This window comes from Rhinatrema bivittatum, chromosome 4 (genome assembly GCF_901001135.1).
Source record: "Rhinatrema bivittatum chromosome 4, aRhiBiv1.1, whole genome shotgun sequence".
NCBI classification, from domain to species: domain Eukaryota; kingdom Metazoa; phylum Chordata; class Amphibia; order Gymnophiona; family Rhinatrematidae; genus Rhinatrema; species Rhinatrema bivittatum.
In genome coordinates this window covers 152,921,292-153,396,545 of record NC_042618.1, presented here as the reverse complement: position 1 = coordinate 153,396,545, position 475,254 = coordinate 152,921,292, and the positions used below count along the sequence as shown (strand labels likewise).

The window sequence follows — 475,254 nt, the reverse complement described above, 5'->3', positions numbered from 1 at the left end:
AGTGCTTGGGCCTCTGGAGTGGCTGGACCTACTGCTCGGTGTCTTGCCAACGCAGCCAGCCCTGAATCCCTTCGCTATCGAAGGGTGCATCCCTGCTGCTTACATCAGTTCCCATTCCAGTGAGTGATTCCTCGGACAAGGAAGCTCCATCAGGGTCATCGTTGCCCTGACAGGTGCTAGCCCTCCTAGGGCCTTCGGGCTCGGAGTCATTGATTCCCCTGGTGCTCCTGATGCCTATGGGCCCCCAGATCCCACTGGTGCCTTTGGTGCCGACTTCTGTTCCACCTATGCTCCTGAGGCCTCCGAGGTCTCGGCTTAAGACCCTGGTGGGGGCTCCACCTCACTTGTCTCCAGGCATTCAAAGAGGAGGAAGCCCCATATGATCCTTGGGAGGGAGAGGCATCTGTTTCCTGCACAGAGGACTCTGAGGACTTGTCTTTCGAACCCTCTCCACCAGAGGATAGGTGTATGCCCCCACCAGAGAATCTAACTTTTGCTGGAATTGTAAAGGCCATGGCAGAGTCTGTTACTTTCCAGCTCTTAACAGAGCAGCATTCCAGACATAAAATTTTAGAGATCCTGCAATTTACTGACATTCAAAGAAGTGGTGGCTGTGCCAGTACATGACATTTTTAAGGAAATAGTCATCTGACTCTGGGAACATCCCATCTCCATCCCTCCAGTGAACTGGAAGGCAGATGCGTTTTATCTAGTCCAGCCCACCACAGGTTTTGAACGCTGGCAGTTTCCACACCAGTCAGTAGTAGTGGAATCGGCCTTGAAGAGGCTCCGGACTCATGCTTTGGCCTCCCCTGGTCATTATGCCAGGGCTCAATGTTGGCTGCCAGAATTGCCTTCTATCAACTTTTATATGGGCCAGTACGTCTGAAAACTCTGGAAACAAGTCCAAGATTTGGTGGAACAGCTCCCACAACAATTTCAGGATGAGTTCCAAAAGGTAGTTCAACAAGGCCTGGAATGTGACAAGCACGGAGTCCGCTCCGTATATGATGTGTTTGAAACCACAATGACGGTGGCAGTGGCCAGCATTGGAGCTCGTCGCATGGCCTGGCTGCGTGCTTCCGACCTGTGCCTCGAATTACAGGATTGTCCGGTGGATCTTCCATGTATAGGGGAGAACCTCTTTGTGGACAAAACTAAAGAGGCGGTAGAACAGCTGAAGGATTATCATGAAACCCTTCAACAGTTGTCAGCCCGCACCTCGGACACCCAGCCCTCAGGCAAGAAGCCTCCCAGGCAATATACAAGATGCCCATTTTACTAGCCACAAAAGTATTATCTGCTGGCATCCAGAGCAAGACCTCAGTGGGCGCTGGCTAGATCAAAGGCATAGCAGTTCTGTGCCCCTCGATCAGACCCTACCCCACCTCAGAACCTCGCCATGGGGTTTTGAGCCAGCAAACCCTACCAGTGGGGGGCTGCCTGCAGCTCTTCACCGACCGATGGATTTCAGTCACCTCAGACCAATGGGTCCTGTCTGTCGTGAGGTAGAGATACAAGTTGCATTTCTAACGGACTCCTCCACATTCTTCTCCATGTCCTCTGTGGAGAGGTGCAGTGAACCAGTAGATACTCCGAGTAGATTTCTCTGCCCTCTTAATGGCTCGAGTGGTCGAACCAGAGCTACCAGGCAAGTAGGGTGACAAGTTCTACTCCAGGTACTTCCTGATTTCCAAGAAAACTGGTGTTCTCTGCCCCATACTAGATCTGAGGGCATTAAACCATTTTCTTGTCGGAGAAAATTTCAAGATGATCTCGTTGGGATCCCTCTCCTCAGAGCTGGGGACTAGCTCTGCTCCCTCGATCTCAGATGCATATGCCCATATCCCCATTTCTACTGCAGATCGGAGGTATCTTCAATTCATGGTAGAGGAGGAGCACTACCAGTATCAGGTGCTGCCTTTTGGCCTAGTGTTGGTGCCCTGCATCTTCACAAAATGCCTGGTGGTGGTGGGGGCTTCTCAGGAGGCAAGGTTTACATCTCTTACCTCGACGATTGGCTCATCAAGAGTGATTCCAGGCAGGGGGCATTGCGTTCCCTACATTCCACCAAACATGCTCTGGAGGGCCTGGGATTTCTAATCAACTACATGTAATCCCATCTCCAGCCATCACTACAATTGGACTTCATTGGATCCAGGTTCAATACTGTCCAGAGGAAGGCCTTCTTGCCTCAGGACTGGGCAATAACTCTTCACTTCTCTGGCAAGGGTAGTCTCCTGCTGCCCTCATCTTCTGGTGCACCAGTTTCTGCGCCTTTAGGGGCACATGGCAGCGACGGTTCATGTCACACTGTTCGTTTACCTACACATGAGCAGGGTGCAGTGGATGTTGCACTCACAGAGGTGCCAAGCTACCCAGAATCTCTTCGGCAGTCCCTTGTGTGGCGAGAAACCCTATCCCAACATAGTGAAGGGGATGCCTTTCTGGGTCCCTCAATCCAAGATCGTCCTCACCACATATGCGTCTCACATGGGCTAGGATGCCCACGTTGCAGTCATCAGCACCACGGGCTATTGATTTGTGCAGGAGCAGCATTTCCAGAAAAACCTCCTGGAGCTACGGGAATCCGTTATATCCTGAGGGCATTCCAGGAGCACTTGATCAACAAAGTATTCCTGGTTCAAACCAACAAACAAGTGGTGATGTGGTATTTGAACAAGCAAGGGGGGAAGGGATCGTACCTCCTCTGCCAAGAGGCAGTGCAGATTTGGTGCTGGGCTCTCACGAGGGGCATCTTCCTCTGAGCCATGTACCTTCCAGGGACGGACAACATCCTGGCAGACTCGTTGAGTTGGACCTTCCGATCCCACATATGGTCCCTGAAACAGCAGGTCGCAAACCACATCTTCTGCCTACGGGGGACCCCGGACATAGATCTGTTCGCTTCCCCAGAGAACAAGAAAGTGGATAGATTATGCTCCCTGGACCGAGTGGGCAGGGGATCGGTGTTAGATGCCTTTTCACGTCACTGGGGCATCGATATCCTGTATGTTTATCCTCCCCTGCTTGGCTTGAAAACCACTTCGGTGAGAGTTCACCTCAATGCTTTGGGGCATATCAGGAGAAGTATGGCGCTTCCATTTCCACCCATCAAGTTGTAGGGAGTTTCATGCGAGCCTTGTTGCAACTTAAGCTTCCGACACTGCTCCCAGCGGTCTCTTGGGACCTCAACATGGTCTTGGCCCATCCCATGAGGGCTCCATTTGAGCCCCTGTGATCTTACAATCTGAAGTACCTATCCTGGAAGGTTGTCTTCTTGGTAGCGGTCACCTCAGCATACAGGGTCAGTGAACTTCAGGCTTTGATGTCGTATCCACCTTATACAAAACTTTGTCATGATAAGGTGGTCTTCCGTACACATCAGAAGTTCCTTCCAAAGGTGGTCACAGAATTACATCTCAATCAATCCATTGTATGGCCTGCCTTTTTTCCAAGACCACACACTCACTAGGGTGAGCGTGCCCTGCATACTCTGGATTGTAAAAGGGCCCTGGCCTTTTACCTGGAATGAACAGCACTTCATCGCCTGTCCACTCAACTTTGTCACCTTCGACAGAAACAGGTTGAGAGTCGCATTGTCCAAACAGAACTTATCCCATTGGCTAGAAAACTGTATTTCTGCTATGCTCAAGTGGGACTACAACTTGAGGGCCACATCAAGGTTCATTCGGTTCGAGCCATGTCAGTTTCAGTAGCTCACTCGCGTGCAGTACCCTTTCACGAAATATGCAATGTGGCGACCTGGAGTTCACTACCCACATTCGCCTCTCTTTGTCTGGACAAAGATGGATGATGTGACAGTCATTTCGGTCAGTCAATCCTCCTTAATCTATTTCAGCCATGAAAACGCAACTCTTCCTGCCTTGGGGCCTTTCTTTGGGTGCAGGCTTGCTCCCCATGTTCTAGTTGTTGTGTGCACGTTTACACCTGTTAAATGCTGCCTATGTTGGGAGCAGCCTGTAGCTATATATTCACCCATGTGTGAGGACTGCCATCCTGCTTGTCCTTAGAGAAAGCAGAGTTGCTTACCTGTAACAGGTGTACTCCAAGGACAGCAGGATGTTAGTCCTCACGAAACTCACCCACCACTCCACAGAGTTGGGTTTCTTTCGGTTTGTTTTATTTTTTTGCGAATTCTATATTAATAATGAAGAGGGACACCGCGTGGATGGTGGCATGCTGGGCATGCTCAGTGAGTCTGTCAAAGTTTTCTAGAAACTTTGACAAAGGTTTTCCATGGCAGGCTCCATCTGTGTGAAGATTAACATCCTGCAGTTCTTGGAGAATACCTGTTTCAGGTCAGCAACTCTGTTTTACAGCCACTTATCTTTTTTTTCCTTTTTCTTCAATTTTTCCTATTTATAGTGAGTTTCAAAAACAAGTGTGTGTGTATTTTTCTTCTCTTCGCCTAGTCAGACAGTTCAGAGATATGGATGGAAATATAGGTTTGTTGACATAATCCTATAATAGGGTTCCGTGATGACAGCCTCCCATCATTCTTTGTCTCCAGCAGATGGTAGGATAGTACACCCATGTATTTCTGGTCTAGGCTGGGTGAAGAAGAATCTCAAGCAGATTGACTAGCTCCTGGGGTAAAAGGCCTTAGGGTCTGATCTGTTCCCAATTGAGGGGAGTCAGGGGTGTCCTGGACTGAAGACTGCAGGCTGTCTGGTTTCCTTGGAGCCCTCCCTCTTCTTTCTTCTGCTTTGGCCTGCTGTTCCCTCCCCTCCCCTGAACCTCCTAGGGGGTACTGTTGCCCAGCTAATGAAGCTTAAAAAAAAACAAAAATAGGCCGGTGTTAGAGCCCCAAGCGGTTAGTTGGGCCCAGGAGCCATTGGATTGTGGGGGTGGGCATTACAGTTGCAAGTACTCCTTGGGGTTGGGGAAAGGGGGAAGAATAGATTAATCAGCAGTCATGTCAGGGTCCGGCAATCATGCTAAGCATATTGGAACCTGGGATGCAATCAATTCCCAGTGTGCCATTCCAGGAGGCAATGACAGGGGCCACAAATGCTCAGAGAGAGGGTTTGGGATTGCATGGCAGTGCTGTGCTGGAGAGAAGATTGGCAGAGCATCTGGAAGATAAAGTTTTCCCTGCTGGGGGCTGTAGTGGGAACTGTGGCCCTTACTAGTGTTGCAGAGTTGGAGTCTCTTTGGCTGTCCCTGGGTTCCTCTAGGGAAGAACAGGTACAACTGAGAGTCCCTGCTTCTGCTGTGGCAAGGAGTCCAGGATCCTAGAAACTACTCCCTTCTCTGGCTTTTCCTAATTTTGTTCTATTGCATTGGGCATTTCTGCTGAAGCAGGGAGTAGGCAAGGGTTTCGCATCTCCCCCTTGCTCTTCCCATGGGGGATGGATCCTCTGGGCCCTTCAAGGAACAGCCTCGGGCAGAAGATGAGGGATCTAGAAGACAGACCTTATCTGGTCCCTTGGGCTACATAAAGGAGCGGCTTGGGGGGGGGGGGGGGTGTTGAGTAAAACTTGCATGGTGAGGTCTCCTCAAGGAAAGCGATTCTTCAGTAATCTAGCCTATTTTGACGGAGGAACTTCTTTCGCTAATTGAGGCCTTAGATATAAGACTAGTGGAGATCCAATTTTAGCAGGCATAAGGAAGGCTTCCAGGATTTTCCCTGTGCATCAAGTAAGGGAGTTAATTGTGGCAGAGTAGGACTCCACAGATGCCTGCTTTAAGGTTGGTAAGACAATAGGTAAATGTCCTGATGTTTCAGGGATAATTGAAATCTCCCATTACTGCACTACCAATTTGGTTAGCTTCCCTAATTTCTCTTGGCCAGATGGAAGGTAGTATACTCCTATCACTATACTCTTCCCCCAACACACAAGGGATTTCTACCCATAAAGAATAGATCCAGCATTTAGTCTCATGCTGGATCTTTATCCTGTTGGACCTATGCCATCCTGGACATAAAGCACCACCCCGCTACCAAGATGCTCCTCTCTAGCATTGTGATATAATTTGTACCTTGACAAGAGACATGGTGGAAAGAGGATAACCAAAATTATGCAGAGTAGTTAAATCTCAAGCAGATTGCGATAAATTGCAGGAGGACCTTGCGAGACTGGAAGATTGGGCTTCCAAGTGGCAGATGAAATTTAATGAGGACAAGTGCAAAGTGATGCATATAGGGAAAAATAGCCCTTGCTGTAGTTACACAGTGTTAGGTTCTATCTTAGGAGTTGCCACCCAGGAAAGAGATCTAGGCATCATAGTGGATAATACATTGAAATCATCGGCTCAGTGTGCTGTGGTGATCAAAAAAGAAAACAGAATGTTAGGAATTATTAGTAAGGGAATGTTAAATAAAACGATGGATGTCCTAATGCCTCTGTCACTCCATGGTGAGACCACATCTTGAATACTGTGTGCAATTCTGGTGGCCGCATCTCAAAAAGATATAGTTGCACTAAAGAAAGTGCAGAAAAGGGGTGACCAAAATAATGGGCATGGAATGGCTGCCCTATGAGGAAAGGCTAAGGAAGTTAGGGCTGTTCAGTTTGGAGAAGAGGCGACTGAGGGGTGTCTACAAAATCATGAAAGGACTTGAACAAGTTAATGTAAATCGCTTATTTACTCTCAGATTATAGGACTATAGGGCACTCCATGAAGTGAGCAAGTAGCTCTTTTAAAACAAATCAAAGAGCATCCTTTTTCACTCAGCACATAGTTAAGCTCTGGAATTCATTGCCAGAGGATGTGGTTATAACATTTAGTGTAACTAGGTTTAAAAAAGGTTTGGATAAGTTCCTAGAGGAAAAATCCATAAACTGCTATTAATACGCAATAGTAGCTTGAGATTTATTTGTTTGGGTACTTGCCAGGTACTTGTGACTTGAATTGGCCATTGTTGGAAACAGAATACTGGGCTTGATGTAGCCTTGGTCTGACAGTATGGCATTTCTTATGTTAAATAGAGCATGAAGCTCTTACAGTCTATTATGGTACCAGAAGGACAAGGGGAGTTTCTCATATCCCTGAATCTGATGGAAGCTTACCTGCATATTCCCATCAGACAAGATAGTTGTAGGTTGCTGTGATTCACAGTTTTAAGGGTTTCCGGTTCTGGACATTGCCATTTGGACTAGTTATGGCATCAAGAAATTTTTCAAGGAGAAAGTAATGGTTGCAGCAGCACCACATCAGAAGGGGATCTTGATGCATATATATCAGAACAATTGGATAATCTGGGCAAAGTCATCAGCAGAGAGCCAAAGTATCACAGCCAGAGTAATAGACCTATTTCAGGAGCTGGGCTTGCTGGTGAACTTAGTCAAGAGCAAAGTACAAACATCTGTCATTGAAATACCCAGGAGCCCACTTTGACATGAAGGAAGGTTGGGCATATTTAACAGCAGAAAGAGTTCAGAAACTTCAGAGGCAGGTACATGATCTGATGTTGGCGTGCGGTCACAGAGTGTGGGACTATCTGCAAGTCCTGGGTTCCATGGCAGTGGCTTGGATCTGGTACCTTGGGCAATGGCTAACATGTGGCCCTTGCAAAGGTTTGTCACTTTGGTCTCCTCTGTCCAAGGTTTATTTGGCGTTTCTTCCTGTCAGTAGATATCGGGTCCAGTGTGATCTATTGGGTCGATGTAGGGAATCTGGAATCCCCATGAGGGATAAATGTTATCAATGCCAATTTGTTGGGGGGGCTCATTGTCAGGGTCAGGTGGCCCAGGGTATATGAACCTTGAAGGTCAAGTGTTCAGTCAGTTGCTTGGAGACAAAGGAATAAGGCCGTGTTGGAATTTGAACCGATTCTATGGGGGCAAGCTGTTGGAATTCTATTGGACAATGCAATGGTGATAGTGTATATTTAGATTTTTATTTTATCTAGATTTTTATATTCTGCTTTTTGGCACTTCAGAGTGTATATCAAAGTGGATTACATTCAGGTACTATAGGTAATTCCCTATCCTTGCGGGGCTTACAATCTAATTTTGTACCTGAGGCAAAGGAGGGTAAAGTGACTGGCCCAAGGTCACAAGTAGCGTCAGCAGGATTTGAACCCTGGTTTCTCTGGGTCGTAGGTCACTGCTCTAACCACTAGGCTGCTACTCCACCGAGAAGGAACAAGGTGGTTAGAGAAGTCTGCTAGTATGTTGGGCAGAAAAGCATTTATGGAGATTTCAGCAACCCTCAGTGTGAGTGCAGAATATACATTAGATACATGCTGGAGAGTGGGAGCACTCAGAAATGGCCTTCGTCCTGATAGTATGCAGTGGGAAAGACTGGTCATGGATCACATGGCCACTGGAAGAAATGTCAAGGTGATAACATTCTTCAGTTGTTGGAGAGACGACTTGGGATTGGACACTGTCACAGCCTTGGCCTTGTGAAGGACTCCTATGTCTTCCCTTTGTGGACTCACGTGGGTCAGTTCATTCAGAGTGTATCCGGTCAACAGAACCAGGTCCTGTTGATGGTGCCTAATTGGTCTAGATAGCCATGGTATGCAAATCTAAGACTCAAGGAGAGGGAACTTCTTTGACTCTCAAAGTACAGAGGCCTCGAATTGCAGGGATCAATTACACTTTCTCCATTTTGTCTTACATTCTGGCCTTTGAGAGTTCTCATTTGACTACAAAAGGCTATTTGGAAAAGGTAGTTCTTCTGTTTTATCCAGATATATTGCACATCCTGAGAGGATGTCCACACAGGAGGAAGGTGGTACCCTCTTGGAATTTATTTTGGTTTTGAAATAATTTATAGTTAACCTGCTGAGCTTCTTAAGGGGGTATCATTTAAGGATCTGACTCTTAAGGGTTGTCTTTTTTTTTTTTTTTTTGTGGTGACTTGTTCAGCAAGGAGAATTTTGGAATTGCAGGTTTTCTTGTAGGGAGATCTTTCTAAGCATTTAAGATAAGGCAGTTAAGATTGCATGGTTCCATCCTTTCTGCCTAATCTGGTATCTCAATTTAATATTCAGTCTTCATTTTAGGAAGGAATCTTCTCTGGATGGATATGAACTGCACCAGTTGGACATCCACAGAGGAATTCTATAGTAACTAATTCTTTTAGGAGGTCCAGCCATTTATTCGCGCTCTTCAGGGATCAGCACAAGGGACAAGCGACTCTGATAGCCCACTGGATTAAAGAAGTGGACATGATAAAGAGTATATAGCCCATCCAGCCTGCCCATCCACATCTCCTGTTTAGCTTTATAGTCCCTCCTCCTCCCTCAGATCCCTAGTGCTTATCCCATGCTTTCATGAATTCTGATACTGTTTTATATCCACCACCTCCACAGGGAGGCTATTCTACGTGTCCACTACACTTTCTGTAAAGAAATATTTCCTTAGATTACTTCAGAGCCTATATCATACCATGATCCTTGTTATTGAGCCTCTCTTCTGTTGAAAGAGGCCCGCCTCCTGTACTTTTATATTTGGTGATAGTTGAATGTCTTTTTTTTTTCTCTTTTAGTTATGCATGTTTAAATCTTTAAACTGTCCCTATATGCTTTGATAGACAGTGGACTATTTTAGCAGCTGCCCTCTGAACAGATTCTTGTTTGTCCTTTTTTGAAGATTTGGCTTCCAGGATTGTACAACGTGTCCAAATGAGGTCTCAACAGATACTTGTACAGAGACAATATTACCTTTTTCCTCCTGGCTGTTCCTTTCCCTAGGCATCCAAGCATCTTTCTTGTTTTTGCCATTGTCTTGTCTACATGCTTTGCCACCTTAAGATCTTCAGATATGATCAGCTCCAGATCATGCTTTGTTTTGTGCACAGAAGTATTTCATCCCCTGTACTGTTCTACTCCCTTGGGTTTTTGCAACCCAAATGCATGACCCTACATATTTTAGCATTCAGTCTTAGCTGCTATTCTCTAAACCACTTCTCAAGCTTCACTAGATCCCTCATCTCATGTTTTCTACCTTTTCCAGGGTGTCTACCCTATTGCAGATTTTGGTATCATCTGCAAAAAGGCAAATCTTTCCCAGTAATCCTTCTGCAATATCATTAGCAATGATGAAAAGAAGCAAACCAAAGACTGTTGCCTATGGCACACAAAAAGTAACAGCCCTTTCCTTGGAGTGATTTCCATTTACCACTACTTTGTCACCTCCCAATTATCCAGTTTCTCACCCTGTCAGTCACTGCTGGGCTCATACATACAGCATTTAGATTATAAATAGAAATCCAAGTACACTACATCTAGCCCTCTCCCTTAATCTAATTCTCTCTGGTCGCCCAATCAAAGAAATTGATTAGATTTGTCTGACAAGACCTACCTCTGGCAAAATCATGCTGCCTCAGATCCTCTGATCCACTAGATATTAGAAACTGCACTAATCCTGATTTAGCAGCGATTCCATTAGTTTACTCACCACTGAGGACAGGCTTACTGTCTTGTAGTACTCAAGCTCCTCTTCCACTTTTATGAAGATCCACATTTGCCTCTCTAGTCCTTTAGAACAACTTCAGATAATAAAGAATAATTGAAAAAGTCAGACAACAAATTTTCCAGAACTTATTTATTTATTTGTTTATTTAACACTTTTATATACCGATATTCTTGTAACAAGTTACAAATCACTTCGGTTTACATTGTAACAATAACCAGCACATAAACGAATGCATTACATTAAACAAGGAAGGACAAACTTGGATCCATAGAACTGAAATAACCAGGGAAATAACTTAAGAGACATTGAACGGCGAGCCAGTTATGACTTGGTTTAATACCTGGGTGTTTAAGAAGAAAAACATTGGGATTAGGAATTAGGAGGGAAAAATGTATGTTCGTCTGTAAAGAAAGAGCTGATTGCTAGCAAAACGAAGGTCTCTGGATGTATTCCATCCATATTGGTTTATCAACTTTTAGTTTTGCCAGTTCCTCGCAAGCAGTCTTCAAAAAATTGTTTGAAGTCAAGCTCACTCCATTGCTGTTTGTGGCAGTCTTCTATGGTCCTATTCCAACTCCTTCCTTAGTGAATACTGAACAGAAATATTTTGTTAAGCAATTCTGCTTTCTTCTCATCAGCCTCTACCTATTCCTCCCTTCACCTTTTGAGTTGTACAATCCAATTTTTGCCCTTCCTTATGCCACTAATATATCTTTAAAAAAATAAATAAATAAAATCTTGTCACTCTTACTGTATTAGTTAGGTTTCCTCAATTTGTGCCCTTGCTCCTGACTACTTTCCCACCACCTCCAGATGTTTTTGCCTGTTTTCCTCTTTCTGCAATCTCTTGTAATTTATGAATGCTAACATTTTCCCTTATCTTTGTCACTTCTTTAGAAAACCATATGGCCTCTTATTTTCATTTACTTTTCTAACAAAGATGCTTCACTCTTATCTCCTTTCAATTAAGCCCACTGTTCTTCTGCTTCCCCTAGCTTATCCCATCTAGTTAATGGTGCCTTAAGGTATTCCACACGTCATCTTAAGTTAGTTTTGAAGTCTAGGACCTAGTCTTTGAATGAACCACCACTGAGTTCTAATACTGACCACATCATCCAGTGATCACTGGATCAGAGTTGATCCCCAACATGACATCAAACACTCCCCCATTTATAAGCACTGGGTCCAGTATTACCACATCATATTTTGGGATCTTGAAATAGCGAAAACATTGAGAAGAGAGAGTAGGATTTCCACATATCCATGCCTTGGTGCGGAAAGAAATAAACTGAGGAGACTCCATTCCAATCAATTACACGAGCATTGCCGTGCATGGGCAAAGCATCAAAACTGTGTATTTAGATAAGGCTCAACATCATGCGCCATTGGATGATGTTGCACAACAGCATGGCTTATTCAGCCTGCTGATTGACGAGAAACACTATCTACAGTAAGCAAACTTGTTTTTTTTATCAGTTACCAGAACCGGCACTCCAGAATCTCCCTATTTTTAGATGCCACTGCAGCTGGGAAGTCCCAATCAGCATGTGGTAGTCAGAAATTACCTAGCAACAGCAACTCCACTTTCCTAGAAATTTTGTGAATATCTTCAGTTAAATCTCTATTTTTCTATTGATAAGCAGGCTGAATTAGCCATTACATGTGCCTGACATCCAGCTGCACGAGTGTGTGAACTCCCAAACAGGGGTTGTTTGGGAGCCACCTGTCATTTTTTGTCTGAGCACAGCTTGGCCATATACTCTATCTCTAAATATTTTATTTTTTCAAAATCCTTTAACATTTTTTTCTTTCAATATTCAGTTTTTCCTAATTTTTGCAGCTTTGCTGCACTGTAGTTCCACAAACGATTTTCAGTACTACAAAATAACTTTTGACACCTCAAAATGTCTGGCAAGAAGAAACCCACAGTGAGCAGGTTCAGAACGCCTCCTATGGTAAGGTAATGTCCCTTACAGAATATTATGTTGCCGGGGTCCAGACCAGATGTCCCTGCATTCTCAACCCTCCAGGGCACAGTACATCGAGGAACTGCATCTCTGAGAAGCTGCAGTAGATCTTCCTCCCATAGTGCAGCATAGTCTATCTTGCCAGGACATGATTTAAGCAGGAATTCCTCAGACTTCCCCCATTGGCCCAAATCGAAGCCATGGGGTCAAGGGATACAGTTCACCCTGCATCAAAGGAAAAAGTGGCATTTGCTGGCATTGGAACATGCATCAAATATCATAAGTCTACTATCGATGTACAGGGTGCTTCATGGCCCATCAATACAAAGGGCACTTCAAAGGCATCATTGCACAGTGCAAAAACATTCTCCCTTTCCACTCCATCAAAGCATTTGATGTATCAAGCCCCAAGCCAGAATCTTCTAGCTTCATCCAGTCTGCTCCATATTTCCACTTGCCTCCAATAAGCCACCTATTGACGTGAAGGAACCTATCCTTGTCTCCTGAGAATGTTCCACTGCCTATGGCAGGTCAGAGGACATGTTGGTCGCTCGACCAGAAGGAACAATCCAGCCAATCTTCTCCAGTATTGCTGCAGCAATCCCTCAGACCAGAGTCCCAATATTGCCCATGGGAGTGAACACATAAACAGAACTCTTCACACAGGGTTCTTAATCTCCCCACTCGGTTACAGCAGAGTCAAGTCTTTTTGGAGGTGGTTGACCCAGGGTGTTTCCCCTCTGAGGCAACCAGAAGAAACTCCCTGTTCATCTTTGTTGTCCATGAGCATTTAGCAGACATCTATGGTCTCTGAGACAACCCAAAGGACTGGTCACTCAAATCAATGAACTGAATGTAGTGGTCCAATATCTCTCACCGGTTCCTGAGCAGCCCTTCTCTTCAATACATTCCTTCTACATTTCTAAATGATATACTTTCATATCATAGGCATTAATTCCAGCATTTTTAGCAGTATGGCCTATTGCTTCTTCTGGCCCAGTGTAAGCAACCTCTTCCAGCCAGATCCTGGCAACATGAGCACTGTTAGTCTCAGACTACATGATAGGCCCAGCCTAGACCCAGGCCCAATTTTTTTAATCCCTCCAAACACTTATCAGAGCTCTGTTCCTGTGAAGAACAGAATCAAAACAGTCTAGGACAGTGATGGTGAACTCCAGTCCTCGAGTGCCACAAACAGGCCAGGTTTTCAGGATATCCATAATAAATATGCTTGAGATAGATTTGCATACAATGGAATAAGTGGATGCAAATCTATCTCATGCAAATTCATTGTAGATATCCTGAAAACCTGGCCTGTTTGTGGCACTCGAGGACTGGAGTTCACCATCTCTGGTCTAGGAGATGTGTTGCCAGGTTACCAAGGACCTGAGTCTTTTTAACATCATGAAGTCTGGATACTATTTTCATTCTCCTGGTTACCATCCTTTCTACACTATATTTTGTATTTATTTATTTTAGATTTATATTCCGCTTTTCACACTTTTTTCTGCATTTCAAAGTGGATTACATTCAGATACTGTAGTTTGGTTTTTTTTAATCTCAATCAGATCCATCCTAATTGACACAGTTTCACCTAAAAGTGCAATTACTTGTTTAACAATGAGTGATAGAACTAGTCCCTGCATCCCAGCATGGACAGGATTTCTACTCCAAATTTCTTCCTCAACCCCAAGATATCAGGAGGATTGAGGCCCATTCTGGATATGAGATGCTTGAACAAAAATAAATGTGCCTAGAGCCATTCAAAATTAATTCCCTCAGCACAATTCTCCCTTACATTCAAAAGCAGGAATGGATATGCACATGCACTCTTGATTTTGAAGGATGCATACGCTCTCGTACCCATCCATCCTTCCTATTGGTGCTACCTTTATTTCAAGGTGGATTCTTCCCATTACTAGTACAAGGTACTCCTGTTTGCCCTATCAGTAGCTCCAGGAGTCTTTATCAAATGCCTGGCAGTGGTAGGTGCATACCTGCATCACCAAGGGATTCAAATTTTCCCATACCTGGACGATTGACTGAACACAGTGAACTCTCAAGAAAAAAATTAGGCTTTCCCTACACAAGACAATCTGTCTTCTACAAATTTGGTCAATCTTGAGAAGTCAAATCTAGAACCTGCTCAGAGAATAAAATTCATTGGAGCATGATTAGACTTTGCAGGAGAGAACATTTCTGCCAGTGGATCAAGCATGCACCATGGAATTGCTCATACACAAACTATTGACCTCTCAACACATGACAGCCAGAGTGATTCTTGTTGCATTAGGTCATAGGGTGGCAGCCATTCATGTGGTCTCACTGACCTGCCATCTATAAAGCCTCAGTGGGTCCAGCTGACTCAAATATTGTCAACCACAGTCCAGATTTCAGAGGACATTGTGCTTTAGAATGGACTGCCACTTTACACACTTCTCCATTTAGTTTAACTAGCCAAGGGAACCTCCATGAAAGGAGGGGGCACTCACATGGGATCATTCTTAATTTAGGGTGATCAAATGTGCACTCTCATAAGTCAGACATCTTTGAGGGAAGGGCATTTTAACTCAAAAAGACAATGTTTGCCATTTTTTATATCAACAAGCAGGGTGACACATGCTCATGATGCCTAAGCAAAGAAGCATTAAGGATTTGGGAGTGGACAATGGAAATTGGGCTGGCCTACAAGCTCCATATCTTCTAGTTATCTCCAACATGCTAGCGGTTTTCAACAGCAGAGTATTCCGATTACACAAGTGATTTTTTTGACACTCAACAGCTGATTAACTATTCTACTTATGGGGTCTGCTCATGATCAATCTGTTTGCATTGAAGCAGAACAGAAAACTAGATCAGTGTTGCTCAATTTTACCTAATGACCTCAGACTAGCTTAAGATGCTTTCGTCCTCAACTGAGGAGCAAGCCTCCATATCCACTTTTCCACCTGTACTGCTGAGTGCCAGAACAGTGTAACAGCTGCAGCAAAACCGTGTTTGCTTGAGTCTTATGGCTCTGGCATGGCCCAGATGAACATGGTCTGCATATCTCATACAATGTTCCAGCAGTCTCCCCTCATACATTTGGGGTCAGTCACTGCTTTGTTAACTTATGATGATGGAGCTCTCTGTCGTCTGAACCTTCCATATATCAATCTAACAGGTTGGATGTTAAACGGTCAGTAATAGCTAGTCTCTCTGCCTAGAGTGATTTAAGACATTTTGGTTTCAGCTAAAATGCCATCCAATAGAAAAAGCTATGCCTCCAAATGGAGCAGATATTCCAAGTGGTTCCAATAGAACACTTTGGACCTATTTTCTTGCAAGCCCAAGCATTTGCTAATGTATTTGCTGCTTCTTTTTCATTCAGGCCTTGCCACATCAGTGAGAGTACATCTCGGCACCATAGTGGCTTACTTCCATTCATGTGGACACTAAGCCCCTCTCTACTCATCCACTGATATCAAGATTTGTGAAAGGGTTGTGCCACATTAAGCCTCTGATACAGAAACTTGCAGGTCTGTGGAACTTGAATGTCATTTTTCTGAATTCATGAAGCTGCCTTTCAAGCCACTAGACACTACTTCTTTTCAGTTCCTGACATGGAAAGAAATGTTCATTGTTGCAGTTAACTAGAGAAGTTGGCAAACTTCAACCTCTTGTCCCCTTTTCTGCCATCATTCCTCAATCCAGTAGTCCTTCATAGTTGCCCAGAATTTTTACCAATGATTCTCTGCTTTCCATATCAATTAATCCATCTTACTATCTACCTACTTTCTGAGACCAAGAAGGTGAAACAGCCTTTATTACCTTAAATTGTACAAAAGCCTTAGCCTATTATAGGAGAATACAGCCGCATTACCAGGCTTTGCAATTATTCATCTCATATGATCCTAACAGACTTGGTGTCCCAGTCACCAAATGTACATTGTCTATCTGGATAGCTGAATGCATTCAACACTGCTACACTTTAGCAGGAATGCAGATCACACTGTCAATGCTCATTGAATCAAAGCTATGGTTTCTCCCACTTCACACTTTTACATCTAATTATTGTCTGGACACCTCTCAAGGATTGACCATATATTTGGAGAAGCAGTTTTGTGTAACTTGTTCTCTTAGTAGTCTACTCTCCATGGTGGGGGTCCGGGTTGTTACTCAGTAATAAGAAAATTATTACTTACCTGCTAATTTTCGTTCCTGTAGTACCATGGATCAGTCCAGACCGTGGGTTATGTCCCCAATCCAGCAGATGGAGTCAGCCCAAAGCTCTGAGGGGGCGTCACCATAAGTACTACTACCCCCTCTGCAGGAGTTCAGTATCGAGTATATCAAAGCCCGAGTAAACAGAAACCCCTTGATTGGATCAAGTTTAAACAAAACGGCAACAAAGAGCCGCTGGGTCGAAATAGAGAACTGGAACCGTCCCACCAATGGGTGGGAGTCCACGAACATAGCGTGTCAACCTCCAAGAGAATGGTGACAGACAATGAAAACTGGAAACACGTGAAAAACAACAGCAGTAAAGCCACTACTGTAACATAAAGAACAGTGGAGCAGAGTCAGCCCCCAAATACAGCTGAGCAGGAGTAGAACCCAAATGCGGTGGGCATCTGGACTGATCCATGGTACTACAGGAACGAAAATTAGCAGGTAAGTAATAATTTTCTTTTCCCTGTACGTACCTGGATCAGTCCAGACCGTGGGATGTACCCAAGCTTCCCTAACCCGGGTGGGGTCCTGCGAGGCCTGCTAGTAGAACCTGTTCGCCAAAGTGTCCATGGACGGACGAGGCGAGGTGTAGTCTGTAGTGTCTTGAGAACGTGTGCAACGATTTCCAGGTGGCCGCTCTACAGATTTCTTGCGAGGATACCGAGCGACTCTCCGCCCAGGAGGCTGCCTGAGAGCGTGTAGAATGCGCCACAATACCGGGTGGGGGAGTCCGCCCCGCCCCGATGTAGGAAGCGGCAATGCCGGCCTTCAGCCATCTGGCAATAGTCGTCTTCGAGGCCTGGGATCCCTTCCGGGGACCGGACCAAAGAACGAAGAGATGGTCAGAAGTCCGAAAATCATTCGTAGCCTCCAGGTAGAGCCGCAGAGTGCGCTTGACGTCAAGGAGACGGAGAGACCGCGGCTCAGACGAAGAGAAAGATGGCAATTCCACCGTCTGATTCACATGGAAGGCGGACACCACCTTCGGGAGGAAGGAAGGCACAGTAACAGTCCCCGGCAGCCAAAAACGCCCTGGGAGCCTCGGGAGGGGGGGCCGCGATACAGAGCGCCGCTGCGGGGGGGCCCGATGGCCTGCACTACCCGCCGAAGAACAAAGTGGCGCCGCGGGGGGCCTTCCTGGCCGCACAACCCACCGAAGATGATCACCCTGCTCCCCGCTGCAGCCCACGTGGAAACGTAAAATGGCCGCGGGAGAGGGCGAAGACGCTGGAGGCCGGTGCCCCCGGCAGCCGCGTCCAATCTAGCTGCAAATCAAAACAACGGAGAAGAAAAACCACTTACCCCGGTGAAGCAACAACAGGCGCCGGGACAGGAGAAAGAGAGAGACAGAGACTCACAACAAAGAAGCCACGCCTCCCCAATTAATCAATTAACTTTTGGTTTTTTTTTTTGGTTTTTTTAAATGAAGCACAACTTGATCCAAGCAACTAAAACTAACAAAGAAGCAGGAAATAAAGTCCCCAACAAGGGAAGAAAAGGAAGAAGGTTATAGGCAATCGGGAGCAAGCCCAGATTCCCCTACTCGCATCTGCTGGAGTCAGAAGATACTGAACTCCTGCAGAGGGGGTAGTAGTACTTATGGTGACGCCCCCTCAGAGCTTTGGGCTGACTCCATCTGCTGGATTGGGGACATAACCCACGGTCTGGACTGATCCAGGTACGTACAGGGAACACTCTATTGCAACCCTCAGCTTGGGACTTCCCACATGTAATGGCTGCTTCAACCTGCTTATTGATGGAAAAGTAAGTTTGCTTACCATAAATGATGATTTCCATAGAAAGCAGGATTAATTAGCCTTGGAATACCTGCCTGGCTCCCCAGAGAGTCAACTAGCTAGCTAGATTTAGTTAATATATAGACCAGTGTTTCCCAACTATTGTGCCTTCAGACCTGATCAGGTATGCCACAGAAGTGTCACCACTGCTTAGTACTCGGATTCAGGCCAGCACCTGGGCTCTGCTTTTAGCACCTCACAGCAACAAGAGACACTAGTGATGGTTCCTAAACACTTTGGAGATCCTTTCTGAGCACATGTAATAATGCATGCCTCTTTGTCCCAACTACAGCTTGTGCCCTCAATTAGGGGGATTAATGGGCAGCATGTAAGGCATGGATAGCTCCGCTTTGTGTAGCACACACCACCTTCTCTTTCTTTGAGTCCTTCCAGCCTCTGTCTCATTCTCGAAGCTGAGTTGAGATGGAGAGTGTGTGCCCTGGATGTGATCAATGCTGAGTGTTGGGAGTAGCAAAAGGGGAGAAGCTCTGGCAGTCAGAGTAACTAAGTGAGCAGGCTGCCTACACCACACCAACTCTTATCCTGCACTTGTATATAGTAGTAGCTGGCCATGTGTTTCTTCCCCCTCTCTCCCTTTGTTTTAAAATTTAGAAAAGACTGGTGAGGCTGTCGGTACATCCTTAACTCTTCTTTTGGCCATATGACAGAGCACTCCCTGCTCCGTGGAGGTTGGTGTGCCACCCAACATTTTTGTCAAAGTAGGTGTGCCTTCAGCTTGAAAAAGTTGGAAAGCATGGATATAGATTGAGGAAGCTCACAAAGGAACGCCCACACATGCTCAAAGCTCTACTAGCTTGGAGAGATGAGCCCGTTCAGTCACCCACATGTAATGGCTAAATCACCCTGCTATCTATGGAAAACAGTTTATGGTAAGCAAACTTGCTATTTCTTCTGCTTGCAATGGAGGTCTGTATATTGTGCTAGTATAAATGGATGTTCTATTCCCTTTTTTCAAATTAACCCATAATGTTTCCTCTTTACCTTATAAGCCCTACAGTGCCGTTACTTTATTTTTATATATAGTGCCAGTCCTTCTCTTAGTCTTCCTGCCCTTTCTGAATAGATCATAGCCTGGCTATAACTGTATTCCAGTCACAGTTTTCAGTGTATCAAATCTCTAGCCACCACTATATCAAAAGTCAGCTTCTTCCATGACTGCCTCTAGATCTGTGACTTTCTATAATTTGAGCATTAGTATACATAGCTTTACCCATTTCTTTAAAAGGGTTTAAATATTTACTTACCTGAGTTCTTTCCTTAAGGCTTTGGCACACCCATCTCAGACAGTCCTAGTTTAAAGCCTCCCTCAGTAGATTTACCAATCTGTTCTAGAACACGCTACACTAGATATACATAATATCAAGTAGTATGTATAGCATCAAACTTTCTCCACAGTTGTAGGTAAGCCTTATCAGAAGGCAGAGTTCTGGGATTAATCAAAAAATGAATTCTCAGTTTTTCCATATGAGTACATTGCTTCATAAAGATAATCCATTGTGCAAAGGATGGTAAGTCCTCACTGTTATAAACAATTCTACAATTTTAAATGGAAACTATCTGGTTTACTATCTGGTGCTCATTTCAGCAGACCCCTTTATTTTAAAATTCTTACATTCTGCTTATATTGAACATATTCTAAATAGATAACAAGATTAATAAGTAACATAAAATCAATATCAAATAAGACTAACAAACAAAGCAAATAGCACAATAAATGAACTCAGTAAAATTAGGCACATAGAAACATGATGGCAGAAAATGACTATATATGGCCCATCTAGTCTGACTATCCATCCAATTTTGCATTATAATTTCCATCACTTCCTTAGAGATCCCCTTTATTTATCCCTTACTTTTTTGAATTCAGAAACAGTTTTTGTCTCCAACACCTCCACTGGGAGGATGTTCCATGCATCCACCACCCTCTCTGTGAAGAAATATTTCCTAAGATTGCTGAGTCTACCCCTTTCAACCTCATCGCAAGACCCCTCATTCTTGTCTCTCCTTTCAGTTGAAAGAGGCTCCTCTGTGCACAGAAACCAGGAGTGTTTTCTGTTCTTTTTATTTGAATTTCTACTAAGGCTTTCCAACTTGATTAAAAACTAACTCTAGTCAGAGTTCACATTTCATGCCATAGTAGCATACCGAAAGGATTTGGAAGGTGTCCTATTTCCCATCATCCTTCAGCTGCTAAATTTATGAAAGGTCTCCCACATCTAGCCTTCTTTACCATGACCTGAATGTAGTCCTTGCTCAGTGCATGAAACCACAGTTTGAACCCTTGTCAACAGCATAACTAAAATTTCTTTCTTGGAAATTTATTTTTTAACAGCAATTACTTCTAGAAGAATAAACACTAGTCTCACAGTACACTACTCACAGTAGTTTTGAAAATTCATCCTAAGTTTCTCCAAAAGTGGATTCATCCTAAGTTTCTCCAAAAGTGGATTTTCAATTTCCCTTAAATCGATCTATTTTACCAACCCTTTTTTCTTTCTTTTTTTTTGCCCATAAGTGCAAGCAAGCTCCTCAAACATTACACTGCTGAAGAACTTTTCTGTTTGCAAAGGACACAAACTCCTCAATTTTTTTATTTTTTTTTTAATCCCAACAAATGAGTTTTTAAACTACAAAAAGTTCTTTCTACTTGGGTCCCTGATTGCATCGCTTACTGCTATACTCAAGGACTACATCTAAGAAAAGGCCTGTCAGGTTATGGTTACCACAGCTTTAGTACATCTGCATGCTGCTTTCATAGATGACATCCATACAGGTGGTCTTTCTAGCCATACTTGTACTGCTCATTGCTGCCTAGACTGCTTCATGTCAGACAGCAGCTTTGGAGAGGCAGTTTTTTTAAAGCTCATTTAATTCCTTCAACTCGGCCCTTCATCCTTGGGGAATATGTACACATTGCAATGATCTATTACTGACATTAAAAAAACCCCCACACCTATGCAATCCTTACCTTGGGAATCCCCACTGTGTGATTTTATTCTGTTTGTCCATGGAGAAAACTAACCCCCTCATTTATCAAAATGCGTTAAGGCATTTTCGCATGCGTTAAGGGCTTATCGCATGTGAAAAGCCCAGTTAACGCATGCGATAGCACCATATCATATAATGTGATGCAAATCCGAAAAAGAGGAGTGGGCTGGGTTCCCTGTTTTGCGAGGCCCTATCGCACGGCTTTAACTACAAAAAGCTTGCGTTATGAGAGAGAGTGCCTAGCCATAATGCCATCACCCTAGATAGGTATTTATATCTCTATGGGAGGCCCCACCTAGTAACTCGAGGTAAGGTTTAGGTATTCGTGTAGGGGGTTAGGGGCCACTTTGACATTCAATGCGAGACATATGAACAGAATCTATTCCATCTTTCCCTTAGAGTTGATGCTTAGCTTGCTGTTAAGCCTGAAGAGACTTGCATGGCCTGTGCCTGCACAGGAAGATTTGTGCATTCTGAAAGACCTAGGTTTTTCTGAGTTGTGACGGCTTTCCATCTCAGTGCTCTCAGATGTCGTCATCCACTTGTGTGGCTGATTTATCCTGCTTTCTATGGAGCACCCCTGTTACATGTAATCAACAACTTTTTAAAAGTACCATGCTGAGGATAGAACCATAATTCATCTCCCCTACCCCACAGTAACTCCTTGTATGTAATCCCACCAACAGATTTTAGGTTTAAATTGACAAAGAAAAGAAAAAAAAACAGAAAAAACACCAGTTACGAATGTTAAGGTGTTATGAAACTATCAAAGTTACCCACAAACGACCAACACACTGTTCCAAGTCTCAGCCTTTTTATAATGTGACATTGACAAAGTGCAAAATTAAAAAAAAAAAAAGTTAAAATGAATTTGCTGTTTCAACTTTCAAAATATAGGGCCGGATTTTCAAAAGGTTACGTGCATAAATCCAGTCGGCAGGCGATTTTGGAGCGGCCTCGGAGGGAACGGTGAAAGCCAGCAGGGCTCCCCAAGGGCTCGGTGCACGTAATTTGCACTAGTGTGCACCCCCTTGTGTACGCCGACCCCTGATTTTATAACATGCGCGCAGATGTTATAAAATCAGGCCCATATTGTATGTAAAGGATCATCTTTTTCTTTTTTTTTCCTTCCTTGAGACAGCTGCAAAATTTGAGTAGATCTTTAAAGAAAAAAATGTTTTAAAAGCATTGGGAGCCAATATTCAGAGATAGTGGCGAACCTGACCTTATGTATTTTAAATTTAGCTGAATGTAGGTGCCTTAAATTGTGGGCTTAAAAATTATCTAAATTTAGATCTATTTATTCAACACTTGTTAGGCACCTAAGTTTCATACCTAGTACTGAAAAGCAGTTCTAGGTACCTAACTTCCTTATTCCATCCTTTCTTTGACTCTAGCCTCACCTATTTTTTTAGACATTTAAATTATGTGATCTAATGAAAATAGGCACTTATATCAAGGTGCTTAGTAGAGATGCATTTTCATTTAGGAAGATCTTGCTGCCTAGATGTTTTGGATATTTGCTCCGTTGCGTTCTGAAGAATGTATATACAAATGTCTGTTATTGTATAGATGCCTATGACTGTAAGTAGCTCAGTTCTTTGTGTATAATGTATATATATGTCTGAAGGCAGCAGGTTTCAGACTAGGGGGTCTGGAAAAGCCCATAACTGTTATGAGCAAGAGCTTATGAAACAAGAAAGTAGGGCCTTTATGTGCGAGCATCACTTTCAGTGTTAAAATTGAAAAAGCCATTTTTCAAAATATTTTCTTTATTTATGCACATTATCTCCCAAATCATTAAATCTATATACAGCAACTGATTTTTTTAGGATAGATAAATATAAATTTAAGGTAGAAACCAAAGTAACATTTTCCCATAACTTATGGATCTTACCACAGTTGAAAACACTCATGAATTGCTCTACAGTTTGTTTGTATTTTTGTTGGGAGACAAGGGAAATGTTTTTATTGTAGCTTCTATATTGGTTCCAATAGAAAAAATCAACTATTTTATAGATGTTTAATTTTTAGGAGCTTTATGAATGAGTTGGGCTTACCTCTTCCCTTTTGGGTAATCTGTTACACTTTTCATTATTCTTTTATGTGATGTAGTGTCTGATATTCTGAGACTTTCATTTACTGCTAGTCAGGAATATACACAGAGCTACTTCATATAGGCTGAAGCTATACTAAGGCTCTTATGAAGAGGAGGAAGGGAACCAGGATGTTCATGAAAAACTGTACCAGAGCCAGGATAGTGCTGATGAGTATTGAAAGTACTTTCACACCTAAGCTTTAACCATTGGTTTAATCTTCCATTCTATATAGATTAGTATAGAAAGCTATCAGTACTTCCGTTTTTATAACTTAATAATAAATGTTAATGCTAAAGTTGAACAATTTCAGCTATCCAGTGGCTAAATAGCTTAAGTAGAAGGAACCCTACTCCATCTAACACACTCCAGAAGTGGTTGAGTTATTCTGAATTTATGCTAAACAGGATTAACCACAGGGGCATATCAAACCAAGGATTTTAGGGCCATAGCAATCTAAGTTGCCAGTCAGAGGCCTGAAGAAATTTGCAAGATTTAGATATGGACTGTCCATCCTTCCATGGCCTTTTTAAAGATGGAGGCCATCTCACCTCCTTGGGACTCATTTTTCATAATTTTAGGTTATCTTCCCTGTTTCTTTATTGTGTGTTTAAAAAAAAAAATCTCCCAAACACACATCTTTTGCCTTTTGGCACATGTCTTGTTCCTTTTTTGTGGAAGAACAAAACATATATGTATGAGAGAAGACATTTCAGTTGTGTGATACATGAACTGTGCTTGTCTTTAGAGAAAGCAAAGTTGCTTCCCCGTAACAGGTGTCATTTAAGACAATTTAACTAGTTACACAAACCTGCCCACCCAAGCTTGCATAAACAGGAATTGAAAGTTGTTTGTGGACCATGGCTGTGGAAGAAGTCCTGCACATACTCTGTAAAACCCTTCACTCTATTGGAAATCACTGGATGTTTTATGCTCTGTGCCACATGTTGTCCTATGGCCCAGTTATGACTGAATTACTGTCTTCATAGAACTTATAGGTTAGCAAGTTGTCGCTGCTTACATTTGTCTCCACTGGGGGGAAACATCTCTCCCCAAAGAATAGCAGCCATTATAGGGTTCGTCTTTAATCTGTGCAAGTCATCCTATAAGAATGCTGCTGGTGTTAAGGGGCATAGTTTTATGTTGTTTGGGGGACCAGCTAATGTTGGCTTACTCTTGATTTTACTTGTACTATACCTCATACCTTATTGCAAACTTCATGAAAATCGAAATTGAGTATTACAATGGATTCCTATTCTAAGAAATCCTTTGAATGGTACTTTTTTTTTTAACATATGTATATAAAGTATTCTGTTTTTCATTCAAGTTGATATTTCAAGTTATATATGTTTGTTTTTCATGATCCAGAGACTGGTTATAGACAGTTATAATGTGGAAGTAATGGAGTGTTGAATATAGGAAACTAGAAATGATCATGTCATTTCAGTCTTAAATTGTCATTAGTAAGCTACTTTTAAAAAAAAAAAAAAGTTTCTAAACTTTTGTTTATTCTATCCTAATGTGTATTTTATTTGAGATTCCTGTAGTATAATTATGTTTCAAGCATGTCCATGTTTTGATGATTTTTTTTTTATTGGCAGAGATGACTGGATATAGATAAATGGGCCTGTAAAGCTGATGAGGTTTTGTGCTCTGTGCTGCTTCACACTGCAAAGTGTGAAGTGTAGCTACTAAGCTGAAAGCTACCCTGGAGCTCTTGGGGTAACCTGCCTCTCATTGATCCCACTGTCTCCTGTAACATTTATATGTAAGGCTCATTCTTATGAAAAGAACAAAGCTTCAAATCTTTTGTGTGAAATAAAATGTTATATCTCTCTGCCTGCAGTAAATGCCCAACTTCACTGAGAGGCTAATGGCCTGATTTGTTTGTGGGTATCTGTCTCTCCTTCTGCCCTTCCCCTAAGTAACTGTGATTTTTCAGATACAATGCTGTAAATTATAATGCATTTGTTTTCCAATTTAATTGATGTTTAATATTGGATCAAATTAGTCATCCAGCATCAGCCAGCATAAGTACTTTCACAAGGGATTCACTGTGATAAACAGTGGGGGAGGGCATGATGGGTTATAGATGTCTGAAGGAGGGGGAAACTGTATTGATCTTTTGTACTATCTTTCACTTAGACTCCATAGAACTTGTTTGCCAGTCTGAGATCCAAGTTATAGCATTAGAAATGCTATGGACTGAGCATTGACTATTTCTCTACAGTGGCTATTTTTTTTTTGTTTTGTTTTTTTAATGCAGATAGCTGCCATATCCCAGCATAGCGCCATGCAAGGGATACTGCCTCACTATCTGATGCTTAAGTGATCTAAGATATGTATTTGGTTAGAACTAGACCATGTGAACTTATAAAATCTGACTCTTGTTTTTTGTTGCAGAACTACCTCAGTTTGTTTGTGTCATATATCAAAGAGAAAATGAATTTTAAATACTTGAAATAAGCATGTTCTGTCAAAAGAATAAAATTGAGCAAAGCAATTTGCAAATAAAATGTAAAGCAAATAATGTTGTACATTGTTTATCTAAAATATTGTAGGAGATGACTTATTTCTAAAGCGTTACTACACATGCAGCGCTGTACATCTGCGACAGTCCCTGCTCCATGGAACGTGCAATTTAGTCAACACAAACATGTATGACAAACAAGAACCTTCAAAATACAGCTTTTGAATTATGTAAATATAAACTTGCCTACATGAGTTGTAATTTAAAAACTACTACCAAGACATCTATTGTGTATAAATCTGGTGCTGTTTGAAATGCTGCTATACTTTACAGTTTATATGGTATCGCTGAATACAAAATGCCTTATTCAGTTAAATTGTGTATGCGATTGTCATTTGTAACAGTTCAGTGCACTAAATCTCCAAGTTCCCTGTACTTACCCGGATCAGTCCAGACTGCTGGGTTATGCCTCCCTTCCAGCAGATGGAGTCAGAGAAAAAAGGCTGAAAGGCACCCTCTGATAACCCAGTGTGCCACCTGCGATCCCTCAGTATTTCTCTGACTCCAGCAGTTGAAGGATGGCATAACCTGCAGTCCTGATCTTCCAAATTTCTTGATTCTTACTTATTCGATAGGGTTTTTACACCCTGGTGGGCAAATGACTAGATCAACTGGTTTGTGAGTAAAAAAAAAAAAAAGAGAGAGAGAAATCAAAGGTTTTTTCAGTCAAGGTACAGAATTTTTTTTTTTTTTTTTAATAGAGCAAAGGGCATAAAGAAGGGGCCAGTTTAAGTTGAAGCAGGCACAGCTGGACCTTGGGTCTTGCAGCTTGAATACCTGGAGCATTTAGTTACAGCCCAATGACTAGGGGGGATTTACTGGTGGACCGGTCCCTCCCCTCCTACATTAAGCCAGAGACGTTTCAATTCCTCTGAGCCCAGGGACATTTCATTCCCCCACTGCACAAGCTCGGTTTTGGAGTTGTGGACCTTAATTTTGTAGTAGAACGCTACTAAATTTTCCAATCTCATGAAGTCCATCATAATGATTTTTTTTCCCCCCTCAGCATACAAGTTAATGTTTTGCCATGTTTAATAAACTTTTTAGGGTTTAAAGCAAATGTTTTGGTTTCTTTGGACAACAGTGATATGGAAGCTTTTTAAAACTTAATATGAAATGTGATAAACTTTTATCTCTAATTCTACCTTTCAAGTTTATTTTATGACTTAGATGCTAACTATACTGAAAGCTTCTTTTTATAGCTAGAGCCAGAAAACTAAAAAAAACCCATTTAATTCACACTTGGATTCTCCATTTGAATTGATTTTCTCCAGTCCTTGCATTAACTTGCCTGGCTTTTTTGGCTCTTGCTTATGAGTCTTATTTCTTACTTTTCTCTGAGGACAAGCAGAATGGCAGTTCTCACACATGGGTGAATCTTGCAGTAGAGCCCAGCACAGAAAATTTATGTCAGTTTCATCTCAGTTTGTCACCTCAATTGGCGTTTATTGGACATGACTCAAGCCAAGGCTTTCCTTCCTCAGCAACAGGTTGTCAGTCTGAGGTCCATTACAAAAGAGAATCAACAGTCAGCAGACATCAACTTGGCACAGCTGAGGTTGTTGGGCCACAACTGTTCATTTCTGTTCCATGGCAGGACTGCATCTGTAAAGAGCCCAATGGACTTTGAGCTCTCAGTGGCTCCATAAATGTTCAGGCCCTTTGGGATTGCATCAGTTACACCATTACTCTGAGATACTCTTTTTCCTGGTGGTGTGACAATTACAATTTGATTCAGGGGTTACCCTTCCAAATCCCTCCAGTGCAAATTGTCCTAACCACAAATGTATCCAACCTGAGTTTGGGAGCTCATGTAGATGGCCTTCACACTCAGGACTCTTGGGCCACCTGGGAACATCAGTATCAGATACATTTCTTGGAGCTCCGGGCAATTTGGTACACGCTATGGGCTTTCAGAGATTAGCTGTCCAACAAAGCTGTAATAGTCCGAACGGACAACCAAGTGGCAATGTTTTACATCAACAAGAGGGAGGTACAGGATCCTGTTAACACTAGGCAGTCCCACTGTGGACCTGGGACTTCCCCTGGTGCTCAGGCCAAACCTCGCCAGTCTGAAGTGACAGATGGTCTGAGTCAGTCCTTCACACCCCACAAATGGTCCCTGGCCCAGGGGCTAGCGAATCGGATCATCTGGCTCTGGGGGAACCTGGAGATGGACCTGTTCATGACAGATCCCTCTCTTCTGTGCCATGTATGGAGCAAATGGTAGATTAGCCTTGGATGCTTTTGCCCTCCAGTGGGGCCAGGCATGTCTGCATTCATGTTCTTCAGTTCCACTTCTCATAAGGACTTTGTGGAAGCTCCAAGAGGACTATGATTCTCATAGCCCCTTATTCATCGAGGCACATTTGGTTTATGCCTCTCTAGGAGAGGTATATCAGGAAACCAATCAGGTTGGGGACTTTCCCAATTTTCATCACTCAGGTTCAAGGTAGGTTATGGCATCCCAACCTCTTGCACTTGAGGCTTGGATGTTGAGAGGCTGATCTTACAACCCCTTAATCTTTCTGAAGTGTCTTGTGTGCTCTTGGCTTCTAGAAAGCCTTCTACCAGAAAGTCCTATGGACTGAAGTGTAGGAGGTTTGTTGCATCATGTGAGCAAAGAGCCTTAAACCAACTTCTGCTCATCCAAAAACTACCTGACTACCTTCTATATCTCTCTCAGACCAAGTCAGTCAGGGTTCTAAAATTGGTGCATATCATCACCAAGTAGAAGTTAAGTCCATCTATGTACAGCCTATAGTTGTATGTTTTATGCAGAGTCTGCTTCACTTGAAGCCTCCCTATAGACCTCCTCCTTTGGCTTGGGACCTCAGCATGGTCTTGGCTCAACTGATCACAGCTCCCTTTGAGCCAGTGTGCTCCTGTGACCTGAAGTACCTGATGAGGAAGATTGTATTTTTTTTGTGGCAGTTACTTCATCACACAGTGAGCTTCAGGCCTATGTTTTTCCATGTATGCCCCCTAAGTTTTTGCCCAAGGTGGTATCTAACTTCCACCTTAACCAGTCAATCATCTATCTAACACTTTTTTCCCAGGCTGAATGCTCACCAAGGTGAACAAGCCCTGTAAGCAATATAAGGGTATACGTAGCCGTGAGGAGACTATACCCCTCCCCTTCCATCTCTGAGGGATGCTGACCATGCTAATTACTTTATATGCGATATGAAAAGTCTAAGAAAGGGCACCTCTTCATCTGAGAATAAATAAACAGCATAGGTTTATACTTTTATTTTTAGCTTTGTTTTAAATGTTTGTTAATATTGTAAACTGCTTAGACCTATATTTGAATAGGTGGTATAGAAGAACTTTAAAATAAATAAATAAAAATAAATAAATCTCTGCATCCTTACCATTCTACCTAGCAGAGACCTTACCTTAATTTGGGTATATTAATAAACATAATTGGCTAACCCCTTTTCTTTAGGAGATTATCTTCTGTTTCCTGCTGCAGCAGTCTCTGAGGCAGTATTCTCTGCTGAAGGGAGCAGTCATTCTTGGCCCCAGTTACTTGCTGGCTTAAGGCTGGACTAAGCCCCTAGAGAAGAAAAAGGTTTGAGACTAACAGCAGGGCTTCTTACGTGCACCGTGAGGAAGGGCATGGGTGATGCCTTTGGTATTGTCTTCTAGTATGTATGGAATTATGCCAGTTACCCTCTCCTCGGCTCTTTCTAACAGCCCAGGCCTGCATGCATAAACAGCTCATGCATAGTCAAGCAATGGGATGGAGAGGGGTCATTTCTTCATTTCAGACCACTAGCTCCCCTTCTCCATTTGGGGGGGGGGGGGGGGGTCACTGTTCCTGCTGCATGGTGCCCCAGGAGCTGGGTATGGTCTTAGTCCTGTCACCTCTTGACCAGTGCTACCCTGCCATATCAGCTCTTTATTCTCTGATAAACTGCCTTTGAATAGGCTGGTTTTCATCTCTAGGTACATTTGAGTTGTTCTCGTCTCTGTCCTGGGCTTAGCTGGTTTGTGAAAAAAGACAATCAGACCTTAGAGGCCTTGATGCACAGCTTGCTGGCTGAACAAATAGCTCATCATGAATCACTCCTCCAGGTCAAAGTTCATCATCTCTATATCCCTTAGCTGGATTACAGGTCTGTGTCCATATTGTGATCAGAATTCATATTTTTGTTGCAATCTGTAAAACGTAATATCTCCTACAGCCCTGCACAGTCTGGACTGCAAGAGAGCCTTAGCCATCCATCTGGAACAGGTAGAAGCCCACAGAAAGTCCACCCAGCTTTTTCTTTCTTTTGACCAGGCTGAGGCCTGCTATTGCCAAACAAACACCCTCTAATTGGCTAGTAGATTGCATTTCCTTCTGTTATGCCCAAGTGGGACTGAATCTTGTGGACCATGTCCGGGTTCATTCTGTCCAAGCCATGGTAGCACTGGTGATTCACTTGCGATCATTCACCATGGAAGAGATCTACAAAGCTGCAAAGTGGAGTTCTATCCACTCATTCACATCGCACTACTGTTTGGGAGGGATGGTCAGCAGGTTTGGCCAATCCTCCGGAAGTTTGTGTACAACCCAACTCTTCCCAACTACTGCCCATTGTTTTTGTTTATTTTAAATTATTTAACATTTCTAAACAACCAATGCCAAAAGCTCAAGGCAGTGCACAAAGCAACATTCATAAAAATTGTTACAAAAAGTATTAACATTGGATAATATGAGAATCCAAGCTCATAGTAAACCAGATGGAATAAATATTTAAATAGCCTTTTAAAAAGTTTTAAAACAGCCTTCCATCCACATCTTAAACAGCTGTGTGATCCAGATTGCTGGGGCTGATATGGAGAATGCATATTCTTGCATCTTGACTAGTCTGGTATGTTTCATACTGTTCAGACTGCCACCCCTTTCCCCCCCTTAAGCTATATACAATATAAAAGGCCTGTTGCCAACAAAAATGTTTTATTGTCCCCTTTTTTGTTGGGGGGGGGGGGCTGCCTGTAACTAGGGATTCATCCATGTGTGAGGACTGCCATCCTGCTTGTCCTTGGAGAAAGCAGAGTTGTCTACCTGTAACAGGTGTTCTCCAAGGACAATAGGATGGCAGTCCTCACGCAATCCACATGCATCCCCTTGGAGTTGGTTTTCCACTTCATGATTTTTATGCAATATAATTAAACTGAGGTGACCCCCGCATGGCCGCATAGCATAATGCATGTATGGGCATGCTCAGTGAGGCTCAGTCAAAGTTCTAGAAATTTGGACATAGGTTTTCTGGGCCAGGCTCTATCAGATGATGTCATCCATGTGTGAGAACACCTGTTACAGTAAGCAATTCTTTTCCCCTTTGTCTTAATGGTTCTTGAATCTGCACAGTTGTTATAAAAGTTATACATCTTTTTTCTTATGACCACTTCCTGTCACAAATAGCCAGAGTCCAATCACATTATAGTTAGTGTGATATACAGTTTTGATTACCATTCTCCATGGAAAAGAAGACTGTCAGTCCCACATATAAGCAACATCATCCAATGCTGCTACAGATGGGACATGCTCTAGAAGGCTTTTCTGCATATACATGGTTGATATTGTATGTGCAGAAAAGCCTGCTGCAAGTATGTCTACTGGACAAGCTGGTTATGTCCCACATATTAACCTGAACTGCTTGGCCCAGCAGTTAAAACACTTGGAGCCAATACTTCAACAGACATATTTATTCACAAAACTACTAGCAAGGCCTATACTACATAAGAACATAAGAAAATGCCATACTGGGTCAGACCAAGGGTCCATTAGCCCAGCATCCTGTTTCCAACAGTGGCCAATCCAGGCCATAAGAACCTGGCAAGTACCCAAAAACTAAGTCTATTCCATGTTACCATTGCTAATGGCAGTGGCTATTCTCTAAGTGAACTTAATAGCAGGTAATGGACTTCTCCTCCAAGAACTTATCCAATCCTTTTTTAAACACAGCTATACTAACTGCACTAACCACATCCTCTGGCAACAAATTCCAGAGTTTAATTGTGCGTTGAGTAAAAAAGAACTTTCTCCGATTAGTTTTAAATGTGCCCCATGCTAACTTCATGGAGTGCCCCCTAGTCTTTCTACTATCCGAAAGAGTAAATAACCAATTCACATCTACCCGTTCTCGACCTCTCATGATTTTAAACACCTCTATCATATCCCCCCTCAGTCGTCTCTTCTCCAAGCTGAAAAGTCCTAACCTCTTTAGTCTTTCCTCATAGGGGAGCTGTTCCATTCCCCTTATCATTTTGGTAGCCCTTCTCTGTACCTTCTCCATCGCAATTATATCTTTTTTGAGATGCGGCGACCAGAATTGTACACAGTATTCAAGGTGCGGTCTCACCATGGAGCGATACAGAGGCATTATGACATTTTCCGTTTTATTCACCATTCCCTTTCTAATAATTCCCAACATTCTGTTTGCTTTTTTGACTGCCGCAGCACACTGTACCGATGATTTCAATGTGTTATCCACTATGACACCTAGATCTCTTTCTTGGTTTGTAGCACCTAATATGGAACCTAACATTATGTAATTATAGCATGGGTTATTTTTCCCTATATGCATCACTTTGCACTTATCCACATTAAATTTCATCTGCCATTTGGATGCCCAATTTTCCAGTCTCACAAGGTCTTCCTGCAATTTATCACAATCTGCTTGTGATTTAACTACTCTGAACAATTTTGTGTCATCTGCAAATTTGATTATCTCACTCGTCGTATTTCTTTCCAGATCATTTATAAATATATTGAAAAGTAAGGATCCCAATACAGATCCCTGAGGCACTCCACTGTCCACTCCCTTCCACTGAGAAAATTGCCCATTTAATCCTACTCTGTTTCCTGTCTTTTAGCCAGTTTGCAATCCACGAAAGGACATCGCAACCTATCCCATGACTTTTTACTTTTCCTAGAAGCCTCTCATGAGGAACTTTGTCAAACGCCTTCTGAAAATCCAAGTATACTACATCTACCGGTTCACCTTTATCCACATGTTTATTAACTCCTTCAAAAAAGTGAAGCAGATTTGTGAGGCAAGACTTGCCCTGGGTAAAGCCATGCTGACTTTGTTCCATTAAACCATGCCTAGCTCTCCTGCACATACAGAGCAGATTCTTTCTGACCTTTGAGAAGAGAAATTATTGACCCTCTGAATACCAACTTGCAAGTTGTTTAAACCCTCCACACAGACCCAGCACAACTTTGTAAGTCATACACTTGCACAGGATGATGGCCTTGAGGGAGCAGCAGACTGAGGACCATTGCTCAAGCCCATTATGCAGGAGGCTGAAGTGAATCAGCCAAAGACAGAAGCCCTGGTCACTAAAGGATCCCATTACGCCTGGTGACCCAGCTAATGTGGAGGCCCTGTGGCCATTGAGGTATCCCGTTCCACCCAACAGCCTAACTGAAGGAGGGCCTGCAACCACCGGGGGAATGGGGATCCCGTCTCCCAGCCAAGATGAGGCCCTGTGGCCACCAGGGGATCCTAACCTGTCCAGCAGCACAAATGGAGGCGGCCCGCAGCTTGCTAGAGAGGGAGCACACACTCTCATGAGTGCTTGTCTGAAAGGGAGTGTATGTGTATGTCTGACAGAGGAAAAGAATTGTGTACTTCCCCTTCCCCTCCCATTAATCCACAACAATCTCAGTGACTGGAAATAAAAAGTTCCCAGGTATGGAAAGTGAGTGATTTAATGTTTTTTTTAAATGCTTCTTAGTTTTAATGAATTGGGCATGTGTGTATTGAAATGTTATTGGTGTCAGGGAAATTTAAAATTGAGTTTTTATTGAATGTTATTCTGTTCAGCTGTTTCAAAATATTAAAATTTTATTAGTATAATTTTACTGTTATGCTTTATTTTATTGCTTTTTGAGGCTTGGTGGCTGTTTTTCCATTTTTGTTCTACATACAATCTCTGACTTGTGGTTTCTAGTTCAGTTTTTGTCTGCACTTTTCCATTTATATTTTATGGTCACTTTGGCCTGGATTTTCTAAGGTCACAGAACTTGGAGAATCCGGCAGTAGCGGGGGCGAAGCGGGAGGCAGGCCTGAGAAAGCCGGCAGCGATCACACCTCCACTGTGCGATCACTGCCGGCTTTCGCACCCAATAGCGCCACCATGAAAGGTGGCGCTATTGGGCGCACTAATGGCAGCGATAAGGTGTCCTACCTTTTCGCCATCAGCGAAGTCATCATGGAGTCCGCCTCGACTCCTGCCCTTCCGGTGCGGACTCCAACCCGATTTAGCTATCGCACGCGAAAAGTCCCTTTAGAAAATGACCCCCTTTATTCTGTATTTGATGAGGGTTTGTCTATTTTGCATGTGTGACTGAGGTGAAATATTCTGCTAACGTTTCTATGTAAGAATTTATAGCAGCTTCGTTTGTTCTGTTTTCCTAATAAGAGGTGTATTGGTGTTTTAGGGCCTAGTCTTTTTGGCTTTTATGCAGGGTTTTCTGGTTGGGAACTACAGCAGTGCATGTAAATATAATATACATACTGTTGTGATATTTTTTCTTCAAAAGACTGCACTTTGAGTGTCCATGTTCATGTAAAATCTTTTATTATAAATGCTTAATTTTAAATTGTGTGAGAAGAAAGTTGTGGCTGGGGGAAGGCTGGGCACAAAGTTGTAAGGTTCACTTAGGGTGCCTAATACTCTTGCACTGGCCCTGATTGGAAAAAGAATACAAACTTAAAAAAACAAAACAAAAAAGCGAGGAGGGGGCAGCATGGTAATTGTTTCCACAGGGCAGCAAGGAAGCTAGCACCAGCATTACTTCTACACTGCATTTGCTGAACTATTTTCAGTCTTTGGTCATAATGCTCCTTCATCGATCAGGTTTTTTCACCCAAAAAGCTTATTTTCAGGTTCCCCTGCTCAAATAGTGAGAGTTTGGAATTAATTTTTCTAAATATTGAAAGTTTCTTTTTCCTTCTACAGCTGATAAAGCCATGGGATCCAAATGGTGCTCTGCCCGTAACAGGAATACATCCCCCCATACTAAATGTATTCATTGCCTAGGCATTAATCATATTAAAAATTAATGTGCCAACATGTCTTGTCTACTAGGTCCATAAAACTATGAAGACATCTTTCAAATCATACCAAGTCTACTGTACATGTGTCTGGTGAAGTGTAGATTAAATGGTCCAAGACCATCTTGCAAGGCATTTAGCTGTACTTCAGACAGGGTCCAGTGTTTCCCTTTCCTGCACCTCAGCACAAACAGAGCCTAGCCTATAGTCACTCTATATGAAAGTTTAATATTTGCCAAAGTCCTCAATCATGCTTACTGCAGGAAGTCACTCTTTGAAGTTGTTCAGTTTCAGAAACAGAAGTGCTTTGTCCAGTCTTTCATAGGGTCATCTCAAAGGACATATCCTGAAGAAAGTATCTTTCCACTCTCCAGTCCATACATCTCTTCCCCTTTCCTCATTGACCCTGTTTATAGGAGCTGGAATATGATTTTATGGATCTGGATGACTCACCAAGTGTACCTTCTGACCAATGTTCCCTGTAAGCTGTGCCTGTGCACACAAGTCCTGCAACAAGCACACACACAAAGGAAAATGCAATGGTATTTCAAAGAAACTGCACAAATTTGTACATTGTATGCAAGAACACTTTTGCATACAGTCTACAGAAAATTAGAAGGAAGATGGGTTCTGACCCTTCTACTATGACTAGGCTTTCCGCCTCTGGAAACACGTTCAATTTTTATTAAAAGAATGTCACAAGCAATTTCCTTTGACTTACGGGAAGAGGCAGAGACAAGAGCTCCATAGTTCGGGAATCCTAAAGTATTTTAATATACCTAAGGTTACTATAGTGGTCTGTCTGTCCAATTTCAAGAGATCTTCAAATGAAGATCTAGGACATACTATGCCATTCAGCCAGTGGCTAAAAAGGTAGGTGTAAAATGGAGAAATTACTTACCTGATAATTTCATTTTCCTTAGTGTAGACAGATGGACTCAGGACCAATAGGCATAGTGTGCTCCTGATAGCAGTTGGAGACAGAGTCAGATTTCAATCTGACATCAGCACTCCATATACCCGTGCACGAGGCACTGCTCCTCAGTTTTCTCCTCGAAAAGCAATTATGGATATATGTGTGTTTTGGTAATTTAGATTAACTTGGTTAACTTGAAACTTGATTACTCGGATTGGATGACTAGGTTTCTAGCTGGAGACCGCTAGGGCATTCAACTGAGAAGCACCAACACCTGATAATATGGGTGTCTGAACTAGAAATAAGGGTTGGCTTACCCGTGCTTGTGTTGCACTCGGGGCGGGGGGGAGGTTCCCCCCAGGCCTTCTTGATTGCGAGGCAGCCATGGGTGGGGTGCTGAGTCCATCTGTCTACACTAAGGAAAATGAAATTATCAGGTAAGTAATTTCTCCATTTCCTAGCATGTAGCAGTTGGACTCAGGACCAATGGGATGTACAAAAGCTACTCCTGAACCGGGCGGGAAGCTGCCCATGGCCCATTTAGTACTGCCTTTGTGAATGCTGTGTCCTCCTTGGCCTGAACATCCAGGCGATAGAATTTTGAGGTGTGGATGGAGGACCACGTTGCTGCCCGACAGATCTCTGCGGGTGACAGCATCTTGGTTTCTGCCCAGGACACTGCCTGGGCCCTTGTGGAATGGGCCTTGACTTGTAGAGGTGGGGGCTTGCCTGCCTCTACGTAGGCCACCTTGATTACTTCTTTGATCCAGCGGGCAATGGTTGCCCACGAGGCCGCTTCCCCTTGCTTCTTCCCGCTGTGAAGAACGAACAGATGGTCCATCTTTCGTACAGGTTCCAATCTTTCCAGGTATCGGACTAGGAGTCTGCCGATGTTCAGGTGGTGAAGGAGACGTGAGTCTTCCGAGTCCTTATGCTCGTCTGGAGATGGCAGCAAGATGGTTTGGTTTAGATGGAAGTGAGAAACCACCTTTGGCAGAAAGGAGGGTACAGTGCGCAGCTGCATGGCTCCCGGCGTGAATCTGAGGAATGGCTCCCGGCATGATAGTGCTTGAAGTTCAGAGATTCGACGGGCTGAGCAGATTGCCACGAGGAACGCCGTCTTCAAGGTTAGGAGCCATAGGGACAGGCCGAGAGTTGGTCTGATCGAGGCTCCCGGTAGGAAGTCTAACACTAGATTGAGATTCCATAGCGGTATCGGCCACTTTATAGGTGGTTGAATGTGCTTGACCCCTTTTAAGAAGTGGGAGACGTCTGGGTGGGCCACTAGGCTGCTGCCATCCACCCTGGGTCTGAAGCTGGCCACGGCAGCCAGTTGAACCTTGATGGAGTTGAGACTACCTTTTGTTCACGCCGTCCTGCAGAAATTCCAGGATCATGGGGATTTTGACTATCCATGGAAGGATGTCGCGGTCCTCGCACCAGGCTTTGAATATTCTCCATACTCTTATATATGTTAAGGAGGTGGAGAACTTGTGCGCTCAGAGCAGTGTGTCTATCACTGGTCTTGAGTATTCACTCTTTTTCAGGCGAGACCTCTCATTGGCCAGACCGTAAGCGAGAATCTCGTTGGATCTTCATGGAGGATCGGTCCTTGCTGGAGTAGATCCCTGTGTGGGGGGGTAGGCGTAGAAGGTTTCCCACCAGATTTTTTCACATGTCCGCGTACCACGGCTTTATTGGCCAGTCCGGGGTCACTAGAAGTACCAGCCCTCTGTGGTGTTCCATCTTGCGGATGATTCCGCCCACTAATGGCCATGGAGGGAAGGCATACAGTAGGTCCTCCTGAGGCCAGATCTGGACGAGGGCATCGATTCCCTGGGACAGCGGTTCCCGTCTTCGGCTGAAGAACTTGGGAACCCGGGTGTTGGACCCGGTTGCCAGAAGGTCCATGGCTGGTGTTCCATAGAAATGAAAACATAGAAATGACGGCAGAAAAAGACCAATTGGCCTATCCAGTCTGCCCAGCAAGCTCCCACACTTATTTTCCCATACGTATCTGTTTCACCAACCACCAGTTTCAGGTCCTTGTTGGTAACTGTTTGATTCAAGTTTCCAGCCATCCCCTGCCATTGATGCAAATAGTAATGTTGGAGTTGCATCAAAGGTGAGCATGAGGCTTAATGGTTAAGGGTAGTAACCGCTGCATCAAGCAAGTTACCCCGATGCTTGTTTACCCAGACTGCATAGATCATTGCCTTGTTGGATGTTGTCTGAATGTAAATCCTGTTTTCCACATTTCCCCCTGCCGTTGAAGCAGAGAACAATGCTATATATGCATTCAAAGTGATGTATCAGGCTTAATTGGTTTAGGGTAGTAACCGCGGTAATAAGAAAGCTACCCCCCCCACTTATTTGTTAATCTAGATTGTGAAGTTCAGTCCTTGTTGGTTTTTGTCTGAAAATATCGCAATGCCTCTGTATCGCTCAGCACCTTAAGGAAGCTAATCAAATTAGTAGTGCAGTAATAATGAGAGATTTAAATTACCAATATACACTGGTGCAGGGTAAAATGTATCACCACCAAGAGATTCGAAAAGAGATTTTTATTTAATGTTTCAAGTAAAGTGAAACAATGTTGAAACGGCAACTCCACAAGTTATATAGTATATCCTTTAAAGCGATCCCCCGACACGGACCGTGTTTCGCTAGGCTGCATCGGGAGGGACCAGCACGCACATTTAAATCTAGAATATAAACAAAATGTATAAAATCACTACATGGAGGTGATGAAAAAGGCCAATAAATATATACAGGTAAGACTACATACCTTCTCATATGTGCAATGGAGCGCAAACGCCCTCAAAATTGACAACCATTTAAAACAGAGAAAAAGGCGCGAAAGCTGACAGTCTCGCGAGACCTGTCAGGATTGCAAGCTGACAGTCTCGCGAGACCTGTCACCGTGAAATACTGCAACCAAAATCCAAGATTAGTTAAAAAGGTGCCATTCAATCTCTTTGTTCAATCCTTTAGGGAACACTGTGTCCAGAGTGAAAATCCATTTCTGCTCTCTCCGACCCAGTACCTCGGGATAGTTGCCACCCCGGGGGGGCCGGCGTACCACCTCGAGGACCGAGAAGGAAAGATCAGAAATGGAGTGGCCGCATTCCATCCAGTGTGTAACCAGGGGTTCGTCTATTCTGCCTAAGCGGATGTTCGAGCAGTGCTCGATGATGCGGGTCTTAAGCATCCGAGTAGTTTTCCCTACATACAGCAGGGGGCACGGGCATTTAATGACATAGACCACTCCTTTTGTAACACAATCGGAAGTGGCGCGAATCTTAAACAACCGTCCGGTGAGCGGGTGGACTAGCCCAGTAGACACCTCTGTTCTTTGAGCAAATTAGAGGCACGGCTATGGGTGCCACAATGGCCCCTAGCCTCGCGTGCCTGTTTATGGATAAATTTGAAAGAGAGTTTATATATTCTTCAGAATGGATCGGCCTGATTCATGAATGGCGACGTTATATTGATGATGTGTTCCTTATTTGGAAGGGCACTGACCCCCAATTCTATATGTTTTTGGACTGGCTCAATTCCCGCCATTCTCATATTCAGTTTAATTTCTGTCTACATGGCTCAGAAATTTCTTTTTTGGATGTATTGGTCTCGGTGGAAGGGGGCAGCTTCCATACTACATTATTCAGAAAAGAGACTGACCGCAATTCCCTCCTCCAATACCAGAGCTGTCATCCCAGGCCGTTGAGGGATAACATTCCCACGGGGCAGTTCTTACGGCTCCGCCGCCTCTGCTCCTCCCGCCTGGAATTTTTGACACAGGCACAAGGCCTGACTACTCGTTTTTTAGAACGGGGTTATCCTCCTCGAGTAGTTAAGAAAGCCTTCAAGAGGGCACTTTACACACACCGGGATTGGTTATTTCTTCCCCCCACAGATTCGGATGAAGAGACAAACAACTGTATTTTGCCATTTTCTATTTTAGGACATACTATTACCACCATGATTCGTCGTCACTGGAGCTCGCTGGCTCTCACAGAGTTATTGAAAAGCCCACTTCGCTTCACTTTTCGGCGGGGCACAAATCTCCGTGACAGATTAGTCCATGCATCCTCATTTCCACATAGTCTGGGGGATCACTCTTTGCAAGAGCATGCTACACATAGACCGTGCGGACACTGTAGTATGTGTTGTCACACGGAGGTGTCTACTGGGCTAGTCCACCCGCTCACCGGACGGTTGTTTAAGATTCGCGCCACTTCCGATTGTGTTACAAAAGGAGTGGTCTATGTCATTAAATGCCCGTGCCCCCTGCTGTATGTAGGGAAAACTACTCGGATGCTTAAGACCCGCATCATCGAGCACTGCTCGAACATCCGCTTAGGCAGAATAGACGAACCCCTGGTTACACACTGGATGGAACGCGGCCACTCCATTTCTGATCTTTCCTTCTCGGTCCTCGAGGTGGTACGCCGGCCCCCCCGGGGTGGCAACTATCCCGAGGTACTGGGTCGGAGAGAGCAGAAATGGATTTTCACTCTGGACACAGTGTTCCCTAAAGGATTGAACAAAGAGATTGAATGGCACCTTTTTAACTAATCTTGGATTTTGGTTGCAGTATTTCACGGTGACAGGTCTCGCGAGACTGTCAGCTTGCAATCCTGACAGGTCTCGCGAGACTGTCAGCTTTCGCGCCTTTTTCTCTGTTTTAAATGGTTGTCAATTTTGAGGGCGTTTGCGCTCCATTGCACATATGAGAAGGTATGTAGTCTTACCTGTATATATTTATTGGCCTTTTTCATCACCTCCATGTAGTGATTTTATACATTTTGTTTATATTCTAGATTTAAATGTGCGTGCTGGTCCCTCCCGATGCAGCCTAGCGAAACACGGTCCGTGTCGGGGGATCGCTTTAAATGATATACTATATAACTTGTGGAGTTGCCGTTTCAACATTGTTTCACTTTACTTGAAACATTAAATAAAAATCTCTTTTCGAATCTCTTGGTGGTGATACATTTTACCCTGCACCAGTGTATATTGATATTTGCGGATGTGCAAGGTGTTTGCTTCTTGACTCTTTCGGTTTTACACCAGATTTAAATTACCCCAATATTGAAAATGCTAGTGAGATAAAGTTCCTGGATAATGACAGTTTTATGGAACAATTGGTTCAGGATCGATGAGAGTGGGAGGGAGCAATTTTAGATCGAATTCTCAGTGGAGCACAGGGTTTGGTGAGAGAGGTAACGGTGGTGGGGCCGCTTGGCAATAGTGATCATAACAATTTGAATTAATGACTGGAAGGGGGACAGTAAGTAAATCCATGGCTCTAACTCTAAACTTTCAAAAGAGAAACTTTGATAAAATTAGAAAAATAGTTTAAAAAAAAACCTGAAAGGTTTACTATCCGCTGGAAGGCTGTTGTCAACAGTGTCCATTCCCCTGGATCCAGACTCTCTCTGCTGAGGTAGTTTACAGTGATGTTGTCTTTTCCTGCAATGTGGGTGGCTGATATCCCTTGTAGGTTTGATTCTGCCCACGTCATTAGGGGTTCTATTTCCAGGGACACCTGCTGGCTCCTGGTTCCCCCCTGGCGGTTGATGTAGGCCACTGTTGTGGCATTCTCCAACATGACTCTGAATGATTTGCCCCAGAGTCTATGGCTGAACTGTAGGCAGGCTAGTCTGACTGCTCAGGCTTCCAGTCGGTTTATGTTCCATGCCGACTCTTCTTCGTCCCATTGCCCTTGAGCCGTTAGCTCTTGGCAGTGGGCTCCCCATCGCCACAGGCTTGCGTCAGTGGTGAGCAAGGTCCATTCCGGTGGGGATAGGCTTGTTCCCTTGCTCAGGTGATCTTCTTGTAGCCACCATCATAGTTGGTTCCGAACCTTTGCCAGTAGCCGGAGGGGGGCAGAGTAGTTTTGATACATCAGGTTCCATCGAGACAGTAGGGAATGTTGTAGGAACCGGATGTGGGCCCTTGCCCACGGGACGACTTCTATGGTTGATGCCATGAGTCCGAGGATTTGGAGATAGTCCCATGCCATGGGGAGAGTTGAATTCAACAGTGCTCATAGTTGTTCCATCAATCTCCTTCTCCTTGTAGGGGGAAGGGTGACTTTGCTCCCTTTGGTGTCGAACCGGACCCACAGGTATTCCAGGCATTGGGAGGGCTGCAGGCTCTTTGGTTGTTGATGACCCACCCGAGGTTCTGCAGTAGTTCCTTGATTCTGGTGGTTGCTTGCTGGCTTTCCTCTGGAGATTTCGCTCTGATCAGCCAGTCATCCAGGTATGGATGCACGAGGATTCCCTCTTTCCTCAGTGCTGCCGCTACTACCACCATGATCTTGGTGAATGTGCAGGGAGCCGTAGCCAGCCCGAACGGTAGGGCCTGGAACTGGTAGTGATGGCCCAATGTCGCAAAGCGTAGGAAACGCTGGTGGATGCGATGGATTGGTATGTGGAGGTAGGCTTCTGACAGATCCAAGGAGGTCAGGAATTCTCCCGGTTGTACCGCCCTTATGACCGCATTCAGGGTTTCCATGAGGAAGCGGGGTACTTTCAGGTAGCGATTGATGGTCTTGAGGTCCAGTATGGGCTGGAATGTTCTCTCTTTCTTGGGCATGATGAAGTAGATGGAATAGTGCCCCGAATTTTGTTCGTGCAGAGGCACCGGTGTTATTGCCTTTAGGGCGAGTAGTTTTGATAGTGTGGTTTCCATTGCCTTCCTCTGGGAGGAGTCGTGGCACGGAGAAATCACAAACTTGTCCGGAGGGATGCTGTGGAAGTCCAGGTAGTATCCCTCTCAGATGATGGATAGGACCCAATTGTCCGACGTTATCTCGACCCATCTTTGGTAGAAAAGGGCAAGCCTGCCCCCTATGATCTCTTCCTGTAGATGGGTCTGCTGATTCTCATTGCATGTTGCGGCTGGGGCCTGGTCCTGAGCCGGCTCCTCTTTTATTGTGTCTGTTCCAAAAGGATTGCCCCTTGCCGACGGGGCAGGGGGCTTGGTAAGTGTTTTTGTATGGTCTATAACGCTGGGATCCTCTGCCCTTGGGTGCCCGGGGAGAGGGGCGTTGGTTTCTCTTGCTCCTGTCCTCCGGTAGACGGGGTACTGGGGACTCGCCCCATTTGTCGGCTAGTTTGTCCAGGTCGCTTCCAAAGAGGAGTGATCCTCTAAAGGGCATTCTCGTGAGCCTCGTCTTAGAGGATGCATCGGCTGACCAGCTTCGGAGCCAGAGCTGTCTTCTGGCTGCTACTATGGATGAGAGGCTCTTGAGAAATGATATTGCCGAGTCTAATGCCTTGATTGGCGTAGTTGTGTCCCTTGCCATCGCCAGGCAGGTGCGTGATACTATGGCGCAGCAAACAGCAATCTGTAGGGTCATAGCTGATACATCGTAATTGCTGCTTGAGGATGGATTCCTGCCGTCTGTCATTGGCATTCTTGAGGGAAGCTCCACCCTCGACTGGTATGGTGGTGCACTTTGTGGTGGCGCAGACCAAGGCGTTGACCTTGGGAAACCTCAGGAGTTCCTTCGTCGCGGGGTCCAAGGGGTAGAGAGCTTCTAGGGCTCGACCCCCCCCCCCCCCTTGAAGGTGGCCTCTGGGGCATCTCATTCCAGGTAGATAAGTTGTTGTACGGCCTGTAGTGTAGGGAAGCGGCATGAGGTTTGGCGGAGCCCGGCCAGGAATGGGCTCGCCTTGGATTCTGCTGTGTTGCATGTGTCTGGGATGGCCAGTGCCTTCAGACTCGTGGCTATGAGAGCTGATAATTCGTCTTTTGGGAAGAAGCGCATCATGGTGGATGCGGTTCCGTTCCTGGAGGGTGTTCCCCCTTCTTCCAGGGGTTCTGGTTCCTCCTCTGAATCATCTGTATCCCCTAAGGGGAGATATTTGTCCAGGGGCGGCTCATCTGGTGGGGGCCGGGAGGGCCCTGGGAGGTTCTGAGCCACTGGCGGGGGTTATGGTTGTGCTGCTGGTGGTCCTGGCTGTGCGTGGATGTAAGATTGTAGTTCCACAAAGAATCCTGCCCAGGTGAAGTTGCCTGGGACTGCATTGGGTGTGGCAGCATTCCCCCGAGGGCCCCCACTGTGGGAGGACCGAGTCGGGAATAGAGAGATCCGGGGAAGTCTCGCTGGTAGATCTAGAGTCCTCTACAGGCTGAGGGGGACCTTGTCTCTGCTCCCCCCGAGCTTCTTCGCACAACAGGCACATGGCGGAGGTCACCTCGGGCTGTGCCACTCTCAGGTGGCAGGCTGGGCAAAGGACTGGGCCTTTAGCTGTCTTGGATGGTGGTGCCATGATTTGCGCGTGTGTCCTGTATAGATGCGCGTGCTGGGAAGCCTGGTTATGCGTTCTGGGTGCGCCTAGGAACGGAAGATGCACGCGTGGCTGTGTGCATGGGCCTAGTTGTGCGCTCAGCACCCTTTGTGCTCGTTGCTGTGCGCACGGCGCATATGCGCACAAGTATTTTATGTGCCCAGCTCGCTGTGTGCATGGCTCAGTTGTGTGGACAAGCGATGATTAAGGGGGGGATGGCACTGGCGACCATGTGGGCAAGATGGCACCCCCCCCCCCCCCAGAGGGTCTCCACATGGGAGGACCCTTGAGCTGGATCGGGGTCTAGCCAGGACGGGGCTGCTCAACCCAATTTAGACAGACGCCGGAGGGACGATCTGTGCGGTTATCCGAGCCTCGGAGACCAGAAACTTAGAGAAACATTTTCTACCTTACCTTGTCTCAGCGCTTCCCGGTCTCTTGCTGGGCGGTCTCTGGCTGTGGGGGGAGAGGGGGATACCTTCAACGCCGCGCTCGGTCTTGCACCCGCTGCTTCTCAGCCGCTCCCTTTTCAGGGGGCTAAGTCCACGCCGGGTCGGCAATAGGACCAAGGCTGCCTCTCAGCCGCTCCCTTCACAGGGGGCTAAGTACACGCCGGGACCGAGGCTTACCTCTGAGGGATGTTGGAAATCACCTCAGGAATTCTCGACTTGGGGAGGGATCCTTAGGTATCACCGCCGGAGAGCGGGGCTCGTCTGTAGGTAATATTCTTTCTTTCTTCTTTGAATTTGGAGTTTGGTTTTCTAACGCTGTGCGTGTGTGAAGTCCCGAACTGCTATGGAGACGGAAAAAACTGAGGAACAGAGCCTCATGCACGGGTATATGTAGTGCTGATGTCACATTGAAATCTGACTCCGTCTCCAACTGCTATCAGGAGCACACTATACCCATTGGTCCTGAGCCAATCTGCTACACGGTAGGAAATAGAGTACAATCAACTCCTAGATTTGAGAAGATTCACCACATCAATAAGCTATCAGCTCAAACAAAATCTAAAAAATCAAGAGATCATACAACTTTTCCACCAGGAAAAGGTCCACAAACTTTAGACTTTGATGCCAAAATATTTCAAAATACCATGTCTGTACATATCAGCATACCAGCAATATTTGTAACTGTATTATGAAGATGACATAAACTTCCTCCCTACAGATAAACAGCTTCCTCAGTTTAATTTATATACTCACCAACAGCAAAAATTTCAGTCCAAGCATATGAAACCTACTAAAAAAAAAACACCAACCAAAGCCAAACAACATTCTTAAAGGAGAATGTGTTTGACAGCTAGTATAAAGATAAAAATTATAATTAATTACACCAGTACTTTTCTAATATGATAGTTCCAAGTATAATTTGAACACAGAACCTATCCTGGAGGGAATCTAAGACCGCTTTCCATGTCCACAGCTGTGATAAAGTGCAGGAGGACCTTGTAAGACTGGAATATTGGGCTTCCAAATGGCAGATGAAATTTTATGTGGATAAGGGCAAGGTGTTGCATATAGGGAAAAATAACCCATGCTATAGTTACACGATGTTAGGTTCTGTATTAGGAGCTACCACCCAGGAAAGAGATCTATACGTCATAGTGGATAATGTGGATAGCTCAATGTGCTGCGGCAGTCAAAAGCAAACAGAATGTTAGGAATTATTAAGAAGGGCATGGTGAATAAAATGGAAAATGTCATAATGGCTCTTTAGCGCTCCATGGTGAGACCACACCTTAAATACTGTGTACAATCCTGGTCGCCGTATCTCAAAAAAAGATATAGTTGCGATGGAGAAGGTACAGAGAAGGGCAACCAAAATGATAAAGGGGATGGAACAGTTCACCTATGAGGAAAGACTAAAGAGATTAGGGCTGTTCAGCTTGGAGAAGAAACAGCTGAGGGGGGATATGATAGAGATGTTTAAAATCATGAGAGGTCTAGAATGGGTAAATGTGAATCTGTAATTTACTCTTTCGGATAATAGAAAGACTAGGGGGCACTCCATGAAGTTAGCATGTGGCACATTTAAACTAATCAGAGAAAGTTCTTTTTCACTCAACGCACAATTAAACTCTGGAATTTGTTGCCAGGGGATGTGGTTAGTGCAGTTTAAAAAGGATTGGATAAGTTCTTGGAGGAGAAGTCCATTACCTACTATTAATTAAGTTGACTTAGAAAATAGCCACTGCTATTACTTGGCAGCAGTAGCATGAGATATACTTAGTTTTTGGGTACTTGCCAGATACTTGTAGCCTGGATTGGCCACTGTTGGAAACAGGATGCTGGGCTTGATGGACCCTTGGTCTGACCCAGTATGGCATGTTCTTATGTTCCTAGCACTTCACCCTGAATTCCCACCCAGCAATAGCAGACAACAGCTGAATCTGATATCAATTATGCTGGATAATTAGCAGGTGTAAAATTGGGCAAATGAGTTGTCCAATGTATTCACATAAATCTTTTATAAAATAGCAACTTACGTGCATACCTCTTGGCCCTGCCCAGGAACACCCCTTTTTTTTTGCACAGGTAAATATGCACATGCTTTTGATATTTCTAAAATAGCATATTTGGTTAGAGCAGCAGGCTACAGGCCAGGGAAAGGAAAATTGGTTCTTACTTGCTAATTTTCGTTCCTGTAATACCACAGTTCAGTCCAGACCAGTGGGGTTATGCACTCCCACCAGCAGATGGAGTCAGAGAACAAACTTTGATGCACTGCCGTATCCCACAGGTGCCACCTGCAGCTCCTTAGTATTAATCAATACCCAAGCTAGATGTCTCCGAAAATATATTTAACCACGAACTTTACGCCATAAAAAGGTGAACTCCAAATCCAAAGTGAAGGGATGGAATCCCCTGAAACTGGAAACCCAGCCCCGGGCTATAGCTCCAAATCTTATTAGAGAGAGTAATTGCATCCTCCAGATTTCTGCTACACAACAGGCATCCAAAGGACAGTCAGCCTTTCAGCCGTAAAAAAACAGGGCGGGCCTCTGGACTGATCTGTGGTATTATAGGAATGAAAATTAGCAGGTAAGAACCAATTTTCCTTTCCTGGACATACCCAGCTCAGTCCAGACCAGTGGTATGAACCAAAGCCACACTACTCTGGGTGGGATCTCGAAAGACCTGCTCTCAAAACCCGTTTCACGAAATTGGAGTCTTCCAGCGCCTGCACATCCAAGCGATAATGCCTGGTAAAGGTGTGTAAGGACAACCATACCACCGCAAATCTCCACTGGAGAAAGAAGCAGCCATTCCGTCCAAGAGATTGCTTGCGCCCCTGTAGAGTGAGCTTTCAAGCCCACCGGTATTTATTGACCCTTGCTAACATAAGCCAAACAAATCGTTTCCTCTAACCATCTGGATGGCGATGCTTTGGACGTTTTGTCCTCTTTCTTGGAATCGCCAAACAGGCCAAGAGATGGTCTGACTTGCAGAAGGAATTGGTGACCTTCAAATACCGCAGTAGAATCCTGAAAACAACCAAGAGGTGGAGTTCTCTTCCCGAAGTAGAGGCTCGGGCCCAATTCGGAAGCCCGGAAGTTCCACCACTTGATTGATATGAAAACCCGAAACTACCTTGGGTAGGAAGGACGGCACCGTGTGCAAGGACACGCCATCGGCCGAGACACATAAAAAGGGATCCCGACAGGAGAGAGGGTGTAATTCCGAAACTCGCCTAGCCGAACAAATGGCCACCAAGAAAGTCGTTTTCAGGGTCAGGTCCTTGAGGAATGCTTGACACACAGGCTCAAAGGGTGGCGCACTCAGGGCGTGTAGGACCAGATTCAGGTACCACTCTGGACACAGTTTCCTTACAGGCGGCCTTAAATGCTTCACTCTTTTCCGGAGCGAGCCACATCCGAGTGACAGGCTAGGGATCTGCTGTCTATTCGGTCCCTGAAACATCCGAGAGCGACCACCTGACTCGAAGGGAATTGTACGCTAAGCCCTTGGAAAGGCCCTGCTGTAGAAGGTTAGTATATGGGGCATGGGTGCCGTAGTAGGACCAATCAACTGCTGTGTACACCAGGACCCAAAAACCTCCAAATCCAGACATAGGCCATAGAGGAAAGTGGCCGCTGAGCCCATAGTAGGGTAGAAAACACCGGCTCCAAATAATCCTTTTGTCATCAATGTCACCTAAAAGGCCAGGTAGTGAGAGAGGGATGATCCTCCCTGTCGAAAAATATGGGGCCCTGTCATAGCAGGTCCGGAAGAAGTGCCAAACGCAGAGGTCTGTCCGTGACCTGCTCTGTGCTACCAAGGCACCGAGGCCACCCTGGTGCCACTAGAACTAACAGTCCCCAATGCTGTTCCACACGTCTCAATACCCGCCCAAATAGTGGCCAGGGAGGGAAGATGTACAGGAGAATCCCTGCTGGCCATAAGGATACCAGGGCATCCAGGCGGACCGACCCGACTTCCTTCCGTCGGCTGAAATATCTTGCTGTCTTTGCATTGCTTCAGGGTGTCCCCCACCTGGCCCAAATGAGATTCCAGGCCTCCTGGATCCAGTTGTTGCCTGCTCAGGAAGTCTGCCTGAATGTTGTTCATGCCCGCCATGTGAGAGGCGGCTAGACCCTCCAGATTGCGTTCGGTCTAGGCGAAGAGGAGATTAACTTCCCGGGCAACCGTTGGGCTCTTGGTTCCTCTCTGGCGGTTGAAATATGCCACCGTGGTGGCGTTGCCCGAAAACACCTGAACCCTGACTAGGTCAAGAAGACCTCCAACTCTCTGAGTACCGCTCTTGATTCTAAACGGTTAATGGACCAGGTGCGTTCCGCCTCAGACCACCTGCCGTGTGCCATTCTGTCTAAGCACACCGCACCCCATCCGCAAAGGCTGTCGTTGGTAGTTACTACTACCCAGTCTGAGTGTTGAGAGACATCCCTTTCGGAAGATTGGAGTCAATCAACCACCACTCCAGGCTGGATCTGATCTGAGGAGTCAGGGGCAGCCGCACCCGATCTTGTTCCAATACCAGACTCCATCGCAACAGAAGGGCCCTCTGCAGAGGTCTAATATGTGCAAAAGTCCATGGGACCAGTTCCTGCATCAAGACCATGGACCCCAGGATCTGAAGACATTCCCAGGCCGAGGGACACTGTGCGCTCAGGAAGCCAACGACTCGTTGTTGCAGCCTTCTCATCCTGTCTATGGTCAAGAACACCCTGCTCCTCTGGGTGTCGAATATCGCCCCTAGGTATTCCAGGGACAGGGGAGGGGTCAGGTGGCTTTTCATGTCGTTGATCACCCATCTCCACGACTGGAGCAGGTGCGTCAAGTGAAGAACCGTGCGCCCACAATCTTCCTACGACTTCGCTTGGAGCCGCCAATAGTCTAGGTAGGGGAATACTAGTACCCCATCCCTTCCAAGGGCCGCCACCACCACCACCACCATCACCTTGGTGAAGGTGTGGGGAGCAGTCACCAGACCGAAGGGAAGCGCTCGCAACTGGAAATGCTGCTCCAGGATCTTGAATCATCGAAGGCGTTGGTGATTGGATCGGAATATGGAGGTAAGCCTCAGAGAGATCCAAGGAGGCAAGGAACTCTCCCTTGCATAAGGTCGCAATTATGGTGCACAGAGTCTTCATAGGAAATCCGGTAACTTCAGGCTGCGGTTTACATGTTGAAGGTCCAAAATCAGTCAATGCGGTCCCTCCTTCTTTGGTACCACAAAATAGATGGAGTAACAACTGGTCCCTTGTTCCTCCAATGGTACTGGAACGATGGCCTGCCAACTGAGCAATCTGCACAGGGTGTCCTCTACTGCCATCCACTTGCTTGCGGAAGCACAGCTCGATACCAGAAAGGCTAAAAAAAAACCTCCAGTAGTTTTCTCAGTTTTTTCCTGGAATCTCCCTCACAACACCAGAGGAACCATCTAATGTATCTGCGACTGCAGCAGTATTCTAGCATTACCAACACATCTCCAGCAGTGCTGTAAGTTATCTGAGGCTACCACCTACCCAAGGAAGACAGGACATGAAATTTTCATATTCTGACCTGCTTCTTATTAAAAGGTCCAATTTTAGCTTGTGGAATAATATTCGTTTTGGATGCATATGTCTGCATAATTATAAATCTACACACAGCATAAATTTAAATACACACAATATCTGAACTTTAAATTGGGCAATTCTGAAGATTATTGCTTTGTTACTAGGCTCTTTATCATGGATCAAATTGTTTTGCTGTTGCATTTGTCCTTATGGAAAAACTGGCTACAGTGGAGTTTTGTAATATCTTCTACTGGACCAAAAAAGGACCTTCTAGAATTGGGGACTGAGTAGCACCAGTGGTCTATCAAGGCACTAAAGCAAACATTTTCTATTCAACAGCCAGATTGCAGTTTTTATCCTTCCCCCTCCCTCCTACACACAAAAAAAAAAATAAATCAGGACTCTTGAAAGAAAAATCATCAAAGTGGACATTCAGTGTAAATGGAAGAATTGTTAACATATATTGGCTCATTAAGTCTCTTTTAGTGAAAGCCAAGATGCAGCAAATCAGCCCTTCCTCTTATAGTCCACCTTGTTGTTATCTGTATTTCCCACTGCAATTCACTTGAAGGTAATACACCGAAGTAGCAACCTAGTTATTGAAGCAGCAGCTGAGATCCAGGAAGCCAGTGTTCAAATCCTGTTTCCCCCAAAGATACTCCCCTCAATGCCTCAGGTATAACAGACTGTAAGGCCTAATGGGCAGGGAAATAACTATAGTATCATCTGTAGCTTTCCTTAAGCTTGGATTCGGAAAAAAAACAAGTAATTAAAGCTAAATTGAAGTAGGCATATGTGTTGGATTAAATGGTGAAATTACTTACCACCTGATAATTTTCTCTCCTTAATTTAGTGGCTGAGAAAAACTCTAAGGCATAGCTGACATGGCTCAATTGAAACACCCATTGTTCTGATGTGATCCTGACCCCCTCCTCGTAATACTGGGACAGCCATCCTTCCACTGTGATGCCTGAGAAGTGGGTGCCCCTTATTTCATTGGGAGAATTTTCTGGCTCCTCCCTGGGCGAAGCTACCCTGGGCTGTGCTGATGGATTCTTGAAAGGAATGCTGTCATCCCGAGGAAGGTCTGGGACCAAAGGCTGGAGAAGTTGAACTTCTTCCTGCTCTGAAATGCTGTGAATCCCGAGGCTGACTTCTCGGGACAAAGTCTTTATGGATGGCCTCCGAACTACCGGCAGTCTGAAGCCCTATGAGTCGCCCAGGGCCCTAACTGGCTGGTCCAGCTCCTCTCCAAACAGGAGCTTCCTCCGGAAGGGTAGATTACACAAGCAGGCTGTGGCAGAAGGATCTGCCAACCAGGTGCTGAGCACAACTGCCGTGCCGCTGACGAGACCATGGATCGTGCTGAAGTACGGATGAGATCGTACAGGGCAACTGCCGCGTACGCCACTCCTGCCTCTAGCTGGGCTGCCTGAACCTGTGTCCACCTTTGGTGTTCATAAGGGCTCCAAGTACTCCGCCAGCAGCAGACAGAGCTTATACCTGGTCCGACCCCTTTTGAGACCAATCTGTGGGGAATCCCATTCCTAATTAGCTTCTGATTTTTCTCCAGAATAGGAAAAGCTGTAGGGTGGCCCTCGAATTCCATCCACAACAGGGTTGACCCCTTCATTGTTAGAATTTTCCTGGGACAATTTGAGACCCAGTTCGTCCAGGACCTGTGGAAACAAAGGATGCAATTCCTCCTGCATGAACAGATGAACCACCCAGGGGTCGTCCCCCTCCCTGTGGTGTCCAGCATGTCCTCCCCCATATCTGGGTCCTGGTTAGTAACAGAGTCCTCCTGAGGTGCAGGGAGACCCCCAGCCAGGAAGTCTGCTGATCTCCCCTCATTATCCTGGCCCCTGGAAGTCCCGGGTACCGGAGGGGAAGTATTTCGGGTCCTTGGGACGGATAGCCGACCCCCGGCACCTTTTCCTGGATGTTTTCCTAGCCAGAAAGGCCTGGTGCAAAAGTAGCACAAATTCCAGGGAAAGTCCCCCGGGCCCCCACTCGACACTCCTAGAATCGGAAATATTGTCCTTCTGTTCTCTTGGGGCTAGTTCAAAGAGAGAGAGAGAGAGAGAGCGGGGATTGGGGTGGGCTTCCTGGGCCACCTGGTCCATTGAATGAGGACTCGCCCCTGGGGATCTTCCTTTCCCCCCAGGTCTGGTACTAGCTCTTTTCTTAGACTTACTAGCTGTCAGAGCCATGGAAGAGACTCCCTGCCCCCCCCCCCCCCCCCCCCCCCACTGCACCAAAGGCACACAAAACAGTAGGGCATCCAGCTGTCAAGATCACAGGCCATACAGGGCTCTAAAATGGTCGTTTCAGTCAATCTCCGCTGTTTAAACTCTTCCCCTGAAGTCCCAGGGGAAAAAAATAGAAGCACTGAGCAATCACACGGGAGCTGTGAAAAAAACTAAATGGTGCCCGCATCAAAAATAGCCTGGGCTCATGTTCTGCGGAGGAGAAGGAATAGCAGAAAAAAATCCCCTGCTAGCATAGAACACTCCTGCTGTGCCTCAGAAACGGCTAGGAAGGGCAGGGAAGCTGCTCCCCCGACCCGAGGCAGCCTCAGCAGGATTGGATGCCCCTTCCCCCCCAACTGAGGAGGCAGAGTCTCACCGGCAAGACAGCCGGGCTCAGCACTGCCTGTGACCAACAGACCTCCAGGAAGCCCTGAAGCAGAGAACAAACCTTTAAGAAAAAAACCCCTAAAGATAATTTTTTTTTTTAACTAGAAAACCAAGGAAACAAAAATCCCCCCAGGGGTACTTCCCTTTCTGAGGCGCTGGAGGGGGGCTTTGGGATGTAGAGGGAGCCAGTTCCCTGGCTATCAACACTCCGGAATCCACGGGCTCTTACAAATAGGGGTATCCAACCCCCCCCCAGGTTCGCCCGGCTCCAACCAAGGGATGGCCCGCGATCGGAACCTAGCACCTTGGGGAGCATAGTCCAACTCATGCAAGAGCTGCAGGATGCACAACCACCATCTGCTGGAGACAGAGAAATACTGAGGAGCTGCAGGTGGCACCCTTGGGATAAGGCAGTGCCTCGAAGTTTTGTTCTCTGCCTCCATCTGCTGGTGGGAGTGCAAAACCCCACTGGTCTGGACTGATCTGGGTATGTACAGGAAACCAAGCTTCAAATTCCACTGCCATTCCTTGTGTCATTGGTCAAGTCACCTCACCCTCCATTGCCTCAGGAACAAACTTAGACTGTGAGCCCTCTTGGGACAGAACCCTGAGGCACATCAACTGATAGTGGAAAGGCAGTAGAAGAGGAACCACTAAAGGAAATGCTAAAAGTGCAATGGGAGAGGTAAGGAGAGAACCAGGACAGAAGAGAATTCCAAAATCCAAGCGAGGACAGAGTATCAAGGAGCAGGTGGTGATTAACAGTATCAAAACCAGCAGACAGGTCAAGGAGCCCAAGGTCAGAGTAAAGACCTTTAGCTTTAGCCATAAACAGGTCATTGGAAACTTTAGCAAGGGCTATTTCAGTTGAATATAGAGGCTGAAACCAGACCGGAGTGGATCAAGAATGGCTGGAGAAGTAAGATAGTTAAGACATCGGCAGTGAACAGCATCTAGATCAGTGATGGCCAACCTTTTGAGCTCAGTGTGTCAAAATTCTAAAAAAAAACGAGCATAACTCGGGTGGTGTGTCACTTCTAGAAAAATCCATAATTTTGTGATATTTGTAGCTCTAATTAATAACAAAAGTTATAATTTTAATGTATGTATTGTATTTATTAATAAAGCAAAAACAAATAATTCTTTACCTTACCTGCTTAGTGACTTTTTTATTGCTGAATTTCATTGGCTAAATCTTCAATTAAAACTAATGATTTTAAAAAGCCTCTGTTGTCCCCTTCTGTGGGAGCTCTTGATTTCCAGTCACCCTGATATTGTCAAGGATTAGGAGGTTATCCTCCCTCTCTCACACATACTCACATGTCCATTCTCTCTCACACATACACTGTCACATACATACACATTCATGCTCTTATATCCACCATAACCTCTTGCTCTCACTGACACTGACACACTCTCAGGCTCTAAGACACTCTCTCCCCCTCCACCCCACACAAACTCTTACTCCCTTGGATTTTCTCATACACACTCATGCTCTCATACTCACTGGCTCCCTCACATACACACAAACACACACACCCAGGCAAGCTCCCAGTCATTCTCACACACACACACTGACCCCCAGGCAGGTACCCATGCATTCACACACTTACACCCCCAGGCACAGTCCCATTCATACACATGCACACACTAAAGGCAGACCCCCCTCTCTTTTGTCAGCAACCTTGGAACCTCTCTCATTCCTCTGCTGCCACTGTCACTGCTGCCACATGGCTATTCGGGAGGTGCCGATTGCTGCTGCCTCCTCTGTGCAAGCCCCGTGGGCTTCCACTTTCTCCATGCTGATCTCGTACATTGTGAGATCCACATAGGATTACATGTGCCAATCACTAAAAAGTAATTTTATTTTTTTTTACCTTTGCTGTCTGATCTTAGTTTTCTAATTGGTTGGTCACAGGCTTTTTTTTTCCCACCTACCCTTTCTTATTTTTTTCCACCTTCCCTTTCTTATTTTTTTTGCCAATTCCTTTTGTCTTTTTTTCCTGTTTCTTTTCTCTCCATCTTCTTCCTTCAAACATACAGTCAGGTTCTCATTCTCACATGCATTTCTCTCTCTCACACACAGGCTCTCACTGTCACATGCTCTCTCTCTCATACAATCATTCATACACACAGTCTCTCACTAGCACATGCTGTCTGACTCACACACACAGGCTCTCTCTCAGTCCCACATGCTGTCTTGCTCAAGCACAGGCTCTCACTGTCACATGCTGTCTCTCTCACACACACAGAGGGTCTCACATGCTGTCTCTGCAAACATTCAGGTCCTCACTCACACACAATCTCTCAATTCATCTCATACACGCACACACACACACACACCCTCTACAGACCCTCAGCCTCTCTCTCACCTCTGGGCCTCCTCTTCGCGGGTCGCCGCAGGATGGGCTCTGCAGTGGCCCTGATCTTCTCGGGTCGCGGCGGCCCTGCTACTGGGCCTCTTCCTCTTCTCGGGCCACTGCGACTTGGGATTTGCGGCGGCCCGAAAGCGCTGCTCCTCTTCTGCAGGCTCTGATGCTCCTCCTCCTTCATGCCCACGCGGCTCCGGCAATGTTTACTTCCGGAGCCGCACAGGCAGGAAGGAGAAGGAGCATCAGCGCATTTAAACACAATCTTTTTCTTCGGCCCGTGGTGACATGAGCCTCACCACGGCCCTGCCCATCTGCCTGTCGCTGCGCTGCATGAGCCTCCCTGCGTCTGGGGGCATTGGGGTCCGGAGGGTGGGGGGATACTAAAAAACTAATTTTAAAGGGTCGGGTTGTGTTTTTGGGTTATCGGCTCAGCGCAGCCGATTTAAAAAAAAATAAAAATTTCCCGATAGTCCACGAAACACTGCGTGTGTCACCAAAAACATCTCGGCATGTCATCTCTGACACGCATGTCATAGGTTAGCCATCACTGATCTAGATCAAGGCAGTGGCCATGCTGGTGAGTAGAGCAGAGTCGGAGATCAAATGAAGAGTTTAAAGAAAGGTGTTTTGAGGCATAAGAGTTAGAGGGGTCATCAACATGGAAGTTAAAGTCACCAAGGATAAAGGAAAGGGGAAGATGGGTCAATGAAGAAGGAAAGCCAGGAATCAGTCAGTGAGAAAGCAAGAGGGAGATTTATCAAGGGGGAGGTCGATAAATGAAAGTTACCCAGAAAGGTAGTGAATAATCAGATGGAATGGGCTTCAAAAGAAGAAAAATGGGATTGAAGTGGGAGACAGGGTTGAAATTTACAGGAGGGGGGAGAGCAGCAGTCCAACACCACCACCACAGCCTACTGGATGAGGTGAATGGGAGAAAAGATAACATCCATGTTAGAGAGCAGCAACTGAAGCATTGTCCTCAGGGGAAAGCCAGGTCTCTGTTAAGGCAAGGAGATGGAGAATGAGGTAAAAAGGTCATGAATAAAGGCAATCTTTGTGGAGGTAGAATTTGCATTTTACAAGAAGCACGAGAAAGGAAGAGAAGAGGAACAGTGATAAGATTGGAGGGGTGACAGTCTGATATAGGATGATGGAGTGAAAATTGCTTTGAAGAGCCAGGATTAGAACTGATATCTCCATCTGAAAGTAGGAGGAGCAGGAGAATATGGAGAAAGTAGACAGAGGTGTGCTGATAGTGACAATGCTGATATGATGTCAGGGATAGTGGAAACGGCAGGATGAGGGGAAGAAAACTTAAGTTTAAGAGCAGTGGACAGTGCAGATGGACAGAATGGCAGGTGAGATAGAAAATGTATAGTAACATACATAACAATGAAGGCAGAAAAGGACCAAATGGACCATCCAGTCTGTCCAGCAAGCTTCTTATAGTAGCAACTGCTGCTCCGTGAAGTTATCAACAAAGCCTTATGATGAGCCATAAAAAAATACTGCTAGAACATTTTTACTGAGTGATGAGCTTTCTTGAAAATTCAGACAGTGCTGTTTGATGTGCATTGCTTATGGAATTGGCCATAGAAGCAGTCCTATGCTTTTTCCCTTATTTCTGCGTATCAGTAGTTCAGACCACACTGTCAGGGCCCTCATTGGTTATTCTCTAAATCCAATTCCCTTTTTCTCCCTGCCGTGGAAGCCGAGAGCAATGTTGTAGTTGCTCTCCACTTGCAGCTGCTTCAACGTTTGTAGGGATAGGGGAGGTTGAACTTGATAGTATTAAAATCTTAAGACATAAAAAAGACTTCTTCCCTCAATTGCACTTCTTATCTCTGTTTCCCTTTCCCAGGCAGGAGTTGGTTAGGATCACTAGTTAAAGTGGGGACATCAGAAGGTTCAGGACGCAGATAAGGGGAGAATTCAACAGGTTCAAAGATGAAAACTCTTGTTTTAATCAAAAACTGAGAACAGCATGATAGAGATATGCTGAAATAACTCTCACTATGTGCAACCGCCTACACTACCCTCTTCCTTCCGTATTCTGCAGCAAAAGTCGCCTTCTGCAATTGCTCTGCTTTTCCTGTCACCTCTAATTGGCTGTTGCTGCTGCTAAGTGTCATCAATCTGCGACTGCTGGCTGGGCTGCCCGATGCAAAGAAAAAGGCACCAGAAATATAGAGCGCTGTTAGCACGCAGCTACCCAGTCGTCCAGCGCATAACTAGCCCAACACGCACAAAACAATATTTCCGCACTAAGGGAAGAAAAGTAGCCCAACTGGGAGTGAGATAGCCCACTCTATTAGACGGTGTCACACAGTTTGTAAGTCAGACAGAGGCTTGGAACGCATTCTGGTTCACATCTTTCTCAGCCAATAACAAGACTCATTCTCTGGGAGTTGGCGTTGGTGCCACGTCATTTGGTGCTACGTCACCACGAGGCAGCGAATGGCTGGAGGTGAAAGATGGCGGCTTCTATTCGAGAAAAACAAACAGGTGAGAAGTACGTTCCTAGGTTCTCACCTGGCATTTCTCTGGGGCCTGTAGTGCTGCAGCTGTTCTAGGTTGGTCTGAGGAGAGGTAGATAGGAAACACTTGGAGGCAACTATAGTGTTTTGGCACTAGGAGTCTGCTATTGCTGTTTCTGCAGACGGATTCATCAGGCACTACTTGGATTTGTAGCACTCTCTGGTTTCCCGAGTCCTCTAGAGCAGAGAGCAGACTTGGCCACGTACTGGGAGGAGACTTAGTGGCTGTCTGGGTCCGTGGTTTGCAGGAGACATTAAAAGTAGTCCGGAGCGCTGGAGACTAAAGTGCGGGGGGTGAAATTAAAAGTGGTCCAGAGTGCTGGAGACTGTAGTGCCGCAGTCGGGGGCGAGGGGTAGAACCCATGCTATTCTAGAGGTTTGAGGGCGTAGATGCTGCTGAGTTGAGGTGCAAGCTGTAGGCAGCGTTGGACACCCCTAATACCTTGGGGGGTGGGTATTAGGGTAAGGAAAATGATTCGGGCTTACGCAGAGCAATTCTTACTTGTTGGTCATGGCTCAAGGCAAAGCTTCTCAATTGCTGCTTCATTTAGGATAGCTTCTGCTGTGTTTTCAGTTAGAAACCTGCTGTGTGTATGCCGAAGTGAAATGAGGCCAGGCTGTCACTTCTATTTTTCTGTTTATTCATTAAGAGGATACTGTATGCATCTGAGAATACCTTGAAACATCAAATATGATAGCAAATAAAGACCATACAACCCATCCAGTCTGCCTGTCCACATCTCTTGTTCAGTTTTATAGTCCCTTCCTCACCCTCAGATCCCCTGTCCCCATGATCCTCATGTTTGAGCCTCCTTTCTATTGAAAGAGGCCTGCATCCTGTGTATTCCTTGGAGGTATTTAAATATTTCCCGTTTTCCTCCAGGATAAACGTGAGGCCCTATGTGCTTTATGATGAAGACCATTGACCATTTTATTCGTTTCCCTCTGAATGAGCTCTGTTCATGTTAAAATCCTATTAAAATTGCAGTCTAATGTACACAGTACACCAAATGAGGTCTCACCAGAGACTTTTGTACAGTGGCAATATCACCTCCTCTTCCTGCTGGCTATTCCTCTCCCTATGCATCTAAGCAGCCTTTCATTGGATGGAGGAGGAGGGACATGACTGTGGTATAAAATTTGGAAAAAAAATGAATGAGTTTTATATGGTGGAGTATGTTTTGTCAGTTTTGCTAACACAAATGATGAGAAATCAATGCATAAAGGACCATTGGTCTAGCATTATTTTCCTTAAGGATAAAACCTTCAAGAGCAATTAATCAAGGACAGTTAGAAACTATTAGATCCAAGGTAGACTTGTATGTTTTTCAAAATAGCTGGAGGTTACACTTTTGAAAGGCTAGATAATATGGGTGTCACTGATTTGGTTGATTGATGGCATCCCTCATTAAAACACATGATAGTGTGGCCCCTCTAAGATTGATTGACTTCCTCCAGGCATGATAAGAGAATTTCCCCCTGGTTCACATATGAATTATTCAGAAAAGAGAGCTTCAGAAGGTTGAGATGGGGTAGCATAAGCAATCCACCCCATGTAATAAAGAATCATGTCTGGCCCTTTTAAGAGATTATAAGAGCAGAATAAGACAAACTAGAATGGAGGCATAAAAGCTCCATTAATCAACTTAGGGAGTTTGTTTTATATGGTGAAAAAACTGTTGAATCCAGTTGAGAAGGAGTGTGCAACCATTGACTGTGAATGTCTAGCAAATTATTTTGAAAACAAAGTTATTACTCTTCAATTATCTCTTTCTGTCTGGGATGTTAAAACTGTTATAAAGGTTGATACACCACCAGTTGTTTGGATCCATTTTGAGCCAATTTCATAAACAGAGGTTCAGACACTAATTTCTCAATTGAAATCTACTTCCTGCCAACTGGACCCATGTCCTTTCTGGTTATTCAAGTGATGAAAGACATCACTTATGGGATAATCACTGGAAGTTTCTATGTCCCTGAGAGGTTAAAACAGAAAACAGTGAGATCTGCATGGAGAGGTAATGCTGTAGGCTCTGATGGAATATTGAAGATCTTTAAGATTCCATGTACTTCCACCCTTGGATCTGGTACATTTTTGTTTCAATCCTTAGGAAGGAGTCTACCTTTTCTATGAACTATGAATAAGTTAAATCTTCAGGGGGAGGGGGTAAGAAGTTTCAGGCAGCCCTTCTGTTGGATCTGAAGGTATCCCTGTAAATGATCCAGGAGAGATGTTGGTGGAGAGGCAGGGACATACACTTCTGCCTCCGAGTCTACCGGACTAGGCACATGCCGGTAGTTTCTTCTGCACCTTCATTTTCCTGGGGGGGAAGACGGTAGAGATCTTGCCAAGATGTCATCAGATTTGCTTAATGAACCCTGCTCTTCAAAGGGGTCTGGCATTGATGCAAAAAAGTTTTTTAGAATGTCTGATATCTGTGACATTGTTTGCAAGGATGTCTCCTTCCCCTTGGTTCTGTAAATATGTCGTTCTGTTCCATGTGGCAGGCTAGTCTCAGATAGAGTCTTTCTTAGTAGCGCTGCCAGGAGGATGGAGGAGCTTGTTCTCTATGTGATCTGGATTGGACGTGTGGCTCTTGGCAGGATTTATGTCTTTTTATTAAGGGTTCTTCTAGCTGAGGCCTTTCCCTTTTACGTTTAGAGACCTGCGAGTACAACTACCACATGCATCTGTCGCTGTCGAATCTGCAATGAAGGAAGCCAAGAAGACAAGACTGTAATCTAATACTCCACCAGGTAGAGACAGCAAATACCTAGACGACTTTGGCAAGAAAATGTTCCAGTGTGCAAGACCAATTTTATATCACTCAATATTTGTATGTGTTTACAAGGATTGACACAAGGAAGACCTTCTAGTACTAATAACCAAATGCAAACTCAAATCAGTCATAGAGGAAGGCTTATGCCATCTATTAAGAATAGTCTATGAAGCCTTCGATACTTCCACAAGAATGTCAGCAGCCGCCATAGCAGCCCGTCGAATTGCCTAGCTCAGAGCGAGCACCATAAGGGACAATGTCCATGAAAAGCTCGCTGACCTCCCTTGCAAAGGGGATAATTTTTTTGGGGACAGGTTGCATGAAACTGTCTCACAATTGAAAGAGCATAGTGTAGCAGTATCATCGCTCACATGCCCAATGGAACAATACCACTCTAAACGATATTATGCCTACAAATGACCATTCTACTAATGTCGCCAATACAAGCAATTTACGCCCTATCATGCACCAACTTACCAGTCCCAGAGACAGCAGCCTCAACAACCACAGGCAAGGAATCACCAGAGAGCACCACGCCAACAAAAACAGCACAGAGCTCAACCCAGAAGTCTCAACAAAATGTTTGAGCAGAGCAAGGCCACAATCAACATTAAAAGTGGGGGGAAGGATATCCTCAAGAATGGTCATCCAAAACATCGGACCGATGGGTTCTCAGTATTGTAAAGAATGGTTATCAACTGAATTTCCGTACACCCCTTGCCTACCCCATCTACCTCATTCACAAGCAGATTGCAGAAACCTAGATCTTCACAAGGAAGTGCAAGTACTTTTAGATCAGAATGCCATACAACCTCTGGCTCACAGGCAACACAATCAGTGGTTTTATTCCCATTACTTCCTCATTCCCAAGAAAGGGGGAGGGGGGCCTCAGACTATTCTAGATCTTTGAGCTTTCAACAAATTTATCCAGAAGGAAATATTCAAGATGACATCTCTCAAAACCATTCTACCATTTCTGCAACCCAACGATTGGATGTGCTTTTTGGATCTCAAAGATGCCTATGCTCATATCCCAATGCATTTGGTCTCATGGAGGTACCTTTGCTTTCAAGTGAACAAGACACATTATAAATACAAGGTACTCCCATTTGGCTTATCAGCTCCCAGAGTGTTCACAAAATGCCTAGTGGTGGCTGTGGCCCATTTTCGCAGGAAAGGCATTAAAATATTTCCCTATCTGGACGATTGGCTCCTAGTCTCCTCGAAACCAAAAACATTCCTTTTACACCTACAGCAGACCATAATCTGCTTAGACAAGTTGGGATGCATAATCGACTATGAAAAGTCACACCAGGTTCCCACCCAAATCCTTCAGTTCATTGGGGCACTGATAAACACCAAGCTCTGCAGAGCCTTCCTTCCAAAGGAACGAATACAGACTTTCCATGAACTGGCCTTTGCAATAAGAATCACTCCAGTGCATCAGCTTGCCAAATTCTCACAATGTTGGGTCATATGACAGCAGCCCTTTTTGTGGTACCACACACTTGTCATCATATGCGTTGACTACAGTGGGGACTAAAAGCTCAATGGTCTCAGCACAGCCAGCCAATGTCTTGTTGAATTTTTAAGACTCATCCCATGACCTCTGATATAGATTGGTGGCTCTCCTCCCAAGTTCTATGGATGGGAGCACTGTTTTGTTCTCCGGATTATCAAATCCGAAGCACAACAGATACGTCCACTCACAGCTGGGGCGCACATGTACTACACCTGAAAACTCAGGGGATTTGGTTGCTGCAGGAAAAACAGGCATATTTGACCCTATAGAGGAGCTACTTACCAGAGGACTCGACCTTTGGTTAGATCTCAGGCTTTTCGTCCCAGGCAGCCCAGATGGGACACAGGCTCAGGAAGTGGAACATCCTGAGCCTCACAATAAAGGTGTGGTGACCCTCCTCCGAGATATGGAGATAGGTCATCTATCTAATTTTTATTGGAGGTGGGTCAAGATCGTGACAGACCAGTGGGTGCTGGAGGTGATAAGGGATGACCATGTGCAGACTGTTTACTCGGTAGTCCAGTCTTCATTGGGTTGGGGTCCACATTGTTCGGTAAGTTGCTCCACAAGGCAGCCCTTAACTTAACCACTGGTTATGGTTGATTTCATTTGGCTTGTTGACAGAGAAAGCAAAGTTTCTTACTTGTAACGGGGGGTTATCTGTAGACAGGATAAATCAGCCATACCCACCCGCCTTCCTAAAGAGTTGACTACTAAGCTTAAACTCTTAAATAGGTCGAGGGGCTTGAGAGGTGGCTCTGAGAGTTGGGATCCATGTTGTCACTGTTGGATGATGTCACCCACTTGTTATGGCTTATTTATCCTGCTGTCTGTAGAGGGCAAGTTGACTGAAACAGATAACATAATAAAGAGTAGCTTATCCTGAATAACTTAAAGTAAAACTTCCAGGTTCCTTGTATTGTAGTTTGGTCAGTATTTTATATTCTGATTAACCCTCTGTTGAGCAATGCCTAATGAAGATTTATTTCTGCCTCTTGTGTGATTAATTGTCTCATTTAGTTAAGTGTTAGTGACTGATATCTGACAGGGTTTTGTGCTCTTCCTCTGCTGCCTCTGTATTACTAATATAGGGTTTGTTTTAGTTTATGTACTAAGAATCTCATTACAGATTTGCTGGCATTATGCAGTTCATTGCTCTCTACCACTTCCTCCTTGATTTCCTGGGAGTCGTCTACACAATTTGTTACATCTGTGTAAACTTGTCCTATTGCCCCACATCTAGTTGGGGGTTTTAGGGTATCCATGATGAATATGTGTGATAAAGGTGCATGTACTGGGTTTCCATTCTATGAAAATATCTCGTGGATATACTGAGAACTAGACTGGATGTGGGGTTAATAGGAAAGGTTTGGGAATCTCTGCTGTGGAATTTGATGCTGATATGTTACATTGTAATGATATAACTTTTTAAAATATATATTTCAGTTGCACTGAAGCGGATGCTGAATTTCAATGTGCCCCCAGTTAAAACCAGCACAGGAGAGCCAATATGGAAGGTAAAAGGATTAATGATAATTAAGAACTACTTTTAATTATGAGCACATGATGGAAATATTAACTAATTAAAGCAGATGTTCGTGCTCTGATAATTTGCTTAAAATGTAATTGTCTTGTAAACAAACCAAACCTGAAGCATATATTTGTTGCACAAAATATTTATTAAAAAAAAAAAAATTCTATATGACCTCCCTGGTCCTATAGTAATGTACGAAGGGGTATAGATCAGGTTAAGTATAAAATTATCATAAAACATGAGAGAACATCAGTTACACTTACATGACGGAAATCCACACTGCAAAGCATCAAAAAATAAACAATATTACTAGCTTGATTAGCTTTTGTACATTAAGTTGGAAAATAAAAAGCCTTGACCCTTTATCAAAATCTGAGAAAGTTCAGCTCTTGATGTACTTCAGCGAGCAAACTATTCCTTAGCATCAGGGCAGTCATTGAAAATGCCCTTGTTATAGGCCTTATTATGAGACAATCTCATATTTCAGAGAAGGCATCTTCAGTAAACAGCACTGAGAGGATCAAAGTTCTCTTGTTGACTTGTACCAAATCAACCTATCTGCTAACTGTGGGGGTCCCTTATGCCACATTTCCTGGAAAACCAACATCAAAATTTTTACCTTAGCTCTAGTTGCCACTGGCAGCCAATGTAACCGGTTGAAGAAGAGGAATAGAACTGGCTCTTTTAGCACTACTGGTGGCTATCCTAGCTACTACATTCTGCATTATCGGCAGCCTGTGGAAAATGTTAAATGGTAAATCTACTTTCTTAGTGGCTAGTCAGATGAATCCAGAACCAGTGGGTTATGCACTTCTAGCAGATGGAGACGGAGCAAAGCTGACTTCCCTGTACGTACCTGGATCAGTCCAGACAGTGGGTTATGTCCCCAATCCAGCAGATGGAGTCAGCACAAGCTTTGAGGGAGCGTATCCATATATCCTACTACCCCCTCTGCAGGAGTTCAGTATCTTCTGACTCCAGCAGATGCGAGTAGGGGAATCAGGCTTCTCCTCCTTTTCCTTCTTTCTCACTTCTTTTGCTTGATTATTTTGCTGCCTTTTTCTCTGGATCAAGTTTGTATCAAGTCTTGTATAAAGTTTAAAAAAAAAAGTAAAGCAGGGTCCTTTCACCTTTTGGGGAGTGACTTATCTCTCCTGTCTCTTTTCTGCAGCCGTGCTGTTTTCTTTGTCGTTGCAGCAGGGGTAAGTAAGTTTTATTCCTCTGTAGTTTTTCTTCACAGCACAGCTCCCGGTGCCCGCGAAAGCCGGTGGAGCCGGCCTCTTCGTTTTTCTTCACTCACCCGCGGCCATTTTGCAGCTCCTCGTGGGCTGCTGCCGCGCTTGGGAAAGACTTCTGGGGCGGGTTGTGTGGCCGGGAAGGCCCCCCCGCGGCACCCTCCTGTAATTTCGGACAGCGGGCAGTGCGGGCCGCCCGGGCCCCCCCGCAGCGGCGCTTTCGTGCGCGTGGCCCCCCCCCCCCGAGGCTTTTGCTCTTTTTTGCCGCCGTTTTTCATCTCTCCCCCGGCAATCCCGATGCTGCGGCCATCGCGCTGTGCGGCCTGCGGCGACCCGGGGTCCAGGATTTCCCGGGAGGGCATCTGTGCACGATGCCTTCCCGGGGGGGAAGGTACCTCACAGTCCCTTACTGAATTTTCTTTTTTGCCCGGGCGGCGCGGGCCGGCCACTCCGCCAGTTTTGGCGGGAACGGGGGCCAGCTTACATTCTGAGCGCCTGGAGGCGCAGGCCACGAGGGAGAACGTCTCTCGGGAAGACTCTACAAGCGGGGGCGCCCCCCCCATTCTGGTGCAGGAGCCAAGCACCCAGAGCCAGGGAGCAGGAACCTCGCCGCCCCTCGAAACGCACCCGGGCAGGCCGGGATTCTCTCCGGAGTTTATCCTGCTCATGCATACCGCTTATCTACAGGGACTGGACACACCGGTGGGACCCCCCCCCCCCCAAAGATCCCACGGATGTCGCCCACGGCGCCGGCCCCCCCCCGACCCTTCGGGAGCGGGGGCCTCACGTCCTCCTACTCGGGTCCATTCGGCGCCAGCGGCAGTGGGGGCGGTGCCCGACCCAGCGGGACAGGGACCTGACCTCCCGGACGGGGGCCAAGGGGACAGCACGCAAGAAGGGGATGATCCGCGTACCCTACGCCTCTTCTAGAGGGAAGAACTGGACGACCTCATCCCGCAGATCATTCAGGAATTAGATTTGGACCCTCCACCGGACCCGCCTGCTCCAGTGGCTCCCGCTGTCGTCACCTCCTCAAAGAAGGGAGATCCGGTCCTGGCGGTGCTTCGGCCGAGGGCTCGGGCTTTTCCTATCCATGACTCGTTTTTACAACTTCTCACCAGGGAATGGGACACCCCGGAGGCCTCCCTGAAGAGCAGCCGGGCGATGGAAAAGCTGTACCCGCTCCCTGAAGATTTTCTGGACCTCATCAAGGTCCCAAAGGTGGACTCCGCAGTGTCGGCGGTCACGAAGAGGACGACTATCCCAGTAACGGGAGGTGCGGCATTGCGAGACACACAGGATCGTAAGTTGGAGGTTTTCCTTAAGCGGGTCTTCGAGGTCTCCGCGCTAGGCATGCGGGCGGTGATGTGCAGTTCGCTTGCCCAGCGGGCTATTCTCCTTTGGGTACAACAGCTCCTCACGTCTCAGAATCTGCCAGCCGATGAGGCTGCCCAGGCGGATCGGCTGGAGGCCGCAGTGGCGTATGGGGCGGACGCCTCGTACGATCTTTTTCGGGTCCTCGCAAGATCCATGGTATCAGTAGTGGCGGCACGCCGACTACTATGGCTACGCAACTGGGCGGCAGATACGTCCTCGAAGTCCAGTCTGGGCTCTCTCCCCTTCAGGGGCAAGTTCCTCTTCGGGGAGGATTTGGATTAGATCATCAAGTCCCTGGGGGAGAACGCTGTTCATCGGCTGCCGGAGGATCGGTTTCGTCCATCCAGAGCGTTTTCTTCTTCTCGGACCAGAGCCAGAGCGCAGCGGCGCTACAGGGGATACAGACAGGCGGGCGCCCGGCCATCCACCCCCAGGTCTCAGCCCTGGTCGCGCTCCTTTCGCGGGCGTCGGCCCGCACGCACTACTCCCGGACCCGGGAACTCTTCTAACAAGTCTTCACAATGATGCCAGTCTCGCCCACTCCCCTGTCCCCAGGATTGGGGGCCGGCTAACGTTTTTCTACGCGGAGTGGGCGCGGATCACCTCGGACCAGTGGGTCCTGGATACCATAAAACACGGCGACGCATTGGAATTTGTCCGCCCCCCGCAGGGAAGGTTCATCTTTTCTCCCTGTGGCTCGGACCTCAAAAGAAGGGCAGTGCAGCTGACTCTGGACAGACTCCGGGAGATTGGCGCTATTGCGCCCGTGCCCTTCGGAGAGGTGGGCTCGGGCCACTATTCCATCTATTTCGTCGTGCCAAAGAAGGACGGTCCCTTCCGGCCTATACTAGACCTCAAGGAAGTCAACAAATCCCTTCGAGTCGTTCGGTTCCGCATGGAAACGCTCCGGTCAGTGATTGCGGCGGTACATCGGGGGGAGTTTCTCGCCTCCCTGGACTTAACGGAGGCCTACCTGCACATTCCCATCCGCCCGGACCACCACCGTTTCCTTCGTTTCAAAATCCTGGACCAGCATTTTCAGTTCACGGCTCTCCCGTTCGGATTGGCGACGGCGCCGCACACCTTCACCAAGATCATGATAGTCGTGGCTGCAGCTCTCCGGAAGGAAGGCATCCTGGTTCATCCTTATCTGGACGATTGGCTCATCTGAGCGAAGTCATTCAATCATGGACGCTCAGTGGTGACTCGAGTAGTACGGTTTCTACATTCCCTGGGATGGGTAGTGAACTTCTCCAAGAGCTCCCTCACTCCCTCGCAACGCTTGGATTTCTTGGGGGCGACCTTCGACACCCTACTGGGCAAAGTTTTTCTGCACCAGGACAAGGCTCAATCCTTGCGGGATCACACACGACGGTTCTCTGCATTACCAGAGCCCACCTCCTGGGACTACCTACAACTCCTGGGAGTGATGGGGTCCACCATCGACCTTGTACCTTGGGCTTTCGCGCAGCTCAGGACCTTACAGTGGGCGCTCCTCTCCCGGTGGAAACCAGTATCACAGGACTACCAGATGATTCTCCCGCTCCCGCAGAATGCCAGGGACAGTCTGGGCTGGTGGTTGGATCCGCCGAACCTGGCCCGAGGCATGTCCCTCGATCTGCCAAATTGGGTGGTGGTGACTACCGATGCCAGTCTAGCAGGCTGGGGTGCAGTATGCGATCGAAGCTCCACGCAGGGGACGTGGTCCGCGGTGGAGGCGAAGTGGTCAATCAACCGTCTGGAAACCAGAGCGGTCCGGCTAGCTCTGCGACATTTCCTCCCGCTTCTTCGGAACCGGGAAGTCAGAATTCTATCGGACAACGCTACCACCGTGGCCTACATCAACCGACAAGGAGGCACGCGCAGCCCACAGGTCGCGCTCGAGGCGGCGCTACTGATGCAATGGGCGGAGCGTCATCTCGTCCGGCTAGCGGCCTCGCACATCGCCGGGGTGGACAACGTCCAGGCGGACTTCCTCAGTCGTCAACTGCTGGACCCAGGAGAGTGGTCTCTCTCCGACAAAGCGATGCAACTTATCGTCCATCGGTGGGGGGCCCCCCACCTGGATCTGATGGTGTCCGCTCTCAACTCCAAGGCTCCACGCTTCTTCAGTCGCCGGAGAGAGCGCGGCGCGGAGGGAGTGGATGCCCTGGTCCTTCCGTGGCCCCCACATCTTCTGCTCTACGCTTTTCCACCGTGGCCCCTGGTGGGCAGGATGCTCCGCAGAATAGAAAGCCATCAGGGGACCGTGGTCTTCGTCGCTCCGGAATGGCCCAGGCAACCCTGGTTTGCAGACCTGCTACAGCTGGTGATCGACGGGCCAATCAGGCTGGGGCACCTCCCCCAGCTCCTACATCAGGGCCCGGTATTTTTCGAGCAGGCAGAACTCTTCTGTCTTGCAGCCTGGCTTTTGAGAGGCGCCGCCTCCGGCGTCGGGGCTACCCGGAGGCGGTAGTATCCACGCTATTGCGGGCACGGAAAACATCGACGTTGGCGGCCTATGTTCGGGTCTGGAAGGTGTTCGAGCTGTGGTGTACCAGCCAGGCCACGAGACCCGCTAAGGCTTCTGTACCTCAGATCCTTCAGTTTCTACAGGCGGGAGTGGAAAAAGGGCTCGCCTATAATTCCCTACGGGTTCAGGTGGCCGCCCTTGGTTCGCTGTTGAGCGATGGGGGCTCTCTTCTACAGCATCCTGACATTGCTCGTTTTCTCAAGGGTGTCAAGCATATGCGTCCTCCGTTGCGGGACCCTTGTCCCTCCTGGAGTCTTAACCTTGTGCTTCGCTCCCTGTCGGGACCACCGTTCGAGCCGCTGCACAGCGCAACGATAAAGGATCTCATTCTCAAGACTGTTTTTCTTGTGGCCATCTGTTCCGCTCGAGGCATCTCGGAGCTGCAGGCTCTGTCGTGTAGAGAGCCTTATCTCCGTTTTTTCCGACTCTGGAGTTTTGCTTCGCACCGTTCCCTCCTTCCTTCCGAAGGTGGTTTCTGCATTCCATGTGAACCAGACGGTGGAGCTGCCGTCCTTCTCCTCCTCAGAGCCGAAATCTCTCCGTCTCTTGGATGTCAAGCGCACTCTGCGCCTCTACCTGGAGGCTACAAATGAGTTCCGGATCTCTGACCATCTCTTCGTACTCTGGGCCGGACCTAAGAAGGGGTCTCGGGCCTCGAAGGCTACCATTGCCAGATGGTTGAAGGCCGGCATTGCTGCTTCCTACATTGGGGCGGGACGGACTCCCCCACCCGGGATCGTCACGCATTCTACACGTTCTCAGGCGGCTTCCTGGGCGGAGTCTCGCTCGGTATCCTCTCAAGAAATTTGTAGAGCAGCCACCTGGAAATCGTTGCACACGTTCTCGAGGCACTATCGTCTGCACCTCGCCTCTTCGGTCTCTGGACACTTTGGCGAGCAGGTTCTCCGAGCAGGCCTCGCAGGACCCCACCCGATTTAGGGAAGCTTGGGTACATCCCACTGTCTGGACTGATCCAGGTACGTACAGGGAAAAGAAAATTATTACTTACCTGCTAATTTTCGTTCCTGTAGTACCATGGATCAGTCCAGACGCCCACCACGTTTTGGGTTCTTGATCCTGCTCAGCTCTGCGCTATTTCCTGTTCACAGTGCTCTGTGTCTTCACAGTCGTTTCCTTTTTTTTGCTGTTTTTCACAACTCCCTACAAGTTGGTAGGATGTTTGCAGTTACTTGTTGCGGTTACAATTGTTTTAATTATCTGTTTCCACAAACTTGATCCTTCGGGGGTTTCTACTCGGGCTTTGATATACTCGATACTGAACTCCTGCAGAGGGGGTAGTAGGATATATGGATACGCCCCCTCAAAGCTTGTGCTGACTCCATCTGCTGGATTGGGGACATAACCCACTGTCTGGACTGATCCATGGTACTACAGGAACGAAAATTAGCAGGTAAGTAATAATTTTCTTATCACAGTATATATACTCCTGCAGGGACATCAGCCTGCCAGTATTCTCAGTCTCCAGCAGATGGTAGACGTGCAAGTAACACATTTAAAACTAATCAGCGAAAACTTTTTCACTCCATGCACAATTAAGCTCTAGAATTTGTTGTCAGAGGATGTGTTTATTGCAGTTAGTGTAGCTGGGTTTAAAAAAGGTTTGGATAAGTTCATGGAGGAGAAATCCATTAACTGCTATTAATCAAGTTGTCTTAGAGAATAGCCACTGCTACTACTGGCATCAGTAGCATGGGATCTACTTAGTGTTTGTGTACTTGCCAGGTACTTATAGCCTGGATTGGCCACTGTTGAAAACAGGATGCTGGGCTTGATGGACCCTTGGTCTGACCCAGTATGGCAATTTCTTATGTTCTTATACATTTCCCTACTGGGAACTGCTTCAAGTTTGAGGAGAAATAAAAGGAAATGTAATTTGTCCCGTTCTCCTGTGGTGATAACAAATGGTCCCTCCCCCAATTGAGAATTCCTGAGGTGATTTCTGAGGTCCTTCAGATGAGTGCCTTGGTCCGGTAGCTGGTTTTATCAACTGACGTGCACTTAGCTGGTAAAACAGCTGAAGGGGCAACAGGTGCAGGAAGCCGAGTGTGGTGGTGACGGTATATGCCCTCTCCCCATCTCTCTGTACTCATCTGGAAATGATTGAGCTCAAGTATGGTTTAAAAAAAAAAAAAAAAGATAGAGACAGAGAAGGAGGGTTTTTTGTAGGGCTTCCTCCTTCCTCCGGTTTCTGTGCTTGGCATGCCGTTCTGACATTTGTTCCTGCTCCAGTGGGAGGTTAAGGGATGTAGGTAGCCTGGCGGGTTGAGCAGCCCTTTTGGGCTAGGCCACACTTTTAGGCTTTTCTCTGTGCACCACGTGGTAGGCCGCAGTGGTGTTTTCGCGTGCCTTTTCCTACGCGTTAGGCGGCTGTTTTCAGGACCATCGGTTCGTGCAAGTGCATCTGGCTGTACGTTCAGTTTTTGGACATTTAGCCCGATGCCTGCTTAGGTATCCAGGTAATAGCAGCATCTGTGTTGGGCATGGCTCTTGCCTGTGTGCACAGTTTGTGCCATATTGGTTGTACGTTAAGTTTTGGACGCCTAGCCTTGGGACGCCTAAGTTTTGGATGACTAAATTTTGGGTGTATATATTTTACAGCGTGAATTCACCTGGACGCATAGCATACTGACAAGTCTGATGGACCTATAGCTAAGAAACCTAAGCACCTTTCCCTCTGTGCTGCCTGTCATATTCGGACATCTCAGCCTGGTGTGCCATCTAACTTGTGCCAGCACTGCCTAAAGGCTCAGGGAGAATTATCTTCCTCTGATTTTGCTAAGCCTGGTTCTTCCCAGCCTGATGAGGGTCTGGGTAAAGACATGTCAGGAGGGGCGCCTGACCTTGGAACTCAACTGGTTCGTCAGTTAAGGGCCCTACACAAGTGCCTTTTGGTTTTGTCATGGATCCTTCTGCCTTTTCTTTGGTATAATTTTTTTAAGGATTAGAATCCTTTCTTCATGTGCAGCCCTCAGCCCTGTCCAGTCCTGCCAGGTCAGAGTTGCAGGTGTGATTTCTCATTCGCCCGGTACTGCTGAAAAGTGCCGAAGTACACCTAGATTGGCAGCAGGTCTTCCTGGTAGGGATCTGGATGGCATGGATGATGAGGCCGATCCTGTCTGGAGGATGGGGAAATTCCTCCGGGACTGGAACCATATAGGACTATGTTGTAGTTCTCTCATAGAGATGAGCTACTGGCTCTGATTTCCCAAACATTAAAGATGCTGGGAGTACCTGGGGCAGATTCCATGTCTGAGTCAAAGTAAAATCCCATTTTGGTTTCTTTGCATAAAGCCTCTCGTTTTTTTTCCCTGTTATGGAGTCCATTCAAGAATTGATTGATCTTGAGTAGGGTGCCCTGGAGGCTAATTTCAAAAGGGATTGGGTTTTGGAAGGCCTATACCCAATGGTGAGAGAGCATTTCCGTTTTCTGAAAGTGGCCGTGCTTGTCTGTGCCATCTCCAAGTGGACAACTATCCCTGTGGAGGGAGGAGTGGGCTTGAAGATGTGCATGATAGAAGGATTGAGGCCATTCTGAAGCAAGCATTTGAAGCAGTGGCAATGGCCTTGCAGACAGCGCCTTGTAGTTCCCTGGTTCGCTCTTGTTTACTTCTCTCTTAGGAGGTTGAATCTGGAGTGAATTCCAGGGCAGTTATGGAGCCAGCAGCCGTCTTTGTAGCAGATGTAGGCTGCGATTTGGCCTGCTCCTCGGTCAGAGGGGTATCAGTTATGACTGAGGAATTGGTCACCCGATGCAACCTCCCAGACAGCCCAGATGGGGGGCACAGGCTTGGGTAGTGGAACCTCCCAAACCTCCCAATGAAGGTTTGCCTACCAACCCCCAGGAACAGGAGACAGAGGGGCGCCTCTCTCTTTATTTTTATCAGAGGTGGATCGAAATCACATCAGACCAGTGAGTCCTGGAGGTGATACGAGAGGGATATGAGCTGGAGTTTCGCAGTGTTCCTTGGGACATGTGCATGGTGTCTCCCTGCTTTACCCCACAGAAGAAGCGGGCAGTGGAGTGTACATTGTCAAGGCTCCTCAGACTGAGGGCTGTGGTTTCAGTGCCCACAGTCTCAGAAATATTCGATTTGGCTCCACCTGCCGATGGAGGTTTGTTCTCAACTACAGTGATGGTTACAAGCAGATCATCTAAGGAAGGGAGTTTACCTAAAATCACCGGACTGGTTAGTAGTCACGACAGATGCAAGCCTCCATGGTTAGGGAGCTCGCTGTCAGGAACTGACAGCACAAGGGCGTTGGAGTGCAGAAGTCTCTGTGGAACATCAATCGGCTGGAAGCACGGGCGGTCCGTATGGCATGCTTGCATTTCAGTGGCAGGTTACAGGATCGAGTGGTCTGGATAATGTCGGTCAATGCAACAACAGTGGCTTACATCAGTCAGCAGGGAGAAACAAGAGTCAGCAAGGGTCGCAGAAGATAGACCAACTTATGGAATGGGCGAAAGTGCATCTTCAGGAGATCTTGGCCTTGCACATTGCAGGAAAAGACAATATGAGAGCAGACTTTCTCAACAGGGAGAGTGTGGACCCAGGAGAATGGGTATTGTCAGATGAGGCATTTCAGCTGATAGTGGATCACTGGGGCCTTCTGTTTCTAGGCTTGCTGGCAACTTCTCGCAGTGCGAAGGTTCCTCGATTCTTCAGCAGGAGAGATCTGAAGTCTTGGGTATCGATGCTTTCATGCAGGAATGGCCGGAGGACAAGCTGCTGTATGCCTTTCCCCTGTGGCCCATGTTGGGCAGAATGGTTTGGAGGGTTGAGGGTCACAGAGGGATGGTGCTTCTGTTGGCACCAGATTGGCTCAGGAGACCATGGTATACGGATATGTGAAGGCTCTTGGTAGACTCCCCCCCCTCTGGTTTCTGGCGCACAGGAATCATTTGCAGTAGGGAGCTGTTCCTACAAAAGATCCAACTTGATTTTGTCTTACGGTATGGCCCCTGAGAGGGCTTGCTTGAGGAAGTGTGGATATTGCCACCTCGCTACAAACGAGAAAGTTCTCCACTTCCTTAGCATATGTGCAGGTTTGGCCAATGTTTGAGGCTTGGTGTGAAGATAGAGGTGTTCTTCCTCGTTCGGTTAAGATCCCGCTAATTTTGGAATTTTTGCAGGATGGATTGAATAAAGGGTTGACCCTTAATTCCTTAAAGGTGCAAGTAGCGGCTCTTGCCTGTTTCAGGGGTCAGGTGAATGGTGGTTCCTTGTCATCTCATCCACGTGTCTCGTTTCTTGAAAGGAGTGAAACATCTTCATCCTCCCTTGTGGAGTCTTAATCTGGTTTTGGATTTCTTAGCGGGCCCTAAATTTAAACCAATATGTAAACTTTCCTTGTGCTTACTGATGTTGAAAACTGTGTTTTTTGTGGCGATTTGTTCTGTGTGTTGAATTTCTGAGCTGCAAACCTTGTCTTGCCAGGAGCCAGTCTTCTGAGTGACTCCAGGGGCGCTACAACTGCATACTGTTCCTTCCTTTTTGCCAAAAGTTGTTTTAGAATTTCACTTGAATCACTCCATGTCCTTGCCGTTTCTGGATAGGGAAAGAAATGGGGAGGAATATCTCTGGTTGTGACTCTTGGATGTCAAGAGACATGTCGTGAGGATTCTGGAAGTTTCTAAACCTTTCCAGAAGATGGATTGCCTTTTGTCTTTCACGGTGGTAGTAAACAGGGCAAGCCGGCTTCTTGGTCTACAGTAACTTGCTGGATTAAGGCGGTGGTCACGGCTGAGTATGTGGATGCTGAACAACCATTGCCTAGTCAGGTTAGGGTTCATTCCACTAGGTCTCAGGCAGTGCCATGGGCGGAATTTAGATTGTTGTCTCCCGTCGACATTTGCTGAGCTGTGACGTGGTCCTCCTTACACACCTTTTCCAGGTATTATCATCTGGATGTGCATGCCCGTGAGGATGCAGCCTTTGCACATGTAGTTTTGACTGGACCACGTGCAGCCTCCCACCCTATTTGGGAGTAGCTTGGGTACATCTCACTGGTTCTGGATTCATCTGACTAGACTCTAAGAAATGAGAAATTACTACTTATCTGATAATTTCCTTTTCTTTAGGATAGTCAGATGTATCCAGCTTTATTCCCTTGGCTGCCGAATGATTGTGCTATGGTCCTCCTGCATGGCTATGTGTTCCAGGGGTTGCTGGTAAGTGTTAGGCCAGTCCCTAGACTAGTGTTGATGTATTCTTTGCCTGAGCTCAGTGTTTCCTGTTGGCTGAGTACTGAAATGGTTATCTGATATTGATCAAGTTTTTGTAAGCCTATCCAGAATTGGCTTTTGAAGAGAATACTAGCAGGCCGATGTCTCTGCAGGAGTATGTATATACAGTGATGTAGCATTGCTCCGTCTCCATCTGCTGGTAGAGGTGCATAACCCACTTGTTGTGGTTTCATCTGACTATCCTAAAGAAAAGGAAATTATCAGGTAAGTAGTAATTTCCCAATATAAAGCATTATAGTAAGACTACAAACTAAAGAATGCAATACAGACTTTGAAGGCACTCTGATCTAAATAAGGCCTCGACTGTCTAATCAGATGTAGTTTATAGTTGTTGTAGATCTGCTGCTGCAGAAGGGAGGAGTTGGCAATCTGTTATAAATCTGCTGCTGAGAGTTAGCAATCTGTTATCGTGCTCCTCCTGTAGGGGGAGGAGTTAGTCAGTTATGGATCTCCTCCTGAAGAGGGAGGAGTTAACAATCTGTTATCAATCCTTGCTGCTAGGCGTAGCAGTCTGTTATAAGTCCACCAGGGAGTTAGCAATCTGTTATGGATCACCCTGCCAATGGGAATAGCTAACAATTATAATACTCCGTAGGCTGAGTTAATGATCTGTGGTGGGTTGGCTTCCCACAGAGTGGCAGTCGTACAATACCGCTCTAGTAGTGTAAGGAATGAACACTTGAGGTAAATTGGTGAATCCCTGGGCCGATGGCAGATGACAGCGCCCCCCAGGAGGATATCCTGAGAGGGACCACCGGCTAGGCTGGAGTATGGAGACAGGAAGTAGAACCACCAGAGGTGGCAGTAGTGAGCTGATATGCCCGGCAGGGCTGAAGTCCCTCAGATACTGGAATTGCGGTCTCTGGGTTGCTGAGCTGTAGTGAGTAGACGGAGTATGCTGGATACATAACCAGTAGTAGATGATACGCTCACAATTGTAGATATCTGTAATGGCTTCTATGCAACAGAGAGTCTTCAGTAATTTCAGGAACAGGAGCCGTAGGTGAGCGCTGGTTCCTATATACAGTCTGGAATGAGAACTCACAATATCTGTGTTTGAGATGACTTCTGGAATAGAAGAGAGTCTGGAGGGTTTTAGGAACATAGGTCCTCGTGGAGCGAGTACCGGTTCCTATCTGCAGTCTATAATAGTAATGCACAAGATAAAGGTACATAATAGCTTCTGATATAGAAGAGAGTTGAGAGAGGATTTAGGAACATGGGCCCTCGTGGAGCGAGTACCAGTTCCTATCTGCAATCTGCAGTAATGACTCACGATCGCCGTACCTGCGACAACGTCTTAGACAAAAGGGAGTCTTCGGAGATTAGGAACATAGGCCCTCGTGGAGCGAGTACCAGTTCCTCTCTGTAATAGAACTCACAGTGTTCACATCTGCGAGCGCGTTCAGGTAGTAAGGAGTCTTCTGAGCATTCAGGGACGTAGGCCCTCATGGAGCGAGTACCGGATCCTGTCTTAGCAATCTGAAATCAAAAAGAGAGAGCGGGGCCCGCGAGGAGCGGGTACCTCTAGGTGGAGGCTGAGCAGCGGAGAAAGAATTCCCCATGCTAACTCGATTTGTAGTAGCAAGCAAAGACCTTTTAAGATGGAAGCGGATGACGTCACGGGGGGATGCCGCCGAGGTTCGCGCCCTTGCCAGTACAAACTCTGGAGCGCGCGCGCGCGCGCCCTTACGTCATCAGGAACATGGCGGATCCGCAGCGTCAGGCCAGACCGGGGATTCCAGGAAGAATGGCGAGGAGAAGCCGCGGCAGCATCTGTCCATCAGACCCGAAGGGAGTCGCCATTAAGGTAGAGAGGGTGGAGCGAGGGCAAGAACAGGCACGAACGCAACAATAGTATGCTTTTTGAAAACTCCTGATACACATGAATCCAGATTTATTCTTGAGAGCTGACCATTATCTTTACACTGACCCCCATCTAGCATTATTGAAGAATCCAGTGATAACTCCAGCTTCCCCATACACACAAGTTCAGTCTTTTTGGTATTAATCACTGTCTTGCTTCTCTTAAATCAGTTGCTTGAAGCTGCCAGGCAACTATTTATTTGTTCCAATACTAAAGTAGGATTTCTGCCCAGGAAGACAGACATCTGGACATCAATGGCATTCAAGTACCCAGTGAAGCTAAACTGAATCAAAGAATCTAAAGAGTGTAAAAGGAGTAATAGGGAGGAACTCTGGGGAACCCTATAGCACGGATGCTTAGTGTTAGACACCAAATCATTGGTTTTCACAGTGAAAGATCTTCCTGTAGGAAAAGATTGAATCCAACTAATACAATCTTGAACAGACACAGCTGTCATCACCTGTCCAATAAAATGTTGTGATAAACCAAATCAAAAGCACTTGAAAGATCTACCAAAATTAATAGGACTGACTCATCTCGGTCCAGTCTGTAGAGAACATCATCTATCATTGTAACCAGACTTGACTCCATGTTGCAACATGAGTGGAAACCTTGTTTCCTGTAATAGAAACCTTTACTAGCCTCCAGAAAAGTGGTTATCTGGATGGAGGGTACCTGCTTTTTAAGTGATTTTTACAGGTTAAGAAATACTTGCTATTGGATCAGTGATTCTCTGTCTAGTCCTCTGGGCACACCTAATTATCAGGTATTCAGGATATTCACAATGAATATGCATATGAGAGATTTGCATGCACTGCCTTCATTCTATGCAAATCTATCTCATGCATAATAGTGATAAGGAACTAAACTGGAATAGGAAGCATAGACCTTACCTAAAATGTTTTTGTTTTTGTTTTGTTTTTTGTTTTTTTTTTTTTTAAATCTAGCAGAAAGTAGATAGAAAATGTTTCCAATCTAGACTCATGTACATCCTGAGAACCCTTTACATCCATACAATCCAGATGCCCACTATCAAACGTTTGTTACATAATCTCCCTAGCATTCCTGTGGTGAATTGTCCTTTTAAACAAACAAACCCAAATTAATAGATACTGCCCAAAAGATGTGTGGAAATGTTTGCTTCATTGGATCTAATCTCAGCATGACTGGATCAGACTTTCAGTTTCTAGGATAGCTAAAAATAATTCACTGTTTCTGGAAGGTTCTTTGGTCAGAGAGCTTCCCCACACCTGCAGCAGGGCATTAATATTTGAACAGATGGTGTGACTTAATATTTTATTTTATTTATTTATTTAAGGTGTTTTGTATACCGTCATTCGGTTTCACCATCAAAAAGGTTTACTTAAACATGCAACAAAAATTGTAACATTATCATCAAATAGTCATATCTTGTATTGTAGGTTAGTTGTATCTGCTAGATTCTTGTACATCAAATTATTACACACTGCAAGTTGCTCTATACTTAAAGTGTTATATACTGTAAGTTATATCCTAGTGCAAATAAATTCCTACACGCTGTTACCTACTGCAAGTTACTACTTGCTGTGAAGATATTTCCCACAAGCTGTTACCTATTGCAAGTTATTTCGTTATTATTTCCTGCATCCTTGTTACATACTGCAAGTTACTTCCTTCATACTGATGCGTACTCCTTATTTCCTATTTTTCCTACCTAGTGTTATGTACAGCAGGTTATCTACTGTTCCATAGTGCTAGTTGAAAGGTGTTACATACTGTTAGATACTGCAAGTTAGTTTCCTACATATTGTTACAGATTGCTGTTTTTTTCTACACACTGTTATCGATTGCAGGTTCTTTCCATCTGTAAGGTTATTTCCTTTTCAGTGTTGCTGTTTGGTTGGGTATGTTATTTCTAACACACTGTTGAATCTTGGATTTTCCTACTGCTAGAATAAGTCCTGTACATTATTATTACTTAGCTCGGGATGCGACCTTTTTGTGTTGTTGGATGCATGTCTGATATGTGTATTGGTTGATTGAGGGAGTCTAGGCTCTCGTCAATAGCCAGGTTTTAAAGTCTTTTTTGAACATTTTTATGCATGGTCGAGTTCTTATTCCAATTGGTAAAGCATCCCATAGTTTAGGGCAGGCGATGGATATGGCTCTCTCACGTGTTGTGTTTAGTCTTGTGCTTCTTGCTTGAGGGAGCGTGAGTAATCCTTTATTCCTCAATCGTAGATTCCGTCTTGGATTGTATGTTACTATGTGTTTGCTTAGCCAGTTGTTTTGTTATCCTGTAATTATTTTATGCATGGTTGTAAGAACTTTGTATTCTATTTGGTATTTTATTGGGAGCCAGTGTAACGAGATTAGAATTGGTGTGATGTAATCATGTTTTTTTGATCCAGTTAGAATTCTGGTGGCAGTGTTTTGTAGGGTTTGGACAGGACGTATGGTAGTGAGAGGTAGTCCAAGGAGTAGTGCGTTGCAGTAATCTAGGTTAGAGAATATGAGCAGTAGGAGCACTGTTCTGAAATCATCCTGTGTGAGGAATGGTTTAAGACGTCTGAGTGTCAGTAGTTTGTGGTATCCTTCTTTAATCTTGTTGGTTATGTGGGGTTTGAATGAAAGCTCCTTATCAATGGTGATTCCTAGATTATGTGTATGGGTGGCAGGTGAGATTAACGTTTTTGGATGATCTGTAATGAGTGGCTTCGTGAGGGCATTATTATTATTTTTGTCTAGTATGATTAATCATTTTATCAATGTTTATTATTAGTTTCAGGTTATTTAATTGTTTTTCTTTTTATTTCTGCAAGGTAGATGGCTGTTCTATCATATGTTTCTTCCAGGGTATTCTGTATAGGGATCAGAATTTATATATCGTCAGCGTAAAGGAAATGGGTCAGTCCATGGCGTTCTAGTGTATGGCAGACTGGTAGAAGGTATATGTTGAATAGTGTGGCTGAAAGGGCGGATCCTTGCGGTAATCCTGTGTTGAGGTTTACTTTCTTCGAGAGGTTGTTGTTGTACATTACTTTGAAACTTCTATGTGCTAGGTAGGAAGAGAACCATTTTAATGTGTTCCCCCATGATTCCTATTTCAGATAATCTGTCAAATAGTATGGAATGGTTGACTGTATCGCATGCAGCTGATAGATCCAGGAGGATTAATAGGTAATTTTGTCCTTTGTCAAATCCTCTGAGGACTGTCATTTAGTGAGAGCAGGAGAGATTCCGTACTTAAGTTTTTCCTGAATCTGAATTGAGAGGGGTGAGGAATGTTGTTTGTGTCCAGGTAATCAGAGAGTTGTGTTTGGACAGTTTTTTCTAGGATTTTTGCAATGAAAGGTCAGTTTGATATGGGTCAGTAGTTTAGAATGTTCTCTGGGTCAAGGTTAATCTTTTTTATTAATGGTTTAATGATTGCTGATTTTAAGCATTCTGGGTATTTTCCTTCTGTGAAGGAAAGATTGATTATGTCTGTTATTGTTTTGTTTACTGAGTCAATAATCAATTTAATTATCTGAATGGGGATACTGTTGATGGGATGGTTTGCTGGATTCATTTTTTTTAAAATTATATTTTGGATTTCCAGAGAGGATGCAGAATCAAAGTTAGTCCATGTTGATGCAGTTTTGTGTTGCGCTTTTGGTGTTTGGGTGGGTGTGTTGGTGAAGGAATTGTTTATTAGATTTTTGATTTTGTTGGTGAAGTAATCCGCAAAGTCATTGCTGTTGATAGTGTTGGAGAGTGTTCTTAGTTCGTTTGGAGGTTTGGTGAGTGTTTGTACAATGTTGAATAGCATTCTTGGGTTATGGTGATATTTGTTTTTGTTCGAGTAAAAGTATTTTTTTTGCATTATGAATCAGTTTTTTATAGTTTGCTAGGTAGGTTCGGTAGGCATTAAGTAGGGTGTCAGTTTTGCTCTTACGCCAGGATCTCTCTTTTTTCCTGAGTTCACGTTTGGCTGATCTTATAGTGTTGTTGTACCATCGATTTTGGTGTTTTGGGTTTTTTCTTGATTTTATGATGGTAGGATTTATTCTATCTGCTATGTCGTTGGTGATGTTGATCCATGAGTTTGTGGCTACATCTGCATTTGTGAAGTCAATGTTGTTGAATTCATTTTGTAGATTTTGTTGGAGTGTTTCATTGTCAAAAGGGGGGGGGGGGGGGCGGTATGTGTAATTTGCTATGTTGTTGTTTTGGCTTTTGGTGATTTTTTTTGTGGTAAGTGAGGGAGGCTTGGATTAGGGAGTGATCTGTCCAAGGTATTTTTGTTGTTTTGAAATATGATCTTTAATTGTCACCAGAAGGGCAGCCCCAGCATCTGCACTTTCTTGGCTAAATCCCTTTGAAAAAATGTCTAAAATATTGCTGGCCAGCTATCTTTACATTTCACTTTTTAACTGTTTAGCACCTCTCTCATTATCCTGACTGTGATGGTCTCAAGCTCATATCCTCTTTTGGTAGAAAGGAGAATGAGTCAGTGTTGCATCTGATCTTGTTGTTAGTACCTGAGAAGCTTGATTTTTGGAGCTGGCTTATTAGCATACTTGTTTTGTAGTGTGGGTTTTTTGTTTTTTTCTCATTTGGCAGGATCCAAATGGCTTCTTTTCTGGTAGGTATGAACATTGTTCTTTTAGTGCTGTTATATCTACAGCCAGTGTAAGCTGTCTAACGGAACTGATCCGTTAAAAGCGCCAAGCCAGCAGGCGTTTGTGCACCCCTTCGTGCATCCCCTAGTTTTTATATTCCCCTTGTTATCTTTATTCCCTTGTTAACAATTTCTATTTTATAATTGTTTTACATTTCTGACAAAGGTAATGTATGATTTTAATATAATTTGTTGATTGTTCTATGTAACGCTCACAGGCGAAGTTATGTTTTTATTGTAAACTGGTGTGATTTGTATTTTATACAGGAATGTCGGTATATAAAAGTTAAAAATAAATAAATAGCTGAAACACAGTTCCAGATATCTCCAATGCTTGATGTCATTTTCAATGCTAAAACTCAGCTTCCAAATGATATTGCACGAAAGTTGCAGAATAATCTAGGAAAACTTACCTGAGAGAATCTGTGTCACATCTAGTGAGGTTTTCCAGAATATATGACCATTATTTTCTACTCATTTTTTCTTGCTTTATTGGGAAAAAAATGGACTCCCTTTTAAGATTTTTGGAAATGTGATTTTCATTTTGATCACTCTTTCTTGCACCTTCACTTTTATGTTTCAGGTGCTTATTTATGACCGGTTTGGTCAAGATATCATCTCACCGCTGCTGTCTGTGAAGGAGCTGAGAGACATGGGGATCACATTGCACCTGTAAGTCTCCTGGGAGAAGGGGAGGGGTATGCAAATGAGGTAACTAGTACTACATTCTGGAAAAGATCAGGTATTGCCAGATATGTTTTGGGTTTTTTTAAGTCTCTTAGAAAGATAATGGAGCTTGTAACTCATCTCAACTAAATCTTGTTAATGTTGGTATGTGGTCCCCTGCATATAGCAGGATTGAGCATCAACAATGAAAGTTGGGTTGACTGTATCAGCTTTTCCTGGCCTGGTAATCTTTTCTGTGCAGGGCATGTGCATTAGCACCAATTATTTAAAACAGTCATTAAAATATTAGGGGGAGCATTGTCTTGCAGAATCGCCACAGAGCCTGCAAGACTGTACTGAGCATACATGTTAAATAAATTAATAAATAAATTAAAATATTTATATTTCCCCCTATAGCAGAATCCATCTGTGCTGAGCAGATTACTCAAGCATTCACAATAATACACATAAAACATACAACTTAAAAACTACTATAATATAAAAATTTGAAATATTCAAAGTACCATCATTTTCCTGTTGCTATAAACACTATGCATTCAAAAAAATTCAATTCCTGTTTGTACCCCGGATCAGTCTGGACGAATGGGTTTATGCATCCCTACCAGCAGTTGTAGACAGAGAACAAAACTTTGAGGCACTGCTATATAACCGAGAGTTCTACCTGCAGTCCCTCAGTATTTCTCGGACTCCAGCAGATGGTAGAGGTGCATACCTGCAGTCTGGAGGTGTTTTAAAAAAAAAAAAAGATGAGGATTCATCTCCCTGAGGTGTTAGGTTCCTTCATGGGCCATCCCTTGGGTACAGCAGGGCGAGGGGGGGGGGGGGGTTGGCAATCCCTGTCAGGACTCTGCCCTTTTTTGGCAGGGGGGGTTAGATAGCCAGGGGCCCTGGTTCCCTTTCCCCCTCTAGGCCCTTCGCTCCCTCAGTGTGCCTGGTTCCTCAGCAGGTAGCCTCCAGAAGCAGGGGAGTAGTTCTTTCCCCGTTGCCTTTTTTTCTGGCCCTGTTTCTTTAAAAAAAAAAAGGAGCAGTGAAGCTGGGAGAGAGGCTTCAGCAGCGTTTCTGTGCAGGCCTGAGGAGCAAGTAAGTTTTGATTTTTGTCTGCCGGGAGGCAGGCAGGAGGGAGCGGGCCAAATTGTCTGCCTTTACTGGGTCGGGTTAGTGCTGTATTTCAGCACCAGGACAGCGATCAGTGCGATCTCTGAGGCTCATTTTATTTTTAGGCTTGACCACGTGTGCAGGCCCGACTGCCCCGACATGCTGGCTCCCATGCAACGTGGAAGACTATGCTGCGGCTGCGGTCTGAGGCAAACTCGCCTCGATGCAATCTCATTTTGCGGTGATTGTGGCTTCAAGGGGGACGGGACCTCAGCAGGATCCCTGTGGAGCGGTGACAAAATGCAGATGGCGGGGTCAGCTCCTGAGGCTCCGGAGGGGGGGGGGGGAGGGGGGCGATCAAAGGAGCCGGTGGCCATTTTGGCACCAAATGTAGAAGTGCAGATTGCCATTTATGAGCCCTGGGATTCCCTTCCTACGCCTTTTCCTGTGGGAAAGAACCTTGCTCCTGGCAGGGGGACGGAGTGGGGCTCGGGAGGGAGTCGATCAGGACTCTTTCTCGTCGGACCCGGAGGCCTTTTCCATGGGTTTGTGCTTCTCCTTCATAAGGCTTATTAGCCAGGAAGGAGTTGGGTCAAAGAGGCCTTTGCCTAGGATGTCCTGGATGGCCAAGAGGGCTAGAAGGCCTGTGGAATCAGGAGGGATCCTGCAGATGCTGGGTTTTGGGCGATCCCTGGAGGAGGGCGATTCGTCGAATAGCCTGGATGATCCTTAACATCTTCAAGGGGGACTGGTGGCACCAGTCAAGGACCCTGTTAGTGACCTGGAAAATCCGAGACAGAACCTGGACTAAGATCCATTGGCGGTCTTGGGGGATCCCATGCAGGACCCGGAGGCGATTCTGGTCACGGAAGGAGATGACTCGCATGTGATCTGGCTGTTCCGGAGAGAAGAACTGGGTCCATTGATTCCCCAGATGCTGGAGGAGCTCGGCATTAAAGATGTCCAGGAAGACTCTGACAAGGAAGGAGTGAATCCACTCCTGGAGGGTTTGTGGGACCCCCTACCACTTTTCCATTACCTAGGCAGGTGAAGAAGGTGGATTAGGAGTGGGAATATCCCAAGGGGGGGCCTGAAGGTCTCGAGAGCTATGGGGTAGTTGTATCACTTGTCGGAACAGACCATGTAGTTATGGAGAATTCCCAAGGTGGATGCAGCCATTTCAGCGGTTACTAAGAAGATTACCATCTCGGTGATGGGAGTGGTGGTTCTCAAGGATCTCCAGGATAAGAAGCTGGCGATTCTGCTCAAGGGCTTTTTGAAGTCTCAGCTATGACCCTTCAAGTAGCGGTATATGGAAGTCTGATGCAGAGAGCCTGTTTGTCCTGGGTGCAGAAGGCACATGACAAGCATTCAGGAACGCTAGTTATGCAAACCCTGAGCTATTTATTTATTTATTTATAACTTTTATATACCGAGATTCAATTAACAGAATTAATTATCACTTCGGTTTACATTACAACCAGCAAACAACAAATGACAGAGTCTTGTCTTACATTGAACAAGGTAGAGAAAACATGGATAAAACAAAATTTGGGGGAAGTAGAGCCAGAGTCTTGACTTACTTTGAACAGGGTGGAGAAAACTTGTCTTGTTTTCAAGAAAGACCCGTGGAACATTGATGTTCCACGGGTCTTTCTTGAGAACAACCAGCCCTTGAAGAAGGAGCTAGTCTCCGAAACATCTGGATGTCGGCTGTGCAAGACCGACCACAGAGCCAAAGATAAGTAATTATTATGGTACTATTCATGCTATCATCAATGTAATAACTTGGAAGTGGACAGTGGACATCTCAAGAGTTCTCACCACTGGGGTACCTAATGATTTTTAAAGCCTTCACACAGGCATACAGACACGATAGCTGAATTTCTCACAGCATTGTATGAAGGTACACTCAGATTTCTAATTTGACATCCATATAACAGGTCATTTATTGTTCAGATTGGTTACATGTTATATAGCTCAGGGTTTGCATAACTAGCGTTCCTGAATGCTTGTCATGTGCCTTCTGCACCCAGGACAAACAGGCTCTCTGCATCAGACTTCCATATACCGCTACTTCCATATACTAAGAAGACTACCATCTCGGTGATGGGAGTGGTGGTTCTCAAGGATCTCCAGGATAAGAAGCTGGCGATTCTGCTCAAGGGCTTTTTGACGTCCATATAACAGGTCATTTAAGCATTCAGGAACGGCATCTGAGGCAGCGCAGGTGGCCCGTTTAGAAGCAAGAGTGACTTATTTGGCCAATGTTCTATACGACATGGTCCGGACATCTGCCAGGAGTATGGTCTTAGAAGTGGCAGCACAAAGGCTCTTGTGGCTGCGAAATTGGTCGGTGGATGTATGGTCTAAGGCTCAGCTATCAAACCTCCTTTCAGGGACAAGCTTCTCTTCGGGGAGGATTTGGAGAAGCTCGTGAAGCATTTGGGAGAGTCAAAAGGCACTAAGTTGCCTGAAGATAAGAAGGATCCAAGGAAGACCTTTCCGCAGCAAGCCTGTTTTTGAGAAGCTAGGAGGTTTTGAGGAGGCAAGAGCCCCTGTGCAAGCTTCGCAGAAACAGAGTTTGGACAGAAAGCAGCCCTTTTGGAATCAGTGCAGGTCCCCAAGGGACAGTGGGTCCCAAGGTGGAAGCGGAAGTAAGGTTGGACAATGAAGGTGTGAGGGTTCACTCCTCTCAGGGAGGCAATTGGAGGAAGGCGCTCTCCTTTTTACGAGGAGTGGACCAGAATAACATCAGACCAGTGGGTCCTGGAGGTGGTAAGAGATGGTTACGCCTTAGAATTTTCTCGGCTGCTCAGGGATGCCTTTGTAGTTTCCTGCTGCATCTCCCAGAGCAAGCGGGAGGCGCTTACAGCTCCTAATCGTCATTGTTCCCATGCTCCCTCAGGAGAGGGGGCAGGGCAGGTATTCAGTGTACTTCGTGGTGCTAAAGAAGGAAGGGACCTTTTGGCCCATTCTTGATGTGCAGAAGGTGAATGCTGCCCTCCGGGTGCCGCAGTTTCAGATGGAGACGCTGAGCACAGTGATGATGGTAGTGCGCAAAGAGGAGTTTCTAGTATCCCTGGATCTGCAGAGGCCTACCTTCATATCCCTATTTGACCTGAACATCAGCGATTTCTGAGATTCATGCTTCTGGAGTGCATTTCCTGTTTCGAGATCTTCCCTTTGGGTTGGCAACAGCGCCGCACATGTTCACAAAGGTGATGGTAGTAGTGGCAGCGACTCTCAGGAAGGAGGGCGTCCTGGTACACCCGTACCTGGACGATTGGCTGATTTGAGTGAAGTTGGAGGTAGAGTGTGGTCATTCAGTCCAGTGGGTTCTCCAGCTTCTGGGGGCATTGGGCTAGTGAAGAACCTCGCAGTGAGTCATCTGAAGCCAACTCAATCCTTGGAGTATCTGGGCAATTGCTTCAATACCTGACTGGGGATTATGTTCCTGACTTCAGAGAGAGTCCTCAAGCTGCAGAGTCAGGTTCTTCGGTTGCAGAGCATGGCGGTGCCCAAGGTCTGGGACTACCTGCAGGTCCTGGGGTCCATGGCTTCTACGCTGGATTTAGATCCATGGGCTTTTGCTCACATGCGTCCTCTACAGGGGGCTCTGTGATCCCGGTAGGATCTGCTATCGGAGGAATTTCAGCTTCCTTTACCATTGCCAGAGGATGCCGGGTCCAGTCTCTCATGGTGGTTGTCGTGGCACAATCTCGAGAAGGGAATGGATCTGGAAATACCCGACTAGGTACTGGTAACTACGGATACCAGCCTTTCTGGATGGGGGACAGTTTGTTTGGGGAAATCATCCCAGGGTCAGTGGTCACCAGAGGAGGCGGCTTGGTCCATCAATTGACTGGAAACTAGGGCAGTGCGCAAGGCCTTGCTGGCGTTTCTTCCACTCTCTTGGGGCAAATTGGTACCGAGAATTCTCAAACAATGCAACAACAGTAGCGTACATCATTCATTAGGGTGGTATGAAGAGTCGTCTAGTGGCGTTGGAAGCGCAGGAGATGTTTGGTGGGCAGAGAAACATCTGGAGAGACTAGCTGCTTCTCATATGGCCGGAGTGGACAACATGCAAGCGGACTTCCTCAGCAGACAGCATCTGGATCCGGGGTAGTAGGAGCTGTCGGCAGAAGCCTTTGCCTTGCTGCAAGCGAGGTGGGGCAAACCAGTGGTAGACCTCATGGCGACGCCGACAAATGCAAAAACTGATTGCTTTTTCAGTCATAGACGAGAGGCCGGTTCTGAGGACATCGTCGCTCTCATTCAACCATGGCCGACACACCTCTTGCTGTGTGTGTTTCCTCTGTGGCCACTCGTAGGACGGGTGTTGCGGCCCATCGAGGTTCATCTGGGAATGGTGATTCTGGTGGCACCCGAGTGGCTGCGTCAGCCATGGTTTGCGGGCCTTCTGTGTCTCGCAGTAGATGGACTTAGTCAGGGAACTGTATTTTCAGACCAGGAGGATCAATTCTATCTAGTAGCTTTGGCTTTTGAGAGGTAGTGGCTCTGTTTGAAGGGATATTTAGAACTGGTGATTGCAACTTTGCTTCAGGTGAGGAGGCTTTCCACTTCAATGGCTTATATCTGGGTGTGGAGAGTATTCGAATCCTGGTGTCTGTTGAGTAGAGTACGGCCCTTAGAGATGGATGTCCCGCAGATCTTGGAATTTCTGCAGTGCAGGTTATCTTAGGGGCTAGCGTATAATTCCCTTCGGGTTCAGGTAGCAGCTTTGGGTTCCCTGCGCGGCAGGATTCAGGGAAGACCGCTGGCATCTCATCCAGTTCTGGCTTGTTTCTTGAGAGTGGCAAAGCATCTGCGTCCTCCGGTGCGGAAGATCTGTCTGGTGTGGAATTTGAATTTGGTTCTTTGGGTGCTGTTTGGGCCCCCTTTTGAGCCAATGTGGAGAACGTCGTTGAAGGATTTAACCCTGAAGACTGTTTTCCTGGTGGCCAACTGTTTGGCTAGGTGAATTTCTGAGCTGCAAGTGTTGTCGTGTAGGGACCCTTTCCTCTGTTTTTCGAATGATGGAGTCTCTTTGCACATGGTTCCTTCCTTTTTGTCGAAGGTAGTCTGCTCTTTCCACCTTAATCAGGTGGTCGTTTCCTGCCTTTTCGAACTTGGAAGCCGATTCTTCGATGGCTAGAGAACTTCACTTATTGGATGTGCGTTGTATCCTTTTGCGATATCTGAAAGGGACAAATCCCTTTCAGAGATTGGATCATCTGTTTTTCCTGTTCAATGGAGCAAAAAAGAGAAATAAGGCTTCCAAAAGCACAATTGCTCACTGGTTAAAAGAGACGATAGCTTTGGCTTACATCTGCAAGGGCTGGCCAGTGCCGGAGGGGTTGCAAGCGCATTCCACTAGGGAGCAAGTGACCTCGTGAGCAGAGTGTCAACTGCTTTCTCCGCAGGAGATCTGTCATGCAGCGACTTGGTCTTCTCTTCACACTTTCACCAAACATTATCACTTATTTATTTATTTATTTATTTAAGTTTTTTATATACCAACATTCAAGACTGTGGTCCCATCATGCTGGTTCACAAGAAACAGGGGTGAAATTATAATAAACTTTACCATTTAAACAATAGTGCAGAAAAGCAGTTACATATAACAAGGAAAACAATAACTTGGAATGAGAGAGGAAATGAAGATCAGATAGTTATATACAAGTATAAATAACATTGTGAAAGGTGGCTATTAACGCTAATGCTAGCGGAGCTTGTTGCATGAAGGGAGTTAGATGGAGTTGGATGGAGTTAGATGGAGTTGGAGTTAGGGAAGGCCTGTGTGAACAGCCACGTTTTGAGTCTTTTCTTGAATGTTGAAATGTTGGGTTCCATTCTAAGATCGGGGGGAATGGAGTTCCATAATGTTGGACCGGCTGTGGAGAATGCCCGATCTCTAAGCGTGATGTGTCTGGTAGTCTTGGCTGGAGGTACTTGAAGTGATCCTTTGTAAGCATCTCTTGTCGGTCTTGTGGAATGGTGTAATCGGAGAGGAATATGGAGATCGATTGGGGCTAATTGATGGATGTTTTTGAAAATGGTGAGAATGGCCTTGTAGATTATTCTGAAGTGGATGGGCAGCCAATGGAGGTCCATCAAGATTGGTGTTATGTGTTCTCTTCTTCTGGTGTTGGTGAGTATACGGGCGGAGGCATTTTGTACCATTTGTAATGGTTTGGTATGTGATGAAGGGAGACCAAGCATGATGGTGTTACAATAGTCCAGCTTTGCGAAAATGATTGATTGTAGGATCGTTCTGAAGTCATGTGTGTGGAAGAGAGGTCGTATTCTTTTCAGCACTTGGAGCTTATAAAAGCAGTCTCTGGTGGTTTTGTTGATGTTGGCTTTCAGGTTTAGGTGATTGTCAATTTGAACTCCAAGATCTCTCACTTGTGTAGTGCTTGGTACGATAGGATGAGTGTATGTGATGGAACTGTTTTCAGGAGTGATGAGTAGAAGTTCCGTTTTTGATGAATTTATTATCAGGTTGAGACTTGTAAGCAGTTGTTTGATATTTTGGAGGCAGGATTCCCAGTACAACAGAGTTTTTGCGAGCGATTCTTCGATGGGGATCAGTACCTGAATATCGTCGGCGTATAGAAAATGTTTGAGATTGAGGTCAGTGAGAAGTTTACATAAGGGTAACAGATAAATATTAAACAAGGTAGGAGACAGGGATGAACCCTGAGGGACTCCTACTGCTGCGGGGTGTAGAGAGGATTCTTTATTATGAATTTTGACCTTATAACCTCTATTGCTGAGGAAGGTTCTGAACCATGATAGGGCAGTGCCTGAGATACCTATGGCTGATAATTGGTTGATGAGAAGGGAGTGATTGACCGTATCAAATGCAGACGAGAGGTCAAGTAGTATCAGAAGGAAGGCTTGTCCTTTGTCTAAGCCTAGGATGATGTAGTCAGTCATAGAGATGAGGAGGGCTTCCGTGCTTAAGGTTTTACGGAATCCGTATTGTGATGGAAATAGAAGGTTGTTGTCTTCAATGTGGTTTGAGAGTCGTGAATTTACCAATTTTTCCATTATCTTGGCTATGAATGGGAGGTTAGCTATCGGTCTGAAATTTTTAGGATCGTTTGGGTCGAGATTTGGTTTTTTGAGAAGGGGTTTGAGTGAGGCAAGTTTGAGGTTGTCCGGGTAGAGTCCTTGTGTGAGGGAGCAATTTATGATGTCTGCCAGGGTTTTGGAGATAGATTCTGGAATTGCTAGTAGTAGTTTGGCTGGGATGTGATCCGAAGGATGAGAGGATGGTTTCATTTTCCTTAGGATTCCTTGGATCTCAGCGGATGAAGTTGTGTCGAGTTCTTCTAAACGAGTGTAGTTGAGTGAGGGTTGAGGAGTGGTTAGTGGAACAGTGGGGTTCGTGGGGAGCTGCGATAGGAGAGTATTGATTTTATTGTTGAAGAAAAGAGCTAGTTCTTCTGCTTTTGATTGAGCTTGGTCATGTGAGATCTCAGGTTGTTTAACTTGTGTGAGGTTGGCTACATAGCTGAAGAGGGCTTTGGCATCGAAAACAAGGTCGTGTATCTTTGAGGCGTAGTAGTCCCTCTTGGATCTTAGGGTGCTTGATTTGTATTGATGCAGAGATGCTTTGTAGATTGAAAGGGTGTTGGTTCCTGGGTTTTTGCGCCATTTAGCCTCGTTTTGTCTTAGTTGGAGTTTGAGCTTTCTTAATTCTGCTGAGAACCATGGCTGTCTTTTGGAGGAATTCTGGTGTGGTTTTTTTGTAATAAGAGGGCATAGTTTGTTGGCTATAGTTTCGGTGATTGTGTTCCATGATCGAAGTGCTGCGTTCGGATCTGTCAGGTCCAGTTGGTGGAGTAGTGGAGATAGGTGATTATTAAGGTCTTCTGGGGAGCAGGTTTTCCTGTAATTGAAGGAGGGCAAAGGAATGTAAGCCGGGTTGGTATCTTTTATAGAGAATGAAGTAGTTATGAGATAGTGATCTGACCACGGGACCTTTGTGCAATTAGGTATAGATACTGTCTTGATTGCAGTGTTAACGAAGATCAAGTCTAACGTGTGGCCGGCTTTGTGGGTAGGTTTATTAACTATTTGAGTGAAGCCTAGCGCTGTGAGAGCTGTGAGGAGGGTTTCACAGTTAGGTGATGGGGTAGGGTTATCAACGTGCATGTTGAAATCCCCTAGAATGATGGCTGGCGAGTCAAAGTTGATGAGGGAAGAGGTTAGTTCAACCAGTGGAGAGGCATCTGATTCCAAGAGTCCTGGGGGAGCATATACGAGGAGGATTTGAAGCTTGTCTGAGGTGAAGAAGCCGAATTCAAGTTTTGAGTTGGAATTGGATTGCTGTAGCGAGAATCTGAGGTCCTTTTTAGTTGCTAAGAGAATGCCTCCTCCCTTTTTTTTTTTATGACGAGGTAGCGAGAAGAAGTCGTACGCCTCTGTAGGTAGTTGATTAATTATTGCTGTGTCTGATGGTTTTAACCATGTTTCGGTGATTGCACATATCTCCGGTTTCACATCGATGAGGTAGTCATTCAATATTACAGACTTTTTCGTAAGGGATTGAGCATTGAAGAGGCTTAAAGAGAAAAGGGTGAGGCCTAGAAGTTGTGTGGAAGGAGTGACTAGAATTGAAGAGAGGGATTTAAGGTTGTGTTGTTGGGCAAGTCGGAAAGAAGTTCTTTTAGGTGGAGTATTATGTTGGAGAATTGGAATTGTGAAAAATGGGGCCATTTGTGCGGTCTATGTTGTATGAATGTTTGTGGCTTGCTGGAGCGGCTGGATGAATGCTGGACGCTTGCTGGAGCGGCTGGATGAATGCTGGACGCTTGCTGGAGCGGCTGGATGAATACTGGACGCTTGCTGGAGCGGCTGGATGAATACTGGACGCTTGCTGGAGCGGCTGGATGAATACTGGATGCTTGCTGGAGCGGCTGGATGAATGCTGGACGCTTACTGGAGCGGCTGGATGAATACTGGACGCTTGCTGGAGCGGCTGGATGAATGCTGGACGCTTACTGGAGCGGCTGGATGAATACTGGACGCTTGCTGGCGCGGCTGGATGAATGCTGGACGCTTACTGGAGCGGCTGGATGAATACTGGACGCTTGCTGGAGCGGCTGGATGAATACTGGACGCTTGCTGGAGCGGCTGGATGAATGCTGGACGCTTGCTGGAGCGGCTGGATGAATGCTGGACGCTTGCTGGAGCGGCTGGATGAATGCTGGACGCTTGCTGGAGCGGCTGGATGAATGCTGGACGCTTGCTGGAGCGGCTGGATGAATGCTGGACGCTTGCTGGAGTGGCTGGATGAATGCTGGTCGCTTGCTGGAGAGCTTGCTGGCGAGGCGGACTTTTATTCCCTATGGCTGAAGCGGTTAAATCTGTATCTTTGCTGGCTGTTGCCTTTGTTGAAGATTTTGGTTATTCCGCGGGTATGGCTCGGGGCCTCCTAGGGGCTCTACGAAGGGGCGAGACAAAGGGGCAGGCCCCTTTGTCGCGCTCCTTCGGCGCGCGACGCTCGGCGCGTGGCGCCTAGCAGGGTAGGATTTAAAGCCCTGCCGGGCTCTCTCTGGTTGGCTGCCTTCAGTTGCAGGGCGGGCCTAGGCGCGTATTTTGTGTTTTTTTTTTAGGTTTTCCTTCGCCGGAAACGGCCTCGGCGATCGCGGCTGGCGATATGCGCGCTCCAGAGGAAGTGATGTTTGGGGAGTGTTACGCCCGTCGGTCGCAGATAACTGCGACCACTACTGCTCACCTCCTTCTTTGCTTCCCTGACTCCATGGGGTAGATTGGCAACCTCCGCTAGCTACTGACGACCTGCCTACTGCTCCCAGGCCTCCCGGGTTGGCACGGGCGCCGCTGACCGCAATCTTGCCATCAGGTCCCTCTAGGTGCTCAGGTCCCTCTAGGTGCACGCGCACAGGCCGGTCTTATCCACGTCATCGCGGGAACCTCAGGGGCGTCCCCTCCAGATGATATCATTACCTTTGGATATTTATTTATTTATTTAATTTAAGGCTTTTATATACCGACTTTCTTGATACAGATCAAATCAACTCTGTTTACATCGAACTAAGCAGAAAACCTGTTTAAACCTGCTGGTCCTATCCTAAGACGATTTGGCAAAGAGTCTCATCCTTGCTAATTCCGCCTCACTTCCTGAGGACCCTGCGTTCCAGTTTCTGTTCCAACGTGGATGTCTCAGGTACCCTCTCCTCGGGGGGGCCTCTCTCTCGTCCTGGCTATCCGCTCCTCGGAGGGCCTGATGCCTGGAACTCTGCCTGCTCCATTTCCCGGGGCTTCCCTGGAACCAACACTGCTCTTTCGTGAGTACTCCGCCCTGCGGATCACTTTCTGCTTTACCAAGTGCCTATCTGATGTACCCTGTGCTGCGGGCCATTACCATTGCTACAGAGGACTCCTTCAGAGGTACCTGCTCTATGGACCATTGCTACGCTATCGAGGACCTCACAGGCACACCCCACCTTGCAGATTGCTACCAGGCCGACCGAGGACCCTCACCGATGTACCCCACTCTGCGGGCCATTGCCACCTCGGGCCTCGACTGTGCACTTCGCTCTGCGGACCGCTGTCACTTCTACAGAGGACCCCACCAGCATATCCAGCTCTGCGGGTTATCATCTCTACCGAGGACATCATTGGTATACCCCGCCTCGCCGGCCACTACCATCTCTACAGGAGACCTCTTCAATGTACCCACTCTATGGACTTCTACCAACGCTACAGAGGTATTCCCTCTGGGCACTCCCTAATCCATCGACCCTGTGTCTCTGGGTCTGTGTGACCTTCTCTCTGGCACCCCCCGCTTCACGAGTAGTGCTTCTATCTCTCTAATAAAGACTCTACATTGCTTCTGTGCCTATCCTCAGCTGAGACCTAGCCTCCCGACAGTGAGGCTCACGGATCTCCTCCCCATGGGCTGTACCACCTCTCACTTCGGCCCAGGGTTCACATACCAACTGATATTCACAGAATCCTAACAGGGAGATTGTATTGCACGCAGGTTTTTCGGGTTCCTGCCCAGAATAGAGGAGCTTGGGTACATCCCACTAATCTGGACTGATCTGGGGTAGGAACAGGAAAGGAAAATTTGGTTCTTACCTGCTAATTTTTATTTCTGAAGTACTACGGATCAGTCCAGAGACTGATGAAAGACTTCCTTGCTTCTGGAGATGGCTGAGCTGGCATGTGATTTCATCAGAGTGATGAAATCTGTAAATAGCTGGTATATGGTTTTGTTAAGTCAAGGGGGCCTAGTTTGCAGGGGTGGGGGGGGGGGCCCCCAATTTTAGATCTCCTTTCGCCCAAAGTTTATTAAGGTTTGTTAAGATGGACATCTTGGCTTGGGTACACGTCAATACTTAGGGGACTGTCGGTTATGTAGTAGTGCCTCAAAGTTTTGTTCTCTGCCTCCATCTGCTGGTAAGGATACATAAACCCCACTCAGCTGGACTGATCAGTGGTACTTCCGGAACGAACATTAGCAGGTAAGAACCAATTTTCCTTTAAATACTTCATAAAATATAGGCTTTTAATTTGTTTTTGAACATTTTTCAAATCAGTAATCAACCTTTGCTTTGATGGCAGAGAATTCCATAATATTGGCCCTGTTATAGAAAAAGATCTACACCTGGTTTCCTTTAATCAAGCTTCTTTCCCTAATGGGTGGCCAAACAGGTTGATAAAGCGACAGTAAAAGCTAGAAAGATGCTTGATTGCATAGCGAGAGGAATGGTCAGAAGAAAAAGGGAGGTGATATTACCTCTGTATAGGTCCCTGGTGAAACCTCACTTGGAATACTGTGTACATTTCTGGAGATCGCACTTTCAAAAGGATATAAACAGGATGGCGTCTGTCCAGAGGGTGGCTACTAAAATGGTCATTGATCTTCATTGTAAAGCATATGTGATAAACTTAAAGATCTAAACATGTATACCTTAGAGGGAAAGGCAAGAAAGGGAAGATATGATAGAGACATTCAAATATCTCAAAGGTTTCCATGCACAGGAGGAGAGCCTTTTTCAATGGAAAGGAGGCTCTATAATCAGGGTTCATGAGATGAGGTTGAAAAGGGATAGACTCAGGAGTAATCTTAAGAAATATTTCTTTACAGAGAAAGTGGAAATGTGTGGAACAGCTTTCTGGTTGAAGTGCTAGAGACAAAAACAGTACCTGAATCCAAGAAAGCATGGGATAAATTCAGGGGATCTCTAGAAGTAATGAGAATTATGCTGAATTAAATGAAGGGATGGGCAGACTGAATGGACCATATGGTCTTTTTCTGCCATCATGTTTCTATGTAGGATGCTTTTCTGCTCAAATAGGGTGCAGATCAGCTTGTATGCCTTTCCTCTTATTCCATTGGTATTGAGGATGATGCAAAAGGTATTCAAGACCTGGATATGCCTTATCCTCATTGCTTCAGCTTGGCTCAACAATTGTGGTTCTCTTACTTCATCAGGTTGCCAATCTGCCCTCCAATCCCTATGAGATTCAATATGGCTCTGCTAACAAAAATGGAGGATCAACTGTGTTCATCCAAGCCTCCTATTCTTCAACTCCATGGCAAGGATGTTGAGTGCTTAATGTCATTATCTAGGGAGGTGGATGACATTGTGATTATGGCCAGGAAGCCGTCTACTAGAAGAATGTACAGTTTTATATGGAAGTGGTTTTCATCTTGGTATCAGGAAGGATCCCTGAACCCGTTCACTTGTGCTTCTGAAAGATCTGCTTCAATATTTGTTCTTCCTCTACTATTCAGGCTTTAAATATTTCGTTATTCATAGTGTATCCCAGTGCCCCTGCCACGTACCACCCTTATGTGGATGGAAAGCCAATCTCCATCTTCTGGTATCGAAGTTCATTGTTACACTCTTAGACCGAGGTCTTCTGATGGATGAGGAGGAGGTTAGTCAGGGACCAGCAGAGGTTAGGGTAGAAGGTCTGATCTGGACAAGGCGGAGTCCCAGAGACCCGAGCGCCAATTGGAACAAGAGGCAGACAGGAGCGCCCGACTATGAACAGGCCGAAGCCTGAGAGGCTACGTCCAGAATGAGTGTAGCAGAGGCGTCATTTAACAGGCTTAAGTCAGGACAAGCGGCAAGCAAGGCAGAATAGTAAGGCAATGGTCAGGTCCAGGAGATGATCAGTAGCATGGTCAGACAAAGCAGAGGTCGGGTCCAGGAGATGATCCGAAGCACAAATAGAGTACGCAAGAACACAGGAAGGAATTGGAACTAGGATCAGGAACACAGACGAGACAGGAACAAGGAATATGAAGGAGTCACCAGAGGAATCAACGAAGTACACGTCCAGCGAAGAGACCTGCTGCAAAGGCAGGGAAACCCTGACTGGGCCCAGCCTTATAACCCAGGACGCAGTGATGTCATTGGAAAAGGGCCGGCAGCCTTAGTGTGCTGCGGGCCCTTTAAATACTTTAGAAAGGCGCCTGGGAAGCCAGACCTACAGAGAGGACGGTGGTGGCGTCTCCGCTGTGCCACGAGGCTGTCAGTGGCAGGCAGGGCCACAGCAAGGAAGGCAGTGCTGGAGGCGCTCCCTCCGCATTGCGGAGGGGCTGGAACTCGTTCCCAGGAAGGCAGCAGCAAAAGGTGAGGAAGGCCGGTCATGGGTTCCGTGGCCGGCTGATGCAACATTCATGAAGGATTTCTGGCATAGGAGACCTCTGTTTGTGAAGCCATCAATAACATGGGATCTCAGTGTCATCTTGGCACAGTTGATAAAGGCTCCCTATGAGCTGCTGAAATCTGCTTCCTTAAAGTTCCTTACCTGGAAAATGGTGTTTCTAATCACCATCATTTCAGCTAGAAGAATTACGGCTGATGCAATGTCGGCATGCATTAAAGGAGCACCCGCTCCCTTATGCGTGCCGATCCACCTCTCCGGGGCACCCAATGCTACATGTAAATGGGCTGCCATGGTAAAAAGGAGGCACTAAGGGGAAATTGCATGCCTCTACCACCTCCTCAACAGTGGGCGCCCAGGAGAGATGCCTGTCAGCCAGTTAACCTGACTGCCGGCACACTTTTTTTTTTGGGACATTTCTAGCTCTTTATTTCCTCCGACTTAATATCGCTTTTTTGTACACTTTTTGGGCTCCTCAAGACTTAACGTTAGCTCCAGTGCTGGCATTAATTTTTGAGAGTAAAAATGTGTGCCTCTGGTGCACATTATTATTATTTTTTTTTTTGCATGGAGGGGAAATTTATATTAGCCTCATCAACATGCACTTGCATGTGATGAGCGCTATTACCTAAGCACGCGATAGGATGCATGTTTTGATCGCACTAACCCCGATATGCATCTGGGATATGGATGTAAGTACAATTACGGATTAAACCGTGTGCAGCAAGCCAGCGCACGGTATAGCATCGGCCCATTAATGAGCTGCAAATGTTGGTTCATTACTCTTTACCTACATTTTTTTCACATCAGAATGGTTCTCCCCACACATCCTCAGTTTTTTGTTTTTTTGGGGTTTTTTTTGTCAAAAATGGTTTCTTTCAAGCCATTGTTTTAAAAATGTTTTTTCCAAGACCTCATACACATAAAGGGGAGGAGATCCTCTATTCACTAGACTGTAGAAGGGCTTTAGCCTATATTCAACCACACCCATTAGGCTTCTCAACTTTTTGTCTCCTACAATCCTAACAGATTGAGCATAACTGTTGCCAAACGCACATTGTCCAAACTGACTAGCAAACACTTGCACATTGCTGGGCTCTGGCTGGCGTTCAGATTACAGACTCTGTCAAGACTTATTTTTATTTTCTTTTATTTATTTATTTATTTATTTAGAATCTTATATTCTGCAACCTCCAGACATCTATTCGGTGTGGATTACAACAAAACACCCATAAAATATACAAAACAATATATCATACAAACGTTAACAAATTACATCTTACAAATATATAAAATACAATAAAAAGTGAATTGCCGGCTCATCCAACTGCTTCAAGAAACAATATCGCCTTTAAGGCTTTTCTGAAAAGTTTAAAATCCTGTTGCTGTTTAAGGATAACCGGAAGTTTATTCCACTCTAGTACAGCTGTTGAGGAAAAAGCCCACCCCCTAGTATAAACCAATGTAAATTTTTTAACTGAGGTGGAAGCTAATAGCTGGGCATCCTATGATCACAAGGCACGACCAGGAATACAAGAAAGATTTACTTTCAAAAGTTTAAAAACAATGGTAACTAACCTAAACCTACTTCTTCATTTGACTGGGAGCCGGTCTTTCAATACAGGAGTTATATCCCTTTGTGCCGGCACCCACCGACCCCCGCAGACCTCCGACCGGGCAAGCCAACCCCCGGACCCACCAGGCGAAAAGACCCGGGACCCGAGCCCTATGGCCCCCGACCCTGCCCTACCTCCACAGTAGGAGCAAGGCCTCAGGACCTCCGGACCTGACTGGCAGACGACCCGCAGACTACAGCCTGACCCTACCTCCACGGCAGGACGCAGACCTCCGCCTCCAGGACCCACCTCCATGGTGAGCCCTAGCTGTCCCGACAGCTGCAGCTCCACGCCGACGCTGTAAAGCCGAGCCCTCCTGCACTGACCTCATCTAGAACCCACCCACCGACGCTCCCTAGGTGGCGACGTGGGACCTAACAGGGCTAGTTCAAAAGTGTCGAAAGCGCGCCTCTGGCACCACGTGCCAAAGGAGCGCAACAAAGGGGCCTAGACCCTTGTCGTGCCCCTTAGCGTGTCCCCTCTACCATCAGCCGGACTAAGGATCACAAACCTGAAATTTCATTGATACAAAATCACTAACCCTACTACACTCAACCTAACTAACTCCATTGACCTTTACCACCACACAACGTTAAAACCAACCTTGAGCCTCAAGCTCCTAACGACACTTACAGTAAAAGATCTAGCATACACACTTGCGCAGAACCCTACAAATACCAAAATCAACGGAACCAGCGACCCCAAACCAGGCTCAGAACCCCACCCATCCAATAATCCAAGATGCATAACACATTCGCCAACAAACCAACTGTAAGACATCAAAACCTAGTAAAGATTCTCCTAAATAAGTCTATAACAAACCTCATCTACCTAACCTTCATCCTCATAAACACACAAGCCCTCACAAAGAAATTCATTTTAATCTCAGACATCCTCCAAGACTAAAACCCAGACTTCATTGCAGTGAGTGAAACTTGGTTCAAAAACACTGATCACGTAATAACAAACCAAATAACCAATAACTCATATGATTTATTCTCAATACCGAGGAAAACTCGAAGAGGAGGTGGATTATTACTAATCATCAAAAAACACTTCAACGTGTAACTAATCCCATGCTCACTCCCTCAGCAATTTGAAATAGCCCTCTTCGATTCAGACAACCTCCAGATCTGCCTAGTCTACTGCCCTCCCAATCTTCTTGACAAAGACATATCCCCTCTTATCGAATTTTTCATAACAAACATTAACTACAAAAAACCTACAATCATCCTCAGCGATTTTCCACACTGATATCACCCCACTATCTCAACCCTGCCAAACCTTGATGAGTGTCCTATCAACCCTCAAATTTACTCAACAAGTGAACAACCCAACATACAAAGCAGGTCACACCCTAGACCTTATCTTCACAAATGACAATTTCTTCTCAAACTCAACTGTATCCTACTCACAAGTCCCATGGTCAGACCACTTTCTACTACAATGTAAGACCAACGCCAACAACAAAAATGAAACCAACAAAACATACTCATTTAAGTACAGACCTCCATTTACACCTGATCTACTCCAACATGAGCTTGAAAAACAATTGTCGAACATAGATCTCTCAAACATAAACAATGCCATCCACTCATGGCATCAAATTACAACAGAAACTGCCAACACCATAAATCCTGAAAGAGCAAAACTGATCAAATCAAAAAGAAAAAACACCAACCCATGGTTTAACTCTCAACTAAAGGATACCAAATCCACCTTAAGATGAAAAGAAAAAGACTGGCAAAAAAACAAATGCCCACTAATGCTAGAAAGATATCGCACTTACCTTGCTTTCTACAAAAGCATGATAAACAAGACAAAGAGAGAATACTACAGCAAAAAAATCCTAAACTCCTTAAATAACCCAAAATCTCTTTTCAACATGGTAAACAACCTAATCTCAGAGAATAACAACACCACTCTTCCAAATAAAAACCTAAGCTAAGAACTCACAATCTTCTTTAAAAACAAAATCAGCAAAATAACGGAAAAAGTAAACAATACCCCAAGCAACAATATACAACTAAACCTCAAAGATATCACGCCATGGGCCACTTTCGAAACTATATCAACTACTGAAACAGAAACTAATCAAATCACTAAACCCAGCCCGTCATGATCATGACACCATACCAACACGATCACTAAAAGAAATATCCCAAACCATCATGCCAACCATCACAGCAATCATAAACAAATCACTAGAAGAAGGGGAACTACCAGACAAACTAAAAATCGCCACCATAAAACCCATCATAAAAAAAGAACCTCGATCCTAACAAGCTAAACAACTACCGCCCAATATCAAACCTATCATTCCTCGCGAAGTTAACAGAAAAGGCCGCTCTTAAACAACTCAACGATCATCTTGACGCAAACAACATCCTATATCCCACCCAACACGGATTCAGAAAAAATTACAGCACCGAAACCTTACTCCTCAATCTATCAAACACTATCTTAAGGGGCTTTGACAATGGTCAACGATACATCCTCATCCTACTTGATCTATCTGCTGCCTTCGACACAGTTGAACACAAAAGCCTAATCTCCAGATTATCTAAAATCGGCCTAACCGGGAAAACTCTAGATTGGTTCACTTCCTTCCTCCAGATCAGAGCATACAAAGTACACATCAACAACCACACCTCCGAATCCATCCCTCAAGGATCCGTGCTATCGGCAATCCTATTTAACATATACCTACTACCACTATGTCAACTTCTTTCAAATCTCAGCATCACTTACTTCTTGTACGCAGATGATATACAGCTGATCGTTCCAGTAACAAACACCATAGAGAATGCATTGAAACTCGCAGCTATGCTCATTAATGAAATAAAAAAACCTTCTAAATCAAATGAAATTATGCCTTAATACGGACAAAACTGAATGTATGCTAATTGAAAGAAACAACTCTGGAGGCCACCAGAATTATTCCATGCTCATAGACAACAATCTCATCAAGCTACAAGAAAACGTGAAAGATCTTGGAATTTGGATAGACCCAGAACTCAGCCTTAAAAAAACACATTGCAATGAAAATAAAAGAAGGCTTCCACAAGCTATCAATTCTCAAACACCTCAAACCACTACTAAACCAACCAGAATTCAGAACCATTCTGCAATCCCTGATATTTTCAAGCATCGACTATTGCAACTCGCTCATGATAGGACTTTCCAAAGCAACCTTATGTCCCCTACAAATACTACAAAATGCCACTGCCCGAATCCTCAACGGTCATAAAAAAAACAGACCATATCTCCCCTGTATTAAAAGAACTACACTGGCTCCCCATAGAAAAAAGAATTGAATTCAAAGTACTATCAATCATTCACAACTCAATTCACAACAATGACTATGACTGCCTTAGCACACTAATACAAAAACTCTACACCCAACATAATGCCAGATCAACAAACAAGGCATGACTAGAGATCCCATCAGTCACAACCGCCAGACTTACCACTGTACGAAAAAGAGCATTCTCAATATCTGGACCACATCTCTGGAACACCCTACCCGACAGTCTAAGACTACAAAGCAATACAAAAATGTTCAAAAAGCTACTCAAAACCTGGCTTTTCCAACAAGCCTACAAGGATGGGATAGGATAAACCAATCAAGATGACAATACCCTCGTAAAGACATTAAGCTCCGCTAGACAACCAGTCACCTAATAACTCTCCCCACACTTCAACCCTACCTTCAACCTACACTTCAACCCTACCATACAACATTCCATCCCCATTGTAACCAGCAACCCACCACCTGTATATCACCCTCAACGTATTCCTAAATCTGTCTGGGAAAACCTACTTGATAACCATCGCTTTTAACTAAACTGCCCATAAAATACTACCAAACTTATCAAACAACCTTTAATGTTACTCAGTGTTCTTCTGTTAGCAATGTTATCAAGCAATTTCCAATTTTATTTAATGTTAATTGTTTCTCTGATGTTTTAATGTAAACCGGAGTGAAGGCTGACACCAAACTTCGGTATAAAAAAACATTCAAATAAATAAAATAAATAACTCAGACAGGCATTCTGCACAAGCTGTAAGGCATGTGTCAGCTTATCAGGAAGACCAATGTACAGAGAGGCACAATTGTCAAGGTGAGAAAGAACAAGACTCTGAACAACCATCCGTAAAAACATGGGAGGTAACAACATTTTTAGTGGATGAACTAACTTAAGCTTATAGAATGCAGTCCTGGTGACATAACAAATTTGTTGCTTCAAGGAAAGTTCAGAGTCTAAAACTCCCAGACTCTTGTTTTCAGATTGAATTGGCACTGAGAGAGATTTAGATAACCAGACTTCCTTTGACCTTGTAAAGTTAAACCCCTTTCCCAACCCAAGAATTTGTGTTATCTTCATATTAAGAAATAGACTATGACCTATTATTCATTTTTGAAGTAGACTGATGACTTCTTGTAACCTAACTGTAGGTAAATACCATTCGGGCTACATGGCAAAAAAACCCCTGAATATCATCTACATATATAAAGTACCGGTACCTAATATTAAGTGACTGGAAAATCTCTCCAGTGGAAGCCAAATAAATGTTAAATAATGCCGATGACAGGGCTGGACCTTGCAGGACACCCCACTTTAGTTTCATCCATGTAGAATAGTTAGATTCAATCTGGACTCTTTGTACTTTATCATTAAGGTAGGATCGAAACCAGTCTAAAACAGTGCCTCCAATCCCATTTGAGGACAAAGGCCTTAAAAAAAAAATGTCATGATGTAGAGTCAAAGGCTACAGAGAGATCTAAATGGATCAAAATTCCTGAAGCTCCTTGATCAAAGCAACCAAGTAAGGTGTCCATAACATTTAATAACAAATACTCTGTGGAGTGATTCTTACGAAAGCCAAACTGGTTTACATCAAGCAGCTATCTATTAGACATAAACTCCTCTAACTGTTCTAACACTATTTTTTCCAAACTTTTCACAATGGTTGGTAGGTTTGAAACAGGACAATAATTAGTTAAGTCATTGGAAGGCAACTTAGCATCTTTTTTTTATAGGCCTTATTGTTGTTTCCAAATCTCTGGCAAAATGCCAGAACTCAATGATTTATTAAACCTTTCTCTCATAATACTAAAGGAGATGTCTTTCAGATTTTTGACCACTTGAAAAGGACACGGATCCAGAATGGATGTAATAGATTTGAGACCTAAAACTCTGGTTTCAGCTTCTTTTAATGAAACCATCTCAAAGTTCAACCTTGTTCTTGCACTTGATTTTTATCTATAAACTCTAAGTTGGTTGATATTAGGCCTAATTGCTCCTGTAAACACTGGATTTTATTATCAAAGTGATCAGCTAACATATTACAGTCTGGAAAATTGGACTCCACAGTCAGGTTTTTGGGTTAGTTGTTTAAGTATTCTAAAAAGATCTAAGTGCTTGTTAAGTGAGTGATCCAACTTAGACATATAATATTTATTTATTTATTTATTTAAGAGTTTTTATATACCGTCATTAAGTTATTCACCATCATAACGGTTTACAATAGGGCACCTATATCAAAAAATATGGGTCGTACATTACATAGGTGGTGCCATTAGTATTCGGTAACAAAAAAGGCATTTATTTGGGGGATTGAGTGTTTCATAGCAATGTGTCCTGAAGGTTGCCTACAGTTAAAAAAGGTTGAACTAATTCAGTAAGGAGCATTAAATTAGGCATTCGGTGTTTTATGCCGCATATCCTTGCTTAATTGCCTGCATCAATTTTCTTTCTTGAAGGCTTGTATGTAAAGCCAGGTTTTGAGCTGTGTTTTGAAAAGTTTGTGATTGCTCTGGAGTCTAAGGTCAAGGGGCATGGAATTCCATAATATGGGACCGGCTAGAGACAGAGCTCGCTCCCTCACTTGGGTAAGTCTTGTGGTTTTCACAGAAGGAATGGGAAGGAGGGCTCTGTTTGCTGACCTTAAATTTCTGTGTGGGACATGTACTCTGAGTGCTGTGTTCAGCCATTCTGCTTTATCGTCGTGGATAAGTTTGTGTATTAGGCACAGTGCTTTGAACTGTATTCTTTGTTCTATGGGAAGCCAATGTAGGGTGGCAAGCGTATCTGTTATGTGATCTCTTTTGTTTTTTCCAGTGAGAATTCTAGCTACAGCATTTTGTAAAATCTGTAGAGGTCTTACTGTAGTGTTAGGTAGGCCTAGTAGCAAGGCATTACGATAGTCTGTGCTGGCGAAAATCAGAGGTTGAAGTACAGTATGAAAGTTTGGTAAGGATAGGTTCTCTTTGCTGTAAAACAGCATTGACAATAAGCTTACATGGCTTCCTTATATGCGTCCGGAGATGACGCATCTTTCCTCTTCCTCCACTGTTTTTCAAACTTTCTTAAAGTCCGCTTTGCTTCAGCAACATCATGTGTAAACCACTGAGCACATTTTCTTTTTTCTTGCGCCAATACTTCTGAAAGAGGAGCAACTTGATCATATGTTTGCTTTAAGGAAGACTGCCAAATTTCAGTCATTTCAGAGAGTGGTAATTCATTCCATTTCACAGTGTTAATCTTCTCTGATCAACAGTTTTAAAATTTATCATTATCTAAGTTTGGGCGCCTAAGTTTGCTTTCTCTAACAGTTTTAACTTTGCTTTCTTTAGGATCTAATAACATTGTAAACTGAATTAAAAGGTGATCAGACCATGGTACATCTCTCAAAGCGATATCCTTCTAACGATGTTGTTCAGATTTTCTACATAATAATAAATCAAGAGTATGGCCAGCCCTATGAGTTAGACTAGCAATTAATTGCACTTCTGAAAGTGTTTGTAATAATTGGAATTCCTGCAATCCAAACGACTTACTATCCTTGAAATGTAGGCTTCTCAAGTGAGAGCCATAGCCACCTCAGTTATTCATCTAAGAGTCGTCTAACATTTACAAAGCTGCAGCTTGGTTGTCTGTTCACACTTTTTATGTCTCAGTACTATCTGTACAATCTTTCCAAAAGTGACAGCTCTGAGCAAACAGTTTTGCACAGCCTATTCATCCAGTTGCCCATGCTCTATAGGTGATCTGGGTTGCTTATTCAGAAAGTTTTCTGCCATACCAGCTTTAGCTTGGGACCCTGCCATGTGTCATGGCTAATTCGGCCATGCTTGTCGATAGAGAATGCAATTTGCTTACTGTAAGCATGGTTCTCCATAGTCAGCAGGATGAATTAGCCATGCTTGATAGCTACTCACCTCCCTGGAGAGTTGAGTACTTAGCTAAAGCTAAGCTCTACAATTGACTGAGGGTTTACGAGACAGCACACATATGGGAACTCCATGCTCAGTAGTAAAAATTCACTGAGCTCGAGAGAGAGGTCCGTTCTGTATCATCGGATGACATAGCCCATGTGTCGCAGCTAATTCATCATGCTGTCTATGGAGATCCCCATTCACAGTAAGCAAACTTTCTTTATTGGAAAACAGGCGTTTACTTCTCCCATCTACTGTGATTTACTCTGCATGAATCTTTCTGTACTGACAGTACAAAATAGTTACCAGGTATTGGCCTTACTTGAACATAAGATGTTCTGAATTACTGCACCCTACAGATATATATTAGACAGACTCATGGAGACAATCTTTTTTTATGACCTCAACTGCTAAACTGATTGAGATTTGTTAGACTTCAGCAATTTGTTCTGGTTTTTTTTTCTCCCCTCTCTCTCAGGCTTTTGCATACTGATCGAGATGCTATTCCAGATGTCCCAGCAGTGTACTTTGTAATGCCAACAGAAGAAAACATTGACAGAATATGCCAGGTAATTTATACTGATTAACACGTAGAAATTATCAATAGCACAGAGGGGAAACTATTTCATGTATGATTTTTTACATTGCAGTTCATCCTTAAAGTGATGCATTTTTTTTTAAAAGAATGACTTTAGTTTGACTATATTTTATTAAGTCCATATCTGAAACACTAAATAAAGTGAAATCTTTGCTTGTCATGAGTAAGACTGTCCTTTCTGTTTTCCCTGTTTTAAGGGAACCTGGAGGGTATCTGCATATTCAAAAAAGGTGACCATTTTGAGGTTTTAGTGTGGTGTTTGTTTTAGAGGAAATCACCTCTCTCAACTTATCCTTTTGGTAAGATGGACACACTCCTAGGGAGACAGCCACTCATAATCACATCTTTCACCTCCATTAATTTCAAAGGCATCACTTCACTAACCACATCTTTCACCTCTGTTAACTTCAAGTGGCTTCACTCTCTTAAATTTCCCAATTGCCTTATGACAGTTATTGAAAACTAAAAAAATCATTGTTGATGATACAGAAGTTGGGTATGCAATCAAGGTATGCCGAAGTATTGCTGCATTATTGTAGCAGCCCAATATTATATAAAATGTGTGTTTTGCTCCTATAATTTTATTCCTGCTGACTGCTTAGGGCTCCATCTCTCCCATGGGTCCTTGTAGTCTGCTCTCAGAACTGTTTTTGGTGCTGTTTCTAATGGTGATTTCCATCTCTCCCCCTGACCTGGTACATTTTGCTGCCTAATGTATGTGTGCAACTGCAAGAAAGAGTTGGATGTATTTACAGATTGCATGTGTGTGTTTATATATTTTTTATAGATGTGATATTCTGTCTTTTTCCATGAGTGACCTCAAAGTGGATTATAAAATAAGTTTTGCTAACAGTTAAGGTACACAGGCTGTACACATTTATTATTAAATTATAAAAAATACAACAAACACTTTTTAAAATACTGAACTCGCATATTAAAAGGACAGTACATCTGACTTTAGTGTGACTGCATCTAAGGTAAGCCAAGTACTGTAGAACCCTATCTTAAGTTTGCAAGTTAAGATAGGGTTCTTTCTCAGGCATACAAATGACATTTCGGACTCAACACTCAGCATGGCAATACTTTTTCAAAGAAAGTAGCGTGTCACACTGATTAATGATTCCAATAATTTCTGCTTTATTTTCAGATGATGAAAGATACTTGCCTTTCATTCCAGCAATGCATTATACTGATAAGGTAGACTTTGTAATATCAGTACTCATAGATGATTCAAAGCATATATGATGTTGGAGATATTTCAACACAGATCTTTACATGCCACCGGATTGCTCTTGATATCTGGAGCTGAGATTTACAAATAAAACAAACTACTTGGATGCACTTGCTGGAGATCAACACTAATAACTGGTTATGGATGGGGTCATTTTGGTCTTTTTCTGCCGTCATGTACTATGTTACTATATCAACAATTTGTGTTCACTAGAGCTTTCTTCACTCCAGCTTCTTCTCAAACCAACCACTCCCTGACCAACAACCACAGCCACTAGAGGTCTCTCTTCTTACACACAAGAATACAATCACAATACAACGTAAGATGTAAACACTGGACTATTAAAAAGAAAATATCTTTACAGCAGAAAATTATATAATTAGTATTTTCCATCAATAAGCAGACTGAAATAGCCATTACATGTGGATGACGTCATCTGGCAGTACCAAATGGACTCATTTCTCCTAGCTAGTAGATCTTTGAGCTTTACTGAGCATGTGTGGAAGTTGCATGTTGAGCCTCTTCAGTCTTTTTTTGTCTGAGCGCAACATTGATATGTACTTTGTCTCGTCTCAGATTTTTCTAAGTTGCCTCGCTGCTCCTGCAGCTCCAGCAGCACTTTTCAGTGCTACCTAAAAAAAGAAAAAGTGGCCCTGACTTCACAGTATGTTGAGCCAGAAGAAAAAATCCACAATGATGAGCATATTTAAAATTTGTATCTGTGGAAAGGAAATGTTTATTCACTGATGGTCACAAGCTGTGCGTTGTTGATCTGCTCCCCCAGAGGAGAGGAGTTAGCAGACTGTTAGTAATCAGCTCCTCCAGAGGAGAGGAGTTAGCAACCTGATGTAGATCTGTTCCTCCAGAGAGGAGGAGTAGCAATCTGTTATGGAATCTGCTCCCCCGAGGAGAGTGGCCAGCAGTCCGTTGTACTCCGTAGACGGAGTTAGTGATCTGTTGTGGGTTGGCTCCCCACAGAGTGGCAGTCTGTTATGATACCACTCTAGTAGTGTAAGGAATGAACACTTTAATGTAAATTGGTGAATCCTTGGGCTGATGGCAAATGACAGCACCCCCAGGAGGATATCCTGAGACGGACCACCGGCTAGGCTGGAGTATGGAGATAAACACAGATAGTTCTTTATTAGACAGGAAGTAGAACCACCAGAGGTGGCAGTAGTGAGCCGATGTGCCCGGCAGGGCTGAAGTCCCTCAGATACTGGAACTGCGATCTTTGGTTTGCTGAGCTGTAGAGAGAGACTATAGGTAGTGAGTAGACTGGGTATGCTGGATACATAACCAGTAGTAGATGTTACACTCACAATTGTAGATATCTGTAATGGCTTCTATGCAACAGAGAGTCTTCAGTATATTCAGGAACAGGAGCCGTAGGCGAGTACTGGTTCCTATATGCAGTCCGGAATAAGAACTCCCATTATCTGTGTATGAGATGGCTTCTGGAATGGAAGAGAGTCTTTGGAGGGTTTTAAGAACATAGGCCCTTGTGGAGCGAGTACCGGTTCCTATCTGCAAACTGCAATAGTAATTCACGATCTCCATGCCTGCGATAACGTCTTAGACAGAAGAGAGTCTTCAGAGATTAGGAACATAGGTCCTCGTGGAGCGAGTACAGGTTCCTATCTTTAATAGAACTCAGTGTTCACGTCTGCGATCACTTCCAGGCAGTAAGGAGTCTTCTGAGCATTCAGGGACATAGGCCCTCGAGGAGCGAGTACAGGATCCTGTCTTAGTAATCTGAAATCAAGAAGAGATAGCGGGGCCCCTGAGGAGCGGGTACCCCTAGGTAAGTTTGTGGAGGCAGAGCTGCAGAGATAAAGATTCCCCCTTACTCACTCGATTCGTAGTTGCAAGCAAAGACCTTTTAAGTTGGAAGCGGATGACGTCAATACGGGGGGACGCCCCCGAGGTTCGCGCCCTTGCTGGTACAAACTCTGGAGCGCGCGCGCCCTTATGTCATCAGGAGCATTGCAGATCCATAGCGTCAGGCCAGCCCAGGGATTCCGGGGAGAAACGGCGAGGAGAAGCCACGCAGCATCTGTCCATCAGACCCGAAGGGAGTCGCCACCAAGGTAGAGAGGGTGGAGCGAGGGCAAGAACAGGCACGAACGCAACACTGTGTTATTGATATCTTAGCCTGGATCATGACCAGAAGAACTGCTATGCCTGTGGACAGATGTTCTTGTGCTCACAGCATTTCAGGGTGCTTTGAATTGAGGAGTGGCAAACCAGAAAACTATGAGAGCAACAGTACACAATAAGCAACCAAATGTCCGATCTTGTAGAGGTTTATTGTGTGCAAATATACGCAATAGAGCCCGACTCCAGCCGAGTTTCGCCCTCTTTCAGTAGGGCTGCATCAGGGGCTAAAACATTCAATAAATGACATTAAAAATATAAAAATGAATACAACTGATAAAAACATATAATAAACAAACATTTAAAATGAACATGTAAAATGAACATATAAAATGGTAACATGGAATTATATGGAATGAGTCTAAAAAACAAGATGTAAGTGAAATAAATAAATCAATAAATAGTAAAACCAGCACCATAAAATGAGCACAGTAAAATCAGTAAACACCAGCTAAACAGGTAAAACAGTACAAAACAAATGCATATTGCCTTTAACTATAAAAAATTACCATGAGTGCCATAAATTAGATAAATGTATGAAAAATGAAAGAGCTCGCCACGTGTATATGATATGTATAAAAAAAGATAAAGAGAAAAAAGAAAAAGAAAAGTAAAAAGAAAGTGTAGTAAAACTAATGACAAACATGTAAGCACTTACTATTAGCAAGTATCGATGCTATGTCTCCTTCAGAGTGTGATATTTTGTATGGGCTATAGATAATGCCTATAAAATCAATATAAAAAATAGAATAATAAATTTTTAAAAAACATAGTTTACATCGTGTCTACAATTAAAATTGTTATGGCAGGAAAGGTACAGTGTGCGACTTGAATATTAATGATTTCAAAAATCTGACTGAACAAAATAAGTACACGGTACAGATTAATGAAATTCAGACTAACATTTCTTTATGGGGATAGTATCAGTCATATTTTACTATAAGAAAATGATATAAAATAATTAATATGATTTAGAAATGAGAAAGCTACGCCATCTAACGTGGCTACCTTTATAATTGTGAGCCACATCTTACATGACTTAAATGTTTGGCACCGTAGCTCATCATTGACTCAAAAACAGCAAATGTATACCAATTGACTTAGTCTTGAATGTTCTGTATCACATACCTAGCTATGACTTTAAAATAACCAGTTTCCACAATTTTCACTATTAAAATACTGTAAAACAACTTAAAGGAACTGACAGCATGCCGATTGAATAAGTGGTTACTATGCAAATACTGTGTATCAACTTGAAAGAATTAACAACATGCCGATAACCTGAGTCAACAATGTAAATGAATACAAACTTACATAAGCTGAAGCTGTGCTGATCTGAAACATTTTTATAAAAGCCAATTGTCTAAAAATATAAAGTGCAAACGTTCTGAACATGCAGAGTGAAACTCATATCAAAGAGACATCAGCGCCGGCAGACTCACGATCTGGAAGATAGTTACTCAGAAAACTTCTCCAACTTAAAGGAACTGACAGCATGCCGATTGACTGAATGTTTACTATGCAAATACTGTGTATCAACTTGAAGAGATTAACAACATGCGGATAACCTGAGTCACCAATGCAAATGAATACTTTCATGTTTACAAACTTACATAAGCTGAAGCTGTGCTGATCTGAAACATTTTTATAAAAGCAAAATGTCTAAAAATATAAAAATATAAAATATATAAAATATAAAATATATAAAAATATAAAATATCACTCTGCATGTTCTAAACATGCAGAGTGAAACTCATATCAAAGAGACCTCAGCACCGGCAGACTTGCGATCTGAAAGATCGTTACTCACAAAACTTCTCCAGTCTTTGCAACATAAAAGCGCATCAATTTCGCCAAAAGTGGACTCCGGATCTCAACAGTGTAGAAGTCACCGTGATCACTTTCAGAGCAGACTAAAACGCTGACGCCGGCGTATTCTACTTAAATCAGGCAAAAACGCGCCAAATCTAGCTGTCAGTCACAGGGAGAGGGAGTGGCTACGTGCCGATTCCAAAAGTGTAAAGTACAGGAGGAAACAAAACTAACGCTGAACAATGAACTACTTAGCAAATGTATGGAAAAATTATTAAATCAGCCTGAAATCATAATGGACTGGAACACGTTGGTCTGATTCATTGCACGTTAATACGTCATTTTATGTCTGAAAATCGATAGGCTGAGTTTTGAATATAAGGGGAAGGATTTTAAACCCCCATTCAAGTCCACCACAGCATTGAGCGTTTCCGAGAGTGCAAGATCCATTTCATTGGAATAAAGCGAAGCAATTACTAGCTCGCGGCAGTCTCTTTAAAGGAGGATATGTGGAGATTAGAGCTGCATGGTAACTTACCAGCGGCCTGAAGCCCTGTTCCAGCCAACAGCCTTTCGATGTAACAGCCTCCACAGCATTCAACAACGCAACAATCTTTCAGAGGCATGGAATATACAGGAGCTTTTGAGTCATAAGCAAGAGGCTACAGCAACAAAACTCAAGATAAGTAATTCCGACTATTTAGTAGATCCATTTACATCCCCTGAAGAAAGACCTATCACGGTCAGAAACAAGGCCTTGTCGGGTGGACTCTAAAAGTTTCTCTCAATATAAGTCGGTATTATTAGAAGTTTGGCACTCTAATTCGCCACAGTTAATTATTTAAAGGTTTTAGCGCACTTTAATATTCAAAAAAATCACATAAGGTTGGAGGTGGAAAGTTCATGATTAAAATTGCCACATGCATTACAAGCCAGTAATGCATTGTAGATTTATGAAACATTCCATTTCCTCCTTAAAAAATTGTTTATAAAAAAATTCTTTGTTATGAGTAGTTTTCTAACACATGGGAGGTTTGAATTGAGGAGTGGCATAAATCTCCTGGAGTCACAACAGGTCCTTGTTTTGCAGTGCTGTGTCTGCCTCACCAGGGAAAATAGTTGAGCAGGAGCTTCACTAAAACTGCCCCATCTGCTCAGGCCATGGTCACAGGGTCAGGTTCTGCCAGTTGCCCTGCATCAAAGACAAAGCAACATCATTTATTGGAACCATTGCAGCCTGTGTCGAAGTGTGGTGCACCTGCACTGGTGCTGTCAAAGTGGCCGTTACGTACATTATCGAAGCAAGGAACATCAGTATTCTTGACGCACAATGCTTGAGTCGCCCAACGCATCCTTCACAGATACACTCTACGTACGGCAAATTGATGTACGTGACATGCTTAGGTGCTCGACTCTTGATGCTCAGATGCCTGCACCACAAGTGGCCCACATTTCCTTGATGCATTTTGAGACTTCCATTCTTCAACAACATGGTGCATCATATCCTTTACTACACGAGCCTATGATGCACAGTGCAAGGATGTATGACGCAGTTTTTGATACATTCAACTCTTCCACCGATGCAGAACTGTTGTACTTCACTAGATTCCTCAACACTGTCAAAGTACTCTGTCATCTAAGACATCCAAGCATACTACCTTATTGAAGCTATCAATTCACCCTCCTTAGCCTTTGTTTCATCAGGCTGTTTTATTGACTTAGCTGCACATAGCCCAACTTAGGTCTGCAGGAGGAGGAATCAGGTTGATTCTTTTGGGGGGTGCTAGTAAACACTGAATACCAACAGCCAGTAAGAGAGAAATCTTTAGTCTTTTATTAGGTATCTCATAATAGGAGTAGTGCAGCTTACCAAATAACGTAGAGTAAACCCCAGCTCAACTCTTCTAAACCATTACATTCTGTTAAATATGTCACTGTTCCTAAATTTAGACACCAGTGTGTTACTTTGCATAACATTTTCCAACTGATTGGCATTATAATTTTATCTCATATATGCCATTAAGATTGATTCTTTTAAGTCATATGATTTCTTGGAAATTGAGCCCAGAAGGCAATAAATGAAACAATGCTGACCTTTAATATATTGGTTAACATTTCAAATACTTCAGCATTTCAACAGCCTTGACTATTTTTACAGGTCTGCTCAGTGCAGTCTCATTATGCTGTGATTATGTTGTTGTCTTTCTATTTCTTCATGCCACCAAACTAGGCAGGCTTCAAAGAAAATCTTCTCAAAGCACCCTTACACACCTGCCCCCTCCAATAACCAGGACGTTTACCCCTCCAAGACTGGTAGTGGAAGGACTTCACTTAGAGACGCTGAACTGGTTTACTCCATAGTTTTGCTCACTTTCAACAAGCCACCCATTCTGATGCAGGAGCCTATCCTAGACTCAGAAGAGGATGGCCCACTTCCTATGCCAGCTCAGAGGTCACACCAATCACTTGACCACATTGTAGGTCTGGTAAAGAGTTTATTTGCCTCTTTCACCAAGGAGATGGAAGGAACATTTCAGCCTATTCTTTCTACTATCACTATGGTGATTCTGTAGACCAGAGTCCTGATTTTGCCTATAGAGGTGAACTCATCATCAGAACCCTTAATTAGAGGTTTTTCATTGTCCCACTCTATTGCAGTCCAGTCAGTAAGAGGTGATGAACCCGGCAGCTCCTCCTCAGAGTCTACTGGATGTACCTCTTGGTATGCTTCCTTTGTCACTGGAGTCCTGGATAAGTGAACCCCATGCCCTTAGGTTCAGAGGAAGACTCTAGTGGAATATCCTCTGACCCACTTCTGGATCACCCCTCACCTCCAGAGGATCTTACCTATTCTGTGGAAAAAATGGGAACAATGGTGGGTAGACCATGTCTGCAAAGACAAAGACCCCTGATTTGAACTCCTTGGTCTTCTCCAGATTCTGGGCAGTTCTGCAGAACCAGTGGCCTTTTCACAACATCCTCAACTTGCTTCAGATGAGAATACAAGAAACACCCATTTCAAAAACTCCTACAGCTAGAAAGCTGGACCTCAAATATAGAGTCTAACAATCACCGGGATTCAGTGTCATTCAACTATCTCACATATCCATAGTGGTTGTCTGCTATAAAAAGAAAAGTGAAAAAGACATGAATTCATTTAAACTCTTCTTTGGGGAAAAGAACTGCAAGCTTTTCAACAACTTTGGCAAAACATTTTTCAAAGCTCCATGCTTACCACTTACATATTTATCCACCAATTCTACATTGTGTAGTATATGCACAATTTAATTCAGAAGCCGAAGCCTTTTTTGCAACCTATTGATGGAGAGTATCTACTGTCCCCAACCACATCTGAATGTGGAAGTGGGCATCTGCCATTTCCTCTGTTCTTTCTACAAATTGTTTGGTTCTTTTCATGTCCCTCCTCAGCCTCCATTGGGGCTCAACATATGGCATGGCTTCAGGTAAGCAGCATCCACAAGGACATTCATAAAAAACTGGCAGACCTCCCATGCTTGGGTGACAATCTGTTTGACAAGAAGCTCAAAGAAACAGTCACACATATAAAGGACCAAAATATGGTGTTACAATCTTTGACAGCTTATGAATAGCCCTCCATGTCGAGACTTCCTTTCTATATATACAAGCAACCATATTTCTACAGGCGGTTGTACCAGTCTTTCAACAGTACCATCTGTCCCCCTTCCGGCCCTATGTCAGCAACCATTTCCAGCTAGGCCTTGACAAAGAGAACACCGTCTGCCAAAGACCACACATCAGGCCCAGCCTAAACTGGGGCCTAGTTTTTGATCCAGCCGAGCAATCCATTTCCTTTTATTCCAATAGAGAGAAGAATCAACATTTCCTGGAGCAAGTGGTGTCTGAACAATAAGGATCCCTGAGACCCTCCAGATCATATAGTCTGGGTATCTGTTGTCTTTCACCTAGCTACCATCCCTTCTACATTGTTCAACGTCATCCAGACCTGCCGCAGCTCGTCTGGAAATCCAATCGCTTCTCCAACTACAAGCGATAGAGGCAATTCCTGATATTTCTTCATTCCAGTACAATGTACATCACCCAGCAAGACATTTACAAAATGCCTCCTGGTATAGCAGCACATCTATGTCCCCAGGGAATACAAGTCTTCCTATACTTGTACATGTGTCTAATAATGGTGAACTCCTTTTGTCTTCTACAGTGCTTGGGGTTCCTGATCAGTTTCAAGATGTTGAACCTGGAGCCTACTTAGTATCTCAGATTCATTAGGCTTAGGTGGACATACTGTGGGAAAGAGCATTTCTGCCTTCAGACCGAGCAAACACCTTGACATCGCTTATCTGCCAGCTTTTATCCTCTCCACATTTGATGGCCAGAAGGCTCCCCATGATCTTAGATCTTATGGTAGCAGCCATCCATATCTTTCCGCTGACCTGCCTTCATATCCACTACTTCCAAAGGGGTCTGTGTACCCAATGGGATCAACTAACTCAACTGCTGTCAACTGTGTTGTGAATTACAGCAACAATGAAGCAAGGTTTGCACTAGTGGTTGCACCCCTGAGTTCTTCAGGAAGGAGTGGAGAGCAATAAGCTATACCTTAGTGCAGAGGTTCTCAACCGGTGTGTCCCGACACACCAGTGTGTCGCCACACTTCCAGGTCCCCTGCTGATCCAGCTGCTCCCCCTACCCAAGCGAAATAGGTCCGCCGCCCGGGCTTAATGCTGACAGCTCGGGCGGAACGCGGCAGAACAGCTAGAGTGGGCAGCACCGGCATGCTCTCTTCTTTCCGGCGCCCCCCCCCCCGGCCTGGAAGAGGAAGTGGTGAGCAGCAGGTGCTTGCGCGGGAAGAAGAGACCATGCTAGTGCGGGCAGCATCGGCCTGAAAAATGAGCAGCGAAAGTCGGAGTAAGATGAGGAACAAAATCAACCCTCGCGGCCGATGGGACTCCTTTCTCCATGAGGGTTGAAAATGAAGGAGATTGCTGCTGCTGCTGCCGCTGTTAGTTCGGGGGGGGGGGGGGGGGGAGGGGGAGTGAGTGAATGAGCAAGCATGTGTGTTTGACATCGGGTGTGTGAGATAGCTTGAATGTAAGTTTGTGATTGAGAACCTGTTTGTGTGAAAAAGTATATGCGTGTGATTGAGATCCTTTGTGTGTGAGAGAGATCATGTGTATTTATGATTGAGAGCATGTGTGTCTGTGTGTGATTGAGAGCTGGTTTAGGTGAGGGAGCATGTGAGTATGTGATTGAGAGCATGTGTGTAAATGAGAGAAAGAGAGAGAGAGCATGTTTGTAAGCATGTGAATGATAGTCTGTGTGTGAGAGAGAGCCTGTATGTGTAAGCGGTGAAAAGACAGCATATGTGTAATTAAGAGGCTATATAAGTGAGAGAGAAAAAGCACGTGTATATGTGAGCAATTGAGAGCCAGTGTGAGAGAGAGAGAGAGGAGAAAGTTGCAAGCAAACCATCCCTCCTCCTGCTAATTCAAAACAATCTCAGGGCACCTGGATATCAAATGTTCCCAGGTATGCAGAGAAAAAAATTGTTTGTATCCTTATTATTTTTTATTACTGGGTCTTTGTGTCTGCTATTTTGAAATATTTTATTGGTATCTAGAAATGTTTGATATGAGCTTTTATTATTGGATACTCCATTCATCAGCTGTTTTGAAATAATCTGTTCTTTTTGTTAGTATGGTTTTGCTGCTGTTGATTTTATATTTTTTGATTTGTTTTATAAGGACTGGTGATGTTTCTTTTTTTCCTTTATTACACTGCATACAGAGATCCTGGCTTGTTGCGGTTTCCAATTCAGTTTTTGTCTACGTGCTTCTAGTTATGCGTTTTGGTCTCTTTATTCTTTGTTAGGTGAGGGTCAGCACATGTGATTCAGGTGACGTTTTCTGCTGCGTGTAGTTTCTGTGTAGGGCTCTATAGCAGCCTGACTTGGTCCGTTTTCCTAATAGGAGATGTATTGATGTCTTAAGGCCTGGTGTAATATTTTCAGTGTTGCCTTTTCTTAGGTAAGGTAGTTACTGTTTAAGTGCTGGAAATTGGTACTGTTTTGGTGTGGGCTGTTTACTATTTATACAATTTCTGTTCAGACAGAATGCGTATCTTTTATTCTTAACAATAAAAATAATACTGGCCCTTTATTTTTTATTTCTGCCATGAAGTGTAATAAGCAGTGTGTCACAGATGTGAGCATGGTCTGTCAGGTGTGTCACGATGGGAAAAAGGTTGAGAACCACTGCCTTAGTGGTATTCGTGCATCTCCTTTAGGGAAAGAGCATCCTGATTCAAACTGACAACCAGGTTGCCATGTTTTACATCATCAAAAAAGAAAGAGCGGGCTCATGGCCTCTATGCCAAGAAGTCCTGAAGATCTGGAATTGAGTGGAAAAGAATCGAACTGCCTTACAGGCCACCTATCTGCTGGGTATCTCCAAATTGCTGGCAGATCGACTCGGCAGAGTCTTTTGGCAAAACGAGTGGTCTCTACAGCAAACAGTTTCTGACAAACTGTTCAGCTTATTTGGGGTCTGTTATCTGTGGATCTATTCGCATCACAACAGAACACAAAACAAAATCAGTTTTATTCAGTTCTGCCAAGCATTCACAGACTGACTTGAGATGCTTTTCTTCTTCATTGAGGCCAAAACTTCATGTACGCTTTTCCACCGATACTGCTTATTGCCAAAATGGTGCAGAAAGACCTTAAGGACTGTTCTTGGCTGATCCTGATAGCCCCAGTTTGGCCCAGACAGATTTGGTATGTTAAGAATATAAGAACATAAGAAATTGCCATGCTGGGTCAGACCAAAGGTCCATTAAGCCCAGCATCTTGTTTCCAACAGAGGCCAAACCAGGTCACAAGAACCTGGCAAGTACCCAAACACCAAGAATATCCCATACTACTGATGCAATTAATAGCAGTGGCTATTAGCAAAGTAAACTTGATTAATAGCAGTTAATGGACTTCTCCTGCAAGAACCTATTCAAACCTTTTTTGAACCTAGCTACACTAACTGCACTAACCACGTCCTCTGGCAACAAATTCCAGAGCTTAATTGTGCATTGAGTGAAAAAGAATTTTCTCTGATTAGTCTTAAATGTGCTACTTGCTAATTTCATGGAATGCTCCCTGGTCCTTCTATTATCTGAAAGTGTAAATAACTGATTCACATCTACTCATTCAAGACCTCTCATGATCTTAAAGACCTCTATCATATCCCCCCTCAGCCGTCTCTTCTCCAAGCTCAACAGCCCCAACTTCTTCAGTCTTTCCTCATAGGGGAGCTGTTCCATTCCCTTTATCATTTTGGTTGCCGCCCTCTGTACTTTCTCCATCGCAACTATATCTTTTTTTGAGATGCGGCAACCAGAATTGTACACAGTATTCAAGGTGCGGTCTCACCTTTGACATTTTCCACTTTATTAACCATTCCCTTCCTAATAATTCCTAACATTTTGTTTGCTTTTTTGACTGCTGCAGCACACTGAGCCGACAATTTCAAAGTATTATCCACTATGATGCCTAGATCCTTTTCCTGGGTGGTAGCTCCTAATATGGAACCTAACATTGTGTAACTACAGCAAGGGTTATTTTTCCCTATATCTAACAACTTGCACTTGTCCACATTAAATTTAATCTGCAATTTGGATGCCCAATCTTCCAGTCTTGCAAGGTCCTCCTGTAATGTATCACAATCCTCTTGTGATTTAAGTACTCTGAATAATTATCCGCAAATTTGATAACCTCACTCTTCATATTCCTTTCCAGATCATTTATAAATATATTGAAAAGCACCTATCCAAGTACAGATCCCTGAAGCACTCCACTGTTTACCCTTTTCCACTGAGAAAATTGACCATTTAATCCTACTCTCTGTTTCCTGTCATATACAAAGTTCCAACAGACCTCCCATATATCTGGGAACAGTCCCTGTGATGTTAACTCAGGAAGACTTGATACTTTTTATCATCCCAACCTCTCTGCCCTCAATCTAACAGTTTGGATGTTGAGCGCTCAATGATCGCGGATCTCCACCTACCTACAGAGATTTTGGACATGCTGTTCTTATCTAGAAAACCTTCAACTAAAAGAAAGTTTGCCTGTAAATAGAACAGGTATTTCAAGTGGTGCTAACAGAATACATTGTACCCATTCTCTTGTGATCCCAGATATCTCCTGAAATACTTGCTCCACCTTTCTGACATAGGTCTTGCTACCTCTTGGCTGCAAATGCACCTTAGAGCCAAGGTGGCTTACCATATGTCCGTGGAGAGCAAATTGATTTCTAATCATTTATCATCTCGTTTCATGAAATGTCTTTGGCATGTCAAGCCCCAGTATAAAAAACAGTTGTTCTGTGAGACATAATTTGGGCCTTTCCCAACTGATGAAGTCTCCCTTTGAGCCATTGGAGTCAACTTCTCTTAAATTCTTGATGTGATGTTCCTTGTCACAGTGACCTTGGCCAGAAGAGTCAGTGAGTTCCAAGCTCTCATCCACTATCCTCTGAACATGCAATTCTTCCACATCTGTTCTCTGTACCCACCCAAAGTCTGTGCTGAAGGTAGTCTCTGTCGTGTTGCCTACTTTCTTTCCAAGGCCCCATGTGCATGAAGGCAAAAAAACTCTCCATGCTTTGGATTGCAGCCTTAGAGTATTACACGAAACAAACTCCGCTGCATTAACAAACCTCATCTCATACATCTTCAACAGATTAGGAGTAGCGGTGGCCAAGTGTACTTTATCTACAGTAACTGGGTGGCTGAGAACATTCACCACTGCTACACCTTAGCAGAGTTGCAAGTCATTGATACTGTAAAAGCTCATCATGTGAAAGCCATGGCTTCTTACATTGCTCATCTTTGAGAAGTATCCATCGAGGATACCCGCAAAACTGCAACTTGGTCTTCAGGTCATACCTTTACGACTCATTATCTTGATAACCTCTCAAAGACTGACAGTAAATTTGGACAAGCAGTTTTGCGTAATCAATTCCCAATTTAGTCTATGGTAGGGGTCTGGATTGCTTGCTAAGTAAACACTTTGCTGCAACCCTCGGCTTGGGACTTCCCACATGTAATGGCTTATTCAGCCTGCTTACCATAAACAGTGTGTTCCATAGATAGCAGAATGAACCAAACATACCCTCCAGCCTCCCTGGAGATTTGACTACATAGCTAGATTTAGCTTTCATACTGACTTAAGAAACTCATTAGGCAACATCCGCGAGGGAACTCCTGCACATTCTCAGTAGAGCTGAATACTCTATTAGGTAAGAGAGACTAGATCGCTCAGTGCTGTTGGATGATTTCAGCCACATGTAATGGCTAATTCATCCTGCTATCTATGGATAAACACCATTTACGGTAAGCAAACTTGCTATTTGTGTGGGTTAATATATATATTAACCTGAATGTGTATAGGTGTGTGAGTAAAACATGTTTTATTTTATTTTTAAATTTTTTATTTATCAGTTTTACAAAATAATTACAAAGAACATCTTTGCAAATGAAACCAGGAAATATATCTCCAAGCAACATATTACATACATTCATTTATGTATATAACACTATCTTTATAAATCCAACTAATTTCTCATATATTCATTGGAAATAAAGGGGGGAAGGAGACAGAATCAAAGGAGTATAAAAAGCAACATTATTATAAATTTAACATTATTGCCTGTCACTCCGTTTCATTAATTATTAAATCCCTCGTATTTGCAGCTTTATGCCCTCCCATTTAGGAACTGTCTCAATTGTTCTGGCAAGAAAAAAATATATGTATTTCCAGATACTTTTAATATGCATTTACATGGATACCAGAGAAGAAAGCTTGCACCCTTAGACATAGCTTCGGGCCGCATCAACAAAAAAGATTTCTTGCGTTGTTGAGTGGTTCTTGAAAAGTCTGCATAGACCCGTACCACTCCTCCCATAAAGGGAACATTTATATTCTTGAAATATGCTTTCATCAATTGACTCATATCATACTCAGTGAAAAAGGAAATGAAGAGAACTGCACGCTCTGTGACTTCCAAGCTAGAGTTCTCCAAATAATCTGTTAGATTTGTAAATTCATCCCTAACTCCCATCTGGGATGTCTGGGAGGGACTCTTTCTTGTTGGTAAAAATAAAATTTTTTTCACTGATGGAACCAATTCATAGGGATTTTTAGAGTCTCTGTTACAAATCTTTTGAAAGTCACCAGTGGTGGTTCACCCATAATCTTCGGAAAATTTAGCATTCTCACATTCAAATATCTCAGGTAATTTTCTATCGACTCAAGTCTCCTCAAAGAAGTTATACGATTCTTCATGAAAATGCTATTTGTATCTTGAACTCCTTTAATATCATCAGACAAAACTTGTATAGTATTGGCATGTTCTTGTAGCAACTTTGAATGTTCCTTTTCAACTGAGTCCAGCCTTTTTTCAAATTTTCCCAGTAATCGAGACTGTGCGCTAAAAGATTGGGCCATCCCTGCCATTAAGTCCCATAGGGATTCCAACGTTTCACAATCTCCAGGGGAGCCAGGGAGTTCTCTCCTACCTCCTCCAAACGCAGTCTTTCTCTTGTTGTTTCCAAAGATTCGACTCCTGTTCTCATACCTCCCCTCTCAGGAGTCTCACGGCCTGCAGTCTGAAGGGGTGGGTCCGTCCTTGCTACCGTTTGGTCGATAGGTCCACTGTGCTGTGTCTGCCCATTGACGCTTTCATCTAGAAGCACTGCCATGCCGACTTCTCGGAGGGGAGAGATACGCAGCGGCTTTCGGGGATCAGGTGGGCTTAAGGTCATTCGCATGCGGGGCTAGAAGCCCTCAATCCAGGGCCAGGAACCGCTGGGTGAAATATCTCTGCTCGGCGGGTCCAGGTGAGTCTGGTGGAAAGACCCTCACTTTCCCTTTTCTTTTGTGCGGCATTCTCAACACAGAAGGTAAAAGAAAACAAGTATAGAGGAATCAGAAATGCAGAGCAGGAACAGTTAGCGTCCTCAGGCAGCCATCTTGGACTCCTGTATTTATATCTGTCTTATGTTCATTAGTGTCTATTGATATTAAACCTTGTACTTTTTTAAACTTGCAGGATCTTCGAAACCAACTTTATGAAAATTACTATTTAAATTTCATTTCTGCTATTTCAAGAAGCAAACTGGAAGACATTGCAAATGCGGCATTGGGAGCCAGTGCAGTATCGCAAGTGGCAAAGGTAGGAGATACTGTGGACTCGCATTTTGAAATTTATACTTATCCCTGCTCACTTTCACCTAGCTGTTGATTTTTCATGAAAAAATTTATTTACTTTGATAAAACATGTCCCATACAAATTTGAGTTGCTTAGTGGCTGTTTTCAGACATTTATATCAGTTTTTCCTAACCCTCTCCTAGAGGCACACATAATCAGTTGGATTTTCAGGATTCCCATAATGAAAATGGATGAGATGATTTGCCTATCCTTGGTCTCTAATGTATGCAAATCTATTTCATGCATATTCATTATGAACATCTGAAAACCTGACTGTTTAGGTGTGCCTCCAGGTGAGGGTTAGGAAACCTTGATTTATATAATATCTATCTTAGAATTATTTTAATTTAGTTTTTGTATTTATAACTAGAATGATATGGATGGAGATTCTTGGCTTAAAGTTATTTCCAATACTATAAGTTGTGCTGCCGAGTGATCATTCACAGTAATGTAGATTTTGCTCTGAGATTTAAGGATATACACAGTTTCAAACTTCTGCAGCATACCCATTGCTTATATTGCTGAGTCTGGAACTGATTCCATTTTCAGTAATATCCTGGCTCTATTTGCTGATAACTCATTAAAGGAGAGTGACTGCAGTTTTGTGTCTCTAAAAGCACTAAATTACTTGAAATAATTTTAATGTTAGAAATCGTGATGAAACTGCAGCCTCAAACCATAGATAGAAGAAAAAATAATGGAGCTGTACTTGATCCCTGTCTGAAGCTTTTTTTTTTTTGTCTGATATAGCATATGCCCTTTCTTTCTTGTATCCCTTCATAGAGAAAAGCCTAATCCACATTCTAGTCATTTACCTCAACCACTGCAGCTGTATTCTCTCTAACTCATGCCCCTGCATCACCCACATTGCTCCTGTAGAATTCATGTACAATGCACCAGCAAGAGTCTTTTTCCTGCCCTACAGGTTTTTTTTCTTTCTCTTTCACTCCTGGAGTTGCTCCATGAGCTCTTCATTTGCTTCCACATAGAAATAAAATGGCCTTTTCTTAAGGGTTTGCTTTCTTCTGCCCTCTGTTAATGCTGTTTTCTATACTCTCTCCTCATCACTGACATCTTTTTTGTATCTACAGTTCTCTCACCTCTGAGTTTTATTCATCAGTGTCTTCTAACTTTGAAACTTTCTTTCCTTTGATGTATATTTAGTCCCTTCTCAGTCCACCATCGCGGTCAGCCTCTATTCTGATGTCCATTTGTCTGCTTTTCTTTCCATTTACATTGTAAGCTTGGAGAAGTGAATGCCTTTACCTGTGTGAACTTTTTTAAAATTAAGACCTGAATCTTCAAAATCATTTCCACGCATTAAACAGTTTTTATAGCTATTATAAAATAGCCCAGGGCTCAATGCACGTGAAAGTATACACCTACTTTTATGTAAGATGGGAAAAGTCATTCTAGAGAGTGGAGCTGGAACTCCCGCGCTTGCTTTTTGATTTTAAAAGGATTGGATCCATATAGAACTGTTAGGGTTCTTTCATAGAGATGAACTACCAGCTCTGATTTCCCAGACCTTGACAATGCTTGGAGTTCCTGGGGCAGATTCAGTCTCTGAGCCAAAGAGAAATCCCATGTTTGGTTTCCTTGCGTAAAGCCTCTTGTTTTTTTTCCTGGTGATGGAGGCCATTCAAGAATTGATTGATCTTGAGTGGGGTGCTCCAGAGCCTAATTTCAAAGGGGGTCGGGTTTTAGAAGACCTATACCCTCTGGATCCAGTGGTGAGAGAGCACTTACGTTTTCCGAAGGTAGATGCACTTGTGTGTGCAGGCTCCAAGCGAACCACTATTCCCGTGGAAGGAGGAGTGGCCTTGAAGAATGCTCATGATAGAAAGATTGAGACTAAGCAGGCATTTGAAGCAGTGGCAATGACCTTGCAGATCGCTTCTTGTCGCTCAGCGCATGATTCGGAGGGAGGTATCTTCAAAGGATACTAATGATGCATTAGAATTAGGGCATCCCGACAGTGAGGTTCCAATAATAAGAAAAGTAGTCCAAGTGCTTGTAACTAAAAACTCACCTGAGCTAAAAAATTCTAACTTATCCCTATTAATTAAAAAGCAGAATAAAAATACAAACAAAAAATAAACTTTAAAATGTTTGCATGCTAATGCCAGAAGTCTAAGAAGTAAGATGGGAGAATTAGAATGTATAGCAGTGAATGAGGAGATAGACTTAATTGGCATCTCAGAGACATGGTGGAAGGATAACCAATGGGACGGTGCTATACTGGGGTACAAATTATATCGCAATGAAAGAGAGAGCACCCGGGAAGCAGTGTAGCGCTTTATGTCTGGGATGGCATAGAGTCCAACAGGATAAACATCTTGCACGAGACTAAATGCACAATCAAGTCTTTATGGGTAGAAATCCCTTGTGTGTTGGGGAAGACTATAGTGATAGGAGTATACTACTGTCCACCTGGTCAAGATGGTGAGACGAACAGTGAAATGCTAAGAGAAATTAGGGAAGCTAACCAAATTGATAGTGCGGTAATAATGTGAGATTTCAATTACCTCTTCAAGGAGGTAATACAGTTACCTCTTCAAGGAGGTATACAGTTACCCACATTAGTAAACACACATTAGTAAACACAAAAAAACATACAGTAAACATCAAAAATCAAAAAATGATCATAGTTTTTACAAAAATAAAAATGAGCTAAATGCCAAAAAATTTTTTTTCTACACATATATATTTTTTAAATTGGATTAATAAAAATAAAAAATTTTTTTGTGAAGGTGAATGATTAGAAGACCGGTTAGTTTCTCTTGAAACATACAATGTCAAGCTTGCTGACACCTTCATTTAGGCTTTGATTAATAAATATATATTGTGGTTCCCATTTTTGTTCTACAGATTTCAATTACCCCAATATTGACTGGGTTAATGTATCATCAGGACATGCTAGAGAGATAAAGTTCCTGGATGGAATAAATGACAGTTTTATGGAGCAATTGGTTCAGGAACCGACAAGAGGGAGCAATTTTAGATCTAATTCTCAGTGGAACACAGGATTTGGTCAGATAGGTAACAATGGTGGGGCTGCTTGGCAATAGTGATCATAATATGATCAAATTTGAATTAATGACTGGAAGGGGGACAGTAAGCAAATCCACGGCTCTCGTGCTAAATTTTCAAAAGGGAAACTTTGAAAAAATGAGAGAAACTGAAAGGAGCAGCTACAAAGATAAAAAGTGTGCAAGAGGCTTGGTCATTGTTTAAAAAAAACAAAAAAACAAAAAACACCCTAGAAGCACAGTCCAGATGTATTCCACACATTAAGAAAGGTGGAAAGAAGGCAAAACGATTACCGGCATGGTTAAAAGGTGAGGTGAAAGAAGCTATTTTAGCCAAAAGATCTTCATTCAAAAATTGGAAGAAGGATCCAACAGAAGAAAATAGGATAATGCATAAGCGTTGGCAAGATAAAAGTAAGACATTGATAAGACAGGTTAAGAGAAAATTTGAAAAGAAGTTGGCCATAGAGGCAAAAACTCATAATAAAAACTTTTTAAATATATCCGAAGCAAGAAACCTGTGAGGGAGTCGGTTGGTCCTTTAGATGACCGAGGGGTTAAAGGGGCTCTTAGGGAAGATAAGGCCATTGCAGAAAGACTAAATGAATTCTTTGCTTCCGTGTTTACTAATGAGGATGTTGGGGAGATACCAGTTTCGGAGATGGTTTTCAGGGGTGATGAGTCAGACAAACTGAACGAAATCACTGTGAACCTGGAAGATGTAGTAGGCCAGATTGACAAACTAAAGAGTAGCAAATCACCTGGATGCATCCTAGGGTACTGAAGGAACTAAAAAATGAAATTTCTGATCTATTAGTTAATATTTGTAACCTATCATTAAAATCATCCATTGTACCTGAAGACTGGAGGATGGCCAATGTAACCCCAATATTTAAAAAAGGCTCCAGGGGCGATCTGGGTAACTATAGACCAGTGAGCCTGACTTCAGTGCCTGGAAAAATAGTGGAAACTATTCTCAAGATCAAAATCGTAGAGCATTATAGAAAGACATGGTTTAATGGATCATAGTCAACATGGATTTACCCAAGGGAAATCTTGCCTAACAAATCTGCTTCATTTTTTTGAAGTGGTTAATAAACATGTGGATAAAGGTGAACCGGTAGATGTAGTGTATTTGGAGTTTCAGAAGGCATTTGACAAAGTCCCTCATGAGAGGCTTCTAAGAAAACTAATCCTTTCGTGGATTACAAACTGGTTAAAAGACAGGAAACAGAGAGTAGGATTAAATGGTCAATTTTCTCAGTGGAAAAGGGTAAACAGTGGAGTACCTCAGGGATCTCTATTGGGACAAGTAGTTTTCAATACATTTATAAATGATCTGGAAAGAAATACAACGAGTGAGGTAATCAAATTTGCAGATGATACAAAATTGTTCAGAGTATTTAAATCACAAGCAAATTGTGATCAATTGCAGGAAGACCTTGTGAGACTGAAAGATTGGGCATTGAAATGGCAGATGAAATTTAATGTGGATAAGTGCAAGGTGATGTATATAGGGAAAAATAACCCTTGTTATAGTTAGACAATGTTAGGTTCCATATTAGGAGCTACCACCCAAGAAAGAGATCTGGGCTTCATAGTGGATAACACATTGAAATCATTGGTTCAGTGTGCTGCGGCAGTCAAAAAAGCAAACAGAATGTTGGGAATTATTAGAAAGGGAATGGTGAATAAAACGGAAAATGTTATAATGCCTCTGTATCGCTCCATGGTGAGACCTCACTTTGAATAATGTGTACAATTCTGGTTGCCGCATCTCAAAAAAGATATAGTTGCGATGGAGAAGGTTCAGAGAAGGGCGACCAAAATGATAAGGGGAATGGAACAGCTCCCCTATGAGGAAAGACTAAAGAGGTTAGGACTTTTCAGCTTGGAGAAGAGACGGCTGAGGGGGGATATGATAGAGGTGTTTAAAATCATGAGAGGTCTAGAATGGGTAAATGTGAATCAGTATTTACTCTTTCGGATAATAGAAGGACTAGGGGGCATTCCATGAAGTTAGCAAGTAGCACATTTAAGACTAATCGAAGAAAATTCTTTTTCACTCAACACACAATTAAACTCTGGAATTTGTTGCCAGAGGATGCGGTTAGTGCAGTTAGTGTAGCTGTTTTTAAAAAGGATTGGATAAGTTCTTGGAGGAGAAGTCCATTACCTGATATTAATCAAGTTTACTTAGAAAATAGCCACTGCTATTACTAGCAACATTAACATGGAACAGACTTAGTTTTTGGGTACTTGCCATGTTCTTATGGCCTGGATTGGCCACTGTTGGAAACAGGATGCTGGGCTTGATGGACCCTTGGTCTGACCCAGTATGGCATGTTCTTATGTTGTTGTTCCTTGGTGGCTCGCTATTGTTTGCTTCTCTCCCAGGAGGCTGATGACTCGGTAAATTCCAGGGCAGTTATGGGACCAGCCGCTGCATTCTTGGCCGATGCAGTCTGTGATTTGGTTCGCACTTCAGCCAGAGGGGTGGCTTTGATAGTAGGGGCCAGGCATCAGTTATGGTTGAGAAATTGGTCAGGCAGTGTGACCTCCAAGGTTAACCTCACCAAGTTGCCCTTTAATGGCTTGCTTTTATTTGGGAGCAAATTGGAGAAACTGGCCAGTAAGTGGGGCAAATCTCCGGTTCTTTGTTTGCCGGAGAATAAGAAGCAAACACAGCGCTAGTTTACCATGAGGGGTTGTGCTAGAGGATCCAGGTGTTTTAGATTCTGTAGAGGAGTGACCTTTTAGAGGATTCGACCTTTTGGTAGGCCTCAGTCCTTTTGCCCCAGACAACCCAGAAAGGGCACAGGCTTGGGTAGTGGAACCTTCCGAGCCTGCCAATGAAGGTTTGCGACCCACCCCCCGGGAACAAGAGATAGGGGGTTGCGCCTCTCGCTTTTATCAGAGGTGGGTTGAAATCACATCAGATCAGTGGGTCCTGGAAGTGATACGAGAAGGATAAGCGATAGAGTTTCACAGTGTTCCTTGGGACGTGTTCATGGAGTTTTCCTGCCACTCCCTGCAGAAGAAGCAGGCAGTGGAAAGTACATTGACAAAGCTCCTCAGTCTGAGGGCTGTGGTCCCAGTGTCCACATCTCAAGAAAATACGGGGCAATATTCCATTTATTTCATTGTGCCATAGAAGGAGGGCTCCTTTCATCCCATTCTGGATCTCAGATGTGTCGACCATCATCTGCGGGTGTAACATTTCTGCATGGAAACATTGTGCTCAGTGATAATGGCTGTGCAGTCAGAATTTCTGAAGCATATCTTCACAATCCCATCCGACCCGAACATCAGTGCTTTCAGCGGTTTGCGGTTCTTCGGTGCCATTTTCAGTTTCGGGAACTGCTCTTTGGTTTGGCCATCTCTCCCAGAACCTTCTCCAAGGTAATGGTAGTAGTTGAGGCAGAATTGAGAAAGGGTGGAACCTTAGTACACCCGTATTTGGATGACTGGCTGGGTGGTGAACCTAGCCAAGAGCAGTCTTCAGCCTGCTCAGGCGCTGGAATACTTTGGGTTCGTTTGATCAGAAGTTCCTGCTGATAAGCATTCTGCGTCTGACTGTATGGTCTCACCTGCAGGTACTTGGCTTAATATCGGCGACCCTGGAAGTGGTACTGTGGGCGAGCGATTTCTTCAGCGCTCCCTGCTGTCTCAGTGGAACCCGCAGTCTCAAGACTTTGATTCGGCTTCACCTGCTGATGGAGATTTCCTCCCAACTGCAGTGGTGGCTGCAGGTGGAATATCTTAAGGAAGGGAGTTTCCCTAATCCCTCTGGACTGGCTAGTACTGACAATGGATGCGAGTCTCCATGGTTGGGGAGCTCACCGTCAGGAGCCAACAGCGCAAGGCCACTAGAATGCAGAGGAGTCTCTCTGGAACATCAATTGCCTGGAAGCCAGTGCAGTCTGGTTGGCGTTTTTACAGTTCAGCAACAGGCTGCAGGGTCGATTGGTCCGAATAATGTCGGACAATGCTATGACTATGGCTTACATCACTCGGCAGGGAGGTACGAAATGCCAACAAGTGTCACAGGAATAGATCAACTTATGGAATGGGCAGAAATTTATCTCCAGATGATCTTGGCCTCGCGCATTGCAGGCAGAGACAACATAAGAACAGACTTTCTCAGCAGGGCGAGTATGGACCCAGAAGAGTGTGTGTTGTCAGATGAGGCGTTTCAATTGATTTGGGATTGCTGGGGTCTCCCGTTCCTAGACTTGTTTGTGACCTTGCACAATGCGAAGGTTCCGCGCCTCTTCAGTCGCAGAAGAAATCCAAAGTCCTTGGGGATCGATACCCTAGTGCAGGAGTGGCCGGAAGACAAGTTGCTGTATACCTTTCCTCCAAGGCCCATGTTGGGCAGATTGATTCGAAGGATCAAGCAACACAGAGGGATGGTGCTCTTGGTCACTCCGGATTGGCCCAGGAGACCATGGTATGCAGATCTACGGTGTCTCCTGGTGGACTCACCTCTTTAACTTCCAGTGCACGATCGATTTTGTCTTACGGTTTGGCCCTTGAAGGGGCTCGCTTGCTGAAACATAGCTATTCCACAGAATGATTTCCACCTTACTAAAAGCAAGAAAGTTCTTCACTTCCTTGGCCTATGTGCAGGTTTGGAGAGTGTTTGAGGCCTGGTGTGAGGACCGAGGTTCTCTTCTTTCTTTGGTCAAGATTCCACTCATTTTGGAATTTTTGCAGGATGGCTTGAATAAAGGCTTGGCTCTCAATTCCTTAAAGGTACAGGTAGCGGCGCTCACCTTTTCAGGGGTCAGGTGGATTCTTGTTGGCTCATCCTGATGTGGCCCATTTTCTGAGAGGAGTGAAACATCTTCGACCTCCTTTGCAGTATCCGGTGCCCTTGTGGAGTCTTAATTTGGTATTGAACTTCTTGGCAGGCCCTATGTTTAGACCGCTACGTACTCCCTCCTTGCAATTGCTGACCCTGAAAATGGTATTTCTTGTGGCAATTTGTTCTGCGCATAGGGTTTCTGAACTGCAGGCCTTGTCTTGCTGGGAACCCTTTCTCCAGGTGACTCCAGGGGTGGTACAGCTGTATACTGTTCCTTCATTTTTACCGAAGGTGATCACTGAGTTTCACTTGAATCTGTCCATCTTCCTGCCATCCTTAGACTATGAGAGAGATGTAGAGGAGTCTCTTTTGTTGCATCCCTTGGATGTCAAGGGACATATTGTCAGATATCTAGAGGTTACAGAATCTTTGCGGAAGTCGGACCATCTATTTGTCCTTCACGGTGGTACTAGATAGGGAGAGCCAGACTTGCAGACTACAATAGCTCACTGGATTAAGGAGGTAGTCACAGCTGCATACGTGGATGCCGGGAAGCCATTACCTAGTCAGGTTAGGGCTCATTCCACTAGGGCTCAGGTAGTGTCATGGGCAGAAGTTAGATTGTTGTCTTCCGTTGATATTTGCCGAGTTGCAACGTGGTCCTCCTTACACACCTATTCTAGGTATTATTGTCTGGTTGGGCAAGCCCTGGAGGACGCGGCCTTTGCACATACGGTTTTGACTGGACTATGGGCAGCCTCCCACCCTATGAGGTAAGTAGTAATTTCTCATTATTTCTTCAGCCAAAATTACAAAAATCCCACATGAGCATGTATATTCAATGAATGAAATTTAAAATCATACAACTATCTCGCTTAACATAAAGTTGCGATGATTTAAAGCATTTAAAACGCTTTCAACATCCGACTCGAGAAAATATCACTCCAAATAATGACAAGGGCCCAAGTTTCGCCTTGTATATGAGGCTGCTTAAGGGGAACAACTATGTATGTTGATTCTTCAGACTCATATCTGATATTCACACAGACATCAACCATTGGCACCAAAACACCACAGACTAGGAAAAAACAACTATTCACAAAAAATCTTTTGTGATCCCCCTCTAAACTAAACAAATGTCCATAAGCAACATACTTTAATAAGATATCTTTTAAAGAAAATTTTCCAGCAACAAAACGCCATGCATTCAAATTTCGCTTAGACTCATGATGCCAATTACACCATTTAAACAACACCGAAAAAGTCATAAAAACCAACTTTACAAAGACAAATATAGGTTTACCCCAAAATAAAATAATTCAGTCCAAATTTACTATTTTCATCAATGTATCTCTGACAATGTGTTTCCCTTGCCCAGTTAAACGGACCACAAAACATCAGTGCATTACTCCACCTTCTCATCATACATCTATAAAGCCTATGCCATCATTCAAATCTACCAATCATTGACAATCACATGATCACCAACTACCAATCACAGTTCACCCTCCATATCTAGGGAAAATACCAAACAGTTACCTGCCCTGTCTTAGAATCCATCAATGAATGACCTCTATGTATATGAGTATATACTCATCTTACCAAAAAAAATCCCCCAATCAGTTTTCTGACTTAATCCATTCGGTTTAGTCAATAAATCCATCTTTGTTCTACCTTTATTGAATATTGTGTTGAATCCTCTCCCTGAGGATAGATCCGAACCTGTTGTAAAGCAACAAATTACAAATCCAGAATCTCATGCCCATCCTCAACCCAATGCTGTACCAAGAGGGCCTCAGTGTGTACATTCCTCAGATTGCTACTATATTCAATAATCTGCATTTTTAGACAATGGATAGTTTTTCTGACAAATTAATCCATATGGGCACAGAATGATGCAAATTAAATTATTTTACCATAGTGGATGACCGTAACAAATGCTTGTGACGTTTTTGGATGTTTAAAGACTGCCAGTGTCAGAGAGATCACAAACACTACATCCCTCACATGGACGGTATCCATCAGGTATCTCGCCACCTCTATCCCAAAAATCAAACAAAAAAGAAGACAGTAATTCATCCCTTAAATTCTACCCCATTTGTGAGCAAATACATCAAACTCTTAACAAAGGCCAATGAGATTTGATAATACTAATCACCTTATGTGTCATGGGGGTATGTGACAGAAAGCACACAACCCTATCCTTAGGGGCAGATGGTTTTTTTTTCTCAATAACCACTCACGATCACAAAACCATGCCCTTTTATACGCTGTTTTCTTAACATCGTTATTGAATTATTAAACATTTCACAGAGTAACAGGTAATAGTCATTTGTATATGCCAAAATAGATTTAAGACAGGTAAAATCACAACCTTTTTTAGAGGCTCAGAAAGAGTGAAGCTATACATATTCTGACTGAGTATGTAACATAGAGAACAAGGGATCTTTCGACAGATGGTAAACCCTAAACTTCCCCTCTTCTTCCCTCCCCTTTCCCCCCTATCCCCACCGTACATTGCACATATATACCAAGACACAAGGGGCTCAAATAAGAGTTACTGAAAATTAGGGTTAAGCCTATGATTGATATCAGTCTGAGTTTGCCCAGAGAGCCTGTCTGCGATTCTTAAAGCTATGTGAAGATCCCTATCAAGTCAGGTTCATCTGAGAGATTTTAGGGTATGTAGTGAGTACTTCTTTAAAGGTGCTGCTTTGAGGTGAGAGGTAGTCTCGAAATTTGGACCAGATCAGCATCAATTTGGCATATTGCCTCAGAGAGTCAGCCACAGCAATCATATAATTGAATGTGAAAAGATTCAACATCTTTTGAAACCAATATTCGACATTCAGTCCCGTTTCACCAACCCATCCCATAAGAATTACTTTTTTCCCTATTAGACTAGCTTTCTGTGTAAAATCCAAAGCTCCCCTGACTCTTAGAGAAAGATAGCCCTTGGCACTTGTTAAATAGCCACAAATTGGGATCACTGGGAAGGTCCATTCCCAAAATAATGTTGCATCTGTGCTTAACCCGTCTCCAAAATTGATATATAATAGGACATGACCAGAAACAATGAGTATAAGTTCCTACTTCTTGCTTTCATTTATTACAGATGTTTGATGGGGTGTGGTTGGCTGTAAAGGTTTCAACTGGCGAGCAGAAGAATCGTCCCAGAAACTTATATTGCATTTCCCTGAGGATAACATTCCCAGTGGCAGACTTAATCTTGGCAAAACAGGCTTTGAATTCCGAAAAGAATAGATGAAAATCTGGCCAGTTTTGCCATTTGTTAAAAACATAGATAAGTCCCCTCCTCTTTAGACAGCATGCAAAGCAACTTGGAGAATTTGGCTATCGAAGTCCTACTTTTCCCCTTGCTAAGAATTAAGCAGCTGTATCTTCTGAGGGTTGAAAAGCAGCAAGGTGCTCATTAATGAAGTGGCTTATTTGCATGTAGGCAAAGAAATCATCAGGGGGGGATGGAAAAAGCACTTTGTAATTCAGGAAACCCATAAAGTTGTTTCGTGTTTGGTGAAGAGTTGGTAGATAAAGGTTAGCTGTTGGCTATTCCATTTATGAAAATTGGAATCTTCCAACCCTGGTGCAAAGATCTCATTATCGTGATGTGTAAAAAAGGGGAGAGTCTTTTAGGGTGGTGGACTAAGTTACATAGAAAGTGCCAGGCCTTCCTGCAGTTAGCTACTAAGATCTGTTTCTGAATTAGTTCTGGAAGTTTATGAATGTCTAATGGTATCCAAGGATTTAAGGAGTGCACATTTAAACCATTCTAGCAAGTTTTGGGTAGGAATGTAGTATGAGGCTCTAAGAGGCATGTCCTTAATATAACAGAGGGTACAGGCTAAATTGTAATGTTTCCAATTGGGACAGCCAAGGCCCCTCTGATCCAACGGCATCATCAATGCCCTTAATGCAATTCTCGCCTTCCCTTCCCTCCAGAAGAAGCTACGTAAGTACTTCTTTACCAACATAGTCCTGATTACTAAGCCACAAGGGACCCATCTGAAAGATAGAAAGCCACTTTGGGAGGATCATCATCCTCATCAATTGAATCCTTCTTGTCAGAAACAAGGGGAGATTATTCCAAGAGGGTATAGCTTTTGCCATGTCCTCTAGGAGCGGGGTAATATTAGCTGCTTAAAAAGTGTCTAAATCAAGTGGGATTTTCACACCTAAGTACTGCTTAGAAGTTGTGAGCCATCTTAAAGGGAAATCCCCTTTCCAACTTGAACATTTCCCCACACATCTAGGGCCTCAGATTTGTCTTGATTAATTTTTAGGCCTGCAAATTTGCCAAGCTGGGCTTGTAAGTCCAGCAGGGCCGATAGTGAGTCTCATGGGTCGGTAAGGAAAGTCAGTATATCGTCTGCAAAGGTGGCTGTCTTGAAAACCCGAGTGGGGCACGCCGAAGCCCCTAATACTAGGAGTAGCTTCAATTTTCCTTAGAAGTGGATCTATTGACAGAATATATAATAGAGGGGATAAGGGACTCCTCGTTGTATATGCACTTTCCCGATTTGCACCCATTGGAAAAAATAACCGAGATAGGATCCATGTAAAGGAGACGGATGTACTTTAACATGGCTCCCTGGAAACCAAATCACTTCAGAACTGAAAAAAGATGAGACCACGATACTCTATCAAATGCCTTTTCTGAATCGAATCCGATTGCGAGAACTGGTATTCATTTAATCTGACAGATCAACATAGCCATAAGTAATTTAATAATATGTATTCCTGCCGTCCTACCTTGTACAAAGCCGACTTGATTAGAAGAAACCAAGTTTGATAGAACTACCTTCAGCTGGTTGACCAGGACTTTTGCGATAATTTTGAGGTTACAATTAAGAAGAGAGATAGGAGGATGGAAAAAGAGGATCCTTGCCAAGTTTACTGAGGACTGTAATATGAGCTCTGTTAAAATCCCTAGGGAACTGATTTAAATGTAGAGCATTGTCATAAAGTTTAGTTAGCGGGTCCGCAATTTGCCCTCTCAAAATTTTGTAAAAATCATATGAGAAACCATCAGGGCTGGGAGACTTCCCCATTTTACTAGTTATTATTACTTGGAGGACTTCCTGTGGTTGGATTGGCCTGATTAGATATTCTAGATGTGTCAGGGAGAGCGTGGGGAAAAATAAGTTGGGGGGGAAAAAAGTCCTCCCCCTTCTCCTCTGCCTGGGAATCCTCCCTATATAACGTCTCATAGCGTCTGATTGTGAAGTAACAAGATTACCTTGGTCCGTTCTCATGCAGTTAATAACTGTTTTTTGCCAGGCTACGTGGACTATATTTGCCATGTACTTCTCGGCCTTATTTCCGAATTTAAAAAAAATTGAACTCCCCCATTTGTAAAGATTTATGAGCTCGTTTGTGCAACAAAACATTGAGTTACTCTAAAATGGAAAAGTAAGTCTTTCTATGAGCTGATGTAGATGTGTCAGAGAGATCTTTTTTTGCTCTCTTCAGGCGACGTGCTAAATCTAAAATGGCGGAGTGCAGGAGTTAGTTTGTTGGATGACATAGGAGATGATCTCTCCTCGCAGGACCGCCTTGCTTGTTTCCCAAAATAGTTGTGGGGAGTCTGCTGATTGTGGGTTGTGAATTCCTCCCATTTGTTCTTTAAGAACTGTTGAAAAGGAAGATCGTCTTTGAGATAGCAAGGAAATTTCCATGTGTGTGTCCCTGGTTTATGATGGGAATAGTTGAGTGATCAGATATTGCTGCAGGCCCAATTTCTGTAGAAGAGCCTTTGGCAAAAGATTCTTGGAATAGAAGAATGTAATCCACATGCGATAAAGTTAAACGTGCCCTTGCTACATGTGTGTAATCCCTCTCTTCTGGTTGAAGGGTACGCCAAATGTCTAACAAGCCTAACTGGGTGCAGAGAAGAGCTACACCTTTCATTTTTGTCCTATTCTTTAGAGGACTTGGGGGGATTTGTCTAGTGAAGGATTATGCAGGTGATTAAAATCACCAGTCAAAATTACTGTACCCTGCTGGTATACGGTGAAGTACTGAACTATATGGGTGAAAAAGCTATGAGAGTAAGCATTTGGGGCATTTAAATTGCAGATAGTGACAACCATAGCAGTTCTTGTTGTTTTGGATCATATGCAGCAGCCATTTATGTAGTTCCACTGAGCACCCACTTTCAGTGGGGTCTGCACTGTCAATGGGACCAGCTAACATAGCTCTTGACAAAGGTACAACTGTTCCAGGATATGAGAGAGGACTTATGCTGGTGGTTGAAACCCATGCTCTTCAACAGAAAGCTCTGCTTCGCGCTCTCCCTAATCAAATAATGTTGGTGACGGATGCCTCCAGAAAAGAGATGTGGGTTCCCACATAGGATCTTTTCAAATTCAAGGCACTTGGTCTCTAGAAGAAAGTCACCACCAGAACAATCTTCTGGAACCGAGATACATTGTTTTGACTTTCATGCATCTTCTTTAAGGGAAAACCATTCTAATTCAAACTGAGAACCAAATCGCTATGTTCTATGTCAACAAACAGAAAGGCACAAGATCATGGTCTCTTTGCCAGGAGACATTGAAAATCTGGCAATTGGCTGGCCAGAATCAAGCTGTTTTACAAGTCACTTATTTTCCAAGAATCTCCAGTACTATAGCAGATCATCTCAACAGTCTTCCACCTGCACGATTGGTCTCTGTGACAATCAACAGCTGATTATTTGTTTTATGGTGGTCTACCAATAGTCAACCTGTTTGCAACAGAACAGAAATCTGGAGAACTTCTGCTTGATTCTACCCAGCAATCTCAGGTTAACTTAGGATGGTTTCCTGCTCAAATGGAACACAGATCTCACGTGCGCTTTTCCACCGTTTACTTTGATCACCTGAATAGTACAGAAAATGCTACAAGATAAAGTTCATAGCTCCAACGTGGCTCAGACAGATCTAGTTTGCATATCTCATACAGCTTTCCAGCAGCTTTCCCATTCAACTGGGACCAGTCCTTTCCTTGCTAACTCAATACAAAGGAACCCTGTTCCATCCAAACCTTCAGTCTCTCAACCTGACAGTTGAGGAACGCTTAGTAATCATGGATTTCTCTCTACCCCAAGGGATAGAACACATGATAGTTTGTGCCAGTAAATCATCCAATAAGAAAACCTACAACTTTAAATGGAAAAGATATCCCAGATGGTGTAAAAAAAAATGCCTTGGACCTGTTTTCTTGCAAGCCCAAATATTTGCTAAAACACTTACTCTTCCTTGTCGAATCAGACCTCGCTATGTCTTCAATAAGAATTCATCTTGTAATAGTTGACAGTAGACCCATCTCAACTCACCTGCTGGTATAGAGATTCATGATGAGTTTGTGGTATGTTAAACTTCCGATGTAAAAACCTATGGTTCCATGGGACCTGAATGTGGCTCTCTTGCAGTTGACGAAGCCACTTTTTGAACTATTAGAATCGACTTCTCTCAAATTCCAGACTTTGAAAGTGTTTTTTCTTGTAGCAGTAACATCAGCCAGAGAGTCGGTGAACTCCAAGCACTTGTTCACTTTCCATCATACATGTAATTCTTCCACAAGTTGGTGCTCTGCACTCACCCAAATTTACTTCCAAAAGTCATTGTAACTTTTCATATCAATCAATCCATTACTTTACTTACCTTCTTTTCATTCACACATAAGCATGAAGGAGAGAAAACCCTTCATACTTTGGATTGCAAGAGAGCATTAGCTTACTACAAGACAAGAATTCAACCGCATCACCACGCTTCACAATTCTTCATATCCTACAATCCTAATTTATTTATTTAAAATGTATTTTAAAGTTTTTATATACCACACAATAAGGCATATGTATGCCCGTCTAGGTGGTTTACAAAAGTACAAACATAATTTATGATAAAAAAAAAAAAAAGAGTAAGATACAATTAAAATGAAAATACATACACTAAAATTTTAGTTCTGCTAATGATATCGTCTTAGTGATATATAACTGCAGTTATTATTATGTTTTATAAGCACTATTAAACAGTAAAGTTTTCAGTGATTTCTTAAACTCTTTGATTTGCTGTCATTCGAATTTGTTCGGGAAGAGAGTTCCATAGGGTCGGGCCTGCTACAGAGAAGGCCCTTTTCCTTTAAGCTTACTATTCTAACTGAAGGAATTTCTAACATACATTTGTCCATATAGCGGAGTTTATATATTCGCAGTAGGGAACAGAACCATACCGAGTTAGTTCTAGAGGAGGTTACGAATAATGGACAGGATTTTATATGTGATGCGATGGGTTATGGGGAGCCAGTGAAGCTGTTGTAGGTATCCCAATCACCAAAAGTACTTTGTCAAATTGTATAGTGGGTTGTATTCATCATTGCTATGAAGTTGTAGGCTTGTAAAACTCATCAAGTTAGAGCTATGGAATATTCCATTGCTCATCTCAGAGAGATGCCTGTTGAAGACATTTGCAAAGCTGCAACATGGTCATCAATACATATTTTAATTTCCCACTACTGTCTAGACCAGTGGTTCTCAACCTTTTTCCCATCATGACACACCTGACAGACCACGCTCACATGTGTGACACACTGCTCATTACAATTCACGGCGGAAATAAAAAATAAAGGCCCAGTATTATTTTTATTTTTTAGAATGACACAATGGAAAGATACATATACTGCCGGAACAGAAATTGTATAAATAGTAAACATCCCACACCAAAACAGCACCAATTTCCATTACTCAAACAGTAAACACGTTACTTAAGAAAAGGCAACACTGAAAATATTACACCAGACCTTAAGACATCAATACACCTCCTATTAGGAAAACGGAACAAGCCAGGCTACTATAGAGCCCTACACAAAAACTACACACCAGCAGAAAACCTCACCTGAATCACGTGCTGACCCTCACCTAATAAAGAATAAAGAAACCAAAACGCGTAACTAGAGGCATGCAGACAAAAACTGAATTGGAAACTGCAACACGCCAGGGTCTCTGTATGCAGTGTAACAAAGGAAAAAGAGAAACATCACCAGTCCTTATAAAACACATCAAGAAATATAAAATCAATAGCAGCAAAACCATACTAACAAAAAGAACAGATTATTTCGAACCAGCTGATGAATGGAATATCCAATAATTAAAAACTCGTATCAAAAATTTCTAGATACTAATAAAATATTTCAAAATAGATACAAAGGCCCAATAATGAAAAATAATGATACAAAAAATGTTTTGCTCTGCATTCCTGGGAACATTTGATATCCAGGTGCCCTGAGATTATTTTGAATTAGCAGGAGGAGGGATGGTTTGCTTGCAACTTTCTCCCCTCTCTCTCTCACACTGGCTCTCAGTCACTCACATATAAACATGCTTTTTCTCTCTCACTTATATAGGCTCTTAATTTCACATTTACACACATGCTGTCTGTCTTTTCATGCTTACACATACAGACTTTCAATCACACACATACATGTCTTTTTCTCTCACATACAGACTCTCATTCACATGCTTAACACATGCGCGCTCTCTTTCTCTCATTTACCCACAGGCTTTCAATCACATACTTACATGCTCCCTCTCCTAAACCAGTTCTCAATCACACACAGACATACCTGGTCTCTCTTTTACTTATACACACAGGCTCTTAATCGTACATACACATGATCTCTCTCTCACACAAAGGATCTCAATCGCACACACATACTCTTTCACACAAACAAGTTTTCAATCACAGACTTACACATACAGGTTCTCAGTCATACAATTCCATTCATGTTATCTCTCACACACAGGGTCTTAATCACACACATACTCTTTCACATATACAGGCCTCAATCATTCACATACATGTTGTCTCATCACTCACACACACACACACAGAGCACCTAAAACACATATGCTTGCTCATTCACTCCCCTCCCCCGAACTAGCAACAGCAGCAGCCTGTTCCACTTCCAACCCTAAAGGTAGCAGCAACCTCCTTCACTTTCAGCCTTTACGGAGAAGGAGTCCCATCGGCCATGGGGTTAACGTTGTTCTTCGTTTTTCTCCAAGCCGCGTTGCTCATTCCTCAGGCTGCGCCTCTCTTCTCTTCTTCAGGCTGACCCTGCCCACACTAGCATGGTCTCTTCTTCCTGTGCACGCACCCACTGCTTACTTCCTCTTCTGGACCGCTGGGGGGGGGGGGGGGGCGGGGGGCGGTGGCGGGCAGAAGAGAGCATGCCGATGCCGCTGACTCCAGCTGTCCTGCTGCGTTCCACCCAGGCTATCAGTGTTTTAAGCCTGGGTGGAGAACCTATTTTGCTCGGATAGGGGGAGCAGCTGGGTCAGCGGGGGACTGGGAAGTGTGGCGACACACCTGCGTGTGCTTGGCAACACACTGGTGTGTCGCAACACACTGGTTGAGAACCACTGGTCTAGACAATGTCTCGAGGACAGACATTAAATCTGGACAAGTAGTTTAGTGGCATTGCTGATGTAGTCTATCACTGGTTTACATCATATCTTTCCAATCACTTTCAATAAGTAAGAATTAGGAATAATGTTTCCACCTGGTAAGAATTGGTCACAGGGATCAGCTCTGCAGTGCTTTTTAATATTTACCTACCTCAACTTTGCAAATTACTCTATTGGGTTTCTGCAGATATGTTTTTTATTCCCCCCCCCCCCTCTTTGGGTTCATGCCTCTTGGCATATCACTCTGAATTTGGCTGTAATCTGTTTAGTGACAGGTAAAGGCTTCATTACAGTAAACTCTCTTAAAAAAAGAGCATAAGAAATTGCCATACTGGGTCAGACCAAGGGTCCATCAAGCCCAGCATCCTGTTTCCAACAGTGGCCAATCCAGGCTAGAAGTACCTGGCAAGTACCCAGACATTAAGTAGATCCCATGCTACTAATACCAGTAATAGCAGTGGCTATTCTCTAAGTCAACTTGATTAAAAGCAGTTAATGGACTTCTCCTCCAAGAACTTATCCAAACCCTTTTTAAACCCAGCTACATTAACTGCACCAACCACATCCTCTGGCAACAGATTCCAGAGCTTAATTGTGCATTGAGTGAAAAAGACGTTTCTCCAATTAGTTTTAAATGTGATATTTGTTAACTTCATGGAGTGCCCCCTAGTCTTTCTATTATCCAAAAGAGTAAATAACCGATTCACATACACCCATACTAGACCTTGCATGATTTTAAAGACCGCTATCATATGCCCCCTCAGCCATTTCTTCTCCAAGCTGAACAGCCCTAACCTCTTGAACCTTTCCTCATAAGGGAATTGTTCCATCCCCTTTATCATTTTGGTCACTCTTCTCTGTACTTTCTCCATCGCAACTATATTTTTTTGAGATGCAGCGATCAGAATTGTACACAGTACTCAAGGTGTTGTCTCACCATGGAGCGATACAGAGGCATTATGATATTTTCTTTTTTATTCACCATTCCTTTCCTAATTATTCCTAAATTTGTTTGCTTTTTTGACTGCCGCAGCACACTGAGCTGATGATTTCAATGTATTATACACTATGAAGCCTAGATCTTTTTCCTGGGTGGTAGCTCCTAATATGGAACTTAACATCATGTAACTACAGCATGGATTATTTTTCCCTATATGCATCACCTTGCACTTGTACACATTAAATTTCATCTGCTATTTAGATGCCCATAATGTGGGCATGCAGGACCTCACTCGCTCGCAACCACCCCCTTACAATCCAATAATCACAGACACATTTCATTGTGGGTAAAACAAGGCCGCAGCTTTAATCATTCAGTGGTCCGAGCTTATATCCACACATTAACACCAACAACTAGGACTTTGGTATTGCCCAGCCCCCACCAGACTATCCGCCACCTTCCGGCAGGATAGCCTAACCAGCCTCTCTGTTACACTCTTTGGCCCCAACACGCCAGGTTCCGACTCCCGCCACACTCTCCTGCAAGGAGCCAACCCAGGTGTACTCCCGCCTCCAACTTGCAAGGAGTCTGGCCAAGCGGCCCCCGCCTCATCCGGCAAGGAGCCACACCCTGACAACAGCCCTCAGTTGTCAACCACCGTCGGCTTTACCAAAATCCAAATAACTTGAACAACAAAATTGAACAGTTATGGCTCGGACCAACCGCCCCCGCTGCGACAAATCCCCCAAACAAAACTGCAATTCCCCAACAACAATCGCCTAGGACTAAGGGTGGGTGGGAGGGTCGCGCGAACCTTCTGCCCCTCTCTCGCTCGCAGCTACCGACTGAAGCCCGCGTTACTAAAACTGCTTAACCAGCAGTTTGAATTTTCTCCCCACCTATCCCAGCTCTCCACGCTTACTCCTTCTGCCCCCCCCCCCCCTTGCACCTAAAGCCAATCACTGCATTCCACGACTCTATGACACTCGCCTTCAGTCCCCCCCTCCCCCCTCCTTCACGTACTTCACGTTGCAGCCCTACTTGTGTCCCCACGTTGTTTTCACCTCCGTCTATTCCACCTTCCCCCCCCCCCCCCCTCTCCAACCACACGCGCCTCGCCTCTGAAGTGAGCCTGCGCCCACATTACGCCGCCCGGCCGGACACGGGGTCCGGCTGGTCTTCCATAATGTGGGCATGCAGGACCTCACTCGCTCGCAACCACCCCCTTACAATCCAATAATCACAGACACATTTCATTGTGGGTAAAACAAGGCCGCAGCTTTAATCATTCAGTGGTCCGAGCTTATATCCACACATTAACACCAACAACTAGGACTTTGGTATTGCCCAGCCCCCACCAGACTATCCGCCACCTTCCGGCAGGATAGCCTAACCAGCCTCTCTGTTACACTCTTTGGCCCCAACACGCCAGGTTCCGACTCCCGCCACACTCTCCTGCAAGGAGCCAACCCAGGTGTACTCCCGCCTCCAACTTGCAAGGAGTCTGGCCAAGCGGCCCCCGCCTCATCCGGCAAGGAGCCACACCCTGACAACAGCCCTCAGTTGTCAACCACCGTCGGCTTTACCAAAATCCAAATAACTTGAACAACAAAATTGAACAGTTATGGCTCGGACCAACCGCCACAGGCACAGGCATATAATGCCCTGTGACCCCCAAAGATGCGGCCTCGCTTTACAGAGGAAATAACTCCTCTAAGACCTCCTGAATGGAGTTCAGGAACAAGTCTAATCCTAGAAAAGACAGGTGAACCCCATCATCTCGGAACAAACCTGTTACCTTACCCCATGACCAGGCATACTTAATATGCCGACCACCCAAGCGCTCCAACCAAGTCCCGATTTGTTGGTTTGCCTTGGACCTACACCGTTTCCATCTGATGTTATCCAATTCAGCAGGCCTCACCACAATATCAGACCAGCATAAGATCGTCGTCGGCAGCAAAATAGATATAGTCATTAAGTCCTTACGGACATTGCTAATGAAGTGCTTGCCCGACATCGTACCCCAGTCGTTACCCCCCAAATGAACTACCAAGACCCGAGGAGCTGCCCGACGCTCTCGCTCCTTCCTAACATAAGGAACAAGTTCGTCCCACAGCATACCCCTCCGGCCAAGCCAGATAACCCGAACCCCCCTTCGTTGTAAGTCCAAGTGAGGGCCGTAAGGACGGCCGCAGGCGTGTCTGTGACCCCAGTAAGTAAACGAATGACCAATGATCCAAACTGTCATGGGCTCAGACGCAGCACCTGCAAAGAAACTAGAGTTAGCAAAGATCAATCATGCCCAGAATCTGGGCGAACATAACTCTTATAGGCCCCGGAACGCCACCGGCCTATCCTCGGTATGACCCCTCCAGGCACACCCGCCGTTGCCGCCGATGTAGCGGCCCCAATGCGGAACGAATGTGTTCCAAACCTGCGCCCCTCCAAACCGACAGCATACAATGCTGCGCGCAGTACCGTCTCGAATTGATACTTGGTTAATGGCCTCCGGTTCTCGTGCACTAGAAATTGCATTGCTACCTCCGGCCGCACCCTACAATACCCAGCTGCATTTCTAACCGGGCAGGACGTCAAACCTGGAACCCTGGATAACAACACGGAGGCTCCACGACCCCTCTGATCCGTCTTAGATCGCGGAATTACTATCAATACTGCTCTGTTCGTGACTACCACATTCCGCGCCAAAATCCCTGGGTAATCAGTACTGGAGGCTGAGCGAGCCACCAACTCGCTAATCCTAAAGGCCCCGAAAAAAGCGAATACGAAAGCAACTCGAAACAATAGTGTCTCATAAGGGGAAAAGCACACTGCAGACAACGCCTCCCATAACAGCATCAAGATATCATGTGTAATGGGCAAACGCTGATCAATTCTGCTCTGCGTTGTCCGCGACCAACCCCTCAACAGACGCCGAACTATAAAACGACCCGAAGGAAAGCCCCAACCATGTGCCTTCATAAAAAAGGAAAACCCCGCCAGCTGGCGGCCTACTGCAGCCTGCGAACACCCACTCGCCCGAGCACGCTCAATGAAACGTACCAATGCCATATCCGAGATCGGACCCCCCGCCCAGCCCAAGGAACACAAAAACGCTGAGACTCGTCGGGCCCCCCCTACATAACCTGTCCACGTGGAGGGCGCTAATGAATCTCGCAGCATTTTCCAGGACTCTGGGAACCAAATTTCCAAAGGAAAGACGGCACCGGGGTTCCGCATGACTCCGCTTCTGGGGCGAGTTCTCGAAACAAGTCCCACTTGAAACGAGAAAGAGAGTCAGCCACACTGTTAGAAACTCCAGGCACGTGTCGAGCCCATACTGTTACATTTAAGGACATACAACGCAAAATCAGCTCGCGCAATAACTCTGACACTCTGATGCAACGCGCCGATCTCTTATTTATGACCTCAACCACCCCCTGATTATCGCTCCAAAATACCACTCTCTTTCCTGCCAACTGAGCGCCCCAAATATACACTGCCACTACAATTGGAAATAATTCCAAGAAAGCTATATTTTTTGTAACTCCAGACGTAATCCAGTCCTCCGGCCAACCTGCTGCGCACCAAGCCCCTCGAAAATAAGCCCCGAAACCTAACGAACCCGCTGCGTCGGTGAACAGCTCCAAATCATGATTTGACCGCGGATTAGATTGCCACAACGCCTCCCCATTAAAATCCTCCAAAAACCTATCCCAAAGTCTCAGATCTTCCCGCAAAAAACAAGAATTTCGCACACGATGATGCGGTTTTCTTAAACCGGACATAGCATGTGATAACCTGCGCAAAAACACTCTGCCCATAGGAATCACCCGACAGGCGAAATTTAGACTACCAACGAGTGACTGTAACTCTCGTAAAGACAACTTAGGCCGACCAACAGCCCCACGCACCATGTCCCTTAACAGCTGAACCTTATCCTCCGGTAACCGCGATACCATAGCTACCGAATCCAGCTCAATTCCCAAAAATACCAATGAAGTACTAGGTCCTTCTGTTTTACTGACCGAAAGAGGAATCCCGAAATCATTGGCCACCTCTTGAAAACAATTCATCAAACTGAGACAATCACCCGAACCAGCCCTTCCCACAAATAGAAAATCATCCAAATAATGTACCACGAGTCTCGATCCCGACCTCTTCTGTACCACCCAGTGCACAAATGTACTGAAGGCTTCAAAATAAGAGCATGCTATAGAACAACCCATAGGCATACACTTATCAAAGTAAAACTGCTGCTGAAAGCGGAACCCTAACAGGTGAAAACTATCAGGATGAACCGGCAACAAACGAAATGCCGCTTCTATGTCCGCTTTCGCCATTAAAGCCCCTGGGCCACACTGCCGAACTATTCGCACTGCGGAGTCAAAAGATGCGTATCGCACCGTGCATAATTCCCTCGGGATACCATCATTCACAGACCTCCCTTCGGGGAAAGACAAATTATGAATTAATCTAAACTTGCCCGGATCCTTTTTTGGAATCACAGCTAAAGGCGATAGGACCAAATCACGGAACGGAATCACATTAAAGGGACCTGCAATACGGCCCAGTCCTATTTCCCCCAGCAACTTTTCCCTTACCACCGCTAGCATACGCCGAACCGACGGGCAATTGACCCCACCCCCAACTTCCCCCTGTCCTTGAAACGGTATTTTAAAACCATAACGAAAACCCTGATCTAACAACTCCGCCACCTTTATACGCGGGTACAGCCGTAACCATGGCAACATCGCGGTTAAACAGATAGGTGTATGTGCTCGCTCAAAGACCCGGTCTACTGGCACCTTTTGCAGGTTGTGCTGTGGCCGGTCCGTCCCCTTGACGCTTTGAACACTTGGACACTGGGTGACCGGCTCCACACACGGAACAAGCGTGCCGGAACTTACAGTCCGGGAAAATACACGTGGAGCGATTAAATCTCCAACACACATCACTGCGCCCCGCGCCCCCCTTTCCAACACTACTGCCGGGCACGTCCCTCCGAAAGGACCTCCCAGGCCCAGTACCAGCCACTAACCCCTGCCCCATACTACCTGAGGACGGTTTTGCAGCCATCTGCGTTAGCCAGAGTCCAACATCCTGAGTACCCCAGGAGATAAACTTATTTTCTTCCATACGATCCCGGAATCGCTCATCATAATTAAGCCAGGACCAACCTTCGTAAGTCTTACTGGCCGCTAGGATTGCATCTGCATAAGATAACAACGCCCCATACTGTGACGGATCTTTCTTCCCCACTACACTTGCTAGCCGCAGAAAAGCCCTTGTCCAATTATGAATATTTCGTGCCACCTTAATCGGGGCCCCTACAAATTGATCTCTCTTATTCCTCTTCTTCTTATCCTTACGCTTACCACGCCTGCCCTCCAGCAGCTGAAAAATATCAATGAACTGCCTACGCCTAATTCGTCTACGAATGGAACGCGGAACCTCCTCCCATAACTCCGTAAAAGCCACCAAAGCCGGGGCACCACGTACTGTGGCCCCTCCGACTGCTCCCCCCTGAACCGCTGCTCCCGAATCCGAAGAGGTAACAGAAGATGACGAAGAGGACGACGACGACGAGGACGAATCCGATGAACTAGAGCGCCCCCTCTTTCTCTTTTTCTTAGACTTCCCAGACTTTGAAGACCCCCGTTTCCTATCCACCCCCCCTTCCTTAACACTTGGTAACACTTCGCTGCCACCTGCGTCCTTGCCATCCTGCTTCCCCCCCTCCCTCTCTTCTGCCCCCCTCACACATGCAGCTCCACCTCTGTCCTGTCTAGGGAAAATAATAAACTCACCAGTCTGTTCAGGCTCCACAGGCAGCACATCATCCATGTATAACTGCTCTCGCCGACCCCTGCCTGCCGTCACTGGCGCGTCATTGCGCCAAGCCTCCCATTGAGATGGGCCAGGTATTTCACCATCATCCTCTGCCAAATTCCCCTGTGGAAAAACAGCAGGAGCAGGAGACGGAACAGGAGCCGGCGCAATATCCCAAATTCTCTCCACCTCCAACCCCCCAAACTCCCCAAAACTGCTCGCACATCCCCTGTCCACAGACCTCCCTCTACCAAGGTCATCTCTTCCCCTCCCGATTCTCCCCCCTCCATTCAAACGCCGGCGAGAACCCCCAGTCAATCTACGATTACCTCTTTGCCCCATGCAGTGCCTGCTTACCCCCCCCAACATCCCCCTTGCCAGTTCTGGAACCAATAACGTATTACTCACCCTCTCCCCTCTCACAGCCATGCCCCTCCCCAACATGCTACCGGCACCCCTTGCCCTGCGCTCCTCCGCTCCACTTAACCGCCCCTACCATCGCTCCCTTACCCCCCTGACCACGAAACCTAGTTTTGTATAAAGCTCCCATAGACACAGCACTCTCACCAAATGAACCTTCATCAGGGCCAGGAAAGCGCTCTGCAGCATCAGAAATCATTTCTGCAGCTAGAATGGGCTCACAGCTCTTAGAAGCTGCCTTTCCAGACTTCCCCTTAGCCCGGGGCCTCACAGCTCTACCGCCCCTCCCCCTCACCACACCCAGCTCTGCAGACCTCTCAATTAACAGCAACGGTCCCTCCCTTTCAATCTCCACACCTCCTCTATCCGCCCCCCGAGCTAACGATCGTGCTCCTCCCCGCTCTGCAACGCCAAAGTCGCTCACCCATTCTGGGATCAGCACACCGTCGCCTGCTGCCTCCTCCCCCGGCACCCATGCGGCTTCCTCTGACTCCAGGAACGCAGCCACACCACCATCGAGCTCCTCCTCCTCCCAATCGGGCCTCTTGCCAGCCATGCTGCCGTCAGCACACGAGCACTGGAAGTTTACAGCTGCAAAAAATGCCTGCGATCTCCGAACAGTCCCCAACGAACAATCACACAGGAACCAGCAACAAAAGGTATGTTAAGATCGCGCGAACCTTCTGCCCCTCTCTCGCTCGCAGCTACCGACTGAAGCCCGCGTTACTAAAACTGCTTAACCAGCAGTTTGAATTTTCTCCCCACCTATCCCAGCTCTCCACGCTTACTCCTTCTGCCCCCCCCCCCCTTGCACCTAAAGCCAATCACTGCATTCCACGACTCTATGACACTCGCCTTCAGTCCCCCCCTCCCCCCTCCTTCACGTACTTCACGTTGCAGCCCTACTTGTGTCCCCACGTTGTTTTCACCTCCGTCTATTCCACCTTCCCCCCCCCCCCCCCTCTCCAACCACACGCGCCTCGCCTCTGAAGTGAGCCTGCGCCCACATTACGCCGCCCGGCCGGACACGGGGTCCGGCTGGTCTTCCAATCTTCCAGGTTCACAAGGTCTTCCTGTAATTTATCACAATCCGCTTGTGATTTAACTACTCTGAATAATTTTGTATCATCTGCAAATTTGATTACCTCACGTATCATATTCCTTTCCAGATCATTTATAAATATATTGAAAAGCACTGGTCCAAGTACATATCCCTGAGGCACTCTACTGTTTACCCTTTTTCACTGAGAAAATTGACCATTTAATCCTACTGTTTGTTTCCTGTCTTTTAACTAGTTTGTTATCCATGAAAGGACACCACCCCCTATCCCAGGACATTTTAGTTTTCTTCGAAGCCTCTCATGAGGGACTTTGTCAAATGCTTTCTGAAAATCCAAATACACTACATCTACTGGTTCCCCTTTATCCACGTGATTATTAACCCCTTCAAAAAAATGAAGCAAATTTGTGAGGCAAGACTTGCCTTGGGTATATCCATGCTGAGTGTGTTCCATTAAACCATGTCTTTGTATATGCTCTGTGATTTTGATCTTTAGAATAGTTTCCACTATTTTTCCAGGCACTGAAGTCAGGCTCACTGATCTATAGTTTCCCGGATCGCCCATGGAGCCCTTTTTAAATGTTGGGGTTACATTGGCCACCCTTCAGTCTTCAGGTGCAATGGATGATTTTAATGATAGGTTACAAATTTTAACTAATAGATCTGAAATTTCATCTTTGAGTTCATTCAGAACCCTGGGGTGTATACCCATTTGGTCCCGGTGATTTGCTACTCTTTAGTTTGTCAATTTGGCCTACTACATCTTCCAGGTTCACAGTAAATTGGTTCTGTCCATCTGACGCATCACCCTTGAAAACCATCTCTGGAACTGGTATCACCCCAACATCCTCATTAGTGAACATGGAAGCAAAGAATTAATTTAGTCTTTCTCAATGGTCTTATCTTTTCTAAGAGTCCCTTTAACATCTCGGTCTTCTAACGATCTCACAGGTTTCTTGCTTCAGATATATTTTAAAAAGTTTTTATTATGAGTTTTTCCCTTTCCGGCCAGCTTCATTTCAAATTCTCTCTTGGCCTGCCTTATCAGTGTTTACAGTGCTTATGCTTTTTCATATTTTCTTCAGATGGATCCTTCTTCCAATTTTTGAAGGATTTTTTTTTGGCTAAAATAGCCTCTTTCATCTCACCTTTTAACCATGCCAGTAATCGTTTTATCTTCCTCCCACCTTTCTTAATGTGTGGAATACATCTGGACCTCACTTTTAAGATGGTATTTTTAAACAATGTCTATACCTGTTGTACACTTTTAACCTTTGCAGCTGCACCTTTCAGTTTTTTTCTATTTTCCTCATTTTATCAAAGTTTCCCTTTTGAAAATATAGTGTTAGAGCTGTAGGTTTACATATTCCCTCCCCCCCCCCCCCTTCCAGTCATTAGTTCAAATTTGATTATGTTGTGATTAGTATTGCCAAGTGGCCCCACCACTGTTACCTCTTTTACAAAATCCTGTGTTCCACTAAGAATTAAATCTAAAATAGCTCCCTTTCTCCTTGGTTCCTGAACTAATTGCTCCATGATAATCCTGAGCAGAACCCCTGTGACCAATCCTCCCACTGAGTTGCAATTTGATGGTTGTAAGTTACCCATTTTGCAGCAGATATTCAATCTTGATATTACCTTGGTGAGTGATTTATCGATGCATGCACACATACAAAATGTCAACTGATCCTCCTTGTATAAATTGTGGATGCTAAAATTCCTGAAACCGTTTTTGCTACTCATGTTATCTTAAGCTGCCAACCAGTACTTTACATCCGTTACAAATTGTACAAAATTCTGCCTTTTGAATATTAAAAGGTGCTAGTATGCGTGAACGTATCACCCCCATATTAGAATCACTCCATTGGTTGTTGATACAAGGGAGGGTGAAATATAAAATTGCAATTATGATTCATAAAATAATCAATACATGTACCATTATGACTTTAAATACTTTAATTTGTATTTATCAACCCAATAGGTTGTACACACTGCAAATTACGAGTTTTTGGAGATTCCTTCTCTCAGACTAGCCTGTTTGGGCAAGGTCTGCAATAGAGTCTTCTCTGTAGCAGGTCTTGTCTTTTGGAACTCTTTCCCTGAACAGCTTTGGTTAGTTACATGTACAAAGCAATTTAAGAAACATCTTAAAACTTATTTGTTCCCGCTTGCTATTAATACTAGTTAATCACTCAGTTATGATGCGTCATTTAAGCTAGGTAGCAGTTCTCTGTTACAGTTATTATTTACCTTTGCAGTTACTTTGAATTTAATACCCAGTTGCCTATGTTTTTGATTATGTACGTTATATATGTTGATTGGATATATTAGTTTTTATCTACTGTGTATGTACTATTGTAACTAGCTGTGAACACTGGAGGCAAGTGGGCTATAAATGTAAACAAATAAATAACCTGTTCTCGCAGTAGTCTATTCTCCATGGTGGAGTCCAGGTTGCTTGCTAAGTAAATGTTGTCGGCAACCCTCCGCTTGGGACTCTCCACATTTCATGGCTAATTCAGCCTGCTTATCGATGGAAAAAGCAAGTTTGCTTACCATAAATAGTATTTTCCAGAGATAGCAGGATGAATTAGTCATGCAAAATATCTAGAGAGTTGTCTACTTAGCTAGGATTAGTTTTGATATTGACTGAGTGGGTTCATAAGGCAGTGCATGTATGGGAACTCCCACATATGTTCATAGCATAGTAACAGTAATAACAGCAGAAAAAGACCAAATGGTCCATCCAGTGTGCCCAGCAAGTTTCTTATCGTAGTAATTGCCACTCTGAGCAGGTTACCCCCAAGCCTTATGTTAAGGGTAGTCATATTAAAAATCAAAACCAGAGATCACATGATCCGATGAGCGGGTAGGCAGCAGGGGATCTCACTCCCGGTTCCCCCTCTCCGTTAAAGGCAAACCTAAGGCGGCATTAACCATTGTGGCGGCTCAAACTATCTCCGGATCACTTCAACCACGCATAGATCATTTTTTCCATTCGGACATCCTTGCAATGTCTCCAAAACCGCAGAGAAAAGAAAAACAAACAGGGAAGCCATTGGAAACCAAGATGGCTGACGGGCCTCCAAGCCCACGCTCTATATAATGAACGCACCGCTCGTGGAAGAGGTAACTAAGGCGGTTGTGCAGGCCCTAGTCGCCCGTTTTCAGAAACTATCTCAACAAATAACAGGTAATGAGATGTTAAATGCTATCAAGACGCAGGTTGAGGATACTCAACTGTGAATAGCAGATATTGAAATGGAAACCCAGACCCTCCTGCATGCCAAAGATAATTTCACTAAACAGATTCTAACGCTGGAAGCCAAAGTCGATGATCTGGAAAATAGGTCACGCAGAAATAATTTAAAGTTTATGGGTTTCCCATAATCGCTGTAAGATAAAGATTTGATGGACGTACTAGAGAATTGGTTACTGATGACACTGGGCCTAGACAACCTATTCGGACGCAGCATGATAGAGCGGGTGCACAGATTGGGTGCAAAGGGCCTTGGAACTACCTGACCACGCTTGGCCATAGCGCGATTCATAAATTCAATCCACAAAACCGCCATACTGCAGGCATACAGGAAAGCCACGAGCCTAGTGTATGAGGGAAGCAAAATCAGAAGTTTTCAAGATTACTCGGCTGCAATATCCCAGAAATGAAAAATCTTTTCGCCAATTTGTGCCGACCTGTTTAATTGCAATTGAGATTCACGCTACATTATCCCACCCGATTGCGCATAGAACGTCAAGGGAGTTGGAAAATCTTTGAAGCCGCTGAGGAAGTGAAACAATTCTTAATGGATTTGTTGGGGACATGACTATCGCTGAGGCTACAGGCTCAATTCAACTCTACAGGTCACTCATGGGCCGAACTGGGCGCACAGACAAGTAGATGTACATACTATTTTTTATGCATTAACCTCCTGTTTGCCTTTGTGAAGTATTAGTGAGAATCACTTAGGGGTGGGGAGGGGGAACCATCACGAATGAATCAAGTTGTTTCTCTGCCTCCCAGGAGGCCTTATTCCAGGCTGGTTCAGCCAAGGGCTACGGGGGGATGGAGGGAGGGGAAGGGAGGGGATGGGGACTTCCACAATATGTAGTAGTTTCAACCATTTCCCTGTTGGGTATGTTTTTCAGGTACTTATGATGGTCACTTGAGGAGTACTGAAGGTGGACAACGGGGTTGGTATCGTGGCTCCTCTAGCCTGGGGGAGGGGCAGTGAATGTGTGGTGTCCAATATGCATGCAGTGTTCAATGTTTGATACGCGTTGTATCATGGAACATCGCCGGCCTAGGCTCTCCGGTCAAGCGAGCTAAAATGTTGCAATCACTACGCCAGCAGAAGGCCAAAATAGCCTTCCTGCAAGAAACACAGCTATCTGCCTCAGACACAGAGAAATTGGCTAAGGATTTGGGTGGGACATTTTTTATTCACAAGTGGTAAACTGGAAGGCAGGTGTGGCAATTCTATTAGGGAAGCAAGTAGCTTTTGCAATGGAGCAGACCTTTGCGGATGTGGAGGGTAGATATATCAACATTGGGGGGGGGGTGGGGGGGACGACTGTTTGGCGTCCCAGTAACTCTATGTAATGTATATGCCCCCAACACATACAGCACACCTTTTTTGAGAATCTAGTGCAGACTATACTCCTATATGCTCAGGGACCGTTAATATTGGCGGGAAATTTGAATTGTGTGGCAGATCCAAGGGTGGATAGAACATCCCCAGGAGTAATTCCTGGATTGAGAAAATGTAAAGGAATTCCTTACTTGTTCAAACAGCTTCAGCTCGTGGACCCGTGGCGGATCTTTACATCCAGAACTACGAGATTATACCCACATAGCCAGGGCTCATTTATCGCTGTCATGCATCGATTATATTCTTACCTCCAGTGATTGCTTCCCCAAGATAGAAGCAGCAGAAATAGGACCCTCAGAGTTTTCAGACCACTCTATGGTATTGGTAGAGATAAAACTGGGGGGCCCCAAAACAGAACACAGACACTGGCGGTTCCCTTCTCACCTGACCCAAGATATTTATTTTCAAAAGTTTTTGAAAATCAAATGGAAAGAATATGCAACGCATAATGGCCAGCATAAAGACAATCCCATGCTGTTTTGGGAGGCAGGGAAGGCAACAATATGGGGCAAGATCACTTCCTATCTGATCTGCCAACGAAAACTGACTAACCAACAGATCCTGGAGCTTGAGAAAGCTTTGCAAAGAGCAAAAACCCAGTTAATAACCCACCCCTCTGTAACAACAACAAAAAATTACAGGGAGATTCTCTACTCCTTAAATAGCCATATTCATCGGAAAACTCAACAAAGCCTACTGTCTTCGGCAACAAAGCGGGCAAACTATTGGCCAACTTAGCTAAAGTTAGCCAGGGAAACACTTTTATAGAAGCGCTAAAGGATCACCCAGGGAAAAGACAAACGGCAGTGATAGAAATCTGTAAAATCCTACAAGACCTTTATGCCAAGTTATATTCCAAAGAAGGCTCGGCCTCTGCTGTGGCTGTGGAAAATATCTTCTTTCAAAATCTTAAACTCCCCAGACTAACTTCAGCCCAACTCCAGTGGTTGAATGCGCCATTGCAGACGCGGGAGGTCCTGGAGGGTATTGATTCCAGTCCACTGCATAAGGCGGCCGGGCCCGACGGGCTAAATGCAGACTTCTATAAGATTCTAAAGACTGACCTGGGGGACACACTAGTGGCTTATTTTAAGGGGGCATCTCAAGAAGGAATTTCGAAGGATGCTAAGACAGCGTATATCACTGTCCTACCGAAAGGTGGCAAAGATCCGCTGTCACCAGCGTCAATAAGACCAATCTCCTTATTAAATTTTGATTTGAAGATGTTTGCAAAGGTTTTAGCTAATAGAATAAGTAGTATTCTCCCTTCCTTGATTTCAGAGTCAAGTAGGCTTCGTAAAAGGCAGAACTGCCAGCAAGCACATAGTTCGCCTGTGGCTAGCGATGTTCCACTGCAGGACTGTCGAGATACCTTCGGAGAAGGCGTTCGATTGCGTGTCGTGGGAATATCTCTTTTCTGTATTGACTAGATTTGGGTTTGGGGGAGCGATTCTGGAGAATATTGCATTGCTATATCAGCAGCCAAGTTCCATCGTTTTGTCCAATGGACTTATGTCAGAGAGGTTAGAGCTCTAGAGGGGGGTGTGGCAGGGATGCCTGCTCTCCCCGCTTTTATACATCTTATCTCTAGACCCCTACTACGGGCCTATGAAAGCCACCCAGCTATTACTGGGATCCGGTTTGGCCATACTCAGTACCTGTCTGCGGCCTTTGCCGATGATGTACTTATTTTTCTCTCAGACCCTGTTCGATCATTGCCCCTTGTATTGGACTTACAAGCACAATTTGGAATTTTCTCAGGGTTCAAAATAAATAGAGATAAATCGGAAGTGCTACCCATCACAGTGACCCTCCGAATGACCTGTCCGGGCACTTTCCCAATACGGTTGGTAAAACAAAAATGAAATACCTCAATATTAAGATTCAGGTGGACATATACAGTATTTATAATTCCAATATTCTCCCCCAGTTGGCTAAAACAAAACAAAAGTTAAAGCAGTGGAATGCTTTACCTCTCACTCTCTCGGGCAGAGTACAGTTGTTTAAGATGATGGAACTACCCCGATGGCCATATATATTGCAAATGTTGCCAATATGGATTCAAAAGAAGCATATTATTGAGTTGAATAGGCCCTGGGTGGGGGGGTGGTTTCTTTGGGGACTCAAAAGAGCATGATTATGTTTGCGTGAACTGATGCCACTGCTTAAAGGAGGCCTAGCCTGTCCGAATGTACAAGAATACAATATTGCTTGTCTTCTCTGACATATATACGACTGGATAATGGGGGCTGCAATGTACTCACCTGCGGACATCCTCTTGCAAGATTGGTACAAGCCATACACATTAGTGAATCTTCTGCATGCCCGAGCGACTGTCCTACCCAACCATATGCAGACCTTCCCCTTCTTTGAAGCATGTCGCAAGTCTTGGAGGCATGTGTGCGGAAAACTGCAAATGCCATGGGACCTATCACCCTTTATGTCTATCATTGGCCACCCCAATTTTCAGTCTTGATAGGACAACCCAATTTTTCTATCATGAAATCAAAAAGGGCTGACTACCTTCCAGCAGTTTCTTTCCACTGACAGTGGCCTTATATGATCTTATACAGACCTGCAAGAGGAATATATGCTATCCCACAAACAGTTCTACGCCTTCCTCCAAGTATGGCACTTCATTACTCAGGATCTACCAAAGGACCCACTGCTTACAGAGACTTCTAGTGTTTTCCAATTTTTTACAGGCTACAAACAGCGAGTGACCTGTGCTAGCATGAGGAAGAGGCTGCTGTTATTTGATGATATTGACTACATGGTTGGATTAGTGGGCAGCTGGAACAAGGATCTCGATTTTCAACTGACTGCACCTCCCCTGCTAGCCTGCTTTAAGACCCTGGTCAAAGTTTCGGAGACTGTCCAACTTCGTGAAATTCACTTTAAATTTCTGCCTCTATATCCCTCAAGCCATGGCCTTCCGATATAAACTGGTACCAACTGACATATGTCAAAAGTGCACGGCAAGTAGGGCCTCATATATTCACTGCTTCTGGTCCTGTGCAATTATACAGCGGTTCTGGACAATTATTTTAAACAGCTTGCAGAAGCTAATGGGTAGCCCTGTCCCCTTAACATTATCACTGTGTTTATTTGACTTCCCCAGGGACAAAATATCATGGGCAGCATGGCCCCAACGCTTGTTCCTGATGAAAGCGTTCCTACTTGCCAAACAAGCAATTCTGGCCCAATGGACAACACCCATAAAACCTTCTTTTACTCTCTGGCGACTAAATCTTCACAAACTAACGGTGTTCGAGCACATGTCTGCCAAACAGTCCTCATCAGCCCAGAAGTATGAAATGTTTCTCACCATCTGGAAACCTTACATCATGTCCTTAAATGCCAAAGCCCGCAGCACCCTACTGGCAGCAGGATGAGCAGCCCACCAAGATGCAGGCCTGCAACGAGCTGAATATCCTAGGTAGACCCCGAAATAACAGCCATACCCCCCTCAAAGAGCTTGGACCAAGCAGTCAGAGGAGGATACTAGTAAATAATCCATGGAAGGATATGGCACAATGGAAATGGACAAAGCCTAGCGAGAAGGGAGGGGAGGGAAGGGGAAAGGGAAACCTGTTTTGTATATTTGCTGTGACTGTGCAATGCTGATAACTGCAATGTCAGGTTGGTTTTCCTGTATAACAATAATGTTATAAATAAAGGTTTAAAAAAAACAAAAACCAAGCAACTGTCAAACCCAAAACAAAATTACTGTTAGCAACATTTTTACAGGGTGAGCAGCCTTCCTGATAATTCATATAATGCTGCTGTGTGAACGTGCTTTGCTTTTGAACTTACCCATAGAAGCAATCCTGCACTTTTCCCCTAATGTTTGCATATCAGTAGTCAGGACCAGCATTGGTTGTTGTCTGAATCCAAATCTCCTTTTATTCATCTCCACCCCTCCACCCCCCCCCCCCCCCCCCCCTCCACGGTTGAAGCAAGGGACTCTTCTCTCCTCAAAGCTCTACTAGCTAGGAGAGAAGAGTCCATTTGTTGCCACTGGATAAAGTCAGCTCACATATGATGGCAAATTCATCCTGCTATCTACAGAAAACTCTGTTTAAAGTAAACAGTCTCACTTTATTGCTTTAAGGATTAAGGGAAGTAATCTAAGGGTGATAGTTTCTAAACATGGGCTTTGCTGTATAAGTCAAAACTAGCATCTGGTGGTTAACTGAATACTTTTATTGTTATAATCTTATGTTCCCACATATACGTGACATTTATAAGCAAAAGTTTAGGTTTTGGAGATTATCTACTGAAATGTAAAAAAAAAAATCATAATTACATGAGGGTAAATAGGGATTTGAGGCCCTAATGCTTTTATACATGTGGATGGTCCAGTACCATTTTTTCATTCAGTATATCACAGCAAACTTCATCTTTGCCTTTCAATAAGCTTTGTGCAGTCATCTGATGGATTTCAGGTATGAATTTGACAGAGCAGCAAGGTCATTTTATTCCACAGGTGGTGAAGTAAACATTGATAAATCTACTTCCTCCATCCATCTCCTCATGTTTGCTGTCTAGATTGATCCTTAATGCTGATGTGTGCAAAGTATTACTCTTTGTTCATTAATAGAGAGCCTGTCTATTGATGATTTTTTTCTTTCTTTCTCTTGTTAGGTGTTTGATCAATATCTCAATTTTATTACATTGGAAGATGATATGTTCATACTGTGCAATCAAAACACGGAGCTTGTTTCCTATCGTGGCAAGTGAACCCAGTTTCATGAAATTAAATTAAAGAGAATTGTTAACTGTTGCATTATTAACAGAATTTATAGCTTTCTTTAGAGACAACTGAGAATGTATCCATGTGTTAGGGCTCCCTGGATAAGCTGGTGACACTGCCTACAAGTACCTGCATTTACGGGGAAGGAATGGCCTAATGGTTAGAGCAATGGGTTGAGAACCAGGGTTCAAATCCTGCTTCTTTCAATTGACAATCTCTGTGACTTTGTTCCTTGATCTCTTGTTGCCTCAGATACCCACAGATTGTAAGTGCTTTGGGGTGGGCACATATCGTCAACATTTTACTGTGTATATCTAGTAGCATAAAAATGCTAAATGGTGGTGTTATGGGAATGTATCTGGGTGCTGTAGAGCTTGCAAACGTGACTTTGCTAACTCCACTTTCTATTCTATTTCACGAGCTGCTGGGTATGCAGTGCTATTTGGATAAATTTAGGAAGCAAGTAGAATACTTAAGGCAACTTCTTTGTACTTGTGTTATGTACATTTAAAACAATAATCTATTCGTGCAAATTGCACCATACAGATTTTTATCCATTTTCATAATTTTTCATTGAACTTTATTCAAGCAATGAATATGATTTGGGGTGAGTTGGTACAAAGATGAATGTTTAGTGAAGGAGCATCTAGGGTGGTCACTTTCTTTGTTCTGCCAGTGGGCCATGGATGGGGAATGCAGGTTTGTTAATTCAGTCTGTTACAAGCTTCCGTCTTGGAAGAAGTTTGTCATATTGTCATGCGTGTGAGGTTATGAGTAGTCCATTCAGAATGTGAGATGCTGAAAGTGAAGAGGGACAATGCCAAACATCCCTGACATTGTCTCTCTTCATTGTTCTTGACTGACTAAATGAAGGCATGAGACATAGTGAATTTCTCAGTTACACAGGGCTATATTTGTCTTTGTATTGGGCCGATACAGTAAAAGTCACGGGAGAGCGGGCGATTCAGTAAAAAAAAATATTCAAATTAGGGCCCACGGTAAAAAGAGGCGCTAGGGACACTAGCGCGTCCCTAGCGCCTCTTTTTTGACAGGAGCAGCGGCTGTCAGAGAGTTTGACAGCCGACGCTCAATTTTGCTGGCATCAGTTCTCAAACCCACTGACAGCCAAGGGTTCGGAAACCGGACGCTGGCAAAATTGAGCATCTGGTTTTCAAGCCGCAGGCCGATTTTAAATTTTTTTTTTTTTCATTATTTTTAACTTTTGGGACCTCCGACTTAATATCGCCATGATATTAAGTCAGAGGGTGTTTTTACTGCTTTCTGTGCATTTTCCCGGTGCTGGCAGAAATTAACGCCTATCTTTGGGTAGGCGCTAATTTCTGAAAGTAAAATGTGTGGCTTGGCTGCACATTTTACTTACTGAATCGCGCAGGAATAACTAATAGGGCTATCAACATGCATTTGCATGTTGCGGGCGTTATTAGTTTCGGAGGGGGGGGTTGGACGTGTGTTTTCGACGCGCTATTACCCCTTATTGAATAAGGTGTAAAGCTAGCGCGTTCAAACGCGGGTTAACAGTGCGCTCCACCGGCCTGTATGTAGATAATGTCATCTGACAGCGAATGGACCCATCTCTCTAACTCAAAGTTTTACCAGTGAGGATGCTAGGGAGTTCCTGTGTGTGTACTACTTCGTAAGCGCCTCATTCTTTTTTTGTATCCAAGCTTCCTCACAGACATGCACCCTTTTCTCTCTTATAATTTTTTCTAGATCTCTGCACTTTGTAGTTTCTTTTCCTTATCTTCAACTTTTTCAGATGTTGACTCACTGTCTCGGCAGCCCCTCAATAGTACTTTTCAATGCTACCAAAAAAAAGAAAAGAAATTCATGTTAAAGAAATGACCGGCTCTAAGAAGGCCACAGCCAGTGACTTAGAGGACGGTGTTTGTGGCTGCAAGATGTCTATTACTGCTGGCCATGCCATCTGCTACATGTGCCTGGGTCCAGATCACGACTCACTATTATGATTGCGGTTAAATATATCCTAGATCCCAGTGGAATAGGGCTTGGAAGATGGAGGAACTTTGCAGGTCGCTAAAGAGCCAGATTCGTTTATTGTCCTGGAGTGGTGCCTCCTTGAGGTCCCTCCGAGTCGAGCAGAGCTCCTTGGACAAGGCTTCCACAACTGTGGCACTAGACACTGAATCATCATAGTTCAGTGGTCAAATAAGTGTCCAGTGCAGGAGCCTGCACACTTCCCAAATGCATCCATGAGATGCACCCCCTTCCATGCGAGGCTCATTGGGATAAAAGACGAAATGCCATTCATCAGAACTGGCAGCACAGTCAGCACCTTCAAAGCAGTTGGTGCCAAAGCATGCACTGTTGATGCACCGGGCCTTGTCTCTTTTGAGATACAGGTCTCTGGCCCCATTGATGCATCAGTCCCTGTCATTGACTCTCTGGTCCCCATTGAATCACTGGTCACTAGGGCCATTGGCGCATTCAGAATGGGAACATCCTTCAGGGGTACCTGGAGGATACTCTTTACTGAAACTTTCCTCTGTTTTGGCACCCTTATTTCCATCCCACCTTCTTTTTCTGGACCCTAGGCTTTCCAGGCCCCTTCTCTGTCATCCTCTAGTGAGCTGTGCTTAGAGACACTGGATCCTATCTGCTTCATTGTGCCCTTGGTCTCTATGTAGCCTTCAGCCTTCTCAAGAAGATGATCCTGTGTTGGTTTCAGAAGAGAATGTCTCTCCAACTCAGGCTGGGAATGCAACAGTCCATTGAAAAATTGATTGAATTGAAAGCTGATTTTTCCTCATTAACAGCTAGTGACAAGGAAGGGACCCTTCAGCCTCAACTATCCAGGATGTCATATTTGTTTGCTCAAGGGGGTGTCTCTTGCCTCCACACTTCTGGAGCTCCCATTGGAAATCGCAGGGGTGGAATCCAGCTCACCTCATTCAGGCAGGTTATCCCTCTCTGTGGAGAGCTCCAGCTAGCTTTTTCTGAGGATGGCACATGGGACAAGGCCGCTTGGAACATGCCCCTGTAAAAGGACCCAAGTCTTTGCCCCAATTGCCATTATCTTGTTCTGGGTCAGCCACCTCTTAATTCTGAGAGAGGTTTACGGGGATCTGTTTAGACCCCTTACCTGACCTGCTGAAGCATTTATCTCCACCATAAGACCTCTCATACTCTAAATTCCTGGACAAGTTGAGCATGGCAATTGGAGCCAACATCCCTAGGGACAAAAATCCCTGTGTCGAGGTTTTTGGGCTACGTTTGCATTCTGGAAATGCCTTTTGAACGTACAGTAATCCTGATTCTTTCAATCCTGTGGCATTTACAAATGAGAATATGAAAGAATCTATCCTCCTGCCTTTTGTTGCCAGGAAACTGATTCTTAAATACAGAGTTCAACAGTTTCCTTGGTTTGGGGTTGGTCAACTACTGCACCAGTCTGTGGTAGTGACGTTTGTTCTAAAACGAACTAAAAGGACCAGAATCTTTTCCAACACCATTCCCCCCCCAAGTAAAGATCCTAGGTTGTTGGACAGTTTCAGAAGGTCTTCTAGAGCCTGCATGGCACAATACTGGCACGACTGCATCGGACAGCTGAAGCCTCTAGTAGTCTCTCATAATTGGGAGCAGGAAGGCTTTCTGTAGGCTATGCTAGATGCAGAAAAGTGTGAATGCCATCTCCTTAGGTCAGTGTATGAACTGCTTGACATTGCAGCAAGACCTTCTATCACAGCCATTGGAGCATGCCGGATTGCCTGGTTAAAAGTTAGCAGCCTATGTGAGATTGTTCATGGCAAATTGGCTGATGTCCCATGTTTGTGCTTCTCCCATCTTCCAGTGCTGCACTAATGTTTAACTTTTCTTCTGTTTGGCGGCTTGCGGGATGTCCCTGACACCGCCAGCAACTGGGCCCCTCCTCTGCTCAGTCTAAAGATAGTACCCCCCACCCCCACACACACACACTCAGGCTAGGGTACGCCTTCTACAGGTTTGAGGTAGCATAATGCTTGCCTCATGCCCTCCAAAATCTAGCAGAGCGCACTGTTAACCCGCAGTTGGACGTGCGTTTTCGACGCGCTAGCTTTACCCCTTATTTAGTAAGTGGTAATAGCGCGTCGAAAACGTGCGTCCAACCCCCCCCCCCCCCCCCCCCGAAACTAATAGCGCCCGCAACATGCGAATGCATGTTGATGGCCTTATTAGTTATTCCTGCGTGATTCAGAAAGTAAAATGTGCAGCCACGCCGCACATTTTACTTTCAGAAATTAGCGCCTACCCATTGGTAGGCGTTAAATTTCTCTTGGCACCGGGAAACTATAAAGAAAAGCAGTAAAAAAAAAATGCTTTTCTGTACACCCTCTGACTTAATATCATAGCGATATTAAGTCGGAGGTCCCAAAAGTAAAAAATAATTTAAAATTTAAAATCAGCTCGCGGGTTGAAAACCAGACGCTCAATTTTGCCGGCGTCCGGTTTCCGAACCCGTGGCTGTCAGTGGGTCCAAGAACCAACGCCGGCAAAATTGAGTGTCAGCTATCAAACCCGTTGACAGCCGCAGCTCCTGTCAAAAGGAGGCGCTAGGGACTGTGCAAAAAGAGAAACTAACTCAGCAAAATCAGCCCTGATTAGCTGGATCAATTGCCTGCAGGAAAATCTACCCAAGTCATTGCTACCCAAATGTATTACTATAGCATCCAGCTGGGCACATATGCCCAACTTGCAATACAGCTTCGGTACCAACTGTTCCCAGCACATATTGTGCTACCCCATCCAAGCGATAAGGACCCCGTGTGTGGCTAGATCTAAGTGAGATCCGAACAGCCGAACTTTGACTTTCCTGGCTGCCCAATGAATGAAGGAGTGTCCCACAATCCAGATTGTTCTTTGCCTCCCGGGGCAGACCTGCAAAGAAACTGAACCTTGAATATTGTTATTCTTTGGCCATTAAATTTGGTCTAACGTACAAATTTACTGCGGAAAACCTCCTTCTACCTATCCTCTGTTTAGTCTCTATATGAAGACCTGCTTAAGCTGCACTGGTGGCTGCGCCAATCCTGAATGAATGGGTCAGGGTTTTGTCCTACCTGCACCAGGGCCGCTCTAAGTACCGCAGAAAATTGATATTTAGTAAGCGGGACAGCATTGGCATGTAGTAGTAGATGCTGTCCTCCAGGAAGTCTGCTATCTAAATACTTGCTCATGTTCTTTAAAGGGCAAGTGACTTGCGACTCAACCTGCCTCAGGCAGAGTGTTATCCTCTTTCTTGCCTGATCAGTCTTAGATCTGTGTATAATGATGAAGCCAGTCTTATCTTATACCTGCACATTCCGCATAAGTATCCCGTTATAGCCAAGATCATTCTCAGAAGTAGACACCAGCTCACTCGCCCTTAAGGCCCCGAAGAAAGCTAATGCAAAGGCTACTCCGAAAAGGTTATATTCTTGGGGGAACTTTGCACAAAAAAAATAAAATTCTGCAAAATTCTGCATACTTTATATTGGTCAAAATAATACAATGTAAATGACAGTCTGTAAGTAATTAATTTAAAATGTAATGCAGAAAAACGTATCTTAAAGATGCAGAGTTTAAAATATTTTGATCAGAATTTCCCTAGAAGTTCACTGTAAGTGTCCCTTCCACCCTTCCCTGGCCAGTCTCCTTTCACTTTGCCCTCTCAGGACCCAAATCCTTCACCTGCCACTAACTCTCCCCTCCCCCTCTAGCTCAACCCCTTCCACTCTAACTCCACTCCCAGAGTTTGACCCCTCTCTTAGTATTACCCCTCACACAGGCTCCTTCTCTCTCGCACCCACACAGGCTCCCTCTCTCTCTTGTACGCACACTCCCACACAGGCTCCCATTTTTTTCTCACGAATATATCCTCTCACAGACTACCTATGTCTCTCTCACACATGCACACAGGCTCTCACACACACACACACACATCCCTTCACACAGGCAGGCTCTCTCTCACACACACACATCCCTTCACACAGGCGCTCTCTCACACACACACACACACATCCATTCACACAGGCGCTCTCTCACACACACACACACACATCCCTTCACACAGGCGCGCTCTCACACACACACACACATATATCCTTTCACACAAGCTCTCTCTCTCTCACACACACACACACACACACAAGCATCCTTTCACACAGGCTCTCTCTCTCACACACACACGCATCCTTTCACACAGGCTCTCTCCCAATCACACACTCACACATCCCTTCACACAGGCTCCCTTTCTCGCAAACAAACAAGCACCCTAACATACACACAATCCATTTTTCCACACACACCAGCTCCCAATCTCTCACACCTATTCACACTCCTTCACAATCTCCTCACCTAAGCTTCCTCTCTTTGGCACCCATACTCATGCACCCTCACACATGCTCTCTCTCTCACCTCTCAGGCTAGCAGTCTTACCCACAGACTCTCTCGCCGGGCCTGCTTCATTTTCACCTGAAACTGTTCATCACAAGGAGTATATTATTCCCTGGTGCCACATAAACAATACTACCAGGTGCCCTAGAGACGAAAATGGTAAATTCCATGCCATCAGTACAAATGTGGTTAAAGTAAAAGATTTGGTGAATTTAAATATAAGTTGCACTTGGAATGTTTCTACTTGCCATGAAATGTGTAATCATGGGGGAAGAACTCCCCTGCTGTGCAGAAATTGGCAGGCCCTGGCGTGCCACGAGTGGAAGCCTTCCTGCTCGCGGTGAAGATGGAGCAGACTCCGGCGTGCCATGAGCGGAGGCCGTCCCGGGAACAAACATTCCTGAACTTGCAGTCCTGGAAACTGCAAGATGAGTTATTGAAGCCCCAGCATGTTACAATTGGCCAATTTCTGTGTGGGCTGACCCCAGGATCCTTAATCGCTTGCCTTGTTTGTCATCTGCTTCAACCACAGCCCTACGTCCTGTTTTCCCTAGGACATGAACCTATTCTCCTCCATCTTGTCCCGGAAGCCCTCATCATAATTTAGCCATGCCCACCTTTTGTAATCCTTGTATGCCTTCAGTATAGTGTCTGCATAGCATAACATAGGACTGTACTGCACTGGGTCCTCTTGCCCAACCATGCTGCTCATCCTAAGAAAGCCCGAGTCCAGTTAACTATGTTACTAAGTACCTTCCTTTCCAACTCCTATCCTTTTTTCCTTCTCCCTTTTTTTTTCTCCCCTCCAAGATGTGAAATATATAAATATAAGTATTCTTCTTAATCTTTTACCCAGATATCTGGAGACATTTTCCCATAATAGCGATAGGGTGGTGAGTACCGGTGGTCCCATGCTTGCCTCGGCCAGTTCGACGAGAGGCTTTAATGGACCTTATCAGTTGAACTTTCAGGGTCTGAGGTATCAGATGAACTGCCAGAACTGGAACTGGACCTTGCATTCCTCCTCTTTTTCCTCTTATTGCCTTTTGCGCTGGGGCACTGCTGCTGTGCTGCAATTGTTACTTCTCCAGTTCTCAATGGACTCACCAGTATTTGCCCCATTGGCCTGTGCAGCTGCTCCTGACGCAAGGACGCTGTTGATTGTCATAGCTTGGAATTAAGGTCTACTATCCTGCGCAACGTCTGCCACCTCCCAAGTGTTTTGCATTATTTATGAAGTGGAACAGTCAGTGGGCAGGGAAGGAATCACATGAGTGGATGCAAGCTCCATGCTCTGCCCAGGTGCTACTACGGTCCCTTGAGATGCTGCAGGGAAAACTGTCCCCAGTGTGGATGCAGCAATGCCATTTGTATGCCCCTGTACCAGTGCTAAACTAGGTGCCCAAAAGGAGGAGTTACAGGGGTATGTACCAGGTACCACTGGATATGCAGCAAGGCTCCATTGAGCCGCATTGGCAGCAAGCACAGGCCCAGTAGGACTGAACTATGGGCATGTGCCTGGACCCCATTCTGAAAAATGAGGCTGCATTTGCTGCCAGGCTATGCCTGCTGCCCTTCTGGCTGTTGTGCTGTGCCGAATGAATTGTGTGGGCCTAGATATCCTGCCACTGCACCTCTCCAAGAGCACATGCCAGCCTGAGTCCGCCCATAACTCGGCCCTGCCACCGACAAATCTAGAAGCTGGGAAACACAGTGCGTCCATGAGTCATGGACACACTGTGCATTCCTGGGATACAAACAACGCAACTGAGAATTCTCCACTATTGCAACAGGTCTAATTTATTCATTTATTAGTTTAAAGTCACCTTTCGCTATCAGTGTAGCTTTGGGATCTCACCACTTCTTCCTTGCTCAACTGTCGCATCCCTCTGCTGCTGTTGCGGAATGACTGGAGTTTCAGGAATGGTGGGAGGCTGCTCACCCGTTTGTCCCTCCTGCATCGTCCTCTTCCTTGAGTCCAACCTCTGGACGATGCTACTTCCATCAAGATGTGGTCCACTCTGCCAGACCCACCCTGGGCTTCAGAGTAACTATTCCTGGGATGCAAACAACGCAACTGAGAATTCTCCACTATTGCAACAGGTCTAATTTATTCATTTATTAGTTTAAAGTCACCTTTCGCTATCAGTGTAGCTTTGGGATCTCACCACTTTTTCCTTGCTCAACTGTCGCATCCCTCCGCTGTGAATTTACAGCGAATCTTGACCGAATGTATCTTTTGTTGCCTTTGATCGGTGCACCCCCCAATGCCACCACCCCATGCTGCCGAGGGGGGGGGAATCCAATATTTATTTATTTATTTATTTATTTATGTAACACTTTATTTATTTTTTTATTTATTTAACACCTAGATGAACCTAGGCTTGAGCCACCATGCGGTTCACTGAGTCCTCACCATCGTTTTCACACGCACGCTTGACAGGACACCTCGTGCTCCATCCGACTTGGCCTAGATACCTCACCACCTAAAGGATGTAATCCGATTCTAATCGACATGGTGATATTGCCACAGAACAAGGAAAATGTGACACCTGCATCCACAACCACAATTTAAACCTTGTTGACCATGTCATCAAAGGTCACCCAGCCCTCGCCCCCCCCCCCCTCTTGAGCACGGGCCCGCTGGGATGCCTCTAGCCCCGTCACATGCGTACCCGAGCAACGTAGTTATGGAGGAGAGTGCATGTGCAAGTAAGACCACGGCCTAGACTTATGCGCGTATTTGCATGTAGAGGTCCTTTGTGTGCATAGACCGTGTCCCAGATTTGGGTGCATATTTGCATGAACACCTGGGCGCGGTTGGTGTGCGCACAAGAGGATGTCTAGAGCCAAGGGCAGGAAAGCTATGGCACCAGCAAAAAAAAAAATGTAAGGGCCTTACTATCTGGGAGGCTTGCCATATAAGAGCAATCTAGCCATAGCTCTCTTTAAGCCTATATCAGCACTGTTTAAATGCTCAAGGCGATTTGGCTACTGCAGATTTTGGCAATGTTAGAATATCCCCTTGGGCTATGGTGACTACGGAGGTGAGTGGGTTGAAAGGAGACAGTGGACAGCTCCCCTCCCTCCTTGTTCCTGGTGCCAGAAGCATCTCCGAGGGAAGGGTCAGAGATTGTCAAGTTTGAGTCTATGGGCTCTAGCATGGGCCATTCTCCTTCTCCTGTATTGAATTTTTCCAGGACCTGCAGACTTTTCTGTAGGGGGCACCCAGCTGAGGCGAACCAACCTTCTAAGAAGGTTCACGTGCTCGGGGCTCCCACTTGTCAGCCACTGCATGCAAGCGTTGCAGGGAGGCTTTCCTTGGAGATGTTTAGGGGGATGTGGATCATTTATTTATTTATTTATTTATTTAACACTTTTTTATACCGACCTTCATAGTAAATAAACCATATCAGATCGGTTTACATAAAACAAGGGTATAACAGAAGCAATAAATAAAAGTAATTAACAAGAGAAGAGAATAAGATAAAGTTACATTTAACAAGGAGTAAAAAACTTGGGAAGCTTAAGAGCTGGAAGGAAGTTAAAGGCCAAAAAATAATTAAAGAAGCATAGTCCAAAAGGAATTTGGATTAAAGCAAAAGATGCTTTAATCAGTAAGTGCCAGAGTTCTTCGTTTGAATGACTCGTCAGATGACTCCAATGGGGATTTGGATGTCTTTCCTCAAGATAAAGGAGAAATTCTGTGTGATTTAGAACCACATTGGACTCTACTCTGGTTTTTTCAGAGATGAGTTGCCAAATCTGTTGACTCAGACCCTGAAGATGCTCGATGTGGACTGGTGTGATGCTATGGTCACCTTACGTAAAGCGTCTTACTTCTTTCCTCTCTTAGATCCAATTCAAGAGTTAATTAATCTTGAATGGAGCACCGTGGAGGCAAGTTTTAAAGGGGGGATGCACTTTAGTAGGTTTGTACCCCCTTGAATCCGAAGGCAAGAAATCAGTTATGATTCCTGAAGGTGGAAGGAGGGACAGCTTTAAAAGATGCTCAGGATGGAAGGATTGAAGCTATCCTTAAACAGGCCTTTGAGGCCAATGCAATGAATTTGCAAATTATTTCTTGCTGTTGCCTGGTGGCTCCCTCAGGAGACACAAGGAGCGGGGTCCAATGGTGGATCAGTGATGGAACCAGCGGCCGCATTTTTAGCTGATGTGGGCTGTGACTTGGTGCAGACAGTCACTAGAGGGGTGGTTTCTGTGATAGCTGCTGGGCGCCAGTTGTGGCTGTGAAATTAGATGGCAGACACTATGTCCAAGTCCAGTTTCACAAGGTTACCCTTTAAGGGTTTTATTTTATTTGGCAGTGAGTTGGAGAAGATAGCTGATAGCTGGAGGGAATCCAAGGTTCCTTGATTGCCTGAGGACAAGAAGGCAGCGTTGAATCTTTTTGGAGTGAGGGACCGCTCCAGGGATTCCTGTCTGTTGCTTCCTTACAGTGGAACAACTACTCAAAGGTCTCATCCTGTTGGAAGGTCCTTTCAGCCTAAGAAGCCTCATAAAGATGCAGGCTCCAGGATCAGAGCGCCTCAATCTTCACACCTACTGAATCAGGAGATAAGCGGGTGACTATCTTGCCTTTTTCAAAGGTGGGCTCAGATTACAGCGGACCAGTGGGTCCTAGAAGTGGTAAGGGATGGCTCTGTTCTAAAACTCCTCCTAATTTTTCCAGATGCCTTTATGGTCTCTCCATGCAACTATTCCATTTATTTTGTATTTCCCAAGAAAAAGGAGGGGTCTTCTCTCCCATCCTAGACCTCAAAGGGGTCAATCAGCATTTGCGTGTGACTCATTTCAGAAAGGAAACTTTGTTCCACTATAATGGCGGTACAAACGGGAATTTCTCACATCTGTAGACCTGACAGAGGCTATCTACATATTCCCGTTCACCAGGAACATCAGCATTTTCTACGCTTCGCCATTCTGGGATGTCGTCATCAATTTCAGGCTCTGTCCTTCAGGCTGGCTAGAGTGTCCAGGACTTTCTCCAAGGTTATGGTGGTGGTAGCAGCATCTACGCAAGGAGTGCATTCTGGTCCATCCGTATCTGGACGATGGGTTGATTTGGGCCAAAAATGAGGAAGAAAATCATTTGGCATCTCGCAAGGTTATCACCTTGCTCCAGGAGCTAGGCTAGTGGTGAACTTGGTCAAGAGCATGTGATTCAGTATGGCGCAGGGCAGAATGTTCCTGCCAGAGAGTCACATTCAAAAGTTAATCAATCAAGTTCAGGCCCTGAGAAGGGCCATTCGCTCAATGGTGTGGTCTTATTTGCAGGTCCTGGGATCAATGGCAGCCACATTGGACGTTATCCCCTGGGCAAGGGCGTGCATTTGGCCCCTTCACCACACATTACTCTCTCTGTGGAATCCGCAGTCCCAAGAGTACACAGCGCGACTCCACTTGCCATTGGAGGTGAGCATACAGTTGCAGTGGTGGTTATAAGTGAATCATCTCAGGAAAAGGGTTTCCTTGGAGACACCGGACTGGTTGGTGCTTATAACAGATGCAAGCCTCACTGTCAAGAGTTGGTGGCACAAGGTTGCTGGAATGCTGAGGTGTGGCAGTGGACCATCAAAATAGAAGTAAGTGCAGTTCAATTGGCATGCTTGTGGTTCGCCAAGTGACTGGAAGCTCGAGCGATAAGGATAATGTCGGACAATGCCATGAAGCTAGCTTACATCAATCATCAAGGAGAAACTAGAAGGCAAGAGTTGCCAGTGGAGGTAGATGTGCTCATGGTGTGGGCAGAACAGTATCTCCAGAACACATCTGCCTCCTACATTGCTGGGAAGGACAATGTCAAGGCTGATTTCCTCAGCAGGCAGGTTTTGGACTCAGGAGAGTGGGAGTTGGCACATAGTGAAGCTCTGGGGTCGTCCGTATGTGGATTTAATGGCAACCTCCGAAAATGCGAAGGTATCGCTGTTCTTCAGTCGCAGAAGAGGTCAGAGAGCGTCGGGCATCAAAGCTCTCAATCAAATCTAGCCATGGTGTGGGATGTTGTATGCCTTTCTGCCATGGCCAGTGATAGCCAAGGTCATTTGGAAGATTGGAATTCATGCCGAAACTGTACTTCTGGTAGCTCCGGATTGGCCTCAGAGGCTGTGGTATGCCAATCTCGAGACAATATTGGTGAGCAGTTCACTCAGACTACCATCCAGGAAGGATCTATTGCATCAGGGACCCATATTGCATGATGATCTGGGTAATTTTTTTCTTATGATTTGGCCTTTGAGAGGGCTTGGTTGCTGAAGCATGGTTATTCTGCTGCAGTAATTTCCACTTCACTCCGGTCAGGACATTTTCTACATCTTTAGTTTATGTTAGAGTTTGGAGAGTGTTCGAGAGCTGGTCTGAGGAGCGAGGTTCTCATCCTCTCATGGTTGAAATTCCACTGATATTGGAATTTTTGCAGGAAGGCTTGGCACTTAGCACTCTGAAGTTGCAGGTAGCAGTTATTGCTTGCTATAGGGGGTGAGTCAATGGTGAAACCGTCTCTTCCCATCCAGATGTGTCCAGGTTTTTGAAGGGAATTAAGCATTTGAGATTCTTGGTGCCTCTTTGAGACCTTAATCTGGTCTTGCCTTTTTTCCCCGTGGTCTCTCTTTATTTTTGCTCACCTTGAAAACAGTATTTTTTGTGGCAGTCTGTTCAACATGATGGATCTCTGAGCTGCAGACTCTTTTTTGCTGTGAACCATTTCTGCGAATGACTCCGGGGGCAGTACAGCCTATTTGCTGAAAGTGGTTTTGGAGTTTCATTTGAATCAGTCTAGTTCCTTGCCAAAACTGGACAGGGATAGAGATGAGTGTGATTATCGTCTGATGCATGCCTTGGATGACAAGGGGCACCTGGTTAGTACTCTTTCGGGAAATCTGATTGACTTTGTGCTCCTTGGTGGAGGTAAACAAGGTGAACCAGCAACACCGGGCAACTATAGCCTGTTGAGTGAAAGAGGTCATCATGGCTGCCTATGTGGATGCAGAACCTCCTTTTACCTAGACAGATCAGGGTGCATTCCACTAGGGCTCAAGTGGTTTCATGGGCAGAGCTTTGGTTTTTGTCTCTGACGAGATTTGTCAAAAACGATGTGGTCCTCCCTACTCATTTTCTGTAAGCATTACCGCTTGGACATTAGGGCTCAGGAGGACGCGGCTTTATTTCTGTTAATTCGTTTGAAGGACTGGTAAGTGACATAACCAACCCTAAGTTTAGTGAATGTTATCTTTTTGGCTGAGCTCAGTGTTTCCCAATTGGCTGGAAGTATGAGTAGTTGACTGTTAATAGTCATGGTTAAGTCTAATCAGTTTGTCCACAGTTTGGCTTTTCTAGAAATACTGGTGGGCTGATGTTGGGGCAGGGCTATATGTCAGTGATGTTAATGAGTCAGCTCTTCTCCGTTTCCATCTACTGGTAGGAGTGTGTAACCCACTGGTGTGGACTGGCCTGTCTTCTTTAGAGGAAAGGAAATGATCAGGTAAGTATTAATTTCTACTTTAATCCTACTCTCTCTTTCCTGTCTTTTAACCAGTTTGTAATCCACAAGAGGACATTGCCTCCTATCCCATGATTTTTTAGTTTTCTTAGAAGCTTCTCATGAGGGACTTTGTCAAATGCCTTCTGAAATTCTAGGTACACCACATCTGCCAGTTCAGCTTTATTCACGTTTCTAAACCCCTTCAAAAACAATTTAGTAGATTTGTGAAGCAAGACTTCCCTTGAGTAAATTCATGCTGACTGTGTCTCATTAAATCATGCCTATCGATATGTACTATGATTTTGTTCTTTATAATAGTTTCCACAATTTTTCTCGGCTCTGAAGTCAGGCTTAATGGTCTATAGTTTTCTGGATCATCCCTGCAGCCCTTTTTAAATATCGGGGTTACATTTGCCACCTTCCAATCTTCAGGTACAACGGATGATTTTAATGACAGGATACAGATTACTTGAAATAGGTCTGAAATTTCATTTTTTAGTTCTTTCAGAACCCTGGGGTGTATACCATCTGGTCCAGGTGATTTGCTACTCTTCAGTTTGTCAATCTGGTCTACTACATTTTCCAAATTCACCATGATTTGGCTCAGTTCATCTGAATAGTCACCCTTGAAAACAGTCTCTGGAATGGTATCTCCCTGACATTCTCATCAGTAAACACCAAAGAAAAAATTAATTTAATCTTTTTGTAATGGCCTTATCTTCCCTAAGTGTCCCTTTAATCCCTCAGTCATCTAACAGTCCAGCAGGTTGAGAGACTATTTAAGTTCCTGATGGTATATAAACAAAACTAATGCTATTACATAGACCAAAAGTGGTTCATAGAAAAATATTCACAGGGAAATTGGATGGAAACAGTGGAAAATTATCTATGTAAGTTGGAAAATGAATGTGTGGCAAAGTGATAATGTTTTTAAGCATGTACAAGTGCTTCTTTCCGTGAGAAAGAGTTGGTAATCATCCCCATATTATCGACTTCATAGCTTGTTCTCCAAACCATAGTGATAACATCTATTCTCTCCTTTTCATTCTCAGCGGTTAACAGATCAGATATAACAGACACCGAGATGGAGAACATTATGGACACTATTGTTGACAGTCTCTTCTGCTTCTTTGTAACACTGGGTATGCTTTCAAATTGTCCTGTTTTAAAACCTTTTGATTTACTACTTCATTCTCTAGTATTATGTATGAGGTGCTTAGAGAAAAGCTGTTGAATTTTTCCTTTCCTTTTCCATTGTCTTCTCTTATCTCAATATGTGTACATATACATAGGTCAATTATGAATAAAAGCTGTTGCCATCTAAAATTATTTTGACTGTATACATCAGATAACTTTGTTCCCTATTCAGAGTAGCATTTAATCTCTAAATCAGTTGGTGGTGATGTGGAGTTATTTTGCCTTCTCTTCCAAGAGATTATTTTAAATTTACTGAATAACAGCAAGAAATCCAGGTAATTATTTCCTCCACCTTCTGCCCACCCCCCCCCCCATTTAAAATTTAATACTTGCAAGAGAGATGGCAAAGATTAACTTATCAAAAGTAATTTATTATTGGGAGAGTCAAACTGGCAGGTCAGTAGCAGTATTGTAGGTCTGATTCTGAAATCTTGCTTCTGCTCTTCTATATGGGGAGACAGGGCAGAGAGGGGAGTGTCTCAGCCATCACTCAGTAGAAAATCTAATGGCCACACTTACAGAGTTCTGTTGGGAATCTATGGTCTACGACCGCCCCGATCTTAGTCTGTTGAAACAATGACTGGGCTAGAGTAGAGATCCTGGGGAAATTCTAATAAATGAAGCATTAGTAAATAGCAAATCCCTGTTGAATACCATATACTAAGATGTCATAACTGCTTTCCAAAACTTAAAAATAATTTTTAAAGAAAACATTTTATCCTGAATGTACTTGGTAGTGGTAATTTTGATATTTTTGGCACTCACTTTAATTTGAACTTCATATTTTCTCTTGATATCCAATTCTTTTCTTTGTAGCTCTTATTACCTTTGACCTAATCTTGTGGCCAGCATTTTTTTAGTTTAGTTTTTTTTTTTAGTGTAAATAACACAATTTCAGAATATAGAGAATAATGTTTTGAGGATGCACAAGGCAGAGGTATGTTAGAGCACCCACTGAAAAGCCAGCAAGCTGTGAAATATTTGATATCCACTAAAACTGCCCTACTAGTAGCATTTTTCTCTCTCCAATAGTTAAACAGATGTATTTCTTCATACTCTTTTGCCCTCTCTTTGTCACTGTTTCTCCATCTTCAAGCAGGCATGAATTGACCATATTCATGGGTGATATCATCTGACTGTGCCAAGACAGACTCTTCTCTCAGAGCTCAGCAAAAGTTTAACTGAGCATGTAATGGAGTTTCTGCATGCACTGCCTTATGAGTCACTCAGTCTTTCTTTGACTGAGCTACCGCATGGGCATGTTCCCAGTATCTTTCTCTTCTTAACATTTTGTTTGGGCTGTTCTTTGACCTGATTCTGACTTGTTGCATTATTTTTACTTTTGCCACTGCCTTTTTAGTCCTACAGAAAAATGTGAAGGAAAAAAGTATAGAAAAGCCCAAGACCAGGAAGATCACAGTCAGCGGGTTTAAGACCTGCATTTGTGGGTGCCATATGTCCATTACAGATTCACATTTTGCCTGGGCCCATATCATGATACTTACAGTTGTGTTAGGGTGTCCCTGTACAACAGAACCACAACTAAAAAATAGAGGCCCTATGTAAGGTGTAGATGGGTAAGAGCCTGAAACTACAGTGTGAGATAGAGCAGCGGAACTACTCCTTCTCTGAGTGTGGTGTCGATGATCTCCTGGCGCAAGAAGTTGAGGAATAAATGCCAGTGATCAACCTGTTTGCTTTAGAATAGCTCCTGATGCTTTTGTGTGGAACTGGAGTGCTGGTCTACTTTGTGTACCCACCAAGCCTTCTCATTGCCAATGCTGTTCAGAAGGCCCTTCAGGACAAAGCAAAGGTAATTCTCAAAGTGCTGTCCTGACAACAAAAAATGTGGTATTATTACCTCATCTTTCATTTTAGTCTTCAGTCCCATTGAAAATGTCTTAATACACAAGAGAGCAGCAATCTTTGCCATCCAAATCTACTGTCTCTGGCCCTTACTGCATGGATATTGAATGCTTAGTAGTTTCCTCCTTGCTCCTTCCTAAGGAAGTGGATTTTATGTTGATATAATCTAGAAAGCCTTCAACCAGAAAATCCTACAGTTTCAAATGGAAAAGGTTCTTGGCTTGGTGTGTGGTACCAGCCATCTGGATCCCTTTTCCTGTAGCCTGAGGGATTTGCTTCAGTATCTGGTTTTTCTCTTGTCCACAGGCCTTGACATCTCTTCAAGTCAAGGTTCATCTCAGCGCCATTATGGCATATCTCCAGCAAGTGGAAGGAACTTCGATTTCTCATCACCCTTTTAGTATTATACTTTCATGAAAGATCTGTGGCACTATAAGCCTCCAGTTAGTAAACTTTGAGTGCCTTGGGATCTTGATGTAATCTTAGATCAACTTATGAAGCTTCCCATTAAACCTCTTGAGTCAGTGGACTTAAATTTATACCTGGAAAGTGTTTTTTTGTGTCCTGTAGGAAGATCTGGTGTGGATAACCTTACAGTATATTATCAGATTTAGCCAGTAATCTTATGATACAAATTAATTAGTTTTAGGGAGCATGTACAGACACTTTTTGAGGTAACCAATTTATTAGCAGCATAAGGTAAAATAAGATTTAATATGGTACAATTATTTCTTTTGTTACAGTTTGTTTTACAGTGCAGACACTGTCAAGTAAGATAATTAGAATTTATAAGTGTTATTTTTAAATTCAACTTTGCACTTAATAATTACAGAATTGCCAAAATAAAATAGTCCACCTGAAACATAATTAAGCTCGTGTTGCCATCCTCTGTCGTGCCATTCCAGGGTCGTTTCTGTAACAGGACACTGTCTCGACACCAAGGGTTAATCCAATAAAGCCCCTTTTAGTTGATGACAGATAAAACCTAAAGTTCTCAGTTGTCTCCGTGAGATATGACAGCAGAAAAGGATAAGGTTATATTAATTGACCAAACGTCTTTCAAGGGAGTGTGGCAAGAACAGCTGCTTCTCAATTATGGAGCAGACAGTACTGAGTACCTGTAACTCAGTTTAGTTTGCAGGTTTACCGCAGCAGTTAGTTTTGTTAACAAAGCTCTCTTGGCAGAGCTTGGGGAATCCTTGGAAAAAGCCATGTTGAAAAGCTCTTAGCAAAGGCTCTTTTGGATTAAGTCCCCAGGATAATGTCCAAATCATAAGTCTGTCTGGGTAACTGAGTCTTTTTCGAATATTCAGCTCCATAAGAGCTCAGTGTTCATCCAGATTGGATATTGCCACCTCCTATAGGCACAGGATTGGTGGGATGCAAATGATATTGTCTGGGTCCTAATGCAAAGGAATATTATCATGTAGTCATTAGAGTCCATCAGCAATACATTTGCAAGATCAATACCCATTTCATAGCTGGTCTCAGGCTGGATGCAAAGTTTTACCAAGGGCATGTTCTCAGTTCTTGTCCAAGGTTCTCCTTTCATTTGGGAGGTGATGACAACTCTCTGATATGAAGAAACAAACAGTCCTTTTTCCACTGTGTGAAAAACAGTCTTTTATAAAGCTGCCAAAAACATCATATGGCTGCAAACTCCTGTTTAGGGTCACTGGCGTTTACCCTATAGGCCATTACCTCGGTATGAAGAGTATGTGAATTACAGACTCTGGTTAATATTCACCACACCTCCAATTTTTTCACATCAGGATTGTTCGATGAACTCATCCCAAGTTCCTCCCAAAAATGATATCTGCATTCCACATTAACCAGACTATTGTGCTGCCTATGTTCTTTGCAAGACTGCAATCACACAGAGGAGAAGGAACTCTTCACTCCATGCATGGTGTCTTTACTGAATATATAATAGACTGTGCAGTCCCTTTGAATCTCAGATTTATTAGAGAAAGCAATCCTGAAACAGCCTATTCGGTGAAATAGTGGCCACGTTGACATTGTTTGATCTTTTGTTTCTCTCATATCGCTATATTTAGCACCCATCACATGAAGCAGATAAGTTTTCTGGCAATTTAAATTATATACAATTTTGACTTAAAGACTGGGTTTTGGAGGTTTTTCCAACCAATGATAAGATTTTTAACTGTACAAATACATCATAGAACATAGAGACACGATGGCAGAAAAAGAGCATATGGCCTATCTGTCCATTCACATCAACTACACACATCAATACACGGCTACTATCGGATGTCTTTTCCGCTGTCAAAATTGTTTGCACGTACTTTTTAATCTCTTGGTGAAATTTTATTGTCTTTCTTGCTTACATTACTTCACCTATCTCTCTAGATTTATGTTATTTTGATCACTATTTTTGCTGTTATTTTCTGTCAAAAATCTGTTTAAAGCAACTAATTAAAGTTCTGTTTAGTCCTGTTAGGACCAGAGAATGAAAATTGATTGACGTTCTTTATTATTCTTATTCATGGAACAGCAAATTTTAAGACAACTTTTTGTCCAACATTACTTGTTTGCATGAATGTTGAGTACAGAAAATTGTGGTTTTTGTTTCATTCACCTAGGAGCTGTTCCTATAATTAGGTGTTCAAGAGGAAATGCAGCAGAAATGGTGGCTGTGGTAAGTGTGTTTGTGTTTATAATATCCAGAGCCTCCATCATGTCCTCTTTCCAAGCCTGTTTGGAACCTTTTCTAGTCACACATGCTGTCATAAGCCAAACATGAGACAGGGCAGGTGCTTCATTCCAAAGTACTGGATTTTTATTGTTGTAGATCTCTACCCCATGCCTATGCAGCTGAATGCAGGCTATGAAGTGTGGTCTCAAGGATAAAAGTGACTGCTTTGAGTACTTCTAAAGCCCTTGGGTCATGCTGTACAAAGTCAGCTAGTATAGTGTTTCAAGCCTAAGGCACACCTATGCTAACAGAAATGTTATGTGGCACACGATGCAGGCCATATTATAGCCAGTGGTAGAGCTAGGAAGCACTGAAAGGTCTGGCAGTCTCTCTTCCAATTTTAAAACAAAGGAAAATGGATGAGTAGACATATGAACCAATCATGATGGACCAGCTTTCTTTATATACAAGTGCAAAGGAGAAGTAGGTGTGGTGTGGGCAGCTGGCTAAGTTTATTACTTGCTGCTGCTGCTTCAGTGCTCAGTGCATGTTCTCCCCATCATACACAACCAAGGGATAGGACAGAGGCTGTAAGGACTCAAAGGAGGAAGCTCAGGATGAGGAAGATGAAGACGTGCTATATGCAATGCGTGCTGCACAAAGCAGGGCCTAGCTATATGTTCTGTGCATGCTGCCCATTAATTACCACTCTCTGGGGCTCATGCTGTAACAAGGAAGAAGAGGCATGCATGATTACACATGTTCTCAGAAAGGAGCTCCTACATGTTTAAGAGCCACTGCCAGTGCTTCTTATTGCTGCAAGATGCTGAGAGGAGAGCCCAGATGCTAGCCTGAATTTGAGACAGCGGTGACTTTTCCATGGCACATTTGATGAGGTCTCGAGGCACACCATTATGCCATGGCACACTGGTTGGGAAACACTGAAATAGTAGATGTATCTATAATCCTGAAATCTATGTGGTTTCCCTTCCCTCAGAAATAGGTTACACTAGGGTTGAAATACTAAGTAGAGGAAGTCTCTCTTCATACCTTTTGCATGGCAGCTTGTAGTGTTGTGAGACACTGAGCAGGTCTAGTGAAAGTTATATAACATTTAAACTCCCATGGTATTAAAATGGGCACTTTTTTGCATGCTTGGTCAGATTGGAAGAATACTAGAGTCCAAAATGTACCCAGAGGATTAAAAATCCAGTGGAAGATGAAAACTGTCATCTCTAGTCAAATTTGAAATATAACATGAAAACAATTTCGCTTGACCCCCAAATGTAGAAATACCTTTCTTTAAAAAAGTAAATGATTTCAATAATTTTACCAATAGTTATTGTGTAGTTTGATATTTTTATAAAGGGTGGCATGTACCTGATGATATACAGCAATGGTGGAAAAGCAAGAGCAGACACAAGCACTTATAAGCTGCATAGTGATACATAACACATCAGATTTGCAGTTTTTAGTTTACTTTCTGAAGGAAAAGATGGCTTATGAGATCATTGCGTCCATATGTGTCCCCTTCATATTTGTTTGATGTCCTGTTCACACCAAATTTTCAGGACATAAAGTAAGTTGGCTTCAGTAGTTCTGAGTGGAACTTCTTTGGGGGGGGGGTGCTTTTTGGAACAACTTTTCAAATACTTAAATGGCTTAATGTTTGAAGAGATACAGCAGCCTGAAGATGCCTTTTAAATGTACTGTTCAAGATTCTGTAATTCCAGAGGGAATTAAGTCAGATTTCTGAAGTGACTGCACACTCCACTGTCTGCATTGTATGTTCCCAAGTCCTGTAAGATGCCTCATATACTATAAAGGACTATAGATTGGGTGGGAGAATCACTAAGCAAATAGTGAGTTTACTAACAAGCTGTCCAATCATTAGTATGTACTTTTAGAGGAAAATGTTTTTAATGCTGTGCTATGATTCATTTTTTTATGGCTCATCCAAGTTTCAAAATTTATCAGGACATTTTTTTTTGCTTAAGTTGACATAAACAAACCTCCTCAGATGTTTCTTTTTCTCCCCAAGAAACTGGATAAGAAACTGCGCGAGAACCTAAGGGATGCCAGGAACAGCCTTTTCACAGGAGACACTATGAGTGCTGGACAGTTCAGGTATGAAACTGGACTTCATGGATTTATAATTTTATCACCTTAGAAACCAAAATAAAAAAACACCCTACGTATAATTTCAGTTCTCATGTGGCAGGAACCCAGGTCTTGATACCAAAAGATTTGAAGGCTCACTGAGTACATGTTTCAGCTGAAAGAAGGCATTAGTTCAGGGAGTTCATCCTTTTATGAAATTAGCTGTGTTTGGGTAATTACTTGAGGAAGACTAACAACTTTCTTAGCGTCCAGTCAGATGAATCCAGAACAAGTGGGTTGTGCATCTCTACCAGCAGTTGGAGACGGAGCAAACTGACATCACAGTGTGTGTGTGTGTGTGTGTGTGTGTGTGTGTGTATATATATATATATATATATATATGTATGAACTCAACTCGCGCTCAGCTTCCTGCACCAGTTGCCTTTCAGCCGCTTAAGCAGCTAAGTCCACGTTGGCTGAAAAACCAGCTACCGGACCAAGGCACTCATCTGAGGGACCACGGAAATCCCCTCAGGAATTCTCAACTGGGGAGGGACCTTTTGGTCTCACTGCAGGAGTGCGGGAAATATCCTTAATTCTTTTACAAAATGAAGCTATCCCCAGTAGGGAGATGCACGTCCACCATCTCCTGGAGACAGAGAATACTGGCAGGCTGATGTCACTGCAGGGGCTGAAAGGCAACTGGTGCAGGAAGCTGAGCACGACGGTGATGGCATGTGCCCTCTCCCCCTGCAGCCAGAGACCATCTCTGTACACAGCCAGGTAAGGCTGAGCTCAGGTAAGTTTAAAAAAAAAAAATATATATATATATATATTTACAGAGACATAAAAAGAGGCTTTTGAAGCGTAGGGCCGCCTCCTTTTTTCCCAGTCTCCATGCTCAGAGTGCCATTCTGACGTTCGTCCTGCTCTGTGGGAGATTGAGGGATGTGGGCAGCCTGGCGGGTTGAGCAGCCTCTGTAGGCTAGGCCCTGCTCTGAGGCTTTTTCTCTGTGCACTACATGGTAGGCCGCAACTGCATTTTACGCACTTAGGCTGCCCTCTACAGGATTGTCTGTTCTGCATGTGTGTCTAGCTGTACATCCAGGTTGTGTGTCCAGATTTTGGACGCTTAGTCGGGCCTTATATTCCGTGCGTCTAAGTTAAGTGGCGCCTTAAGTGGCCGCATGCTTACCTGTGTGCCCAAGTTACATTGTGCGCTTAAATATGGAGCTAAGTATTGGGACGCCTAAGTTTTAGGCCACCTAAATTTTGAACACCTAGGTTGGACGTCTAGTGTTTTTGGACGTACAACCCCCCCCCCCCCCCCCCCCAAAAAAAAAAACAATCAGCTAGATGCACATCTCCGGCTGCTGCTTAAGCATCCTGTCGGCCATAATGGTTCCTATGCCTAAAAAACCTAAGTGCCTTTCTCTTTGCACTGCCTATCATATTTGGTCATCTCAGCCAGGCGTGCTCGCTAACTTGTGCCAGTGCTGTTTGGAGGTTCAGGGAGAATTGTCGACTTCTGATTTCACTAAGCCTGGTTCTTTCCAGCTAGATATAGGCCTGGGTACAGACGGCTCAGGTGGAGTGCCTGATTTTGGAACTGGGTTTGTTTTGACATGAGACAGGGCAAAGTTTTCCTGCCAGAAGCATGCATTCAGAAGTTGATGACACAGCTCTGTCTGTTATTGAGCACTCTGCGCCCGATTGTATGGTCCTAGCTGCAAGTACTTGGCTTAAAGGTGACGACTATGGTAGTGGTCCCATGGGAGAGGGCACATATGTGTCCTCTTCAGTGCTCCCTGCTATCTAGGTGGAACCTGCAGTCTCAGGACTATTCGATTCAGTTCCTCCTGCCGATGGAAGTCTCCTCCCAACTGCAGTGGTGGCTGCAGGCGGATCATCTAAGGAAGGGAGGACTGGCTAGTCCTGACAACAGATGCGAGCCTCCTTGGTTGGGAGCTCACTGTCAGGAGCTGATGGTGCAAGGGTGCTAGAGTACAGAGGAGTCTCTTTGGAACATCAATCGTCTGGAAGCCAGGGCGGTCCGATTGGCATGTTTGCAGTTCAGCAATAGGCTGGAGGGTGGATCGGTCTGGATAATGTCAGACAGTGAAACCACGGTGGCTTACATCAATCAGCAGGGAGGAACCAAAAGCCAGCAAATGTCTTAGAAAATAGATTAGCTTATGGAATGGGCAGAAATGCATTTGCAGATGATTAGAGCCTCACACATAGCAGGAAAAGACAATGTAAAAGCAGACTTTCTCAGCAGGGAGAATCTGGACCCAGGAGAGTGGGCATTGTCAGACGAGGCATTTCAGCTGATTCTGGATCGCTGGGGTCCCCCATTCCTAGACCTCCTGGTGATTTTTTGCAATGTGAAAATTCCGCGATTCTTCAGTTGCAGGTGAGGTCTGAAGTCACTGGGGATCGATGCCCTTGTGCAGGAGTGGTTGGAAGATGTGTGCTATATGCTTTTCTTCCATGACCCATGTTGAGCAGATTGATCCGAAAGATTGAGTGCCATAAAGGGGTGATGCTCTTGGTTGCTCCAGATTGGCCCTGGAGGCCATGGTATGAGGACTTGTGGCAGCTCCTGGGGGTCTCTCCCCTTCAGCTTCCGGCACACAGGAACCTGCTAAGTCAGGGTCCAGTTCTTCACGAAGATCTGACTGTGTTTTGTCTTATGGTATGGCCCTTGAGAAGGCGCGATTGCTGAAACGTGGATACTCTGTAACAATGATTTCCACTTTGCTTAGGGCTAGAAAGTTTCCACTTCCCTTGGCCTGTATGCGAGTTTGGTGAGCATTTGAGGCCTGCTGTGAGGATCGAGGCTCTCTTCCTCATTCGGCAAAGATCCAGTTCCTTTTGGAATTTTTGCAGGATGGCTTGAATAAAGGGATGGCTTTTAATTCCTTAAAAGTACAAGTAGTGGCTCTTGCCTGTTTCAGAGGTCAGGTGAATGGTGGTTCTTTGTTGGCTCATCCTGATGCGTATATTATTAAGCTATGCTGGGTTTACCACAGGTATTTCCATTAATAAGTTCACAAATAATATACCCATGTTTACAATTAAATATTTAAAATTTTATTCCTTATGATATTTAAAACACATAAAACATACCCTATTATGTCAAAACATTCATACCTCATTCATTCATCTAAACATCATACCATACACAATGTTAAAATTCACAATACATCACTATTTCACTTTAACAGCCAGTGCACAAATATTACAAAAATATTGCAACAATGTAAACAATTTATTTCACAAACACTTTTGTAACAATTATTACTATTCTTTAATGTTAATGTTCCCTAAACTCATCCTATTTCATGTAACTTTCAATTAACTGCTTGTTAAACAGATATCCCTTGATATCCCTTGATATCTGTTTAACAAGCAGTTAATTGAAAGTTACATGAAATAGGATGAGTTACATGAAATAGGATGAGTTTAAAGAATAGTAATAATTGTTACAAAAGTGTTTGTGAAATAAATTGTTTACATTGTAATTAGGGATTGTTGCAATATTTTTGAATTATTTGTGCACTGGCTGTTAAAGTGAAATAGTGATGTATTATGAATTTTAACATATTGTGTATGGTATGATGTTTAGATGAATGAATGAGGTATGAATGTTTTGACATAATAGGGTATGTTTTATGTGTTTTAAATATCATAAGGAATAAAATTTGAAATATTTAATTGTAAACACGGGTATATTATTTGTGAACTCATCCTGATGCGGCCAGTTTCCTGAAAGGAGTGAAACAACTTCGTCCTCCCTTGTAGTTTCCAGTACCCTTATGGAGTCTAAATTTGGTCTTGGATTTCATAGCAGGTCCTACGTTTAGACAGATGCATGGTCTGTCCTTGCAGTTACTGACCTTGAAAACGGTGTTTATTTATTTATTTATTTATTGTTTTTTATATACCTGTCTTCTTGCATTAGATGCAAATCAAATCGGTTTACATTGAAACAATTAAACTTGCTTGAAAGCATTACATGTAACAAAGAACTAGGGATGTGAATCGTTTTTGAACGATTAAAATTATCGTCCGATAATTTTAAAATCATTCTAAACCGTTAGAGTACACGATACAATACAAATGCCCACGATTTATCGTCAGGAGCATTTATATTGTATCGTTAAATAGGGCACGGGAATTATTTGGGGGAGGGTGGGAAAACCGGCACACCAACACAACCTCTAAACCCACCGCGACCTTTTAAAACAAATTCCTTACACTCCCCCACCCTCCCGAACCCCCCCAAAATGTTAAATTACCTGGTGGTCCAGTTGGGGGGGGGGGGGGTCCCCGGCGCGATCTCCCGCTCTCGGGCCATCGGCGCCATTTTGGCTACCACTGATAAAAAGGCGCCGATGGCCCGAAAAAAAAAACCCACCCCGACCCTTTTCAAATTACCCCTTTGCTTCTCCCACCCTCCCGACCCCCCCAAAAACCTTTTAGATGTACCTGGTGGTCTAGCGGGGGGTCCAGGAGCCATCCCTTCAATCGTGCCGGTGCTGGAGGTTTCAAAATGGCGCCGATCGCCTTTGCCCTTAACTTGTCACAGGGAGCGACCGTCGCTCCCTGTGACAAGGTAAGGGCAAAGGCGATCGGCGCCATTTTGAAACCTCCAGCACCGGCACGATTGAAGGGATGGCTCCTGGACCCCCCGCTAGACCACCAGGTACATCTAAAAGGTTTTTGGGGGGGTCGGGAGGGTGGGAGAAGCAAAGGGGTAATTTGAAAAGGGTCGGGGTGGGTTTTTTTTTCGGGCCATCGGCGCCTTTTTATCAGTGGTAGCCAAAATGGCGCCGATGGCCCGAGAGCGGGAGATCGCGCCGGGGACCCCCCCCCCCCCCCCCACTGGACCACCAGGTAATTTAACATTCCCTGTACGTACCAGGATCAGTCCAGGACACCTGGGTTGTGACTCCGCACCAGTAGATGGAGACAGACTAAAACTTGTGGGCGGAGCATATATGCCCCTGTGCCAGTCACAGCCCCTCAGTCTTACTCTGTCTCCAGTAGGTGGTGCAGGTCAGGTCACAGCTCCTTCCTGCCCTGGTTCTGGTACTCCGTCAGGGTCGGTTCTTTCTTTTTCTTGGTTTTAGGCCAGTTTAGTGTTTTTAATTGGGATTTTGATTTTTGTTAAATTGTCCCTGAGGTCCCGTCCGCCCTGTCTCCCAGGGGGGTTGTGAGGTCCTGAGGGGACTACCCCCCCCTGGTTGAGGCCGCTGCTAGGGTCGAGGACCCGGCTTTCCCAGTAGCAGCGTCAGGGGTGACACCGGGGAGCCCGGTTCACTCACCCCTGCTGGACTAGGGCTCCAGGACCGTGGACAGCGACAAGCGTTGTTTGTAAAAAAAAAAAAAAAAATGTTTTACTTTTGTTTTCGGTTCTCTCTGGCTTCAGCTCTCTGCTGCTTTGCGTCACCGCTCCGTGGGGTCTCCGGGGGGGGCGCCGCTGGCAGGGGGAGGCCGGGGGGGGCCGGTTTCGCTAAATTTAATTTTTCTCCCGTTGCGCTCTTCGCCGCGGCTCGTCGGCATGCCTCGTGGCTCGGCCTGTAGGGCCTGCGGCTCGGCGCGCGCGCGCGGCTTTACCGCGGTGCTCTGTGTGCGGCCTGCTTCCCGGGCAGAGAGGGGTCATCCGGGGCACCTCGGGGGGCTCGATCCCGCAGTGCACGATCGCCGCCGCGCAGGGGGGGGGCTCGGCAGAGCGGCCCCAAGACTTTTTCCCGCTGAGCGCGGGAGTGGCGGCCATTTTGGCCTCGGACCGTGAAATGGCGCGGGAAACGACAGGAGCCTCTGGCCTGCCTCCAGCGCTTTCTCCTCAGCGGATTGATACAGGGGGGGTCCCCTCGGGGGACCCTTGGTCCCCGGGGGTTTCAGAGAATGATTCTTCAGCCTCGGGGTCCTGTTCGGAGGATTTGGCGCTGTTGTTGCGCAAAGTCCTAAAGTGTAAGCGCAGTAAGCGCGGCCGGGGGGGACCCCGCAAGGCCCCCCCCAGGGAAGACGTCATGCAATCCTAAGGGCGCTGCGGAGGGGTCCCAGGGCCCTTCCCAAAGTACGCGGCTTCCTCGTGGCGTCCCACAGGAAGCCGATTCCCCCCCTGGGGTGGACTCTGATTCCCCTGAGAAGCCCCTGAAAGGGGCCGACGGAGATGGGACGGACGAATCCGCTCAGCCAGGCGCCGGAAAGGGATCCCAAGCAGTGGAAGGTGATGATCCCAAGGTGGTCCGGCTCTTCTGCAGGGAGGAACTGCCACCCTTAATTCCGGCCATTCTCCAGGAGCTGGGAATAGAAGCTCCTCCGGTGGTAGTCCGTCAGGAAGCAAACATGGATCCGGTCCTGTTAGGTCTCTCGGGTCCGGCAGTGGCTTTCCCGTTTCATTTCTCCTCGACGAATATTCTGTCCCGGGAATGGGACACCCCGGAGTTAGGTTTGAAGGTCAGTAAGGCCATGGACAAGCTGTACCCGCTTCCGGAGGATGCGCTGGACCTTCTCATATTCCCCAAGGTGGACACAGCGGTCTTCGCGGTAACAAAGAGATCTACCATTCCGGTCACGGACGCGGCAGCTCTCAAGGACCTTCAGGACAGGAAGCTGGAAGTGCAGCTCAAGAAGATTTCGAGGTTTCCGCGCTGGGAGTGCAGGCCGCCATCTGCACGAATTTCGCTATGCGGGCCAGTCTGCGCTGGGCCCAGGTTCTTCAAGCCAATGCGGATTTATCCGCAGACGAGGCAGCGCAGGCAGATCGTTTGGAAGCTGCAATAGCATATGGCGCGGATGCGCTGCACGATTTGCTGCTCACGTCGGCTAGGTCCATGGTAGCGGCTGTCTCGGCACGCCGACTTTTGTGGTTGCGCAACTGGGCGGCGGATGGTTCTTCCAAGGCTCATTTCAGGGCACTACCATTCAAGGGAATTTGCTGTTTGGCAAGGAATTGGACGAGTTAATGATTTCCCGGGGGGAAAACAGGGCCTTCTAGCTTCCCGAGGATAGATCCTGGGCGAGGTCCTCGTTTTTCGGCCAGATCTCGTTTTCGGGGTCCCAGGAGGTCGCGTCCTCAAAGGTCGTCCGGGCGCTCGTATAGGTCTTCCTCCTCCCGTACTCCGCAGTGGCAGCAACAGTCTCTTCGAGGTAGGCGCTTCGGTAGACAAGGAGGTGCTCTGGCAATCACGGCGCCCAAGTCTTCGCAATGAAAGGGGGTCGGCCCATCTCTCGCCGCAGCCTCGGCACGCCGTTCCCAACGGCGGGGCACGGTTGATGTCATTACGAGAGATGGGCCGGTGTAACGTCGGACCAGTGGGTCCTCACGGTCATAGGGCTCGGCTACGCGTTAGATTTTGCTCATACCCCAGCGGCCAAGTTCCTTGTCTCGCCTTGCAAAGCTCCCGAGAAGAAGGCGGCGGTGCTCGACACCATCCAACGCTTAGAAGGCTTGGAAGCTATTTCCCCAGTCCCGGTCAGCCAACACGGCAAGGGCCGTTGCTCCATCTACTGCATCGTCCCAAGGAAAGACGGCACGTCCAGACCCATTCTGGATCTCAAGGGGTGAACCGATGCCTTCGGGTTCCTCACTTCAAAATGGAGGCGATTCGTTCAGTCATCGCTGCGGTAAGGCCCGGCGAGTTCCTAGCCTCCCGGGATCTCACGGAGGCATATCTTCACATAGGCATTCTTCCATCGTTCCAACGCTTCCTCAGGTTCTGCGTTCTAGGGCGGCATTACCAGTTCCGAGCGCTCCCGTTCGGGCTCGCGACGGCCCCACGTACATTCTCGAAGGTGATGGTTGTGGTGGCGGCGCAGCTGCGCCGAGAAGGTCTCCTGGTCCATCCTTACCCGGACGATTGGTTGATTCGGGCAAAGTCCGAGGATCAGTGTCGGATGGCGGTAGCCAGGGTCCTCCACCTTCTGCAGTCCCTAGGATGGGTGGTCAACTACAGCAAGAGTCATCTGACACCCGCGCGGACCTTGGAATATCTGGGAGCTCTTTCGACACGAAGCAGGGCAAGGTGTTCCTGTCACACGAACGGAGGTGCAAACTGCAAGCTCAAGTACGTCGCTTATTGTCTCTCCGCCAACCGCGGGTCTGCGACTACCTTACGGTCCTAGGGTCTATGGCTTCAACGCTGGCACTGGTTCCCGGGGCATTCGCTCATCTGCGTCCATTACAGTCATCCTTACTATCCCGCTGGAAGCCGGTCTCGGAGGAATTCCATCTACCGCTTCAACTCAAGGGACACGCGAGGTCCATCTACCACTTCCACTCAAGGGACACGCGAGGTCCAGCCTGCTGGTACATCCCAGGTGTCCTGGTGGCTGGATCCCAAGCATCTGTCATCCGGGGTCTCTCTTCAGGTGCCCAACTGGACAGTGGTGACCACAGATGCCAGCCTCTTCGGTTGGGGAGCGGTCTGCCTGGGGAGCTCGGTCCAAGGCCTATGGTCCGTGTCGCAAGCCCAGTGGTCTATCAATCGCCTAGAGACCAGAGCGGTCCGTCTGGCCCTGCAAGCCTTCCTGCCGTTGCGGCGGGGGAAGGCAGTTCGAGTGTTGCGACCACAGGGGCATACATCAACCGCCAGGGTGGGACAAGGAGCCCCCAGGTGGCGGAGGAGGCTCAGCGCTTGATGGCCTGGTCGGAGCTACATCTCAGCAACATAGCAGCGTCTCACATTGTGGGAGTCGACAACGTGCAGACGGAGTTTCTCAGCCGTCATCGTCTGGATCCCGGAGAGTGGGAGTTGAGGGACGAAGCTTTCTGCTCATTTGCAAAACGTGGGGGGTTCCCCACATGGATCTGATGGCCACGTGGCACAACGCGAAGGCCCCGCGATTTTACAGTCAATGTCGAGAACGGGGGGCAGAAGGCGTCGATGCGTTGGTGCTTCCCTGGCCGACGGATGTGCTGCTCTACGTGTTTCCCCCGTGGCCGATGATCGGCATGATTCTACGGCGCATAGAATTGCACCCGGCCAAGGTAGTCTTGGTGGCACCGGAGTGGCCGCGCCGGCCGTGGTTCGCAGACCTCGCCCAGCTGGCGGTAACGGCGCCCCTTCGGTTTCACGGAATGGCGGGCCTGCTCCTTCAGGGCCCCGTCTGGCATATGTCCGTGTCTGGGTGGTCTTTGAGGACTGGTGCGTGCAGCGTGGGGTGGTCTCCACCTCGGCTTCCGTCTCCGACATTCTGGCGTTCCTCCAGGCTGGTCTGGCCATAGGCCTGGCGTGCAGTTCCCTTGGCGTGCAGTTCCCTTCGGGTTCAAGTGGCAGCGCTCGGTTGTTTGCGGGGTACGGTCCGTGGTACGTCCCTAGCGCTCCACCCGGACATTGCTCGCTTCCTCCGGGGTGCCAAACGCCTTCGTCCTCCCTTGCGTCTTCCTTGTCCGGCTTGGAACCTCAACTGGGTTCTCTCCTCCCTATGCACGGCGCCTATTGAGCTTTTGAAACGCGCGACTCTTAAGGATCTCACTCTTAAGACGGCGTTCTTGGTAGCGATCGCCTCAGCACGGCGTGTTTCCGAGTTGCAGGCCCGGTCCTGTAGTGAACCCCTTTTGCGTATTTCCGATTCCGGAGTTTCTTTGCGCACAGTTCCTTCCTTCCTACCGAAAGTGGTGTCGTCTTTTCATATGAATCAATCGGTGGAACTGCCCGCTTTGGCGGGCGGGGAGTTCTCTGTTCCGGAAGCGAGAGAATTGCGGAAGCTTGACGTGCGGAGGTCCCTCCTCCGATATCTGGAGGTCAGTAATCCTTTTCGGGTCACGGATCATCTGTTTGTCCTGTTCTCTGGTCCTAAGAAAGGGGTGCGGGGAAAACCGCTTCCCGTGGGCCTGAGGGCTCGCTCGACTCGTGCGCAGGCGGCATCTTGAGCGGAGGCTTCTCTGGTATCGCCTCAAGAGATTTGCGGGGCGGCTACCTGGAAGTCGTTACATACCTTTATCAGGCATTACCGGTTGGATGTCCGGGCTACCGATCCCGGGGGATTTGGAGAGAGGGTACTCCGAGCGGGACTCTCTGCTTCCCACCCTCGGTAATTTAGCTCTGGTACATCCCAGGTGTCCTGGACTGATCCTGGTACGTACAGGGAAAGGAAAATTAGTTTCTTACCTGATAATTTTCGTTCCTGTAGTACCAAGGATCAGTCCAGGATCCCGCCCGCAGTGCTACGCTGAAGTAATGGAGAGTCCGCTCTTTGTTCTGAATTATTTTGTTCCGCTTGTTTAACTCTCTCGGTTGGAGAGTCTGTTTCCAGGAGGGGTGTTTCCCCGTTCTCTTAGCGGTTTCTAGCTAGTTTAGTTCTCTGGTTGTGTTCTACTTTGACATTACGTATGACTGAGGGGCTGTGACTGGCACAGGGGCATATATGCTCCGCCCACAAGTTTTAGTCTGTCTCCATCTACTGGTGCGGAGTCACAACCCAGGTGTCCTGGACTGATCCTTGGTACTACAGGAACGAAAATTATCAGGTAAGAAACTAATTTTCCTTTTTTTTTTGGGGAGGGGGGCGGTCGGTGGGGTTTTGTTTATCTGCTCAGGCCTCACTAAAAATTTAACAATGTGAATTGGAATCGGAACGATTCCAATTCACAATCTCTAACGATCCGATTTTTCCCTCCCACCATCCGAACCTGATCGTTAAGACGATCGGGCACACGATTCACATCTCTACAAAGAACATATAACATAAAAATCTGTAGGAACAATAATAAAATATGGAGTTTGAAGTATTCATCTTAAACAGATGCCTTGCAGAAAACCAATGAGGAATTAAAAGATAAAAATTAAATAACGGATGTATCGAGAGAAATAGGGCTTGGGAGCAATGAGAGGATAATTAGAAGGGAGGAAGTGGGGGTGAAAGGGAAGGGGGGGGGAAAAAGAAAAACAGAGGGACCAGAGAGGTGGATAAAAAAGGAGGGATTAGAAGGAGGAATTATACAAGAAGAACAAACAAATCATGTTTGCCAAGGTAAGTCTACTGTAAGTAATCAGGGAAATGCTAGACTAAATAGCCAAGTTTTCAGTTTTTTCTTGAAGGATTGCTGGCAGGGATCCTGTCTAAGGTCTGGTGGAAGTGAGTTCCAATGAGAAGGACCTGCCGTGGAAAGAGCCCTATTTCTTAGTGGAGTTTTGGCTTGAGGGACAAAAAGGGAGCCTTGATAAGCTTTTCTTATCGGTCTCTTTGATTTGTTGGTGCGAAACTGAAAGGTAAGATCAATTGAAGCTAAGTTGTTTAAGGATTTGTGTATGATGGTCATGGCTTTGTAGAGGACTCTGTATTTAATCGGAAGCCAGTGAAGCTTGTAGAGAATGGGTGTGACGTGGTCTCTCTTATTCGAGTTGGTCAGGATCCTGGCTGCTGAATTCAGTAACATTTGTAGTGGCTTGATGGAGTTGGCTGGAAGACCAAGTAACAAAGCGTTACAATAGTCAACTTTGGAGAGCATGATTGATTGAAGGACTAAGCGGAAATCGTGTGAGTGCAAAAGGGGTTTTAGCCTTTTCAGAACTTGTAATTTGAAAAAGTATTCTTTAGTTGTGTTATTTACAAATCTTTTGAGGTTCAGATGATTGTCCAAAAGCACGCCTAGATCTCTTACGTGGGAAGTATTTTTGAGGTTGTCCAGGATAGTTGCAAGAGGATTAAGATTAGAGGAAATGTCTTTTTGTGTTTGACCAATTATAATGGTAGATGTCTCTCTAGGAATGAAGTTGTCATCCTGGGAGATGATGAGGTATTCTGTTTTTTGCTTGTTGATGACAAGGTTAAGTTTGGTAAGGAGCGATCTGATTTCCTGAAAGCATTATTCCCAGAAAATTAAAGTATTTTGAAGGGACTTCCTTATAGGGATGAGAATTTGTATGTCATCTGCATATACAAAGTGCTTGATTTTCAGCTTAGATAGCAATTATTGTGGCAGTTTGTTCTGTGTTGAGTTTCCGAGCTGCAGGCCTTGTCTTGTTGAGAGTCCTTCCTCCAGGTGACTCCAGGGGCAATACAGCAGCATACTGTTCCTTCCTTTTTACCGAAGGTGGTCACTGAATTTCACTTGAATCAGTACATCTCCCTGCTGTCTCTGATCAGAGAGTGAGATGTAGAGGAGTTTCAACTGTTGCGACCCTTGGATGTTAAGCGACATATCATCTTCTATCTGGAGGTTACTGAGACTTTGCGGAATACAGATTGCCTGTTTGTACTTCACGGCAGTACTAAACAAGGAGAACTGGCCTTGCGGGCTACAAGAACCTGCTGGATTAAGGAGGTAGGCATGGCAGCATTTGTTGATGCTGGCAAGCTGTTACCTAGTCAGGTTAGGGCTCATTCCACTAGGGTTCAGGCAGTGTCGTGGGCGGAAGTTATGCTGCTGTCTTCCGTTGACATTTGCCAAGCTGCGACATGGTCCTCCCTACATACCTTTTCCAGGTTTTATAATCGGGATGTGCAGGCTCGGGAAGACGCAGCCTTTGCATGTGCAGTTTTGACTGGACCGTGGGCAGCCTCCCGCCCTATTCAGGAGTAGCTTGGGTACATCCCACTTGTATGTATATATGTATGTATGAAACTTTTCTATTCCGTCGTTTAGTAGTATACCATCACAACGGTTTACAGATAGGCACATAAGTCTGGTTAGGATTATAAATTAGCTAGTAGGTGTTCTGGATTCATCTGACTGGACGCTAAGAAATGAGAAATTGCTACTTACCTGATACTTTCCTTTTCATTAGGACAGTCAGATGAATCCAACTTCCCTCCCTTGGCTGCCGAATGTTTATAGTGTGGTCCTCTTGTGTGGCTAATTATTACAGGGATTACTGGTAAGTGTTAGACCAGTCCCTAGACTCATGTTATTACATTCTTATCTGAGCTCAGTGTTGCCTTTTGGCCAAGTATTGAATTGGTTATGTGTTTTTAATCAAGTATTTTGTTAGTCTGTCCTCAGGCTGATGTCACTGCAGGGGTGTATATACTGTGACGTCTGTTTGCTCCGTCTCCATCTGCTGGTAGAGGTGCATTACCCTCTTGTTCTGGATTCATCTGACTGTCCTAAAGAAAAGGAAATTATCAGGTAAGTAGTAATTTCTCATTACCTGTGATACTCAAGTCCATTGAGTATCACAGGTACTGTTGGTGATTTTGCCATGTGATCCCTACTTCCCTTGGACCTTGTAACTGATCCTTTCCCTTTCACAGACATAAAGGCTCTAGCTCTGATGGTATAATCAGTAGAAGACAGTAAGCATGGGTACTAAGTGAGTCTCTTCTTACAGACACCACAATGAATTTGCCCCGTCTGGGCTGCCTCAGATGAGGCAGGGCTAATGCTGATGAATTGATTGAGTCCCTGTGCTCATTGTATTCTGTTGAGATTATCACTAGAGCCCTGATGTCTACAAGGAGGGAATCAGAGGTTTGCTAGTGTGAGGGGAGAGATTGTGGAAAGGGGAATGGAGGTTTGCCATGGGTGGATGTAAGGGAAATTAGATTTCAGTTTGGGACTTGAGGTCCACAGGGTGCTAGGCAGAAACTTTGCCGTCTCAGATTTTTTTGATGCTGTAGGCACAGGTATAATAGCCCTGGGTGTAAATTCGAGTCTGCTGAAGCCATATTATTCCACTTGTCAGAATTCGTGCCGGCTTTTGGGTAAGGTGTACTGGGCAATCTCCTGGGATGTAATGAGTTGAGGGGTGCCTTGGGCAGTGCCAGCAACATCCATTATACTGAAGAGCGGGCAGGATACCAATGGCATGTCAATTTTCCACCTGGGGCGCCATATGCCCTAGATCTGGCCCTGGTCAAAATTATAGTTTTTGATGTGGTGTGGTAGATGGAGCAGAGATTTTTGCAGTGTTGGGGAATTTTTTTTATTAAGTTCTGAAATTGGACTTGTAGTATGTAGTGATTCAAGTGAAGAAGGCTAAGCAGGGAGAGCATTTGTTCAAGTCAATGTCTCATCATTAGAAGGAGATAATCAGAATGATCATCCTATTCAATCTGATAAAATAAAACAGTACTAGAGACACCTATTGCATTAACATTTATTTTTATATTTTAGCTTTCAGAGGCCTTTATTAGTCCTTATCGACAGGAACATAGATTTGGCAACTCCTTTACACCACACATGGACATACCAGGCCTTGGTACATGATGTTCTGGTAAGAAACATTTATAATAATAATTTTCCATTGATAACCAGGCTAGGTTAACCATGACATGTAGGTGATATCATCCAGCGAAACTTAACAAACTTGTACCTCCAAACTATAGAGCTTTGAGCTCTACTGAGTATGTGAGGGAGGTCTGCTTGAACAACCTTGGTCATTTTTTGAAGCACAGACATATATTTCATCTCTTCTCTGTTTTTTCACTTCAGACTTACCTTTTTGATCAGAAATTATTTTCTGCCTTGTCTTGCTGCTTCTGTAGCTCCAGGAAAGCAATTTCTTAACGTCCAGTCAGATGAATCCAGAACAATTGGGTTATGCATTCCTACCAGCAAATGGAGACGAGCAAACTGGCATCACAGTATATACACCCCTGCAGTTACATCAGCCTGCCAGTATTCTCCGTCTCTAGCAGATGGTGGACATGCATCTCCCCACTGGGGATTGCTTTATTTTCAAGAAAAGGAGAATTAAGGAAAGAAAATTTGCCCGGCTCTTCTTTGGTGATACCAAATGGTCCCTACCCCAGTTGAGAATTCCTGAGGTGATTTCTGTGGTCCATCAGATGTGTGCCTTGGTCCGGTAGCTGGTTTCAGCTGGCATGGACTTATCTGCTTGAGCAGCTGAAAAACAGCAGATGCAGGAAGCAGAGCGCAGCGGTGACTGCACATGCCCTGTCCCCCCACAGCTGGAGACCGTCTCTGGGTTCAGCCAGGTAAGGCTGAGCTCCGGTAAGTTAAAAAAAAAAACCAAAAACAAAAAAAAACCAGAGACTTAGCAGGAATTTTTTTGTTATAGGGCTTCCTGTTCCCCCGATCTCCATGCTCAGACTGCCGGTCCGACATTCATTCCGCTTCGTGGGAGGTAGAGGGATGTGGGCAGCCTGGCAGGTTGAGCAGCCTCCTTAGGCTAGGCCCCGCTCGAGGCTTTTCGCTGCTTGCCTTGTGGTAGGCTGCAACAGATTTTTGTGCACTTTCTGAGGCTGCCCTCTACAGGCTTGTCGGTCCAGCGTGTGTCTCACTGTGCATCCAGGTTGTGCACTCAGTTTTTGGGCACACAGTAGGGCCTTGTAGTCTGAGCGCCCACATTAAGCGATGCGTGGTGGCCATGCACTTGCCTCTGTGCGCAAGTTTTACTGTGTGCTTGTTTTTTGTGCGCACAATTTTTGGACACCTAGTTGAGCGCCTATCTAAAATTAAAAAACAAACAGACACGCCACCGCTCAGAGCATTGTCAGCCATAGTGTCGCCTGTGCCTATGAAACCTAAGCGTCTTTCTCTTTGCACTGCCTGTCATATTCGGGTATCTCAGCTAGGAGTAACTGCTGATTTGTGACAGCGCTGTTTGGAGGCTTAGGGTGAATTAGCTTCCTCTGATTTCACTAAGCCTAGTTCTTCCCAGCCGGAGGTGGGTCCTGGGTAAAGCTGACTCATGTGGGGTGCCTGATTTTGGAACTCCCCTAACTGGTACATCATCAGGGGAAGGTAGCTCAGTGAGTACAACATGGAAATTACCTTGAAAGTCACCAAGTGACTCTCTTCCGGTGACTTGGCACGATCAGCCAATTGTCCAAATATTGTGGCACTAGGATTCCATCCTTTCTCAACTCTGTTGCAACTACCACCATTACCTTGGAGAAGGTCCTGGGATGCTTCTAATTTTTCATGGGTAGAATTTTTCCCAGGGGTTGCAATTCTTTCTTCAGGTGCAGTCCTCGGCTCTATCCCATGCCCCTAGAGCAAAGGCGAAGGTGGGAACCTTGCTTGGATCTTCTGTAAGAGCCGATGTGCTCCTAGAGTGGCAGCAGGTCCTCTGGATGGCACAGATGTTGATGCCGATCCTGCCTTTCTTGAGGATAGTGATATTCCCCCTAGATTAGAGCCGTATAGAACTATGTTGCTGTTCTTTCATAGAGATAAACTGCCAGCTCTGATTTCCCAGACCTTGAAAATGCTTGGCGTTCCTGGGGCAAATTCAGTGTCTGAGCCAAAGAGAAATCCCATTTTGGATTCCTTGCATAAAGCCTCTTGCTTTCTTCCTGTGATGGAGGTCATTTAAGAATTGATTGATCTTGAGTGGGGTGCCCCAGAGGATAATTTCAAATGGGGTTGGATTTTGGAAGGCCTGTACCCTCTGGATTCAGTGGCAAGAGAGCACTTACGTTTTCCGAAGGTAGATGCACTTGTATGTGCACTCTCCAAGTGGACCACTATTCCTGTGGAAGAAGGAGCGGCCTTTATGGATGCTCATGATAGAAATGTCAAGACTATCCTTAAACAGGCATTTGAAGCAGTGGCAATGACCTTTCAGATCGCTTCTTGTTGTTTCTTGGTGGCTCGCTCTTGTTTGCTTCTCTCACAGGAAGTTGATGACTCTGGAGTGAATCTCAGAGCAGATATGGAACCAGTTTGCTGCCTTCTTGGCAGATGTGGGCTGTGATTTGGTCTGCACTTAAGCCGGAGGGGTGGCTTAGGTGATGGCCACCAGGCATTCAGTTCTGGTTGAGAAATTGGTCGGCAATTGCTACCTCCAAGGCTAATCTCACCAAATTACTCTTCAACGGCTCGCTCTTGTTTGTCAGTGAGTTGGAGAAACTGGGCAATAAGTGGGGCGAATCTCTGGTTCCTCGGTTGCCGGAAGATAAGAAGCAGGTACAGTGCTCCCGTGTGGTCATACTGGAGGATCCAAGTGTTTTTGACCCTATAGAGGAGTGACTTTTCAGAGGATTCAGCCTTTCGGTAGGTCTCAGTCCTTTCGTCTCTGACAACCTAGATGAGGCATAGGCTTGAGTGGTGGACCCTCCCAAATTTGCTGACTCACCCCCAGGAATAGGAGATAGGGGGTCGCCTTTCTCTCTCTTTTATCAGAGGTGGGTTGAGGTCACATCAGATCAGTGGGTCCTGGAGGTGATACGGGACGGATATGCGAGGAGTTTCGCAGGGTTGCTTGGGACGTGTTCATGAGTCTCCCTGCTACTCCCCGCAGAAGAGGCAGGAAGTAGAAGTTATTTTGGCAAGGCTCCTCAGTCTGAGGGCTGTGGTCCCGGTGCTCATGACTCAAGAAAATATGGGGCGATATTCCATTTATTTCATTGTGCGAGAGAAGGAAGGTTCTTTTCGTCCCATCCTGGATCTCAAAAATGTCAATCATCATCTGCGAGTGAAGCATTTTTGCATGGAGACATTGCGCTTGGTGATAATGGCCGTGTAGTTGGGGGAATTTCTGACCTCTCTGGATCTGTCCAAAGCATATCTCCATATTCCCATCCGACTAGAACAGCAGGACTTCCTGCAGGTCGCAGTCCTGGGACGCCACTTTCAATTTGGGCACTGCCTTTGATCTGGCCACTGCTCCCAGGACCTTCTCCAAGGTAATGGTGGTAGTTGCAGCAGAGTTGAGAAAGGTTGGAATCCTAGTACCACAATATTTGGACAATTGGCTGATCGTGCCAAGTCACCGGAAGAGAGTTGCCTGGTGACTTTCAAGGTAATTTCCGTGTTGTGGGAACTTGGCTGGGTGGTGAACCTAGCCAAGAGCAGTCTTCAGCCTACTCAATCGCTGGAATTCCTGGGGGTTCGGTTTGACACAAAGCTGGTGAAGGTGTTCCTACTGGAAGTTCGAATTCAGAAGTTACTAGCTCAACTCCATCTGCGCCTGACCATGTGATCTTACCTGCAGGTCCTTGGTCTAATGGCGGCGACCCTGGAAATGGTACTGTGGGTGCAGCGCTGCTTATTGTCTCAAGATTATTCGATTCGGCTCTACCTGCCAATGGAAGTCTCCTCCCAACTGCAGTGATGGCTGCATGTGGATCATTTAAGGCAGGGAGTTTCGCTATCCCCATTGGACTGGCTTGTACTAACAACGCATGCAAATCTTCTTGGTTGGGGAGCTGACTGTCAGGAGTTGACAGCGTAAGGGCGCTGGAATGCAGAAGAATCTCTAGAGCATCAATCAACTGGAAGCCAGGGCGGTCGGGTTGGCATGTTTTACAGTTCAGCGACAGGCTGAAGGGACGATCGGTCTGAATAACGTCAGCAATGCAATGACTGTGGCTTACATTAATTGGCTGAGAGGTACCAAGAGGCAACCAGTGTCGCAGGAAATAGCTCTGTTTATGGAATGGACAGAGGTACATCTCCAGATGATTTCAGACTCGCACATTGCGGGCAAAGACAATGTAAGAGCAGACTTTCTCAGCAGGGAGAGTCTGGACCCAGGAGAGTGGGTGTTGTCAGACGAGGCATTTCAGCTGATTCGGGATCACTGCAGTCTTCCGTTCCTGGACCTGTTGGCAACTTTGAGCAGTGCGAAAGTTCCACGATTCTTCAGCCGCAGAAAGATCCAAAGTCATTAGGGATTGATGCCCTCATGCAGGAGTGGCCGGAAGACAAATTGTTGTATGCCTTTCCTTCATGGCCTATGTTGGGCAAATTAATTCAAAGGATCGAATGCCACAGAGGGATGGTGCTTCTGGTCCCTCTAGACTAGCCCAGGAGACCGTGGTATGCAGATCTGCGAAGGCTCCTCGTGGATTCGCCTCTTTGAATTCTGAAGCACAGAAACCTGTTGCACCATGGCCCTGTTCTTCACGAAGATCCGACTCAATTTTGTCTTACAGTATGGTCCTTGAAAGGGCTCTCTTGCTGAAATGTGGATACTCTGTGGCGGTGATTTCCACCTTGCTAAGAGCTAGAAAGTTTTCTACCTCCTTGGCCTAATTGCAGGTTTGGAGAGTGTTTGAGACTTGGTGTGAGGATAAAGGTATTCTTCCTTTTGGAATTTTTGCAGGATGACTTGAATAAAGGCTTGGCCCTTAATTCCTTAAAGGTAAAAGTAGCTGCTGTCGCCTGTTTCAGGGGTCAAGTCATATGTAGGATCCTTGTCGATTCATCCTGTTGTGGCCTGCTTTCTGAAAGGAGTGAAACATCTTCATCCTCTTTTGCAGTTTCTGGTGCCTCTATGGAGTTGCAATTTGGTTTTGGATTTTTTTGGCAGGCCCTATGTTTAGAGCGCTAAGTACTCTGTCCTTGCGATTGCTGACCTTGAAAACAGTGTTCCTTGTGACAATTTGTTCTGCGCATAGATTTTCCGAACTGCAGGCCTTGTCTTGCCGGGAGCCATTTCTCTAGGTGACTCAAGGGGTAGTATAGCTGTGTACTGTTCCTTCATTTTTACTGAAGTAGTCTCTGACGTTCCCTTGAACCAGCCCATTTCCCTGCCATCTTTGGACAGAGAGAGAGATGTAGAGGAGTATCAATTGTTGCGGCCCTTTGATGTCAAGAGACATATTGTCAGATATTTGGGCCTTTGCATAAGTCGGCTCACCTGTTTGTCCTTCACGGCGGTAGCAGACTGGAAGAGCCAGCCTCGCTGGCTACAATTGCTTGCTGGATTAAGGAGGTAGTAACGGTTGCATACGTGGATACTGGAAAGCTGTTACCTGGTGAGGTTAGGGCTCATTCCATTCAGTCTCTGGCAGTGACATGGGCAGAATTTAGATTGTTGTTTTCCATCGTCATTTGCTGAGCTGTGACATGGTCCTCCTTACACACCTTTTCCAGGTATTATTGTCTGGTTGTTCAGGCCCGGGAGGATGCGGCCTTTGCGTTTGCGGTTTTGACTGGACTGCGGGCAGCTTCCTGCCCTATGAGGGAATAGCTTGGGTACATCCCACGTTCTGGATTCATCTGACTGGACACTAAGAATTGAGATATTACTACTGACCTGCTAATTTCCTTTTCTTTAGGACAGTCAGATGAATCCAGCTTCCCTCCTCCTGTATGCCTACATGTTACAGGGCTTACTGGTAAGTGTTACTTCAGTCCCTGAACTAGTGTTACATTCTTGTCTGAGCTCAGTGTTGCCCATTGACTGAGTATTGAAGTATTGATGAAACCGCAGGGGTGTATATACTGTGATGTCAGTTTGCTCCATGTACGTCTGCTGGTAGGAGTGCATAACCCACTTGTTCTGGATTCATGTGACTATCCTAAAGAAAAGGAAATTATCAGGTAAGTAGTAATTTCTCATTTTAAGGTGCTGCCAACAAAGAAGGGAAAGTGAAAGAACTGTTTTTCTCTCAAAATGTCAGGCCAGAAGAAAAAACTACTATGATGAGTGGTTTAAGAACTGCCCATGTGAAAAAATTGTCCCTCACCAACAGCTATCACAGCTTGGGACCAGATCATGACCAGAAAAACTGCGAACGGATAACTCAACGCTCGCAGCACTCCAGGGCCTTGTGCGTGGAAGAAATATGTAAATCTCTCAGGAGTCGCAGTAGATCTTCCTTTCACAGCGCACAGTTGTCTGCCTCCTTGGTAAAACCATTGAGTCGAAGTTGTACAAAAATTCCCCTATCTGCTCATGCTGAGATTGAGTTCAGTTGGCCATGCAGCGAGAAAACAAAAATGGTTTAATTGCATAAAACTGTCCCAACTGTGTTGAAGAAACAGAAACATTTCTAAGTGAGGTGTGTCTGCACCCGGATCATTGGAGCGTCCCTCTTTGGCGTCACCAATGCAAGTATTGACTCATTTGAAACTTGGTGTATTGAAGCACCAGAAGACTGATGCATCGACAAACGGCACACAGATGCACAATGCATCCATGATACCCAATACACTGATGCAAGTTGTACCGACTGAGTCAATGCATACTGATATAAATCATCACATCTCTGCTGATACAGTGATGCTTTCTCAAGGTTGTGCACTGGTGCACCCTGATGCAAGCACCTATTTTACTCCAAGATGCACCTGGACCATCCTTGTGCTTACAAACAGAGCACCATGTCAAGAAAAGCACATGGTCCTCTAGAACGCTCAAGCATTCTAGCTCTCCTTCTTGGTACCCAGTAGGGTTGCTCACTCAACAATATATTAGTCAGCCAAGATATGCAGGAGAAGGCATCTGGTTGCCCTTACCTCCTCCAATAATTAGAGTGTTAACACCTAGTTTGGTAGCAGAAGGTCTTCACCTAGAAATAGCAGATCCTGTATGTTCAATAGTTCCACTCTCCTCGAATAATCCACCTATAAAATACAGGACCTTGCACGAGTCTGTGAAGAAGATATCCCTCCAGGCTACAGAACATAGCAGTCTTATGACCAAAATGCAATGTTTATAAGGAGTTTTCTTTATTTTTCTCACAAAAGAGGCAGATGGAATGCCCTAGCCTCTCTTTCAACTCTCACTTCAGCAGTTCTACAGAAGGAGTCCCAAACTCACCTTTGGATACGCTTTCATCATTAGAAACCCAAATTAGAGGCTCTTTATTGACACACTTGATTGCAGCGGAGCCTAGTTGATCAGAGTTAATGGACCAAGTCGCTCCTCTGAAAGCTCAACCAGAGGAACCTCCTTCTTCTCCTTCGTTGTTGGAGTCTTGGTTGAATGAGCCCATAACTCTGGGATCAGATGAGGAATCTACTGGAATACTGTTGATCCTCTGCCAGATCTCCCAGAACACTCTTCTCCTCCAGATCATCTGATATGTTCCAAGTTGGTTGAAAAATTGGGAGCAGCACTGGGTATTCATATACGTAAGCTTAAAGACCCACAAACTTGGTCTACTTAAGATTCTGGGTATACCGGCTGATTCTTTCACCTTACCAGTTCATGGCATTCTCAAAGTATTGCTTATGAAATTATGAGAAACACTGATATGATGTCCCCCTATATCTAGGAAGCAAGATCTCCAGTTTCAAATCCAACTGTCTCCTGGCTTTGGTGTATTCATTCAAATTCCCCACTGGTTAAAGATCACAGACTTCTAGCCAATATTAGCAAAAAGGATATTTCAGAGTGCAATGCTTTCCACCCGCATTGTTATCCATCAGTTCTACATGGTGCAGTACATACTCAGCAGCATAGAAATGATGGCAGAAAAGGACTAAATGGTCCATCCAGTCTGCCCAGCAAGCTTATGGTAGTATCTGCTACGCCGTGCAGGTTACCCACATACTTATCAATTTTCCAGACCATAAAAGTCAGGGCCCTCATTGGTTGCTGTCTGAATCCAATTCCCTTTTACCTTTTGCCATCGAAGCAGAGAGCAATGTTGGAGTTGCATCAAAAGTATCAGGCTTATTGGTTAAGGGTAGTAACAGCTGCATAAGCAAGTTACCCCCATGCTTATTTGTTTCCCCCAGACTGTAAAAGTCAGGGCCCTTGTTTGTTGCTGTCTGAATCCAATTTCCCTTTTCTTCTTTTCCCCCTGCCATTGAAGCAGAGAGCAATGATGGAGTTGCATGGACAGTATGAAGGCTTATTGGTTAGGGGTATTAACCGCCACCAGCAAGTTACCCCCGTGCACTCTTTTTTTCATTTTCATCCTCTATTTTTTATGGATCCATGGTGTTTATCCCTACCCCTTTGAATTCTTTCACTGTTTTTGTCTTCACCACTTCCTCCAGAAGGGCATTGCTGGTATTCACCACCCTCACCGTGAAGAAATATTTACTGATTGTTTTCAGAAGCTGAAGCTGTACCTACCTTCTTCTAATCAAAATACCTTCCCCTAACTATCCTGGGATGCATTAAAAGACACCACCTCTGTTCTGTATATGAATTGTTTGATTCTGCTTCAGATGCCCCCACAGCCTCTTTTGGAGTGTGATTATATGGCATGGCTTCAAACAAATTCCACCAGAGAGAATGTCCACAAAACAATTAGCAGACTTTTCATGTTTGGGAGATAATGTCTTCAGTGAGAAGCTCCGAGAAATATTCTCCCAGATAAAGGACCAAAATGTATCTGTCCTTGGCAGCTGAGCAACCCACCCAGGTGCAACACCCATACTATCGATACAAATGACCCTATTTTCACAGACAGCCCTATTGGCTTCCACCACTTCTGGCAAAGTGTCAACAGCAGGTTCTGGCCAGATCTAGACAATGTAAATGCCATCAGCCAAAAACCACTCAGCACCGCCCCAACCTAAGCCAGGCCCTAGTTTTTTATATCGTTGACCGATCCCCTTCATTCCCTTCCAGCAGTGGAACAAATTCAACATTTTCTGGAGAAATGGCATCAAATGGCAAATGATTTCTGGTTCCTCAACATTGTGCAACCCTTTCACACTATTTGCCTTCCCATGTAGATCCTTCTCATCTCTCACAGATCCATCTGGAAGTACAAACCCTTCTCAAGCACCAGGCAGTGGATCTGCTCCCTGCATCTGAAAACACACAGAGTTTCTACTCCAGATACTTCCTCATCCCCAAAAAGTTGGGGGGCATTATGTACAATTCTGGTCCTGAGGCTTTTCAACAAACACATTCTCTGGGAAGAATGTGTGCCCTGGTGAATTAAAGTGTGCCCTGGATCTCAAGGGCATCTTTACTCTCATTCCATTCCACCCAGCACATTGGCATTACCTACAATTCCAAATGAATTCATCTCAAATCATAAGAACATAAGAACATAAGAAAATGCCATACTGGGTCAGACCAAGGGTCCATCAAGCCCAGCATCCTGTTTCCAACAGTGGCCAATCCAGGCCATAAGAACCTGGCAAGTACCCAAAAACTAAATCTATTCCATGTAACCATTGCTAATGGCAGTGGCTATTCTCTAAGTGAACTTAATAGCAGGTAATGGACTTCTCCTCCAAGAACTTATCCAATCCCTTTCCAAACACAGCTATACTAACTGCACTAACCACATTCTCTGGCAACAAATTCCAGAGTTTAACTGTGCGTTGAGTAAAAAAGAACTTTCTCCGACTAGCTCTAAATGTGCCCCATGCTAACCTCATGGAGCGCCCCCCAGTCCCCCCCCAGTCACTCCACCATCAGTACAAAGTCCTTCCATTCAGCCTCTCTTCCTGTTCCCAGAGTCTTTATGAAATGCTTTGCAGTAGTAGCAGCGCACTTACATCGCTAGGGCGGATACAACCTTTCCCACATCTAGACTGGTTGATCATGGCATAGTCTCAAGAAGCAGTTCTCTGCTTTCTAGATGTGACGATATGTCTTCAAAGCTTAGGTTTTCTCATCAACTTCGAGAACCCTCTCAGATTCTCCAGTTCATAGGGGCATTCCTACCTAGCGAACAGATATTAACAAAGATTTCACTTATCTAAACACAACTATCTAATCCAAGGTCTACGGCCAGGAAGCTCCTCATAAAATTGGGTCACATGATGCGCCCATCCATTTAGTTCTGCTAACCTGCCTTCACATCCATTATCTCTAGTGGGGTCTGAGATCTCAGTGGGATCAACTCACGCTGTCCCTTTCTTCTATAGTGCAAATTACACCACCAGTGGCAAGGGAGTTACTATGGTCTTTGTCTCCATGTGCTCCGAGATGGTGCTCCACTTCACTTGTATCCCCATTGGTTTGTCCTCAAAATGGACGCCTCCACTGAGGTTGGGGAGCCCATATGGGATTCTTCCATAACTAGGAACGTTTACAAATCAGTCTCTTGGAGTTTACCATGTTCACACGTCTTATCTGAAAGAAGAACATGCTAATTCAAACAGACACTCAGGTTGCCATGTTCTAGGTCAAAAAGTAGGGAGGAACAGGATTGTGACTTCTCTGTTGGGAAGCACTAAAAATATGGAACAGGCAGAAAGACATCAGCTTATCTTCATATCTTGTTGGACAATAAATCAAATTCTACTCACCTGATTGTGGTTCGTTTTATGAAAGGACTCTGGCATGTCAAACCCCTGATATAGAAGCCTCCTGTTCCATGGTATTTCAATGTTGTCCTCGCTCAATTGATGAAGCCTCCTTTCAAACCATTGAAATCCAGTTCTTTAATAAAGTTCTTGACTTGGAAACTGCTTTTCCCTGTTGCAGTCACCTCTGTGGGAAGAGTTAGCGAACTCCAGGCCCTTTTCCACTACCCTGTGTATTTGCAGTTCTATCACAACTTCAAACCCTCTCAATGTTTCTATTGAAAATAGCTTCTGCTTTCCAAATGAATCAGTCTGTTGTACTACCTACCATATTCCCATGGCCCAATGGAAACGGGGGTCTGGAAACAGGCTTTGTCATATTAGAAAAGACTATTTCTTCCTCCTCATCAAATTAATCAGATTTTCATCTCGTATGACCCTAACTGCCTTGGAATAGTGGTTGCCAAACAAACTTTATTCAGGTGGATAGCTGATTGCATCTATCACTGCTAAGACTTAGCAGGACTTCAACTTACAGACTTGGTCAAGGCTCATTAGGTATGAGCTATGGCTTCTTCTGTTGCTCATCTCCAAGAAATACCCATTGAAGATATCTATAAAGTTGCAGTGTGGTCTTCGGTCTACACATTCTTGTCCAATTATTGTCTTGATAACACTGGGCAACAATGAAAGTGTTACTGACCTAAAAAGGTCCTACTCTGTAGTATCTTGATGTGCTGAACACGAATATGACCATGAAGTTTTTATTGGCTCTCGTTTTGAAGATATTTAATATAGTTCAGTTTCTATGTTTAGTCATCTAAATTTATCCAGTAGGTCTGTAAATAAGCCTAGAATGATGTAATATTGCATCATATTGCATAATACCATCATGCACACATCATCCAGAGTTTATTACATCATTTTCTGATGCAATGCAGTTCTACTGCCATGCTGCTGCTGAGTAAGCTAACGTCAGCAGTGTACTATATGAAGCCCAGTCAGAAAGGGTGAGCATTTGAAATATTCATGCTGGCTACTCCGCAGAGATGCTCCCGAACAGGTGTACAAGAGACAAGCAAAGAAATCTAAGATGTAGTCTATGACTTCATTTTTCAAACTGTATTAACCGTAGGTCTCCTACTATTGGCATACAATTCAAAATGTAATTATATTATTGCATATTACAAAAAACCTAGAGCCAATTTTGCATTTTCACAGTCACATTCATGTTTAGCACATGGAAATGTATAAGAATTGACTAATTTCATTTCCGTAACATGACTTTTGTGAAAATTTGTTGCCCAGTGTAATGTTTTGAAGACTTACTTCTAGATTTGGGCAAGCAATTTTACAACATCTTTTCCTGCTGTAGTCTGCTCTTCACAGTAGATTCCAGGTTCCTTACTAAGTAATTGCTCTGTTGCAACCCTCAGCTTGGAACACTTCATATTAATTGCTATTGACAGAAAATCATGTTTGCTTATTGTAAACGGTGTTTTCCATGGATAGGATGAATTAGCCATGGAATGCTTGCTCACCTCCCTGTAGAGTCAATTACACAGCTAAATTCAGCTCTGATACTGACTAAGAAGGCTCACGAGGCAACATATGCTTAGTAGAGCTCAAAGCTCTACCGCTTGGAGAGACAAATCCATTTGGTGCTGCCAGATGATGTCACCCACGTGTACTGGCTAATTCATCCTGCTATTTTTGATAAGCAAATATCCATGTTCAGCTATGGAATAACATCACTTAGACTAATACTATTTACAGGATGGCCTTGGTAAGTCGAGAGACAATGGTACCATTAAGGGTATATAATGGTTATTCCATTAGGTTTACCAATTGCAACTTGGTACTGGTCACAGTAAACAAATTTTTTTTAACTTGTATAGTTTTTGACAGTTCCTTTTTAAAATTACATTCTAGGAATAAGTTTTCATTATGGGAAGGCAAGATGGAAGAGGATTTGACATTGCAGTAGTAATAAAAATGGATAGTGGAAATTGATGGCATATATCAGCACATCACATGATGTGGAGTTAGTTTTTTAAAATAAATTATTTAAATTGTAACTAAACTTGCATAATCCAAAGTTTGAGCTATGTACTGTAGCATCTCATGCTTGGTAGTTAAAAGCATTCATCTGTGGCTCATTCCTAACAATCCACTTCAGCAATACCACATAACATGGTGCCTAGTTATGGAGTATGTATGGATGATTCAATGCATTGAGGCCTAATATTAAAGGCATCTCTGGGTAGTTACAAGATGCAAGGGAGAAAGGGTGTACTGCTGCAAAGAAGCTGACTCTTTTCTGCTTGCCTTTTCTCTGACTCAATACTTGGAGCCAGCTGAAAAGCCATTGAGTCTTTAAGGGGCGGGTTGGATGGGATGCTTTCTATCCCACTCCTTTAAATGCACAAGGTTTCATGAGAACAGTAGCATTGGGGTACAGGCTCCAAGTGTCATTGCTGAGCAACGTCCCTTCATTAGATGAAAGTGTTATTCCCGTTAAGTCTGTAAATAGTGTTGGATAAGTGAGTTCCCTGTGGAGTTCTTACGTGTAAAATCTTTTAATATCCAGATATAAAAAAGTCAATGAAACACACGTGGGTTGTTGTTAGACATTGAAATATGTATTACATCTACATTATTCTAGGCCAGAAATAATTGTTTTTTAAATTTTAATTGTAGCATTTTATTTTTACTTGAATGATATAAACAGATGTAAATAATATGAAAATCCTGAATAGCAATGGTACTGTGTTAAATTACTTATGTTATCTGCACTCTGTGTGATGCTAGGAGATTGACATCAATAATAGTGTTACCTTCATTTTCTAATATTCTCTAATGGTTTTCTAATACAACTTGTGGTAGTGGCAGGAGTTGGGAATGTGGGTGCTGGCATTAGTATCTGGGACAGTGCTGGGAGCAAAAGAAGTATATAGTTTCTAATTCTAGCATTTCTCCCACCCCTACCCCTCCTCTGTGTCCAATCGGGGATGAATTAGAAAATAAAGCAAAGTTCTATACTTGAAACAGGTATTCTTTGAAGACAGCAGTTCAGCAGTCACACACATGGGTGAAGAAACTGACACATTTTCTAGAGTTTTTCAGGAAATTTTTAATCATCCCTCCTGACATCTGCAGGAGCCTCTTAAGCAACCCCTGTTGTGAGTTGCTGCAGAAGAGGCGACCCCTTAGGTTTTGAACTTGGGAGTTCCTTCTGCGCGATTGGAGGATTAGGAGTTGATTGTCTTTAGGGGCAGTGGTTAGGTTTGTGGATAATATATAGTTGTGGGTGAGATGCTTATTAATTACTATTGTTAAATTAATTATTTGAGCAGTCAGATTAGCAGTTCTGCTTTCCTACTGCTAGTGGGATGGGTTTAAGCTACGTTTCTTTATTGTTAGTGTACTTATTTTTGTTATATTTTATTTTGTGTTTTTATATTTTGTTGTAAACCCCTTTGTTTGCACTTTGAGGAATGCAGTATATAAAGAAATATAAATATATCATCCCTTTGAGCATGTATGGTAGTTACGTTCACTCTTGCGGCCACACAGTATTATGCTTAACTCCAGAAGGAGGGAAGGTTTCTTTGAACTGCTGTCTTAAGAGAACATCTGCTACAGCAGCTTTTTTTCTCTGAAGGCAAGAAGTTCATCTTAGTCACATGTATGGAACTCCTTAGCTAAGGATTATCCTTAGCAGGGAAAAAAGGTAGAAAATACCACCATTGTAAACAGGGCAGCACAATTTATTTTTTTTTTAAAGGGAAACAACCCTAAATTAAAGAATGGATCTAGGGGGAGGAGGAGTTGCCCTATTATGGTGAAATTTAGTGTAAGATGAATAAACTACTAGGTCTTAAAACTCTGCGACTCTGCATGCTTGAAGATACTGCCTCCAAAAAATGCAACCTTCCAGGGCAGGTACTTCAGCCCACGAGTTCAGAGGCTCTCAAAAGAGCATTTCATCAACTGTGTTAATACCACACTGAAGTTCCATGACACAGTGTGAGGCTTTAAAGAAAACAAACCTCGCATGAATCTTACAACTAAGGGCTATGCAGAAATTGGTCTACATGATTGTGGAATTTGCTAATTGCACTAATAGATTTTTAAGACTAGTCTTTGAAATATGTACCAAGGTACTCAAGTAGTTTTTGTGTGGCACAGAAAAAAAGGATCTTCTTAACATCAGATAGAAAACTACCTCCACTTGAAAGTTTAAGACCATCTAGTGGAGTTCTTACTTGAAGCCATAAATATCCGAGACAGCATAGGAATGGACAGCTTTACCACATGAGAAAATAAAGAGCCTCATTCACAACCATCACAAAAGACTGCAAGCCATCATTGATGCAAAAGGGGCAATATACAATATTAAGAACTAAGGGTACGCAAACTTTTGAACGGATCATTTTATTAACTTTATTGCTATGATTTGTTTAATGATTGCTCTATTCTGTGATGCAGAATAGTTTAATTTGAAACACATTAAAAATAACACTTGTTTTGTTTGATCATTCATGTTTTCGTAAAATTCTACACATCTTCCTCCAGTTCCTTGAGGATAAAGCCATAAATCCATAAACTGCTATTACGCTAATTAATAAGCAATAGTAGCTTGTGATCTATCTAATGTTTGGGTACTTGCCAGGTACTTGTGACTTGGATTGACCACTGTTGGAAACAGGATACTGGGCTTGATGGAACCTTGGTCTGACCCAGTATGGCATTTCTTATGTTCTTACAAATTCTTCCAAGGGTTTGTAAACTTATGAGCAAATCTGTAGTTAGAAGAAATGAGTAAGGCTGAATTTGGAAGGGCATGTCCTTGGTCAGATAGGAATGGGAGAGCCACCAAGATAGTTTCTGAGCACTGATCAGTTCCTGTAGTTGTTGAATGGTTTAGATCCACTGGGTCTTTAATGTCCTTTGGGCATATCTCATATAAAGATGTGCCATGAAAACAATGTGGACTGTTTAGGCAAATTTAATAAGTTAAATTTGTGAAGTCTGTTTTGTCCTGCATATTTGCCTTGCTTAGATTGTTAGCTAGGTGAGAAGGCACTCTTATGAGTATTTGTACAACGCTGCATACGTCAAGTAGTGCTATAGAAGTGATGCATTGTTGTATTAATAGTAGAAGACACTAAATTCAAAATCCTGTTGGCCAGGAGAAAAGGTAAGGCTCGAGTTGGCTAATAAACATTAGTAACTCCAGTATCTGGATAGTATATCACAAGGATTTGTACACCTCTGCATGAGAGATGACCTTGACCAACCAGTTGCCCACTCACGATAAGAAAATATAATGTTCATTTTCTGGTGTCACCTCAGAAACAGAAACACAAACACCCTCCTCTACCAGGAACATTGTATGATACAAAATCCTGCAAAAAATATACTCAGAACCTATAGGAAATCTTGCATACCATAACACCCTGACTTCTAGATCAAACAGTAAGAACCCTACTTAAGAAAAGGCAATACTGCAAATATTACACCAGGGCATAAAACACCAATACACCACCTATTAGGAAAACAGAACAAGTCGGACTGTTTTAGATTCCTATATAGAAAATACATGCAGAAAATGCCAGGGGAAACATTGTGATTGCCTCATCTGGGATATAATCCATTAAAAAATACTTCCTTTTCCTTGGAGATCTTGAGGGCAGAAGATCCCCTGGTTCAGGACTCTACACCAGTTCTTCCAGGGAATGAGGAAGGCAATAATATCCCTATGACCATAGGCAGTGGGGAAATCCAGGTATGCCCAATTCATAAAACTGTTTTGATTAAGCCACAGTGATAATTCAAAGCAGAATAGAATGCCTTGGTGTCTTTGGAATCTGCTATTTCTTCTTTAATCAGTGTTACTCTAGATACCAATCGTCATGTATTAGTGACTGAAAGACTGGTTACAATTCATGGTGCAAAAATTGAAGCTTTGGAATTTCGAATCTCTTCAGTTGAGAAAGTACAACACAGACTGGTTCAGTCTGATTTGGTTCACACTAAGAAGCTGGAGAAATTTGAGAACTCTTTGAGAAGTCTGAATTTTAGGGTTCTTAATTTTCCATTAATTAAAATGATTTCTCCATTCGATTTCTTTAAGAGTTATATATCTCAAGTTCTTAAGATCATATCTGATGTCATGCCAATTATCACTTCAGCTTATTATTTGCCACAATATGAGGATGGAACAACCTCAAGATTTCCCTTTAAACTTGGCGGATTTACTTGAATCATCTCAGGAGGAAGAGGTTTCTAAAAGAGGAACTTTGCTGGTTTCTTTTGCCTTCTTATCAGATAGGAATTCTGTGCTTAGATTTTTCTTTCATAACCATCTACAGTTGTTCTGCGGTCAGAAAATCTGGATATATCCAGATGTTGCTAGAATAATCCAAGAGCTAGGAAACATTTTCTTTCTATGAGATCTGAAGTGGTTTAATGGTTTAATGGTTTATTAAGTTTTATATACCGATACATCGGACAGGCCTTCACATCGGTTTACACAAGATAAAACAGGATCAGAAATACAATATTCATAAAATAGTAACAGCTAAAAACTACATAAAGTAAAAGAATAAATTAGCTGTTAAGAAAAGATAAAAACTCATAAAACATAAATCAAATAAATAAGATAAACATAGTCATAAAACACTAAAGTTAAAACATATATTAAACTAGATGACATACAGATAAATAAAAACATAAAAAAGGTAGCTCATCAAGATGGTTTAAAAATAAAGCATGCTTATGCTGTACTGCTTATTTCTGGCATTGCTGATTAATTGATTCGTACTCTGCAAAGGCGCATTTAAACAGCCAGGTCTTCAGTTCAGCTTTAAATTGCTTTTTTTCAGTAGTGAGTCTCAATGAGGTAGGTAGAGAGTTCCAAATTTTGTTCCTGCGATGGATATAACACGCTCCCTTACATGGGATAATCTAGCAGACTTGATGGTGGGGATTGAGAGAAGGCCCTTGTCCGCTGATCGCAAGTCTCTCTGTGGTACGTGAAGACGTATCGATGTGTTCAACCACTCAGTGTGTTCACCATAAATAACATTGTGAATTATGCAAGCCACTTTATACTGGATACGGTATTGAATTGGAAGCCAATGCAATCTAATCAGTGTTGGTGTAATATGGTCACACTTTCTCTGACCAGTCAAAATCCGTGCTGCAGCGTTCTGCAAGACCTGCAAAGGGCAGATACTAGATAGTGGCAATCCGAGAAGCAAAGCGTTGCAATAATCAAGATTTGCAAAAATAAGGGACTGTAAGACAGATCTAAAATTGTTGAATTCTAAAAAAGGTTTTAATCTACGTAAAGTAAGTAGTTTATAATAACCGTCTTTCAACTTTGAAGAGATATGTTTTTTAAAAGAAAACTCAGTATTAATAATAATACCTAAATTGCGAGTATTAAAACAAGGATTTATCTTTATGGTATCGGAAAAAGACAGAGACGGAATACTGCTGAGGTGACATTTACGCTCGAGAAATAAAATTTCTGTTTTATTCGTATTTAAAATAAGGTGTAAATGATGAAGTAATTTTTTTAAAGATGACATATATATTTTAATTAACGCTAACGTATCTTCAATGGAAGTGTTGTCATTGGGGGCGCAATTGCAAAGGTTCAAAAAAATATAATTAATATTAAGATCTTAAACAAAAATTTCCAAATTTATCTCAATATAAATTGCGCCCCAATGACAACACTTCAGATCTCATAGAAAGAAAATGTTTCCTAGTTCTTGGATTATTCTAGCAACATCTGGATATATCCATATTTTCTGACAGTGGAATTCCAGCAATGTAGACAGCGTAGGAAGCCAAAGAAGGTACTCACATAAGGAAGTTCCAGGAGCGGAACCCGAGGGTCGGGTTAGGAGACGTCCAAGGCAGAAAGGCCTTCCGAAGAGCGGATAGCCGAGACGCAGAAGGGCCCCTGTGGAGCAGTCATTCCTTGATTCCCACACCTAGGTAACGCTCTTATTTAGGATTGGCTAATAGGATGTAGCGTTGGGGTTAGGTTCTCAGTTTTCATTTTACATTGTAATTTTCGCTCTTTTTCTCTCTTAGTCTACTCTTTCTCTTATTATTTTGAGATGTGTAATGATATACTTATTTATGTTAGTCTTTTTTCTGTTTTTCATGTCATGTATTGAGCATATCTTTTTTTCAGGTACAAGTTATTCTTGTGTTTAATTGTAAATTCATTAAAAAATAAAATAAAAAATAAAAAGAAACGATATGCTAGCAGAATATTTCACTAAGTGACACATGCAGAACACCAAATACAGAATAAAGAGACCATGAAGTATAAATACAAACGTATAGATAAAAACTAAACAGGAAACACAAGAAACCCGACTGTATGCAGTACAACAATGGGAAAAATGCCATCCCTCAAAACATCAAACAATATAATCAAGAAATATAAAATTTCAATAATAGTAAACTATACTAATAGAATATTTCAAAACTGACAGAACAACCAATAATGAAAAATTCATATAAATTTTTAAATTTCCCAAAAACCAATTAAATATTTCAAAACATCAGACACATCAAATAATAGCAAACAATTAAAACTAAAAGATTTGAAAAAATTCCCTACTCTCCATACCTGGGAGCTTTTGATTTCCAGTCACCCTGAGATTGCTATTGATTAGTAGGGGTGGGGAAAGAGAGTGCACAAACTTTCTCCCTCCTCTCATACACATGCACACAATCATTCTCTCTCTCTCTCTCTCTCTCTCTCTCTCTCACACACGTGCTTCATCTCTCTCATATACACATGCTTTCACACACAGGTATGCTTCCTCTCTCTCTCTCTGTCGCACATGCATGCCCTTTCTGTTTCTCTCTCATATACATACATGCTCACACATACTCCCCCTCTCACTCGGGACTCTACCTCTTTTTCCTGGAGGGTCCTACGCTCACCTCCTCACTCAGGTTGCAATCAGGTTGGTATGCCCCGGCAGTCCCATGGTCTCCTCTAATCTCAACCACTGGCAGGATGGTATATGCCAGTGGCCTGTCGTGCCTCTTCTTTTGTAGCTACCTCAGGATGGGGTCCACAGTGGCCTGCTCGGCCTCTTCTTTCATGGTGTGGGCTTTCTTTTCTCCTCCCCCATGGATTACAGGTTGGGAATTACTGTACTAATACATGAACCCCGCCCCCCCTCCCCCTCCCACACACACCTTCACTGTCTGTTCAATGTCATACATGCATTAGAGGTAATGCATTTTATGGCATGTAGTGCTGCCAGAAACTAGATTAGAGCAAGATGGTGGATCCTTGTCCTGGAGCAGTGGAGAACGGCTCCCTGGTAGGGACCAGGAAGCACCTGCCCCAGGGGGCGGAGCATTGGAGGAGACAGAGGCTAAGATGAGCTTCACCACTGGAAGGCCGAGGTCCTCCTGGGAGGAGCCCGAAGGGACCTGGGCCGCTTGGACTTAGGTGGGCCTCACAGGGTCTCCTGGAGAGATGATAGACAGGCGTGCCCACAGACAGGAGAGGAGCACGATCAGGTTTGAGACTGAAGGTAGATGGAGCAAGGAGGACCAGAACAGCATAGGCGATGACAAGGCAAGGAACAGAGCTAGAATCTTGAGGTGAGGTCAATCAGGCAGAGGTCAGAATCCAAGGGTCATTCCGAGGAGTGGTCAACGAAGCAGGGATCAGGTTCTGGAGGTCAGGCGAGATCACAGGCAGGCCGAGGTCAGAAGGCAGGCAGCAGGCAGAGTAGTCAAGGAGCAAGCTGAGGTCAGAAGGCAGGCAGCAGGCAGGAGGGTCAAGGAGCAAGCCAAGGTCAGTACCAGTGATTCAGTCCGGAGGTATTACCTGGGGAGATGACAGACGAACACAGGAACAAGAAGAAACTGGAATGGAAGGATGCTGGAACAAGGCTGGAACAGAAGGATCCTGGAATAAGACTGGAATAAGGCTCAGAACACAGTGACAATCTAGCACAAAACTAACCCGATTGCCAAGGCAAGGAAGTGCAGGCAGGGACTTCCTTATATAAGGGAATCAATCAGGGCGCGCCGCGGAGCTAGGACCCGTCCCTGGCCCTACAAGAGGCTGGGCGGTCCGTGCGCATATAGGGGCGTGGCCAACGCCATGGAGGGAGCCGAACTCCGACGTGAGGCCTGGTGTGCAGTGGAAGGCCCAGCGACCGCAGCCGCAGGACACCGAGGCCTGGAAGAGCTCGCAGCTGCCGCTAGGGAGGCCAACCCGAGACCTGCCATGGAACCAGAGAGGTGAGCAGGCTCGTGTGTGGGCCGGACGCAGACAGAGTGTGTAACAGGTTTTGATGGATGAGCCAGCATTTTCTGCAGGTAGTTATGCTATGGTAGGCATGTTGCACTTTATTTCTGTTGCAACCTTTTTGTTTTTATATTGTTTTAAGTGATGTTATAACTTTTTGTATTTTCTAGTCTTTAGGTAGTTTTAAGGATGTTTGGATGTAATTTATGTGAATTTTTTTTTCTGTTATAGGGATGTAATTTACTGAATGTCTGAGTATTTAATATGATTGTTATAAATTATTACTTTTTGTTTCCCATTTTGGACTTGCATTGGAAAAGTGGGCTATAAGTCATATAAATACACAGATTTTGGGCATGCTTGGAACAAATATGGAGGACAGTGGTAGGAAAATGGCTGAGACATCAGGTAAGACATAGGGGATGGGGCAGTTGGTGATGGGTTGTATATGAGAATTTATTTGCACATCTTCCTAAAGTGATTGACTCTCAACTGGGCAGACCTGATGGGCGATTTTGGTTTTTACCATAATTTACTATGTTACTATGTGCAGACATATTTTTTAGGGATAGAAGAAGGGCTATTTTTAAGTGGTCTAAAAATCACTGCTGACTGGCTTTATACTCATAAATGAACAAAACATTCTGTTATGTTTAATATTTTCTGAATATTCACAAATAGAGAGATGTTTCCCTCCCAAAGTTTTTTTTTACCATGAGCCTTGACCTGGAGCAAAGGTGTGGAATGGTAGCACTTTTCACTGTTAATGCTTCTGTTCAAGCGGGATATGAACAAAAAAAATCTTTACAGAAGAAAGAACTCATACATTAGAAAGTTACCTAGTAATACCATTTGAACTGACGTGGATGAGCAGCATCAGCTTATAGTCAGTAGACTTTATTTTCAACAATCTATCATAATATCTCTGATCTTAGCACTCAGCAGACACCACACATTCTAGGACATCATGTCTGGTCAGTCTATGGATGTCTTTCTGCTCCTTAGAAACAAGTCACCAATCACTACTGTCCTCTGCCTCCTACATGCAGGGTTTGTTGAGCCTGCAGCTTTGGGATTTGCAAGTTTTGGTTCTCTCTCTTCCTGGGATCGTTCCTTCTGATCCTGGGATGCTTGATCCTCCTCCACTTCCAGGGCTGCATACTGGTTCTTCAGATCAAGGGAAGTAGGAGACAGGGTGTAGGGTCTAGTGGTGGTTGTAATTTGGGTCCAACTGTCATGTTCACGTTCCCCTCTGCTTGAGTTTTCCTTCTTTGGTACCTCTTTAAACATTTCATCTATGTAGTGTAGTCCTTATTCTACAAGATGCTTCTCAGCCTTGTCATCTCCGCTTTCACTACCACCATCTGTTGTCTGAGGAAGTTGGCCTGCAGACTTCTTTTACACTGAACTGGTTCCTCACTGTTAATCAAGATATTTATCTGGACGGTGGAAAATAGGCACAACTAAAAGGAAATATTGGAAGGGCAGCAAAACGTTTTGTTAGGGAAGTAAATAAAGTGAAGAGGAAAAAAAATGTCATTGTGATTTTCTAAAGAAGTGGCTGAAAAGGTAAAGGAAAAAAGGTTAGCATTCATAAGCTACAAGAAATTGCAGAAGGAGGAAGATATGCAAAAATATCTCGAAAGGCTAAGAGAAGCTGAGAAAATATGAAAGTGAAGGTGCAAATGTAATAAAAAATAATTAATATGTTGTAAAAGTTTCTTTTGGATATTTTAGTGAAAAGAGGAAGTGCAGAAATGGTATTGTAAGACTCAAAGGTGATAGGGGAATATGTAGGGGTTGACATGGAAAAAGCAGAATATTTCTGTTTACTGCTTGTTGAGGATGGGTGATGGCTTAACTGAATAACGGTATATAAAACTCGATAAATAAATGAATAACTGCCACAAATAGAAATAGAAGGGAGATGGACATCAGTCTATTCTCTAAAGACTGTGTTTATGAGTATATATCAATATTAAAAGTAGATAAATCAATGGGGCCAGATGGGATATATCCAAGGGTATTAAGAGAACATAGGGAAGTTCTGGCAGCTCTGCTGTCTGACCTTTTCAGTCTGACTTTAGATTTGGGTATAGTTCAAAAGGACTAAAGACAGACACATGTGGTTTGTTTGCACAAAAGTGGAGGAGTCTGAATACTGCAGACTAGTTAGTCTGACCTCAGTGCTAAGTAAATTAATGGAATCTCTACTAAAATAGGGGATAGTGCAGTTTCTGGAATTCAGTGGATTATGGGATCTGAGACAGTATGGTTTCACAAGAGGCAGATGAATCTATTCAATTTGACTGGGTGACTAGCATTAGATGTAGTATGCTTGAATTTCAGCAAAGCCTTTGGCACAGTTCTGCACAGGCAACTTATAAACAAACTGTGCACCCTAGGTACGGGTCCTAAAGTGATGGATCGGGTTAGAAACTGTTGCGTGCAAGGCGACAAATGGTAATGGTAAATGAAGTTCACGTCAAGGAGGGGATGTTATTAGCAGTGTGCTGCAGGGATGAGTCCTTGGACCGATTCTTTTCAACATTTTTGTCTGTGATGTTGCAGGAGGGCTATTGTAAAAGGTTTGCCTTTCTGCAGATGATACCAATATCTGCAACAGGTAGATACCCTGGAAGATGCGGAAAATATGAGGAAGGGTCTAGAGAGGCTTGAGGAATGGTCTACAGTTTGGCAACTAAAATTTACTGCTAAAAATGCAGTTATATATTTAGGATGCAAAACAACAAAGGGAAAGGTACAGTATTGGGGGATGAAATTCTTCTAAGCAAAAAACAAAAAGTTGGATCTAGGGGTGATCATACCTGATGATCTTAAAGTGGTCAAACAAGTGGATAAGGGGCCAGCAAAAGCCAGAAAGATGCTTGGGTGTATAGGGAGAGAATGGTCAACAGAAAAAGGGAAATATTTCCTCTGTATAGGTCCCCGGTGAGGCCTCATTTGGAATACCTTCAAAAGGATATAAACTAATTGGAGTTGGTTCAAAGGGTGGCTACTAGAATTATCAGTGGTCTTCATTCTAAAGCATATGGAGACAGGCTTAAAGATCTGAATATGTATACTGTAAAAGAAAGTCCAGATAGAAGAGATATAATAGAGACATTTAAATACCTCCAAGGGGTCCATGCACAAGAAGCTGGTTTCTTTCAACAGTAAAGAGACTCTAGAATAAGAATATAAGACACTGGGTCAGACCAAGGGTCCATCAAGCCCAGCATCCTGTTTCCAACAGTGGCCAATACAGGCCATAAGAACCTGGCACGTACCCAAAAACTAAGTCTATTCCATGCTACTTTTGCTAGTAATAGCAGTGGCTATTTTCTAAGTCAACTTAATTAATAGCAGGTAATGAACTTCTCCTCCAAGAACTTATCCAATCCTTTTTTTAAACACAGCTACACTAACTGCACTAACCACATCCTCTGGCAACAAATTCCAGAGTTTAATTGTGCATGGAGTGAAAAAACTTTCTCCGATTAGTTTTAAATGTGCCACATGCTAACTTCATGGAGTGCCCCCTAGTCTTTCTATTATCCGAAAGAGTAAATAACTGATTCACATTAACCCATTCTAGACCGCTCATGATTTTAAACATCTCTATCATATCCCCCCTCAGCCGTCTCTTCTCCAAGCTAAAAAGTCCCAACCTCTTTAGTCTTTCCTCATAAATCATAATGAGTGATCATGGGATGAGCTTGAAAGGGGGTAGACTCAAGAGTAACCTAGGGAAACATTTCTTCATAAGAGAGTGTAGTGATGCATGAAATAGTCTTCCCGAGGAAATAGTGAACAACAGTATTTACATTCAAGAAAGCATGAGATAAACACACTGGATCTCTGGGGGAGTGGTAGGGATTATAAAACTGAATTAGTTGTTGTGGATGGGCAGACTAGATAGGATGTATGCTCTTTCTCTGCCATCATGTTTCTGTGATCTTAAGTGCCCAAACAGGTAGACAAGGAGATGGCAAAAGCTGGAAGATTGCTTAGGTACATAGGGAGAGGAATAGCCAGGAGGAAAAAGGAGGTGCTGTTGGTTCTGTGTAAGTCTCTAGTGAGACCTCATTTGGAGTACTGTGCGTCTTCAAAAGGATAGAAATCGAATGGAGTCTGTCCAGCAGGCAGGTACTAAAGGTCAAGCATATGAGAAATGACTTAAAGATTTAAACATGTATATCCTAGAGGAAAAGTGGGATAGGGCAGAAATAATAGAGACTTTTAAATATGTGCGAACAATAAATGCACAGGAGGCAGGCTTCTTTCAGTGGAAAGGAGGCTGTGGGTCGAGGGGATCATAGTATGAAGGTGAAAGGGAGTAGACTCTAGAATAATCTACGGAAATATTCCTTTATAGAAAGGATGGTGGATGTATGGAAGAGCTTCCTGGGGATGGTGATGGAGGCAAGGACCATACCTGAATTGAAGTCAACATAGGACAAGCACAGGAGATCTCTGAGGGAAAGAAAGAAAATATAAAGCTGCACAGATGATGTGGATGGGCCTGTGATCTTCATCAGCCATCATGTTTCTGTGTTACAGCAGAAGCAGGCTGGCAGTGCAGGAACAGCTCTTGTTACTGGTCCCCACAGCTGTGCAACCTTTTTATCTAAGTAGGAAGGGTATGAGGAGCTGCAAGAGAAACAGCTGAACATGTTCACTATTTTCCCATATTGCTACTTAGTGCTACGCTGACTTCTGCAGCCACTCATCCTCAGGCAGGAACAGAGCTCATCATTCTGGATTTCTTTATAGCAGCTGCCAGATGGAACCCTACTGGATCATGACTGCTCTTTCTTTCTGGATCTGAATTGGCAGACCAGTGTGTATGATCCCACTTTGTGCTATTTTTTAGTGACAGTGGCTAAATAGGAGGACATTTTCATAAACTTTGAATATCAATATTTTCTTCAGAAAAATCAGAACAGAATATAGTTCTAATTTTATTTAATTTAACTGGTAATACAATTATTTAAATTGTTCTGGTAGCATTGCAGTGCTCACAGTACAAACATTTCTAAAATTGGGAATATAAGAGTGATTTTTTTTTTTAACTTTTATTTATAGTCAATACATGATCTATCTGATTTTTAGTATGTGGAAATAAGAAAATTTCTGAAAAGAGCCCAGAGTCCAGTCTTCTTCTGACTTGCTGCATGGAAATCCAAAAAGTGATGACCATTGCACCTGTATCTTACTGCTTAGTGAAAAATACGCCCTTCTTAAACACTAATATGATGAGCAGAACAAGTATGTGAATCAGCTGCTTTCCCAGTTTTCTATTCAAATTTCATTCTCATCAAGCTTTTCCTTCCAAGAACTTTCTTTATCTATGATTGTTTTTGTTGATAAAAGAAGTGTTTATGAAATTTAGTATGTTTTAAAGATTAGATTTGAATATTTTTTAGGTAGCCATCTAAGTAAATGGAATACGTACTCTGGGGAACATATCTCAGGGATGTGCCAATTATTTTATTAAGAAAATAAGGTTAATTGAAAAATCAGGTGTTGTGCTCAGTAGTTGTGCTTTCCATGTTCCTTACACAACCAGGACAGAACTTAATCCTGACATGGTCTGAGTGTTAAGCTTATTTTTCGAAAGGCCACAAGATATAAGTGAAGAGAGTTGCCAAGATGGTGGTTGCATGGGTTGTGCAGTCATAAATCATGGCTTATGTCTGATTCCTGGAGACAGAAGCTGAGGGGTTCTGTGGACTGAGTACTGCTCTGATCCCAGGTCAAAATTTGTTTCATTAATAATAGACGTGATACATAGCTTACTGTGAAATGGTGCCAGTTCAGGCCAGATGGAAACCCCTTTTTCCAGTGTTTGGAGAAAAGTATGGAATTATGAGTCATAAGAAATGACAATATTTAATATTCCTTTAATGTGCTAGAATGTTTTAACTCTGATTTAAGATGTGTGGTCTTAATAGTAATACTGCCTCTAATTTATTAAACAAGCAAATAGAGAGGAATTTGCATTTACCCTGCCTAAAGCATTAGCAGCTGAATATCTACTAGTTTTTCTAGTAGTGAAAGCCACTGTAAATATTTCTATACATTGATTTAGTGTCTCCTTTTATAGCTTTCAGTTCTTTTGTTTTATTTAACTGAATAAAAACGCTCTTTTTTTTTTACACACCAAATTACTGCACAGAAGAAATTGAGCACAATTATCAGCATGTGATGTTTCTGGAACCTCCAATGAGCTGTCCCCTTTTGCTTAATAATATTTACTATAGAAATAGGTGGGCCCAGGCGGAATCGCCGAGCCCACGCCAATAATGGACGCGCCACCCCGGGTCGAGCGGCGGTCCGCCGGAGCAGGAGGGCGGGGCGAGGGAGAGCGAGCATAGGGCGTCATCAGCCGGCGCCCGCAGCGCCGGCTGATGATGCCCTATGCTCGCTGGGCAAGGCGAAAGCCCACCCACCCACCCTGCAGGAAGTTAAAAAAAAAAATATATATATATAAAGGAAAACCGAAAGGGTAAGTTAGAATTATGTGTTAGTCAAATTCATAATCAAGGGATACAAGGGCAGAGAAGGAGGTGTGTGAAAGGGGTGGGAGAGAGTGCGACACACATCTTTCTTCCTTGGGGGCAGATGAGGGGAAAGGCAGGGAGCATGGTCTCCCTGAGCCAGTGCCTCATGTTCCCTCTTTGGCCACATTCAATTCCAGTCTAAAAGTTCACATTTTTATGACTGCTTTTAACACGTAACCATTTCATTACAATAAATACATTTCCGATTAACTCTTGTTTGTCATGACTTGGTTGTAAGCTCCATGGATTCCAGTGACTATCTCTTATATAGTCTGTGAATGTCTAGTAGTGCTTTATAAATGATAAATACTAATAGTAGTAGGGTTCCTGGGGGTGTGGCCAGGTTGCCAATTTCTGAGAAATGTAGAAATATTTTCTATTTAAAAACTTATTATGTTTAATTTGACACAAATCATTTTGTATAGATTATAGTATAAAACATACAGCATCAAGGTAAAAACAAAAGAAACTCGCATGATTGCTGTTAAAGAAAAATTCATACACATATATAAAAGATGAGCATTATCCTAATGTGAAATTTTAAAAGTTGGGTACAAAAGGCAAATAGGTGCCTGCAAAAGTAAAAAGTTTTATTATTGGTACTCCATCTGCTACCCCAGGAACCCTGTCCCTTTCCTTTCTCAGCATTTCAAATCATCTGAAGGGTCCGACATAACATCCTGCTCAACAAACTCAAAGCCCTCTCCCCCCCACCAACCAGCGAGAGAATAATAAAAAAAAACAGGAACAGAAACAAGAATAGAACATTTTGAAAAAAAGAGACACACTGAACAGAAAATTTAAGCCAGACATGGCAAAGACTGGAATAACAAGAGTTTAAAATATCCTGGAACTTAGTTCAAGGTCTCTGACCTGAACATGTTTCTCACATACAATTTAAATGTTAATAACAGCTGGATTTTGTTGCCTGATTGTTTTTTCTGGGCCATAATTAATTAACTTGTATACAGGACATACTCACTAACCCTGAGTCTTTTGTACTGGATTAGAAATATTTTCTGTTGACATTTAAAGAGTCTGCTTTGGGATATATTTTGAAAGTAGACTACAACAATTTTTCATAGGGACATTCCAGACAACAACCTCCTCATCCCAAATTGAATTACTAGATCACTGTTGGCACTACTGTGAACAAGTGTCCAAGATTTGCCCACCAGAAGTCTAGTAGCCTTACTCTAGCTGCAACACAACTATAAACAGCTTTCAGACACTTGTAAAGATATTGTTGGGTAAAAAAGAGAAGCCCATGAAGGACTTCATTAGACTATGTGAGGGGGGAGAGGTGCAGCTTGATAATTGTTTGCACATGCCAGCAAAACAAGTAGCACAGGTCCTGATCACAAGGTCCTTCTGCAATTCTTCACAATCTTCAGCTGTTTCAACAACTTTGAGTAATTTCATATCATCAGCAAATTTGATCACCTCACTCATTTGCTTTTCCAGATCATTTATGTATATGTTAAACACCACAGGTGCCAATGCCAGTCCTTATGGTACTCCATCAATGACCTTTCTCCATTTGGAAAACTGGCCATTTAGTCCTTAATCCTGTTTCCTGTCTTTAAACCAGTTACCAATCTATAATAGGACACTGCCTTCTATCCCATGTCTTCTTAATTTCCTGAGGAGTCTATCATGGAGGACTTTGTCATATAATTACAGCAAATAGAAGCCACTACCTCTCCAATTAATCACTAAATAGATCCAAGGAGAGAGGAAAAAGGATACAATCCACAAAAAATTAAAGAATTCTTAATACAAACAAATGACAATATCATAAGTCAAGGCTCTATAAATCTTTAATCTGCAGCCTCTCGCCACGCAATGGGACGCAGGCTGTATTCAGCCTTTAGAGCGTTTTTCATCTAATCATTTATTGTCATTTGTTACTCTATATTTAAACAGTTGTACTTTATTGTATCTACAATTTTTTGTTTAGTTTTTCACTTTTATATTAAACGCATCTTTACCCCAGACTCTACCGCCAAGATTTGTTGGGCTAAGTATTCCTTTTTATAAATTTGGTGATTTGGAGTGAGAAACAGAGTGTGCCTGAAAAAAAAAAATCATACACGCCAGGTGGGTTTTTGGGAGGATTATTAGGTAAATACTTGGGGAGATCTCTATTTGATTAACATCTGAAACCTAAGCACCCGGCATGGTAGGCACCATCAAAACACAAGAGACCAGTGCCATTGGTGCAATTGTTGCATGGAGCAGGGAATACCTGCCATAAACTCAATCTACATAAAAGGGCCTGGTATCATTAATACATGGACCCTCTTCAACACTGGAGCAGGCAATGACCTTGGCACTATCAATGCATATTACGCTGATGGCAGCACGGAGGCCAGGAGGAGTCACATTCCAAGTTTTCTCTTAATGATGCAGATATTGCTTTCAACAGTGGTACAAGCATGGAGATCAGAGGAGACATTCCAGAGTGGTGACACTATGCTGGTTTTGGAAGAGGATGTTACTTCATCAGCACTGGTCCAAGGGCACAACAGGCTGCAGATCAGATGATAGAGCTGCACAAGTTTCTTGCTTCTGTATGTATTCAGAAAGGGGAGCGCACAGCCAACTGTGCCTCAAGCTGACTCTTCTCCTTGGGGAGTCCCAGCTACTTCAGGCCCTGATGCAGGATCTTTCTTTGGTGCTTTCCAATGTCTGGGTTAATCCTTGGGCATTTGATCCATTTCTTGTGTTGGAAGGATCCTACTCGTCATCAGAGGACCCACCAGATAACACCCCTCTCAGAACAAGGTCTCCACCACATTTGCTCCGTCCTCAATTGGATCATAGGTAAGCATTGATGGATTTGGAAGAGGGTTCCATGGGCATCCCTTAAGACGCATTACCAAATCTGCTGGAGCATTCCTCACCACCAGAAAACTTCTCCTATTCTAAGTTCCTTGACAAGCTGAGGAAACCGAACAGGGTCCATGTAACAGTGGTTACATGGACAAGTAATTTTTGGCTTGCCAGAGGACGGAGTAGACCGGACTCTGGCTATTCTTCTGTGGAATTTGAGTAAAAAAATACCTTTTTCTGTGTTCTTAAAGGTCTCTAAACTTGATGGATTGACTATATAGAGAAGCACAGTGGATTTATAAGAAAAAGAAACATTTTATGTTTTGTAGAGCTTAGCAAGCATATTATTGTTCTGAGTTGCTGTTGTCTCAAGTAGTGAATGTACCGTTGGAATTTGTTCTGAACATCTTGTAGTCAAAATATGGAGCAGGCTATGTGCTGACTTGAATGTTGCATCAGATCTCGCAGATGACACCTAGCATGATAACATTTGATAACATCTAGTATGTATGAAAAATGGGTGTCGTTTAAATATTCGAACTTGGTTAAATGATTGGTAGCAGACCCTAAGTTAGTTCTGGGATTGGACAAATTATGTGTCAATAAGAATAATGCTGTGATGTAAGAATACTTGTCAGAGAATAAAGCATAGATTGGTTATATGCCCTGTTATTGAAAGATATTAGGAGTGAGCCCCAGGGGGCTGGGAAGAGAACGGATGAATAGAGTAACTATGCCATAGCCATGTAGAATTTTAGCTCTAATAAATATAATAAAAGATGAAGTGTTGCATATCATTTTTTTTTATCTTCTAAGTAAAAGCCAAACTAACAGTTTCTCGATGGAGATGTTTAACAACCAGGTCCTCCCACAGCTGAGATTAGGCTGTGAGGTAATTTTTGTCTGGATTGTAAATCTTTTTTATACGATAAATGATGCCTGAAACCTGCTCTAGACTCCGCTTTTTTGTAGCTCTTTAACTGGACTCATCTCCATGTAAGTATTTTTTTCTCTCTCGATACCATTTATCTAATTGCTGGTTCTTTCACTATTTTTTTGTGCTGCCTGTGCCTACTCATACTGTCTTATCTGTGTTTCTGTTTTGACAGTTTAAATCCCGGGCTAATAAACTGTCAAAAGGAATGGAAGGTAGATGATTTAGAAGCAAATGTCAGACCAGTTTGGGTTGCATTGGTGGGGGAGGAGTATGGAGACTCTGGCCCTTCATTGTTGATTGCTATGGTGCTAGGGTGCACCAAAATAAGCCGACTTTTTGTGTTATGTTACTCTCGAGGGAGAGAGGAGATAATATTTCTAGATGAGGCTAGAAATAAATTAATGATGGGGTATAGAGTCGTCCTGAAGTGCAATCAAATCATACACTGATTTTATTCCTAGAAGGTGCTAGGAATATTAATGATGAGAATATTAAAGTCTTTCTGAGAGTTGTTTGATTTACAATCACTTGTACACCTGACGATAAAGAAGCTTTTGGAAAAAGGCAATTTTGCTGAGAACATCTCGAGTGGTGATTTTAAAGATGGACAGTAGATGGCAGTAGAAGAGAAGATATTTTTATTTATTTATTTATTTCGGATTTTTATATACCGGCATTCGAGATCGCAATCACATCATGCTGGTTCACATAAAACAGGGGTGCATAGTAAAACATTAACTATAACAATGGTGCGGAAAAAGGCAGTTACATTTAACAGGGTGACTAGAACTTGGCGAAGAAGGAAGAGAAAGGACAGGTTATTAATTCAAAAAAGGCTAACGATAGTAGATGGAGTTGAGGGATGATGTTGAGGTGTTAAATCAATTGGAGTCCGGGAATATTGAGCAAATGGAGAATTTTTACTGAGTAAATTTGAGAGATGAATGATTGGGATATGAAACAGACGTGTGATGATTTAACTTTTAAAACATGGTGAGAAAGCTAGATCTCAAGTACAGAGTGCAGCAAGCGCCAGGTTTTAAGGTGGTTTAACCCCCACATCAATCAATAGAGAAGTCTGCTCTGAAGAAGGCAAAGAACTAGAGTTATGTCTAACCTTCCTTTCAATACCTGTGGACTTCTTCAGGATGAAGTTCTTCTAAAGCACGATGCTTAATGCCTGGATAGCTAATCAGCCTTATTTTGTGCAATTCTTACATGACTATATTAACAGAATGAGACTTCTCCTGGAATCTCTCGATGAGGAGAATGAAGCCTATTGTCAAGTATTACTGGATGCAGAGGAATGCGACCCAGCATCTCATTTGTTCTGTCTATGAATTGTTTGATACTGTAGCCTGGGGTTCAGCTACACCTATTGGAGCTCAAAGGATAGTGCGGCTACGTGCTAGTAGCTTATGAGAGGATGTCCATGACAAATTGGCAGATGTCTCATATTCTAGAGAGAAACTCTTCAAGACAGACGGTAGCGCAAATTAAGGAACAGCATATAGTGCTACAGTCGCTTCAGCTGCTATTGATCAGCCCTCTGCTCAAAGGCATAGTTTTTTCTCCTATAAGAAGGCATATTTTCAGTGTTGCCCCTTCTGTACTTATCAATGTTACTGAGCCCCACTTCTGAATTTGCAACAGCAGCTCCCAGCTAGAGGATGTCCAAAGGAGCAAAGTCAACCAAAACTGTCCCAACAGCCCCAGGTAAAAGTGTGGGGTCCAGTTTTTGAAAAAGGAAAGGCTTTCCTACCATTGCTTCCTGTTGGGGGGAGGAGGGGGAGGATCCAATAGAGACCACCAGAGATTGATGATGCTATAGATTGTGTAGTGTGGTTACCGCTTGTATTTCTCACATTCACCAATGCAGCATACCTGTTTGGCCTTGAATTCAGATCTGTCCCACTCGGCCCAACTCAGTCGAAGTGGACACACTATTTCACCAATGGGTGATAGAGCAAGTCCCGCTTTCAGGGTGTGGCAGGGAATTTTATTCCTGGCATTTCTTTATCTCTAAGAAATCAGAGGGGTTGAGATCCATCCTGGATCTATGAAAGCTGAACAAACATCTGAAGAGGAAAAAATTCAAAGTGAATTACCTCCACACCATCTTCCCTTTTAATGCGAAGGGAACCTGCATGTATACACTGGACTTGAATAATGCTTGGGCCCGTGTCCCTGTCCACTAATCCTATTGGAAATATCTCCATTTCATAGTAGGTGGTCTCTGTTACTGTACAAGGTTCTGCCCTTTGGTCTGTCAACAGGTCTGAGGGTGACACAACTCCGTTTGCAGGGGCCTACCTAGATGACTAGTTAGTGATGGGATTCTCCAAGGCTGGGGTCTTGGATATCTTGAAATGAACAATACAACTGCTGCTGTCAGTAGGGTTCATCATCAATTTCTCAAGTCTAATCTAGTACCAGCTCAGGGAATCCAATTTATTGGAGCCTAGATAGACTCAAAGAAAAGGTGTTGCTGCCAGAGGACACTAGTGCAAAGCATGATGAGTTGGAGCAGTTCCATAGCTCGTTAGTACTGGTCATCCTTGGTCACTTGTTTGCCACAGACCATATGGTCCAGTTTGCATGTCTTTTCATGAGAACTCTTCAGTAAGACCAACTTTCTACCTCTGTTCCATTCTATCAAAATAACTCAGAGGATGAAAGCATCCCTTCTTAGTGGTTGAAGCCAGGTGTTCACTGTTTGCTATCCACTATGGATTCTGCCCCACCAAGTGGTTGTAGTAACAAATGTTTCTAACAAACTGCATGCAAGGGGCATGGTTAGTGCCGGAGTGCTAGTATCAAATAAACCTCCTGGAACTCCGAGCAAGTCTGTATACTCTGCGAGCGTTCACTAACCAACTTCAAAGAAGAAGAGTTCTAGTAAAACCATCAGTCAGGTAACATTGTTCTACATGAACAAGCAAAGAGGAATGGACTCCTGGATACTCTGCTGGGAAGCCCAGTGGATTTGGGTGTGGGCCTACAGCCATGGAGCCTACCTTCCAGATATATACAACACTCTGGCGGATCACCTCATTCGCATCTTCTGACCCCAAGAATGGTTGTTTGGATCAGACAGTCATGGACGATCTTTTCTCCAGGTGGGATTGACCATTAAGAGACCTGTTTGCTTAAGAAGCCAATCAAAAAAATTGAAAAGTTTTTTGCTCCATTCTTCAAAGAGATTTCAGATTCACACAGGATGTGTTTCTACTGAATTGGGATTCCAGTCTACTGTGTACATTTCCACCAATGAGAGCCAGGTTAGTTCAAAAGCTGGTACAGGATCGAGCGTATATGATCCTCATTACCCCAGTATGGCCAAGGTAACTATAGTACTCTTACCTCGTTAAGCTGTCCATCAATCTTCTGATTCCATTGGGGACCTCATTATCTATCTATCCTCACCCAGAGAGGAAGCCAGTTGTACCATCCCAATCTACCTCATCTTAACCTGATGGCATGGAGATTGAGCACTCATTAATATCTCCTTGGGCACTGCCTAAGAAGGTGGATACCATTTTTGCAAGAATACCATCTACTAGGAATTCATATGCTTTAAAGTGGAAAAGATTTTTGGATTGGTTCCATTCAGCATCACTAGCTCCATCTGCTTGCCACACTATGGATCTTCTCAGATACCTATTTTCCCTATCTTCATCAGGTCTTTCGATGTCTTCTGTAAAGGTGTATCTGAGTACCATTGTGGCATACCCCACCCTAATGTAGAAGGAAAACCAAACTCTGTTCATTCTCTGGTTTCCAAATTTTTGAAAAGTTTGTGACATGCAAAGCCCCCAGTCTTGAAGCCTGCTAAGCTGAGATCTCAGTGTTTTCTTTGTAGTTACTGAAATCTCCATTGGAACCATTGGATTCTGTCCCATTGAAATTCTTCACCTGGAAGGTGTTATTTGTGGTAGCAATCACTTCCCTAGAATAGTGAGTGAATTACAATCTTGGTCTCTTAATTGCCCTATTACAGGTTTTCCACAACAGGGTGGTGCGTCATACTCCCTCTAAGCTTCTGCCAAACATTTTCTGCATTTCACACTAATCAGGCCATGGTCTTGCCCACATTTTTTCCAAAGCCATGTGTGCATAGGAATGAGAAGGCCCTTCATGCACTGGACTGTAAGAGGACCATAGTTTACTACTTTCAAAGAAGTGAACAGTATCAACAGCACCCCAATTGTTTGCTCCTATGATCTTAACAGAATGGGTATAGCCATTGTCAAACATACAATTTCTAATTGACTATCAGACTATATTGTGCATGGTTGTGCATTGGCTGGCCTCCAGATCACAGACTCTGTTAAAGCTCAACAGGTTAGATCTATAGCTACTTCATTTGCTCATCTAAGAGCTGTTTTGATCACAGACATCTGCAAAACTGCAACAGTCATCTGTACACAGCTTTTCATCCCACTACTGTCTGGATAATCTTTCAAAGGAATAATAACTATACAAACAGTTTTGCACAGCTTGTTCACCCAATAGTCCAGTCTCCACGGGGAGAGCAGGGTTGTTTATTCAGTAATTGCTCCACACTGCAACCCTCAGTTTGGAACTTCCCACATGTTATGGCTAATTCAGCCTTGCTTGTTGACAGAGAAAGCAAGTTTTCTTACCATAAACTGGGTTCTCCGTACACAGGATGAATTAGCCATATTTAATACCAGCCTGTTTCCAAGAAGAGTAGATTACCTCATTAGAGTTAAGCTCTACAATCAACTGAGGGGCTCATATAAGGGAGCTTTCTCACAGTAACTGCCACATATGCTCAGTAGAGCTAAAGCTCTACTGATCTCAGAGAATGGTGTGTTTGCCATCGGATAACGACACCCACATATTAGGACTAATTCATCCTACTGCCTACAGAGAACCCATTTATAATTATGCAAACTTGCTTTTCTGGGCTTCCAAAATGGTATTTTTAAACAATGTCCATGCCACATACAAATTTGTAACTTTTGCACCCATTCCTTTTAGTTTTTTTCTAACTAATTTCCTTATTCCATCAGATAATCTTTTTAAAATAATATAGTACTGCAGTAGTTTTATTTCTTGTCTTCCCTCCAGTGATTATGTCAGATTTGATTGCATTATGATCACAATTGCTTAGGGGCCACCAACTAACCCAATAAATAAGGTTTTGCATTCCATTGAGGAATATATCTAAAGTAGATTCCCCTCTCGTCTGTTGTAGGACCAGCTGCTACTTGAAACGGTCATTTATGGCATCAAGCAACATAACCTCTCTAGCATGTACAAGTGAGACATTGACCCAATCCATACTGGGGTAATTGAAATCTCCCATTATTGTGTTGCCATATGTATTTGCCTTTCTAATTTTTGTTAACATTTTGTAGTCTTTCTTCATCTTGGCCAGGTGGATTGAGCATACACCCACTGCTCTATTATCCATCACACTGATGTTGACTAAATATCTATCTATCTATCTTTCACTCTAGTATGTGAAAGATAGAAATTATTTTTATTTGCTTTTTTTAACTTAATTTTTTTTGAATTGGAGTCTTTGCATGTGAAGTATACTGAGAAGTAACATATCTAGAAAAATATATAGTTGGATCTTTAAACATCAAATAATGTTACTATGGACTGTACATAAATGTACACACAAAACATCTTAGGTTTTGGAGATGGACTCCTATTTGAGTAGAAAGTGTGCATTACAAATTATTATGGAAGAGTCTGGCTGCAGAGCAGACATCAGTTTCACTAAAAATATATTCTTTAGCAGGATCATGCTTTTTAATAGTTTCTTATTTAACATTGTTGTATTACTTCAGATATCACAGATTGAAGTTTGAGAAAGCAGTTTCACATTTTAGTTTCATTACGTTACTGACAAATGAAAACTTTTTTGAACGTATATGGTCCTCTACAAAGGTGGGATTTAAATGCTAAGGATCATACACTGAATCTGTCTTTGCTTAGCAAGTAAGTTTTCTTGATACAGGAAGCTAGATGTTGGCCTGCAATGATATAAAGGTTTACTGTACTAGAAACTTGGATAATATGTAGACAAAACATTTTGTTTTCTAGGACTTCCATTTGAACAGAGTTAATTTGGAAGAATCTTCAGGCCCTGAGAGCTCACCAGCAGGGGCAAGACCAAAGAAAAAGAATATAAAGTCCTATGACCTGACAGCAGCCGATAAATTCTGGCAGAAGTACAAAGGCAGGTAATAAAATTTATACCACCTTATCAATCCAACAATTATCCAAAATGGTGTGCAACCAATAAAACATACATTATAATATCCATTACATAAAATTAAACATTAAAATTAAGCATTAACTACTTAATCTAATCCCCCAATCACATCAAGCAAAAATCAATAAAACAATAATCATAAAAAAAAATCATCAGCAGAATCTTCTAGCAACAACCCATGAATGCTAAAAATAACTTCAGTGCTATCTCCTCTGAATCTCAGAAAAAAGTAGGGTTTTCATCTTTTTATGAAAGGTGAGATAGTTCAGCTCTTGTCTGATCTGTACAGGAAACTTATTCCACAGTGTAGGTGCAACAATGAGAAAACTCTAGTTTTGGTGTGAGCCCTTCATTTTACCTATTCAACGTCAGACTCCACAAAGGACAATACGAATCCAGTTTGTGAAATAAATCAGACCATTACTCCTCATGACCCCTAAAAGGAATACAGTCTTAAATTGGAGCTGAGCTATAATTGGAAGCCAATGATAAAAGTTAATATATAAAGGGCCCAATATTCAAAATTAAACGTTTATTTTAAGTTAACCGGATAAGACTTATCCGGTAACTTAAATGGGATATTCAATAGAGCGGTTATCCTGCTGAATATCTGTGAGTAAGTTGCTACATAGCTAGACAATATATATATGGCTAAGTTAGACCTGCTCTATGGCAGTTCTAAATTATCCAATTAACTTAATCAGTTAAGTTAACTGGATAGGTAGCACTGCCCTGATCTACCCATTGACTATCTGGCTACCTACTTAGCCAGATAAGTGACATATCCATCTGTTTGGCAGCCACTAAACATAGCCAGTTTCTTAGCGTGTAGACAGATGGACTCAGGTTTATGCTCCTCTGCCAGCAGATGGCGATGGAGCAAGCTGATGTCACAGTATACATAACCCTGCAGTGACCCCAGCCTGCCAGTATTCTCCATCTCCAGCAGATGGTGGATGTGCATCTCCCTATGGGGATTGCTTTGAGCTTTTTGAAAGGAGAAATTTGAAATTCTAAATTCAGGAAAGGAAAGCTCCGCTTTCCTGTGGTGATACCTAAAGGTCCCTCCCCCAGTTGAGAATTCCTGAGGCAATTTCCGTGGTCCCTCAAAGGTGTGCCTTGGTCCGGTAGTTGGGTTTCCTGGCATGGACTTAGCTGCTAGTTGAACTGAAAGGCAGTGGGTGCAGGAGGCCAAGTGTCGTGGTGATGGCAGATGCCCTTTCCCCCCGCAGCTGGAGACTGTCTCTGTACTCAGCCAGTAAGCGCTGAGCTTAGGTAAGGTTTAAAAAAAGAAAATTTTACCTGAATCGGAGACAGGGGGCTTTAGGACTTCCTCTGGTCTCAATGCGCCGTGCCGATGTTCGTTCCCGCTCTTGTAGGGGAATTGGGCAGCCTGGCAGGTTGGCAAGCCCCTGGTGGGCTAGGCTCCGCACTTAGGCTTTTTTCTTGCACACCGCATGGTAGGCCACGGCAGACGTTTTTGCACGCTCTTGTGCGTGTTCTGCTGCCCTCTATAGGCCATCGGTGTGCACAGTGTGTCAGCTCTGCACATGTGTTGTGTGCTCGGTTTTTACATGCACAAACATTTTTATGTGCTAAACATGGTGCACAGGTTGTGCAACTGTCTTGCTGCACTTTCTTCTAGGCGCTTATTTTTTGGGTGCATTTCATTTTTGAGCGCAAGTTATTCTGATGCACGTTTACCGTAGCGATGATGCCTGTAAGCAAGAAGCCTAAGTGTCTTCCTATTTGTGTTGCCTGTCATGTTAGGTCTTCTCAGCCTAACCTGGCTTCTAACCTGTGTCAGCGCTGCTCAGATGCTCAGGGAGAGTTGTCTTCCTCGGATTTTGCTAAGCCTGGCTTTTCCCATTCTGATGATGGGCTGGTTATGGCCTTGACTGGGGGGATGCCAGATCTTGGTTCTCCCTTGACTGGCTTCTCCACTGGCGAGGGCAGTTCTGTGGGACCAGCTCCAGTTCCTTTTGGGCTTGATCTGGACCCGGCTGCTTTTTCTTAAGTGGAATTTTTTCAAGGCTTACAAGCCTTTCTTCAGGCACTGTCCTCCGCATCCCCCATTTCTGTCATGTCTGACTCTTAACCGGTGGCTCCTCCCTCTTCCAGTCCTATAGTGCCGGGACTCGCCTTGGCTCCCTGCGGGTGTTCCTGATGGGAATCTAGATGGCACTGATGATGAGGTTGATCCAGATTCCTTGGAAGATGGGGAAATTCCTACAGGGCTGGAACCATATCGAACCATGATGTGTTTTTTTCATAGAGATGAACTGCTGGTCCTGATTTCCCAGATCTTGAAACAACTGGGTATTCCTGGTTCAGATGCTATGTCAGAGCCGAGGAAGAATCCCATTTTGGGTTCCTTACGTAAAGCCTCTTGTTTTTTCTCAGTGATGGATACCATCCAGGAATTGATTGATATGGAACGGGATGCCCCAGAAGCAAATTTTAAAGGGGCTCGATCATTGGAAGGCCTGTATCCCCTTGATCTGGCTGTGAGAGAGCGTTTGCGTTTTCTCAAAGTAGATGCTCTGGTATGTGTCGTGTCTAAGTGGACTATTATCCCCATAGAGGGAGGAGTGGCCTTGAAGGATGTACATGATAGAAGAATTGAGGCTATTCATAAAAAAGCCTTTGAGGCAGTGGCAATGAATTTACAGATTGTATTCTTTTGCGACCTAGTGGCGAGATCTTGTCTGCTTCTCTCTCAGAAGGTTGATGAGTCTGGAGAGAATTCCAGAGCGGTTATTGAGCCTTCTGCCGCCTTTTTAGCAGACGCAGGCTTTGATTTGGTCTGAACCTCGGCCAGAGGAGTTGCTTTGGTGATAGCGGCCAGGTGTCAACTCTGGTTGCTATCTTACCAAGATGCATTTTAAAGGCTCGCTCATATTTTGGAGCAAGTTGGAAAAACTGGCCAGTAAATGGGGTGAGTCTCTGGTGCCTCGGGTGCTGGAGGATAAGAAAAAGTTACAGCACCTCTTTGATATGAGGGGTCATTTCCGGGGTTCCTGGTGTTTTTGTCCCTACAGAGGGATGACCTTTCAGTGGACTTGGACTTTCGATAGGTCTCTGTCCTTTCAACCCCGGCATTCCAAGAGAGAAGTGGGCTCAGGTGGTGGACCTTCCCGAGCTTCACAATGAAGGTTTGCCGACCCACCTTCTGGAACATGAAATATGGTGATCTCTCTCTCTCTTTTATCGGAAGTGGGTCAAGATCATGTCGGACCAGTGGGTCCTGGAGGTTATACACGAAGGATATGCATTGGAATTTTGCAGTATTCCTCAGGACGTGTTCATGGTGCCCACTTGCCACTCCCTGCAGAAGAAGCAGGCAGTGGAGTTCTCGCTTCAAAGGCTCCTCAGACTGAGGGCTGTGGTTCCGGTACCCACGCCTCAAGAAAGTATGGGGCGCTATCCCATTTATTTTGTTGTGCCCAAGGAGGAGGGCTCCTTTTGTCCCATCTTGGATAGGTCATCTGCAGATGATCTCGGCCTCTCACATTGCAGGAAAAGATAACATAAGAGCAGACTTTCTCAGCAGGAAGAGACTGGACCCAGGAGAGTGGGTGTTGTCAGCCGAGGCATTTCAGCTGATTATTGATTGCTGGGGCCTTCCTTTCCTAGACCTGCTGGTGACTTCTCGAAATGTGAAAGTTCCTCTCTTCTACAGTTGCAGGAAAGATCCGTGGTCCCTGGGAATAGATGCTCTTGTACAGGTCTGGCCAGAAGACAGATTGCTTTATGCCTTTCCTCTGTGGCCCTTGCTAGGCAGGATAATTCATAAGATCAAAGGTCACAGGGGGCTAGTACTCCTCGTAGCACTGGACTGGCCCAGGTGTCCGTGGTATGCAGATTTGTGATGACTCCTGGTGGAGGCCCCCCTTCTTCTTCCACCGCACATGGATCTGCTTCAGCAGGAACCTGTTCTTAATGAGGATCCAGCTCAATTCTGTCTTATGGTTTGACTCTTGAAAGAGCTCGCCTGTTAAAGCGTAGTTATTCCTCTGCGGTGATTGCCACTTTATTTCGTGCTCACAAACTCTCCCCTTTCTTGGCTTATGTGCGGGTTTTTGCAGGATGGATTGAATAAAGGCTTGGCCCTTAATTTCTTGAAGATGCAGGTTGCGGCTCTTGTCTGTTTCAAAGGCCTGGTGAATGGTGTTTCCTTGTCATCTCATCCTGATGTGACCCGTTTTTTGAAGGAAGTGAAACACCTTAGGCCTCCCTTGAGGTTACCAGTTCCATTGTGGAGGCTTAATTTGATGCTGGACTTTTTGGCGGGCCCTACTTTCCGACTACTCCGTAGCCTTTCCTTACAGCTGTTGATTTTGAAGACTGTGTTCCTGGTGGCTATATTTTCTGCGCACTGGATTTCTGAGCTGGAGGCATTGTCTTGCTGGGAGCCATTCCTTCGGGTGACTCTGGGGGCATTACAGCTGCATACTGTTCCATCCTTCTTGCCTAAGGTAGTCTCGGACTTTCATTTGAATCAGTCCATCTCCTTGCCATCCCTGGATAAGGTCAGGGATGAGGAGAGATTCGCCTTTTACGCTCCTTGGATGTTAAGCATCTTGTCGTGTGATATCTGGAGGTCTATTAGTCTTTTCGAAAGAGGGATCGCCTGTTTGTTCTCCATGGCAGGAGTAAGCGGGGCACTCTGGCTTCATGGGGTACCATAGCTCGTTGGATCAAGGAGGTGGTCACTGCCGCATCTATGAATGCTGGAAAGCCATTGCCTGCTCAGGTTCGAGCTTATTCCACTAGGGCTCAGGCAGTGTCATGGGCAGAGGTTAGTCTGTCATCTCCTGTCGATATCTTCCGAGCTGCGACATGGTCCTCCTTACACACTTTTTCCAGGTTTTATAGTCTGGATGTGCAGGCCCGGGAGGATGCAGCCTTTGCACGTGTGGTGTTGACTGGACCGTGGGCAGCCTCCCACCCTGTTGGGGAGTAGCTTTGGTATATCCCACTGGTCCTGAGTCCATCTATCTACACGCTAGGAAATAGAGAAATTTACTTACCTGATAATTTTGTTTTCCTTAGTGTAGACTGATAGACTCAGCTTCCCACCCACTGCTGCTGCATGAGTGTGTCAATAGTCCTCATGTGGGGCTCTGGATCCCAAGGGATTACTGGAAAGTGTTCAACCAAGTCCCTAGCTTGGGGTATCTAGAATCTTTTGTGAGTTCAGTGTTTATGGTTGGTTGAGTGCAGTTCTGGTTACCTGGTTTTTAATCATGTTTTTAATCAAATTTTTTGCTTGTCTATCCACAGTTGCTTTTGAAGAGAATACTGGCGGGCTGGAGTCACTGCAGGGTTATGTATACTGTGACGTCAGTTTGCTCCGTCTCCATCTGCTGGTAGGGGAGCATAAACCCACTGGTCCTGAGTCCATCTGTCTACACTAAGGAAAACGAAATTATCAGGTAAGTAATTTCTCCAACATTCAGCGTCCACCACTTAAATGAATAAGTCCTACTTATCCAGCTAAATAGTGTTTCCATATTGGCCTCAAAATATGGTAAGGTCTTTGTTAGTTTGCTTCTTTCTGAAACTTTTAGCACATTTAAAAAAAAAAAAAAAAAAAAAAAAAAAAAGGTTAACTGTTGCAGCTCTACAGTGTGAAATTATATTTTGTGCATTGGTAGGAAAGAAACTGCAAGAATAGCTTTTTGTGTGAATGCAGTTAAATTTAATTAGTTTGGATCATAGAAAACAGCTGGTTCTCTTTATCTGGTCCTAGTGATTATAACTCATGCCAAATCAACTGAGGATTTTTGAAGTGGTATCCAGCTGGTGGTCAGGGACATGGTGAGATGTGGATGATGCAGATGGGGGGGTACCAGTATCTCTGACTTTTGTATAACAATTGTTGATGAGTGTTGTTGCTTCAGTCCTTTTCCAGAAGTAGCAGAATCTGTACAGCAAGAACTGGAAAGCTACAGAGCCCAGGAAGATGAGGTTAAGCGACTCAAAAGCATCATGGTAGGACTTCATTTCTTCTCTGGTGAAATAGTAAAATAAATCAATGTGAGATCATAATAGAGAGAGCAGTATAGGCTGCTTGATTCTTCACATTTTACATGCTCCACAATGTCTAATTCTACTGAAATGATTTTGCCATCAGCAGCAAGGTTTGTACAGTGCTGAGAAATTTTTTGAACCCCCAGTTATAATAATGAGAATTATGTTCCTAGCATGATACTCTTGTTTAATTTAAACCAGTCTTTTCTTATGTAATAAAAATTGTTTAAATTAATTCTCTCTTTCGTGAGACACAATAATTTACAAAGTAGGAACAATAAGACTAATTCAGAATCAGTGTGTGTGAAATAGTATCACGAAACGCCTCAGTGCCACCCCTAACACCCATACACATAAATATATATGTTTTGCTGTACATCGCTTAGACCTATTCTGTGTTAGACGATTAATACATTTTAATAAATGTAATGTAAATGCCCAGGCCCACTTGTACTTGTGCACATGATCCTTCACTGGCAACCTCCCACCTGCCAGCTGGGTTTCTGCTGGCCTTTGAGCAAATCCCTGCAAACAAGCTATCCCATTGTGGTTTCTAGGGATACTAGAAACTGTGATCAACACACACAGTTCCTAGAAATACAGCTGCAGACTAAATACAGAAAACATTGGAAACAGTTATTCCAGAACAGGCAGAGCCACCAAGCTATTGAGTTTATTAACAAAAGGTAGGAGCAGTTATCGGTGCCTCTGGATCTCCAGAAAATGTGCTGTCCACTAGAGTTGCAGTAGGGCCACAGCATGGAGATCTACTCTCTCTACTCCCAGCCAAGAATAGAGAATTCTAGAAATTTCAGGGCTAGTTCTCTGTCCAAGGGTCAGTCAGGGCACAAAATACTAGCATTAGTTCTATGACCAATGACCACCTGACTTAGTATTTGTTTTCTGGCCAGTGACATTGAAGGATGTTAGTCTTTTATAGCTTCCTCAAGGATACTGGAATATGTATGCTGAATAATTTTGCAGATGACACAATTATTCAGAGTAGTTAAATCACATGCAGATTGTGATAAATTGCAGGAGGACTTGCGAGACTGGAAGATTAGGTGTCCAAAATTTTATGTAGGCAAGTGCAACCACATATTTATTGAATCTTTTTGTTGAATAAATAATCAGAATATATCCTTTTTGTCTGAGTTATTTATTCATTGGGATTATCTTTCTCCCTTAGGATTTAGATTAGGATGCAACTATGTTTTGAGTATTAATTGTGCTAAAATACAGGCTATTCTAGGGGGTTCACAAACGTTTTGTCACTTCTATGTTTGTGTATAAAGCCAGCTGCTTTTTTTCAGTAGGTAGGAAGCTTCATGTTGTAAACCTAGTACTCCTGTGGCAGCTGTTCCTTGATGAATTCACATCTATGGCTCTTTCATCTACAGTATATGACTGAACAAGGATTCATCTAAACTGGATGTCATCATAAGGAAGCAGCAAAAAATAAAGTGGAGATGTTGAGTAGTATACTGAGTAGGTAATAACCAAAAAATAGAAAATGGTCTAGCGCTAAATGTTCATGGATCCTTTATGATAAACAAATAAATAAATGAAGAGAGGAAAAGAGTAATTGCAAACGTTTCCACCTTTTATTCACCAATTACTGAAAGATGGTTTCGGTCCCCCAACACGGACCGTGTTTCACCACATGGTCTGCATCGGGAGGGATAGAGGCCCAGAGAATTAACTGAAAGGGGTTTTTATTAATGATTGAAGCTGCAGTCGAAACCATATGCTCGTAGGAGAAAACGCGGGATCAAGGAAGGAGAGCCTTGCGGGGGTTGTTCAAACAAAGGATAAACAGGCGCAGTGAATCGCAATCTGCAACCATTGGAGCAGTGACCATCGGCATTGCTCACATTTGACCTTCATTTTTTTTTTACTATTTTGAATAACTCAGTAAAAAGGTCTGGCCTGCTCAGACACTGATATGGCACTCGCGTCTCCGGGTGATAACCACCTGGGAGCTGCTTCAGAGGGAGTCACCACGGGTGGAGCGGCTGGAACTCAGACTTTGACATGGGCAGCAGTGAACTCTATTGTGGACCATCCAGCAACTTTCCAATCTGGTGTTCCTTCGAGTGGCGAGTCCACTTTTTCTGCTACTACAGCGATTCAGTGCCTCCATGCTCCATTACATCACCTGGAGAGCCCACAGTATGTAGCTCTCATCTTTAAGCCAGCCATGGTGTTTTTGGACTCCATTTGGGAGTTAGCAGCTAAGTTGGGCTCAGACTTTCATGAATGCTTCTTTAAAGTTTCTTTAATTTCTTCTAAATTGGATGCTCTGACTCAGGATCATAACTCCCAACTAACAGCTCACACTAACAGGATTCAAATCTTCGAAGATGAAAGAAAATCCATCCAAAAAGTTATTGCCACACTAATCCAGGACTGTAATGTTCTAAGTAGGAAAGTAGAATTTATTGAAAATTGCTTAAGGCATGTAAATTTGCGATTATTAAACTTTCCTAGAGTTATTGGAGAATTGCCAAGAGTTACAGTACAGAAGTACTTGATTGAAATATTACAAATTTCCCTTGAGAACTTTCCTTCCTTCAATAAAGTTTATTTTCTTCCGTTTCAACATTCCAGAGTAAGTGAGGCGCAATCTCCACTTGATTTGGGAAATTTAACTGACTTCCTGGAATTTTCTACTTCTGATCTTATCGAAAGAGTGACGTTGCTGGTCTCTTTTGTGTATGAACAAGATTTAGGCTTGGTTATGCGTAGTTATTTTCAGAATATGGGTGTTAATTTTCTGGGTCAGTTTGTACAAATTTTCCTTGCCCTGGCTAAAGCTACTCAGGAGCAGAGAAAGGGTTTCTTATCTTTACAGCAAGAAATTCAGTCTTTAGGGGCATCTTTTTTGTTGAGGTACCCTTGTAAATGTATTGTTAAGTTCAGTGCTAATTGTTACATTTTTTTTGCCACTGAAGAACTGATATTATTTATAGATTCCAGAAAGCGGCTCTTTTCTTCATCTCTCCCTAATGTGAGTCCTAGTAACTAGATCATTTAACTTATATGCAGGATGGATATGAATATATTTTAAGCTTTTTTCTTTGGGAATGTTGTTTCCCACGATATTTTTATTTTTGTTCTCCTCGTTTGAACTACCTCCTCTACTACTTTTGGATTTGTGGACTATTTTGTATGTTTGTTTTTCATTTTATTGTAATATCCACTATTTTTCTTTTCTCAAGTTCCTAGTTCAAATTTATTGTGCTTTGTAATTATGATGGTAATTAAAAAAAAAAAAGAAAAAAAAGAATTAAATGTCTGGAACTCTGAAGATTACCTTCTTAACCTGCACTGTCAATCTAGCATGGTGTTTTCACATGTAGCACAGGTAGACCTGCATGTTTTGTGGCTGCACTGGAGAGGTAACTGCTGTGTGTTCAGCTGTTCAAACCACATAACTATGTGATCTCAAAGGAATGAAATAGTTTGCTCCAGAAGAAGCATGTTTAGAGAGAGATATTCAGCCATTACCATCTCAAAGAAATGCAGTTAAGAAAGTCAGAGCACAGGAAAACTTGCCTGGTAAGGTACTTTAGATGAATTTCATATTGTTTGACTTATTTACATAAACCTGGCATACAGGAACAGATTAACAAAGACATATTAACCTTGAAATAGAAGATTCTTCTGCTTCTATCAAGACCAGAAAGTTGTATTGATAGAAACATTACATCAGGATTTTCTATGTGGATGTATGTATTATAGGAGTACAAGCTCTATGGGGCGATTGTTACAAGATTTCCTCTGTGAGTGTGTGTGTATTACAAGGCCTGCTCTGTGGTTGTATATGTTACAGCAGAACTTGCTTGGTGGATGGGGGGGGATGGGGGGGTACTGCAGCAGGATTTGTTCTGTGAATGCATGTGTTGCTGCAGGACATGCTTTGGGAATGTGTATGTTACAACAGGACTTGCTTTGTGGAAATGAGTGTTATAGAAGAACTTGCTCTGTTGCATATATTACAGCAGGACAAACTCTGTTGGTGTATCTGTTAAAGCAGGACTTGCTCATTTTATTGATTATTTTTTTCTTCTGTAAATACATGTTATATTTTATTATGTATGTTATCCTTTGTAAATCACTTGATTTCAGGGAGTATATAAGTCTTTTTAAATAAATAGAAGTGCTAGTGGCATAAGTCTGAAGGATTATACTGATTCACTATCTCTAAATCCTTAACGTTCTTAAAAATGTATGAATCGGTGCATGAGGCTCTGAGCTATTTACAAAGATACATAATTACATAAAAACACATATTGCAAACAGAGACAAAGATAATAGAACAAGTTACACCTGCCGATTAAGAGTCATCCTATAAAGAAAAAAAACAGCATAATTACAAAAATGCTAATGTGTACAAGTACGTTTTTAGCTCAGTCTTGAATTTCTTTGTGTCAGTCTCCAGCTGTAGATGGATGGGGAGGGAATTCCAAAATTCAGGGGCTGCAACAGAAAAGATCCTCTCCTGTGTCTCCTGCAGCCATGCCAATTTTGGTGATGGAATTTCTAGCATGCCCCATATGAGAGAATCTACGGGAAACTCCCTCAGACTACCTTAAGGGACCAGCCACAGCTATCTGATTCAGTGGTCCTTAAGTCCCAACCCAGCAAGAAATTCTGGGCCCAAAGAGGATCCTTTCAGTCTATCATGAGAAGGCAGGGCTCAGAAGGGTTAGACAGCCCTAGGGAGCCGACAGGAACCCATTCCATGCAAAGACCTGCTATCTGGGGGATATGATAGAGGTGTTTAAAATCATGAGAGGTCTAGAACGGGTAAATGTGAATTGGTTATTTACTCTTTCGGATAATAGAAAGACTAGGGGACACTCCATGAAGTTAGCATGTGGCACATTTAAAACTAATCAGAGAAAGTTCTTTTTCACTCAACACACAATTAAACTCTGGAATTTGTTTCAGGCTACAAGTAACTGGCAAGTACCCAAACACTAAACAGATACCATGCTACTGATGCCAGTAATAGCACTGGCTATACTCTAGGTCAACTTGATTAATAGCAGTTAATAGACTTCTCCTCCAAGAACTTATCCAAATCTTTTTTAAACCCAGCTACACTAACTGCACTAACCACATCCTCTGGCAACAAATTCCAAAGCTTAATTGAGCGTTGAGTGAAAAATAATTTTCTCCGATTAATTTTAAATGTGCTACTTGCTAACTTCATGGAGTGTCCCCTAGTCCTTTTATTATCTGAAAGAGTAAATAACCAATTCACATTTACCCATTCTAGACCTCTCATGATTTTAAAGATCTCTATCATATCCCCTCTCAGCCATCTCTTCTCTAAGCTGAACAGCCTAACCTCTTTAGCCTTTCTTCTTAGGGGAGCTGTTCTATCCCCTTTATTATTTTGGTCGCCATTCTCTATACCTTCTCCATCACAACTACATCTTTTTTGGGATGCAGCGATCAGAATTGCATATAGTACTCAAGATGCGTCTCACCATGGAGCGATTCAGAGTCATCATGCCATTTTCCATTTTATTTACCATTCCCTTCCTAATTATTCCTAACATTCTGCTTGCTTTTTTGACTGCTGCAGCACACTGAGCCAACGATTTCAATGTATTATCCACTATGATGCCTAGATCTCTTTCCTGGGTGGTAGTTCCTAATATGGAACCTAACATTGTATAACTATAGCAAGCGTTATTTTTCCCTATATGAATCACCTTGCACTTTTCCACATTAAATTTCATTTGCCATTTGGATACCCAGTCTTCCAGTCTCGCAAGGTCCTCCTGCAATTTTATCAAAATCTGCTTGTGATTTAACTACTCTGAATAATTTTGTATCATCTGCAAATTTGATTACCTCGCTTGTTGTATTCTTTTTCAGATCATTTATAAATATATTGAAAAGTACTAGTCCAAGTACAGATCCCTGAGGCATCCACTGTTTACTCATTTCCACCGAGAAAATTGGCCATTTAATCCTACTCTCTGTTTCCTGTCTTGTAACCAGTTTGTAATCCACGAAAGGACATCGCCTCCTATCCCATGACTTTATAGTTTTCGTAGAAGCCTTTCTTGAGGGACTTTATCAAATGCCTTCTCAAAAGCCAAATACACTACATCTACCGGTTCACCTTTATCCACATGTTTATTAACCCTTTCTTAAAAATGAAGAAGATTTGTGAGGCAAGACTTCCCTTGGGTAAATCCATTCTGACTGTGTTCCATTAAACCATATCTTTCTATATGATCTGTGATTTTGATCTTTAGAATAGTTTCCACTATTTTTCCCAGCACTGAAGTCAGGGTCACTGGTCTATAGTTTCCCAGATTTCCCGTGGAGCCCTGTTTAAATATTGGGGTTACATTGGCCACCCTCTAGTCTTCGAGTACAATGGATGATTTTAATGGTAGGTTACAAATTTTAACTAATAGATCTGAACTTTCATTTTTTAGTTCCTTCAGAACCCTGGGGTGCATACCATCTGGTCCAGGTGATTTGCTACTCTTTAGTTTGCCAATCTGGCCTACTACATCTTCCAGGTTCACAGAGATTTGGTTCAGCTCATCTGTCTCATTGCCCTTGAAAACCATCTCCGGAATTGGTATATCTCCAACATCCTCATTAGTTAAACACAGAAGCAAAGAATTTGTTTAGTCTTGTAATGGCCTTATCTTCCCTAAGAACCTCTTTCACCCCTCGGTCATTTAACTGTCTAACAGACTTCCTCTCATGTTTCTTGCTTTAGATATATTTTTTAAAGTTTTTATTATGAGTTTTTGCCTCTACAGCCACCTTCATTTCAAATTCTCTCTTAGCCTGCCTTATCAATGTTTTACATTTGACGATACTTATGCTTTTTCCTATTTTCTTCAGATGTAGCCTTTTTCCAATTTTTGAAGAATTTTGTTTGGCTAAAATAGCCTTTCACTCACCTTTTAACCATGCTGGTAATCATTTTGCCTTCCTTCCACCTTTTTTAATGCGTGGAATACATTGGAACTGTGCTTCCAAGATTGTATTTTTAAACTATGTCCATGCCTGTTGTATACCTTTAATCTTTGCAGCTGCACCTTGCAGTTTTTTTCTATTTTCCTCATTTTATCAAAGTTTCCCTTTTGAAAATTTAGTGTTCGAGCAGTAGATTTACATATTGCCCCCTTTCCAGTCATTAGTTCAAATTTGATCATGTTATGATTACTATTGCCAAATGGCCCCACCACCATTACCTCTCTCACCAAATCTTGCGTTCCACTAAGAATTAATTCTAAAATAGCTCCCTCTTTTGTTGGTTCTTGAACCAATTGCTCCATGAAGCAGTCATTTATTCCATCCAGGAACTTTGTCTCTTGCATGTCCTGATGTTACATTTACCCAGTCAATATTGGGGTAATTGGAATCTTCCATTATTACTGCACTGCCAGATTGGTTAGCTTCCCTTATTTCTCTTAGCAATATATCATCTGTATGATAATTTTGGCCAATCACTAAACTCTTTCCCAACACACATGAGATTTCTATCCGTATAGATTCTACTGAACAGTTTACAATAAAATACTCTTACCCAGGAAAAAAAGGCCTGACAGATAGATATAGCTCAGGTCTTATCCAACTAGTTCTTGTGAGATCCTTCATAGAGACGTTAAGCCACATGGCACCCACAGTCCATATCTCAACCTTTGCATGTTTAAACATGAGACATGCTCAATGGCACCTCAAATGCCATTGGAACCAGCATCTACAACCATTGCTACACTGAATACCTCTGTCCGAGCTTCTCATTCATTTGTAACAGTGATGGATACAAACATCAAACCTGCTTTCCTGTCGGTCTTTTCATCCTTCATAAGTGTGGAAAATACTAATTATGGATGCCTCTTCCTAGACCTGGGGAGCCCACCTCAACACTGTTTTCTGGACCATTCAAGAAGCAAAACATTGTATTCATCTTCTTGAGATCAAAGCCTTATTCTGAAGTGTCCTAATGTTTGAACTTGGATTGAAGGGAACCTTAGTGCAGATTCAGACAGATGGACAAGTAGCAACTTACTTTATAAACAAAAAGGAGGAAAAGGTTCTTCACAAATATGCAAAGAAGCTTGCAAAATATGGAATTGGACCATAATGAGGATAATACATCTCAATTCTATTTATCTTCTAGGAAAATCAATCTCTTAACAGACTCATTGAGTTGACGCATCCAACCTCATGAATGGTCTCTCCATCCCAACATAGTGAAGTTCCTTTTTCAGCTCTGGGAAACACCTCAGATAGACCTCTTTGCAGCCTTGTTCAACAACAAACTCCCTCTGTGCTGCTCAAAGAGAGCAGCTCTCTACTCTCCTGCATCAGATGAATTCTCAGTCTTATGGAAACAAGCTTTGATATATGCTTTTCCTCTAATTCTTTTCATCCAGAATAAATTCTCAAGTTAAGAATGGACAAAGGAAGAATTATTCTCATAGCCCCATTTTGGCCATAACAAATCTGGTTTCCATGATATCAAAGGTTATCTATGATTCCACCAATCTGCCTTCAAATATTTTCAATTCTCCAAACCCATTACATTGTTACTTCACTCCAGACTTCAGTCTCAAATGCTTACAGTTTGGATAGTGAAAACCAAATCGTGCTAGCAGTGCCTTTCCCTACTGATATGAAGTAGGTTATTTTAGCAGCAGTAAAACATTGTACCAGAAGCTCTTATAATTTTAAATGGAAAAGATTTTCCCTTTGGTACACCTTTTGTGATGAGGATCCTTTTAACTCTTCCACTTCACTAGTACTTGATCTGTCCAATTCAGTTTTAAAATATGACTCCATTGGAGTATACTTGAATGCTATTGCAGCATACTACTAGCAATTGGAAGATCTTCCAGTCTGTCATCATCTTAGTAGCTAAATTCATCAAAGGCCTCTTATTATCTTCAGCCACCTATCAAAGACTATCCCACTCAATGAGACCTCAACATAGTGCTTTCTCCATTGATGAAATCACCATGTGAACCCTTAGAAACAATGGATCTCAAATTTCTCTCTTGGAAAATCTTATTCCTCATAGCTTGTAATATAAAGTTAGTGAGTTCAAGGCCTTAGAAACGTATGCTCTCTTCACACAGATTTTTAAAAATAGAGTAAAGTTGAGAATTCTCCCTGAGATTTTACCTAAAGTGGTCTCTCTTTCATTTAAATCAGTCCATTGTAATAAATACACAGTAACATAGTAATGACCTCTGATAAAGACCAAATGGTCTACCAGTCTGCCTAGCAAGCTGCTTATGGTTGTAACGCCCGCTTTGTGCAGGTTACCTCCAAGCTTTCTGTTAAGGCATGTAATAACCAACATCTTTTTCCCAAAACTTCACTTCAACAAAACTGAACAAACTCTTCATGCTTAGATTGTTGAAGAGCCCTATTATTTTATTTGGAAAGGGCCAAGTCTTTCAGAAAATCTTCTCAATTGTTCCTGTCTTATGACTTAGCTAAACAAGGCCTACCAGTTAAGGTTTTCGAATTGCATTTCCTATTGCTTCACTAACACTGGAATTCAACTTCCAAATAAAGTTAAAGCTCATCAAGTGCAGGCTATGGCAACTTCAGTTGTACATTTCTGTTCAGCTTCTTTTCAAGAGATCTGCAAAGCTGCAACTTGTTCCTCTCTACAAACACCTTTTCTAAACATTACTATCACAAGGTGGATTCTCATAAAGATATCTTTGGCCAAACATTTCTAAAAAAAAACAAACAAAAAAAACTTAAGAACGTCAACTTTCTCTCCATCTTCTCTTCAAGAGGTTGACAATGGTCCTTATCCAGCAAAAGAAAATATTTCTATGAAACCCTAAGCTTGGGAATCCTCACTTGTGTGGCTGAATTTGTTCCTGCTTGTCCACAGAGAAAGCAAAGTTGCTTACCTATAGAAAAATAGAAATATGACTGCAGAAAAAGACCATATGGCCCTTTTAGTCTGCCCATCCCGCCAATTAATTCAGCATTATAATTCTCATCTCTTTCTTAGAGATCCCTGTATTTATCCCATGTTTTCTTGAATTCAGATACTGTTTTTGTCTCTACCACTTCCACTGGGAGGTTGTTCCACACATCTTCCACCCTCTCTGTAAAGAAGTATTTCCAAAGATTACTCCTGAGTCCTACCCCCTTTCAACCTCATCTCATGACCCCTCATACTAGAGCTTCCTTTCCATTGAAAAAGGTTCACCTGTGCATGGACACCTTTGAGATATTTGAATATGTCTATCATAACTCCCCTATCTCGCCTTTCCTTTCTAGGGTATATATGTGTTTAGTCTTTTAAGTCTATCCTCATATGCTTTAGAACAAAGACCATTGACAGAATAGAATTGGTCTGTGGACCAACTCCATCCTGTTTATATCCTTTTGAAGGCGCGGCCTCTAGAAATGTACACAGTATTCCAAGTGAGGTCTCACCAGGGATCTATACAGGGTTAATATCACCTCCCTTTTTCTGCTGATCATTCCTTTTCCTATACAGCCAAGCATCTTTCTGGCTTTTATCATACATTATCCACCTGATTGCTCACCTTAAGGTCATCAGATACAATTACCCCTATATCCTGCTCTTCCTTAGAAGAATTTCACCTCCAATACTGTACCTTTCCCTTGGGGTTTTGCATCCTAAATGCATCACTCTGCATTTTTTAGCAATAAATCTTAGTTGCCAGATCTTAGACCATTCTACCAGCTTCTCTAGATCTCTCCTCATGATTTCCATGCCTTCCTGGCTGTCCATCCTGTTACAGATTTTGGTATCATCATCAAAAAGACAAACCTTTTCCGACACCTTTTCCATTATGTCACTCACAAAAACTTTGAAAAGAACCAGTCCGAGGACCGTCCCCTGAGGCACACCACTAGTAACACCCCCTCTCCCTGCTCATAGAAAATTCCATTTACCACTACCCTTTGTCACCTCCCATTTGAACCCAGTCAGTCACTCTAGGATCCATACCGAGAGCACAGATTCATTTATGTCTTCTGTTCGTAACCATGTCAAAGGCCTTGTGCTCTCCCGTGATCCAACTCTCTGATCACCCAATCAAAGAAATTGATCAGATTCATCTGACAAGATTTACTTCTGCTAAAACCATGCTGCCTCAGATCTTGCAATCCATTGAATTTCAAAACTTGTATTATCCTCTGTTTTAGCAGCATTTCCATTAGTTTGCTTACCACAGAGGTCAGACTAACTGGCCTGTAGTTCCCAGCATCCTCCTTACTTCCACTTTTATAAATAGGAACTACATCCACCCTTTTCCAGTCTTCCAGATCTACTCTAGACTCTAAAGAAGCATTGAAAAGGTCAGCCAGTGGAGCTGCCAGGCATCTCTAAGTTCCCTTAGTACCCTCGAATATATCCCATCCGCCCCATCGCCCTATCTACTTTATTTAGTTAGCTCCTCATGAACACAGTATTCTGAAAATTGGTTGAAGTTTCTCACTTCATCTTATTTGTGGTTGTTTTATGTGATCGTGCTCCAGGCCCTTCCACAGTGAACACCAAACAGAAATATATGTTAAGCAACTTTGCTTTTTCCTCATCAGCCTCTGGATGCTGGGGCTATGGAGCCTGGATTCACTTGTGGTGTCCTCTGGAGTCCTCTTTCAGGGGCTGCTGGGTAGGATATGCAGATGAGCCTTCTGGTCCTCTTCAGCTGTAACTTCGTAGCAAACCAGCCACAGAATCCCACCCTTCTCCTCATTGAACTGAAGCTTAACTTGTGAAAAGACTGAGGAGACTCTGGTGGTGGTAGCTGCATGGGAACACATGTGCATGCTAAAAAAGATTCTAGGTCTTTCTGAACTCTGAGAGAGCATGTACCATATTAGTACTGTTGGTTAACGTCAACCACTTTTGTGGCTGATTTGTCCTACTAGTCTATAGAGAACACCTATTGCAGGTAATCAGCTTTGCATTATTTTTAATTTCTGGCTCCTCAGCATTTGCATGGGGGCTAGGCATTGATGGCTGAAGGCACTTCAGTGAAGAATCTTCTTTTGGTTTCATTAACATTGTCACAAAAGTCCAATTATATGGATTGGCAAACCTTTATGTATAGGCCTCATGTTGGAGTACCTAGGGTCCACTCTATGGTCTCCTGCTAAGCTAACAAGTTTTGGTTTTTTTTCAAGTCTTTTTCTGATGTGCAGATAACTTCCTTACTTTTGGCCATGATTGTTGACTGACTGATATTTAATATTTTTATGAATTCTTTAATGCGAAGAAACCCTCAATGACCACACTAACCTTGGTCATGTTGTGTGCGCTATGGATGGCGCTGGTCTGCCAGTCAACTGTCATATGCAGTAGTTTAAGTAGTCAGATGGCAATTTATTGGTAGGTGAGCTAAGTGGCATCTTTAACATATGGAAGTAACTTATGTCTCTGTATCAGAATTAACATTTCCTTTTCTTTCTCAGGGTCTTGAAGGGGAGGATGAAGGAGCAATAAGTATGCTTTCTGACAACACAGCCAAGTTAACATCTGCTGTGAGGTAAGTTATGAAGCAGTGGAATGCAATATACTACTGTTAGTAGCTATCAGTATTTTAAATTCTGTTTGCTAGATTTAATTTTTTATTGTAGATTTGTCCTTTCCCATCTGGCTCTTTTCAGGAAGCTGTAGCATATGACTTAATCCCATTTCCTCCCGTGGATGAAGATAGAATGCAGCTTTCCTTCTCTCCAAACCCATTTCTAGTGTTGTTCTTTGACTAGCTAGAAAGTATCATTTGCCTCTTCTGAGGCTCTGAGTATTACTTGAACAACCATCCCAACTCCAAGACCTTAAAGAGCAGGAATCTGAGCTGGGATTCCAATAGCCAAGGGTTTATTTTTAAATAAAGGAGGGCCATGGAGAGTACCTGTAAAACTGTTCTTTTTTGTGTTGTTATTGTTTTGCACAATTCAGGCACCAGCATCAGCTCCTGGCAGCAGCTCTATATGCAGTCTGGTGCACAAACATTGGGCCTCCAGCAGAAATTTGATGCATAATGTGATGGGAATTGTTTTGTTTCATTCATTCAAGCTCTGGCCCCAGATTGTAAATTAATCCTCTGTTGAAGGCCTGCACTAGTGCTCAAGAAGCACTAGGAGTATAAGCAGTCCTCCCAGGCTCCTGTGATTCCATGCAAAATTGCTGTTTTGCAAAAGGTGTAAGGCCTTTTATTTTTCTCAAGTTTTTAGTGTTTAGATACACAATGCAGTACGTTTTTGATGTCTGTGATTTAATGTGTGCTGTTATGTCTGTGAAGAGTATTTCCCATTGATGATCAGTGTTTTAAGCTGTAATCCATCTGGAACTACTTGTCCAAGATAGGGCGGAATACAAATTTTAAAATAAATATAGCATGCTGCCACATAATTTACAAGCTGCCACACAATCAACATAGTTGAATCTTCATCACTGTGCAATTTATTTGGTCAGAAGTTGCATAGTGTCTACAGCTGATTCAACTACAGGCCCTTCTTTTTCTCTCTGCCTGTAACACTGGACTGCATTCTAATTGCCTATAGCATTCAGCTGGATTGCTACCTGTAGAAAAGAGAGACAATCAGCATAGCCAGCAAGCAGTTCAGTTACTAGTCATTAGTGTCCAGTCAGATGAATCCAGAACAAGTGGGTTATGCACCTCTACCAGCTGATGGAGACGGAGCAAACTGACGGTATAGTATATATACCCCTGCAGTGACATCAGCCTGCCAGTATTCTCTGTCTCCAGTAGTGAACGTGCATCTCCCCACTGGGAATTGCTTCATTTAAAAGTAAAGGAGAATTAAGGAAATTTGCCTCGCTCTCCTGTGGTGATACCAAATGGTCCCTCCCACAGTTGAGAATTCTTGAGGAGATTTCCATGGTCCCTCAGACGAGTGCCTTGTCTGTTAGCTGATTTTTCAGCCGGAGTGGACTTAACTGCTTGAGCAGCTGAAAGGCAGCGGGTACAGGAAGCCAAGCATAGTGGTGACAGCATTTGCCCTCTACCTTCGCAGTCGGAGACCATCTCTGTACTCAGCCAAATATAAGGCTAAGTTTAAAAAAAAGATTATAAAGAGACTTGAAAGGAGGTCTTTTGTTGTGCAGGGCTTACTCCTTCCCCGGTCTCTGTGTTCGGTGGGCGCTGGTCTGACATTCATCCAGATCCGTGGGAGGTCAAGTGATGTGGGCAGCCTGGCGGGTTGAGCAGCCTCCTTAGGCTAAGCCCCGCTCCAAGGCTTTTCACTGCACGCCGCGTGATTGGCTGCCTTCTATAGAACTGTGTGCCCGGCATGTGCATGTAGCTGTGCATCCAGGTTGGGTGCCCAGTTAAGAGACGCTGTAGTGGCCACACACTTACCTCTGCGCAGAAGTGAGTACTGTGCGCTTAAGTTTTTTGGGCGCCTAGGTGTGTGTGCCTAAGTTTTAGACACACAATTTTGTGCGCCTAGGTTGAGTGTGCATAGTTTAAAAAAAAAACCCAAAAAGCTAGACACACGCCTCCGGCCACCACTCAGCACTCTGTTGGCCATAATGGCACCTGTACCTAAGAAGCCTAAGCGTCTTTTTCTTTGCACTGCTTGTCATATTCGGGCTTCTCAGCCAGAAGTGACCGCTGATTTGTGCCATCGCTGTTTGGAGGATCAGGAAGAATTGTCTTCCCCTGATTTCACTAAGCCTGGTTCTTCCCAGCTGGAGGTGGGTCTGGGTAAAGACAGCCCAGGTGGGGGCGCCTGATTTTGGAACTCCCCTAACTGGTTCCTCAGTAGGGGAAGCTCAGGTACCTCATGGTCTGGATACTTCTACTTTTTTCTGCGTAGAATTTTTCCAGGGGTTGCAATCCTTTCTTCAGCCCTGTCCAATGCTCCTAGAGCAGAGGCACAAGTAGAAACCTTGCCTGGACCTTCTGTTAAGCGCCAGAGTACTCCTAGAGCAGCAGCGGGGCCTCTGGATAGAGATCCAGATGCCACAGATGATGACGCCAATTCTGCCTCTCTTGAGGATGGTGAAATTCCCCCTGGATTGGATCCGTTAGAACTGTTCCCTGTATATACCCGGATCAGTCCATACAGTGGGTTGAGCCTCCTGTCCAGCAGATGGAGACAGAGAAAAACTGAAAGGGTATCCTATATCAGGACAGAGCCTACCCTGCATCCCTTCAGTATTTCTCTGTCTCCAGCAGATGCAGGCAGCTGAACCTGCGGCTCCCTTCCTTTTCTTAATTTATTTCTCCCTGTGAGATTTTTCCTCCTTCTGTGTTTTTGTCTTTCAGATCAAGCAAGTATTACCTTAATTCTATATTTAAAAAAAAATAATTTTTTTTTGAGTAGATAAAGGAATTCAGAACTCCTGCTTTCAGGGAGACAGCTCTGTCTTCCCAGTCTTATGGGAATCTAGGGGGGCTTGACCCTTGTTATACAACCTAGGAATCCTTTCCCAGTGACGTGCTTGTCTGCTGGGGTGATACTGGTGGTCCAGTCACTCCCCCTCCTTGCCTGTGCTGCCCTACAGTAATTAACAGGGAAGCTCAATTCCCCTGCCATCAGTAAAGTTTAAAAAAAAAAAAAGAGTAAATAATCGGAAGGCAAGAGAAAAGCAAAATCAGCACTTCTAGTGCAGGGAAAGCAGCACAGCAGGATTTGTTCACCTGCTTCTGCTGCTCGGGCAGCCCAGCTCAGCTGATTCTCTCTCCCACGGCATTTCTTACCTAAATTCATTCCGCGTTCAAGTTTCTGTCTAGCCTGCGGGGGAGCCTGCGATTTGGCTCTCCCGCGACGGGCTGTGCTCTGAATGTTTGCCCGGCAGGGAGGGTTCCTCCGTGGCGGAAATCGGCAGCCTGGGCTCGTCCTCCTCACAAAAAACCATGGGAATGGCGGCCATTTTGGGGGCGGGTTTTTCTTTAGACTCCAGTCTGCAGGGCTCAGGAGAGCCAGATTTAACCATTTCTCCGCTGGATTTAAGCCCAGTCAGAGCCCCGGAGGGGGTTTTTGATCCTTCTTCCTCTCCCCCTCCCCCCTCCTTGCCCAGGAAATCCAGGCCTTGTTTTTCCACAGAATTTGTGCATTTAATGCACAAATCATATCTGGCTAATTTGCAGGAAGAGGATGACCCTTCGCCAGGTGTCGTGTCCCCCCCCCCCCCCCCCCCCCCCCCCCAGCAAAAATCCCTCGGGAGCCTGCTTCGCAGCCCCCTTCCGTACCGGATGGCCAGGCTCCGTCAGGGTCAGGGTGGTGCTGGGAGCCCCGGACCCCCCCCCCCCCAACCGGCTGCGATCCCTGCTCCTGATCCGGAATCTGACTTGCTCCCGGGTCCACAGCTCCAGGGTGATGACCCACGTGTCCTCCGCTTATTCCAAAGGGAAGAGCTGGACCTGCTCATTCCCTTTATTCTGGACGAGCTGGGTATTGAAGTGCCACCTGAGGATTCTGCCACACCTTCTATGTCAATTAACGTGGACCCGGTCCTGGCGGGACCCAGGGCTCCTCCACGTATGTTCCCGTTTCACCCGATGCACAGGCAGCTGCTCCTCTGGGAATGGGAGTCTCCTGAGGTGGGGCTCCATGTGGATAGGGCAATAGACAAGCTCTATCCCCTCCCTGATCAATGCCTAGAGATGCTTAAAGTTCCCAAGGTGGACGCTTCCGTCTCCGCGGTCACCAAACACACCACCATCCCAGTGGTGGGAGCGACGGCACTGAAAGATATTCAAGACCGCAAACTCGAGCTTTATCTCAAACGCATCTTTGAAGTCTTGGCCTTAGGGGTCCGGGCGACAATCTGCAGCAGTCTCATGCAGCGGGCAAGCCTTAGGTGGGTTCAACAATTGCTCAGCACCTAGGACCTCCAGTCTGCAGAGGCGGAGCAGGCAGAACGGCTGGAGGCAGCAGTGGCGTATGGGGCTGATGCCCTATACGATTTTCTCAGAGTTCAAGCCAGGGCTATGATTTAAGCAGTGTTGGCCAGGCGTCTCCTCTGGTTGCGCAATTGGTCTGTGGATTCCTCCTCCAAGTCGCAGTTGGGCACCCTTCCCTTCAAGGGCAAGTTGCTTTTTGGTGAGGACCTTGAACAGCTTATCAAATCCTTGGGAGAGAACAAGGTTCATAAGCTGCCGGAGGACCGCCCGAAACAGTCTAAGTCCTTCTTTCCCTCATGTTCTCGTTTTAGAGGCCAGCATCGGTTTAATAGCAGAGCTCAGGGATCCTTTCCAAGGGGTACCTCCTCCAGATCCCAGTCCTGCTCTCATTCCTTTCGTGGCCGACGTCCCTTCCAGGAGGGAAACCCACAACACTCGGCTGCTAAGTCCTCCTCCCAATGAAATACGGCCGACCCATTCCTCCATTTCTGACTTAGGTGGACGTCTGTCCCTGTTTCTCAAGTAATGGGTCAAAATCACGTCGAACCAGTGGGTCCTCGAGGTGATAGAGAAAGGTTACGCTTTAGAATTTGCTCAAGATCTCCCAGACCTCCATTTAATCTCTCCTGTGGAAAGCGGAAGTGTCCAGTGGTCTGCCAGACTCTTATCAGGTTACAGGAGCTTGGAGCCATAGTCCCTGTCCCGCTGGGGGAACAAGGATCTGGCCAGTATTCCATCTACTTCGTCGTGCCCAAAAGGGATGGTGCCTTCCGTCCAATCTTTGATCTCAAGAGAATCAACCGGGTTCTCAAGGTTCCCCATTTTTGAATGGAGACCCTGAGGGCTGTGATAGCAGCGGTTCACTTAGGCGCATATCTGGCCTCGCTCGACCTGATGGAGGCTTACCTGCACATACAGATCCGCATTCCCGTTTGGCCTCGCCACCGCCCCACGCACTTTTACCAAGGTCATGGTGGTGGTGGCAGCTGCTCTCCGCCAGGACGGAGTCGTAGTCCATCCTTACATGGATGATTGGCTCATTCGGGCCAAGACGGAGTCACTGCAAATGGCGGTCGACAGGGTTTTGGTTCTCATAGCCTCCCTTGGGTGGATAGTCAACTTCTCCAAGAGCAATCTACAGCCCTCCCAGGTCCTGGAATTCCTGGGAGCATGCTTCGACACCCGGGTCGGCAAGGTGTTCCTGTCAGACGCTCGGGCGCTCAAACTTATGGATCAAGTGCACAATTTTCTCTCTCTTTCGCTACCCACGGCCTGGGACTACCTTCAGGTCCTGGGGTCAATGGCTTCCACTATCGACCTGGTTCCTTGGACGTTTGCGCATATGCATCCTTTAAGAAAGCTTTGCTGTCCTGCTGGAAGCCGGTGTTGGAACAGTTTCGGACACCTCTCCCGCTCTCCAGCTCTACCATCACCGATATGCAATGGTGGATCTCGCTCGCTCACCTCCTGAAGGGGATGCCTCTACAGACTCCTCAGTGGATCATTGTTACAACGGACGCCAGCCTCTCAGGTTGGGGAGCAGTGTGTCAAACTCAGTCTATGCAGGGATCCTGGTCCCCAGTCCAGTCCCGCTGGCACATCAATCACCTGGAGGCCCGAGCGGTCTGTCTGGCACTGAAGGTCTTTCTCCCTCTGATCCGTTGCAAGGTGGTGCGGGTACTCTTGGACAATGCCACCACGGTAGCCTATATCAATCGGCAAGGGGGCACCAGAAGTCACCTGGTGGCTCTGGAGGCCAGCAAGCTATTTGCCTGGGCAGAGCGTCACCTGGGGCGCTTGGCAGCTTCTCACATTGCGGGGAAGGAGAATGTTCAAGCAGACTTCCTCAGTCATCAGCGTCTAGACCCAGGAAAGTGGGAGCTCTCCGACGGAGCGATGGATCTGATCGTCCACAGGTGGGGTCCCCCCCCCCCACCTAGACCTGATGGCTACTCTGAGCAATGTCAAAGCATCCAGATTCTTCAGCCGCAGGAGGGAGCACTGTTCGGAAGGAGTGGACGTCCTGGTTCTTCCCTGGCCTCACGACGTTCTCCTTTACGTGTTTCCCCTGTGGCCTCTGGTGGGAAAGGTACTCAGAAGAATAGAACTTCATCCGGGACCTGTAATTCTCATGGCTCCCGAGTGGCCCCGCAGGCCGTGGTATGCGGATCTGGTGAACCTCGCGACAGACGGTCCTCTCTGGCTAGGCCATTTTCCACGCCTTCTTCGTCAGGGTCCCGTATTTTTCGATCAGGCGGATCGCTTTTGTCTAGCGGCCTGGCTTTTGAACGGCTGCGACTAAGAAAGAAGGGGTACAAAGATGAAGTTATATCTACCCTGTTGTGAGCCCGTAAGCCTTCTACCTCTCTCACTTACATCCGGGATTGGAGAGTCTTCGAGATTGTTTGCGCTGAGTCCGGAGTGCTGGCATGCAAGGTTCCAGTATCTCAGGTCCTCTCCTTTCTACAGAATGGTCTGTCCAAGGGTTTGTCTTTCAACTCCTTACGGGTACAGGTTTCCGCACTCAGGTCCCTCTGAGGCAGTATCGATGGTTACGCAGTGGCAGCTCATCCGGATGTCATTCGATTGCTCAAGGGGGCCAAACATTTAAATCCACCTGTCCAGGCTACTTGCCCCTCATGGAGCCTTAACTTGGTGCTTCGAGTTCTTTGCGAGGCACCCTTTGAACCCCTCAGGTGGGCCACGCTTAAGGATCTAACCCTTAAGACAGTTTTCCTTGTTTCTATTTGCTCCGCCATGAGGGTATCTGAGCTCCAAGCATTGTCTTGTAGGGAGCCCTTCTCCGTTTTTCTGATTCAGGGGTCTCCCTTAAGATGGTACCATCGTTCTTACCGAAGGTTGTGTCATCCTTTCACATCAATCAGTCGGTGGAGCTCCCTGCCTTTTCTCCTGAGAACATTGTGAACACGCCTGGTGGTACCTGCGGCGCCTTGATGTAAAAAGGTTACTCCTTCGATATTTACAGGTTACAAACGAGTTTCGAGTCTCTGATCATCTTTGTCTTATGGAGTGGTCCGAATAGGGGAAACAAGGCTTCTAAGGCTACGATTGTTCGCTGGCTAAAGGAGGCTATTGCGTCGGTGTATATCTGTCGGGGCCAGACGGTTCTGGAGGGCTTAAAGGCCCACTCTTTGCGTTCACAGGCTACTTCTTGGGCGGTGAGTCAGTCGGTCTCTCCGCAGGAAATTTGCAGAGCAGCTACTTGGAAATCTCTGCGTACGTTTGCTCGTCATTATCGCCTCGATGTGCAGGCGCCAGTCTTTGGCTTCTTCGGAAGGCAGGTGCTTCGAACGAGACTGTCTCGGTCCTACCCTGTTTAAGGAAGCTTTGGTACATCCCACTGTCTGGACTGATCCGGGTACGTACAGGGAAAGAAAATTTGGTTCTTACCTGCTAATTTTCGTTCCTGTAGCACCACGGATCAGTCCAGACTCCAGCCCGTGTACTGTTGCTACGTCCGCTCGAAGTTTTTTCCTCTTGTTTCTTCACAGCATTTTGCATCTATCTGCTTCCTATCAGAACTTTAAGGCACCGGAAGCATCTACTAGATGGATATCTCTATGTAAGAGCGGTTGTTTACAGAGTTTTGAATTGTTCAATTTACCAGTTACTTGTTGCTTGCTTGATCTTATATGGGTTATCGTTATACTTATCTGCTTTGATACCGTTTATACTGAAGGGATGCAGGGTAGGCTCTGACCTGATATAGGATACCGTTTCAGTTTTTCTCTGTCTCCATCTGCTGGACAGGAGGCTCAACCCACTGTCTGGACTGATCCATGGTACTACAGGAACGAAAATTAGCAGGTAAGAAACAATTTTTCTTTATGGTTCTTTCATAGAGATGAACTACCGGCTCTGATTTCCCAGACCTTGACAATGCTTGGAGTTCCTGGGGCAGATTCAGTCTCTGAGCCAAAGAGAAGTTCCATTTTGGTTTCCTTGCATAAAGCCTCTTGTTTTTCCCTGTGATGGAGGCCATTCAAGTATTGATGATCTTGAGTGGGGTGCCCCAGAGGCTAATTTCAAAGGAGGTTGGGTTTTGGAAGTCCTGTACCCTCTGGTAAGAGAGTACTTACGTTTTCCGAAGGTAGATGCACTTGTGTGCACAGTCTCCAAGTGTACCACTATTCCCATGGAAGGAGGAGTGACCCTGAAGGATGTTCATGATAATAAGCTTGAGACTATCCTTAAGCAAGCATTTGAAGCTGTGGCAATGACCTTGCTGATCACTTCTTGTTGTTCTTTGGTGGCTCGCTCTTGTTTGCTTCTCTCCCAGGCAGTAGATCACTCTGGGGTAAACTCCAGGGTGGTTATGGATCCAGATGCTGCCTTCTTGGCAGATGCGGGCTGTGATTTGGTCTGCACTTCAGCCAGAGGGGTGGCTTAAATAGTAGCGGCCAGGCATCCATTATAGTTGAGGAATTGGTTGGCCGATGCGACCTCCAAGGTTAATCTCACCAAATTGCCCTTTAATGGCTCACTTTTCTTTGGCAGTGAGTTGGAGAAACTTGCAGTAAGTGGGGCAAGTCTCCGGTTCCTCGTTTGCCAGAGGATAAGAAACAGGTGTAGCGCTCCTTTAGCATGAGAGGTCGTACTAGAGGATCAAAGCGTTTTCGACCCTATAGAGAAGCGACCTTTCAGAGGACTCGACTTTCAGTAGGTCTCAGTCCTCTTCATCTCCGACAACCCAGAAAAGGCGCAGGCTTGGGTAGTGGAACTCCCAAGTCTCCCAATGAAGGTTTGCCGACCCACCCCCGGGAACAGGAGATAGGGGGTCGCCTCTCTCTTTTTTCAGAGGTGGGTCGAAATCATATCAGACAAATGAGTCCTGGAGGCAATATGAGAAGGATATGCGATGGAGTTTCGCAGTGTTCGCGAGACATGTTCATGGAGTCTCCCTACCACTCCCTGCAGAAGAAGCAGGCAGTGGAAGGTACATTGACAAGGCTCCTCAGTCTGAAGGCTGTGGTCCCAGTGCCCACATCTCAAGAAAATATGGGATGATATTCCATTTATTTCATCATGACAAAGAAGGAGGGCTCTTTTTGTCCTGTTCTGGACCTCAAGGGCATCAACTGTCACCTGCAAGTGAAGCATTTTCACATGGAAACATTGCACTCAGTGATAATGGCCAAGTAGTCCAAGGAATTTCTGACTTCTCTGTATCTGTCCAAAGCGTATCTCCACATTCCCATCTGAGTAGAACATCAATGCTTCCTGTGGGTCGCAGTTCTATGATGCTACTTTCAGTTTCGGGCACTGCCCTTTGGTCTGGCCACCGCTCCCAGAACCTTTTCCAAGTAGGTGGTAGTTGCAGCTGAGTTGTGAAAGGATGGAATCCTAGTACACCTATATTTGGATGACTGGCTGATTCGCGCCAAGTCGCTGGAAGAGAGCCACCTGTTGACTCGCAAGATGATTTCCCTGTTGCGGGAGCTCGGCTGGGTGGTGAACCTTGCCAAGAGCAGTCTTCAGACTACTCAGTCACTGGAATACCTGGGGGTTTGGTTCGACACGAAGCAGACAAGGTGTTCCGGCCGAAAGCTCAAATTCAGAAGTTGCTACATCAACTCCGTCTCGTCTTAACTGCAGGTCCTTGGCTTAATGGCAGACTGGAGATGGTACCATAGGCGAGGGCGCATATGCTTCCTCTTCAGTGCTCCCTGCTTTCTTCATGGAATCCGCAGTCTCAGGACTATTCGATTTGGCTCCACTTGCCGATGGAGGTCTTCTCCCAACTGCAGTGGTGGCTGCAGGTGGATCATCTATGGAAGGGAGTTTGCCCATCCCCACTGGACTGGCTAGCACTGACGACGGATGCAAGTCTCCTTGGTTGTGGAGCTTACCGTCAGGAGCTGACAGCTCAAGGTTGCTGGGGTGCGGAAGAGGCTCTCTGGAACATCAATTGGCTGGAAGCCAGGGCAGTCCGATTGGCATGTTTGCAGTTTAGCGACAGGCTGCAGGGTCGATCGATCCAAATAATGTCGGACAATATGACAACTGTGGCTTACATCAATCAGCAGGGAGGTACCAATAACCAACAAGTGTGGCAGGAAATAGATCAACTTATGGAATGGGCAGAGGAGCAGCTCCAGATGTTCTCAGCCTTACACATAGCAGGCAAAGACAATGTAAGAGCAGACTTTCTCAGCAGGGAGAATCTGGACCCAGGAGAGTAGGCGTTGTCAGATGAGGCATTTCAGCTGATTCAGGATTTCTGGGTTCTCCCATTTCTAGATCTGTTGGCGACCTTATGCAATGCGAAAGTTCCGCGATTCTTCAGCCACAGAAGAGATCTGAAGTCATTGGGGATCGATGCCCTAGTGAAGGAGTAGCCGGAAGACAAGTTGGGCAATTTGATTCAAAGGATCAAATGCCACAGAGGGATGGTGCTCTTGGTCGCTGCAGATTGGCCTGGGAGACCGTGGTATGCAAATCTGTGGAGGCTCCTAGTGGATTTGCCTCTTTGACTTCCAGTGCACAGGAACTTGTTGCAGCAGGGACCTGTTCTTCATGAAGATCCAACTCTATTTTGTCTTAGAGTACGGCCCTTGAAAGGGCTTTCTTGCTGAGATGGCCTTTGTGCGGGTTTGGGGAGCGTTTGAGGCCTGGTGTGAGGACTGAAGTACTCAAACTTCCTTGGTCAAGATTCCGTTCATTTTGGAATTATTGCAGGATGACTTGAATAAAGGCTTGGCTCTTAATTCCTTAAGGTACAAATAGCGGCGCTCGCCTGTTCAGGGGTCAGGTAAATGGTGGATCCTTGTTGGCTGATCCTAATGTGGTCCGTTTTCTGAAAGGAGTGAAACATCTTTGTCCTCCTTTGCGGTTTCCGGTGCTCCTATGGAGTCTTAATTTGGTTTTGGACTTTTTGGCAGGTCCTACGTTTAGACCACTACGTACTATGCCCTTGAGGTTGCCGACCTTGAAAACTGTTTTTCTTGTGGCAATTTGTTCTGCATATAGGCTTTCCGATCTGCAGGCCTTGTCTTGCCGGGAGCCATTTCTCCAGGTGATTCCAAAGGCGGTACAGTGGCGTACTGTTCCTTCCTTTTTAATGAAGTTGGTCGCTGAGTTTCACTGAATCAGTCCATCTCTCCGCCGCCTCTGGACAGAGAGAGAGATATAGAGGAGTATCGTCTGTTGCAACCCTTGGATGTGAAGAGACATATTGTTAGGTATCTCAAGGTTACTGAGCCTTTGCAGAAGTCGGATCGCCTGTTTGTCCTTCACGGTGGTACTAGACAGGAAGAGCCAGCCTCGCGGGCTACAATAGCTCGCTGGATTAAGGAGGTAGTCACGGCTGCCTACGTGGATGCTGGGAAGCCATTACCTAGTCAGGTTAGGGCTCATTCCACTAGGGCTCAGGCAGTGTCATGGGCAGAAGTTAGATTGTTGTCTCCTGTTAACATTTACCAAGCTGCAACGTGGTCCTCCTTACTCACCTTTTCCAGGTATTATCATCTGAATGTTCAGGCCCGGGAGGACACAGCCTTTGCGCATGCAGTTTTGACTGGACAGCGGGCAACCTCCCGCCCTATTCGAGAGTAGCTTGAACATCCCACTTGTTCTGGATTCATCTGACTGGACGCTAAGAAATGAGAAATTACTTCTTACCTAATAATTTCTTGATCTTTACGTTGGTCAGATGAATCCAGCTTCCCTCCCTTGGCTGCTGAAAGATTGCGTATTGATCCTTCTGTGTGCTTACGTGTTACAGGGATTACTGGTAAGTGTTACTCCATTCCCTAGTCTAGTGTTATTACATTCTTGTCTGAGCTCAGTGTTGAAATGGTTATTTGTTTTTAATCAAGTTTTTTGCTAGTCTGTCCACAGTTGCTTTTGAAGAAAATATTAGCAGGCTGATGTCACTGCAGGGGTATATATACTGTAACATCAGTTTGCTCCGACTCCATCTGCTGGTAGAGTTATATAACCCACTTGTTCTGGATTCATCGGACTGTCCTAAAGAAAAGGAAATTATCTGGTAACTAGTAAGTTCTCATTACCTGCTGTTATTGCTGCTCTTGCCCTGATTCTACGGGAACTGAAAGATTCATATTGCACTTGTGAAAATTATTTTTGCTACTTAAAATTATTTTTATATTTTAGATTTTTATAAATATTTGTGGAGTATTTTTATCCCATTTCTCCTATCTTTTATTTTTTATTAATATATAAATGTAGAGTACTTTTTTCCACCATTTTCCATTAATTATTGCTTTCTCCATCCCAGATGGTGTTCATGGGCAGGCAGCACAGGGAACTTTTGCTAACTTTAATAGCTGGATGGATTTCTCTGCTCAGATTATCCCTTAGCTGCTTCTGCAAAGTGCTCATACAGCTATAACTGGAGATTGATGGGCCAGGAAGATAGGAAACTTTATGCAAAATTATGCTAATTTGCCACATGCCTTCAGTAGAATTTTGAAAATTCTGCAGAAAACCAGGGCATATGAGTATGAGTAAGTTAATAGTAACTCTACACAAAGACAGCTACTAAAATCCCTTTATTTTCTGCCTTTTAAATTAAAAGAAAGCATTGATATGATGAATGCTGTTCTTAATCTTGTTTATTTACATTTTGAAGAATTGTAATTCTTCTTTTTTAAAAATTTCAGCTCACTTCCAGAACTTCTTGAAAAGAAGAGACTCATTGATCTCCATACAAATGTGGCAACTGCAGTTTTAGAGCACATAAAGGTAGGACTCACCCAGGAAATGGAAGGATAGAGGTTAATGAATAGTATAGTGGATTTTATCTTGTTCTGGGAATATTAGCTTAACTGCTAGCGCTGTTAACTAGATTATAATATGAAGTAAATTTTATATAATGTTGAGGTACATTAGGGAGTTTGCCCTCAGCATGCCTGCATACATTATGAGGCTCAAGGGTTATTTCTATAGACTGTTGTTATAATGCAGATTTTTGTTTTATCCATATTTTTTGCTGGGTATAATGACACCATGCATTCCAATTGGCCAATGACATTTTTATCTCTGTTAGCAACCAAAACCATATAGTATCTCCTCTTTTAGTATGCACTAATTTACTAACATCTCTATGCAACATATATTATAACTTAAGTGTAATTTTCATTTCCTTTTAAAACAGTGGCTTCATTACAGGATGGTAAATGCTTCTAAGGTTGCTACTTCACAAATGAGAACATGTCACTCTGCTTAGATTAAAAACTATACTGAGTTGAATTTACTCTTGAAAGAAAATGCCTGTCAATTGAGATTAACCTCTTCCTGGGGGAATTTAGGCCTCTGTTTTGATATAAAGGTGTTAATGGTTTTCTTGACTTAGACTGAAGCAAAACCATTTCTTCTCCCCCCTTGTGGCTATGTGAATGTCATATAAATATCTGGTTTAATATGATATAATCTAAAGCTGTTTGGAAGCTGCCTACAGACTGCTGTATTGTAGATGAACTAGGCTTGATGTTGGTAATGACTGCAAATAGGCACCTTATTTTATTTTGGTGCATAGTTACAGCTGCTTTCCATTTTCCCTTGGATTCTTTTCTAAGATGCAATGAGGGGAAATCAGAAATTAATCACCTGCTCAGGGCTCCTGGCAGCTTTCTGGCGATTCAGATCATTGTTAGTCACACTTTGGAAAGGATGCGTAGACTTCTTGCAAAACAGGATTAAAGATTTTAACAAATGGATCCCTTTATGTTGGTTAAATATTGCTTTTGGAGGCTGGGTGGCTTGAAGTGTTATCCAGAATTGACTAGATTTGAGAATAAACTTTTGGTGTACTTCAAATTTAGAATCCTGCTATTGTATTCATCAGTAATGTATTAATATTTATATATGAACCCTAAAATACTTGAGCAACATGGAACTGGTAATTAGGATTTACAAAATATCCATTGTCTACTTGAATTCTTGGAAAACCAAAGTGTGTCATATGCTCCATATCAACAAAATCTTTTTTCATTCTGAAAGGTGAATTAAAAGCCCAAGTAGCAACTACTGTAAAAGGTAATACTTGAAAGATATTCAACAAAAGTGGAGTGAAGGAATAGCCTAGTAGTTAGAGTAGCGGCCTATGAACCAGGGAAGCCAAAATTCCAATTCCACTGTCACTCCTTCTGACCTTGGGCAAGTAACTTTACGTTCCATTGCCTCAGGTGCAAACTTGGTACCTGATTCACTAAGGGTTTTTCCCATAGACACAAAAGCCTTAATTAATATGGCCCATAGATTGTAAACTCTCTGCGAAATACCTACAGTACCTGAATGTATTCTGCTTGAAGTACTGAAAAGCGTCAAAATAAAGAAAATAAAAAAGAAAATTTGTTGAATCTGAAAAGAATATGTTCTGAGGTATAGGAGGAAGAGCCACTACAGATGCTTCATTAATGGAGTGGAGGAGTAGCCTAGTGGTTAGAGCAGTGGGCTACGAACCAGGAGACCAGGGTTCAAGTCCTGCTGTCGCTCCTTGTGACCTTGGGCACTTTACAAACGACCTTAGAGGCTTCCCCCCCACTAGGAACACTGCCCCTGTAGCATCCCCATCTGGCAGATCTAGGCTTCACCCTTAACAACCTCTTTCCCTTTGGGTTGAGCCCTCAGGTTTGGAGGCCAGCAGGTCATAGACAAGAGTCTGTTTGGAAGTGTCAGAAGTGTAGAATCCAGGTTAAGGTTAAATCCAGTAGTCAGTCCAAAGGCAGGTAAATGAAGCAAGGAAAAAGAGTGATACCTCAGGGCAGGAAGGAGGAAGCAGGCTGGGCTGGAGAGATAAGGCAGACACAGGAGCAGGACCTTGACTACAGGACAAAGCAGCAACTCCCACACAAGATGCAGGCAACCCATTGCTGAGGTGAAGAGAGGATGTTCGGTGAAGCCCTATATAGGGCTGAGACGGTGGTGTCATCCGGAAGCACTGTGGCCACTGACGCAGGCTCTTTAAAGGGAGGAGAGTCTGGCACGCGCACCTAGGGAAGCCTTGGAGGAGGGGAGCAGTGATGGCGTTCTGCTGCAGGGGGAGAGGCCGGCTGGCCATCAGTGCCAGGTGAGTGTTGCAGCTTGTCGGTAGGCACCTCGATCTGTGCAGCATAACACCCAGCGAGCAGAGTCCGGTCCAGGAGTTAAACTCTGGTCCATTTGGATGCTAGCGTTAAGTGGTGAGCATTTTGCTGTTATACACCAATAGTTTTTGGAATAAGAGCCTATTTGACCTCTATTTAGAAATAGATTACTTAACTTTTAGGAAACCAAAGCTTGGATTTTTGGTCCGGTATGTAATTCATTAATGCATATCCAAGCGATTTACTGGATTTTATTTATATTGACTACACATATCATTTTATGTAATGTTTATCACACATTATGATTGTTTTAGATTGATACAGTCTGTCCTGTGTGTATGTTAAGAAGGGCAGATTATTAAATTTGACAAAGAAATCCTGATTGTGGATCCATTGCACTCAAACTGACAGGATTTTCTACAGTGTTGTGGGGTGTGGAGGTCTGTTTATACTTATGTTATGTGAAGAAGATGAGCATCCTTTTCTCCATCCTCTTGCTCTTCTTGTGTGAAATTGATTTCTGTAATCAGTTTGAAGCTGTTAAGGCATCTTATTTTATGAGGAGTGTAGGTCAAAGCTTCAGGGTAGTAAAAAGCAGATGCATATTTATGTTACATTTATGTACCGAATTCCTTGAATAAAGAGTCTACAACAAAATATAAAAATCATAATAAAATGTCAAAATATATATATAACAAAAATATAAGTACATTAACTGTCAAGAAATTTAACTCAAACTATCTCATTCTCACAAAACAGAGCTGTTAATTTGACTGCTCAAATAATTCATACAACAATGAATAATAAGCAACCCACCCACAATTACATATTATCTATAAGCCCAGCTGTCATCCCTAAAGACTATCAAATCCCAATCTTTTGATAGCTCCCGAAGGAACTCCCAAAGAGGCAAGAGAATGTTCTTCATTAATATGCAGTGCTGTTGATAAAGCAATGAGGGCAAGACAGATTTCCAAAAGAAGAATGAGCTAATTGCATCATCACTTTGATATACATGTGTAAAAAAATGAGATAAATCAAGGCAAATAATCATTCTCTAACATCCTTCTAATTTTGATTAGAAATGAAAGATTTATATGTTGTTCCCTTTTTCATCCTTGATTTGTATGGCTGTATCAGTGGTTTTGAGCATATTTAACTGAGGGTGGTCGTGACTGGTATGAAGGAAATAATTTTTGGCTACTTATCTTTATTTGAGCTGACATGGTCAGAGCATGCTCAATGTGTTTTATCTGTCCTCAGTCAGATATTGATGATGTCGTCACACAGAGAAAGAGCTAATGAATATCATGCTTATTATAATGAAGTTGATAATGTAGTTAACGATACTGGGGGTGAACCTAAAAACTCATATATGGGAGCTTGTTTGCTTTTCCCTGAGATTATATATAGATAGGTCCTTTGAGCTTTTTTTTTTTAAATTGGACACAGTTTTATTTGCCAAACTTTCTGAATATCTTTGTCAGTTTTGTAAATCTTGACGTGAACTCAGTGCATCATGAAGCAGCTTGATTAATTTTTTAGGTTAGCATGTATTTTGTTCTATAATTCACTGTACTGTTAACCTTTTAAAGTTTCTTGAAAATGAAGTTTCTTTAGTCAGTAACTCAAGAAATACCTAATAAATTTCATGATATGCTCTAGTATTTAAACTAGGTGAAATTCTAATTGATAGGTTCTGATTCATGGGTTTTCTTTGCTTACCACTGTGGTCAGGAAGGAACTTTTTTATATGTGTAAAACATAATTGTGACCATGATCCAGAGACCCAGAATGATTGTGCAAAAATAGATTCAATCAAGTAGTGGACAAAACATGGGTAATTTGAAAATGGCTGGATTTTATGGATTTATGTTTTTTGCCATGCAAACCATATAACATTGGTAATAAGTTAAAATTCTGGTTGTTCCAAAGCGGGCTTATTTGCTTTTTCCAGAGATGTCTGTGTATTAATCTGTCTGTCCATCCATCCATTGCCTTCTCTGAGCTTTTTTTTTAAATTTGACAGTTTTATTTGTGACACTTTCTGATTATTTTCCTATCATTTTTATGTCTTGAATGAGAAACTGAGAATGCTATACTTCATGACCTATTGAATGCAAGCTGATTTTCATTGCTTTCAAACTCTATATATTATGACATTGTTTCCCAGCCCAGTCCTGGAGGTATTCCTTCCCAGTCTGGCTTTCTGAATAGCCATAATGAATGTGTGAGAGAGATTTGCATACTTAGGGTCTCTACCATATACAAATTTTTCATGTATATCTATTTTTGATACCCTAAAAATATTTGCATACAGTGGTTAGATGTGCTTCCAGAGCAAGGCAGGGAACAAGGAGGAATATACCATATGCTTTTTAACAATCTCAATGTCTTTTGAGAATATTGTAATGAAGTTTCTGTGCTTTCGTATGTGTTTCATACTAAGGGATGCCAATGCATTGGAAAGTGCTTCAAAAGCACAGGCAGTACAAAACTGAAAAGAGTTCACTCCTTTGCCTGATGTAAAGACACATGTTAAACTTAAAATGTGTTTACAAAAAGTTAAAAATTAATAAAATAAAAACCAATCCCCTAGTGGCAGTTTGGACAGCTTAGAGATGATGTATTTAGGGACAAGTAGGAGAAAGATTGCTTGCTTGCTAGAGGGCTGACTCTTGCTGGCACACAATAGTATTACTGGCTTCAGCCATGAAAGTGACTTTATTTGCTCTGTATAATTCATATCCCTTGCATGAAATTATCTTGATAGATGAGAAGGGGCTCATAAGACCCATAGTATATCAAGTTTCATGCTGAATGGAATGAAACAGAACCTTTAAAAATTATTTTAATAGAATTTTTTTAAGCATTTGTATGGATGCCCTTTACTTGTTTTTCCTTTAAAAGGCGGAGGAGCCCTCCTGGTGTGGAAACAATTGTTTTTTTCCTCTGGTGTGCCTATTTTAAATGACTACATTGTTCTCACAATTTAAACCAACCAAATGGTCACATTGTTAGCCTCTGTTTAAAATTTAAAATGCAAGCTGACAACTGTAGCCATCATGTATAAACACATGTTTGGAGTTTAACCAGCCTAGTCTTTTTAAATACCGAATATTTCTTTTGTTGTGTAAAAGCTGAGCCATATGCTTATCAATCCAACATCATGCATCTAAAGAAACTTAAGGCCTTGCTGAGGTATTAGGTTGAATACTAAACCATTTTTCTCCACAAAATATAAGCTATGTCTTGGTTACCAGCCATGCATCCAAATAACAAGGACTCTATTTTATTTGAGTCATTCGTTACTGCTAATAGCTAAATGAAAGTAGCTGAAGCTGAGACAGGAAAAAAGTCATTCTTTAAAGTTTTAGAACCAATGATATACAAATCAAAAATATCAAGCTGTACCGCAGTGTATGATGGGAGTGATGTCAACATATCCTGCCTTATATACAGGGAATGGGAGAATGGTTAATGTCAGTGACTGTTCTGTTGCTGCAATTTGCATATTCAAAGCAGTAACAGGTAAGACAGGTTAGCCCTGCTTGGCTCTAAAAGTTGTGATTCAACCAGGCATGCACCATCACCTGATTCAGCAGTAAGAATTATCTAAAGATGATTGTCAACTTTCCAGATTGCATCGGTCTCTTCTTCAGATATTATCTAATAAAGGAGCCTATATGGTCCCAACAGCTTATATATTTCACGACCTAATAAGACATCACAGCATGCAAAGAATCACATTTTCTTCGGCACCAATGTCTACTACAACTCTGTACTGCTGTAAGACATCTTCCATTTTGTGTATGGCCATATTTTTAGTGAAAATTCTTGTTTTGTAAATATAGTTAATGTAATGTACTGTTCATTTTCCAACAGACACGGAAGTTGGATGTTTATTTTGAATATGAAGAAAAGCTGATGAGCAAGTCAACACTAGACAAATCAATCCTGGACATGATCTCAGATCCAGATGGTGAGTACATAGGAGCTGGCTGTAAAATTCCTTGTATGAAAACTTAATTTATTTCTTAATTGTGTTTGTATTTTCCCTTCCACCCACCTACCCCCTCCCCACACACACTTTTTAAAAACACTTTTTAAAATCTTTTTATTGTCTCCACCTACCTTCTGCCCAAGAGCTCTGCACCTAACCTAGAATCTTCAAAGGTAAAAAAAAAACCCCAAAAAACTAAAATAGGCTGTCAGCTATGGAGGGTAAAGAAAGGGTCAGTAGAGCTTGTAAAGAATCTTGTAAGCCAAAATGCTAACTAGTTTATTATGCATTTTATTAAAAGTTTTAATGTTTATTAATATAAACACCATTATAACTGGCCCACTGATTTTTTAGACATTCTTTACAGTGAAGTACTGTAGAAATGCCTTACATGCTTGACGATGGTGTTCAGCTGTGTCATTTACAAATGTGTAGTTTACTTCCACAAAATCCTACTTATAGGAAATTCTAAATGTAAATTCCAGCTGCTGATAAAATGCACATGAAATACCTGGTTAGGAAACTTACACATTAACTGTCCGCACATGTGCAGATTGAAAACAGACAGAAAGAAAACAGGAATATGCACGCATCCTTGCTAACAGTGTAAGGACATTCCTCTGCCGGTGGCTGAAGCACACATACACTCCCTCTCCCCAAAATCCCATCCCCCACAAATACCTCCCATACACATACATCCCCTATATACATACTCCCCTGCCTCCCCCCAGGCAGAATATAAATAAAAAATAAATTAATAAATAAAACACACACCCCATACCTCACAGCTCTTAAAAATAATTGCTGACATTGAAGAACTCCTTTGGAAACATTGTGTATTCCACTTTCCAAACTTGTTTTCTTTTTGTTCAGTATTTTGAGCTCCTCTGCAGGGTATCATGCTGTACACTTGAAGGTATGATATTTAAATGAAAAATAATTTGGCTGTATAAATTAGTGGGGTTCATGAATAGTCTCTGCACACCCTCTCTAATGTGCCTCTGCTGACTCTTGCTAATCCCTGTCAGGGAACTAGTTGTGGACATAGGGCTCAGCAATTTGTTTTCTTATGGCAAATAGTGTAATTGAGTTATGCGTGTGTCATAGGATCTTTGTTATGTGGGGGAAAAGGCTATTGACAGAGTTTTCTAAGAAAACTTTCTAGATATATGACCCACATTTGCTCTTTTTTTCCCCATTAATAAAAGAAGACATTTCCTAAATCTCCTACAATCACTTATTAACTTGAGTACTTTTGTTCTTGGCTAAGTTCATCAGCTAAGCTCTACTTCTTTCCTAAGTAGGGTTTTTGACATTTCTAAGTTTATTTTTTTTATTTCTTGCTTCTCACCAATGCTGTAAGAAGCTGTTCTTTCCTGTGATTTTTTTTAACTTCTCAACAGTAATTTCCTTGCTTTGTCCAAGAAGCAATCCAGAGCCATCCAGAGGCGTTGGAAGTGTTTGCATTCATAGACTATTATACTGACTGCTGCAAGTACAGGACAGAAACTTTTTTGTGTGGCATCTGCTCAAAGATGTCATTCAGAGCTCTTCGGGCCTGACAGGAGAGGCTTTGTGCCTGCCTGTATGTTATGATAAGTCCAGCTCAAAACTGGCCTTGAAAGCCTGGATGTCACCAGTTATTGCACTGCTGGCTAGATCTGGTCAAAGCGATCCTCAGTCAGTTTAATGCCTCAGACAGAGGACAAACTCAGGATTTGGGACAGATTCTGCTCCCCTGCCCATGAATCAAAACAGGCTGGGACATGTACACAGGCTTTGATACATTGGTACACCTCAGTTCTGAGGTGCCAAAATGGTTGAAGTTGTCCATGCTCTGAAGCAGTCTCACCTGGAAGAAATCTGCATTTTAATTCAAGGCATGCTTTGTTTGTTTGCCAAGAATCATCCACTGGATTTCAAGAAATATCTCTGCACAGCCTTCAAGGAAGTGCAGTTCCCTACAATCCTTCCCCAGACTTGTCAGTAATGATGATTAGAGCAGAAGTAGACAAGATGGTTTCAGAGGCATTTGATTAGTGCCTTAAACTCATTAAGGCACATGCATCTGGCATTTTCATGATGGATATTTTGAGCAACCTCACTTATGGGAACCTGGTGCTTTGATGCCAGGAAGGTCCTCTGCTTTGGCGCTGATTATGTCAAGCATAAAAGATATCCTAGGTACACAAAGTTGTTCTCAATCTTGATCCTGGGAAGAGTTTCTATTACATTGTTGTCATTGGAAATTGCTGTATCTGGGCCAGCCAATTGTCAAACCATTTCTCAGTTTTTAGAGGTGTCTGAAGTTCAGACTCAATTGCCGAGAGTAATTCTGGAGAGCTACTTCCAGACTTTACTTCAGAGGCTTTTCTCCATCTGGTAGGAAATTGTTCCCTTCCCTCAGAGGACATTTTCTTTCCAACTTTGTGCAGAAGATGGTGAAGACTATCCCAGATATGCCAATGGTTTTTATTCCATTTGATTTTGTACTCTCCAGAGAGCCCAGGGTTCCCTAACAGTTTCTTGAGGTATCTGGACACACCCAAAAATTATTGGTACTGCCTATCCAAACTGTTACAGACAGCCCAGAAAAGGATGTGGAAACACCAATATTTAGTGCTTCTAGTCTATAAGAAGGAAAAGAAATATGTCCAAGCACTTCCAGTATTTGACAAGGTCCAGTTACATCAACAAAGTATTGTAATCAAACCTGTTCTCAAAAGATCCATAAAGTCTGTGTCCGACCAGGCTGAGAGCCTCAGACTCTGGACTTCATTGGGAAGCATTAGTTAGAGAAGGCTTGCCTATGCCAGTCTCAACTGTCCCAGCTATGAGGGCCAAAGAGAGTAGCCAAAGGGCTACCCTTTTACATTAAATTGGAGTTTTTAGGGGCTCTGTTAGCCATGACTCAGGTGAAGTTCTGTAAGTCCCAAGCCCTTTAGAATGGCTTATCAGTTGAGTTGAGTGAGATGAATGTTTACAGGGCCTTTCACAAAAAACTGAAGTCGCTTTTATTTCAACAGGCTTTTGGTTAGAATTGTTTTTTAATTGTTTGATTGATCTGGGTTTTAATTGTGTTATGTTTTAATTGTGTTGTGCTTATGAAAGTCTTTGTATTTGATCCTGTATTGTACTATGATTTTATTATCTTGTATTTTATGTACGTGCATCATGGAATCCATCTAGAATGGTTGCTCTATAATATGCGGAATATAAGCAGTTTTTAAATAAATGATAAATTGTGGTGCAGGAAGGAAGATAATTTAGTCAGTAGATACTAGCTTGGTCCATGTTGAGAATGCTAGGCCCTATAGTTGCAACAGTTTTGCTCCCATGGCATGTCTTTATGTGAGACTACGCTAATGGACATTAAAGCCTCACTGGACTCAGGCCACACAGGCTGGAGGGATTGCATCCTAATCAAAAAAGAGCTAAGAGATGATCTTGGTGACTTTCTCATTCCAGATTTTTCCGCAACACAGATGTATTCAACTTGGGCTGAGACAGGGTGCCACAGAAGATAGCCTCTTGTAGACGAGGGTTTTCTGTGTGCTCTAAAGCAGTGTTCTTCAATGTAAGTCACGCAACAGCTGGTGTGACACCCCTCCCCACCCCCCATTGATGATGCAGCTCCTGGTTCACATTGTTTCCCTTATCATCATAGGGCAAAGAGAAGATTTCAAGTATTTATTTATTTTGCATTTTTATATACCGACATTCTTGTATCAGATACATATCATACCGGTTTACATTAAAAACAGAGTATGCAGGAAAATAGGTTTCCTAAGTCAAATACATTGAACATATTTAATAAATAAAGGATTACTAAACACTATGAAAAAGGTTAATTAAAGGAAAACATAAGGGAATTAAAATAAGCATAGCACAAAGGATTGCACGAAGGGGTGCACAAAGGGGAGTGCCCCTTTGGCATACCCCTTCGGCGCGCGACGCCTGGTGGAATGTGGCCGTTTACCGGCTCGCCGCTGAGCGTGATGACGTACAGGCCAATGATGCAAAGGAGGGATCTCAGAGGGACCGGTGCCTGATGTAAGGGCACATTTTTTTGGTCCTTTCTTTTGGTCTATATATAGATTGCGTCAATAGTTTCTGCATCTCTGGGTCTAGTCTCAAAATCACTTCAGAGTTTACCTCGGCTCAGTTGGTACCATCATCATGTTATAGAAGTGAACTTAATTTATGTTTAGCCTGTTGTCAGGTTTATGGTAGGCCTGTTTAAATTGAAACCTTTCATAAAGTCTCCTGCGGTGTCATGGAATATCAGTGTGGTTCTAATCCAGCTGATGAAAGGCCCTTTTGGTCCTCTAAATTTAGCGATCTTACACTAGGTTCTATCAAGGCAGTGTGGTACTTCCTACCCATCTGAAGTTCCTACATAAAGTGGTGGTGTACTTTTTCCTTAATCAGTTATTCTTTGTACTTGAAATGGACTAAAGCCTTTGGAAAGTCTACCCAGTATTTTGCTTCATTTCGTGGATAAAAATGATCTCTTATTGGGTAGTAAATCACGTCTCATTGTAATGCTCTGACAGGTCTGACTTTAGAAAGCCATGTTAAGACCCATGCTGTCAAGGCCATGGTGATATCCATTATCAATTTTAACTCTTATCTCTTTAAAAGAGATTTGCAAATTGTGACATGGTTGTTCACATATACACCAGTTGTCATTGTTTTGCCAGGATTTCCTGTCAGAATGCCAGGGGCCGATGCAAAAAAAAAAAAAAAGCATGGAAAGCGGGCGTTGAAAAGTCAGCGCCTGCTTTCTTAACACGCACAAGGCACTCACAAGAGAAGAGCCATGCTATATTATAATTAAGGGGTCGCGTTAGCAAGGAGGCACTGGGGTCGTGACCCTAGTGCCTCCTTTTTAATGTGACCCCGCGGTTACCGACGGTCTGCCGGTTGCGAACACTGACACCAATAAACTCGGCATCAGTTTTCATAACTGCAGTCCGCCAGTTATGAAAACCGATGTCGAGTTTATCGGCATCGGTTTTCATAACACAGCCGGCCGGTTATGAAAACCAACTCCAAGCATATCGGCGCTGGTCTTCTTAATGCGGCCGGCTGAGTTTTTTTTTTTAACTTTTAAAAGAAGTACTGAAAAGCAGTTTTTTCTGCTTTTCTGTACTTCTTTTCAATGCGCTCAGGCAGGCTTTAATAGCTGAGCGATAGATGTGCATCTGAAATGCATTAGGAGTGGATTAGCACCTATTTAACCCGCTTCCGACTGCGAGTTATACAGTGCGCTTGGCTGAGGTTTCGGCTGTCCATTCTTCAAATTTTATTTACAAAGTGGAGCCCAACTTTACCCTCTCTCCCAAGGCTCATTTTCATGGTTTTTGATTCTTTTCATTGTTTGGCATTCCTTATATGTTAGAAAATAAAAATGCAAAACTGGACTATCCCTCTACAAAAACATTTTCATCTTTGTCCTTCGGCAACTGTTTGTGTTGCCTTTTCCTTTATTTGAAGAGTTCCCTTGACTAGGGAGTCTGGTGTGTGATTCTGTTGCACTGCTTGTTATCAGATAAAGAGCATTTGCTTTACTGTAGTAGGACTCCATTGATAACAGCAGTACAATGAGCCACACAGCCTATCCACCCCCTTCTTTTTTTAAATTTAGTTAACCTTTAAACTGAGCAAATAAACCAAATAAAGGTCCAGTAATGTACAGGAAGTCATTATACATGCCTAGAAACATCTCCCAGAAAACTCTGAAATGATCCGCTGTGCCAAAGGAGATGGAATGACATGACTTATGTCCAGTTGCACAGCTATCATCAGAGAACATATTTTAAAGGTAATCGATTTTGTTATATTAACCTTGAAATTGTTGCGATAAATACATTTTATTTCCTGTGCTATTTTTACCTCTGCTATAAAATTATTTCAGCTTAGCAGACTTCCAGATATGGTATGTAGAAATACTGCCTGATAGTGCATTTACAATATACATAAGCTATTTTTTTAAAAAGTGACCTTTTGATTGCCTTCTTTTGCTTTCTTCATGTTTTCCAGCTTATATCTGCTTAGTATCCTAAGCAGACAGGGACACTACACACACTAGAATAGTGTTAGCAATTTTAAACCAAAGAAGAAAGAAAACTTACCTCTAGAAGATGAGCCCCACTCTCCTGTGGTGATACCTAAGGGTCCCTCCCCCAGTCGAGAATTCCTGAGGTGATTTCCGAGATCCCTCAGAGGCAAGCCTCGGTCCGGTAGCCGGTTCCCGGTGTGGACTTAGCCCCCAGGGTGGCTGAGAGGCAGGGGGGTAGAATTGAGCGCGGTGGTGAAGTAATTCCCTCTCCCCCTGAGCCGGAAACCGCCTGGCACGAGACCGGGAAACGCTAAGACCAGGTAAGGTAGAAACCTCTCTTAAGTCTCCGGTCTCCGAAGCTCGAATAGCCGCACAGATCGTCCCTTCCGGCATCTGTTAAATCGGGTTGAGCAGCCCCGTCTGGGCTAGACCCCGATCTGGTGCAAGGGTCCACACATGTGGAGTCCCTCCGGGGGGTGGGGGGGGCGCCATCTTGTCTGAGTGGTCGTCGGCGCCATTTCCCCCTCTTGACCGCCGTATTGCCAGCTCAACTGAGCCGTGCGCACAACCGACTTGTACGCACAGCAGCGTGCACATCTGTGCCGTGCGCACAGCGACGCGCATAATGGTGCCGGGCGCATAGCAGCCCGCATAAATGGCCCGAGTGCACAAATATTGCTGTGCGCACAGCGGAGTGCACATCTCAGCCAGGCGCACATCTGTACGCATTCCGCACGCACAACTTTGGCACACCCGGAGCACACAACTAAGCCTCCCGGCACGCACACCCACGCGCACAGATGAGTTTGAAGCTCCCCAAGAGCACAAACCATGGCACCACCTGCCAAGAAGGCCAAGGGACAAGCCCTCTGCCCAGCCTGCCACCTGAGAGCTCTGCAACCTGAAGTGGCCTCCTCCCTATACCAGCAGTGCGAAGAGGCTCAGGGAGAACCAAAGCAAGGTTCCTCACAGCCAGTAGAGGGATCTGGATCCACTAATGATAGTACCCCGGACCTCTGTATCTCCAACTCGGCACCTACACAGGAAGGCACCTCTGGGGACTCCACTATAGCGCCACCTGGAATCAACATGGATCCAGGGGCCTTTTCCTGGGTGGAATTCCTCACTGGGCTGCAGACCTTTGTCCAAGCGCACTCAGTACTGGCTGCAACTCTGACCCAGTTGCCACCAGAAGCGCAAGACCATCCAAGCACCTCTTGGCCCCTTCGAGACGTGCCCTTCCTAAGCAAGAGCCTCCCTACCGGGGATACAGACACTTCGGAGGATGAGGCTGACTCCCTGGAGGAAGGAGAAATCCCCCAGGGATGGAACCATACCGAACCATGCTGCGATTCTTCTCCAAAGACGAGTTACCAGCTCTCGTGTCTCAGACCCTGAAGACGCTGGACATTCCAGGCACGGACACCACAGCGGAACCAAAGATAAACCCCATCTCATCAGTGGGAGCACTGAGAGGAGAGGATCATCTTGCAGGTGGCTGAAAGGAATCAGTAAGTTTTTGCTTGGGACATTGTCTTTTTTAAAAGTATTGGGGCAAAGTTAATTATTTGGGAATATTATTTAGTGTGTTTGTGTGTTTCTGCTTTTAATAGTCAGTAAGGCAGTGAATAAACAAGTTAGACTGTTTGTATTTTTAAATAGTCAATAAGGCAGCTAGTAAGCAGTAGGTAGTGTGTTTATTTTTAAAAGTCTGTAAGGCAGCTAGTAAGCAGAACTGAGTGTTTGTATTAAAAAAAAAAAAACCCACAAAAAAAAAAACCAACCCAAAATGTAGCCAGAAGCTAGAAATAAGCTAGGAGCAGTGTATACCTAAGTAAAAAGGTTGAAAAGTTCAGCTCAGTTACTCACCTTAGAAAGGTGTTGAGGTAGTGTGATTTGGTTTGAATAGGTACCAACATTTGTTAATCAAGAGAGCAGTGAGTCACTCTGGCTGACTAACTGAAGTTAGACTGTTTGGATTTCCCAACCCTCCCACCCCTAGCCCACCCACCCCTAGCTCATCCTTTAATTTATAGGCAGATGCCACTTTCACAAAAAAAAACTTTGAGAGTTTGATCAGACCCCGGTAGGCCACTACTAGACATATAGTTAATTCACTAATACATTTAAAGGACGTTAGACACATTCCTACTCCCATAGCAACCTAAAACTTAACTAGGAACTGAAGTGAGATGAAGGCAGCAGTCCAGCAACAAGAGGGGGGCTTCCCAGTCTTTTGCATCGAGTGTCACATGTATGATTTTTTACCCACCGGTGAGAAGTTGTACATGTGCATACGATGCAAAGAGCTCCTGGCTTTCAGAGAAACGAGTCCGATCTCTGGAGGCTAGAGTGGCAGACCTGGAGGAGCTGAGGCAGACAGAGAGGTATATAGATGAAACCTTCAGGGACATAGTAGCCAAGTCCCAACTTCAGACTGGCAACCCTGGTGCTGCCTTGGAGGAAGAAGGTCTCATGATTGGAGTGCATCAACCGGGTGCAGCAGGAAAGGATCCTGTAGCAAGGACCTGCTCTCCAGGTGATGCATTGTCCTTTCGCACTGAGGATATCTCCCCAAGGCCTACTGCCCAGGAGGGAAGGGTTAGGTTGGCCGTCATAGTTGGTGATTCGATTATTAGGAATGTAGATAGCTGGGTGGCTGGTGGGCGTGAGGATCGCCTGGTAACATGCCTACCTGGTGCGAAGGTGGCGGACCTCACGCGTCACCTAGATAGGATTTTAGATAGTGCTGGGGAGGAGCCGGCTGTCGTGGTACATGCGGGCACCATCGACATAGGAAAATGTGGGAGGGAGGTTCTGGAAGCCAAATTTAGGCTCTTAGGTAGAAAGCTTAAATCCAGAACCTCCAGGGTAGCATTCTCTGAAATGCTCCCTGTTCCACGCGCAGGTCACCGGAGGCAGGCAGAGCTTCGGAGTCTCAATGCGTGGATGGAGACGATGCTGCAAGTGGCCTATTCTTCACAAGGAAGAGGGATTCAGTTTTGTTAGGAACTGGGGAAACTTTTGGGGAAGGGGGAGTCTCTTCCGAAGGGATGGGCTCCACCTTAACCAGGGTGGAACCAGACTGCTGGCGCTAACCTTTAAAAAGGAGATAGAGCAGCTTTTAAACTAGAACAAAGGGGAAAGCCGACAGTCGCTCAGCAGCGCATGGTTCGGAGAGAGGTATCTTCAAAGGATACTAATGATGCATTAGAATTAGGGCATCCCGACAGTGAGGTTCCAATAATAAGAAAAGTAGTCCAAGTGCCTGTAACTAAAAATTCACCTGAGCTAAAAAAAATTCTAACTTATCCCTATCAATTAAAAAGCAGAATGAAAATACAAACAAAAAACAAACTTTGAAATGTTTGTATGCTAATGCCAGAAGTCTAAGAAGTAAGATGGGAGAATTAGAATGTATAGCAGTGAATGATGACATAGACTTAATTGGCATCTCAGAGACATGGTGGAAGGAGGATAACCAATGGGACAGTGCTATACCGGGGTACAAATTATATCGCAATGACAGAGAGGAGCACCCGGGAGGCGGTGTGGCGCTTTATGTCCGGGATGGTATAGAGTCCAACAGGATAAACATCCTGCATGAGACTAAATGCACAATTGAATCTTTATGGGTAGAAATCCCTTGTGTGTCGGGGAAGACTATAGTGATAGGAGTATACTACCGTCTACCTGGTCAAGATGGTGAGATGGACAGTGAAATGCTAAGAGAAATTAGGGAAGCTAACCAAATTGGTAGTGCGGTAATAATGGGAGACTTCAATTACCCCAATATTGACTGGGTAAATGTATCATTGGGACACGCTAGAGAGAGAACTTTCTTGGATGGAATAAATGATAGCTTTATGGAGCAATTGGTTCAGGAACCAATGAGAGAGGAAGCAATTTTAGATCTAATTCTCAGTGGAGCACAGGACTTGGTGAGAGAGGTAACGGTGATGGGGCCGCTTGGCAATAGTGATCATAATATGGTCAAATTTGAATTAATGATTGGAAGAGGAACAGTATGCAAATCCACGGCTCTCGTGCTAAACTTTCAAAAGGGAAACTTTGATAAAATGAGAAAAATTGTTAGAAAAAACTGAAAGGAGTAGCTACAAAAGTAAAAAATGTGCAAGAGGTGTGGTCATTGTTAAAAAATACCATTCTAGAAGCACAATCCAGATGTATTCCACACATTAAGAAAGGTGGAAAGAAGGCAAAACGCTTACCGGCATGGTTAAAAGGGGAGGTGAAAGAAGCTATTTTAGCCAAAAGATCTTCATTCAAAAATTGGAAGAAGGATCCAACAGAAGAAAATAGGATAATACATAAACGTTGGCAAGTTAAATGTAAGACATTGATAAGACAGGCTAAGAGAGAATTTGAAAAGAAGTTGGCCGTAGAGGCAAAAACTCACAGTAAAAACTTTTTAAAATATATCCGAAGCAGAAAGCCTGTGAGGGAGTCAGTTGGACCGTTAGATGATCGAGGGGTTAAAGGGGCACTTAGAAAAGATAAGGCCATCGCGGAAAGATTAAATGATTTCTTTGCTTCGGTGTTTACTAAAGAGGATGTTGGGGAGGTACCCGTACTGGAGAAGGTTTTCATGGGCAATGATTCAGATGGACTGAATCAAATCACGGTGAACCTAGAAGATGTGGTAGACCTGATTGACAAACTGAAGAGTAGTAAATCACGTGGACCGGATGGTATACACCCCAGAGTTCTGAAGGAACTAAAAAAATGAAATTTCAGACCTATTATTAAAAATTTGTAACCTATCATTAAAATCATCCATTGTACCTGAAGACTGGAGGATAGCTAATGTAACCCCAATGTTTGGGAAGGGCTCTGGGGCAATCCAGGAAACTGCAGACCATTTGGCCTGACTTCAGTGCCGGGAAGGATGGTGGAGGGTGTTCTGAACATCGGAGTCACAGAACATGTGGAAAGACATGGTTTAATGGAGCAAAGTCGGCATGGCTTTAACCAGGGCGGGTCTTGCCTCGTGGGTCTGCTTCGCTTTTTTGAAGGAGTTGGTGGACATGTGGATGGGGATGAACCAGTGGATGTAGTGTACTTGGATTTTCAGGGGGCATTTGACGGGGTTCCTCGTGAGAGGCTTCTAGGAAAGTTGGAGGGTCGTGGGATGGGTGGTGATGTCCTTTCGTGGATTGCGGGCTGGCTAGAGAACAGGAAACGGAGAGTGGGATTGAGTGGACGGTTTTCTTGGTGGAGGGGATTGGGCAGTGGAGTGCCTCAGGGAATGTATTGGGACCCTGGCTTTTCAATATATTTATAAATGATCTGGAAAGAAATACGAGTGAGATAATCAAATTTGCAGATGAATCAGGGTTGTTCAGAGTAGTTGAATCACAAGCAGATTGTGATAGATTACAGGAAGACCTTGTGGGATTGGAAAATTGGGCATCAAGATGGCAGATGAAATTTAATGTGGATGAGTGCAGGGTGATACATATAGGGAAAAATAACCCATGCTATAGTTACACAATGTTAGGTTCCATATTAGGTGCTACAACCCAAGAGAGAGATCTGGTCATCATAGTGGATGGCACATTGAGGTCGTCGGTTCAGTGTGCTGCGGCAGTCAAAGAAGCAAACAGAATGTTGGGAATTATTAGAAGGGGAATGGTGAATGAAACGGAGAATGTCATAATGCCTCTGTATCGCTCCATGGTGAGACCGTACCTTGAATACTGTGTACATTTCTGGTCGCTGCATCTCAGAAAAGATGTAGTTGCGATGGAGAGGGTACAGAGAAGGGCTACCAAGGTGATAGGGTGAATGGAACATCTCCCCTATGAGGGAAGACTAGAGAGGTTGGGACTTTTCGGCTTGGAGAGGAGACAGCTGAGGGGGGATATGGTGGAGGTATTTGGAATCATGAGAGGTCTAGAGCAGGTAGATGTGAATCGGTTGTTTGCTCTTTCGGATGGTGGAAAGACTGGGGGGCACTCCATGGAGTTGGTATGTGGCTCATTTGAAACTAATCGGAGAGGGTTCTTTTTTGCTCGGCGCACAATTGAACTCTGGAATTTGTTGCTGGAGGATGTGGTTAGTGCAGTTGGTGTAGCTGTGTTTGGAGGGGGATTGGATGGGTTCTTGGAGGAGAAGTCCATTGCCTGCTGTTAGTTGGGTTGACTTGGAGAATAGCCACTGCTATTATTAGCAACGGTAACATGGAATAAACTTAGTTTTTGGGTACTTGCCAGGTTCTTATGGCCTGGATTGGCCACTGTTGGAAACAGGATGCTGGGCTTGATGGACCCTTGGTCTGACCCAGTATGGCATGTTCTTATGTCCCTCCGTCAGGCCTCATGCTATTTTCCAATGTTGCAAGCAGTACATCAACTGATTGACCTGGAATGGAATGCCCCAGAAGCCAGCTTCAAAGGAAGACGGGCCCTAGAAGCCCTATAGCCTTTGGAACCTGTGGCTAAGGAACTCCTGCGGTTTCCAAAGGTGGGCGCCATGGTCTGCGCAACCTCCAAGCGCATGACCATTCCTGTCGAGGGAGGAGCGGCACTAAAGGATGCCCAGGACAGAGAACTGGAATCCATCCGTAAACAGTCCTTTGACAGAGCAGCAATGTCTCTTCAAATTGCTTCCTGCTGCGCCCTGGTGGCACGTTCTTGCTTGCTCCTCTCCAGAGACACAACCATGCCTGTTGAGACAGTGAAACCTGCGTTATCATTCCTCATGGATGCGACCTCAGACCTAGTGCGCACCTCTGCCAGGAACGTCGTCTCGGCAGTGGCAGCCAGAAGACATCTATGGCTCCGAAACTGGTCAGTCAACACGACATCCAAAGCGAACCTCACGAAGATGCCCTTTAAAGGATCCCTCTTGTTCGGACACAAATTGGAGAAGCTAGCCAACAAATGGAGCGAATCTCCAGTACCTCGTCTACTGGAGGACAGGAACAAAAGAAACCAGCGCTCCTCTCCCCGAAGAACCCAAGGGCAGAGGAGCTCAACGCTTTAGACCGTACAAGAACACACACTACCAAGCACCTCGCCCGCAGGCAGGGCTCAGTCCTTTCGGAACAGACACAACAAGAGGGGAGCAGGCTCAGGTACAGGCCCCGGCTGCACTCCACAATGAGAATCAACAGACCCATCCACAGGAAGAAGTCATAGGGGGCAGACTTATTCTCTTCTACCAAAGATGGGTCGAAATAACGTCATTCAAGTGGGTCCTAACCATCATTCGAGAGGGATACTATCTGGACTTCCACAGCATCCCCCAGACAAATTTGTGAGATCACTGTGCCACTCCCTCTCCAAGAGGACGGCCGTGGAAATCACACTGACAAGACTACTCAGCCTAAAGGCGATAACCCCGGTGCCCAAGCACCAACAAAATACTGGTCATTATTCCATCTATTTTATCGTTCCCAAGAAGGAAGAAACGTTCCAGCCCATCCTGGACCTCAAGACCGTCAATCGTTACCTGAGGGTACCACACTTCAGCATGGAAACCCTACGCTCAGTCATAAGGGCAGTACAGCCGGGAGAATTCCTGACCTCACTGGAGCTATTCGAAGCCTATCTCCACATCCCGGTCCATCACGGCAATCAGCACTTCCTACGCTTTGCGATACTGGACCATCATTACCAGTTCCGGGTGCTATCCTTCGGACTAGCTACCGCCCCTCGGACCTTCACCAAAATCAAGGCGGCGTACGTAGAGGCAGGAAAGCCCCCACCTCTGCAAGTCAAGGCCCATTCAACAAGGGCCCAGGCAGTGTCCTGGGCAGAAACCAAGATGTTGTCGCCCGCCGAGATCTGTCGGGCGGCGACATGGTCCTCCATACACACTTTCTCCAGGTTACACCGCCTGGATGTCCAGGCCCAGGAGGACACAACCTTTGCAAGGGCAGTACTAAGTGGGCCACGGGCAGCTTCCCGCCCTGTTCGGGAGTAGCTTTTGTACATCCCTTTGGTCCTGAGTCCATCTGGCTACACGCTAGGAAATGGAGAAATTACTTACCTGATAATTTTGTTTTCCTTAGTGTAGACGGATGGACTCAGCACCCCACCCATGGCTGCCCCAGAATCCGGGAACCTCGGGTGACAAACCCTGAGAACAAGGTAAGCCTGGTATTACCCCTAGTTCAAGACACCCATAGTTGCCGGGTGTTGGCATTATCCAGTTGAGTGCACTGGTGGTCTCCAATTGGAAATCAGTTGAACCAGTCCTAGTTAATCAAGTTATTAAAGCACACATATATCCACAATTGCTTTTTGAGGAGAATACTGAAGAGCTGAGCTTCCTGCACGGGTATATGTAGGCTGACATCAGCTTTGAAATCTGACTCCGTCTCCCATCTGCTATCAGGAGTACACTATACTCATTGGTCCTGAGTCTATCTGTCTACACTAAGGAAAACGAAATTATCATATAAGTAATTTCTCCATTATTTTGACCCTGCAATGTACTCCTTCGCCTATGGGCTTCTAGCTCAGATGGATCCAGGGTTGAGATTTAGCACCATGAACCTTCATTTGCAACTACCTGGGGATTTTTCCCTTATTTCGTATCTTTTCCCAGGGCTCCTTCCAGAAACCTGCGATCATAAGATCAAAATTTGGCATCTAGTAGTCACCAATGCACAATAAATATGACTTTAGTTATAGTTACCAGAGGTGCTGAGCACTGCTTCAGCAACATCTCCAGTCTCTGCCATCTCTGGAAGCGGAAGACTTGGGCTGGCCGTTAAACCCAGGTTTACAAATTTAAAAGGAATGTTTTCTACTCTTTCAATATATATTTAAAATTGATTTTTAGGCTTGACCTTTTGTTCATGGCATCATGGGCAGGAAGAATGAAGATATTGCATTGTGATTTGTTTTCAATCACGGCACAAAGGTTTTCAGAAAGTAGTGTTGACCTGGCAAACTACAGCAAAAAATACAGTAGATGAAAATCATAGAACAAGTGCAATATGCAACCACTTTAACCAAATTACATAAAGCATTGGAGAGCCCGATGGGCAATTTTTATGTAATCAAAAAATCTCATTAAAAGAATACTCCCAAGAACGATCTGTCATATAGAAATTTTAAGTGTCCAGTTCATAATGGGCCTTCAAGAATTGTACATGTTAAAATGATAGCTGGTGACTGCAACAGGTATATCATGAGCTGGTATAAATCAACTGGCAAACTCAGACAGCAATAGCAATTGTACAGAAAGCAATTGACGATGTCCTTTTACTACTTTAGACTAATACTGTGTATGAAAACATACAGAAACAAAATTAAATGCCATTAGGAAACTTAGGTGATGACATAAGTTTCCAATAACAACATAGAGAGCAACGCTGTTGGTGTTCTGAAAAATTACTAGAGCTAGGGTGATGACAGATGAGTAGAAATTGTTTCACCTATTGCTTTTGTTATATTTGTTCATTGCTTTAGCTGTGTATTTGTTTAAAGTGAAACTGCAATAAGTATTTTTTCTGTCATAAATGAAATATAGGAAGATACTTTGAAGCAGTGAGTGTCTTCAAATAGATTAAAGCAGTTGTTATGGAGAGAGTCAATAGTGGACCCTTGGGCCGGCTGATTAGAGACAAAGTCCAATAGTTGTTAATGAGCCGGGAGGCGGACCCTAGCTGGAGCGGACAGGTCTTCGCCCTGGAAACCCGAGACCCCCCCAGGAGAAGCCCGTAGGGGTCCGAGTCGCTGGGACTTAGGAGAATCGTGAAGAAGTCCGAGGGTCGTGGCTGGCTGAAGACAAGGAGAATCGTGAAGAAGTCCGAAGGTCGTGGCTGGCTTGAAGACAAGGAGAATCGTGAGGAAGTCCGAAGGTCGTGGCTGGCTGAAGACAAGGAGAATCGTGAGGAAGTCCGAAGGTCGTGGCTGGCTTGAAGACAAGGAGAACCTGGAACCGGAGCTGGAGTCAAGGCACGGTTGGGACAAGCAGGAACCAGAGCTGGAAGCAAAGCACGGCTGGAACAAGCTGGAACCAGAGCTGGAAGCAAGGCACGGCTGGAACAAGCAGGAACCAGAGCTGGAAGCACGGCACGGCTGGAACAAGCAGGAACCAGAGCTGGAAGCAAGGCACGGCTGGAACAAGCAGGAACCAGAGCTGGAAGCAAGGCACGGCTGGATCAAGCAGGAAGCAACTAAGCACTCAAAGGAGCGACCTCGTTGCAAAGGCAAAGTAAGGGAGGCAGACGCCGGTTTAAATAGCCAGCCGGCGTCTGACGTCAAAAACAGGGCGGTTCAGCACTTCCGGGTGCTGGACCTACAAAGGCAGTCTCTTCGCGCGCCCGTGTTCCCCAGCGGGGGGAGGAGTCAGGCACGGGCCTCAGCGGCGTCTCCACGTGGGGAGAGCCGCTGCCACGCGGTCGGGTCGGCCCTGGAAGCAGCGGGACGCGGCGGGCATGGGGGAGCTGGCGAAAAGGTAAGGACCCGGTCGCAAGCCTAGTGACCGGGACCGCAACAGCAGTACTTCAAAAACAATTGCTCTTGTATTTTTCTGACGCAGAACAAGTTTTTAACATGGGTGAACAAGTAAGCCATGTGGCCTTTTCTTTCTGGAATAATGTATTAGTTTATAAAGCAGAGAACTGTATATGCCATTTTAACAGGACACACACATTGCATAAATACATTTTTTAAATTATAATTCCCCATATCTAGACGATAGTAGGTTTCCACTAAGTGAAGTAGTTTGGATGGTATATAGCTAGGTAAGTGATTAGAATAAAGCCAAGTATGAGAGAGGATAGATATAAGTTGAAGAGTTGAGAGTTTAACCTGGACCATGGTGTTCTGGATGTCTGGAGGTAGTTTATTGTATAGGGAGGAGGAGAGAGAAAAGGCATGAAAGCAAGGATGTACATTTATTTATTTATTTATTTATCGAGTTTTATATACTGTCATTTGGTTTCGCCATCATAACTGTTTACAAAAATATGAAGGTTACAAGGTTAAGGGGGAATAACAAGGGTTTCAAAAAGGTTCAAACTGTTGATAACATAGGGGTATCATATACAAGTTAGTTACTGTTCAGTTTTACATTTCACTTCTTAGGTATAATCCATAGTTGTGATGAGTTTCATTTTTCGTCAGGTTAGAATGGAGGGGGTTGGCATTGTGTTGTTCATTGGGTGAGTTGGTATGCTGCTTTGAACATCCATGTTTTTAGAATTTTTTTGAAGGTTTTTAAATTTTTTTTTTAATTTTACATGATTAGTGCATGGGGTGACAAGGAGGAATCGAATTACTGGAGCACAATGGCAAAGTGGAACATAGAGGAAACAGGCTGATGCAGAAAGATTATTTTCCCTGAAGCAGGAAGTGTCAACTTCCAAAATGCGGACTATATTGGAACATTGTGGCAGCTCAGGAAGCTTTTACAGTAATTGGCATTGAAAATTATTTTTCCACACAGCTAGTTTTCTCAGCATTGGCAGTTATCAACCAGTGGGCACTTGAGATAAATGTACTATTTTATTTGCATATTTAAAAGACTTTATAAAAAGTTATTCTGTACATATAGCAGTCTGATAATTATACATATATGGGCAAGCAACCACAGTTGAGTTGAGCTAGTTGCAATGCACACTGCCCAATAATATGAAGATCTCACTTAAAATTTAGAAATTTGATATCAATAAGTGTTCATGGTTTTTTTGTTTTCATTTTAGAACAGCCATTTACATGCATAAATGGGTTTTATGCATGTAAATGACTTTGAAAATGACCACCTTTATATAACTGGCAAATACTAAATGGGAAAAATGAAAAGAAAGTATTATTCCAGTCCAAAGCAAAAGTTCATCAAAACCCAGTCCAAAGTATTGCATTCATCAAAGCCCAACACTGACAGTGTTTCAATAAATATAGTGCCTTCATCAGGGGTACTTTACATGCAGATTTCTCCTCCATACTGCAGTGTCATCCTTGTCTATCAGAATTTTTAGAGATGTGTAGCCTACCTGATGATTATCCAACTGGCAATCAAACCTGGGATATTTAAGCAGAAAGTATTGATCATGTGTTCAACATGGACCAATCGCACAAATCTAAAAAGGGAAGAGCTTTTCTCTCCTCTTCATTCATAAAGCATTTTGTTGCCTTATTGCTCAAGCTAATTTAGTGCACATCTTCAGTTATTCAATGAATAATAATCATAAACCAAAAATGCAAGTACCCAGAGTGCAGGTCCACATGCATTTTAAATAATGTAACATTCTATAATCAAAATATGTAGGGAAAGCATACAGAAGCATGGCTTTGGGAATGCTTTCCAACATAGATATGTAGAAGAGTTATGTGTGGGTGTATTTGTGGGGAATGGAGGGTATGCTGTATGAGGTGGGGGGGGGTTATAGGTGTGTGTGTAGATGGATGAGTGGGTTCACATTGTTGGGAAGTATAGGGCCATGTGTAGTGTAGTGTATCTAGGGGTGTTTGTGTTTGGGTGGGTAAGAGGTTGTGTATGTATGGATTGTGGGTGTGTTTTTTTAAATATGACTGTTTATAAGTAATGGATGTGTTTGACGCCAGTGTTGGAGTGGGATGTATATAAATTGGTTCTCTGCATGCGGGTAGGGTTGGGGCGAGTGTGTGTGGGAGGGGTGAATTAAGAAGCTGCATCGTTTATTTTCTCTGTCTATGCGGGGAAGGAATGTGTATGAAGAGATCTGGGAATATATGGCTGTGTATGTGTACAATTTGATAGCACATTTTTGTGCAACCCTTTGCCATTCGTTTCAGTTATTTTACTTGTTTCTCTTCCTCTCTGCCTGTGTTGGTCTGTGACAGTTTGCTTGTCGGATGAGTAGGGCATTTGGAATGGAGCACTGATCAGCATTTAAACAGTTTGAACAGCTTCTAGCACAGAAAGCAATGGAGATATTTTTGAATTCTCGATTCTCTGATTAAATGGCTCAGTGTTTCTGGTTTTAGAACTCATCTGAAATCTTCACATTTTCTACCTGCATGCCAAATTTGGTGAATTTCCATCCCTATTTTGGAGTTATTGTGCTTACTAGCAGGAGGACATCCATCCATTTTACATATTTCTTTCCAACATTCTGTATATTGGAAAATATGATTAAGGAGTGCTACAATACATATGTGTTAGAAATCACCCAGTGCTAAACAATTTCTTAAGCACTGAAAAATAAATAAGGAAAAAGAACTCAATCATCTAATATAAATTAAAAAATAGAAAGAAACAGAAAGCAGAAAATTTTATGCCACTCTCTCTTTCTGCAGTAAGACCATCTGTTTGTATGGTCTTAAAGATATAGAGCCCTTCTGTTCCAAAGCAGATAGGTGATGTTTGCAGTTGCCACCTCTCCAATCAAATATAGGTAAACACAATGAAAAACAAAAATCGAAGATCTTAAATTGAGTGATGATTCCACAAATAATAATCCACTATTGTAGCCTGCAATTTCTTTTTTAGCATGTAGCCAATTGCAGTTTTCAATCACTCTTGATGTAAATATTCTTTTACTGTTCACCATGTGAAAAAGGTGACAAGGGCATATAATAAAGTGTACAACAGAGAATGAGTTGCAGTCAATCAAATATTGTAAGGAAAAAATCTTTACAGCGACAGGGTACTGAAAACACTTCAGGTCTACAGTTTGCGAACAAATGGAACAGCAGTCACATAGTAATTTTGATACCGGCTAACATACGCACATGGTATAAAATAGGCTTATACGTGTGTACATGTGCATACAGTTTTATATGGATGCTGCCTCTATTGCGTGCCGACACAATTACCTGTTTCCACAGTTCACCCAGGTAAAAGATAGGACTTCCTAACTCCCCTAGTTAATTATTCTCTCTTTTACCCTTGTAGCCCCTACCCTTAAAACCCAGCTGACTAGCCTAGTTTATTTTGTTTTAGGACTTACACGCTATGCATAGCAGAAGTAAAGTTGCGCAGTAGGTGACCCCGGTGCACTTTTGTGCGTGTAAGTATTTATATGCTGGTTTCATTCATAAATCCTGGAATGTCCATGTGCTGCCCAGACCGTGCTCATGCCCCACTATGTCCCATTTCAGAAAAAAAAATTTGTGCATGGGCGCCTTTGAATATCGGTGCGGCGCGCATCGGCCCAATTTCTGCGCATATCTCCCAGTTTTGGCGTGCACCGGGCTTTTAAAATTCATCCTAGAATGATTCTGATTCATGTGGCTGTGTGATGTTTTCATAATGAGATTTACGGTTTAATTATATATACTCTGTTAATTTTATTGTACATCACTTTGGGCAACCTTGTTGGGCCGGAGAGATGGTCTATAAATAAACTAAATAAATATTCTGCCCTCTATGATATGACCTGGCTTTCTATGCAAAAGAGCCTAACTTAATAATTTGCACAAAATAAACAGCTGTTGAAGGAATACAACTATAGAGCAAAAAAATAATGTGGGCAACAAGAAATAAACATGGCTGTGGCAAGTAGTTATTCTCCTGAGCTGAAACCTTCTTAACAATTTTCCAAGTTGGAACTTTTCCAAAATAATGGCTGTTACTTATGGTTGCATTGCAGTGGAACAAAATCCACCAGTATCAAAACAGTGAAGGCCTTTTTTCTGTGCAAGCATTGCATGCACTTAGTCTTCTGTTATACTGTTTGCATCTTAGCAATAACAAATGAAAACTGCGTCTATAATCCATATGATCCTTTGTTGACTGAACCAGTTTTGAGGTAACATGTTGTTCAAATTTCTTTCAGGATGGTTCCTTTTGTAGCATCTGCTTTAGTGTCTTTCATGCCCTGCAGACTTTTGCAGTGCCCCAGATGTCTGCTTCATTGCAGTTTTCCTGCCATCAGATTTATGAACAGACTTCTGTAAATAATTTGGGTCTGGCTAGCTACTGTGCTCCCTTTTCTTTTTTGTTTGGAACGTAATTCTCTTCACATACCCTCTGAAAGAAATTATTTGCATATGATGTATATTTTTTATCAGTAGTTTTTTGAAAAAGGTAAGAATAACTGTGTTCATTTCATTTTTTTCGTCTACATTAGATGGATAAATTTGAACATAGTCCAGCCAAATGAAGACGAGATTTGGCAAACTCTGTTTACCTCCGAATGGACAGTGCTTGAAGTATCTCACACTACCACCCTTTTTCAGCTGTATTATTTTCATATTTGTTCCTCTGGCAAAAAAATATCTGTAGGCAGAGAGAAATATTTGTGTCCTTGATTTCTGTAATGTATATTATATATTGTAGCCAGCCTTTCTTACTCAATTAATCGCATTGTCAGCAAGCTGAATCTCTGGGATAGATTTAATAGTTAGGTAATATGGTATTAGTAGAGTCAGTGTTGAAGGGTGTTAACAGAAATTTTGGGAAAAGAGTTCAAGATTCCTCACTCTGTGACTTATTGGTAGGTCAGTTTCTCTCCCTGTGCTGTAGTTTACCTAACTATAGTAATGTAAAAACAACTAGTTTTTCTTCCATCACCTCTTTGGAAGTTTTCATATATATAAGGCACTAGAAATGTGCAGTTCTGTCATCTCTGTTTCTGAAATATTCCATTTCATGAGATCCTATTGGGATGAAAGACTTTAGATAATTATTACTGTTGTCTTTTCACTTGAAAAACTGCACAGGCTAAAAAGGAGAATAATACAAAGTTCTATGGTGTAGAGAAACCAAGAAGGAGGACTGTGAAGAGACATATGATGTCCTTGTGTCATGGGTTGAGTTTCATGGTTTTAAATATATTGTGGGATATTGAATGTAAAATATTTTCATTCTTGTTAAAGCAACTGTGCTTCCAAAAATTAAAATATGTAATAATTTGGCGACTAGGTAGATGAAACAGTCCCTAAAATTGGTTTCCAAGGAATTTTAGGATATCACAATAGGTTTAAGTCAATACAGGAATGCTGCTGTGCTGAGCCATTGTGCAAATATCTATTAGCACCAATGCTTTGCATTCAAAATATATATTCAGTGTGAGTAGCAGAGTGACCTCTCTGGACTATATCTCTCATAAGTTGGGAGGGGGCATCAGTATCTTTTGCAAAAAAAATTAATGGAATGAAATATCTTTTGGGAGGGAAAAAACAGAATAAATAAATAAATAACTAAAAAGGCATAGTTATAAAAACAAGAGAGACAGTAGTAGTACCAGGGAGAAGGAAGAAAAAAATAATTTTACATTCTTGGAAATATCCCCTGTATTCTTAGCTACAATCACGTGTATGTATGCAAGTAAATCTAATTGCTGCTGCTGTACTGTTACATCTGAATACCATCTATGTAACCTGCTGTCAAGAGTACCAAGGGTGGGGGCTAGATGTGATAACAAGCAATGTTCCTAGTTTGTTCTATTTATTTATTTATCAAATTTGTGAATTGCTTTATAGATCTTACAATAAAATCTTTCAAAGCGATGTGCAACAAAATAATACATTACAATAAAAATACATTTAAAACAGTAAAATAAAATCACAAAAAATAACAATTAGAGCCATTATATTGCCAATCAAAGTAAATCCGTTTTAAGTCCGAAAACATCAGCTAGGTCTTCAGTTTACAGTAAAACCGTATTAAATTGGATTCTTCCCTCATAGACAATGGAAGATCGTTCCACAGCTTAGGTATAGACATAGAAAAAGATCTGTTTTGCATTTTCACTTCCCACAAAAGTTTTGGAGATGGAATTGAAAGCTGATAACTATGCTGCGAGCGAGAAGCCCTGGCTGATGATTTCCAGCAAAGTCTAGAAAGTATGAGCCGGCCCACAACCATGTAAAATCATAAACATAAATACCAGTAATTAAATTTGCATCTTAAACTTACAGGAAGCAAGTGCAATTTAACTAGTAAGGGAGTAGCTGACTCGTGGCTTAAACGACCCATTACCATCCTTGCTGCCATATTCTGTACCATTTGAAGCTTTCTAATCAGACAACCTGAAAAGCCCCAATATATTGCATAACAGAAATCTAATATTGTAATAACCAGTGCATATACCACAGATTTCAAAGCTGTAAAAGTCAAAAACGTTTTCAGTTCTCTCACCAAATGGAAACAGCCATAAGTAAAACAGAATGAATCCGACTATCCATTGACCAGGATGAATCCAATTTAACTCCTAGTGATTTCATTTCATCAATAGGAGACATAATATCTCCATCAATAGTAATCAAACATTTCTCTAATCTACAACCAATTTACAAGATATCAGAGTTAAAGACCAAGGAATTTCTTTTCAACCAACTGCTGATATCAGACATACAGTTTTCAAGATTGACAATGGTAGTTGATACATCCTGCTCTAAAGGAGCAATAATTTGTACATCATCTACAGATTAAATTTAATGTGGACAAGTGCAAGGTGTTGCATATAGGGAAAAATAGCCCTTGCAGTAGTTACACAATGTTAAGTTCCTTATTAGGAACTACAACCCAGGAAAAAAATCTAGGCATCATAGTGGATAATACTTTAAAATCGTCGGCTCAGTGTGCTGCAGCAGTCAAAAAAGGAAACAGAATATTAGGAATTATTAGGAAGGGAATGGTTAATAAAATGGAAAATGTCATAATGCCTCTGTATCGCTCCATGGTGAGACCGTACCTTGAATACTATGTACAATTCTGGTCCCTGCATCTCAAAAAAGATATAGTTGCAATGGAGAAGGTACAGGGAAGGGCAACCAAAATGATAAAGGGGATGGAACAGCTCCCCTATGAGGAAAGGCTGAAGAGATTACAGCTGTTCAGCTTGGAGAAGAGATGGCTGAGGGGGGATATGATAGAGCTCTTTAAGATCATGAGAGGTCTTGAATGAGTAGATTTGAATTGGTTATTTACACTTTCGGATAATAGAAAGACTAGGGGGCATTCCATGAAGTTAGCAAGTAGCACATTTAAGACTAATCGGAGAAAATTCTTTTTCACTCAATGCACAATAAAGCTCTGGAATTTGTTGCCAGAGGATGTGGTTAGTGCAGTTAGTGTAGCTGGGTTCAAAAAAGGTTTGGATAAGTTCTTGGAGGAGAAGTCCATTAACTGCTATTAATCAAGTTTACTTAGGGAATAGCCACTGCTATTAATTGCATCAGAATTGCATCAGAATTGAGACACAGAAGGTAGGCGCCGTCCACGAGCAGAAGCATGGTCAACACAAAATTGGAGACATAACAGATACTGTGTACCTGGTTAGGACACAGCACTACCCCTCCCGTAGCCCCTGAAGCAGGCACGAATGTGCCGAAACATGGCCCATGTCAGGCAAGCAGACGCGATCCCGTGAGAAGAAGTTGAGACGGACGCCCTGATAAGTATTAACAAACAAGCAGCGGGTCGCCTCAGAAAACGGGGAGATAAGGGGATTTTTTAGAAAATCGTTTAAGAAATAGAAAAACAGAAAAATTCGCATTAAAACTTGGATAATAAAGAATAATAGACGGGGCTAAAAAGAAGGACACCCACCAATTGGTTGTCCTTTAATAGAGCCACCGTACATAAGCAACACCATAGCATAAGTGTCCCTTGTATTGGTGTATGTTGTAGAATTAATTGCATCAGTAGCATGGGATCTTCTTGGTGTTTGGATAATTTCCAGGTTCTTATGACCTGGTTTGGCCTCTGTTGGAAACAGGATGCTGGGCTTGATGGACCCTTGGTCTGACCCAGCATGCCAATTTTTTATGTTCTTAATGGAGTAAAACCAAAAGAACGAATAATGCTCCCAAGAGTGGCCAGGTAAATATTAAAAGAGGCGAAAGGGACGAACCCTGAGAAACTCCACAAAAACTCTTACCTGTCCTTGAGCAAGTCCCTGGAAAGATACCATATATGATCTATTCTGCAGAAAACAAGATATCCACTTCAAAACTGTTCCATGAATTCCCAAACCATGACAGCGGGAAATCAAAATATGATGATCAACGAAATCAAAAGCACTTAAGTCAAACAAAATCAACAAAACAGCTTTTCCCTTATCCAGTGAGGGTAGCACAGAGTCCTTCATGTCTATCATGTCATTTTAAATGTTTCTTTAAAATCTAATTGTTTTTTGGCCATTGTTATATTTGAATTTCTTTTATTTCCTAGCGTGTAGCAGATGGACTCAAAACAAGTGAGTATAGTGTGCTCGTGCTAGCAGTTGGAGACGGATCTGACGTCAGCACGGGTACATATACCCCTGCAGGAAGTGCAGCAATTCAGTAATTTCCGTCTCCAAAGCAGTTTGGAGCTACCCACGCTTGCTGAGCGTTTTTCCAATTCTAACGACTAAATTCTTAGAAGAAACCTACCTGAAGACGAGCCCCGCACTCCTGCGGTGATACCATTTGGTCACTCCCCCAGTTGAGTTTCCCGAGGTGATTTCCATGGTCCCTCGGAGGTGAGTGCCTCGGTCCGGTGGCCGGTTCGCGGCAGGGACCTAGCCCCCGAGTGTGAAAGGCTTGGGCGCGGCTTGGCCCCCGAGCGAGACGAGTTCGGGTGCAGCCTAGAGGCAGCCTCGGTCCTGGCGTGGACTTGGCCCCCGAGCAAGACAAGTTCGGGCGCGGCCTAGAGGCAGCGGGTGCACCTCCTCGAGCGCGGCGGTGACGGTAATCACCCTCTCCCCCCGCAGCCGGAGACCGCCCGGGTCGCAGCCGGGAAGCGCCGAAGACAAGGTAAGGCGTACATTTTCTTGTTGGTCTCCGAAGAACTGAGGAGTAGCAGAGTCTGCCTACGTGGCACCCGCCAAGGGGGTCGCCATTTTTCCTGTCTGCTCGCCGACGCGTTCTGGATGGGCGCACGTCCCGTCGCTGAGTGCACGCTAAGCGCATACTGTTCCCAGTTGCTAAGCGCATGCTGTTAGGCACCCGCTGCTAAGCGCATGCAGTTAGGCGCCCGCTGCTAAGCTCATGCTGTTAGGCGCCCGTTGCTAGGCGCCTGTTCATAGGCGCCCGATGATAGGCGCACGTTCATAGGCGCCAGTTGATAGGCGCACGTTGATAAGCGCACGTCCATAGGCGCCAGTTGATAGGCGCACGTTGATACGCGCACGTTGATAAGCGCCCGTTCATAATAAGCGCCCATTCATAGGCGCCAGTGGATAGGCGCACGTTGTTAGGCGCACATCTTTCACGCATATTACAAAGCGCAGACTCTAGCTGGGTTAATAGACGAGATGGAGCGTAAGAGAGCCCATGCATCAGCGGAGCCGGCACCTCCAGAATCAGGCATAAGCCTCTGCTCTGCATGCAACCTCAGAGCCACACAGAGCGAGGAAGCAGACTCCCTATGTGCCCAATGTGAAGAGGCCCTGGGAGCTCCAGGCCAGGACCGGTCGCAACCCAGCGTAATTGCCAGTTCCTCAGGGAACACCCCGGACCTAGCAGGCAGCAGGGAGCTGCCAGGGAACCCAAGAGACCTGGTGCCCCTCAGGCCAGATTCGGCCTCGCTTTCCTGGGTGGAATTATTTATGGGGATTCATGCCTTTGTCACACTGCAGGCTGCGCCCCGAATGGGTCCATATGTACCGGATGACCCAGCCCCTGGACCCTCAAGGCCTAGGCACGGCCGCTCGCCACCCGGAAGCCCCACTTATGGGTATTCAGATTGCCCTGAGGAAGACGAAGAGCCCCCCGAGGAGGGAGAATTTCCCTCGGGGAATGAACCATATCGAACCATGAGGCGCTTCTTTCTGAAAGAGGATCTTCCAGGCCTGATCTCTCAATGCCTGTCAGAATTGGCTCTTCCGGGCCATGACACCCCGGGGGAAACGAAAATGAACCCCCTGTTAGAGGGCCTGCGTCAAATGACTCACCATTTTCCCCTCCTACAAGCAGCACAGCAGCTAATCGATCTAGAGTGGAATGCGCCGGAGGCCTCATTCAAAGGGGGTCGGGCCTTGGCTGGCATGTACCCCTTAGACCTGGCAGCTAAGGAAATGCTGGCGTGCCCTCAGGTAGACGCCATAGTAAGCGCAATTGTGAAGCGCACCACCATTCCTGTGGAAGGGGGGACGGCCCTCAAGGATACACAGGACCGGCTCATGGACGCCATTTTGAAACAAGCCTTTGAGGTGGCAGCCATGTCCCTACGAATTGCGACCTGCTGCACCGTGGTGACGCATTCCTGTTTATCACAGGCCAGGAACAACACCCCAGGAGAAGAGATGGAATCAGCTCTCTCGTTTCTCACTGACGCAGCCTCCGATCTAGTCCGTACGGCAGCCAAGGGAGTATCATCCGCAGTGGCAGCCAGGAGGCAGCTCTGGCTACGTAATTGGTCAGCCGACTCCTCTTCCAAGACACGTCTCACGAGAATGCCCTTTAAGGGATCCCTCCTGTTCGGCAGCGACCTCGAGAAACTGGCCAGTAAATGGGGCGCTTCTCCATTACCCCGTCTACCAGAAGACAGGCCAAGGAGGAGCCAGCGCCCGTTTCCTAAACCATCCAGAGGTAGAAACTCGCAGCGCTTCAACCCGTACAGGACTCGCTACCAAGCACCTCGTCCACAGGCCAGGAACCAGTCCTTTCGGACTAAGCGCAACAAGAGGGGAACCAGCTCTGGTCCCGGCCGCACCCCACAATGACAATCAGCTGACCCATCCGGGGGTAGCAGCCATAGGGGGCAGGCTAACCCTCTTCTACCACAGGTGGGTCGAGATTACCTCAGACCAGTGGGTCCTCGCCATCATCCGAGAAGGGTACTACCTGGACTTTCTTCGGCTCCCACCGGACAAGTTTGTGGACTCTCCTTGTTCACCCCTCAAGAGGACGGCACTAGAAGTTACCTTGCAGAGGCTCCTGTCCCTAAAAGCCATAATCCCAGTGCTTGCAGGGGAGATACATTCTGGGCATTATTCCATTTATTTCATAGTGCCCAAGAAGGAGGGCACTTTCAGGTCCGTCCTGGACCTCAAGTCGGTCAACCGACACCTACGGGTCACCAGCTTTCGCATGTAAACTCTGCGGTCTGTCAAAAAATTCATTACAGCCAGGGGAGTTTCTCACATCCCTAGATCTGTCGGAAGCCTACTTGCATATCCCAATTCATCGGGATCACCAGCGCTATTTACGCTTCCAAGTCCTGAATCAACACTTCCAGTTCCGAGCTTTACCCTTCGGGTTAGCCACCGCACCGCGAACCTTTACTAAGGTCATAGTAGTAGTGGCGGCGTCCCTCAGGAAGGAAGGAATTCTCATCCATCCCTACCTGGACGATTGGCTGATCAGGGCAAAGTCCCCAGAGGAGAGCCACCAGGCAACCAACAGAGTTAACTCTCTTCTGGAAAGCCTAGGATGGGTAGTAAACCTGAACAAGAGTTCCCTACAGCCTTCTCAGTCGCTGGAATACCTAGGAGTCCAATTCAACACCCAGGAAGACAAGGTCAGTCTGACCTCCAAGAGAAGATCAAAGCTCTGGAATCGTCTGCAAGCCCTGCTGAGCGCCACCCGGCCCACAGCTTGGGATTACTTACAGGTCCTCGGCCTTATGGCATCCACTCTGGAGGTGATACCATGGGCGCGGGCTCATATGAGACCATTACAACGCGCCCTCCTATCTCGGTGGAGTCCACGATCACGGAACTACACCGTACACTTACCTCTACCAGCCAGAGTGCGGAATCAGATACGGTGGTGGTTGCAACCCGGCCACATGAGCCGGGGGTCAAGAATGTCCTCCCCAACCTGGATCCTGCTCACTACAGATGCCAGCCTGAACGGATGGGGAGCACATTGCGAAGAACTCACCGCCCAATGGCGGTGGAACAGAGAAGAGTCGGGGTGGAACATCAACCGACTAGAGGCACGGGCAGTCAGGCTAGCATGCCTGCGATTTGCCCACAGACTTCGCAACAGAGCGGTCAGAGTGATGTCAGACAACGCCACCACGGTGGCATACATCAACCGACAGGGCGGAACCAGAAGCCAACAGGTATCCCTAGAAATAGCCCCCCTGATGACTTGGGCAGAAGCAAATCTCCAGGACATCTTCGCCGTCCACATTGCCGGGAAGGACAATACGACGGCAGACTTCCTCAGCAGAGAAAGCCTAAATCCGGGGGAGTGGCAGCTGTCACCCACAGCTTTTCAGATAATTGTGGATCACTGGGGGACGCTAGCCAAGGACCTCTTAGCGGACAGGTCCAGTGCTCAAGTTCCCAGATATTTCAGCCGCAGGCGGGATCCTCGGGCTCAGGGGATCGATGCCCTGGTACAGCCATGGCCTCAAGGGATCCTGCTATACGCCTTTCCTCCATGGCCCCTGCTGGGCGCCATTGTACACAGGATTCAGCGACACAGAGGCCTAGTTCTTCTAGTGGCCCCGGACTGGCCAAGAAGACCCTGGTACGCAGACATGAGAAGACTACTGGCAGGGAACCCTCTACCTCTGCCTCCCTACAGGGACCTGCTGCGGCAAGGTCCCATCCTCCACGAGGATCCAGCTCAATTCTCTCTTACGGTCTGGCCATTGAGAGGGCTAGACTGAAGAAAAGGGGATACTCGGAGCCGGTTATAGATACACTCCTCCGAGCATGCAAGTTCTCCACATCCCTAACATATACCAGGATCTGGAGAGGTTTTGAAGCCTGGTGCGATTCTCATGGCACCAATCCGCATGCCGCTAAGATTCCTATCATTTTGGACTTCCTACAAGATGGACTTCAGAAGGGTCTGTCCCTCAGCTCCATCAAGGTTCAGGTAGCAGCACTGTCTTGCTACGGTCCCAGGAGTAACGGCAACACCATTGCCAACCACCCAGACGTCTCACGTTTCCTGAAAGGAGTCAAGCACATTCTCCCGCCACTGAAGTGGCCGGTGCCCTTGTGGAATCTCAACCTAGTATTGGAATTTTTGGCGGGATCCGCCTTCATGCCCCTTCGAGGCCTGTCCCTCCGTTTGTTAACCTTGACGATGGTGTTCTTGCTGGCTGTGTGTTCAGCACGCCACATCTCAGAGCTACAAGCACTATCCTGTCGTGATCCATTTCTCAGAATCACTCCAGAGGCTATCCATCTTCGCACAGTTCCATCCTTTTTACCCAAAGTGGTCTCACACTTTCACCTTAACCAAACCATATCCTTGCCTACCTCGGAAGGTTTGAAGAAGTCGGAGGAAGGTCGAATGCTAAGCCATCTCGACATCGGCAGACTGCTGTCCAGATACCTGGAAATGTCAGAAGCGGTACGAAAGACAGGACCACCTGTTCGTCCTGCACAGCGGGAAGAAGCAAGGGGAAGCGGCCTCACGGCCAACCATCGCCCGCTGGATTAAAGAAGTTATCAAGGCAGCCTACATAGAGGCGGGAAAACTACTGCCTCTACAGGGCAAGGCTCATTCTACCAGAGCACAATCGGCCTCTTGGGCAGAAGCTAAGCTGCTGTCGCCTGCAGAGATATGTAAAGCGGCGACGTGGTCCTCCCTCCATACCTTCTCCAGATTCTACCGTCTGGACGTCCAGGCCAGGGAGGACACAGCATTTGCGAGGGCAATCCTACACGGTCCTCGGACAGCCTCCCGCCCAGTCTGGGAGTAGCTTTTGTACATCCCACTTGTTTTGAGTCCATCTGCTGCACACTAGGAAATGTAGAGATTACTTACCTGATAATCTCATTTTCCTTAGTGTATGCAGATGGACTCAGCATCCCGCCCGGCTGCCGGCATACATGGGGATTCACCGATTCACGGTAAGCCATGTTTTCTTATAATAGGCTATCCACCCTGCCGGGTGTCGATGCCTTCCGGTTGTGAACACTGGCGGTCTCCAGCTACTATCAATCGGTCAGGGTAATCCTGCTAATTAATCGATCGGTCAGCTACAGCTTTTGCAAGGAAGATTACTGATTTGCGGCACTTCCTGTGGGGGTATATGTACCCGTGCTGACGTCAGATCCGTCTCCAACTGCTTGCACGAGCACACTATACCCACTTGTTTTGAGTCCATCTGCATACACTAAGGAAAACGAGATTATCAGGTAAGTAATCTCTACATTAGAGGTGCATTCTCTTTACCTGTATGAATACAACTCACATGTCGAAGATCATACCCAAATACACTGTTTAGCCTGCCCTACATATAGAAGACGGCATGGGCATATTATGACATATATCACTTCTGATGTCTGACAATCATATCTAGCTGGCTATCTTTATTCCTGTTTTTGAGCTTTAACCAAAAAATGAGAAAGTTAACAAATATAAGGGCAAACAGAACAGGATCCACATTGGATCTGACCCGCCATCTCCAAAATACATGATTCCACAGTCTGTAAACTTGCAAAGACAAGTTGATCTTGTAGGGAACTATTATTTTTCAAAGCAAAAAAAGAGAAATCCCTAAATACAGAATTATGATTCAATATGGGCCAATGCTGTTGTTTAATAGACTTAATATTTGCTGAAAGAGGTGAAAAAGGGATTGCACAAATCTGGTAACCTGAGATTTTTGTGATGGTATTAATAGATTATCTTGATTAGCATATAAATGCTCTTTTAAAAGCTCTTCTAATACAAGATCAACTGTAACCTCTGTTCTGAAACCTTTGAGAATAACGCAACTGCATGACATTTAAACTTAACTGAAGAGCAAATTTGGCGCAACCTCAAAAATTGACCAATGGGTATATTCTTTAAACCCTGAGGATGGAAACTATTATAATGAAGCAATGTATTCTTATCTGTGGGCTTCCTAAAGATGGATGTATACAACCCCCCTTGTCCCTTATAAATTCATAGATCTAAAAACGGGATACATTCCTGATGATATTGGAAACCGAATTGTAACTTGGAATCAAGAGTATTAATCCTTTCTATTTTTAATATTTTTTAATGTGGTTGTTTTAATAACATGCATGCCTGATTTTCATGTTTCTATAATTTGGATATTGTAATTAAGTAGTAAATATTTTTGGAGACATTATTGGGGTACCACTTATTTATTTTTGGTGCCTGTATGGTATACCTTCCATAGTGTTTTCTCTAATTTATACAACATACGCTTCACTTTCATTGTGAAAGAACACTTATAAAGATATTCCAAATGTGATTAAGAATAAAAAAAAAGTCTTGAGTTGTAAAAGTATGCACACTCCTTGATTCAATACTTGGTGGAAGACTATTTTGCAACAGTAGCAGTTTATGATGTGTCTACCACCTTTGCACAGTGGAATAGTGCAGTTTTTGCCCATTCTTGGCAGAATAGCTCAAGCTGTTTCAAATTGGCTGGGGATCGTCTGTGAATTGTATTCTTCAAGTCTTGCTACAGATTTTCTTTTGGATTCAGATCTAGGCTGGGCCATGCGTTTCTTCTTGCTGAACCACTCCATTGTTGCTTTTGCTTTGTGCTAAGGATCATTGTCCTACTGAAAGGTGGATTTTCTCCACAGGCCTAAGTGTGTGGTAGACTGGAATAGATTTTCCTTCAGGATCGGTTTGTGCTTTGCACCATTCACCTTTCCCTCAATCTACAAAAGCTTCCCTGTCCCCGTTACCGAAAGTATCCCCATAACATAATGCTGTTAACATTTTACACTACTGTAGGGATGATGTTAGCAGGCTGATGTACTTTGATGGTTTTATGCCACATATATCGCTTGGCATTAACACAGAACATAAGAAATTGCCATGCTGGGTCAGACCAAGGGTCCATCAAGCCCAGCATCCTGTTTCCAACAGTGGCCAATCCAGGCCATAAGAACCTGGCAAGTACCCAAAAAACGAAGTTTATTCCATGCAACTGTTGCTAGTAATAGCAGTGGCTGTTCTCTAAGTCAACTTAATCAATAGCAGGTAATGGACTTCTCCTCCAAGAACTTATCCAATCCTTTTTTAAACACAGCTACACTAACTGCACTAACCACATCCTCTGGCAACAAATTCCAGAGTTTAATTGTGCATTGAGTGAAAAAGAACTTTCTCCGATTAGTTTTAAATGTGCCACGTGCACATGGCATTGAATCCAAAAAGTTCCACTTTGGTTTCATCAGACCACAAAGTCTTCTTACGCATGCATGCAGTGTTCCTTAAGTGTTTCTTGTGGTACTTCATATGGCTTTTCATCAGCAGTGGCTTCCTTCTTCCACCCTCCTATACAGGCCATGTTTGTGGATTAATGTTGAAATTAACAGTCATGGGGCAAGTCTTGGTCAGAGACCTCTATAGTTCTGTTAAAGTAATGTTAGGCCTCACAGTGACCACCTGCAGCAGTTTACTTAACCCACAGCTAGTGACTTTGGAGGGATAGCCTGATTGCATCAATATCTTGGTTGAGACCAACTGTTTCCATTTAACAATTATGGATCTGACAGTGCCCCCAAGGGATGTTTGATATTTTCTTATAGACTTCCCTCAGTCTTTAACTTTGAAAAATATTATCCTGGAATTCTTTCAGAAGCTCCTTGTTCAGCATATTTCGACCTTTGCTTCAGATTCACTTCATTATACAGAAACAAATTGATTCTTCATCCTGGAATATTTGAATCAGCTCAACTACTGTAATAGGACACAAGTGAGCTCTATTTAATTTATTATGGGCCTTGTCAAGGCAGTTTTTTGTTTTTTAACCAAAGCTGAGTTTGCTGTGACAAAGGGTGTGAAGTCTTATAAGAGCAGTATTCGCTCCCAGCCCACAAGGGTCACAAGCAGGCCATATTTTCATGATATCCCTAATGAATATGCATGAGATAGATTTGCATGCACACTGCTTCCATTGTATGCAAATGTATTTCATCTGTATTTATTAGGGATATCCTGGAATTTGACTTGTTTGTGACCCTTGAGGGCTATGAGTGAATATTACTGACATGCAATCAAGACATTTTTGTTTATTTTATTCTTAATTACATTTGAAATATTTCTATATTGTGCTTTCAGGTGTAAAATATGTTGTGTAGATAGATGAAACAAACTCTTACTTTAATGCATTCTGATTTGTATTTTTTAGAAGGAATATGAAAAATATTATAATGTACAAGAGTGTGCAAACTTTTACAAGGCACTGTATGCTTCATGAGTTATTGCCATGGATATACCTATGATCCGGACTATTCGCCAATGGAATGTAAACAAAAATATTTCGTACCTGCTATTGAGTTTTCTTATAATCCCATTAGAATAGCCCACATAGCCTATTGTGTATTTCAGCTTAAGTATATAAAATGTTTTTTCAGTCTTTTGTTTATATAATTATGCTGTGGTATGTTAAGAAGTAATGCAGTTATGGCTTTCAGCTAGGGAAGATCTCTCAACTGAGGTACAGAGAAGGACTGACATTTATGCCAGAAGAAGCGCTCTGCCTGAATTCTGGTCTGCGCTTCTTCTGGCATAAATGTCAGTCCTTCTCTGTACCTCAGTTGAGAGATCTTCCCTAGCTGAAAGCCATAACTGCATTACTTCTTAACATACCACAGCATAATTATATATACTATTTACTCCACAAACTTCACAGGTACAGTTTTCAGGACATCTACAAAGTGATATATTCACATGTACATACATATTCATTGTAGATGTCCTGAAAACTGTACCTGTGAAGTTTGTGGAGTAAATAGGAGGCCACCAGCTTACAGTACCGCCTCTATATATAATACAGATAACATAAAGCTTGCCATACTGGATCAAGCCAAAGGTCCATCAAGCACAGTATCTTGTTTCCAACAGTGGCCAACTGCAAATACCTGGCAGGATCCCAAAGGGTAGATAGATTCCATGCTGCTTATCTTATCCCAGAGATTAGTGGATTTCTGCAACTCCACCTTAATAATGGTTTATGGGCTTTTCCTCCAGGAACTTGACCAAACCTTTTTTAAACAAAGCTACACTAATAGCTTTCAACACATCCTCCGGCAACGCATTCCAGAGCTTAATTATGCATTGAGTAAAAAAAAATATTTTCTCATATTAGTTTTAAATGTATCACCTAGGAGCTTCATTGTGTGTCCCGTAGGCTTTATATTCTTAGAGTGAGCAATGATTAACATTTACTTGTTCCATTCCACTCATTATTCTATAGACCTCTATCACATCTCCTCTCAGCCATCTCTTCTCCAGGCTGAAGAGACTTAACCTCTTTAGTCTTTCCTCATAGAGAAATCATTCCATCCCTTTTTCATTGTGGTTGCCCTTCTCTGTACCTTTTCTAATTCTGCTATATCTTTTTTGAGATGTGGTGACCAGAACTGCACACAATACTCAAGATGAGGTCACACAATGGAGCAATACGGAGGCATTATGATATTTTCTGTTTTATTCTCCATTCCTTTCCTAATAATTCCTAGCATTTTATTTGCTTTCTTGGCAGCTGCTGCACACTGAGCAGAAGATTTCAATGTATTATCACCACTGAAACCTAGATCCTTTTCTTGAATGGAGACTCCTAGATGTGGTAACTTTGAAAGAGCTGCGTGGGCACACACGTACGCACATATGCCAGCTCGCATCAAATAATGCAGCCATATTTTAACATACACGCGTATATGCCGCATGGTATAAAATAGGCTGTATGCACAATTTTATATGAATGCGTGCAAAAGCTGCCTCTACCACATAAGTGGGAGGATTCTAGAAGACACGCTTGCCGGCACAATTATCAGTTTGCCCAGGTAAGGGATAGGACTTCCTAACCCCCCTAGTTAAATAGCCTCACTTTTACCGTTAGCACCAACCCTTAAATTCCCACTGACCTAGAATTTTTTATTTAATTACTTACATGCCATACATAACAGAAGTAAAGTTACAAAGCTGGGGACCCTGTCGCGCGCTTATGTGCTCAACTATATACACATTTCATATTAGTCCCGGAATGCCCGTGTCCTGCCTGTGCCTTGCCCAGACCACACCCCAACAATTTTTTGCAACTTCTCACTTGTGTGCGTGCCCGGTCTCCTTTTAAAATCCATGAGGCGTAAGAATGGTTTTAGCACACACCAGGCTTTTAAAATTCACCCCCTAATGTGGAACCTTTCATTGTGTAACTGTAATTTAGGTTTCTTTGCACTCAGGCAGGCCAGTCCACACCAGTTGGTTATGCACTCCTACCAGCAGATAGAGATGGACTAAAGCTGACTCGCTGAAGTCACTGACATGTAGCCCTACCCCGACATCAGCCCGGAATTCCCCATCTCCAGCAGATGGTAAGCATGCATCTTCCTACTGGGGATTGCTTGTGGTTTAAAAAAAATGGCTTAAATCTATCTTTAAGCAGGCCTTTGAGGCCATAGCAATGAATTTTCAAATTGCTTCTTGCTGCTGCCTGGTGGTTTGGGCTGGTTTGTGTCTCTCTCAAGAGACATAAGGAACGGAGTCTGATGGTGGATTGGTGATGGAACCGGGGACCAAAGCCTGTGAATTGGTGCAGACGGCCGCTAGACGGGTGGCTTCCATGATAGCGGCTAGGCATCAGTTGTGGCTGCAAAATTGGTCGGTAGACACTATTTCCAAGTCCACTCTCACAGGGTTACCTTTTAAGAGTTTTCTTTTATTTGGCACACCGGAGAAGATGGCAAATAGCTGGGGGGAATCCAAGGTTCCTCGATTGCTGAAGGACAAAAGGCGGCAGTGCGTCCTTTTGGGGTGAGGGGCTGCTTCAGGGATTCCTGTCAGTTTCATCCTTACTGAGGGGGCAACTACTCAAAGGTCTTGTCCTTTTTGGAATATCTTAGTCCTTTCAGCCTAAGAAGCCTGGTAAAGATGCGGGCTCCGGGGCTGTAGCATCTCAATCTTCACAATGAAGGTATGGAGGCTCACCTACTGGATAAGGAGATAGGCAAGCATTATCTCGCATTTTTCAAATGTGGGCCTAGATTATGACAGACCAGTGGGTCCTGGAAATAGTAAGGGACGGCTATGCTCTAGAATTTCTTCGAATTCCTCCGGATGCCTTTATGGTCTCTCCATGCAATTCTCTGCAGAAGAGAGTGGCAGTGGAAAATACATTACAGATGCTGTTGGATTTGAAACCTGTAGTTTCTGCAAGAAAATACAGGGCACTATTCCATTTATTTTGTTGTTCCCAAGAAAGAAGAGGGATCTTTTTGGCCCAACATGAATCTGAAAAGGGGTCAGTCGATATTTGTGTGTGACTCATTTCAAAATGGAAACTCTACTTTCCATCATAATGACAGTACGCGTCTCTCAACCTGACAGAGGCCTATCTACATATTCTCATTCACCAGGAACATCACGTTTTCCACGCTTTGCCATTCTGGAATGTCATTATCAATTTCAGACCCTGCCCTTCTGGCTGTTTACAGCACCCAGGACCTTCTCCAAGGTCATGGTGGTGATAGCAGCATCTCTAGGCAAGGAGGGCATTCTGTTCCATCCGTTTCTGGACGACTGGGCCAAAAGTGCAGAAGAGAGACACGTGGCATCTCGCAAGGTGATTTCCTTGCTCCAGGAGCCTGGCAGGTGGTGAACTTGGCCAAAAGCAGTTTACAGCCATCTTGGATGCTAGAGTATCTCTGTGTATGATTCAGTACAGAGCAGAGCAGAGTGTTTCTGCCAGAGAGTCACATTCAGAAGTTAAATTACTCAAGTTTAGGCCCAGAGAAATGTCTGTTTGCCTGATGGTGTGGTCTTATTTGCAGGCTCTGGGATCAGTGGCAGCTACATTTATTTATTTATTTATTTAGAATTTTTATATACCGACATTCTCGATACACATATCAAATCAGGTCGGTTTCCATTGAACAAAACAGTCGCTGTTAAGGCGTTACATTGAACAGAGTTTTTTGAACATAAGAACGTAACTATTAAATAGATATCAATAACACGTCAAACCATGTTCAAGACGTAGTCCCCTGGGCGAAGGCACACATGAGGCCCTTTCAGCCCATGTTGCTCTCCCAGTGGAATTTGCAGTCCCAAGAGTACACAATGAGACTCCACTTGCCATTGGATATGAACATCCAGTTGTAGTGGTGGTTAAAAGTGGATCATCTCAGGAGGGGTTTCCTTGGAGACATCGGTCTGGTTAGTACTCATGACAGATGGAAGCCTTCTGGTTTGGGGGGCTCACTTTCAAGAGTTGGTGGCTCAAGGTCACTGGAATGCAAGAAATAACAGTGGACCATCAATCATTTGGAAGTGCATGCAGTTTGGCATCTTGCGGTTCCATGAGTGACTGGAAGCTCAGGCGGTAAAGATAATGGACAATGCCATAACAATAGCCTACATCAAGGTGGAATCAGAAGCCAACAGGTGAAGGTGGATGTGCTCATGGTGTGGGCAGAACAGCATCTCTAGGACATAGCTGCCTCCTACATTGCCAGGAAGGACAATATAAGGGCTGACTTCTCAGCAGGCAGGTCTTGCACCCAGAAGAGTGGGAGTTGGAAGACAAAGCCTTTCAACTCATAGTGAAGCGCAGGGGTCACCCATACCTGGATTTACTGCCAGCCTCCAGCAACAAAAAAGGTGCCATGGTTCTTCAGTTGCAGAAGGGATCCAAAAGCACTGGGCATCGATACTTTCGTTCAGGTTTGGCCACAGAGCGGGGTGTTGTATGCCTTCCCGCCTTGGCTGATGATAGACAGGGTCATTCGGAAGATCGCAAGTGAGACCAAAACTGTACTTTTGGTGGCTCCAGATTGGTCCCAGAGGCCATGATATGCTGATCTTCAGAGGCTACTGGTGGACAGTCATCTCAGACTGCCACTCAGAAAGGATTTATTGCATCAGGGGCCCATATTTTACGATGATCTGGGTCTGTTTTGTCTTATGGTTTGACCCTTGAGAGGGCTCAGTTGCTTCTTCTGCAGTGATTTCCACTTTGCTCCGGGCCAGGAAATCTTTTACATCTTTAGCTTATGTTAGAGTTTGGAGAGCGTTCGAGAGCTGGGGTGAGGAGTGAGATTCTCATCCACTCAAAGTTGAAATTTCACTGATATTGTAATGTTTACAGCAGGGCTTGGTTAAAGGCTTGGCCCTTAACCCTCTGATGGTGCAGGTAACAGCTCTCGCTTGCTATAAAGGGCACATCAATGGTGCAACCTTGTCTTCCCATCCACTTGTGTCCAGATATTTGAAGGGAGTTAAGCATCCACAACCTTCCTTGCAGTTCCCTATGCCTCTTTAGGACCTTAATCTGGACTTGCATTTTATGGCGGGTCCTACATTTCGGCCACTGCGTGGTCTCTCTCTGTGGCTGCTCACCTTGAAAACAGTTTTTCTTGTGGCAATCTGTTCAACATGATGGGTCTCTAACTGCAAGCTCTTTCTTTATGGGAGCTGTTTCTATGAATGACACTGAAGGTGGTACTGCTTAGGACTGTACATTCCTTTTTGCCAAAAGTGGTTTTGACGTTTCATTTGAATCATTCTATTTCCCTGCTCTTGCTGGACAGGGATATAAATGAGCATGATTATTGTCTGCTGCATGCCTTGGATGTCAAGTGGCATCTGATGCAGTACTTGAAGGTTACTCACTCTTTCAGGAAGTCTCATAGACTGTTTGTGCTCCATGGTGGAGGTAAATAAGTTGAACAAATGATGTAGGCAACTAAAGCCCATTGAGTGAAAGAAGTCACCCGGTCTCCTGTGTGGATACAAATCTCCCTTTACCTAGCCAGATTAGGGTGCATTCCACCAGAGCTCAGACTGTTTTGGGTGCAGAGCTTCCATTGTCTCCTGTTGAGATTTGCCAAGGAGCAATGTGGTCTTCCTTACATACTTTCTCCAAGCGTTACCACTTGGACGTTAGCGCTCAGGCGGACGCAACTTTTATGCATGCAGTGTTGACAGGACTGTGGGCAGTTGCCTGCCCTCTTTGGGAGTAGCTTTGGTACATCCCATTGGTGTGGATTGGCCTTCCTGAGTGCAGAGGAAGTAGAAATTACTACTTACTTGATAATTTCCTTTATTGTAAGGAAGGCAGACCAATCCACAATGCTCCCTGGGCCATCTACTTGCTTTTAGTTCATCCTTTATATCTGGATGACAAAGTGTTTTATTTCTGTTAATTCATTTGTGACATAACCAGCCCTAAGTTTATTGAAAGTTAACTGTTTGACTGAACTCAGTGTTTCCCAATTGGTTGGAAGCATGCGTGGTTGACTGTTAATAGTCATGTTCAAGTCTAATCAGTCTGGCTTTTCTAGAAATACTGGTGGGCTGATGTCGGGGCAGGGCTATATGTTAGTGATGTCAGCGTGTCAGCTTTATTCTCTCTATCTGCTGGTAGGAGTGCATAACCCACTGTGTGGACTGGCCTGCTTTCCTTAAAGGAAAGGAAATTATCAGGTAAGTAATAATTTCTTCTTACTTTTCCTTAAGTGCATCACTTTGCACGTGTCCTCATTAAATTTCATTTGCATTTGCATGCCCAGTAGCCTAATGGTTAGAGCAGCGGGCTACAAACCAGGAAAGCCAGGGTTCATATCCCACTGTTGCTCCTTGTGAACTTTGGCAAGTCACTTTACCCTCTTGCTTCAGGTACAAAATTAGATTGTAAGTGCTCTGGGGATAGGGAAATATCTATAGTACCTGAATGTAATCCACTTTGAAGTCCTGAAACAAAAAGCGGAATATAAAAATCTTAAATAAATAAATGCCCTCTTGCAATTTCTCACAATCCTCTTGTGATTTAGCATAATTTAGTATCATTTTATTTATTTTATTTAGATTTATATTCCACTTTTCACACTTATTTTCACACTTTTTTCAGTGCTTCAAAGTGGATTACATTCAGGTACTGTAGGTATTTCCCTATCACCACAGGGCTTACAATCTAAGTTTGTACCTGAGGCAATGGAGAGTAAAGTGACTTGCCCAAGGTCACAAGGAGCAACAGCAGGACTCGAATCCTGGTCTCCTGGTTCATAGCCCACTGCTCTAACCACTAGGCTATTCCTCCACTCATGGGCAAATTTGATCATCTCACTAATTGTTCCCATTTCCAGGTCATTTATAAACTTATTAAAATGCAGTGGTCCCAGAACAGATCCCTGGGGTACTCCACTATTCACCTTTCTCTATTGAGAAAATTTATAATTTAGCCCTACTCTCTGTTTTCTTTTAACCAGTTGCCAATCCACTGTAGGACACTGCCTCCTATCCCATGACTTTTTAATTTCCTAAGAAGTCTCTCATGAGATACTTCGTCAAATGCTTTCTAGAAATCCAAATACACACTATATCAATTGACTCACCTTTAGCTACTTGATTATTTATGCCCTCAGAAAATGTAGCAGATTGGTGAGGCAAGACTTTCCTTGACTTAAATCCATGTTGGCTTTGTCCCATTAAAGTATGCTTATCTGTATGTTCAGCATTTGGCACACACATCAGACTCGCTGGTTTGTAGTTTCCTGGATCACCCCTTGATCCTTTTTTAAAAATTGGCATTACATTGGCAAAACCTCCAAGCTTCAGGTACCATTTACAATTTTAATAATAGTTTACAAATTACTAACAGGTCTGCAATTTAATTTTGCAGTTCTTTCAGCACACTGGGATGTATACCATCTGGTTCAGGTGATTTGCTGCTCTTTAGTTTGTCAATTTGCCCTATTATATCTTCCAGGTGCACTGAGATTTATTTCAGTTCTGCTGAATCATCACCTTTGAATATCATTTCTGGCATGGGAATTTCTTATCTTTCTTACGGGCCGATACAGAAAACTTCATGGGAGAGCCAGCGAGCGCCCGCTCTCCCAACGCGCACCCAGGCCACTCTCCTGGGTGCGCAATTCAGGAAGCCCAGGCATGCAAATTAGGGCCCGCGTCCCTAGCGCTTCCTTTTTGACAGAAGCGGCGGCTATCAGCGGGTTTGATAGCTGATGCATAATTTTACCGGCATCAGTTGTCGAACCCGCTGACAGCCAGGGGTTTGGAAAAAGGACGCTGGCAAAATTCAGTGTCCGTTTTCCAACCCGCAGGCAGATTTTTTTTTTTTTTTTTTTTTTTTTTAGAATTTTAATTTTTTTTTATCTTTGGGGCCTCCAACTTAATATCGCTATGATTTTAAGTCTGAGGGTGTACAGAAAAGCAGTTTTTTTTGCTTTTCTCTACACTTTCCTGGTGCCGACCGAAATTAACTCCTTCCTTTGGGCAGGCGTTAATTTCTGAAAGTAAAATGTGCGGCTTGGCTGCACATTTTACTTTCTGAATCGCGCGGGAATAAATAATAGGCCCATCAACATGCATTTGCATGTTGCGGGGTGCTATTAGTTTTGGGGGTTTGGACGCTCGTTTTCTATGCGCTATTGCCCTATACTGTATAAGGGGTAAAAATAGCGTGTCGAAAACGCGCATCCAAATGGGGGCTAACGGTGCGCTCGGCCTGAGCGCACTTTACTGCATCGGCCCGTTAGTGAAGACCAAAGCAAAGAATTAATTTAGTCTCTCTGCTATGGCTTTATTATCCCTAAGAGCTCCTTTTAACCTTTGATCATCTAATAGTCCAACTAAATCTCTCACAGGCTTTCTACTTCGAAGCATGAACTGCAACATTGCTCCCCACTTAGACGGCTGGGGAAAAGGGGAATTGGATTCAGACAACAACAAGAGGGCCCTGACTTCTGTGGTCTGGTGCAGTGGTTCTCAAAAGGTTGTACTTTTCTCATCAGTCTGGGCAGGAGTTGGCTGATTTCTCCTTTATTGGATATAACAGGTAGCTGCTTTTGCTTCCTTCTTCTCTTCATGCCCAGTGGGAGGTTATTCCCTTCTCTTTCACCCAGATCAGTGAGATATCACCAACTCCTGTTCATATCGGCCTGACAGGACACCAGCCTTCCTCTGCCTGGCCTGGCAGTGAGACTGTTGATTCTCTTTTACCCCATGGGCCCTGGACATGAAATCAGGAGCATGAGGGAGAGAGAGACATGCTCTGTAGATCCACTGCCGACTTACGCTGCTGCTGCTTCATCTTCCTCTCCTCAATGCCTTTTGCTTTCATCTGCTGTTGGTAAAACAGGAGGGAGACTCTGGATTGGACTGAAGGCTTATGCTGGCTGGGAGCCAGAAGGAGGAGGAATTTTGCTGGGCAGGAATGCTGGGTAGAGAGAGTTGGAGGAAAGAGGGACTGGGTGCTGCTGGGTAGGGAGGGGAGCTGGAAGTTTTGGGAGAGATGGAGGTGTGGGGCCTGCTGGGTTGGGGGAGAAGGGAGGTCAGGGGATGCTGAGCAGGAAGGGGTGGAAAAGACGTGGTCAGAGGTATGCTGGGTAAGGAAGAGGAAAGGGAAAGGCAGGGAGAATTGAGCAGGAGAGAGAGGGAGCATAGGGGAGAGGATGCAGGAGAAAATGTTTGGCAGGGATATGAGCAACCTACAATTCTTAAAAGGAAATTTATTAATCAAGATTCATTTGTAGAAGCAGTCACACCTAATTTACCTATCTCCATATCATCAAATATAGAAGACTCAGTATCTAAATGGAATTCAGCTATTACTTCTACGTTAGATCTGATTGCTCCATATAAACAACACCAAATAAACAACAGGAAACAGAAGCCCAATGCCCCCTGGTATTCAAAATCTTTACATCAACTTAAAACACACCTCAGAAAGTTGGAACGAAAATGGCGACATATAAGAACAACCGAAGCAAAAAACACATATCGATGTACCCTCCGGCATTATTACAAAGAAATAAATCAAGCCAAAAAACTCTATTATGGAAAGATAATCTCCAAAGCCAATGGAAATCCCAATACTTTATTCAATATAGTAAAAACATTAATCACTCCACACAACGAAAGCTTCGCAGATCATGATACAATATTTTGCAATAAAATCGCCAACCACTTTAAAACAAAAGTAACCAACATTTTCACAGAATTTTCACAACTCCCTACCCCACCTGTGTCAAGAAAGAACCTAATTGTCAATGGTCCGAATTTAGTTTGGTTTCAGACAACTCAATTCAAATTATAATCAGCAAACAAAAACCCTCAAATTCACCTTACAACCCTTGTTCAGGAGTCTTCTTCAAAGCTATTGGTCATCATGCATACTCTTTTCTCAGTAGCCTAGTTAACCAATCATTAGAAACAGGACAATTTCCATCTAATCTGAAAAAAACATCCATTCTACCTATACTAAAATCAAAAACAAAAGATACAGCCGATCTCAATAACTACAGACCCATTGCCTCCCTCACATCATTAGCTAAACTAATAGAATCTGCAGTTTTACGTCAACTTTCTGACTTTCTATCCGAAAATAACATTCTCCACATTAACCAGCACGGCTTCAGAAAGGGACACTCTACAGAAACACTTCTCCTATCTACCTCTGACACATTATTCCGGGCATTTGATTCATACACAGATTATATTATAGTATTTTTAGACATCTCAGCAGCATTTGATACGGTCGATCACCAAATTCTCATCTCAGGGCTACAAGCAATAGGCATCACTGGAACAGTATTAAGTTGGTTTTCATCTTTTCTTACAGATCGTCCTCAACAAGTTAATATTAACCATCAATCCTCCACCCCCTACACAATTCCATCTGGCGTTCCCAAGGATCATCATTATCTCCCATACTATTCAATATATACCTTCTTCTGCTTTGTCATATCTTATCTTCACTCAACCTACAATTCAAAATTTATGCAGACGACATTCAGTTTCTGGTCCCCTACAAAACTTCATGGTCCGATACTCTATCATTAGTTTCACTCTACCTATCCACCATTAACTCCTGGCTATCTCATAGTTTAAAATTAAATCCATCAAAAACTGAATTAGTCCATTTAACATCCATTACAGATTCCTCTATAGGCCCACCATCTCATTTCACTTTCAATGGTTCAACCATCCCAATTAACTGTCATGCCATAAATCTAGGTGTAACCATAAATACAGACTTATCCATGAAACAGCAAATCTCCTCCCTAACAAAGAAATCATTCTATAAACTACAGCTTCTGAAACGTCTTCGTCCTCTTCTTTTCTATCGTGACTTCAGGACTGTTCTACAATCTCTTATTTTTTCTGGTCTAGACTATTGTAACGCTCTTTATCTAGGTCTATCTGATTCATCAATTCACCCGCTACAATTAGTTCAAAATAGTGCAGCTCGCTTATTATCCGGTACCTCCATTCGTAATCACATTACACCTATTTTACATTCTCTTCACTGGTTACCCATAAAATACAGGATAAAATACAAAGTAATCTCAATCATTCACAGTTTAATTTACAACTCTTCATCCACCTGGCTTTGCACCTTACTCCGTATTTACAAACCCACCCGACACTTAAGATCACTTACTCAAAATCTCGTAGACATTCCATCACCACGACAGGCTAGATTAGACATCACCAGGAAAAGAGCTTTTTCAGTAGCAGGACCATCTCTCTGGAACTCTTTACCCAACCCTCTCCGTTTAATATCAAATCCTCATCATTTCAAAAAGGCTCTAAAAACATTCTTTTTTCAACAAGCATTTAACACCCCCACTAAGCATCTCCCCGATCAAAAACGAAGCTTCATCTCCTAAATTTCTCTCTCTCATCAGACACATATTACCTCAACCTCTCTCCCCTACCATCCCATCTGTGTTCTTTCTAGGACATTACAATTCGATAAGTTGCTACCCCCCCCCCCCCTCCATCCCTTTTTACCCTCCCTCCTCTTCACCCATGGCATGTTACCATTATTATTATTTTTTAATTAATAATTTGTTTTAGCTAGCATTTATCTAGCTACTTAGTTAAAATTTATGTATTTTAAGTTTATTTTAGTTATATTTTATTTTACTTTATTTTAACATGTTGTAAACCGTTTTGATAAAATTTTATTTTAAAAAGCGGTATATAAATACTTTTAAATAAATAAATAAATGAGCATGTGAAGGGAAGATTGATTAGTTGGGAGAAGTGAAGGGTAATGGGGGCATGGAGGGGAGTGACAGGATACAAGAGCCATAACATGTCAGTTTTGAGAATATACATTTCTTCTCACTTTGCTTAGTGTAGGAAGAAATATATTTGTTTCTAGTTCTCCAGTTTTGCACTGCATGCAGAAGGGCTTGGGATTTCCAGTCCAGATTTTGTTTCCACCTTTGTAATTTGTGATATTTTATTCCATATTAGGTAAAGGCAGGTCTGTCTGTATTCTGTATGTGTGTGACAGAGATAAGGTACTTTACTAGCATGTCGGGATTTGTATCAGTCTTTTTTGTTGTATTTTCTCAATATGATATTGCACTGGTGGTGAACTGCCTTTCCAATGGTAGGGCTATTGCTGTTTCATTTTTTGGAGTTAGTGCTGCTGCGGTATGACAGGTTTGATAGACATGAACAGAGTGGAGTTTGTTTGCATTATTTTACAATGCACCTGGTAATAGAGGTACTTTGTGATGATGTTATTAAGATGAGACCAGAATCATAATATCATTTTTATATGGCGAGTTGTACAGGGAAATGTCTTAGTTCTGTTCTGCACCCATTGTTAGGAAGCAGGGGACACCTGTGGATGCAGATCATATGCTTATATTTAGTCCCATGATGGTCATGTGTTCAGTGTGTCGCGCATGTGAGCGTCAGCTCTCAGGTGTGTCCTGATAGAAAAAAGGTTGAGAACCACTGGTCTGGGGTACCGATATGCAGACATAAGGGAAAAAGCACAGGACTGCTTCTACGGCCAAGTCCATAAGCAAAGCACATCAAACAGCATTGTGTGAATTTCCAAGAAAGCTCATCACCAATAAAAAATGTTGCTAGCTGCAATTTTTATGGGTTATCATATGGCTTGAGGATAACTGCAAGGAGCGGCAGTTACTACTCTTAAGAGAAACATGGGAGTAACCTGCACAGAGTGGCAGTTACCACCTTAAGATGTTTGCTGGGCATTTCTATTTTTATTTCTATGAATGTACCTGGAAAAGTTTTTATTTTGAGTTTTTGCTTCCACGTCAAGCTTCTTTTCAAATTCTTTCTTTGCCTTCCTTATTAATGTTTGCATCTAACTTGCCAGTGCTTATGCTGTTTCTCCTTTTCTTCATTTGGATCCCTTTTCCATTTCTTGAAAGATGTTCTTTTAGCTATTATAGCCTCGCTCATCTCAACTTTTAACCATGCAGGTAGTTGTTTAGCCTTCCTTCCACCTTTTCTAATGTGTGGAATACATATGGTCAATGCTTCCAAGCTGGTATTTTTAAATAGCATCCCTGCCTGATGTAAACACTTAAACTTTGGCAGCTGCTTCTTTCAGGTTTTTCCTAACCATTTTCCTCATTTTATTATAGTTACTTTTTTGAAAATACTGTCATAGAGATTTCTTTTTTGCATTCCCTCCAGCTATTAAGTCAGATTTGATCATGTTGTGATCACTATTGCCAAACAGCTTCAACGCTGTTACCTCTCGCACCAAATCCTGTGACTACTAAAGACTAGGTCTAAAATATTTTTCCCTCTTGTTGCTCCAAGAAGCAGTCATTTATTTCATCTAGGAACCTTACCTATCTAGCATGTCCAGATGTGACATTCATTCTGTCAGTACTGGGGTAATTGAAGTCACCCAGTATTACTGTGCTGCTGATTTTATCATCTTCCCTCATTTTTTAGCATTTCATTGTCTGTTTGTTCATTCTGCCAGGTGGACGCTATTATAACCCCACTGCTATTTTATTCCCTTTCTCACCTGGAATTTCTATCCATAAGGATTCAACTTTGCATTTTGTTTCCTGGAGAACTTTTATCCTGTTTGACCGAATACTCTCTTTAATATATAGTTCCACCCTCCACCAATTTGATCCATCCCATTACTTTGATATATTTGTACTCTACTATCACAGTGTCCCATTGGTTATCCTCCTTCTACCAGGTCTCTGAGATGCCATTTACATCTACCGCTTCATTCAGTGCTATACACTCTTAACTCTCCCATCTTATCTTTTAGACTTCTAGCATTTCTGTAGACATTTCAAAATATGTTTTTTATTTGTATTAACGATCTGCTTATCACTTGGCAGGGCTAATTTATAATCTTTCTGCTCTTTACTTAGACACCTTGTCCATTTTAGCATTTATTGCAACTCTCTACTGGGATGCTTTAATTTCCCTATTCTCTTGATATCCTCCAAAGACACTTCATTCTGAACCATGCCCTTCTGAGCGACTATCAGCTTTCACCTATCATCTGGTTTAAAAACTATGCTATTTCCTTTTTAAAGGATAATGCCAGCAGTCTGGTTCCACTCTGGTTAAGGTGGAGCCCATCCTTTTGGAAAAGGTGCCCCCCCCCCCCTTTCCCCATAATGATGCCCAGTTCCTAACAACCCTAAAATCTTCTTCCTTGCACCATTGTCTCATCTATGCATTGAGACTTTGGAGCTCTACCTGCTTCTGTGGAACGGGCAGCATTTCTGAGAATGCTACCCTAGAGTTTCTGGATTTTAACTTTCTACCTAAAATCCTAAATTTGGCTTCCAGAACCTCCCTCCTGCACTTTCTTATGTCATTGGTACCCACATGTACCAAGACAGCTGGCTCCTCCCCAGCACTATCTAAAATCCTATCAATGTAAAGCATAAGGTCCATCACCTTTGCACCAGGCAGGCAAGTTACCAAGCGATCCTCATGTCCACCAGCCTCCCAAGTATTTACCTTCCTAATAATCGAATCACCAACTACAATGGCCATCCTAACCCTTCCCTCCTGGGTATGTGCCCCTGGAGAAATATTCTTGGTGTGAGAGGATATTATATCACCTTGAGGGTAGGTCTTAGCTACAGGATTGTTTCCTGCCTCACCACGGTGATGCTATCCTTCCAGGTGACCTTTTTCCTTCAAGGCAGCACAGGAGCTGCCAGATTGGAGATGGGACTGTTCTACTGTGTCCCTACTGTGTTAACAAATAAAAGCAAAAGAATTATATAAGGTGATACCTTTTTATTGGATTAATTTAATACATTTCTTGACTAGCTTTCGAGAGTTAGTACTCTCTTCTTCAGGTCAGAGTTCATATGTATAAAAGTGAAGAAATCTAGTCAGGTAGTCAAAATAGTGCATGATGACCATGTGTTAACATCTAATTAAATGAAAAAATAGGAAGCCTAACAGTGGAGAGTTAAATTAATAATAGCCAAAATGACTAATTTTACCAGTAGAAAATGGGGCCCGTACCAGCTGCCCAGAGCCCTCAGCTAGCCAGGTATGGCACATGTGTCCTTTGCCTCCTACACCCCCACTGTACTCCAATGGAGGCTGGCCTGGCAACCCCCATTTCCACCAGGTCCCTCTCCCTCCTTGCTGTGCCATAGAGAGGGGATGACACAGTACGGCGAGGTGGGGAGGGGAGTCTCAGTGGCTCCTGTTGATGTCAGCCAGCAGTTTAAAAAGCCATGCGCCTTTGCCATCCCTCCTTTTGTCAGCAGCATCGGCGGCCGGAGCAGGTAGGACCTGCGGGACAATAGCTGTGCGCAAACCATCTTCTCTCTGAATGTGCGGCCAGCAGAGGCTGGCACTCTAAGCACTTCCCCCATTTCATCAAAATCCAAAAGAAATAAATAATAAAATAGCAAGTGAGGACGGGTGCAGTATAGTGCAGCCACAGGCACGGCCGATGTAATCCAACGAGTGTGATTGCTGTGAGTGAGCTTCTCAGCTCAATGTAAACATGGTTTATTCAGTGTGCCCAGAGCACTGACTCTGCCTGACAAGCTCACAACAGATTTAAGGACATCAGGACAGCAGACTCTGTAAGAGGCCAAGCAGTGTAAGTTCCTTTTCACGGAGGGCCGGGTAAAGAATCAGGTCGGTCCCCCTGGAACACAAGAATGGCTTCCTGCACTCAGCAGCACTCTCTGTGATCTGTGGCTTCATACACCACAATTGCTGGAAGGAAAGATGAGGTGATACTGTCGGTGGAACAAGACATTACAAAACAGGGGTGCAAAGGGGAAACAATCTTCATGGTCGGCCACAGCAGAAAACATAGTCACACCAAGAATTCCCAGTCAGCCTATAGCAGTCGAAGAAGGAAGGGATGACTGGCAGCAGCACGCAGAGGGCAACAGCGCCACATTCGCAACAATCAAAGGAGAACATGCAAGCCCGGCAATGAGTGGACAACCGACAACACAGGCATACGAAGGTGCAGCAGATTATATCGCGGTTGGCCCAGAGCCTTGGATTGGACTGTGGCAAGAGCAGCTGTCAGGCACATATGGCAGCATCCAGTTGCCCGGAGGGGCACCATGGGGTCACGGCAGACTGAGTATGCAACTTCTGTCACTGTACGGGCCACAGCAGTGGCTGATGAACATACACCTGGCATACCCGAGTATCTACCTCTAAGCTCCCCATACATGAGTGCCATGGGTGGGACCTTCTCGATGGTACTATGGCAGTGCAGCACATGATGCAGAGTGCAGGTCCATGATGACCATTAACCTGGCGCCAGGCCAGTGTGGGTGTCGTCTGTTAACAATATCCCCAGGAACTTGCAGACAGATGGTGAGAATGATCACTCTCGGGCAGTAGACGGTAGCAGCCATGAATCAGCAGAGGCGTCAGCACTTCAAACAGAGTCACCTGGTTTTTCAGGATAAACCAACCACATTTGTGATGACATCATAACAGTGAATTAAGATGCCAGAATCTCAGCTGGTGAGTGTGGTGGGGAATTGGTAGGTCAGGGCCAAACCTCAGGGAACTATTCAGGTGCACAAGCGGAGAGCAAGAAAAAGAAAAGGAAGAGAAGAAATAGTTCAGGGTCTAGCTCCCATAGTTCAGACTGAGAGCACCTTCGATTCCAGTCTGGTCAGACCGTCCAGTGAAGCATAAATATAATACTACACCGGCGACTGCCCTGTCAACTACGAGTGTGAACAACACCTGTTGGAGATGCAAGTATTCCTGCAGTTTTCAGAAAATCATGTTTCGCCATGCCTGTTCCATATGTTCTAGTTCACATTCAGCAAACAAATGGGCCAGGAAATCCAGTACCGGGAGTACTGCAGAAACAAGATGAGTCAACCCTTTTCAGCATGGCCATGTCTCCCATTAACTTGAGCCCAATATTGACATGGTTAAACTGTTACCCCGAACGCCTGGAAGCAGAAAAATCTTCAACAGTTTCCAGAATGGATTTATCATATCTTTCCAAGGAGATATCAACAGCCTGAAGGTACATATAATGCACCTTCAGCAGTGCGATGCCAAGATATAGTATGGCCGAAGATTGACAAGGAGCTCAAGTTGGGCAGGATGGCTGGTCCATTCCAGGAGCCACCTTTTGATAAGATTATGTCATCACCTCTGGCCATGATTCCAGAGAAGCCAGGAAAATTCAGGTTCATCCAGAACAGCTCTTACCCGAAGAGTCTTCCGTGAATGACAATCTACCTGCTGAGGATTGCACGGTTCAATATGCTTCTTTCAATAGTGCCATGGTCCTGCTGAGAGAATGCGGTCACAATGGCCTGATGGTAAAGATGGATATTGAATCAGCATTCTGATTGCTGCCTGTTCATCCAGACAGTTTCCCATTGTTGGGTTTCAAGTTTTGGGGTCAATAGTACTTCGATAATTGTATGCTGATGGACTGTTCAGTACTGTGTTCATGTTTTGAGTTATTCAGCTCTTTCTTACATAGGGTGGCAACACAGAGAATTGATATCAACATTACCTCAACAATTTCTTCTTTGCGAGACCGGCAGAGTCAGAAATGTACACCAGATTGTTACAAGTATTCCACGAATTGGCGAAGGAATTTGGAGTACCATTGGCACATGAGAAAACTGAAGGTTCAACTACTTTAATTCATTTTTGGGGCTTGAGTTTGACTCGGTTAAGATGATGTCAAGACTGCCTGCTTAAACTGAAGTCAATGCTCCAGCTTGTCAAGGGCCAAAAAACTAAAATTGAAGGACATGCAGGCCCTCATAGGTACCTTGAACTTCACATGTAAGGTTATACCTATGGGAAGAGTTTTTCTTTGGACATTTGGCAGCAGCAGCAGCAACAGCTGCAGGCATGAACAAACCACATCACTCCATCAGGGTAACGAGGTCCATCAAGGATGATCTGGCCATTTGGACATCATTCATTGAGGAATTCAATGGCATTTCCATGTGGCAGGAGCCTCCCATCTCTAACAGGGATTTGGATTATACACTCTGATGCCTCAGGAGGATGGGAATTCAAACTGTATTGTCAGGGCTCCTGGTCTGCACCCTGGCCAGCCACATGGATCGAAGCAGGCTTAACCCGCAAAATCACATTTCAGGAGCTATTTCCTATAATGGTCGCTCTGGTTAAATGGGAAGGCAGGTTACAAAACAAACAGATAGTCTTCTGGTGCGATAACCATGCCATTTTGGATGTAATTAATAGACAGTCTGCCAGGTGTCCTAGGGTTGTAGATCTATTGAGATAAATTGTGTTGGCAGGCTTAAGACTTAACGCTACAATATGGGCACTTCATGTGCCAAGTATTAACAATGGTATTGCTGATGCTTTGTCATGAGCTAAATGGGATTTGTTCCACATGCAGGTTCCGAATATAGATGAAGCCGGGATCCAGGTCCCAGAGTACCTATGGATGATTGGATTGCAACTTCCAGAGACCTTCTCTAGAGATTTGCAGTTCCAGCTGCTAGGGCAGCATACCACAGGGGTTTCGGGCTCGTCCGTGACAACTTGGTTGGTCATGGATGGTCTATGGGTCCCGTAGACCATCCATGACCCATAAATCCCATATCGGATTTAATTGTCCGATATGTTGCCAAGGCGAAAGATGTGGGTATATCCTAGGGGAGCCTTGTCCAATCATTTGACTGGGTTTGCTTTCTTTGCCAAAGCACAAGGTTGGTGAGCCCCTATAAGGGCTTCTTGGTAAAGAAAATGAAGAGTAGATGAGCTAGAAAAGTGGATATTTTGAAGGATTCCCGACACCCAGTTACACACAACTTATTAGTCAAGCTATGGCATGCACTGTTTTCTATTTTCGAATCTGAATTTGAAATATCCCTGTTCTGATTGGTATTTTCTCTTCTGTTCTTCAGAGGTACTTCAGGCGAGTGAGTTGGTGGCAGGATCCAAGATTGACATTGGCCATAATGGCATATTATTTAAGAATGTTGAGATCAGTGGTCAAGCTGTGTACATCATGGCTCACAGGTCTAAGATGGATTAGGCCGGACAGGGCACCACACTGTGTCTAAAACTGTGACTAGTCACTTGCCCGGTAAGAAATTTGAGAGATTACTTTAAAAAAAAAACGCTGCCATGGAGACCCAGACAGTATACCACATCAGGCTGCAATCCCTTTTTTAAATTGCTCATTGTCTTGTGACTCTTCTTATCTAGACGCAGACCCAGGTTTAACTCCCTCCAAAGTGCCCTCTGCCACCTTAGCTGCTCATTACTTGCCCTATTTCCAGCAGTTTCTGACTTTGTGAGACACTTGGCGCATCACATACTTGAGAAGAATTTCATGTTGCAAACAAGGGTTGTTTCACTCAGTGTTTCTCTGTTGACAAGCACTGTGATTTAACTTGTCCCAAGGAAGATGTTCCATTGTTGTCAGTGCTTATGTTCCAACTATACTAGTCTTTGACAAAATCAAAGATAAGTTCTGTGAGCTCCTGCAGAAAATTATTTCTCTTGCACATAACAAATACAAGCTCTTCATGTTAGGCAATTTTAATGCATCTGTTGGATGAAATTATAGCATATTGGCAAGAATAATTAGGTACCATGGTGTAGGTAATAAAAATTCTAATGGCATGCTGTTTGTTGCAATTTGTGCTCATCATGACATGGTTATTACCAAAACAGTCTTTCAACGTATAAAAATACCTGCATGTATCTATGTTACTAACACTGGCGAATGCTGGACAACGTCATAATCAGATATTATGCTCTTTCTTATATTAGCTTGATTTGTGTCATGCAAAGCATTTCCAACTGATCTGACCATCACCTTGTGCATAGCACTATGTTCCTTTCCTTCACTCCATCTAAACACAGGCAGCAAGGAAAGCAAGCAAAGAAAAATTAGATGTCACAAAAATTGAAGCTTTCAGACGTGCAGGCTCAGTCTCAGGAAAAATTGAATGCTGCTTTGTATGTCAATATTGTCAAAGTTCCACCTGCTGTGCAGCCTCCCCTTGTCACAGTTCTGCCTGCTATGCAGCCTCCCCGTCAGCAGTGGTCATCAGCGAGCCTCATTCATAACTGCCATTGCTACCTCCTTGCTGATCACCTGACACAGCAGTTCCAGCTTTACTTAACACAACCTGTCCATTCCCTTGGTGCCTTTTCATTGAATCACCTCTATTCCTTGCCCTGGCCATCCTTGAATTGCTATTCTGCCTTACCTTGTGGCCTACCTTGGCCTTCTGTCTTGCCTTATGGCCTACCTTGGCCTTTTGCCTTGCAGCCTTCCCTGGCTTTCTGCCTTTTTCTGTGGCATTCCAGGCCTACCTGCCTTGCTTTGGACCCTTCCAGGCCTTCTGGCCTTGCTCTGCAGCTTTTCAGACCCACCTACCATGCTCAATACCCTTTTGGGCTTTCTGGTCCTACCTTGCAGCCTTCGTGCTTTCTAGGTTTGCCTGGCTAGCTTTGTGCCCTGATTGGGCTTTCTTGTTTCCTGTTGCTTGTCTGGTCCAGTCCTTGTCCAGACCTATCCTTGTCTTACCCTGCCCAGTCCAGTCCCTTGTATGCATTCCCAGGTCTTGCTTTTGTCTCTGGTTCAAGCCTGCCCTTGATTCCGGCCTTGTCTCCAGCCCTGCCAGTACCTAGTTCCAGCTCCCAGTCTGTGCCTGTATCCAGCTCCCAGCCTTCGCCTGCATCACCATGTTGTTCTCCAAGTCCTACCAGCCACCAGAACCCAAGGGCTCAACCTGCGGGGGAGGGGAGTTGGCTAGCCAAGAAGACCAGCTCTAGTCCTGCCTTGCAGTCCTGTGCCGCTTCTATGGGGTGATCCCGGATTCCAGCTTGCCTGACCATGAGAGATAGCAAGCAATCTGCTATACATACTTCCTTCTCAAAAATCTGGAAGCATTTATCAGAACACTGCATAAATCTTTGGCTTCCACAGCATCTACCTTAAGGACTGCTTTGATGACCAAGATGATGAAGCTTCTTAGTTGCTGGATGTAATGCATACCACCCACTAGTGCAGATCAATGACAAGTCTGACTATGCAAAAAAGGTTGCTTATGCTAACACTAAACAACATGCACAAGGGTGACTTCAGGATATGGGAGAGAGATTGTAGGCCATTAAAGCAACAGAGCTGCAAGAGACAAAAGACAGACATGACATGAAGAGTTTATATGATCGCATAAAGACAGTTTTTGATCCCCATGATCCAGCTGTGTACCAGTTTGCTCAAAGGATGATGCTGATCAACCATGTCAAGATTGTAGAGTGCTGGGCAGAGCTGTTTCATATGATGCTCAGTCAGCCTTCCTCTTTTGATCACTCTGTCCTTGATGAAATTCTTCAGTGGCCTGAAGCAAGCCATCACCACTTGTCCTATGTCTATCATGTGAAGTGTTTAAATTCAGAGGTAACTATCTGGCTTGTCGATTGACTAAGCTTTTTTCTTCACATATGGCAAGAAGGAGTGCCTCATGAGTTTAGATGCTCTTATCATTTGCATTTTCAAATGTAAAGGTAATGAGTATGTTTTGGCCATAGTTATGATTCCTGTCCATACCAGTAAAATTCTGGCTCATTCCTACTCAGCAGGACGTTAAAGCATGTGACAGTCAATGATGATATTCGTGAGAGCTAATGTGGCTTCTGTTCTGGTGGAAGAATCATGGCTATGATATTTACAGCTAAACAGTTACAGGACTAATATTGTGAGCAGCACCAAGACCTCTCTATTTGTAAATCTAACAGAAGCCTTTTATTCTATCAATAGGGATAGACTCTGGGAGGCTCTTAGGAAATTTGTTTGCCCAAGCAATTTCATAAATATTTGCTCCTTTCAAGAGGGCTTGAATGCTGAATGCAAGTTAAGGCTAAGAAAGCTTACTAGTCTCCTCTTCTGTTTGTGTCCTGGCTCTTCTTTGTTTAGTATGTTTTTCAATGGAATACCTTTTAAAAACTGCAGTCTGTGCATATCTGTTCAATATCTTACGTATGGTGATGTCTTCAAACTTAGGAAATTGCAAGTTAAAAAGAAAAAAAAGGTACATATGACATGATCTTTTTTGCAGATGATTGTGCACTGGTGATGCACTCACTGCATGAAGTTCTACAGTAATACAAAGCATGGCTTTGGATTGATTGTGCACCTCAGAAAAACTGAGGTTATGCATCAGTCCTTTCCAACCGTTAACTCATCTATCTCAGAAGTGACACCAGGGGCTGAATTTTACATGCATTGCTTGTTCTAAAAGGCTCATATAGGCAAGTATGTGGGCCACACATGAGCAATACAGATTTTAAAAGCTACTAATTATGTGCATATGTGTGCGTGCGGGAGCTAAAACAAAAGGGGGCTGAAAAGTGGTGGGGCCTGGCATTCTGAGGTGGGACCAACAGTTACACACATGAATCCATATTTTAAAACCAGAGGTCACAGTATGCGTCGGCTTTTTAGTCGCGTATATTTACTGTTGATCCTGATGAGGAGTGAGACTGCAGAAATTGTGTTTTAGGCCTAACACGACAGGATGAGAAGTCCTGGGTCAACTGGGGAGAGTGCAGGGTGAAGAACCAGAGGAATCATGATGACCTTGAAACTGACTGGGCAAACTGGTTGAATAATTGGAAAAACTGGGAATGTCCTTCACGCGAGCATGTTTTAAAATCCACATGTCAAAGTCCTAAGGAGGGTACGCAAAGTGCATTTGCTCGAGTAACAGCTTAAAATTAGGAGTGCACTTACACGTGATAGGTATATTTTAAATCATACATGTGCAACTGTGCTCTTGATTTAAAATTCCAGCGAGTGTTCACTTGTATGCCCATATGCGCAGGTATGATGCACCCATCTGTGTTTTAAAATTAGCCTGCAAGTTAGCAGCTATTGACAAGCTTTTATCTCAGCAGCTTCTTGCCTAACTCTGTCTAAAGTAATATTGATATTTGTGCCAGATTGGCCAAGATAAGCTTTGCATTTGGACATTTGAGGCAGCACCTGTGGAATGAGCCTGTGTGTGTGTATGATGAGCAAGCTGACAATCTACTATGCAGTTGTGTTCATAACTTTACTTTATGGATGTGAGTCTTCAACTTCATACAGTTGCCACATAATGAAGTATGATCAGGTTCACTTAATCTGCCTATGCAGAGTTGCCAGTATCAGATGGGTGGATAGTGTCCCTAACACGGAGGTTCTTTGGGCATACAATATGACAGGCATTAAGGCAATGTTAATATTAGCTCAACTTCAGTAGGCTGGGGTGTATGGACAACACCCATATTCCCAATAGAGTTTTCTTTGGGCAGCTGGCAAATAGGCGACGATCATGACGTGTACACCTTTAAAAGATATAAAGACAGCTGGAGCAGTTTGAAGAACTCAGATCTCTGCTCAGCGGCAGAAGATAAAATATAGTGACATCAGATTTGAAAAAAATCGCATGTTATTGCTGATGGAGAAACATCAGTACCACATTGTAGCTGTATCTTCATCCAGTCCTTTGTTTGAATAAGATCTATACGTAATAATTGCAGTTCAAGAACTGGCCCGAATTCATATAAAAAGCTTCTCCGTTGATTTGACAACTGCTCAGTACAGGAACCTATAGCATCTTGGTCCCTCACAAAAGAGGTCTGCACCATATAAATCATCTCACTAAAACAGCACGCAATCTACATTTCTTTATTAGTCTATATGGGACTATAGATTATGGCAGTAGCACAGGTGGTATGACACTACACAAACAGAGTTAATATGAATAAGTGCAGTACTGCTCTAAAGAAGAAAGGTAAATTGAGTGTTTTAGTGTGTACATTAGTATGGGTTTCTCTCCAGAATTTTACCCATTTATTTATTTTAAAACTCTTATATTCCGCTTAATCAATGGAGGAAAGGAGGAGCAGGGGTGATGTGATACAGACCTTCAGATACTTGAAAGGTTTTAATGATCCAAAGTCAACGATCAACCTTTTCCATTGCAAAAAATCAACAGAACCAAGGGTCACGATTTAAAACTCCAGGGAGGAAGACTCAGAACCAATGTCAGGAAGTATTTCTTCACGGAGAGGGTGGTGGATACCTGGAATGCCCTTCTGGAGGAAGTGGTGAAGACTAAAACTGTGAAGGATTTCAAAGGGGTGTGGGATAAACACTGTGGATCCATAAATTCTTGAAGATGTGAATGAAGAGAAGAGGCATGGGGGTGGCTTGCGGGAATAACTGCTACTACCTGGTGATTAATACCCTTATTCAATAAACATACACATGGTTAATGCGACTCCAACATTGCTCTATGCTTCACCGGCAAGAGGAAATGTGGGACAAAGGATTTGCATTCACAAATAAGCGTGGGAGTAGCTTGCTTATTGCGGCGGTTACTACCCCTAACCAATTATGCTTGATACTTCACTTTTATGCAGCTTCAGCACTGCTCTCTACATCAATAGCAGGGGTGGAAGGAAATTAGAACCAAAAAGTTACCAATAAGGGCCCTGACCTCAGCGGTCAGAGTAACAGATAAGTATAAGAAAAATACCTGTGAAAGCTTGCTGGGCAGACTGGATGGGCCGTTTGGTCTTCTTCTGCAGTCATTTCTGTGTTTCTATGAGGGGTAGGTCTAAGCGGTTTACATATTAACATATGTTTATTTATATTAGCTTGTGATTTATTACATAAGTTAAAAATGTGCTTTTCCTGTCTTTAAAGTAAATCCAGTGACTAACATATTTTTTCCTAAGCTACTATATTATTATAGGAATATTATTACTGATAAATTGAAGATGTATGGCATATACTCTTGAAAACAATCATTAATCTTCCAGTATCTCAGATTTTGTTATATCCTTATTACAAGTCTTGTTCATGTTGGTTGAGGGGAGCCCCTTAATCTGAATGTATTTAATAATTAAAAAGGTTACGCCACTCATATTTACGTATAATGTCATCTGGTTCCAAAATATTTCTCTAGTCAAACATTGGCCAATTCTGTGTTTTCCTGTAGTTACCTAGCTCCTGAAGTGTCTTTTTAAAATCAAAGATAATTTGGAGAGACACATGTCAAGGAAATACTTTTTTAGAGCAGGGATGGCAATTCTGATCTTCCAGCCACACACAGGTCTAGCATTCAGGAGTTCCACAATCAGTATTCATGAGATATTTGGATATATTTTATCCCAGAACCAGATTAATTTACATAGTTTAACATTCCCAAAAATCAGACCTGTTGGCAGCATGTGAAAAGTGGAGTTGGCCATCACTGCCAAAAGTGGAGTTGGCCAAGATGCTATATACCGAGTATCTTGCATTATATTCCTGCTAAGATTTAAATGTAATACCAATCAATGTGAGAACACAGTTATCTTCTGACCTTTATTAAGCTAAGAACCATTTTTTATACTGGCTTCACAAAGTTTATTTCTTCAACTGTATTCTGTATTCTGTTTGAAATATCTTTCCCAGCTGGTGGCTGATTGAGGAAAGTGTGCCATATCTAAGCTGTCAGCCACTGGAAAGTTTTATCCTTCTGCATTTCAGCTTTCCTCTTCTCTGGGAGGTTTCTCATCAGTTCTACGCATACATATTTATGGCAGTATGCATTGAAGAAAAGGCCTTTTGTTACTTAGTTGGGGGAGAAGGATGTTGTAACTGAGACATTTTTCCATTTAACTGGTATTGATACCCCTAAATTAGCAGAGAGAGTAATATAATCACGTATGTCACTTGCTTATACTATTTTGATTTCATTAGATCTTATTTTTTGTAATGTTTCCTTCTTCATCACTATCCTCCCCAGCGAATCCAGCTGTTTCCCATCTTTCTTTACCTTTTTGTTAAAATGCTGAAAACTGTATAACTCTCTCTCTCTCTCTCTCTCTCTCTCTCTATATATATATATATATATATATATATATATATAAATAGCATATTTATTGATTCTTTTCCATATATTTATTTCCAAACATTTGATATTCTGACTTATTCCAAAAATGGACTCAAAGCAGGTTACAGTTAACCTGAGGGGAAGGCCTGATTGAACAGCCATGCCTTTCCTTTCTTCTAGAAAGTGAGGTAGGATAGTTCAAGGCAAAAGGATATATTCTTAACATCTATTGATGTATTTATTTCCTGCCGCTTTACTTACATGTTCTAGGAGAGGTACCTCAAACAATATATAAAACAAATTAAAATCATCAAATGACATTTACAAACATCAACTACATAAATAGTAAAACAAACTTGACAGACATAAACGTAATAACATAATACATTACATGTTCACTCGTGCAGAAGAGCAGGTTGTTCTATTTGCTTGTATTCATGAAGTCCTCTTTCTAATGAGATCTACTTGTTAATTGGAAGACACAAAGATAAAAAAGTATGCAGGCAGTTTTACACTGCCTGCATAGTTGCTGTAGAAATATGCAGGCAGTGTAAACAAGTAAAATTCTGGTAGTTTCTTAGGTGTATTATCCAAGATAATTTCATTTATTTTAAACTCTAAGTCTTTTATTTCTGTATGCAGCCATTGAAAACAAATAAGGAACAAACAGTATGTGGAAATCCTTTGATGCAGCACAGTGACATTTATTAAAATATCCCTGTTTTCTTATGTCTCCTCTGTAACTCACTTTTAACTAGGGCCCATTTGTTTCCTGTAATTCTGCAGCAATTGCCTAGTTCTGTGGAATCATGGGAAACTATGAGCCACATTGAGGAGGTGGGCAGCTGAGCTTGCACCTCTCTAGCAGCCTTCCTCCTTCCTTGTACCCTGAGCCAGTCCTCTCTCATGCCCCTGGCAATCCCCTCCAGTATTTTATCCCTTCACCATCTGCCTATTCCCACTGATGGTGGACCAGTAGCAGAGAAGTGGTCATTGTCTCTCACCCAATGTCAAATTCATGCTTTGAACCACATCAAATAGCAGTATGCCATTTACTTCAAAGTATGACTCCAGTTTCTGACAGCAGAGGAAGAGGATATGACCTGAGGTGCTGCTGCATTGTTTTTTGGCCAGCCAACAATGAGGATCGGTGAGAGGCGAGGATTGGGGGTTTATATGACAGAGAAGTAATTGGTAATAGGGTTGGGTGACTATAGGTGTGAGAGGGCACCGGGGATCAGACACAAAAGGGAAAGAGAGTTAGGATCAGGTTGAGGGAAATGAAGAGGTGAGGAGGAGGAACAACACTGTAGCTAAAGGAGATGCACTTCCTGATCCCAAAACCCACACTCCCCCCATCCCCCAATCCTCCTCCTTGTTCCCTCTCCCCCTGAACGTCCCATCCCAGGATCTTCCCCCCATCCCCTTTCCTCTACCCCTTTTTAATCCTGGAACCTCATTCCCTCCTTTTTTTCTTCTTTTCCCCTCCTTCCCCCACTTTACTACCAATCCAGGAACCTCTTCCCCTCACTCCCCAAACCAATCCTTGAACCTCTTAACACCCCCCATTCTCACCTCTGATCCCAGACCCTGCCTCCCTCTCATTCCTCGTGACCTGCTTCTGCACTTTCCATTCCTGGTCTTCCACCTTCTCTTTCTTCTGCCTGTATTCCTTGTCTGTCTCCCTCTGTCCTCATCTCAGAGATTTCCTCCATGCACCAATACCCCACCCTCCTTTCCCTGAAGTGATACCTAAGATCCCCTTTTCCCCACCCATAAAAGAGAACGAAATAAATTACACAGCTTCAGAAGAAAGGTTGGGAAAACTGCTTTATTTAATTTTTATAATGTAAAACAATATTTACATGTAATATGTAAACATCTGCAAATATGCCAAAGAGTTGCTACAGACTTATGGCAGAATCTATCCCCGAGTTGCCGCAGGACATTAGGAGCTGTGCTTTTTTGCTGTGTCAGAGTAGGATCACACTCTGCTCTTTTCCTTTTCCTTTTTATGTTGGTTCTGTAACTTTGTATATATTTTAACTTGTCTGATTTTTATCTCAATTTATTATATTCAGTGCTATATAAATTATAAATAGTAATATTATAACTATTTTTCCACAGCTGGCACTCCTGAAGATAAAATGAGGCTGTTTTTGATCTATTATATCACTTCTCTACAGCCACCCTCTGAGGTACAGTGTTGTCATCTTTATTCTGTAGAAATATCTTGATAGAATATTAATCAGTTCTATTTAAAGGGATGGCAAGAGGTCAAAAGGCATTTAGAGCAGGCATCAGAAATGTAATCTGAGCCTCTGATTGAGATACCAGATGTTAAGTGTAGGTGGAAAATAAAATAAATTGCAAGCCAAACAGCTATTATATTCTGTCTTCCAAATATAGCTTGAAAGAACAATGTAGCTTCTGTGTATTGTACAGCATTGCAAAATATACACACCCAATAGTAATACACATACATAACATAGTAATAATGGCAGAAAAAGACAAATGGGCCATCTAGTCTGCCCAGCAAATTTCTTATAGTAGTAACTGCCACTCCGTGCAGGTTACCGTCATGCTTTATGTTAAGGGTAGTAATATTTACAATCAAAATCAAGCATCTATAAAACCCATAACAAAATTACTGCTAGCAACATTGTTATGGGGTGAGCAGCCTTCTTGATAATTCAGACAATGCTGCTTGAACGTGCTTTGCTTTTGGACTTGACCATAGAAGCAGTCCTGTGCTTTTTCCCTAATGTCTATAATATTAGTTAAAAATTGCTCTGTTATGTCTTTATTGTTGAAATTCTTGCAACCATTTCTTGCAGTTCCCATGAATCTCTGGATGCATTAACAGTTGCTACTGTTAACTTGCCTTTCATAATCACTGGTTTCATTCTCTAATTTGGTTAGTCCATATTATCTGATGTCATAAATAACTGCACAGCTACTGTATTATATCAAATCTGATAACAGTAGGTAATTTGTAACATCCCCAGATGAATTTCAGGGAGATTCAGTTTTGAAGCATTTCCAAAATGACATGACAAAATTTAGTCAGGAAATGATGACGACAAGCAGCTGACTTAATTCACACGGATTAGTGATGCCATTTGACAGCAGCATTACAAAGCATTTTTCTAGAGCTTTCCAATGAAGACTGTAAGATTCTTCTGTGCATGGGTGACAGCTCCTATATTCCCATGGCTACACAGTTTACCTCATCTTTTTCTAGTAATATTGACAATCCTGTTTCAGTCCTGCTCTATTATTACTGCCTGGGCAGTTTTTAACCGATTTTTCCTTTTTCCCAGCTTCCTTTCTTAGCTAAGTGTATCTTAGTGGGTTTTTAAAAAACATCTTTGCATTTCCCAGATATGTTTTTGATGCTTTTGAAACTGAATTTCTTTTTATTGTCCTCCTTGAAGTGGCTTCTGACATCCCTCCTGGCAATTCCTCTTTTTTTCTCTTTGAGGAGTCTGTCTCATAGTAAAAATGTCTTTTTTTTTTTTTTTTTACTTTTTACTGTGCATCATCTGTTTTCTTGAAGAATGAAAAGGAAGGTAGCCAGTGGTTTGAAAGGTACCCAGAATTCAGTTAGATGATGTCCATCACTGACCATCAGAAGACCTGCAACAAGTGTCTGGGACAGGACCATGTGTCCCACATGCAGCATCTGCTCCAATATGTCTCTGAGGGCCATCAAATTCTGAAAGATAAGACTACAATCTCATATGAAATACTCTGAGTCCAGCTCCATCATTCTAACTTGGAAAGTGCTAAAGAAGCATAAGTACCATGGAGCTACACCAACCACTGAAGTCTCAAAACTACTGAAGAAGGTTTTGAACCACAGGTCACTGAATCCTATGAATAGGCCTCCAGATAATGAGACAGATCTCATTCTTCAAGTTCTGAGAGCCAAGGAGAAACTATGCTGAGGACCCACTGAAAAACAGAAGTTCACCCACACCATTCTCCTTCAACACAAGGCTCTGAGAGCTGGGGGTCATGGAAAATTGCACTCCCACCTCCAAAGCAGCTTTGTTTGAAGGAAGCTCTACCTTCCATCCAGTATACTTACTGCACCTGTCTACAGAGATCCATCTTCAAGCTTTCAGGACACCTGGAGACGTGAATGAAGTCAATCCTTCTGAATTCCATCGAATCTTCAGATCTGTAATCTTTGAGGAGGAGCTGTGGAGATGGTTGCCCAACACCTGAAGTCTGTAAAGCAGCAACCTTCAACTGGGTCAACACCTTGTTGCGTCCATCGGTCCTAGATTGCTTCGCCCCATTTGCCTCACCTTGTTCACGGCTCCTCCCGCTTGCCTTGGGAAAATGGCTACCGCTGTGTCTGCAAGCCGCCCTCTTCGGTGTCCCCAGAACGGCTATGGTGCTGCCTCCCGCCATGCTCCTCCCAAGGACCTACTAGGGTGCACACGCGCGCTACCCTCATCTTTATTCCGACATTGGTGTGAACCTCAGGGCGTCCCCCTCAAGTGACGTCATGCCATCTGGGTATATAGCCTGTATTCAATTGCTAGCTCACTGAGTTAGCAAAGACTCGGATTCGTCCTGTCTAAGCTACTCTGCTGCTTCCGTGCTGCCACTGGAAGCTCTTTCTCTGCCCTTTGGGGTATTGACTAACCTGGGTACCCGCTCCTCGGGGGCCCTCTGCTTTATTTCAGGTGCCTTACAGGGATCAGGTACTCGCTTCTCGAGGGCTTGCTCTCCCTGCCTCGATGCCAGTACCATCTACTTCAGCCTGGTGGAATCGCATACCTACAGCTACCATCTAGTGAGTAATTTAACTAACAGTCTGTCTCATCTACAGCATTGCCTTGCTGGGAAACCTACACCGGAATTCCCCTATACCAACGGGGTGAGAAGGGTCCCGAGACTGCTACATCCAGACTACCTCACTACTGCCACCTCTGGTGGTATTCATCAAGCTGTTCAATAAAAGATCAAATTCTGTGTTTGTGCGTCCTGAGTCTAGCCCAGTACTTTGGCTCCCCACAGGGCTCCTCCCCGTGGGTGTGGTCATCTTCCACAGTACCCAAGAATCCACCCAAACACCGCTTAACCATAACACACCTCCCGGAGCAACAAATGATCCACTTAAGCACTGCCTTCCCCTGTGCTGTTTCGAGTACTGATGTTTAGTGTTGGCATCAAGCTATAGTCAAATAGCCTCCAATAGAGAAAATTTTACAGATTTCAGCTCTGATGCCCCAGAGAAATACATTTGCGCTGATATGTGGTTGACTCTAGGATCAGCGCATCATCGGCATTCACATCCTGCTTATATAGAGAGTGACTTTGAGCACCCATGAGATTCCCCCCTATGAATCAGAAGAAATTTGTTCTGAAGAGAATTTCTCTCCTGAACTACCTTCTCTATCGGAGGACCTCTTCTACTCAGATTTTGTACAGACTATGGCAGAGTTTCAACCTATTTACTTGCAGTTTGAGGAAGAGGTCAAGGCTCCATTATTTGGCCTACTCAAATACCTGGATGTCTCAGTAAAGTTAATAGTAGTATCTGTGTACCCTTTCTACCAGGAGGTGCATAGAAAAATATGGGAAATGCTGCTGCACTCTGCCCTTTTTGGAATGAAGGTGGACAATAATTATTGTGTCCAGACAATTGAAGGATTCAGCGGGCTCTAACTGCCACACTAGTCTGTACTGATCAAATCTGATCAGTACAGTTTAAGAAGTATCCCTTGTTAGTACCGGAGTGTGAATGTCAGACCTTGTATCATTTTGGTAGAAGACATCAGAATGCTATCCTCCAGTCCTGCATAGAGCCCTATTAGACCTACTTACTCCAGCCCTTATACACCATTTTGGAAATGGCACAGGGACTAACCAATGCCTTCCTCAAGAGGATCAGCATGAATCCCATTCACTGCTGGTTGAATGTAAACAGTGCAAAAAAGCATCTTATCCATATGATATTTTGGGACAGTATTGAGAACCTCTGCAATGGCAATAGATAAGCTCAGACTCTTATGGCTGTGGGCAATAGGCCTTCATGAAGATGTGCAGAAAATACTCACTGATCTCCATTTTACATAAGGGAAACTCTTTGAAGCTATTCAAAAGGCTTTGGAAGTCCTTAAAGATCGCCATTCAGTGCATCTCCAAGCCAACCTCCATCACTAGGAGTTATTGGAGCCAGTAATATAGAAGACAATTCTTCCACCCAAAGAGGCGTTCTTAGGGTTTAGCTTATCCCAAGCAGCATCAAGGCTGCATATTTCTCTACCATGTTATGCTATTATATGTGATATTTATAAATCACCTTCCTTAGAGAGAGTTCAATCCAAAGTGATCCTTAGACCATAAGAATAATGCAATATGTAGCAATAAATCATAAAAATATGTAAATATTTAAAACAATTCAAATATACAAATTAATACAATTCATGATAAATACCACAAGTCATACATACATCCATATTTCTAAACAAAATAATACAAATAAAACAATTAAAAAAAAAATCCTAACCTCCAACTGATTCATATCCCACACTCTTTCTAGGGATTGGAAGAGCTAGGACACAATTTATAAACATAATACAAGCACTAAATTACAAACTCAAAAAACTAAACCTGAATGCCCAAATAGGCCCTACTAGCCTCCAGGGCACCCCTCTGACAGAGCACTCTCCTTAAAAAGGGACAGCATAGTTGACTCATGCCCTTAAATGCTTCATAAAGAGCACCCAAATGGGCAACCACCCTTGAAATGCCCCTTCAGAGACATGAAGTCAAAAGCTCTAAGCTCACACTGCTACCCAATCAAAACCAAGGATGGATTTTTGGCTGAATCCAGAATCCATAACCATTATTTTTGACTTTGTTCAAAAAGAGCTCCCTGTTAGTAACCTCCAACAAATGAGTCCTATGGATAATTTCAGAAGGCTACAGGTTTACATATATTAAAAATTATTTCAAATCATTCCTTATGAGAGTATTAACTCTGTGTGCACCCAAAATTCCTAATTTTGGAGGTCATTGCCCTTTTTCAAGGCAAGGTGGTCAAACCTATCCCACTGTAGGAGAAAGAGCAGGGATTCCAGTCCAGGTACTTTCTGATCCAGAAGAAAATGGGGGTGTTTTGTCTTATATTAGATCAAGGTGCTCAAAACAAATATCACATTAACAAGAAGTTCAAGATATAAATACCTGGGAACTTTTGAATTATGGTCACCCTGAGATTGCTGTTCATTAGCAGGAGGAAGTTGGAAGAGGTAAAAGGAAGGAATAATGCGTATCATCCAAAATGATGACCTATCTAGTCTGCCATCCACACCAACTGCTCAGCTTTACAATCCCTACCATTCTCTCAGAAATCTTCTCCTCATAAGGCTTCCAGTGCTGACCCCACACCATTTTGGTTTCCCTTCTCTGGGCCACCTCCATCCTGTCTCTATTCTTTTTGAGAAATGGTCTCCAGGACCGAACACAGTATGCCAGGTGAGGCCTCACCAAAGACTTGTGCAAAGGCATTATCGCCTGGTTATTCCTTTCTGCATGCAGTCCAGCATTCTTCTAACTTTAGCTATTGCCTTGTCACATTGCTTCGCTGCCTTCAGATAGCCAGAAATTATTACTCCAATGTCCCTCTCCCAGTTCAGCGACATTAGTGTTTTACACCCCCCCCCCCCACCCCCCAAATCACATAAAACTCTTTTGGATTCCCGCACCTCAGATGCATGACTCTGCACTTCTTAGCATTAAATTCCAGCTGCCAAATCTTTGACCACTCTTCAAGCTTTCTTAAATCACTTTTCATTCTCTATTCCTTCAAGCATGTCCACTCTGTTGCAGATCTTAGTATCATCCACAAATAGACAAACTTTATCTTCTATCTCTTCTGCAATGTCACTCACAAAGATATTGAACAGAACCGGTCTCAATACTGATCCCTGTGGCACTCCACTTAACAGTGTTCTCTCTTCAGAATAGGTTCTGTTTACCATTATATGCTGTCTCCTGTCAGTCAACCAGTTTCTAATCCACCCCATCACCATGGTGCTTACTCCCAAGCTTCTCATTTTATTTATGAGCCTCCTATGTGGGACCGTATCAAAAGCGTTACTGAAATCCAAGAAAATCACATCGAACGCTCTTACTAGATCCAACGCTTTAGTCACCCAATCAAAAAAATCATTTGGATTTGTCCTATGGGACTTCCCCTGGTGAATCCATGCTGGCTCAGTTCCAGCAACCAACTGGATTGTAGATAGTTCACTATCCTTTCCTTCAGCACAATCATTAATAATTTTCCCACCACTGAGGTAAGGCTAACTGGCCTGTAGTTTCCAGCCTCCTCTCTGTTACCATCCTTGTGAAGCGGGACCACAACCGATCTTCTCCAGTCTCATAGAAACATAGAAATGACAGCAGAAAAAGACCAAATGGCCCATCCAGTCTGCCCAGAAAGTTTTGCACTTTTTTTTTCTCATACTTATCTGTTTCTCTTGGCTCTTAGTAACCTTTTGGTTCTATTTCCCTTCCACCCCCACCATTAATGTAGAGAGCAGTGTTGGAACTGCATCTAAGTGAAATATCTAGCTTAATTAGATAGGGGTAGTAACCGCCGCAATAAGCAAGCTACACTCATGCTTATTTGTTTACCTAGACTATGTAATTCAATCCTTGTTGGTTGTTGTCTGTACATAGATCCACTTTTCTTCATTCCCCCTGCCATTGAAGCAGAGAGTTATGCTGGATATGCATTGAAAGTGAAGTAGCAGACTTTCTCCCCTGCCGTTGAAGCAGAGAGCTATGCTGGATATGCGTGAAGTATCGGTCTTTCTCCCTTGCCATTAAAGCAGAGAGCTATGCCGGATATGCATTGAAAGTGAAGTATCAGGCTTATTTGGTTTGGGGTAGTAACCGCCGTAACAAGCAAGCTACTCCCCCGCTGGAAACTGGATTGGTCTTTCAGCAGATCCACTAGCACATTTCTGAGCTCCATTAGCATCCTGGGATGTACCTCATCTGGCTCTTCCCATATATTCTCTTCTGTAAATGGGGTTGCATCTACCCCACTTCCATCCATGGTCTTGACAACCAGCAATGATCCATCAGAGATTTGTTGCCTTAGTAATAGCTCCTTTTAATTTGGTTCACTGTTGTTCTGCCTCACCCATTTTCTCCAAGTCTTCTAGTTCTTCCTCCAGATATGTCCCCATTTTGAGAAAGTCCATATTTTTTAAATTCAAAATGCGGATCTTTGTGACCTCTCTGTATCCTATTTCTATATCAAACCATACCGTTTGATCACTGGTGCTCAGATGAGCACTTACCTGGACATTAGAGACATTATCCCCATTAATGAGCACTAGGTCAAGTATCGCACCATCCCTTGTGGGTTCCATTAACATTTGTTTGAGTAGAACCCCTTGAAAAGTAACCGCTATCTCTTTACTTCTTGTAGATTCCACAGAAAGGATACACCAATCCATATCCAGCAGATTAAAATCTCCAACAAGCAACACTTCACCCTTTTTTTCCCACCTTTTGAATGTCTTCGATAGACCTCTGTCCAGTTCTGTTTGAGTTGGAGGCCTGCAGACCACACCAGTGTAAATGGAAGCGCCATCATCTTTTTTTTTTTTTTTTAGGGCAGCCCATAATGCTTCTTCCCTACCCCATGTCTCTTGCATTTCAGTTGCTTGGATATTATTTTTGACTTGAAAGAGCTACTCCTCCCCCTTTTCTGTCCTTCCTTAACAAGTTATAGTCCGGGATGTCCATATTCCAGTCATGAGACTTAGTGAGTCATGTTTCTGTAACAACAACAGTGTTCAATTCCGCCTCCACCATTAAAACCTGCAGCTGTGGGATTTTATTGCCCAGACTATGAGCATTTGAGGTCATAGTTTTCCAACTTTTCTTCCTTGGTTTGCTGCTCTGCCTAGTTACCTTTTTTACTTTTTTTGAGCTGATTGATTTTATTTTTACCTCCTACTTCCTATATTGCTGGCGGATGACGTGCCAATATCATTGGCTATCTCCAGCCACTCCCACCCTCTAGTTTAATTGCCTAATAATGTATGGTTTGAATTTCTTGCTTAGCATCCTCTTTCCTGCATCATACAAATATAGGCCATCTTTACCATATTAGTTTTTACTGCTCCATGCACAACTCCAGCCTCCAATGTATCCAAAAACACTTTATTTATACCATGTTTTGAGCCATGAATTGAAATTGAAATGTATTATCAGTATCTCTATAAAAATAGAATAGGCAACTGAATTAAATATTTAAACTATTTTGAAATATTGAATTGCAACACAGCTTTAGAGCCACATTGGTACATCTTAACGCAGTGGTTCTCAACAAGTGTGTCAGGACACACTAGTGTGTTGCGATGTCCCGAGAGTTGTGTTGCAGAGCCAGCAGAAGACTGATCTCTCCTCTTCATCTGGGCAGAAGTTGGCTGAATTTTCTTTTATTGGGTATGACAGGAAGCTGCTCTTGCTTCCTTTTCCTCTTCTTGGCCAGTGGGAGGTTGTTCCCTCCTCCTTCATCCAGATGAGAGCGCGATATCACCAACTCCTGTTCATATCGCTTTGGCAGGACACCAACTTTATCTTCCTCTGCCTGGCCTGGCAGTGAGGCTGCTGATGCTTTCTTCACCCCATGGGGCCTGGATGTGAAAACATGAGCATAAGGGAGAAAGGTGAATGCTATGTAGATCTGCTGCTGCCTCCTCATCTTTCTCTCCTCAGTGCTTCTTACCCTCATCTGCTGCTGATAAAGATGGAGGGAGACTCTGGATTGGACTGAAGGCTTTTCTGCTGGCTGGGAGCCAGGAGGAGGGGGGAATGTACTGAGCAGCAAGGCGTGGGCAGGAAGGCATGGGGAGATAGGGAATCAGGGATGGGGGAAAGGAGATTTGGGTTGCTGGCTAGGGTGGAGGAGGGAGGGGTTGAGGGCTGCTGGGCAGGGAAGAGAGATGGAAGTGGAGAGATGGAGGTGTGGGGCTGCTGGGTTGGGGGAGCGGGGAGTGGGGGATGCTGAGCAGGAAGGGGTAGGAAAGTAGTGGTCAGAGGTATTCTGGTTAGGGAAGGGGAGAGGCAAGGGCAGAAAGTTGAACAGGGGAGAGAGGGAGCATGGGGAAGAGGATGTGGGGGTGGGGGTGGGGTGTCAGGAATGTTGGACAGGGATATGAGCATGTGATTGATTGTTGTGAGAAGTGAGGTGGGTATGGAGGAAAGTGACTGGGTACAAATCATGACAGTTTTAAGGATATGCATTTCTTCTCTCTTTGCTAACCTAACATATTTATATACTATTACTTAAACACTGTCATGTAAATTGTGTTATTTTGACCAATACAAAGTTTGCAGAATTTTCAGTTTTTTTGTGCAGAATACCCCCAGGAGTGCAGTAGAAAGTAGTCTTGGGGTTTCCATTCCAGGTTTCATTTCCATGTTTGTAATTTGTGATCTTTTATGCTATATTTGGTGAAGGCAGGTCTGTCTGTGTTCTGTGTGTATGTGACCGAGATGAGGTACTTTACTAGAGGTTTATATCGTACATTAAAGGGCAAGATCAAACTATTGCACATATGATCATCTCTGACAAACTGGTGTTTCAACTCAAAATTGTGTTGGGTAATCAGATGCTGGTCCTTGTAATGAGGAGGCACAAAAAGAACAGTGCCCATCTTTAACCATTGGTCTGGAAGTATTAGGTGTCAGAACTGGCATTACTGATTTTAAAACTCTATCTTTAGTGTTCCTAGCAAGGGAATAAACTATACACAATGGTTTTGAAAAAAAAGGATGTAAACCCAAAATGGGCATTTGTTTTGCTTTGTAAATACTTTGTCAAATTAGTAAATCTCAAAATCTTCATCTATCTTTCTCGCTACTGCTAGTGTCCTTAAGCAACAAATCCTTATTTGCATATAAAGCCCACAAATAGGCACACCTAATAGCAGCATAAGGATATCCCCTTTTCAAAATCCATATAGCTAACACTGGCACTGTCTCTTAAACTCAGCAACCTCTGATCAAATCTATCTAAACTGTAAAAAGACCTCACCTTAATGACAATGGATGGCAGCTTTGAAACCTAAGAAAATTATTATGATCAGTGCATTTTCTAAACATAGTGGAAAACCCACATTGACTTCTGCAAATTTTATTATCAAAAAAGCAAACCCATGCATATCAAATTGCAATGTAAACTTTAAATGACAATCTTGTGTGTTCAGCCACTGATGGAACTAGTTTAACTCATCTGGCGAATCTTGCCAAAATATCACATCATAAATGTATCTTTTCCATAACATCATTTGTTTTTACTATGAGTATAAAAATTGTTCCTCAAAATTCGCAACCTTTAGGTTAGTGATGTCTGGAGCCATTTAGGCACTAGGGATGTGCAGTCCAAAATATGTCATTTTCTATTGTTTCAGAGTTGATTTTTGTTTTCAAAATGTTTCCCTTTTTTTCATTTTAGAAAGAGTACACACTGTTTCTGAACAGTGTGCACTATTTTGCAAATATGCACTAAAAACTATAGAAGGAAAAAGACAATTTCGTGTTTTTTTCCTATTGTTTCATTTAGAAAATAAGAAATGACAGACAATGTCTATAAAACTAATGCACATTACCTAATAAGCACCTATGGATTTTTAAATAAAAGTATCCATCAAATGTGAAAGGTTGATAATAGTTTAGAGTTTGTGTGGGCCTGAAATAAAAAGCTAATATAAGGTAAGTAATTCTACTGTCTGTCTTTCCCTCCCACCCACCCAGCTCATTTATTGATTTATAGAGACACTTTCACATTAAAAATCAGGATTTTATCTAAAACACAGGTTTGCCTCAGCTCTTTTCAAAGGTTTAATTATCCCCTTACAGGTCATTTCCAGATTAACAGGGAGTACACCACCTATATTTAAAGGACCCTAATTTACTCAACCCTACCCACTTAGCAACATAAACTTAAGTAAAAGTAATAGTAAGATGAAGATAGCAGACCAGTAGCAAGATTGGGGGCCTTCCAGTCCTTTGCCCAGTCTGTCACATGTATGATTTTTTTTTTACCCTGTGCAAAAAGCTCTTGGCTCTCAGAAAATGAGTCTGATCACTGGAGGTTAGAATGGCAGACCTGGAGGAGCTGAGGCAGACAGAGAAGTATATAAAGGAGACCTTCCAGCCCAAGTGCTGCCTTGGAGGAAGAAGGGCATCTAGTTGGAGAGCACACTCTGGTGTTAGCAGGAAGTGATCCTATAGCAAAGACCTGCTCTCCAGGTGATGCATTATCCTCTTGCACCATGGACGAGTCTCACAGGGCTATTGCCCAGGAGGGAAGGGTTAGGTCAACCATCATAGTTGGTGATTCAATTATTAGGAATGTAAATAACTGGGTGGCTGATGGATGTGACAATCACTTGGTAAATTACCTGCCTGGTGTAAAGGTGGCAGATCTCAGGTGCTGCCTAGATAGGATTTTAGACAGTGCTGGGGAGGAGCTGGCTGTCATGGTAAATGTGGACACCAATGACATAGGACAGTGTGGGAGGGAGGTTCTGGAAGCCAAATTTAGGCTTTTAAGTAGAAATTTGAAATCCAGAACCTCCAAAGTAGCATTCTCTAAAATGCTCCCTGTTCCACATGCAGATCCCCAGAGGGAGGCAGAGCTCCAGATGGTCAATATGTGGATGAGACTATGGTGCAGGGAGGAGTGATTCAGTTTTGTAAGGAACTGGCCAACCTTTTGGGGAGGGGGAGTCTTTTCTGAAAGGAAGGGCTCCAGCGTAACCAGGCTGAAACCAGGCTGCTGCCGCTAATCTTTGAAAAGGTGATAGAGCAGTTCTTAAATTAGAACAAGAGGGAAAGTTGACAGTCGCTCAGCAGCACATAGTTCGGAGGGAGGTATCTTCAAAAGATAGTAATGAAACCCAATAGAGAGAGGATCCAATAAAAGCAAAAGTAGTCTATGTACCAGTAAGTAAAGAACCACCTAAGTTAAATATTCCAAACTATCCCTGTCTACTGATAAGCAGGTTGTTAATACAAACAAAAAACATACTTTCAAATGTCTGTATGCCAATGCCAGAAATCTAAGAAGTAAGATGGGAGAGTTAAGATTGTATAGCACACTAAATGAAGAGATAGGTATAATTGGCATTGACAATTATAAATAAACCCAGGTTTAAGCAAGCAAAATATCTTTCAGGCAGAGAAGCTTCGTCTCTGTGTAATTGTTTCATCATTAAGTCTCAGCCCTTTCATGGGAGCAACAAGAGCCTAGAGAAAGACTAAGGGAGCACGGGAGATTCTAGAAGTACCTAATTAAGTTTAGAGGCTCCTTTCCTGCCCTTGTGGATAGGCAGGCAGTTGTCCTACTTTTACGGGGAGTGGACCCAAATCATCTCAGATCAGTGGTTCTTGAACATTCTAACAAATGGTTATGAGTTTTTTTTACTACGATGCAGATGCCTTCTTGATTTTTCCTTGCCATTGTCCAGTGAAGAGAGCAATAGTAAGGTCCACCCTATACTACCCCTCCTGTTGGGATCAGTGGTCCCATGCCAAAGGAGGAATAGGAATGAGGAAAGTATTCCATCTAGTTCATGGTTCCCAAGAAGGAAAGTACTTTCTATATCCCATCCTGAACCTAAAACAGGTCAGTGAGGTACTTAGAATACCTGTTTCTGTTGGTGATAGTAGCAGTGAGAGACGTGGAGTTCCACATATCTCTATATCTCATGGAGGCTTGTCCCCACATTCCAATTCATCCAGACCTTCAGAGGTTACTCTGATTTGCGGTCTTGTGGAAGACAAATTCCAGTTTCAAGAGATTTCTACAACTGGGCTTTTATCTGCAACTATAATATTTGCCAATAAAGAATCCCTATTTTACCTACTCTTCTTGGTTGCTACCCTGCTACATTGGATCGGCTTCCATGTTGCTTCCTGAAATGCCATTGAAGTGGCATATGTGAATTAATAAGGAAGCACCAGAAGCCTTTTTATAGCACTGGCAGTAGGTCTCTTGCTCAGGTGGTCAGAAAGGCATCTACAGGATCTGCTTCAACGGCAGGGGAGAAGAAAAACAACCAATAAGGGCTGTATAACATAATCTGGGTAAAACAAATAAGCATGGGTGTAGCTTGCTTATTGCGGCGGCTACTACCCCTAACTAATCAAGCTAGATATTTCACTTGGATGCAGCTCCATCACTGCTCTCTACATTAAAGGTGGGGGTGGAAGGGAAATAGAACCAAGAGCTAAGAGAAACAGATAAGTATGAGAGAAAAAATGTGTGAAGCTTGCTGGGCAGACTGGATGGGCCATTTGGTGGTCTTCTGCCGTCATTTCTATGTTTCTATGTAGCCCACATTGCGGAAGTAGAAAATGTGCAGGCAGATTGAGTCAACACACACTAGAACTGGGGGAGTAGAAGCTGATAAGCTCTCCCTTTTCTCTAATTGTATGCAGGTGGGGCAAACCTCCTGATGAAATGCCAAAGTCTCACACTTCTTCAGTCAGAGAAGGGAGCTGAGGGCCTTGGGATTGAATGCCCTATTCAACTATGATCATTTCACAATCTGCTCTATATTTTTCCTTTATGGCCATTGGTAGAAAGAGTGCTACAGAGAATTGGGGCTAATCAGATACCTGGTAGTCCTGGTAACTTCGGATTGACCAAACGATCTTGGTATATGGATCTGGTGAAGTATATCCATTCTCCAGTGAAAGTGACCATGCCAGCATGGGCCCTCAGTATGGTACTTGGGTCCTTGTGAATGGCTCATTTTGAACCCATGAGGAGTGCTTCAGTCAAGGATCTCTGGCATTTTCAGACACAGGAATGTCAGTTCATAAGGTACTATCCTTCTTGCCCAAGGTGGCATTGCAGTTTGTGAGTCAGATATTTTTTCTGCTAACTTTCAAGAAGGCAAACACAATGGTAATGTTAGAGAGCTTCACTTTCTAAATGTACATAGAATGCTACTGCAGTACCTAAAGGTCACCATCAATTTAAGAAGATCAGATCCTTTGTTCATTCTTTTCAATAGCCAGAATAAAAGTGAAGCTGAGTCGAATGTGACGATTGCCCAGTGGCTTAAGGAGGCAATAGAGTCAGCCTATATCTTTAGGGCTTGTGGTACCTAAGGCGCTCACAGCTCATTCAACCAGGGCATGTGGCTTCTTAAACAGAACACCACATGATTCCTCCAGAGGAAATAAGCCAGGCAGTGACCTGGTTCTTCTTAAATTCTTTTGCTGAGCATTACCATGTGGACGTTCAGGTCAGAAAGACTGTTGCTCTTGAGGTGAGCGTCTTGAGAGCAGGCATAACTGGATCCCATCCAATGTGAGAGGGTTGTTTGGGTTCATCCCATGCATCCAAATTGTCTCGGTCTTACCTGATAACTTTCTTTGCTTGAGTCCTTCCATATGTCCTGGAACTCTGCTGCTCATTTGAAGAAAGCTTTCAGCTATATGGTTACAAGTTTGTTTCCTTTTTTTTTTTTTTTTTTTTGGCTTAATGATTTCATCCATTTTAACCCCTCCATTGTTGAGGAATCAATGATTCCATGTCTGTCAAGGAATCAATGTGTCCATGGTGTTTGTTGGGGGGGAGAGGATCCGTTCTTTGCTTTGATATAGAAATACTGAAAAGCTGCATGCTGCACAAAACCCTATATAAGGAGATGTCAGTGATCTAGTTATTTTCCCTCTCCATCTGCTGATAGGAAGACAACACACATGTATCTGGACTGGTCTGTTAGGACTCAAGGAAAGAAATTAGCAGGTAAAACCAATTTTTTCCATTGCTTTTGTTTCTTGCGGTATTGAACCATTGATGATGGAATATTTTTGCTCATAATATTCTTCTGATGGTGATTCTTCTAACATTGTAGTAGTGCCAGTAGGAGTGTTCAGTAGTTTGAAGTAAGCTGTCTACATTTTAATAAAAACTCACTTGAAATTGCTTATGAATTTCTTTTTGTAATGTTTTCAGGTGGATTTGGAACAGTACAGAAAAGCTCTGATGGATGCTGGCTGCAGTCTTGCTCCTTTGAACTACATCAAACAGTGGAAGTAAGTTCATTTTGTGAGCTTCTTCGTGTTTTATATAATATAGGTTGTGACAGAATTCGTTATTTCCATCAGGCAGTACATATGTAAATCTGTATTAGCGGTATAAAAGACCATTACAATAAACAATAATACAGCCGAGTAGGCTAAAGGTTTCAGTGCAGCTAAACTTGCAAGTTCAAATCTAGCTGCATCACTGACTTTGTAATTTTTGACAATAATAAAACTTTATTTCTTTTGGAAGCCATCTGGCAGATCTGGTGCCAAAATTAGACATAAGAACATGAAAAATGCCATGCTAGATGAGACCAGTGGTCAATTGAGTCTCCAGCATCCTGTCTCCTACAGTGGTCAGTCCAGGTCACCTGGAAGTACCCAGCAAATTCCAATGTGAAATTTTCTTTTATGTTGCTCTCTCCAAGGGGCCAATGCAATATCAAGCGCGAAAAAATGTATATCCAAACTGGGCACACATTTTTTCAATGCATGCACATCCCTCTCTTCTGTGTACCTGATGCAATAGGCAAATGAGTTGCTGTGCTAAAATGGACGCACTAGAGATAAATTGTGTGTCCCTAGGGCATCCACGACATCAGGCACCCTGGAGATGACTGTGCACCGGTTAGGAAAACAGACACTCAATTAACGAGCATCCATTTTCCTAACCCGCGCACAGCCATGTGTTAGGAAAACGGACACTTGTAAATTGAGCATCCGTTTTCCTAACCTGATCACTAGCAAGATTTTTTTTTCATGCTGCTTTCTATAGTTCTTCCTACTTAGTATCGTCCTAATACTAAGTAGGAAGAACCACAGAAAAGCAGTGTTTTTGGCTTTTTTGTGGCGGTTTGAGTCCTTAAGAATTTAGAGATGGAGAAAACAAAATCTCTCTGGCTAATAATTATTTATTGACCTATCTTCCAGAAACTTGTCCAAACTTTAATTTAAACTCAGTTATACTACTAGCTTTAACCAAGAACCTCCATTACTTAATTGTCTGTTTAAAAAAATACTTATGTTTGTTAAATTTGTTTTAAATCTGCTGGTAGTCAGACTTTCCACTCAATAGTTGGTTATTTATAGCTTTCCTAAGTTGTACATTTGTAAGGTGCATTGGAATCCAGTTTTCCTGGAAAGCACCATTACAAATGCAAAGGACAGGATAGTGTAAGAGAGGGTAAAATGCTGTCTACCTCATTTTAATGTAAAGGAAAGAGTAGGGGAGGAGAAATGGGAGACATTTTATTCTTATAATTTAATTTAGGTTGAGAACTCTCTGGGATTTAGAAATTATTTTTTAAGACTGTAATACTAAACTGTTTTTCCATTTTCTTGTTTATGGGAAAAAGTGTTTAGTACATCTGGCCATATATATTTTATTAGGTGTAGCCCGAAATTTGAATGGATTGTTTCTAGTACTCTGTATGCTGTATCCCACTTTATCAGCTTCTTTGTCTTATCTCCCAGGGCATTTGCCAAGATGGCCTCAGCTCCAGCCAACAATGCGACAAAGTCAAAGGGGTAAGACGTAGAAGTTTTATACCCTATCTCTAATAGTTACAGTATATCTTTTTTCATTTAATCTTCTCGCCATACATTTAAAACCTGTTCTAAGCTAGTTTTAATTCTGTGATATTAAAGACAGGTCATTTTTCAACTCAAAACAGCTCTGAAACTAGTCTCCCAAGTCCATTGGTGAATAAAAATTAAATGAGGAACTTTGCGCATTGCAAAGACCATGGAATTTGTGTAATTTAGCTTTCCTTATATTAAGGTCATTACTTTTTTATTCTCTAGCACACTCTAAGCATTGAGTAGGTAGGGGCCCCTCTAGTTTATTAAACTAAAGTATCATCCACAAATACCTGCTTGTTATGTCTGCATATTCAGTGAAATAGGTAAAGACTAATTTTGCACAGTTGATAAATGTTTACAAAATTCTTGTTTATGATATTGAAAAGCTGACTGTGGCCATGCTGATAATGTTTTAATTAATGCTTTCCTATTTTTCCAATTGCTCTATGTCCTACGAGAGTAGGAAATTCATGGTGTTCCTTTCCACCAATTAAGTGGTTGGAAGCCTTTTTATAAATTATTCCAGAGCATCTGGGTAGTGCACAGTAGTACTGTTCAAACCACTGCTGCCTGAATTTTTGCTAAGTAAACTTTAACTGTTTAATATATATTTAGCCTAGTATAGAAGTTGTGTATAATACCATAGCATAATTGTGTGCCTTGGTTTTTAGGAGGAGGGCAGATTTTAATTGAAACCAAAAAGGGTGCAATCTAGACTGCTTTTCAGGGTTTGAGATAAAAAAAAAATCCTAAAGTGTGTATTGGGGCTGAAAAAGAAAAAAAAAGTTCCATAAGTTTTACCAGTGTGTCTAGGGGGAGGAGCTCTTTGTACATTTCATTGGTCCAGAGGCCAGCATTTGGGAGCAGACTTTAGCCATTGTTTGTAGTTCTTCCTGTGAGAGGCAGCTACAAGCTTTCATGCAAGTAATCTAAACTATTTAGTTTCTTCCCTCTCTACTCCTCTTCCCACCCACCCCTGCGTTTACTTTTCTTATATAGTCTTCCCTGGTCTCCTAGATAATTTGTTGCAATTACTTCATCTCCAATTATATAGTCGTTCCTTACAGATCAGATAATAGTAAAACTGTCATATTGTTTGTAAAATTGGCTTTCATATTCTACCTATTAATCTTTACTGGCTAATACTAATACTTTTAGTTTTTATTTCAAATACCTATCAAATATCTTTGCTAGAGCCTAGATTTTACCTTACCTATCTATATGATTTTAAGGAATTAGTGATAATTTAACAAAATTACTTTCATTCAGTGCAACAATTGTGGTGCTTATGTCCCAAGGCCTATCATTTGGAGAATCAAAGTTTGTCCTTTTTGCCTTCAGCTGTCTGCAATTAAAATGGAGTTGATTCATCTAAAGGAGGAATTATCCAGGTTTCAGTTGTTATGGAACGAGAGGCCTTGAGCATAGGAACGCTCGGAAGCCTTCGCAATCTGTTAGGGAGCGCTAGGAGAGCGGTCCCATTTCCAAGGGAATTGTGTGCCCTTGGGCCATGGCACGACCCCAGAGAACTCCAAGGCAGTACCGAGGCAGAAAAGACATGTACGAGCCTGGGCTGAGACCAGGAAGCCAGGCCCCTGCTGACCTGCAAAGCCTCAGTGAGGCCAACCACGCAAGGTTGGTCTCTGAGTGGTCCTCCGACCCTCCAAGCCCTTTCAGACCTGCCGCTGGGAACGGCAAAGGCGGCAGGCTGGACAGAAGGCAAGAGCGGACGAAGACTCTGGAACATGGAAGACTCAGACGAGGAACTTGGAAGAGCTCTGAGCACTAGGAAGACTCAGACGAGGACTTGGAACTTGGAAGGACTCGGAACAAGGATTCAGGATCAAGTACCAGGCTGAGGCTGCGACTCAGCACGCCCTACACAGCACACCCACGGGACTGGTCACGGACCTTGCTTGATGCGAGACAGACTCTAGGAGTAGAAGTGGAAGTTGAGACAGGAACATGTCAAAGATTCAGTAGAGGCCTGCACAGGTGCTCACCCTACACAGCTGCTCATGGCTGGTCATGGACCACGCTGGAGCAAAGCAGGTTCTGGCAGAGTCTTGGTCATGGACGGAAGCAGACACAAGTGGAACAGAACCAAGATGGGACTTGGTTACAGGAAAGGATGACCCTCCGGAGGCTTGTGCTGCAGACGAGAAGAAGGCCTTGTACCACGTAGCGCCCTACACAGCCCCCCCATGGGCTGGTCACGGACCACGACCGTGGCACGCCAAGAAAGGTGGACGAGGAACCAGGGGTTCAGGACATCAAGGCTGGATGACGGAACATCCGGAACATCAGGACTGGATCACGGAACTTCAGGACATCAGGACTGGATCATGGAACATCAGGACTGGATCACAGAACATCAAGACTGGAACATGGAACATCAAGACATCAGGACTGGATCACAGAACATCAAGACTGGAACACGGAACATCAAGACATCAGCAGAGACCAGGAACGGAACAACGAGGGATCCCACGAAGAGCAAGGAATGCTAGCAGGAGTGAAGACGAGAAGTCCTAGGGAGGACTAACCCCTTGCGAAGGCAAGTACAGAGTGAAAGCAGGGCCCTTAAATAGAGCTGAAGATCAGAAGATGCCCAGGGAGGAGTCCAGGTGGGGCCAGGAGGACTGGCCCTTTAAATCAGCAAGGAAGACGCGGCCCTACCCCTTAGGGGAAGTAGGCAAGACCATGGACATCGGCCATGCTTGCCACTGTATTGCTGGAGAGCATAACAGGACCCGACATCAGAAGCGGCTCCAGCCATCGGGAACGCCCGGGGACTGCGGCCTCCAGGCTGCGAAGATGGAGAGGGCGGTGGTGGCGGCTCCAGCCACATTGGAGCACAGCAGCAGGGCCCGCCAAGCAGGGGAGGTATGCTAAAGTCCGCAGCACCTGCCGCAGTGAAGGAAAACGTCGGCGGCTCCATGCCACGGAGGTAAGTGCCTGCTCGCAGCTGGGACCACGAGCAGGAGTGGAACATCAGTTAACCTCCCCTTCCTTGAACCATCCAGTATCTCTTGCCCATCTCTCACAGAGGACTCAGAAACCCAGGAAAACATGGTTTACATTGATCTCTGGTAGAGCAAGACGTGACAGACACCTACCTTCTCCAACTTTACAGCATCCACGGAGAATTCAGACATCCAGGATTCAAAAATCCAGGAACAATTGGATATCTGTGGGCTCTGGCAGAATAAGGCTAGTGATGAAGAGACACCCACTCTCCCCACTATATGCCTACATAATGCTTTTTCTGCATTGAAGAAGGTAGAAATCTCAGCAAAAGATGTTGAATTGATTTCTAAAAGTGAAGTCACCTAGAAGCCCTTCAACAGAATCAAATGTCATAAAAGAAAGCTGCTTCTGCTGGGAGACTCAATCATCAGAGAACCAATTTGGGATCACATTTTGATGGTGACACAATAGTTAAATGCCTTCCAGGATCCTCTGCAAGTAGAAATGCAAACCAGATAGTCCAAATCATTGAAGAAGAAAATAGGAACTTTGATATCAGTGTTATCATCCATCTGAGGACTAATGACCTCAGTAGAAATGGTATCCATGAAGTGCAAAAGGATTTCCAAAATCTAGGAAAGATAAAGACACACAGCAAAGACTATTGCCTTTTCAGAAGTATTACCTATTCATGGAAAGGGAAATGTGAAGCCATGCCATGTAGATAATTTCAATTCCTGGCTCAAAGCCTGGTGTACAGAAGTAGTTTTGGATACATTGGGGGCTGGGGTCATATATGGAACAGTAAAAGGCTATACGGTAAGGACGGCTTACATTTGTCTGAAACAGGAAAGAGGATGCTAAGTGAGAAATTCAGATCATATATTATCAGACATTTAAACTAAAGAAAGGGGTGGCAGGAGATGTCCAGTGAAATTGACATGTCATCCTCAAGCAATACAGAAAGTGGGAGGAGTAAATAAAATCAATCAGCTCAAAAAAGCGGAAAAGGTGTCTAGGAAGTGCAGCAAATGGAGGGAGAAAAATTGGAAAGCTATGACTGCAAATGTGTTATGGTTATGAGGTGTTGGATTGGATTCTTGGGTACTGCAGTGATGGCCACTCCCACGAGGAGGAGTCCCATGAGGAGCCGCAGTACTAGGCTAGACTCTATACACGCAGACACAGAGAAGTTGTATTTATTGTACAGCTCGATGGTACTGCCCGGGGAGTGGGTAGCAGTGAAGGTAACCCAGTAAAGTAGTCCAGGGATCTTCAGCAGAGGAGACCAGTCTCACACTCGAGTAGGTGATAGGCAGCGCAGCGTAGCAGGGACAGGTCCCGGATGTAGACACAGAGCGCTGAAGCTGAAGGAGAGACAGACTGAAAGGGTTAGTACTCACTGAAGCAGAAAGCTGTATTGTTGAAGGTCCTGGCAGGCAGACATTGATCAGTGGCAGGCACCAGATTAGGGAGAGCAGGCCCTTGAGGAGCGCATACCCGGTATCCCAAGATAGGTACCTGAAATAGAGCAGAAGGGCCCCCGAGGAGCAGGTACCCAGGTTAGTGAAGAAATGCCCTAAAGGGCAGAGAGAGCTTCCTGCGGCAGCTGGGAAGTGACAGAGCAGCTTAGATCGGAGACAATCCAATCCAATCTGTGCTAACTCAGTTTGTTAGCAAACGAAGGGCAGGCTAAATACCAGGATGTGATGATGTCACTCGGAGGGGATGCCCCTGAGGTTCACTCCATGACGTGGATAAAGGCGTGGGTGGTGTGCGCGCGTGCACCCTAGGAGGCCCTCAGGAAAATCATAGCAAACACCGTCGCCGTTGCCTATCCAGGGACACCAGAGAGAGCAGCATGAAGACGCGGCCGCATCCATCTTCCCAAGGCTTGAGGAGAGAGAATGAAGAAAGAAGAGGCACAGAGGTCGAAGCCGTCTGAGACCGGATGCAACAAAATGCTCATAGTTTGGGCAATAAAATCCCAGACCTGCAGGCCTTAATGGTGGAGGCAAACTTGGACATTGTTACTGTTACGGAGACATGGTTCATGGATTCTCATGATTGGGTTACGGCCATACCAGGCTATAACTTGTTAAGGAAGAACAGAGAGGACAGAAGAGGGGGAGGATTAGCTCCTTATGTCAAAAACAATATCCAATCAACTGAACTACAAGGAATGGAGGGGTAGGAAAGAAGCATTATGGGCTGTCCTAAAAAAAAATAATGGTGCATCCATTTTTTTTTTTTTTGGAGGGTTTACAGGCCTCCAAATGGAAGAACTAGACAGAGATCTGGTCAAAGACATCCAAAAGGTGGGAAAGAAGGGAGAAGAGTTGATTGTTGGAGATTTTAATCTGCTGGATGTAGACTGGAGAATCATTTTTGTGGAATCTACCAGAAGTAGAGAGATAGTGAATGCCCTGCAAGGGGCTCTGTTCAAACAAATGGTAATGGAACCCACGAGGAAGGGAGTTATACTCAATCCAGTGCTCACTAACAGGGATAATGTCGCTAATGTCCGGGTGGGTGTCCATCTCAGTACCAGTGATCATCAAACAGATTGGTATGATATCGCAAATAGGATACAGAGAAGTCACAAGAAGACCCGAGTTTTGAATTTCAAAAATACAGACTTTGTCGAATTGGGGACGTACCTGGAGGTAGAACTAGAAGACTGGGAGAGAATGAGAGAGGGGGAACAACAGTGGGCCAAACTAAAAGGAGCAATTACAAAGGCAACAAATCTATGTTAGAACAGTAAATAAAAGGAAGAGAAATAAGAAACCAATCTGGTTTTCAAATGAGGTGGCTGATAAAATAAAATAAAAAAGAACAGTGTTCAAGAAATATAAAGGATCCCAAAAACAAAAGCACATGGAAGAATATCTGGTGAAACTGAGGGAGACAAAGAAAGAAATCAAAAAAGCAAAAAATCAGGCAGAAGAAAGGATTGCCAAAGAGGTAAAGCAAGGTGACTAAACAGTTTTCAGATATATCAGAGAAAGGTCCGAAGTGGTATAGTGAAATTGAAAGGTGACAAAGATCAGTATGTGGAAAGAGATGAAGAAATGGCCGAAATATTAAACAAGTACTTCAGTTCGGTGTTCACTAAAGAAGACCCTGGGGAAGGACTGTCGCTAGTTGACAAGACTGTGGATGGGGGTGGAATAGACGTTACTCCGTTTACAGAAAAGAAGGCATAGGAAGAGCTAGGAAAACTGAAAGTGGACAAGGTCATGGGGCTGGATGAGGTACATCCCAGGATACTGAGAGATCTGTTCAATAGATTCCTGGAAATGAGAGTGGTACTGCAAGATAGGAGAAGAGCAGTGGTAGTCCCAATTCACAAGAGTGGGAGCAAAGAGGAGGCTGGAAACTACAGGCTGATTAGCCTCACCTCGGTGGTGGGAAAATTATTGGAGACTCTGCTGAAGGAAAGGATAGTGAACTATCTACAATCCAGTGGGTTGCTTGACCCGAGGCAGCATGGACTCACCAGGGGAAAGTCCTGTCAGACAAATCTGATTGATTTTTTTTTTTTTTTTTTGGGTGACCAGAGAATTGGATCAGGGAAGAGTGTGTGATGTGATTTACTTGGATTTTAGAAAAGCTTTTGATACGCTTCCACATAGGAAACTCGTGAACAAAATTAGAAGCTTGGGAGTGGGTGCCAAGATAATAGTGTGGATTGCAAACTGGTTGACTGACAGGAGACAGAGTGTAATGGTAAATGGAATCTACTTTGAAGAAAGAATGGTGGTAAGTGGAGTGCCACAGAGATCGGTTTTGGGACCAGTTCTGTTCAATATCTTTTTGAGAAACCTGGTAGAAGGTATAGAAGGCAAAGTTTGTCTGTTTGCGGATGATACTAAGATCTGCAAAAGAGTGGACATGTCTGAAGGAGTAGAGAGAATGAAAAGTGATTTAAGAAAACTTGAATAGTGGTCAAAGATTTAGCAGCTGAGATTCAATCCTTAGAAGTGCGGAGTTATGCATCTGAGGTGCAGCAGTCCAAAAGAGCTTTATGTGATGGGTGGTGAAAGACTAATGCACACGGGTTAGGAGAGGGAACTTCGTGAGATAGTGTCTGATGATCTGAAAATGGTGAAGCAATGTGACAAGGCAATAGCTAAAGCCAGAAGAATGCTGGGCTGCATAGAGAAAAAAAATAACCAGTCAGAAAAAAGAGGTGATAATGTCCTTGTTCAGGTCCTTAGTGAAGCCTCACTTGGAGTACTGCATTCAATACTGGTACCCATGTCTCAAAAAGATAAAGTCAGGATAGAGGCAGTCCAAAGAAGAGTGACCAAAATGGTGATGGGTCAGCATTGAAAGACTTATGAGGAGAGCCTGAAGAATCTGAATATGTACACTCTAGAAGAAAGGAGGTGCAGGGGAGATATGATACAGACCTTCAGGTATCCGAAAGGTTATAATGATGCACAATCATCAAAACTTTTTCCGTTGGAAAGAAATCAATAGAAGTAGAGGTCATGAACTGAAACTTCAGGAGGACAAATCAGAACCAATGTCAGGAAATATTTCTTCATGGAGAAGGTGGTGAATGCCTGGAATGCCCTTCTGGAAGAGGTGGTGAAGACAAAAACAATCATAGAATTCAAAGGGCACGAGATAAATGCTGTGGATCCCTAAAGGCTAGAGGTTGGAAATAAAGAAAAGAGTGCATGGGGGTAACTTGCTGGTCTGGCAATTGCTACCCTTAACAATTAAGCCTTGATACTGTTAATACAACTCCATCATTTCTCTCTGCTTCAACGGCAGTGAGAAAAGGGGAATTGGATTCAGACAGCAACCATCGAGGGCCCCGACTTTTATGGTTTGGGAAACAAATAAACATGGGGGTAACTAGCTGATGCGGCACTTACTACCCATAATCACTAAGCCTGATACTTTTGATGCAACTCCAACATTGCTCTCTGCTTTTATTGTCTGGTAAACTGATAAGCACTGGGGTTAAACTGCATAGTGCAGCAGATACTGGCATAAGCTTGCTGGGCAGGTTGGGTGGATCATTTGGTCCTTTTCTGCCATCAGTTCTGTGTTTCTTTGTTTAGCAGGTTGATAGAAACTGATGCCCAATGCTTCCAGTTAGCTTTAATTATGGCTATTATTCCACCACTAGCCATGTTGTACTAGTACTTAATCCACTTCTGTGTGAAAGTTCCCTAATGACAGCTGGATGGGAAACAGCCTCGAGGGGGGGCAAAGCCTTGAAGGGGAGGATTAAAATAAACCAAGGCCAGTCTTTAGCCACCCGCAAGCCTTTTCTTTTGTTATCTGATTTTTTAAAAATTCTAATATTTCTGATTTTACCAATACTGACAGAAGCAATTGTAACAGTGACCATTCTGAAAGATGAGAAATTCAAAGCATTTCTTTGTTCATGGGAAAACTGAGACAGTACAGTGATCTGTCTTTGTTTTTATTGAAGTTAAAAGTTTCTGTTAGAAAGAAAACTGAATAGATTGTGGCCCTGCTGTTAACTTGCTTTTTTATTTCTTCAGTCTGATTTCACGTGTCATGAATACTGGCTCTCAGTTCGTTATAGATGGAGTGAAGAACTTGGTGTTGAAGCAACTTGTAAGTACTAGTCTACCTGCACAGTTTCACTAATCAACCACAATTTTAATTCCAGAAAATGGCTTAACATCATAAAATAAATACTGTAGACCACGATAGGTTTGCCCTTATTTCCTAAAAATGTGATGTGCTTCTGTGTTTCTCTGTTCTCTTTCGAGTATTTCATTTGTGCGTGCAACTGTGTGCTTCCATATTTTGTTGTTGTTCTCTTCTTTATGCTTCATTCACATGGTCAAGTCTAGGTGATCCTGTGTCCCTTTGATCCTTTGTGTGCTCTTTAGTTGCACCAGAAGTCTATGTGATTCCATGTTTTTGTTCTTTTGATATTTTGTTTGATCTCTATCTTCTTTTCCTTTCCCTGGCAGCTGTTATTGGGCTAAGAGCTTTCCTTTTCAATGGTCTACCTTATGGAATTTTCAGATTCTTATGTTATTAATGGGAAAATAATGGCGAGAAAATCAACCCTGAACCCCCAAATTCTGCTACTTTTCTGAAATTTTAAATTTTTTAGCAGGCCATAACTAATGATGATAATCTAAATGCGTTGAATTTCAGCCCTTAATTCCACCTAGAAGTGCCCAAAATTATGTAACTGATGGACAGACATTTGTGAATAATATATATATAGAAAGAGAGAGAGAGAGATAAAACTGGTGAAGGAAAAATAGAAATTATAGCAATTTTCCTGTTCTCACAAAAGGTTCAGTCTTCAACTGAAGAGGGAGGGCTTTCTTCTGTAGATGATCTTGGTCAATGCCTGTCCGCAAGCTGCCGGACAAAGTTATATTAATGCCATTTTTTAAGAACATAAGAAGTGCCATGCCGGGTCAAACCAAAGATCCATCAGGCCCAGCATTCTGTCTCTAATGGTAATCTCTTCCAAAGATTTCTTGGTGCTCACTATTTGGTGAGTAACTGTTTATGAACTTTTCTTACAGGAACTTATCCAAACACTTTTTAAACCCAGCTAAGCTAATTTCTGTGACTATATCCTCCGGTGGTAAATTCCACATCTTGATTGAGCATTGAGTGAAACAATTGTTTCTCCAATTTGTTTTAAATCTACTACCTGTTAATTTCAATGAGTGTACGTAAATTACAAGGAGTGTACTAATACTTGTATAATTTGAAAGGGTAAATAACCATTCCCTATTTATCTGTACTACCTCATTCATGATTTTATAAACCTTTGTCATATCGCTGCTTAATCTTCTCCTGGTTGAAGCTTTAACCTGTTTAACTTTTCTTTGTAGGGAAGCCATTTCATCCCTTTCACCATTTTTGTTGCCTTTGTCTATACCTTTTCTACTTTCATAATCATTTTTGAGATGGGTGACCAGAATTGCACACAATACACAAGTTACAGTCACACCATGAATCTATACAGATGCATTATGATGCTCTCTGTTTTCTCCAAGGACAAGCAGGATGGTAGTCCTCACAATGGGTAACATCATCAGATGGCGCCCGATGTGGAAAACTTATGTCAAAAGTTTCTAGAAACTTTGGCTAGGCACACTGAGTATGTCCAGCATGCCCTATAACACGCGTCCATGCAGGGTCTCTCTTCAGTCTTTTTTTCCATGCAGCTGTGAGCCTCGCGATTTTGATTGAGTTCTAAAAACATTTAGCTTTTTGCCTTGTACCTCTGTGTACCTCCCCATAAATCCCCCAGTCAGGGTTTTTGGCATACTAGTAAATTTCTTTTTACAGTCAGTTCCCCCCCGTGATAGTGGTGCCTCGGTGCCCGCTTTCCATCGACGCCCACTGCCATAGTTCTGTGTTTTCCCAAATTGTTTTGCCCCTTCATGGCCACATCTGGTTTCCGCCAATACCCCAGTGCCCAAGGACCATGTCGATCACCGATCCTCATAATGTTTGCATCCTCTGCCCAGGGGCATTGCATGACATCCGGGGTTGCCATTTGTATCCCCAGATGACCCCAAAGGGACGTCTGCTTTGACTCGATAAGATGGACCACTTCTTCGGGTTGAAGAAGTTTGAGCCATCGGCATTGGCGGCTTCGGCATCAGAGGATCTCAGAGCCGCACCAATGAACACTACGCCATCAACATTGGCAGGACCGTCAGTTCCATCAAGGTAGCCAGTGGATGGGGTGCTGGAGACTGGCTTTGTCAATCTCCTCCGGGCTGAGGACATCGGATTCATCATCCTCAGCACTGGGGAAAAACCGGATCGAGCATCGTGGGAAGACTGATCTCCGTTCAGCATCGGTCTCCATTGATGCACCGGTCTCCGTTGATGCACAGTGCGTACACAGAGATGTACCTGCCTTTGCAAAGACGCTGAGGCCTGTAGCACCCTGACCACTTCCATTGGTGCCTCTCACCTCTGGACATTGACCAAGCACCTAGAGCACCCTGTAGTCAACGGTGAGGATGAAGGTCCCTATTACCCCTGGGGGAATGATCAGATGGAATTCTCTGAGGATTTGTATGATCTCCCATCAGACCCTTCTCCTCCAGAGGAGCGAAGGAGGTCTCCCCCTGAGGGTCTAACCTTTGCAGGGTTTGTCAGGGTGATGGCGGGGGCAGCTTTTGACTGACGAAGACACCAGTCACAAAATGCTTGAGGTTCTTCAGTTTGTGGAGCCTCCTAAGGAGAATCATGGCAGTCCCAGTGCATGAAACCCTTTTGGAGTTGCTGCTGAAGATTTGGGAACACCCCCTCACGAGTGGGGCCCGTGAATAAGAAGGCAGACGTGGTTTACCTCGTCCAAAAGGCTGCGAGATTCGATAAGTCTCAGCTGCCCCACCAGTCAATGGTAGTCAAATCCACCCTCAAGAGGGCCAAGCGCTCTCAGACCCACTCCTTGGCACCCCCTGGGGAAGGACCACAGGGCATTGGATGCTCTTGGGAAGAACGTGTTCCAGGGTGCCATGCTTATTGCCCGAATCGCTGCCTACTAGCTCTACATGAGCCAGTGCTCACAGGACATCTGGAAGCAGGTGCAGGTGACTGAGCAGCTGCTTCAACAGCAGCAAGAGACCCTCATGTCACTAGTGCATAAGGGTCTGAAGTGTGGAAAACATGAGGTCTGTGTGATCAGTGAAGATTTTTGAAACGTCATTGAGGGCTCTGCAGCACGAATCGGCGCTCGCAGACTGGCATGGCTGCGGGCCTCGAATCTCAGATCAGAAGTACTCACTAATTGCTGTGCACTGGAGAGAATCACTTTGGAGATAGGGTAAAGCCCAACTCCAGGACCATGATAAAACTCTCCCAAAAACTCTCTGCCAGCACTCCGAACCCATCCTTCTCATCCAGAAGGCTGCCGGGGCCAAGGAAGTCTTTCTTTTGCCAAAGGAAGTACTATCCCCTGCCTCCTCGATCTCATTCACACCATCAGAGTTCCCACGACCATCCCAGGCAACAGAGAGCTCCCAAGCCCCAGCCAGCTCCTCAGTCAATTCTGGGGATGGAGTTTTGACTGGGCCATAGGGGAGTGTAAGCCAGTTGCCCATACCAGGGATGATGGACCCTTCGGTCCAGGACAGGCTGTAGTTCTTTGCAAACCAGTGGCACAGTGTAACCTCGGACCAGTGGATGTCGTCCATTGTCCGTCAGGGGTACCAATTAAATCTATTGGATGTCCCTCCTAATTGCTCTCCATCCCCATATTGGGGGCCAGTAGCGCATCAGGAGGTGCTACAAGTGGAGCTGTCCTCCCACTTAATGCTCAGAGTAGTCGAGCCTGTAACACCAGGGCAAAGAGGGTGGGGATTCTACTCCAGGTATTTCCTGATTCCAAAGAATACAGGAAGACTCTGTCCCATCTTAGACCTGAGGGCCTTGAACAAGTTTCTAAAAAAAAAAAAAGAAAAGTTCAAGATGGTTTCCCTGGGCACCTTGATCTTCCTTTTGCAAAAGGGGGGCTGGCTATGCTCCCTCAACCTAAAGGATGCATACAACCATTGCGACAGAGGTGCAACAGAGCCAGCAGGTATCAGGCTGGCACATGTTGAGACTGTTGGATCACGTGGCCGCGACCGTCCATGTCACTCCCTTGGCATGCTTAAACATGCACAGAGCCATGTTCAGCAGAGCTCAGATAATGTCCAATTGAGGTGACAGACTGAGATGGGACTTTGGATAGTTGAGAATGAACCCTAATGATTCCAACATCTGAATGGTCAAGCGCATGGACCGGGTGGCCCCTGCCTGAGATGTTCACTTGACCAGCCAATCATCCAGATACGGGAAGACATGCACTCCCAAGTCTGCGGAGGTGTGCCGCCACCACGGCCAGGCATTTCGTGAAGACCCGTGGGGCGGACCAAGCCCGTATGGCAACACCCAGTACTGGAAGTGCTGTTTTCCCACCACGAATCAGAGATACTTCCAGTGACTCTGGCAAGTCAGAAAGGCCCTGGCTTGAGCCATGTTCAGCAGAGCTCAGATAATGTCACAGTGGCACTAGGCCATTCAGAACCTACAGGATTGCATCCAAGTCACCCCGTCTCTCAGGGACTCTTTGTCTTGGTGGCAGGTACTCTCCAATCTGGAACAGGGGATTTCCTTTAGGAGTCTCCCTATTCAAATTGTGCTAACCACAAATGCATCTACTCTGGGGAGGGGAGCTCATGAAGATGGGCTCAGCATCCAGGGACTGTGGTCTGTTTGGGAATGTTCTTGTCAAATCAACTTCTGGAGCTTCAGGTGATCAGGTACGTGCTATGGGCTTTCAGAGATCAGCTGTCCAGTAAAGTTGTCCTGATCCAAACCGACAACCAAGTAGCCATGTGGTATGTCAACAAGCATGGAGGCACGGGGTCGTACCTCCTGTGTCAGGAAGCAGTCCAGATCTGGTCTTGGTCCCTGTCCCATGAAATGGTGCTCAGGGTAATGTACCTGGCCAGAATGGAGAACATGGTAGCGGACAGGCTGAGTCAAGCCTTTCAGACCCTACGAGTGGTCCCTGGACCAGGGGGCAGCAAATCAGATTTTCTGCCTTTGGGGGAGGCCAGACATAGATCTGTTCACGTCCTCTGCAACAGAAATGTGTTTTGTTTCTGCTCCCTGTCCAGGTCAGATGGCAAACCAGCCTCGGACACCCTTGCCCTTCATTGGGGCAAGGGTCTTTTGTGTATGAATCCTCTGATTCCCTTACTGGCAAAGACTGTCTTGAAGCTTCGCGAGGACAGAGGGACTATGATCCTCATAGTCCCTCATTGGCCGAGACACCTGGTTTCCAGTCCTGCGGGAGTTGTCCATCCAGAAACCTATCAATCTAGGGACTTTCCCAGATCTCATCACACAAGATCAGGACAGGCTACAAAATCCCAACCTTCAGGTCCTGTTGCTCACAGCCTGGATATTGAGAGGTTAATCCTGCAGCCGCTTGATCTTTCAGAGGATGTGTCTTGGGTCCTATTGGTTTCCAAAAAGTCTTCCACTAGAAAGTCCTACGGACTGAAGTGGAGGAAGTTTTCCATGTGGTGTAAGCAGAAGGCCCTAGATCCGTTCTCCTGCCCCATACAAAACCTGCTTGACTCCTTCTACATCTATCGGCGGCTGGTTTAAAAACCAGCTCCATCAGAGTTTATCTTAGTGTAATTGGCGCATACCACCACAGTGTAGATGGCATGCCCATCTCTGTACAACTTATTGCTTCATGTGGGGCCTGCTTGAGTTGAAGCCTCCCCTAAGGCCTCTCGCTGTGTCTTGGGACCTCAATGTGGTGTTGGCTCAGGTGATGAAAGCTCCTTCTGAGCTGTTGCGCACCTGTGACCTGAAGTACCTGACCTGGAAGGTCATACCTTTGGTGGCGGTTACGTCAATGCGTAGGGTCAGCGAACTCCAGGCCTTAGTGACTCATGCACCTTATACTAAATTATATCATGATAGGTTGGTCTTGCATATGCAACCTAAGTTCCTACCTAAGGTGGTGAAGTATTTCCATCTTAATCAGTCACTCATCCTGCCAATTTTCTTGCCCATGCCCCATTCACACCAAGGCGAATGAGCATTGCACAGTTTGGACTGCAAGCGAGCCTTAGCCTTCTACCTGGAGCGGACAGAAGCCCCTAGACAGTCTACCCAACTTTTTATTTCTTTTGATAGGAATAGATTGGGATTTGCCATTGCCAAACAGACCACATCCAGTTGGCTAGCAGATTGAATCTCCTTCTGTTATGCCCAGGCAGGACTGTATCTTGGGGATCATGTTAAGGCCCATTCTGTCAGAGCCATGGCAGCATCATTGGCCCACTTGCGAGCTTTTCCCATGGAGGAGATCTGCAAGGCTGTGACATGGAGTTCTCTCCATGCATTCATAGGATGGCCGACGCAACAGTAGGTTCGCCAGTCTGTCTTCGGAAACCTGTTTGAGGTGAGGAACCCACCTCTCCCAACCTAGGGCCCGTTGTTTGGGTTCAGTCTTTCTCTCCCCCCCCCCCCCCCCCCGACACCAACAGCTTCAGTGTGGTGCCCATTGGCACCTGGTTAGATGTCTGTTGGTCCCCTTTTTTTGTGTGTTGGGGAGCAGCCTGTAGCTAGGGATTCACCCATGTGTGAGGACTACCATCCTGCTTAGCTCAGAGAAAGCAGAGTTGCTTACTGTAACAGGTGTTCTCCAAAGACAGCAGGATGGTAGTCCTCACGAAACCCTCTCACCTATTTTTTATCTTATTGTATTTCTGTTATGAGACTGAAGAGGGACCCTGTGTAGACGTGTGGTATAGGGCATGCTCAGTGTGCCTAGTCAAGGTTTCCTGCATCAGGCTTCATCTGATGATGTCATCCATGTGTGAGGGCTAACATCCTGCTGTCCTCAGAGAACACCTGTTACAGGTAAGCAACTCTGCTTTATTCTTCATTCCTTTCCAAATAATTCCTATAGTTCTGTATGTTCTTTTGATCACTGCCGCATATTGTGAAGATTTCAACTCACTGTCGACGATGACTCCAAGATTTTTCTCCTGATGGTTACTCCTAATGTGGAACCCAGCTTTGTGTATATGTAGTGGGAATTATTTTTCCCTTTGTGCATCACTTTGCACTTGTTCACTTTCAATTTCCTCTGATGATTAGCTGCTCAGTTCTCCAGTCTCATATCGTCCTCCTGTGGCTCAAGGCTTGTGTTTTTTGTTTTATTAAATTTCAAACCATTTTTTAATTCAAATTTTGAAGAATACAAACCAGAAAAAAGTGAGTACAATGAATGGAATAAAACAGGAAAACATACATAGCGAAAGCTAGCCATCAATAATCTAAAACAAAACAATAACAAAACAGTAAGGAGACCCACAAATAGGGACAAAAAGAAAAGTGTACCCCCATCCTCCTTCACTTATCCAACTGAATCATGCATATATGAGACCACAGCTCTAGATCAAAAATTAGGAAAGGAACAAAAATAAGCAATACAAAACAAAATAATAACTAGAAGGTCAAAATAGACCCCTATCAATAAATCATCCCATCCTTGCCAACGGACGCATAAAAACATAAAAATTTCCCTACTGAGTCAGACCGAGGATCAATCAAGCTCAGTATCCTGTTTCCAACAGTGCCCAATCCAGATATCTAGCAAGATCCCAAATAGTAGATAGATCCCATGCTGCTAAACCCCAGGATTAAGTCATGGCTTTCCTCAAGTCTAACTTGTTAATAATCATTTATGAACTTCTTTTCCAGGAACTTGTGCATTTTTTATATCCAGCTATGCTAGCTGCCTATTACCACATCCTCTGGCAATTAATTCCAGAGGATGTGGTAATAGTGCCTTAAATGAAAAAAATATTTCTCCAATTTATTTTAAATGTGCTACTTAATAGCTTCATGGAGTGTCCCATAGTCTTTGTATTTTTTGAAAGAGTAAATAACCAATCACATTTATCTGAATTTCCTCTCATGATTTTATAGACCTCTATCATATCCCTCCTCAGTTGTCTCTTCTTTAAGCTGAACAGTCCTAACCTCTTTAACCTTTCCTCAGAGGGGAGCCATTCCATCCCCTTTATCATTTTGGTCACCCTTCTAAGAAAGGCTTTCAAATTTTCGCAACATCATAGCATGAATATGCCAAAAATTTTGCAACCATAAGACAAAAGGGAGGTGTAGATAGTAAATTCCAATGTAGCGCATAAGATGCCTTGCCACCACCAACATTTGAAAGGTTATCATTGGGTGTCCGATGGTATCTGGGGGATTTTTACCTTAGTAATCTTTATAGATTCATGAAATAATTTTAGACCAAAGGATCATAATAACAGAACACACTCACCAAATATGAATAAAAGAACTCTTCTCCCCACACTCTCTCCGACTGAAAAGATCTTTTTAAAACCCTTGTTGTACAACTTCACAGGAGTATGATACCAACAATAAACGATTTTGTACCCATTCTCCTCAGTAGAGGCACTAATAGATTTTCCTTTACTTAACCTAAGAGCAATTTCTTCCCACTTTTTCTCAGACAAGCTATAACCTAAATCTGTTTTCCAAATTCCCCTAAGATTATCAAGTATCTTAGATACATTGTTCATCAAAATGTTATAAATAAAAGAAATCAAATGTTTATTCTTAAAGGCAACTAAGATCAAGTTTTCAAAAATGGTAAGTCTCCTACCAAAGAGTGATTTCACTGACTCTTTGGGGGCACCTCTTTTCAGATGCAAAAATTCAAAAAGAGATTATGAAGGCATAACTTTTCCTGGATAGCCTGTAGAAAAAGAAAAGATGGATCATCATAAAGTTAACTCACTCTATATAAGCCATCAGTGACTCATGCCAGAAAATTCACCTTTGACAAATGGGCAGGGAAATCAGGATTATTCCATATTGGGGGGGGGGGAGAGGAGAAGAAAAGATGTAAATTTTTTCTTAAGAGATTCTACTCCAAACAGCCATAACTGAACTTATGTTTGGGTGAGATTTTCTTGATAGATTTCTCACCTTATGTGAGCCTTAAAGAAGACTAAATTCTCTTTCCAACGACATCCAATGTGTATCAGGGAACTCCTTCAGCCAAAATACACTGCTCTTTAACAATGTTGTCTAGTAATAGATCCTAAAGTCTGGAAGCCTGAGTCGACCTCTATCTGTCTGACCTGTCATGATCCGCAATCCAACTCTAGCTTTTTTCTCTTGCCAAATAAATCCAGAAATTAACTTCCTAAGTTTCTGGGAAAAAGAAGCATATAAAATAAAAATATAAATTACAGGAGAATATTCATTTTAATAGTAGCAATTCTGTTGAATCAAGACATGTGAAAAGACTAGAGTTGCAAATCATTCCTAACTACTAACGAGAGGTACATAAATCAACTCACATAATTTCTCCAATTGGTTCAGAATAAGAGTTCTTATATGTTTCAAAAAACCATTACTTCACTTGAAAGGAAAAACAGCTGCAATTCTCTGTGAATCTCTGAACTAACTGTAATTCCAAGGATCTCAATTTTGCACACATTAATCTTATAGCCCAAGACACTCCCAAAAACTTGGATGGCCTTTAAAGTTTGGAAAAGATTGGTAACTGTGCTATTTGGTTATCACTATAATCAGCCTCTATGATACCGTAGTAACCAGGATGCTGGCAAATCCATACATCCGGGGGTTCCATTGCAAGAGTAAACAAGAGGCAAGAGGGGACTACCATGTCTCATTCCTGTATACAGCATAAATCTCTGGGACTCCATACCATTCTTATCTAAGCTTCAGATTATGAATAAAGACTCTAAATCCATTTTAAGAAATTCTCCCCAAAACTACCTGCAAAACAAAACATAAATGTGGTCCCTTAACCCTGTCAAATGCCTTCTCAGAGTCCAAAGAAATTAGCAAAGCGTTATTCCCCTTATTTCTGGCACGATGACTCAAATCCAAAGTGCGTTTAACATTATCCACCCCTTGCCTACCTTTTATGAAATCCATCTGACCTCAGTAACCTATTAAAGGTAACATTTTTTACACTCTGGATGCTAGTATTTTAGTTAAAATCTTATAATTCTTTAAATAAATTGGTCTGTAAGAATTACTTTCAACAGGTCTTTACCTTTCATATGTGTAACAGAAGTAGAGGCCAGCAAGGAGAAGCAAGCAAGAGAGAGCCCCCGCTTATATCATCATTATATAGCACTGCTAATCTAGGAGCAAGAGCATCTGAAAAAGTACGATGAAACTTGAGAGAAACCATCTTCATTGGAACTTTTACCAATATGTAAATCTCAAATTGTCTTCTGTTCTTCCATAACAGATATCTGCGCCTCTAGGCTATCAAAAGCAACATCCAGTAACTTAGGGGGGAATCCAGAAAAGCAGAAATCTTATCTCTGAGGTATACAGGGTCATATAACATTCTCTAAAAGCTGCACATATTTCCCTAGGGTCGAATGAAACCCTCTCCTCATGGCATTCCAATGTCTTTTACCAAATTTAAATTAAGAGAAGTTTTCAACTTTAGGGCCAGCAATTTATCTGCCTTGTTCCTGTTATAGAATAGCTACTTCACTCGCCTAAGAGTCTTACCTGTCTTTTGGGTAATGATATATTTTAAAATAGACCTCCTATGCAGTACTACCTACTTCAGATGCATGGACTGATATCTGTTTTAACCGCTAAGCCTTAAGTAGGTTCCCCTCTCACTCTTGAAGAGCATGGTTTTAGTGACCTGTAAGGCAGTCAGCCTACATCTCAGGGTTGCTTTAGCACCATCCCACAAAACAGCAGCTACCACATCCCCATTATCATTACTCTCAAAAAATTCCTTAATAACGTCTACCACTGGCATACACACTTTGTCATCCTTTAACAGTCATCCAGCTTCCATCCTCTGAAATCTTGATCATGAATATTTAAGTAAATATTTTAGTACAATACTTGCATGATCCATTCAATAAGGCCCACCTCAGCAAAATGCACTGTTCCCAACTCTAACTTATCATTAAAAAATAAAATCTGTTCTAGAGTAAGAGTTATGCAGAGGAAAAAAAATGAGCTGCTTTGCATTTGGATACAGGTATTGCCAGAGGTCCACTACACTGTTCAAACAAGAAGGCATTGGGGTAGATTTTGAAAGGGATACTTGCGTAATATATGCGCGTAACCCTTTATAACCCCCTCTGTGCGCGCCGAGCCTATTTTGTATAGGCTCAGCGGCGCGCACAAGCCCCGGGATGTGCGTACGTCCCATGGCTTTGAAAAAGGGGCGGGGCCGGAGGCGGTCCCAAGTCCTCCGGCAGCCGGCCTGCGCGCAAGTTAGGCAGGCGTAACTTAGACAACAAAGGTAGGGGGGAGGATTTAGGTAGGGCTGGGGGGTGGGTTAGATAGGGGAAGGTGGGGGGGAGGAGCGAAGGGAACGGGGAAAGCCATCGGGCCTCCCCTAGGGCTTGGCGTGCACAAGTGTGCATCCCCTTGCGTGCGCTGACCCCGGATTTTATAACATGTATGCAGCAGCGCGCGCTTGTTATAAAATCGGTTGTACATTTGTGCGCGCCGGGTAGCGCGCACAAATGTACCCCACGCACGCTCCTCTAAAAATCTGCCCCACTATGTCTTAAGTCCATAGAAGTCAGACCAGGTTTTCCAATGGGGGGAGGATAAAATTGTGACAAAATTTCTGGGAATTAAGAGGCAGTAAAATACACCCTGTCATATTGAGTAAATTGATCATTATCTCCCTGCTGTGGTCACAATCCAATAAAGCCTGGCCATATAGATTCCCTGGATTTTAAATGGAGATTTATGCTCCCCATCCTAGATGGCAGTTTTTCAGCCTAGTTTTAGTGTTTCATGCATTAAGAAAGACAACCATGGAAATCAAAAGGAGAAGAAGCGCAGAGATCCTGTAACTGGGGTGTAATGTAGAGTGATGGAGATGGACTTGGAACATGAATCTCTTGTTTTCATAGTTCTGTGTTGTATTTTTGATGCACTGGCAGCTTTATCCACATTGTATAGCACACTGCACCTTGTCTGGATGAACGGTGTCTGGCTCTAGGCATTCTGTCATGGAATTCCTACATATAAGTGAAATCTGTACTCTTACCAGGCAGGGTTCTCCCAATGCTGTACTCTTCTCCCAGCAGATTTTAATATAAAATGGAGGTCGGAATTGGTAGTGACAACTTAAAATAGAAAGATTTGACTGCAGGAATAAAGGAAGTATCTTTTTAAATAAAGCTTCACTGGTTCAACAAAAAGGATTTGTGTTTACTGCCAGAGCTATTTGACACCACAACTGTATATATTGTCATTTTTTCTCAAAGTACCACTGATAATGCACTGCTTCAATCTAATAAAAAAAAAAATGCAAATACTTACAATACTATGGGGCCGAGCCTATGTCCCGGGGCTTGAAAAAGGGGGCTGGAGCCTCCAGGCACAGCGGCCATTTGCCGCTATGCCCGGGATCGCGGGCTGGCCGGCGCCGGCGTGCGCAACTTACGCCTGCCCAGAGGCAGGCGCAACTTAAAAATTAAAGGTAAGGGGTGTTTTAGGTAGGGTTGGGGGGGGCGGGTAAGGGAGGAGAAGGTGGGGGGGGGTCGCGGAAGGAAAGTTCCCTCCGAGGGAAATGAGGAAGGCTGTGTGGCTCGGCGCGCACAAGTTGCACAATTGTGCACCCCCTTGCGCGCGCCGACCCTGGATTTTATAACATGCACGCGGGTTGTGCGCACAAATCTACACCCGCGCGTAGTTTTTAAAATCTGGCCCTATGATTTTTTCAGTTTCTAAATTTCTAGTTTTAGTCCTAAAAGACATATCATCATCCAGGTATACAAACAATTTGGATAGTCTGCTTTGGAATAAATCAGAAAACATTAGCTGAATTGTTAGTGGTTAATTTATGGGGCTGAAATTTATTTATTTTATTTATTTATAACTTGTTTTATACCGAAGTTCAGGTAACAGAATTACTTATCACTCCGGTTTACATTATAAGAAGTAGAAAACAATGACAACATATGTCTTACAATGAACAATGGTCTTACAATATGTCTTACAATGAAATCTAGGTCCTCAACCAGTCATCTCTTTTGCTCATGGATTACACCTTGCTGCTTAGTAGGCAACACTCAGCTCCAAGAGTAAGCCCTTCATTATTATTCCAAAGCCAGTCGAGGGCACCCAAGTTGCACGCTATCAATATATGTTTCACTGGCATTGTATAATACTTGCACTTAAATTAGCACTGTAATTTTAATAGCAAGTTATCTTATCACGTATTCCCCATTAAAGGGAATTGTGTTAGAAATTCAATTGATGCAATATTGAATGCTGTGTTAACAGTTTCATATGTTTATCATCTCATCCTTACTTGATTCACTGCTGTATTTTCCTTTTGGATTACCTCCTAAGATGTGTTGCAGTTCGAGCCAGCTCTAGAGCAAGTAGCACCCTGGGTGAAAATTGTGATCCCCCTCCCTCCCCCCAGGCCTCTCTTTGGAAGCTGTGGGATGGGTAATACTAGCAGTACCCAGAGTGCCTTGGGCAACCACCCAGCATACCCTACCCAAACATCAGCTCTGGTTGCAGTTGTAAATGGAATTCTTCAGAAGTAATTTACTATACCTTCATCCTGGGCATTGTTTTGCATTTGTTGAATCTCTATTTGTAAACTTGCACTCATTAAATATTGAAACTCAGTTTTTTGTTGTTGTTTTTTTTGTGATGAAATACCAGTGTCCTTTTTTTATTCTTCACCTTGCTCCTGGGTTCCCAGCTCAACCACAAAGGTAAGCTTGGATCCAGACTGTGCAAGGCGTTGTTCATTAGGGAAGGGCCATCCTAAATTTTTGTGCTTACAAGAGAGAGAATGGATGGTTCATGCATGTGTGTTCCCTTTTTGTTCATGTTTCTTATTACTTTTGTTTAATTTGATACTGCTCTTGCCGTAGCAATAAGGGAATCCTTAGTTTATTAAACCATTATCACCAGTGACTCCTTTTTTTGTGTACCATCATACCAAGGGAGCACTGGAGTTGAAATTAAAACTACTATGTAATCCCTAAAAATAGTTCATCTTGAACAAGATGTACTGGCAAGGTAATGCGGAAATGATGTACAATACTCCACCAAATGCTGCACCTGTTCTCTAATAATAATAAGTGTTAAATTCAGTTAAAATAAATACTAGCTTACAAGTTCATGCCAAATATTTTAATAATTTAAAGTAATCTCAGATTGCTTTTGATTTACTATGAGTCCATACATGTATCAAAATATTTAGGAATCCAATGTTTATTCTTTCATGATGTTTAATAAATAGGTACATAGGGTGCATACTGAGACATCTGAAGAAATACCCAAAGCCTAATAAATATTTTAAAGAAAGTTTCTAAATATTTGTGGCTTCTAAGAAAAGGCAAACTTCTATTCACTCTAAGACATCTCTGTCATCAGGTTTAAAAGAAGCTGGGATGCTGTTTTGAATGATTCCAGCTGCAGAATTGTTTTCTTAGTTTCAGAGGAGGCCAGTGCCAAGCAAGCTGCATATGAGACCTGTCTGGCTACACCATAATGAGTTTTGCCTATTTGTGGTGTGTCTAATATTTCAAAGTTATGAACAAATGAATTATGAATGATTTCTCTGTGTGTGTAGGCGTATATTCACACACATTTGGAATTTTTACATTTAAAAAATTTGTCATCTTTAATTTGCCATCTTCATTCCCTGTTTCCCCAGACAACATGCTCAAGTGGCTTGGGACTCTGATCACCCGCTCGTTGGTCAGCAGGGGCTACCACTATAGAAGTAGCAGTTTTCCCTCCATGCCCCCATCCCTGGACCTGAGCGTATCACCTCCACAGCATGCTCAGGACTGACCAACCCCTAATAGATGGATTCTGAAGTAAATGTGCATGCATTTTTATAGATTCATGTGTGGATATTTTTGTGTATGCTTACATGAGGGAGAATTAATGTATGGGGGAGAAAAATATGTAATGATTGCCCACTACATTTTATTGTCATCGCAGGACTAGAAAATTCCCAGCCACCAGGTCACTTAGGCACCTAAAAGTTGGCATCTTGGGCCTGCCATTGGCTAGGAAGAAGCTGCAGCAGAGCACAGGAGAGTAGCTGCTGCCTGTGGTGGATCTCAGTTGGGAGGGACAACTCTGGCCTGGGGCAACTTCCTGCCCCTGGAGAAGAAAGACTGGAGAGAAGTATGCATGGAGAAGGAAGGCTGGGACAGAGAGGAAGAGATGACAAGGTTGGAACAGAAAGAAAACAGCAAAAAGGGGAAAAAATATATGGCAACAAAATCCCAAAATAGGAAAGCAGAACTTTACGTTCATAAGGGGAAAATGTACTTGCTCTCCCATCAACTGCTTCTTTTCTTTTAAAATCAACTGTTCTTAGAGCTTTTTCCCTGGCAGTGCCTGTGTTATGGAATTCATTGCCCACATTAGTACGTCAGGAAGGAAATTATTTAAAGTTCAGAAAACAAATGAAGGCATTTCTTTTTACTAGGGCATACACAGAATGGTGAATATGAAAGATGTCATCCGCTTTGAACATATGTAATCGGTGTAATATAAATTAGAATAAATAGAAAAGCAAAAAAATATATAAAAACGAAATAAGTAAAAATGAAAAAAGATCTGAAATAGACAAAACAAGAAAAAAAGTATAAAGTAGCATAAAGTCTAAAAATAAAGAAATCAAAAAAAGAGTAAAAACATAAAGTTACAAGGGAAAATATAATTTTTGCTCTGGCTCCAAAAAAATGTTTGGCTGGCACCCAAGTTTTCTAAATATTTTTACACTCCTAGTAACTTATGAGATAAAAAAAAAGTGTTTCTGGTTTGGAAGTGGTGAAATAGTGAGGAAGCTGCTTCTCACAGTACTGAACAATTAAAATAAATTCTAGAGGTAGTGGATAAATATTTATTTTGTTAATGCTGTATGGATGCTATTGTTTTAAATATCTTTAAGTGTATTATCAAAGTGCTTTTGTGATGTCATTGATAGTGAGAATGTTCCTGATTGTTAGATCAGGCCCATTGTATCATTTTGTTTTGATTCCAGGGCAGAGCTTTAAGTGCTTCATAAAAGTTTATTTAACAGTTGTATATTTAATAGATTTTGTATGATATTGAGGCTAAAGTTATAGTAGGAAATATATAGGAAAAAGCATTTTCTTTAGTGGATAATGCTTTGACATTTTTTTTTTGTTCCCAGGCCAGGTAAACAGACAAGCTATAGAAAAGGGACATCTGCAGTAGCTCTTTGCAAATGTTATCTTTATGCATTTTTTTGACACATTGTGAATATTTTAGGAGTTTTGTGTTGCAAAGGGCTATTTGCCATTTTTGTGGGGAGAAAGGAGAGTGGTATGTTCGGAAAGATAAGTTTTCTTTCTACATTACAGATTTGTAGAGACTAATAATCAAGCAAAGCATTGTTTTCACACATACATGCATGCTATACTCCCTTTGTTTTTTGTTTTTTTTTAACAAAATTTCTTTATTGCTATGCAAACAATTTATTCACACTTTTTTTTTTTTTTTTAAACATCAAGTCTATGTAAAGCCCATTTCATATAGCAATGGGGAATTTTCTTCTAGATATAGTGAGTTAAAATATGTTTAAATAACACAACGAATAGTACAGAGACTGAAAAAAAATTCAATATAATCAAAACACTCATTTCCTTCTAACATCGATAGCAACCATCTATGTTGTCACTTTTGAAGTAAGTGCCATTGGAGGTGCTATCTCTTTGCATATGATGCAGGAAAACAAGGATATATTGATTTAGTGTTATATATTCTAAAGAGGATTATTTTAAAATTGTATAGATTAAGATTAACTCACGATATCAGGAATTTTGGATTTAGCTGTATGGTGACTGTAAAAGGTTGTCTCTAGGGGTGTCCAGGCAAAATTTGTTCTTTTTATTTTTCATTAAAAAAACAAATTTTGTGAGTGCGCATGTTAAATGACCAATGATAGAAAAATTAAATTTGTCAGAATGACACAAGAAATATTGGTATTTCCAATGTTATTTCATAAAACAGCTCTTCCCTAGTTTTTTCTCTCTAACTTTTGACTGGTTAACTTTAGCATTATAGAAAGTTTAGAGGTTCGTGTCTCATAGTATACCATGATATGTAATAGCATAGTGCCCGTTGCACAAAGAGCAATGATCTAAAGTAGAGGTATTCACTTCCAGTTTATGAAGGCCACAAATGGGTCATATTTTCAGGAGATATGCATGAGATAGATTTGCAAACATTTGAGGCAGTGTGCTTGCAAATTCATCTCATGCATTTTCATTAGATTTATCCTAAAGACCCAACTCATGTGCAGCCCTCAAGCACTGGAAGTGAATATCACTCACTTATCTAAAGAGTTGAATAAAATTGACAGGAATGTTTTATTGGGGCACTAGCTTTCTGGTGGTAAGGGTAATCTTCAAACTTATCTTATCTGCAGTGTGGGTAATTTTGTAAATGTTTGCATAAATGGGATTGCAAATAGGCACATAAGTTATACCAAATTTCAAAGGGAAAGTATGTGTGTATGCACATATTCTCCATAAGTAAATAGGACCCAGTTCAAGTCACATAAGTGAGTAATGTCATGAGATGGCACATGCTTTCCCTGAGCTTAGAAAGACCTAGAAATCTGAGTATGCGTCTATGTTCCTGTGCAACCATTGCCATGCGAGTCTCCTCAGTCCAAATTTTTCCACCAAAATGAAATGGAAGTTTCTCCACCCTGCCGTTACTGTTTATTTTGGACTTGTAAGTACTCATTTCCTCTAATTTTCTCTTTTTCTTTTTTTCATTTCGAGTCTCCTAAAAAGAAAAAAAAAAAGCAGTACTTAAGTATTTTCAGTTCACCTATCCACCATATCAGGAAAGAAACCTTTCAAGCTCTCTGCTAATTGCAGACACAAGATGGTTAGTATAAATCTTCATGTCATGGGATTTCCCATGATGTAAATAATTGTTCTGCATGTGGGAGGATGTCCTCTCAAGCACTCAAGTTTAGAGGGCTTTATCAGCTTTAGTTGAGAAACCAGAACAGAGCCTAGAAAGAAAGGTAGGTCAGAATCCCCTGGAAAACTGAGATTGCCACTCTTTCCGTGCCGAGCATAGAAGAGATTACAGCACATTCTCAGCTATGGTGTATAAATTCTCAGCTCTGTCTGAGAAACTTCTATGCCATCGATACCCAGTTCTGTGCCAAAGAGATCAGCATTAGTCACATCTGATTCCAAGCCAAAGTGATCTGCATCAACCATGCTGAAGTGCTTGTCACAATCTACATTGCATATTTCAACACTGAAGAGATTGGCGGCATCTATATCTTTGGTAGCACATCCAAAATCATCGGTGCCGAGGGATTATACCTATTTTAGTACTAGCATCAATACTTTCCATAAGCCCTCCATTGGCTGATAACTAGCCTTTATTTTATTTATTATTTTTTTTTTTTACAGAGCTACATGAAAAAAATACCTACAGCTCCTCCTTTATTTTACCTGATATATCCAATTTTATAAAAATTGACTTTTCAACTTGAATCCCAATCTACCATTATTCCATATATTTTTTGGAAATCTCAAGCTTCATCTTCATCTAAAGATGAGCCTCCTTCACTGGAACCTCTGCTCATAATTTTGGTTTCAGATGAAGATTCTCATACCTCAACTTTTTTCAATACAGTCTTTAGAGGATTCACCAAGACTTCCTGAAGAGCCATGCTATATGAGAGAGCAAGAAGTTCTACTGCACTGGAGGATTTGTCAAATACAGCCTTTCTCCGGAAGATGTTTCAAAATGTATTCTTCTCTTTACAAGAAGAGGCAATCAATGGAAGGTTTCCCAGGAGTCCTTAAATGTATCAAGGCTCCTTAGCAAACACCTGGTATTCTAATTCATAAGGTGCTTCAAGACCATCAATCAAAGGTCTGGAAGACATCTCTCTATAAGTTGCCTGTAGCCAAGAAAATATGTTTGTTTGTTTGTTTATTTATTTATTTATTTAACTAAAGTATAACTAGAGAGTGCCGACAACCTTTAAAGTGGATAGGTGGATAAAACAATGTCTTACAATGGTACCAACCTCAATCCAAAATCTCAAACTTTCTCTGACGTTAGGCAGACTGGGAGACTGGAGAGAGATTGGAGTGAAATATGGGAGTACAGTAAGGCGAATAGCCGGTACTTGAAAGATTTTCAGAGAATGGTCTCGTAGAAAAATGCAGAGATGATCGACCATCCAGAATGATACTAGTGGTATGGGAACCACTGAGCTATTAAGTTAAGTGATCCATATATGGACTTTTAAAATATTTTGCATATAAAAAAGCTAAAAAATTGATGTGGATATATAACTATTTGTCACCAGTGATTGATGATTATATATAAGGCAAAGTCTATAGTACAAAGTTACATTGATGATGCCTAGTATGATGGTCACTCTTGATGAACTATAATATTGTTGTATAATCAGCGTCAGAGACAGTTTGAGATTTTGGATTGAGGTTGGTACCATTGTAAGACATATTTATTTATGTAGCCATTTTATAATACCGTCATTCCAAATAAAAGATCACAACGGTTTACAGCATGACATACATATTATAGATCGACATGTACATTGACTGGGAGAGGTCAGAAACATATATTTTAAATGACTTTGTCTTTGAGGATGCATGCTCTGAATTAAGATGATTTTAAATTAGGTTAAGGGCATTTTGAAAAAAAATCATGGTTTTTTAGGTCATGTTTGAATTTCTTTGTGTCTGGAGTCAGTCGTAGAGATTCAGGCAGAGATTTCCATAATTTTGGGCCTGCTATTGAGAACACGCGGTCTCTTAGTTAGGTGTGTGTTCTGTAATGATGTCACCACTAGTAATCCTTTGTTTTAAGATCTTAATGATCCCTGCGGCTTGTAAGATTGTAGAGCTACATCTACCAAGCCAGAATTGTTAGAATGGATGGTGGAATCTGTTAATGTTAGGATTTTGTAGTTGATACAGGATTGAAGAGCTATCAGAAAGTGTGAGATGTGATCGAATTTCCTCGATCCTGTTAAGAGTCTAGCAGCGTCATTTTGTAATAATTGTTTTTTTAAGAAGGCAATTGGGTACTCCGAGTAGTAGAGAGTTACAGTACTCTAAGTTTGAGAAGATGAGGGTCTGCAGGATGGTGCGGAAGTCTACGTGAGTCAATAAAGGTTTCAGTCTATGTAGTAAGCACAGTTTGGCCTAGCCAGGTTTGATTAATTTATTTACTTGCTTATCCTTTGTTAGGAACTCATCAATCTAGATACCTATATCTCGTACTTGGTCCGAGGGTATAATATCAAAGTTACCCAGATCAAGTGTTTGAGGAGTTGCTATAGGTAGATTTCTTCTTAACAGAATGACTTCAGATTTTTTTTAGTGTTTAAAGTTTGAGTTTAGACAGTTGTATAGTCTTCATGTGTGATGCGAGAGTCATCCTTGCATTTTCAACAAATTTGTAGCATGTGATATAAAACTGAATGTCCTTGGTGTATAGGTAGAAGGCGATATTAAGTCAGATAGTAATTTACACAGGGGGAGCATGTAGATGTTGAATAGAGTTGCGGAGAGAGCTGAGCTCTGGGTGTGACACCTGCATCAGTCGGGAAGGTATCGGACATATGGATGCCCAGTTTGACTCGGAAAGTTCTTTTTGATAGGAAGGAGGTGAACCACTTGATTACATAGCCATCAATTCCAATTTTTCATCTGTTGCCATAGTAGGGCATGGTCAATGGTGTCCAAGGCTGCCTTTAGGCTGAGAAGAACCAGAAAGTAGGAATCTCAAGTATAAAGTACAAAATTATCTAGGATATGGGAAAATCCAGCTTCCTCATGAATCCTTAGAAATTGAATCAGCACTTAAAAAGCTAAGAAATCAAAAATATATTTAAATGTATCACCTTGAAAAGAGCCTGGATTACTGGACAATATAGACAAAAACATTTTTTAGACCTCTCTACTGCAAAGTAGAATTTCAATTTGTTAATTCTGCATGGTTTAATACCTTTATAATCTTTTACGTAAAATAAAGGATATGTCAAAAATTTTATTTCAGACTTACAACAGAAGTTTTGTCTAGAATATATTTGAGGTTTGTTTTATGGGATTTTTGATTGCCCTTTATGTGGAATTTGTATCCGCCTAGATAAGTGCAGGCTACACAATTTTTTTTTTTAATAAGAAGAAAAGCCTTTTCTCACATATTTGCACCAATAAGAAAGGTGGTGGACTTTGTCTATAAATAGTTTAGAAATAGATTTCGTTCCAGTTGTATTTTAGGTAATGCTAATAAGCTGCTATTTTTACTTGTTTATCTGAGGGGGTAGACTCTTGCCCCTAGTGCACTCAGTAGTCACTAATGTGGCCCAAGGTAAGAAATGTTTGCATTGGGTCATGTTGTGATAACCCTTTTTGCCCGTGATACACAAAAACACTGGTGCCCTGATTCTCACTTCCCCTATTCCCCCCCAGACATTCCCAAATGCTTCCCAAGCTAGGCATGGCAAGAGACAGGTATCCTAGAGACAAACATATGGCTACATGGATGTTTTTTCAATTTTAGATCCCTGTATGGTATTTGTAATGTTCCCAGTGATCCTGGCCAGATTTGTTTGTGCTTCCTACTAGTTCAGATCTGCTTATGCTCTACCCTATGTATTAGGGATAATGCTACAAAATTGTTAAGAGGTCAGAAGTTCAGGCTCTGCATATACAGTGCACACAGACTAAGAAAGCAGGAAAGCAGCTACACTATATGTAAATTCTACGTGTTGTTAAATATTTATTTATTTATTTAACAACTTTTAATATACCGACGTTCGTATGGCACATCACGCCGGTTTACAAGTAACTCAATTAAAGGAGGAAATTACAATGAACAGGGGGCAGGGGATGGGAGCAGGCCAGAAAAAAGGAGGGGGGTAAGGGAGACAGGAGAAGAGAGAGAAAGATAGGTAGCGTGAAAGAGAGTAAGGAACAACCGTCAAAAATAAGAAATAGGAGGAACTTATTTACAGGAGGGACTATTTACAGCAGTTACAACTAGCAATAGATTAATTACATCGGATACAATGAGCAATTTTGTAAAATAGCAGAACGAGGGCGGGCAAAGGAAAGGCGATAAGGAGGTGCCTTAGAAGGGCTGGCAGGGTGTGAGGGATTAAGGCTGGGGGCTGTAAGTGAGGAACTAGGGTAGGAGTGACTAGGTTTGATTGGTTTCCGGATAGGCCTTTCTGAAAAGCCACGTTTTTATGCCTTTTTTGAAGGTGGCCAGGCAGGGTTCAAGGCGGAGAAAGGTGGGGAGAGTGTTCCAGAGTGAAGGTCCTGCTATGGTAAAGGCCCTTTCTCTCGTGGAGGTGAGATGAGCAATTTTGAGGGAGGGAGTATGTAGGATACCTGTGTGGGAGGATCTGGTAGGACGATTGGTTATGCGGAAGTGCGGTGAGTCCTTGAGCCAGGGGTTGGATTTGTAGAGGAGGTTGTGTAGTATAGTGAGGGTTTTATACTGTATACGGAAAGAGATGGGTAACCAGTGGAGGTCCTTGAGTATGGGGGTGATGTGGTCTCTTTTTCGGGTGTTCGTTAAGATTCTCGCCATCGCGTTCTGCAGGATTTGTAGGGGTTTGATGGTCGACTCTGGAAGGCCAATGAGGACTAAATATGTTTAGTTCAGTCTTGAGCCTCAGTCCTGATTTCTGAAAAAATACTGGGACACTATATTGACAATGAGGACAACAGAATCTACATGTAATTTCCATAGGATCTACCCTCCTGTAGAGCATATTCAGGCCCAGCTGTGCCTGCAAACAAACTAATAAACTCATCCTGCAGGTTACAGGCCAGGTTCACTGTATTTCTCTAAAGGAAGAAGAGCAGGTACTGTCCTTTTTTTTCCAACCTACTGCTGTTTTTTACTTCAGGAGACAGCCTAACTTTTGACTCCCTGCTGGGCAACTTCCCTATGCGCATACAAGTTGTGATGGTTTTGGGCCAAAACTCTATAAAATACTGGGTGACCATATCACTGGCCCTTTAAGAACAACGTTTTAACTAATTCAATAAAAGGGGTATTTGGAAATGGGTCACAACCTAGCTACAATAATTTTGTTGCCAAAACCTGATAAAGACCTTTTTGGCAGATCATGTCAACCATTATCACTTCTTAATTAAGTTATCAAATCTTGGCACCAATCTTAGCTAATAGATTGAATTACTTCATTTAACCTATTGTCCACCCTGAAGAAACTGGGTTTATTAAAGGGCATCATTTTTCAGCAAATATACTCAGAGCAGTATTAGCTTTACGTGCAACTAAACTAGAAAATACTGATGGCATTTTGGTTAGTTTAGACTCAGAAAAGGCCTTTGACAGAGTAGAATGATCTAATGTGTGGTGGATACTAAGAAAGTTTATTTCAAAGATTACTTCTTAAGCTGAGTACAATTACTTTATGCAGACTCTTGGCACAGATCCAAGTCAAGGGAACATTGTCTAGTAAATTAAAAATTTTAAGTGGGACTCAGCAAGGTTGTCCCTGGTCCCCACAGCTTTATGTACTGACTTTAGAACCTTTTGAGTCAATTTACAAAGCCGCGCCGGCACGCACATGTATAAAGTCTGATCACTATGTGCACACGTGCCCCAGATTTTAAAATCCGCGCATGTATGTGCTGGTGGCGTGCATAAGTGGGGGGCGAATTTTCCATTGATACATGCGGCGACACAGTCGAGCCTTCCCCAGTTCCCTAACCCCCTACCTACCTACCTTCCCCTTCCCCTCTCAAACCCGACCCCTAACACCTACCTAGCTACCCCAATTTTTTTTATTTTTCTACTTACTGCTCCTCCAGAGCAGATGCCAACTACACACGCCAGCCAGCTGCCGGCACGCACTTCCCCAGAACAGCGTACTGGGGAAGTTGTTCCGGCCTACCCCATCCAGACCCTGCCCCCCTGGAGAGTCCTGGCACTTGTGCATGCAGCAGGGTTTATGCACGTGGCTGGGCCCGTTTTAAAATGCGCGTGGCGCACGCAAGGCCCAGCCACTCACATAAACCCCATATTTTACGCGCACAGCCTTTGAAAATTTGGTCATTTGGCTATCTGACTCTGTAGTATGGAGGTCATTCAGGGAATTAACATAGGAAAAAAAATTATAAAAATCAGACATTTTGTTTGATATGTTATTGTTTATTGGCAACCCTAGATCCTGTGTAGATATGTGTTGCAGAATATACACATTTTTGGATCCTTTTCAGGTCTGAAAATAAATTGTAATCTGAAGTATTTTGTCTATAGGCGTCACTTAGAGATAGATGGAGATCATCTTTTCTCTAAGCTGGAACTTGTCTGTACTAAAATATTTGGGTATTTGGTTGGCACATACTGAGGATGATATGTTTCTACGTAATCTTATTATCCTGTTGGCAGCAATTAAAGGTTTACTACTTAAGTGGATGGATTACAGTTGTCGCTAATGGGAAGATGCGCTATAGTTAAAATGGTAATTTTACCTAAAATTTTATTTAGCATGCAGATGCTTCCAATATAGATAAAATAATGAAAATGAGGGGCATTATCGCACTGTGCGATATCGTAATGCATGCTATAACGCAATTTTAACGCCTTTTTTATTGGCGTTAAGCTGTGCGAAATGGCCGTAACGCAATTTGCGCTAAAGATTGCATATTGCATTTTGGGCATTTTTGGGCTTAGGGAAAGGAGTGGAGTATAGTATAGAGAGAGAGAGCCTGTGGGGTGGCACACATAGCAGTCACCTATTTATACTGTTGTAGGAGGGCCAGCTTGTGACTCGAGGTGAGGTTTTGGTGGTGGTGTAGGGTTTTGGGGCCGGTTTTACATGCAGAGTGAGATGTATGAACAGCACAGGAGACCTCAGTGAAGATTTGACATCATTTGGAGTGAGTAGTCCCAGAAAGTTGAGATTTCTACAATCTTCTCTCACCTTAGCTTGATGGACTCTCTACCAGGGTTCTCTCAAGCTAGGGTCGGAGAACACTGAAGAAGTCTCATCTTTGTGTGACTTTCCTCACTCCAAATGATGTCAAATCTTCACTGAGGTCTCCTGTGCTGTTCATACATCTCACTCTGCATGTAAATCTGGCCCCAATACCCTATACCACATGTCGCAGTAAACTACCTATACGAAGCAGTAAGATAGCATATGGTGCGATAATTCTCAATTTATCATAGCCACACCCCTTTTTCTTATTGTGGGCACTGTCCAAGCATAATTATAGCATTTTGATGAATCTATGGGCATGTTTGTATTCCTTCCAGCAGTTGCAGGAAATGTGAGATAAGCATGATACTCTTGCAGCTTTTTCTGTGCTTTATAGATATATCCAGCCATCAAATTTGAGAGAAATACAGTTTAAGGTACTTCATCGAATATATATCACTCGTTTATTGGGGGTTAAAATGCACCTGTTTACAGAATGCCATAAATTACAGGCATTTTGGAGACAAATACATGCTATATTATGATCGCTTGTTAGGGACAACAATAACTTGGAATGGTAAAATGTCATATTTGTATTTGTTTGACAAATCATTAGCATTCCAACCAACAAAAAAGGGGCTCTCACATCTAAATGGCAGTCTCTGGTAACATATACAATGATGATCGCCACTGTTTAGACTGTTGTACCACATATATAATCATGTACCTTTGTGGAATAGCTGTTAATATTAATTTTTTAGTGTTTTTTTTCTTTGCACATATAAGCAGTTAAAATGTTCTCTCCCTTTATTTTACTATGACACAGAAGTGTGCTGCTTATACTCAGCAAGAATCACTTATTTTCTGTTTAGTAGTTTGCTTTAGAGTCCATTATTCCATTCCCATTGTCTGAGACTCCTGATACTGCCAACGTTTCGACGATTACCATATGCTTTGGGGGCTAGGGAGAGCTTTGAAGAAAGTAACAAGAATTTATTAAAGGAGTTGATTTGTACAATGCAGCTAGCAGAGACTGCAGTGTACAAATCAACTCCTCTTGTTATAATTTTCAACGCTTATATGGTCTAAAATTCTTTAATAATGTCAATTTTAAAATGAATACCTCTGAATGTTTCTGTAACACCATCCCCCAACCCACCTCCCAAAAACTCACCCCGAATCAGTTCCTCCTTACAATGGTCCATATATTGAGTGTCAGGCTGAGCCTTATAAAGAGTCTCTCTCTCTCTCTCGACTCCTACTAAGGGGTTACATGCACCAGTGCTGGCCCTGCCTCTGGGATGCCCATGCTGTGCCCCTTTTCTGCCTACTTTTTCTGGACGTGCGTCCATCCCAGCTATTTAAAATTTGCGTGTTCCCGTATGGCCCACTTACATGCGATTGTTGCCATGTTTGCATGTGCAAGGCTTTTAAAATCTACCTCTATATACCAACATCTAGACAGGATATCGGCCCAGAAGAGGGAGATATAAATACAGTACTGACAACAGACAGAATCTGTTAGAAACTTCATATGATGCCATTTCTATTCATGCTACCTTACTGATCCTTATGTAATTTATATCTCGTCATCCTTCCAGTCCTACATGGAAGGATTTTTTTCTGTTTGTTAAAGGGGGGACGATATTCTTTTTTTTTTTTTTTTTTGTGCTAAACTAAGCTTGTGTTTGTTTTGTTTATCAAATTTATTTACTGCCTCCCTGATTTCCCAAGAAATCACTCAAGGTGGTATACAATAAAAGTACAACATAAAAACACAACCAAGTAAACTGATACAAAACACAAAAATATCTATGAGGTCAAGAAAAATCAACAACATCCTCCCCATTTCATCAGACTAAAACCCTCTTCCCCTGTCCCCAACACCAAAATAACTCGCATCAAAAAATAGAAAACACCCCCACTTTACTTAGTCCTTCTCCCATGAAACCCATATTGACTCAAACACCTGTGTTTCCCATCAGTTCATTTTCAATCTAATATGCTAAGAATCTGGAAAAATCCAAGTCTTCAACTTTTTCTGAAATAGGGCATAATTCTCTTCCATCCTCAATTTACTGAGAGCACATTCCATAACAAGGGAGTCATTACAGAAAAAGCTGTTGTTGTCACTCAGGCTTTCCTCATCAAAAAGCTAGTACCTCTTTATCCCTTAACAAGAGCCCAGGGCTGGATGGTTATCAGCTGGATTATAGACATTTTCAGGATGAGCTGGCACCTGTCCTGTGTGTGTTATATATTAATTTACTGGATGCCTCAATTACTTTAATTCACAAGCCAGGGAAGGATCCCTTGGATTGTAGCTCCTACAGACCTAGTTCTTTCCTTAATTCAGATTTTAAACTGTTAACCAAAATTCTCCAACTTCATTTGGAAAATATTATTCCATATTTAATTTATTTTGATCAAACGGGGTTTGTTAAAGGAAGATTTTCCACTAATAATACAAGGCAACTTTTATATATTGTGCGACTGGCTAAAAGACTTACGATTTCTGGACTAGTACTTTCATTAGATGCTGATAAAGCATTTGATAGGATCTCCTGGAATTTTATGTTTGCTGTGCTCAGAAGGTTTGGCTTCCCTCAATTCTTTTTAAACTGCATCGCAACTTTATATAAGAACCCTAGGGCGCAAATATTAGGTAATGATCTTCTTTCAATCCCCTTTAATATAACTTAGGGGACCAGACAAGGATGCCCTCTCTCACCGTTACTATTCGACCTGGCTCTTGAACCTCTGGCCCAACAAATTTGAGATTGTAAAGATATAACGGATTCCCGGGATATTCTAAGGAGCATAAAATGTCCTTAGAATATCCAGGATGATGATAGAATGTGGATGATGATCTATTATTTCTCGTAAACTTAGATAAATCTCTTCCTATCCTAACCTCTTTACTGAATAAATATGGCGTTCTTGCAAGGCTACAAGATTAATTAATCTGTTTGGCTCCCTATTGGTCCTAAGGTTTGAGCTTTAGTGGCACAGTGGGGTTTCTTGCAGGCTAATTCTGATTTGAAATATTTGAGGATATTTGTTTCTGGTAGCTACCCTGCTTTGACCAAAAAAAAAAAAAAAAGTACTGATGGATCTCTCCCAATGGACTGATTTTCCTTTGCACTTGTTGGGTAGGCATATTTGGTAAAGCTGGTGATTCTTCCACGACTACTATATTTATTCCAGTACTTACCCTGAATAGTCCCACAAACAGTTTTTAGGGCTGTGAGGGGATCGATTTCTTCCTTTCTTTGGAGGAGGAGACCTGCATGTATTGTATTGAGTACTTTACATTTTCCTAGGAATTGTGGGGATCTGATGGTCTTTGACTTATTTTTTTTATTACCTCTCTGCCCACTTATTGGGGGTGAGGGTTGGTTTCTGAACAAGGATATTCCTCAGGTTGGATTTGGAGCAGGCCCAGGTTGACAGTTATAGTTTACCAGTGTTGCTGGAACTTCCCTCTGGATTAGCAATGATCTCTTGACTGTTTGTTACACCCTCTTGTTTCACATATATATAAAATATGGGGTATGGTACAGAGGAGACCGGAGTTTTTCTCCTATCTCTCCCTTGTTGGGTAATCCATAGTTATCTTCAGTAACTATATAGCTAGATATGAGGAATTGGTTCACTAAAGGGCACTAGATTCCTAGACCATATTTAGCAGGGAAATGTTTTCAGGTCCTTATTGGGCTTACAGGAGAAATATGGAATCCCAACTCATACACAGGGAGGCAGATTTTATAAATTTGCGTGAGCGCGAACAAAAATCCGGGGTCGGCGCGCGCAAGGGGGTGCACATTTGTGCAACCTGCGCGCGCCGAGCCCGGCGCACACTGCCTGTTCCCTCCGAGGCTGCTCCGAAATCGGAGCGGTCTCGGAGGGAACTTTCTTTCCACCCACCCCCCCCCCCCCGCACCTTCCCCTCCCTTCCCCTACCTAACCCACCCCCCCGGCCCTATCTAAACCTCCCCCCTACCTTTTGTTGGCATATTTACACCTGCTGAAAGCAGACGTAAATCCTGCGCACGCCAGTGGGCTGCTGGCATGCCATCACCCGACCCGGGGGCTGGTCCGGAGGCCTCGACCACGCACCCGGGCCGGCGCCACGCCCCCGGTCCCGCCCTGAACCGCCCCCTGACCCCGGACACGCCCCCTCCCCGCCCCTTTTACGAAGCCCCGGGACTTACGCGCGTCCCGGGGCTGTGCGCGTGCTGGCGGCCTATGCAAAATAGGCGCGCGTAAATCCGGCCGGATTTATGTGCGCAGGGCATTTAAAATCCGGCCCACTATGTATTTACAAGTGCATAGAGACTTGTTTAGAGCTCTGGGAGCCATAACTGTTTTACGCTCATGAACAGGCCTATAAAAGATTATTACACAGCAGAGTTCCATGCCTAAAATCACTTCTAAACTTTATCTTCAAGAACAGTCTCAAAATACTAAAATTGATTCTTCTTTGATACAGAAGTGGAATTTCAATTTCTCTCTTCAGTTGGATGAAGATGACTGGAGAGATTTCTGGGGTGCCACTCTTAAACTGTTAGTCTGTATTAAAAATAGTGTTAATGAACAATTTACTGCACAAAACATATAGATATCCATTATTTTTCTCTGTTTAGTAATTCAAGCCCTTTTGTTGGAGAGTATGTGGGGAACATGCATCATATTCATATGTAATGGGAATGTCCAGTGGTTCAGGAGTTCTGGGATAAAGTGTTTCAAGATATACAAATCATATTAGATATAACTGTAGTAATATCACCTTTATGTTTGATAGCATGTTGGGATTCAATAAATTGATAAGCAGTGTCAATTACTGATCACTCATCTCCTTCATGCTGCCCAGATTACTATTGCTTATTTTTGGAAAAGTGTGCCATCTATGAGTAACTGGCGGGGTGTGGTGGCAGAGATAGTAATTCTGGAAAAAATTACTCATGGTCTTAAAAAAATAAGGTATATGACACAGATTGGGGCAAATATTGGATATGGAGGAAATCTGTTTAGTAAGAGACTTGGTAGCTATGATCCGCTATGGATTTGTTATATAAAGTCGTGGTTTTATTCTGGAATGTAATGTTTTCAATGGGACGCTACTTTTATTGATTTTACATTTCTTTTTGCTTTATGTTTATCACTCTATCCTTTGTTTCAAAAATCTATGTCTTATAGTGTCTTTAAATAAAGAAAAAAAAAAGTTGGTACCTCAAGTAACAGTGTCTGGCTGGATTGAAGGACATGCCCCAGTTTATACCAGTCTAGTTTATCTCAATGATACCCCGGGCAGAAAATTCTCATCACCTGTTGGATTAAAGCAAAAACTTTTAACTTTTGGACACAAGCAAGACTTCTTAGCTTGACTCTGACTCAGTTTACTTATCAATTTTTTTTTCTTTCCCACATCTAGATACTTTAGGCAAAGGCACTAATATTAGATTAAATGAATCCTTGGCTTTGGCATCTAAATTGTATAGTATTCTTAGGGAGCTGCTGCAGAGTTGTAGGAATAAAAACCCCAAGTTTACTACTGTACATACTACAAAATGGATTCTCTGACATGGAGAGGTAGACTGTATTTCAGAGAGACACAGAAATGCTGAATTTCTAACCAGTTGAAATTGTGACTGATTATCTGATTGCCAAGGAGGCACTAATTATATGGGCTGTTGATAACAACAGGAGTCTTGCTTTAGCAAACACAGCAGCAAACACAAGCAAGCCTGTGCTTACATGCTGAGCCCTTCAAAAGGGGGCTCAGATGTGTAAGTGCAAAAACAGATCTAGATGTCAGTATGACTCAGTTCTGCCTGGAGATGAGACCCACCAATCACAAAAAGGGGCTTTCTCAGACAGGTCTGCCCTGTCACAAGACCTGGTCAGCTCTCTGTCATGCACCTGCCTGATGGTCAAGCTGGGGGGTTCAAGAAATCTACATGAAGAAGGACCCAATCAGAATTGGACTCATGTGAGTAAATTAATATGCGTTAAGCCTCTGAATATGTGTACACTGTCTTTTAAAATCCCTGAGAAAAAAAGGGCTTGGGGCGGCAGCTCACCAGATTCCACTCATCAGTGTGAAGACATCGGAAACACTGCTCCCTGCCCCACTCTCAACTGCGCTGACCAACCAGATCCAGTAACCCGAAGTGTGTGTATAGCAGCAAATGATGAGATTGACATAATTAGCATCATAGAGACTTGGTGGACGGAGGATAACCAATGGGACAGTGCTATATCAGGGTACAAATTATATCTCAATGATAGGGAGGATCAACTTGGTGGGGGTGTGGCACTTTATGTCCGGGAGGGTATAGAGTCCAACAGGATAAAGATCATACAAGAGACTAAATGCTCAGTGGAATCTATATTTATTTATGTATTTATTTTGGATTTTTTTTTTTAATATACCGACATTCTTACATTACATGTAAATCATACTGGTTTACATAGAACAAAAAACAGCTGGAGAATAATTCCATAGTCTGATATAGTGAACAATTACAAATTAAACTTGTTAACAAACTAAAAAGGGTACATAACTTGGAAAAGGTTTATATAACAGAAATGTACAAAAAAATATATTAAATGAGGCACCAAGGGTTGCATGAAGGGGAGCACAAAGGGGAAAACCCCTTTGTCGCACCCCTTCATCGCGCGGCGCCGGGTGGTGAGGCGCTTTTCAACCGCCGACGAAGGTCTCCGTGACGTCGTGGGAGGGAGCGTGGTCTCTCTCTCTCGCGATGTCATCTCACCTCCCGATGTTATAGTTTCTTCTCAGTTCCTTTTCTTTTTTTTTAACTTTTGATGATGGAAACTAGTTACTGCGGGGGCCCTAGATGTAAATGGGCCTCCCCGCTTGCCCGCGCCCGGCGGCAAGGCGCCCCTCAACCGCCGACGAAGGTCTCCATGACGTCGTGGGAGGGGGCGTGGTCTCTCTCTCTCGCGATGTCATCTCACCTCCCGATGTTATAGTTTCCTCTCAGTTCCTTTTCTTTTTTTTTAACTTTTGATGATGGAAATTAAAGTTACTGCGGGGGCCCTAGATGTAAATGGGCCTCCCAGCTCGCCCGCGCCCGGCAGCAAGGCGCCCCTCAACCGCCGACGAAGGTCTCCGTGATGTTGTGGGAGGGGGCGTGGTCTCTCTCTTTCGCGATGTCATCATGGTAGAAATCCCATGTGTGTTGGGTAAGAGTATAGTGATAGGAGTATATTACCATCCATCTGGACAAAATAGTCAGACAGATTATGAAATGCTAAGAGAAATCAGGGAAGCTAACCAATTTGGCAGTGCAATAATAATGGGAGATTTCAATTACCACACCAATCAAAGGAGTCAGGAAGGCTACCCAAGCTAGAGTATATCAATCACAAATGAGTGGGAACACAATAATAAACTTTATGTCTCTAGCAAGTCTTGATGTTACATTTACCCAGTCAATATTGGGGTAATTGAAATCTCAATCACAAATGAGTGGGAACACAATAATAAATTTTAAATAGCCTAGATGAAGGTGTCAGCAAGCCTGTCATTGTTTTCTACCGAAACCAACCGGTCTTCTCAGTCATCCACCTTCAACAGTATTTTATTTCATATATATATCTTGACGGTTGAGATGCCAGTCCAGATGAAATTGGTACGATAAAGGATCTGTTTAAATGCCCCTGAAGAAGCACGGCTTGTGTGAAACACGGCCGTGTAGGACGCTTAAAAAATTCCTGGACTGTGGTTACATTTAAATTTTAATTCAAAAAATACATCAGAAAATTACAAAAAATATATATGAAATAAAATACTGTTGAAGGTGGATGATTGAGAAGACTGGTTGGTTTCGGTAAAAAACAATGACAGGCTTGCTGACACCTTCATCTAGGATATTTAAAATTTATTATTGTGTTCCCACTCATTTGTGATTGAGATTTCAATTACCCCAATATTGACTGGGTAAATGTAACATCAAGACTTGCTAGAGACATAAAGTTCCTGGATGTAATAAATGACTGCTTCATGGAGCAATTGGTTCAGGAACCAACAAGAGAGGGAGCTATTTTAGATTTAATTCTTAGTGGAACGCAGGATTTGGTGAGAGAGGTAACAGTGATGGGGCCACTTGGCAACAGTGATCATAACAAGATCAAATTTAAACTAATTACTGGAAGGGGGACAATAAGTAAATCTGCAGCTCTAACACTAAACTTTCAAAAGGGAAACTTTGATAAAATGAGGAAAATAGAAAAAAACTGAAAGATACAGCTGCGAAGGTTAAAAGTGTTCAACAGGCATGGATATTGTTTAAAAATACAATCCTAGAGGTGCAGTCCATATGTATTCCACACATTAAGAAAGGTGGAAGGAAGGCAAAACAATTACCATCATGATTAAAAGGTGAGGTGAAAGAGGCTATTTTAGCCAAAAAACTTCCTTCACAAATTGGAAGAAGGATCCATCTGAAAAAAATAGGATGAAACATAAGCATTGTCAAGTTAAGTGTAAAACATTGATAAGACAGGCGAAGAGAGAATTTGAAATGAAGTTGGCCATAGAGCCAAAAACTCATAATAAAAACTTTTAAAAATATATCCGAAGCAAGAAACCTGTGAGGGAGTCGGTTGGACTATTAGATGAATGAGGGGTTAAAGGGGCTCTTAGGGAAGATAAGGCCATTGCAGAAAGACTAAATGAATTCTTTGCTTCCATATTTACTAATGAGGATGTTGGGGAGATACCAGTTCTGGAGATGGTTTTCAGGAGTGATGAGTCAGACAAACTGAAAGAAATCACTGTGAACCTCGAAGATGTAGTAGGCCAGATTGACAAACTAAAGAGTAGCAAATCACCTGGACTGGATGGTATGCATCCTAGGGTACTGAAGGAACTCAAAAATCAAATTTCTGATCTATTAGTTAAAATTTGTAACCTATCATTAAAATCATCCACTGTACCTGAAGACTGGAGGGTGGCCAATGTAACCCCAATATTTAAAAAAGACTCCAGGGGCAATCCGGGTAACTATAGACCAGTGAGCCTGACTTCAGTGCCGGGAGAAATAGTGGAAACTATTCTCAAGATCAAAATCGTAGAGCATATAGAAAGACATGGTTTAATGGAAAACAGTCAACATGGATTTACCCAAGGGAAGTCTTGACTAACTAATCTGCTTCATTTTTTTGAAGGGGTTAATAAACATGTGGATAAAGGTCAACTAGTAGTTTCAGAAGGCGTTTGACAAAGTCCCTTATGAGAGGCTTCTAAGAAAACTAAAAAGTCATGAGATAGGAGGCGATGTCCTTTCGTGGATTACAAACTGGTTAAAAGACAGGAAACAGAGAGTAGGATAAAATGGTCAATTTTCTCAGTGGAAAAGGGTAAACAGTGGAGTGCCTCAGGGATCTGTACTTGGACCCGTGCATTTCGATATATATATAAATGATCTAGAAAGGAACACGAGTGAGGTTATCAAATTTGCGGATGATACAAAATTATTCAGAGTAGTTAAATCACAAGCGAATTGTGATACATTACAGGAGGACCTTGCAAGACTGGAAGATTGGGCATCCAAATGGCAGATGAAATTTAATGTGGACAAAGGTAAGGTGTTGCATATAGGGAAAAATAACCCTTGCTGTAGTTACACAATGTTAGGTTCCATATTAGGAGCTACCACCCAGGAAAAAGATGTAGGCATCATAGTGGATAATATTTTAAAATCGTCGGCTCAGTGTGCTACATCAGTCAAAAAAGCAAACAGAATATTAAGAATTATTAGGAAGGGAATGGTTAATAAAACGGAAAATGTCATAATGTCTCTATCGCTCCATGGTGAGACCGCACCTTGAATTCTGTGTACAATTCTGGTCGCCGCATCTCAAAAAAGATATAGTTGTGATGGAGAAGGTACAGAGAAGGGCAACCAAAATGATAAAGGGGATGGAACAGCTCCCCTATGAGGAAAGGCTGAAGAGGTTAGGGCTGTTCAGCTTGGAGAAGAGACGGCTGAGGGGGGATATGATAGAGGTCTTTAAGATCATGAGAGGTCTTGAACAAGTAGAAGTGAATCAGTTATTTGCACTTTTGAATAATAGAAGGACCATGGGGCATTCCATGAAGTTAGCAAGTAGCACATTTAAGACAAATCGGAGAAAATTCTTTTTCATTCAATGCACAATAAAGCTCTGGAATTTGTTGCCAGAGTATGTTGTTAGTGCAGTTAGTGTAGCTGGGTTCAGAAAAGGTTTGGATAAGTTCTTGGAGGAGAAGTCCATTAACTGCTATTAATCAAGTTTACTTAGGGAATAGCCACTGCTATTAATTGCATCAGTAGCATGGGATCTTCTTAGGGTTTGGGTAATTGCCAGTTTCTTGTGGCCTGGTTTGGCCTCTGTTGGAAACAGAATGCTGGACTTGATGGACCCTTGCTCTGGACCAGCATGGCAATTTCTTATGTTCTTATGAAGTGCTGTATGGAAGTGCTCGCCTGCCCTGTTATTGGATCCAGAGTCAAACTTGCCAGGGTCTTCCCAAGGAACTAGACAAGTCCTCTGCCTTCCTTCAGAGGCAAGACCCACAGCTGCTTCAGAGACAGAGGCTGCATTCAGCAAAGACAGTCACCTCCCTCACAGTTCAGAGACCAGGGATCTTCAAAGTATTGAGAAGGGGTTAATTCCTGGCATATTGTCTATGGGCTAACAAGTTAGGAGTGTTTTAAAGTATGAGCAATTTGCAGCCAAGGTGATATGTTATATGTCTTATTTATTCATATCTGCTAAGCTAATTATCAGAAGTATTCTATGCTAAGGGTTTATTATAAGTTTCTTGCCTAGCATAAGATGTTATTTTGTTCTAAGTGGTAAATCTGAAATGTCTGGAAATAAACAGTCTGATTCTGAGGTGTCCTTTCTTAGACTTTTCGGATTGCATATAAGGTAATAAGTGGTAAGTTTCCATAGCACGGCCGGTATCTCCTGGAGAGGGGAAGCAGGCAGTCTCCTCCTGGCTATATATACCCTTATATTGCCTACAGAGTTAAAGAAAAAGCATTGCTTTATCAGGATGCCTTCCTAGCTACAGATCAGAATATCTTCCAGCTGTCATAAGTACAAGCTTGACCATCTACACTTCTCTAGCTCCAGTTTGCATGACTCCTGGCTCTTACTATCATCCAGTGAGCTCTGGATACAGCAAATACCAACTGTCAGTCATACAAATTTGACTATATCATTTAAAGACTCAGCTGACTGACAGTTGGTATTTGCTGTATCCAGAGCTCACTGGATGGCAGTCCAATCAAGGTTTTTCCTGAGAGGATTACTGGTAGACCTCATCAGGATCGGGAAGATAACATATTTAGTTATCTTTGCAAAATAAGCCCCCTCCAGGAGAAAGAAAATGAAAGGAGAACAAAGAGGTAGGTACCAACAGGAAATTAATTATGGTGGCCTCCTTGGTACCTTCCTCTCAGTAGAAAATTGAGGGAAAGTGCTGTTGAACAAGCTAACTTATATTGCTGAATTAAATGGGCATGTCTGATGAGGGACCCCAACCTACTTAGCCTTCCTAGATGTAGACATCTAGTGAGAATTTTTATTAGAATGGGTATTTAATTAATAAAATTGTAAGAAATGGCAGCCATTATGTATTGTAACACAGCATTCATATTTGTTTGAAGAGGAGAGACGTGTGGACTGAGCATGGTTGGTGCTTCTTTAAAGTTTTCCAAATATGCTTCCTGGCTTGTTCTCCTATTTGTGTTGGCTATTATCACCAAGGAAATTTATACATACATCTGAACATCAAATACTTCAGTTGGCTAGAGTAGTTTCCTGAATCCATAAGCAGTTTGGTACAGAAGCAACTCAACAGTAAACATTTTATCTAAACTGTTGACCCATTCAGAGTGTGCTGTCTTTGCACGGTTGAACTTGGTTGCTAAAGATAATTGATTGAAAAGGAGTTCTCACCAGTTAATCTGTTTATCGGGTGTTGGTTATAGGAGGAATGGCTACAGATCTAGAAATATGAGAAATTGGCAGCCTAGCAGGTATGTAGAAAGGTACTGTCTGCAGTTAAAATTCTTAATGCGAGATGCAGCTGCAGATTTGCTTTAACAAAGTTTGCACTTTATTGTATACACACAACTTAGAAATAGTGAAGTGTTATTGTAGGCAAAACAAACACCTCTAAGAAAAAGTTTCTGAATTTCCAAAGGTAAACTAGCCGTAGTTTTCCTTTGCAAATGCTACAAGTTATTCATGTCCTAAAATGTGTGCTTAATTTCTAGTATTACAGGCTATTAAAATTTCCCCATATGCATGGACAAATATATTCTTTTTTTTTTTTTTATATTTAATCCACAATTTTATATATGGTTGCTTTAGATTGAAAATTAGTTTTTGTCTGTTGGAGGAGTGTTCCCCCAGGCTCTGTTTTTATCTTTGTATTCCCCGGGCTCTGTTTTTATCTCTGTGTTCATCTGTGGCAGTAGTGATACTGTGCACTGCTCAAAGCTAAATAATTAGCCTTCTTTGTTCTTATAAGGGGGAAAATGGAGGAAAGACCATCTAGAAACAGGGTAGCATGATTACAGTTTATGTAATCTGCCCATCCACAAGAAAAGATGAATGTGTGCTGCAAGAAATAGTCGATTGGTCTGGTAAACTCCAGTAGCAACCAAGTATTATTCTTGAAATATAACTTTTATTTTTGAAGTCTGATGAGTGTAATCCACTACCCTATGTAAACGTATTTCTTCAACCAAAATTTGTTTGACTTCAGCCGCTTTTCAGCATGAATGTTTAACCATGATAATTGCTCAATTTTTCCTTCTGATGCAGCTTCAGAAAGAACACGGACCCATGTCGAGGGACAGAGCTGTATTCTAACCTTCATTTTGGACTTGATGTGTATTCAGTGTGATTTGGATTAAACTTCAAAAATAAGTTATCTCAAGAATATTACTTAGTCGCTATTGAAGTTTATCAAACCAATTGACTTATTTCCCGCAGCACCCATTAGCCTTTTCTGAAGACATTTGTGTGCCTTGTGCTTCGTTCCACAATTTTTGAGGTGTCTGCCCTTCCACACCAAATATTAATCTTTACAGTCCCTACCATTCCCTCAGAGATCCTCTGTTTATGCCATGTTTTCAGATACTGTACTTGTCTCTACCACTTCCCAAGGGAGGCTGTTCCATGCATCCACTACTCTTTCTGAAAAGAAATATTTTCTTAGTTACTCCAGAGTCTGCCCCTTGTTCTAGAGCCTATTTTCCTTTGACAGAGGCCTACCTCCTGTGTATGGAAACCTTGGAGGTATTTAAATGTGTCTAATATATCTCCTCTATCCTGCCTTTCCTCTAGGGTATATATGTTTAGATCTTTAAGTCTGACCACTGACCATTTTAGTAGCCACCCTGTGGACCGACTCCAACCAGTTTATATCTTTTTGAAGGTACAATCTCCAGAACTATATACAGTACTCCAAATGAGATCTCACCATGGATCTATACAGAGGCAATATCACCTCTTTTATTTTCTGTTGCCCATTCCTCTTCCTATGCATTTAAGCATCTGGTTTTTTGTTGTCCCCTCCACTTATTTGGCCACTTTAAGATTATCACCTCCAGATTCCATGCTTGCTTTGCACTTAGAAGAATTTCACCCTCTATATTATACCATTCCCTTGGGTTTTTGCAACCCATATGCATGACTTTATTTTTTAGGATTAAATCTTAGCAGCCAGACTCTAGACAATTTCTTGAGCTTCGCTAGATTCCTCCTTGTGTCTTTCATACTCCATTTACCACTACCCTTTGTTGCCTCCTATTCAACCAGTTTCTAACCCAGTCAGTCACTTTAGGATGCATGCCAAGAGCACTTAATATTTTTATAAATCTCCATTGCTGAACCATGCCAAAGGCCTTTCTGAAATCCAAGTACACTACATCTAGCACTATCCCTTAGTGACCCAATCAAAGAAATTGATCAGATTTGTCTGACAAGACCTACCTCTGGTAAAACCATGCTGCCTCATCTTGTTATCAATTGGATTCCAAAAACTGCATTATCCTCTGTTTTAGTAGCATTTACTTTAATTTGCTCACCTCAGAGGTCAGACTAACTGTTGCGGTCTCTACTGCTTCCCTCCGCTCTGGGCTCAAACCAGCCTACCTCCGTTTCAGGAATCGCCGCATTCCGCCTGCTCTGGACCCCGGGGGCTTCTCTCACTCCACGTGGCGGCCGCCATTACGTGCCTGCTTCTCGTCAGTCTCGCGCGCGAGGACGCCCATCTTGAGCGCTCAACCCCCGGAAGCCTGGCCCCGCCCGTGCTGCTGACGTCACGCCCGGGCCCCGATATAACCGGCGTCCAAACTCTCTCTCATCATCTTGCAACGAGGTTCACAACTCCATAGTTGTTCTTAGTTGCGTTCCTGGTGATCTCCACGTTTCCTGCTTCTGACCACGGTTTGCCTCTGACTCCGCTTCAGCCTGCTGCCTGCTTCTGACCACGGTTTGCCTCTGACTCCGCTTCAGCCTGCTGCCTGCCTCTGACTCCGGTTTGCCTCTGACTCCGCTTCTGCCTGCCGCCTGCCTCTGACTCCGGTTTGCCTCTGACTCCGCTTCAGCCTGCTGCCTGCCTCTGACTCTGCTTCTGCCTGCTGCCTGCTTCAGCCTCCAGTTCGCTATCGACTCCGCTTCAGTCTACAGCCTGCTTCAGCCTACAGCCTGCTTCAGCCCCGGTTTGCTACAGACTCCGCTGCCGCCCGCTGCCCTGCCTTCAGCCGGCCCTCGGCCCTGTACAGCCGGTCTCCTGCTTCCCAGGTACCTTGGACTTCCTATCCTTCCTGTTTGCTCTGGTCCCGGTCTAGCCTATCTCAAGCCCCTGGACTTTCAGCCTCTGTTCCTAGCCCCGAGGTCCCAGTGCCCTATGGGCTCCTCCTGGGGGGTTCCTGGTTCCCGGGTGAACACCACCTGCCTGTAGCTCCGCCTCCTGGCCTACCCTGTCACCCTAGGTAGGCCAGCCCAAGGGTCCACTATCTCGCCAGCAGTCTCCAACTGCAACACTAACTCCTTACTTCACTTTTGTGAAGAGGAATCACATCCACCTGTCTCCAGTCCTCCAGAACTACTGCTGACTCTAAAGAAGCATTGAAAATGTCAGCCAGTAGAGCTGCAGAATTTCTCTTAATACCCTTGGATGTATCCCATCTGCCTGCATCACTTTATCTACTTTGTTTAGCTAGTTCCTCATGAACTTACTTTTCTAAAAATCCACTGAGGTTTCCTTCACTTCCTGTCCTACATCTGTTTGTTTTATGTGCTCCTGTTCCTGGCCCTTTCACACTGAACAGAAATATTTGTTAATCAATTTCACTTTTTCTTGTCAACATCTGCATATTCCATGCCTTCACCTCTGAGCCTCATAGTGCCATTTTTGTACTTCTTCCTATCACAAATCGAAATTTAGAAAAATGTCTTGTTCCTTCCCCTCTTCTGTTTTACTTTATCTGCTGTTTTTTCTTCCATTTATATCTTTGCATTCCTATGTTCCCAGTTTTTCCAGATATTGTTGCCTGTCTTCCTTTTTCTGCAGTCTTTTATAGTTTATGAACAATAGCCTTTTTTCCTTTACCATTTCAGCTACTTCTTTATAAATCCATAGCAGCCTCTTTTTCCTCTTTTCTTTATTTACTTTCCTAACAAAAAGGTTAGCTGTTCTTACAATATTGCCTTTCAGTTTTGTGCACTGCTCTTCTGCTTCCCCTAGATTTTTCCATCCAGCTAATGACTCCTTGAGATATTCCTCCATTTTAATAACATTAGTTCTCCTAAAGTCTAGGATCCTTGGCTTTGAATGAATCTTCATTGCCTGCACTCTAATACTGAACCACACCATCCGATGATCACTATATCCCAGATGATCATTCACTACAACTTCAAAAACACTCCCCATTGGTAAGCACCAGGTCCAGTGTTGCCCCCATCCCATATGAATTCCATCACTCTTCTACCCACCTCCAGTTGTAAACATTTCTCACAGTATTGAATAAAAAGCAATTGATTGATTATTAGTGGAGTTAATTGGAAACAGACAAGAATTACAGTAGCCTTATGTCAAGACAGTTCTTTGGAGAGTAGCCATTTAGTTGTATATAAGAAAGCAGTGTGTCAGGTTCCGCTCAGGCAACCTCGAGTTCCAGGATTATGGGGCACTGACCTCCCCTAAGCTGTGGAGTCTGCAGGTTTCAGAGCTAGCCCAGGACTGGTCTGGCAGTACCAAGCAGTAGTAGGCAAATCTGGTAATAAATCCAGTCTGAGTATTAGCAAACAAATCCACTTACTCTGGTTTAAGAGTAGAATACCACCATGTCTTGGTGCAAGGGTAGTCTTGTTTCAGGTGTGGGGTCAGGTAACCTTCCAAGCTGCCAGGTACAGCTTCCTTGTTTCCAGCAATCCTTTTGCAAGACCGAAAGCCCAATTAATTTTCTCAGGGGTGTGGTTATCAGCCTTGGCATCAAGGTCATTCTATTCTGCACCTCAGCTATCTCTGTGCTTTAGACAAGTGGCCAGAGCACTGGTCTGTTTCCCCAACCAGTTCCCAGTTCAAATTTTACCTAATGCCAGTCCTGACAAGGTGTTGCTTTTTCTTGATACCAGATAATTTCATGTTAATCTAAAACATTTATAATCTTATCTTCTCTACAGAATCTTCCAGTTACTCGTATCTTGGATAATCTTATGGAGATGAAATCCAACCCAGTGAGTATAAGAATATTTAAGCAGCATTTAGTGTTCTTGTATATTTCTGTATTATTAAACAAAATGTTGAGACAAGATACAAATTTGTGGTGAAAGCGAGGAGGCTGATGGCATCTTACAGAATAACATTTATTGAGACAAACTTTTGAAGATGAGTTAACTCCTGACATCAAAAGCTTATGCTATTACAGACAAACATGGCTATCCTTTTGGCAGGTTATAGTTAAGAGTTCCAACTTTTCGTGAAGTTAAACAGTAAGAGCTTGCAGGCTTGTCCAAGATTATTGTTGTGATTACTACTGTATATGTATTTTTATATTCACATTTTTCTGATGAGTAACCAGCTATGGTTTATAAAGAACATAATACCTTTTTAAATAAGATTTTTTTTTTACCATTATCGTAAAAGCTCTGCCTTTTTTCTTTTTTGTTAATAATATGCATTTATAATCATCTTTAATTCAAACAAAACAATTTCATTTTCTATCCTAACACTACCAAAATACATATACTGGTAATTTTTTATTTTATTTTTTATTTTATTCTGCTTATATTGTTTTTTTTATTGTGTTGAGTAATTAATATTATCAATAACTAGTACTGACTTAACTTAGGCTTCTATCATAATGTAATCTGAATCTAGGAAATCTATAATTTATGCATAAATGTTTAATATTTGTTTTTATTATATTATTTTTGAATTTTTTTTGGTTTGATTTTTTTAGGATGATCTCAATATGTAATGTTTTTATATTATATTTGTTTATTATATTGGTAATTTTCTCTTTGTGTTTTGTCTGTTGTATATGCGGTACCTCATCTAAAATGTCTAGGTGATTGGGCTAGAAATCAAATTTTAAAACTAAATTAATTCTCTTGTTAATTTAACAATTCAACAAATATTTCCAGCTTTAAGAATAAAATGTATTTACAATATATGCTATAACAATGCTTTTAAGGAGTCATGCTAAATAATTTGAGTATGAAAACTTCACACCTTGGTTGCATGTGTTTTAAGTTAAATACTTGTATGTCAAATGCAACGTTGTAGTTAAACAAGAAAAGATATGTTGCATACATATTGCAATTTTCAACCACAGTTTGACATTTCAGCAATATGCAGTTTTTAAAAGCTTCCATTCTGCAGGATTATACACACCTAGTTCAAAATCAAAAGTACTTTAGTTTTTCATTTTTCTCACTTGTTGCATAAATACCCAGATCACAAAATTCAGTAAGCAAATGGCTATTTTCTTTTAGAGTGAAAATAAATTAAATTATATTTGCTTGTGATATGGATATAAAGAGATCCATAGGGAATGGAGCGGGCAGCAGCAAGTTACTTGGGTAAATGTACCCAAGTAACTTTAATTGGGGTATTCAGCAGGAAATATAACCTGCCAAATATACCCAGTTAGGTTTAAAGTTAACCGGGTAAATGTACCCAGGTTATTTTAGACCTACTCTGCACCACACCAAATATAGCTGATTAACGTTATCCAGGTAGCATTGAATAGTGACATTACCTAGTTAAATTGAAACTCCACTCCAGGAATACCTCTTCTTTTCCCTCCAAGGACAAGCACATGGGTGACATTAGATGAAGCCTTGCATGGAAATTTGATATCAAAACATCTAGAAGCTTTGAGCATACCCCGATGAGCATGTGTATCCCTGTTTGCACCTCGATATCCCATGTAGGGCTCCTCAGTCTCATCTTTTCCATGGAGTCTGCATGTTGCAGTTCATCTCTGTATAACCGTGAAAGATCTTGGAGCTGTAGTCCTCTAGGTAGGTTTTATTGTATGGATATGTTCCCATATTTTGTAGCATCAAGAGACCCAGGAGCTGCACCAAGCATCAACAATGGGGTAGTGTCAATTCCCCTGCTCCCTCATTTCCAAGCACCAGGAAGAAATAAGAAGCATCAACATTGGGTCTATACACAATGCCAGAAGAGCAGGTTTTCTGGAGGCAGCCATGAATGCTCCCCTGCCCACAAGCGTTCCTGTGGGGAGAAGAGCTTTCTCATCTCAATTCCAGGAATCGCATCAGTCTCCAAAGGCCCAAGTGATCGATTCACCTCTAGTGCCCATGAAGACATGGCCTTCCCTCCTGCCTCCCGGTCTGTGCTGGGGTTTTCCCTTTCTGCACTGCATCAAATCCACTTACAAGAGTGACTACAAGTTTAGAACCCACTCTTATACCCTGGGTGCTCTTAGGAGGAAGGTGAATGAAGGGGCTCAATGTTTCTATAGCTTCCTGTCAACCCTTCAGATGTCAGTACATCTGTATAGTTACTAGTGTTGATGTGCTGTAGTATTAAATTGGTACTGTCTGCTCGACCTATGAGGATTTAAATACCATGATACAGAGAGAGTCTCTTTGGCATTAGGGTTAAAGAAGCAGTAGTTCATTGATAAAGCACCCTCCACTGCTGCTCCAGCCAATCACCCACAGCAAAATGGCTCATGAGGGCATGCTTTTTGTTTCCCCTCCATCCCAGGTAGCAGAGGACCCAAAAGCCACAACCCACAGCTCAGCCAAGACCTGTTGTGGGGCTTTGGATCAGGGAGAGCTAGCCCAGATTCCATTGTTTGTATGGGGAAAACTTCACAAGCATAGGGAAAGCTGAGGTGTTCAGTAAGTCATTATCTCTGATTGATGTTGGGCAATCAGGTTCTCAGCATAATCATGAGGAGAGTACACCAATTCAATGGTACTCCAAATCAACCTCTGAGAAGCACTTTAGCAGCCTCTCATCATCAAGACTTACTACAAGAAGAGCTTTTCTTCCTCTTAGAGGCCCTTGGGGTCGAACCTAGTTTACCAAGGTTAAGAGAGTGGGATTCTTCTCCAGGTATTCCTGATCCTCATGCATAAGGGGGCACTCTGTTCCATCCTTGACTGCAGAGTGTAGATATAAAATAAGAGAAAGCGCATAAGTGTTTCCCTTGGTAACTTTTCTAGGAAAAGGGCATGTGGAAGGGGGTGCTGGCTGTGCTTTCTAAATTTAAGGGATATTTACACCCTCATAGAGATTTTCCAGTTCATGGGAAGTACAGTATCGCAGATTCACAGTAGGAAAACACACCTCAATATCATGTCTGAACCATTATGAAGAGAATAAGCTAAAAAGAAGGGCAGTTGTGAGGTGATGAAGCCTGGCAGCATTTTGCCCAATATACCAATTCTTTAAGTTTATTCTGTTTTAACTATTTTTCTCTGTACTTTTTTCACCACCTTTAAGTGATAGATGGACATTCTAACACTTGCATAACATATCTGTAATGAGACTAATTCAATATTTTGATGCCACTATCAGCAGACCTATAGTCATTGTTGTTTTTGGTCTAACCAAAGTGGTGGTTTGTTTGTTATATCTTCCAAATGGATAGATTTGGCAAATGGTATGAATAGAATTTAATAATTTGGACTATATAGAAGACTAGTAGAAACTGTCGGAAAAAGAACCTATAGAGGAGCCCCATTTTGCAGAACTAACATTCCTTGGATAGAAAAAGAAACATGATTTGTTGTTGAGGTGCTACATCTCATACTGGAACAGACATCCGTTCTAACTGGCAATTAGAAGGCTGATGTAAACATTTTTTATTTAATGCAGTTCAATAGATAAATTGTAAGCCCTTTGGGAGTAGACATTCCCTCAGATTATACCAGTATGACATGTTAATCACGAATTAAGCAGGGTAATTTTCAAAAGCATTTCCATCAGTTTTTACCTGAAGAAATGCCGATATTTTAAATTGCCCGCCCAATTTGAGAACATAAGAACATGCTATACTGGGTCAGACCCAAGGGTCCATCAAGCCCAGCATCCTGTTTTCAACAGTGGCCAATCCAGGCCATAAGAACCTGGCAAGTACCCAAAAACTAAGTCTATTCCATGTTACCGTTGCTAGTAGGGTAGGGTAAACTTGTGCGCCCAAGTCATTTTCATGTGTAAGTTTACCTGGACTGAGTAGAGATGTTCTTGAGGACAGAGTTGGAGAGGGGTTTGGACTTAAGCACATACTTTTTATTTTTAAATGTATAAGGAGACTTTTCAAAGAGGTTCCTTTCATAAAAATAGCATTTACATGCATATGAGCTATTTTCTAGTTCAGCTTTATATTTTTTGAGATGCAGTGACCAAAATTACACACAATATGTCACCACAGAGTGATATAAAGGCATTATGACATCCTTTGTTTTATTCTCCATTCCTTTCCTAATAATTCCTAGCAGTGTATTTGCATTCTTGGCCACTGCGCACACTGAGCAGAGGATTTCAACATATTATCCACAATGATGCCTAGATCCTTTTCCTGGGTGGTGACTCCCAATGTGAAACCTTGCAATTGTGTAGCTATAATTTGAGTTGCTGTTCCCTACATACATCATTTTGCGCTTGTCCAAATGACAGATGACATTTAATGCTGACAAATGCTAAGTGATGTACATAGTGAAGAGCAACCCAAATTATAGCTACATTCACGTTTTCTGTTGTGCCTGCATTTCTTCCTTCTGACTGAGGGTTTTGCTGTAGTCTAGATAGGTATATTATATATAGAAACATAGAAATGACAGCAGAAGAAGACCAAACGGCCCATCCAGTATGCCCAGCAAGCTACGCACTTTATCCATTTTTTTTTATCTCCCCCCCCCCCTTTTTTTTTCTCCCTCCCACCCGTCACTATTGGCTTCCAGCACCCTCCGGCCCCAATTCCCTTCCACCCCTCCACCAATGCAGAGAGCAGCGCCGTATCCGCATCCCAGTGAACATCCAGCTCAATCAGGGGTAGCAACCACCGCAACAAGCGGCCACACCCCTGCCCCATACTCTTACCCACCTCTGTTTTGTTTGTTTGTTTGTTTGGGTTGTTTTTTTTTTTGTTTTGTTTTTTTGGAGATGGCAGCCCTCCATCCTTCCACTCCGTGAAGGTGGAACACAAACCACTGGCCACTGGCATCCCGCTCCGTGAATGCCTCTGTGGCTACTGCCGCTCCGTGCAGTGTTTTGCTGCCTGAAGGTGGAACACCAACTACTGGCCACAGGCATCCCGCTCCGTGAATGCCTCTGTGGCTACTGCCGCTCCGTGCAGTGTTTTGCTGCCTGAAGGTGGAACACCAACTACTGGCCACTGGCATCCCGCTCCGTGAATGCCTATGTGGCTACTGCCGCTCCGTGCAGTGTTTTGCTGCCTGAAGGTGGAACACCAACTACTGGCCACAGGAATCCCGCTCCGTGAATGCCTCTGTGGCTACTGCCGCTCCGTGCAGTGTTTTGCTGCCTGAAGGTGGAACACCAACTACTGGCCACTGGCATCCCGCTCCGTGAATGCCTCTGTGGCTACTGCCGCTCCGTGCAGTGTTTTACCGCCTCTATATTTACGCCCACTAGACTTGATGGATCCACAGTGTTTATCCCACGCCCCTTTGAAGTCTTTCACAGTTTTAGACTTCACCACTTCCTCCGGAAGGGCATTCCAGGCATCCACCACCCTTTCCGTGAAGAAATACTTCCTGACATTGGTTCTTAGTCTTCCTCCCTGGAGCCTCAGCTCGTGACCTCTGGTTCTGCTGATTTTTTTCCGACGGAAAAGGTTTGTCGTTGTCTTTGGATCATTAAAGTTTTTCAAGTATCTGAAAGTCTGAATCATATCACCCCTGCTCCTCCTTTCCTCCAGGGTGTACATATTTAGATTCTTCAATCTCTCCTCGTATGTCATCCGATGAAGATCCTCCACCTTCTTGGTCGCCCTTCTCTGTACCGCTTCCATTTTGTCTTTGTCTCTTTGTAGATACGGTCTCCAGAACTGAACACAGTACTCCAGGTGAGGCCTCACCGAGGACCTGTACAAGGGAATAATCACTTCCCTTTTCTTACTCGATATTCCTCTCTCTATGCAGCCTAGCATTCTTCTGGCTTTTGCTATCGCCTTGTCGCATTGTTTCGCAGACTTCATATCATTAGACACTATCACCCCAAGGTCCCTCTCCTGCTCCGTGCACATCAGCCTTTCCCCCCCATCGAATACAGTTCATTCGGATTTCCACTCCCCATATGCATGACTTTGCACTTCTTGGCATTGAATCTCAGCTGCCATATCTTTGACCACTCTTCCAGTTTCCTTAAATCCCGTCTCATTCTCTCCACTCCTTCCGGCGTGTCCACTCTGTTGCAGATCTTAGTGTCATCCGCAAAAAGACAAACCTTACCTTCTATCCCGTCCGCAATGTCGCTCACAAAGATATTGAACAGGACCGGTCCCAAAACCGATCCTTGCGGTAGACCACTTGAAACCGCTCTCTCTTCAGAGAAAGTTCCGTTTACCATCACACATTGTCTTCTGTCCGTCAACCAATTTGCAATCCAGGTCACCACCTCGGCACTCACTCCTAAGCTTCTCGTTTTATTCACCAGTCTCCTGTGCGGAACCATATCAAAAGCTTTGCTGAAATCCAAGTAGATGACATCGAGCGCTCTTCCTCGATCCAATTCCTTGGTTACCCAGTCAAAAAAGTCAATCAGATTTGTCTGACAGGATCTTCCCCTGGTGAATCCATGTTGCCTCTGGTCCATCAATTCTCCTGACTGTAGATAGTTCACTATTCTCTCTTTCAGCAGTGACTCCATTACTTTTCCCACCACTGAAGTGAGGCTAACTGGTCTGTAGTTGCCAGCCTCCTCCCTGTTCCCACTCTTGTGAAGCGGGACCACCACCGCTCTTCTCCAATCTCTTGGTACCACTCCTGTTTCTAGGGATCTATTGAACAGGTCACACAGCGGACCCGCCAGAACATCTCTGAGCTCCCTCAGTATCCTTGGATGAATCCCATCAGGCCCCATGGCTTTCTCCACTTTCAGATTCTTTAGCTCTTCCCATACATTTTCTACTGTAAAAGGATTTTCATCTATTCCACTTCCCTCCAGTTTCTTGTTGTGTAGAAATGGTCCTTCTCCAGGGTCTTCTTTAGTGAACACAGAGCTGAAGTATTCGTTTAATATTTCTGCCATTTCTTCGTCTCTCTCCACACATTGATCATTACCACCTTTCAATTTCACTATACCACTTTGGACCTTTCTCTTTTCGCTGATGTATCTGAAAAATGTTTTGTCACCATTTTTTATCTCCTTGGCAATCCTCTCTTCCGCTTGACTTTTGCCAACTTGATTAATTTCTTCGTCTCCCTCAGTTGAAACAAATATTCTTCTTTGTGCTCCTCCCTTTGGGATCTTTTATATGTCTTGAATGCTGTTCTTTTAGCTTTAATTTTGTAAGCCACCTCCTTTGAGAACCAGATAGGTTTCAATTTTCTTTTGCTTTTCTTTACATTTCTAACATATAGAGCAGTTGCCTTGGTGATTGCTCCTTTTAGATTGGTCTACTGCTGATCCACATCTCTCATATTCTCCCATCCTTTTAGTTCTTCCTCCAGGTACTTCCCCATTTCCTCAAAGTCTGTGTTTTTGAACTGTAAAACTCGGGTCTTTGTGGTTCTTTTCCATATTCTTTTAGTGATATTAAACCATACCGTTTGATGATCACTGGTGCTGAGGTGGGCACCCACCTGGACATCAGAGACATTATCTGCATTAGTGAGCACTAAGTCGAGTATAGTTCCTTCTCTTGTGGGTTCCAATACCATTTGTTTGAACAAAGATACTTGCATGGCATCCACTATCGCTCTACTATTTTTAGTTTCTGCAGATGGGATTTTCCAGTCTACATCTGGCATATTAAAGTCACCAACGATCACCACTTCTCCCTTCTTACCTATCTTATGGATGTCTTCAACCAGATCTCTGTCCAGCTCTTCCTTTTGATTTGGAGGCCTGTAAACCACTCCAATATAAATGGACGCTCCGTCATCTTTTTTTAGGTCGACCCATAGAGCTTCTTCCTTACCCCAACTTCCTTGCAGCTCAGATGCTTGGATGTTGTTTCTGACATAAAGAGCCACACCTCCCCCTTTTCTATCCTCTCTGTCCTTCCTTAACAAGTTATAGCCTGGTATTGTTGTATCCCATTCATGAGATTCTGTGAACCATGTTTCTGTGATAGCAACAATGTCCAATTCTTCCTCAGTCATTAGGGCCTGCAGATCTGGGATTTTATTTCCCAAACTATATATCTTCAGTATCAGATCTCTTCTGTGATTTCAGTTATAAATCCCTTTGCACTTCCCCTATGTGTGTGATATTACTGGCACTTGCTCATACACAGGAAATTTTTCAGCTGTATTTCCTGCTGAATTCCTTTACTTCTTTTCTGAAATACATTTATTCCTACACTTTTTTCCCCCCAGACAGTACAGGAGGAAGCATCCTCTGTTTTTCTGGTAACATTTTGTTCCTTTCCAGATTTTTACTGACTTCCTGGTGACGTGTCTCTGTATTACTGTTTCTGGGATAATCTTTTTCTGAGGATTGGAAAGTGGTATGGTATAAACACAGGGGATCCCTGTGACTGAAGGATGAAGATGGACAGGGGTAACCTCCACAGAGTGGAAGTTACTACCTTAAGGAATAATATATGTATGTATAATATATATAGAAACAAACTAACTAGTGCTTGTGATACATAAAAAAAACACTCCAAAGGGAGTGGGGCAAAAGCACTTATGGGATTAAACAAAGTACAATGTAGTTTATAGCTATAGTTCTTTATTAAAGTATAATTACAAGTACAAATGAAAACAAACCACTTAGACCTAACAGAGAATTATTCTAACCTTCCCTTCAAAAGCATTCGAAACAATGTGTCACACATGTAGCACTACTGAATATATATACACTTTGTAACTAGACAGTGGTGAACCTAACTACATGGGATAATTGATCTAAAATAAAGCTCATCAATAGCAATGACAACATGAAAAAACAAAAGTACCCAGATGTTAACAATTTTTTATGTGTATATTGTTGTAAAGACCCAGTTCTGGAAAAAAAAAAAAAAAGGTGTTCCTTTGGGTACGCTGTTATGGGATATTCATAACAGCATACCCAACAAGATACCCAAAGGAACACAAAAAATTGTTAAACCACATTGTACTTTGTTTAATCCCATAAGTGCTTTTGCCCCACTCCCTTTGGAGTGTTTATATATATATATATTTATATATAATAAAAATAAACTTGCTGAGCTAACTTGATGGACCACTTGAGTCTATTTCTGCCAACATTTACTGTGTTACTGTGTGTGAGAACCAGAAAAAAGATGGAATGGAAAGTAGAGTGGAAGAACTAGGTTGGGATACAAGCATCAAAACCCCCAAAGTGTAGCATCTGGAGCATGGCAATTAGACATAGAGGCAGCAAGACCCCTAAGGTGGTATGTCTGGGGCTTGGCAAGTAGACAGAGTGGTATAAAGACCTCCGGGGTGCTTTCATTCATCTCTATTCTTGCATGGAAATTGAAAATACCAGTTTTTCCATCAACTCTGGTGCCAGCCTTGAAGGATGAGGGCTCACAATGCCGCTTGCCATTGACAAGATAAGTTTACCAGCAAGAAAGATAGTACTGAGCCTCCTTGGCTAGGACTGGCCAGACTGTGGACTTGTAGACCCAATATGCTAGTACATCTGTGTCCATGTCCTTGATGGGCTCTCTAAGATCACGTGTCACAGAAATTTCTGCTGTGGTCTCCTTTACTGGGGTGGGCCAAGATTCTCTCTTGCCAGCTACTTTAGCTGTGGCCTAAGTTAAGATAAATGGTTCTTTGCGGCAACCTGGCTTTGGCATATTGAGATGGGGGAGGATGTGTAGCTAACAGAGTACTGCTCATTCTTGCACTACTCTCTGGGGTAGGCACTCTTTATTATCCTACATCCTCACTCTGCCTCTGCTACCAGTAACTCCTGCATGCCTGTGAGACACTGGGACTGGAGGGTGAGACTCCCTTTCACTCGTGAATCACCAAGTATGGCAAGCATATATACCGTATTTTTCGCTCCATAAGACGCACCTGACCATAAGACGCACCTAGGATTCAGAGGGGGAAAATTTAAAAAAAAAAAAAAATTGTGCTAAACCGGCTCTGCGTCTGGGCGTCTTATGGAGCAAATTAGGGGAGTGCATAGTTTTTTTTTTTTCTCCCCATTTTGTTTTCGGGTCTGGGGAGGGCCATTTCGGTCCACTCCCCAGATCAGAAAATTTTTCTTTCTGTGGGAACCCCCAAAACCCCCCCCCCCCCCATCCCAACCCTTTAAATTAACAACCTCCACCCCCCTGACCCCCCCAAGACCTGCCGAATTAATTTCCTGCAACCCCCCACCCTCCTGACCCCCCCAAGACCTGCCGAATTAATTTCCTGCAACCCCCCACCCTCCTGACCCCCCCAAGACCTGCCAAACGTCCCTGGTGGTCCAGCGGGGGTCCAGGAGCGGTCCGGGAACGATCTCCTGGGCGTGAGCCGTCGGCTGCCAGTAAACAAAATGGCGCCGACGGCCCTATGCCCTCACTATGTCACTGAGACCGACCGCTGCTATTGGTCGGTCTCAGTGACATAGTGAGGGCATAGGGCCGTCGGCGCCATTTTGTTTACTGGCAGCCGACGGCCCTATGCCCTTACTATGTCACTGAGACCGACCAATAGCAGCGATCGGTCTCAGTGACATAGTGAGGGCATAGGGCCGTCGGCTGCCAGTAAACAAAATGGCGCCGACGGCCCTATGCCCTCACTATGTCACTGAGACCGACCAATAGCAGCGGTCGGTCTCAGTGACATAGTGAGGGCATAGGGCCGTCGGCGCCATTTTGTTTACTGGCAGCCGACGGCCCACGCCCAGGAGATCATTCCCGGACCCCCGCTGGACCACCAGGGACGTTTGGCAGGTCTTGGGGGGTCAGGAGGGTGGGGGGTTGCAGGAAATTAATTTGTCAGGTCTTGGGGGGGGGGGTTGTAGGAAATTAAGTCGGCGGGGACTTGGGGGAGTCGGGGGGGGGGGGTGTTTGTTAGATTTTTGTTTGGTTTTTTTTTTATATTCGCTCCATAAGACGCACATACATTTTCCCCCCACCTTTGGGGGAAAAAAAGTGCGTCTTATGGAGCGAAAAATACGGTAGTTTTCTCTCAGAGGTTTCAGCCTCTCTTGTACCTGCTGCTTCAAGGAATCCACAATCTGCAACACCTCTGATTCCATTCCCTCTTGCTCACACAAACCTTGTATCCTTTCCTCCAAATTCTTTATTATAGGGATAATTCTGCCAAGGGGGTTCTTCTAGATCTCAGATCCTCCTTGGCATGCTTGAAGGGCTTCAGGATTTCCAACAACTGCATCATCACTAGCCAATCATGATGCCCCAGGAAGTGATCCACACCTATCCTCTATTTCCTGAGACAGATCATGAAGGGGTACCTGCTGATCCACTAACCTCTGCAGCATCATATATGTGGAATTTCAGCAGGTGACATCTTGAATCAGATTCTTATGAGCATCCTAAATTCTTCCTGCTTCTTGCAAAGAAGCTGCCCCCTATTCGTGCTGTGATGAAAATGCCCCACTATTTTCTTACATCTTTCTATCAGGTCTTTCAGGAATAGATTCCCTTGGGTCTCAGTCCCCAAGGCATCCTTTGCTATAAGGTGCAGTAAGTGTGCAAAGCAATGGACATCCTGAAAGCCTCCATCTTCCATTGTCCTTATCATATTTTTCCCACAGTCTATCATAAAGAAATCTACTTGAAGACTCCTGCTGCTCCATTCTAGCTGGAGCAGCATCTTCCAGCATCTTTCAGCATCTTCCAGCATCTTTCTTATGGCTGACAGAATATTACATGAGGTATGGCAGCTATCCATCACCATGGGTGTGCAGCAAAGCTCATCTGCACTCTGATGCTCAGTCTCCTCTAGAGCTCCTGCCTGCCTCTGCCTCAGCCAGATCCCATCAAGTGTGCCATCAGGAAGAGATAAGTGGGTGTAACGTTCAAGCTGCTCCAAATATCACTGCACGCTACTCTCCTCTACCTTAGCCAGCTGTGCCTGGAAGCAATTATTACATTGATTATACAGGGTGGAGATAACCTGCCTCCTAAATGTAGTCCTGGAGGGATTTTTAATTAGGGGCTAGCACATGCAGCAGACACTTCAGCCCACATTCTCTGCTACTTGTTAAGGGCTGGTCATCCAAGGTAATCATTTCCCCAGTACTCCTTGTTACTACTTTAATTGCAGCCTGCCTGTTGCCCCAGGAGAGTGATATGGGACACTACCCCGTTACCTCTATGATGGGTTAAACATAGAAATGATGGCAGAAAAGGAACAAAAGGTCCATCCACTCTACCCAGTAAGCTTAAGGTAGTAACTACTGGGTATACAAGCCGCCTTTATAATTATCAGTTTCCCAGACTGTCAAAGTCAGGGCCCTTTTTGGTTGCCGTTTGAGTCTAATTCCCCATTACCTCATGCCATTGAAGCAGAAAGTAATGTTGGAGTTGCATCAACAGCATCAAGGCTTATTGGTTAAGGGTAGTAACCGCCGTATCAGCAAGTTACTCCCATGCTTATTTGTTTTCCCAGACTGTGCAATTCAATATCTGGAATTTGTTGCCAGAGGATGTGGTTAGTGCAGTTAGTATAGCTGTGTTTAAAAAAGGATTGGATAAGTTCTTGGAGGAGAAGTCCATTACCTGCTATTAATTACGTTGACTTAGAAAATAGCCACTGCTATTACTAGCAACGGTAACATGGAATAGACTTAGTTTTTGGGTACTTGCCAGGTTCTTATGGCCTGGATTGGCCACTGTTGGAAACAGGATGCTGGGCTTGATGGACCCTTGGTCTGACCCAGTATGGCATGTTCTTATGTTCTTAATGTCCTTGTTAGTTGCTATCTGAACCTAATTCCCCTTTTCCTCTTTTCCCCCTGCCGTTGAAGCAGAGAGCAATGATGGAGTTGCATCAGCAGCATAAAGGCTTATTGGTTAAGGGTAGTAACTGCCATACCAGCAAGTTACACAGAGGCAACTGACCAAACTGGGTGGGCCAAATCATCTTTGTTTGCCAAGATTTACTGTGTTACTGTGGGATCTTATCTTTAAGAGTTAAGTTCCTAAATTGACTCCTGTGAAAGCTGACTAGAACTGAGTCCCTAAAAATCTAAAAATTGGGTGAGGCTACAGCCAGGGTCAAATTAGGAGAAGTAAGTTAGGCTCCTAAATGTAGGTGAATAAGTATCAGGACTAAATTTAGGTGCCTGAAGTTAAGAGAATTTTGAGCCCAACACTTAGATGCCTTTTGCTGAAAATTTGTCTAATTTTCGGCACCTACATCAGGTGCTCAGCTTTCTTTAAATACTGGCTCTTATGTGATCTACCTACAGCTGCTTTAATTGATTGCTAATCTCTTTCACAGAAGAGTTGGGATCAGGGTAATAGTACCATATGGATACTAGATCTTGACACTGTGTGCTACCTTCACCAAGTTGGATGTAACAGATCCTGTTTCAATTTAAGTGTGGAATTTTCATCTCCTTCAAGCAATGATTTTTATTTGTTTTTTTCCTTTTATCAATGTGATTGTTAAAATGCCTCAATAAAAAAAAAACTGGAAACAGCCACTTGCCTGCAGCTCTAACCCAGCAACAAGATGAGAGACTGAAAATTGTCAAAATTTCAAAGTAGTTTAACTTTGCACAGTTGTCTCATAAAATGGGCTGAAAACAGATTTGTGTCCAATCAAGAAAAATATAAGACCCATGGTTTTCCATTAAGTTGTAGTAAAAAAAAATCATTTTCTGCCAATTATTTACAGCAGCCCATAAAATTTCTCCATTTCAGATTGAAACCATTTTTCAGCCTGAGCAGCATAAGTCAATCCTTGCTAGTATGAGAAATCTAAACATCTTCATAGAACCTCTACTTTTAAAAAATGAATTGATATGCTGAAATATGCACACTTAAAATCACAATTGGGCCATTCTTATAGCCTTTTTAGCAGGTGATCTAGTACCAAATCCAGGGAAGCTAAACAATTTGGCAGTGCAGTAATAATGGGAGATTTCAATTACCTATAAACAATTTCAATTACCCCAATATTGACTGGGTAAATGTAACATCAGGACATGCTAGAGACATAAAGTTCCTGGATGTAATAAATGACTGCTTCATGGAGCAATTGGTTCAGGAACCAACAAGAGAAGGAGCTATTTTAGATTTAATTCTTAGTGGAATACAGGATTTGGGTAACGATGGTGGGACCCATTTGGCAATAGGGATCATAACATGATCAAATTTAAACTAATAACTGGAAGGGGGACAATAAGTAAATCTATAGCTCTAGCTCTACATTTTCAAAAGGGAAACTTTGATAAAATGAGGAAAATAGAAAAAAACTGAAAGGTGCAGCTGCAAAGGTTAAAAGTGTTCAACAGGCATGGACATTGTTTAAAACTACAATCCTAGGCCGCAGCCTGATTCTTACCTTCGGGTTCTCTGGTACGAGGCCCATGACAGCTTTCTTTAATTACCTTGTGGGTTTGCCGGTGAGAGACCTGAAAGAACTCAAGTCATTTCTGGGTTGGAGAGCCGGCGACGTCAGAGTTGGAGGAGGAGCCGGATAGGTTTTAAAACCTCCTGCTGCCGGCGCGTGGCTTTGCCCGGCTTAGCCGGGTTGGAACGGTTGGGACGGAATTCTGCAGGTTGCGGCCACGGAGAACAAGCATAAGTTAAGTACAAGTCAACTTTATAGTCTAATCTTGCAAGTAATTCTGGCTGGGTAATAGTTTGGAATTAAATACTTTTGTATTGTCAATTCGATATGTCTCATACCAAGAGGAAAGCGAAGTTGAGAGAAACTTCTTTAACATCTACGCCAAATAAGATGCTGCAACCCAGCATTAAGGAATGCTTCCAAGCTTGTTCCACATATACACTGGAAGGGGCCACTGATAGCACAGCCCAGGAGCAGGAGAAGAGCTAACTGGCCAATGAAACATCTCTTACTCCCGGTGCCCCAGAAAAACCTGGCCCTCCATCCGTAAGGGTTAAGGAAACTCAATTTACATCAAAAGAATCCTTAACTTCTCAGATTGAAGACTTGAACTTAAGTAAAGTACTTGATAACTCAAGAGAACAATCATATGTTGAATTAAAGGAATGTCCTTCAATATCAACAGAAGGGGAAAGTGGGACATTGACAGTCAAAAGGGGATTTACAGCAGCTTGGAATTAAAGATATGCCTATTATAGTTCCAACTAAATTTTCTATTGAAGAACTGGGATTAATGATGGTGAATGTTCAAAAGTCATTAAATAATCTCACTAAGACTGTCCCGGAAGCCTTAAAAAATAATATTAATATAGGGGAAAAAAATAGATAAATCGGAAAAGAAAGTAAGTACTTCAGATTTGAAAATAGAAGAAATTCAAAAAGTTCAAACAAATTTGATAAAATCTATGGTAGAAAATGAAGGAAAAATGGAATTCTTGGAAAATCAGAATAGGAAATATAATTTAAGATTGTTAAATTTTCCAAAAGTATACCTAGCTTCACCGGTTGATTTATTTAATAGTTATTTGAAGAACATTTTGAAATATTCTGACAATTCTATTCCTATATTATCTAAGATCTATTATCTTCAACAATATCAAGATGAGAAAGATCAACAAGACCAAGGAAATTTAAATTTAACTGACTTCCTGGAAAAGTCTTATGAGGCAAATGTTGATAAAAGGGTGACATTATTGATTCAATTTACATCTTTATTAGAGAGGGATGCCGTGTTGAAACAACATTTCAAATATCAAAAACTAAATTTTTATGGGCAACCCATTAGAATATTTCCTGATGTTACCCGTGTAACTCAACTGAGACGTAAAAATTTCATAGCCTTAAGAAAGGAAGTGTTAGAAAGAGGTGCGCAATTTACTTTAAAGTACCCATGTAGATGCTTTATAAAGCATAGAGATAGTAGATATATCTTTAATACTCCAGAACAGCTTCAAGCTTATCTAGATACTCACCCTTAGATACTGTTTTTAGGAGGAACGAATGATGTTTAATGTGGTTATAGACTAGGTTAATTATTTTGAAATTATTTTTCTTGTTATTTGCTCCATGTTAACTTAACATGTAAGTTCTCCAGTTCCTTTTTAATTTCCTATGTTTGGATGTTATGAAAAGTCATTTGGAGTTAATATCGATGTTAGTGATACATGTATAAGGATCCATAATTCTTCGTATTTTAAATTAAAATGCAATAAAAATTAAATTAAAAATAAATAAAACTACAATCCTAGATGCACACTCCAGATGTATTCCACGCATTAAGAAAGGTGGAAGGAAGTCAAAATAATTACCGGCATGGTTAAAAGGTGAGGTGAAAGAGGCTATTTTAGCCAAAAAAATCCTTCAAAATTTGAAAAAAGGATCCATCTGAAGAAAATAGGAAAAAGCATAAGTATTGCCAAGTTAAGTGTAAAACATTGATAAGACAGGCGAAGAGAGAATTTGAAATGAAGTTGACTGTAGAGGCAAATACTCATAATAAAAACTTTTAAAAATATATCTGAAGCAAGAAACCTGTGAGGGAGTCGGTTGGACCATGGTTTATGATTTATTGTTTTTATATACCGTCACATCGGTCTGGCCTTCACAACGGTTCACATTGCGTAACATAAAAGAAATACAAACCATTAGATGACCAAAGGGTTAAAGGAGCTCTTAGGGAAGATAAGGCCATTGCAGAAAGACTAAAGGAATACTTTGCTTCTGTGTTTACTAATGAGGATGTTGGGGAGATACCAGTTCTGGAGATGGTTTTCAAGGGTGATGAGTAAGATCAACTGAACCAAATCACTGTGAACCTGGAAGATGTAGTAGGCCAGATTGACAAACTAAAGAGTAGCAAATCACCTGGACCAGATGGTATGAATCCTAGGGTTCTAAAGGAACTAAAAAATGAAATTTCAGATCTATTAGTTAAAATTTGTAACTTATCATTAAAATCATCCATTGTACCTGAAAACAGTGAGCCTGGTCTATAGGAAAAATAGTGGAAAGTGTTCTAAAGATCAAAATCACAGAACATATAGAAAGACATGGTTTAATGGAACACAGTCAACATGGATTTCCCCAAGGGAAGTCTTGCCTCACAAATCTGCTTCATTTTTTTGAAGAGGTTAATAAACATGTGGATAAAGGTGAACCGCTAGATGTAGTGTATTTGGATTTTCAGAAGGCGTTTAACAAAGTCCCTCATGAGAGGCTTCTAAGAAAACTAAAAAGTCATGGGATAGGAGGCGATGTCCTTTCGTGGATTACAAACTGGTTAAAAGATAGGAAACAGAGAGTAGGATACAGAATTATTCAGAGTAGTTAAATCACAAGTGGATTGTGATACATTGCAAGAGGACCTTGCGAGACTGGAAGATTGAGCATCCAAATGTCAGATGAAATTAAATGTGGACAAGTGCAAGGTGTTGCATATAAGGAAAAATAAGCCTTGCTGTAGTTACACAATGTTAGGTTCCATATTAGGAGCTACCACCCAGGAAAAAGATCTAGGCATAATAGTGGATAATACTTTGAAATCGTTGGCTCAGTGTGCTGCAGCTTTCAAAAAATCAAACAGAATGTTAGAAATTATTAAGAAGGAAATGGTTAACAAAACGGAAAATATCATAATGCCTCTGTATTGCTCCATGATGACATTGCACTTTGAATACTGTGTACAATTCTGGTCGCTGCATCTTAAAAAAGAAATAGTTGCGCTGGAGAAGGTACAGAGAAGGGCGACCAAAATGATAAAGGGAATGGAACAGATCCCCTATGAGGAAAGGCTGAAGAAGTTAAGGCTGTTCAGCTTGGAGAAGAGACAGCTGAGGGGGGGATATGATAGAGGTGTTTAAAATAATGAGATGTGTTGAATGAGTAGATATGAATCAGTTATTTACACTTTCGGATAATAGAAGGACTAGGGGGCACTCCATGAAGTTAGCAAGTAGCACATTTAAGACCAATCGGAGAAAATTCTTTTTCATTCAGTGCACAATTTAAGCTCTCTAATTTGTTGCCAGAGGATGTGGTTAGTGCAGTTAGTGTAGCTGGATTTAAAAAAGATTTGGATAAGTTCTTGGAGGAGAAGTCTATTAACTGCTATTAATCAAGTTGACTTAGGGAATGGCCTCTGCTATTACTGACATCAGTAACATGGGATCTTCTTAGTGTTTGGGGACTGGCCTGGTTTGCCGTCTGTTGGAAACAGGATGCTGGGCTTGATGGACCCTTAGTCTGACCCAGCATGGCAATCTTATTTGTTCTTATATACAGTGTATGTGTGTGCTGCTTTTACAGAACAGGAGGCCATCAAGAATCACATTCTTTTGTATTCTCAAAGACAATCAAAAGAAACTTGTTAGTGTAACAAAAATCTAGCAAGTAATTCTGCCATCTAAGATGTCGGCCTGTAACATCAATTTTTTCGTAAAATAATTCTGGTGTGGTCAACTTTGTCTTCCCAAGGTAGAATAATAAGCATTATGTTTGAACAAAGTTGCTATAAGAATACAACATTAATTGAGTGGAAATAATACCAAATGAAATGAAATCTGAGACAATCAAATCACCTAGATAGGATTTTAGACAGTGCCCGGGAAGAGCCTGCTATCGTGGTACATGTGGGCACCAATGACATAGGAAAATGTGGGAGGGAGGTTCTGGAAGCCAAATTTAGGCTCTTAGGTAGGTCTGAATTTCTGGATTTAAGCTTTCTGGATTTCTGAAATGCTCCCTGTTCCACGTGCAGGTCCCATAGGCAGGTAGAGCTCCAGAGTCTCAATTCGTGGATGAGACGATGGTGTAAAGAAGAGGGATTCAGTTTTGCAAGGAACTGGGGAAACGTTTGGGAAAGGGGGAGTCTCTTCTAAGGGATGGGCTCCACCTTATGAAACCAGACTGCTGGCGCTAATCTTTAAAAAGGAGATAGAGCAGCTTTTAAACTAGAACAAAGGGGAAAGCCGACCGTCGCTCAGCAATGCATGGTTCGGAGAGAGGTATCTTCAAAGGATACTAATGATGCATTAGAATTAGGGCATCCCGACAGTGAGGTTCCAATAATAAGAAAAGTAGTCCAAGTGCCTGTAACTAAAATCTCACCTGAGCTAAAAAATTCTAACTTATCCCTATCAATTAAAAAGCAGAATGAAAATATAAACAAAAAACAAACTTTGAAATGTTTGTATGCTAATGCCAGGAGTCTAAGAAGTAAGATGGGAGAATTAGAATGTATAGCAGTGAATGATGACATAGACTTAATTGGCATCTCAGAGACATAGTGGAAGGAGGACAACCAATGGGACAGTGCTATACCGGGATACAAATTATATTGCAATGTCAGAGAGGAGCACCTGGGAGGTGGTGTAGCGCTTTATGTCCGGAATGGCATAGAGTCCAACAGGATAAGCATCCTGCATGAGACTAAATGCACAATAGAATCTTTATGGGTAGAAATCCCTTGTGTGTCGGGGAAGACTATAGTGATAGGAGTATACTACCGTCCACCTGGTCAAGATGGTGAGATAGACAGTGAAATGCTAAGAGAAATTAATGAAGCTAACCATAGAAACATAGAAATGATGGCAGAAGAAAACCAAACGGCCCATCCAGTACCCAGCAAGCTTTCACACTTATTTTTCTCATACTTATCTGTTACTCTGACCGCTGAGGTCAGGGCCCTTATTGGTAACTTTTTGGTTCTAATTTCCTTCCACCCCCACCATTGATGTAGAGAGCAGTGCTGGAGCTGCATCAAAGTGAAGTATCAAGCTTAATTGGTATGGGGTAGTAACCGCCGCAACAAACAAGGTACTCTCACGCTATTTGTTTACCCAGCCTGTGCAATTTAGTCCTTGTTGATTGTTGTCTGAATATAAATCCTCTTTTCGTCATCCCCGATGTCGTTGAAGCAGTGAGTTGCGGTGTATATGTATTCAAAGCGAAGTATCAGGCTTGATTGGTTCAGGGTAGTAACTGCCGCAACAAGCAAGCTACTCCCACACTATTTGTTTACCCAGCCTGTGCAATTTAGTCCTTGTTGGTTGTTGTCTAAATATAAATCCTCTTTTCTTCATTCCCCCTGCCATTGAAGCAGAGAACTGCTTGGATATGCATTGAAAGTGAAGTATCAGGCTTATTTGGTTTGGGGTAGTAACCACCACAACAAGCAAGCCACTCCCACGCTTATTTGTGAATGCAAATCCTTTTCCCCACATTTCCTCTCGCTGTTGAATCATAGAGCAATGTTGGAGTCACATTAACTGTGTGTATGTTTATTGAATAAGGGTATTAATCACCTGGTAGTAGCAGTCATTCCCGCAAGCCACCCCCATGCCTCTTCTCTTGATTCACATTCTCAATACTTTATGGATCCACAGTGTTTATCCCATGCCCCTTTGAAATCCTTCACAGTTTTGGGCCTCACCACTTCCTCCGGAAGGGCGTTCCAGGCATCCACCACCCTCTCCATGAAGAAATACTTTCTGACATTGGTTCTGAGTCTTCCTCCCTGGAGTTTTAAATCATGACCCATGGTTTTGTTTATTTGTTTCCAACGGAAAAGATTTGTCATTGACTTTGGATCATTAAAACCTTTCAAGTATCTGAAAGTCTGTATCATATCACCCATGCTCCTCCTTTCCTCAAGGGTATATATATTTAGATTCTTCAGTTCCTCCTCATAAGTCATTCGATGAAAACCCTCCACCTTTTTGGTTGCCCTTCTCTGGACCACCTCCATCCTGTCTCTGTCCCTTCGGAGATACGGTCTCCAGAACTGAGCACAGTACTCCAGGTGAGGCTTCACCAAGGACCTGTATAAGGGGATAATCACTTCCCTTTTCTTACTTGATATTCCTCTTTCTATGCAGCCTAGCATTCTTCTGGCTTTAGCTATCGTCTTGTCACATTGTTTTGCCGACTTCAGATCGTTAGGCACTATCACCCCAAGGTCTCTCTCCTGCTCCGTGCACATCAGCCCTTCACCTCCCATCAAATAAATTTCTTTTGGATTTCCACACCCCATATGCATGACTCTGCACTTCTTGGCATTGAATCTCAGCTCCATAACTTCGACCAGTCTTCCAGCTTCCTTAAATCCCGTCTCATTCTCTCCACTCCTTCCATCATGTCCACTCTGTTGCAGATCTTAGTATCATCTGCAAATAGACAAACTTTACCTTCTGTCACATCCGCGATGTCGCTCATGAAGATATTGAACAGGAACGGTCCCAATACCGACCCTTGCGGCACTCCGCTCATCACCGCTCTCTCTTCCGAGTAAGTTCCATTTACCATCACACATTGTCTTCAACCAGTTTTCTATCCATGCCACCACCTTGGCACTCACTCCCAAGCTTCTCGTTTTATTCACAAGCCTCCTGTGTGGGACCTTATCAAAAGCTTTGCTAAAATCCAAGTAGATGACATCGAGCGCTCTTCCTTGATCCAATTCCTTAGTCACCCAATCAAAAAAGTCTATCACATTCGTCTGACAGGACCTTCCCTTGGTGAAACCATGCTGCCTCTGGTCCAGCAATTCTGCTGCTTGTAGATAGTTCACTATTCTTTCTTTCAGCAGCGACTCCAATACTTTTTTCACCACTGAGGTGAAGTTAACCGGCCTGTAGTTACCAGCCTCCTCTCTGCTCCCACTCTTGTATAGAGGGACCACTGCCGCTCTTCTCCAATCACTCGGCACCACTCCCGTTTCCAGGGATCTATTGAACAAGTCATGCAGCAGAGCTGCCAGCACATCTCTGAGCTCCTCCAGTATCCTGGGATGAACCTCATCAGGCCCCATGGCTTTGTCCTCTTTCAGTTTTCCTAGCTCTTCCCATACATTCTCTTCTGTAAACGGAGTTTCATCCTTTCCACTCCCCTCCAGTTTCTTGTTAACTAGCGACTGTCCTTCTCCGGGGTCTTCTTTCGGACCTGCCGCTTGGGAACGAAGAGTGCGTGAGGCCAGACAAAGGCTGAGGGCAAGAACATGAAGACACAAAAGAAGACTCAGGATACTCAGAGGATTCAGATGCAGACTTGGATAGTCAGAAAACTCAGACGCAGACTTTGGATACTTAGGAGACTCGGATGAAGACTTGGATACTCAGGAGACAGACAAGGGCTCAGGATACTCAGAAGACTTGAACAAGGATTCAGGATGCTCGGAAGTTTCAGGCAACAATACAATAAACATGTCAATGTTACACCAAAAAATATATAAATATGTTTCAGGCAAGGATTCAGGAGTCAGGCGAAAGAACTGGGTGAGAACTGCATCGCAGCGCGCCCTATACAACCACCCATGGCTGGTCTTCTATCTGGAGTAGAAGCTCATAGAAAGTCCACCCAGCTTTTGACACCAACAAACTAGAGATTGCCATTGCGAAACATTCTTTATCTAATTGGCTAGCAGATTGCATTTCCTTCTATTATGCCTAGATACGACTGAATCTGATGGGTCATGACAAGGCTTATCTCTGTTTGAACCATGGTAGTGTCAGTGGCCCACCTAAGATCAGTCACTAGGGTGGAGATCTGCAAGACAGTAATATAGACTTCTTGTCATGCATTCACATCACACTACTTTTTGGACAGGAATTCCCAATGTGACAGTAGGTTTGGCCAGTCTGTCCTGTGGAATCTATTTGAGGTGTAGAACTCCTCTTCCTCCTTGGGACTGTTGTTTTTGTTCCAGGCTGCCCCTCATAGGTAAGATGCTGGTTGCCAACAAAAATAATTTGGACCAGTCTGAGGTAAGGAATCTTCTGCATATGTGAGTTCTGTCATCCTGCTTCACCTCAGAGAAAGCAGAGTTGCTTATTTGTAACAGGTGTTCTCTGATGTCAGAAGGATGTCAGTTGTTGCAAAACCCACCCACCTCCCCTTCAAGTTGGCTTCTCCTTATAATGCTAAGGAACAAGACTGAAAGGACACCCATGTGAATGCATGGTATAGTGGCATACTGGGCATGCCTACTGAGGCACAGTCAAAGAACTTTGACATAAAAGTTTTAGTCCAGGCTCCATCAGATGATGACACCTGCATGTAAGGAATGACATCCTGCTGTCCTTGGAGACCACCTATTACAGGTAAGTAGTTCTGTTTTTTTAAATATCTGACAGGACTCTTGGAGTTGAAGGGCAATAGCTCTTTCGACAACTGTCCAGGAAAGGAATATTATTAATTGGTTTAGTTTTGTTTTGACTTTGTGATAGTAAACTAAATATGGTGGCTTTTATCAGATCAGGCATATTTCCAGTTTTTAATGCTGAATTTTTGATAGTTTTAACCTAATTAGCAAACACATCTTTGACTAATATATTCAGCCCAGATGGGCAAGAATCTGATAAGCATGTTGTAGGTTAGTCCTCTGTAAAATATGTAATGTTTGTTCCAGGCTTCTTCTCCTGAAATTCACTGACCATAAATGGTCAGGACTATTCTTTTCTTGTTCCTTATTTATTTTATTATATAATACAAATTAATTGATGGCAGTTTTCTTTGCAAAAAGCAGGCAAAGACAGCAGCATAAGACATATCCCTGCTGAGAAAGCTTGCAGAGTCTGAAAGAGAGCTTCTGGGGTGGTTTGATGGTGCATCATGATAGATCTTAGTTTGATCTAGTCTGTCTAGTATGGCCAAGGATTTACACTATTTTGCCTCCCAAGTCTGTCTGGCAGACTGCAAGTTCTGTAATTAACTAGAAGTCCTAATGGAAACGCAAGCACTCAAAGATAAAATCAGGCAAAAAACGGCAACAGTTCAGTTCATATAATGAAGGGTGCAAGATGTCTTCTGTGGCAAAGGATTAAGGACGGAAAGGGCTTGATGGGATGATTTACAGTTGTCCCAGTATGGTGTATTTCTTTCTCTTGTCATTGAGGCATAAATGAGATTGCCCAAATGGGTGAATATTTTTAAACTATTAATTTTTCCATGTCACAAGTTTGACTGAATCAAGTTTATTGTGATTTTCCTACAGTGATGTGATGTTTGAAAAGTAATCTTCAATTTGTGATAATTGGTTTAACTTTTGCTATTCATTTCTTGTTAACACTTTTCTTTTTTTTTTTTTTTTTAACAGGAGACAGATGACTACAGATATTTTGACCCTAAGATGTTGCGTGGCAATGACAGGTAAGCTGATAGCTGGCCATTCTTGGGTATTATACAGAAATGTAAATATTCCAATCCTCATTACATCAGGCCTCTTACTAGTGTGCAGCATACGCAGGGCCGATGGAAGCATTAGTCGTACTAGGTGGCCGCCTAGGGCGGCGTATTGGATGCCAGTTTTTAAATGAGTAAAGCAGGCCGAGATATCGGGGAGTGGTTGCAACACAAACAGAAGTATGTGCAATTTGGGTGATTTTACAGAGAAAGCGAGAGAGAAAATGGCCACCTAGGGTGGCTGCAGACCCTTGTACTGGCACTGAGCATAAGAATAGGCCCTGTAACTCAGTCTGTAGTACATCAGCAAAGGAGATCTGGGTTCATCTTCTTCACCTTCTGGCCAAGCAGGAGCATGGCACCCTCTTTCCAGCCTGGATTGTCCCTTATGTTAGGGGAGCATTGCTCTCCCCATACCCTCTCCCAAACTTTGACCATGGCAGCTACTCATATAGCCAAGCCAGGCTATGCAAGGGACTGGAATGCTCACTAGTAATGGTAACTATTTATATCATACTGTGATGACAGAATCAAACTTGCAGCTGAGTCTGTCTGCCAGGCTGCATGTTCTGTAATTAACTAGGAAGTTCACATTTAGTAAGCCAGGGAGTGGACAAGTTATCCACTAAATTTAGCTGGATAATTTGTCATGGATATGTAGCAGGACAGGTCTCCCACTGAATATACTTAAATAAAGTTATCTGGGTAACATTATCCGGATAACTTGTAAACCTAACCAACTATATTTGAATATAACCAGTTAGGCTTAAAGTTAACCGGGTATATGCACCTAGATAACTTTAACCTTAACCAGTTATGTTCAAAATATAGCTGGTTAAGGAGCCTCACCCCCTCCCCACCCCCTTTTTCCAAGAAACACACAGGGTGACAGCCCCCTTCTAACCCCACCCATCCACAGCGCGTAAAACAGCCTTCACATCTCACCTGGAATTCCTTAAAAACCCCATGGCTGCCAGGAGTGCAGTAAATGTAAATTTATTTTGCTAAGCCAAATTTCCATAAAATAAAAATGGTGTATAATAAAATTAATTATTAAAATAATATATAAATTATACACAACAAAACCACAATACAAACTAACCTAAGATCAATGCCTAACATTGTATCACTAGATAATTAGCAGACACTTAAATAACAAGCAGGCAATATATGAAATAAAGCTAAAAATAATCACCCAGACAGCGCTAATAAGTTCACAACTATCCTGTTATAATTTATTAAAAACCATGCAAGTCAATTTTAAACATCCAGTGCACAAAAATACCAGGAGATATGTGTGTGGGCCGAGCGCATTTTCAGAATGGCCCGGCCTTGCACGTATTTCCCAGTACGCGCGGAAGAGCCGGGTTTCTGAAAAGGGGCAGGAGCAGGGGCTGGCCGGAACAGCTTGCGGAACTGCTCGTCAGAGCAGGCAAGTATTAAAACAAAAAAAATTAGGATAGGTAGGTGGGGTTTAGGGGAAGGGCTGGAAAAGGGAGGAAGGGTAGCTAGGGGGTTAGGAAATTTCCTTCCCAGTGCGCACCTTTATTGGAGTGGACTGGGAGGGAACTAGGGAAGGCCAAGTCGTGTCAGTGCACATTTATTAAAAAATCCCCCCCTTCCGTGTGCAAATTGGCACCCGCACACACATGTGAGCGCCGATATAAAACTGGGCATGCATGTGCACGCGGGTATCAGATTTTATAACATGCGCGTGGCAATGCGCACATGTTATAAAATCAGTGTGTCCATAAGCACATGCCGGAAACTGTGCACACGTGGACGCCCGTGCGGCTGTTTTAAAATTTACCTCTTAGTGTATGGCACATTCCTACTGTTCTCGGTGGCATTCTGCATTGCTTTGACAGTAACACTATCAGAGTATTATCTGAGGATTTACACTAATAGCATTGTTGTCAAAGCAACCTAAAATGCTTTCAGGAGCGATAGGAATCTGCCACATTCCTGGGGGCCATGGGGCTTTTGGGAGGTTCTGGGTGGGGTTAAAATAGGATACCAACCCATGTCTGTTTGTGAAAATTGCAGGGAGGAGGCAAGGAGGCTCCTCAGGTACTATATCCCACAAGGGTTTGTTTGGTTTTTTTTTAATTCTTTTGGCGGTCTTGGTGAGAGTTGGAATTGGGCTCTGTGTCTTATTTTGGTAGGTGGAGGCCAGGAAGGTCATCTTCCTTTTTTTTGTTTTCTTGCTACTTAACTGGCTATATTTTGAATATAGCCAGTTAAGGTTAAAGTTATCTGAGTACGCATACCTGGCTAACTTTAAACCGAACCAATTATATTCAAATATCTGGATAACTTGTCCTGTCCTCTTAAGGCCTGCTGTCTTATTATTAAGCTATAAATTGGATAAGTACTGGCCCAGACTTAGCAGAGGAATTCAGCTCATAGTGTGGATATTTTATCAACATAAGAACATACGAATATGCCATACTGGGTCAGACCAAAGGTCCATCAAGCCCAGCATCCTGTTTCCAACAATTGCAAATCAAGGCTACAAGTACCTGACAAGTACCTAAAAACTAAGTATATCCCAGGCTACTGATGCTATTAATAGCTGTGGCTATTTTCTAAGACAACTTGTTTAATAGCAGGTAATGGACTTCTCCTCCAAGAATTTATCCAAACCTTTTAAAACCCATCTACACTAACTGCACTAACCACATCCCCTGGCAACAAATTCCAGAGTTTAATTGTGCGTTGAGTGAAAAAGAACATTCTCCGATTATTTATTTATTTATTTAAGGATTTATATACCGGAGGTTCCTGTATAATATACATATCACCCCGGTTTACAATGAACAGTAACTATCGCTTCAAGTTGGCGGTTTACAATGAACATAGTTAATCCAAGAAACAGAAAAAAAAATATATATATATAACAATGCTAACAATTAATAAATAATTAATAAATGAAAATAAATGCAATAACAATTAATAAATAATTAATAAATAACAATAAATATCAATGAAAAATGGCAATAAAAAATGACAATAAATAAAATACAATAGCAGTTGGTAAAATAACATGAGGGTTAATGAGAAAATAACATGGTTAAATAACAAGGTTATGTGAAATATGCTGGGGTAATCGGAAAAATATGTGACTGATTTTCTTCCTGCTCTTGGTTCTACGGGAATGCTTGTTTGAATAACCAAGTCTTAAGTTTCTTTTTGAATAGTTTTATTTATTTAGATTTATATTCCGCTTTTTGTAGCGCTTCAAATGTGCTCCCTGCTTTCTTCATGGAGTGCCCCCTAGTCCTTCTATTATCCAAAAGAGTAAATAACTGATTCACATTTACCCATTCTAGACCTCTCATGATTTTAAACACCTCTATCATATCCCTCCTCAGCCATCTCTTCTCCAAGCTGAACAGTCCTAACCTCTTTAATCTTTCCTCATAGGGGAGCTGTTCCATCCCCTTTATCATTTTGGTTGCCCTTCTCTGTACCTTCTCCATTGCAACTATATCTTTCTTGAGATGTGGCGACCAGAATTGTACACAGTATTCAAGGTGCGGTCTCACCATGGAGTGATTTAGAGGCATTATGACATTTTCTGTTTTATTCACCATTCCCTTCCTAATAATTCCTAACACTCTATTTGCTTTTTTGACTGCCGCAGCACACTGAGCCTAGATCGCTTTCCTGGGTGGTAGCTACTAATATGGAACTTAACATCATGTAACTATAGCATCACGTTGCACTTATCCACATTAAATTTCATCTGCCATTTGGATGCCCAATCTTCCAGTCTCACAAGGTCCTCCTGCAATTTATCACAATCCGCTTGTGATTTAACTACTCTGAATAATTTTGTATCATCTGCAAATTTGATTACCTCACTCGTCGTATTCTTTCCAGATCATTTATAAATATATTGAAAAGCATGGGTCCCTGTACAGATCCCTGAGGCACTCCACTGCCCACCCCCCTCCACTGAGAAAATTGTCCATTTAATCCTACTCTCTGTTTCTTGTCTTTTAACAAGTTTGTAATCCACGAAAGGACATTGCCACCTATCCCATGACTTTTTACTTTTCCTAAAAGCCTCTCATGAGGAACTTTGTCAATGGCTTCTAAACTCCAAATAAACTACATCCACCGGTTCATCTTTATCTACATGTTTATTAACCCCTTCACAAAAGTGAAGCAGATTTGTGAGGCAAGACTTGCCTTGGGTAAAGCCATGCTGACTTTGTTCCATTAAACCATGTCATTCTATATGTTCTCTGATTTTGATCTTTAGAACACTTTCCATTATTTTTCCTGGCACTGAAGTCAGGCTAACTGGTCTGTAGTTTCCCGGATTGCCCCTGGAGCCCTTTTTAAATATTGGGGTTACATTAGCCACCCTCCAGTCTTCAGGTACAATGGATGATATTAATGATAGGTTACAAATTTTTGCTAATAGATCTGAAATTTCATTTTTTAGTTTCTTCAGAGCCCTTGAGTGTATACCATCTGGTCTAGATGATTTACTACTCTTCAGTTTGTCAATCAGGCCTACCATATCTTCTAGGTTTACCGTGATTTAGTTCAGTCCATCTGAATCATTACCCATGAAAACCTTCTCCGGAAGGGGTATCTCCCCAACATCCTCTTCAGTAAACACCGAAGCAAAGAAATTGTTTCATATTTCTGAGATGGTCTTATCTTCTCTAAGTGCCCCTTTAACCCCTCGATCATCTAATGGTCCAACTGACTCCCTTTCATGCTTTCTGTTTCGGATATATTTTTAAAGGTTTTTACTGTGAGTTTTTGCCTCTACGGCCAACTTCTTTTTAAATTCTTTCTTAGCTTGTCTTATCAGTGTCTTACATTTAACTTGCCAATGCTTATGCTTTAACCTATTTTCTTCTGTTGGATCCTTCCAATTTTTGAATGAAGATCTTTTGGCTAAAATAGCCTCTTTCACCTCACCTTTTAACCATGCCGGTAATCGTTTTGCCTTCTTTCCACCTTTCTTAATGTGTGGAATACATCTGGACTGTGTTTCTAGGATGGTATTTTTTAACAATGTCCATGCCTCTTGCACACTTTTTACCTTTGTAGCTGCTCCTTTCAGTTTTTTTCTATTTTCCTCATTTTATCAAAGTTTCCCTTTTGAAAGTTTAGCACTAGAGCCATGGATTTCCTTACTGTCTCCCTTCCAGTCATTAATTTATATTTGATCATGTTATAATCACTATTGCCAAGCAGCCCCACCACTGTTACCTCTCTCACCAAATCCTGTGCTCCACTGAGAATTAGATCTAAAATTGCTCCCTCTCTCATCAGTTCCTGAACCAATTGCTCCATAAAATTATTTATTCCATCCAGGAACTCTATCTCCACAAAAAATATTAAACACAGCCTGAAACTTTTCCAGTACAATGTTACCAAATTTATTTTCAATGTAATATTACAGTTTACATGGAGAAGGCCACACTTCAAACAAGTTTGTGGGCTTTACCAAATGAATACATACAGCAAGACTTGTATACAGTTGTGCTCATTAAGTTTAGATACCCCTGGCAGAATTTGTAAGTTGTATAGCATTTTAAGAAAACACGAGTGATCAGACAAAACACGTCTGTTATTTTTAATGTTTCAAATCAAACTATTATGTATCACAGAATAGCACAATCATTAAACAAGCCACAGCAATAAGGGAAATAAATGGTCCTGTTCAAAAGTTTGCAAACCCTTAGTTCTTAATATCATGTACTGCCCCTTTTGCATCAAAGTCGGCTTGCAGTCTTTTGTGATAGTTGTGAATGAGGCCCTTTATTTTCTCATGTGCTAAAGCTTCTTATTCCTCTTGGTAAAAAGCCTGTAAATTATTTGGTTGCCTAGCATGACCTGCATGTTTGAGTTCTCCCAAAAGTGGCTGAATGATGTTGAGGTCAGGAGATTGTGATGGCCATTCCAGAGCTTTCACTTTTTTCTTCTTCTGCAGCCACACTGAAGGGTCAATTTGGCCTTAAGTTTCTGATCATTGTCATGTTGGAAAGTTCACGAGCACCCCATACGCAGCTTCCAGGCTGATAAATGCAAATTCTCTTCCAATATTTTCTGATAAGATGCTGCTTTCATCAATTTTGACTAAATTCCCTGTGTTGCTGTAGCTCACACACTCCCAAAACAGCAGAGATCCACCTCCATTCTTCATGGTGTAGGAATGGTGTGCTTCTCTTCATAGTATTTGTGGTTGTGACCATAAATTTCAATTTTGGTCTCATCACTCCAAATTATTTTGTTCCAGAAGTTTTGAGGCTTCTTTGAGTGCTATTTAGTATAATGTAAGTGGGCTGTTTTGTGGCATTTCTATAGCAATTGCTTTTTCCTGACAACTCTACCATGCATCCCATTTTTGTTCAAGTAGCTCCTTATTGTGCATCCTGAAACACCTACACCACTTTGTTTCAGAGAAGCATTTATTTCAGTAGAAGTTGCTTTTGGGTGTTTCTTTGCATCCCAACAAATTTTCCTGGCATTTGTCTGAAATCTTTCTTGGTCTACCTTGGAATTTACATGTACTGCTCCGTTTAATATTTTACTGTAAAGCCTGTTGCTGCATTATTGTTTGCTGTAAACCGAGGTGATGTGCTGCACATAGAAAAAAATCTCTAAATAAATAAATAACAGAACCCATAATTTTCCACTTCTTGATCAGAGTTTGAACAGTACCGATTGGTATTTCCAAATCTTTGGATATGTTTTTATATCCTTTTCCTGATTTATAAAGTTGAACTACTTTTGCTCGCAGATCTGTTGACATTTCTTTTGCTTTCCCTATGCTTCAGTAACCACCAAAGTCAGTGCAGCCCTGGATGAAATGCACAAGGGTTTCTCAAGAGCTAAGAAACTCATTGCCTGTTTATACACAGACACTAATTACAATCAAGGCACAGGTGTGGATACCTACCCTTCATTGCCATCTCAATCTGTGTGTCAACTTGTGTGTATATTATTAACCCAAACATTCAAGGGTATGTAAACTTTTGAATAGGACCATTTTATTTTTCCCTTATTGCTATAGTTTGTTTAATGATTATGCTATTCTGCGATCAAATAGTTTTAATTTCCATACTTAGACATGCTGTCATAGCAAGTAGCAGATGCTTAAAAGACATGTTTGAAACAGGTTATTTATAGAGTGATCCTCCCCCATCTGACCCTTCCCTTTTCTAGCAATCATAGTTTAAGGATACATTAAACCACAATGACTTTTCTTATTGTTAAATCAAAATATATATTGTCTGTTTTTGAACCTACACATAAAGTTTGCTGCCACAGAATCCTGTAGCAGCAAGTTGTGTAGCTTAACTATTTGTTCTTAGAAGTACAAATCTTGTTTTTTTTCAAACCTGCTGTCTGATATTTTAACAACCCCAAATTTTGATGAATCATGCTAACTCTTCCTTCATCAGTAAAAAGAGCCAGGAGAAATATAATAGGCTACATGTTGTAGTTTGAAGAATCTACTCATCCTATAAACTTTTTATTTAAATTTAAAAACTGCTAAAATGTGAGCAGCATAACTGTGACAACTGTATTTAAAAGTGCTGTTGACATAAACTGTTAGTCCATCATGGCTGAGAGGTGATAGACTCAGAAGTAACTTAAGGAAATATATTTTTTTACAGAAGGGGTGGTACACGAAACAGCCTCCCAGTGGAGGTTGAAGGGGCAAAAACGGTAACTGGATTCTAGAAAGCATGGGATAAGCACAGAGAATCCTTAGACGTAATGAGGCAAGGGTATAGCCAGATATCAAATAGAACTGCAATATCGAAACAGGAAAGAAAAATAGGCCTTGCTATCATCACATCTTTGGTTTCTGTATACGTTAATTGGACTCATTAGTGCAATAGACATCACTGTTTAAACCATACTCCTCTTACTTCATGAAAAGATGTAACAATATTATGCTTGATCTCAGAGGCGGAAAATGTTTGCAGTATAAGTCACGAAGTCTATGGTGTTTCTAGTATCAATGAGACTTTATTCTTCAACTAAATTATGCCTTTATGGGCAAACCTCTTCAGGGAGGGGCAGAAATTTTTGTTTTAATTTAATCTTTATTGCTTTTTTTGCAATAATTTACAGAAAATGTTTTCCAATGTGATAATTTTTTCCAGTGAACAGAAGAAAATAATTTCCACAAGAAAATATCTAACATATAAACATGACATAACATTTCACTGAATAAATACACATTGAAACAATACCTTAAAGAAATGGGGGAGACCAAGGATTAAAAAAAAGGAAAAAAGAAAAATACACATTCTTAAGAATATGCTGAATACTGTGTAACACCAATTTTCATTAATTCCAACTGCTCCTTGGATTAATTCTAGGATTACTTTGAGGAATCTAAATAGCTGCGCAATTGCATTGGGTCGGTAAATACATATTTTACTTCCCCATGATATAATATACATCGACATGGAAAACGCAGCATAAACCGTGCTCCTCTTTGTACCACTTCACTTCTCATATCTAGGAATTTCTTTCTTTTTATTTGTGACACCCTCGCTATATCTGGGAAGATACGAATAGGCTGGCCGAAGAACTTTAATTTTTGAAATCTGAAATATTGTTTTAATATATCGTCTCTGTCAATTCTTGAGGAAAACTGCACCACTAATGTAGCTCTTAAAGTAATGTCCATTTCGAATGATTTTTCAAGAAAATCTGTTAAATCTAAAGTCTCTTCCCCTTGATTCCCTTGTTGATCAGGATTTTCACCCTCAGTTGAGCGTTGAAATTGATAGTAAGCAGCTATTATAACAGGCAATTTTTCTAAAGAATACTTTAATATATTCACAAAGTAGCTTTTCAACAGGTCGACAGGAGACTGTAACTTTATTTTAGGAACGTTCAAGAACCGCAAGTTTGCTCTTTTAACTTGATTCTCCTGAAACTCCATTTTGTTCTCAAACATTTTCTCCGATTTTATTAAGTTCATTTGTACCTCTTCTATTTTCTCTATTTTCCCTTCTAAAGTTAAAGTTCTTTTTTCAACCTCCATCAACGTTCCTTCCAGTATACTTGTTTTATTCATAGCTTCCTTAACAGTGAGTGTCAGGGTATTAATGGATTTCTGCATCACTATCAATATATTTTTTATTTCTTCTAAAGAAGGCACCAAAACTGAAGTGGAATTAAGAAGAGCTAGATTGCTCATTTCAGCTCCTACCTCCAAAGGGCCTTCACCATGTTTCTTTAGATTTTCCGGGCGTTGTTGGGCCAAAATTCCGTGGTTCCTGGAACCCTCCTGAATCGGGTTCACCGAGGAAGGATCCTCCTCTCCTCTCTGGCTACCACTTATTATATTCGCTGATTTCTCGAACAAATCCGCGAAATTCGATGTACCTGACGGTGGATCCGGCGCTGTCGGATAACCCAGGCTCAAAGAGGTCTCAAGCGTCAAGGGGCTCGGTAACTGCTCCATTCCTGCCCCAGCGACGGCCACTTCCGGGTTTGTCGGCATTTTCGCGAAGGCTACATCAATCTTTGTTTGTCTTGCTGAATCGGGTGTAGAGGAAACTTCCCTTACCTGAGCTTTCCTCTTAGTATGCGGCATGTTAGAAAGCTCAAAGAAATTTCAATTTGAGGTCTTCGCTCGGAGGAAATTTTTTCAAAGATCGGGAGCTGCAGCCCTCACGTCCTCAGGTATCAGCGGCCATCTTGGTCTCCCTCCAGGGAGGGGCAGAATTTGAATATAAATAAAAAAATTAATAACAATCTCTGTGCAATACAATGCGTAAGATCTGGGTTTGAAAACCTGTCCATCAGTCCTAGGTGTGCTGTGGTGTGATCAAGCCCAACCAGTGAAGGAAAACAGCTGTTAGAAGCCCCCTGCTTGCCAACAGTCAGCAAGTCTGTGCCTCAGAGGAAATGCTCCTTCTGGTACTGCCCATGCACACCATCTAAGGGGAGGCAGCAGAGACTGAATAAGGGGAAAAAAAAGAAACATACAAAACTCATGCCTTTAGAGTTCCCAGAGAATTAACAATAAATGCCACCTTAGGCACTCATGCTTTAGGTTCACTGTTTCTGGTTAATCAGCTTTACCAAATTGTAAAAGTATAATATAGTTTTAATTGGATTTTAAAATAATTTTCTAAACAAAGTGTATTTTTGTTCTGTTGTAGATTTATATAATAGTCAGCCCTTGTCTGTGTACATTAATCAAGCACCTTCCCCCTTCACACACCCACGACTTTTTATTTGGGTTCATTATCAAGCCCAGCACTTTTCTATAGTTAAAGATTTTTTTTTCTATTATAAGTCGAGAATATTTTATTTATATTTTTATATTAAAGATTTAAAAATTGCTAAAAATTGAGACAACAAAGCTTATCTACAGAGGTATTTTACCTTGAAAGGTATAATATGTACTACAGTTTTCAGATATAATTGTGCTATTCCATACTATGTTCTTTTGAAACTTTTTATTTGGAGCTTTATTTTGGCAAGGATTAAAACAAAACATGCCTATCTAGCTTTCTTTGATAAATTCCATTGTTCAGAGCCAGATGTACTAAAGGACTTTTCACATTTTGTTCCACAGGGAAAAATGCTTCATACATCTGGCCCTAAGAGTCTACTAAACAATCTTAAAGATCTGCTATATTTAGAAAATGTTATCAAATTACTGTGAATTTAAATGGTGAAGACCTTCAGATCTCAGTACAAAAAGGAGCTGCTATGATATTGTTTAACAAACTTTTTTTTATTTTATCTTAAAGCATTGGTAGTCATAAAACATTTTTTAATTGACATTTAAAAATTAAAACAAGAATGAAGGTTCTTCATTTTCTCTCATTCCCATGGCAAGATTAATGTTTACATTTTTTGATAACTGCTTTGGCTTAATTGTTCCAACTATTAAAAATCAAAGTGCACTGGGGACTTACTGTACTGGTCCTTGTATGGAATCTCATAGAGGCATCACACATACAAGTAAATCATGAATACAGCATGAAACATTACAGAAGAGAGATGGAAATTTTAAAAATAGTTCATATAGCTATAATTAAAGGTTCTATACAAAATTCCAGAGCAATTATAAAAATCCTGTCTTTATTTTTCGTGTTGGGACCTGCAAGTAGCACAATGTCACAGCTAGAACCTCTAGAAGAAGCACTGATATTAAGTACCACTCAGCCTCTCCACCTATGTTGGCACATTGGGATAGGAAGGACATGAGGTAGGAGGAAGAAAGAGAGAATGGTGGTGAGGGGGTGGCTTAAGATGTTTTAAGAAAACCTAGATGGCATAGAGTGATCTAAATTCTTAAAACATTAATTTTTCATTTTTTTACTGTCCTGGTTTCTGTCTACCAAAAGCAACCCTTAGATTTATCTGAAAAATTCTGTTCATTTTTGCACTATTTTCTCCTATTTTTGTTTTAGTAATAAATACTAAAATTCCTGGTAAATATAAATAAAAATGAAGGGTCCTATATATAAACGGAAAAGGCAATGTCCTCCTGCCTTTCAAATCCAGATTTCTGGCAGTACTTCTCAATGCAGAAAGATATCCTTCCTTTCCAGTACAGGTTTCTTGATGGTGTTGGAGGATGTTATAATACAGAAGACTATTTCTTCCATTGTTTCTAATACAAACATCTTGGGAGTTTATACAGATTTTCACAGTGCAGCAGATGATGATTCGATGATGTTTCATGACAACCCACATAATTTGGATTTCAATCAGGAAACAAGAATGATGGCAGTGACAAATGTGTTGCAAATGCGTCATCTCCCATTTCAGGCTGCCCCGCTTCAGGCAGTTCTTACCACCAATGCCTCCATCCACGGGTGGAGGGCCCATGTGGACAGCCTCCACTCGCAGGGATGGTGGACAGTTCAGAAATATCTGTGCCAGATAAATTTCCTGGAGCTTCGGGTGATTTGCTACACTCTGGGGGTTTCGAGACTGCTTGTCCCACAAAGCAGTCCTTATTCGGTCAATCAGGTAGCAGTGTGGTACATCAACAAGCAGGGAGGAACGGGGAATTTCTTCCTCTGTCAGGAGGTGGTGCAGATTTGGTCCTGGGCTCTATGTCTCTGCGAGCGATGTATCTAGCCAGATCACTGAATGTGGTGGCGGACCACCTGAGCTGTGTATTCCAACCGCATGAGTGGTCCCTGGATCCAGCAGTGGCAACCCAGATTTTCCACCAGTGGGGAACTCTGGATGTGGATCTCTTTGCTTCCTCATGCAACTGCAAGGTGAGCAATTTCTGTTCTCTGTTCAGGACAGACGGACAGACGGACTTCCAGTGACGGACACCTTTGCCCATCATTGGGGCACAGAGCTCGTGTACGCATAACCCCCTTTTCTGTTCATCATGAGGATTCTCATGAAGCTCTAGCAGGACTAGGAGACCATGATCCTCGTGACCCAGTACTGGCCCAGACAGGTCTGGTTCCCTCTCCTCCAAAACCTGTCGATCAGAGAGCCTATCAGTCTGGGGACTGCACCTGATATTATCACGCAGGATCAGGGTAAGCTGCGCCATCCAAACTTCCGGGCGTTAGGCTTAATGGCCTGGAAGTTGAGCGCCTAGTCCTTCATACCCTGGACTTGTCTGACGACGTGTCTGAGGTACTGGTTGCTTCTAGGAAGCCTTCCACAAGGAAGTCTCTCCATTTGAAGTGGAGAAGGTTTTCCATCTGGGGCAAAGGTCATAGCTTAGATCCATTCACCTGCCCCATTCCAAGGTTCTTGGACTATTTGTGACACCTCTCCGAGGCTGGGTTTAAGACCACTTCGGTCAAAGTACATCTGAACGCCATCAGTGCTTACCATCAAGATGTCGCTGGCACATCCATCTCTGTTCAGCCCATAGTAGATCACTTTATTCAGGGCCTGCTTCAGTTGAAGCCCCCCCCCCCCCCAGTCTCTTGTTGTGTTCTGAGACCTCAATGTTGTGTTAGCGCAGCTCATGCGCCGCCCCCCCCCCCCCCCCCCCCCTTTGAGCCTATGTGATCCTGCTATATGAAGTTTCTCACTTGGAAAGTTCTATTCCTGGAGGCGATCACCTCATCTCGCAGGGTTAGTGAGCTTCAGGCCTTGGTTACGTACTTGTCCTACATGAAATTCATGACTGGGTGGTCCTCCATACACATCCCAAGTTCCTGCCTAAGGTGGTGTCTGATTTCCACCTCAATCAGTCCATTATTTTGCCCACCTTCTTCCTGAGGCCCCCATTCACACCAGGGCGAACGGGCTCTGCACATGTTGGCTTGCAAGAGGGCCTTGGCCTTCTATTTAGAATGCACAGCAGGCCACAGGCAATCTATTCAGCTCTTCATCTCTTTCGATAAGATTAGATTGGGAGTCATGGTGGGCAAACAGATTCTGTACAATTGGCTAGCAGATTCTATCTCCTCCTGCTATGCCCAAGCAGGCCTTCACTTGGGAGACCAGGTCAAAGTTCACTCTATGAAGGCTATGACGGCGTCGGTGGACCACTTACAGGCGGTTTCCATTACTGAAATCTGCAGGGCTGCAACATGGAGTTCTCTGCACACATTCACAGCTCTCTACTGCTTGGACAAGGATGGTCGGCAAGATAGTAGCTTCGGCCAATCTGACCTTCGCAACCTCCTCCAGGCTTAAACCCACCTCTTCCTATCTAAGGCCCTTTGGGACCAGGCTGTCCCCTGGTTTTCCCAACCACACCGCAGTTGTTTGGTGCCCATTGGCACCTGTTGTTCGGTGCAAGTTGGTCTTATATGTTTACGGGAACAGCCTGTAGCTTGGTATTCACCCATCTGTGAGAACTACCATCCTGCTTGTCCTAGGAGAAAGAGTTGCTTACCTGTAACAGGTGTTCTAGGACAGCAGGATGTTAGTCCTCAGGAAACCTGCCACCTTCCCCTGGAGTTGGGTTCTCATGCGTTTTATTTTATTTTTTTGCTCGTGAATTCTGCGTTACAAGATTGAAGGGGGACCCTTACATGGGCTTGTGGATAGTTGCATGCTGAGCATGCTCAGTGTGCTAGTCAAAGTTTCCCGTGCCGGGTCCTCCTAGGACAGCAGGATGTTAATCCTCACAGATGTCATCAATCTGTGAGGATTAACATCCTGCTGTCCTAGGAGAACGCCTGTTACAGGTAAGCAACTCTGCTTTCCTACAGTGTGCAACTTGATTTGAAAAGCTTTGATAAAAGGAGGCTTTCCATTTTTAATCGTGATATTACTTGGAAACATTTTATGTTGATACTTAATGTAAAGATTTTGTTTTTATCTTTATACCATTTTTACTGACATTTTTGTTGTAATTTATACATATACAAATTTAGTTAACCTTTTTTTTTTTTTTTTTTTTTTTTTTTTTTTTTAATCATTCTTGTAGCTCAGTACCAAGAAACAAGAATCCATTCCAGGAGGTAAGTTGCAAAAAACATGTATATTTGTCAGAGCTGCTTGTTGATACCATGCTATGATTTAGCCAAGGCAACACCTTTTTTCCTAAATGGTTTTATAGTTATAGTAAGTAAAACAAATAATAGATTAGAAGAAAATAAACTCCCACTTCTAATTTATAAGCATTTAGTTTGAGAATGAAGCATAGGGTCTAATATAGCTTGGTCCCAGGACACTATCAGCATTAGCATATGATATTCAGGACCCAAAAGTGACTAGCAGGTTGAAACTCCATTAGGAAAACTGATTTAGACTAAACCAGCTTGATAGTGTTTTGATAACCTAACAGAAACTATCAGTCCATAAAAGGTTGTACAGCATTCACAATTTTAAAAATCTAGTTTAGAAAAATGGGTTTGAAGTGATTTTCTCACAGTGGGTTCTTTGAGCTATATAGCTAAATCCAGAAGATTAGGATTTTATTCCATCTCAGGCTGTATGACATTGAATCAGGCCCTATTAAATTGCTTTCTGAGTACAGGTTTTATTATTACTAGTATAAGGGCTCATTAAAAATCAAGACTTTAAACACATGTGCCCTCCATCCTTACCCCGCCTTTTCTAACTGGTTGAACATGTGCACCCAGCCTACATACTTTTACAGAGGCTAAACAATTCAGAAGGCTGTTTTACGCATGGAAACACATTTTTACTTGTGTTGAAAGCACAGAAAATTTCCATTTTCATATATCCCATGAGAAATCATTTTTATTGTAATTCAAGTTAGTTTAAAGTTAAGGGGAAATTGGCAGGATACCAAGAGAAGCTCTAAGAAAACTAAATTAGTAAATGTCATGAAAAGTCAAAGCAAATATGGTTTTTGGCATGCAACACAGAGTACCAACACACAAACGTTGTACATTATAGATAGAAAGAGAATTATAATTATTGTATATCCCTCACCCCATATAGTTGCCTTATTACCGTAATAGTTCTTTCATAGACACAGATCACAGCCTCCTTTGGAACCTGGTACATTGTACTCTGAGCCTGGCTAGTTCAAGCATTGCTGTTATGTAAAAGATGGGATCACCTTCTTCCTGTCTCCCAAGGGCCATGATTGCTAATTCACCATCATTTCTAGCACTTATTATCCTGAGGAGCAGGAGCCAGAACCTGGTCCTGGTCCAGAAATTGAAGTAAGAGCCTTTTGTTGCAACTGGACCATTAGGCTAGCTACCAGTACATCTTAATGTACATTCTGAAAATTGCAGAATTATTTAGAATTAATATCTGAGTCATTGTACGGTTTACTGGCAGTAAATTAAGCTATGATATATTGAGTATTGCCAAGAGAGTTACACAGACAGAAGAATTTTCATTGGTTCCCTAATTGTGAGAGTTACAAGACCAAATCATGAGTAATAGGTCATCTTATCCTTAAAGCAGGTGTTAAGTTTTAGAAAAGTTACTGGTGGTCTAAGTCTAGTTACTACAGTGTTTGGTGGGTTTTGTCTGATCTCATGGTTAAGGTTTCTGGCAAGATGAGTATCAATGTTATATCAAGGTTTTTAGTATACAACATTTGTATCGTGTAGAGCTATAGTAGTAGTAGTAGAAGAAAGGTTGTAAATACAGTATGATCAACTTTATTATATTAAAAAAAACCTGTTTCAACTGTTTGATAGTACTCATAGCCAGTATGCGTATTTGTAGTATTGTTTTTTTTCTGACATTTAAAGGATTTGGAGAGGATTTTCTTATTCTGAATCCATGGAAAAAATCCTAACTTGCTAGGTCCTAAAATAACTAGTATGGTAGGCCCTGTCAATCTAAGATCTACTGTGAGGGTAGTTGAAGATTCATCTTCATCTCGTAGTTTTAATGAAGTGTTTCAGATATTAGTGGGGATGATACTAAACAAAAATTATTGTCTTTGTCCTTCTCAAGTTAGGGATAACATTTCCTTATGAAAAGGTTTTTCTTTCAGGGTTCCTCATCCCCAAGATAAGTAAAACTTGCGCACATTCCTCCTATACACTTTACTATGGTTTTTTGATTGCCTGGTTTGATTGTGGAAATAAGTATTTTTTGACTCATATTTCTTGACTTGCAGGCAATTGTATTTGTGGTCGGAGGTGGCAACTATATAGAATATCAGAATCTTGTTGACTACGTAAAGGTACAGTTCTACCATTTCAGTGTATGGGGAGCGTGCAATAAGATGCATAGTGGAATAATGTGTTGTAGATTCTTTGTATTGTGGATGGAGATGTGCCTCTTTAGTGCACCTGTATAAGAAAATTTCTTATACTTTCTTAAAGAAATGTGAAAACAAAGTCTTCATAGGTTGGAAGACAAAGGTACTGGTAGTGACTCATAAAAGTCACTACCAGTACCTTTGAGATATCATTGGGTACACCTAATCATATTAGATGCCGAATCCCTAGTGTTAATTTTTGGCATTCCCAAAAATATAATATAAATCAAGTGATCTTTTTACAACAGGAAGAAACCAATGCTTTAGTCCAAAAGTAGCAGCTTCATCTGACCACTGCAAAACAAATTTGGGACAAAAACCTGCACAAAACACAATGTTAGCATTATGTGTAATGGTACATAAAGCTGTCACAGGAGTGCAGAAAATTAATAAAACCTAACATCACTGGCAAAAAATAAAAGCAATTTATATGTCAGAGGGAAAGAGTAATATAAACTTGCTGTCATGGATAGCACTGTTGTTACGCTGCTATTAAAGGAATGCATATGTACAGTAGAACTCAGGTGTGATAAAATCTAATGACATCTCTTGTGTTTGAACTTTCTCTTTCAATCTGATATCCTGACTGCAAAGAACATTCTCTTTGCTGATAAATTGGACTCTGCTGAGTTAACTTATCTCTCAGAAGAAAGTCTGTTTCTCTCAGGATCAAATCATAAGTCTTCATTTACAGCAGAAACCTTAAATTCAACTTGCTATCAAGTCCCTAATAGTCTTTGGGATTGCTTCTTAGATAGTACTGAAGCTGTAAAATTACAGTTTAATTTAAATACTGTTTTATCTCTCAGAGCTTTGGCAGCTTTGTAAACAGGACTCCAGAAGCAAGAAGCAGGTCCTGCAGCTTCGTTTAAACACTGCTTTCTCTCCTGTAGGTCCTGCGGATACTTTTAAACACTACTTTATCCCACAAAACTTGGTTTTTATAGCAAACCTTGAAGCAAAATCCAAAAACCTTTCCCACGTACCTATAGACAGTTTAATTGTACAACACTCTGCTTCTTTTTCCTGCCTCCAAACCTCTCACCCTTTCAAGAACAGGGAATCTACTCCCTTTTCTCCTCCAGCCTCCTTCTCATGCTCCAGCCTTTTTTAGCTCACTAAACTGATTGTGCGAATAATCTTGGCTTTCCCACTCCTAAGGAATCTGCCTCCCCCAGGACCCTATATATTTATGTTTCCGTTTTAAAAAATTAATGTATCTGTCCCACTTTCCCTGGGGGCTTGACCTCACTAGCTGCCATGTTTTCCAGATATCTCCTGTGTGTCTGTAAACTGTTGTATCAGACTTACTGGGAAGTGTAGTATGTTCCTATGGTTAAGGACTGTCACTTATTAATTTGCATCTGACCACAGACACATGCATAATGGTGCCATGGATGGTAGAAGACTACAATGAGTTGTTCCCATATCCTGGAATGTACTCATAACATACAAAAAGAACAAAGCAGTATTACATGTATTCATTCACCTTTGCAAAATCATTCTACAGATTATATATAATCTCAGTATATATATAAAAGCACAACTGCAACCATCATGCAAGTATAATCATGCAGTTCAATAATTTCGTATTGTTCGGTAGCTAACATATTTCTTTCAAGTCCTTCAACAAACATCTCCTGAAACATGACCTAGAACACTTGGCATCATGATCCATAGTCCTAATGTAGTTGCAGTATCTTGCATGATTTGATTGTGTGATGTTACTCAGTATCTGACTCCCATATTCACTCGTTGTCAAAACATCAGGAGCTATTTAAAATATAGTGGGAGTACAGAGCGCCCCTAGCTCCAGGCCTGGTCCACGCCATTTTCCAAACTTATGGCGCCCTGACTTGGCCATGTTCATAGTTCGGGCTCCAGACTTATTCCACTGTCACGTGATGGGGCAAAGTCAGATCAACACCATTTTGGAAAATGGCATTGACCATACCCTCCACCCCCTCTTCCAGACCACCAGGATTTATATTTTCTGATAGGGATTGACCACTAGATCCCAGGGATTTTGTCAATTTGACCTGAGTGTAAGGGGAGAGGGGTGGGGGGTTGCTGCTGGGGGTTATTGGAAGGAAAAAGGTTTTGCTGGGGGCAGGGGGGTAGGGATTGTTTTTTTTTTCAATTTATATTTTATTGAATTTAAACAATTTATAATCAAGAAATAATTTTTGTTTGAAAACAGAGATACAACATAATAATAGTACTAAACATATTATATTTATACTAGGAATTTAACATCTTGAAATTATTAGTATCTCATATCACAGTCCACAATCAAAGATCTCAAGATACAAACCTAGAGGAATATTATGACTTGCATCCAAAAGAAACTAAAGAAGCATTCTTATTAACATTTAGTACGTTTTAACTATTTGACGGACTATATATCATACTTTACACTAATCTATAGGAGAAGAACTTCCTGGTAAGGAGTTTTTACCTACAAGAAAAGCTGTTAGTTGATTAGGTTGAAAAGAAACATATGATAATCCTTGATATTTAACTAAACATTTACACGGGAATTTTAGTAAGAACAGCGCTCCAATTTCTAGAACTCTAGGTCTTAACAGCAAGAACTGTTTTTTCTTTTTTGAGTGGCCTTTGAAAGGTCAGGAAATATATTAACTTTATAGCCCAGAAAACTCTCTGATCTATACCTGAAAAACATTTTTAATGTCCATTCTTTATCCGCTTCAAGCAGGAATAAGACCACTAAAGTAGCAGGGGTAATCTGATCTTGCTGGGAAGTTTCCAAAATTTCCGTTAAATTTAACTGTAGAGAGTCAGCTGGAGGAATAATCTTACTTTCTTTATCCTCTATACCTTTTCGTTCTTTACAAGCTGGTATATAATACATCCTTGATAATACTGGCAAAGCTTGTTCTGGAATTTTTTAAATTTCTAACGTATTTTTTCCACATCTCTTTTGGAGATACATACTGACTTTTAGGGAAATTAATAAACCATAAGTTTCTCCCTTTTAACACATTTTCCATATTTTCTAATCTATTGGTCAGTATTCAATTATCCTTCATTAATGTGTTCTGCAATATTTTATTACTCTCCAGATCTAGTTTAATTTTTGTAATACCTTCTTTTTCTACAGTTATTTCCTTTTCCATATTCTCAATTCTTGTGTCCAATTTTCCCAAATATGTATATACTGGAGCCATCTGTTTGTAGATATTTGAATTTAATGACTGGATAGCGTCCCAAATAGAGTCCAGTGAAATGGCAGTTGGTTTTATAAAGTCCACTTTCATTAACTGTGGAAACACATAATCCTCACCCAGTTTCTTCTAAGATGCAGTGCTTCTGATTTCACCCCAATAGATGTTGGAAATATAGAGAATTTAGATAAATCCTGTGATGTTTTCCCCCCCTGGTCCAATGATGTCCGGTTATCACCGAACTCCACTAGTTCAGGGGTTTGAATTATAGACCTCTTCTCTGCAGGGTTACTTGGGGGCGTCCGTTCTACTGGGGACAAGGTGGTATAAGACTCAGGAGAAGGGTCAAGTAAATCTTTCTCCTTTCCCTCACTCAGCGAGATTTCACCCGGTTTTAGCGTACCTCAATGTACGTGTGCATCCATCGGGCCTAGCAAAGACGTATGAGCTCCTGGATGGGCCTCTTTCTCTTTGGCCCTCCGCTTTCTTACTGAATGAGGCATATAAACTCTGTATTATAAAAAACTATGCCTTCTGGCACTACTCACGTAACACCTGTGCTTCAAAAACAAACTTGGATCTCTTGTAGATAGAGAAAATCGGGAGGGCAAACACTTTTTCAAAATCAAAGTCCAGGAAATTTTTTCAAAGTCGCGCGCCCCTTTGGGGCGCAATGCTTAGGCAGCTTGCCAGCATTGGCTGCGCGCCGCAGGGGGGTTAGCTTTAAGGCTTCTCAGCCGGACCCTCGTTGATGACGTATAAGGAAGTAATTAGCCAGCTGTGCCGTGCTCACCGTCAGGGACTTGCTTCCCAGCTTCTTCCCCCGGAATAGCTGCTGTAATCCGTGGCCAGCCACGTAAGTACCTCTCCCTTCTCCACCTCAGGGAGGAACTGCTAGGGGGCCAGCTTTAAGGCTTCTCAGCCGGACCCCCGTTGATGACGTATAAGGAAGTAATTAGCCAGCTCTACCGTGCTCACCGTCGGGGACTTGCCAGCTTCTTCCCCCAGAATAGCTGCTGTAATCCGCGGCCAGCCACATAAGTACCTCTCCCTTCTCCATCTCCAGGGTAGGTTTTAAGACAAAGGGGAGGAGTTTGGGTTGGGGGGACCAGAGCACCACCATGTGGTTTCTCACCTTTTTATTTCTTACTTTTGGGGACTATGTAAACTTGGAAGGCAGCAGGGTTTTGTATGGGGTCTCCATAGATCCTCCAGGGGGGTAATTGCTACTTGGGGGGTGGGGGTTATTTTAGGTCCTCAGGCCCCCTAACACGATATTTTGATGGAGAGAATCTAAACATCACTGGGACACACACACCCCCGTGATATTTTGCACCTCCAATAATAACATTTCTCAGCTTAGTAAATGACCCTATTAGATTATAAACCCTCTGGGGATAGAGAAACGCCTACTATGTGGCCACTCACCGGACACCTCTGCGAACTACCCCACTCATCCCGAATGCCAGAAGTCAGCCATGTGGCAAGGACGCTGCCACCTTGCCAGCCTGGATGCTGCCACACCTCCCCTTAGGTACACATGCGCAACCCAGTTCTTCAAATATGCTCCGTGGCAGAGCCTATTTGATCTCTTGTGTTCTGACCCTTGCCTGGACCTTGACACCAACTTCATCTCCACCTGCCCTGACCATTGCCTGGACCTTGATGCTGCCTGATCTCTGCCTACCCTGAGCTTGGCTTACTTCCTGATTTCATCTGACTGCTCCCTATGGGACCAACGGCTAATTCCTGCCAGCCTCAAACCCAGAGTCTCAACCTGTGGGGAACGAGGTTGGTATAGGTAACGCTCGACCTAGTCCCAGCCTGAGCCCGCTGTTGGCGTGGGCCTAACAAGGTCGCTTGTGAGTCTGTGTCAATCATGCCACAGTCAGAAGGACTTATTTCCGAGACGTACTGTATCTGAATGTAATCCACTTTGAAGTGCCTGAAAAGCAGAACATAAATCAAATTAGTAAATAAATATACAATTAAGAGTTTTGTGCAAGACAGTGAGTAATTTAATTTCTGATTAATATTTCACCTGATCAGCTACTTCAAAGCATATTACATTCAGGTACTATATTTCCTTGTCTCCAGAGGGCTTACAATCTTTTATTTCTAACATGATGAGCAATGAGCATGGTGCATTGCTCACATTGCTGCCTACTAGTTCTACATGAGCCAGTACTTGTGGAACATCTGGAAGCAGGTTCAGGAGGTGGCCAAGCAGCTGCCTCAACAGCAACAGGACACCCTCATGTCACTGGTGTGTATAAGGGCCTGGAGTTTGGAAAGCATGAGATCCGTGCGACGTAAATTGTTTTCAAGGTGGCATCGAGAGTCTCTGCAGCAGGAATAGGCGCCTGCAGAATGGCATGGCTGTGGGCCTCAGATCTCCGACCAGAGGTACAGGAATGACTCGCTGATGTGCTCTGTATTGAGGAGAATCTCTTCAGAGATAGGGTGAGGGATGCTGTAGCCCAACTTCAGGACCACCATGAAACCCTCCAACAAGTCTCCGCCAGTATTCCAGACCCATCCTCCTCTTCTAGGAGGCTGGCGAGATAGGGACCAAGGAAATCTTTCTTTCACCAAAGGAAGTACTATCCTCCGCCCCCTTACTCCCATTAACACCATCAGTGCTCCCACAGCCGTCCTAGGCAGCAGAGAGCACCCAGCCGGCTCCTCAGTCAACTCCGGGGACGCGGTTTTGACTGGGTCATAGGGAGCGTATGCCAGTTGCCCATACCCGGGATGTTGGACCTTCTGATTGGGGGCAGGCTGCGGTTCTTTGCAAACCAATGGCCAGTATAACCTTGGACCAGTGGTTTCTGCCCATTGTCCATCAAGAGTATCAATTGAATCTATTGGCTGTCCTGCCATATTGTCCTCCATGCCCACTTTGGGGGCCGGTAGCGCATCAGGACTACTACCTGCAGAGCTCTCCTCCCTCTTAATGGTCAGAGTAGTCAAGTCCGTACCACCAGGGCAAAGAAGGCAGGGATTCTACTCCAGGTACTTCCTTATTTCAAAGAAAACAGGAGGACTCCGTCCCATCCTAGATCTGAGGGCCTTGAACAAGTTTCTAAAGAAAAGAAAAGATGGGTTCCTTGATCCTCCTTTTGCAAAAGGGAACTAGCTATGCTCCCTTGACCTAAAGGATGCATACACCCATATCAAGATCTTCCCTGGTCACTGGAAATATATCTGATTAATGGTTGGAAACAGCACTTCCAGTACTGGGTGTTGCCATTCGGGCTCACATCAGCCCCACAGTCTTCACAAAATGCCTGGCCATGGTAGTGGCACACGCCGCAGGCTGGGATTGCATGCTTTCTCGTATCTGGACGATTGACTTGTCAAGAGCACATGTCAGGCAGGGGCCACAAGGTCCATGCCCTTGACCATCCAGGGTTGGAGTCACTAGAGTTCATTCTAAACTACCCAAAGTCCCATCGCAGCCTGTCACTTCAATTGGACTTCATAGGAGCCCTGCTAGACACAGGTCAAGCCAAGGCCTTCCTCCCTTGCCAGAGGGCCGTCACCTTGACAAGCAATGCAGCAAAGGTCAAACAGAGCCGGCAGGTGTCAGCCTGGCATATGTTCAGACTGTAGGGCCATATGACCACAACCGTCCATGTCACTCCCTTTGCACATTTACACATGCACAGAGCCCAATGGACCCTGAGGTCCCAGTGGCACCAGGCCACTCAGAGCCTCCAGAATTGCATCTGTCATCCCATCTCTCAGAGACTCATTGTCCTTGTGGCAAACACTTTCAAATCTGGAATGGGGGATTTCTTTTCAAAGTCTCCCTACCCAAATTGTCCTAATCACGGATGCATCCACGCTGGGGGAGAGCACATGTAGATGGAGTAAGCATTCAGGGTCTCTAGTCCACTCAGGAACTCTCTTGTCAAATCAACTTCCTGGAGCTTTCGGCGATCAGGTACACACTATGGGCTTTCAGAGATCATCTCAACAAAGATATTCTGATCCAAACTGACAACCAGGTAGCCTTGTGGTATGTCAACAAGCAGGGAGGCACGGGGTCATACCTCCTGTATCAGGAAGCAGTCTAGATCTAATCGTGGGCCCTGTCACATGGAATTGTGCTCAGGGGGGGAGTAGCAAATCAGATATTCCGCCTCTGGGGGGAGCCTAGATGTAGAGCTGTTTGTGTCCCTTGCAACAGAAAGTTCCCTCTGTTCTGCTCCCTGTACAGGTCAGATGGCAAACCAGCCTCGGGCACCCTTGCCCGCACTTGGGGCAAGGGTCTTCTGTAAGTGTATCTTCCAATTTCCTTAGTGGCAAAAACTCTCTTGAAGCTTCACGAGCACAAGAGGATCATGATCCTCAAAGCCCCTCATTGGCCGAGACAGGTCTGGTTTCCATTCCTCCAGAAGTTGTCCATCCGGAGACCAATCAGTCTAGGGACTTCCCAGATCTCATCATGTAAGATCAAGGCAGGTTGCAGCATCCCAACCTCCAGGCCCTGTTACTCACAGCCTGGATGTTGAGAGGTTAGTCTTGCAGCTGCTTGATGTTTCAGGGGATATGTCTCGAGTCCTGGTGGCTTCTAGAAAGCATTCTACTAGAAAGTCCTATGGACTGAAGTGGAAGAGGTTTTCTATGTGGTGTGAGTAGAAGGCCCTAGATCTGTTCTCCTGCCCGACACAAAAACTGCTTGATTACCTTCTACACCTATCGGAAGCTGGCTTAAAGACCACCGCCGTTAGCGTTTATCTCAGTGCAATTGGTGCATTTCACCAAGATGTAGATGGTACGCCCATTTCTGTACAGCCCATAGTTGAATGATTCATGCTACAATTGAAGTGTCCCCTAAGGCCTCCCACTGTGTCTTAGGACCTCAATGCGGTATTAGCTCAGCTGATAAAAGCTCCTTTTGAGCCTCTGCACATTTGTGACCTGAAGTACAATGAATTGGAAGGTCATATTTTTGATGGCGATCACCTCAGCGCGCAGGGTTAACAAGCTCCAGGCCTTAGTGATTTATCCACCTTTCACTAAGTTTTATCATGAAAGAGTGGTCTTGCGTACGCAAGCTAAGTTCTTGCCTAAGATTGTAACGGATTTCCATCTTAACCAGTCTATCGTCCTGCCAGCATTCTTTCCCAGGCCCTATTCACGCCAAGAGAAACCAGCACTGCATAGTTTGAACTGCAAGCGAGCCCCTTAGCCTTCTACCTGGAGCAGACAGAAGCTCATAGACAGTCCACACAACTTTTTATTTCTTTTGATAGCAATAGGTTGAGCTGTGCCATTGCCAGACACTATCCAATTGGCTAGCAGATTGCATCTCCTTCTGTTATGCCCAGGTGAGAATGCATCTTTGGGGGGTCATGTCAAGGCTCATTCTGTCAGAGCCATGGCAGCATCGGCGGCCCTCTTGCAAGCAGTTCTAGTGGAGGAGATCTGCAAAGTTGCAATATGGAGCTCTTTCCACACATTCACATCTTACTGTTATTTGGATAGGGATGGCTGACACAACAGTCGGTTCAGCCAGTCTGTCCTTCAGAACCTGTTTGAGGTGTAGAACCCAACTCTCCCCACCTTGTGCCTATTGTTTCGGTTCAGGCTGTCTCTCCCTTTGTTACCAACAGCAGTGTTGTGCCCGTTGGCATCTGGTTGGGTGTATTGGTCCCTTTTTGTGTTGGGAGAGCAGCCTGTATCTAGGGATTCATCCATGTCTGAGGAGTACCATCCTGCTTGTCCTCGGAAAAAGCAGAGTTGCTTACCTGTAACAGGTGTTCTCCAAGAACAGCAGGATGGTAATCCTCATGAAACCCACCCACCACCCTGCAGAGTTGGGTTTCTCCTATTTTTTATTTTAATTCTAGGTTACGAGATTGGACGCATGGTATAGGGCATGCTGGACATGCTCAGTGTGCCTAGTCAAAGTTCTAGAAACTTTGACATAGGTTTTCTGCATCGGGGCTCCATTTGATGATGTCCCCCATATGTCAGGACTAATATCCTGCTGTCCTCGGAGAACACCTGTTACAGGTAAGGAACTCTGCTTTCTATAGTAGTCTGGAAAAATACATAGAGCTACCTGCAGGATGGATATAGCATAGCATAAAATTAAAAAAAAAGACCTGCTTATCCCATCCAGTCTGCCTAGTTATTCCTGTCTACACTACTAAAGATATATCCCAGCTGTGGGCCATAGAGTGTAATCATTTGTAAGATATCTCTCCCTCTCTATCTGCAACAGTTTTTGTTATCTTCCTCATTTGTACTGTACCCTATTGGGTAGATGGCCATATAAAATCCCACAGTTCACACCCAGCACCCCTCCCTGGCCATGTCTGACCAAAAAGCATTATAATAATCTAAATAACTACCAATACTAGCCTGGACATTGCTCAAATATCCAGCCTCCTGGGTCCCCTGGCATAGCTTGCCAGACAGATTCAGTTATATGAGCATCAATTTTTTCAATAAACTTCTAGTTATTACTGTACTCGCAAGCCTGCCAGAATAATCTAACTGCTAGTATCTTAGGCAGGCAGGATAAGGTCAGGGCTTCAAGGCTGAGCTGGTCAAGTCTTCCGACTGGCCAGCCCTGCCCCCTTGGGTTGAGCCTACAGGACATTCCTGGCATGGTACTTGGTGGCATGGCTGGTACTGAAGGCAGGGCTAGAGCTGGAGATGAGGACTGGGAATCCTGCAGGAGATCAAGACAGACATGGGCTGCAACAGGAGAGAAGGCCTGGAACTGGGACTGGACAGGACAGAACTAGGATTGAACAGGCCCACAGGAATTGGACATGGAAACTACAGCAGAGATAACCAGGAACTAAAGCACAGCAAGTCCTGTTTCTAACCACTACCTCCTCGACCCAACAACTAGACATCTCTTCATTATTTTCTGGCCCCTTAGCTTTCAAATGTGCCTAAATCACACCCATAATCTAATTTTATAGTTTATCCCTCCTCTCTCATCTACAGTCCTTTTATAGGTGAAAAAAAACCCTATCATGAACGTTTGCATTCCATCAGTGATGTTGGAGGATCATGTTTTAGCAGTAAAATCAGAAGCAATGTCATTCTGTGCTCTGAAATTACCATTCAGCCCCACATTAACAACGTTACAGAATCTTATTTTTCAACTTTGGCTTACTGGAAATCTTTGTGCTTATCTAGGGACAATCTTGCAATCATTCTTCATACCATAATGATTAGCCAGCTTAATTATTGTAATGCTTTATTCATGGGACTGAATAAGAAATTTAAGAGATTACAGGCGTCAGGATTTTGATAGGGCTTTGTCTTAATGAATGTGTTTCTCCCATTCTTGTCTGCCTTCATTGGCTCCCTATAATTTTTAGAACAAATTTTAAGGTACTTAGTGTATGCTGACTTTAAATTCTCTCTTCATGGAGGGGGCCTATTTTTCTGATGGATCAACTCAAATTGTATGTTCCAAATAGAGAGTTATGTTCGCCTCAAGACATAACCCTTTGCACTCCCTCTATTTTGAATGCGAAATATAGGGAAACGAGAGAGCGCCTTTTCTTGTTTTAAGCCTCCCTTATGGAACATTGTATTTAAACAAATATGAACTATTCATAATTACTTGGCTTTCAGGAAAAGCTGCAAAACATGGCTTTTTACTGAAGCATTTAAAATCGGTTAGATAAGTGGCATAGGTTATTATAGTTTTGTTGTATAGCTATTTACTGATCTTAGGGATTTACAGTAGTTGTAAAAGTTTGTTTTGCTGATCTACACAACATTTACTTTCATCATGAAAGAGTAAATATAGAAATAGTTCAAAAGTAATTAAGAATAAAAAAAAAACCCACAGTATTGATTGCATAAGTCTTCACATCCCTTGATTCAATACTTGGTGGAAACCCTTTTTGCATCAATAAAAGTCATGAGTCATTTAGGATAAGTGTCTGCCAACTTTGCACAACAGGATGGAGCAATTTTGTCCATTCTTCTTGGCAGAAGAGCACAACATTTTTTGAGTTGGCTGTGGATCATCTGCAAATTGCAGTTTTCAAATCTTTCCAGAGATTTTCTATTGGAGTCAGTTCTGGGCTTTGACTGAGGCACTCAAGGACATTTACTTTCTTCTTTCTGAACCACTCCATTGTTGCTTTTGCCTTGTGCTTTGGATCATTGTTCTGCTGAAAGGTGAAATTTGTCTCTAGTCCCAGGTCTATGATAGACTGGTACAGGTTTTTCTCCAGGATCTGCATATACTTTGCTCCATCCATCTTTCTCTCAGTCTTCTCAAGCCTCCATGTTCCCACTGCTGCAAAGCATCCCCACAATATAATGTTGCTGCCACCATGCTTTACTAAAGGGGTAATGTTAGCAGGGTGATGTGCTGTGTTTGTTTTATGCCACACAAAAAGTTCCACTTTAGTCTCATCAGACCACATTGTCCCCGAAGTTTTTCTTTACAAAAGTTATCCTGCAGATCATTTGGCTTTTCCTCAGTCATGTTTGCGAATAATCTTAAAATTGGTGAAAGAGTCACCATTTTCCCCAGTATCAGCCAGAGACCTCTGTAGTTCTTTTAAAGTAATCTTAGACCTCACAGTGATCTTCCGCATCAGTTTCCTTAACACGCAGCTACTGACTTTAGAGGGATGGCCTGATTGTACCAGTGTCTTGGTGGTGCCAAACTATCTCCAGATTACAGTGATGGACCTCATAGTGCCAAATGAATATTGAAACATTTAATTTTTCTTATAAGCCTTCCCCCAGTCTATATCTTTGAATTATATTATCCCAGAGATCTTTGGCAGCACCTTCTTCGGCATGTTTTGACCTTTGCTTCAGATTCACTTTATACAACAGAAACAGCTTGATTCTTTGTTTAGGAGAATTCCAAGCAGCTCAGCACCTGTGATTGGACACAAGTGGACTTGGTAAGGCAATATTTTGAACCAGAGCTAATTTGGGTAAACTATGACAAAGGGTATGAAGACTTATGCGATCAAGACTTTTTATTTTTATTCTTACCTATGGAATATTTCTAGAATTGTCCTTTCATGATGAATACGTACAGTATGCTATGTAGATATATTAAACTCCTATTTTTTATTTTATTTTATAGACAGAATATGAAAAATGTACAAGGACATGAAGACTTTTATAGGGCACTGTATAATTGCAAAATAATATGGTGCTTAATAGTATACTTAAGGATTCTCTTGTTTTAAAATTTTTTAATGGTATTTTTAGAGGAGTTATTCCCCGATTTGTTCTTCATCTCTCTTATGATGTTTGAATAATGTGTTAAATGTTTTAATTTTTTTAAATATGTATATGTTGCCTGGAGCTTCTGACTGTAAAGGTGTCTCAAAAATGTAATTAAATAGCCTCCAAACTCTCTTAACTCCTGGCTTGTACCTGCACGCTCTCTCCTGCTCATGTCTGCTTATTCTCTATCCCATCCACCCCACTGAAACTGCCCTCTGAATTTTCTACTGACTTTATACATAAAACCTTATTCATCCATATCCTTAGACCTGAAGATTGCTATCCATCAACACTCCCCAAGGAACGTGACAAGAGCTTGAACAGTTTTGAAAAAAAGATTTGTCTAATATTGACAAATCTAGGTGTGCAAAGTTGATGGAGATGATTCACAGCTATATTTGCCTCCAAAGGTGCTTCCACGAAATATCGACGTGAGTGGAAGAGGGGGGAGACTTATCCAGTTGTTGGATTTCAGTTTCGTGTTTGGATATGTATAGGCTCTGGCCCCCAATAAAACATTTTTGACCCTGAAAACTGAGGATCATGGTATTTTGATGACTGGGGGGAAAAAACCCTTTAAATGTGTACAAGACTGACACAACAAAATGTGAAAAATGTTCAAGGTTGTATAGACTTTTGATGTTCTCACATACACAGAGCTGCCAGTTAAAAAGTGTAGCAGGCAATATCAAATTTGTTTGGTATGTGAAAGCTGTAGAAACATTGACCCAGTAGTAATTACTGAAGTTAACTCTACATAATTGGCGCTGATTGTCAACCCTAAAAAAGGAAGCAGTATATTATTGAATGTAACATTTTATAATGCAGTTGAATTGTATGGATTAACTGGAATCACTTCATGTCAACCCCATAGCAACATGGTAAATCACAAACACAAGTCCCAACGTTCTATAGGAAAGAGATGAGCAAGAGAACACATTTAGAAATTAAAATGAGGAGACTGAGTGGATTACAGTTGATTGATATTTTCATTTTTAAAAAAAGTCTAAAAAACTGATTTAATTATTTCTGCCTTTAATTCATTGTATTATTGTCAAGCATTCAACTGAATTCATTCCCTCCTTTGACTTGTCTGAAGCACTAAACAAAATAAGCTTCTCTCGGCGTAGCAATATCATTTTAGTCATGAAAAATAATCACCAGTGACTTAATAATAACTTGATTAAGCATATTTTCCAGTTATATCATTTTGGAAACATATATGGAGCTACTTTTAAGATGGATACCCTGCCAGCACATTTCTAATGCTTAAATTTCATAACAACTAACAAATGGAAGAGGGATAAGCAATATTGTCCTCAAGGAATGTTCATCCACATATGCTATGCTGCACTGTGAAATTCGTTGTCTTGCTGTCATATCTGACCTGACCATATATATATTTTTTGTTTTTCAGACCAAACAAGGCAAACACGTTTTATATGGCTGCAGTGAACTTTTCAATGCTTTACAGTTTTTAAAACAGGTAAGGAACCTGCCACAGCTCACTTTCCATCTTCATTGCATTCAGTGAACATAAGAAAATGTCTAAATTATGTGAGAAGGGATCCTTTCACCTGACAGCCTTGAATTTTGAGCATGAATAAGCAGCTGTAGTAGCAGCTGGATTTTTCAAAACATCAACATCATTTGGTGTCGTGGTTGCTCCTTTGGTTTCAATAGTAGTTATATTTTTATAGTTTTTATGGAATAAAGTGTTTTATGGCCAAAGCCCCAATTTTAAAAATTTCTTTTCATAGCCTGTTCTTTGTTCATATGATGAAATAGGAAGAGTTTTCAAGTACTTCAAACTCCAATATGTGATCAGGAATTGAATATAAATTAGAACAGAAAAGAAAGATCTTCAAAGAAACAAAAACATTAACTAGCAAAGGAAATTGTCAAAAAAAAAGTCCTCATGCTACTGCTTTAAAGCATCCCTGCACTGCATATGGGTTCCTCCATGGCTTAAAAAGAACTGGAGTGATTTTTATTATTCTTTTAAGATTTTTAATTTTGAAGTTGCAGCCCATTTAACTCTGCTCCCAGCAGATCATTTGCAAACCATGGGAGGAGCATGGCCGTGTGCAGCAGGTAGTTCCAGAACATTATGATGCTATTTTACTCAGTTCCATCCTTTTTATTCCCCTCTTTTATTATTTTTTTTTTCCACAGGCAAAGGGGAGCCTGCTGAGAGGTGCTTTTAGCATAAGAAGATTACAGCAGCAATACTAATTAAATTGTTAAATATCAACTTACTTTTCTATGGGGCCAATATAATAATCCGAGCTGAGCCTACTGCTGGTTTTTACTCCGGTTTTAGCACAGATGTTTCAGCACTAACCTTACTCATGTATGTAATATGGCTTCTAGCGCTGAAATAACCCACACTAAAATCCCACGGTATGCTTAGCACGGATGCATGCAAATCACATTTAAATGAAGCAGTTAACTATTACAGGGCAATGCAGAGAGCTGTGTTAGCAGGAACATATTTTAGGGCAGGGTTTTTATTTTATGGCACACTTTCAAGTGGCACACAGAACCAAAATTTGCATGATTCTCACATCCTCCACCCCCCAGCTGCAGGAGGAGAGCAGCATTTTTTTTTTTTTTTTACCTATGTGTGCCTCATTCTGCTGACTCCAGTCAGACATTTGAACATGTGAATACTGAGATTATAGGGTCCCACACATTCAGACATCAGATTGAGGCCGGCAGAGGGCATAGACACCTGTAAGATGTGCTGTTCTCCTGCTAGTGGGACGATGCAAAGAAGAATAAAGTTTCAGATTTCTGGTAGATGATTCTGGGACATTTGATCCTAAGATGCTAGTATTTTGATGAGAGAGGGGGGGAGTCTGATGGACTGTCTCCATGGAAGATTATAGTAATCTTCTCTCAAAACATATCTAAAAGCACAATCTGTGAATTTATGTCTCACGTAGAATTTACATGTTGGGAATAACTGGATTTTGTTGGCTAATTTGATTTTTTTTTTTTTTTGTGGTGCAAAATTAATCCTCTTCTATGCAAGACATACCCACCAAACCTGAGGCTTTTATATTGGGCCTCACAATATCTTATAGTAACAAAACTTAAAGAAAAGAGACTTTAATCTGGGTCCCAGGATATTTTACATTGAGTTATTAATATTTTCTATCAGGCAATAAAAGCTTCCATCCTTTGTGTCTCTGGCTTGCTTTTCTGGCTCTGCATGTTTTTATTTCTCATTCTCTGTTCAGTGTTTTGTTATCCCTCTCTCCTGTGCCCTCCTTCCTTTTTCTTTTTCAGTACATTCTGTTCCTTGTTTTCTCTTTCCTTCAAAGTGACTATTTTAATACTTTCTCTTCCTTCAGTCTTTTTGCTCTTGTCCCTTAATTCTCTTTTCTTCCTTGTCTTCTCTTCCTGCCTGCTGTCCTTTTCCCATTCCTCCTCTCTGTCCTCCATTATCTCTCAGGATTCCTTCCCCACCCTCAAATGCAGGGTTTTCTCCCTCTTTCCTTTTCTCCCTCTGTCCACCTAATTCCTGGTCCTTTCTGTCTCCATCCTGGGCCCTCTTTCCCTTTCTTTCCCCATTATCCACTATTATCTCTTTCAGTTCCTGGTCTTCCCTCCCACATACTTTTCCCTTGTCCTGTTCTCTTCCCCTCCTTCTTCCTTATACATGGTCCTCTCTCTCTCCCTGTATCCTAGATCCTCTATCTATCCCTCCTTTCCCATCCTGTGTTTGGTCTCCCTTCTCCTGATTTTCATAAAGCTTCCTTCTCTCCCCATCCCCACAACCCCTGGAAAGCTTTCATTACACCCACCTGCATGATCCTTGGTAAACTCTGTTCTATACCTGCCCCCCCCCCCCAACTTGGTATGGTCCAGTTTGTCATTGCCAGCCCAAAAGGAAGAGTAGGGCCTAACATCATATCAGTGTCCTGTCTCTGTCCACCAATTTTCACCATCCTTTTTCCCTCCCCATAAGTCATTCTCCCCAAATTGGAGCTTGTGAGCTTCTCCTTCTCTCTCAGCTGGAGCAGATACAGCACATCAGAAAAGAGCCCTGTACTCCAGGCAGCAGGTGGGGAAGAAAGAGCTGAGTAGTAAGCAGGGAAAGAGGATCATGTTGGTGCTTCCACCACCACTGCACAGGAAGGACTTTCCCAGGCATATTAATCAAGAAGCACTGATCTAGTGCTTCATTTTCTGGATTTCTATCTAGGTGGTCTTTGTTTAGTATTTATGGATTTTTCTTATTTATACTTTAGCTGTCCATGGTATATCATGCTTCATATGATTCAACATGATGCCTGTTTGGAAATTTTTTTTATTTACTAACGAGAGTATAACAGACTATTTATTTATTTTATTTATTTCTCATTTCTTATATACCGCACATCAAATACCAGATCTGGCCAGAGCAGTTTACAATTAAAACACAATAAAATACATACACTTAGCCAAAATAAGAACATAAAAGAAATGCAATACCTTAAAAAACCCCAAAATAAGTACTGGCATTACAATCTATGTAGTCAAGCTCCAGTGGAAACAGCCAGGCCTTTACCTTTTTCCTAAAATTCAGATAATTCTGATCCACCCTCACCTCCAAAGGTGCCGAGTTCCATAATTCTGGGCCGCTGAGAACATCCTTTTCCTGTACACTTACTTTCAAATATCTTGTCTAGATGGAACCAGCGCCAAGGCAGCTGACTTTGAGTGTAGATTACAATAACTGTACATCATCAGCATAAAACTTTCAAAACCCTTCTCTCGGATCAGTGCATCTAATGGCTGCAAAAAAAGATTAAACAGCAATCAAGTCTGTAAGCCTCTGATATGACACCCCCCCCCCCCACACACACACACACACACACACACACGCACGAACAATGGATGATCTACCTGTCAAAAAAGAGGATAACCAATCCCAAACCTGACCACCAAAACCTAAGGGGTAGATTTTTAAAAAATGTGTGCACGCATGTTATAAAAGCAGCGGCGGTGCGCGCAAGGGGGACTTCCCCAGTTCCCTCCCAGTCCACTCCAATTTAGGAGTGGATTGGGAGGGAACTTTCCTACCCCCTACCCTAACCTCCCTTCCCCTTCCCCTCTCCTCCCCACCCTCTAAAACCTATTTTTAAATTTTGATAGCTGTTTCTACAGGGCCCGACCTGAAATAACTTGCGCACGATGGAACAGCGAGGAATGGCGCTGTCCCGGGCCGCCCCACTCCACCCCCTTTTGAGGCCCGGCACTTACGTGAGTGGCTGGACCGGTTTGAAAATTGGCCCAGCCACACGCGTAAACCCCGGGATTTACACCCACCAGGGTTTTAAAATCCGGCTTTAACTTGTTTACATCATTCCAACAACAAATCGTGGTCTACCAAATCAAAGGCACTTGACAAATCCAACAATATCACAACCACTGACACTCCCCTGTCCCTGTACTTCAGTTCCTTGTCTTGCATGGAAGTTATCACTGACTCAGTGCTGTAACCCTTTCTAAACCCAGACTCACATCTGTCCAACCCCCTTACCTCTTCCAGGTAATCTGACAACTGTAAACACACTACCTTCTCTAAAACCTTAGCCAAAAAAGGGCAATTAGAGATAGGGCAATAACTAGCACAAATTCATTTATCCAAGGAAGTCCGTTTCAAAATTGGGGTCACCACATACTTTTTCAAAACCTCTGGCAAATTGCTCTCCTCCAGGGACACATTTACCAACAACTGTATTCGAAGTAGCAGATTGTCTGGCAAAGACCTAATCAAAAATGAAGGACAGGGATTCAGCTCACACATTGTGACTTTACAGTTATGCAAAACATTCTGCAATTCAAGGATACCCACCCTACTAAACTCTGTCAATTCCCTCCTATCTTTTTTAAATTCCAAATTTTCCACAACCTCATTTCCCACCCCTTCATCTTTAGCCTTAACTCCCGACTTCCACCCAATCATACACCAGAAACTCACAAAAGTATCCCCATTTATCACCTCTGAAATTTCAAAACGAGGGAGACAACTCCCTCCCAACAAAAACTGAGTAATCCTAAAGATCTCCTGATATCTATTATCTGCTTTCTCAATCTGTTCTTTCAAAAACATTGTTTTCGCATATCTTAACTTAAAAAACATATCTGTTCGCAGGTTTACGCCAGTTTAATTTATCTTCCTATAAATGGGATTTGTATATATATTACCTGACTGTGTAAACCGCTTCTCTGCTACTGGACTCACAAGGATATCACAAGGAATTTAGTTGAAGCAAATATAAATTTATTATTGTATATCCTTGGAAGACACAGACCGCCAGACCTTCAATATAGGCAGGGCTTTACTGTCTCTTCCAGTATCTTGTAAAAGCTGTATTATATAGGTTCAATTCATACACAGAAAATGCCTGTGACGAGGATCACTTACGAAATATGACAGTGGAATAAGCTAACCTTTTTTTTAGCCTGAGAACTCCCCACCCACCTTAAGGTTCCTTTGTTTTAACTTTGCTTTTGATGTCTCCTGTTTCTTCTGAACTTCTTTGCTCTGTCAATAGATCAATCATTTCATCTTCAGGGGGCAGGGAGAAACTTTGATTTCAGTTAGAGTCTCTTGGAGCCAGATAAGCAAATAATGAAGTTTCAGCCATCTGCCATCGATAACCTCATGACCTTTAATTATAGGCTTTGCAGAGCCTAAAGCTATTCCAGATATCTTCCAAATTCTTGAATCTGAGGTCAGTTAAAAGTTCATTGTATGCCAGCAGTTTCAGTTAAGTCAGACAGCAAAGGATTCTGGGGTAAGCTGAGTAAGCCAAAGGCCTGAGCCAAAGTCTTCATGTTACGCTGCCATATATCATTTCCCTCTTGTGCCACCTTCAATGGCAAGATTGGCACACCAACAGGTCCGCGACGATGGGCCATAACAAAGGAGCCTAAAAAGTGTGTCCTAACAACTAACCTTGGTATTTATCAAGTGTAAAGCATAGTTATGTGTGTCCCTCTAGATTCCTAATGAGTGTAAGTGATACTCATATAAGCATAGGCATTCACTAGTTAATCAAACAATAACATTAAAACTGAATTACAATAAAAATCATCCAGTTCTATAGTTAAACTGCAAGTGTAATAATAATATCAAAACTTTAGTCTTAAACTAGAAATTACATTGCATAAGGAAGAAATACCATATTTAAACTAATAGTCTAAAGAGAAAGATTTGTTCCTAATAGAAAACAGTCTGTATACTACACATCACATAATATTAAATCACATACTAATATAACTAGCATAAAGATAGGCGAGAACTAAAAAAAAATCATTAAAGAAGAAAGTATGCATATTCTTATTGCACTGTTCATAATGGGTGAGTCTCTGCAAGGAGAACTGTTTCATACTGAGAACCAGGGATAGAAGTAGATAGTTGTAACAGAGTAGAAGGAGTACGAATATATGATAGAAGAGAAAAAGAACATTGAAAACAACAACAGCTAAAAATCAGTATAAAAAAGATAGCAAATACAGAAAATAGTAACTTACACAGCCAAGAAATTGAAGGTAGCCATGAAAATATAGAGTCAAGCCATGAGTCAGTAGCAGATTTATACCACCTTGTGCATACATAACATGAGATAGATTATGAAGGTGTTGGAAAACATATGACATATTATGTTCGTAAGCTGCGGTGGGAATATAGGTACAACATGCAGTTCCAATGATAACACAGACTCCACCCTTAGAAGCAAGAATAGAATCTAAGGCTAGACAATTCTGTTGAGCAGTAATTGCAGTTGCTCTAAGCTCAGTATTGATAGCATTAAGACTTGCAGTAGTTAAATTAACAAACTACATAAACTGATAACGGATAGTCTGAATCCACTTGGCATTTGCAGCAGCTTGGACACCAGGTGTCTGCCAAGAAGCAAAAAATAGTTCAGTTCGACTAAACAGTTTAAATTCATCAGGTACATCAGTTGGAGTAAGATAAGCAGAACGACGTACACGTTTTGAAAAGACAGAGGGTGAAAATATAGAAAGGGGAGAAATAAACACAGGAGCAGCTAAAATCACCATAGCACAAGTACCACACCATCGGATTGGAAGAAAAGGATAGACAGAAATACCACATTGCCAGAAAACATCCTAAAGAGGCTGTGAACCAAATTCTAGATACATAGCATGATAGTCAGTATCACAAGAAGAAATACCTAAGAAAGGTCCAGTACCATTTTGTGAAAAGCAAAAGGGGAAATGGGTAAGCGCAGTATGAAACAAAGGGCCTGAAAAAGGAGGTGGCCAGGTATTAACAACAGAACCAAAATGCGCAAAGGTACAGGTCGGTGAAGGGCGTATAGGAATGGGAGAAACACAAAGAGTAGGTGCTTCAGAAGCTCCACAAATAGTCCATTTTTCTTTTTCTCTACACGAATAAGTAAGATAACTAAGCTGACGGAGTAAATGCTGAGGACAAGGAGGGGAGGTCTCATTAAGAACGGATGCATTCCACAAGGAAAGCATAGTAGAAGGGGAAAAACCAAATTTAGTATGTTGATTAGAGTTAGAAGCTGGGGGAATAGAATAAGGAGGTCCAAAGGTCTGATTACCATAAAAACAAGCAGCAGAAGAAGAAATAAGAGAAGAGACTTGTGCTGGAGTGCCAGCAATTGGACAGGCAAGAGCATGATAATAGCAAGAAACATTTGAAAGAGATAATGGTATTGTAAGAACAAAACCTGCCATTTGAGTGGTATGAAAATGTTTGGAACAAGCAATACAAGGAGTGTTGGGGTACGATGTAATAGAATGTTTATACATTAATTGATACCACATATTGGTAGAAAAAGGTGTATGTGTAGGTAAAGAGAAATTAAGCAAAAGGTCAGGGGAAAGAAGAGTAAAAGAGAAAGGAAGAGAGAAGAGTAAAGAAAAGACAAATAGATACATGATTTCTAAAAATTATTACTAATGAAGAAAACACAAATACTGATTAGCAAACTCAATAACTTGTCTAGTTAAAATATAATAAAAAAAGAAAACATACATCTATTAAATGACACTTCAATTGTTCAAAGAGCAGTCCTTTAAAGAACAAAAAAGGTCCTTAGATACTCCTAAGAATCCTACAAAATAAAATAAAGTCAGTTCAAGCCCGTGAGGCTGCAAAAGCAGATACAAAAAAGTAGTCTCAGCAAGTAGCATCTGTGCTTGGACACGGCCTCAAGTCAGCTAAATGTGTGAAGGTAATGTCAGCATCTAAGCGAGCAGCTGTAGGAGTTAACGTTGTTATTCTGTATGGTCCAGTGTACACCGGATCTTTCAAAGTTCTGTGGGTAAAGTTGCAGCGATAGACTAGATCTCCTACTGCATACACTCTCGAAGGTTAAGAACATAAGAAAATGCCATACTGGGTCAGACCAAGGGTCCATCAAGCCCAGCATCCTGTTTCCAACAGTGGCCAATCCAGGCCATAAGAACCTGGCAAGTACCCAAAAACTAAGTCTATTCCATGTAACCATTGCTAATGGCAGTGGCTATTCTCTAAGTGAACTTAATAGCAGGTAATGGACTTCTCCTCCAAGAACTTATCCAAACCTTTTTTAAACACAGCTATACTAACTGCACGAACCACATTCTCTGGCAACAAATTCCAGAGTTTAATTGTGCGTTGAGTAAAAAAGAACTTTCTCCGATTAGTTTTAAATGTGCCCCATGCTAACTTCATGGAGTGCCCCCTAGTCTTTCTACTATCCGAAAGAGTAAATAACCGTTTCACATCTACCCGTTCTAGACCTCTCATGATTTTAAACACCTCTATCATATCCCCCCTCAGTCGTCTCTTCTCCAAGCTGAAAAGTCCTAACCTCTTTAGTCTTTCCTCATAGGGGAGTTCTAGCATTTGGATTGCTTAGCTCTGGCAGCATGTATTTGTTGACTTGCGACCTGCACATTTTTAAGAAAAACAAACAGGTTATCTGGTACCTTAGCATGTTTCTGATACTCAACTTGTTGAGGTAAATTCATAGCTCTGCCCATACACAGCTCAAAAGGAGTGAGTCCTATAGATCTCACTGGGCTCATTCTAATTGCCATCAGTGCAGCTGGTAAGGCAGTGAGCCAGGTTTGCTCATAAGCCAACATCAGTTGTCTTAATTTTGTTTTAAGAATCCCGTTCATTCTCTCTGCCAAACCATTGGACGTAGGTCTATATACAGATACATGACGGCATTTGATGTTCAGATCTGATGTTAATGCATGCATTAATTCATTTCTAAAATGTGATCCATTATCTGTCACAATTTTCACTGGTACCCCAAATCTGGGTATAATGTGGGTCAGCAATGCTTTTGCCATACAAGTACCTGTTTCTGCTTTACAGGGTATGGCTTCCAGCCATTGAGTGTATGGACAGACACACATAAGTAAATAGCAATAGCCAGAACAGGATTGGATCATATCAGTATAATCACAATGCCATTCTAAATAAGGTCCCTGTGGTTTTGGAATATGTCCACTAGGGGTCACTGCACCTCTACAGGGATTTGCAGTAGCACATATTGGACATCTGGTCACAAATTGCGAACAAAGGCTTTGTAAATTTGGAGCCCATATACTTTGAGACAAATTAATATACATTGTATTTGGAACTGTTATGTAGAGGCCAATGAGCTTCGTGTAACATCAGATTTAAAACATTCAAAGCACAACACAAAGTTCCTGCTGGATGCACCCAGCCTACATTTTTAGTAAATGTACACAGCCTGCAGCTTTCCACTTCACTATCTCTTCAGCTGTTGCTGATTCCTGCAATTGCTGGACTGTTCGTAATCCTGTTTCCTTTTGTGCTCTAGTCTGTACTAATTCCTTTACTGCTGGCTGACAAGTTGTCTGAGCAACCTCTTGTGCTGCATAATCTGCCAATGCATTCCCTCTATAGATCCACGTATTAACAGCATGGTGGGCTTTCACCCAACAAATAGCTGTTAATAATCCTTTCTCTCCTCTTTCCTGTAGGCGTAATAAAATTAATTCCCATAACTGCACATGTGAAAGAGGTTCTCCAGAAGCAGAAATAAATCCTCTCCTATTCCATTTTCTCAGATGCTCATTAATAGATGAAAATATATAATGTGAATCTGTAAAAATAGTCAAAGGCACTTCCGCACAATGCAGCAATACCCATGAAACTGCACACAGTTTTGCTCCTTGTGCAGACAATTCCATTGGTAAGGAAAACTGCTCACATCTGAGAACTTGATCATCTGAGTTGTATTGAATAGCAGCAAACCCTGGGCTTGCTTTTGTACAGGACCCATCTGTAAACCAAAAATCTCCTTCAACTAGGGGTTCATTAGATAAAACAACTTTATCAGGTAAGGGCAGTGCAGTGATTCCACAAGTATGTGGAAGCACAACCGCTCCCTCTAGAAGGTCCTGGAGAAAATTAAATTTGGATGCATTTGTAATAGTCCTATGTAACACTGTAGAAGTCAATAATATGGCTGAATATTTCCCAAGCCTGGAAGCAGTAAAAGAAATATGGGTATCTCCCATAAGAGTTTTAACTGCATGAGAAGTATGTAATATAATTGGAATACCTGGAACATGTGACTGCAATTTACAAATAGCATCAGTGCAAGCTACAATACCTTACTCACAGTCAGAAAATCCTTGTTCTACCACCCCGAAGGTGCCAGAAAAATAAGCAATGGGAGTTATGTTATCATGCTGAGACGCAGCTGCTGTCCAACCTTCAGAACCATGATATACCCACAAATCAACTGCACAATTTAAATCAACAAGAGCCAAACTAGGAGCATTTAATACTGACTGCACCAAGTCCTGCAATATTTCCAGATCTTGTTCAGTTAAAATCAATTTACCATCACTAGCTGGGCTGCCTTTAAGATGTCGTCTCAGTGACTTGCTTTTGGTACTAAAAGCTGGAATCCACAATCTACAGAAATTCAACAGACCTAACAAACCTCTTAACTGTTTCACTGTTTGAGGAATTTCCAATTCTGACACTTGTTCATGCAGTGCACAACCAATGCTCTTACCCTCTATTCCTAGATTCAATCCTAGAAATGAAACTTGTAACTGACAGATTTGTACTTTGTCAGAATTCACTTTATATCCTGCCTGTGCTAATGTATGCAAAAGCATTTCAGTTGCTTTCATGCATGCAGAACACGTAGATGCTGAAATTAACAAGTCATCCACTTACTGGATCAGTGACACACCCACTGGAAGTTGAGTACATACTGCCTGAAGATCTTCAGACAAGATTTTAGAAAAAATAGACGGACTTTCTACATACCCTTGCGGTAATCTAGCCCACTGATAACTCTGCTTATCGTATTGGAAAGCAGTTAACTCCCTACTTTGCCAAGCAAGAGGCACACAATAATATGCATTTGCCAAATCTAAAACAGTGTACCATTTCCCTAATGGTTCAGTTTGTAAAATAGTAGCTGGATTTGTAACATTAGGATAGTCTACCACTACCATTTCATTAAGTGTACGTAAGTCTTGCACTAATCTCCATTTCCCAGAAGGTTTCAGAACTGGGAACAAAGAGGTATTAAATAGTGAACCACTAGGCTCTATTATCCCATGTTTAAGAAGAGATGCGATTTCTGGCTTAATTTCTTCTTGTGCTTCTCGAGAAAAAGGGTATTGACTACGCTTAGGGCCCATATAACCTGCTTTTAATTGGATTTCCACAGAGTCTTTACCCTGCACTTTACCATACGGATCTTTCTCAGTAGCCCACACTGACTCAGGCACATTAGGGAAATGTTCCTGTCTGTGTGTTAGATTGACAAACTGTCTAGCTAAATGTAGTGCTGAGGAGTTTGGTGCAAATGAGTTCTATTTCTAAGGCTTGTAACAAATCCCTTCCTAACAAATTTACTGGACAATCTGGAGCATACAAAAACTGACTCATCACTTCTTTTCCTTCTAACTGCACACTAGTTTTTTCTGTTCTCTGTACTAGCTTATTCTGTCCATTAAATCCTATGGTACAAATAGTTTCATCTGACAATGCAACTCCCTCGGGAAGTCTGGTAATCACAGATTTGGTTGCCCCTGAATCCAATAGAAAAGTATACGGTTGTTTGTTAATATGTATTGTCAACATGGGATCTGCTGTTCCTGCCCTAATTTGCACCACTCCCAAAAGTCATTGGTTATACCCATTTCCTGCTCTCTACCTCTGGATCTCATTTGCAGGGTCCCAGTGGGGAAATCCTCCTTGTCTCCCTCTACCACCAGTACTGTTTCTATCAGGATTCGCTCGGCACTCATGCGCGAAATGCCCGAATTTGCCGCAGAACCAGCAGTCTATCCCTACTCTTCTATCAGGTCCAATTCCAGCTCCTTGTGACGGACTCCCATACATTCCTCGTCCACCTATCCCTCTCCTGCCTCGCATCATCCCTCTACCCACGGATGTTATTTCCTCTAGGTGTAATTACTTCACCTATTAATTGATTCTGGGGTAACCTGCATTACACCCATCCTGACCATGTCGTATTTCTGCCTCAAATTCCGTATCTGGACATGCTTTAACTCCTTCTGTCCCAGTCACCTTATTTGTCTCCCCCTCTTTTTGTTTATTTAGCTGTTTGATCTGCATAGAGCATAATTTAGTTTGGATTTTAGTCAGATCATCAGCTCCTTTACCTTTCTCCCTAACATACAAATCACCATAGTGGCATATATTAAGGAACATTTCTGGCCATAATTTACTTTCCAACCCCACAACTTGGTCCAACTTTTGCTGAACCCCTTTTGGTAACGTTTTCCTTAATGCTTGGTAAAACAGAGGTAGCATACCAAGCTGATCAAATGGCTGTTCCATCTGCCGAAACCATTCCTCCTGCATTGCTTGCACATGCAGTCTGATATCAGTTATCCCATCCCATGCACGTGACATAAGGGTTGATAAATCTCTTTGTGTAGTGAAGTTTTGCCTTAAAGCTTCCCAGACATTATGACGAAAGTGATTAAAAGGATTACCATCATATTCTGAATTAGCTAATGTAATTTCCCTCATTCTAGCCTGTCTAAACAATGCATCTACATCAATTCCAGGCAGTCTAGCTAATAATGCTTTAATATCTCCAATGGCTAATATCAATCCACTACTTAATTTTTCAAACTCCCGAATCCATGCACCTGCACCTTTCATTAAAGGTGGCAACTGCAGGATTAAATTAGTCAGATCAGTAAATTGCCATGGAGTATACCGAGGGAGAACCTGACCCCTCTCATTAGGTCTCCCTAGCAACAGGGGATACTGTGTAGCTTCAGCCCCTGCTTGTTTTTCATATTTTTCCCATACCATTAAGCCAGCACTCATATATTGATCATCCCAATCAGGATCCCCATAACGACCTCTAATACATTGGCGGGCTACATTCATATCTCTGGAAGATAAAGAACCCTGTCTTGGATAGGGGGACATATCCCCTCTCATTCCCTCAGTCCATTTGGCTAACCTATCCACCCATAGATCCACATAATAACGACTATCTTCACTCTCAGCCACTATTTCTTTTGGTGTCTGTTTACGCAAACTCTGGACTAACATAATCAAGTCTCCATTTCCATCTCTACAGGCTCTCTCTTCATCTACTCCTTCATGTATAATAATACATCCCTGAGTTTTGCATTGTCTGGATGGCTGTTGTCTACGAAAATCCTTTCCTAGCTTTTTCTGTTTTGTTTTTCCCTTTTCCCTTATGTTTTTGTCCTCTTCCTCCTCTATGCTATCACTTTCCCCTTCCTTCTCTACGCTTTCAGCTATTGGAAGCTTAAGTACCTCTCCAAACCTTTTTCTTAGCTCATCTACAGTCAGACCTGATTGTACAATGTTGGATGGATGCATTAACCCTTTCAAAATGCAGGTCATCTCCTGCCATCCTTCCTGTAATTCTACCTTAGGTGGGACAAGTCCTTCTGCTTGCTGCAGTACTGCAGAAGCAGGGAAAACCACTGCTGCAAAGAAGCTGCAGGAGCACCTGTGGACTGAGATTTTCCAGACATACCCTCTCCTAGATTATCAATAACAGATAATGGAGTCACTGGCAGAGGGTCTAACTGCAATGGTTTATAACCTGGAGTCACATCTTTTGGATCTACAGGTCCTAACTCAGCAGGTACAGCATGTAATGGAAATTGCCCTAGACTGCCATAAACATCTGGCAGTGCTGGGTACAAGCCTGAAGAACTAGAGGCAGGGAGTGTGGAATAATTAACAGAAACTTTCTCAGGTGCATATGGTGGAGGCCTCTTATCCCACTCAGTATCCTGACGGACAGAATCTCTCTGCCTATACCATAAATCAAATACTTGCAAATGCTTATCTAAAGATTTTCCTGTCTTTGAATCTCTAATATATTTAAACAAATGTAACAACACAGAAAATTGTAATGAGCCGTCTTTTGGCCAAAGTCTGGATATGCTTTAGACTTCTTACACCATTTAATATTATATTGTTTAATTTCCTTAATATTAAGTGGATTAGCCTCTAAAACTAACTCTAAAGGAGTTTTCATATCGTCCACTAGATGGCACCCCTACAGCACAATACACCCACTGACTCTAATCAAACCGAACTGTAACCTAAAAATTAAAAATTTATTCTGATCCCTTTCCTTCCTTTCTTTTTTTTTTTTTTTTTTTTTTCTTTGGAAATATTAAAAAGAGCTATCAGAATAAAGAAGAATAGATGGAATCCCAAGATGTTAAACTCAAAAGAATTGAATTAGCATCAGTCCATCTTCAGGAACCAATTAGAACACAGAGGTATAGCTCGGCCAAAAAAAGACCGAAGGGAAAAAACAAAGGCAGAAACAGAAGCCCTAAAATGCAATATCTGATGTGAGATTTAACACACAATCACTATACACTGTACATGTGCACACAAACAATCAAACAATGGAAAATATATATATATAATTTAAAAAAATATATACTCACAGATTATTGAAGATTGATGTGCATACTTACAAAACTGGATCCATCAAACGCATAACCACCAGGGTAGCATGAAAACGTCTTTAAACCTCGTCTCTGAGCTCAGTGTCCTCCAGGTATTACTGCTCCATCAATGCTCCTCCAGACCACTTAAGTTTCGGTACTCTTCCTTCGGACTTAAAACCAAATTAAATGTCCGAGAACTTAGTGTGGAATTGGATTCTGTCCACCAGAATTCAATGCAACACTACCCAAAATAACAATAGCCTCAGCTATTGCTGACCCTTCGTGGTCGCCAAAAATGTATATATTACCTGACTGTGTAAACAGCGCTTCTCTGCTACAGGACTCACAAGGATATCACAAGGAATTTAGTTGAAGCAAATATAAATTTATTATTGTATATCCTTGGAAGACACAGACCACCAGACCTTCAATATAGGCAGGGCATTACTGTCTCTTCCAGTATCTTGTAAAAGCTGTATTATATAGGTTCAAATCATACACATAAAATGCCTGTGACGAGGATCGCTTACGCAATATGACAGTGGAATAAGCTAACCTTTTTTTTAGCCTGAGAACTCCCCACCCACCTTAAGGTTACTTTGTTTTAACTTTGCTTTTGATGACTCCTGTTTCTTCTGAACTTCTTTGCTCTGTCAATAGATCAATCATTTCATCTCCAGGGGGCAGGGAGAAACTTTGATTTCAGTTGGAGTCTCTTGGAACCAGATAAGCAAAGAATGCAGTTTCAGCCATCTGCCATCGATAACCTCATGACCTTTAATTATAGGCTTTGCAGAGCCTAAAGATATTCCAGATATCTTCCAAATTCTTGAATCTGAGGTCAGTTAAAGGTTCATTGTAATGCCAGCAGTTTCAGTTAAGTCAGACAGCAAAGGATTCTGGGGTAAGCTGAGTAAGCCAAAGGCCTGAGCCAAAGTCTTCATGTTACGCTGCCATATATCAGATTCTATCCAAATTCTTTCTAATCTGCGTATTTCTTGTTCATACTTATTCAAAATTGGAGAAAACCAGGGAGCTGAAGCCCCCCTATTACTAGCCTTCACTTTTTCAGGGGCAATCCTATATAAAACTTGACCAATGGAAGAATTCCACTGTCCTACCAAACCCTCCACTTGTCTGTCCTCCGACAATACACTTTTCCCTGCCCATTCTGAATAAAACATTTCTGTGTCAATCTCTTCTCAAGATAAATTCTGATCTCTGCCCCCCTAGCCTGACAGACTCCCTGAACCAAAAAATAAAAACAAATCAAATGATGGTGAGCCCATAATACCTTCTTTTCATATAAAATACTCAAACTCTGTATTTCCACCAATCCCAATGAACCAAACACCAGGTCTAATGTATGTCCTTGTCGATGCATTGGAAAATTGACTATTTAAACCAGCCCAAAAGAGGACAACATATTCAAAAACGTTTGGGCTACCCTACATGACATATCTTCTACATAAAGATTAAAATCCCTCACTACAATAAGGTATGAAAAATGAAGCTATGAAAAATGAAATGAACTTCATTCACAATCAAAGTTGCACCTGCATGGAATCCTGACAATAAATTCTGTCACCTCCTGCAGCTTCTTCACATTCACTCCTGGCGGTAAATACAATACAAACCCTAACTGATATTTCCCTTTAAGACTATACACTAAGGAATCGATTTTCAAAGGAGCATGTGCGCGTCCATGTGCACGTGGGTCCCGGCATACGGACGGGGCTATTTTATAATACACGTGCGTCGGTGCACCCAATATAAAATATGATATCCGCGCGCATATGCATGGCGGATTTTAAAATCCGTGCGGGCAGCATGTGCTGGGGAGGCGAATTTTCAATTAATATGCGCGGTGATGCAATCAGGTCTCCCCCAGTTCCCTCCCAGTACACTCCAATTAAGGAGCAGATTGGGAAGGAACTTCCCTACCCCCCACCTAAACTTCCTCCCTCTTCCTCTCCTCTCTGACCCCTAACACCTTCCTATCTACTTATTATTTTTTTGTTTCATTACTTACTGCTCTTCTGGAGCAGAAGTAATGTGCACGTACCGGGGTTTACGTGTGTGGCCGAGCCCGTCTTAAAATGTGTGCAGTGTGTGCAAGATTCAGCCACGTGCGTAAACCATTCTCTAAAAAGCATAGCCACCCCACCCCCTCATCCCACCTGTCTGTGATCAAAAAACAAAGCATTAAATCCCACTGGGCAGAATTGAGGGAAAAGGCTGAAGAGGCATCACCTAACCACATTTCATTTAGAAAGGCAAAGTCAACCCGCTCTGCCACAATTAAATCTTGCACTAAAGTTGACTTATTTCCCAAAGAGCGAGTATTTAATAACAAACATTTAATCTCACTTTCTTTTTCAACCATCACTACTCGTGTTATATCCATCAAACAACTAACCCTTCTAGATTTCTTAACTTTCTTATGCCCAGCACCCCCATATTTTCCTTTCCCAGCCACCCGCCCGCATAATAAAAAACGGACCCAAACACATCATACAGTCAATTATACTCCCCGCCAAAAATACAGCAAAAGCTCGCAAAGAAACTCACAAAGGGGTTCATTAAGGGGTTTGCCCCTTTAGTGCGCCCCTTCGGCATGCCGCAAGCGGCGACACAGCATTCCTTAAAGCACCTCCCAGCTGATGCGGGAGATGTGTTCTCAGACATCACGGCAGGGGGAGAGACAATTATCCGATGGTAACTGGCCTTTCTGGGTCCCCAAGAGTCGGCCCACAGTGTTCTCAATCCCCTGAAGGAGGTAGTTTAAGTTCCTCCACCCTCCTCAGCGTTGGTGGAAAAAGGAGAAGAAATACATTTTATTAAGAAATCAGCAAAGAAATAAGGCACAAAATAATAAAGTAAAAAAGAGAGAGAGGAGAGAGATCCAATTCATTATTCCAGGAAATATAAATTGTCAATTCAGAGAAAAGCTGTTAGACCAACATAATACATAAAGAGATACAATTTAACCAGCCCAAGGGGTAGACGTAACAGATAGAGGAGAGATGGCAAGAGAAGCATCTACAACACTTTTAGAACTCAAAAACAGTCTGCTCTGCAAGGTCATAAAAATATATCTAACACTGTGCATGGAAAGTTGAGCCAAAATGGGTTGTCCAATTGCAACACTATAGGCCTGATAATGAGAACCTACTTCCTTTTCTTCTGCGTCTCTTTCAGGAAAAATCCTTATTTTATTCTTGTGTAAGAGAACAGAGAAGTTTCTTAATCTAAGAACCCAATCCCTATCTAGTTTGAGCACAAAATTCACAATCAAAGTTGCACCTGCATGGAATCCTGACAATCAGCACAGTACACTTTCTGTTATTCAGCATTATAATAATGGGAGTGGCTAAGTAGGAGGAGCTTTCAAAATTTTTAAACAGGAATTTAATATTAAGAATTCAGATTAGAATGGGAGAGGAATTCGTAATCATTTACAGGTGAATTTTAAAAGAGATGCATGTGCCATAATCGGGAGATGGGCGCGCATCTAGCACATGTGTGTGTCCACCAGATTTTATAAAGTGGGTGGGTCAGTGTGCATGGCCAGAAAAAGGCAACATGGTGTGAATGGGGCATGGGCGTTCTGAGGCAGGGCCAAGAGTTGTACGTTTATGTACCTTTGCACCCGGGCACATGCCCAGGTCCAGTGCTGTCTATCTATATTTCTGCTATGGAGGAGGTGTAAGTAAAAACAAATCCCACATAGACATCCCTGAGGTGTTTAGGGGTCTGCGATAACTGGGGGGAGTACAAGCTAAAGAACCGGGGGAGGGTGGGTTTGGAGGACTTAGCTCTAGATTGGTCATGGTGCGGATGCGCGCCTTTTATAAAATTCCCCCACTTACGCAGCTCATAGCCGAATTTATGCAGCTGTGGGCACCCACTTGCAAAATTAGGCACACACATACACGTGCCTAGGCTATTTTATAACATATGCGCGTATGTGCACATATGTTATAAAATTGCCATGTCTCTGGGCTTCCATTGACAGACATGCATGTATGTGCACCACGCACCCATTTGAAAGTTACCGTCCCTGTGTATTAGCCATTAAAACAGTTTCATAATTTTTATTAATTTTTGGCTAGAGCCTAGTGATCTTAAGCTACAGGTTAAATTTTCTACATGTGCATCACCAGCTTTCTGGCCAGCTCTAAAACTGATAAGCTTGAGGTTGTTTTAGTTTAAGCAACATTTATTTCCAGTGAAAATGCAAGTAGTATAGCAGAATTCTTGCTTGCAGTGGTCATGAACTGCCCCCAATTCACATTCCTATCCATCACCATTTTCATTAAGATTAGAAGCCATTCAGAGTAACCTTGACTGCCACTCTGTGTTAGTTTCTTTGAAGCCAATATTCAATAAGTCAGTGAGCAGACAAACTATCTGGTGAAAGTTAGTCAGATAACTTGTTCCGGATATTGAGGGGAATAAACATCCTGCCAAATATCCATGATTAAAATGTACTGCTACTTTTAGCTGGATAACTTTAAACATAACCCGCTATCTTTTGAATATCGCTAGTTACGTTTAATGATATTTGGCTTCATGTGGCTGCATAACTCTCATCTTAACTGGCTGTATTAAAAAGTATATGGCCAGTTAAATGAAATGTTAAAAAAATAAAAAGTCCTACGCAGGCCTGTGATCTGATTCCCTGGTGTAGCAATGCAAAAAACCCTGTCCGGGATTGTGTTAGCAACTTACTACGATCCCGGCAGTAGACAGAGATGCGACTTCCTAAGGTACTTGGGAGACCTGAAAGGTTAGGATTGGGGTAGGGGGAAGAGGAGGGAGGCAAAAGAGTTATTAGTGGGCAATATGCAGAACCGGAGAGCAGGCAGAGAAGGGGGGCAGACAGGACCTGGACCCCTGATCCCTAGCAATTGTTTAAATCATGTCAGAGGAGGTTGGGGAAGCTCAGCTGAGCAGGGCAGATTTATAAAACATTACCCAGGGATCGGGGAATCGAGCTGCTGGCCCATGCACAACTTTTTTTTTTTTTTTTTAATCTCTGCCACTTAAGCAGCTACCGTATTTTTCGCTCCATAAGACGCACCGGACCTTAAGACGCACCTAGGGTTCAGAGGGGGGCTAAAAAATGGTGTGCTAAACCAGGTCCACTCCCGGGCATCTGTGGTCTTATGGAGCAATGGGTATGCATACAATTGTTTTTCGTCCCCATTTCGTTTTTGGGTCTGGGGAGGGGCATTTCAGTCCACTCCCTAAATCGGAAAACTTTTATCATGCTATTTTGTGAAAAAAAACAAAACAAAAAACCCCACCCCAACCCTTCAAATTTAATTTGGCCGGCGCTATCTTAAAAAATAGCGTGAACCATCCATTGCTCCTACCATGTGACAGGGGCCAACCAATGGCATCGGTAGCCCCTGTCACATGGTAAGGGCAAAGGGCTACTGGCACCATTTTTATTACTGGCAGCCGAATGCCCGAGAGGGGGAGATCGCTCCTAGGACCCCCGCTGGACCACCAGGGACTTATGGCAAGTCTTGGGAAGGTCAGGAGGGTGGGGGTTGTAGTTAATTAAATTTTATTTTTAATATTCGCTCCACTTTTGGGGAAAAAAAAGTGTATCTTATGGAGCAAAAAATACGGTATATTATTTTGAATATAGCCAGTTAAGATGAATGTTATCCTACCTCATGAGGCCAAATAACTTTAGGACTGATCCAAGCAGTCCTAAAATTATGCAGCTAACTTTTTTTTTATCTTGATATCTAATGCTTGTATGTTTTATAATGTAATTTGTTGATTTTGATTTGTTTTTATGTTTGTTGGTCTGATGATAGTTTTATATGATGTAATCTGCCTAGCACGAATAATTTGTTATAAGTGGAATATAAGCTTTTTTTTAAATTAATAAATAAATATAGAAATATTGTTGAAAATTGGCTAAGTTAACTGGATAACTTTAGCCCTGACCTACATCCCCATCAAAATACCTCTTGAATTATCTAGGTAAAATCTAGCTGGATAAGTGTCCTAGTATTCAAAAAGTTGGCATTTAGCCAGATAACTTGAATTATCTGGTTAAAATACCTTTGAATATTGACCCCTTTGTATATATATTCGGCATAACACATGTACTTTTTCTTACTTATCCCTACAGGGGTTGTTCATGATGTATATTTATTATGCTTTATAATTAATTATTCATTTCTTTTCTATCTAGTTGTCTCAGCTTGGACAGAAATAAGAGCGAGGAGTGTCATTTTTGGATCTAGTTCCAGAATAACAGGCCCAGAGAAATTGAAAAGGACGATATTTCCTGATCTCTAATTTTGTTATACTATTGGAAACTGATGGTGTTCTATTATCCAATCACTTTTAGCAGAATCCTGTAATTAATGTAATACTGCACACCAATGTTGGAACTGTATTTCACCCAAACTATAAAACCATGTACTGTAGTCCGCTTGTTGTGTCTCGTTTTTTTTTCTCCTGTCACTGCTGACTGTGACTTTTAGTATAGCCCCATCCATCTTGGCTTACATCACGCCATTAAGCCATCATTGTTATACAACCTCTCCCTGGATTAATAGTCAAGGAACAAATAAGAAATCAGAACGTCTGGTATTTGTGTTAGTATGAGGCCATATAATGAGCTGTATATGCAGATATTTTTTATTATTCTCATTTTGCATCCTGCTGTTGACTCTGAAAACT

General features: G+C 43.1%; 1 protein-coding gene across 8 annotated transcripts; it reads left to right on the top strand.

Annotated features, from left to right (window-relative positions):
- The first annotated feature begins 57,599 nt into the window (after positions 1-57,599).
- On the top strand, positions 57,600-474,998 carry SCFD1 (sec1 family domain containing 1). 8 transcript variants are annotated; one of them, XM_029599001.1, is made up of 27 exons: positions 57,766-57,826; positions 60,521-60,615; positions 63,607-63,677; positions 64,866-64,896; positions 82,179-82,267; positions 106,362-106,452; positions 122,784-122,906; positions 158,801-158,888; positions 173,853-173,942; positions 178,467-178,522; positions 180,561-180,646; positions 194,694-194,793; positions 232,174-232,313; positions 238,252-238,342; positions 250,853-250,926; positions 263,904-263,985; positions 270,213-270,309; positions 332,433-332,503; positions 347,335-347,414; positions 348,879-348,932; positions 357,488-357,563; positions 399,244-399,297; positions 423,383-423,435; positions 437,852-437,885; positions 439,979-440,044; positions 453,974-454,042; positions 474,761-474,998. In XM_029599001.1, the coding sequence occupies exons 3-27, from the start codon at positions 63,634-63,636 to the stop codon at positions 474,782-474,784; spliced, it is 1,863 nt and encodes a 620-aa protein (XP_029454861.1). In that variant the 5' UTR covers positions 57,766-57,826; positions 60,521-60,615; positions 63,607-63,633; the 3' UTR covers positions 474,785-474,998. The 8 variants fall into 8 exon arrangements, with proteins under 8 accessions (XP_029454860.1, XP_029454859.1, XP_029454863.1 ...); XM_029599000.1 differs by lacking the exon at positions 60,521-60,615 and having other exon boundaries at positions 57,600-57,826; XM_029599002.1 differs by lacking the exon at positions 64,866-64,896.
- The last annotated feature ends 256 nt before the right edge of the window (positions 474,999-475,254 follow it).

Bases quoted from the DNA above. Each gene is read 5' to 3' on its own strand.
- SCFD1 (XM_029598998.1), top strand. From the start codon at position 57,779: ATGGCTGGAGGTGAAAGATGGCGGCTTCTATTCGAGAAAAACAAACAG. The intron at 180,647-194,693 runs GTATGAAACTGG...TTTATATTTTAG, and splicing joins ATGAGTGCTGGACAGTTCAG to CTTTCAGAGGCCTTTATTAG. The intron at 399,298-423,382 runs GTGAGTATAAGA...TTTTTTTAACAG, and splicing joins TGGAGATGAAATCCAACCCA to GAGACAGATGACTACAGATA.